Source organism: Bolinopsis microptera, chromosome 7 (genome assembly GCF_026151205.1).
Source record: "Bolinopsis microptera isolate Bmic1 chromosome 7, MBARI_Bmic_1.0, whole genome shotgun sequence".
Classification (NCBI taxonomy): domain Eukaryota; kingdom Metazoa; phylum Ctenophora; class Tentaculata; order Lobata; family Bolinopsidae; genus Bolinopsis; species Bolinopsis microptera.
In genome coordinates, this window is record NC_087078.1 from 17,162,120 (window position 1) to 17,704,047 (window position 541,928).

Genomic DNA, 541,928 nt, shown 5'->3' on the forward strand with positions numbered 1-541,928 from the left:
TTCTGGAAGGTCTGCCTAACCACGGAAGATTCTATTCTAAGTTTTCTCTTTCGAATCTCTAATTGTAAATGTAAAATAATAACACAAACATATACTTGTAGTTAGTTAACTTAAGGTAGGGTCTAAGTGATGCAGGCGTCCGTCCTTTTCGCTCTAAGAAGTGCCGGAAAAAACATGACCATTAATGTCAGTAGATGAAATTTTGACAAAACTGACATTGTCATTAATGGTCATTAATGGTCATTAATGGTCATTAATGGTCATTAATGGTCGTTGCATCCCCCCTGTCAGCAACCTACAGAGACTTCAAATTCTCAGGAAAACCTCTCTAGGACGGTAATACATTAACTTGTTTAGTTAATAAATTTAATAAGTAGATTTTGAGTGATGATTACTCAATACTGATATCGAGGTACCATAAAAAGGGTATATAAACTTATCACTTATGCTTATATGCTTATACTCAGACTCTTATACTATCAATGAATATCAAATCGCCTTCTCTAGTTATCAAACCCAACATAAATTAAATCTCTGCCTACAAGGACTATTCGATATTTACAACAGACCGAGTGAATGTCTCAATCTTTTCAGGAAGCTTTATACTCCGACATCCACAATTTACCACGCCCCTGAGATCGACAAAGGTCTTTCTGATAGATTGACTTCCAGCCAATTCGATCTATCGAAGCCGAGTGGGAAGAACAAAGAACTGAAACCCATGGTCGCAACGATGCTCCTCGCGGACAAGGGAGGGTTAGGGCCATCGGTGGTCACAAGACTGCAGAATATTTATTTTTTAAGCGTTGAGGTTGTCACGAAAGCGTACTGTAACGGGACTGTATCAGATTTGAGTGATTTGATTTTGTGATTCGCAGTTCACGTGATTTTATTGTGATCTTAGACTGTAAAAACTATAAAGGTTCAAGTTGAACTATCGTCGCCATGATTATGTATTTTGGAACTGTTCACGTTGAAATTGCTTCGTTAATCAGCAGTCTTCCTTGGTTACCTTCTACTGTGTAATGCAGCTACGATCAACGATACTTAGCTAGTACATTCATAGTAACTGCACTGAGAAGAGTAAAAAATTTGAGCTTTGACGGAATAACATCTCCTTGTTTTTAGATACGGTTACTATTCTAGTGAGGGGTTCATAGCTGACCATTAAGGTCTTACTCGCAATAATTTGTGCTCTGATATTGGCCGTACTGACTGCTGTTGAAAAAGCCACGCCATCAGATGCGCGTCGCGATAGTCCACCCCAGTAGACCCCACTACGTAAAAAATTTGAAATTTTCCCAAAAACTTCTGATTAAGCTAGTTTGTTTTCAATAACTTTTGCAATATTAACAGTAGACCCTTCAAATTTTCACCAAATGTTTCCCTAGACATTTCTGCATGGTAACTGTGTCATAGAATTTTAATTTGGGGACCTAATTTTGTGCAACACTCCGGTATCTGACGACCGGTCGCGGGCGTGGTTATTGTATTGTCAACTTCTATAATTGCACACTGAGCGAGCTATATTTTGAGTACAAAGATAAACTTTACACCAGGTGAAAGCTGAGACGTTTCTCTTTAAGATGATCACCTCTCATTCTGTGTATCTGTGACATTGAGATAGTAACGATTCAAAACGTCAAGTTGAACAGGCTACAAAATACGCGCTGAATAAAAGTCCACCCCAGAAGTCCACCCCACGCGCGTAGGGTGTTTAGTAAATGGTATTGTTCTCTATTTTTACTTTTTGGAAGAATATGAACAATAACAATAATGAATTTATAAAAATCTCGTCACAACTATTTCTCCCAAAACCCTGTGAACAGTACCGTTCACAGTACCGTTCACAGTACCGTTCACAGTACCGTTCACAGTACCGTTCACAGTACCGTTCACAGTACCGGGAACGGTACCGTTCACAGGGTTTTGGGAGAAATAGTTGTGACGAGATTTTTATAAATTCATTATTGTTATTGTATTACCTTTATAGGCCTTAATTTCAAAGGCGCACGCTATTATATGAATATATATGTGTATTGTGTAGACAAAGCTAAAGGAAGAAAAAGGATAGAAGTTCTGGATCGAAGCCGAGGCGCTGGGTATTCTGAGTCATATTTCCAATTACCTCACAACTATGAGGAGAGAATCGCAACTTGAATTCGAAGATTAAAATTATGGTAGTTATACAAGGAATTGAGGCGTTATTAATGTAAATTTTGAATTCAATAATATATCAATAATACGAAAAACTCGAGTAATTCAGTAGCAAATGTACCGTTGTATCGACGTTTCAAAAGTGGTACGCAAAACTTGTCCAACGTTTGAAATTTGAAAAACTCAACAAACTGGTATATAAATCAGAACAATACTTTATGTAAAATATGTTATATATTATGGCAAGATAAAACAATTTCCTTCGTCTTGTAAATTTGATAAAGTTAATTATATCAGATAGTCGAAAGCATTCTATATTAATCAAGATTTTGTTTTACCTTGCCCAAAATAAAATATATACAATCTACAATCTGCCAGGAACAGTTTCTAAAATTATCGCCACTGGCAAATACGGATGAGGCAGTTTAGTTAAACTCTGACCTGAAAAAACTGACGCATTACTGAAAGCCCTGACTGATTTATTATAGTCACAAGGCACAAACCACTTCTTTCTGAGTTCCAGAGCCAATTCAGCCCCCGGACACCACCGTTTAGCGGAACACGAGTTGTTGGCAAACTCGTGGATAGGCAGTATTTCCATAGTGGTAGCGGAGCCTGTGTTAACGTTCCAAGAAAGGATAAAACCGCTCGATACCAGAACCTCTTTGTGGGGCTGAGTGTCGTGATTAGCGATACAAAGGACCATTATCAGAACAAGTACTGTGCTTGATCCCTGGCAAACTTCCAATAATCTCACGTCGTAGTCGCGTAACGAGAGGTAGCGCGCCGACAGGGCTTTGTGCTCTCCTACTGCGTTATTTATGTACAGTTCCGCGTCAAATGAAGCCTGTTTCACGGTGACAAAGTCATCTTGGAGTGGAGCAGAGTGGGGAGGCGGCTGCTCGGAGACCCAAGTGTAGGTGGGACGCAGAGAACCATGGATTAGGCTGGTAGTTAGGACAGGGTATAAGGTTTGTGTAGCGTCGTATCGTGTTCTGCCAAGCACCTTTGGACTTGGAGACAAGCCAAACACTCGAGTTGAGAACGTGGTGACCGAGTCAACCTGGAAAAGGAGAGGGGTAAGAACAGGGGGGAGAAGGTTTGGGGTGAGAACACTGGGGAATGTAAGGGGAGGGGTTGTGTACAAGATGACATCTCCTGAGGGAAGGGAAAACGTGGCTTAAGTGTAGGATTTATGATTTAGTGCTGGGGAGATATGCAAAGGGCTGAATGCACGACAGACCTTAAATTGTGCTTCTAGGCAAATTTAATCTTATGATATTATAGTACACCAGCAAACTTCGATTGGATGACACCAACATTTATTTTGTTTACAGCTCTCTTTCTTTCAGACTTTTATCTTGACAATGATGATATTTAAAGTTTTGATTGTGTATCTGCCCGTTTCAGTTTTTTTTCTTATATTAAAATTTAGGAGATTCGTAATTGTTCTACTGGCTACATTTAATTTTCATGTGATTTTACAGTGAGTGGAGACTCTCATTGTGTCCCCAGTAATCTGTGACTTGTTTATTTAGAGCGACTGCACCTGCAAAACATCACTGATGACTTGTCTATTTCTTTCAATGTCAGCTAACCTTCACAACAAATGATTTCAAATTTCAATCCCATTGGGGGTCGTTCACATATTACGTAATCAGCCGAAGGGGGGTTTTCAAATGCTTACGGTTGATTACGGGGGGGGGGGGGTTTGGTCGTTGATTACGTAATCAAAATTTTAATTTTTTACCGATTTTCGAAATACCAATTGGACAATTTCCGTTAATTATGTAACCAACATTTTCGTTTTTTTAAACCAATTTTCGTTTAGTAAGTGCTTTGCGATTATTTGATATTTCATTCATTAATCTGTTGTGATAGCTGTTAATGGGGGGGTCAAACATTGATTACGTAATATAGGGGGGGGTTCGGTCTTGATTACGGTTGATTACGGAGGGGGGGGGGGGGTAAAAATTGCCAAAATATTGATTACGTAATATGTGAACGACCCCTTGTTGGAAAACACCTACTCCTTCATAAATTAAGCGCATTCTTATATTGCATGGTCCGGTACGTGCGCGCGTTGCGCGCTTTGAATTTTCGCGTTGCATGGTCAACAAAATAAGCTTTCGCGTGTGCACACAAGTATACCACTTTTGGCCAGCTTTTTGTTAAAAGTCGGCGAAAAAACCAAACTTTTGAGTTTTCTTCCGGTGATCATGTGTCACAATCACATACCGCTGCCTGCTCCTCCGACACTTTCCTACTTGTACTATGACAATACGTCTGATAATCAAATCTTACGAGGTGATCCGATGTTTGATACCGGTCACCCCATAAACAACTCCATATTAACCTCCCTTAGAAGTATCTTGCTGACACATTCCTTCCTCAAATAGAGGTAGATACATAAGTTTAGGGTATAAGTCCGTCACAAGGGCGGATTAGGGGGAATTAATCTCAGGCAAATATCACGGAATTGTTACAGATTGACGGAATACACCAACTTTCGAATACTTCCTATTTCTTTTCTATTAAAACTCTGAAGTGATCCATAAAATATTGAATAATATTCACAAGGCTCTAGATTTTGAAAATCTGTTAATCTGGTATCAGGGTTACTTTGCGTTGATGAACAATAAAGAAGATCAAACTCTCAACATTACTTTCAATTTGACAGAACAGTTACTGTCACAACTGTTATATTTGTTAAGAGCAAAGTCCTCGTGTTTAGAGCAAGTAGCACTAAGACAGCACCATTCTTAGCATATCTCACATAACTGCTAGGCTCCTGTAATACCACATACCACACTGCACTGGGACCAGTAGTTGTTACATTTATAACTGTGGTTGCAGTTCATGTCACTACAGAGGCACTCCCCACAAAGATCCGTGATTTTGAACTCTCCTTCTCTCATCATCTCCATCTGGAGTATCTTCCTCATCTTTACCCAGGAACTCGGTGATATGTTTGATCACCAAGACGACAGTTGAGAACCCTGTCCTCACATAGCCTCCCTCCCCTAGTTCCCGCCCCACTGTTCTTCACCCAACTCTTCTGAGAATAGTGTGTCCCTCACAGCCACCGTACATACAGTACATACTATACCGTACATACTGTACAAACCGTACATACTGTACATACTGTACATGTACTATACCGTACATACTGTACATACTGTACATACTGTACATACTGTACATACTGTACATACTGTACATACTGTACATACTGTACATACCGTACATACTATACCGTACATACTGTACATACTGTACATACTGTACATACCGTACATACTGTACATACCGTACATACTGTACATACTGTACATACTGTACATACTATACCGTACATACTGTACATACTGTACATACTGTATATACTGTACATACTGTACATACTGTACATACCGTACATACCGTACATAATATACCGTACATACCGTACATACCGTACATACTGTACATACTGTACATACTGTATATACCGTACATACTGTACATACTGTACATACTGTACATACTATACCGTACATACTGTACATACTGTACATACTGTATATACTGTACATACTGTACATACTGTACATACCGTACATACCGTACATAATATACCGTACATACCGTACATACCGTACATACTGTACATACTGTACATACTGTACTGTAGGTGTACAGATCAGACTTCACTGTCATTGCTGCTGAAACACTGGTTAGGTTTTAGGTAAGAGCCGGTACTTTCTCTTCGTTATATTTCACATACTTGGCATTCTTTATACCATTTGGTACCGCCAGATCTGTACTTCATGTCTTTAACTCAATAGTAGGCGCATATTTTAGTATGGGTAAGACGCTGAGATTTGCCAATATAACCCCATGCATAATGATACCAACCTCCTCGACAGCCGTCTCTTTCTCTGTATCTGTTTGTACAGTCTTCAAACACTACACTACACCAAATAAAACGACCGGGGCAGCGCATGAACCACGAGTTCTCAAAACCCAACTTTATCAACAGCAGCGGAAGGATTTCCCAACAGCTCCTCACTCTCCTCCAACATGCCCGACAAATCCCGATTATTATTATGTTGTGTAAACTTGATTCTAACTTTAATTATAATTTGTAGACACGTGTCCAATCTGACTAGATGATCGATCCATTTTTCAGTTAGCTTTAATTAACGAGATCCGGGAAGGAATTAGGCGGAGGGGTGGGGTGGGGTAGGGAGGAGTGAATAACGTATAGCATAACATCAATATACAACAGTTTCACGCGAACAAAAAATTTAAAACAACAGAAAGCATGAAGCATAACCATAGTCGCGTATACTTCGTGACCTCTTTCGCCAAACAAACACACAAAACATCATGAAACAAGTTCTTCTCACCTGATTAGATTTCTTGTCGCCCATTATTTTCGGAGACTGCGAGGCAAGTCTCCTTTTGGACCGGAAACGTTTCCTCCTCTGTTGTAAGATGGGAGAGAAGAGATCACACTCTGTGGCCACGTGGACCGTGTCCATCCTTCCTACTACACAGGTGGATAAGTGTTCAGAACTCCGCAGCGCTGGACAGCTGAAATTGAGTAACTAATTAGGCAATAGGATAATTGTTTGATTAATTAAAGAAATTCTCCCGTTTGAGCGATTCGTGGGAATTTGAGATCAATGCATTTAAAACCTCTGGGCTTAAAATTCCAAGTTTTCCCCCCTTTACAGTTCTACACACAAAACAAATATTTCTAGACTGCAGCATGAGACGTTTCGGAATATTTTTTTGTTATCAGAAGTAAAATACTTCAAATGTCACCGAACTTACGAACGTTTTCAAGATAATAATGAAAAACACTACTTTAGTTAATGTCATGATATGTAGTCGTAAAAGTTCAATGTTCACCGTGCAAATATCAATAATGCAATATAATTGGTTGCTAAAATTACAGTGGAATGATTACATATCATATATATCACACAGTACATTTCATGCAGCCTTTGCATTACACATAGCGTGTGTAATTGCGTATGTTAGCTGAACACTACTGTGCGCGTTATCAGCCACCAACCAGATAACAAATCCACAGTCACGTGATCCGATACAGCATAACCATTGGTTAATGGTTGGTTGCTAGGACACGTGCTAGGACACGTGCTAGGTCACGTGCTAGGTCACGTGATGTTCAGGAAATATTGCGTCACGTGGTATTATGTAAAGATTTAATTGGATGGTTGCCGGTTGGTTGTGGTTCTTTACGGTTGGGGAGGTTATGTAACGCTCTCTTCGTGTGTAAAGTGTAAACTTTCAATAATTATCATACCCAGATACATTATAATACATTATTATATACATAATACATGTTATAACACAGTAACACAGATATACATTATACACATAGCACATAATACATTATACACATAGTACAGAGTTATACGTATCACAATATATAATACAGTAAAATAAGGTGTTATCTCACACACACGCAGATCTAACTTAGTACAATCTTACAGTCACTAATAATACAGTGCCTGAAATACAACATCATTTGAAAAGTACACTATTACTTCACTGTATTTATTACATGTGATACATTACTAGAGACAGTGTAATTATAGCAGTTATAATGCACCGTTTCAGTCATTATATAATTACAACAATTAGTGTAATTAAGTAATTAGTGTGATCACAGCATGAGTCACACCAGCAGTGTGTAACAGACTACCAGCTAATGTACACAAGTAGACCTGTACTGGATGTATTGTATACTGTATAGTGTATACATCTAGCATCCCTGTATAGTGTATACATCTAGCAGAGCATTCAGGCCGTGGTACCGGCCGAGGTACCGGCCGTGTGGTACCGGCCGAGGTACCGGCCGTGTGGTACCGGCCGTGTGGTACCGGCCGTGTGGTACCGGCCGTGTGGTACCGGCCGTGTGGTACCGGCCGTGTTACCGGCCACGGTCGTGGTACCGGCCGTGGTACCAGCCACGGCCGTGGTACCGACCGGGGTACCGCCTGATTGGGAATGATATCTACAATAAATTAACCGGTTTGTAACCAGTGTGTTTGGAGTAGGGACGAGAATTTGGTATCGAAAAACGGGATTTTATAAACAGGATTAGTTCAGAATAACATGTAGATGTTTGGAATGATTCATACTGATCGTCAAAATGGTGGTGAATAAAATGTTTAGACTATAATGACTGACTTTATAAATTCAAGATCTACTAATTCTGAATTTAAGATGATTTTTTAACATGGAGGTGTGATAATATAACGCTGCTTATTTCTCTTAACTTTAAAGTCTCGTCATTCATCGGCTGTTGAACGAGTGGTGATATGTGTAAAATTCTTATAAAGGGATCTGTGAAAGTGCAGTGTTTGTTAATCCTAATTGTCGAATATGTTAAGACTTTGTACCTACATTTGCAATCTATTTCCAGTTATGTTGCTCAGGGAAGAATGCTATTAAACTTAAAAGCTGCGAAATACGAACTCAAACACCTAAGATTGATGGTGATCATGAAGACATAAAAACGACGTATCTCGAGGCGACCCTTTTGCGCTTGTGACTCGACTAAAAGTTTGGTTTCGGCGTTTTACGGCCATCCACAAAGAAGTAGAACTTGTCTCACACCAATAAATGTAATAGATTCATGTATTATTTTAATAAGTTTTATACTAGTCGAGTCACAAGCGGATCGCCTCGAGATACCTCGTTTTTATGTCTACATGATCACCATCAATCTTAAGATTCTACACTGGATTATCTTTGGGTGCAGGTGACTGCAGATTAATACCATTACCAACTGACTTGTCAATTTCATATTTAACATCAGCTCATCATAACTTGAATACCTAAATACCTTGTCGACAATCTTGTTAGGCACAGCATGAATATTCTAGATTTAAGTAGCTTCTTAGTCACAATTATTAAAACCTAGTCTTGGTTCTGGCCAACAAATTGTAATCTTATCATTTTATGCAACAAAGAGTAAATAATTTCAAAGAGTAAATAAATTGACTGTAATTTTGATAGTGTTTGTTATAGTACAATCTTTAGCGGGTAATCGCTGTGTTGTGTTATTTTCTACGTCCACGTTTGATAATTTCTTTGTTGATTAATCTACTTTAATACACGATAACATGGATACGATAATGCACTGCGTTTTAAGATGATGATCGAAATTTTGCCACAAAGCAATATTACCTACCAACAGTCATTTCCACATCATTTCCTCCAGCATCCATCAATTTCGTATTGATTATAATAATCAGTTAAAACTTCAACAGAATTATTACAATACCAAACCTGCAGACATATTTAGCTTTCTTGCTGTCAGGCTGCATCATATCAGAGATATCAGACTCTCCCTCACTAGAGTGACTAGCAGTACTGCTTGGTGCAGGAGAGGGGGGAACTGAAAGCGCCACGTTGCTGTCGGGGGTGCACTGCGCGCCGTGGGTTTGTACTGTCATCACTGTTATACTGTCTCCCGTGTTGCATATCACGGAGTCTTTTAGCTTCAGGCTGAGGTTTTAGTGGGTTATATGAGTTAGAGTCAAAATTTGTTAATTCAGAGGTATGTATGTGCACGATTATCGACATAACACCGTCCTAAAAACTGTACTGACGAGTCTTACCTTAACAGAGGAGAGAAGGGAGGGTAAGGGGGCTGCATGTCTTACCTCAACAGAGGAGAGAAGGGAGGGTAAGGGGGCTGCATGTCTTACCTCAACAGAGGAGAGAAGGGAGGGTAAGGGGGCTGCATGTCTTACCTTAACAGAGGAGAGAAGGGAGGGTAAGGGGGCTGCATGTCTTACCTTAACAGAGGAGAGAAGGGAGGGTAGGGGGGCTGCATGTCTTACCTTAACAGAGGAGAGAAGGGAGGGTAAGGGGGCTGCATGTCGTATTTGAAGTGAACAAAGTAGGCGTCACTCTGTAAGTCGTGCTGAGTACGCAAAATACGGTCAGGGGAAGGGAAGATAGACACATAACATTGTCGAGAACTTGAGATCTCTTCAAGTCTCACTTCAGCTCCGTGGACTACTAGTCTGTCATTCCTGAGATGCAACTTGTTCTAGAACTTTCTAAGAAAATTTTACAGTTCACTCGAAACATCTCATCTCTAATAGACATATTTCAGACGAATGATGAAAAGTAATGATATGTATTATAGCGGAAGCAGAACATGCCAATTAATTAATTAACTAATTAATTAATTAACATGCCAATTTAAAAGCAGTATAATTATAAAGTATCTTACTCAGCAGCTTCACATATGACTAATTGTAAATCAGAGGTGATAGTCTCGCCCACAAACAGGGGATACGTCCACAGCTTTTGCAATGGGCTTCCTGTAGAGATACAATATCTTTCAGAAATAACGTTGGTTTTAGAAATTTAGATACTCAAACTGATATAATCTATTGAAAGTATGGCCTTTAAAGAGGCCTGTGCTCTTTCGTTTAAATCCTATTTAAATGCACAAATGTAAACATTCCATCCCCCAGCTTTTTGTTTTTTGTTGACTGCAGCACTTAATACACTCAGTGAAATAGTACCTCCCGACCGAACCCTCTCCGTATATATTAAGACTAGGTCACTATATTACAGATATTCTTACGTTGTAAAATATAAACACACTTGAATTTGACTCATTACAACACAACAAGCATGACGTTCGAAAGTTAAATCTTACCGAGATCAAATCTCCAGATGTAGAGAGTGTAAGTGTAAAGAGAATGTAAAATATCTACTTCACTTGGTTCTACCTGAGGATGTTTGGGAACGGTTACCTTTAACTAGAACCATGGGCATCAGAACCATCATGGCCATGGAAAAGAATAAGAAATTATTTATTCTCTCATAGAGAGAAAATTCAAACCATGCTTCGAGGTGTCATAATTCCACTTACTTCTAAAAAAAACTACAAATTACATATAAAAAACCTACAAATTACGAACTCTATAAAAACATGGCAAACAATATAATTTAAAACATCAATGATTACCTGGCAGAGATACGAAATGAGATGAATACCATCCTTGAGGAACCCCAGCAGTACATGTCCCTTCAGCAGAGCCTGATGGGTGTCTATAATGCTCTTCAAGGGGAAGTAGTACCAAGGTTTCCGTGGTTCACACAACCTCACTTCTCTCTCTGGGGGACCTGATCCTCCAGTCACCTGGATTAAAGGGTTTTATAGTTATTATCAGGTGATAAATTATTCATTATCAGGTGATTAATTATTCATTATCATCTGATTATCATCTGATCATCAATATACATGATTATCTTTGAATACCTGTGATCAATTATTTCACGTACAGTCATCAGTTAGCAGGGATTCAACAAAAGAGATAAAAAAGCACAGGATATAAAAGTTATTACTGATAAAATGAAATTATGACTAACCCTTCCACCAAGCTGTCTGTTGTATAATTTGGATACAATATTGACATTCTTACTGGTCATTTGCACCTAGAGACAAATTTTAAATAACAACATTTACAGTTCTTTAAGTTGTATTTCCTAAAGTTGTATATGTTTTCAACAAAGAATACTGGGGGCCGGGGGGGGGGGGGCAAAAGTCAGTACACACGACACATTGGGTCTTATAGCATAGCCATGATTCATATTTGAGACCAATAACTTTGCAAATGGTATTTTGTTACTGCTCATTCGAGAATTCCGTCACCATTTTAAAATTCAACTCTTACTCCACACACAATTCAATCAACATTGAATTGCCTGTACTTTTGTATGCGAATATGCAAGAAATTCCATTTTAAGACATTGCAATGTCTTAAAATGGAACGCATTGCATTGCAATGTAATTTTTTATTAAATGTAGAATATGATCTTGAAAAATGACACAAAACGTATTTATAATCCGTTCCGGAGTTAGGTAATCATGTGATAGCGTGCTACAACACGGTAATCAGGCTTTCTTCACGATTCTCAAAGTGCAGGTACTGTTCAGTTCCTTGATATCTCAGTCATCTGAGTAGCTAGAGCTCCCTTTGTTATGATTTTATCTAATTTTGTATATTCCTCGAATGAGTGATAATAGGAAGTCATTTCAACAGAAAATATTATTTACTCAGTGACTGAAACAACAGAACCCTTTGAACAGAATTTTAATTGCCTGGCAATATTTAACACATTGTTCTGCAGTTCTGTTACTGAATGTAAAAATCTGCTGGGGAGCGGTATTGGAGGTATGCTGTAAAGCTGACATTATCAAGCAGCTACAAAGAATCAATGAGTTATTCACGAATTGCAAATCAAAGCTGAAATTGTATTTAACACACACATTGTGGAGAAGGTTACCTTCACCCCGGCTGTATTTCTCACAACTAGAGGCATGTCTAAAGGTTGCAAGCGGTTTGTTAACAGACTAGCGGATCTTATGGCTAGAAAGAAGAGTGAAAGATAATGTAACATGATAAGGCATGTGAGATTCGTAATGTTGAGAGGCAAGAAGATGGAAAACAAATTAGGAATACAAATTTTAAAGAATATAAATTTGAATTTTCGATATTTATTACAAATTATACACATCATAGATAACCATAAAAGCCGCGCATCGGCTGATTGCCTCAATTTGAATTAATGATAATTTCATTCGACAGAAGCTAAATGAAGGCAGCTCAAAATGCCAAGATCAACGACTCGAGTGCCATTATTACTGGGTGGCGCGCGCTCAGCCTGTCATTCCGCCGAATCTCTCTACTCTAATCTCTATGTTTATGAGACAAAGCTACTTGTCTATGTTACTGAAGGAAGTTGGGACAAACTCTAAAGATGAAATACGTACCCTAATGCAGGACAGGGATATATGGAGGGGGTTATCTGGCGTAGATCAGATTTAGTTCCGACATAGTAGTAGTAGTAGTAATAATAAATAATAATAAATTAATGTTATTTTTATACAGCACCAAAAGGTTAAATAATTTAAATTTAACCCTTATGCTCAGCTGTAAATGATACTTAAGTTAACGAGAGTGTGCATCTTTGCCTTAGGTGAAACAAGAAACTGTTCAGAAAACAGACGTTAAAAACTGTTAATAAAATCGTGACTAAATAAGGCAGATGCACCTAACAAGCAGGCTTAGCAGGTTTTCTAACAGAGGACTTGAGGAAAGGATGATGACTGCAAGAAATCACAGTATGAAACTCATCAGCCTATCAAATGTAAAAATCAGGATAATAAAAATGAAATTCCCTAAAATATTAAAAATTCTATAAAAATTCTATAGAAATTCTATAGACTCCAAATATACAAACAATCTGAATACTCCAATATACAATAAAAATTGATAGAAAGAGATTACTGCAGAACAGTAACTGACGATAAAAATTATATCTGAAGATCCAATACAGTCATACCAAACAATCTGGGCAACATAAAAGTAGAGACGGTGAAATAAAGAGAGGAAAAAAATGCTCTAGTACTTGAGACAAAATACAAAGAATAAGGTAGCTTTCTCCCGGGTGCCAACCCAAAAAATGTTGGTGTCCCAGGATAGAGCCTCCTCTTCTGACCTACAATACAATTTTGATGGCAGACACAATGAAACGCAAAAAAGATTATTATCTTAAATGTTGCCCAAAAATCCTTGAAAATTAAAAGCCTAAAATAATTTAATTTAAAGCGTAAAAATGACCTGCTATAGATGTAAATTGTTTTTTAAAACCTTCTATAATGGATAAGTTACTCAGTACAAATCAAAGGACTTTCTAAACAGGTGAGCTTTAAGTTTTCCCTTAAAGTCCTTGATGTTTACACATTTCCTGATTTCTTGAGGAAGATTGTTCCATAATCTTGGAGCAGATGAAGAGAAGGCTCTGGGTGGACTGTTTATGGGGCAATGAAGAGACACATCTCTGCCACCACTGGAATTGTACTTGACAAGGTTTGACAGGTATGAAGGTGCTAGCCCATGGAGCAGTTTGAAAGTTAGCAGGAGTATTTTAAATTCAATACGTTCTTGTACCTTGAGCCAATGAAGTTCTTTTAAGTAGGGCTCAACTTCTTCTCTCCTCTTTAGACCTTTAACTAAGCGGCATGCTCTGTTTTGCAGAGATTGTAGCTGTTTCAAAACAGAATGATTCGTTCCAAAGTAAAGTACATTGCAGTAGTCAAGGGAACTAATAACAAGAGATTGTACGATGATTTGCATTTGGGCTTCAGAGAGGAATGGTTTCATCTTTGAAATGTTTCGCATCTTGTGGCAGTTTGCAGCTTTGAGCTTCTTTATTTGAGGATTTAGAGACAGTGAGGAATCCAATGTAAAGCCAAGGTTTTTAGTAACATTAACGAGTCTTATACAGACAGAAGGTTTAAGGAAGACACCACCAATTTCTAATTCCGACAATAAACGTTTTGAACCAAAAACTATAATCTCCGTTTTTGTAGGATTCAGTAGAAGGAAGTGATCTGTCATCCAGCTCTCAATTTCTTGAAAGCAGGAAGGCAGGTCTTCGCTAAGGACCTCATATTCTGTAGCAGACGAAAATATAATAATAATAAATAAATACAACTTTTATAAACCGCCTTATAGCTAAATCATATAACTCGATATAATTTAATCCTGGAGATAAACTCCAGTGCTTTCTAAAGCGGCTCTTACATTAACTGAGCTTAGTTTAATTGAAAATTAGACATGACAAGTTCATTTTACCTATGTAAATGCAAAATCAATCAAATGCTAGAGAAAAGAAGTATGTTTTGTAAATCTGATGATCATCAGCATAGCCATGGATCAGAAATTGCTTTGATTTTACAGAAGAATAAATGGAGCGGATGTAGATATTGAACAACACAGGGCCAAGGTAATAGCCTGGGGTTCCCAGGTAAGTGCCAATATTAACTTTCTTGAACGCCTTTTCACCGATTGGCCCAGTTGTCCTAGTCAGTCGCACCCTACTACTAAACGGCACGTGATGGTTTGTGTTTTAATGCTTATTAATTTAAACGATTATTCAGTTATTTGGTTATAAATTAAAAGTCATATTTCCTTTTATTAATCACGGCTCGACCATTCAGTCATGCCAGATGTTGAGGCAACCAGCTCCCGTAGTTCAATAATTGGAGACCAAATAAATATAGAAATTCAAACAATATACACATGATATAGCAATGACCCTATATAGAAATTCTTTAAAAATTGAACACATTTTAAAAACTGAGGTAAAAAATAAAACCCTTTGTAATAATATTATATAACAAATTCACATCACAACAAAAAGCAGTTTGAGCCCCATCCAACAAGCACTCCATGACCTTTTAGGGTTTAGGAGTGTTGATCAGGTTAAGGTCCAAATCACCTGTTGCCGTGGGTGGAAGAGTTCTGGTACCTCTGTACCCCCTGATAGAGATTATACAAATAATACCAAATAAATGTAAATTAATCGAAGTTCACAATTCATCGTCATAACATATATATATTATAATAATCAATAATGTTCGATCAATAAGTTTATTCTGACGATACCGGCCCTCTATATAGAGGGGACTTCTGATAGCTATCAGAAGTCTCATAATAAAGTCTGACAATGGTGATGATGTTTATGTAATTATTCTTAATTTAGTCTAATTTAATAATTCCTTTCCACTTTCCCTGTTATTGATGATGGAGTAAATGTATATGTGAATATTACATTTTTGATATTTCAAATAATGTTGATAGAAAGGGACCATTTTCGTTATCTGTCAATTGTGTTCTGTCAATTGAAAAATTTTATTTTATTGAATAATGAATATATTATTAAATTGTTTAAATGACTTAATACAATATATATATTTGTTAATGGCAATTATTTCAAAATAAGAAAATTAATAAAATTGCAATTTTTGTTTTAAATTTTTTTGTTTCACTTAAAATAATTACAATTGCAAAATTGGTTTTTAATTTTGAGTTTAAACTCTAAAGCATGAGTAACTTTGTCATACGTTGTATGACCCGCCGCGCACGAAGTGCGCGCGGCTCCCCCTGTAGTGAAGCGACCGTGGGGGTCACCACGTGATACAATGCCATGTGTAGTCAAACGCGTCGCCAAAAGTTGCTCTCGTCCAATGAAATTGCTGCATTATGTAAGCCAAGCTCCGCATATGAATATATGTAATTCAATTATGCATACTGACTTGCAAAATGCAGCGATTTCATTGGACGAGAGCAACTGTTGGCGACGTTTGGCTACAAATGGCAGCATTTGATCGAAAACCTGGTTTCAGCCCCCCCCCCCCCCCCCCCCCCCCCCCCCCCCCCCCCTGTGTATAAACATTCAACAATCAACGAGCGTGCAAAATGATTCGAATATAAAAACTCGATCTTAGAGATTTTTCTTAAATGTAAAACAAAAAAGTTCCCAACAGTTGAAACCAATTTAAATTGATTTATTTTCGGACACTGATTCCAAATCACTCCAATGACATAAGGTTAAAATTGGTAGCGCGATGCACTACTGGGTCGCGCCGTGCATTTTCTCGTATGCAGATCGGCGAGATGCAAAGGATTGATTGTAGCGCGATGCGTTACTGTGCCGCGCCGCGCACTCAATGAGGCTTCTCACAGCCTCTAGATCGGCGAAATGCGCTACTGTGTCGCGCCGAGCTGCGATGAATTGACATCGTCAATTAAAGGATTGACATTGTGAATCAAGGTTAAAATGATATCCTAGCAAAATATTGGCAAAAACTGTTCCAATTCCAATCGTGACCCCAGTTTTAAAAAATTAGTTCCATAATTATCGCTTGACATAGTCAATTAAGGGTTAGGATTTTCAAAATATAATTGTTGACCTTAGCGTTCACATAGCCATGTGTATACGCGCTACTTGTATCACGTGGTGACCCCCACGGTCGCTTCACTATAGTGTAGCGTCTTCGACGCTACATGGGGAGCCGCGCACTTCGTGCGCGGCGGGTCATACAACGTATGACAACGCGCTACTGCAAGCGAGAGGGCTCTGGTTAGAACAAACCTTAGCGCCGTACAGTTTCTGTGGTAAAAAACGAATTGATGGTTTAACCTTATATGTATCGTAGAATGGCGTGATTTACTCACATCGCTAAGCATTTGGATGGATAATTAGCATACGCCATACAAGGATCAAGTGACCTTCAAACATGACTACCAGCTACATCATGTAACCATAGCTCTGAAATAAATAAATTCAAAATTGCTCTACATAGAAACATGTGGCCTGATCTTATCATACTGCAGTGGTCCCCAGGGGTTCGGTAAAGCCCTTACAGCAACTGGGTCTTTTTACCAGTCACAATAAAAATGTTCATGCCTGTACTGTCATAATATAAACTGTAATCAACTGTTTAAAAATTAGATAGCTTTTGCTAAAATTTTAAATTTTAAGTCATAGAGCAATCTACTCAATTTTCCAATTTTATAATTTAAGAATAATATTTTACCCTAACTATGATGTGGTGGAATTTCATACTTAACTAAAATTCAACTTTGAAATAGATTATCAGTGACAACAAAGTTATAGTTCAAGACATCCATTTTGCGCAGTGTTTCCAATATTAGAATTTATGATAAGTATTGATTGAATAATATAAGATGTTCAATGTTGTAGAGTGATTTCAAGAGTAGTGGTCCACAGGGGTCCGAAAAAGCCGTACAGGCACTTGGGTCCTTATCCTTGTCACTAGTCCCAATTGGATTCACTTTACACAAAACATGAACGTCTACAATTTAGACGTACACATTGGCACGATATTTATTAGAAAGCAAACAGTATAAAATAATACGTGCGTGCGCGGCTTGAGCCGCGCCGCATAACAATTTATGCGTTTAGGGGCTGGAGTACGCGTATTTACAGATTAATGAATTGTTGCATTGTAAATATTTAAAGTTGACGATATATTATGATTTAATAGTAAATTTTTCAAAGCTGGCTTTGGACTTAGGTAAAATTATAATTTATTTATTTAAAAGAAAAAACCACGGATAGTTTTAAATTTACATAGTCGTATAACTATAATCAAGTTAATCCTGTTTTCAAGAATGCGCGGCTTTGGCGGCCAGTTATTGACTTGTACATAAAATTGAATTTTAAACAGAAATGTGAATGTATTAAAATTTAAAACTTTCAAAACGGAGGCTTATAAATATTATTATATTATGATTGTAAAATAAAGGATAAAATTTTAAATTTGTTTCACTATAATTGGTAATAAATTTAACTTTTGTTTTATTAACTTTTGTTTTATTATATTATGTTTTTGTTAGGGATTGGGTCATATTAGGGTTTAGCCGTTTAGAGTTACTGGTTAGGATCACTGATCAGATTTGAGGGTTAGGATTTCAAATAGTGAAGTCAATCACGATCAAGATATTTAATCCCGGGATTCTAGAATCCCGACCAAAAAATCCCGCGATTTCCTGAAAATCGGGATTCCCGAAAGCAAATGGTGCTCATCTTTATATGAGGTCCCATTTTCTGTAATGAAACATCATGTTTATGATATGACCCAACTTTAAATTTCACTATAAATATTATGATTATAACTGATTGCCAATGGTTGGTAATTATAGCAAATAATTTCTCCTTTGCTATGCTCAGAGCTATTTTGTGGTAACCCATGGAGCTAAAGTTCAAAGCAAAAATGATAATTACCAAAACATTTGTACACTTTATAACACAAAACGGGACTTCAAAATGAGCTCCATTTGCTTTATGCAATCCCGATTTTTGGGGAATCCTGGGAAATTCCCGGTTTTATTTCCTGATTTTCGGGACTCCGGGATTGATTATTTTGATCAGGATTGACTTCACTAAACTGCAGTTCTGGTTTCAGGTTTGCAATACATACATTGAACTGGGTCGTCTTGATCTCCTTAAATTAGAACAGGAGATTGGTTCAATGAAATTGGTCCATAAATGACTGCATAAACAAAATTTTTAACTACTGTAAAGTGTAAAAATCCAAAACACTGTACGAAATGAATAGATAAAAACCCCGTTTCCTGTAGATATAAAACTGGTTTTGAAAAGCAAATCAAAACTAAGCCCAAAAACTTAAAAAGACTAGTATAATCATAATAATAATGAAAATGCTATTCATTAAAAAAGTTGTTGCAATTAGTACGCCTTTCATAATGCCTGGGAAGTAGCTTCTTATCTATATCAACATCATAACCAATGTATCCAAATGCTGTTGCATCATTACCCAACCACATGTAAACATACTGTTTGAGGATATACGGGAGGTTTTGCCACATGGTTTGAACTTCTCCTTTACTCATTACCCCTGAGTGTGTTATTTTGAACTTCAACTTGATAATTACCTCTTACAATGAAAATAGTCAAATGAGGAATAATAGCTGTTTGTTAACTTTTTGATTCACTTTTTCAGTTTTTCGCCCGAGTAGAAACTTTTAAAAGTACCACCAGCCAGTCAAAGCTTGTTCATATTCATCAGCTTTCATTACAGATGGTTAATGGTTATTAGCTTGCTAATTGCTATTGACCAGCTTTTAGCATGTCTGGTGCCTAGATGCCAAATTGTCCCTCTTTACATATTGAGGCTTGCCAGGAATAACAAAGGACGTGAATTACCTGTCTGTGTACTCGCTATTTGCAGTAAATCGTACTCTATCCCTAGTTTATTCTTCAGAAATTCAAAGTCGCTGTCCATTGTTTCAACAGTACCTATAAAGTCGTAACTGAAATTGTATAGTGTTTTTTTAATATTCTAACAAGCTGACATATTTCATATTCAGTCCCAATTCTACAGCCTCTGCCAGGTAAGGCAGTAAGCTAAATACAGCACTAATTATTTCACTAGAAAATCGGTAGATTATTTAAGGCTGCTCTCTGTGTTTAAATAAAATGAGCAAATTACTTTCAGTTACAGCTTTGATACATACTTTATCCTGCAATGGTCACACATACTAAGCATGTCATTGAAATGAGTATTGACTATCAGATCTTTCTGAAAAAAAGCAACAATTTTAATTTCCCGTGGAAAATTGGTGCAAATACCCGCCAAACTCGTTTAAAATTCAATACTGATAAGTGATATAGAAACTGCTGCTTCGATTCCAAAAATGTACAATCCCCAACAATATCTATTGTCTATGGATAGTATGTTAATTGAGCTACATTATTCATTACTTACCAGCACATCACCCTTGAAATCTTGAGGCATGAATATGGCGATCAAGAAAAATATACCGAGGGTGACGAATTCTTCACCTTTTTTACAATGGTGCTCCACTTCCTGCTCCATAAAGGAGTATATCTGCAATGAACATCTGTTACTGGTCAACTTACTTTACAAATTTACTTTTACTCGTATAAAATCTTCAGCACTATAGATATTATTTAAGAACTGCTTTAAGAACAAGAATTGCGCCCGTTGTTTCGTTTTGGCGGACGCTAGATTTCCATTTCACATTTACTATAAATTTAAGTATAAGCTCCAATCAGCTCACTTCAGTGCTTCATGATAATAATATTGATAAATTATGCATTAAGTACAGGAAACACTTGAAATTCAGTTCAATTGCCAAAGAACTTAACTTGTAAAGCAAAGTACTTAAATTGTAAGCAAAGGTAACTATACTGAATACTCGTGTACACATCAATACACTACGCGTGCCACGTACAAATTGGGCTTATAACCTAATATTATACATTACATCGTATACATTAAAACACAGTTGCGCCGCGCATTCATGGATCACAGGCTATCTATACATCACATCTCCGCAAGCAATCCTCGCGCGCGCAACTTTTTCGTTGCATGGTTACTAACGGAAGTAAGGAAGGACTGACGCGACGACATATTCAGACCCACCTACTGCAATCTCCAAAATCCACGTTTTTCTGCAAAAACGTCCATTCGTAACCTTTCACTATTGCCTTTTTTCAAAAGGGTGAAAAGGAAAAAATAAAACATACTTCTTTTGGCACAATGTCACCGTCAGGTCGTATCGCCATTAATTCCTCAACACACGAGCACATCTCTATTGCTCTTTTAGTTCTGTACACTTTAAACGAGTGATCTTCCGAGGTTCCTACAATATAATCCATATAATGTAAAGTTTAGTGGACCACAACTAATGCAATGTATCGTTGGTAAATAATTTGATGGATTAGTTTAAGTAATTTAATTCAGTTTGTTTAACTAATTATTCCAAATCCTCAAACATAAACTTTTCCAGAACCTGTGAATTTGTCTCTATATCCTGAGAGTAGTCGTGATAAAGGATCCCTTACAAACGTTATCTTGTAATATTCATCGTTTATCGTCCTGACCATTCTTTTACGATTCCTCTGATAAATATGAAAATGTCAAGTCTCCAGACATCTAAAATCCTGGATCATTCAAATCACTTCATGATACACAAAATAAACAGCGGCTTGTAACAACTTTCAACTTCTGAACTCTCCATTTTACACTCTCGGTAAACTTTTACCCACCTCTGGTTTTCTGTAGTAATAAACTGTGCCTCCATCGTCCCAGTACTCCTTGCTGTGAGGGTATGTCATGTTCTTTGCTTCCTCCTCTGTGATTAGTCCTCTCATTTGTAAGATAAGAGTCTTCCAGTTGGATGAACCTTATGGGAAATAAGAATAGAAAACACTGTTTTCTGAAAACAGGAATCTATTTCTATGATTTTTATTAACTATTGAAATTTCAGAGAATTATTATCCCTATGATTTTCCCGAAAGAAGAACATCACTCAAGGAAATATTGGGTTCGCATAATATGGGGCTTTTAAAAAGATAAGCCACTTGATCAACAGACAGTTCATGGAAATAAAACCTCCTTTTTTATGATTCGTTCGTAAGTGCGGCAAAATTCTTGTTGGTACTTATATAAGTTTGAACAGCCGTTAGTTTTAAGGTTGGCACCTGTCTGGATATGAGTATTTAAATAAAATTATCATTACGATGGCTTACATTCGGGTCAAAGTGCTGGAAAGTACAACTGCTGCCCCTTCTACTCCCTTTACACATTTTTATTTCTATTAAGACTCATCAGAAGTCGTTCAGCATGTTTATTTTCAGTTCAAATTATTCTAATTCAATTAGATGACAGGAACAAAAAATAGTCATGTTGGGATTTTTACAAAATTTGCACATATATATCAGCTTTAAAATAAATTGATTCGTTTTAATACTTTCAACACTACTATATAACAAATAATTTGAGGTATGACACGCGGAAAGAGTACACGATCCAGAAATGTCAAGAGAAGTCCAGAAAAGATCGGTGGGACAACAGATAATGGTGAAATTGACGACGAAGAAGATCGCAGCTGTGAATGTAGAAAATATATTGAGGAGGAGTTTTCTTTGGCATGTGCAACTTGCGAAATGTACTGGCACTACTGCTGTGTTGGGCTTACAGGATTAACGCAGGAAGAAGGTGACCGCTTGACTAACTGGCGCTGCCAAAATTGCTTTATCTCCCCCCACATCAAGGGCACGAGGAGCCAGTCCACAAATCCAGACAGTGAAGAAACCAAGACCCTGAGAAATGTTATTAGAGAAGAACTTGAGGCCCTAACTCCGTGTATCAGAGGAATTGTTGAAGATTCTGTGAGTCATACCAGTTCTTCTAATGATTCATCTGAAAAACCAAAAGAAATCACAAAAATAGTGAACCAGGCTTTCAAATCCTGGGCAGATGTGACTGCAAATAGTCAAAAGAAAGTTATTGAAGAAATGAGCATACAGCAAGCTTCACAAAGTGTTGTCAGTAAAGTTCAGACAAAGATGCACACTGATGCATATGAGCGGAATTTAAGGAAGCTCAATCTGTGTGTTTTGAATGTACCAGAGAGCAAGAAAGCTAACTCCAAGCTACGTCAGGAAGAGGACTCGAATTTCTGCAAGGAGACATTAAAGATTGAAAAAAGTGACTTTATCAGTTGCCATCGTGCAGGTAAAGTGGATTCAGACAAGCCAGACTCCTGTCGGCCATTGATCATCCAGACAGCTGACCAGGAGTCAGTTAACTATTATTCCAACCATGGCAAGGGCTGGAAAGAGTCATCATACTGGATAAATCTGGATCTCTGCAGAGCAGACCGAGAGATCCGTTTTTTAGCCAGAGAAGAGAGGAAGAAGAGGCGGGAAGAAGCAGAGAAGAAAAAGACAGAGAAGAAGGCGGAGAAGAAGTAAATAGCAGTAACAAAGAATGTAGTCAGCCCATGAATATTTTTTATACTAATGCTAATGGACTATTTAATAAAATTGATGAACTAAAATGTATTCTATCAGTTTATAAATCTATTCATGTAATCTGCATTACAGAAACTCATTTTAATAGTGATATTTTAGATGCTGAAATTTTTATTGAAGGTTTTAGTATGTTTAGAAAAGACAGAGATTTTAAAATCGATAACTCCACTAGCAACATAAGTGGAGGTGGAGGTTCTATTATTTATATTAAAAACAGTTGTAATGCGTCATTAGTGAGCTCATTTTTAAAAGCACCAGACTCTTTAGCTATTAATGTCAATACCTCTGGTGGATTGATTAGTATTTGCTGTATTTATAGGTCTACTTCTTTGAATTTAGAACAGAACAATATGTTATTATCTTGCATCAAGAACATATCTAGTGAAAAGAATGTTTTTGAAACCATTATCATAGGAGATTTTAACCTACCTAATGTATCATGGGAAACTGGTAGTGTAAATAGTGGTATTTCTAGTAAGAATCAGGTTTTAATGATTCAACAAAAGTATATTGATTTATTTAATGACAGTGGTTTGACGTGGTACTTTACTAACGAAACAACCAGAAGACGGCTTGTGAAAGATACTCTCCAGGAGAGTCTTCTTGATCAGGTTTTGTATACAAATGATGCTCTTGTCAACGGTTGTAAGATCGTTTCTCCGCTTGGCAAAAGTGATCATGTTGGGATACTTGTCGAACTGGTTGTTTCGCCCAATACTAACAAAAGTCCCAAACAAAAGATTTTAAAGCCTATTTGGGGTAAGATTTCCTCAGAAGAGTTATTTAACTTTAGTATGAATAATATTGACTGGGATTATAGTTGTAAAAATAATGTTCAAGATATGTGGGTTGAACTACATAGTAAATTGGAGTCTGTTGCTGCAGCTGTCCCAGCTGCTTCGGTTTATCTCGACAACAGACCTGTCAAGTTGCCATGGAGTACAACTGCACTTAAAAGAATGAGGAAGAACAAGGACAGAGCATGGGCTGAATTTGATATTAATCCTTCTTATATTAACTTGAGCTGTGCAAATAGCAAGCAGCATAATTTTGAGGTGGCAGAGATTAAAGCTAAAGTAAATTATGAAAAGAAGATTACATCTAATTTAAAACAGAATTGTAAATCTTTTTACTCGTATTTGCGTAATAAACGTCAAGTGAAATCAAGTGTTGTTTCTTTGGATAGAGGAGATGGTACACGCACAAATAGTTCATCTGAGTCAGCTGAGGTACTTGCTAGTGCCTTTAGTTCTGTGTTTGTGCGTGAACCACCTGGCCCTCTTCCCCAAAATGAGAGTTATAACAAAGAGGTGATTGATGATATGGAAATTAGCAGTTCTGATATCAAGAAGCAGCTTTTAAAGCTTAATGTTTTTAAGAGTTCTGGTCCGGATGGCGTTCATCCAAAGTTGTTGAAATCTTTAGCATACGATGAAATGTTTGTTGAAGCTGTTACTAAATTATTTGTTAAATGTTCAGAAACAGGAGTCCTGCCTGACATTTGGAAGACAGCATCTGTTGTAGCATTGTTCAAAAAGGGTGTTAAATCTGATCCCTTAAATTATAGACCTGTCTCATTAACTTGTATTTTGTGCAAAGTTTATGAAAAGTTGGTGAGGGCACATTTATTAACATTTTTAGATAGAAGAACGAATTTCAAAGCATCAGCATGGATTTGTGAAGGGTAAATCTTGTCTATCTAATCTCTTAGAGACATTTGATAATATTCTTGATATTTTAGACGAAGGTGCTCCTGTTGATCTTTTGTATTTTGATTTTAGTAAAGCTTTCGATACAGTCCCCCACTTTAGACTTCTATCTAAATTGGAGGGGTTTGGGGTCAAGGGAAAAGTTTTAGATGTTATAAAAGACTTTCTGACAGACAGAACCATGAGGGTTTGTGTAGAAGGACAATGGTCTGAGGTGAAACACGTATTATCTGGTGTTCCCCAGGGGTCAGTATTAGGTCCTTTGTTATTTATTCTTTATATAAACGATTTACCTGACAATGTTAAAAATAAGATTAAATTATTTGCAGATGATCTCAAGTTAGTTTGTAATGCAGCTAACCATAAAAGTGTATCAGATGATATTTTAGAACTCGAAATTTGGGAGAGTATTTGGCACTTAAACTTCAATCCTGCCAAGTGTAAAGTAGTCCATATTAATCTGAATAATAATCCTAACTCGAATTATATTGTAAATGGAGTAGAACTAGAAGTATCTGCACAGGAAAAAGATTTGGGGGTTATTACCCATAGCTCCTTGCTTTGGAATGAACAGATAAAAGCATGTATTTCTAAAGCAAATCGTATGATCTGCTGGATTGTAAGGAACTTAGTTATTAGAGAAAAGGTTGTAATGATAGCTATTTATAAAGCTTTGATAAGACCTCATCTTGAGTATTGTGTCCAATTGTGGAATCCAGTTGCGGCTCATGGAAGTTGGGGGACTGTTTTGGAGCTGGAGAGCGTCCAGAGGCGGTTTACCCGTCTTATTGATGAGGTGGGTACTCTGGATATCCTCAATTTGACAACGCTGGCAGAGCGGCGAATACGCGGGGACCTTATTGAAGCTTTTAAAGTAACTAGTGGTTTGACTGAATATGGATCGGGTTTGTTCAGAATGAGCAGATCTGGTCTTAATCTAGTTTCAACCAATAGGTGTAGTAAGAGTGTAACTAAAGTTAAGAATCTCCAGTCGTCTTTTCTTCTGGAGCGAGTCATTCCTTACTGGAACAAACTCCCTTCAGATGTCAAGAACTGCTCGACAGTTTTAAGCTTTAAAGTTAGGTTGGAAAGATTTAAGAAAGAAATGATTTCTAAAAACAGTGTAAATGATTTTTATTTTTGGAATGTTTCGAACGAAGTTTTAGGGAAAATTGAAGGACCCAGTTATTTAAGCAATAAGGAGACACATAATGAATATCTTTGGTTTCATCCTTTTGTGGCAAAGAAACGTTTTATAAATCTTTATTCCACTGGGAAGTTTTAATTAATTATTTATATATAATGCAGTAGATTTTATTAATTAATAAAATTGAATTTAATAAATTATTAATGTTGATGGAAGAATATATCTATTTGAATTATTTTTCTATTTAGTGCAATGATATTTTTTTAGACACTTGTGATGATGTAATGTCATAATCTTTACTTACTTACTTACTTACTTTACTTTCAATTATAATCATGTCTCTATCATCTCTAAAATTCATAATACTAATAGCTCCCACGTGCATGTTACGCTCCCGTGTGCATGTTTGGCGCGGGTCAGAACTTATTGTAAAACTAAAAATAATGAATAAGTGACCCCCTTTATAGCGCTAAAACTTTTTCAACTCTAGAGTTATAAATAACTCTAGTTGAATTTAAATATTAACATTCAACTTTTAAATGTACTCAAAAAATGATTTCTTCAAGGCACTAAGCTGCTAAAAGCAACTGAAAGAAGGTGCTATTCTACCATAAAATGTGATAATCTACTAAGGCGTGCAGTGTGCACCATATCTCTTCAAAAAGCAGCTCTAATTTAATACGTATAAAGTACTTTTTTTTTACTTGCTTATAAATTCTGACGTGTACAGACCAACATTGAACGGCGAATCGTTTAAGATCACTTTTAAGGCACTTAGTAAAAAAAAGCCTTATTAATTTTTGAAAAAAAGACAAGTTTTTGAGTTTGTTATTTTCCTCGAAAGGTCCTACATGAATTGGTTTGCATAATTGTATATTATGATTCAGAATAAATTCATGAAAATGTTTGATTCACGAATTTTAAAATAAGTTATTGCAATGCGCGCAATTCAGGGGAGTGTGCTTTTTTCAAAGATATGAATCACGTTTTAAAAACGTTCATAAAAACAAAATGTTCATTTCTCCTTGACGAGAACTACTGTTGCTGTGTCCGTATTACGCTTACAGATCAATTAGCTCTCCGTATCGCTGTCACATGGTGAGTCTTCACGACTCACAACGTGAGTGTCTCTGAGGTGATCCGCTATCCCCGTAGTCCATTCAACTCCTACAAACTGTCCTGAAAAAACTTATTGTCATTATTTATGAGTTTTAAGTCTCAACCTCGCACGAACAATGATATAAACTTAGATTAACATGTTGAGTTTGTCTCTGGAGGCAATTATGGAATTCTTGACAATTCACTTTCAGTATGGTGAGGATAAAAGGAAACTGTTATGTTTGATTAGCATCGTTAACTTAGTAAAACAGAATTCGTCAATAAACAAATGCCCCTCGGCCCCAATGGCCATTTCCCAGTTTCGGATTAGTATAACTTACTAAGCATCGGAATTGACATTTGTTCGAAGACGTCGCACACAGGTTCTCTGTGGTACTGGCTGAAGTGGTTGACAACACCTTCAGTTATATTCACACCGACGAACTTCCCTGAAAATTTGAAGTCTGTTTATGAAATCATCATGCCCTTAGACATAAGTGTGCGTTACCTTAGCGAACTTTATCTGAACCGGAACGGTCATACATCCGGGGCACTCTCGTGGCACTGTCTAGTCGTGTTAATGCACATTACACATGTTCAGAGATTGGCGTGAATCCTGATAAGAAGAGTCAATAATAAAAGAAGTTTACACTTACCCAACATTCCCCAACTGGAAGACAGTTGCTGGAACAGTTCCTCCGTGAGCACCTTGTTAAAGTAGGGGGTGGTGTATAGGACATCCCACCTGGTGATGTTGTGGAATGTTCTGGCGGTCTCCAGCTGGGTCAGTGTGTTTGTTAGGGAAGTTGAGCAGGTATCCAGCTGCTCCCCTGTCTTGTTGTGCTGAGCTGACTCTATCTGCAGCTCGCTCTCCGTTCTTTCGAGTTTACCTTTTACTGTCCCTAGCTCTTCATGGGTAGAATTCAGTTCTTCTTGGGTGGAATTCAGTTCTTCTTGGGTGGAATTCAGTTCACCTCTCACATCTCCTAGCTCTTTTAGGGTGGTATTCAGTTTCACCACCGTCCAACTAAGTTGACTCTCTGTTTCGTTCAGCCGTCCGGTAACATTCGTCAGCCTCTCTTGTGACCTCCTCAATAGAGTTTTTAAACACTCCATATCATTATAAATATCTATCTCTACCTCTCTCACAGAACCGCTCCTGGACTGGGACAGTATGTATTCCCATCGCAGATCACCAGTTCCAGAGAATTCTGTAAGGTCCAAACACATTCCACCATCTGCTATTTTCTTTACATCCGCCGAGCTGAGTGCTTTAGAGAAAATGTTGAACTGATAGAACTGGCCTCCGAATATAAACCCAGAAAGTGAACTGGTATGGAGTTGATTGAAGTACAGAGTTCCTCCCATTTTCAATGTTCTTCCAGAGTCGGTCGTACCTGTGCCTATCAAGTTACCATCCAGATACAGGTTGGTGCTCCTCGAGGCGAGTGACCAAGTAATACAGTAGTTAAACCAGCTCCCGACAGGTGTTGTGAACACACTCTGCTTACCGTTCAAATCTCCATCTCCTAAAAAGTGGTTGTAAACCCCGTTAGAACTTATATGGATCTCATTACCCGGTTCGTAGTCAAACACGAACGGGTAGTCGGCAGATGTGTCTACACGTTTTATCCAAGTGCAGATGGAGAAGGAGTCTTGGAACGGGGCCATATTATACTTAAATGCAATGTAGTCATTAGTGGAGGCACCAAAGTGAAGAGCAGTATACTGCCTATCATCAGAGGCAACAGCAGACAAGACGATGACGACGATCAACAAGAGGAACATAACTGCGGTTTGCGAGCGAGAATTGAAGCTTCTATTATCTAGTCAGAGTATGCGGAGGTGTCATACAAAAGTTGGAACGTTCGGGAACAGAGCTGATTGCTCTTAACATGAATTTAACCTGAACCGCTAATTTTTAACACTAGATAACACAACAAGGTGGCACAGCAAACCTCATAAAACCAACATTCTCGAACTTGATAATATATCCTGCATATTTTACGATTATGCGAGGGTTTACCCCAAGTTCGGAAACCTTATCGTGGGTAATATTATTCATTAATTACTCAAGATAATGGTAGTATGTTGGGATATGAATTAGAAAGTTGAAATCTGTTGATAATCGTAGGTATAAGGATAATTAACACTTTTAATTCACTCTTAGTCTTCCAATCTGCAACGCATCTAATAATAATTACTTATTAGCATTACTAATGGTAATAAATGAAAGTTGTTAACTAATTTCTCGACTACAAATAAATACATATGTTTAGGATGTGGTGTGACAGATTCAATATATTATGATATATTTTGATGTTGCCACGGGTACCAATTCATGCCAGCCCGTTGAGATTTTTACAAAAGTTGCACACAATTTGTGCCAGCAAAATACGTGCCACTAATACGTAATATATATCAGCTTCAAAATAATTTGATTTGTCAATAATAATCATGTCTCTATCATCTCTAAAATTCACAATACTAATAGCTCCCACGTGCATGTTTGGCTCCCGTGTGTGTGTTAAGTGTTTGGCGCAGGTCAGAACTTATTATAAAACTAAAAATAATGAATGAGTGGCCCCCTTTATAGCACTAAATCTTTTTCAACTCTAGAGTTATAAATAACTCTTGTTGAATTTAAATATAAACATTACATTTTTAAATGTAATATAAAAATGATTTCTTCAAACACTAAGCTGCTAAAAGCAACTGAAAGAAGGTGCTATTCTACCATAAAATGTGGTAATCTACTAAGGCGTGCAGTGTGCACCATATCTCTTCAAAAAGCACCTCTAATTTATTACTTATAAAATAATTTTTTACTTGCTTATAGATTCTGACGTGTAAAGACCAAAATTGAACGGCGAATCGTTTAAGATCACTTATAAATGAGCACCTTGTAAAACAATCTTTCCTCGAAAGGTCCTCCATGAATTGGTTTGCACAATTGCATATTATGATTCAAAATATATTCATGAAAATGGTTTGGTTACGAATTTTAAAATAATTTATCGCAAATTGCAATGCGTGCAATTTGGGGAGTGTGCTTTTTTCAAAGATATGAATCACGCCTTTAAAAACGTTCATAAAAACAAAATGTTTATTTCTCCTTGACGAGGACTACTGTTGCTATGTCCGTATTACGGTTACAGATCAGTTAGCTCTCTGTATCGCTGTCACATGGTGAGTCTTCACGACTCACAACGTGGCTGTCTCTGAGGTGATCCGCTATCCCCGTAGTCAATTCAACTCCTATAAACTGTCCTGAACAAATTTATTGTCATTATTTATGGGCCGTTAAAAGTTTTAAGTCACTTGAAACTCAACCTCGCACGAACAATGATATAAACTTAGATTGACATGTTGAGTTTGTCTCTGGAGGCAATTAAGGAATTCTTGAGATTTACCTTTCAATATGGTCTAAGACATCATACATGGAATTACTATAACCGAGCGAGGATAAAAGGAAACTGTTATGTTGAGCATCGTTAACTTAGTAATAAAGAATTCGTCATTAAACAAATGCCCCTCGGCCATTTCCCAGTTTCGGATTAGTATAACTTACTGAGCATTGGAATGGACATTTGTTTGAAGACGTTGCACACAGGTTCTTTGTGGAACTGGCTGAAGTGGTTGACAACACCTTCAGTTATATTCACACCGACGAACTTCCCTGAAAATTTGAAGTCTGTTTATGAAATCACCATGCCCTTAGACATAAATGTGCGTTACCTTATCGAACTTTATCTGAACCTGAACGGTCATACATCCGGATCTTGATGGTACTGTCAAGGCACTCTCTTGGCACTATGGCGACACTGTCGCGGCACAAAATAAATTTTGTTCCATCCAACTCCAAGTCAAAGTCCGTCAAAATTGTTCCCCACAATTAATATTATTCTGCTACAAACTTATTACCCAGGATATGAATTCTATTGAATTTCGGTCAATTACAATTTCTATCGTACTAATATCATTGGATCAGAAAATGAGAAAATTTCGAATTTGTATAGGTTTGAAATGCAGCTTCGAGCTTTTGTGTTAATGTCCGTTCAGGCAATTTCCGGTCAAATTACGTCCGATAAGGTAAGTTATACAGTTTACACCGATAACAAACGTTAATGTACATTACACATGTTCAGAGGTTGGCGTAAAATCGTGATAAGAAGAGTCAATAATAAAAGAATTTTACACTTACCCAACATTCCCCAACTGGAAGACAGTTGCTGGAACAGTTCCTCTGTGAGCACCTTGTTAAAGTAGGGGGTGGTGTATAGGACATCCCACCTGGTGATGTTGTGGAATGTTCTGGCGCCCTCCAGCTGGGTCAGTGTACTTGTTAGGGAAGTTGAGCAGGTATCCAGATGGGTCAGTGTGCTTGTTAGGGAAGTTGAGCAGGTACCCAGCTGCTCCCCTGTCTTGTTGTGCTGAGCTGACTCTGTCTGCAGCTCGCTCTCCGTTCTTTCGAGTTCACCTTTTAATGTACCTAGCTCTTCCTGCGTGGAATTCAGTTGTTCTTGGGTGGAATTCAGTTCACCTCTCACATATCCTAGCTCTTTTAGAGTGGTATTCAGTTTCACCTCCGTCCCACTAAGTTGACTCTCTGTTTCGTTCAGCCGGCCAGTAACATTTGTCAGCCTTTCTTGTGACCTCCTCAATAGGGTTTTTAAACACTCCACCGTATCATTATCATCAATATCAATCTCTACCTCTCTCACAGAACCGCTCCTGGACTGGGACAGTATGTATTCCCATCGCAGATCACCAGTTCCAGAGAATTCTGTAAGGTCCAAACACATTCCACCATCTGCTATTTTCTTTACATCCGCCGAGCTGAGTGCTTTAGAGAAAATGTTAAACTGATAGAGCTGGCCTCCGAATATGAAACTAGAACTTGAAGTGGTATAGAGTATATTGAAGTACAGAGTTCCTCCCATTTTCAGTGCTCTTCCAGAGTCGGTTGTACCTGTGCCTACCAGATTACCATCCAGATACAGGTTGATGCTCCTCGAGGCAAGTGACCAAGTAATACAGTAGTTAAACCAGCTCCCGACAGGTGTTGTGAACACACTCTCCTTTCTGTTCAAATCTCCATCTGCTAAAAAGTGGTTGTAGCGCCCGTTAGAACTTAACAAGATCTCATGACTCGGTTCGTAGTCAAACACTAGCGGGGAGCTGGCAGAGGTGTCTACACGTTTTATCCACGTACAGATGGAGAAAGAGTCTTGGAACGGAGCCATATTATACTTAAATGCAATGTAGTCATTAATGGAGGCACCAAAGTGAAGAGCAGTATACTGCCTATCATCAGAGGCATCAGCAGGCAAGACGATGACGACGATCAACAAGAGAAACATAACTGCGGTTTGCGAGCGAGAATTGAAGCTTCTATTATCTAGTCAGAGTATGCGGAGGTGTCATTTTCCTCTTGGTTGGTAATATACTTAATGATGGAAGTACAGTGTATTGGCTATGCCCCGCTTACTAGTTTAGCTCTATCTAGTCCCCTGCTACACGGCATGTAAACAGGGATTGGCTAGTTAGAGGCGGTCCGTGTAGGCCTTACACTGTGCTTTCAGCAATACTCATACAACAGTTGGAACGTTCGGGAACAGAGCTGATTGCTCTTAACATGAATTTAACCTGAACCGCTAAGTTTTTAACACTAGATAACACAACAAGGTGGCACAGCAAACCTCATAATGCCAACATTCTCGGACTTGATAATATATCTTGCATATTTTACGATTATGCGAGGGTTTACCCCAAGTTCGGAAACCTTATCGTGGGTAATATTATTCATTAATTACTCAAGATAATGGTAGTATGTTGGGATATGAAGGTTAAAATCTGTTGATAATCGGATAATTTTACACTTTTAATTCACTCTTATTCTTCCAATCTGCAAGTACGCATCTAATAATAATTACTTATTAGCATTACTAATGGTAATAAATGAAAGTTGTTAACTAATTTGAATTTCTCGACTGAAAACAAATACATATGTTTAGGATGTGATGTAACGGATTCAATATATTATGATATATTTTAATGTTGCCACGGGTCCCAATTCATGCCAGCCCGTTGAGATTTTTACAAAATTTGCACACAATTTGTGCCAGCAAAATACGTGCCGCTAATACGTAATATATATCACTTTATATCAGCTTCAAAATAATTTGATTCGTCAATTATAATTATGTCTCTATCATCTCTAAAATTCATAATACTAATAGCTCCCACGTGCATGTTTGGCTCCCGTGTGTGTGTTTTGGCGCAGGTAAGAGTTATAAATAACTCTTGTTGAATTTAAATATTAACATTACATTTTTAAATTTAATATACAAATGATTTCTTCAAAACACTAAGCTGCTAAAAGCAACTGAAAGAAGATGCTATTCTACCATAAAATGTGGTAATCTACTAAGGCGTGCAGTTTGCACCATATCTCTGCAAAAAGCACCTCCAATAACTAGATGTATTCCTTTGGGTCGAGCTCGTCTCAATACAACTCTACTAGAATCCCTTCAAAGTTTATACGGCTATGATTTTATAACAAATAACTTCACCGCTTTGGGTATAATTTATATGAACGATGGCTCACTGATGGATATTGTCAACAGTAATTATAATGATAAATTGATTAAGGTTCAGTCTTGGATAAGCCGATGGAGCAAGAGGGATTTGACGCTTATGGGTAAATGCACAGTCATTAAAACCCTTCTCTTTTCCCAATTAACATATCTTGTTTCTCCTCTCCCTCGACCGGATGCTTCCTTTATCAGAATCTTTGACACGACTATTTTCCATTTTCTTTGGGGTTGCAAACGCGATAAAGTAAAACGTGAGATTATTACCCGAAATAAGGAACACGGAGGCCTGGGACTTTTTTATTTATCTGATTTTATTACAGGTCTTAAAACCAGCCTCATATCCAAGCTACTAAATAATTCCTTTCACCACACTTGGAAAGATATTATGATTATGCAACTGAAATTTCCTGACCATATCACCATCTCCGTAGAAAACGGTCTCGCTAAAACCAACTGCCATTTTACTCAAGACGTCCTTAATTGTTACACTGAGTGGAAGATAAGTTCGGTAAATGCAGCCTTGGGTTCTATTGATCACTGCGTGTGGTACAACCCAGCAATAACCGACATCGGGGCCAAACTTTGGAACAATCATCTGATTGATAAGGGAATATTTTACATCTCAGATTTCCTTTCTATAGACCAAAGTACAATCCTTAACTACGATATGTTCATTAACAAGTGGGAGTTGTCTCCAAATACTATTTCCAAAACTGAGTACTGTAACATTATCATGGGGATACGGAGATATAACTGCCCCACTATTAACTCAAGGAATATTGAGTTTGTTGACTCAAATATAAAGCTTAAATTTTTACATTCTGTAACTGGACAGGTGAAGGGAAGTAAAATTCGGGATAAAATGTACGACTCTATCTGCCCAAACGAGCTGTCCCCATTACGTCAATGGGTTATTGACCTAAAAAATCAACCAATAGAATGGGTGGTCGTTCTAAGCAACCTTTTTTTCTTAGTATCTAAAAATTTTAAGTTGATTCAATTTCAGTACAAACTTTTAATGAGGATCACGACGTGTAGATACATGAGACACAAAATGAAAATTGTTACAGATACTCCCATGTGTAGCCTGTGTAACACATACTTAGAAACAATTCCTCATATCTATCTCCACTGTATCCACACAAATAGCTTCATCACAATACTTGAAGATTTTATCAAAAGGAAAATCGATAGAAATTACAAAGACCCCAATAAAATTAATTTTATAGTTTGTAATCACACTTCACAAATTATAAATTATTTTAATATTGTTCCCAAATGGTACATTAGCAAAAGATTTCAGGCAGGGGACATGCCGATCTGGCAGGGGTATATCAAACTTCTTAAACTTTCACTTACAGGAGACAAAATAGGTCACAAAAGTTCTATTGTGTCGATCTTGGCCGATTAGGGCAAATTGTCCATCCCATTTATATTGCTGTCTTTGTTATTTAATTTTCAATGGTTATTGTTACTATCTTAGAGTACTACTAGCTGTTTTTGTAGTACATGCCCTGCTTCCTTCCATTCCTAAACTACCTTACAAGCTCTTCCTCTTTTACACCCTTTTCACTCACTTCATTTCACTCATTCACTTCATATCTTATTATCAAAGTATCTGCCAAAACCAACATGGCCCATGTGGAAGGGGCCTTGACGTTGTTTACCACTTGGCCCTGCATCCCAAGCTGACGGTCGGCCTCCACTCTCTAAAAACATACCTTCAGAGAAGGCAGATGGTCAACAAATAGCGATGCTAGAGCTTGGTGTGAACAAATCTTGACCTACTTTCACACCTTTGGGACGACTCTCGCAAATGCGAGAGTAATGACCCCAGGGAGGGCCCCATTGGTTTTAGTAGGTTGCATATTTATTTTAAAAAAAAAAAAAAAAAAAAGCACATCCAATTTAATACGTATGAAATACTTTTTTACTTGCTTTGAGATTCTCTTTTAGATTCGTGTACAGACCAAAATTGAACGTCGAATCGTTTAAGATCACTTTTAAGGCACCTAGTAAAAAAGTCTTATTAATTTTTGAAACAAATACTAGTTTTTGAGTTTGTTATTTTCCTCGAAAGGTCCTTCATGAATTGGTTTGCATAATTGTATATTATGATTCAGAATAAATTCATGAAAATGGTTGATTCACGAATTTTAAAATAAGATATTGCAATGCGCACAATTCAGGGGAGTGTGCTTTTTTCAAAGATATGAATCACGCCTTTAAAAACGTTCATAAAAACAAAATGTTCATTTCTCCTTGACGAGAACTACTGTTGCTATGTCTGTATTACGGTTACAGATCAGTTAGCTCTTCGTATCGCTGTCACATGGTGAGTCTTCACGACTCACAACGTGACTGTCTCTGAGGTGATCCGCTATCCCCGTAGTCAATTCAACTCCTATAAACTGTCCTGAACAAATTTATTGTCATTATTTATGGGCCGTTAAAAGTTTTAAGTCACTTAAAACTTAACCTGGCACGTACAATGATATAAACTTAGATTGACATGTTGAGAATGAGATGGTCTCTCTGGAGGAAATTAAGGAATTCTTGAGAATTAACTTTCAGTATGGTCTAATACGTCATACATGGTATTACTTTAACCAAGTGAGGATAAAAGGAAACTGTTATGATTAGCATCGTTAACTTAGTAATAAAGAATACGTCCATAAACCAATGCCCCTCGGCCCCAATGGCCATTTCCCAGTTTTGGATTAGTATAACTTACTGAGCATTGGAATTGACATTTGTTCGAAGACGTCGCAGACAGGTTCTTTGTGGTACTTGCGAAAGTGGTTGACAACACCTTCAGTTATATTCACACCGACGAACTTCCCTGAAAATTTGAAGTCTGTTTATGAAATCACCATGCCCTTAGACATAAGTGTGCGTTACCTTATCGAACTTTATCTGAACCGGAACGGTCATACATCCGTATCCCGATGGCACTGTCGAGGCACTGTCGAGGCACTATGGCGGCACTATGGCGGCACAAAATAAATTTGGTTCCATCCAACTCCATGTCAAAGTCCGTCCAAATTTTTCCCCACAATTATTCTACTACAAACTTATTATCCAGGATATGAATTCTTTTTAATTTCTGTCAAATACAATTTCTATCCTACTAATATCATTAGATCAGAAAATGAAAAAATTTTGAATTTGTACAGGTTTAAAATGCAGCTTTGAGCTTTTGTGTTAATGTCTGTTCAGAATTATGTCCGTTCAGGCAATGTCCGGTCAAATTACGTCCGATAAGGTAAGTTATACAGTTTACACCGATATCAAAAGTTAATGCACATTACACATGTTCAGAGGTTGGCGTGAATCCTGATAAGAAGAGTCAATAATAAAATAAGTTCACACTTACCCAACATTCCCCAACTAGAAGACAGTTGCTGGAACAGTTCCTCTGTGAGCACCTTGTTAAAGTAAGGGGTGGTGTATAGGACATCCCACCTGGTGATGTTGTGGAATGCTCTGGCGCCCTCCAGCTGGGTCAGTGTGCTTGTTAGGGAAGTTGAGCAGGTATCCAACTGCTCCCCTGTCCTGTTGTGCTGCGCTGACTCTGTCTGTAGCTCGCTCTCCGTTCTTTCGAGTTTACCTTTTACTGTACCTAGTTCTTCCTGCGTGGAATTCAGTTCTTCTTGAGTGCCATTCAGTTTACCTATAACTGTCTCTAGTTCTTCCTGAGTGGAATTCAGTTCTTCCTGAGTGGTATTCAGTTCTCCTTGGGTAGAGTTCAGTTCCCTTTTTACTGATCCTAGCTCTTCCTGGGTGGAATTTAGTTCCTCTTGAGTGGAATTCAGTTTACCTTTTACTGTCCCTAGCTCTTCCTGAGTGGAATTCAGTCCGCTTTTTACTGATCCTAGCTCTTCCTGAGTGGAATTCAGTTCGCTTTTTACTGATCCTAGCTCCTTTAGGGTGGTATTCAGTTTTTCAGTTACTATCTCAAGTGTTTCCTCCGTCCCACTAAGTTGACTCTCTGTTTCGTTCAGCCTGCCAGTAACATTGGCCAGCTCTTCTTGTGACCTCCTCAATAGGGTTTTTAAACACTCCACCATATCATTACCATCAATCTCAATCTCTATCTCTCTCACAGAACCGCTCCTGGACAGGGACAGTATGTATTCCCATCGCAGATCACCAGTTCCAGAAAATTCTGTAAGGTCCAAACACATTCCACCATCTGCTATTTTCTTTACATCCGCCGAGCTGAGTGCTTTAGAGAAAATATTAAACTGATAAAACTGGCCTCCGAATATGAAATGAGAACTTGTACTGGTACCGAGTTTATTGAAGTAGAGAGTTCCTCCCATTTTCAATGTTCTTCCAGAGTCCGTCGCACCTGTGCCTATCAAGTTACCATCCAGATACAGCTTGGTGCTCCTCGAGGCGAGTGACCAAGTAATACAATAGTTAAACCAGCTCCCGACAGGTGTTGTGAACACACTCCGCTTACTGTTCAAATCTCCATCTCCTACTACTTGGTTGTAAACCCCGTTAGACCCTAACAAGATCTCATTACCCGGTTCGTAGTCAAAAACTAGCGGGTAGGCAGCAGAGGTGTCTACACGTTTTATCCAAGTGCAGATGGAGAAGGAGTCTTGGAACGGGGCCATATTAAAAGTAAATTCAATGTAGTCATTAGCGGAGGCACCAAAGTGAAGAGCAGTATACTGCCTATCATCAGAGGCATCAGCAGGCAAGACGATGACGACGATCAACAAGAACAACATAACTGCGGTTTGCGAGCGAGAATTAAAGCTTCTATTATCTAGTCAGAGTTTGCGGAGGTGTCATACAAAAGTTGGAACGTTCGGGAACAGAGCTGATTGCTCTTAACATGAATTTAACCTGAACCGCTAAGTTTTTAACACTAGATAACACAACAAGGTGGCACAGCAAACCTCATAAAACCAACATTCTCGGACTTGATAATATATCCTGCATATTTTACGATTATGCGAGGATTTACCCCAAGTTCGGAAACCTTATCGCGGGTAATATTATTCATTAATTACTCAAGATAATGGTAGTATGTTGGGATATGAAGGTTAAAATCTGTTGATAATCGTATGATAATTTTACACTTTTAATTCAGTCTTAGTCTTCCAATCTGCACTGCATCTAATAGTAATTACTTATTAGCATTACTATAATGGTAATAAATGAAAGTTGTTAACTAATTTCTCAACTACAAATAAATACATATGTTTAGGATGTGATGTGACAGATTCAATATATAATTATGATATATTTTGATGTTGCCACGGGTCCCATGCCACCCAGCTAGTTTCACTGCCCCCTAATATGTCAACAAGGCTTGACTTTAATAAAATCACAGTCCCGATCAAAATCGGCCTATTTTTGGCCGGGACCAAACAGGGATTTTTTTCTAAATTCTTTGTTAAATGGGTTGTTTGTTTTTTTGCTAAACAACTAAATTGAATAGAGTGGACCGTCATCAGTTTCTCCTTTTCCCAGACAAAAGTAAATGATATCAATTTGAATTACTATTCTCAAATGCAAAATGATACTGAAAATTAAATCGGTCACCCACTTTTCCCATTCATACATTATTGAATCACCTCAATTCACCTCAACTCACCTGTTTTGCCCATAACACAGAGAGCGAACTTCTTGTCTTCAACAGGAAGCATCCGCTTATGAACCCCTCTACTAGGATAGAGACATGTCTTTAACTCAGGGAACTCCTTACATCTCACCTTCACCAATCTAGCTCTCAACTCACCGTTCTGTGGGAGTCCTGTTGTTGGGCAGGTATTTGGGGTACGGAATGTGCATTCCTTCACTCGTTTACCTACTCTACCGTGTTTGAAAATAATTTTAAAAGTATGTATAATTCTTCTATTTGTAAGGGACATAAAGAATCAGTTTCAAGATTAGAATGAATTAAAAACAAGTTGGGTACTAACAATGAAAGAAGATTTTTTGATACTGTCACTTTGTATCTTACTGTCAATCGATATTTCCAATGCTTTATTCTGATCTGTATCCCCAATGTAAACTGAGAATAAGAGCAGGTCAGCAGGTGAGACTCTTGGATGATCAGAAACTCTAACTGCAATCAGGCAAAAAGCATTAAATTTTATCAGTAACCTTTAGATTAACTCTCATGATAACTTACAAAAGTACAAAGTAGATAGAGCAACAAGAAGTAGCACCAACTTCAAACATCGGCCCTTAGCCTTCATTAACCGACACACACTGCACATAAAATGACAATTACTACACAAGTAATGTACATGTAGGTTATAGATACAAAGAACAGAACTAGTCACGGTACAAATGCTTAGTCCAGTTTACAAGGTCGGACTAGCTGACTCAGATCTGAATTCTGAGGAGACCACATCTGAAGATGACTGGTTTAGTGAGGCGCATCATGCTCTGCACAACTTTTCGTGCGGCAAAAATATATACAGATCAAGCCCCGACACCATACACCACCGCTAAATCTGGTAACAGATATAATCACCTCTTCAAGTTCCGCTGACTGGTACCATTTAGATCAGCTCATAACTGTGCAAACCTTTCGGACTAATTTCTCTAATCTTTTCAAGTTCATTTAAAAATTGGACAAGCCAGTCTTCTATTTATTAAACGGCAGCAATTTGAAACCGTAAAACACTTACATAGCTGGCCTACCCAGCCCTTCAGGCCTTCATAGCATAAGCAAGAAAGTGTACTGGGTGCATAACTCCATTAAGCTATTTTTATACTATCCCTAGCGGGGTAAGTACTGTCCCTAGCGGGGTAAGTACTGTCCCTAGCGGGGTAAGTACTGTCCCTAGCGGGGTAAGTACTGTCCCTAGCGGGCCTAGGGGCGTGATAACCAATTATTTTTGCATTTTTATCTTACCAACTCACTGGAGATTATGGAACAGAGTCGCCAAAATTTTAGCCCTGGGTGTCCTAAATTTAATGGATCAAATATCAGTATGTTTAACAGTGTTATCTGTTGCTTAGCTCTGGAAAATTAATCCGGTTATTTTTTTATATTTTAGAAGTTTAGATTATGCACAAAAATAACTTTAAACTTTGTGATTTTCAATTAAAAACATAAGTTCTGACGCAGGAGAATGTTATGAAAAAGTATCAAATGTCGCTAATCTGTTCAACAAATTTAAATTTGACTTGTTTTCTGTGGTGAGCATTATGTAAAAGTTAGAAAGAGATTGTTAAAGACATGTAAAGCATAGGAATAAAATAAATCGAAGTGAGCTGTTGTCTATAAAGTTTGGCGTGAAATCCAAAAGAAGGTATTACACGCACAAGTATGGCCCAAAAGTTCAAAATCAAACACAAATTTTGAAACATTGAAACAATTATTACCACACAGATGACAGATGAATTATATATACTTAATGATATATGAACAATATAAATTCAATGTTTGACACGGGTGTTAAATAATGTATAACAACAAATATTCCATGAGAGCTCCTACATCTAAACAATTGTCAATCATTTTAGTACTTTGTCACTAATATAAGGACCAGAGTAAACTCCGTTCCTCTGAACAAAGAAATTTGAACTACACGAGTTGCAGTAAGTTTTATAAAAGTTTTACAGTTAACAATATAGTAGGCTGGATGGGATATGGAATAAAGAAACACTATTTGAGGTGTCCTGTAAAGTTAACTATAGGTATAATTCAAGGTACTAAAATGAGTTGATGGTAAGGATGAATTATGAATTTGAAACATGAGATTTGTGATTTAAATTTGAATAAAAGAAGCGCTTTTCTCAAAGTTTGCCACATTCACAATAATAATGGCATTTTTCCAGTTTTTTGGTAATCAAGATGATAGGATAATAAGGATTATAGGCTGTGTATGAATCTAAAATGTTTTATTTGGAGCTCTTAAAGTTATCTACGTAGGTTCTAAGTTGAATATAAAGATTAACAGATACATCTAGGTAAACTATAGGTAAATATATAATATTAATCATAAGCTAAAATGTACTAATCTTTGTATTCTAAATGGGGAAAAGAAGAAACATTGTCAGTCAGTCGAGAAAATTGTCAGTCAGGCTATATGGCAGCTTTGTAGATGTTGTGACAATGCTAGTAGTGGTTCCAGGCTTGCGACTGGAATTGCGGTGTTAAATCGATTTAACGGTATACCAACGATCCACCTCCCACTTGTTGTTTGGTACTTAGCATTAATAGTGTTAGCTGTAGCCATTTATAGCAAGAATCTTAAAACTAAAGGGGATGACAAGGAAAAGAGGAAGGAAAAAGAATAACGGAACAAACAATTAATTAAAGTATTTACAGGAGCATTAGTTATTGTAATCACAAGCTTCAATAATAAATCACTGACTAAAACATCTAATTAAAATGACACTTGGTACGCTCGCCCATTTTCACTGGTCAGTCTGAACTTCGGTTTAGCACGTTGTACACTTATTCACCTAAGTTTCAGAATTTTTTCAGTTTAGCAGAGTTAGTACCCGTGTTTCAATAAAATCAACATGTCACTTCAGGTTTAGTGATTAGTTGGTTTAAAAACTGTGTCTTATCGGTTAAGTTGATCCTTGGTACACACAGCACAGCTGTATTGTGTACAATCCGCTTGATATTCTACTGTCTCACAAAACATTTGTTTAACCGGGTTATCATTCTGGTATTTAAACAGAATATAACGTATAGGGATGTGTGACGTCTTGCAGCTCTCGATAATCATGATAAGATAGACATGTCGGCGGAGAAGAGTTCAAAAATAAAATGTGAGTAAATAGATTTTTAAATATCTTTACTTGAATCATACGATTTGAATCCTTATCAAAACTATTAAAAATATACTCCACACTTGCCCCCAGTCCGAATCCTATCCAGTTCAAATATAATAAAATATGACGTGCCCTGTACATGTGATTTGTCACGTGGCCTTTACATGACAGTCAAATATAACAGGTATTGTAAGCCAATCACCCATTTAATAACACTTCCCTTATTGTTATGTGTTCTATGTAGTGTTTCTCTTCTTGTGTTATTGTCTGTTAGAGTCATGATGAGCAAACCTTCCAGGGTCAGCAAAACTAAGTGTAAGTTACATTTTTGAGTGCATACTTTCATTATTAATAGTTAAGTTATTTTACTTTCCAAATTTTCAGGTTTTTTTGGTCCTGCAAATGGATTGCTGACATGACATTAAGTCTAAGACCATCTCAGTTTGACTATCAGCGGCCTTTGACCATTAATTTTTTGGATATTTGTTGTTGATCAGTCCCCAACATTTTATGAGACAGTCATTAACTTATTTTACTATGTTATATATTTAAAGGAATAGATCATCATAAGGATCATATTTTGATCAAGTTACAGTTGTGCTACAGATACAAAAACAAATAACTATCTCTTTATTTGCTCGTGGCCATTGAAGAAAGTTTACAACGATTTAAAGAACTGATAAATTACTAAAAGTATAACAATTCGTATTTGAAGTTGTCCAATAGTAAGAGCAACAATCTGTTGCAATCATTGTAATCATTGTAATCATTGTAATCATTGTAATCATTGTAATCATTGTAATCATTGTAATCATTGTTATCATCATAATTCTTGTAATCATTGCAATCATTTTAATCATTGTAATCATTGTAATCATTGTAATCATTGTAATCATTGTAATCATTGTAATCATTGTAATCATTGTAATCATTGTTATTGTGAGGGTATTGGCTCCTGTCTCACATCTTTCACTCTTTAGAAATTGAATCAATCAGTCCAAGATGGCATCTGGTCAATAATAAGCGAGTGATGAAAACAAATTAAAACACAAATATCACTGAACACTGATACACTGATATTTATCCAATAAGCTGTCCGCTTTCCATTACTCAAGAGCATTAACTAGCTCCTCCCACCCTCTAAGAGTTCTCTAAGAGTCCTCCTGGATGATATCCTCCATCACCATGTTAAACACATAATACATGATAGTGATGAGCGTTGTGATGAAGCACAAGATGAAAAAGATGATAGCCACCACGTATTTACAAACAGGATTGGTTGTATCATACTCTCGGAGAGCTTGTTTGGTTTGGCTGGGGTCAATGAGGAGTTGGTGTGCACTGTCTCCCATCTTGTAGTTGTGATTACTTGCAGTTTTAGAGAGCCTAGTGTTGGAATGTTTTGTAGTTTAGAGAGTAAATATATAAATCATGGAATAGGGTTCAGAGAGTAATAGTAAAGTATCAAAGCAATGTATTGACTAGTGTATATTGACTAGTGAGTATTGATGTACATTAAAGGTAACAATTTACAATTTTGCGTTTTCAAGAAATCTTATACATTATAGTCAATCTTTATCTTTCTTTTAGGTATTACATAAACTGTTTGATTCAAGTCTGTGAACCTATTGAGCATGCAGGTACCTTGAACATAGTGAAATAATAGTGAACTTTCAAACATAACTATTTGTTTGCTAAGTAGTACAAGTTTGTTTACAGGATCAGACATAAAAAAGCTGGTTTGGGTGAGTGCCAACAAAACATTACTTAATCAGTAATCAACCAGTCAAGAGCTAGATAAGATTACAGCAAAACAAAAGATATCGTCCTTAGAATTAGAGATACTCGAGAGGAACAACTAAACTCGAAGTTTTCGGAGTAAAAAATAACTTTGACTTAAGGGGAGAAAACATATCGAACTACGGTATGCCGAGGCATGGCAAAACTAGATCAGAACTGTAGGATCCAAATGAAAATACCGAAAGCTATATAACAAGTGTACAATTCCTAATATATAGAGTAAATTGAAGCTTCCCTGTTTACACTTTTATAAGAGCGCGGGGGTGGTGGATCACGTATTTGGTAAACATGTGAACATACTTAATTATATTGCACCCATTTATATTGGCAGTTTTAAGAGAATCTCAGAAAGGTCAGCAAATCAAACATCTAAGGTTGATTGTTAATATTTTGTTAATTGTTAATATTTACAGCGGTGATATGGGTGGTACTAATGGACAAGAAGAAGCAGAAGATCACAGCAGGACGGGAGTGTGATGAGGTGTCCGCTGGTGAACTCAGAGATGCTGTGTGCAGGAAACTGAGGATTACCTCTGATGGAGCTGAAGCTTTCTCTATCTGGATCTGTTCCCCTTTACTTCGTGAGTAGCCTCCCTCCTCCCTCCTCCCTCCTCCCTCCTCCCTCCTCCCTCCTCCCTCCTCCCTCCCTCCTCCCTCCTCCCTCCTCCCTCCTCCCTCCTCCCTCCTCCCTCCTCCCTCCTCCCTCCTCCCTCCTCCCTCCTCCCTCCTCCCTCCTCCCTCCTCCCTCCTCCCTCCTCCCTCCTCCCTCCTCCCTCCTCCCTCCTCCCTCCTCCCTCCTCCCTCCTCCCTCCTCCCTCCTCCCTCCTCCCTCCTCCCTCCTCCCTCCTCCCTCCTCCCTCCTCCCTCCTCCCTCCTCCCTCCTCCCTCCTCCCTCCTCCCTCCTCCCTCCTCCCTCCTCCCTCCTCCCTCCTCCCTCCTCCCTCCTCCCTCCTCCCTCCTCCCTCCTCCCTCCTCCCTCCTCCCTCCTCCCTCCTCCCTCCTCCCTCCTCCCTCCTCCCTCCTCCCTCCTCCCTCCTCCCTCCTCCCTCCTCCCTCCTCCCTCCTCCCTCCTCCCTCCTCCCTCCTCCCTCCTCCCTCCTCCCTCCTCCCTCCTCCCTCCTCCCTCCTCCCTCCTCCCTCCTCCCTCCTCCCTCCTCCCTCCTCCCTCCTCCCTCCTCCCTCCTCCCTCCTCCCTCCTCCCTCCTCCCTCCTCCCTCCTCCCTCCTCCCTCCTCCCTCCTCCCTCCTCCCTCCTCCCTCCTCCCTCCTCCCTCCTCCCTCCTCCCTCCTCCCTCCTCCCTCCTCCCTCCTCCCTCCTCCCTCCTCCCTCCTCCCTCCTCCTTCCTCCCTCCTTATGAACGCATAAACTATGTAGCTTAATTTTACTATACCACTGCTTTATAACTTATAATTTCAGAGTTACAACTAAAGCCCTCACATTACCCGACCGCTATCTGTGACTTGTGGTACGATCTGCTGGCTCAATTTGCTCCCGTCAGTGAGCGACAAGCAAATAATGGTTTGTACTGATTAATATATTATGGTCGCTGCAATCCGTGTAACCTTAATATCCGTTAGTAACTATGTTGGTTGTTCATTTTTGTACACGATGTCTTATTATAACTTTAACTTACGATTAATTGTTGTATTTACACCTCAAATTGTACAATGTTTAATAAAATAATAGTGCGTTGAAACTACAGCACAATGCTGCAAGATAGCGTGCTTTAACAACTTGTGAACAGCACAGTTTCACTCCTAAAACTAATTTCCTGATTCCTAGATTTACCGATAATAATGTTGATGAGGAATGTGTTTTACCCGCTCAGTCAAGAGAAACTGTTAGTGGAGAAAGATTCTCAAGCTAGATACTATCTTACTGCTGAGGTAAGATTTGGGAGCGTCTTTTTATAAAGCTATTGTTTAAGTCAAGGAACAATTTTTATTTTTAAAAAGGTAAGTTTACCATAAAATTTATCAATGTCTTCTGTTAATTCAGTTACTTTGGAACTCTTTACTTTGGAACTCTGTTTTTAAGAAGCCCAACTTCATAAAAACATTGTAACTGCAACTTTTTCAGGCGATGTTTAATTTCCTAACTGGGAGGTACCCAGTTGAAGACGAGTTGGCTTACAAACTAGCTGCTCTTCAACTTAAGATGGAGGGCAAGAAACTCCACAACTTTCCTCCCGGCTCGCTCCAGTATGCATTTTAATTCAGTTGAATTTTTCTTTTATAACTAAACATGTTGATTTTTGAACACACTTTGTTATTAACCATTTTGTTGTTCACATTTAAAAAAGTTTTCGCTGGGTGAAAATCAAACTAAATCTGGCCGTTAGTTTACATGTTTTGTCGATTCTAATTTACCGATACGTTCAGGAACATAGCGAACCAGATTTTACCATGGGACGTCATAAAAAGGAAGAAGAAACAACCTCTCTTCATCGACAAGAGGATCAGATCTCATCTGAACGACTTGAACACGACCACGCCCGGTACACTGGATCACATGTACATCAGCCATATCTGGACTCAGACTTGTTACAGGTATTATACATTATCTACCTACAGGTCAAAAGAGTAGGCTCTCAAAACGGCCTCTGCATACGGGTACAAAGATATCTGCCTACAAGTAGACGGGTCTTTCAAAGATATCTGCCTACAAGTAGACGGGTCTTTCAAAGATATCTGCCTACAAGTAGACAGGATATTTGAATGATATCTATACTATCCAGTATCTGCCAATTTAATTCAATAATTGGCGAGTTAGTTAATCAATAATGCAGTAATTTTAAATTTACACCAGATGCGCGTTCTTCCAAGGACAGACTGAGGTACAGAATCACAGGAGGGATGTTCCGATTAGAGTTGGTATAACCCCCCACAACGTCTTTATTTGGAATAAAGTTACCAACGTATGTATTATCCTTACTACTACATAATATACTGATTACTGATATAATACTACTACTGATCATATGTTCTTACTTATCGTTAGTCTGGGTTGCAATTAGTGTAATCTTATTTATTCCTCGATTTTAATCAGCATTTGTCCACGCTGCATTCGTCAAACTAGAGGTATCTGGTAGATGCGCTATAGTTGTGCCACTGGTGATGCTATAACTCACTTATAAGCTATTAGACCGATGGGTGGGTAGATATGGTGGCTTTGCAGTTATTTACTCAGACAAAATTCATCTAAGAACGTCAAGTTCAAACTCAGTTTCACTAAGTTTCACGCCAGATATAATGATGTAATTGTAAGAGAGTCTGTAAGCCCCGCACTATTCCCCCTCTCTCTCTCTCCCTCACTATAAATTGTGGTTACATCACCACACTTCCTACTGCGTGTAACTCGAGGAGCTTGTGTATAAGACAGTGTGTATAATACAGAGTGTATAAACGCGGAGGCAGTGCACCTCAACACTTCTATAAAACACGGTCTGCCTCTAGCTAACATTGTAGTTCTGTCTGTAGAACGTCTGATTAAGCTGCCCTGAGGGTGGTGGACGACTGAAGTTTGGTGTACAATTTATGTAAACTAATTTACTGATTTATTCAGAACCTTATTCAAATGATACCGGTGAAGGACATTTCTTCAACTAAGTTTCAGACTGTGAGTTATCAGCTGTTTAGCCATCACCAATGAAGCAATTATGATAATTAAGCACTAATATTTCTTTAAATTCTTTATCTACCAAAGCAGATTCTTGTCATATAATTTTATCTGAAACTTATCCGCTATCAAACACTATAAGCTAGTTATAAGTAAAATATCGATGGCGGATGGGGTAAAATGGAGTAAATAATTGCGGAACAGTTCGATTTTGCGGCTTCAATTCTTCATCACTTTATGAGTCACCGTACAATCTGTTAATGCATGCGGATTTATCTGCATTACATTAACGAAATAGGAATAATGTGAGGTGACACTTTCAAATTAGTGTGTGAAGTTCTGAAATAAGTGAACATTTGGTTTTAAGATCACGATTTCAAACTGCATTAACACATAACCGATTTCTTTGAACTGACACTAAAGCTTTCGACTGGATAGCAAGTGGTAATATATAATTTCAAATGATTCGATAGAAATATAACGAACGGTAAGCAGTGGCGTAACGAAGGGCCCCGCCGATCTACTGCTGTGCGGGGGGAGGGGGGCGGGGGCGCCATCTTAGGGCAACAGGCAACGTTACGCCACTGACGGTAAGCTTGAAAATCCAAAAGCAAAATAATTGTACACGCGGAAAAAATGATACAGCCAAGAATTGGTTCCTTTGTTCAGTTGTGTAGAATTGCCCCTAAGAAGAAGTTTCAAACCTGTCTTTGAGTAGTAAACTATTGTATTATCTTGTATATTGGAACACTGTACAAGATGTCCGGTAAAGACAGGCTCCCAGAAATTATGAAAACTTATTTGGGTAATTTGCCAATTTGACAATTTCCCAATGTGACTTTTAACGTGATTCCGTTATTTCCGGTGTTACAAAACATCGTATACTCCACATTAAAGAGCAGCTGCTCGAGAAACACTTTCAAGATCATCAAATCCGTCAATCAATTACTCGCAACTCACAAAGCAGATTTTAAATCTTTTCAATTTTCACCTTTAAGATATTATTCTTGGTTCTAACAAGATCGAACAAGTTTAAACTTTAAAATTTGTTCATATCCAAAATCACAATTGATTCCTCCATATTTTATTTTTAGAATATTCCTTTTTATTTTATTTCAACTTTACATCTTCAGAAAACCATCGCCGAATTCGACAACAAAGAAATTGATACGAAACTCGTCAAAAGTAAGAGTAAAATTCGATTATTTTTTTCAAAGGAAAGTTAACGAGTTAACATTTATATATATCTTAGACTGGATTTCCCTGAGTACCCTGTGGTTCCAGTCAGCTACAATAGACGTAGTGGTTATCGACTACGCAATGTATAGGATATTGAATTTATAGTTGTACTCACGACTCAAGTTACAAAGTCACCTGATTGGAATCCTCGTCATTTCCATGTGTCTATTTACCATCTGCGTATAATTGTTTTTTGCGTATAAATTGATTTTTGAAATTCCTATTAAACTGAAATCTATCTTTAAATTGAATTTGTTCAGACAATCAAGAGAAAGGAGAAAATGGCAAGAAGATCCCATTTGATGTGTGGCTGATAAACTTCACTGTTGTTGCACGTATCACTAAACGAACAAGCACCGCCGTACCCATCTTCTCCAAACAGGTAGATCAAGTGTTATTATCAGAAATACTGGCTTGTTACCCAGCTCTTGTAATAGGTGTCTAGTATGTGGCTTACTTAATCTACCGTATTATAATAATATAGCTGTTTGGTAACAGTTGATAATATCCAGGCGTGTATGATGCAGACAATGTATGAAAGGATGAATGACGAATCACATCTTCACGCTGACAAGGGATCCACTTCAGTCCGCCCAGCTCCAATAATACAGAAGGATCACATCAATGAAGTTGATGCTTTGATGAGGTAATCACAAGTGTAATCTGTGTGTGTGTCATTGGACATCTAGAACATTCTCATGGTATAACACATCAAGATTCAAGATTGATGTCAACTTTAATTTGATGATTAAATGTCTGAGTCGGGTGTTTGACTGGTCCCCTGTCGTGATGTGACATTTAATATGGTGAATGGGGACCACATGTTTTAATCTTTCATTAATCATTGATTTAAGTAAATTAACCTGAAGTTAATTCATGCAACACAGCAATAATAATGGTGTACTCATATAGCTTACATACATCATTTCAGGTCCTACGATTTCTCCAATCCAACTCTTAAGATTGGTAAGTCTGTTATAAATATTTAATGTGACAACAGTGACACTTTGAGTCTAAGACATGGAGTATATTCGTGCTTCTTTGTTAGTAAGCTTCGTAGGCTCGTATGACATGCGTCTAATATCAGCCGCGAATACCGCATGTCATAAATATATAAAAAGTCTAATTTTCTCATCTTCATTGACTGAAATATAGTGCGCGCGTAGGCGCGCAGCCATTAAATTGATATTACCAAATGACAGATAAATTTTAAAGCTTTAAACATGTTATGTTTTATTATTGCCAGGATCTAAAGAGGTGCCGGTTGGAACGCGGCACATCAGCAAGAAAGAGAATTTGAGAGGAGTGATGTTGAACAAAAAAGGGAACAAACTTAAGAAGACAGTTGTAAAACAGACAGTCGCTTCAAAATATGATGTCTGATATTTATTTAAGATTATGCTTCAATTCAGAATTATTATTACACATATTGATATCGTATAATATCAGATAAACTATTTTGTGCATTGATCTGGTTAGATTTAAGTAGGTGTGTGCAGTGTGTAGATACCTCACTAGTGTGTAATGTGTATAAACTATAGATTATAGATTCCTCATCTGACAGAAGTTAATTTTACCTTGAACCAACTTCAACTTCTTATCGATTTAACGAAAAATGTTCTTCAAGTAGCTACGACACTGCTACGTAGGTTACATTTGGTTACATTTGGTAGCTGATGAACAGATCCGAGTTTATTTCTTTAAGATGTATTCAGATTTAATTTTACCAGATAGCTTTTAAAAATTGTTTAGTTGATCAATTATTTTGACCTTCTAATTTCAATTTCAACAAATCACCATGGTATTTTCTTGTGAATATAATCTGAGATGGCTGGACTCCATCATACCGAGGCCTCACCCTTGCAGGTGAGCATTGAAATGAATCAAAACGTTTACCTGCAACCTTACTCTAGCTCGTCTACTACGGTAATTTTAGCTACGGTACAACCACTTCATCCGACTGAAAATTGCAAAACCTTAAAAACTCAATTCACATGATATATTTTTGACAAGAAAAATAATATACACCATAATATGTACTTGATTAGATGATACACAATAGGTTAATTTGGTAGGCAAAAAATAGTCTTAATCTGATCATTTCGATTAAAATTAACTTTAAGACTGAAGTGGATTTACTGGTGTTGTGGTTGGCACTTGGCAGTGGTACAGTGGCACCATGGTGATGGTACAGTGGCACCATGGTGATGGTACTATCACTACAGTGGCAGGATCACTATAGTGACATAACGTTGGTCGTCGCTCCTTCGCCCGTTTCAAGTGTGATTTTTATATAAGCATATTTTAATTTTACTCACCCGCTTCCTCCCCCTCAGTCACATTTTCCTCAGCATCTCCCGAAACACTGTCATAAGCTACGTCCTCGGCAGTCTAGGTGGCTGTGGCTTTACAATCACTTGCTTCAGCATAGCTTGGTAATAGAGTTGTAAGAGTTAGAGAATCAGTGAGAGAAGTGTACAATTTAAAGAGGACATTAAAATGGTTTTATAAGAAACGCAAAGCTAATCAATTAACAGGAAGATATTCAATATGGAATTTGCCACATTTTTGTAGTGAAAACTGTTTAGTGTCTGTAAGTGCAGTAAAACAAATAAAATTAGCAATTTTACGAAAGTTTTAAAATAATCTTATCTTTAATCATGAATATCGTGGTATATCAATCTAATCATAATTATTCTTAATTATGTCCCTTCAAAGTATGGATAATAAAAAGAATTAAGAAGAGCCAAAAAATTAGAAAAAACACAGAAAGAAGTTCAGAGTCAATGCTATGTTGAGTACCCGGTACATCGCAACTCACTTCGTTTAATTCCGAAATTTTGTTTCACTAAAGATCGAAACAAAATAGTATATTAGTACATCACGTCAACAGTCAACACGTGAGAAACTCATCATAACGAAGAGACAAGTCTTTAAGTTACCTGGTGACCTCAGGCTATCATGTTCATAAATGGAGATTCGGCGGAATTACAGGCTGAGCGCGGCCCAGTCTTCAGCATTCTACTGTCGTTGCCCTGAAACAGTCCCTCTGAGCATCATCATAACCTTCCCCCTCAACTCCTGACTTCTAGATATCATGATGAGTGGTGTCAAAAGTGCGTTCATCAGAGGTAGTGTGGTGCTGATCATCAATTTGCAAACCAGCAAGGCAAAGGGATCCTCAATGTAGTAGTCCATATAATGTTGGAAGTAGATCTGTAGGACTGCTATTCCTGAGTTACAGACCAAGAAAACAGCAGAGAGGATGAAAACTGTGGTATTCACATGTGACCAATCAGTGACCACTGGATGATCAGGGTTGCGTGCACGTGCTCTGATCCGAGTGATTGAAAATTGGACCAGGAGGCAGACCATAACCACCCCTATAGGAGCTAGGTACAGTAATCCAACTTGGCAATCTAATATCACTATCTCACTATCTACGTTCTCGTTCCATGTTATCATTCCCACCAACACAAGGAAGATACACAAATTATGACCAATGAAAGCAAGCACAACATTCTCCCACATATAATACCAGTACAAATCCAGTCCACCGTCGAGAACAATACACCAAACGTCAACAACACACAACAACACTAGGAAACCGAAGAAAAGAGCCATCGCTATCTTCAGAACTCCAAATTTTACCTGATGGAAGGGGAATGATAGCTTTACCGTTCTTAAAACAGCAAGTATCATGTTCAAGAGAACCATCGATGGTAAATACGTCAAAAAATCGCCTGTAAATACGCCGTATTCAAAAATTCTAAGAAATACGTGAAATACGGCAAAATTTGGCGCTTAAATTCTTTGATGGTAAAATTTTTCAAAATACGCGCGTATCTCTATGGAAATACGTGATTACAGATTAGTGATATTTGCGCGTGCGTCGCTGGCTCAGTGGTATATAGCAATACTGACAGTCGTTTTGGAGACTTTACGGTGCTCGAATGAAAACGCTGCAGCGACTTGCTATTCTTATGCTGAACCAACCAATCAGTCAGTCTGCTGCAAAGCAGAGCTTCTAAGGGTATAAAGCAGTTATGCCTCCCTCGAGGAATAGACTTTCAACCGAGACCCAGTTCCAGTGCATTTTTATCTATTACAATATTCGCAGACTAAGATCACAAGTCTCTCTTGCTTGAATTTTGAAACCGGTTACCGGATTAACACGGACTTCCCAGTGGCATAAATTTAAAAAGTGACTAGGAATCCAGCCTGGAAAGAAAAAACGGCTATAATAAATTTTTAAAACGGCTATAATAATTTTTTCGGCCGGAAGACGATTTCATTTCACCTTGCTAGTTATATTACAGAGGTATTTTTAGTTATTCATTAGTTATTCATAATTGCCAAAAGTATGGGAAAAAATGATCCTATCCAAGTCTCGAACTCGCTATCTGATGATATGGAGCTAGCGTATTAACCAATTAGGCCACGATTCCATATACTGTAATGTAATATTTATATATATATCTTCGCGCGTTACTGCAACTTAATTTGAAATACGTAATTTATCATCGGGAAATACGTATGCGTAGTATCTACGCGTAGTCTCCCCAAAACGCATTTACCATCCTTGAAGAGAACTGATGAGGCGTAGCCGAGAAGGGACATCACCGTGTGTATCACCATACATACCGTAGCAGAAACAGGAGGTATAGCTTCATAGTGCAACAGTACAACACATATCATCAGGATCAGGTGACCCAAACACGTGACCAAATCTGCTGTTGTTATCAAAAGAAATAGTGTGTTTGTGAGCGTTCCACGGTTCCGCCAGTAGTAGATCAAGACTGTGAAACAAACAGCTACAGTTAGGACACATAGCGGAATGTTTATCGGGGCGACGAACATAAACGCACTCTCGAATGGCTTTTCATCGAAGAGTTCGTTTATATTTTCCATTCAGACTTAAAGAATAAGATACAGATCTTAGACAAAATATCAAACTCGCAAATCTATGATGGAGAGAACATAAAATGAACTATGGAATATTATGGACTGCACATCATCGACTCAATCAAAACTTTCATCAAGGGAAGGGATAAAATTTCATCCAGGAATTTCAATTTCCTGATCCCAAATCCCTTCCTTAATTTCAACTTCCTCGCAATTCAACAGAAAGATCCAGCGAGTCAGAATATAACATTTAGTAAGTCTACCCCCCTCCTCCCTCCGTAATCAGTTTTACACATTGCAATTGTGTCAAAATTACACTAGCGTAATCATTTGGAAACCCCCCCCCCCCCCCCCCCCTCGGCTGCTGCCTGCTTACGTAATATGTGAACGATCCCTAAGTAAAGGAATTAGAAATAAGGACTGCACCGAACCATAGACTTCTGGAATCTGGAATCTGTTGCACTAACTTATCACTTTATCATCACACAACATCTATTTGGGTGAGCCAGGGCCCAGGAGAGAAAAAGGATTTCTCCTCCGTTGCGATCACTGTGTAATTGTAGCTGTGTGTAGCTAATTCCTAATGTCATGAAATCATCTATGATCTAAGATATAATGCGTTTGGACACGAAGGGAAACACACAAGGTAAGGCTTGAAATCTTCGTTAAACTACATCATTAGAGCCTGTAAAAACATTTAACTTTAAGATAAGCACTCTATCAGGTAAAATTCATATATAATCATCATAGTTTAATAACTCAAACGTAAAAATTGTAACAAAGGCAAAATTTAATCAGTCAAAATTCGTATCATGTAAGTAATTGATCTAAAATAGATACTCTTTTCATTTTGTTCGTCAAAAAATAATCAGCCACAATTTAGTTGAACTGCAATTTTTTTCGCTGTATATCGTTTGATATGTACAATTTATTAAAAGTTAAAAATACGAATCAAATGATCGAAAATCAGTAATTAAATATTAACATCACGTAAAAAATTTTCATCAAACTATTCACAACAACTGAAAGTAATATAATTGGAAATCATCATCAATGAGTATAAACATTGTCAAAAATACAAATTTGAAAATCAAATATCAAATATCTGGTACTTTTTGCTAAAACAGCAACATTTTAAGAGGTTCAGATAATTAGTCTGAATCAAAATATAAAACGTCAAATGGAAAATATATTGGAACCTTGGTCAAATTATGTACATAGGTCATAGATAAATAAAAAATGAATGAATATAAAGAATAAAAAACGCCATTGCATTAAAAAATTCTGACCTTTTCAAAAAAATATGAACTTTCCAATCCCTACATTACTTTTCAACTCATCATAACTGTAGTAGTTGTACAGCAATACTAAGGTAGTGGGACTACTGGCACTGCTATATCATAACTATTAAATATCATACAGGATCATACACTGCATCCCATCAAAGAGTAGTTTCAGTTTCACTGGAAGCACGAGCTCGAATAGCATCACTCAACAAAATAAACTCTGGTAATCTTATCCTAGCTCCCTGGACCCTTCTAACAGTCACCCTCACCCTCACCTTCAACATAGCCACACCCTTAAACACAGGCCGGAACAAGTTATCATCAACGTAGGACAAACAGAAGAAGGTGAAGTCTTTGAGCGAGTAAGAGTAGATGACAGGGGAGAGGGACCGGGAGAGAAGGGTCACAATGGAGTCCAGGGCTAAGCAGTACCGCCTGGCTTCCCCTTTGGAGGCTCCGTTTAGAAATAGTATAGTTATCTCCGAGTAGGTACTGAAAGGATTTGATAAGAGTGATTTCCTAAGATTTTCTTAAAGTATGTTTGACATCGTAAAAATTACTTAGGTGAATAATTTAACTTGAACGGAACTAAGTTCGTTCCGTTCGAGATACTAGTTGGAACCAAAAGCTTACTAGATCCGTATCGTTCTAAAAGATTCATTAAAAATGTAAACAAAAATCCGGTTTCTCGGGTGTGTTAACTTTATCATAACCAGGATAATCGCTAAAATTCAGACATCAACTATCTGAATTTGCGTATACCTTATATCCATGATAATTCACACGGCCTTAATTCGTACGAAAACGAGCGTGCATAATTTTAACTATATGGATATTTTTAACCGTGCACAGTTGGTCGCCGTTCATCCGTGGAGTGTGTGCTTAGGTCGACATGATTCATGGGGCCACTTGTGATCAACGTGCACAGTTAAATAAGGCCTGTCATGATATCATGGATCGCTTAGGTTCCACCAGGATCTGGTAGTCCTCATAATCCTGCGGCCTCTATGTATCGTAATCTCGCACAACTCCGTAAGACCCTTGTGAGTTTGGCATGTGAAAATTTGCAGCCTTCCAGACATTGATTGGGTTAACGAGGAGTCGTACGTCACCTCAAGATCGGGTGACAGGGGGCTGACCGGGCCAGAACCCAATTGATTGGGTCTGAGGTAACGTTATTAAGAGCCTGAGGTCACGTGACTGTGACGTCACCAGAGCTTGTTCTCCGTTTCCCGCTCATTGGACCTTGCATGCTTGTGAATGTGGGTGTAAGTACAGCTGTACTGTAGTTTATATCTAATTACCCCCTGCAGAAACCGTAAATTTATTTTCGGGTGGCAGACAACTGAACCCAATTGAACCTATTTCCCACGCAGTTAACAGGCACCCAATCAGCTTAATTGGGTGACCAATCAGCTTAAATCCCAAAACGACAACTGAACCCAGGTCATATCACAACTGCACCCAAATTGAAAATACGACAACTGAACCCAAGGAAATACGACAACTGAACCCAACGATCGGATTTTCAGTGATATGACTGTGGTCATTATCACTATAGGATAGATCATGACCACTGTAATTTAGAGCATTGGAGCCCTGTGCTTACCCCGGTAAAATATAAATACATACATGCTACATGAAGATTGAAGAGGTCTCCTCCTAGTCGTTGGAGTGGCCTGCATCACACACATCTCTTCTACGGTGTTCCACTAGTTTTAGAGCTAACTGTTTTACTGCGTCTCTGCTGATGTTATAGACACCTGTCAGCCGTATCCTCGAGAACACAGGCCATCCAGCCTTTACGGAGTCGTCCTCTCAGTCTCCCTTTGGTTTCTAATCCCGTAAAAAATTGGGAAACTGTGTCTCTGGCATTCTGACAACGTGCCCGTCTAGCTTGAAAGTTAGCCTTGTAAATACGGATCTTGATGGGCGTTCTTATAGTTCCGCTGTTTCATGTCTTCCAAAGCTGATGGAACGCACCATTAGCACGCTGGATACTTGGCTCAGGTTACTTGACTCAGATCTCGTGACTCCTGATGCTTTTGGAGGGCCTGCCATGGTTCAGATCTCGAGCCCTGGGTAGGATCTCGATGCTTGAGGAGCAGTGGATCGTATCCTTTTCGGCACGCTTCGTGAACACGTAAGCTTGTTAGATCAGATCTCGCGATCGAAAGGCACCTGAGACCCTGTCATCTATTAGTACGCTTGTTATACAGATCGGATCAATACATAAGGAAGAGAGATGGTGATCACAGTATCGGATCATGGTTGTCTTCAGCAAGTACATCAGCGGACAAAGAGGAGCTCAACTACTTCTGGACACAGACGGTTTCCTCTACACCCGGAGAAAGGATCGAGATACCCCTACTACCTCTACTTGGAGATGCCAGAATTACAGAATCAAGAAATGTCCTGCTCATGTATTCCTTGACCATGGAGATCAGTCCAGCGGTGCCAAACCTCATTCCCACGACCCTGACAACTTAGTAGCTGAGAAAGCAGAGTTCAGAGCAGAATTGAAGCGGAAAGCTGGCGACCAACACCTTCCAGCAACACAAAACCTCCTCACCGAAGCCTTATCTACATGCCCATCCGAAATCAACGTGGTACTACCTAAACTAGAATCCCTCGCCAGAATTGTCCAACGATCACGAGCAGATAAGTCCGGATCTGCCAACCACTCCGAAGCACCAACCTCAACAGACCGAAATTATAGCACTAGAAACCAGGCAGCAGCTAAACTAGAACGGTATTTGGAAACCTGGTAAACTGTTAGTGATTTCTAGTGACGATTGGGTTCAGTTGTCGTTTCAAAGTTAATTAGGTAGTCTGATTGGGTTTATAATTATTTTCCCAAGCTACCCTGTCTAGGAAAAGTCCAAATTGGGTTCAGTTGTCCGGTAGCCTTATTTTCTGACAGAAAGCTAGAAATTTACCAAAATATCGACATTGTTATAAACTTATTATGATGAACATTCCTGACCTAAAATTGCACGAGAAATCGATTAAACTTGGTTTCAGAGCTCAACAATACTTCCTTATGCCTTAAATTCCATGTTTTATCGATAAAATCAACATTATGATCCTGTTGATTAATTAGTAACAGGTAACAAATACGCAGAAACAACCATCACACCTACATTGCATTCTTAACAATAACGGGTCGATTTCGAGTGACCAATAATCCTCGTGATGATACGTCATGTGTTCCTGATCATCATAAGCAATCAAGAAACAGGAGCGGCAAGGTCAAAAGGAAATCGCGGCACTTGCAGAATCGCGATTTTTCCCATTCCCTGCGACAAATCGCGATTTTTGCCGTTTGTCGAGACAAACAGATCTTCGCGACAAATTGCGATTATTCTAGTTCTCTGAGGACCAAATTCGCGCATTCTCCTTTAAATCCGAGGGCCAAATATCACGTTCTTTATAATTATATGGAACTAATCACATCCACAGCCTTCCGAATGTAGGTACGGACCGAAAAAGTATTTCCGGCTCATAATGCTCAGAGAAGCATGAAACATGAACAAAATTAGTAGTTTCCAGAAAAACTTTGAAAATAATTTCGATTTAGAAAATTTTCGGTCCGAGTCATTCTCGATAGGTACAGTTAGGAAAGTGCCTCAATATGTAAGTTACTCTCCTTATTTCTATATAAGGACACGTTCATTTGAGTTTGAGGATATTGGTAAATATAAGTGACCCTATTAAAAGGCACAGTGTAGTTGACTTTGTCACACTATGAAATTACATAAACCCTTGATGGTTAGGATAATCGTCTCATCCTCTCGGCTAACTTTGTCACATAACGATATCTTAATCAGGTGATAAGATATCGCTTAAATACGGCCGGCACGGAAATGGTTACATTGTCACACTATAAACATGTGACGGAGTAAATATGGACCCCTTGCCACCGTTTATGACCAAATTTTTGGGTGTCCAGTTGATTGGATGGGTACATATGACCATTACCTACATATTTGACGACTTTTTTCGTTAGATGGTGCACTCAGGTTTACTCTGTCACACATTAAAGAAAATATGTGATGAATGTTTAGTGCACCCTGATAAGCAATGCTGAGTAGTGTAGGTTTATTTGATGGCCTGAAAGTGCTGGGAATTGTTATTATATCATATAGTAGTAAGGAATTAGAACACAGAAGGCACAACCAAGTTTACTTTGTCACATAATCTTGATGATATCTGAACATGTGTGAAATTGAACAAATAATGATATACCAGCTTAAACCCCTTATATTGCGTACTATGGATCAAACAACACTGCTAGTACCATGCACCAGTCACATAGATCATTATCAGGTGGTAATATGTTAACAGTGTCACAATTAAACTACCGCAACATGGTCAAAAATAGGGTAATTTCGTCACAACAAAATTATTATAACTCTGTTAGCTCCTTGATGGCAAAATAACTAGTTTATCGAAATTTGTTTGATGATAAAGTTACATAGTATTCTGATAGAGGTATAGATCTTCAAAATAGGGTCAAGACATGTTTACTTTGTCACATTAGTTATTATAAGAGTTAGGTAGTCGTCATCACATTAACATATATTTTTTTGTAGTTTGGATTGATCTATATAGGTAATAAAGCAGCCTATGCTAATTTTTACACTATCTTGAAATTGTTAGGGCAGGGAAAGTTAATTTTGTCACATTTTTAGTGACTTTGACGAATTTAACCTAAAATTGTCAAACTTAAGCTCTGATATTCTGGACAATATTCTACCAATTTTTTCTGAAAGAATGTTGAATTCTAATAGAGTTATAGAATATAGATCTTCAAAATAGGGGCAAGACATGTTTACTTTGTCACATCAGTTATTATAAGAATTAAGAGGTATTAAAAGAGACTGTTTCATTCTATAATCATTGTTTTTAACCTATTTACGATTTCGTATCAATTTTGTGACAATGTAAACATCAACTGATCTTAACTTGCATCAACTACATTGTCATCATATAAAGTTTTCCCGCCTTTCAAACCAAAATCAGATATAAGTAATTCGCCAAAAATTTAAAATTCCATATAATGTGACAGAATTAACCTCATTTCCCAATAACCAAGTGCCTGTATTAGCTAACTATTCAAAACAACATATTTTAGGGCTATGATTGGTAGATCAACCATCAGATAATGAGTTGAAAGGGTTTTTATGACACCTCACAGTAGAATAGAGGTATGTTATTCTGAGTGTGACAAAGTTACCCAAATATTCCCTGGTAACCGTTCGATCCGTGCCCTTTAACCAATGTTGTATCATAATTGTTAGATTGGCCTAATCTACTATATTTCAGACCAAGGAATGATAATATAATATAGACAACTGCAGTTAACTAAGTCACACAAAATGTGACATTTGAAACATTATAGTACCTAACAACAATAGATTTTCTTTCTGAGCAGTGCATATGGGAGTAAGGGTTACGTGGCTAATGTTCAGAACTTCTGAACGTGCTAGGTTAATAGATGTCAAAATTAAGCCACTATCGTCGAAAACGCTATTATTTTTGTTTACCAATATCCTCAAATTCAAATGAACGTGTCCATAAACATAACTTTTATAATAATTCTTACGTAATAATTATAATAATTTTATATTATCACTAGAAGCCGCACAGACCTACTATCTACACACAAACCAACTATTAATTTTCATTACCCTAATCCTATGATTATGAACCAGTGCATCCCTAATTCATAATTCATGTAACAACATCATGAAGAAGAGTCTGTTTAGATCTTAACACTTAATATTATTAATATAGTTCTAGATGCTATTGTTTTGCCTGAGGAGCCTGTCGCTCCCTAATCTATCTATACTAACAAGCTATTTAACGAATTTATGACATCTAACTTAGCTCTGCAAATACATTATCTTTCGCCGCAAATTCGCCGCGATTTTGCCTAGTTTGATTTGTCGCGGCGCCGCGATTTTTGGCCCAAATAATCGCGATTTTCTTTTGTCCTTGAGGAGAGGCGGTTACTTTAAATCAATGGTTTACGTTATTTTTGTGAATTCGACCCCTGTTGAAACGGTTATCACACTTTGTTACTGCATATGTATTGAGGATAGCTTTACAAATAAGAGGATCCCTCAGAGTCAGACCCAATCAATTGGGTTCTGACCTGGTCAGCCCCCTGTCACCCGATCTTGAGGTGACGTACGACACCTCGTTAACCCAATCAATGTCTGGGCTGCAAATTTTCAAATGCCAAACTCACAAGGGTCTTACGGAGTTGTGCGAGATGACGATACATAGAGGCCGCAGAATTATGAGGACTACCAGATCCTGGTGCAGGTGGAACCTAAGCAATCCATGATATCATGACAGGCACTAACAGTTAAACCTTTTAAAACAAAAAAGGCAAGGTAAAGTTAAAATATGAAAGATGAACCTGAGAAAGTAGACCAAGACCATAGATCCGAGTGTGGAGAGAGCTCGTGAGTTGGTGTGTTGGAGACACATCACACGTGCTAGGAGGAGGAGAGCGAGGAGGAGGGGCAGCAGACCTGATAGAGTCAGCAGAAGGGTAACTAGGGTATGATGTGTGGAACTCTTCTTTACCCAGCATCTTCCTAAGGGAGTGGTCATGTGGTTAGTGGGTTACAAATTTGGGATACAAGTTTGTTCGTTGGTATGGATCCAGATTGGGTTGATCAATTGGTTTAGGAATTTGCAGGCGGTAACGCCTAAAAGTGCCACTAGCTGAGTTTATCAAATTTGAGTGGGATTGCCGATAACCGCTTCATCTATCATGCCTTGTATTTACTATTTATGCGTAGTCATTGACAACAAGTTACTATATCACCAAGTTACCATAGCACCATAACACAAACACTGTAATGACGAATAAGGTCGAATTCGTTCGACCTAATCGAATTCGTTCTCCACGGCATGATCAAAATTTAATTTTCTAACTTAACTAATAACTACCCAAACGTTTCGAGGGTGGTTTATTTGATATTTCGCAAAGTGTAACTTGATTATGATAATCGATCATCCAAGACGTGTCGGCGCTCTTCAACTTAGTAAAAAGATGACGCCACCGTGCGCCCGCGATGTTATTTTTTAAAGTTTTTGGAGCAGATCTATGAGGAACTTCATAAGCATGATGAATGTACGAGGTGAGAAACAGATCTGCAGTTCTTAAGATTTTAACTATTAAAAGTCATACAAACTTTTATTAGGTACGTAATCGTATTTAGTGAGTCAAAAAGCAGCAGTTGTATCTACTTATAAAGCAATGAAAGGCATTAGTTTGGTCAAATCAAATGGAACATATGCTATCAGACTTTCAACTGACTATGGCAGGGTTAAAACAGTTTTAACGCTAGCAACGATCCCCTTTTACATAGTTCCACTAAAATGATAATTTAAGATTAAATATGTATACTGTAGTGATAGGTAGATAAAGTAAAATGTGTAATAAAACGGTAGGAATAAAGTATACTAAGTAAACGTAGTCAACACGTCATACAACGAACTGACCCAAACTACAATTACTCCCGCGTAATTTCCCGCGTAATCCTAGAACTCCGATTTGCGCCGCCGCAAAGTTATTATAAAACTAAATTCAACACGTGCGACAAATATTTCGTAACATTAGAAAAGGATGCCATAGGTCAGGCTATGGCATTAATATATTTCCACACCCAATACCAAACTTATTCTTTAGCCCATGCCTCTTTACCACTGATAAGTATATTTTACTAAGACGATCCCGTCTAAAACCCAACTCAATTAAATCATCAGTAAACTTCAAAACCCTATCAGAAAAAGCAACAACGTTATTACATATCCTAGAATATCTCACAACCTGTGAACAGTACGTGCCATATAATACACTACTAGCTTGATTACTCATCAAAGGTTGAAACTTGACCACTTTAAAACCAAACTTATCCCTTTTATCATAAACTCTACACGAAAACTTCCCCTCGCTATTTATCGAAATATCAAGATCTAATACATTGGCGGCACTATCTACTTCATTTTCCTTATTAAGAGTAAGAGAGTCTGGATATATTAACTTAAAATATTCCTCTAAGTAACCATCAGAGTTAAGGGTAGTAATATAGCTAATGAGAAAATTTGTTTTGGAAATAAAATCGTGAGCACTCAAAGCCTGGCTATAGTTAGTACAATTCACTCTTGCTTCTTATTTTTTGTGCTATTGTAATCGCTTTCTTTCTCTCGATTTATCCCACAATTGTCATAGAGACAGAGAATACGTCTGTATAGAAGGCCGAAAGTCTGCTTCCTTTACTTGCAAACAATCAAGCAGTAGCAGATAACCGCGATGCTTGTCGAAGCGTTTGCGAGAAGCAGAGGCAATGTGCAGCTTATTCAATGCTTCACAAAGTGAGATGAGCTCAACTGCTATTAAAGCTTGCGTAGTCACGATTTCGATCAGTTCGAACGTTCCAGTTTTGAGTGAGGTCAGCTCTTTCGTTTTACGGAGCTTTTTAACGCTTAAAAACAATTACGTAAAGTTTTCAACTTCTTCCTCATTACGTAACTTTTTAAACCTCTACACCATTATTGTATAAAAGAGTGGCTATCGTACGAAATGCATCGTTTGCAATGAATCGCATACTCTGTTACTCACACTTTGAATTTTATTTCTTCTGTCCAACTAAACAATAATTTAATTCGTAATTTCCCGAGATTTGAATTTAATTCCTAATTTCTGATGCTGTGAATTTACCTCTGTAAGGACAGAACTGAGTGCCAGTCAGATAAGCCACCAAGATACTGAATGTGAGACTGATTGTCGTGATACAGACTAGATCTACCCACGTTTTTCTTCCTGGACACATCAGATGATGCTCTATTGGTCTGAAATAGTGAAATATAAACCACAATTTAACAATCATTTGGCCGTTTTTCTATAATCTTTCTTATGCTGGAAATGAAGTTGTTTATCTGGAGAACTAGAAACAATTTAAGTTTCTCATCAGGCAAGGATGCAAATTGCAAGCATTTAGCATACTGCTTTTTATACTGATAGTCACTGCCACATTTTGAGAATAATAAGCCGTTATTTCCAACCGCTAATGTTAAGTTTAAAGCTTTAATTTGAAGGCTTGAAAATAGCAATCAGTGTGATAAGATTTAACGAAGTCTCCTACCTAAAAACTGAGTTGATCCGCTCCATTATGAGCCAACAGAAGATTAATTGTTCTGTCAAAACCAGAAATAGTCCGAATGTTGCCAGTATCCCACAGGATTCTGTCATTGCTTTCCCTGATTGGTGAAATTGATTATTTGATCGAATGATTTTTTTTATTTTTAATGTATCTACATTGGTAAACGATATTAGCAAAAGTATTTGTATTTTACCGTTTAAAATAATTTTCGTTGGTACAGCACCTCTTAACAAGCAACTAACTAACTAAACTACCAACATACTAAACCACACAGGAACACTACATCATAATGTCTGAGCCAATCTGGGAAGAAATTTACGAGAAGCTGCCAACTCGAGCCGATCAGCGAGATGAAAGGTTTGCTATGTTCGACACCTTCGACCCTAACGGCAACGGCATCCTGTCTCTGGCTGAGGTAGACAAGGCTATCAGGGATGTCCTCGCCATTGACGAGATCTTCGATGCCAAACCAGCCATCATGAGAGCGTTCCAAGCTGCCAAAGCATGCGGCAAAGGAAGAGCTGATATCGGCGATGACTACATCGAGAAGTTGGAGTTCAAACGGTTCCTTCTTGGACTTAGGATGTACTTTGAGTACTGGGTTGCCTTTAAGAGGATAGACGAAGATGATGACAGGAGAATCTCTTTTGAAGAGTTCAGTGAAGCCGAGGAGATCATGAAGAAGTGGATCACAAACTTTGGTGATCTCCAAGAAGAGTTCGATACTATCGATGAGAACGATGGTGGTATGATTCTCTTCATTGAGTTTTGTAAGTGGGCCATTGCTAAGAGTCTTGACTTGGAGGACGATGACGAATAGAGGTTACCATCGAATAATAGACGATAACTGACGGCATAATTACCGTTTTGGTTTAGAACCATATTTATTATTTATGGACTTGATGACAGATATATTTAACTAAGAATTCTTATCAGTAAAGTTGTTAATTAATTTGCCGCCTGTCGAAGATATTTTAGTGATTTTTGTCTTCATTCAAGTTATTTGTATTCATTTTGGAAACATATGTAAAAGATTTAAGCACATGATTTCAAATTTTTAATTTGAAACGATTGATCTGCTTGTATTTCTTTCTAAAGAATGAAAATATAATGAAATTAATCGTACGAAAACTTACCAAAACCTCTTGGACCCTAGCCTCTTCTTGGCTAAGTATAACCACTTCTAAACTTCCGGCACCAGTTTATATTTCGTAAGACTAAACTGTTAAATACTGTTAAACTGTTAAAAATACAAATTACCTGCAAGGAAATAGTAAATTATCTGAAATCCCTGAGTTGCAGTGTACAAAAAGTCAACCATTCCCAGAGTTATCAATAGATGTGAGGTGAACTTGTACATTGACTTCTTCCTGTACCTGAACAAAATTTCAATAATGAAAACTTCATACCCATATTTCATATTATATAGTACATATTGTACTACCATACATCTATTGTCTAATATCTTTTATCTGCAGTTGGTAACCGTTCGATAAATGTTCGAGGGCTGGCAGCCAGCTGCTAAGCTGTGACTCCAGCCCGAAATAAATTAACTATATAAATGAATTGTATCGAAGGATCAGATATCAAGGTCGACTAAGGAGTTAAGAACGAACTCTTCCCGCCAATATTTCCTAACGTCACTCGTACTCCTGCTCAAAGTTCAGAACTTAATACTCTAATACAGTTGAACATAGCTAAATTGAGGATATATACTTTTGAACATTGCTAAATTGAGGATATATTTCGTGTATAGTCTTCCCTGATCGCCTTGTATTTTTAATGCTTAGAATTAGATTGATATTTGATAATTTTTAAATTTCGAACAAAAGTAATCGGTGGTCCCATTTAAACTCAATAGGATAAGAGGCACTTAAATTCTATTATTGGATCTACATTAGAGTGTAGTAAACCACTCACATTGTGCTGCCCGCTGCGAATGTGATTTACGTCACGCAACTATCAGACACCCTCTGTGCTATTTCATCCATTAATGATCGGTGCTGTCTGATCCTTGCTACTTCAGTGCTAACTCCTTATACTCTTACACTCATGAGCTGTCGTGTCTACACTCTAAGAGAGCGCTTCTCTGGTTTTAACTGTTACGCTAAACTCAAAGCATCTCACTCACAAACTAAGATTAAGAACTTTGCACTCAAAATCAGATAAGATAACAGGAACTTATCTACATTATTTATCTTGCTATTTCTGATAAAATGGTGCCTGCTAGATTTTCTACGAGTAACTGAATCTCATTTATTATTTTACTGTGCGTGATCCTTTCTCGTCAGAAACTTTAAAATTTTATCGCCTGAGCGTAAATGTTAGAGACACGATTACATCATCGTACTATAATCCTTTAACATTGTTTATTTTCCTTCCTTATTTTACACTTCCTACCTCCCTTACATACTTTCTTAGCGAGTAGAGTGCGACGTGTCATTCTGAACTCTTAGCCCTCCGCGCTCGTACCACTTATACTACTACCGCTATAAGATTAACCTTCCTGCTTTTGTTGTTGTTGTTGTGTTGTTGGGTTCCATAATTACTGTAGCATATCTCTTAATCTTTAAACGTGACAGCCTGGATCTTGAGATTTGAGCCTCAGTCAAATTTTGTTTACGCTGTAAGGGCAAAGCCGTTGTAACTTGTATTGACAATTGACATTGTGTTGACCATAAAATAATGAACATTTATGTTGTTTATATGCTGTTTTTATCCAGCGCCCAGCGCGGTGGTTAACTTGGCTCTCCAGCAGTCATATTCTTCTCCGGAAATCACTAATTGCCTCGTTTAGTTAATAACTAACGACAAATTACACAATAATGAATAACGCCAACATAATATGCAATGGTCATCACGGTCCCAGGACCAATCAAATATCAAAGAAAATTAAGTCCTATTTGACGTCCGATATACTGCCTTAATGTCAGATGATAATTTTTCTATTATCTCAGCTTGTGTGTACTCTAATTACAGCCGTCCAGCTTTCTTTAGTCCCCTCCTATTGTCAATGGCTCGTTTACATCTTAAATGTTGGAATTCAACTAATTTCATGTGGAATACATTGTCTTTTCCGGCCGGTTAGTTATTTAATTGTACACAGTGCAGATTGAGATTGGAGTTATGTTAGAGCAATCGTTTAGTTTACTTTGCCATTTTACCCGTTGCTGAGTAAAAGAGGGGTGCAATTTATTGCAGTTCGTCGATCAGCATGACAAATCATTTAATAATAACGGAAAATTCATAACGGCCATTGCCCGACATTTCATGTGGATCAATTCTCGAACACTTGTATATTGCGTGTATAACATTTGAATAATCTGCAAGGTTTCTCACTCTCGCGAAATCACTTATCTCCTGAGACCGAGCCATTACACATCATTACGCTATATTACTTACTCGGTTGTGAGCCATTTTCGCCACGTCGGTGATGTTTTCTAGGCGCCTGCAAATGCTTGTAGCATATCTGTGACGCTAGCCTTCATATCTAAATACAAGTGGTCTGCGTTTACTCTCCATTCTATTTCTCGTTACCATTTTCTTTAGACTAATTGCTAAATAAGGCCCGTGACCATGACAACTCCTTAACTTCCTCCCCCAAACGACACATGCCATTGATAAACAGTCGGGGTTACCATGACTACTAATAGTTATAGTAATGATCCGTAGAGACCCATTTACTGGTAATGTCCAGTGCAGTCCTGAGCTCTCACTTGCTGCACAGCTCATTTAACTTGTATTTAACGCTTGTTGGTGTGTGTAGCTGGGAGCTGCTGCTCATTTCCTGAGCGCTATAAGCTCTCAGAACTCAACCCCCAATAGCAGCTGTTGGTGCCGTGAACAATTGCAGTGGCGACCGCGGTTATAAAGTTAACTGAGCTGGTCCTAGAACCACCGTATTATTGCTGAGTTACTGAGTAACGGTTTAACCTGCTAATTTAACCGGTCTCGACTACTACAGTACTACCCACCATGTTCCCACACACTGTTCTCAGACCAGCAGAGCTCGATACTTATTTCAGCTGAGATCTGTGGCTCGATGTCATTGTACTAATCTTATAATCAGTCTGGATTTAGTGCATTTTAAGCATGTTGACTGAAGAACAATAAATATTCAAGCAGATTGCACTATATAATTTCGTATTTCATGCTTGTTTCCTTGTTGATAGAAGCAGATTGCTGAGCACATGATTGTTGGAATTCTTTTGTGATATTACTCGATTTGTCTCTCTAATTCTCAGCTTCTAATCACTTTTATCAAGCAGGCTTTGTCGTTGCTTGGGAACTGGTGTGCAATATATAATAACCTTATTTCGTATCCATTAGATTTTAAACTTCTTTAAGTAGGTAGTTGTCGATGTTTGTACTTCAGAGCTTGCTTCATTAGTCACGTAAACTATGGATATAAGTACGGGATTGATAGGTTTCTCTAATTTCTTTTTTTCTCATTTGCATTTATGATTGGATTCAAATTTCAAATAAGTTCATGTTGAAACCATTTGGGTCGTGTGAACTTATTAGCATTTCATAATATGTTTCAATATACTTCTTATAGTTTGGTTGATCTAACAATCGATATTCAATGATAATTAACATTATCCACTTCAATCTAGGAAATACACACAATGTCTATCGACTGGACCGACCTCAACGCCAAACTGCCAACCGAGAGAACCGGAGCAGCCAAGGCTAAGAGGAAGGACCTGTTCAAGCAAATGGACGCGGGAAACGGTATCCTTTCCCTGGCCGAGGTGGACAAGGGAATCCGGGACGTCTTGAAGATCGACGAGATCTTCGATGCCAAAGCTGCTATCATGCGAGCGTTCCAGATAGCCAAGAAGCGGGGTGTTTCCAGCAGAGGAGCCATGGGTGACGACTACATAGAGTTCAAGGAGTTTAGGTTCTTCCTCCTCTCTCTGCGCCAGTACTTTGAGTACTGGGAAGCCTTCGCTCGTACTGACGCGAACGGAGACAAGAGAATTAGTTTGTTCGAGTTTCATCATGCCCAGGAGAAGATCGAGGTTTGGGTGGGGCCCATCGGAGATATGGAGGGAGAGTTTGCGAAGATCGATAAGAACGGCGGAGGACATATCTTGTTTGACGAGTTTTGTGAGTGGGCGATTGCCAAGAACCTAGATCTAGAGGATGATGACGATAATATTGTGCTAGAGTAGACGATATAACTATTACTAATCAATATACGACTAAGAGTCTTAGTTGTATATTGATTTTATCAATTGTTATACTTATAGTATCTTAAGTTTAAAGTCGAGAAGTTTTATCAATAATTTGAATTATTATTTTTGTTGGTGTCCGATTTTATTGTATGTTAACGGTGCCCAATATTTCCTAATTTTTTTCGAAACGTAACTATTTGACGAAGAGGGTGTAAGTAGGCGACTAAACTATATAAATTAGGAGAAAAGGGAAGAAATGGTCAGCAGTGATATTTTAATTTTTAACATCCCTTAGCTACTTCCAGTAGAAGATTCATTTTGTTTAGCTTTTCGGAGATCAAGATGTGGCTGTATCCAAAACTTTTTGTGTGTATGTACTATGGTCTATGTATTGATATAATCTTAGATTCAAATTCTAAGTAAAGAAGTTTTAATTGAACGAACCGAATGCAAGCATCTCGTGGGAAGTTCACATATATCTCCCTTGGTACTGACGTAGTATGTGAACGATCCCTTACAAGTACAACCTAGACCCATTCTATACCATCTGTTACAAAACTGGCAAAATACCAATCAAATAAATTAAAAACCCACTAAACTCACAAGAAAGCAGTCCTTGCCATGATGAAGTTGAATAGGGTCCCCAGACTAACAGATAACAAGAGGAAGAGGATGATGAGGATACCGGCAGGGGCCGCGGTGACGTTCTCGAGCCAGCTCCAAGAGTCTGCTAACAGTGGGGTGGTGGGGAGAGTCTGGTCTGATGTTGGGGATATGTTCGCGTCTTCCATGTTCCTGGGGTGTAGCGGTTGTATTTGGAGAAATAATATTGTTCAATTTGGTTTAAGTTGAGGTGTAGCATATTAGCTAGGTAAATTAAAGTAAATACAACAGACTGTATTTAAGCTATCGATTAAGTAAGTCAAAGTCGATTATTAAACATAAGATTGTTTATTGATATAAAAGGAAGACTAATTCTCTAGTTAATATAACAATATAATATAAGGAGAAAGCAAATTCACTGGTCAATTGAACTAATAGATGTGGATACTGGCGGGGAGGTGAAACACATTTGTTTACTTTAATAGTAAGCACATGTTCGGCGGGTTGAGGAGGTGAAACACATTTGTTTACACTTTTAGGGTAAGCACATGTTCGGCGGGTTGAAGAGGTGATACACATTTTGTATTATAGAAGGCATGTAACACTTGTAACGCTTTCTTGTTACCCCCCTTTGAAGGCCCCGAATTATTTTCTGAACGAAAGCTCAAAAATAACCGAGAAATCGACCTTCTTATTAACTCATTTTGATGACTGTTTCTGACCTAAAATTGCACGAAAAATCGATTTAGCTAGGTTTCAGAACCTTTAAACACTTCCTTATCCCTCAAAATTGATGTTTTACAGTTGATACGAGCAACAAGCAACATATGTTTTGATCCTTCGGTTCTACTCATGACCTAGGCAGTTAAGCTGAACCCGACAGATCGAGGCAATCCTCACCTTAACTGATCAAACTGGTACTAACACAATTTTCAGATATAAATGTTCTTTGCGATACGTTTATTGCAGCTTTGGAACTTGAGTGAAGACCAGAGTACGAAAACACACAGCAGGTAAGCAACTCACTTTTGGTGACTGTTCCTCACGAACATTCTGATCCTGTAACATATGAACAAGGAGATCGTCTCCTTAACAAATCAAACAGGTACTATCACAATTTCCAGAGCACAGCATGATAACAAAGTCAAAAGAAACACAATGAAGGTAGGTTACCAACACCACAATATAACAATCATACTAACAACTGAATTAAATTTATTCTGACGACGGGCAGCCCTGATGTGCTCCGTGATCCTCAACGAGCGACCACTTGTAATAGAGGTGTTATGTCATGTGACACCGATCCGTCCAATCACAAACAGGAAGAGTGACCAGATCGATATCGTGTGTTTACTTTCCTTATCTTTATTTGACCCTCTGTTCACATTGTTATCTCTACCACATATCGGCTTGGCAAGGTCCGCGTGCAATATCTGCACCGCGGTAAACACGCCATGATTACGTCATGAACTTGAAATAGTGTGATTGTTGTACTAAGTACTTATATAACCGTGCCCATTGCCCACGTACAATACAAACTGTTGGGGGGGGGGGGGGGTTTAAGATAAACAACCGATCTTGATAGTGTGTTGGTCGCTCCTCCAACTGACTGTGATGCTAACCGTTCAATCATGAACGGAACATTAACATTGTTTAGTTATAGCATGTTTCGGTTTAATTGTTTAATTGCGGAGATTAGTATTATTAAAAACATTTACTCTAATATGAGGTCTCGATTATGAACTGAGTGAGATTCCAAATGATGAACTGTGCTTTAAGTTTACACCAACTGGAAGCAAAGGAATAATGTATATATCCATGAGTGCTCCTTTTCTTAACTTAGACAGTAAGTGTTTGAAAACATAATCTAGGACACGACTTCACTGACAAGAACTGTATGTTCCAGGAGGAGGCAGTATACAGGAGGACAAGTATGGTTATACCTGACAGAGTTGAAGTACTAGTTCAACATGCCAACATGGTGCAGTTCATTTTTACCAGGTTAGACACTCAAAATTTCAATTTGTGCTGTGTAATTAGTCATTGCCGTTTTAAATATGTAAACTTGGAATCCTTCTCGCAATTGTAATATAAGAGTTTGTGTAACTTTAAATAATTAAATGCTGCACTTGCCCTCAAAGTCAATGGAATTCATTTTGTGTGCGGGGTGTTCATTTTAGATGAGATAACACGGAAGTTCAAGTATTGATAAAATCGATAACGGGTAATAGGTGCGCTGTTGAAATGGTTCAGTGGACCCCTCTTTAGTTCGTTTACGGTGCTCCTATATTCTGCACCAAGCTCTACAGGTGATAATGTTTGAAATATACAGTAACAAAGTAACTGCATGCAGGATTTTGAATAGAAATTTTAATAGCGTACAGCAAAGCTCTAACCCATGATCCGAAATAAAATGCAGCTGGTAAACAAACTAAAGAGGGGTCCACTGAACGAACCGGACGCGGATCACGCTAGTTACGTCCACAGTTAATTTTTAAGCAAGGACACAGTAATCATGTGGTAGCATGGATTCAAACAGACAAACAGTGTTATTTGCAGTAGCACCAGTTAACGATGGAGTACGTTTTCAGTTTGCGGGCCTAAATGTAAAGGACCGTCAATGTGGCCAAAAATACGATACGAATATGTACGGTACCAGCTAAAATATCTGCTAGTTACATTCAGTACAAGTATATTTCGAATAGAAATTTTAATAGCGTACAGCAAACCCATGATCCGAAATAAAATGCAGCTGGTAAACGAACTTAAGAGGGGTCCACTGAACCATTTCAACAGCGCACCTATTACCCGTGATCGATTTTATCAATACTTGAACTTCCGTGCTGCCGTTTTCTGACAAAAGTCATTTTGGAAATTTCGGGCTTTTTGGTCTAACTTTTGTTTTTGGGTCAAGAACTATCCCTGAGGACCGTTGGATACATTCGCCGACCCCCCAAAACCCCCTTTTTGGAACCCCCTAAAATGCAAAAAATGGTCATTTTTCTGAGAAAAGTGCTTAACTTAAGTAAAATTTTGGAAAACGGGTGCCGTTTATTTCAAAAATGGTGCCATTTCGGGAACTGAAAACGGTGGCATTGTTTTCTACGTCCAAAACTGGCCTAGTGACGGCAATTTGTTGATCGTGGGTCTTTTGGCCTGGGAAAAAACAATTTATGTCACTTAAGCACTTTTGTGAAAACGGGCTCGTTTTCTCACAAAAGTGCTTAAGTGCCATTATACGTTTAATTAAATGTTGATTCTGCCAACTGAAACTATATAATCGGTACTAACAGATCTAAATTTTCCCGGCGGATCGATTGGTGATGGTCATAAACTTCAGAAACGCTAGCTTCACCGTCAAAATTGCCGATTTGTCAATGCAGAACGTTTCAAAATATACGTCATAATTTGCTTTAAAATTTTTAATTCTCTTATAAGTTGAGACTGGCGGGATTATCGACAGGCAAGGGAACATTACCAAAGAGATAGAAGCGATTTGCCTCACTGCTCCTTCTCTGTTGATATGGAGAAAGTTCTTTTACTACACACATGCCGGAGTACAAGGAGGCGATTTTTACAAGACGCCTTGTCACATTTAACGAGACCTTCGCGAGGCTGGGGTCAGACGGAGCTCCTTTAGCGATTCTTTGGAATGAGTCAATCGCAGGAAGGAAAGATGAGAATGTGTCCTCGACTTGGATAAGGGCAATAAAACATTTTGCCGCAGGCAAGATTGGTGGTAGCAGGGAGATCATTTTTTGGGCAGACAATTGTTCTGCTCAAAACAAGTGTTGGACTTTATTTACTGCCCTATGTTCAATTATCAACAGCCCATATGTTGACCTAGACAAGATAACGGTCAAGTATCTAGAGCCAGGGCACACCTTTATGAGTGCAGACTCATTTCACCATAAAGTGGAGTTGTCCATTAAACAATCACGTCAACTTCATGATTATAAGGACTTTGTTCAGGCAGTTGAACAGGTGGGTACTGCGATAAGCATGAACTGCACAGACTTTGAATCGTGGCCAAGGTCCTACGGAACAAGCAACCGTTGTAAAACTGAGAGACCTCTCTTAAAAGATGTTAAAGTTGTAAGTTTCCAGCGTGGGTCTGTAGAAATGGAATGGAAAACAAATCATGACGAGGTTTCCTTTCATTTCACTCCATTTCTCAGACAAAAAGACGAAAGACTCATTTCCATAGGTTGCAAAATAGCTTTCGCCCAGGAAGAGCCCCGGGGGATAGCTACTCCCAAAAAACAAGACATTATACGTAAACTGTGCAGGCTTATGGCCCCGAGTAGTAGGGTATTCTGGATGAACTTACCTGATAGTACCTAGATATAACAGATCTTAATCAAGTGTTTGACTAAAAATCATCTATTTCTTGTATTATTTACCATTTATTTATGTACAGCATTTCTTACAATTATGTTACATTTTTATACGCTTGTTTTTCTTTGCCTCGCGTTACGATATCAATAATTCGCAAATCATTGGTCTTTATGAAGAAAGTCTCATCTGAGTTCTTAATTTAATTTCTAAAGAAAGAAACTTATTTATTATTATCCCGTACTTTCACCAATCAACTCTTCGTTGAAATGCTGGTAGAATTCCGACTATTTTTTAATCCGCTGGGGAGAAGGGAGTGTTTTCGTGTTCTTGAACGACCACCAATCAATTTTTCGTAAAATTTTAGGTCAGAATGATCGCAGATAAAGTTCCCACTAATGTGGCTGTACTTAAGCACTTTTCTCAGAAAACGAAATTTCAAATTTTCTATTTCAGCGTGTCCCCTATTTACAACCAATGTTTCATCACAACAGTTTTAGGCTAATTTTTCGTTTTACTTTCGATGACCAATGGTTTGAACGGGCTAATTTTCATCAGAACATGTAGTATTTGCCGATGTGACTGTACTTAAGCACTTTTCTAAGAAATTCAAACTATAATTTGTGATTTTGAGGCACTTTCCGAGAAGTTAGGATGATGAAACCTTGTCATAAGTCTCAAAAGTCGACAAAGTACCTTAGAAACATAGTGGGTGCAGTTTAAATTTGACAGCAGCTAGCCAAGAGCAATTACAGAATTGAAATCTTTAACCTCAATTTGCACAAAATGAACCTTGTGAAGCACTTTTGTCAGAAAACGGCAGCGTGTTATCTCATCTAAAATAAACAGCCCGCACACAAAATGAATTCCATTGACTTTGAGGGCAAGTGCAACATTTAAAGTTACACAAACTCTTATATTACAATTGTGAGAAGGATTCCAAGTTTACATATTTAAAACGGCAATGACTAATTACACAGCACAAATTGAAATTTTGAGTGTCTAACCTGGTAAAAATGAACTGCACCATGTTGGCATGTTGAACTAGTACTTCAACTCTGTCAGGTATAACCATACTTGTCCTCCTGTATACTGCCTCCTCCTGGAACATACAGTTCTTGTCAGTGAAGTCGTGTCCTAGATTCTGTTTTCAAACACTTACTGTCTAAGTTAAGAAAAGGAGCACTCATGGATATATACATTATTCCTTTGCTTCCAGTTGGTGTAAACTTAAAGCACAGTTCACCATTTGGAATCTCACTCAGTTCATAATCGCGACCTCATATTTTATCTCACACTTATTTTACTTCGGAGTATTCCAACAGCCACATTGTTACACAAGTGTAACTAGCCAATTACAGGAAGCCGAAGGATTTGATTAGGCCAGTGACGGTTAAGGTAGTGTGTACCATACTTTCTTCGCCCGAGACTTCGCTGCAATGTGCAGCTCCTCATTTAACCCTCACACACGATTTCTCGAATATTCGGCTGAGTAGACCGGGGGGCTGCATAGACCACTCAGGATCTTTAGCTGAATGTCGACGACACTCACCCCACGACTAGGCAGGCAGTGGGTTTCGAACTCGCAATCTCACGATTACAAATCCGATGATTAACCAACTACGCTACCTGGCCGTAATTAGAGTAAATGTTTTTAATAATACTAATCTCCGCAATTAAACAATTAAACCGAAACATGCTATAACTAAACAATGTTAATGTTCCGTTCATGATTGAACGGTTAGCATCACAGTCAGTTGGAGGAGCGACCAACACACTATCAAGATCGGTTGTTTATCTTAAACCCCCCCCCCCCCCCCCCCCCAACAGTTTGTATTGTACGTGGGCAATGGGCACGGTTATATAAGTCACAACAATTGCACGCGGACCTTGCCAAGCCGATATGTGGTAGAGATAACAATGTGAACAGAGGGTCAAATAAAGATAAGGAAAGTAAACACACGATATCGATCTGGTCACTCTTCCTGTTTGTGATTGGACGGATCGGTGTCACATGACATAACACCTCTATTACAAGTGGTCGCTCGTTGAGGATCACGGAGCACATCAGGGCTGCCCGTCGTCAGAATAAATTTAATTCAGTTGTTAGTATGATTGTTATATTGTGGTGTTGGTAACCTACCTTCATTGTGTTTCTTTTGACTTTGTTATCATGCTGTGCTCTGGAAATTGTAATAGTACCTGTTCGATTTGTTAAGGAGACGATCTCCTTGTTCATATGTTACAGGATCAGAATGTTCGTGAGGAACAGTCACCAAAAGTGAGTTGCTTACCTGCTGTGTGTTTTCGTACTCTGGTCTTCACTCAAGTTGCAAAGCTGCAATAAACGTATCGCAAAGAACATTTATATCTGAAAATTGTGTTAGTACCAGTTTGATCAGTTAAGGTGAGGATTGCCTCGATCTGTCGGGTTCAGCTTAACTGCCTAGGTCATGAGTAGTACCGAAGGATCAAAACATATGTTGCTTGTTGCTTGTATCAACTATAAAACATCAATTTTGAGGGATAAGGAAGTGTTTATAGGTTCTGAGACCTAGCTAAATCGATTTTTCGTGCAATTTTAGGTTAGAAACAGTCATCAAAATGAGTTAATAAGAAGGTCGATTTCTCGGTTATTTTTGAGCTTTCGTTCAGAAAATAATTCGGGGCCTTCAAAGGGGGGTAACAAGAAAGCGTTACAAGTGTTACAAGCCTTCTATAATACAAAATGTGTATCACCTCTTCAACCCGCCGAACATGTGCTTACCCTAAAAGTGTAAACAAATGTGTTTCACCTCCTCAACCCGCCGAACATGTGCTTACTATTAAAGTAAACAAATGTGTTTCACCTCCCCGCCAGTATCCACATCTATTAACTGATCAAATCTTTACACAATAAATTTCGCACGAACGACGATTCCAACGTTTAAAAAAGCTACAGTTCGTTATTTCTCATATCAAATTAATATCATTAAGCTGTAAGCAGAGCACGCAAACAAGCCGTTATTAACTTACAAAATACAACTTTTAAGTAGGAAATGGAGTTATGATTCATATACCTGTCACAATAACCATATAATCAATAATGAAAATGAGAGAGGCTCGGAAAATAACCACCTTACTCTAACAGTAACAAGCATAAACAGTTCACTGTACTTTACAAAAGTAGGGGAAAATAGTTCTGTTTTTTACGGCAATAAACAGATCTGACACTGAGCGAGGAAAGCAGACAAAGTGGGACAGATGAATGAATGAGTTCCCAAGAATGAGTACTTCCCAAGAAGACAACGCAGATTCTGGGGAAATAACAACGTAACACTGTTCTCAGTTCTGGCACAGTTCTACTGTTGCAGATTCGTCAGTAAGCGCACTACGTTATTACAAACTATTAGTTGAGTAGAAGCAGGTTTGTTATCTCTTACTTTGTAGATCTAGGTAAAAACATGTGTAACATAGTTTGTAGACGAGAAGACAAGTAAAATCTAGTACAACTTTATTAGTAAAATAGTTCCTTCTTGTCTGTGTAGCCCTATGCGCAGTAGGAATATGTCCTAATACTGCGTTGATTAATGACGTACGGTAAGTAAAATTCTTAATCTTTATTGGGCACAATGAAATGAAAACAAAAGTACATTAACTTTCTCTACCGTGATTAGTTATCGAGGGAATAACAAGTACGGTGGGCGTGTCTACAGTTGAAATGAATTCAGCAACAGCACTTAGCGGGATCACCATATCACGGCTAGAATCAAAATCTTTCTAAAACTGGCCGGTTTTGTTTCTGGACAGTACAAATGTCGAGACACTCATCTTAATATGCTAAACTAATGGTATGCCCATTGTGATGAATCATGCCCATGGACACATGATTAACTATTTATAAGTTTACGGTCTAGAACTTGAAAAGTTGGCTCAAGTTTGAGATGAAAATGGCCCCAAAGCACTGACATTTTACGGCTAAACGAAAATAGTGAAGAAGAGTGCCATTCACAAAGTGTATTAAACTCTAAACTCTGAATTTTTTGAGAAACTTTAGTAATAATTACGTAACATACCCAGTTGTGCATTTTTATAAGTGACCCGTCATCTGGATCGTATCCCTTTGGATCATAGTCTGAACCCTGCGATCAGGGACTGGAGCTAATACCGATAAATTTCATAGTTTATTGTTCTCTCAATGGTCCAGAAGGACCAATAAGAACCCATATCATATCCGACTGCCACAGAGATTAGATCACGTCACCAAATCATTGACTATTCAATAATGTGGTTCATGGATTCCAGTTGATCGATTTAGAAATTATGGAGTCCCGGCCGGTCCACTGCTCGAGTAGTTCAGCGAAGTATCGAGTATCACCCGTTAAAGCAGACCCATCAGAATAACACTTTGTGCCAAAGCTTAAAATTCAAAATTGAATAGCTTTGTTGGCCGCCCTCATTTGAGAAACTCAATAGTTGATACTCTGTGGACAATGCAGATTGCAGAGTGTAACAAACTGTACATTTACCGGCAACTGCTATCGTTTAGTATACTTAATGCCCTCGTTGAACAATTTCAGATCAGATACAGAGGAGACTTGAGGGATTTAGGGACAGCCAAGCAGTCTTACAGTTTACACAAATAATTGTGCTCAAAACGTAGTCCACTTCAACTTAAATGGACAAACAATAATCCAAAAATTCTTGAAATAGTTGTCAACTTTATTAAAACAATTAAATATACTTCCAAAGAAGTATTTTGTCACGCGTGCGATACACGCACTCAAAATGGTTTAAAATGAACGGTGCAATAGATTTGAATATATTTCTTCCAGTCCTGGTCTTCCTTTGCTAAACTAATGGTATGCCGATTATATGATGAACTACAATCTACATGTGTACTATACCCATCGACAGATTCGATACGGGAATTACCACTTTTTTTCACTCACATGCAGCACTGACACGTGACCGCATCTCGAAACATGTAGATTACGTTCTGGACAAATCAGACTCCAGAGGCACGCACCTAACCCTAGCTGCCAAAAAACTGATATATTTTTTTTTTAAATAGTCTACTCGTGCTCGCTATAGAACTGCTAGATGGCCGCCAAAGTGGCAGGTGTAGACTGTAGGGTCAGGGGATACAGCCTTAGGACCTGGCCACTGTGTCAGTGGTTGCGATCAGTCAACTCTTGCGACATTTCAGTTTTTAGTTAAGTTTTGTTTTTAAGAAATGAAATGATCTGTAGTTCAAGTGAACTGCTAATCTTATTTTGCTGTGGATTGACCGTACTATACGCCGCGCTGGAGAATTTTTAGTTTTCTGTTGGAGTTTTAGTTGGAGTTTCTGTTGGTGATATATGTGTACGGGTCAGCTCTAGGCTATGATACGGTACATGTGATCACGTGCTGTTTTGATTGTGTCACAAATTATTGTATAACCCAAACCTAATCTGTCTGCACATTACGCTATCAGTATCACATATCACGTCATAAAGAAAGCTCTCACAACTAAACAATCAGAAACAATCAGAGACATGAATGGGCCCATTTCTTATCTGCCACCCCCTATATAGTAGCATTACTACAGATAAGATTTTCATCTTACCACTATCTCCATTTACATTTTACAGCTGCGCTGCTCACACAACGATCCTCTGAAAGTCAATCAATTAGTGTAAATTAGTGTAAATTAGTGTAAATTAGTATCATTCAGGATCTGTTAGCTCACAAAAAATAGTTTTCGTGAAGCAGGTCTGACTTTTATATATTTTCTTATAGTGATACACTTTATCATGATTTCATATACATTTACTTTGACTTATCAATTCACAAACATCGACCAGTATACCAAAAACCGGTCCCCAAACAACAAACAAACTTTCAAAAAGTTGACTAATGCTTGAAATGTTGTCGCAAGTTTAAGATGACATAACCAAAGACAACCAGACAATATTGAATACCTAGACCAAAGCACTGGCATTGATTACGAAAATTGTGAAGAAGAGAGTGAAAGTAAGGGTTACCGTCTACTTTCTGCCATTTGCGATGATCATATTGGGGGGGGTCCAACCCGATCATTTCCGATCATTCCGATCCCGATTTTGGCCTCATCAACCCTCATATCGGAAAAATCGGGAAAATTTAAATCTTTCCTCTGAGGTTTCTAGGCGATATAGGTTTTCTGTACTTAAATATGACAAGAAATCGATTGGTGGTGGTCCCAGAACCCCAAAATGGTTTCTAGTTCCAAACAAGAATCGTTTCGTCCGAAAAAAAACACACTGTCGTATCAACTCTTGTTTGACAGAAACATCCACCCCGGTCCACAATTGAAAGAGGTACGGTTGGTAATAACAATCGTAACAAATAGAGAACGCTTTAGTAACTTTTGATTTAAATTGTCTCCACAATTTGTAACAGGCTATCTGCAGAAATGGGTAGCACGGTTAATGACCATTGACCGTGCTACCCATTTCAAGAGGAGGACTGAGGACGGGGAGGAGGAGGACTAAGAGAACGCGAGGGCTAAGGACGACGAGGACTGAGGACGAGTACGAGAGCGAGGACGAGGACTGAGGAGGAGGACTGATAAGAAGGAGGAGGAGGACTGAGGATGACGAGGAGGAGAAGGAGGACTGGGGGAGGACTGAGGAGGAGGAAGAGGACTGAGGAGGAGGACTGTGGACTGAGGAGAAGGAGGACTGAGGAGGACAGAGGAGGACCAAGTCGAGGACTAGGAGGATGAGGACGAGGACTAAGGACAAGGACTGGGAGGATGAGGACGAGGATTAAGGACGATGAGGATGAGGACGATGACTAAGGACGAGGAGGAGGACGACTGAGGAGGAGGACTGATTAGGAGGAGAAGGAAGAGGAGAAGGAGGAGGAGGGTGAGGAGGAGAACTGAGGAGGAGGAGGAGAAGGAGGAAGACTGAGGAGAAAGAGGAGGACTGGGGAGGACTGAGGAGGAGGAGAAGGACCGAGGAGGACTGAGGAGGAGGAGGACTGAGGAGGAGGAGGACTGAAGAGGAGAGGGAGGACTGAGGAAGAGGAGCAGCTCATTGGTGAGGAGGAGGAGGACTAAGGACGAGGAGGACTGAGGAGGAGGACGAGAGCGAGGACGAGGAGGAAGACTGAGGAGGACGACTGATAAGAAGGAGAAGGACGAGGACGAGGACTGAGGATGAGGACTGATGATGAAGAGGAGAAGGAGGACTGGGGGAGGACTGAGGAAGAGGAGGACTTAGGGAGGACTGAGGAGGAGGAGGACTGAGGGAGGACTGAGGAGGATGATAAGGAGGAGGACTGAGGATGAGAAGGAGGAGAAGGAGGAGAAGGAGGAGGAGGACTGAGGAGGAGGAGGAGGACTTAGGAGTAGGAGGAGAAGAAGGAGAAGGAGGACTGAGGAGGAGGAGGGGAGGACTGAGGAAGAGGAGGACTTGGGGAGGACTGAGGAGGAGGATGACTGGGGGAGGACTGAGTAGGACGATGAGGAGGAGGACTGAGGATGATGAGGAGAAGGAGGACCAGGGGAGGACTGATGAGGAGGAGGACTGGGGAAGGACTGAGGAGGAGGACTTAGGAGTAGGAGGAGAAGGAGGAAAAGGAGGAGAAATAGGAGGAGGAGAAGGAGGAGGAGGACTGAGGAGGAGGACTTATGAGTAGGAGGAGAATGAGGAGAAGGAGAAGGAGGACTGAAGACGAGGAGGAGGACTGACGAGGAGGAGAAGGACTGACGAGGAGGACTGAGGAGGATGAGGAGGATGAGGATGAGGAGGAGGAGGAGGAGGAGGATGAGGAGGAGGACTGAGGAGTAGGACTGAGGAGGAGGAAGAGGACTAAAGAGGAGGATCAGGAGGAGGCTGAGGAGGAAGAGGACTGAGGAGGAGGAGAAGGAGGAGCAGGACTGAGGAGGAAGACTGAGGAGGATGAGGACGAGGACTAAGGACGAGGACTAGGAGGATGATAACGAGGGCTAAAGAAGAGGACTGATTAGGAGGAGAAGGAAGAGGAAAAGGAGGAGGAGAAGGAGGAGGATAATGATGAGGAGGAGGAGGAGGATAAGGAGAAGATTGAGGAGGAGGAGGACTGAAGAGGAGAGGGAGGACTGAGGAAGAGGAGCAGCTCATTGGTGAGGAGGAGGAGGACTAAGGACGAGGAGGACTGAGGAGGAGGACGAGAGCGAGGACGAGGAGGAAGACTGAGGAGGACGACTGATAAGAAGGAGAAGGACGAGGACGAGGACTGAGGATGAGGACTGATGATGAAGAGGAGAAGGAGGACTGGGGGAGGACTGAGGAAGAGGAGGACTTAGGGAGGACTGAGGAGGAGGAGGACTGAGGGAGGACTGAGGAGGATGATGAGGAGGAGGACTGAGGATGAGAAGGAGGAGAAGGAGGAGAAGGAGGAGGAGGACTGAGGAGGAGGAGGAGGACTTAGGAGTAGGAGGAGAAGAAGGAGAAGGAGGACTGAGGAGGAGGAGGGGAGGACTGAGGAAGAGGAGGACTTGGGGAGGACTGAGGAGGAGGATGACTGGGGGAGGACTGAGTAGGACGATGAGGAGGAGGACTGAGGATGATGAGGAGAAGGAGGACCAGGGGAGGACTGATGAGGAGGAGGACTGGGGAAGGACTGAGGAGGAGGACTTAGGAGTAGGAGGAGAAGGAGGAAAAGGAGGAGAAATAGGAGGAGGAGAAGGAGGAGGAGGACTGAGGAGGAGGACTTATGAGTAGGAGGAGAATGAGGAGAAGGAGAAGGAGGACTGAAGACGAGGAGGAGGACTGACGAGGAGGAGAAGGACTGACGAGGAGGACTGAGGAGGATGAGGAGGATGAGGATGAGGAGGAGGAGGAGGAGGAGGATGAGGAGGAGGACTGAGGAGTAGGACTGAGGAGGAGGAAGAGGACTAAAGAGGAGGATCAGGAGGAGGCTGAGGAGGAAGAGGACTGAGGAGGAGGAGAAGGAGGAGCAGGACTGAGGAGGAAGACTGAGGAGGATGAGGACGAGGACTAAGGACGAGGACTAGGAGGATGATAACGAGGGCTAAAGAAGAGGACTGATTAGGAGGAGAAGGAAGAGGAAAAGGAGGAGGAGAAGGAGGAGGATAATGATGAGGAGGAGGAGGAGGATAAGGAGAAGATTGAGGAGGAGGAGGATGACTCAGGAGGAGGACTCAGAAGGTGGAGGAGGACTCAGGAGGACTCAGGAGGAGGACTGAAGAGGAGGAGGAGGACTCAGGAGGAGGAGGAGGACTCAGGAGGAGGAAGAGGACGAGGACGAGGACGAGGACGAGGACTAAGGACGAGGACTAAGGACGAGGACGACTAGTGTAGGACTGAGGATGAGGACTGATGAGGAGAAGGAGGAGGAGGACTGAGGAGGACGATGAGGAGGAGGAGACTGAGGAGGAGGAGGAGGACTGTTGAGGAGGAGGAGGAGGATGATGAGGAGGAGGACTGAGGAGGAAGACTGAGGAGGACGAGGACGAGGACTAAGGACGAGGAGGAGGAGGACTGATTAGGAGAAGAAGAAAGCGGAGAAGGAGGAGGAGGATGAGGCTAGGAGGAGAAGGAGGAGAATGAGGAGGATGACTGGGGGAGAACTGAGGAGGAGAATAAGGAGGACTAAGGATGAGGATGAGGACGAGGACGATTATGAGGAGGACAGAGGATGAGGACTGATGAGGAGGAGAAGGAGGAGGATGAGGAGGAGGAGGACTGGGGAGGACTGAGGAGGAAGAGGAGGATGACTGAGGAGGAGGATGAAGTCGAGGACTAGGAGGATGAGGACGAGGACTAAGGACAAGGACTGGGAGGATGAGGACGAGGATTAAGGACGATGAGGATGAGGACGATGACTAAGGACGAGGAGGAGGACGACTGAGGAGGAGGACTGATTAGGAGGAGAAGGAAGAGGAGAAGGAGGAGGAGGGTGAGGAGGAGAACTGAGGAGGAGGAGGAGAAGGAGGAAGACTGAGGAGAAAGAGGAGGACTGGGGAGGACTGAGGAGGAGGAGAAGGACCGAGGAGGACTGAGGAGGAGGAGGACTGAGGAGGAGGAGGACTGAAGAGGAGAGGGAGGACTGAGGAAGAGGAGCAGCTCATTGGTGAGGAGGAGGAGGACTAAGGACGAGGAGGACTGAGGAGGAGGACGAGAGCGAGGACGAGGAGGAAGACTGAGGAGGACGACTGATAAGAAGGAGAAGGACGAGGACGAGGACTGAGGATGAGGACTGATGATGAAGAGGAGAAGGAGGACTGGGGGAGGACTGAGGAAGAGGAGGACTTAGGGAGGACTGAGGAGGAGGAGGACTGAGGGAGGACTGAGGAGGATGATAAGGAGGAGGACTGAGGATGAGAAGGAGGAGAAGGAGGAGAAGGAGGAGGAGGACTGAGGAGGAGGAGGAGGACTTAGGAGTAGGAGGAGAAGAAGGAGAAGGAGGACTGAGGAGGAGGAGGGGAGGACTGAGGAAGAGGAGGACTTGGGGAGGACTGAGGAGGAGGATGACTGGGGGAGGACTGAGTAGGACGATGAGGAGGAGGACTGAGGATGATGAGGAGAAGGAGGACCAGGGGAGGACTGATGAGGAGGAGGACTGGGGAAGGACTGAGGAGGAGGACTTAGGAGTAGGAGGAGAAGGAGGAAAAGGAGGAGAAATAGGAGGAGGAGAAGGAGGAGGAGGACTGAGGAGGAGGACTTATGAGTAGGAGGAGAATGAGGAGAAGGAGAAGGAGGACTGAAGACGAGGAGGAGGACTGACGAGGAGGAGAAGGACTGACGAGGAGGACTGAGGAGGATGAGGAGGATGAGGATGAGGAGGAGGAGGAGGAGGAGGATGAGGAGGAGGACTGAGGAGTAGGACTGAGGAGGAGGAAGAGGACTAAAGAGGAGGATCAGGAGGAGGCTGAGGAGGAAGAGGACTGAGGAGGAGGAGAAGGAGGAGCAGGACTGAGGAGGAAGACTGAGGAGGATGAGGACGAGGACTAAGGACGAGGACTAGGAGGATGATAACGAGGGCTAAAGAAGAGGACTGATTAGGAGGAGAAGGAAGAGGAAAAGGAGGAGGAGAAGGAGGAGGATAATGATGAGGAGGAGGAGGAGGATAAGGAGAAGATTGAGGAGGAGGAGGATGACTCAGGAGGAGGACTCAGAAGGTGGAGGAGGACTCAGGAGGACTCAGGAGGAGGACTGAAGAGGAGGAGGAGGACTCAGGAGGAGGAGGAGGACTCAGGAGGAGGAAGAGGACGAGGACGAGGACGAGGACGAGGACTAAGGACGAGGACTAAGGACGAGGACGACTAGTGTAGGACTGAGGATGAGGACTGATGAGGAGAAGGAGGAGGAGGACTGAGGAGGACGATGAGGAGGAGGAGACTGAGGAGGAGGAGGAGGACTGTTGAGGAGGAGGAGGAGGATGATGAGGAGGAGGACTGAGGAGGAAGACTGAGGAGGACGAGGACGAGGACTAAGGACGAGGAGGAGGAGGACTGATTAGGAGAAGAAGAAAGCGGAGAAGGAGGAGGAGGATGAGGCTAGGAGGAGAAGGAGGAGAATGAGGAGGATGACTGGGGGAGAACTGAGGAGGAGAATAAGGAGGACTAAGGATGAGGATGAGGACGAGGACGATTATGAGGAGGACAGAGGATGAGGACTGATGAGGAGGAGAAGGAGGAGGATGAGGAGGAGGAGGACTGGGGAGGACTGAGGAGGAAGAGGAGGATGACTGAGGAGGAGGATGAAGTCGAGGACTAGGAGGATGAGGACGAGGACTAAGGACAAGGACTGGGAGGATGAGGACGAGGATTAAGGACGATGAGGATGAGGACGATGACTAAGGACGAGGAGGAGGACGACTGAGGAGGAGGACTGATTAGGAGGAGAAGGAAGAGGAGAAGGAGGAGGAGGGTGAGGAGGAGAACTGAGGAGGAGGAGGAGAAGGAGGAAGACTGAGGAGAAAGAGGAGGACTGGGGAGGACTGAGGAGGAGGAGAAGGACCGAGGAGGACTGAGGAGGAGGAGGACTGAGGAGGAGGAGGACTGAAGAGGAGAGGGAGGACTGAGGAAGAGGAGCAGCTCATTGGTGAGGAGGAGGAGGACTAAGGACGAGGAGGACTGAGGAGGAGGACGAGAGCGAGGACGAGGAGGAAGACTGAGGAGGACGACTGATAAGAAGGAGAAGGACGAGGACGAGGACTGAGGATGAGGACTGATGATGAAGAGGAGAAGGAGGACTGGGGGAGGACTGAGGAAGAGGAGGACTTAGGGAGGACTGAGGAGGAGGAGGACTGAGGGAGGACTGAGGAGGATGATAAGGAGGAGGACTGAGGATGAGAAGGAGGAGAAGGAGGAGAAGGAGGAGGAGGACTGAGGAGGAGGAGGAGGACTTAGGAGTAGGAGGAGAAGAAGGAGAAGGAGGACTGAGGAGGAGGAGGGGAGGACTGAGGAAGAGGAGGACTTGGGGAGGACTGAGGAGGAGGATGACTGGGGGAGGACTGAGTAGGACGATGAGGAGGAGGACTGAGGATGATGAGGAGAAGGAGGACCAGGGGAGGACTGATGAGGAGGAGGACTGGGGAAGGACTGAGGAGGAGGACTTAGGAGTAGGAGGAGAAGGAGGAAAAGGAGGAGAAATAGGAGGAGGAGAAGGAGGAGGAGGACTGAGGAGGAGGACTTATGAGTAGGAGGAGAATGAGGAGAAGGAGAAGGAGGACTGAAGACGAGGAGGAGGACTGACGAGGAGGAGAAGGACTGACGAGGAGGACTGAGGAGGATGAGGAGGATGAGGATGAGGAGGAGGAGGAGGAGGAGGATGAGGAGGAGGACTGAGGAGTAGGACTGAGGAGGAGGAAGAGGACTAAAGAGGAGGATCAGGAGGAGGCTGAGGAGGAAGAGGACTGAGGAGGAGGAGAAGGAGGAGCAGGACTGAGGAGGAAGACTGAGGAGGATGAGGACGAGGACTAAGGACGAGGACTAGGAGGATGATAACGAGGGCTAAAGAAGAGGACTGATTAGGAGGAGAAGGAAGAGGAAAAGGAGGAGGAGAAGGAGGAGGATAATGATGAGGAGGAGGAGGAGGATAAGGAGAAGATTGAGGAGGAGGAGGATGACTCAGGAGGAGGACTCAGAAGGTGGAGGAGGACTCAGGAGGACTCAGGAGGAGGACTGAAGAGGAGGAGGAGGACTCAGGAGGAGGAGGAGGAGGACTCAGGAGGAGGACGAGGACGAGGACGAGGACGAGGACTAAGGACGAGGAATAAGGACGAGGACGACTAGTGTAGGACTGAGGATGAGGACTGATGAGGAGAAGGAGGAGGAGGACTGAGGAGGACGATGAGGAGGAGGAGACTGAGGAGGAGGAGGAGGAGGAGGACTGTTGAGGAGGAGGAGGAGGATGATGAGGAGGAGGACTGAGGAGGAAGACTGAGGAGGACGAGGACGAGGACTAAGGACGAGGAGGAGGAGGACTGATTAGGAGAAGAAGAAAGCGGAGAAGGAGGAGGAGGATGAGGCTAGGAGGAGAAGGAGGAGAATGAGGAGGATGACTGGGGGAGAACTGAGGAGGAGAATAAGGAGGACTAAGGATGAGGATGAGGACGAGGACGATTATGAGGAGGACAGAGGATGAGGACTGATGAGGAGGAGAAGGAGGAGGATGAGGAGGAGGAGGACTGGGGAGGACTGAGGAGGAAGAGGAGGATGACTGAAGAGGAGGATGAGGAGGAGGACTCAGAAGGAGGACTCAGGAGGTGGAGGAGGATGAGGAGGAGGACTCAGGAGGAGGAGGACGACTATGAGGAGGACTCAGGAGGACTGATGGGGAGGAGAAGGAGGAGGATGAGTAGGAGAAATGAGGAGGAGGAGGAGGAGAAGGAGAAAGAGGAGGACTGGGAGTAGGACTGAGGAGGAGGAGGGGACTGAGGAGCAGGGTGAGGAGGACTGAGGAGAAGGACGAGGACGAGGACGAGGAGTCAGGAAGAGGACTGAAGAGAACTGAGGAGGAGAAGGACTCAGGAGGAGAAGGAAGACTTAGGAGGAGGAGGAGGACTGATGAGAAGGAGGAGGAAGACCAGGGAGGAGGAGGAGGACATGTAAATGTTTTGTCAGTTTTTGTCTGTTTTTGTCCGTTTTTGTTCGCCCTACTTTTTGTCCGTTTTGAAAATATAGGGTACCGAACGGACACAAAACATGATCCCCCAGCCAAGCATGTGTTACGATACAAATGTACTTGACTATACATTTAAGGTGCAGTGTACTAGTGATATTATGGTATGTTTAAAGACCGGACCACAAAATATAACCCGGTACCTAGTGTTGTACTAATACATAATAACAAGTAACAGGGATAAAATTAATGAGCAGAAACAATCGATCTCACGTCAAAAGGCCAAAGCACTCGGGTCTGGGAGTACATGACAACTCCAACTAGTAGTGAGTATACTAGCGCCCCTGCAGTGGAAAAACACATAAAACATACTATTGGAATGTCCAATTGGTTCGTTTTCTCATAACAATATAGCATATGGAGGGGTTCTGGTTGAATTATATCACTTCTGAGAGGTTTTAGAGATCGATTCTGTTAATTTCTCAATTTTCCGATTTTTCCGATTTTTCCGATTTTTCCGATTCCGATTTTGGCCTCATCAACCCTCATATCGGACATCGGGTTGGACCCCCCCCCCATATTGTTCTAGTATGATAAATAAAACAAAGCATGTAACCAAGTCCGTAATCACATTTCAGAAATAAAATCTCATCACAATGTTATATACAAAGTTTAATCACACAAATTAATCTACAAATAAAAGTCTCTGAACATAAATTCCAAGTTCCAGAAATGTATATCTCGCATTAAAGTCCCTTCTTCGACCGTTTATTACAGTGACATAATAAACATGCCAAACACTAAACAGCCCAAAGCACATTCGGATATGTCCAGTCATTTAGCTTTTTGACCTAAATTAAAGTAAAGCCTATCACTTTAAGAGAGAAGATTTAAGAATATTCATCAGGTCTGGTTGGTGATTGGTGATGGCTAACTTGTCCATGGCATGCCTCTTCTGTTCACTGGACGCCCTGTGAAATGAAGAGTCATTTTTTGTATTTTAAATTATATTTCGTTTAAAGATACTGTAAAATCAGCATGCGATGCAATTAATTTCCAAAAATTATAAATCTTTCGTGGATATAATTATATTAGCTAGATACCTTCAAAGATGCTTCTGGTGCTGAATTGGGCAGTCATTAACATTATTAAAAGATATAATTAATTGATGCTTCACTACTTTTAAGATGCTGCCGAGCTCTACAATTAACCCAAACCAGCGTGTTCATCAAGATAGAATACTGAACGTGGCCGGTGGCTGTATATCAGTTTAGCAGCTGTAAACTTTCTGTTGACTACATTCCTTTCATCCGTGGAGTGCGCGTGGGACCACTTGTGGTCGAGTGAAATGCGTGAGAAGCGAATACAGACTACAGAGTATACATCCCCGGTCAGAACTTGGGAATCAGGTACCATGAGGTCAAAACTTCCTGCTGCACGATGTAACATGGCTTTAGTCGACTTAGAATCCGGGGGGGGGAGGGCAACTCTTAAATCAAAAGATCACACCATTACAGATCAGCGAACCAATAGGTAGGCCGTAGGTCACTCAGCTCGGCAAACTTACTCGAACTACGAACTAGATGATTCGATTGTTAGGAAGGTCTTAGCTGTTTGGGAACTGTATTTTTGCTGAGCAGTGTTTTTTCTACCACCCGCTCCCGTAACTGCAGGTACTGGCAAGTTAGATCTGCTGCAGTAAAATTTAACTACCAAGACATAACGCACGAAGAAAACGACCATGAATGTTGAATGCATTTCCGAAGCATATCGTTAGCTCGATTGACAAACCTAACCTTTTTTACAGGACAATAGAATAAATGATATAACAATCCAACTCCAGTTAAACAATGCTTGTACTGCTGAGCATTCAAGCAATTAGCTGTCATGCAATTTCGAGCATTGTTTGATGATTACCCTCAAAATTATAATAGTCGTCTTGATTCCCCTTAAAATTGACCCACAGTCAGTGGTACTGAAACTTAGTTGTTATTTTGAAGAAAATTACGTTTTTACGAGAGACAATAATCTTTTTTATGGTCAAAAAAATTCAATGTTCAAATTCCGAACAAATGCCAATCGCCAATGTTTTAAATTCAGCTTTAATAAACTCACATGGGGGTTTTATGTCCGGCACAACGGAATAGTGTGGTAGCTGCTTTGATTGCGTGGCAGGAGGCTTCGGTGTGGGTGCCGCTGAAAAGTTGTAATGTGTAATCAACTAAGAAGATAACCAGATGAAGGCAAACACGCTGTCCTCTAAAAGTTATGAGATTATTAGACGGTCTACATAATAAATGCTAACAGTCAACTTTATATTTCTAAATCATACCATTACCATAGTGACCGCGCCGCGCACAAACAGACGCGCTTCCCGCGCGCAGGGTACTGAGTTCGCCGTGTGCAAAATTGAATTCAGTGCGAATATTCTAATTTCTACCCAATTAGCCAACTTCATATTAACCATAGTCACCAGACTGAATCAGGAAGACTGGTTCACAAATGGTCCCAGACACACCAAGGTGACACTGGGTAGCAAATATGCCACCATCATCAAAAACCTCAAAACTGCACTTAAGAACAACATGTTATAGAAATTCAGAACTGTAGTGCACAAACACTGTGGGCTGAATAGTGAACATCTCCATATTATTAGCGAATCAAGCACCAGCTAGAGCATGTCCTATGTGCGGCGATGAAAAAGAGACTGTCTCGCACTTTTTTGGACAGTGTCCAGCTATTGCACAACTGCGAGGGCAATACTTTCAGGATTATTACCTCTCTGTCAATGACGTCTTGGACAACCAATGCAATATGAACATATTACTACTAAATTGTCAAATTCGCAACTCGCACTAAGGCCTAAGCTGGACCAAACCGGATCGGCGTTACCTAATTCCTATTCTCGTGCTATTTTAGCTCATTATTTCTGGTTATAAATAATCCTCTCGACATTCGAGCATTTATTAATTCCCCCTCGGTCCTCATTCCACGTGTTACTTTACTTCCATCATTTTCTCATATATTTTCAGGCATACTCTTCCTGGAGGTTTGCCACACCCCAGAGGCAGACATCTTCATTATATCCTTTTGTGGACCACCTAGGTTCAGTGTCTTAACCAGCGGCAAGACAACAAACTTTCTAAGTAAAGAGAAACTAGGCTTTGGCTTTTTGGGGCCTAAAAGCAAAAATTTGGTAAAAATGCTCCCTAAATGTATTTCAAACCAACTCCAATCTTTATCCTTACAATGACAATTTTTGAAACTTACGGGATGCGACTCTGAAAATAAAGTTGTCCATGTTGCTTATCTGTTCTTCAAGCTGAGCTCGGATATCTGCTACTCGTTCTTGTCTCTGCTCTGTTGTTTGATGCATTTCTGTTATGTCACCAAGGATCCCCAAATCAACTCTAGCGTACATCCTGTAAACAGATCATCAGCTTTATTACAAAAAAATAGGGAACTACTCAGATCAGATATAAGGGCTTACGTTAAAGTTTGATCGTACCTTCTCTTGCTCTAGTAGTAGTTTCAATAAATAATTTTTGCCAATTCAATGTGTTATGCGATTAACCACTATTCCAAATGGTTACGTTTCATAATTTACATGTGCATGATCAAAAAACACAATTAATTTATCTTACCCGTCCATTTCGAGATCTTTTTTGTAGTTAGATATCAGTGCTGTTTTCTCTTCGACCAATTTCTTAGCCAGTTGAGTCACTTTCTTTTCCGCATTCGCTATCTTTTCTGAGGGTATAATCATTCATGTTACTAAAACTATCTACAGCTAAAAGGTTTTGCACTGGACCAATATTTCACTTGCTAAAGTTGTTAAACAATAAACAGCTTTAAAACACTATCACTCGATTGTTATGCCTTAAAAAGCGACAATTTAACAGAGTGAAGAACTAACCCTCGATGTCGACCACATCAGTTCTCAGATGATGAGCCTTCTCATTGATCTTATCGTTAGACTTTCCCATTAGTAATCTCTTCTCCTCCATCAACTTGATGTTTTGTTCTGTTTCTAGATTCTCACGTGCTTGTTCCCGTATTTGGTTGAGTGAACTGAACCTGCTGTCCCGTATCTGTGCGTTTAACTTCTCCTGCAAATTATAAAATAATTAAACGATTATAGAAATTAATTGTTAAGTTTCCAGTGCCTAATAACAGCACTTTGCTATTGAGTCAAAGACGCTATTATTGAACAACAGAATGTCTTGTAGTATCTGCAGAAAAGCTTTCTGTCGAGCACTATGTAAATCTAAGATTTTCATCATTCATTTAATGTTAAGATTATTATTTGTGGTAAAATGTAAGCGTACCCGGGGCATCTGTAGTCTTTTAATGTCCCTTTTTAATTTTGTGATTTTATCCTCCAAGGTCTGTTTGTCTCCTTTTCTGTCTGCAAAATTTGTTAAGAGGTTACAAGAATGTTTATAAGAACGTTTATACAAGAACGATTGTAAGAACGTTTATAAGAACGTTTATAAAGCGATCAAAGATAAAGGACAGTTTATGACGTTTATGAAAATAAGTCATACTTATATGTGCTCAACAACAACACAACGACTAATTCCTTTATTCTTATATTCTATAACCGAACTTGTGTTCAGATCAATTATTGTGATTAGCTTGACTGTTGGATTACTACATTATACTTTGAATAGAAAATAGGGTCCGTATTATAACGCTAGAGTGACAATATCTGATTAGATACTGTCTGTTCGTCACTCTACTGCAACTGTGACAATATTTTATTATCACGTTTTTATGGTTATTCACCCGGAAATGAGGGCCGTCAGGCTCGAATTTTCAGGTAAATAAACGTCATGTTCCCAACCAATTTGGGTAGAGTTGTACGACATCAGACTGTTCTAAAAAATAAGACAGTTCTCGAGAAAATCGCAAGTTAAGTTCCATTGGTCTTGGATAGCGTTATCACCTTGACATAGCACATGACTCGACCTCGAGTTGATATTGCCTGCACCTGGGTTAAGCAGACTAGGATAATCGAATGCTTGTTTATAGTTCCTAAATATAAGTATACGATTTCACTTTTCAGTCTGGGATTTTCAGTCTGTTCGTGGTCTTGCTATAAATATTTTGTAGTACGCAAATTCGCCTGTATTTTTATATCCTCACTGGACACGATTTATTATAGAATTGCTTTACAAAAGCAGGGCTTTCAATCCTGATATTCCTCTCCGACCTAAAAACCTACAATTTGGGCAACTGGTGTGAAACTCATTAGAGCAGGTAGTTTATGCATGTGTAGTTTATGCACGTGTAGTTTATTCACGTGTAGTTTATGCACGTGGGTACTTTTACCAGAGACCTCCTCGACATAGCACTAGACTGACACGTGAGGAAATCAGGATTGATTAAAGCGACTGTCGGCACTGTTTTAGGACTGTAATTACTGGAATTATAGTGACTGCTTCAATTTTGATTACAATCCACGTTGACACATTTGATAAAATTTAAAACGTTTATTCTGATATTAGGTTTATTTTGTGACAGAATCGGCGGCGACTTGTGTCGATCTTTGAAATTTGTTCCTAATATGTTATAATACCGGGGTAAGTTTAATAAAATGCAGTTTGCTGTAGTCATCAATACATATTTTATCCAATATTAGTACAAGTTATTGGAATATTATTGGCCGCTCCTCCAAGATAGGTGACATCACTGCAAGGATCGCTGGAATGCGTGGTCTTCATTATTGGGTCCTTCTTCACAACTATCTCTACAGCGTCGCAGGGAACAGTTTATTCAGCCTCATGTGTGGAAGATTCCCCATCACCATGTACCACACAAGTACGGTTTATCTCCAGGCTACGTTTTTGAAACCTTGCATTCATTCCATCTGCATGCAGACACAGCGCAGCTCCCGCCGTTTTCTGACAAAGTGCTTTAGGACCATTTTTGAAATTCTGAATTCTTTCACCCAAATTTCTTTTTTGGGTTAAGAACTATCCCTGAAAACCATCAGAGACTATTAGAACCAATCGCCGGCCCCCAGAAACCCCCTTTTTCGAACGGATTTTTAAGTGGTCTTTAAGCACTTTTGTCAGAAAACGGCGAGCTCAGCAGCAAACCAGTCTCTGTATGATAATTCAAACTTGCTGCTTTGCTGGAGGAATGACAGGGATATCTCCTCTCTGTCACACAATGTGATGGCCCTGACAAAGCTTAACGAATATCAACATTAGGTTAGATGATACTGATCTGTGTGTTTCTTTTTCGACAAAGTGCTTAACATATCTTAGGATCAAATACGAATAGCTGCAAAGTTATAACAGTTTAAATAAGGTTGAACGATCTGTTGTATAAATACAACGAATCTTATAACTGTAAGTTTAATGTGTAATATTGTAATCATCGTGTCCTTTGATCGTAATATCATGTATCATATTATAGTTGGATAGATTCGTTATCGCTTTGTAGATAATATCAAGTTTTTATCAAGCCCAAGTTTTATTAGTCAAGTTATTAAAGTTAAGTTATTAAAGTTAAGTTATTTAAGTTAAATTATTTAAGTTAAGTTATTAAAGTTAAATTATTTAAGTTAAGTTATTTAAGTTAAGTTATTTAAGTTAAGTTATTTAAGTTAAATTATTTATGTTAAGGTTAAATTTATAAGTTAACTTACCGACGGTTATTTTTTTCTCCTGCTCGTAAAACAGCTGTTTATCAGCGTATTCTTTCTCCAGTTCAACGAAAACAGGTTTCATCTCGTCCAAAGTGTCTTGCAGCTTCACCAGTTTTACTTGTGTATTTATTATCAAGTTCTGCGGAGTATGAAAATATTAAGTTCTGCCACTATTTACCGTGCGAATATTCACCACGCAAGAAATAAAATTGAAATCTCGATTTCCCAAGAATTTAAGTTTAACGGTAAATTTACCGACGATTTTTGCCTACTTTAACCAATTCTACACGTATCAAAGTATGTCTAGTTTTTATTAGTATTACAACATCTGCGGCCGGCCATCCGGGCACCCGGTTAACTTTCCGTTACTAAAGTCTCGCTTAAATCGAGGATTCTGCGTTCCCTCCATTTTAAACCAGATATTCAACTTTTTGTTTAACCCAGGCAAAAAATCGTAGGGAATAAGTATACCCGGGTTTGGGTATTATATGGGGTGGCCAAACGTTGTTACAATGAGGACAGAAGTCGACTCCTTCGCAATATAAACAACGACCTTTCTGTGCCCTGTGGAGGCGTATATATTTTGCTGCACGCGACACAGTTATGTAATAACTAATTGCACGCATAGCAATTCAACCTGAACCAGCATGTTTAGTGGTTGACGACTGTTACACAGGTTAAAATATATTTAAATTTAAACCCAAAATGCGGGTGTCAAATATTTGTCAGGTTCTGCACCCCTAAAATGATAAAACTACATTGAAGGATAACTGCGTGCTTGGTGATGTAATTGTAACTATGTAACCGCAGCGAAATTCTAGTTAAGGTCGGATCCCCGTCGATTTAACGGCTGGGAAATTTTATTCCGTTTGTCTCATGAATCATACCAGCCGATGACAGAACATCGGCAAAGACCAGTTACGGAACGGAGTATCAATATGATTAAGTCGTTCGAAACACTTTAAAACCACGACAAATCGACAAATTAGCTGGAGGTGAAGGTAAGGTTGATAACTATCAAACTGTTTAACTGGGATGCAGCCATTCGCTTCCAACCTCTTTGAACAATCATTATATACTAATTTATCAGACCAGAATGGATACTTTATCCAACCCATTTGTTGGAATTTAAATTTATCATATCATAGATTTCATCATTTACATCTGGGTGCTATATATCGTGCTATAAAACACTATTTTTGAATAGCAGTAAAAGAAGATTGCATGGGCTGAGGAGATTAAGTTCCACTCTAACCTGGCCACGCTTTTTCAATGAACGGCGATCAAAATCATACAAAATCATACAAAAAGAATGCCCGGGCTAATTAATGAATAAAACTTACATCTAGGTCCATGATTTCGTTGTTAAGTTCGTCACATTCGTAGAGACTTTCATCCTTGTCCAGTGACGATTGCTTGCGGAGCTCAATGACTAGTTCGTTACCCGATTCAATGTCTTTCTTTAGCGAGGTGATCTGAGAGTGTATGAAGGAGTTATGACCTAATGAATAATGGTTTCAATATTATGGCGGTATCCTCAATTTGACGGGCGTTCTTTCCCCCTTAATTAATGAATGTTGTCTGCATTGATTAAGCACAATCGTCGACTGACTTGTTGCTTAATTGAAACATTTGATTGCTATAGTATTGATTTGTAGTTTTATGCAAATTTCCAGACAAAAATCAGAATGTCAAAGGAGATTAGCAATTAGACTTAAATTGGTCGTAATTTCTTAGTTATAATTATAATTATAATCAAAATCTTAAACACTTCCACAAAAAGGTGGGACAACTGAACTCTAATTTTCCAGCTGATATGGTATGATGGGTACTTGTAATTGTGTAGGTATAAAATCGTCTACAGTAATCAGGGAGCAATAGTATGGTTAGCAGATCAACGCAGCGCTAGTTAGGAGCTCAAATGGAGCTATTTAAGATTCTCGGGAGGCTAAAACTGAACAGAATCCGTTCTGGTCCTCCTGTCGGAGTTCCTCTAGGCAACAACAGGCTGGACACTTGTAAATCTGTTTTTTTATCAAAGGATAGCTCCATTGGAGCAGCATGTTCCCGGTCGCTGGGAATCTTTTCATTCGACATACATTTTAAAAAGAAAATCTAGCGGGTATTCGAACTGCAGCCACTCTTCTACCATGTTATGTCATATAGAATATTGAAAATATATACGTGTGCTTTCATGGCTCACTTCTCGTGGCATGATCGAGCGTTAAATCGCCATAGATTCCTGGATTCCTCATTCATCGATGGCGATTTCCAGGAATTTTAGGTAGCGTGTACGGTTCTTAATAGTGATTAAATGGCTAGTCTTAATAACTACATAGTCTGCCTACTACCATCACATCAGTTGAATTCCTGCAATCTTTTAAAGCATTTCTAAAAACATTCTTATTCAAATCGTCTCAGCATGAACTTGAAAAACTTTATCAATGACTGATTTTGGCCCATATTTAGTGTTAGTTCTTTAATTTTAAGCTTCACTCTCTGATTTTAGTATGAACGATATATTTTCAAGTATTATATGATAGCAGTCCTAACTTTTATCACGATAGTTTCTGGGATGACTAGATTAAACACTGCTGAGTATAAGTTTATCTTAATAGTGTTGTTCTTAAACTTCAATTTATTATTATTAAATACCTAAAAATGCAAAATTATGACCAAGTTGCCTAGATTTTTTAAATTTATGTGGCATACGGCAAGATCCAATTTGAATTGGCTAGGAATTAACTTCCTGAATTCCTTAAATCTGTCAACAGATGATTATGCACGAACTTAAAAACAACAGATACTCCATTATTTTCTCTTAATTCATTATCCCAAACCAAGATGATGACGTTGATGAGGTTCGTAGTGGTGCTGTGCGCCCTTACTGTCCTGCTCCCTTCTTCTCTAGGTTTATCAGAAGGTATTTGAACACTTTCTTTGGTTAAATGTCAAGATACATTTACCACCTCCCTATCCTTTGTCTGGATCATGATATATTGGATCTTTGAGCAATACAAAAGAATCGTGTTTATTTTTGTAAAGTTCATTTATAATGTTTCACAAATTTAGCCTCACAAAACAAACCCATGACGTCATCACGAACCCTCTTCAGGTGACTCGGAAGACAAAATAGTAAAGCGAGGTGTGTCTAAGAGGTGTGTGGATAACGCCAGTTTCCGAACTTGTCAGAGAGCCGCTGAGAACAACCTGTGTTCTTTAAAGGGTAAACTTGGTGGATTTGGGTCCTCTATTAGGGCCAGATGTGCGGCCACCTGTAGGATGTGCTAGAAGTCCACTTGGTAACGTCATAACAAGCCGGTTCCATGAGGAAACAGATTTGATCCGGGAGATTGTATTTTTTAATTGCAGGATATATTTATCAATTGATTTTGTCGTTGGTATATTGCTTAATTGTAATGATTGATTATTCAATTTTTTTATCGCTTCAAGCATTTACTTTCCCTGTCAAAGTACTTTGCACTCATATCTACAAGGAGTTGAACTCAAGAATTTGCCGTCGCGATACTTGGAAATAAATGTAACTGTTTCATAAGTTATAGCTTTTCAACACGGAGTACATAGTCTGAGTAAAGTTTGAACCCACAACCAGATTGCCAAACTCCCTGAGGCCTGACTAACAAGCCAGCACTGAAATCACCAGTAACATGTTGTTCTCCTCAAAATAATCCTCACCTGCTGAACAAAGTTAGTGTTCTGTTCCTTAAGAGCGTGTATTCTGATGGTGAGGTTGTTCATCCCAAACTGGTACTCCTTCTTCCACGCCATCTCTTTCTTCCTTAATTTCTCCCTCTCTCTCTGACATACGTTCTTCTGGTCTACCTCATACGACAGAGATTCTCTCACCTGTACATATTAGAGTGAGAGATATTCAAGAGTTTAACTTTACCCTGTTCCTCTAATGGTCGAACTGCACTTACTGTTTCGGGGTGTAAGTAAAAATAAAGTTTTATCAGCATCCATTCAAACACAACTAATTATAACCAATATATAATGAATATTACATATATTCAAAATTTTGAAAACTCGACATTGTTCATTGAACTTGACACCTCACCTCCTCAATCTGACCAGTGAGAAGCTCCACGTTCAGTTTGTGCCCCTCGTTAGCCTGCTGTATCCTAAACTCCAGCTCAGCATTATCTCGCTTTAGTCTAGCTGCTTCCTCCGATTGGTCCAGTAATTCCTGCTTCGAGTTCTTCAACCTGTTTAGTGTTTACCGACATATTAAAAATGGCGTGCCGGAAAGTTGCGTGCGTACTCTAATTTATACTCTTGGGCGTCTATTATTACCAGCCTTTTAAAATTTGAGCAACACCATTTTCGAGAGTACCTTATAACCATGGAACATTTAACCACTTACCTTTTTTCAATCAAGCGGATTGATTTAAATCTTGGACAAATTGTTCTATACAATAAAATCATCTCACGAGATCGATATTGTACATTACTGATATAGTACATAACTCGACTGATATACATAGTACATTATTAACTGATATAGCACAAATTTGTAATCAACGACATAAATCATTAACTTAATTATTTAAACTTAATTTCTCATTTCAGCGGACGGTATAACTCACCAACATCTCAACCATCTAAGTTCTATGTTTTCGTTAGGTTTATCCCTACAAGTGCTTAATTAATGTACCCATCTTATACTTGTCGGTTGGAAACTTTCCAGCAGAAACTAAAAACAATAGATCTCCCTACCAGTATACAGATCTATTGTTTTGGTTTTATTTATATGCTGTTTAGTTAGTTAGTTGGAAGATTAGCATTCTAAGCCCATAATTCAAGTGAATTTAAATACACCCCTATAAGACCTATATCGCACTGTATACTAAATATGTGCCATCCTTTCTAAGATGAATCACGAAATTATAGAGAAAGGTAAAATGACTGAGTTTGTAAAATGTAAATCTGTAAAATTATTAAAATTAATAAAGTGATAAAATTGATAAAATTATTAAAATTAATAAAATTGACGTACGATTCGTTGAGAAGACGTAGAGATGCCGCAGATCGCCCAGCAGCGGTCTTTGCTCCTTTTAGAGCTGAGATGTTACCGTTGTTACAAACTCTCTTACAAATACTTGATGAAAAATGAAGAATGAAGGGGAAAAAGTTGTGGTAAAAACTTATGTAAGGAAATGGACAGTTAGAACTCGATCTATTATTTACTGATTGCCCTTCATTCGAAATTTCCTTTTTTTAATGTTAAGGTATTTCAATAAAGGTAAAAGTATTTCAATAAACGCACTGTTGTGCAGCTGATTTCGCTCCTTCTCCAACTTTGCAGCGTTTTGTGAAGCCTCTGCAAGCTCTTTGTGCACCTAAAATGATAAAAAGTTAAACAATGCACGCCGTCAGTTGCAAAACTGTACCAGCTATATTGTACGTTGCAATCTAAGATGATATTTCAAGATTGCACATTTGCACAAATACAAAGCGATTCTTTACTTGAAAGAGTTAAAACTTGATAAGTTGAAACTGAGGATGTTGATTTACCTTTTTAAGTTGTTTTTCTTGGTCCTCCCTCCTATCTTCATACTCTTTTACCATTATAGCAAATCCTCTACCGATCTCCTTACTGATAAGACATTATTTGTTTTTCTTTTAATGTTTCGGCTACCTTGCCAAATGTTTGGAAAATCTCAATTGCAGTATATAGTATGCATTTTATAATCTTTAATAACAGAAAATATAATTTCACATGCATGCTTTATGACTTATATAGAATAAACATTAAACATTAAGATTAAAGTTACATTAAATTTTTATTTCCGTGTATCAGCCACATTGATCATACGCTTCAGCATGCAACATAATATTGTCAGCAGATTATTAGATACATGCAAGTACATGCATGTCGCAAACATTAACATTTTGATAGTTCATGCAGACATGCTTCATTTTATTAGTTCGGAGGCAATGTCCCTATTAACCGATTAATAACCGTTTCTGTAGATAACATCTTCTTGAACGTGCAAATGGTCCTGACATTTGAATTGTTTCAAATGGCGACTAACGACTAAAGACTTTTTTGTTAAAATTTTTATCTAGAAAGTTTCAAAACATCTTCAACATGATAAAGGTGATAGCTGATTATACAAGATAAGGTTATTTATTGATGCTAGTACAATTAAGAGATATCTTATCTTTTCAATCAATAAATTTATTAGTTAAACTTACTTAGTTGTACTCGTTGGTACTTGAAATATATCAATTAGTATAAGAGCTGAACATTAAAAGGAGCGACAAGGAACTAAAAACTCAGCATAAGATAAATACAGCAGAGATATAACGAATAAAATAATCGGCTAGCGCATTTGAAATAACAAATTGAATAAGCAAAAAGGAATTAACAAGTTTGTTTTGTATTGCGGATCCTACTATGAAATGGAGCTATTTTTTCTGAAAAAAAAACAGCTGATTAGCAAGTATAGTAGTAGATGTAATTAATATTCATAATTTCGTACCCTCCATATGCGAGGTCATTAAACATGAGCTGGTTATTTTCAACCTCTTGATTTAGAGCAATGGTCAATTCGTCCAACTTTTCGGTAGAGAAATGGACTCCATTTCGGTGCTGAAATAACAGGTCAAGTAATGAGGACATTACCCAAGGTGACAGTTACCTTGCTAACAAGTTAGAGCGTGCTTTAAGCAGTGAGCTGTGGGAATTGGACAGGTGCGGTGCTGGCTAGCCCACTTATAAACTAGCTAACTTATAAACAGCACTTAGTTTACTTCACGGGTTACTTTCGTGTTTAAGTAGTCAGGTCGTCCGCTTCGATACCCTTTACTAGTTAACGTGGGGTGACTTTCCGTGCAGATAGCTAATAGTCTATTAGCCCTATCAAGGCGTTGTAGTCTGATTAAAGTGGATGACTCTAAGTAAAGTGGCTGACAAAGTCGTATTGTAAGATTGCACGAGAAAAAAAGTGGGCTAAAACTTACTTCCAATGAAGACTTCAGCGCTCACGCAAGATTTAAAAAGACTTCAGCTTCAAAATGTTTGTCTTAAATTAAACTTCAGCATTCGACAAAGGGGAAAGATAAGCGCAAAATTTCACTAATTATAGCAGAACAACAAGTGCCATTCACTTTACTCTTGGTGCTTCTTTTTTTCTGCGTCTATGAATAAAGTATAATGCCCCATTTTATCACTTCAATAGATATATGCGTGCATAAATGCTTGATCGGCTAAAATTTACCCTTTTACAACAATTTGTAGCAATTTTTCGTTATGATCAGTGTGTTGTTTTGATATGACCGTGAGTTGTCCATTCAGAGATCTGATCCGAGCGTTCACCTTGTATGCGACCTATAAATTGATTAGAATAACACATAAATCACGACATCAGGTTATATCAGGTACAACATGCCACAAGACGGTGTTAAGAACTTTCACACTTTCATCAACACAGCCATTCCTGGGGAACCGTAATGACAGTTATCATAATTCATATCAGTAATAATTCGGGAATCTATTACTGATATTGTCACCATTCCTGTAACGACCTACATGCTGACCCACGAAAAATTAGAACCTTTCGAAAATTTCTTCATTATGTGTCTTTCTACTCTCTCGTTCGTTCTTTTCCAAAACTTTATAAATACCGTCCAGCCTTTCCTTATTTTTGTAGATTCTCCGGATGGCCTAAAATTCAACAATTAACAAGTAGGTGAAATATTAATAGTCACATGGGGAACTAGAAATGAGTGGAAATAAGAAACTCAGTATAACTTCTTACCGCACGCTTGTCCTGGTTCTCAACTTTAACCTCGGCCAGAGCGAGTTTGAGTCGCTCAATTTTCCTGACAGCCACATCATTTGCACTCAACTGCTCCTCCTTTCTACGCTTTGTGTCTAGGATCTCAGCACGGAGATCTTTTCTTGTCACTTTAGCCTGGTCTCTCTCGTTGATCAGATCTTCATGAAGTTGCAGTATTCCATGTTCTGTTCTTCCAATCTGTAAATGATGATTTTACTGAAATCCCTAATTTAATCATCTCACTTTGGTATAGTTTCTGCGAGTAAGAAACTTACAATTTAAACACAATGGTATGTATTCTAAGTAGTAGACCATCTAAGATAAGACAATTTGTCAAACTTACATTCTTTTTGGTACATTTCACTTCTTCCCACGTATCATTCAACTCTATCTGGACCCTGCGATTATTCGGATATGAGGAGAGATGCAGTAACTACTAACTATAAGCACCGATTGATAGTTAAAAACACAGACACAATGTTAATTGTTTCGGAGAGAACTCAATTTTATATCGTTTTTTAACTCACTGAGCTTTATCGTTCAGAAGAAAGTTGAGATCAGAAACTATGTCTTCGTGTGTAAAACTTATGTTCTCCATCTTGGGGCTGAAAATAATGTTTATTATATTGAATTTTCATTATCATTGGGACAAACATTATTGGTAAGTCTCGACATGGTTAGATCTTTATTATGTTAATTAAATATACTTCAATTAATCAAAAAATACATAGAAATATTGAAGCATAACTCACTTTAAGACAGAATCATGATCATGAATTTCGTTCAGTTGATTTTTCAAAGCTGCAATCGTGTCCTTGGTTTCCTTTAACGACTGCTGAACTTCGTTTATTTCGTTTAGATTTGCTTGTCTGGCTTCATTTACAGCTCCTGTAAATATTAATTGTTATCAATATAATTATAATTACTTTGGTAATGAAAGACAGCACCATGATCAGAAACACATTATGAGTATTGAGTACATATATTTCAAAATATCATAGTCTAGATAGATATCTATCTAGTCCCCTGCTACACGGCATGTAAACAGGGATTGGCTAGTTAGAGGCGGTCCGTGTAGGCCTTACACTGTGCTTTTAGCAATACTCATAGATATTGTGTTGATAAGTTAATTTAGAATTCACAAATTCAAAAAGGCTATTACTTTGAATTTCTTTTTCTGTCTCTAACGGTACATTAAGTAATTTATGGCGAAGGACACTAGCTTTAATTGTCTCAGCCTCCAGGGCATCATGAAGACGTTGTCTCTCCCCATCCTGAAAAATTTGGTCACGCTAATAATGGTAAAAATCATTCTTTTTTTCAAGAAAATCTTTGAAAGTTCAAAATGAGAAACTTGAACATAATCTATCCAGCAAGAATGACACCAACTGAATGAATCAGATATTCAGTATTCACCTTTTAATTTACTTACCAAATCTAAGAGAGCCTGAACAACTACAACTACTCCTTTTGAATCCGAGGCTTGACATTCTTTTTCTTCTAATAGGAACTGAGCTGAAATAAAAATAAGTTCATGTCATCCGACTGGTGATTCAGCATTACACTACTGCATCTCAAACCTAATAACAATGTAATGTCATCCCCACTTCTATAACTTTATGTAGTACAGTGTTTTCGACATTTGCTTTAACATGTGCAAGGAAACTCTATCCTGCTAAATTAAGTATAACAAAGCAATCAGTTGTGTGCTGACAAACAATTGTGGGAATGTGTTATTCATTACATACAAAATACTTGTTAGCATTGATATTTTAAAAGTTGTGGAACTTTGAGAATAACAATTTTCAATAAAATCAGTCAACTTACAAACAGTTCGGAGATGCTGACAAGCATTTTCAACAATTCTGGAGTCAATCGGAGTGACAGCAGTCTGTATTTGACACGCCATCTACTAGCATAACTTCCTAATAGCTATTAAACCATTTCATGTCTTCCATTTGCCCTTGCTGCAACAGGTAATTGAGTCACTACTTTCTTCACTCAATTTAGTGCGCAGTGGGCCAATGAATTGAATTGAATAGTCCCTACAACCATAAATGAGTATAGAAAGATGGATGCAGACTCCAGGTGTCTCGGTCTGCCTAATGATTTACTGCAGCTATTTTCTTCCCCCGAATGTAATGTGGGCTTAACAATTCAGAATAAAACAAATATTCAGAATAAAACAAATATTATATTCAAATCTCTTTATTCAACAATATTAAATCATTATAGAACCTAATTTGTGGCTTGATCGTTATGTTAGGGCTATTCTGTTAGCTGATGCTGACAGGCACCGCATGCGGCAGAGACTTAGGACCATTAAGCTGGAGGCTTACAATGACCCTTTTTGAACCCCATGGCAGTGCTAGTTTTATTATGGTACAGATTGTAAATCGAAGTTATGAAAACGATCAATTAACATACATAATATGAACAATTGATGCCCTGATTTACAGCGTGCCCCCAATTTACTGCAAACCAAGATTCACTGCAAATGTTTCCTTTCCCCAAACTCTACTGTAAATCAGGATTATACTGTACTATGGTCTGTATGGCATAGTAAACAAGTTTTTTTTCGTTTTTTTTTTTAAAAAAAAGGGGGGACCCCCAACCCATGTAGCTGAGACACCTCACAGCAAGTAGACCAAAGTGGCTCTTGCTTGTGAAAGGTGCGTCAACTACCCGCCGAAGCGGTGGGTTGGGAGTCCCCCCTGGGATCATTTCGTCCGTAAAATTATATACAACATAAAATAGTACAGTAAAATATCAAAATTTACATAAACAAATCTAGAGACCTCAAAGCTCGTCTTCTGGGGGATGAGGTTGAAGGAGATGTCATGCAGTTCAAGATGCTGGGCCGTTGATCTTCCTCTGATTCCTCTTAGTGCAATGAGTGTACTTCTTAACAGATCAAATCTGAATCGTGTTCTGATATGATTTTTGACTTGGCTCTTGGCTTCTTTTTTTATGGTCAGCTATCATCTCAGAGACACGATCTACAGTAAACAAGTTTTGTAAATTAGCATTGACTAATCCTTGGAATTGGGAGGCAATGTTACTTTCGGCAGGCTGCTTAATGTGTCCTTAGATAGTGGTATGGCATATAAGTTTGTGATTTTTAGTGGTGGAGATAAGGTAATATGTGTCACGGCTCTCCTCTCGACATATGTCCCCCTGGGTTGACTGTCTTCAAGTCACAGACATTAGCTCTGTATGTTGAGGAACACGTAGCAGGGAATCTCACCTTTCCGTAAAATGATTGGACTGCCCTTGTTATTGCAGAGCTGCCGGACAGAAAGCCCAATTCAAGATGATACAAAATATCAATATTTGATAACTTAGTATACAATAGACTGCAACTGGAGATAAAATTATGTAATCTTGATCCTAGCGGAGGCTAACTGCTTTCATCAACGATAAACTAGTTTTATGAGCAGTGAAACCTGACTTTACCAAGATTGTAGGAAGAAGGGAAATTACTGTGGTAATTTATGATTTCATACTCATATACATCTGTTGAAAGTTTACCTGAGCGTTCTACTTGACGTGATTGACGCTTGTTTCACTGCATGGCAAGCGCGAGGGCTCTGGTTAGAGCAAATTTATAGTATAAAGGTGTACTAACAGACTCATAGTTTGGATTTAGAAAAGGCCATTCTACCACCCATGCTATACACAAATCTATAGACTCCGTTACTAAGTCTCTGGCAAGCAATAAACATGTCCTAGGGATATTCATTGACTTGAGCAAAGCCTTCAACACCCTTGATCACAATATTCTTTTATGCAAATTAAATTCCTATGGTATTAGGGGCACAGCACTTACCTTACTTAAAAGCTATTTGACTAACAGAAAGCAGTATGTTATGTATAACGATGTACCATCAGAAACAATGGACGTAAAATTTGGAGTACCACAAGGGTCAATTCTAGGACCGTTACTCTTCCTACTGTATATGAACGATATAGTAAACTGCTTTTCAGACAGTGAGGTGAGATTTGTACTTTATGCTGATGACACTAATATCTTCATATCAGGACCATCTAGAGAAGCAACATATTAAAAAGCCAACTTAGTACTTAAACATGTCTCGATTTACATGAAATGTAATCTACTTCATATCAACATGTCCAAATGCTGCTACATACATTTTAAACCTGCCTCTTAATATAATGACACCTGTGCACGGACTATACCATTTGCTATCCTGCTAGATGAATCTAGATCAATATTCATCAATGGTAAGGTTATTACTAAAGTCAAGGATACCAAATTCTTAGGTGTTGTTATAAATAGTAAGCTAAACTGGATTGCCCACATGCACTACATCCGTAAAAAACTGCGATCTATGACTGGTGCAATCTGCAGAATTCGGCACTCGATACCTTCTGAACTATATTTGAAAATATATAATGTTCTCTTTGAATCACATCTCAGTTATAGTATACCTTACTCGGAATTATTATGACCGGGATAAAGTGGCGGGTTTAGGGTAATTTCGCCATATTTTTCCAGAACCACATTTTCACCGGTTGTTAATAAACCCGCCGTCTCAGCTTTTATAGTAGAGGCTCTTACGGGCAAAAATACGTGTATTCTGCTACGAGTTTAGAGACCTAACCACTAATTAGACACAATAGTATGATGTCTAAGGATCGATAATATGTTAAGAAGTATAAATTTGGCTTTATTAGTCACGTGCTATACCAATGCGCGTTTTAAATTTTGACAGTCTATTACTGTAAGGCAAATACCCGGCTCAAGCTGTTCATAGGAATAAGATTATCGTGCGATATTTGCGCTGTGGCCAAATTATATACCATCCGATAGGAAAAACGCCAAATCGGATGTCGCAAGAAAAGCGAAACCTAGCGCAGGTTCCTATAAAAAGTTATGACTAAATAACTGGTCAAAATAAATATTTACACCGCGCAGCAAATAAAACAAACGAATATCAAAATAACATGCGCGTCGCTATTATGTATCGCTAGGCGTTACTATGGTTATGGCGTTACTATGGTTATGACGTCACAAATGACTATATTTGGAAATGAGGGGAAGGCTCCTTTCTCGCAACGGCGAGGTAGCGCAGTTGGTTAGAACACCAGCTTTGCAACCGCGAGGTTGCGAGTTCGAATCCCAGTGTCTGCCTGGTTGTGGGGTGAGCGTCGTTGACGTTCAGCTAAGGATCCTGAGTGGTCTATGCAGCCCCCCGGTATACTCAGCCGAATACTCGGGAAATCGGGTGTGAGGGTTAAATGAGGAGCTGCACATTGCAGCAGTCTCGGGCGAAGTAAGTATGGTACACAATACTTTAAGTTTAACAGTCACTGGCCAAAATAAATCCTTCGGCTTCCTGCAATTGGCTGGTTGCACGTGTGTAACAATGTAGCTGTTGGAATACTTCGAAGTAATATGTAAAGTGTCTTGATACAAAATTACTGTCATGTACTATATCATATATACTGTAGTCGATCAACTTAACCGACTATACCATATCAATTATCGTATGATTATTTGTACCATTAGTTCTGATTACCAATTCGCACTTGCAACTTGCTGGCCCAAAACTTATTCCTTGCCAAACTTTTATTTTTTCGTATTGTTTGACATACAAATGGCCATATAATAAGAATCATTTGATTCAGCCAGTGTCATTGATAATGGTATTGGTATGTTTTATCTCTCTTTTCGTGAGATTATTGTTGAACTTGATCTCGTGGTACATGTCTTCACATACAACCACTATACCTACGGGGGCGTTTGCATGGTTTCAGCAAGCTCTTGGCTATTTTACCAACCAGTACAATTCACAGACCAGCGCAATAAATTGTTTTAGACTATAATTAGAGTACTGCTCAAAGGTTACTATGAGTATGACATGCGATTATCAGTTCTACAAAATGTCTATTAATTAATAGTTAGATTGATAAAGTTCTTTAGATTTATTGAATAATCTCGGTCAAATTGAGTGGGTTCCTTGTTACAGCAAGACAAGAATTCAAACACATTTCATTCTATCAATAATTCATTTCAGTCATATTCAAGATTACAGTCGAAACATCCCATGAAATGCTTACTCTAAAATCTTTAAGTAAACGGTTGTCAACATTGCAGTTCGTCTCCTGGCCATGTTCTAGAAACCTTGCAGTCATTCGATCTGCAGACACAGCTTGGCAGCGAATCCGTCGCTGTACGAAGATTCATCTGCAAGTGCAGGCCCAAAATTGTTGAATGCAATGCCCTAGCCTATAATATCTGAATTACACCATCTTAAACCAAAACTCGTCCAGTTCATGCTCTCTCTCTCTTCCTGATAACCTGTAACCACCCATCAGGGGCTACTCTTCTCAATTTAAACTGGCTGCTTTGCTAGAGGAATGACAGAGATCTCCTCTCCGTGGTCTGGGTGGTCACACGATGCACCAATTACGAAAGCGATGTCAGCTATTTTAAATAACCTAACAGTTAAGACTCGGTTTTGATATTATAACTGTTTGCGTTACAGGGTTATGGAATATGGATATACAAATATTGTGTCAATGAAGATCACAAATAAAAGGTACAAAATACTTTCGGATGATGCAGATAAAATGGAATCATTACAGACCTGGCTGACTATCTAATTCTCTATTGTGTTCACAGTAGTTCAAGCCTAACATAATTGAAGATTCTAATAATTTAAGCATTGATCGTTGAAACACAGTTCAACAATGATCAAATAACCTAGCAGTAAGGTTGAAATATAGTACAATCGAAAGTATAACTAAATACCAATATCATAAAACCGTTAATATCAATAATCAAATGTCGAATTCATAGTGCAGCAAAAACAGCAGAGATAATCAATGACTTCGTACTCCTGGTTATTGTAGGCTTGCATGAAGGATTCCAGAAGGGAGTCGTACCTTATCCACTTGGCAGCTCTCTGGGGTGGAGGTCTTCTCATCAGCCTATCCGTGATCTTCTGGTCTGTTAGTCCTTGCTCTAGTTTGAGGGCTTCAAGGAATTTCCAGATGGTAGGATTTGAACACTGGACGAGGCTGCGGAAACCATTATGTCATCCTTCTGCAAGGTTCAAAGAGCGTGGGAGACCAGTTAGACAGCAATCGTACTGGTTCCAGGACAGGTGATCGAAGCGAGCAGGTCTGTTTGGTGTTCCCATCCACGTGGACTCAAAGTATAATGTAAAGACATCCATATCTGCGGAGAGGATAGGTCTAACTCTAAGGGTCTGCCATGCGTAGTGGACGTCACCAGGAGGGATGAAAGGTAGAGCTCCGATCCGTTGGAAGGCTTTCCGGATGTCGGATCCAACCACCTGATACTCCGGAACAAGGTCGGAGCGAGCGAAGTTCCTCCATAGAGCCTGTTTGAAGTGGAAGTAGCAGCCACGTAGAGTAGTCCCGGGCCAGACAGCAGTGACACTGTTCCGTAGCCCAGCTTCATAATCGCAAAGGGCGGTGTCTGGATGGAAAGGTCCAAAGCGATCCAGTTCTTCTAGTAGGTTTGTGTAGTGTTCTTGCCGCTTTCCAGGGAGAAGACCAAACGCCAGAGGAAGTCTGTAATTGTCTGGGGTGATTCCATGTACTGTCAGGAGTTGGGTGAATAGATTGGGTGCCACCTTTTTTTGTTTTGTGTTGCTGCGCTGAGAGGTGTTTATGTTGGTCGGCAGCTTTCTGCTTCAATTCTGCTCTGAACTCTGCTTTCTTAGCTAGAATTTCTTTAGCTAGGCAAATTTTGTCTTTCGCACGTACGTCTCCTGAGGAAAATAATTATTATTAATAGTCAAACATGAATCATAACACATAGAGGGGGGTTTGGTCGTTGATTACGTTATCAACATTTTCTTTTTTACCCTCTAGAATAATAACAATTTGACAATATTTTAATTCAAATTCCACTCAATTTCACTCTGATAGTGATAAAATTTAGAAATTGATCGAATATCCGGCTATAATACAGCAGGGTGTCATAATTATTGGCGTGTAGACAATTTTGCGTAGAATTTTAGCCCACCCAAGCTTTTAGAAACGATCATTACTTGACTTCTGAGTGTCAGTTTCCTATGGAGTCTTGATCATTCAAGAAATAATCCTTCATACTACAGTTTAGTCTAAAAATGAAGTCCGAAAGAAGTTAAATTTTGTCGATAATCACGACGAAAGAGAAAAATTTGGATTACTGGACTTAAAGCCTTCGGCTGCTTACCCTAAATTCCGGGATGAGTCCGCCTGACTATATTTTATTGCGTCAGTTAGAGGAGAAAGAGAGCTTTTATAAAATCTATAGTTTTCTATATGTTTCGCTATCGCCTGAAGAGCTGTGCACTTTAGTCTAAAGAATAATTTCAGAAAAAATTCACCGAAAAAAAATTGCACATAAAATCTCTTACTTCTTCGAAAATCTAACCAAGTATGGAATCGACCCTTTAAATAACGGCCTAAATTATGGGTTTTGAGGTACATCAACACAAAATTCTGAAATCAAGAAAAAGTTCAGACGATTATCTACAGACCAGTTTTTGAATTTTAAAATTTAGATATTCAGAAGTAAAGTTATGACCCGGCGAAAAATATTGATTTCATCATAAAATACACATAAAATTTCAAACACGCCAATAATTCTGACACCCTGCAGTAGTAAGTAGTTTAGAAGTTGCTTGGCCGGATATCATAACAATGATTTCGGCTCATAATCATAGCATGATCAGGGTAGCATGAAACGTAGAAAAAGTGTTTTCTAGGAAAATAGCCATGATTACGTACTTTTGCTGTCAGGAGGGCCGGGGGGGTTGGGTCTTGATAACGGTTGATTACGGAAGGGGGGAGGCCAGGGGGGTAAAATTTGTAAATGCGCGTATTACTGCGCGGCGCTAAAAATTATTCAAAAATGTTGACACTTAGGGGTTTTATCAGTATAAACAGATCGCGCCAGGGGCAGCCAGAAGATGAATCCGAGATTTTGGAAACATTTGAGACAACTTCTGATACATGTTTTTCGGCTGTATATGTCCGTGAACTGAGTGGGATTTGCCCTGGTATGATAGAGGGGCATGTGTACTAACATTTTCAGCCTCCTGGGAAATATTCCCTGATTCATGGAATGAATGAAATGAACATAAAATGAACATTTTCTTTTCACTCGCCTGAATTAAACTAAAACCGATTGGAATCGATCGGTATTGATACCAGGAGTGTCCCTGAGAAGTTTGGTGTGCCTAGCATGTTCAGAAAGGGCTCTGGGGCAATGTTTCCATTTTGGTTTCAGAGTAGTTGAGATAGTGGAAACATTTGAGACAAATTTGGAAACATGCTTTTACAGCCGTATTTATGCTTGTACTGACTTGGAATCTATCTGGTATGGTAGAGGGACACATGTACTAACATTTCCAGCCACTTAGAAGTGCAAAATACTCCCCTGGTTCATGGAATGAACGAAATGAACACAAAATGAACATTTTCCTAGAATTGCCTAAAATCAGCTGAAACCGATTGGTATCGGTTGGTAATGATACCACAAGTGTCCCTAAGAAGTTTGGTTAGCCTAACACGTTCTGCAATGGCTCTGGGGCAATGTTTCCATTTTGGTTTCAGAGTAGTTGAGATCGTGGAAACATTTGAGACAAATTTGGAAACATGCTTTTGCAGCCGTATTTATGCTTGAACTGACTTGAAATCTATCTGGTATGGTAGAGGGACACGTGTACTAACATTTCCAGCCACTTAGAAGTGTAAAATACTCCCCTGGTTCATGGAATGAACGAAATGAACACAAAATGAACATTTCCCTAGAATCCCCTGAATTGGGCTAAAACCGATTGGAATCGATCGGTATTGATACCAGGAGTGTCCCTGAGAAGTTTGGTGTGATAATCATGTTCAGAAAGGGCTCTGGGGCAATGTTTCCATTTTGGTTTCAGAGTAGTTGAGATCGTGGAAACATTTGAGACAAAAGTGTGACAAGGCTTTTACAGCCGTATTTATGGTTGTACTGACTTGGAATCTATCTGGTATGGTAGAGGGACACGTGTACTAACATTTCCAGCCACTTAGAAGTGCAAAATACTCCCCTGGTTTATGGAATGAACGAAATGAACACAAAATGAACATTTTCCTAGAATCCCCTGAATTGGGCTAAAACCGATTGGAATCGATCGGTATTGATACCAGGAGTGTCCCATAAGAACACGAACATCGGCTCTCATTAGTACCACATGCCATGAGAACACGAACATCGGCTCTCATTAATACCACATGCCATGAGAACACGAACATCGGCTCTCATTAATACCACATGCCATGAGAACACGAACATCGGCTCTCATTAATATCACATGCCATAAGAACACGAATAACGGCCAATCAATACCACACGATCTGTTCATGACGTGATCTGTACAATTACAAGATCCGATCAGAGAATGATAACGTACATGATGCTTACTTGAGCAGCATCAGCTTGTTATCCCTGTCACCGGACGAAGGGGTATAAAGGATATCACGACGAGGATCATTTATCTTACCCACCATCTTTACAGCTTTCACTACAACATCTCAGACAGTCACAACACGAAAGCACCTACCCCTTATTCCTTGGTCAGGAACGTACTTTACTACTACTTCTTCGACCCTCCTTCCTTGCTCGGGAACGTAGCTTTCTGCTACTTTCTGTTTGACATCACACCCTACATACCAACCTCCTTAGGTCGGTAACGTATCTCTCTGCTACCTCCTGTCCTCCATCACTTGTCGGATCGATGGATCGACAGCTCATCACATCATACATTGACCTTATTCGTGACTCACATAGCTTAGGATCTGTATTTGGCATTTATTTCCATGACATTAAGGATGAATTACCTCCTCTCGAATATGATTATTCTGATGACCTCACAGTATGTTCCTCTGTAGTTCTTAAGCTAGAATGTGGAAATTATGTTTTCATATCTGACGCTAAAGTTAGCCCTAGGGATCCCTCTGTTAGATTATTCTGTGGCTCAAATGTTCAAATGATTTATCCTCTGAAATGTTGATTTATCCTCTCAAATGTTCAAATGATTTATCCTCTGAATTCGACATTTGATTATTGAATATAAGACATTCTTTAGACATTTCTTTCCTGCGAAACATACGTTAGAAGTTTCATTTCGTTCATTCCATGAACCAGGGGAGTATTTTGCACTTCTAAGTGGCTGGAAATGTTAGTACACGTGTCCCTCTACCATACCAGATAGATTCCAAGTCAGTACAAGCATAAATACGGCTGCAAAAGCATGTTTCCAAATTTGTCTCAAATGTTTCCACGATCTCAACTACTCTGAAACCAAAATGGAAACATTGCCCCAGAGTCCTTTCTGAACATGCTAGGCACACCAAACTTCTCAGGGACACTCCTGGTATCAATACCGATCGATTCCAATCGGTTTTAGCCAATTCAGGGCATTCTAGGGAAATGTTCATTTTGTGTTCATTCCATGAACCAGGGGAGTATTTTGCACTTCTAAGTGGCTGGAAATGTTAGTACACGTGTCCCTCTACCATACCAGATAGATTTCAAGTCAGTACAACCATAAATACGGCTGTAAAAGCCTTGTCACACTTTTGTCTCAATTCTGTCTCATGTTTCCAAAATGTTTCCAAAATCTCGGATTCATGAACTCAGGGGCAGACAGAAGATGAATCCGAGATTGTGGGACCAGATGATACGGTTTTTGAGGCATTTTTATACGGTCATTTCAGTCTGTTAAAGTAGTTTCAGAGTGCTGGAAATGGTTTCACGGTGTAGGGGGATGTGTTTACTAACTATTTTGACGTCAAAATTGTCGCCAGAGGCTCCCTGAGTCATGGAATGAACAGAATGAACAAAAATGAATTTTTTTTCTAAAACTCGTCGGATTGCCCCAAAACAGGTCGGAATCGTTTGGTATTGACCCTTATAGTGTTCCTACAAAGTTTGGTGGCCCTAGCACTCCCAGAACGCCCACTAGAGACTTGATTCCATTTCCGTATCAAAAAGCTGGTTCCTGAGTATCCGATATTGATACGGTCATTTCAGTCTGTTAAAGGGGCTGCAGAGTGCTGGAGATGATTGTACGGTGTAGGGGGATGTGTTTACTAACTATTTTGACGTCAAAATAGTCGCCCAAGACTCCCTGAGTCATGGAATGAACGAAATGAACAAAAATGAACATTTTTCTAAAACTCGTCGGATGGCCCCAAAACAGGTAGGAATCGTTTGGTATTGACCCTAATAGTGTTCCTACAAAGTTTGGTGGCCCTAGCACTACCAGAACACCCATTATACCCTTGGCTGGATTCAAGAATTTAGAACCAGTTGAGCAGATAAAACAGATTTTGAGAAATTTTGTCTGCTTGTGTTGTTGCAGAGAGTTGAATTTGGTTCAACAGTATTCAAACAAGATGTGTTCCAACTTAGTTTTGTAGCCCTACCAGTTTCAGAACGTCCACTAGAATCCGGTTCCATTTCATTTTTGTTCATTCCGTTCATTCCATGACTCAGGGAGCCTCTGGCGACAATTTTGACGTCAAAATAGTTGGTAAACACATCCCCCTACACCGTACAACCATTTCCAGCACTCTGAAACTACTTTAACAGACTGAAATGACCGTATCAAAATGCCTCAAAAACCGTATCATCTGGTTCCACAATCTCGGATACTCAGGAACCAGCTTTTTGATACGGAAATGGAACCAAGTCTCTAGTGGGCGTTCTGGGAGTGCTAGGGCCACCAAACTTTGCAGGAACACTATTAGGGTCAATACCAAACGATTCCGACCTGTTTTGGGGGCAATCCGACGAGTTTTAGAAAAAATTTCATTTTTGTTCATTCCGTTCATTCCATGACTCAGGGAGCCTCTGGCGACAATTTTGACGTCAAAATAGTTAGTAAACACATCGCCCTACACCGTACAACCATAATTATCTATTTTTGATCCAAAATATAGTCAAAATAACGTTGGTTCCAAACCGTATCAAAACCGTATCATTTGTTCCAAATTGGTTCCAAAATCTCGGATTCATGAACTCGGGGCAGAAGAGTTCGTGGAAACATTTGTGTCCGATTTGGAAACATGTTTTTGGGGCCCAGATTGCCGAGTTAGGGCTAAATTTACAGGGTTCTGAAGTGTCTAGGAATAATATTTAAACCTTTTTCTAGCCTGCCAGGAAGATTTGGAAATTTAAAAATAGAATCAGGTACAATTTTTTTTGACGTTGAAATGGAGTTCGTTTTAAAACATTACCCCTAAAATGTCATTTCTATATGTGCGATAATTACAAATTGTACAGGAGGCCTGATTTATCTTTTGTCACTAGAACTATTTGTTTTGTCTTATTAAAACATTAAGCCCATTAAGCTACTTGAAAACATTCACTCACTAAAGGAAGTACCTCAAAACCATAATCACCCCCTAAAATGTCACGTGCACCACCCCTAAAACTTCAGGTAATATACAGGTTGTGTAGTACTCAGAATGTTGCTCAATTATTAATTTTTAACTACTTCTGGGACTAATATACCTATTTCTGAGAGGTGTAGACTAGAATTTCTCTCTCTGTTGAAAAGAAATGGTGGAATTTAGTCAATTTACTTTTTGTGACATTTTGGGGACTTTTTTTTGAATACCCAGAACTTACGGCAAAACAGTAACTCAGTCAACAAAATTAGCACCTGTAGATATCTAGAGTTAGATTATCTAGTTATAAACTAACAATTGTGCAAATTGCATGTTTTAATTGCATTTTTTGGGATTTTTAACATCATCCTGCATTTTAGCAATTTTAGTGACCTGTAGTTAACTAAGCCAACCCAGTAATCGATCTGACCTTCTCTATAGACTAGATTTGACTGCTTTTAGCAAAATTGGAAACATTTGTGTCCGATTTGGAAACATGCCCTTGTAGCCGCATTTATGCCTATTGCCTTGACTGACTTGAAATCGATCTGGTATGGTAGAGGGTCATTTGTACTAATGACAACATTTATATGCAATTTATAAAGCAACATAAGGTCTCCAGTGCTTCATTTTATAGACATTGGCAAAAAACTATTTTTTTGGCTCAGCGAACCAAAAATGGCACTGAATTTTGGTAACTTGAACTAGGAAGGTCGTAGAGACTTGAATTTTAGCTTAAAATGACCGCAAACATCATATTTATATACAACTTATAAAGCAATATAAGCCTTTTAATGCTTATTTGTTAAGATATTGACAAAAATCGGTTATTTTGGTTGCACGCGTGAGGAAAAATACCAAATTGGGGAACAATTGTTGGTCTTTTTTTAACAAGTTTTGTGCTCAAGTTATTAAAATGTGCTTTGCAGTTGTAGATCGGGTGTTTTCTTCCAATATGGGTTTCGGTATAAATCAGGAAGCACCCGGTTCATGGGTGATAGGGGTTAAGAACCCTAAAATGTCAGGAGATGGGCGAGACAATTGTCTGAATTTGGTTATAAAATCACTCTTTGCTAGGGTTAGCTTTTTTCCGCTACAGCGATCCGATTTCTAACTACTAATCATCCCCCTCTACATCATTCTCTTTTAGATACGTGATTTCTATAAGTTCTTCAAGGTACATACGGCATGATGTTAAGTCTGGTGGTTATAATTCGATAAAATCAGTATTTACAAGCCAAAAACTGCCCCAAATTTCTCCTCCGAATATGGTCCGCTAGTTCGAAATTATAAACGTTATTGAGACATTACATTAGGGTAATTTACCACTGAGACTAGATGTAGTGATCTAGATTCAGATAAAGCGAAGAAGGTGCATATATGAATTAAAAATCGATTTAATTGGCTATCAATTATAATAATTACCAGGCATGAGGATATTTTTCCTTCAAACGATCCAATTCCACCACACTGGATTTGTGCTTCATTTTAGCATAGTTGATCTTCGCTTTAAAGATGTCTACGTCTTGTTTCTTCTAATACCCTGCGGTTAAGATAATTTAAATTAAAGGTTTAGTTAATTGGAGAATTTAAAAGCTTACGAAATTAACTTCGGTATAACTTCTCAACTGCACAAAATATCCAAGTTAACAACCATTTAAATTTTAAGCAATTTAAATGGTTGTGAGCAATTTAAGCGTCTATTTCTTTATCCATGGGAATGTTAGCCTTAGTTTAAGCATTTATTTACGTTCATATAAGGGTCAAAACAAATAATAATATTGTAGTGCTACTAATGGAGCTGTTGTGATTGCCACACCGCACTCATCGTAAGAGCTACTAACTTTTTTATGTCAATATCAGCATTACCAATCATCTAAGATTCTAACCACCGAATTGTTTCTGTTGCAGATATAAATCTTAGTGGGCTTAGTTAATACTCGAGAATCTGGCAAAGGTCCTGCCTTCAATGGGACTTCCACGAATGTGATGATTCTGACCGTTCTGATGACAAAGATAAGCGTTTTTCCTAAGCGCAAAAGGATTTTCCTAACAAAAGCAGTTAACATTGCTGTGCAAAACTTTCTACTTACTAGTCATTTCACTTTCACTGTCAAGTGTCAGGACACGTCATTTCAGTGTCATTTAAAAAACATGTCCTTAGTAGGCTGTATCAAAAACCACAAACAATAATTTATTCACCTTCTAAATAGGTGCATTAAGTCATAGGACTCCCAATTGACATTTAAATAATTGTTAAATTGAATTTTTTGTTCAATTGAGAAATTGTCAATAAATAGTTAAAATAGCACAGTTACCTGCATAGTTGACAAGTTCATTAATGTTGTTTCGGTGAACAGGGCGTTCTTTCTCATTCATTTCGTATCAGGCTGAATTTGATTATCATTATATTTACGCTTATTTATAATTGTACCAATCAAAATCATGTGAAAAGCTTGTATATGTTATAATCCAAAATTAAGTCTCACGCTAGACAAACCATCTGCATCCTGTGAGAGCATCTTTGATTAGAAGATCTTTGGGGTGATCTTGGCAACTCTTTCTAAGCATAGTCTGGATCTATAAACATGTCAGCTTCTTGTGGTGATAGTAAAGTTATAATATTATTATTATTATCCTATCTAAAATAGCTAATAGTTTAGTTAATTATTAACAGGCCCCATAACGTGGGCAATAACATCCTCTTTACAAGCTGGAATATATAGTTCGGAATTAATAGTTCAGGAAAATAATTCAGGGTAGAGCGATAAAAAGGCATGTAGTTCTAATGTACCTTCACAATAGTGACTTTAAATATATCAAGCAAGAGATTAAACTGTATTAGAAAGGAAAACAAATTTTTTTAGCAGAGGTACTGAAATGATTGTTATCTAAAATGAACCATAAATATGTTTGAACCATAAATTAATTATCCGTAGTGGGTAAATGTGTTCACACTTCCATTGGATGATGAGTTAAGTGGTCAGTTGTACAATTGTGCAGTTCCAAATCGGCAAGCCAATACTGAAAGTAAAAAACGAGTATGAAAACAAAATAGTTAGGATAACAAGATCCTATGAAAAAACTGCTGGACATCGGAACATGGTTTCTCACATTTGTGTAATGAAATGCTATGCTAATGGTAGCGCTCGATCTGTTATGCCTTTAAGTTTAACCGCGCGCACTGCACACGCCAATTGTCAGAGTGTTTTTCACCACTAAAATGTGCTACTCCTGTTAAATTCAAAACTTTCTTCTCACTGAAAATGCTAATAAATTTTATCGAACAGTATTTTTGGGTAAAAATATTTCCAAATGCGACCATAAAATACCTTTAAATGTTTGCGCGCGAAAATCTATTGTTTGTAAATTTTTTTAAATGTATACTGAGAAAATTTTTAGAAATGGTTTGTGATTTCTTATGATATTATTATTAAAAGATTTTGATTATAAAAAGTTCTACATATTGTAATGTATTAAAATGCATTATATGTGAGGCGTTTCTTCATACTTACTTGCCGAAATTGCCTGAAACCTTGAAATGTGAAAGAATAATAAGCATTTAAAAATGAGATCCAAGAACCATTTGAATGTCAAAAAGATTTTAAACCAGGTAACTTTAATTTACAATTTAAAACACTTTAAAATGGCGATGACGCACGTTAATATATAATGGTCAAAATTCCTTATAATATATAAACAGTTTTTATTTTTTTAAACAATTATTGGCGGGTCGAAAAGTAATATAAAAAATAAACTCTTCGATATTCAGTATTTGTTAATTATTACCTAAAGACCTCGGTAGTAAGCCTTTAGTTGTCAATAATTTTAAACACATTCAACATTAAAAATAGAGGTATGGCGGAACAAAAGGCTAAACACCGCTCAGCAGTGAGAAAGTTACAATACTTTTAAATTTTAAAATAGTATTTTCAATGGGACACAAAACAATCAACATTTTACTCAAATTTTAGTATAATTTGAACCTGAAAAGTGTTTCGAATATTTTATTCATTAGCGGTTATCTTTAATTTATTAAGCGATATGAATTAATTCATAACTTGATGCGCGGTTTTGGGTAATTGGTAATGTTGTGCAGCGCGCGGCCGAAATTGTGACAAACAGAAGGAAATAACTCGTCATCAAAATGTATCGCGCGAGAATGTTTTAGTAGACGCGCATGTGACGTCACAAGTGAAGAGCTCGCAGTGGGTAGGGTAATCATATTCATATTTTGTCAGCAATAAGATCACATTATTTTCTATTTGGTGTGAAAATATGAGCTAGAACGGACATAATCTTGCTGAGTTATAGCTGTTTGAAATTTATGATGAACGCGCGGGTGCCAATTGATAACAACTAAATGCTTTTGCGTAGTGCGCGTCTAAAAGTTGGCAAAAACGCTTGCGGAGTGACAATATTCAAACTTCGATAAAGTATATGAAGTGGGTACTTCTCAGAAAGGAAAAATTTAGGCAAACACGATGTGACTATTTTTGGGTTGATTTAATACAACTGCAAAAAATTACCACTTTTTTGGATTTTTACCTGCGCTAAAATAGAGGGATTTGTTTTATTTTTATACCATCTTGTGCGGCTGTCTTTTAGCTATCTTTGTGCAAATTTTGCCGACATGCCAACAAAATTAACTTGCTCAAAATATCAAAAAACATGGTTTTTTGGCCTTTTTTTGGCCCAAAAATCGGTTTTTTGCGATTTTGACCGCGCTAACTCAGTCCAATCATCTTGAAACCACTTTTAATCGATTCTACGGTCAAAAATACGTCTAGTAAGGTGTATCTGGGGCAGTGGCGTAACGTTGCCTGTTGGCGCCCCCCTGCCGAAAGGCGCCCCCGGTTGGCGCCCCTCCCCTTTTGGTGCCCCTCCCTAAAATTGAACAAATTAGGTGATTTTAGAAGATACGCCAGTAAAAATCTCTAAAAAAGTGTGTATCTAGAGCAAAACGCGCAGTTTTGCTAGTACATTAGTTAAGTTTTCGAAATTGTCCCACATTCAAACGACGATTTGGCGCCCCCCTAAGACGGCGCCCCCCTGCACAGCGGGGTCAGTAGGTAGTGCGCCATCGACAGTGAGCCGCGCGTGCCGACTGTAGGATGGTTTTTTAGCGCTAATTTCGGCCAGCACAATTTTCTTCAAACAAATAGATATTAAGTATCTTTCCCGACCTCCGATTGCAACAAAAATTGGTAAGCTTACTCATAGACTTACAAAGAAAGTGTCCGGAAAGTTTAAAGCATATTCAACCATCAGACATTATGTTACAGCTAAAAGCAGCGTATTTTGCCCCATTTTGATCACTATATCAACTCCGATATCCACCAAATTTTTCGGACAGTTGTGAAAGCCCTATTGGAAGGTTGTCGCCAATTTTCAGAATGATATCATTCAAGGAACTGAAGATATATCCAAATAATACGACAAAAATCAACGAATTTGGTCAAATTTGGTCAAATTACGCGACTTTTACAGCTAATTTTGCTCCAAAAGCCGCGCACCATCAAATATGGCACCTAGGCGAAACTCACTGATCTTTCCAAAAAGGTATGACAAATTTGGTATTGTGAAAATTCTCACAGTCTCTAAAAAACAATGTTACAAAAATTTTTTAAATCCGAGCAAGTTTATTTTTATGGTGCACCCCCTAGGGTCAGCAGGGCCTTTCGTTACGCCACTGATCTGGGGTCCCTAGCGTATCATGCAGACAATGCCCGTAAGAGCCTCTACTATTAGTGTTCCCAAGGGGTATGGGTGCTCATATTTTAATCGTTGTCTTATATTCACTAAAGAAGACTATTGGGACACTTGTTGTAGGTTTTTCGACTTCATTTGGTTAAAATTGCAAAAAATTCACCTTTTTGCCCAATTCTTGTCATATATCCTTATTGTCAAAGTTGATTTAAATAGGCCAATTTTTAATTTCTTAGGTATTGACTATCTCTACATAATGAAATAGGACTCAAAGTAAAAGTAACAGTTAAATTAAAACTTGAATTAATTAAAACTGTCAATAACATGAATCAGTTTCATCAGTCATTTATTCATAATTCTAAACAATGTGAAAAAAAGTAAAAATTTTAGGGGGGCGCTTTTCGTCACTGAGCGGGGGGGGCGCCAACAAGCAAAGTTTCGCCACTGGAACGATGCATTCTTTCGAAGTTTGATTAACCACGAGTCATTATTTCTGTCTACTTTCAACAATTATTGATAATTCAACTTGTTTCACAAGTTTTAGCAATGCGAAAATTTCTAAACTTGCTTATCTCTTAATTGACGATGTCAATTCATGGCAGCTCGGCGCGGCACAGTAGCGCATCTCGCTACAACTTATCTCTAATAATAATAAGGAAATTTACATCTGAACAATGTGAACGATTCTAACATCTAAACAATGTGAACGATGCATTCTTTCGAAGTTTAATTAACCACAAGTCATTATTTCTGTCTACTTTCAACAATTATTGATAATTCAACTTGTTTCACAAGTTTTAGCAATGCGAAAATTTCTAAACTTGCTTATCTCTAATACATAATAAGGAAATTTACATCTGAGACAAAATTTTTGAATCTAAAATTGAAAGGTTGGACACCGGTAAAATGGCGACCGGGAAAATGTGGTGGGTTTCGAGCAATTTCGCCATATTTTTCCCGAACCATATTTTAACCGGTCGTTAATAAACCCGTCGTAATGATCCCGAGTAAGGTAGATCACAGCTTTTTAACTTTGCAAATTAATGTGGTTGCCATGACTCTATGAACTCAACATTTGCGCGGGTTTCTTAAGCGCGCACGTACGTTTATTCTTGGCCGTTAATCAGACCCATGACATAACGCTATAGGTGGCAGTGACTGTAATTTTCTTCAACAATTACTGAATTATCCATCCATAAAGTGATTTACAAAATGACACCTAAACCTCGTGTTTCGGTGTTCACTTAAACGGTACTTGGCGGCTGAACTGTGGTGTCTGACGTTTGCAGCTAGATTGTAGATCGGACTCTGCATGATATTGTATTAGCAAATTTGTATAGTGTATAATTGTTTAGTGTTTATGATACTCTGCAACCTGGTAGCACGGCTGACACAAAAACAAAATGTTGGCCTGGCTTGTGCATAACCAAGTAAATAACACGCACTCCGATAAAAGCCGTCTGGAGAAACTCCGCAAAATGTTCATTGTAGTCAACGGGCACAAAGAAGCACTACTAGCAATTGTGTCCTTTACCCTCCTACATAATTTGAACATTTTTGTGGCTAACTCATTGAACAACATTTGAATTAAAATGTGTCTAGTATTAAAAGATTCAGTAAGTAATTTTTCATGTACGCTGTACACTGTAGTTAGTAAATCAAATCAAACTTTTTCGATCAGCCGCGCGCTGAACCAGTGTTGCACTAGGTAAAAATTGTGTATATTTTGTTCATTTTTGAGTGTAAATTAATTTATTAATTTATCACAAATTATTTTATTATAATATAACCACTTATGTGAAATGGTTATTTTGACTTTAAATATTTGAACCAAATATGAATTGATTGTGGGTATAAAATAAAATTTGTTTTACTAAAAAAAATTTGTTTTACTAATTCAGATTGTATCACGCGTGCGCGCGAGTAGCGAACTTTACGTCAGGCGCGCTGACACGCTTGCTATTGAAAAATTACCACCTGTAATCTCTAGTAACACTGCCAGCCAGTAACTTTTGCTGGGAACCTACTTACCTACCAAGACGCGCGCCGAGTTGGACGCAGCTCGGCGAGGCACAGTATATAGTGCATTTCGCTGATCTGTTGTTGCGAGAAGCATAATTGAGTGCGCGGCGCGGCACAGTAACGCATCGCGCTACAAGTAGAAACACGACTTCAATCTTACAATCTTACATTATATTAATTGTATAAAAGTCAAATTTCAGGTAAACAAGCGAAATTTGTTGTTAATTGTTAGTTGACGGATATTTCTCGTTTAAATTTTTTGAAGTTGATGCGGATGCCGCTTTTTTTCAAAATATTTGTTAGTTCATAGTTGACGATATCAATCCTTCGCAGCTGATCGAAGTCCAGCGGCATGGTGCATTTTTGATTTTACCTTGACGGATGTTACTCGTCTAAATTTATTTGAAGTACAGTAGCGCGCGCCGCTTTCTTCTCGATAGCAAGAGCTACGAATGGTAAGTTGCTCTAACCAGAGCCCTCTCGCTTGCAGTAGCGCGCGACCGCAGTACGCGTCACGCAGTACGCGTAGGCACATGGCTATGTGAAAATGGTAAGTGCTACGATGGCAAGACACAAGAGCTACGAAGTAGCGCGCGCCGGGCCAACCCGTCAACAATGGTCAACATTTTGCCGATCGCGACGACAAATGAGGTGGTTGCGAGAAGCATTATTGGATTTTGGATTTGTGGCGCAGCCCAGTAGTGCATTGCGCTACAAGAAAAGCTTGCTACGAAGTATCGTGCACTGGGTTAGTCCATTAACAATGGACACATTGTTGGTAGTTGGCTTGATGCACGAATTGCATTTCATTCTTCGCAAACTTGACAGCAAACTAAACCATAAACTAAACAATATTATACTTAATATATACTTAATGATATATTTTTACTCTGTCTCGAAGTCCAAAACACCAGTCACCTTTAACTGAAGCAAAAATTGAATGGAGCTGACTCATATTGTTGTCTAGAAGAAATTCTGATTTCAACAAAAGTCAACACGCAAAAAGCATTTATAAGGAGCTAAAATAGCTAATAATTTAATTAATTATTAACAGGCCCCTTAACGTGGGCAATAACATACACTTTATAAATTATATAAACAAATTCAAATCTATTTTTCCGATTTTGCTAATTGTCTCTTTAGATCTGTTTCGGTCCTTCGTGGGAGTTCCCACACCTGTTGGTTGAGAATGCTCAACATAAGATACATGATGCTTGACTGCTTTATCGACCCGGGCAGGCACCGGGGGCAGACATCCCAACACCAGTACGTTTAGTTGGGACATAGTGTTGGTCTGCTTCAGGATGTATTAGATCTCAGAGAAGCCGCCATCCCCTCTACTGCTTTAGCTCAGCGGCAGCATGAGCCCTGGTTTCCTGCCACATTGGTACCTCTGAAAGTACAGAAAGGTGGTGGATTTCGGGGTCCAGGATCCTCCCTATTTATTCTTTAAGGTGGTATAATTTCTCTGAGATGTTTACAGAGTCTTTATTTTCTAATCCTTCTAGTTGGCTAAGTCCTGGGGAGATAAATTTAGTCCCCAAAGAAATTCGACTCCTAATGAATGCTTTTTGTGTGCTGCTTTTTGTTGATATTAGAACTTCTTTTAGATAGAAATATGAGTCAGCTCCATTCAGTGGCGTAACGTTGCCTGTTGGCGCCCCCCTGCCGAAAAGGCGCCCCCCTGTTGGCGCCCCCTCCCCTTTTGGTGCCCCTCCCTAAAATTGAACAAATTAGGTGATTTTAGAGGATACGCCGGTAAAATCTCTAAAAAAGTGTGTATCTAGATCAAAACGCGCAGTTTTGCTAGTACTTTAGTTAAGTTTTCGAAATTGTCCCACATTCAAACGACGATTTGGCGCCCCCCTAAGACGGCGCCCCCCTGCACAGCGGGGTCAGCAGGGCCCTTCGTTACGCCACTGGCTCCATTCTTGTTTAAGTTGTAGGTGACTGGTTTCTTGGAGAGTTGGAAAAAAAACCCCTTGTAGAGGTAACCCTTATAAACGGGGAGTCACCTCAGGCTACTAAGGTTTAAGGAATACAAATTTTAAGGAATACTAATTTGAATTTTGATCTTTATTACAGATTATACATACTTTCTTAGATATTTTGGACAGTTTTTAATATTGGTAATGTTAATGAATTGTAATTGATTGATGTGTAATATTTAGGCCCGTGGCCAATTTCCTTCTTTTTTTATTATACATATTATAGATCACCATAAATGCCGTGCGTCGGCTGATTGCCTCAACTTGGATTAATAGTAATTTCAGTTGACAGAAGCTGAAGGATGGCCTGAAAGAAAGGCCCAGTGCACCGTCGATCAAGGACTCAAGTGCCAATAATGGCTTCCCAAACCCATTTTCGCCATTTTGCTCAGTGGTCCTAGTACCATGCAGTGAGCCGTGTCCTACTGCTAAACGGCACATGATGGTTTTTTAAAATACTTTTTAATTTAAACGATAATTCAGTTAATTACTTTGGTTACTTTGGTGTGCTTCATAGAATCCTCTGTCGGGTCATCAGAGTTGCTGACCACCCGGACAGCGAGATCGCTGCCTTTATTCCACTCCAGTCCAGTAACGAGTTTCTATTTCGACAGCTGTATCCTGCCACTAGAGGCTCATCCGGGAATGATTTCACAAACGTTGTAAGCATTTCTTGAAAGTGCAGGGGATCTTCGATAGTATGCATGTTTGGTGAGATTAAATTCCACAATCGAGGTCCAATTACTGCAAACGAATTGTCGTAGAGCGTTTGGTTGCGCTGACTGCTAGATTTATTCAGAGTGGGAGTCAAAATAAGGTTGATTTATCATTCTTACACACCAAAGGTTGTTGTGTGTTTTTAATTAATCTATTGTTGTTAAAAAGCTTATATTGAGAATTTTTTACAGTAGTCTATAGACCAATAAAATTATTTACTGGTCACATATATGTGGTTTTAAGAATTTTATGACATTGAACAAATTTATTTATTGCAAATTTAAAGGATTGCTAGTATTTTATGTATTTGTTTTCACTTCTGCACGTTTAGGCAGTTGCTCTTGTGACCAGAGTTTTAGAGTTATATATATATATTATATATTCTTTTTCGTTTAATAATAATCACGGCTTGACAATTCAGTCATACCACAGTCAACAGTGTTGAGGCAACCAGCTTCTGCAGTTCAATAATTGGAGACCGAATAAATATAAATTGATAGAAATTTACAATTCATCGTCATAAAATATAATCAATAATATTCTTGATTCTATTAATAAGTTGGTTTTATTCTTTTCCAACACTACTGCACAACAAAAACACTGTTCATAAACGATTGAAGCTGCGGCAGAATTACAGGCTCAGGCTGGGCGCCGTCCAGTATATTTAAAATGGTGCATGCTACATCTCCACTACACAAAAAGCATATCTAATTTATTGATAAGTATAAAATAATTGTAAAACTTGCTTGGTTCTGCACTAAGTTAAAAATCTGCCGGCCTAAATTGGAGGCAGGCGAATATCACACAGGTCAAAGATATTCAGATGCTGTTGATATATAAAGGAAGCGTCTTCAATTTGAAATCCTTAGAAAAACAGTGATTTCTTTCCAGGGAGACAGAGGGGCAAGAAAGAACTTTTTGGATATAGAGAGTCTAGATTTGAACTTGGAGCCACAAGGTCAAGGGTGAATTTCAAATGTTTCTGCCAATATTTTAGTTGGGAATATTTTGAATTTTTGAAAGTTCCATTTTAATCAATGTAAATTCCCAAGTTCGGTTTGCAAAGGGGAGGCATGCTTTCCGATATTGAATCGCAAAGGGGATGCCTCAATAGGTTATGAATATAGGCTCCTTCCAATTGTCAAAATTGTGTGCAAAAAATTCTCTTACTGTTTGTCCGCTAATGTCTGCCATTGTCCGTCCGAGCCCGTCAATGTCCGCTAATGTCCCAATGTACATCCGTTTTCTCATAGAATCCAAAAAGAAAGGGACATAGGCGGACATGTCACCCCTTCTATATACCTATGATATCCATTTTGATATTTAAATTTACATGGTATGTTAGTTGACTACTGAACTTAATAACTGTAGTTTGTGTACTTTTGAAATTATTGTATAATGAATATTCAATAATTCTAAAGATATTACATTTTTAGTCATCATGGAGGACAATTACAACACAGAAGACAACTATGAAACTAGAAAGAGGGGGAGAGAAGAACACGACCTTGTTGCTTACCCTAAACGAGTCAATTTTGGTGAGGTCATCATTCTTGTTTAAATAAAAACATTCTTTTAAAATGTTGTTTTTATTCAGGATGTTATTTTTATCATCAGGTGTCTTCTTTTCATGAGTCATGGATAAAAACTTGACAAATATCATGGCATGGCAGCACTCTCTAAAATCCTCTTTTATTGTTTAAGCTACGGGTTATTTGTAAAATGTAATCACATTCTGAAAAGAATCAATCGTAGCTAGTCTTTGAAACAAGAGGAGGGGGTTGGTGAAATTTAACTTCAGCTCATACTCCATTAGCCTACTGCACTGGCTACTGTTTTGTTTACATATTTGTAACAGCATGTAATAGTGTGATGACATGTATGTGATTTTGGAAATAACGATCACTCATCTACAACAGCTTTCTTTACATCCTATCAAATTGTGGTTTTCAAGCATCTAATGTACTTAAAAACCGATATTTGATCAAATTGAAATACACACAACTGACTGAAAGTGTCAGTGACTTTAAAATTTGGTAATTACTGACTTTTATATAACTACTAAATACTAATTAATAAAACAAATATTTAATAAAACTAATATTTATTTTTACGGCAACATGCCCTGATCTCTGATCAGAACATTCACAGAAAACTGTCCGACATAATGTGAATGTTTATGCTATTTCTATCTGTCGCCCGCGCCACCATCTCGTCTGGCATCAACGCATTCTTATACACTCCAACCATTGTAGCCACTATTCCGGAATAAGGAGCTTAACCAATGTTCGAAATTTGAATGTTCATGTTAACAACTCTTTTTGAGCAGCAGATTATGTTCATTACTGAACGTTTAAAGTTTGGGACCCTATTTAGACCGTAATACTAAAAGTCACTCAACATTAATAGGTATTCTGGTATGGTAATAGTAGGTAACAGTGAGGGTAATTTAACTTCGTGCCAAATTGTCGATAATCGATGATTTTATTGAATCCATTTATTCCGTTTCCAACTGCCATGCCCAGAGGGTGAACTTAACCAAATTTCGTAAATATCTTCAATCTTCATTGATTATCTTTATTCTTCAATGATGGGAAATTTAAACGTTTGGGGATTAACGGAGATGTTTGAGGATTTTTGTGGCTAATTCGGTTGTAGATGAAAGCAGAGCCCGCCCTGATTTCCCCGCAATCCTCATTCGTCATACTTCCTTTACACTGAAGTAGCTTTCTAAAGTTCACGATACTTACGATTTGCACTATTATGCTGCGCCTTGCATCACGATTACAATATGCTACTACTTACACTATCTAGTGCTACGTCGATTCTAAGAGGTGGCAAACATCCAGTGCCGGGTTACAGGTGAATTTTAACATTTCCAGGACCACGTATCTGCTGGGGTAACCCATCAAACTTTACATGTCCACCTCACACTTACACTCACATTAAACACACACTCATACTGCACACGTGCTGGCACAAACACGTACACACGCACACGCCGGAACACTGACATACCCTCCATCCTATGATGTCAAGTTGCGGTAAGACCCCCCCCCTCTCTCCCTCTCTCTCTCTCTCTCTCTCTCTCTCTCTCTCTCTATGAGAGGTAGATTGATGTACATAGTGCACTGCTCTCTGTGAGGTGTAATGCTAGGTCCCTCCCTCTCTCTCTGCCCCGCCACTACACTGTATACCGTTTGTCACGGCCTTAAAGCTATACTTTATATCTCTGATCCAGTCTGGGCGTGGGTGTTTCACTTCCGAGTTCGATGGCACGTGCAGTATCTCTTATTTTGTTGAACACGTCATCTTCGATTTGACTTATTTTGGTGTTATGGCTATTACAGACGCTGCAAGCACATTTTATCATATTTATTGTGTTATTTCTCTGTAAATTTGAGTTCAAATCTTTGAGTTCAAATCTCTTCTACTACTGGGGGAGGGGGGCAAATTCAGTACGATATTGAATTGCTTGTAGTCGTGTTTAATCATGAGACACCGTAATTTATTGCAATTACTTAATTAGGCTTTCTGCAAGTTTGCCATGGTGCGGATCTATTGACAACCCAATCACCTGATCCCACGTAGTGAATAAACTCTTTATGTTTGATATCTCGGCCATCTGATAAGCTAGATCTCCCATTTTATTTCAGAATGGGTGTATTTTAAAAGGCCAACGCAATTCATTACAATTTGATCCAATCAGTGACTGGGAAATAAGCCCCAACGTAACATTTACATATGTTTACTGACTTAAGGTCCCCCCTCTTCCTGGATAAGTTTCTAATTTTAAGAATAAGAATTCGCTCACAGTTAAGTTTTCAATCTATTATCCTTTTAAAGTATGTTAGTCTGATATTAGATGCTTTGATCCGGGTCTTAGGTCTATCATTAGATCCAAATTACACTTAGAGTTTTTGATACATGTCCTCCTCTTCCAATCGTTAATTTAAAAACTGAACTTGACTCGGCAGATGATTTTCTTCTACGGAAATGAGAGTTAGTTATTTTCGCTTGAAGATCGTTTTTCAAATGAAGATCGTAAAGATTACAGAAACCTTGTATCTGTTCCTATTTCAAACTCAATATCTTATCATGGTCTATCTTTGATGTTGCGTAACTTTGTAGTTGCAGCTTTAACAGAAGTTTAATAATTGGCCTTTGATTAATTTCTTCACTTTCTTGTATTGCTATCAATCCTCGATTTGATTATCTTGGTACTTTCTCAGTGCTTGCTGTTTATTGTTATTTTATTGCCGCCAGTTTCTATTTTTACAGTTTTAGTTAATTCAGAGAATCTAGATTCCCATATTTGTTTCCTTTGTTATTATCGTCTTCACAACAGTATTAGTTGGTTAAAATGCCTCCCTCAATCGACAACGTGGTAGCACAGGAGCCTGTAGAGGACGAGGAAATGGCCACCGAGGAGACCCACAACGGCCAGATGAACGGAGATACACCCATGGCTGTGGACAGACCAACCAAGGACGTGAAGATGAGGGTAACACTGAACGGAGTTCCTAATGGTAGTCCTTACCTGTACAGGAACCAGGCCGCTGATCAGGGTAAATTAATGACTAATTAGCCTATTAACTACAAATTAATTATCATCTAACCAATTAACTTAGAATTAATGATTAATTAGCCAACTAACCTAAAAACTATTATGAATCAATTAACAACTGGGTGAATGGGGTAAACCTGTCAGCGATTTCATGAAATTATAACCCATAACTAGCAAAATAGCAAGATATTCCGGGACATCGGAAAACATCCTTCGTTTACTGGGTCGCTTGATTACCAATGGTTTGTACAAACCGGTAACTCGAAAATATATTCATTATGAACAAAAAAACTGTGACGCAGATAGAGACGTGACCTCAATCATATAAGTGATATATTACAGTCCAAACCAACGTTGGCTTAAATTTGTCGGTACGGTTAATAACATAAGGTGGTTTACAGGGTTTATATGGATTTAAAGAGCTTGCAAGGTGTTCAGATAATGTAGGTTGAAGGAGCTTATTGTATCAAATGATGCGATGGAGATTTTAGTTAATATTTGGAATTTGTTGTGTTGTTGCCTATCAGTAAAATAGGGGGAAATAGCTTGTATATTACATGAATCTCGGCTAATGATTGACTCAGTAAGAAGCAGAAGCACTTATATTTATATACTTCATCGTCTTGTACACATGCTTTTTGATTCATCCAAATCATCTTACCCCCTACAAATTACAATACATGAGCATATTAATAATTCATAATCATGGTACTGTAAATTTAATGCTCAGTTGGAGCTCCATAGAGATGTGCACCGTGTTAACTTTAGGCGGCGGCGGTCTGGACGCCAAAATTGGTCGGCGGCGGCGGTCTGACTGCGGTCTAACTACTAGATATCCATTATCCAATCCGCAGTATACTGTGTTCATGATGGTAATTTGGTTGTGTAACTGATTTATATGAATCGATTATGAATCGATTTCTTAATAACACTCTACATTGAAGAACCAATTCATCGTCAGCAGCTGTATTTGTTGATATAACGGCCAATACCTCAAAGACTGCGGTCTGGGTCAAAATTTCGCGGTGGTGCACGTCTCTGGAGCTCCAACTGGGTCCCACCGTACATTGCCTGATAGCCGAGTGGCCATGTCAACGCAAGCTTCTGAATTATTCAGCTATGACAATGAAGAGCAATTATGTTAATATCAATTTAATCATTGATAGGATATAGTATTTAGCAATATCCGAGAAGTAACAATTACAATAAGCAGTTATCATTAAGTCATTTAAAAATTAAACATATGTAGTTACTAGTTATCTAATATTATAACAGTTGCAGGAGACAAATTGATAATTATATTCTCATTGATTAGGTTACTATTATTAACAAGGTGATTGTTATTGATAAGGTGATAACACTGATAACTTAAAATTATTATTGACAAGGCTATTCTCAAAGCTCATTCGATTTATCCTTCCAAGTGTATAACTTCCAAGTGGTATAACTTCAAAGCCTGCCTCTTCAGTTCAGTCCACCACGCTTTTAATTTCAACTTTAGAGTCATTTCAAAGTATTCTTAAATCGTTGTTAATGATTTCCATTTTAAAATATAATATTATAGATAGGTATCCTGTTCGGCACTACGTATCGTGTTAAGTACTGTTAGAAAGTTTGTCTTGCGACGGCACGGCAGACGTAAATGACCCAATGTACAGATTCCAGATCCTATTAGCCAACAAAAGTGAGTCAGTTACCTCTACATACAACATGGGATGTCACTCAATTAAATAACCCATCAACTAACCATCTCAAGACACACAGCTGCAGTTAATTAGGTGCACTCGCTTTATTCAGTGTGGTAATGAGTAATGACCTCTATTTGGTAATCAGTTCCAACCCAATTAAGTCCTCAATTAACCTCTTGTAAGTCCTCAATTTAATGCTCCACTCTTGAGAAGTAAATGTGTCACGTCTTCTCAACATTCCCTTCTTCGACTTAAAAACTCCAGAACTTTCACTTATCAGTTATATTATCACCGCTTTTTCGGAGACTCACTGCCTCTCACTCACTCTGACCTCCTTTTTCCACTCTTGAGGGACCTACCTAACCGGAAAACTCCCAAAATCAGCGCCCCACCTCGCACCACGTGATCTACCACAGTATGTGTGTGCCTGGTCAGATGCTGTAGCTATGTTTACACGTTTTAGGATTGTAGCTGATGTCCGTGTGCAGGGGGCGGACTGTGATCACGAGTTGTTCAGTAGCAGGAAAAGTGGGAATATGTAGGCACGTTGTGTGTTTAGTGTGTGGGCCCCCTCAACTCACTCTCTTTTTATTCTTGGTGATGTTGTTGTGCGTTTACTCAACTCTTATTCTCGCTCTAGCTCTTGTTCTCGTGTTGATTGGTGCCCTCTTTCTATCTTTATCTTTGTTAGATTTTAGCAGGACTATCTCTGGAATGTTGTTACCTGGACAGGATTGGTTAAGAATGTTGTTATCTGGACAGGATTGGTTAAGAATGTTGTTACCTGGACAGGATTGGTTAAGAATGTTGTTATCTGGACAGGATTGGTCTGGAGCCTTTTCTTTACAAAGGAATGATCCCCAGAGTATTTATATTGTTCTATCTTTCTGCCCTTGTTTCTGGTACATTGTTCTGTGAGAAAACGAATGTGTGTTGTATTAATCTTCGTTAATTCTGGCTCTCTATATACACGTCCTCCGTTATATATAATTATCTGTATCTGTTACACCGATCCTTTGTAGCTACCGTGATGTCTTCGTTGGTTTTCTATGTGATTCGGACGTTCAACATTCACACACACACACAACTTGATTACACGCGGCCCTCATCAGTCTCAATTGCAGTTCTCAATTCGCTTTCATTATCTGTCGTGTTGATTTGCTCTTTTTTTCTTTCACGATCGGTGCTTTCTTATGCCTTGTATTTGTCTTTTTGTAAAGACTTTGATTGACATATTAACATTGCAACACTCGTTTTTATAATATCATTTCACTTGTCGATTTTTGTACCTTTGTTAATCAATAAAACTTGTTGTAATTTCTACAAGCTCTCTTTACAAAATCCCTCAACGCAGTCAGTAGCTGCACAGTTCACTTCATGGCATTCAGTCCCCTGAACACGCTCGGTTACTCACTCTACTCCAATCTTCCTTCTCCTCCAGCTCCCCGCTCCCCCTCCTCCTCCTCCTTCTTCAGCAACTTCTACACCGGCTCCCAAGGTAGCGCAGACCCTCCCTCCCAACCTGCCCCTCCCAAACAGGAGAAATCGTTCTGTGTGTTCACCAGCACTCCCAGTTTCTTCTCCCAGCTGTGTCCCCAGGAAAAAGGGGCCCCGTCCCACCCTGTTCAGGACCAGGCTAGCATTATGCCCTATAACAGCACATACAGCATGCCACCACCAGCACCACTCCACCCCTACACCCCGCCTAACAAGACGCAGGACGGGACTATGTTTTACGCTGCAAGATACAGTCTCTTCGCAGAGTTTCTTGCTGCTAATGCTGACTACTTTAATTCCAAGCGCTCGCTTGCAACCTACAATTCTTACCCAACCGGTATACCGTCTACTGCGGGAACCTTTACTCATGTTTCTAACCCGTACTTTGAGGCTGGAGCACCTCAACTGTTCTCCAATCAAGGTAGCTGGTTCAGAACACTAAACATTCCATTCATTCTTTACATTCCAACAATTCTTTTGTCTGAATTCTAGATACTGTGTATAGAATAGCAAAGCATTATTTAGGTCTTTGATAAATAGCTGCGGTTAAGCCGTTGTGATACCATGCCACTGTTAACTAATATATGAAATTTGGGGAATATCGCAAACCAACATATTAGTTATTACATTCTCTTTCAGCACATAATAATTTCTCTAATAAAGATGGTGTAATTAATTACGTTATTATTAACGATCATTATTTCAGGAACGAAGCCAGGTCACTACTTGCTGAAGCTGCTGGTCCCACCACCAGTTGCTGGCTCTATTATTGGACGAGGAGGTGCCCAAATCAAGGAACTCCAGCTCACATACGATGTATGTGATTTTCTATCCTTTTTTATTTTTTTTATTGAAATCTTTCAAATCAGTCAATTACATACAAGTTTACACAATGAATTAGTTAAATATAATATTGTCCTCTAAGCATGGATTGTCAAAGTTGAAATTGTCTCGGACAAAATGTATGTAACCAAAGGACCTGAGGGTCACCAAAACACAGATATTGAGTGCAAATGCAGCTCCTGCACAAGCATGGGCCCTTATAAAATTGTAATAAGTTACTTTAAACAAAATCACACACCCATTCAATCAATTCATAAAATATTGTGCTGTGAGATGAAATTGAGAAATATGTGAATGCAGACAGCAAGAATAGATAATCTTGAATAAACTATTTTACGGATTTGTTTCTATTGAATAGTCAAGTTCAGAGTCCGAATCCACCGGGATAATTTTCCCCACATGTAAGTGGAAAGTTTACTTTTAAAATCAGTGATACTCTCTATCTCACGGATATCTAGAGGAATGTGATTCCACTTAGTGTGGGTCCTATAGAAGAAATTCTTGGCAAAAGCGTTGGAGCTTGCTCGAGGTGAGATAGAGCTTACAAAACATAGAGAGTCCATGTGACTATTTCTGAGCCTTGAGTGGCCTTGAAATGGTTGCAAATATGAGGGTAAAGTGACAGGTATATGTTGCTTCACAATTTTAAAGAAGAAGATGAGATCCAAGAAGTCAAAGCGGTCTTCAATCGGCATAATCTTCAGCTGTCTGCATTTTTGAATGTATGTGGATGGTGGATAACTCATATACTCCTCGTGAAGAATCCACTTAATAGCACGCTTTTGGAGGCCCTCCAGCTTGCTTATCTGGGATTTTGTGACTGGTCTCCATATAACCGAGCAATGCTCAAATAGGCTCCTCACTAAAGTGAGATACAGTACTCTACGACGATTTACGTCTTGGACAAAATAACAATTTCTTCTCGCCATGCCTAATTTTTGGTTTGCCTTAGAAAGGACTTTGGAGCACTGATCTTTCCAATCGAGATTTGATGTCACAATTACACCCAGATCCTTTTCATGATCAACATAGTCAAGTGTGATTCTTCCCATGGAGTATACAAAGTTAAAGAGTGGTAGGACACTAAGGAGGGAAACTGTTTCGGATATCCTTCCTGCGACGGTGAGGACCTTACATTTGTCGGGATGAAATCTCATTTTATTAGAAAGTGACCAGTCATGGAGATAATCAATGTCCTTCTGCAGTCGCAGGATATCAGACTCCGAATAATATAATTTGATGGTAAACTGTACGGTTGCAGCTGAGACTGTCAGTCGGAAGTAATTTATCGTTATCTCTGAACAAAAACAGTTGACAGTTGAAAGGTTTCTAAACTTGTCCATTCATGCCCAGCTGTCCTCAACATGACACTGACAGTGAAAATTTTAACTGCCAAAATTCGGGAAATATTCTTACGTACACTTGTTGAATGTGCAAAATCTAAACTGTGTATCTGCCAGGTAGCAGTAAAGCTGTCCCAGAACAACCAGTTGTACCCAGAAAGCAACAGATCTAACTCTGGAGAACGTATCGTTCTTATCACTGGCCCTCCTGAGAACCTAGCTAAAGTCGCTGAGTTTATACACGTAAGTAAAGTATATGATATACGATATACGTAAGTCAACTTGTCCTACTTTTAATATGGCATCAGTTCTTCTCGAATCTTGATTTTCAGTAACTAAATCGCCAGTTAGATTTAGTAAACACGACACCGAACATGATACTATGGGGTTTACAGATAACTCTGACCCCTAACTTCTCACAGAGTCTAGTGAGGAACCCTCCTTCAAACCCCACCGGAGCTGACATGCTGGACAGTGGAAGGAGGATGCAGATGATGAAGATGGTGGTGACAAACTCCACTGCTGGTATGATAATCGGTAAAGGAGGAGCCACTGTTAAGTCTCTGAATGAGACCTACGATGTGAGGATACAGGCGTCTCAGAAGGATGATGTGGTGATGGGAGAGAGAGTTCTCACTATCTTGGGACCTGAAGACGGTTTGTGATATTCTATGATTACCTTCATCACTCTTAATATCGCCTGTTTTAAAACGTAAAATGTCAAACCTAACCGGAACCAAAACATTAGCGTAATTTTTACATATTTACAAAAAGTTCATGTCATTTACTCTATTTCCCAATCATAACAACCAATCCTCACTGTAGGAGTCAACAAGACCATGGAGTACATTATCAAGGAGAAATTCCGAGACGACCCAACCTCCACCTCCATCACCAACCTGGACTACTCATCCTACATGGACGCTAACGGTGGTCTGGGTATGGGTGGAATGAACAACATGGGATCCACTGCCTCCCTTAACTACGGATCTTTTGATGGTACGGCGCCCAAAGGTTGCATTCTTTTTGGTTTTTTATCATTGAAATTTTCGTTCGTTCAAATGTATTTTGCTCTTCTATTTCATTAATTATATGTGGTTTGATTGGTTCTGATTTGAGCCCTCAGCAGTAATTGATCGGTGTATTATTGTTACGTTATTAACATAATATTTCCAGGTGGACAAGATATGAGCCAGGTTAACCTTATCCAGACTCTTCTACAGAACCAAAACCAACAACAATCTTCACCGAACCAGGTTTGTCAAGCCTCAAATATTTAGAGTTGGAGGTCTGCTCAGTCAAATTATAAATTGCGAATCAAACTGCCATGTTCATAAAGCAAATGGTTTTAAAATAGTCTAAGTTAACATTATACAGCAGAGCAACCAGTACAGTGGCTATCAGAACGCAGGAGGATATGGTGGTAACAGTGGAAATGCTGTTAACAACTTCATGTCTGCCTCTCAGCAAAACCAACAGCAGAACCAACAGCAACAACAACAGCAGCAGGTACATATACATCATTGTTTTTAGCATGTTATCATTAATGGACGTCACTTCATCAACATTTTACTTGTAAGTTGTTAATCATTTGAAATCATTCATTCAGATTATGTCATATAGGAATTTTGGACATTCACATCACGTTTGATTGTTTCACTATTTATTCTTGCAGAATAACACAAATATATTTCAAGCAGATGTATAATATAGCTCACAATCTACAAACACCTCACCTCACCTACACGCACATTTACTGGATATCAACTCAACAATTACTCCTCCACCTCATTTCTCCAACATTCATTTACATCTCAACATTCATTACAATTTCATAAACATCTATTAATCACAATCATCATCATTTATCATAATCAAGTTAGCCGGCCCATCATCATAATTCACAATCACTTCACTCACTATCACTTCACTCACTATCACTTCACTCACTATCACTTCACTCACTATCACTTCACTCACTATCACTTCACTCACTATCACTTCACTCACAATCACTCATTTAGGTGGCCCCTAAAATTTAAGGCGGCCCCTAATCTTTAATCACAATCACCTCACTCACTATCACTCATTTAGGTGGCCCCTCAAAGTTAGGCGGCCCCTAATCATTAATCACAATCACCTCACTTACTATCACTTCACTCACAATCACTCATTTAGGTGGCCCCTAAAATTTAAGGCGGCCCCTAATCATTAATCACAATCACTTCACTCACAATCACTTCACTCACAATCACTTCACTCACATCACTCACAATCACTTCACTCACAATCACTTCACTCACTATCACTCATTTAGGTGGCCCCTCAAAGTTAGGCGGCCCCTAATCATTAATCACAATCACCTCACTCACTATCACTCATTTAGGTGGCCCCTCAAAGTTAGGCGGCCCCTAATCATTAATCACAATCACCTCACTTACTATCACTTCACTCACAATCACTCATTTAGGTGGCCCCTAAAATTTAAGGCGGCCCCTAATCATTAATCACAATCACTTCACTCACAATCACTTCACTCACAATCACTTCACTCACAATCACATCACTCACAATCACTTCACTCACAATCACTTCACTCACTATCACTCATTTAGGTGGCCCCTCAAAGTTAGGCGGCCCCTAATCATTAATCACAATCACCTCACTCACTATCACTCATTTAGGTGGCCCCTCAAAGTTAGGCGGCCCCTAATCATTAATCACAATCACCTCACTTACTATCACTTCACTCACAATCACTCATTTAGGTGGCCCCTCAAAGTTAGGCGGCCATTAATCACAATCACTTCACTCACTATTACTTCACTCACAATCACTCATTTAGGTGGCCCCTCAAAGTAAGGCGGCCCCTAATCATTAATCACAATCACTTCACTCACAATCACTTCACTCACCATCACTCATTTAGGTGGCCCCTAAAATTAAAGGCGGCCCCTAATCATTAAACACAATCACTTCACTCACAATCACTCATTTAGCCTTTAGGTGGCCCCTCAAAGTTAGGCGGCCCCTCATCATTAATCACAATCACTTCACTCACAATCACTTCACTCACAATCACTTCACTCACCATCGCATCACTCATTTAGGTGGCCCCTAAAATTTAAGGCGGCCCCTAATCATTAATCACAATCACTTCACTCACAATCACTTCACTCACAATCACTTCACTCACGATCCCTTCACTCACCATCACTCATTTAGGTGGCCCCTCAAAGTTAGGCGACCCCTCATCATTAATCACAATCACTTCATTTACTATTAATTCACTCACTTTCACTTCAGGAGCATGTCACCCTCAAATAATATGAATAAGTTAAAACAGGTAAGGTAGAGGGTTTGTGTGGCAGTTTACACAGCCCCCTCCCCCCTCCACACTATCACTCATCAGCATTCAGCATATTATATCATTTACATATTACCATATCATTAGCATATTAACATATCATATTACCATACCATCACTCACTATCACATCAACGCAACATCTACTAAATCTATAACCCATCCTCTGCTACCCTGGCCCTGTATCTCACTAACCTTCTTATCTCTCTCAGCAAAACAACAACAGCTCCAACCAAGCTGAAGTAATAGCTCGGGTTCTACAAGCCCTGCCTAACAATGCTCTCTCCAACACCTCTAACCTGGCTAATACCATCATGCTCATTCAGGCTTTATCTGGTGAGTTTTATATCTCCTCTGGGGTTTTAAATGGTAAACCAATGTTTGGATATACCAATGCAATGATTTGATTTCTTTACAAAATACTTTAAAGACTAAGAATAACCAATATTTCAGGTAACAACAACAACAACTCTAACAATAACATGCCCCAAATGAACCAGCAGCGAATTTCAGCACCGGTTCCTTCTAAATCATCTCTTAAACCTTTCATTCCCCGACCAGATGATGTCAAATACAAGGTTCGTAGTGATTTCTAATAATAAATCTGACTATAATTTGACTGGTTAAAAAAGTATTGAGTAAATATAACTACTAACATTAAAAAGTGGCTCACCAGTCCCACGTTTACAGGTTGAGATCCCAGACTCACTGGTAGGCCGCGTGCTCGGCAGACTTGGAGCCACCATCACTGAGATCCAGAACACGAGTGGGTGCGAGGTAAAGTTCTCACAGAGAGGAGAGTACGTGCCCGGCACTCAGAACAGACTGCTGTACGTGTGCGGTCAACAAGCAGGCTGCAAGATCGCTCAGCAACTCATCTTGAGCAAGATTGAGGGGGACGCAGGTGACGTTTCTAGTTCAGACTTCGTTTTTGAACAGATTCCCAATAACTAATGCGTGACACCCAACCTGCTCATGCGCGCGGCGTGACGTCATCTGGATGACGTCATGTCACGTGACATGGTTATCACGTGATTCACTGTCATCGTCCTCTCGTGAGCTAATCCTCATAATATTTCGGAAATTACCCTGGCCCTCCTTAAATTGTCGGCTTGGTTGTGCTGACCTTTATATGCACACGGGAACCCATTTCATCTTATAATGGTATTTTCATTTATTTAACAAATATAATAGTAATACGATTGGTAACTTATGAAATACTCACTTTAATTAAATTGGCACTTAAACGTCACTGCACCCATTTTCACCGTAAATATAAAAAATTACACTTTTGCAAAATTTGTACGATTTAATATCAGTTTGAGAGAAAGAGGATACATTATGATGTATGATTATAAAGTTAGAATAAGATTTTCACTTATAATACGTATTTATACGTATTTATGGTATGATTATGGTATTTAGAACTGGTGTGCTTTTTACGAATGTATTAATTTATTTTTGTCAAGAACACTCTCATAACGATAGAAAAAATTAAGGTATTTATTAGTATGTACTCACAATAAATTATAACGTTTCATCTTAGAGCTTCAAGGTTATTAGTACACTGTGAAGGGAATATATTTTGGGTAATTGCTTGGATTATTTTGTTTGTTTATTACCATTTAAAGATTTTGAATGTTTGTTGCTCCGCTCCGCCATGTAAAATGTTGTTATTACCTTAAATCGTTCAAAAAAACCGTTTTATCAACTCCAAATCCGGCCTCATCGGATTTTTTGTAAACTTACATACTTTATCAGTAATTTACAGTGATATTAGCAACTTAATTTATCATAATATATATCAAATATTCGACCGTCCACGCTTATTTTATCGTCGTACTGTTAGGGGCTTAGCAAGACTAATTATTGGTGTGATTATCCATGAAATTCAAGATTCACCTCCCATTGTTCACACTTCATCCCCCAGGTTTCTTCTCAAGTTCATGCGTCGTTTTTGAGATGTGTCTAAATAACGAACACAAGGCATTCGATCATGATGTGCCCATGCACGACGTTCCCATGATTGTGGGATGACGTCACATCGTTATGACGTCACGTGACATATCACGCATCATGTGACAATTCATCTCACACTTTCTACAACTCACCCCTCTTCAACGCACACTCATCATATTATATATCGGACATTTCATATAGGACACTCATACTTTACATGACACTTTTACATTATCATAACACTTATATTTATTATATTATTATATCATTACACCTTACATTATCATGACACTTATATTATTATATTATTACACTTAATATAACATTATCATTACACTTACACTACATTTTCATAACACTTATAATATCGCATTGCATTATCATAACACTTTTATTATTATTTAATATTCTTAACACTCATCTTTACATATCGTACTTTTCACCATATACTTGTTGATATACGTACAATTTATACGTGTTGATACACGTGTAACATTTTTCATTATATACTTTCACATCTCATAAGTCACATCCATAAGGGTTTTAGCTTTAAAATTTTGGGGTATTATCCCGAATGTTTTGGAAATTTGAATTATTGTCATTCTCAACCTGCCTTCTCGATATCTTTTGACATTTTATACAATGTTTAGATATCTGGAAAGTGGGAATAATTGTAATCGACTGTCTCGAGTTACATTTTGGACTTCGGTCAGATCATGAATCAAGAAAGTCGATTTTCGATAGCCTAAAGTTGCTGGTGTAAATTCATGAAATCTAAAGATTGCCAACACTCTAACATAACCCTTCATCATCATCATTCACATTTAATTACCTTCGATCAGAAATATAAAGCTCTAAAGCGAGCTAAATATTTCATGGATTTTCACTCCAAATTTTTCATTTACTTAAATGGCTGGGAAATGATTTTTGATGTTTGTAATTCCTTGAATTGCATTTACAGTTTACACTTTAGATTTTGCTTAACATGCACAAAGATTAGATGTTTGGTGTTACGCTAATGTAAGTTTTTACATTATGATTTGCCATATTATGATAACAATATTCGAGAGACATGAAATATTATTATCTTGTAGTTTTAGTGCACCGAAAAACTACCAGCTCATGTTTGGATGCGTGTTGGAATAAATGAAGAATATCATACCGAATTTTTTCATTTCTTTTTCGGTGCTCTAGAATCCCCTTATCTTTTAATTTAATTTAGAATCTCTGGATGGTCCCTTCACCACACGAAATTAAATCATCATTTAGCTATCACCCTGTATTTAATTTAAAGAACACTTTTTAAGGTGAACTTTTGAGTTCACCTTGATGATGATTATAAGCGATGAATAACTAATTTCGTGTTTTGAGGTACATACTATATTATTAGTCATACTCTCACTTATATTCACGTAGAATGATCACCTTACACGATGATAATATAAAGTAAATTATCATCATGGATATTACTGTAATATTTAAATTCTCTCACTATTATTATTTGTTGCCGCTGTGTCGGGTAGCTGCGGTACAACCTGTGTCCTGTGTGATCCGAGATACATTTAAAATTTTCAGAAAATTCTCCTATATAAGTGTACTTACTTGTCTCACTCAATCAAGATCAGTCAAACGATCAATCAAATCAAAAATCAATCAAATCAAAAATCACTCAATTCTTGAAAATATTCATGATCATCGATCTGTCAGAGCGTATGAAAAAAGATGATAGAAAACTAATTTTTGATTCTTGTCCTTATTTTGGGGTAGGGGAATATAAAGCTAGTTCTTATCTAGGAACGGTTTTAAGTTGAGAAATATGACCATTTAACTTGTTTGGAGTAGTTGGTACATGTACATGTACAGTGAAACAGTATATATTTAGTATAATAGCAGGTGGTAAAGTGGTACTGTATAGTTGGTAGTAAAGTGGGAAGTTTTGGGGGAAAAAAACATCCGCGGTAAATCGGGGTTTGCGGTAAATCGGGACACGTTGAATCAGGGTATGCCAAGTAGCAAAAAGGTACAAAATAGTTGAATGTAAAGTGGTACAGTTTAGTTTGAAGTTAAGTGGTACAATATATATTTAGTAGTATCTGGCACTCTGCGGTCTCCTAGTAGTTGTATATTTAGGTGTGTAACTGAGGTTTTGACACGTACCGTGTTACAGAGGTTGTGACACGTGCTACAGAGGTTGTGACACGTGCTAGTTGTTGTGTACGTGTTTAAGTTGTTGTATGTAGATTGTAGATGTGTTCCTGTAACCAAGGTAACCACGTATTGACACGTGTCCCCCGGTCCCTCCTCAAAGAGCAGCTCAACTCTCAGGAGAATATTAACTTGTACTCTGCACACTTTCTCATGTGTTATTTGTCGGGGTGGTGGTTTGTTACAACACTCGCTCTATACATTACCTTTAGTCCACTTTATAATGCGTTATACCGTAATTAAAACCAACTGGGCATCATCAGAACCCGCCCAGCATATAAATAATAACGTGGTTAAGTCTAGATTCATCCACTTTTTTAAATCTCGCAACTGAAATTATGATACTAATTTGTGGTTACTAAGTTGGTCCAGTGAGCCACCTATGTGAGTTGAATCTGTATCAGTGTAAACATAATAATTTAATATGCACATGATATTAATAATAAAGAAGGTAGTTGCTTGGTGCAGTTCACGTGACATTACGTCACTCTAACGCGCTGTCAGACTAGTACAAGAGCTGGGATCCAGGTTTAATTAGTTAGACCACACCTACAAACGATGTGCAATACATCCAGTTCAGGGTGGTGATTAGTTTTTAAGTGGTTTAAAGCGACCAGATTAAATGTGCGACGCTCTTAGAAAATAGAAGATGTAAAATTAAATGTGATTAGTTCTTACTTTTAAATTACTGTAAAGTAAGGGGAAAGGAAACATCCGCGGTAAATCGGGGTTTTGTTAGTTAACATTATACATGTTAAGCCCCCATGTTAATCGGGGTTTTACTGTAATATGATAACATGAAAATTTATGATATTACATTTATCTTTATATCTACTCAATGAACCTATTCATTTCATGCTGGGCCTTTTAACCGTAAACTTTCGGCTGCATTAAGACTAGAATCATATTACACGCTGCAAAATTCAGAGCAACCTTGTCGACAAATTGTACTTTAAAACTTTGTATAATAAAGTTTACGTTTGGTAACACGACATGAGGTTAATTTTTCAAAGTATGCAAACTGTCAAAAAAAATCAAGACCACTGCAATGAGAGTTCATGTTTCGTCGGATTTATCATTTGATAGTGGTATTGCTATGTAGAAAGGCGTGAGATTGGTTATGTCCCTGATAAGTGAGTCTTACACTTCTGTATGCTGAACACTGCACCAATGATTGTAATGTGTTGCCACGAACTTCTTAGCTATCGCTATCTGGTTACTGTTAGTTGGTTACTGTTAGTTGGTTACTGTTAGTTGGTTACTGTTAGTTGGTTACTGTTAGTTGGTTACTGTTAGTTGGTTACTGTTAGTTGGTTACTGTTAGATGGTTACTGTTAGTTGGTTACTGTTAGATGGTTACTGTTAGTTGGTTACTGTTAGTTGGTTACTGTTAGATGGTTACTGTTAGTTGGTTACTGTTAGTTGGTTACTGTTAGTTGGTTACTGTTAGATGGTTACTGTTAGTTGGTTACTGTTAGATGGTTACTGTTAGTTGGTTACTGTTAGTTGGTTACTGTTAGATGGTTACTGTTAGATGGTTACTGTTAGATGGTTACTGTTAGTTGGTTACTGTTAGATGGTTACTGTTCGAATGTGTAAGATGGACGTAAGGGGGTTTACCTCGGGTGAAGGTGTATGCAGGTGTTTTGCTTCATGTCATATATGTTAGGAATAGATTAAAGAACAGCAATAGTATAACAGATTATATCACCGGTATCAATACACAGAGCAATACACAGAGCAATATCTTTCTTCCAGATTTGAACATTTATTGTATGATCCATAGCAATCTGATAGTTAGATTTGATTAGCAGAATTATTTACATGCTCCTAAACTTGGCAAAATGTCATGTGATGGGATTGCTAGCTAGCGATTGGACATGACCTGTAGCATGTATGGTCAAAAATCGTTCTGTAGTTAAGCCAATAGATAATTCGTATTCGAGAATTTGGCCAAAAGCAACAAGGTAACTAACTACTAGCGGTTATAATAAACTACTTGAATTACAGTAGATTTGAATCGTGATGGGATTGGTAATGTTCAATTTTAAAGCCAGATAATATCCCTCTTGATACATTCCTCTTTAAAGATACATTTAATCGAGCAGTTTTTTAATCCTCTTCTCTTCTTAAAGACGTGATGGTTCTATTGTTACTATCTGTAACATGTTACATTTATATTTTTATGAATGGTTATTAAGAGCTATGGGAATATGAATCAGTGAGTGTAGCTCACACGGTTTAGTATCTGTCATCACTTCTGAATAATGGCTCATCTTATTTCGAGGTTCACATGCATCAGACGTTAAAAGCCAATAAAAATAAAGGACACTAGCCTATCAAACTATAGTACTGTGTGGAGACTCTTTATTTCAACGCCTACCCTGATTTTAAAGGCACCCGGAATTGTGTGATGGGAGGGTAGTATTGTCAGCACTTTTAGGAGCCTTTAAAACGGTAGCAATTTTTCAAAATTCAGTAGTTTAACTTACTTACACCATAGGAAATGTGTGTGGGTGTCACAATGGAAATTACCTAACCATGCCATTTCAGCAACTTCAATCAAGTTTCAGCAACTTCATGACTATTCAGCCCCTTAAGCTCATGCACCCGTCTTGCTCCAGAAATCATTCAACAGTCAAGTGTAACACCTAAACAGCTCATCGCTAACACTCATTGCACATTGAGTCAGGTAATCTATGTGACATATGTAAACGCTGATTGCACATTTTGTAATGATTATTCCATGAAACCACCCTTTGTCAGACAGGCGCGGCGCGCAAAAAGTATGAAATTTCAGCATTGGGAGCATCTTAACTTGCACATTTCTTCAGTAGTTCACTATCTTCATCACTGTTTGGCATTCGTTGCGCGCTTAGCGCGCGTAGACAAATTACCCACCGAAAATGATAAATATCTTCTTTCAGGTTCGATCAAATCTTGGGAACAAATGAAGTGACCCAACCTCTAAAACGATGTCTATCTGCTAGTCAGTACTCAATAGAAGAAGTTTATGAAAAAGCATGGTTTCTGGTAATCTGGTAAGTTTTACATACTGCTTCTAGAATCTTCTTTTGCAAAATTTGACTGATCTTGGTTACTGTGACCGACTTGCAGCAGACGATGGGCCAATTTTTATATTTGTCAATGGTTTGGTTTGCATGTTGGTAACAGCATGGGACCCTCAATAACAGAGGAAAGGGTATAATATGGCCCGAATTTGGCTTAGGTTATTTGTTAACGAACCCATACTGTCACCTACATTGAACACATGTTTTTAACAGTAACACTCCAGTAACGGTCATTCTTTAATTTTTGTCAAGGATTTAAAATCAAATATCATTCAATATTGAAGGTCATATTTAAAGATCATATCCAGATATTTTTCCGGACGTATTTTTGGCGCGAATTTCGCCGCGCTTTTAACAATTCGCGCGTTTTATCGTGCACTTTGCCGCGCTTTTTTACCTGTCTCGCATGATACCGTGCATCTTGATTCTTGCTGCAGGAAATGTTAACAGTAGACGTTAGACAAAGCGTGCATTCCAATTTCATTTATCATGGATCATTTCCTTTCAATAACATTTCTTTTTCAGTTTTCGGGAGCTACCAATGAATTGCTACTTGATCAACCGAATCTATGATTCAGCTTCTACCATTACAAGAACAGGGAACCGCACCAGTGACGAAATATTTAAGTACTTAAGGCGAAGAGACAGTGGAAGGCAACAACTTTTGTCAGGGACCAACAGGTCCATTTGTAAAAATAATAATGATAATTATTTGAAAACAGTAACTAATATCACCAAAACAAGGGAATATTTTAATCAGAATCTTTTCATCATTTTGGTGAGAAACATCTACTGAAAATCTTGACACAGTTTGATTCAACATATTTTTTGTGAGCTTTGCCAGTTTGTTAATATTGACGATTTGTTTTTACTGAGCGGCTCTACTGTCGACATAAAAACCAAACTGTTGTGTTAAATGTGTATAATGTAACCCTCAAAATGAGATATCGAATTCTGAAGTATAATCTAAAAAATAGTTTGATTTCTTGTTTAATGTATCTAAGAACAGCTAATTTCCATGAATGTTAAAATAGTTCTGTTGCCAACTCTGCTCTAGAACACGCACAATGCACATCACAGATGGTTAATCGAAAAATTAACTGACACTTTGTTTTGAGTATTAAAAGTTCGCCTTTAAATAACCTATTAGAATAACAAATTATATTAAAAATTATAATTAAATTGATAAAAACAACAAAGTAAGGTTCACCAAACATTTTGGTACTTTATTATCTGGCGGTACAGCAATACTGATACAATCACGAAATACGAATATAAAATTGAAGAAGCTGCCCCCGCTGTACAATTTAATTAAAATTGGTAGTTAAAAATTTAGAAATAGTATAAATGGTTTAATATTAAAGTTGCCATTAACATAATCTAGACAGTTTGTATAATTAGACACTCGAACGTCGAGAATTCGACAGTTATTTTTTGTAATGGTTTGCAGAGTATGGAGTAAAACTCCGGTCTTGATTTAGAGAGTTTATCTTTTCTACGTCGTCTGGCGAGAGGCTGAAGTCAAACACGTTCGCGTTCTCTTTGATGTGTGAGGGAGTCTTGGATTTCGGTAGAACGCCTGAAAGGTGAAATGTAATTATAATTATATGTCAATTTTCAGATAAATTTAAGATAAATTTGAGATAAATTTAAGATAAATTTAAGATAAATTTAAGATAAATTTAAGATAAATTTAAGATAAATTTAAGATAAACAAGATGTAAATAAAACTAGGGTTGGTAAGATATTGTTTACAGTATTGAGTATGAACTTGAAGTATGACTACCTTATGTGGGGAAGGGGTGTCAGGAAAGCTTTGTAATCTCTTTATGAAAGCTATTTGTATAATAAGAATCTTACTCTTAGGTCCGGAAAGGGGGTCTAGAAGTAGAAATGTCTGACTTACGAAATATTCAAACAGTCTTCTAATGGATATTCATTGAGAACAATCCATGTGTATATAAACTGTTCGCCTATTAAAGTTAAATAGGGCAGAGTAATACTAATGCTAGACAATATTTAATACAGAATATAAGCGTCCTGCCACCGTGGATCAACTATATTCGAACAATATCCTATTGGATATTCATTACGAACAATCCAAGTGTTTGAACTGCTCGCTTATCCAAGTTAAATGGGGAAGAGCGATGCTTAACAATACCAGCATCTCTCATCCTTTGGGGAGAGCGATCCTAAACTATATTTATATCAGCCTCTCTCAACCTTGGACCCATTATATCACGTGGTTAAGCAAAGAGATCAGACTGGCTGCGCCCAGGCAGCAACCAGTGCTGGTTGGTAAGATCTATCACGTGACATTTTACAGTGTACAGACTACAGAGATAAAGAAAAGCATTGATTCGCCCACCGTGTGCTGATATTCTCACTTCTTAAAGAGCATTCCTTGATTTCTTCTATGTTTAGTTGGGAGCATAGGATACAGAGATCACTTGCCTTAAAGTTAAGTAGATAAGAACAGCACACGTCCACGGGTCATATTTAATTTCGTTCGGCCAAATACTCAACAGCTTCTTCATTGGAAATGTGCACATGGACAATGGTAGAACTTCTGATAGCTACTTCCGCTGTTAGTAATAGTTATCTTGCTAAGACTCCATAGGCATAAGCGTCACAGCATTTAAAAGAGGTAAAGAGACCATCAAATATCGATGGAGAGGAGGGGTTGCTGGCTGTAAGATAGTTATCCTTTATTACTTGGTGATTTTAAGTGTCCTGTGATCCACCGTACTGTCCGGCTCTTACTAATTCGCTCGCCCAAAAATTATCACGTGACTTTGGTTTTTTATGGTTTTGCAGCCGAACAAAACGGTTTTACATGAACCCTAATCCTCTATATAACCCCGAAACTATCCATAACCCTAACAAAAACTCTAACCCTTCGTGTTTTACTAGCCTGTCACGTGACCAGTTTTTGCCAATAACTCTCCAGGCCGGAAGCATTTTTACCCTACGTCATGGGGGTTGATTCGGAATCAGCGTCCTAAAATACACCGAATCAAAGTACTTTCAGTTTCATGCCATCAGGACACAAGAATTTTCTCAAAATTTGGGCGAGCGATTTAGTGCCAGTGGGAGCGGTACTGTCCACCCTTTTATAAAGTTTCACCGTTGACCGTAGTCTCCTTCGCCGTAGTGTTCGCCACCGTACTGTCCTTTAGAAATTTTTGGAAACATCTAAATACTTTTGACTCGTGTTCTGATAATTTTATACTTAGAAGGGGTTGATCAAACCAGTCAGCGTTTACGCCAGTTTTTGGCTGTACGATAGATAATCTTTCAAAAGTTTCTTGTTTCCTGTTTTCTATTAACTAAAAAAATTTCAATTACCTTAGCTTCTGGTGAACAGATAAGAACAGAGATAAGAGATGATTCTGATCTTCATATTTGTTATCACAGTTGTCACAAATACAGTTAAAGGTATGCTATAACACAAATAATAAAATATTTTAAAATGTTTTATTTTCTGCAAACTCGAAAAACTTTGTCATGAATATTACAAACGCGTAAAACCAATATTACTGAAGCGTTGAACCTGGCGTGAGATATGCTAATCATAGATACCTGATACAAGTATAACTGTAAACTTAGCATTGTCCTCTCAGGTAAGTTCCTATTAAAACTAACAGGTGATGATGACGTCACAGCCCTGTTTATAGACGGTGTTCCACGAAATATTACCAGCACAGGTTTTACAGAAGAAGTGGTAATCTCAGAAGACTTCATGCCTCGTCTCATAGCTATAAGAGCTTCCAATGCTCCTCATCTTAATAATCAGAATGTCATCGAATACACTGCTGGGATACTAGCATCACTGACAAATGAAGATGGAGACGATATCATAGTGACAGATGGTAAATGGAGATGTTCTGCGGTGTTAGAGCCAGGCTGGGAGAGAGTGATGTTTCGAGAAAGTTCTGACAACTGGAGTGATGCTGCAACACTAGCACAACATGGACAAGGAGTATGGTCCAATATTTCAAAGTACGTTGGGAGTATCTCCCATGAAGCTATGTGGATCTGGGACAGTGAAAGTGAAAGTGAAACTGTGTACTGTAGGAGGAGAGTTACACATCTTAAATACTCAGACCAGGGTGAGTACAATTGAGGGGGGGGGATGGCGGATTGTTTCTTACACAATCTGTTATATAAAGCTATAGCAGACAGCACACTGTTCTCGTTACCCTCTCAACTCGGTTGCATTTTCACTTCCAGGTCGGCTGCATGCTCTATTGTTCTACGGTTATTAGACAATAGCAATGGATTTCCTTGTTCAACTGCATGATAACAATACGTGCACTCGATTAAAGCACTGAGCACGATGAGAGCTATTCACTGCCACAGTAGAACGGTTATATCTGGTGGTAGAGCAAATACATGTCATAGGTTGCAGGCTAGGGAACAAATAGTGCTGGCTCTACAATATTCCAACAGGCACTATTTATTATATTTATTATATATATTATACTATATATTATAGGCTTAATCTAAATTCGGGGGACGTGGCCGGATGGTCGTCAAAATGAGAGTATTAGAACTATACTAGGGAAGTTAAACGATTTGTAAAAAATCACCACTTAACTAACTTCGCAGATATAAGAGAGATGCTAGTTGGTCAGATATTGCCCGTAAATGCTGAACAATCCGGCACAAAGCAAGACGACGAGCTGATAAATGGTGCTCAAAACGCTGTAGATCTGAACACCAAGACCTCCTCGAGGGCAGTAGCTGGATCTGACGGCGTAATGTGGTTGAAGCTGACTCTTGGTCACGTGTACTGTGTAAATCAAATAGCCTGGTACATGTCTGAAAGTCAACTTCAACGCAGTTGGATTTGTACAGAGACAGAGTGTATCTGCCAGGATGACGGTTGTAAGGGATTCTCCTTGACTTTCAACATTGTGGGACAGACTCCAGACGGACTCCCCTCAAGGTCCAACTGTAAATACGGGAACACGGCGAAGATACAGAGAGTTATTGGGGATGGTGGTATTGTAGTGTTCGAGATGACCATCGAAGGTTTGAATATTTACATTCACGATGATTTTGAGAAAATAAAAATGTTGACTCATTGAAATGAGTTATATGAAATTAAAAGTCCTGTAGGAAATTCATTTTTAATTTTCGTCTCTGCTTTCAGGATTGTGTCCTTCTGGGACCTTTTTGGATAACGCAACTGACCAATGTAAAAATTGTTCATCTGGGACGTTCAAAGAAGAAGTTGGGTTACAAAATCAGTGTTCTGAATGTGAAGCAGGAAAATTCAGTGCTGCTGGATCAGCAACATGTTGTGAAGCAGGAAAATACAGTGCTGCCGGATCTGCAACATGTTTTGACTGTGAAGCAGGAACGTTCGGTGCTGCTGGATCTGCAACATGTTCTGACTGTGAAGCGGGAAAGTACAGTGCTGCTGGATCTGCAACATGTTCTAACTGTAAAGCAGGAACGTTCAGTGCTGCTGGATCTGCAACATGTTCTGAATGTGAAGCGGGAAAGTACAGTGCTGCTGGATCTGCAACATGTTCTGACTGTGAAGCAGGAACGTTCAGTGCTGCTGGATCTGCAACATGTTCTGACTGTGAAGCGGGAAAGTACAGTGCTGCTGGATCTGCAACATGTTCTGACTGTGAAGCGGGAAAGTACAGTTCTGCTGGATCTGCAACATGTTCTGACTGTGAAGCGGGAAAGTACAGTGCTGCTGGATCTGCAACATGTTCTGACTGTGAAGCGGGAAAGTTCAGTACTGCTGGATCTGCAACATGTTCTGACTGTGAAGCAGGAAAATACAGTTCTGCTGGATCTGCAATCTGTACTGATTGTGAAGCAGGAAAATTCAGTGCTGCTGGATCTGCAACATGTTCTGACTGTGAAGCAGGAAAGTTCAGTGCTGCTGGATCTGCAACATGTTCTGACTGTGAAGCAGGAACGTTCAGTACTGCTGGATCTGCAACATGTTCTGACTGTGAAGCAGGAAAGTACAGTGCTGCTGGATCTACAACATGCTCTGACTGTGAAGCAGGAAAGTACAGTTCTGCTGGATCTGCAATCTGTACTGATTGTGAAATTGGACTGAAGGCAAACGCTGAGAAAACAAGATGTGGTAAGAGAAGATATACTTCTTTGACATTTCTTTCAAAATTTTTGAAGGCGTTAATCCCATCCAGAAAACATACCAAAATTTGACAAGACAGCCAGGCTTAAAATTAACGCCAACTAACTAGGAGGAGAAGTGGGGGGAACTAAACGTCAACTAAACTAGACAATCACTTCAGATCCGTGTCCAGCGGGTACCTACAAAGACAGTTCAATGGAAAACTGCCGAAAATGTCCTGGAAACACATACAGTGTATCAAGTGCCGGTAAATGTAATGCTTGTCCTCACGGATCTCATGCGAGCGAAGACCGGACAACATGTGGTAAGTTTATTATTTTGGTCTTGAATTTATTAAAAAAAGGTTGGAATTTCCAAACAATTTTTGACGGCTGTTCACCTATAAAATAATAGACCTCCCCCCCCCCACCCCCCTTCCACATCTAAACGATCCATAACTTTTCCTTGACAACAGATATATCGCAATCCAGCAGAACGTTCATCAAACGTTTATATTCCTTACATATCTTAACATTGTGTTATAACACAATAAACAAAGGAGTTGCTTGTGCTCCATATCTAGCAAGTTCTATGTATTATCATAACTTCTAATTCTAAATATTTACAATATTTATGAATAGTAATATGAGTCTGTACAGTCTAAGGTTAAAATCAAGTTAAATCTCTATTTTACAGTTGGGGAAACAAATGTCGGTGAAAAAAAGTCACGTGACAGCAGTCAGCGTTTTATTGAGTTTCAAAAAAGTAAAGGAATAAATATGCTGCTCGAACAGTTATAATATTTGGAATCAGTTTAAATTGTTTGGCTCAACGTCAAGTCTTAGGGTATACCCTGGTATCCATTTTCTGAAAACAAAATAACGTCAAGTCTTGCGGTATAATGTAACAAAAACAATAAAATGGGACTGCTGAGCAAAGTGGTCTGGGGTACCAGCATTGGTCTCAGAAAACAAGTACTAGTGAGGTCTGCGTTAGTTAAATAATGCCTGATCAGCTATCCTTAACAAGAAGTCATCACGTTCTATGACTAACGAAATGTAATTGATTGATTTGTTTAATAGGTCTGTTACTGTTTGTATCAAGTTCCTGTCGCTGTAAGTAGCCACCCGTCTGTTAGCTAGAAAAAACAGAAGTCTGCCATGTGACGAGTCATCTGACCGGTCATGTGACCACGTAGTCTAGGGCCTGTCGTGATATCATGGATCGCTTAGGTTCCACCAGGATCTGGTAGTCCTCATAATTCTGCGGCCTCTATGTGTCGTCATCTCGCACAACTCCGAAAAACCGTTGTGAGTTTGGCATGTGAAAATTTGCAGCCCTCCAGACATCGATTGGGTTAACGAGTTGTCGTACGTCACCTCAAGATCGGGTGACAGGGGGCTGAACAGGCCAGAACCCAATTGATTGGGTCTGAGGTCACGTGATTATGAGCCTGAGGTCACGTGACTATGACGTCACCAGAGCTCGTTCTCCGTTTCCCGCTCTTTGGACCAGGTGAGCTTGCATGCTTGTGAAAGTGGGTGTAAGTACAGCTGTACTGTAGTTACATCCAATTACCCCTAATAGAACGAAGATTTATTTTCTGACAGAAAGCTAGAAATTTACCAACATATCGACTTTGTTCAAAATTTATTTTGATGACCACTCCTGACCTAAAATTGCACGAGAAATCGATTAAACTTGGTTTCGGAACTCAACAATGCTTCCTTATGCCTTAAAATCCATTTTTATCGATACAATAAACATTTTGATCCTGTGGATTAATTAGTAACAGGTAACAAATGCACAGAAAAAACCATCGCACTTACATTACATTCTTAACGGGTCGATTTCGAGTGACCAATAATCGTCGTGATGATATTTATACGTCATGCGTTCCTGATCATCATCAGCAATCAAGAGACAGGAGCGGCGATTGCTTTAAATCAACAGTTTACGTTATTTTTGTGAATTCGACCCCTGTTTTAACGGTTATCACACTTTGTAATCGAATGTATTGGGGATAGCTTTACAAATAAGAGGACCAGTAAATATTTTTTGTGACGTAAACTAGAACATACACTCAAACTAGAACATTCTAAAAGATCGATTATTACGCTAAAACCCTGCTGTAAACAGCTTACCAAATTGGCCACTGTGTATGTGCTTGTAGTCATATTATATATACTAGCAGGAACCCGTCTAACCCTAAAGTGGTGTCAAGACTCAAGAGACTAAAATAATTATTACCTATTTAAATCGCGTTTTGACACCACTTGGGGGTCCAAATTTTGGGCTGTAAAACTCCTATTTCTTGGCCAATTTTTTATTTTTTCATGCTGATTTGAAGGCCATTAAAGCATTTGACCCAGTCAAAAAAGTTTCAGTTGTATATCTTTTACGTTTTTTGCGGAAAGTCGTGTTAAAGTTGATGCCGTGGTGTCAGTAAAATGGCACGGATAAATAAATATATATATATCGTCTCGCTTTATATATAGTAAGATGTGTGAAAAGATGCCGATTATACTTCCAGATTATTTCTCGAATAAATTCATCAGTTACTTTATAAAATAAATCATTATATTATTTTTTAAAGTAGTTGTCTTTTCCATTTATATTATACCAATCGCCGACTCACTTTTTCCAATTAGCCTCACCAGCGCAACGTGAATTTTATTAGAAATCGTTGGATTTGCAAAGTGCTAGTAACAATCGGGGATCGGATGGCCACATTTTTAAATTCAAAAAATTCCTAGGTAGTAGGTTTACGAAAATTGAAAAAACAGACACTTAAAAAAGCTGCCCAACTGAAATTGCACAAATTGCATTACAATACAAAGATATCATTGGAAATAACCGTCGCGTCATTCTAACAACTCATTCCTCATTTAACTGCCACCTAACACAAGGTTTTTATGGGCCATTTGTTAGCCCCAAGCGTTTTGGTCCCTCATTCCTGCCACTCAGCATTGCCTACTGTAAAGTAGAAATTTTTCTAAGATAATAGAGAAACTGACCTTGTCTCACTAAATTCAACCACTTACCATAATTAAAATACTAACAACCAAATAAAGTTTTTTAAATAATTATATACAATCACCAAAAATATTTCCTCAAGTTTACTTCTAGCTAACTAATTCGTGGTTTAAGCTCTTATTTTATTTATGATTAAAGGAATGTAAAATAAAACTTTTCGTTTCATTGAAAACTTTTCGTTTCATTGTTTATACATATAACTGATAAGACAATTGCAGCAGTATCATTCACAATTTTTCGATTAACCGTTCAAAGGTTGATAAGTGTGATTAGATTTTATAAAATTCCGATTTTCTTTAGCGTTTAAAAAAATTCCGAATCTTATGGAAGTAAGAATTTCCATTGTGTCTTATCGAAAGTGAGTGAGAGAAACACTTGTGGCAATTTTATTTACTGGTCCTCTTATTTGTAAAGCTATCCCCAATACATTCAATTACAAAGTGTGATAACCGTTAAAACAGGGGTCGAATTCACAAAAATAACGTAAACCGTTGATTTAAAGCAATCGCTGCTCCTGTCTCTTGATTGCTGATGATGATCAGGAACGCATGACGTATAAATATCATCACGACGATTATTGGTCACTCGAAATTGACCCGTTAAGAATGTAATGTAAGTGCGATGGTTTTTTCTGTGCATTTGTTACCTGTTACTAATTAATCCACAGGATCAAAATGTTTATTGTATCGATAAAAATGGATTTTAAGGCATAAGGAAGCATTGTTGAGTTCCGAAACCAAGTTTAATCGATTTCTCGTGCAATTTTAGGTCAGGAGTGGTCATCAAAATAAATTTTGAACAAAGTCGATATTTTGGTAAATTTCTAGCTTTCTGTCAGAAAATAAATCTTCGTTCTATTAGGGGTAATTGGATGTAACTACAGTACAGCTGTACTTACACCCACTTTCACAAGCATGCAAGCTCACCTGGTCCAAAGAGCGGGAAACGGAGAACGAGCTCTGGTGACGTCATAGTCATGTGACCTCAGGCTCATAATCACGTGACCTCAGACCCAATCAATTGGGTTCTGGCCTGTTCAGCCCCCTGTCACCCGATCTTGAGGTGACGTACGACAACTCGTTAACCCAATCGATGTCTGGAGGGCTGCAAATTTTCACATGCCAAACTCACAACGGTTTTTCGGAGTTGTGCGAGATGACGACACATAGAGGCCGCAGAATTATGAGGACTACCAGATCCTGGTGGAACCTAAGCGATCCATGATATCACGACAGGCCCTACACGTAGTCGTGGTGCTATTGGCTGATACAGACGCCCGCCCGCATGCTAATTGATCAGTATACTTATCCGCTACATTATACTGTAACATCCGGCCCGGAACCAGGAAGCCTCATTAAGCTGTGAGATCTGAGCATGTTAATCACCGGAGAATTTGATCACGTGACGTAGTTGAGTAGCACTCAATTAACCGTTGGAGCCTGGGGCTACATGACTCATGTCCTGTGTTTGGGGTGTCGCCTCAATACTGGCTTGGTAGCATAAATACAGGCATTACAAGAGAACCAATCATCTAGTTCTCACTTACACTTTTTACTTTCATCGCAGTTTTAGCTAAATTTGTATTATTTGGTGCTTGGAATACTTTTTGGGATCCCAACAATATCTTGAAACTCCGACTACAACAAGTTTAGCAACATATCCAAGTTCAGCTACCACCTTCAACTCAGAAGTTAACTTCCTTGACCACCTCAACACAACAGAAGTAATGATTCTCACGGAGATGAAGCCAATTGGACTCCTCAACTCGGAGAACAAGCTCGAGCTGAGCTATCTAGAGCACAATCTTCACATCGTGGCTGAAACCTTTGTTGTACTTAAGGAGATCAGTAGGTGCCAGTTTGGTTCCGTCCACTTAGCGACCCACATCAGCAACGGAACAATGGTGGCTATAAAGTTCATCCCTACTAACGTGGTAAAGTGTTTCAACAACAAGAGTATTCTGGAGAGAACGTGTAACCTGCAGGAGATGGATGTTGTGGTGGGGAAGCTACCAGCAGAGTTCGTCTACGGAACAGTGTGCCAGTCTCCGGAGATTATACGGTACGAGGCTTGTTTTGTGGACCAGGGCTGCTGGGCTCTGGTTATGGAGTATCCTGTGGGCTTCTCTGTGCTCAGAGACCACGTGATATCACATGGTCCTCTAGACCTCGCCTCTCTCTGCAAGATCACCAGACAACTGGTTACTGCCATGAACACGTGCGTTATCAACGGAGTAGACCACAGAGACCTCTCCCAAGATAATATCCTCTACAACCCGGACACAAAGCAGATAAAAGTAATCGGTCTGGGACACGCTGCCACACTCCACAACAAGGAGCCTTACAAAACCCCCACCAACTCCAGCAACCTGCCTCCTGAAGCCAAGAAGTACGGTGTTTGTAGTCCTCTTCAAACCATGGTCTGGAAGTTTGGCTCCATCTTGAACTTCTGTATGATGGGAGCAGGTAGATTGAGCAGGATGAGTCCTCCCTCAGCAGTGAGCAGTAAGAATCCTATTGAGTTTATTGTAAGGAGGTGTTTGGACAAGGATCCAAGGAACAGGATATTGTTTAGTCATCTCAAGAAACATATCAACCAGCATCTCTGAAGTTTTACTGTGATTTTTGCGGACATTTTACTGAAGTTTTACTATTTACGAAGGTTGTGATATTAGGGATACAAAAACGAGCAGTTTTTGGACTTCTCTAAGTAGTCAAAATAGTATAAAAGCTGATGTAACAGTGATTAACATTGATTCTTTTGAATTTAAGATAAGATTGAATTTATGTTTTTGAATGTATTGATTGTATTTGTATTTATATGAAGTTTAATTAATTATTGTGATTAATTTAAAATAAAAATCCAGTTTGTTTTATTTGGTTCATGTCCTGCGAAAGTTTGTAAAGTGACACCGATATGTTACACCGACTGATAACTTGAATTGTATTGTTATGTTATAACAAATACAATAATTCAATACAAAAACAATATCAACCATAATTCAAGGTCACGAGTTCATTATAAAACAGTGTCCTGATTAAAAGTGTTCCTGAAATTTATCCCTTCAACCATACTTGTGGCAGTCGTGTCTGTGGTGAGTGCAACTGGGTGATTACCTGAGAACATCGGTCTTTGTTGATTTGGCAGAGAAAAAGGTTGGCATAGTCCGTTACCTGATAAAACTCCTCTAGAATTAAAATTGGTATTAGATCCTCTCATCTTACTGGCACTCCCATAAAATATAATCCTCTTTGCAAGATCCTGAACGTACTTTCCGAATCTTCTGTTGGATACAGTGTACAATATTGGGTTGCCGCCGACATTAAGAAATGTAAAGTGAAATGCTATGAGGCTCAGCGCAGGGGACACCTCAACTCCTTGACCATTGAGGAAGGCAAATACCAAATAAGGAGTCACACTACAGATGAAGAGACCAGATAAAAGGGAAGTAGTGAACAAACCCCTAAAGTTTACTGAACTGTTAGGATTGTGTCTTTTCTTTTGTCTATAAGCGACCAACAGTAAAATCAAGTTGAAAACTGTGATGAGGACAAGGGGGATTAAATGCTGCAGAATTATCACCGTATTAAACAGAAGGGCCGCATTTTGGTTTGTATAAATAGTAGACATGCATTTAGCGCTACTAGGTACAAACACATAATTAGACTTGTAGCCCAAAGAGATCACTGGACCAGCCATCGAGAATATCCAGATAAGTATAATAGCTAGATGAACAGACCTCCTTGAAACTACATGGAAAGGGGCAATCATTCTGAGTCTGTATGCTGTTATTGCCAGGACAATGAGGCTGTTTGCACCACCAGAGATGAACGGCAGATGAGCGCTGATGAAGCAATAGATGTCACCCATAATATACCTCCCAGCGAAGTAGGTGACAGTGATAGGTATCACCACCACCAAAGTGGAAATGATATCCGCCACTGCCAGGTTCCTTACCAGTACAATGGAGATCCGGTCTAGTTGTATCGCGTTATACCGGATAGAGGAGTAAACGACGAGGCCGTTTCCAATCACTCCCATTATTCCCATCAGTATGCAGTATGTTGCTAGTGGCACCACTTGTGCTGTGCTCAGCGTCAACTCGAGCATTGCTATTAATCTTATAAAGATTTGTTCAGATTAAAAATATAATTTTAGATAAGATTGATTGCAACGAGCGTAAGAAGTAATCTTAAAATCAAATAATAGGCATTTCGTGGTTAGGGGTCGTTCAAATATTACTTAATCACTTTTTCGGCCAATTTGTAACCTCCACTCCCCTCCGTTATCAGTTTTACACATAGCTATTGTGCTAAAATTACTCTAGAGTAATCATTTAGAAACCCCCTCCCTGGCCCTCCTCCTCAGTGATTACGTAATATGTAAACGACCCCTTATGCAAATACCACCATATTATGTCCCTCGATACGAACACACAAACTGAGTGAATGTTCTAATAGAACAATGTTCTAATAGAAGGTGCAGTAAATGTTACTGGAATTGGATCTCCCAATCTACTGGCACTCCCACAAAATGCAAGATAAGTACACCAAGATTCTGAACATACTTTCCGAGTCTTCTGTTGGTTACAGTGTACAATATTGCGTTGCCGCCGACATTAAGAAATGTAAAGCAAAATGAAGGTTTTAGTAGAAGCTGCAGTCAATGTTATTCAAATCGAAGTGCTTTAAGCAAACGAACGCCTAAAAAAACCGTATTCCTTGACGTTGGGACCATATTATGTTTCAAGGGTCTCTACATTTCGGCAAAAGTTTCTCTATAAGATTAAGTGTAAATTATACGATTTGTCGAGACAAATATGACATGATAGTTTGCACAGGTGGTCCAATTTGTCGGCCACACTATCGTACGATCTATTATCAATCAACCAGCTGTCGTTGATGTATCTTGGGATTTCTTAGCTCACTTGAGCTAAAATAACATGTTCACAATGTCTTCAGACGTGTAAGTTCATTAATATAATTACAATAACACGAACCTACGCCATGCTGGATTATCCACCGTAGTATTATCTGGCCAGGAGCCTTCCTATACTTTTTAGATAAGGATATTATGACAGGGTCTTCAACACACTGAAATAAAATGTTGATTTATTATTGAAAATATCAGTACATGCTGTACCTTACAAGACATATTTATGGCTGCCTAATTAACCCAAGTAAGTAAGACTTTCATGTTAGAACATACATGTATTTTAATGCAAATTTAAGCTGTATTGCTTGACATTCAATTCGTCATTGGTGTGATGATAATTTGTCCCAAGATGCCAGAATTTATTTAATTATTTTACTTGATATTACTTTTTAGAAACAAAATAAAGCAGTGAAGGCACAGTCATTGAAATAAGCTAAAAGATAATGCGACAGATTCTATTACGACGACCGAAATTTTGGCGGTCCGAAAATATGGCGAAATTTTCGGAAAACCGCCACATTTCGTACGTTATAAATATGTCTTGTAAGGTATATTATATGAGTAATATAAGGAATGCATGGTTTTTGTATGTCGCGCGTTTAAATATAATACTATCCGCCGCGCGCCGCGCCGTGAAAAAACAATGAAGTTGCAAATACTGTATGGTATTCAAAGCTGCTGATTGCCGTTCGGCGTAACGCGTTACATATAGTATTCCTTATCGCTAACTACGGCCGATCAAGGTTAAAACTATTGGCGATAGTCTTGTGATAGACCATCGCACGATCACAAAACTCATCGGCCAATAATACAAGTATAACAAGTAAGATTATTTGGGAAGGATTGTAACAAACCTTGATAAAGCAAAATCCTTGCATTCTGATAGAGTTATATCTGCAGATATCGACTAAGCTTTTCCTATACAGATAAGGATGGAATTCAGCTTGCAACATAGCTGGAATTACAGCACATCGTCGGAGCAAATATTCAAGTTGTTCCGTACTAAATTTGTACGCCCCGATATCTCTTATCTTGCCTAGAGTAACGTTTAGAGTAAAGGTAAAAATAGCCCCCGGCGAGAATTGAACTCGCGACCCCTGGTTTACAAGACCAGTGCTCTAGCCACTGAGCTACGGAGGCTTCGGGTTCTCACAAAACATAATATTTATAATCGTGCTAGAATATTCTGTAATAAAATTAAGTTGAGTACAACTGACTCCGACTTCTGAAGAATCGTACCTGCGTTATATAGGTCTTCTAGGGCTCTGTAACAGTCCAACATGGCATCGCCCGGGTCGATATTCATTGAATCTGAAATTAACATCATTTCAATAAAACTGATTGTGAGGCGCTAATCAATGGTCCATTCGATTTTGACTAGAGTTCCCCCAAAAGCCCACCTTCTATTTTAGTTTGACTAGCTGAAGCACGGCTACTATATTAAAAAGCGTTTCCAACAACCGTGATGATATTCAAAAGTGACTGGCTTCGTTGGCTAGCTGCAGTTGTCCTGAGCACGCCCTGCCAAACTCACCAAAACGTAACGTACGTGGTCTCTGCGCAGAAATGTGTCGTACAGAAAAGTCTCTGCGCAGAAAAGTGCCAGATGTTTTAAGTGCGAACACTTGTTTTAAGAAGTTTACTTGATTTTACTTTTGGTTTGTACAAGTAAGACAGCTATATAAAATGTGGTGATAAGAATAGCGTCTCACAATAAAAGTGGTTCAAACATCCTCGATCATCTTCTTATAAAGTTTGTCATATTTTCTGTTAGTTATTCCCATCCATTCTTGATCGTCAAAACATACGTCCTCGTCAAAACATCCATCTTTAACTTTCCGCAGTCACTCCTATCCACAGGTTGAACTGTAGACTTTTGTTACATGTATGAGACTTTAATGTGAAAGTGGTATCATATGACACAACAAGCCTTGCAGCTGTATCTAGCCCATTTCTAGGTCAGTTAAATTCAACTGATGGATCACATCACTAATTATACGTCTCCCTGGGGTCCGGGACTCTAGGGCGTAAGACTCTAGGGCGTGAGACTTTAGGGCGGCGCCCTAACCCTAACCATCACCCTAACCCTAACCCTTATCCTAACCCTAACCCTAACCCTAACCCTAACCCTAACCCAAACCCTAACCCTAACCCTAACCCTAACCCTAACCCTAACCCTAAGACCCTAGAGTCTTACGCCCTAGAGTCTTACGCCCTAGAGTCCGGACCCCCTCTAGTCATATATTCCTGTAACTTAAAATTCGGATTGAATCCTAGACTACTGGATGGAACCTTGATATAACGACAAGTAACGAGTAATGAGTAAGATTAGATATTGCTCTCTGGTCACGAAATCCTATGGATTCGTGGTTACAACATGGAATGAAATTTTTGAAAATGTTGGTACAAGACATTATTTAGGTACTGAAGGCAAATACTATGTCACCAATTATAGTAAACAGTAACACTTTACGTGTAGATCTTGACCTCCCTTACACTTTTGAGAAAAAAGAAATACAGATTTTAATTTTAGAAAAACCGAAATATTGCAAAACAATTCAAAAAGCCATCATAGCATCAAATACGATCATAACATTAATAAATGACGGTGACCAATTGGGTAAAATTGTACTAGAAATAAAACTTTGGAAAGTTAGGGCGGTATAAAACCTTAAAATGAAAAATCACAGAAACTTAAGATACGTCAGCGGCCATAATTCATTATGAAGTTAAGCTTTTTAATCAGCAAGACAGCAGATATGGAATATTTATCAAATTATTATTATACCCTTACAATTTTTCAAGATACAAGCGATAAAGGTTCAAATACAACTCAAATGCGATAAAGATTCTGCAAATACAACTCAAATGCGATAAAGATTCTGCAAATACAACTCAAATGCGATAAAAGTACTGCAAATACAACTCAAATGCGATAAAAGTACTGCAAATACAACTCAAATGCATGATTATCTACAGTTTACAGGACTGAATGATTTGTGGAAGCTTTCTTTACAATCTTACAACTGCTCGTCGTTGTAGAGCCCTCTTTTCCATCTCCTCCTTTACCTCCCTCACTATTCCTGCTTCCTCCACATCCCAGTAACCCGTTCAAGTACTCTCTGAACTTCACGTTAGAAATGTAGAGGACAAAGGGGTTGGTGACCGAGGCAATGGACAGGAAGAATGTGGGAATGAGGCACCAGAGCGGTTCGACCTCACCATTCCTACCTTTATAATACCCAGATAACTTTCCGATGTGAACTAAAATCATGGGGATATAGGATAGGAGGAAGCTCCAGCAAATTGTGGAGATCATCAGGCTGACACGACACTTCTGCTCCTTGGTTGCAGTTCTACTGTTCTCTAGCACTTTGGAGATAACTCGTCCTGTGTAGATATTAGCAGACATCAGGATAGCTAGTGGAAGAGCGACAAGGAACACTGTGTAGATCCACCAGATAGCCTTTAGGCCTTTTTCATTATGCTTTGGTTTCACCGCGCAAGATAACTTTGCGGTTATGAAGCACTCTTCTTTGTGTCCTAAAGCAGGAAAGATTATGCAAGGAGCAATAGCGACCACCACGCAAGCAGCAATAACCCAGTAGACCCTGGAGATTGGGTAAGTGCTGCGGACTTTAGGAGGCTTTTTGAGGAGCCATACCCTGAAAACCGTCCCGATTGCGTTAGTCAGGATGTTGTACACCATGATGGAGGTGGGCATGAAGTAGGCAGTGAAGGTACACCAGGCGTCTCCCAGCGTGTATTCATTACAGATGAGGGTGATGAGGATGGGGATGTAGAAGAATACCATGAGAAGGATATCACACACTGCGTTACTGTAGATCTGTGTCAGGTCTATTGCCTCCATCTTTACTGCTTTTCGAAATATGCTTCCATACAGAATCAGCACATTTCCTGAGGGCAGAGGAGATGATGCGAACAACGCTAAGTACATATTATTTTTAGTTTTTGAGATCATCTTTGGTCTATTTGAAAATACAAAATTATTATTGAATAATTAGGAGATGCCGATTTCGAAATGCAAAAGTTATTTATACAATTATAAAGCCTCAAGAAGTACCTGTTAAAGTAACAATTAAAATAAGTGAAGTCAGCACAATCAGGAAAATCCGGAGTCCTTCATCGATCCCGAGTTCCTTTTCCAGCGATACAACGTTTGAAGCTTGACAATGATCTTGATCTCCTCTCATGGCTGAATTTTTGTGTCTACAAAGTAAAGAGATTTAGTTTTAAATCTAATAAGCTTGGAGGTATAAAGCATTGTGACAACCAACATGAGTTTTGGAATAAAAAGATTAAGTAGATTACTGGGGACGAAATATCATGTATTGTCGACGTTTTGGCTTCATGCCTTTGTCATAGAAAGAAGGTTCAAAGGTTGAGATTGCTTTTTACAGTACACAATTATTCGTCCCTAGTAATCCATCATGATCGACCCACTCAAGAGAGCGAAAAAACAAAACTTTAAAAAAATCTAGTATCGAGGCAAACTAAATCCTTTGTCATTTTGATGACCTAAAACCAGGATCTTGCAAGCGTAGCAGATACCAACGGAATATGTCAGGAATGTGTTGGAAGCTTTTGATAGAATAAGTAATATGATCAGTTTTAGTTGACAAAATCTGTGCGTGGTTTGGATCAAACGAGGTATCATCTTTCACTGACGGCATAATGGCATTTATAAGGGACAATTCACTATAAAGTTGAGTAAAAAATAGCACGAGTCCAATGTTAACAAACGAAAACAAATGGAGAACATAGGACACAGATATTAACAAAAGAAACAAAGAATAAGATCTAAGAGTTGAGTCGTAATAACAAAAATGTTGTGTTCAACCTCACGGAATAGGACATATTTCAAACTTTAATTCTAATTAGTATCCATTTCTGTGATGTCACCTCAGTAGTACACATACTAAACTTCGAAAAGAGAACTTCGATTGTCGAACTAGAGTGCATTACCTTGACTCTAGTTCGACTGACGTACTGAAGTTCGAGAACTGCGACTTGAGAATACTACTCTTCAGAGTATGTGACTCGAGTGACACGAGTCACATACTCTGTGTGACTCACATATGTGACTCGAGTCACATACTCTGTAGGACTCACATATGTGACTCGAGTTTCACTGTCTTAATGATACATTTTAATGATGAAATATGAATGAGCTGTTAATGATAAACGAATAGAGGCCGTTGTTTTGAAATAACCGAAATTCCAACGCAAGCTCACATCAGAGATAAAATTAAACCAGCCAAAAGATTTCACAGCACATGCTGCGTGAACAGAACAATCTGCCTTATTTCACAACATATGCTGCGTGAACAGAACAATCTTCCTTTGTACCATAGTCTGGCTAAGGATGAACATAACAAAAGACAACTTGAACTATCATGCAAATCGTGTACTCCTGTGATCCACTACTTGCGGGGCCGTAGAGTAGAGGAACAATGCACTATTTCGCCAAACATCAGATCTACTACTACATATTAAAGAGGAGAGCAGTAGAGGGGGCAGCTGGCTCAACTGTATAATCTAGTAGTATAAAACTAATTAGAGCCATTACCATTGAGCTACATCAAGAAGCTACATCATTAACCTCAAGTGTAATGGAGTAATGGATCGTTAATAAAACTTTAAGACTTTCAGATAACTTTTTCTGCTGTATGTAGGAGAATGGAAACTCTGCAAAGCAGGTCACTCAATTCACCTATTTGGGTGCCAAAATTACATCAGATGGCAAGATTGATAAAGAAATAAGTGTCAGGATTGGAAAAGCAACTGGAGCTTTTAACCAACTCAACAACATTTGGAAGAATAAGAACATAAGCATTAACAACAAAGTGCGAATCTACATCGCAGCTGTTCTTACCATTCTGACCTATGGATGTGAGATATGGAACACGACTCAAGTGCAGACAAGAAGATTGGAGTCTTTCCATCAGTACTGCTTAAGAAGAATCCTGAGAGTGAGGTGGTTCCATCGAGTAAGTAATGAAGATGTTTTAAGAAGGGCATCAATAACTGCTCTTGCTGACATAATAACAACAAAACGGCTGCGTTGGTTTGGACATGTCAGTAGAATGCCTGAAGATCGGTTACCCAACTATTTACTTGAATGGAAACCCAAGCATGGGAAGAGATCAAGAGGCAGGCCTAGGAAGAGCTTAAATGATGTATTTATTGAGGATGCTGAGCAGAGATTGGATCGGAATGGACTCACGATTGATTGTATGAGAAGATTAGCTGCAGACCGAAAGGGATGGAGAAATGTTACCCGCCGAAGTTGTATAATACAAAGTAATGACGCAGTCGACGCAGACTAATCCTTTTGGATGGAGATCTCGCCATGTAACATGTATGTATGTAGGAGAATGTCATAAAGGGTTATGAAACATTGGTATTATTGCAACAAACCATGCTAGGTTATTTCAACATCAAGAAACTAAAGATAGTACAATAAAACATAGTAAAACACAACCCTGCGGACTAACCCCTACATTTCATAAGATAGCCAGTGTAACTGTACACAATAACCCGTTAACATTGGAGGTTAAAACATCATTATAGCAGGAAACATCAGTTAATCTATTAAAGCTTTTAAGATCTATCTGTGCTACTTTAAGATGTACCTGTAGTGATTAACCCCTGCAAGGCCCAATTACACTTAAAGAAAGATTTAAGATTGTTAAATTGTTGCTAATGAAAGCACGTTTGAAATAGATAGAATATATTTAACGGAAGGCTATGAGGAACACAAGAAATATAAGAAGACAACAAATTCGAGGTGGTAAAGCTACAATAAAACATAAGCTCAGCGAGATGATATTGTACAAGCAGCTGTACTATGAGTATGTTTGATAATGAAAACTTGATGCTAGAATTACCGGACTTGCCAGGCTTCTAAATAGCCCTTATAGTCTAGAATACCTCGTTAATTACCCCTTTAATAACATAATTACATTTCCTCACCAAGAATTGTCCCTACTAAAAGTATAGAGCTTGTAAGTACTTGTAATGCAAAGAGAGTACAGTAAGAGCAACAGTCCAGGGAGAGTTTATTGTGTGAGAGAGAGAGAGAGAGAGAGAGAGAGAGAGAGAGAGAGAGAGAGAGAGAGAGAGAGAGAGAGAGAGAGAGAGAGAGAGAGAGAGAGAGAGAGAGAGAGAGAGAGAGAGAGAGAGAGAGAGAGAGAGAGAGAGAGAGAGAGAGAGAGAGAGAGAGAGAGAGAGAGAGAGAGAGAGAGAGAGAGAGAGGGGCGACTAGACTAAGGTACCAACTTTTCAAAGTGACAATAGAAAAATGTAAATGTTGGATAATTACACGGGAACAATAAGTTAAGTGGAAGATAGCAGCAGAGAGGGAGGGGGGGGGGGGGGCAGAATCTACTGCTCAAATGAATCCTTCAAATAACTGCTGCAACTCTTGGGTGATAATAGCGAATAAGAAAAGTAGAAAAATTAGATATATAATATAATGTTTAAAATAATACGAATCATTCGTATCATTTTAAACATTATATTATATTATATTATATGTCTCAAATATAATTTTATTATATTTCTAGTCAGACTCTTTGACTCAAGACCGCGAACAGATGGACCGGTTCTGAAATCTTGTACTTATATTTAGGAACTATAAACAAACATTCGATTATCCTAGTCTGCTTAACCCACGTGTAGTTAATGTCAACACGAGATCGAGTCATGACGTCATATCAGCCGTTAGGGTGATAACGCTATCCAATAAGAGAATGCCAGATGTCATACAGCTATGCCCAAATTGATGGCTCTGATAACTCAGCTGATAAAAAGACGGAGAGATGAAAATTAAACAAGTGGTGAGATGTTATACCATTATGCATGGGCTAAAAAAGCGCGCAGAAACCAAACCACTTCTCGAGAGAGAGAGACTGTCAAACCAGAAAGTGGAGATCAGTTCCACGAGTAAATACTGAGGTCATTGGTACGCCGTACGAGGTAATACTGACGCCAAATGTGAGAAAATCTCATATTATATAATAGTGACCCTTTTTTCAGCTGACTCTGGTAACATCTGTGGTTGGAGTAGCAGTTGGAAACCCCTCCCGCCCGGTAATTTACGGTGCTAGGGTAATGATCACAACCAAGGCCGACAGAGAATACAAATCATGAATTTACTTACTTTCGGAGGTATATTTGACTATAAATATGTTGTTTGAGTACATTACAGAGACCGATTATTTCAAAACAGGTGTTGCTTCTTTCCTGTATTTATCGAACTGAGAATCTTAATTTATTCTGATTCCACAATGACGCTGGCTCTTACCTTCAGATCATTTCCATCACACATTAGATGGACACCACGCACGATCAATTTGATCGTGCGTGGTCTGCAAAAAGACTAGAAATTAGATTCTCGGAAGAAACAATATTCGATATGATCTGGTAATCACGTTTCTCATTTGTCGCAAAAACGCCATTACCGTTAATCAAGTTCCGTCGATCAGGTTAGTCTTCTCAAAACGAGATCAAACGTTATCGCGACATTTTTAAAACAAAAGTTGTGAAAAAATTAAATTTTCAAAACAGAAGTTAAAGAGGAGGACAGAAGTGAGGACCTGGTGCGTACACGTAGGCAATTGTAGCAGACTTACTGGAAATTACTGGCGAAAAACCGCGGGTGAACGAATTCAGAAGAGTGTGGAGTACTGCTCACAGGACAGTGACTCGGCCATGCAAATGAAATTTAAAATTTCTGATGCAGTCTAATGAAGTGTTTAGAAACTCCGGCAATTTGAAGAAACATTATTGTTTTACAGCTATCTATATATTAGTCCGTATCGTTCCAAAAGGGAGAAAGCCAGCCACAAGAAGTTAGTAGGGGAGATTAAGGAAAACATAAAAACGGGCCTACTAAATTCTCTACATTCGGAACAATACGATAGTAGCTCGATATAGAGGCTCAGAGGAAAGATAGTTGAAACTTATTGTGTTTGACTCGGATTTGTGTTACCATATCAGTATGGAAAATATGAAATGGAATTGGGACGTATATTATACTACTAGATAAATAAAACTAAGGTACTATGACATTTGAAATTGGCGTTCTGTTTGAACATTATTCCTCAGTCAGAACGTTGAATGAATATCGATAAGGGGCGTCGAGTTAAGCCTGGCAAGCGATAATGGTGGAGCTGATAATGATATCGTGTCATGAAGTTCATCAAAGTAGACGACTATAATACATGGCTCATATCAAACAGTACAATTGCTACGACAAAATTTACCGGACAAATGTAACCGTCGAGAAAGGTTCTGGAACTGGTCCAAGTAATGTAAGAGTCCAAGTAATGTAAGCAGTGTACTGGAGTTTTGCCAGCGCCTGAAATTAAACCGATCCGTAGATCAATGCGCGTTGTAGTAGTTAGTCACGTGATACACGTCATCAAAACACGTGACAGTGCGCGGATGAAATTCTCATGGAATAGGTATCGAAACAAAACAAATCTTGTTCAGCCAAATTAGCGGGGCAGGATTATAGAAGCTGTGCCGGTTTATTTATTAAGCGGGTAAAAACTGACAGCGGGAGCCGGGATTATCAGAATATATCCCGCCCGCCCGGCTGATTATTCTAACCCGGAGGTGTTTATAATTTTATCTGAACGGGTTTTGAAAGCTGTTCATTTCAATCAATGATAAGAAAAAACCTGTAATAAAACTCGATGTTTCATCTTTTAGAAAAACAAAAATGATTTAGTGCAGATAAAACTCAAAAAATATCAACGTTGGACGTTGTGGTAAAGATATAAGTAAAACATCGTGGGGGTAAATTGTTACCCAAGGTCGAACCTAGGAAATACTTGAGTGCTAAAAGCGTAATATTAGCAAATTGAGACATGACTATGCTACTGAAAATGGGTTTTAAGTCAGAAGGATCTCAATCACTCTGTTGCAGGTATACATCTAGAAGGATTATTCTCCCTCCCCCCCAATCACTCTGTTGCAGGTATACATCTAGAAGGATTATTCTCCCTCCCCCCCAATCACTCTGTTGCAGGTATACATCTAGAAGGATTATTCTCTCTCCCCCCCAATCACTCTGTTGCAGGTATACATCTAGAAGGATTATTCTCTCTCCCCTCACATCTCACCAACCCACTCACATACTCTCTGAACTTCACATTAGAAATGTACAGAATAGAGGGGGTAGTCACGGACGTAATGCAGAGGAAGTATACTGGGATGATGGACCAGGTCGGTTCCATCCAATCGTCTCTCTCTCCCCACCCTGATAACATCATTATGTTGAAAACAATGATAGGGAGATAGGATAGGAGGAAACTCCAGCAAATTGTGGAAATCACCAGGCTGACACGACACTTCTGCTCATTAGTGGCAGTTCTACTGTTCTCTAGCACTTTGGAGATAACGCGTCCCGCGTAGATATTAACAGACACCAGGATAGAAAGTGGAAGAGCGACAAGGAACACTGTGTAGATCCACCAGATAGCCCTGAGAACGTTGTCGTTTTGTTTCGGTCTGAACGAACATGACACTTTACCCAACATGAAGTATTCTTCTTTTCTTTCCAAAGCAGAGAAGACTATGGAAGGTGCAGTAGCCACCACAGCGCAAGCTAGATAGACCCAGTACACCCTTGAGATGGGAACAGTACTTCTTACTTTGGCAGGCTTCTTCAGCTGACTCACTCTGAACACAACTCCAATAGCGTTAGTCAGGATCATATATATCATAATAGACATGGGCATAAAGTAGGCAGTGAAGGTACACCAGGCGTCTCCCAGCGTGTATTCATTACTGATGAGGGTGATGAGGATGGGGATGTAGAAGAGTACCATGAGGAGGATATCACACACTGCGTTACTGTAGATCTGTGTCAGGTCTATTGCCTCCATCTTTACTGCTCCTCGAAATATGCTTCCATACAGAATCAGCACATTTCCTGGGAGCGGAAGGGAATATTATTCGATAATACCTAAAACCTTTCTCATTTGAAAAAAATTCGTAATTTTGAACATATATCGAAATATTTCGATATTTTAGAAGGTTTATCGTTTTATTATCTACGGTAAAAATACCTGTCAAAGCAACGATGATAATCAGTGAAGTCAGCACAATCAGAAATATCCGTAGGTTCTCGTCGAGCCCCAGATTCAGGGTAGATCCTTCTCCAAAATCGAGAACATTATCTTTTCCCATGGCTTGAATAATGTAAATAATAAGACTTAAGAGTAATACTGTTATTAACAAGGTACTACTCTTCATTTTGATTGCAATTTAGAGTTTTATTTTAGATCAACTGTTACAGGAAAAAGTATGTTTACAACACACAGTAGTGCAATATGAGCAAACTAAACACATAATACAACACACAGTGGTGCAATATGAGCAAACTAAACACATAATACAGAAATACCAGGCTAAGAGTGTTACAGGGCACGTCAAGTCTGGGCACAACGATTACAGCTCTACTACGAAACAATGTACTCTATAGCAAAACAGTGCAGCTGGCGGCACGGTGTACACTCTACAATTGGGCGAGTCTAGACTCTAGGATATCTGGAACAATAGTGTTCTGGCTGGAGAGCGATTAGTTCACTAAAACAGATATAGGAGAGCTTGCTGTTCCACTTGTTGCAGTATTCAACAGGAAGTGCTCTGTATCGTTCACTTCAGTCGACCATGAAGATTGAAGCAGTAATGTAACAGGCTACATTTGATGATAACTCAGTAAAGATATAGAATGAAAACTGATTGCAACTCAATAATACACTACCGAATATAGAAAATTATACATTCAATTGAATCGTGTGGTGAAATTAGCAGAGCACAGCACAGGCAACAGAAATGGTCTACTGTTAACAACACTAATTAAATTCTAAATATTTGAAATTTTTATATCCAAGTAGTTATGTAGGTGTGGTACCAGTGCTGGCCAGTAACTGTGCCAGTAATTACTGGTACCACTACCAGGGCCAGTAACTGTGCCAGAAACTGGTACCACTACCAGGGCCAGTAACTGTGCCAGAAACTGGTACCACTACCAGGGCCAGTAACTGGTACCACTACCAGTGCTGGCCAGTAACTGGTACCACTACCAGGGCCAGTAACTGGTACCACTACCAGTGCTGGCCAGTAACTGGTACCACTACCAGTGCTGGCCAGTAACTGGTACCACTACCAGTGCTGGCCAGTAACTGGTACCACTACCAGGGCCAGTAACTGGTACCACTACCAGTGCTGGCCAGTAACTGGTACCACTACCAGTGCTGGCCAGTAACTGGTACCACTACCAGTGCTGGCCAGTAACTGGTACCACTACCAGTGCTGGCCAGTAACTGGTACCACTACCTGTGCTGGCCAGTAACTGGTACCACTACCAGTGCTGGCCAGTAACTGGTACCACTACCAGTGCTGGCCAGTAACTGGTACCACTACCAGTGCTGGCCAGTAACTGGTACCACTACCAGTGCTGGCCAGTAACTGGTACCACTACCAGTGCTGGCCAGTAACTGGTACCACTACCAGTGCTGGCCAGTAACTGGTACCACTACCAGTGCTGGCCAGTAACTGGTACCACTACCAGTGCTGGCCAGTAACTGGTACCACTACCAGTGCTGGCCAGTAACTGGTACCACTACCAGTGCTGGCCAGTAACTGGTACCAGTTAGTCCGTTACTGACCTCAGTATGGTGTTGAAGACGTTAACACCGTTGTAATCTTGATTACTAAAATATAATGTCACATGCTTGTTTATACTATACTGAATTGGCACGGTAAACATTAGAACTCAAAATAACGCCCTGATCCAATACTCTAGATCCAATAACAGAATGCTATAACTAACTCGCTGATGATTTCTCGAGTAAATTTCTATTGATCCCGTTTGATGCGACCAGGAAAAGGCTCTTATCAGGAAAGGAATTATTCAACGTTTCAATGTGACAACATCGTATTCATGATCTCAAATTATTTGTTATATATAGTAGTGTTGAAAGTATTAAAACTCGCTGATGCGATAAATAATTACAACAATCGTATTCCGTCATCAATCTCCCAAGTCAGAAGCTACAACAAGATCATACAACCAGCTCGAACTGTACCGTTATTATTAGCACCTGGAGCTTACATCCCCACTTTGATATATATATAATATATCAATATATATATATCAAAGTTACTATTTACGTCATATATATATGACGTAAATAGTAACGCGTGATACCATTAGCACTATAATACTGATCAGTCGCCAAAGCTGAGTTGAGGTATCACTGAATTCAGAGTCACGTTTTACTACCTCTCAGATCACGTGTCAACATTTGTTTTAGTCTTATCTTGACTTCCTAACTTCTGCATTAATTTCAGATCATTTGTTTTGTTGAAAAAAGGGGTAAACTGACAAAAAACAGTCGACTCTTCTCAATTTTGCGTTTATCCAATACAAGTATCTACCTAACTTAGCTGCAGAAATGTGACTACGAATTTAATCAATAATCACGTGATGAAACGAACTGAAGCTGCAAACGATCAAAGAGCGATCGATGAATTGCCACAGAATGTGACCTATGTTGAGAATTATCAGGTAATAACAATAAGTTCAAATGTTTCTGTCGTACAATGGTTATAGATGAGTCCAATATGAAGTGTCACCTGGACGTCGCTGACCTGACTCACCAACAACTAAGACAGAGATCTTACATCTGCTGCCAGTACATCACTGTTTATCATAATAACAATTAATAACAAGTCCTATTGTCTACTATGATAGTGACTAGCCGCTATACTTACCTTTAGTAAAGAGGACTGTATAATGGATTAATCGGTTAACTCCAACACAATTGACATTACGTTAAATTGGTAACGTCACATCTCGACGTAATAACTTACTTGGTAAGGTTTATCCTCGTAGCAGGAAGGGTCATCAGATGTCTGACCACCGTGATGGCGTGTAGTCTACCAAGGAATTCGACCAGCTGCACGTATAACCGGAAACCGGAGGGTTATCCGGTATCAAAGCAAGAAACTTCGACAAACTGACTTTGAAGCTGGCAAACGTTTTATCGGCTTTCACTTCACTCGGCACCTTATTCCACAGTTTGGATCCTTTTACTGCGAACGAGCTATCGTACAGTGTCTGGTTTCTCATCGAACTCGACTTTGATAGAGAAGGAACAACTGCTTTAGTGCCATATCTGGATGTTTCCACAAACTCGATGCTACAGCTATTTGGAACAACGTTATGGTACGTTTTCCACATCATCAAGATGATGTATCTCTCCCTTCTCCGTTGCAGGGACATTAACTTCAAATGAGCTAGCCTCTCCCAGTAGTTTAAGCTGTATAGACCACCAATGCGGCTTGTAAAGGTACGCTGGACCCCCTCCAAAAGCTGAATCTCTGTCGTCTTGACTGGGTCCCACAGCGGACAACAGTACTCCAATAAGCTTCTGACTAGAGACTTGTAGAGGGTCATCATAACCACTTTATCCCGTGTCTTAAACACACTGAACACCCAAGACAGTTTACTTCTAGCTTTGGTGACCATATAAAGAACTTATCAAAATGTTCGGACACATCACAAGGTAGGGGGGGGGGGGGGGCAAGGTACTACGTTTAAAATTCTCAATTAAAAAAACTCTACTCACGATGAGGCTCAGGCCAGTACAGTAAGATAATATCCAAATAGTCAGTCTGGAGGTGGTTCAGGGAGCGTTCTACTGACTCCATAGCATCCTCGTAGGACATGCAGCCTGGATCTGGGGAGAAAAGAAGATGACTGCTGTTTGTTTGGGGACCGGTTTTTGGTACACCGGCCAATTTTTACAAAATTATATGATACATAACAATATAATTTTATTTAATATACGTGAATATGAGAATTGAAAACTATGATGTAACCTTTATCGTTTATTCTTTTAAAAAACCAAAACTTTACAAATTGATAACTTGGTTATCATGATTTATTAGTTCATAGTGACGAATAATTTGATTTGATACACACGCACTGTTTTATAAGCTATTGTGTTGGATTAACGATCAGTGGGCAGTGCAGAGTCGATAGTATAGTGCTCTGTATCAGTATAGTGCTCTGTTTGAAGTTAAAACAAATAAAAATAACTGAGCCCATGTCTTATCAGCACCTGCTAGCGCTATCAATATGACAGTGAATGGGCAGTGAAAAATGTGGCATATTTTTGATAGTGACTAGTGTGCTAATCGTCTAGTTTTACTTGTTCCTTAGGTAATTCTCGGTAGTTGATTTGTTGAGTGCCTGATTTACGTAGCTAGTTTTACACGTAATTATTTTACAAGTGTGAACTTACACTCAATCTCATTGTAACTTAACAATATGACATATTATATATACATTATAAACAGGATTATGTTACTAAATGCGGTTAACATTGTTACCACCGACTACCTATAGTTATTCACTGCCATTCGTTTCAGTTGCTAATAAACGCATTTACTGAGCAGAAATTCGAGAGGCTCCTAAAACTTTACACAGCAAATAATTTAAATATTTCTGTGATGAACTTTCCACTGTAAAATGTATCACAAGGCTTAAGAGAAACAAACCAATGAGACTGACCAAGTTTACTGATTATGTAGATATCCTCTCTGTTTAGACCGTGTTGGGGCAAGTACTCTCGGAATGCGTGCCCCAAGTCACGCTGATTGTTGTAGTGCGCACCTGTGTCGAACAGACGATATCCAAACTCTAAAGAAGCGTTAATGGCCTGGTTCACCAACCTTCTTCCATTGATTCGATATGTACTCACTGTGGAAAACATATATTATATAGTTCTGAAATTTGAAAGAACATCAATGATTTATCTGGCAATCTGCAATAAAACTAAAAATATTCCACTAGATTAAAAGATAGGTAGATGCATTTCGTACAGCAATATAATCAATTGACAAGGTGTCAGGTCCGAACTTACAGCCTAGAACAGGTATATCTAGAGCAGCTCTTTTGGTTGTTTGTACGAGTGGAGGAAGAGTGGGAGGAGATGGGGCTCGAATGGGAGAGGAGGGGTCCGGTGCCTTTATTGGCGAGAACATCACTGAGCGAGGCTTTTCAACTACCTTTTCCTGGGTAAATTAAAATGTATCTTCAGTTTCAAATAATCATTTTTATTCTTGAATGGTAATGTCACTGCATCGATACATCTAACAACAAAATATCGATCAAACGGTAAATTGATTATTTATCAAAGAGATCATACTTACAGGTTTTTTGTCACCCTTTCTCTTCTTGGTCTTTATAGGAAGGTCTGCCATAGGTTGAATCATGTAAGGAACAATATTGCCTTCTTGTGAGGGCTCTGCTTTAATGTTCACCATTCTTATTCCAATTCTAATGATGCACAATTTACGGATTATCCTTATTGCTAAGGGATATTAAAACTAAAAACATGGTCATGATGAGTCTATAAAAAAAAATTGCTGTTTAAAATTGAAGCAGTTTGTTAACTCACATCTCATCATCGGCAGATTCACTGTGTTCTTCGTTATCGTAATGTGTTGAAGTGGCCCATACTGGCTTTATGCACCTCTTTTTCTCTGAGATTAAGCCCAAATTGAAGTATTAATTGATTACAGATTTAAATACACCGTCATATTAAAGAACTAATAATATAATGTTTCAATTACTGTGTAAGAAAAAACTTACTTTTTATCGGTGAGTTGTTGTGTTCAGGTCTAACACGTTCTGGGCTGCAGAAATTGTTTGACGTCAACGTATTATATAATATTATATTAATCTACAAAAAGTTACAAGATGTTCTGTTGCAGTGATTTGAGAGCTATCATTCTTAATCTTGTCCTAATCTCAGAAAAATCATTATATTAAGTTGTGTTATCATAGAGCACGTATGTTATGGTTATAATAGGTATCAATCAATCAATCCAATCAATTAAGATAATAAAAGTACCTAGAAGCATGTCTCTTTCGAATCTTTTTACGGGGAGATGAGGATCTTAGCCTGGTCAATGCCTTAGCACCAGTCATATGCCTGATTCTAAAATAGATATATATTTTAATATTACATCACAAATTATTGATGGTTTCTGTCTTCTTTCAAAACAAAGATTAAAGATTAGTACTGGTTGTAAAATAAGAAATTTGCAAATAGGAATTTGCTTGAAAAAAAAATGATCCAATTCTTTGGGTGTGTGCACAATAGTTCTTTAGCATAGCTTCAATCTAAAGTCAATAAATATAATATAAATATCATCTATCCATGGCAACTATACACTGCTACCATGGCTGCTACACACTGTCACCATAGCAACTACACACTGATACCATAGCAACTACATACTGATACCATAGCAACTACACACTGTTACCACGGCTACTACACACTGTTACCATAGCAACTACACACTGTTACCATAGCAACTACATACTGATACCATAGCAACTACACACTGTTACCACTGCTACTACACACTGTTACCATAGCAACTACACACTGTTATTATAGCAACTACATACTGATACCATAGCAACTATACACTGCTACCATGGCTACTACACACTGTTACCATAGCAACTACACACTGATACCATAGCAACTACATACTGATACCATAGCAACTACACACTGTTACCACAGCTACTACACACCGTTACCATAGCAACTACACACTGTTACCATAGCAACCACACACCGTTACCAGGAACGAAAGCGAGGGACGACAAGGGGCTATTGCGATGCAATCTGGACTAGAGTCCGGGCTGGCACCTTTAGTTCCAACCCTCCAGTACTGGAAACGAGGAACCTGATCACCCATCTCCTTTACATTAATCTCTTCATACCAGCTACCGCTCTCAGGATTGGGAACGAGGAGCGAATGGGAGCTATTGCGATGCAATCCGGACAAGAGTCTAGGGTGGCTCCTTTAGTTCCAACTTCTCAGTACTGAGAGCGATTCTCTTTTCCATTATTTGCCATAGCGTGTGCGACGCGTGCATCCTCGGTGAGCGCGCGTGTGCTCCGTCAGCACCGCTACATGGCGGTCTGCGAGCGTGCGCGGGCAGCTGTGGTGCGCGCGGTGCCGCGCAACGGCGTTGTGGGGTCGGCCACTCACGCTGAATAACAGAGTAGCCAAACCGGGGTCTATTACCCGTATGGCATATTATTACGCGCAGGTGCCACTGGTGGCTCGCCGACCAGAGACGCCCGGTGGCAAGCTGATTGCATATATGACCTCTATATCTGAAAGCAGGTTGGGGGCACTACGGAAAGCTTAGAAGCTTCTGTCACCTACTACTACTACTACTACTATCATCTATCCCTCGTAGCTCTTCTCCTCAGGTATCAGGTTGAAGGAGACATTCGATATAGGGGTGGTTCATGCCTATTTTGCCTTCTTACGTACACCTCTAACTGCTACTTGCACACTCCTCATTATATCCATGCTCAGGCAGTGGGGTAACGTTGCCTGTTGGCGCCCCCGCCGAAAAAGCACCACCCTGTTGGTGCCCCCTCCCTAAAATTGAACAAATTAGGTGATTTTAGAGGATACGCCGGTAAAATCTCTAAAAAAGTGTGTATCAAGAGCAAAACGCACAGTTTTGCTAGTACTTTAGTTAAGTTTTCGAAATTGTCCCACATTCAAACGACGATTTGGCGCCCCCCTAAGATTGCCCCCCCCCCCCCCCCCCCCCCGCACAGCGGGGTCCTTCGTTACGCCACTCAGGCGTGTTTTGATGTTACATATCACATGGCTGCAGTGTCTACAGTTTATCAAATTCAATTTTATGAATTAATAAAATCTAATACATTATCTATAAATAATTCATTAATACTTCCCAGTGGAATAAAGATTTATAAAACGCTTCTTTGCGACAAAGGGATGAAACCAAAGATATTCATTATGTCTCTCCTTATTGCTTAAATAACTGGGTCCTTCAATTTTCCCTAAAACTTCATTCAAAACATTCCAAAAATAAAAATCATTTACACTGTTTTTAGAAATCATTTCTTTCTTAAATCCTTCCAATCTAACTTTAAAGCTTAAAACTGTAGAGCAGTTCTTGACATCTGAAGGGAGTTTGTTTCAATAAGGAATGACTCGCTCCAGAAGAAAAGAAAACTGGAGATTCTTGACTTTAGTTACACCGTTACTACATCTATTAGTTGAAACAAGATTAAGACCAGATCTGCTCATTCTGAAAAAAGCCGATCTATATTCAGTCAAACCACTAGTTACTTTAAAAGCTTCAATAAGGTCCCCACGTATTCGCCGCTCTGCCAGCGTTGTCAAATTGAGGATATCCAGTCTACGGCTGTCAACACAGCAAGTCTCCTTATGAAACGCTTGGCCTCAGGTGCCATTCCTCCTGTAGTGGTAAATACAAGGGGGACGAATGACCCTTTCTCCAATTGTAGCACTCAGTTCATGAACTAGTTCTTTTTCTCATTCTCGTGCAGCGTGTAGGGCTGTGGCATGGTCTTTCCTTGATATGTAGGAAGAAAGTCCTCTCAAATAAAATGTGCTCCACACTCCTCTTGCTGATATATCGAGCCTAGCCTTATCACCATTGTTGCCCTTTTATTGGAAGGTGGCTTGATTCTATAGGTGTTTACAGGGGCTCAATCCTCACATCCTTGGTCACCAGCCTAAGGTAATTCTGCAACTAAGTCTCACGTTGTTATGATGGTCACATACCTCCCTCTCTTACAGTTGAGGATATGATTGTGGTCATTATTAGCTCCACAATCACAGAATATTGGGGTGTTAGGGAAATCCCAACCATACCGGAGATGAATGGCGCACGTTATATCTCTGTCAAAAGCACATCTAATTTGATACGTATGAAATATGTCTATTTATGCTTTTCATGCAAACAAGTGAAAACGAATCTTTTATGTCATGTATCCTGGGTTTGGACAGGATATGCCCGCTTAAAATACTTCCATCGCGTTACATTACATAATTTTCTCAATAAATGTAATAGATTTGTAGTGTTGTAATTAGTTTAAAACTATAACTTCCTTGATTATGCACTAAGTAGGCGTTTCTCGACCAAAATTGAACGGGGAATCGTTTAAAATCACTTTAGAGGCACCTCGACAAAAGCTTCTCACGCTATTGTGCTTGTTATGGAGAAATACGTCAGTAGCGTTTTCGAGCTTGTTATTCTTTTTCAAAAGTATTCCAAGTGATTTGTATAAGTGCACATATTAACTCTGAATACATTGCAAAAATAAATTATCTCGATTCATGAAGTTTGAAAGAAGTTGCAGCAATGTGCGCAATTTGGGGAGTGTGCTTTCGGCGGGGATATAAACTGCGCCGAGATCGATGAATAGCATCTCGGAAGTCTTGCCTTACTTCGGTAAGCATACCCTAGTTGTTGAATGGGGAGACATGTTAGCCAAGCTCCTGACCCATACTCTTGTGCCAGCTGCAGTGACTCCCTGGTAGTCTTATCCACTTCACTCATTATCTCAGTGAGCTCCTTCCTCAAGCGTAATTCTTTAACTAACTTGAGGCTGTCTACTCTGCCCTTATCTTAATTTAATCCAACTTTATCAGGGATGTCTCCTTGTCCTGGCAAATATAAATGAGGTCAATCAGCCATCATGGCGACGGCCATGGCCGAGGAGACTCATTTTTGGAATATTGTTTGGTACTGCTCGGCCATGGCTGAGGAGGTTAATTTTCTCGGAATATTGTTTGGTACTGCTCGGCCATGGCCGAGGAGACTCATTTTCGGAATTGCTGTTTAAATAAAAATTGAAAATGACACTCCTCGGCCACCATACCTATGTTATTTTGAGTGACGTCTGGTATTCCTTCTCCGCGATCTCTACTGGATCAACAATAATATCAAGCCGGGTAAGCCCCCCAAATCTTACTAGTTACATGACAGTCTTATACAATCCTATACAGGTGGCGCATTCTCCTGTGTAAGTGATCGGACACGTTCCTACCAATAATTGCCGGAATGAACTTTTCTCTTATAGTTATTGTTGTCATACGTTGTATGACCCGCCGCGCACGAAGTGCGCGGCTCCCCCTGTATCGTTGCAGGACGATAGTGAAACGACCGTGGGGGTCGCAACTTAATTGACGATGTCAATTCATGGCAGCTCGGCGCGGCACAGTAGCGCATCTCGCTACAAGGTCGCAACGTGATACAAAGTTATTGGTTATACACTTCTCTAATGGGATGAAAAGGTTTTTAGTGTATTGGATGGTACACATCACAAAGGTCCACCGATGACAGAGGGCAGAGGGCTTTGGCATAACTTGATAGGGCTGCCTGAGGCTCTTCCAAGGCAAGTTCTCACTTACTGGGTTGACAGGTGATAACTGCGAACTGATACTCGTAAAATATTTGTTTCAAATATTACCGTCGACGAGTCCAAATCGGCGCGCGTCCTGGTAGGTTATAATAAACCTACAAAAGGTCCCCAGGTAATATATGAGGCGAGCCGAAAATGAAGGGTTGTGCAACGTGCGTGTATGATTTTGATTCACTATGTCAATCCTTCGCAGCTCGGTGAAGCCCAGTGGTGCATCTCGCCGATCTCAGATCTGCTGTGGTTGCGAGAAGAATTATTTGATGCGCGGCGCGGCCCAGTAGTGCATTGCGCTACAAGTATGATCTTACCTGTACTGCAGACCCCAGGCTATTATGTTCATAAATTGACGGATGTTACTCGTCTAAATTTCTTTGAAGTAGCGCGCGCCGCTTTCTTCTCGAATGGCACGAGCTACAAAGTAGCGCGCGCCGGGCCAGATCATTAACAATGGTCAAGTTCATAAATTACAGGCTGAGCGCCGCCCATGCAGTATGCAGTAAGTATGATAGAATTAATACAACGCGACGGCCGCGCGAGCGTATATATAGTAACTCGTCGACGATTTGAAACAAATATTGTAATTGCATCGCGCTGAAAACCTCTGTTCAATACAACAGTCTGATTATTTTCAAATTATCTTTGTCCATTTTAATCTTTCGAAAATGAAAACTCATGTTCTTGTTTTAAAAATAAACAAATACAACGAATCACGTATACAACATTTCATGAATCACAATAAAATCCAACACCGATGATATTCTGAATCCAAGATAAAAATTTAGAAAATAAAGTACTTTCATCGAATTTGAAACTGATCCTCTAGAATGTAGAAACTGTGCAAATAAAACGTACAATTAGCTGCTGTTAGTCAATCATTGTTTCTCTACTGTTATCACGACTAATTTACGATTTATATGCATTCACTTTTCACAATATACAGTGAAACTTGTAAGTTCATTAGTTTACGAATCCCATCTTTGGACTGAACTTCAGCAATTGCCTCACTCATCTTCAAGATCATCAGCGGCTGAAAGATTTGCAAATTAAAGGATCATTAAGACTAAGAGGTATAAAGAGCAAAAATTAAAATTAAAATGGAACTCAAAACGATAAGAGATCGTTGAGATATAGATCTGGAATCTGGACCAGTAAAAATACACAACAGATACAGGTGTAGTACTACAGGTGTATTAAGGGGACATACACCAAAGGCTTTTATGCCGTGGCCCTGTTGTTAACTTCATATTAAGAAAGTATACATAAAAACAATAAGATTTGATACATTACAAATTATTTTTGAGTATACGCACATTCGAAAACAAAATTATTTTCTTATTTTCCAAAGGGCAAAACATGGCAGATTTAAGGCTTAAAATGCCTATAACTCAAAAAGTATCAGCTTTTTTGGAATAATTTTTACAGAATCGTAATCAGCTTGATAAGACGAATCTTTTAGTACCTTTTTCACGATGAATTTTACTAAGTCGTTTGAGGCCACATTTCATACCTTAAAACTCAAATCTGAGAGAAATCCTACTCCAAAAACTTTGATATGATCATCAGCTACACTCACAAGAATTTTTGAAGCAATATCTGCTGACCCGGGTGATTGGTGAAATGTACAACTTTAGAAGTAGGCAAAAATTTCAATTTTTCTTTTTTCGACCTTGTTTGTCCTGTAACTTTGTCATTTATTGTTCAATTATATAATCCTTTCAATGGCTTCTTGCACGGATTGTAAGTAATGTTCAGTAAATAAATCAGTCAAAAAACGTTTAAAATGACTGAAATATCGGTATTACAGTGACAGACTTCTCAAAATTTCCAAAACTTTGGAAAAATAAAATAATTTTGTTTTCGAATGTGCGTATACTCAAAAATAATTTGTAATGTATCAAATCTTATTGTTTTTATGCATACTTTCTTAATATGAAGTTAACAACAGGGCCACGGCATAAAAGCTTTTGGTGTATGTCCCCTTAACTACTGGTTCACCTACCGACCAGTATCCAGATCTATTATCGGTCAAGACAGGACGGGGTTTAGAAATACTTACCTTATTGTAGTTCTAGATACAAAATATGTGTAAAGTGGCTTTTGTAGGACAGGAGGAGAATGGGGTCTAAAATGTCTAATATCCAGTTTACGTAATATATCAATATGAATATTCCCTGCAACTAACAATAATCGTGGAGAGCATCATTCAGGGCTAAGTTTTCAGAGTAGTTGAAGTAATCATCCTCTTCGTGATCTGCAGCGTAGTCCTCTTCAACCAGCATCCTGTCATCTACCTGAGACTCTGCTGTGTCGTGTCGTGTTCTATCTGATACTACACTATCTAACCTGAGAATCGTGTATACAGTGGGTGTGGGTATTGAGGTTAGAGAGATGCTGCGAGTATTGAGCTAGTATTATATTAGTTATAATACATTCAGTAGCGGAGGTATTATAGTATTATAGTGAGGGGCGAAATTGCTGATCCACAATGTGAACTCATGATTATTGATTTTCTACTGAAATTATGATTTTTGCCACAAGTGACGATGCTTCTCGGATATGAAGGTTTTTCAAAACATTGTAGTTACCTTTCTTTTTTGGTATCGGTGGTATCTGTTTCCGTATCCCTCCTTATTCGATCTATCGTAGCGTCACATTCACTACCTAGCTTCTTCAGCACGTCATAATTTATCTGAAATAGTTAGATTGTAAAGTATATCTTGTTTCGCGACAACTTTTATGTTTGAAAACAGTACAATTTACAGTCAGATTACACGCTGTGAAAACATTTTTGCTTTCATCACTGATTTATGCGTGTATACATTCCCACAATTATGTTATCATTCTTACCTTAGTAGAGAGCTTTTTCTCCTTGATCATTCTCTCCATCGCTTCTGCAGGAGTTTTAGCAGTTCCCTTGTTCGCATTTAGAGCTCGCTGTACTCGTCGGTATTTCCGTTTAGGCCTTCTCTTCTCTTCTTCCTCCTTCTCCCTTTTCTTCCGTTCTTTCTCTTCTAAAAACTCATCCAGATCCGACTCAGCCCAACTGAAATAAAGGGATGTCTTTGGAGAGAGAAACAAAACGTTTCAAATTTCAAACCAATGACGCAACATCGTTTCTCTTGATTTAAAGACTATAAAATATTTTAAATCATCATCAACATACCGTCTCTTCTTTATTTCGATTTCCTTTGGAGTTAATATTAGATATTCAATCTCAGCGTCATCCACATCGGAAAATCCCTGAGTTTAAAAAATAGTTACTTCTTAATAGCAAGTGAAGTTTCAAAATAAACAAATTTACGCTATTCGATTTATAAAGCCAAATCTAGTTTAAAACCGTGTTTAAAGACGAACTTACGGTTTCCTCCATTTCTAGTTTAATTTTAGCCTCCTTCTTCACTTCATCCTGTGCTGCAGACACAGTTTCCTTCTCGCTAGGAGGATTAGCATCTCTTTTCTCAGCTCCCTCTCCGTCCAGGTAGTTAGGAATCACACCGTAGGCTGTTCTGATACCTTGACCTTGTGCTCCTGATTCCGGACCTGAGGAGTTAGGTCTCTCACATTCTCATATTCTCACATTTCAACAGAGATTGTCAGCTTTTAATGGATTATCTGGCCCGGAGTTCAGTGTGTCAACAAATCAAATGTTCAAGTATGCACCCAGAACGAGGTATGAATAATCATCACCACAAAGTGTAAACAGTTCCACTCCAACTAACCAGAAGTGCTACAGCTAGGAGTCTTCTCCATAAAAGGAGGGGGTTTGTAAAGAGAAGAGGAGTCTACTTCAGCTCCCTCGTCACCTTTAACCGTACCCTGGACTTTAATCTCCTGTTCCAACTCTTTCTGGTATTGACAAACTTCTCGTTCCACCAGAGATAGATCAGACTGGTAGAAGGTTAATTTGATTATAAAGGGGATAGAATGGTATAATATGGGTAAACATTTTGTTTTCAATTTAACATCAATACCAGGAGTTTTTAGTTGCTAAATTGTAAAAAGACGTGATAAGAATCTAAATTAAAAGCACACCAATTATATTTATCAGACTGTCTGCACTCTTGACATTCATCATCACATCGGGTTTCTATTCACTACATACCTCTCTGGATTTGTTTTTGATTTTGAGAGCTTTAAAAGCGGGAGGATCTTCCTCTTCTCCCAGGTCAACATTCTCAAATTCCTCAATACTCAGTTTACTACTGGGAGTCTCCGAAAACTCCTTCAATCTGAGAATATTGAACTTACAAAATACTGTTGGAAGTGAAAATATTACGGCCGTACTAACACAGTGATTGGAGGTGTATTTATTCATAATCAGTAATCACGTGTAAGTAGAGGTATCTGAAGTTTAGTGAGAATTATATGTTTTCCTTAACCATTTTGGTGACATTTAGCACAATTTTAATATATACTGCAGTAGGTATACAATAAAGCAAAGAAGCTCAATTCTTATTGAAATCAAGATATATACATTATAATTTATATACATATATCTGTGAGTTAGGGGTCGTTCACATATTACGTAATCAGCCAAGGGGGAGGGGGGTTTCCAAATGATTACAAGTTAGTGTAATTTTGACACAATACTAATAGCTATGTGTAAAACTGATTACGGAAGGGGAGGGGGTTAAAAATTGTTTAAAAAGTGATAACGTAATTTATGTGAACGACCAATTAAATGTGCACCTGAAATTAACAATCGAATACATTTGATTTGTACAAAGTCATTGTTAATATCGTATGATATTAGCATAGCGTTTGAAATCATCTGATAAGAAATGTTCGATATCTTCTAGCGTTGAAGTAAAGCCTGGAAATAGCAAAACTGAACAGTACACTCTAGCTCGAGACAAAGTTAAGTATAGGGAGGGGAGGGTAAATTCCGCGAATTCATGTATTGCTATAACAGCTGGCCATTCGCATGAAGAAGTGAGTGAGCTACCACGCAAGGATAAAGTATCAGCAGTTCCTTCACACCTATATTTTGCTATTTGTTTTTCTGCCAATCTATCTAGCGTATCGTTTCTGGCTGGCGAAATCACATGGAAAAGTACAGCTGTATCGCACTGTCCCAAAACATTTTCCCGATACAGCTTGCCTAATGCTTTCTCTAGGTAATTAGATATCGTATCTGAATGATCGTTCTTAAAAACATGAATGTCGATTTTCGGTCCTCGGATGAAATGACCTGGTGTTTGTTGAACCATGCTGCCATAGGTGCCTCTTCCTGATCTCACTGTGTATTCTTTTATGCGGTCCCTTATCACTGATAAACTTTTCGATATTTCGTAGGTGTTTCTCAAATTCTTTGATAGAGTAATTATATGAAAGGAGGAATATAATGGTAGTATAAAGTCACGTACGTGCAGAAATACACTCTGTGCAATGTCACAACTTATCCAGATATGACGATTGTTCTGATCCTTTAACAACAAAGAACCAAACACCTTTATGGTTTTATCATCATCGTTCTCATCGATCTGTAACACAACTTGTAGATCGTCAACAAACAAATCACAATCATGATGTGAAGTTAGTATTTCTGAAAATAGTTGGTCAACATCTAGATTCGCTTCTGCTTCAAACATCATAGAAGCCAGATAGGTGATTATAATTGCTTGATTGTTAATCAATTTGTGAGATATCATCTCACAAATTTGCAACTCAGTCCAAAGGGCAGTGTCCGGAAGGGAAAGTGTATAATTGCTTATGCTTGCTCTTTCAAAAGCAGTTTTAACCCACTTAGCAGGGGTGTCTGAACGGAAAAAAATTATTTTTCTTTTTTCATCCGACTTTGCAAGTTGTATTGCTTTAGCAATGAGTATGATACTTTTACCCGTTCCTGCAGGCCCTTTAATGAGAACTAACTGTTCCTTCGAATTGTACGCATCAAACTGTTCTTTAGTGAGGTTGTTCACTTTTAGGTAGTCCCTTATGACATCTGGGGCTGGAACTACGTTTGGATTTTTCTTCCTTTTCAAACTTTCAAAAGTAAACTTTCCACTGCGCAGTTTATCATCAATATCCTTGATACACCATCCTAAACTGCATCTGGATTTATCACAATGGCCCTTATTGTCTGTACACCAAATAGCAAGCAGCATGTTCCTGACTTTCTCATGTTTTGCACGAAAATCACAGTTTCGTGCAACAGACTGATCCGATGGATCTATGTAAAACCCTGAAACATTGTTGTTCCACCATGATACGAAATCTTCTGTATCTTCTTTGAATATAATCGATGATAGCTGACCAGGTTTCAAATCGAATTCAGCGCATGATTTCTTCGAGAAGTTAGGATAAGCAGTAAAGGAAAAGATATTTGCGTGCCTCTCTATACTTCTGATCAAATCTACCATTCTTTTCCTCTGTGTCATCGATTCCTTGTGGGATTTCTGCAATCCTGCCTTATGTTGTTGTTTAGTTAATGCTGGATTTTGCTGTGATTCTTCACTGAAACACGACTTACTCTTAACTTCAATGATGACAAAATAGTTTTTTCCAATGATCAAAAAATCGCATTCTCCCTCGCGATTGTTGGGAGTTTTTCGGCAAGCCACACACCCTTTCATAACATGACTTTTATCGCACAAGCGATATTGATGATGAGTATGTTCGAAATTGTGTAGAACGATAATGTCTTCCTTTGACCCCTCCAATGTTCTAAAAATTAAAACTTCAGTCTCATAGTCTGATTGACGTTTTTTATCATCTCTAAAACTCGGTCCAGGCTCATCTTCGTCTGGGTAGATGTCAATATACGTGTGTTGTGGAGCTTTAGGTAGCATGATTGGGCGTGTTTCTGTTGACGAACAATACGTTTTGTAAATATCTTGTCCTTTTTTAAGATATTCTTCCATCTTCCGGTATCTAATCCCCTAAGAATTACGTTTAATCGAATATTTAATTGATTGAATATTTAATTGAATACTTTTTTAATCGAACGAGTTGGATACAAGTTTAGTAAATTCGACTATATGATACCAAAATGTGATAATGATATTTTTAAAAGGTAGGTTTGAAACGAAATAGAAGAAGATACGTGTGAGACTAAAGACATACACTCAGTTTGTTTTATAAAGACGCACTTCATAAAGACAAAGCCTTCAAATAAAAATAATTAAAGACGGCAACGCTTCAAAATTGGGCTCAAAATAGATCGGATGTAATAAAGCACATTTCACACACTGACCTCACTTCTACCAGCAAATCTAAAGACGGGTTGCGATGAGTTAAAGACGGTGAAGCCTTTAAAATGGTCAAAATTAAAGATTCTGAAGCCTTCGCCAAAGTGAACCGTCTTTATATAGGTCCTATATATAACGAACTGAGAAGATAAGAAAGAGAAAATAAGTGGGAAAAAATAAGAGAAAAAAATAAGAGAAAAAAATAAGAAAGAGAAAATACATTTTCCTCAGCATTTTATATATAATAATGTTTGTCTCATGAGGTAATAAAATCGGGTAACATGACATCTGTCCGACAGCGACATCTGTCCGACAGCACTATGTTCTTGTGTTTGAAGTGATATCTCAAATTTGGCACCTAGAAATTTACCCAAACTTGCACAAATTATTTGTCTTAATGCTATCTTACTATCTAGAAAGTTTCAAGAAAATCGTATCGTTGGATCTCCAGATATATTTTTTGGAACCGCTGCAAACCACCCAATTGGAGATATTTTTTGTGTTTAATAATTTTAATTATTATAATATCAATATCATATCTTAGATTTGGCAAATAGAAGCTCGCTCAAACTTACACAGATTATTCGTCCTATAACCACCATTGACCATACCTTATGGAAAGTTTCAAGGATAGGATCCGACATAAACTATTGTCCGAATAACCTCTCTGAATCGGAGAGATGTCGCCCAATCATAAAATCGCGAAGGAACGAGTAGTAAATCTTTTCACCGTTATTGAAATATTCTTTCATTGTGCAGCAATCTAATCTGGAAGTGGAACGAATTACATTCAGGTGATTTATTTACCCAACGAATTGGGTAAACGTTTAGGGGCCTTGACAATGTGATAGCATGATACAGTGATATTTTCGCTGTTCAAAATACGACCAGAGTACGAATATTATACATTTATCACATGCCTTCTCATGCGATATCAAAACTTTCGCCCACGAGGCTTGCCGAGTTAGTGAAAGTTTCGATATTTCCCGAGGCTTGCCGAGGGTTATATCGACATTTTCAATCACGAGGCTTGCCGAGTTTTGAAAATGTTGATATCGCATGAGAAGGCATGTGATTAATGTTTTATCACACTTTCTTTGGAGCCAAATTTGGCCGGGAAAGCAGAATTTGATCAAACGTTAGTTATAAATCTCACCAAAGCAAAACTAGACATGTCGAACTTATTTATGTTTATAATGTCCAAGCTATATATAGCTCTCGATAAGTTAGTATTTCAGATATTAAAGTTACAATACGTGAAATTAGAATCTCGCGTTTCACATTTATGACACAGTGAATGCTGTGTGCCGCGCTGAATTTGCTTTGTACTGCTACCTAGTGCATGCAATATTAATGTGTTTTCCGCCTATGGGTCTTGTACTTATGAGTCTAGAATATTCCGCCGCGAGCGCGTTTGATACGTAATTACATCCTGCAAATCAATTGATGTGAGGTGATTCTAATACTTTATTTCTATTAGATATTTTTAGAGTCATTAAAACTGTAGATGCAGTATAATGTATAGAACATCCGTTTAAGTGTTGATTATACATCACAGTCCTTATCGTATAATCTGTATCTACGATGAGGTGAAAGAATTTCCTAGTTCTTGTATTTGAATAGAGCTGTGGGGTCATAATAAGTGTCTATTTATCAGTCCACATTATACACTACACTCCCTAATTTACATCAACAATATTAACGTCCGTCTTGATTCTCGATTGTCTGTTATTTCAGAATGATTTAATCAATGCAACTTGTAATCGTTGACTTAGAATTTTATCAAGTATTCTGCTTAGTTCTTAGTCAGTATTCATCTTTACTTGCCATTATTTGCCATTATCTGCTTCGAGCTAGAAATTATCTGAACTGGAAATTATCAGAACATTTGTAATATTCAAATGTATCTCTTCAACATTTTAGAACGCAGTACTCCACCAGCCTATAACCACCCTGGTCATGGCCAGGTAGTTCACCCGTACTGTTACCAATATTGAATTGGTCTAATGAATGGCAGCACATTAATCATCGGACCTGTTTGCCCCAGTGCCCAGACTAATTTATAACCAGATTAGCTGATTAAGTTACGTCATTCGTCCCTTGATATATTTATATAAATAATATATTTTATAGGATGTTTTTATTGCACTTATTTGCACTAACTAAAATTCAGTTAAAACTAGTCCTGGGATAGAATTTCCGCTCTTTATTGTACAGAATCTACATATAAGTCTCTTTATCAGTCTGTTTATAGATCAGCCACGAATTTCGCAAGCTAATCTAGGCGAAACCGGTTTGGAAAAGCCAAGTATAATTTCTGCACAATTTCTATATGGAATATGGCTCAAAGAAGGGATCAGAGGGGGTTAAAATTGAGGTCTGAAATGGCTGAAATCTGGCTTTGTTTTGTGTGTTTTCTTCGTTCGAATTAATCAAACATCGTCTAGTGTTTACTATTTTTTGTGAGGGTGACTGTAGTTTGTTCTGACACTTCCTTTTTAATTTCAAGTAAGCGATTAAGGAAATTAATTATCCTGATTGATTGTATCGCTGACAAGTACCAAAACTTTGTGAAACTTTCAAGTCTGCTTGTAAACTTTGATCTCGTTTTCAATAACCTTAAGTCACTTAAAGCTCGTACAAGCCAGGGAGTTTTTACTTTGTTTCATCATCCGAAGCTTAATTAAGCTTTGAACTATAAAGTGCAATAAAAAGGGAACAGCTTGAAAAAGTTTTACAACAAAAAATTTTATTTTGCTTGACGCATCTCAAACACAAGGAAATATTTTCAAAACCAGGTATAAATATAAATTTTTCCTTATCTTGGAAAGTTTTTCTGATCATTGCATTTACGGTCATAGACTACTTAAGGTTGTTGATTTAAATCTTTATTTAAATCAGTACCTCACAGTAGTAGAACAGTTGTTGAGAGTGGGCTCCTTGTTCCTATTATATGGGAATATCGGGCTCTCTCTGAGCAACTGATTGATATTTCATGCCCCCGGGTGAGAGCCAGTGCTCCCCATCGGGGCATGCAATATCAATTCTGCTTTCCTGCCAAATTTGGCTCGAAAGTGTGATAAAACAAAATATTGTAAGATTGAAGGATATGATTTCTTCGTCCCTAGTTTAAACAACTGCTGCACAACGAAACCAAGTGTTACATAAACCAGAGTGTAGATCACAAATGAGTGTAGTAGGCTAGTAAGCAGTAGATAGAGAGGCCCTGTATAGTGTATACGGCACTGTATAGACTAAAGACATAAAGAGTAATTATGCCAAGTCTTCGATACACAATGTATGTTTCGTGAGCAACTGGTACTGAGTTAACAACCAGAGTAGTGTAATTCTAATGGACAATTAATCGGAACTGTAGACTAATAATCGAAACAAAGGAACTTACCGTTTCGTTATAGTAGCAGTGGCATTCCTCACTATTTTAGCGATGTCGCTGATCTGACGTGAACAGTTGTGAAGTCTACAGGAAACTACAAGAGCCGCTCCACACAGAGAACTTGGCCGTCTGCCTGAACAAGAGATAATTCAGCACTCAGTGGTGGTCACTTAAATAACAAGATACAGCTTGTACCAGCGATGATTTACTTAGAGAAAACCTGCGTTCTGATAGGTACCCAGACCAACTGGTTAAACATTTCCAGGCCCATTTTAGTTGACATACCAGTAGCCATCCAGTCCCTCTTCATCCTAGAGACCAGTCTCATAGCAGTGACACAGATAACGTCACTCTTATCTCCGAGCTGGAGACGCTGAGCGTACCGGCTGATGAAGAGACAGGGGTCAGCTGCAGGGAGCTTGATACACAGTGCGTTACAGAGACGAGTGTAGACTCGGAGCAGCTGGAACATGTTCTCCTGGAGAGGTAGAGAGAGGGGGTTTAGGGGGGGGGGGGGGGGGGGGGGGGGGGGGGGGGGTGGGGGGTTATGAGGTAGAGAGAGGGGATTTAGGGGGGTTTAGGGGGGGGGGGTTATGATCTTACAGTGTGTATAGGTGCCACGTTATGGAGACTAATGTTTAGTTCAGTCTAATACAGTCCTGGTCCATTCTAAAACTTGTCAGTAATGAAACTCATGCACAAACTTAAGTTAAAAGCAACTTACCCTGATTATTTCACTGAAATCCAGTAGAATATGTGGAGTATGTTCCGTCCGACACACAATGTATAAACACGCCGCGCACACGTGCGACTTCCTCTTTCCTTGTAATATTCGCTTACTGAAAAATATTACAAAATTGTTATCTATGTACATTGTACATAAGTTCAAGAGTGACACCAATTTTAAGAGACTCTTCTTCCCAGAGAAAAGTACGAGAATTTTAAAATGTTCGGTATATATGATGAATCTCTTCCGTTTCGGTATCGATTATTTTAAAACAACCCACCTTAAAGCCATCTTGTAGAACATAACAGCACTGTCGATGTGTTGCTGAGCTAACTTCAGTCTGTTTGCTATACAGTGCATAACACGTGTTGCCTCTTCCACAATACGCCTCTGGTAGTTCTTGTGGCATCCTGAGGAAAAGAGATGAAACAGGTGTATTTCACATTCCACAAATTGTAGTGACTACGGCGCTCATTGAGCCTAATGATGACGAATGAGTAACATCATGTTGGAATTTTTGGTTAAAAGCTGCGAACAATTACCAAATTTGTTAGGCAAGCTCCAATAATACTAACCGAATTTGTTAGGCAAGGCGCTGCCTCCAATAATACTGCCATCGTCCGTTACCAAGGCTCCCATCATGTGTTTCCTGCCGGATCCTCCCTCAGCAAACTGGGTCTCTGACACTATAATCTGGTGGGTAATCACGTGATGAGGTGTGGGATTTCTGACATTCCAATAAAATATTAAATATTATTATATAAGACATAAGTTATATAACATTAAATCATGTTAAAATACGTTCACAGACCAGACAATCCAGCCCCGAGGCCTGTCTCTAGAAGAGATTACAATTTCTTCAATAAGAGTTACCTGGTCCTCGAGAACATTTCCACATCCCATACATATCGTGTAACCGTGAGCTCCATCCTCATCCACCTGTGTGCTGCCACAGTTCTTACAGGCCGGCATGGTACTTTACCACTTGTTACTTGCTTTACCACTATTTGATCAATATTTCACCACTTGCTTTACCACTATTTCACTATTTCACTATTTCACTATTTGCTTTATCAACTGTTAGTATAGATAACTAGAGTTGCGATGTTTCTGATTGTAGGGATGAGGAATGAGCTGGAACAAGCAATGAAGAAGGGGTCAGGTATTATAGCTACAATTAACTGAGGAGTGAGGGATCAGGTGTTACAGATACTAAGCGTTGAGGAGGATGAGTTGTTGAGGATGGTGTAGAAGATTTGCGAGTTTTGTGGTTAGGGTTTAGGTATTTATCCTGGTTTGGATAGTTGCGGAGCTTACAGTGCGGACGTCTTTAAGGGTTTACCTCATCCTATAATTATTAAATTATAAAATATAAATAGTAAAATAAAGGTAATTAAAAATATTTCATTCTGAAAATTGCTGTCGTCCCTAATTAATTTTATTTATTCTATGCAGTTCAAACAGTCCAGGCAACCTTCTTAAAATTAGATAGAATAAAATTACATCAATAATGTCATTAAAGATATACATTCTTAAATTAAAGATCAAACAGAACGAAAACACCGAAAAAATTGTTGCAAATTTTGTAATTTCGTCATCTTAAGATCAAAACACAGTAGTAGCTTCAAATAAGAATACACATTTATGAACATAAGAATGTTTACTGTTATAATCAGCAACCCGAATTATCTCATCTAATAGTGCAAAAGTAACAACCCCGAATAGTAGTATACTTAAACCAAATCTGAAACCATCGTTACAATTTAAACATCGACTAATAATGTAGCCTAAATAAACTTTATTTTATTTAATAAATAAATAAAGTTATCGGTAACTTGAAAACATGCCATGATTTGAGTTAGAGTTGTAGTTGGACTGTTTCTTTTGTTTTGTTTGTCTCTGTCCCTTCTTGAAACCATCTTGCTGCATATCACCCTGTAAATAACGAGTCAGAATGGGGTGAAAGAAGAGGTTTTGATAAATTATCATAAGGAGCAAAGATGAGTTCAATAGATGATTCGGGTTATATTTGAGCACGAAGATAACATTCAGACTGCTGAGGGGAGATTTCCAATTGATACGAAAACAGAAATTATAACAGAGAAGCATAGCTTTAAAGAGATCTAGCTTTATCCCCCTCCAATAACAAACCTCGGGTGCTTCAGGGGCAGGTGCGAATATCCAGGGTGATATAACAGAAGTCCAGAGTTTAACAAGAGCAAATCCTGGGATTATTAGCCAACCATACCTGCGAGTTACGTTGTGACAGATTATGTTAGTCAATTTAAAATAGTTATCGTATGATAGTCTGACGATCAAATGAGTTGGATTGTAAAGTAGTCTTTATACTGTAAATATCAAAACGGCAGACATTGAGTCACTAACCAGAAGTAGTCAGATATGAGTGATAAAATCATGACAACACAGGTCACAATGATTATATCTTTAAAGTAGTCGGTGACACCACCGTCCATATTCAGATCTGTGCCCCCTTTCGCTGCACTGTTCATAGACCTGGGGATATTGGACGAAATTAGTTCATAAAACAAGAATTTTATACCTCTTTGGAAAACTAACTATAGATGGACGATATATTTACTAAATGTACCGTGAAATAGTGGCACTGCTCAAATAATGTGCCCATTTTCCTTCCAGAATGATTTACACATTTTTGTTATTTTCCAGGAGAACGTACCCGTATAACATAGACAAGCTAACTCCGGAGATTAAGGAAAGGATGATTTGTGTCCAGGTGAAACCAAAACTCCATCTCACCACTGCGTACAGGATCACTGTCACTGAAATAATTACTAATTAATAATTAATGATGACTAATTAATAATTACTCTTGGTTTGGTTCTTGCAGGACAAAGTAGCATTTTATTGAAGAATTGCTGAAAATAACGCTGAATTATCATGATCATAGATTCTCAAACTTACATACCTGTTATCATTTTACGGTAAAAGTTGAGGGTAGCCGCGTTACCAATCACGATATCCTTCGCTCCTTTCGCATTCTCTTTCACCATTTTACTAAAAGTATTGTCATATTGTTACTTTTAGTTTCTCTTTCACTATTCTCTGATCATCAGCTATTGTTTAAATCATCATTGAAATAACTAAAAGTCCGCATAATTACATTTGCAATAAAACTTAGAAACCTTGTGAATTCTTAACATACAAAAGTTTAATAAGCATAACAGTTGATTCTAAATAATTCCAAAAGCAGTGAAATTTAAAAATATGTCATGCTGAAAGCTAAAATAGAATAACTTCATTACAAGTTGTATGACGAATGAGCCAATATTATATCATTACGCTTAAAAGGGAAAATGTAAAATTATTATCAACGACCATAGAGGGCCAGGACGCATTAGAGGGCCAGGACGCAGCAATTCTTTGCTTTTTATCTGGTTCTCCATTTCTTGGAGCTGGGTTCCGCCCCAGAATCGGAATGTCTGCCATTAAGAGGAATAAAAGTTTCATCCTCGTCTGATAAAAGTATCGTTTTTGAATCAACTACCTTATCAGTTCTCTCCAGTTATTACTTTCACTTTCTTTATTGAAATGAGTTCGTTCATCACTTTCACTTTCAGTGACAGTATTATTTTGACTATTTGTTGAATACAGTATGTGATTATTCTCCCCGCTGTTGTTCTGATAGTCATTACTACAAGTAGTCTGATTCAAGGAGTCGTTGTGAATATTCGTCGCGTTTTCACTCTCTACTGAACATTTTAAGTATTAACTTTAAACTTGAATTTAGTTACTTTTTTAGACTTTTTAATCTGGGGCTAGTCGTAATAACTCGTATTAATTCGAGAGTTATTGGAAAATAAAATGACATCTATAAAAACAGAAGATTCAAACCTTTAGAAGCGCATTCTGAGTCGTCGCCATTCCTTTTCATGTCTGAAGAATCCCGTTTCTTTTGCTTCTTCTCCTTCTCCTGGATGTCCTTAGCGGTGGGTATCTTGGGAAACAGGTAACTAGGCTGGTGAAGGTTATTGAGATGTGCAATGTAGTTATCACGCTCTATGGGGTGTCCCCGGGCATCTCCAACTGTGGTGATAGCCTCTTCCACATCCCACCCTTCACACTGGATCAGAAACCTGAAGAAGTGTTAGAGTTTAGAGAGCCAGTTAGAGTGTAGATTAGTTATAGTTTAGAATACGGAGTTAGATTTTAAAGTACTGAGTTCAATATAAAATAATATTTACTACCTAGCGATCATGTAGCCGGTCCTGTTGATGCCATGAGTACAATGAACACCAACCACCATATTCCTGTCAGGGTAATCGTAGAAGAAACTGTACAAACTCCTCTGGAACTGATGGAACAGCTCCTCATTCGGAATCTCGTGACCCGGACACATGATGGCTCCGTAGTGGACTCCGTACCGCTCGAAATCGCCGGGATTGTAGTATTTGGTTGTGAATGTTAGGTTGAGGACCAGACCGAGTCTCTTGCGGCCGTTAGAACATCTTTTCACTGCCTGCATGCAGTCTTGTGGTGTGAATCTGATAGTGATTTGTATTTGAAGGGAGGTAAAACATGACAACTCTGGGTTGACTGTAGACTTAAGAATTTTCAGAAGTTAAGAATGCAGATAAGGTTATGTAATGCTCATACGAGGTAAGTATGTACAATACCCACCAGCTGTTAGAGTGCTAATAGCCCTCTAATAGCCCTCTAACATTGTACCTACTTGCCTTCATAAAATGGTAAATGAAGAAAACAATAATAACCTGTCTTTAGTGGAGTCTCTGCTCGTCTCACTGTGCAGTTCCCGTTTGAGGGGAGTCTTGAAGGCCACTATCCTAGTACTGGGGATAACCTTCCCGATTGGCTCGTAGTCCACCCAACCTTTCGGACAGCCCATACTTTTTACAGAGATTGTCACGGGAAACGGGTTACATAACTAGAGATTGCTGAATGTAATTGGTGGTGGTTATAAAGTAATACTTGTTAATTTAAGAATCTAATGTTGGGCTTAATTTGAAAAATTTATAGAGAGCTTGAACAGAAATTTAGGTTTACAAGCAGCAAAAGCTGAGAAACTAGTGAAACAGGTCAATCGCAATGCGAACTATTGGAAAATCTTGAGTTTTGATATTCGAAATAGTATGATTAGCACCATAAATCGTCGTTATAGTGTTTTGGTAATAACAGAAGTCGCAGGTTAAAATGTGTACTTTTTTTCAAGAGTAACAGAGTAAATATCATTGAAATTTAATGTAAATAACACGATAACCTCGTTTATAGTCCTTTTTGTACGTTTAATCACATGCAAATTACAGTGTCCTAGGTAAAATTTTAATTCGCCCACGCGGTGAAAAAATCCCTACTATTTAAAACATGATAGCGTAAACGAAACCAGTTTTGGTGTTGTGCTGTCAGCACTTTCGGTGGAAGATATTTTACATGAGAAGTGTAAAATGCCTCACATTCCGTCTGGTTCTAATGGTCAAGACCAACTATGGCTAGTCATGTGTAGTGAATGATCGATCTATGTGTTTAGTTGATAAGTTAGAACTCTAAAACAAGCAATAATGATTATATAACCCAAAATTAATCATCGTTCAGATACTTTCATTTTCAAAGTATGCGTGATTATTTTCAATATGGTGTTTAAAAAATGAACAGTATTTATGAGCAATTACAGTTATAATTTTTCTTTTCCTTGATATTAGACTCCCTAATCAGTAATTATTGCGGTAATTTAAGTGCAACATCATGGGAACAGGACGTTATTTCAGCTACAGTTTATATTCAATAGTAAAAACGATTAATAGAAATAACTTAAATTTTCATCATTTGTCTTCAATTCTCGAATTAAACGACGTACAATATCGATAAAAATATATGTTTATGGTAAATTCTAACCCAAATGTTACATCGTTATAACATCAGTCAGAAAAGTAAACCCTGTCACATCATATAGTTTAAACTAAGTATACAACTAAAGAACTACACAGGGCCGAATGTTGTCGACACAGTCAGTAACACACGTGTCATCTCCACACGTGTCATCTCCTCTCACATGTCTATGTATCAGATGATTGAAAGCCGGTTGGATTGTCCAGCAGAGCCCGCCACTAGTTGAACATTATTTCCTCCAGGTGGGACTGCTGAGGTCCCATGCAATTGCAAACCTTATTCCGAACATTGGTAAGAGGCAGCGTGCTGCGGTACAACTTCTTCCGCTTGCGCGACAAGTTCTTAGTTCTGTTCAGTAAGTCCTCTATGAGGGTGATACGCTCCATTGTGTGTCCGCGCGCGAGGTCCACCTCGTTAATAGCATCTTCTGCACTCCACCCTAGAGTTTCTATGAGGTAGCGCGCGATCATGTAACCCGTGCAGTTGACGCCGTAGGAGCAGTGCACTCCGATGACGGTGGATCCGCGCTGCTGAAAAGACGAGACCAGCTCCTTAAATCGGTCTACTTGGTCTTGTGAAGGGATCTTGTCATGGGTGCATGGTACCTTGATGTGGGCAACTCCTAGGTGTACAAATTCCTGCAAATAATATCATTGGTTAGTAATGGTGGGGCTGAAAACCAGAATTGTGATGAATGTTCAGAAATACATAATTTGAGAAGAATCAACTGGTATCTACTATCTATCACAATATCAAAATATCTCAGTTTAATGAAGGCTAATTTATACTTAGAGTGAAGTTCTACTGATTATAGAAGCTGCAAATCCTGATAGATTCAGACAAAAAAACCGGCCACATCAACCGTTTTGGTCTACCTGTTTTACAAAATTACCCTGTCCTACAGTAATTGGAACCAAGGACTTTCCATTGATATGGATTATTCACTTGATTATTTCACAATGTGAATTAAATTCTTTAAGTAAATTCAAGAAACTTGAGCGAATCATCCTCCACCCCCTCCACAAAATACAGAGTATTTGAAATAACTCACGTTTGGGGCGTAATATCTGTCTGTGTTTGAGAGATCAATGACGAGTTTAAGGTTCATCCCTCTATCCTAAAACAGGGTGTATTAGATTAATATATTTTCAGAAACTGTTGTCTAAACCATCAAAGCAACATCGTAGAAGTGAAAAGTAAATCCCCTACGATGTATAAACTAATAATTTAAGGAATGATGATAAGCAAAATGCTGTTACGAACCTTGAGTGATTGAACAAGATCGGTGGGTGTAAGATTGCGGTTGAAAGATGTCTGAAGCGGCGTCTTGTGGGCCAGAAGACATGTACCACGGACAGTTTTGTTGAAAGGACTAAACTTGTCCCATCTATCAGGTATCTCACTTTTTCCCATGCTACAATAATAAAGTGGTAAGTGACATGATCGTTCCTGATGTTATGTTGTCAAAATATCCAACGCGCGGCAAATTAATAGAGCCGCGCCAAATATTTGCTGACTGGTATTAACGTCTTGGTATAATGTCTGACGCCGCGCGTTACAAACATGATAATTTTGGGTGCGTTATATTCGTAAGAATTACAAAAAAATATACCCTCAAAATGCATTATTCGCATTCTTACAAATATTTCCGTAGAACAATGGACGATCAATTGTAAAAACACAAACGACTTTTGAACAATGAACAAGCATATTGAACAGTGACACGGTAAAACTTACCAAAACTGAAGTGTAACCAGTATGACGTGATAGCCAAAGAAAACGTCAGGCACAAATTTATGCCGCTCAATATTTATTGGAGGGAAGATAAAAATTTACGGATAATACAAAATCATAAATAATAATGTAAACAACTGATCAAACATAATAGAATATTATTTAATTACTGGCTTATTGTTAAAAGTTAAAAATTGAATGATACAACAAATCTACATCGTACATTTAAACATTACAAATACCATGTGCTAAAGTAATAAGGTGGAAAATAGACTTTAAAATTAAGTGAAAATAATTGAACGCTATGAATTTGACTCAACTTCTTCTTAACAAAACAAATACACGTTTCACATGTCAACACGACTCATTACAAATCAACAGATGACAGTGTTCTTACAAACTGATACGGATTGATAATGACAGCCTTGCAGTCATCATCAGTCTTGAGCTCTTTGTCATATGATAGGATATGTGTAACGTTATCACCGAGAAAAGTCTGTATATCTCCATTTGCTGCTACAATATGTCTTTTAAGGACTTCCTGCTCACTCGGACTAAGTTCAGGATCCAAATAGACGATTTTGTTAGTGTAAGAATTTGACAGAGATTTCTTTTGTTTCTTAGCAGGTTTATGTAACGGGCTGGATGACGAACGAGATGCCCCAGCTTTTGAAGATGTTACATTCTGACGGGATGATGTTTGATTGGAGGATCGTTTTGAGAAATAATAAACAAAAGTAGGTATGTTTTGAGAGAGAAGACATTTCCTGAGCAGACGTTCTGCCCCATACCAATCTTCAACTGAGAAACCAACCCTCGGCATATGAACAGTTATATTCTTCTGTTCAGAGTAACTACCGAGTGATGTTAGCGCCTCTCCCAAGCACTTCAAATCGAGCTTCATCGAAGAGGAACCTCTCCTGATACAAACGAGAAGAGCGACAGCTAAATCAGGAAAATAATCCACGACATGGCACTGACCTAAACGTAAATCATCCATATCCTTAGCAAGCTCATAGCACTTTTGTGGATTTTGAGATTTCCGAGTTAGTGCTGTAAAAAGCCCACCAGTGCCCCAATCACCACTACTGTCCGTGCAGTGTATAACAATGCCTGTTTTATTAGATGAAGTAACGTCTCCTACCACGTACTCCACATCCAGAGAACTAAACAGATTACTGGGTAAAGTACTGGTGGGTAACGCTGTGGAAATGTAACCGACTTCATCCCATGTTTCTTTCTTTTTCGCATCTCTCTTAGCTTTTCTCTGCTCTTGGGCTGCTTTGTGCTGCTTCTCAAGAAGTTTTTCATTCTCTTTCAGATCTGCTTCACTCATGTTGACCGTTTTCCTGGACCTTACAGATGTCAAATTGTTACTTACAGCAGGAACAGAAGAAACATTCTCTTTTATAATTTCATCAAACGTTTGTCGATCTTTTACTTTCTTCTCTCGGTAATTAGTGCCTTCAAAATCATAGTAGTCATCAACGTCTCCACCAATTTGACCATTTGTATTTGCGTTATCCTCATTTTTATCGAAGTCCCAGTTACCATTGGAGTCTGTCCCACCTAAAACAACCTCAATATCATCAGTAGTATCTTCTTTGTCTTCAAGAAGACTGCTTAACCCGAACAGAAGCATGTCAGAAAGAGTTTTGGAATCTTCTGGAGCAATATCAAACGAAGAAAATCCTCCTTCAGTGATGACACGTGTAGTCAGTTTTAGCTTTGACTCCATCTTTTTCAGCATATACTCATCAACAGTATTCCTGGAGACAAGTCTAATAATTTTGACTGGTTTGGTCTGGCCCATTCTATGAGCACGAGCAGCTGCCTGCAAATCATTTTGGGGATTCCAATCAGTATCAAAGAATATTACAGTATCAGCAGCAGTTAGATTGAGTCCAACACCACCTGCCTTCGTAGACAGCAGAAACAAAACACATCATTCTGACTAAAGTTGTTAATTGAATTGTACCGCTCCTGATCTCTCACTGAACCATCAAGTCGCTCGTAACTGAAACTACGGTAATGGCAATAGTCTTGGAGGATGTCCAATAACAAAGTAAACTGAGAAAATATCAAAACCCTGTGATGGTTGGACTGACAGTACTTGAGAATCTTGTCCAAAGTGTTCAACTTGCCACTTGCTTCAACAAGATGTTCTCCCATACAAAATGGCTCAGGTTCAACTCCATTGAACATGTATGGATGATTGGAACATTTCCTCAATTGCATGATGGTATTTTGTAGTATTGACTTGTTCCTATTAATATCAATGACAGACTCATCTTTTGCCAGGACACCTTTATAAACGTTCTTCTGAAGGTCAGAAAGTTCACAATAAATTATACTTTCTTGAGATGGTGGAAGCTTATCAAGTACCTGATTTTTTGTTCTACGCAGTAGATAGGGTCGCAGCAGCTCATGTAGTTCACTGTGAAACTTTTCTTGTTCATATCTACTGCAAAAATCGGATAAATCCTTCAGGGGAAAAGCTTCATCGTCAACGAAACTTAGAAGTGTGTAAAGCTCCTTAATATTATTCTGCACTGGGGTCCCTGACAGAATCAACCTAAATGAGCACCTCAACTCTCTCAGTTTTATATTCGTTTGACCCTCTGAGTTTTTTAACCTATGACCCTCATCAACAATCACTATATTCCATACTTTCCTGCCAAAGAAATCACTGTCTTTCAGAAGCATCTCATATGTAGTTATCATGATATCACAAGTGTCTTTCTGCAACGTGGTCCTCGTCTCTGCATCTCCATAATACTTGAGAACTGTATATTTAGGTAAAAAACTGCTGAGCTCAGTCGACCAATTATTTAAAACAGAAAGAGGAGCAACAACTAGTGAAGGAACTCCTGAATTAGCTTTGATACAGAGAAATGCCAGTGACTGTGTTGTCTTACCCAAACCCATTTCATCAGCCAAAACACATCCATTTTGATTTTTAAAGCAGTTACAAAGCCAGATCAGTCCCTCTTCTTGGTGTTCACGTAGGGTGCGATTGATAAATCCTGCATTCTTCAATTTATCGTTCAAGTCTGCCATACTATCATTTAAAATAAGGGGTAAATAGGTTAATAATATGTAGAGTACATGATTTGCAATAGAAGAAAAGATGCTATTGGTTAATAAAATGTACGAATCATTAAGAATGATTATAGCAAAAGAGATTATATAAAATTGTAAAATCATATCGAAAAACAGTTTTAATCCAGTGAATAATAATAAATAATAATAAAATTTGGTAGCTTAAACACAAACTCTAAGCCCAGTGGATAAACCACAAAACTTATGCTCTATTGTGTGAAACAAAGATACTATCAAGGAGTGTATGCATAGGACTTACAAAGTTTTGGAACGAAGATGACATGCTTATGAAACGAGCTATCAGTCTGATTGCTAATAAGTTCAAAAAGATCATGACATAAGGTTGCATCCTAAACAGTTTAAGCAAATAACATAAAGTTATACTGTCAATTAATCGCTCATGCCATAACTTTTCTTAAACAGGTGAGTTTTTAATAATGTTTTGAACAGATCAACATCAGAACAAGTCTTAATTATATAGCAAAGAAATTAAATTTTCTATCAAAATACATACTACATAGATCTAAGCACTAGTGCCCTTTAAAAGGAGGAGAGGGTAGATTCCTAAATAAGGAAAAAATTGCCCTTAAAGATATTCTTATTCGACTTATTCAGTACCATTTTTTCGATGAGTATATATTAAAGTCACTATTGTGACTTTAATACCTTTATACCTTCTAGTTTTAGTTTTGACCTGGTGTTATCACTCTAATTAGGAGGATTTAAAGAAACAATTGAACACTCATTATTAGCCGAAAACATTTTTTCGGTTTTCCAAGTCTGCACCCACCCCTCGATACATAATTTTGAACTCGAGGCTTCCCCCTGGTAATGCGATATCGGAAGGCAGGCCTCTCCTTTGCAACACTAGCTCGGAAGCGGGAGCTCTCGACACGGGAGGTACATATCGAGAACGACTCGGACCGGAAATTTGTAAGTCAAAATTCTTTCAAATTTTTTCTAAAAACTACTTTTCTCCACGTTTCATGCTACCCTGTTCATAACTAGCCGAAAATATTTGTTCGAAGTCCGCACCCACCCCTCGATACACAATTTTGAAGTCGAGGATTTCCCCTGGTAATGCGATCTCGGAAGGCAGGCCTCCCCATTGCAACACTAGCTCGGAAGTGGGAGCTCTCGATACGACAAGTACACATCGGACCGAAAATTTTTTAGTCAAAATTCATTCAAATTTTTTCTAAAATTACTTTTCTCCACGTTTCATGCTACCCTGTTCATTACTAGCCGAAAATATTTTTTCGAAGTCCGCACCCACCCCTCGATACACAATTTTGAACTCGAGGCTTCCCCCTGGTAATACGATCTCGGAAGGCAGGCCTCCCCTTTGCAACACCAGCTCGGAAGCGGGAGCTCTAGACACGGGAGGAACATATCGAGAATGACTCGGACCGAAAATTTTTTGAGTCAAAATGCTTTCAAAGTTTTTCTAAAAACTACTTTTCTCCACGTTTCATATTTACCACGTTTCATGCTACCCTGTTCATTAATAGCCGAAAATATTTTGTTCGTTTTTTCGAAGTCCGCACCCACCCCTCGATACACAATTTTGAACTCGAGGCTTCCCCCTGGTAATACGATCTCGGAAGGCAGGCCTCCCCTTTGCAACACTAGCTCGGAAGCGGGAGCTCTAGACACGGGAGGAACATATCGAGAATGACTCGGACCGAAAATTTTTTGAGTCAAAATGCTTTCAAAGTTTTTCTAAAAACTACTTTTCTCCACGTTTCATATTTACCACGTTTCATGCTACCCTGTTCATTAATAGCCGAAAATATTTTGTTCTGTTTTTCGAAGTCCGCACCCAGCCCTCGATACACAATTTTGGACTCGAGACTTCCCCCTGGTAATGCGATCCCGGAAGGCGGGCCTCCCCTTTGCATAGGGGAGCCGGAACCGGATAATATCCGGCCGGATCCGGATTCCGCCGAATATCCGGCCGGTTCCTATTCCAGATCCTAGACTTCTATTATTAACACTATCATTTTGAAATTCAACACATTTTGGTCTTTTTCGTTTGCCAGAGTTTTCTACATGATCTCTGATATGTTTAATGAAAATATCATCCCCACAAACTGAGCAGAAAAAGCCTCCAGGCATGCCATTAATATCATTCTGCTCCGTTTTTACTTCTGATTTAAGAACATCGTATTTATTTTCGACACAACAACCATCTTGTTCTGTAACATAACCATTTTCATGAACAGTAAATTCACTGAACAGTAAATTCACTGAACAGGAAATTCACTGAACAGTAAATTCACTGAACAGTAAATTCACTGAACAGGAAATTCACTGAACAGTAAATTCACTGAACAGTAAATTCACTGAACAGTAAATTCACTGAACAGTAAATTCACTGAACAGTAAATTCACTGAACAGTAAATTCACTGAACAGTAAATTCACTGAACTGTAAATTCACTGAACAGTAAATTCACTGGACAGTAAATTCACTGAACAGTAAATTCACTGAACAGTAAATTCACTGAACAGTAAATTCACTGAACAGTAAATTCACTGAACAGTAAATTCACTGAACAGTAAATTCACTGAACAGTAAATTCACTGAACAGTAAATTCACTGAACAGTAAATTCACTGAACAGTAAATTCACTGAACAGTAAATTCACTGAACAGTAAATTCACTGGACAGTAAATTCACTGAACAGGAAATTCACTGAACAGGAAATTCACTGAACAGTAAATTCACTGAACAGTAAATTCACTGAACAGTAAATTCACTGAACAGTAAATTCACTGAACAGTAAATTCACTGAACAGTAAATTCACTGAACAGTAAATTCACTGAACAAACTTTCTTCCTCATCCTTTTCTAGTACTTGTAGGTCAGGATGATAATGACGTGACAGTGACATGTTCAATAAAATACTTCTCATAGAAAAGTTGTTCACCACATGCTGGACATAGAAAACCTCCAGTTTTGCTTCTTAAATCCTCTTCTTCGGTCTTTACTCAGTTTACTGCGCTTAAATTGAACAGTAAATTCACTGAACAATAAATTCACTGAACAGTAAATTCACTGAACAGTAAATTCACTGAACAGTAAATTCACTGAACTGTAAATTCACTGAACAGTAAATTCACTGAACAGTAAATTCACTGAACTGTAAATTCACTGAACAGTAAATTCACTGAACAGTAAATTCACTGAACAGTAAATTCACTGAACAGGAAATTCACTGAACAGTAAATTCACTGAACAGTAAATTCACTGAACAGGAAATTCACTGAACAGTAAATTCACTGAACAGTAAATTCACTGAACAGTAAATTCACTGAACAGTAAATGTTTAATGAAAATATCATCCCCACAAACTGAGCAGAAAAAGCCTCCAGGCATGCCATTAATATCATTCTGCTCCGTTTTTACTTCTGATTTAAGAACATCGTATTTATTTTCGACACAACAACCATCTTGTTCTGTAACATAACCATTTTCATGAACAGTAAATTCACTGAACAGTAAATTGACACAATTTTAAAATTATTATTTAATTATTTTATATATATGTATTGTCCATAACTAGGGTGGCCTGCTAACAGAACCATGATCTGCCTTGATTCATCCTTCAGCACAGAGAAAAGCTCCTTTTTTTATACATTATGATTACAGAGGATCTGATATTTAGATATATATTGCTGTGCTGTAAAAATTGACTTTATTTATTTATTATTTATTATTCACTGAACAGGAAATTCACTGAACAGTAAATTCACTGAACAGTAAATTCACTGAACAGTAAATTCACTGAACAGTAAATTCACTGAACTGTAAATTCACTGAACAGTAAATTCACTGAACAGTAAATTCACTGAACAGTAAATTCACTGAACAGTAAATTCACTGAACAGTAAATTCACTGAACTGTAAATTCACTGAACAGTAAATTCACTGAACAGTAAATTCACTGAACAGTAAATTCACTGAACAGTAAATTCACTGAACAGTAAATTCACTGAACAGTAAATTCACTGAACAGTAAATTCACTGAACAGTAAATTCACTGAACAGTAAATTCACTGAACAGTAAATTCACTGAACAGTAAATTCACTGAACAGTAAATTCACTGAACAGTAAATTCACTGAACAGGAAATTCACTGAACAGGAAATTCACTGAACAGTAAATTCACTGAACAGTAAATTCACTGAACTGTAAATTCACTGAACAGTAAATTCACTGAACAGTTAATTCACTGAACAGTAAATTCACTGAACAGTAAATTCACTGAACAGTAAATTCACTGTACAGTAAATTCACTGAACAGTAAATTCACTGAACAGTAAATTCACTGAACAGTAAATTCACTGAACAGTAAATTCACTGAACAGTAAATTCACAGAACAGTAAATTCACTGAACAGTAAATTCACTGAACAGTAAATTCACTGAACAGTAAATTCACTGAACAGTAAATTCACTGAACAGTAAATTCACTGAACAGTAAATTCACTGAACAGTAAATTCACTGAACAGTAAATTCACTGAACAGTAAATTCACTGAACTGTAAATTCACTGAACAGTAAATTCACTGAACAGTAAATTCACTGAACAGTAAATTCACTGAACAGTAAATTCACTGAACAGTAAATTCACTGAACAGTAAATTCACTGAACAGTAAATTCACTGAACAGTAAATTCACTGAACAGTAAATTCACTGAACAGTAAATTCACTGAACAGTAAATTCACTGAACAGTAAATTCACAGAACAGTAAATTCACTGAACAGTAAATTCACTGAACAGTAAATTCACTGAACAGTAAATTCACTGAACAGTAAATTCACTGAACAGTAAATTCACTGAACAGTAAATTCACTGAACAGTAAATTCACTGAACAGTAAATTCACTGAACAGTAAATTCACTGAACAGTAAATTCACTGAACAGTAAATTCACTGAACTGTAAATTCACTGAACAGTAAATTCACTGAACAGTAAATTCACTGAACAGTAAATTCACTGAACAGTAAATTCACTGAACAGTAAATTCACTGAACAGTAAATTCACTGAACAGTAAATTCACTGAACAGTAAATTCACTGAACAGTAAATTCACTGAACAGTAAATTCACTGAACAGGAAATTCACTGAACAGGAAATTCACTGAACAGGAAATTCACTGAACAGTAAATTCACTGAACAGGAAATTCACTGAACAGTAAATTCACTGAACAGTAAATTCACTGAACAGACTTTGTTCCTCATTCTTTTCTAGTACTTGTAGGTCAGGATGATAATGACGTGACAGTGACATGTTCAATAAAATACTTCTCATAGAAAAGTTGTTCACCACATGCTGGACATAGAAAACCTCCAGTTTTGCTTCTTAAATCCTCTTCTTCGGTCTTTACTCAGTTTACTGCGCTTTTAATGTGAGGACATGACATCTGAAGAGTATTCTGGTTAAATTAATAAAATAATTCAGGAGGGAGTTAAAATCAGCAGTAATGTTATCATGAATCAGGAGTGCCATGCATCTATTATAAATTTGGCACTATGCAATGTTTTACAGGATAAGTTTTTGATGGATGCATTTAGTCAGAAATGGGAGATTTTAAGTCAACATTATAAATAAGCAAAGAAGACAATTGCATTCCAGAAACTATATTTATTAACATGGGCATGAGAAATAATGTATAATCAAGGTCATATAATTAATGTTTCTGTAAACTATTTCGTGTATTAATTATCGTCAATTATAGATATTGTTACATATCTATTATCTATATATCCTATTAGGCTACAAAATTGTGTCTAAGATGATATGAAAGTTTTTGACTTTATTTTATTCGGCAAGTTATTCCCAAATTCAAATATCTAAATACGGAAAAGGATAGATTTAAATTGTAGAATCTAGATACTCATCGTTTTTTAAAACAACATTTCAGATGATCAGATAAAATAAGTAATTTTAACACTTGACACAAAATTGCATCATACAAGTTATACTATTTAGTGCACATAATGAAAAAAATAGAATAACTCAAAATAAAGATTTTAGAATGATTTTAACTACCTAGCATGCATTTTCTGGTGGCGCAGTAAATTCGACTTTTGAGCTGCTGCGTACGAACAATCTGGACATTTATATGGTTTCTCTCCTGAGTGAGTCTTCATAATATGTACTTTGAGGTTTGATTTTTGAACTGCTGCATAGGAACAATCTGGACATTTATATGGTTTCTCTCCTGAGTGAGTCTTCATATGTACTTTGAGGTAGGATTTATTAGCTGTTGCAAACAAACAATCTGGACATCTGAAATAGTTTCTCTCCCGAGTGAGTAATCATATGTGCTTTGAGGTGTGATTTCCGAGCAGTTGCATACGAACAATCTGGACATTTAAATGGTTTCTCTCCCGAGTGAGTACTCAGGCTATGTTCTTTGAGGTTTGATTTCCGAGCGGTTGCATACGAACAATCTGGACATTGAAATAGTTTCTCTCCCGAGTGAGTAATCATATGTGCTTTGAGGTGTGATTTCCGAGCAGTTGCATACGAACAATCTGGACATTTAAATGGTTTCTCTCCCGAGTGAGTACTTAGGCTATGTTCTTTGAGGTTTGATTTCCGAGCGGTTGCATACGAACAATCTGGACATTTAAATGGTTTCTCTCCGGAGTGAATTGTTACGTTATATTGAAGAGTAGCACGGATCTTTTCTTGAGGATCACAATTTTCCAGACGAATGCAAGGACTGTCCGATCTATTCCTGATTCCAGATCCTAGACTACTTAATATTATCACTATCATTTTGAAATTTATCACATTTTGGTATTTTTCGATTGCCAGAGTTTTCTACGTGATCTTTTATATGTTTAATGAAACTATCCTCCTCTAGAATATTTTCCCCACAAACTGAGCAGAAAAAGCTTCCAGACACTCCATTAATTTCACTCTGCTCCGTTTTTACTTCTGATTTAAGAACATCGTATTTATTTCGAACGGAACAACCATCTTGTTCTGTAATATGCAGGTTAGATTTATAATGACGTTCCCTGATATGTTCAAGGAAATACTTCTCATAGAAAAGTTGGTCGCCACATGCTGGACAGAGAAAACCTCCAGTTTTGCTTATCAAATCCTCTTCTTCAGTCTTTACTTCGCTTTTTAAGTGAGAACATGAGTATGACATCTGGAGAGAATTCTGGATAAATTAATAAAATCATTCAAGGTGAAGCTAAAATCATTGGTAATTATCATGAATTTTATACTATACAATCTGGGGTTCACTAAACTTTTTTACACTTTTTTACACTACACTTTTGCCTCTTTTTGCCTCTTTTGGTGTATGGACTATGGTGTAGTAAAAAAAGGTACACTAAGTTACACTTTTTTACACCTTAAATTACACTTAACCAAATTATCTTCTAAAAATTTCCTATTATTTTCCCATTAGTCTTCACATAGTACATTTCCAAAGGCAAAACAGGGGTTAAACATACCTTGTGACACTTTTTGAGGCTATTTTACACTGTATGGTGTAAAAAAGTTTAGAGAACCCCCTACAATATTTTACATGATACATTTTCAATGGCAGATGGATGCATATACGTACATAGTAGCAATTAAAGACATTGGAGATTTAAGTAAAAATACATTATAAATATAATCAACTTGACAATTTAATTCCAGCAATTGTATCTATTAACATAGGCATATTAGAATTAATTTGTGATCAGGGTAGTATGTCAGTATGATAAATGTTTCTGCAAACTATTTCGTATAATATAAATGATTATCAATCATAAATATCTTTATATATCCTATGGGGCTATGAAATCAATGCTGTTAAATATAGTGTTTTGATTCAGTGTTTTGACTGAGTGTTTCTTCAATGACCATCTAGCAAGGTCACCGAGGATGGCTCAAGACACGATTGAGGTTCTGAAAGTTGTATTCCTAAAGAAAGCTTTGATAAACGGAAAATTATCAGAATAGAAGAAGGGATTTTGGAAGATTTTTGAAGAGAAGCTTTTCTGCCATCTATATCTCCTTGCCCGAAATTTCACGGTTTCGAATGAATTTTTGACCAGTGACCAATCAGTGAGGCTGGTGAGAGTGACATAAGTCGCCATCAAGGTACTGAAAGCTGTATATCCAAAGAAAACTTTGATAGAAGGCAAATTTTGAAAATGCCCTACCAGTAGGACATTTTCAGATTTCAAAGCCGTATAATTTGAATTATGACATGTAAGCAGAAACAAAACCTACAATGAAAATTATGATTAACATGAGCTAGCTTCAATGTGCCCTTGCCTAAACAATGTCACGTTTTCATACATTAATGTGCAGGTTTGATGAGACTCACATAGTACATAACACTAAAAAGAGTATTATGTAATGGGTATTGAGTACTATGTAATGGGATGGAGACGTTTCTACCATTGTAGACATTGTCCACACCCTAGCTCCATAACTATAACACAAAGAATTTGTTTCACTTCTAGATGAAATGCTCTCATACTAAGTTACTGCCTTACCTGATAATTTCTGAGCTATCCCCAATCCCCATACTTTCAACCATGCTGATAGCTATAAGCAAGCTTACTTGTTAGCCTTATTTTGCTTCCAATATGAATAGTAGCCTCAATTCATATAAAACTCAGTACTCACCTAAGTTAAGATCAAACCTCAAGATATATCCTTCTTGTAACAGTTGCACATTAATGATGAAATGTTGAAATTGAGGACAGTGAATAAAGTTATTCTCCTGATGCATAATCGTGCCATATTGCCAAAACTATTTAACTGTAATTTCTTAACAAAAGCTGAATGATATGTCAATATTTATAATAATAAATCAAAGTCTCAATGAGTGGGATTTACAGAGTGCTGTTAAAAATACATAAATTGTTTACATAATATATATATGGTGGGGAGGTGAACCATGTTTGTTTTGGCAGGTGATATAGATTCTGGTGTTTGATTGGACAACAACTATCACGGTACGTGATAGAATAAGCACATCTATTAGAGAGGGGGTGACATGTTTGCTAACGTCCTTTTCATTTTTGGACATTAGCAGAGGGGCAATAGCAGACAAACATTTTGGGACACATTTCAGCCATTATCAGTTAAATTGAGAAGAAATTTTAAATGACTGGGAAACAGTGGCGTAACGTTGCCTGTTGGCGCCCCCCTGCCGAAAAAAGCGCCCCCCTGTTGATGCCCCTCCCTAAAATTGAACAAATTAGGTGATTTTAAAGAATACGCCCGTAAAATCTCTAAAAAAGTGTGTATCTAGAGCAAAACGCGCAGTTTTACTAGTACTTTAGTTAAGTTTTCGAAATTGTCCCACATTCAAACGACGATTTGGCGTCCCCCTAAGACGGCGCCCCCCTGCACAGCGGGGTCAGCAGGGCCTTTAGTTACGCCACTGCTGGGAAAGTACATTCTCTGGTATACAATTATCGGGAAACAATGTTGTACAAATTTACGAATCAGCAGGATATTGTTACTAACCTTGAACGTAAGAGAGATATGTATTATGTAGTGATCCGTGAAATCACTACATAATACATACAGCAAATTCGATTTAATATAGGCAAGGGAAAGTATTAGCCTTGAATGTTTCTAGCAGTTCAAGTACTCCTACAGAAGAATGAGATAAGAATATGTCAACGATTTCAGAACAAATCTTTTTAAAATAGACTCAGAAGTCCATTCGATTTTAGCATATGATTTTGTGAAACGATTCAAAAGTAGTCACAAGTAGTTATTTAGATGGTTGGTAAGTTAAACAAATGGTAAGTAAATGGTTTATTAAAGCTAGAAACAAAGTTGTCGAACCTCTGTCTGAATTACCATCAGTCTAAACTGGAGTATGGAGCTGACATGAGGCCAGCTTAAATATATTGAATTATGAAGTATGAATTATAAAGATTCTGTTCATGAATTCTGGTATGTAAATTCATAAATAAACACATGAAATAACAAATCATCAAATAATGATCGAAGGTGGAGGACCTGCAGACAAAAATTTTAGATCTTTATGGAGAAACACAAGTATCCAACATTAAAGAAATGCAGTGACAAAAAACCTCCCCGTGAATTTCAGATTCCCTTTCTATGAGTAATCTGAAAATAGGGATAGGTCTAAAATAGCCGAAATTAGGCTCGCTAAATATATGTTTTGCGTGCATGTGAATAACCTGAAATTTGTAATATAAACATTACATTGAGGAGTAAGTATACAATGTACCAATAAATATATTTTCGTGATTCTTTGTTTCTCTTTATTGTTTATTGAATCTTTTTATGTACTATGCTAGCTGCATTGAAAGACAGTGTTGATAGTAGAAACTACTCTAACTACTATCTCGATACTGAAAGATCTTGGTACAGATTGAATACATCGATATTGGATCTGAATTGGAGGACTTCGCCGCTTCGACGCGCCGCGCAAACTAGCATTCTTGCTTGGCATCGATCGTTCGCATCGATCGTTGCTTTACAGAGCAACGATCTGGAAGGGTTGACATTGTCAATCAAGTGGTCATGTTATTCCAATTATAAAACACTACTCTTCAAAATAACAATTTGTTGACGCGCCCGCAATTACCTAATTTGCTAGTCTATTGCATGCTCGAAGTGAAAAAATTGCCGCGCAGAAGAATGATGCATTCAGTAATAATATAACAAATGGTTCAGTTGTAGCGCGATGCACTACTGGGCCGCGCGCACATCCAATAATGCTTTTTGCAACCACATGCTTATGCAGGGCGGCGAAATGCAAAGGATTGACATCGAGAATCAATGGTTCAGGGCAGGTGGAACAATTTTAATTTTTTTAAAAACAATATCAGGTAGCGCAGTTGGTTAATAAAGTACCAGCTTTGCAATCGTGAGGTTGCGTGTTCGAAACCCGCTGTCTACCTAGTCGTGAGGTGAGCGTCGTCGACATTCTGCTAAGGATCCTTTAGGATCTATGCAGCCCCCCGGTTCACCCAGCCGAATGCAGGCTCAATATTCAAGAAATCGTGTTTGAGGGTTAAATTTGTATCACGTTGCGACCCCAACGGTCGTTTCACTATGACGATACAGGGGGAGCCGCGCACTTCGTGCGCGGCGGGTCATACAACGTATGACAAGGTTAAATGGGGAGCTGTGCAATAGTACAGCGAAAAAGCGAAAACTCGATGGTTGGTTACCGTAATGGGTGCCACATGCCTAGCAAGAAATATTTACCTACTTACTTGCACTTTTGTTTAGGTCTGTAGAAGCATTAGAATCGGGCGTTGCCTGCCACAGGCTATCCCTTGTAGCGCGATGCACTTGTCATACGTTGTATGACCCGCCGCGCACGAGTGCGCGGCTCCCCCTGTATCGTCGAAACTCTACAGTCAACAGTGTGAAGCGACAGTGGGGGTCACCACGTAATACAACGATGCACTACTGGGTCGCGCGCGCGCATCCAATAATGCTTCTCGCAACCACAGATGCAGATCGGCGAGATGCGAAGGATTGACATCGTGAATCAAGCTATCCCGAATTTAGAAGCTTGCTTTAATAAACATTATCAAATATGCTTATTATAACGAAAAAAAACAAAGCACATTTGATTATAAATTTGAAAAGTTTAGGTTGTTTATCTATAATTCCTATTATATTAAAAACAAGTCGAATTTCTTTGCAACCTATCCACCATGTTAGTATCGTTACAAATTTGTAAGCTTTACTGGGTAGTGGGTCGTTAGATCGGCAGCAATGTACCATTGGGCCGGCCACGCCGAGCTGTGAAGTGTGATTGATTTTACCTGAGGACCCCAGGCTTTAATGTTGTTAAATTAGGCGGAATGAAAGGCTGAGCGCGGCCCAGTAAGAAGGATTGAAATCATTAATTAACCCTTGCAGCTTTGGCGGCTTTGCGCTTTGCAGCAGGAGTGAAACAAGCGCAACAGTCAACACCAAACACGTAGTACTTGACCATTGTTAACGGTCTGGCCCGGCGCGCGTTATTTCGTAGCACTTGCCATCGAGCCAGTGAAATAATATTTCGAAAAGAAAGCGGCGCGCGCTACTTCGAAGAAATTTAGACGAGTACAGAGTAACAGCCGTCAAACGTAGTACTTGATTCACGATGTCAATCCTTCCTAGCTAGCTCGGAGAGGCCCAGTGGTGCATCTCGCCGATCTACGGAAGTGGTTGCGAGAATATGCGCGGCGCGGCCCAGGAGTGCATCGCGCTACAAACGTAGTACTAGGCAGTGCGCCATCGACCGTAAGACGCGTGCGCTGACCATTGAATGGTTTTTTAGCTCTTATTTCGGCCAGCACATTATTTCGGAAACAATCAAATAGTTATAATACTTCCCATATAATAATTTTGTTGAAATTTGGTCAGCGTACGTAACCACTTATGTTCTACTGAACCTAAATTAGTTTGAGCAATTTCGATGGTCAGAATTTGAGTTATCAACGGATTTATACCTAATTTGTCATTTTTAGACCTCTTTATCTAGGCCAATCCCTCCCAACTAAATTAGGTTCGGTAGTTAAGTATGATTGGAAGGTTCTGACAAATTTTCAGCGACTTTTACACCCAATTTTGCTCCAAAAGCCGCGCACCATCAAATATGGCACCTAGGCGAAATTCACTGATCATTCCAAAAAGGTATGACAAATTTGTTACTGTGAAAATTCTCACAGTCTCTAGAAAACATTGTCATACGTTGTATGACCCGCCGCGCACGAAGTGCGCGGCTCCCCCTGTATCGTCGAAGACTGAGGGCAAATTAATTTGCCCTCAGTAGGTTAAAAACCTACAATGAAAATGGGACAAAAGACGCTGCTTTTACTTTTAGCTGTAACATAATGCAATGTCTTATCTGATGATTGGATATATGCCCAAACTTTTTCGGAAGGTTCCCTTGTAAGTTTATCAGTAAGCTAACCAATTTTTGTTAAAATCGGATTGATGGAAGGTTACCCAGTCTGCAAGAATACTGTGCTGGCTTAAATTAACGTTAAAAAACATCCTAGTCGGTACGTTCAAAATTAAGCTTTACTACTGATTATAGTGATGGTGATACTGATAACCGGAGCTGTATCCTCCTTACTGACCTGCTAAATTAGAGGTCCTCACTAACCTTTCCACTCAAACTTAACATTACCTCGTCCTCCGCGGGAAACTGAAATCCCGCTTTGTCTTTTAGATATAATAGCCTCAGCTTCACTCCACCTCAACGAATCGCTCGATACGGCCACGGAGATTTTTTAAACGCTCTATAGCCCTCGAGCAGATCCCTCCTCTTCATAAAGCTAACTCGCTCATCAGTTACACAGACGGCTCGGTCAAAACAATATTGCAGGAACGGGGTTCGTCCTCTTCCTTAACTCCACAACCATCCATAATTACCTCCAACAACTAGGCCAGGAGATGCCACCTCTATCTCCCGAGCAGAACTATTGGTTATTCTCTACCTTTCAATCACCTTGAATTTGCAAAGATCAACGAGTACTCAGCCACAGGGCACAGAGCTCCGCATTTGTGATTTGCATCGATAGCAAGGCTGCCCTTTTAGCCTTATCGGGAACAATCACACGCTCTCATAATCATATCATCCTTGACCATTTAGCCGCCCTCAACATTCTCAGGAGCTCTCTCTCCACTACCCTCTCTCTCCACTACCCTCCCTCTCCACTACCCTCTCTCTCTCCACTACCCTCTCTCCACTACCTCTCTCTCCACTACCCCCTCACTCTCCTCTACCCTCTCTCTCCACTATCCTCTCTCTCCACTACCCTCTCTCCACACTACCCTCTCTCTCTCTCTCTCTCTCTCTCTCTCTCTCTCTCTCTCTCTCTACTACCCTTTCTCTCTCCACTACCCTCTCTCCACTACCCTCTCTCCACTACCCTCTCTCCACTACCCTCTCTCTCCACTACCCTCTCTCTCTCCACTACCCTCTCTCTCTCTCTCTCTCTCTCTCTCTCTCTCTCTCTCTCTCTCTCTACTACCCTTTCTCTCTCCACTACCCTCTCTCCACTACCCTCTCTCCACTACCCTCTCTCCTCTACCCTCTCTCTCCACTATCCTCTCTCTCCACTACCCTCTCTCCACACTACCCTCTCTCTCTCTCTCTCTCTCTCTCTCTCTCTCTCTCTCTCTCTCTACTACCCTTTCTCTCTCCACTACCCTCTCTCCACTACCCTCTCTCCACTACCCTCTCTCCACTACCCTCTCTCTCTCCACTACCCTTTGTCTCCACTACCCTCTCTCTCCACTACCCTCTCTCTCCACTACCCTCTCTCCACTATACCATCCATAGGGTTCCACTATCAACACAGCGATATCCAGGGTAACGAACTCACAATCATCCTGGAAAAAACATCCCTCGCTTCGTCACCCATCAAGATTGGTAACGAACCCAACAAAAAAAAGGACAACAGCAAACAAGACGCCCAGCTCACACCTTACACAGAAACATTGTGAGGTTCGCTAGAGCCACTATGCACTAAGTATCTTGGCTTTTTTGAACCCCCACCCCAAACTTATCTAACTCAGCCCTCTTAGTCAACGAAGTCATCCCCTTATCACGATCCCCCATACCATTAGCCCTTGTTTTCTTCTCGTCAGGGAACACCATGTCTGTTACATATTTCATACGTATCAAATTGGATGTGGTTTCTGTACAGATATAGCGTACGCCTAACTTTTAAGCATTAAGATCCACTTTAAAATACATGGTTTGACACAGTCGGATAATTGCACTTTTGTGATTACGAAGCTATGAGAAATATAAATCCCCAATATTTTAAAGGAAACTAGGGAAACGATTCCCGTTGAACAATCGAATAACTTCCCAACTGTAAGTGTATATATACAGCCAAGAAGTTATAGGTATATAACTTCTTGGCATATCCATTAAAGTTGTATTAAATTTGCCTTCGATAAACAGGGACCTGGGACACGTAACTCGTGGCAACTCCTACAACACTCTATCCCAGAGCAATGTGTCCCAGAGGCTTTTACTCCATTACGGTTGAGCCTGAGGCAAGGGTTAGGGTTGAGACAAGGGTCCTGGAGCATGAAGCTCTGGGGCAAAACGACGTGAACCCTTCACTTTGTCCTACTACTTACAACCCAAGTTGATTCCCATACTGTGTAACGTGATACCCTCTACTATAACTATCAGTGATCTCAACCGACAATTATAAATCGGTGCACTATAAAAGGTCAAGTTTACCACTGCCACTGGGACTGTGCCAGGATTTCGGTTTATCTTTTCCTGGGTAGAATTCGTTAATTAGTCAACTGCTGACAGTGGCTTCACTTTGTCAGCTTGAAGCTTGAAATTTTACTGAATTGAAGTCATCTTCGTCACTAGTCTCCTTAATCTGCACTGTTTCAAACAAATAAAACAATCATTTAGTCAGTTATAGATCAATTGAGTTCTTATAATAGCATATTTACACACACACACAGGCGGACAAGTAGCGTGGGAAGGACAGTGTTTTTAAGAAACACTGACTATACTTATTATAGGCAGTAGTCACTGCGTTATAATGTAAACTATTGTTATAGGTACCATATACCACCAAGGCTATTTTGTACGGTAAATCTAAAATAATTTGCCATCCATTCTTTGGATAAAATGATAAAACAGAATATTCAGCAAGTCAACACCAAATTTTCATCAGCTAAAAATGTACTTTCTACCGTCTACTAGTCTGGAATATTTTAAAATTAGTTAAAAAAGTCTGTTGATGTTTGTCAATGATAAAATGATTGCTTAATACTGAGTTAAGAATATAGGGTCCACATTGTTAATGAATCATACGGCAAATGTGGACGCCAAAATCAAATAAACCCTTAGCCTTCGAAGAAACATCGATATTATGCCCACAAAATTGAAAATGATTCCACATAGATTCATTAATGTACGGGGGCTCCTTTATAATATTCATTATGTCGAACTCAATCATTCTAAAATCATAATATATTACTCGTTACTTAGTTGTTAAATATTCAAAATTATCATTCAATAAATCTCAGGCAATAAAAATCTAAAACCTATCATGATAATATAATCATTCGTTACTTTCATCAAATAAATTAGTGCTAGTCCCACAAAAGAAATCAGCTTCTCCTGCATCATCACGTGATATATAACATCGTCATGGTAACCACGAGAGATAATGTCGAGATAAGGTCGTTATGGTGACGGTTCAAGTCACGTGGTAGAGAAACTATCTGACGGTTGTATCCACTGCTGGAAGGCCTGAAAGAGATCCCGGGGTTACGATTGGCTATTTGGTGTCACGTGAACAAAACACCTCAGTGTGATTGGTAGCTGGAATATGACGCGATTGTGGTGGTTAGTGAGCTGATGACAAATGAACAGGGTGTCCGCGTCTACCAGGAAGTGTGTCCAACTCTCCCCCAACTGAGAGAGAGAGGGAGACGGACAATTTCAAGGAACTATGGAGTGTAGAGGAACTAGAGCACAGTCCTGCCGGTGTCTGGGCAAAGAACAACTAATCCGGACAAAAGGTGACAGATTGGATCTGTTACCGACTAGGTAGAAGAGACTTCAACAATAGTCAGTGTAATGTATCCTTAAATACAGCGCCATTTCAACAACAATTCTCAATTCATCACAATGTTTTAAGGGTTGTGCCAGGATCCAGTAAGAATTGTGATTCAGGAGTCTGGGATTGTGTGTATTGTGTACAATGGAGAGGCCTGGAGAGACGTTAAACTGGTCATATTATCTGAGGATGTGAATGAAACTTGTTTTGATTTGAATAGTTCGGACAGTCCATCAATGTCGATAGTAAAAACAAGACTTAAAAGCAGTAGGAACGAGACAATTAAACATGTCAAAGATTTGTTAATTTGTAACTAAATTTACCTGACGGACCTGAAGTGAGACCGAGGCTAACGGGAGTAAAGTCTGGAATGTAGCTCTGACTAGTCGCCATCATGGATCCAGGACTGGTGGAGTTGTACATGGAAGAGGGGTGGGAGAGTCCTGCACTTGGGGGTAGGTGGGGCGGAGAGAGGTGGGTCAAGTTGGAGGGGCTCGAACTTGTCGGGAACATCATCGGACTCTGTGGTAAAAAAGGGTTCGTTAGTGATCCGTTGTATAAGAGAGATAGTAAGTAACTCTGTTAGAGAGTTGAACAGTCAGGTGACAGGGTTTAACCAATCAGCTTCCACTATTAACCAATCAAATCCCAGAAGCATAGTCACGTGTCAAATCAAGTATGGTTCTCTTCCCCATCTCCATATTTATTCGTATGCATTATTTCCGCCCTTGTTATCACTACTGTCTGGACAGACCCAATTAACAGGCCTAGATAAAGCAGCAAAACAGGGCTCGGTTTCCCAAATTAGAGTGTCAGCTATTATCATCCCTCCGAGGTGACGGACTGCTCAAGGAGCCATGATCCACGTGCACAGAGGACGATCTGTCCAACTCTCCCACGCCTTACAGATAAGGCTCACGTGACTGCTACTTCACGCTCACTTCACACTTTAGGTGACGGACAGATAATATAGACAGCTATAATGTTATCACTGTGATCAATCTCTAATCAGTTGGGGTAGACTCAGCGTCTGGACTTACAAAACAGCATCACTACAGCTAACAGCACCATTTGCAAGATACGAGGGCCCCAAGACACAAGTACGGTATCAACTACCCTATGACATGTCCATATAAGGTATCCTAACGCAGTGGGAGCAGTTTATACTCTATAAAATTCTAGGTGCTTTATAGAGACTTACTACCCTCATAAGAAAACAGCAGCGAAAAATTCAAATTATATCAGCCGAATTCAAAATATACCAGCTGCTAACTGAAGATTTCTGTTAAAAAACAACATAGATGCTAACCTGTCCGAAGTAGGGAGATGTCCTCATGTTCCATTGTAGCACTGGTTGGAGTAGGGGGAGTGAGGACCAGTAGTGGTACAGGGAGGAGCTACGTACGGTCCTGATCCCGTCATACAGTGTGGGTCCTGTGGAGAGAGGGTTGGTTAGAATATCTATACAATTAAATTCTGAATTTTCAACTTTACTTGAGGCCCTAATTTGGGTCCTAGTTATGGTTGTAAATGGTTTCTATGTTACTGTGATGTCTGCTAAGATTCGTGGGGAAGGAATTTTTTTTCTTTAGCGGTGGGGTCTGTCACCAGATAAAGCTTGCTCAATTTAAAACTGTGATCTAGAGATTTATTTCAAAGCTTTTGCCCCGCTCAAAACCCTCCTGATTCGTAGATGAAGTCATTAATATCCCTTTGATAATTCATACAGATATTTTGGGGCACATACAATGATTTAAGTTTAGTAGGAGAATTTCAACTGTAAAGACAATACAGTTTTGCCGATTTAACTATTAACATACATTTATTGATGATTTAACAAACTGGCCGGCCTATTAAAAGACATATTCTTACTTCTCTCTCATTCGATGTATCGCTACAAGTGCATCCACAATAATTCTTATATGGTAGAGAATCCTCACATTAAAGCCAGCTCTGTGAGGAGAATTCAGGGGAAAGCTGTGAGTTAAAACTCGGCTATAACAAAAGGTGCAGTGCGCCTCGAGGGCATCCGCTTCTTGCATTATTATTTGGCAAAAAAGTGCCGCTATAAGTGAATACATGCCTGCCAACAGTGACCGGCACAGTACAAATCCTGTCAGCACCTTGTTTGTGGAGTTACAAAAATCAGGGTACAGTAATTTTAAGAGAAACACACGTCACACGTAGTGTCACGTGATCCGCTCGAAGGGATCACGTGATCTGCCTCAGCCATTGACCCTCGGTCTGTGTCGCATAGCTCTCGCAAAGTTACAACTGGCAAGCCCCACCCAGCTTTGGGCTAAGATCATCGACTATTTGTTGAGAATATATTCCCATACAGAACGCGGGGAGATTTATAGAGAGAAATATGATCATTCTTTACTTCAGGAAAACGACAGAGGAGATTGATCAGATAGATCAACAAAAATTGGGCGTGATACTGGTATCAGAGCCTTTTTTTCTAACGACTTCCTAGCCAACAAATGACCTAGTGTCTTCAAGCTCCGCCAACAGGTCCTGCACCAGACGATACACACACACGTACACTACACCTTATAGTGAGCTCAACAACTTGGCACCCAGACTCCTAGACTAGTAGACTATTCCACATCCTACAGATCGGCTGGAGCCCCCGCCAGAGCCGGCTGACCTAGACATTTCCGGGTATTATTGTACCTATTGGCCACGTGATGTCATCTCTTTTTAGACGTGACGTTATGTGCTTCAAGTTGTGACGTCATATACCATAAGACATGACGTTATAGCTTAGTACCCAAACATTTGTGTGCCAAAACTTTGTGCTCAATAAATTTGGGTAACACAAATGTAGGGCGGCAGAATTAGACTTATTTGCTTGCCATTTATTTAATTTGCTATTAATTTAATTTATTTGCCATTGATTTGAATGCGAAAAATTTGGGTGAGAGGGGCACCCAAGCTTTCATCGCTTCAAATGTTTAGGATAACTCTACCTTAAATTACCTCCCAATCACTTGTTCATTAACCAAAGTTGATGAATTACTGGCGATGCCAATATCTTAATGTTAATAAATTCGGTGGAACCATTACCATTATATATTACCATTTAACGGCTGTGTCCTCAAAGCATCATTATTATTTAAGTATTAAACGCTTTTTCACGCCAAGCTCTCTATTGGTTAATCTTGAAGCAGGCAATTGCGTTCGAGCGTTTTTATTGGTTCTTTATTTCGGGGGAGCAATAATCAATTATCGTTGAAAACAAAAAGGTGTATGATCGAGAGGTGTGCGATTTAAAATTCGAAGCAAAGAAGCAAGTTTAATTTTATGGGTTGCACTGTAAAATATATATAAAATTTGGGCGGTTCACTGGTATTGATTGTCACCTTGTTATTAATACTGCCGAGTGACTGGTATTGAGTGCTATTGCATTTGCGTCACACTTTAAAAGCTAGCAGATATATGTTCTTGAAGCTTTTTAGACGATCACAGTGTTTTAATTTTAAAAACTTTGATTTTCTATCACATCTTTAGATAACATAGTTGGCAGAAGCTTGTTTATAGAATATAATAAGGACTGTAAGTGTAGTAATCAATATTTTATAGATTTTTGGTAATCTTAGTTAAATGGGAAATATGATTTCATTGTCGCAGTCGTTTAAAAAATATGCCCACGTTATTTATGCTAAACGATTGGCGATTGCTCAACCCTTTATTCCCAGAATTACGGACAAAAATTGTCAGGATTGGGGACAGACAATTCCATGCTATATAGTATATATTACTATTAGATATACATATATTATATCATGATATTATATTATATATATATAATATTATCACAGTTATCAGACCAATCAAATCACGCAGAATTTGAATTGCGCAACAATGATAAGTACGGTGCAGCGATAAGGTATTAAAATTGGAGGAAGCAGGCAATGGAAGTTAAAGGATTAATCATGATATGAATGCCTGCGTAGTGTAATATATTAAATAGTCTGTAGATTGACGAACTCTCAGAGTTTATCGAAAGGCCGACCTTCAATTAGATAATCAGAGGACATCAAAAGTGTTCATAGCATTTAAGAGTGACACAATTTAAATGGCAGGTTTTAGCTATATTACTTGATATAAAACTATCAAAATACTTAAAGTTAAAAGATGTATTTAAAATTTAAATATCACACACGTACCGAGATTAGAGCGAAGTCTCCGTAGTAGTTGTTGTTGATGGTTGGGTTAATAGCAATAGTCTGCGGCATGTTAGGACTCATGTTGAGTGGGGGTGGAGCTCTGATGCCCGGGCCCACTGGAGAATGGATCATTCCACCACTTGGTTTCCTCCGACGGGATTTGAAGACTGTGACGACAGGAGCTTTTCCTGTTCGGTTGGAAGCGTCGATCATTGGCTGGACTATTCTCCTTCGAGCATTGATGAACCTGGAAGATACGGGAGATTAGAATGTTTGAGCTAGGTAGGCAACACACAGTTAGCGATGGTATAATTAGAATAATGTGAGCCTTAACTTAAAGTTAAAAACTAGGTATGAGAGTTTTAATACACTGCACCAGTGATGTAATCGTCACCCCAACGTACCAGTTGTTAACTTGAAGAATAGTGAGACCGGTGTCCTGTGCTAAGGCCCTTTTCTGGTCTTCTGACGGATACGGGTGCTGGGGAGGAACGGGAGTTAAGAATGTATTTTTAGGGTGTTAACACGACAAATGACCATTTATTTTATCACGCTAAAATCAGTCCAGTAGAAAAACATTAAAAGCGAACTACAATTGTATTTTCCTTTAGTTCTACAACTGGAGTCATCTTAAAGTTTTAAAAGTATAAATCTGTCAACATAGCTTTTCTCAACTCATCAATCAAGCCTGTGTTAAGTTAAGCTGGATATAAATTACAGAAACTCTAGTATACTGTGATATAACACAACAGAAGCCATGTAGCCCAGTGGCGAAAGGTAAATTAATGTGAAAGTGATTAGAAAAACTTCACCAACCGTGAGATGTTGGAACAGCCATGCCTTCATTATGTTGGTTGCTGACTTAGGGAATATTCCTCGCTTCTTCTGAGTTACTTTTGTGTCCTTTGTTTCCTGGTCGCAGTGCGAAATATTCTCTGATCCGGGTGACACTTTACCTGCAGATGATTAATTTGATCAATCAATATCCGGCAAACGCATTTGGTAATTGTCGCGGGAAAGTCCGCTTCCGAAAGTTGTAAATGTGCTACGCGATTACGAAATATGAGAAGTCGTAACTCGTTTCCTTCTCAGAGTTGAAATTACTGACAGCAGCTAGATTTGAGACAGTAACCAAACAGACAAACAGACAAACATTAAAACAGACAAACATACAAACAGACAAACAAATAAACGTACCTATCATGTGGTGGAGCTTGGTGTCCTGCTCGATACATCTCCTCTTGCTCGGGTTCTCCTCTACATGGGCCCACATGTTCTGCGAGTACTGGAGAGAAGATACAGGGTTAGTTTTACAATTTACATATCCTTCTTTGTTAGCTTTAAGTTTAGTTAGAGAATGTCATTCGTCTTTTGTCGGTTCATTTGGTTACATGGTCGTGTATTCTGTGAACATGTCAAAGTTCAAACCAATTTTTTCATCCTCCCTTATTCCTTAACCATAAAGAATTACCGCGGGAGTGTCTGTCTAAGTAACGGTTAAAATTATGTGCGATTAATACGAGATTAAGTATGAATTGTGTGATCAATTGAAGTTACAACGATATTATACTGCATGGCATGTGTCAGACATATTGCTCGGAGACACATAACCTACAACCCCTCAGACACATGACAAACAAACTCTTGAGCGAGCAAGCACCGAGAAAGAACCCATGGTGCGTTGTCAAGAACAATGGAAGAAAAAGTAGAGTTCGGGTCACCTAAATAGGAGCACATCAATTAGAAACCTGCCATAACCGCTGTCCAAATCAAATTAGGAACGTCCAGATAGATCGGATAGTTCAAGTTGGTCTATCTGGTTCTCTATCTGCTGACAGGACCCGTGCGTCCAGGCTTGTAAATTGATTTCAAACCAACCAATCAGGGCGCTTCCTACGGTGTGTTCAAGCAAGAACCGATAAATGGTTGCCCCATGAAAGTTTAAATTTAGTATGCTTCTAATGATTTGGTAACTTTATACCATCAGCAAGGACAGGGTTGTCAAGTCTAGCCCAGCTAACCTTCAGCAGTAATATACGCTAACCTTGAAACTAGGTAGACCTATATAAATATAATCAGGTCTAATGCCCCGTATATGCAGCGCTGGTTTATTCCTTTCAAGGTAGAACCGGAAAGCTTCAAGTTTAACCAAGTCGTCGCGGACTTAATCCAATCAAATCAAAGATCGCTGTATTGGAGCTGTCTACGAATATTCAACGTTTTAACCAGATAACACTACGCAACGTTACTCTTGAATTTATTTACATGATTTTTGTGTTGACCGATAAACCTGATGCCTTATGATATACTTAGCGATATTCTATTAATTATGTCGGGCTAGTGAAGACTAATTCAAGTAAGCGCATAAAAGGAAGCATAACTTCGTTTCTCTCGAATATGAAAGATAGCAAAAATTAATTTCTCAAAATAAAAGCTCTTCGACGCGGTATTGACGTCAAAAATGGAAACAATCACGACAAAGTAACCAATCAGTCGCAATATCACAGTGGAGCTGATTGGAGCGAAGGGATGGTGTCAAGAAAGGTACACTAATAATAACTTGCTAATTTAAGAAACATAATGAGTTATCGGCCTAGCTGAGCTTCAATATTGAGACATTGGGAACTATGATTATGATTCCTCAAGGAGAAATCAAGGATTGCTTGACATATAGTCGAGTCCCATCAACAAAAATCCGCGGAAGAATTAAACAGAAGTAACGATACTGACCGAGAGATTTGTCTGTTTATAAACTATTAGAGGATACCCAGGGTCCTGGTTTTAAATCGTCTAGATTATTTCAACCTCAATTCCAGTAATTGACCTAAAACTAGGGCTCGGTCAATTTTAATTTCAATAGGCATTTAGGAGCACTTCACGCAGTCCGAGTCAGTGTTAAGCTGGCACCCAATCAAAAGGGCGGGGGTCAAGGAGGTGGCCCAATGGGTAGATGGTATTTCAACACTGTTTTGACACTTGTAAACTGGGATCCAACAAGGGTGAAAACTTGACACTTGGTCAAGTTGTTTATAAGTCACACTTACCATGTCTAGCACTGGATAATACCCAATTACGGCCAATCAATCAGCGCTACACGATTTGGTTGTGGACAACCTATGTTGGGTGAAGACAAATGGTGTTACGTTTCGTGCCCAAAACTAAGTCGAAACAGTGGTCAGTATGGGGAGGAAAATGGGAGTGGGGCAAAAGGTTGGACAGAACTATCTGTCAGAATTGACAAAGAATGTAAATTACTGACAAAACTTGCTGACAATAAAATGGGGTTGTAGGGAAAATCTGAGAATTATTTCTCGGACTTTGTGGATGGCCGCGGTCATAATTTGGTCGAATTAGGTGCCAAAATAGCTGCTATTCAACATACGTCATTCTGCAAAATACCTATTCGACTCATGATCGGATCCGAAATTAATAGAATACTTGCTCGACCTCTACAAATTCAATCCGGTCACTATTCCTCCCATATAAGGCAAGATTTCTATCGTACATGGATATAGCATCAAATAATACCATGAATCGCCGAACTCATATGGGAAGCCACATAGCTACTTAGTTTAGCAAAATTACGGCAGGGAATCGTGATATTTTGCTGGTGTTAAAAATATCAATTCTACGGACAGATGTCACACAGGCCTATCCCAATAATCCCCGGACGGTATTGCAACCGCCCACATTTGGCCGTGAATTCGGCCAATCCGACAGACGCATTAATAATTAGTATGTCAGTGTAAACGCATGAGATGTGTGTTTTAACAAAATAAGCTTACTTCGGTAGCTGGCTAATAGTAGTAAAAGCAATAATAACCTCGAGCTCTTTTAGCGATATAAACTTAAAGTATTTATTGGAGATTGTAAAATTAAGTACAGCTACAACGATTAAAACGAAGGTCTCATTAAAGTAGTATCAAACCGAGAGTTATTAAGTTGGCGATATTCTCATCAGTTTATCAAAGATCAAGTTGAACTTACAGTCGGAGACACGAGTAGTGGCGGTGTGAGGTGTCGTTCTCTCTTCATGGGGAAGGAGGGCGGGAGGTCACCAGAGAGTGGTTGGGTCTGATCGTGGAAAGTGGAGGACAGGTTGTAGACATCAGAACAAAAGGACGGAATACTGCACCCGCTCAGCTCGATAAAACTGGATTGCGATTCACACTTGATCATTTTGACAACTATTTTTGGAGATGGTTAGAAGTTCGATGATTTTCATAACAATGAAAGTAAAAAAGAAGACCAGCGGTTGGTAAAGGTGGATTAAACTAAACAAATCCCGTTTAACGTATTTACAGTCGACAGAAACCCTTAAAAATCAAACGAAGCAAAGCAACAAGTTGAACAAAACGGCAGTGATAGGATGGCAGTAAGGTACACTGCTCATATCAGGATCTCAGCAGCTAAAGGTGTAGTGGAAATACTACGGAAGTAAACAAAGCCCCAGTCTGGTGGTGGTAAGCTGCTGGCCCGATAAAGTGTAGGGTAATGACTCCAGACAGACTATATACCCGCCACGGTCCATTGAGGTGAAATAATTCCCACGTGACCGCGCGTAGCGTGGTGACGTAATCAAACCTCATGTCACGTGACCGCTGAATCCGTGTACTCGAATCACGTGAGGGGGTGCGTTTCTCACAGGTATCACACGCAGTGTGGGGGCTTCTCTCAATGCCTGATTACTTGATCAGGTCCTTAACGAGGATCTGATCAGGACCGGAGACGAGACCGGCGACCAATCAGCATACATACTGGCCTGTCATGTGACCAATTCGCCACCTTGCTAAACGCTTACCAACTCTATAATGGCGTCAACAATCATCACATCGACTAGCGGCAAAAACCAGACTAAATACGATTTTAAGGGATCATGGCGAGGGACTCTGTTTAATCGTAATTCTTTATTCCCATGAGTATTTAAGGTAGAAATTCGATCAATTTAAAAGGCGGTAAACCATGATATGATTTTAGCAGAACCGCGGGATTTTTACACGGCAAGATAGAGGGAGAGCTTAACCAACTTTGCCGTTTTCCTGTGGGAGAGTTTTCCGGAGATCTTTAACACCTTTAAGATAAGTCAACTTATCGGAATAGGGAGAATAAATAAGGATGATAAATAAAAGTGTCGAACGCAAGTTTCGGACAACTTGAAAACTGAATGAGCATGCAGGTCACATTAATCACAGTTTCAAGGTAAATTTGCCCTAGGATCCGCCTTACTATCCAACCTTATAGCCAATCACGATCGAGCTTCAGTTCTGGGTTTACCAATCAAATAAGTGATAGTTATCACAAGACCAATAGACCGCAATAGAGGTAGGCGAGGCAGTATCATTCATTAGATGCCAGGGGAATTGGTACGATTTACATGAAAAGGTCAATTAAGGCAAACAATTAAATACGATCTGCATGTTTGCTCTTTCTATATGTCCAAAGTCTTGTACTAAGAGACGTCATGCAACTTTGTGTTTATTTCTACGGAAAAGGTTACCAAGAACTCGAAGACATATCTACCTAAAAATCAAGACGGTTGTGACAGGGCTTTTAAGTATACAGATATTACTGTCTGATTAGCTTTAAAGATTTGCTCAACTCAAAAACCAAGTCTAACGAGAATCCAATCAGAAATTTCAAAAATCTCTACTACAAAATCCGACTAATCAGACCCAATCAAGGAAGCATTGTTGGGCTCCGCGACCACTAGGATAACTAGATGGAACCCGAAATATTAATGGTCCGTAACATAATATTCCAGATGAAATCTTTGTTAGATATTGAGGGATAGTCTGGTCGATCACTTCCTCGCACCTCCGAACTCCAGTTTAGCGGGGTAAGCCACTAAATGGCAGATCGGCCGTCATCTACCTACCATTTAACCCGTTTAATGTCAGATACGGATCTAGCTGGATATATATCAGGCTGCCGATGTCTAGATGTAAGATCTAACAGTTTGACAATACCCTGATAACTTATAGTTATACAACTGCTTCCTCTCACGTCATCTTGACGACTTGTTCTAATTTTAAGTTGAGCTATCTTCACCTTCATCAGACAGAAACGGCCCGCATTTATTTAAACGACAATAAATTGTTGGACACGCTCGGTCATCGGGTTATTCAACGTTGAAAGAAAGCGTCAGATTATCGATTACAGCTGCTAACCATTCGTGGGAAAGTATAATAAGTTACTTCAACTTCAATAACTGTTGACATGGTGTGTTTTAACAGTTTTCATGATGGTTGTCATCAAATGAAATGGGAGTGATGTGAAAATGTTGGTACTAAAAATGCGATTCACGATGACAGGGACTCATCTCGTATGGTAGCTCGCTAAATTGGTGAAAAGTACACTTATCCGTTTACCACGTACTCCGATTTACCGTGAATTGTTGAGAAGTTATACACAAAACATTAAAAGTGTCCCACGGTATACCGGGATTCAGTGAACTGACATGGCCAAGGTGGGTGGAAACCATACCACCAACAAGATTTATCCAATCAACTATCTACATTATTGTTACCACGATAAAGTTTAATTATGACTAATTAGGTATGGTAAACAGGTTAAACAATACTAAAGTAGTTGTTATATAACACCAAAGTAGTTATGTATAAAAACACGAATTTTAGTTACAACTTATACTCCAACGATTTAACAGTACCTAATTCTGAGAACTGAGAATTGAGAAAGAATGAGGTAATAATGTCAGATGTATGTCGTCTTTAGCTAAAGGTTGTCTGTCAGTTTAACGGTTAGCGTCACTGTAGTCAAGTCAGTGGTTATTCGAGCATTTCAAGGCCAAGGGAATCTAGCTCCGGGACCAAGTTAACCAAAGGCTGGTCCGGAGCGGAAAGTTTTTAAAGAATAAACACCACAATTGTACTCACCATATCCATAGCTTCGAGTTTAGGCATCCTCAACAAATCTAGTTTACTCTGCTGCACAGATATGTCTACTGGCATCAAACTGCCGCGCTGGTCTTCCTATTACAATTATATAACATTAATATAACATAATATAACATTATTATAACATAATATAACATTAATACATAAATATAACACTAAATATAACATTAGATGCATATTCTTTAAAAACAAATATTATTAATTTAGAGGTATATTCTTTAGATATCATAAAATAAGATTATTATAAATTTAGATATATCTTTGTAACATTTGAATCATCAATTTTATTACATTAGAATGTGTCCTAATATAAGCAGGAGAGGGGATGATATTTTATGGATGTTATTATATCACGTATTTTTACCCAATCACAAAGAGTTTTTAATTTGAGGTGCCTTTCAACTATTTCTGACTCACACTACAGCAATTACATAATTAAAAGTGTCATTCTGCTTTATTGATTATCTAATAACACTACTATGTTATTAGACAGATAAAATAATATTATAGCTCCAAGTTCTCAGACAAATTGAAACATGAACAGTCTACACGTGTCACGTGACCCGTTACCCTGGATATTCAAAACGACACATCATTTGCCACAAATCTGATGAGAATCGGATTTCAATTACCGAAAATCAGGCTGATTTGTTAACAGAAATCATATTGATTGGGACTTTAGCTGTTGGCACTCTGATACATTTAATTGATGCCAATAATTGACAAGGTGGAATCAGATAGGGGATTTAAAAGATGAAAGAATCGCCTACTCACGAGATAGATAATGTAACGAATCTGATTTCTTAAATTGTCTGATCTAATTTTGGTTAACTTCAAAATATCTGACACCCGGTGAGATTATCTCTGATTCGAAGTCATAACTTCCAATTTAAACTTCCGCATTGGCAGATCTTATCAAGTCGAGAACTGTGAAAATTTTGCAACTCTTTCTTGACTCTTTCCCAAGATTATAATCACACCTCAGGCGCTCAAAAAGGGAGATCTTGCCATTTCCCAAGGATTAAAAGACAAAAATTAAATGATTACAAGGATTCAATTAGAGAACCAGGTATAGGGAGGTATAGATAAAAGGACCCCTAATAACGGTGTGAAAGGGGACGTATTTTCACACTTTATCAAGTGATCAGATACAATGCTGGGTAGGGGGCCAACTTTGCAGGTGAAACAAAGTACTTGTTTGGGAAATGTTAAAAGGGTGAAAACGATTAATTAGCGCTGAGGTGGATTAGTTAATTATGAGAATATGTAGTGTTGTGAGAATAGATCGGGTGGATTTAGTGGTACTGATAAAATTTAATTAAATAAAGGTATAAGGGTATTTTATTATTTTCGCCGCATTATATTAACGGTTAAATACAGCAGGTAAAGAGATAGCTCCACTTTGGAACTTTGAAAAACCGGTTAACGCTAATCTTGCGCATGGTTGTGTCCCCATTCCACTGGCCAATGAAAAACCACTTTAAAATTGGATATAGATTGGTTTCTTTATGAATTCTTTGTGCATGTAAAATCGCACGTGCGACATGAGATTTGGAACATGAAATTTTGAGATACTTCAACGACCTAAGGTTAAACTTGCAACGATATAAATTGAAATAAAATAGTCCTCACTTAAGGTTTTTCTTCTAGTGACACACGGGAAACGCTTCCAACTAGTATTTTAATGCCTTTGATGTTTATTGGCTCCGTGGAAATAGCTAATGGTTACCGGTATCCAAGGACACGGATTAAGCCTCAAAAGGTTGCCCCAAAACAAAATATAAAGCCTGAGAAACCCCCCTCAGAATACAAAGAGAAAACCGAGGTACCCATAGAAAAAAATACAAGATAAGCGGGGGTGAAGCAGCTAGAGTTTTGTTATGACACAAGATTTTCAACACTTAACGGGGCGTCCCGAGACGAAGTCGAACACATCGCACACTCACACCCACACTCCGAACACTATCTCAGCATTTGTCAGCAAGTTGTCAAAATGAACTAGATTTCAAACACACTATCCAAGTCGCGAAGTAGCATTATAAATACCGCTCCTACCTCGCGTACCGAGCAAGAGCTCGCGGACCACGTGATTTGTGCACGTGTGTTGCGATGGTAACCGGGAGGGTCACGTGATGTAGTGCGCGAACCAATGGTAGGAACGTGTAAAAAGTACCAAAGACAGTAAGTCTGAAAGGGTCCGGGTAGGGGTAATGTTTAGCAGGATATAATATGTGTTCTCTGTAATGGGCCTCTTAAAAAATTGAGCACCCAACCACCAGTAGGGGGTCAGTTTGCACGACACTAACCAATCAGAGGCCGCCAACTCCACCACGTGACACCTAATGACCTGTCAAAAATTCAGTTGGTAGAAGAGGTAGGTGCCTTATTAGTGTCAGCCCGAAAACCCTGGTGCCAGTGCTTTAAGTCCTGCTTTGTTCACCAGACTTTACAAGCGTGACACAATCTCACTTTTAGGTCCGATGGACTCCGATTACTGTCCTGGTTTCTGCCGGGCATATTCCGGGATTGCAGTAAATACAGGCATTACAGTGACTAGATCTCTGAGATACGTGTGACGTGACAAAAAGCTGATTCCAGGCGTCTAAAACTTAATTTGTAGAAGCCTCTGGAAGGACACGCCGAAAAGTGTACGGCTACAAAGACTGTAGGAGGAGGTATTGGATAAACATTTCACTGAAAACAATATAGACTGACGAGTGAGGAGGGTTGACTGGTGGAATGGTGGTGACTCTCTGTACAACTGCTCTACTGAGCTGAATCTACTAACAAGGTCATGATCAACGTCTCTCGGCATAATTAACCCGTAAAGCGCTACAGTTGACCTTATATGATTCTTCGAATCAAATTCTTCTAGAAAATATAATTCTTAATATTAATAGGGTTACATAATAAACGCGTAGACCAATAAAGAACGAATTCTTGATTTACTCAATAAAGAACGTTCTCGGTTCAGTTAGCTTGATCTGCAAGCTAAACTAGTGTCTAAACAGCAAAATGGTAAAGCAGAGGTCTGCAGAATTCAGACCAGCTCAACGACTTCCGGCGTAAGTATTATGTGATCCATGAAACTAAAATGACTGACCAAATACTCACTCAACTGACGATTCAACTGAAAAGCTGATCAAATCTGCCAGGAAATACAATAAAGTTCGCCTACTTAAGTACTGAGTACACCCTTAGCTGGAGCTAGTTTAGGGATGGTTGCCAACTGTTCGCTTCCCACAACACCAGTAACACATCGTCGCCTTACCAGCTAGAAAGCATACATTTTAAACAAACTTTATGTAACAACCACAATCTCCAAACATAAAGGGGATGCCACCGCCCTCCAATCAGATGCTAGCACCAAGGTCACGTGGGGGACGTTATTCATATTGCGGGGTTAACCCAGTGACCAGTTAAACGAATTCTGATCGAAAGGGAGAAATTGTAACTATAAGGTGGAGCTATACCGTTCACAATTCACATAGCTCATCGCACGTCTCAGCTACTAGAGAAAACGTTTTAACAACTTTTTGGAATAGTTGATCATGATTTGTCCTATTACAAGGAGCGGGCGGAGGGAGTGAGCTAGTATATATATATGCTCATACGGTACAGTATAATAGTTATATGGTGCTGACTTTAAAATACTTAATCGGTAGGGGTTAACAGTACAAACAGTTAAGCTTAGCTCCCTCCGACAAGTTAAAGCAGGGTTAATTTGAATTACGGCTTTAATCGATCGTCTTATACGGTCGATTTGTGATCCAATTGATTGGTCGGTTCTAGGATTCAAGCCACAATTAACCTTTGAATTTGTTCTACTTTTTAGGAAATTTCCAACCTTTCCCTGAAAATATCTAATCCTAAATTTAGCAGAATGATCTGAGACAATCGAACTGTTAATCCTTGTCTGCCTCCTAAAGCATTATTAAATCTCTCTCCCTAAAACTAAAAGTTGAAAGACGATGGGAAATATGAACCATGTCCGACAAAACAGCCCACGTGATTACCCAGTCTGCATCACACTCACATAAGGGGTCGAGTCTGAGTGCGAAACTCTGAAATTAAAAGACTGACACAAGATCGTACTGAGAATAAGGTTTGCGTGCCACCTGAAAATTTGGCATTCAGTTAACCTGATGCGAGGTAGAACGGCACCGGTTTGGCGTCCTCCCGGGTCGCTGATCTAGATACTGAAAACTTCCTCCCGGCATGGACCAATCAGAGCACGCTCTGACAGTCGCCGACCAATCAGATGACGCGCTTGGATCACGTGACCAGGTTCCACAGCTAAACACTGTTCGGGGGAGATAAAGGGCCGACAAGCAGCGAGGGAAGCTCCGAACTTCAGCTCGTATTTAATTATGTGCTGCATGAGCAGGCTGGGCGATATCTCCCTTCTTATTGGACACTGCTTGACAGTAACCTTCCGGATTGGTCGAGAGGGAATGCTTAGCGTGGTATTCAATTAGGAATCAAGGACTTTTTGACTAGGGCTTAAGTACGGTTAAGTGGCGATGTTTATGCTACTTGGCAGATTTAAGCTCAGTATAGACTCAATCAGTGTACCAAAGTTTAATGGACGGCTGTCTGTCTCCCCTGATTGAAAAGGAATTAATGGCTGAGAAAATCTCAATATCAATCAGTTACGGAAAGTCTTTCAAAGTTAATTCTTGTAGCAAGTAAAAAGTTATAAAACAATCGGCCAGCGATCCCATAAGGGCTCAGGAGATAGACAAAGCTTGCAGATGGTCAATGTCTCAGTTGATCCTTGGTACCTAATATCGTGTAAATGTGGGCCGGGCCACAGTGTGATGGTTGTCTAGTTTACCAAGGGTGGAGATTCTGGAGATGTCACATAGTTGAATATCCTTTACCCTATGATTGTTATTTTGAAATATTAAGAACGCTACAGTCTCTGCTTTTTGCAAGTCTAAATGGAAATATCTGGAGAAGAATAATTGACCGGTAAGTATTAGAGAAGAGTGTAGAGGAGACGAAATCAAGCAGCTGGTATTACCAGCCGGACGGATATGAAGGAGCCCCCGGGTCGTACAACTTCCCACTCTAGGAACTCATTTGTCAGCTTACTCTCGCACTACACCCTCTCCACGAGCCTTTACTGGCGGGACATCCTAGCCAATCATAGGACAGAACCTAGATGTATCGACCAATAGGAAACAGTATAGAGGAGCTGTCCATTGTGTATTGGAAAAGTTAGGAGAAGGCGACTTGTGAGCAGCACGCTTCAAATCTAATCCGTGGGTTAACACCCCCAAAATCAGACAAAGGGGGAAATACTCTCCCGTATTAAACGCCAGTGGTTTTACTCTCGGACGAGATTCTATAATATTATGTTTTCCGTACCAAATCTTTAAGATATATTTCCAAGAATCATTTAGGTCAATCTGGATTTTTTACCGTGGGTAACGCTCTGCAGAACTATAATGTCCCTGAATCTCCACTAATCGACAGGATGGCTGTGCTTGGTTCAAGGTGGTTGTGTCAGATCCTCTATCCTCCACCCTCAAACCACGTCAAATGCCGGAAATACCAGACATTCCAGCGAAGGAGAATAACAGGGTTTTGTTGCAGACAGCAGGAAGAGTTTTTGAGAGTGGCTTTCAGTCTGCTCTTTGTTTCCTGTAGATACCTCAAGGTGCAAAAAAGACAGCTTGGTTAAAAAGGTTAGATCATGGAGGGCACCTAGTTAACGATGAAGTTAAGATTTCCCGGGTCGCAGGGCAAGCTTGATGTTTTCTTGGAGGATTAATTGTCTTACTGTCGGGAATTGAAGGGTGTCGAATGGGGAATAGAACCTTTTCCGTGAAATCGATTACAACTTGTTCAATATTTAAATGCTATTTAAATCTACGTTTAGCGTAGCTTGGGGAGTGGGGGCCCTAAATATTAAAATATTGAACCGCATACAAGAATAAAAGGAACAAATGAACCTACAACTTTGTTTGACGCATATCGAGAGGAAAGTGCTCAAAGGGCAAATTGAACAATCAAAAATGAACAAAATTTTAATATTAATATTTAATGAGATGTCGTTGGTTGCAAAATGGTTTCACAGCTTCTCCATCAAAATAGCTAATGAATAGTTGGTTTTACAATCGAAATCTCGAAATTTCAATTAAGTTGGCTTAGGAATCTCATCTTATAGTTGAACGTTCTCATATTGACCTTCAGGTTCAAATGGTGAAATGACTCTTAGAAGTTAATGAACAGTCGTGTTCGTTCCCTAAGTTATTATTTCAAGAAGTGACTCCCATATAACTGAAGTAACATAGTTACAATATTGTGCATTGGAATCACCGAAAGACTTAGCTGTCCCGCATTCCGAACTATGCATATTCGTGCACCTCTCGGCTATCAGCATGCTCGACTTCCTTTTATATTCTTAAAGCATGACAGAAACCGACAGGAGTGAGCCGAAAGCCCGCTGGGGGGAGAAATCCTAGTAGTATCTCTCCTAGTAGTATAACTATACGGATACCCAAACCTAAAATTGTTGACAACAAGCAATTACTGGCAGCATCCGAAATGGCAGTTAAACATGGCTCGTGCAGGCTGCAGACAGCCACTCACGTAATCTAGCTACATACTAACATTTCATTCATCAGCTTCTCCCTCTTTCATCAATTCCAGGCAGGTCTCTCTCCCGCTGATGTGTTTGAAAAGTATGCAATACTGACAAGTGCTTTCACTAACTGCCCAAGTCGGAAGTGACATGTGCGGAGAGTAGCAGGTATCGTTTCCAGGGCTTGTAAGCGTGTCCGAGTTCCGTAGACATACGATGAAAGGTAGGCTTGGGAGGGGGGAGAAACGTTTGTTTGAACAACAGCTCTCAGTAGCCTGACAACAACAACAACAAACACAAGAGGCTGCAGTGTATCCCTGGTGACAGAATGCTGACAGACGGTCACAACATACCAGTATACCGAGCTGGCTTGTAGCAGCTCCTTCAGTCAACAGCTCACCCACTGGCGATGAAGGTTTTCTATTTTACGTATAGAATATGTTGAATTGAGGGTTGATTCATTCTTGTTTTGTTTGACAGCAGTTTGTCGTGATAGTCTATCTTGGTTAGGAGTAAGACTCTGTGTTGTGTACGGGTAGCTTGCTCTGAGAGTTCGACTTAAGACTGGTCACATTGTGGACACAAAGCGAATCATGAAGGTCTCCCTCATCATCAGTATTTACAGAGTATTGAACGATAAACTATACGACCTGGCTTCTCTTTCATAGCAACGGATTGTCCTGTTACCATAGAAACCTATCTTCCTCTTCACTACCTGCTTTCCTCTTCCCCCACCCCTTTATTCCGTCGCTAATCATCCTTTATTTACTGTCGCTGTCATCATTACATCTGTCACCATCCTTCACGTCAACTTTACCCAATCTAGAACCTTCCTACAACCTGCCAGAATCAACCTTATTCCTGAACTGTCATCTATATCTCTCATCTTCCTCCTAACCTGACATGAACAACCCATCAGCCATCTTCCCCCTGACAGCAGCCCTCTGCCGACCTCATATTCCATCTCTCAGAAGTGTCACGTCCGAACATGACAAATCGTCGTCGTTATACCCCCTCCTCTTGTCACGAAACCAACGGGTCCTGACAAAGTACATCCGTAAATATGACAGAGAGATTGAGGAGGTCACTTCTTGCTTTGCTCCCTGGCTTGTTGTTTCATGTCTCTGTGTAGGTTGTCGAGAGCCTTGGTTTTTGGGATGTTTTATAGATTTTTGGAGGACTGTGTATCGGAGTTGGGGACTTTCGTTGACGTTAAAATTGGGTAGAATATTGGTGTTCAACTTTCAGAAAGTATAGGAAACGTTAACAGAACGGTATCAGAACGTTAACAGAACGGTATCATAACGTTAACTATGTAATATATAGTAACAGCACGAGTCAGTGAAGCTGGATACTGTAACTATTTGTGAAGCTGACTATAACTAAGTGAAGTTGCACAGTGACCTTCACGCGTTGTAAGGATTCTAGCTTTTATGTAACGGTACCAGATCAGTGATGCTTCAGATGTTTAATATACCAGAACTAGGGTGGATGTTTTACGGGAAATCTTTTGTGACTTCAACATATGTACTCGTTAACTTCAGGACCATTATTCAGCTCTTCCAGATGGAATATCAGACTATTTGTACTTTAAACAGGGAAATTTCATTGTAACCCATCTGCGTTTGCAACGGATCAACGAACAAACACAGACTCCATCAAACAATCTTCGATGTTATCAACAAAACCTCTGAAAAATCGACAATACAAAAATTTGCAGACTTTTCACCATCCTGATGGGCACGTGATCAGGTATTACAGGCTCGAGCTCAGGTCAGTTAAAACTAGGATAAAGTTTAACCAGGATCTCTTATATTTGTTGCTGAATAAACTCCTAGTTCCACAAAATCTCCAACTGAGTGCCAAGTAATGGAAACGTCTTTAAAATGCGGTAAATATAATAAAGTTCTTCCATTACGATAAGCCCTATCTTATCGCCTGTAAATCTACAAGTGGTAATTATGGGCGCAAGTTGACCCTTGGGTTCTGTTGAATTTTCCTCAACTTTCCTCACATCTTCATCATTTGTGTCATAAAGTTCAGGTCTAACCACGAACTGATAACATTTGAGGTTATTAATTTTATCTCGATAGCTGTTCTCATTCATTAGATTCACATGAATAACCCCAAGAAAAGCATTACACTGGTTCACCCAAGAATCTAGACATACCGTTTCTCCCCATTTTCGAGGCGATGATTTTGGAAACTGAGGCCGTATTCTTCTGGCAACAGTTGTTCAAAAAGAGATCACCTCACAGTTCTACCAAATTCAATGAAAATGGAGAAACAACGAAGTTCAGTTCCAGAGTCATTTATTTTGAGAGATAAGGCTCTTACATCCTAAGCATCTATTTTTCTAATAGCCATCTCTTGAGTCCAAACGGAGAGCTCATCGAACTGAACGAAATATAAAACTGCTGAAAATGTTAGATTTTCTAATCGAAATTTATTACTGTGATAGAAATCCCATTTTCAAAGCACGTTGTAATTCACGTTTATGGCTTTCAGGCTTTATAAGGAAACTTGAAAAGGTTCACGTAATTGGCGAGTTACTTGAAGTTGATTATAGCGGTTATAATATAACAACTTATAGCATTTTACTTTATAACCTTTTAGCAACTCTAAATAACTTGCCTTAACTTTTTAATGGGTCGCCCTCTGCTACATAAGTAAATGTTCGAATTAATTTGTCTATTCGATTTGATAACTGTCTCAATATTTTATCAAGAAGATACTTACCAAATAACTCACCCAATAACTTACCAACATTTCCACAGAAAATAACTGACAGAAAGCACAGTTGTCACCCTATTTCGTGGCCATAATTGCAATATTTAGTAATAAAGCGTTAGAATTAGTAGCAATTCTTAAGGAGTCATGTTTAATAACTATAAGCATTGAACATTTATAAGGTACCATAAAACAAGTTGCTCTAAAGGTCAGGTGACACAAAACGTTTAGCAATTCCTCGTCTTTAACAAATAGTTACACACGAAATGGCCCGGCAAAAAGCTGCCTAAATCTAGTGAGCTGATGGTGATCAAACCTGACATATTTCAACCGTGCGAAAGTTGTAGTCTTGAACTCGTTGGCCATTCCAAGAACCCCAAATAAAATGTGTACATTATTGGTGTTAAAGCTGATGCGCTTATTCGTCCAGGTGCGGTGTGTGCTGGCTTATACAGCCCAGCTCTAGCTACCCAAAATTTCTCGAACAATTTTCTAGGCTACACACAGCGGCGAACGGAATCTCTGTACGGCTTCCTCCATCCCTCCCTCCGAGTTTGTTTTAAAATATAACGGAGGGCCGGGAATCCACACAGTCGCCCGGCCGGAGGGAAGGAGAACGATTGGAGAGTGTGGGGTCACGTGGTGTGAAAACTGGAGCGTGATTGGCAGAGCAGGAGCTGTCATCGTGCTGACAGAACAAGAAAAGGTAACTGACACAAGTAGAACTCGGTGATGATAAGAATGCCGTTGGTTCCGTGGAAGAGGCGCAGTGGGTATAGCAAGCCCGGTGGAGGAGGTCGCCCTGACAACGCACGCGCAGTGCGAGCCTGACCAATCACGAGCGTGGGCACTCCAAAGTGCCCAACCAGAAAAATGCTCGCTTTCACGTGGTCTCCTTTTGTCACGTGACATTACCACGTGCCAGAGCTGGTCATGTGACGGTCCGCTAGCGTCTGGTAGCGAGATAGTGAGTAACCGGGCTGATAGGTCTTGCTATTGGGTGAGATGTTAACGTTGCCGTGTAAATTATTATAGCGAGCTCCAACCTTGGCTGTCACGTGATTCATTGGAGTAGCCAGCAACCAACTTTATGTTGCGCTCATGGACTGACAAATTGAGGACCGAGAAAATCTGATGATTTATATGTACTTGCAGCGATTATAATATGAGGTATACGGCAGCGTGTGGGTTAGCTAGTCGGGCAGTCCTACGAATATAATTCCTCGAAATTTGAAATCTTTGTAATATTATATCATCCAGTCTTACTTGGCAGTGATAGGACCAATGTTTCACACTCTATTAATGATAAGTTAAAGGACAATATGTAAAGACAAAAACAATTTAGATTTAAACTATTCTGTAAACGCACTGACGTAGAGATATATGAAACTTGTTGAAACATATGAAAGTTTTAATTGGAAAATCATCTGATGGAAAGCTCTCGTGATCTGCTGATTCAGCACGATATTGACTGTGTTATTGTGTTCCCTATTTGCTCGACAACACTTTATAAAGCTTAATGATCAGGGAGTCGCATAAGAAATAATATGTGCATAAGAAATAATATGTTTATCAGAAATCTTGGATGTTGTAATCCCGGTTTCGAATTCTAGAGACAAAGATACTGTGTTAAATGTTCTCAGCGCTGGGGAGATTATGAGAATTAACTGCAGAAAAATATACTATTACCAAACAACTCAACAAAATAGTTATTATGGTTCTTGTCCAGTCATATCTGTGTGTCAGTGAAGAAGGGAATAAAGAATACTTACTTTCTTTTCACTACCCAGTTAGTAAAGAAGGGAATAAAGAATACTCACTTTTTTTTTACTATCCAGTTAGTAAAGAAGGAAATAAAGAATACTTACCTTCTTTTCACTACCCGGTCAGTGAAGAAGGAGATAAAGAATACTTACTTTCTTTTCACTACCCAGTTAGTAAAGAAGGGAATAAAGAATACTTACTCCAGTTAGTAAAGAAGGAAATAAAGAACACTTACCTTCTTTTCACTACCCGGTCAGTGAAGAAGGAAATAAAGAATACTTACCTTCTTTTCACTACCCAGTCAGTGAAGAAGGAGATAAAGAATACTCACTTTCTTTCAGCATAACCGAAACGGTGATGTTATAAGGTTTGCGTTGAGTCATGAGTGTAAGTTCACTGAAGGTGGCCATATCCGAGATATACCACCCGTTATCCCTTATCTCCTAAATATCTCCCACGTTACTGCCGCTATAATGTTTCACAAGAAGCTCCAGGAGTGAAGCAACCCTAACTGTAACTCTCCGAAAAGTTTCAGCTCTCAGATAATGGGTACCATCTCGCGCGATGTAGCCCGAGCGTGATATACCTACAAGCAGAATCTGTCAGCAGGTACTTCCGAGGTTCATCACAACAGTTGTCATGGTAACCCGTTGGAACCTTTCAAAGCTTGCCACGTGACAATATCTCCTAAATATGCGCGGAATGTGTGACATGTTACTATGGCAACGTGTCATCAGTTGGACACACTTGTGACAAGGGGTTGACATGGCACACTGTCATGTGTCACCATAGTAACGACTATTTACTCCCTTCCCTGACCGAGGAAGTGCCATTACTTCGTTCTTATAACTAGCTGCTGCTCTGTTCATCTTGTTCTCTCATTCCGCGACACTTCTCCCCCTTTTCAGCGACAGTTCCGCTCCTTTTCCGCCACTCTTCTGTCATGGTGACGCTGATGATCCGCTACATTTCTCCCATGCTGTGGATCCTGTAACCCTAGTCCCTGGTACGACCAATCAGAGAACCATTCTCCTCCTCCTCCTCCTCTAATCGTCGTGTTAACTGGTTAAAGTCACTGGAGTGGGTCCGTAACTTTGCTGTTCCCACAATCCCTCAGAAACACTCAGGACTTAGATTCCAAATACTTGGGTCATCTTCGTTATCATGCGAAAAATCTAGGAGTTCAAGATCCTTTTGGCCTCGCTAATTTTCCTATGAAGAAACCGCATGCCGAAAAAAAAGTGTTTCAAGAAAAATAAAAATGACAGTCATTGCTTAGTATTTTTATGCGAAATGCATGGTATCTCCTTTCACCTTACAATGCTTTTTACCGCACTAATAATTAACATATACTAATAAACATCTTAAGCATTTGGCTGATCAACAATCCACATGAGTAAGGTAAAACGGCCAATTTTGCCTCAACAGAAAACTCCGTTATTATTATGTCCTTATCAAGACATGTCCGCAAGACATTCAGGCTATTCGAAATATCTGTCTCTACAGTGAAGTACACCAGATACAGAAATCAGTCTCAATAAATCGTTTCTTAATATGTATTGGGATGTAAACCAAGGCAGTTATTGAAGGGGAACAGTTTTTGGATAGTTTCAATGTTTGAATATTCCTCCGGTTATATCGTAAACTTTGGACATGGTTGACTTTGGGACTTTACATTTAAAACAACCAATAGCTGAACCATTTTAGTAGGAATTCCGTTTTGTATCCATATTTCAACAGTATTTCCTAATAACACAAGGGAGCCTATTCCCATTCTCACTTCAGTACGTGTAGCATCTCATTCTCAGCCAGAAAGAGGACCAAATAAGACATAACCACCTCTGACTCAAAGACAGACTTACTAAATCCCATAAATAATAAACTTTGTATCGCATTATAACAGGAGAGATCATGAAATGGTCGTGGTCACGTGCTGCAATATACGAAGTTAATGGTGACCTGAGTAGACAACTCGCGCCTATATTGTAACCATAGCAACGGTGCTGTCAGTACCCAGGTCCCATCTTCTCCATTAGTCAAATAAATTGCAGGATATTAAAGATTAGTGCACCACGTGGTACCGGCTACGGTAAAAGTTTTTCTCACAAAGTTATGTTTTAATAACCATGGTGGCACGTGTGGGACTAGGGGATTCTTCAAGAATCCCGCCACAGTAACAAGTAAAACCATTGTAGGAGCAGGTTAAGTGGAACACATGTACGTGTGCTACCTTAACTACTTTCACTGGGGAAACGGAAAGTGCATAGAAATTTGGTATAGAAATTTTTTTGTATATATAGTGGTTCCTGCATGATTCGGTTTATCGAGGTACATGGTATAGAGAGGCACGGTATAGAGAGGTTTTGCTGCATCATGAACGCCTTATTAATTACTCTAAATTTTTACAAATTTTCAATAAATATTTAATATTTGGATGACGAACAAATTTGGCTCACAATGTTCTATCAATTGATAGTGGACAGGTTCCGTGACGGATCACTGACGCACACTGCAATATTGCCATAACAGCACAAATACATAACAACATAGATACATAACTGATTTAACTTTAAATCAAACAAAAATTACCGCAACAACGGAATTTTATAGCTTTATGATGAACTAAAACGTAATTGGCCCGCACTAGAGTCACTTAACTGAAGGTTGACTTATAATAGCTGTGACCAGTAGCCAAGTCGTCCAAGAAAGAACTAACCACCAGTTTATACAGAGACGGTTCTGGAACCACAATATTTTGGCCAAATGAGAAGTTACCAGCTTGAGAATTAAAGGCATTTGAAAACAGGTAACCCTTTATAGGGCGGTTTAGTATACAGGAGCAGACAATTCAAAGGGATTCAATCAATTTACCTATTTAATGTCAAATTCGTCGTTATTAGAGACAGTTTTGCCGGGAGGAAAAATGCAGGGCTGCATTTCAAATCGGTTGGAGATCAAGTTATTGGGAGCAGCGCCGGTAAATTGCCCGCCGGTGACAACTGTGAGCAACACTATTTCAGTTTCAAAACATGACGATCATTTGGAATCGTTTAACTGTTGAGGTAACGGGGGAGCTGTTCAGTAGAACTAGACACCATCTCCAGTGGGGCAAGGTAGAGGTGTTAAAGATCCCTCGCTCTCACCCTCTCACCCTCTCACCCTCTCACCCTCTCACCCTCTCACCCTCTCACCCTCTCACCCTCTCACCCTCTCACCCTCTCACCCTCTCACCCTCTCACCCTCTCACCCTCTCACCCTCTCACCCTCTCACCCTCTCACCCTCTCACCCTCTCACCCTCTCACCCTCTCACCCTCTCACCCTCTCACCCTCTCACCCTCTCACCCTCTCACCTTAGCCCTCTCTCCCTCTCACCTTAGCCCTCTCTCCCTCTCTCCCTCTCTCCCTCTCTCCCTCTCTCCCTCTCTCCCTCTCTCCCTCTCTCCCTCTCTCCCTCTCTCCCTCTCTCCCTCTCTCCCTCTCTCCCTCTCTCCCTCTCTCCCTCTCTCCCTCTCTCCCTCTCTCCCTCTCTCCCTCTCTCCCTCTCTCCCTCTCTCCCTCTCTCCCTCTCTCCCTCTCTCCCTCTCTCCCTCTCTCCCTCTCTCCCTCTCTCCCTCTCTCCCTCTCTCCCTCTCTCCCTCTCTCCCTCTCTCCCTCTCTCCCTCTCTCCCTCTCTCCCTCTCTCCCTCTCTCCCTCTCTCCCTCTCTCCCTCTCTCCCTCTCTCCCTCTCTCCCTCTCTCCCTCTCTCCCTCTCTCCCCCTCTCCCTCTCTCCCTCTCTCCCTCTCTCCCTCTCTCCCTCTCTCCCTCTCTCCCTCTCTCCTTCTCTCCCTCTCTCCCTCTCTCTCAGACAGAATAATTGTTTGACAGAATTAATTCAACACCGCTCCAAACACAAATATTGTGCGATTCCGCTTACCCGAGTGCTGGAATATAATTTGTCTTGATCCGGGGCATTATTTAACCGATTGTTTTGAAGAAGTTTCCAGGGTCATTATATACTGGATAGAGGTCAGGGTTGGCATTATTTAAATTAAACAATCACCAAGTCACTTATATTCATCGGATCTGATGAACCTCGTGGGATAAACATCTAATAATCTAAGTCTAACAGTTTGCAGATATTTTTGTACCTGATTTCGGTTAGGGGAAAGAACTTTTACAGTGACAGATTGTTAAATGATTCAGTTTAGTGGAATTGAAATTTGACATGTAGTTTCAGAAAACTTCCCGACACCCACCTTCTGTTTAAACTTACCCATAATAGCTGTCGCAACTTTATGTCTCGCAAAGTGAATGCCATTAAACTGGCTGGAATCAACAGTTTGATGCGCTCAACTGAAATTTCTGATTCAGTCAACCAGCATTGCTAGTAGCAGCACTGGTGTAAAACTGGTGCAGCACTGGTGTAGCACTGGTGTAGCACTGGTGTAGCACTGGTGTAGCACTGGTGTAGCACTGGTGCAGTACTGGTGTAGCACTGGTGTAGCACTGGTGTAACACTGGTGTAGCACTGGTGTAGCACTGAGTGCCTCATTTCATCCACCTTGTTTGAGGCAATAAAGGGTAACGAGCATATCTTATTAGGGGATATAAAGGCTGGGATGGGCTCATACTGTTGGACAAATTACCGTACCTAATCTCATGATTGTAAGTAATAGCATATCAGTAATCTGTCAAAACACCAAGTATACAAACTAATATTAGATTGTCTAGCGTTCACTGGCCCATACTATAGTTCAACACTGAAAGGGATACATTTGGCCTTCAAAATGAAAGTTTTTAAATTCTAAGGCCTAGAAGAAATGATGATTTGTATTAATGAACCTTTAACTGTACGGCTTGTGGGCGAACTCTTCATAAACAAAAATCACAAGAACATTCAATTAACCTGAACATATGTCAAGAAGCAACATTTTCCCGAAGGTTCGACCCTGAAGCAGCCCACGTGACACTAGAACCCGAAAAGTTCGTTGTACCATTTGTCAAACCCCTGACACTTCGTAAACGTACGGTAATTTGACCGTCAACCGATTAGCCGTGCCTCGACCAATCAGATCGCGTCACTCAAGTAACGACAACCTATCAGTGAGGAGGAAAGCTAGGCAACAGCCAATCAGGAAAGAGGACGGTTAGGTCGCGTGCCGGTTCTGACAGGTTACAAGCAGCCGAGGGTTGCCCCCTCAGTACTCAAACCACGGTTCCTAAATTTGTCACCAAACCTTTAGCCACTAGCCGTTAAAGGGTCATATGTGAGAGTCAGGCACTTAGGTAAGGGTAATGTATGGGTCACATACAGAGAAACATCACATTAAATTATATTAACCTTAACAGCTTTAACAGTTCTAAATTAATGAGTTAAAAGCTGTGATAATGGCGCAGGGAGTTGTATTGCCTGTAGAATTCTGAAGAGTTCTATCTCCAGCTCATTCTTGATATCCTCCGCAAGCAACTCCAATCAAGCACCTGTCATGATGTGACAAATCAAGGAGATTGATTTTCATTTCAATAAAATAACAATTTCGATTGAGTGGGAGATTGGTAACGAAGAGATATTGTTGCTTTTACAATTTTATAATTTATTAGAGTAACTCCCGAGTCTTGAAATAGATTATAACGACACAGTATATTTCATGGTTTAATCTCCAATCAGTGAGCTAGGGGTTGCAAAATTGCAAGTTATGGGGGGTTAACCGCACTTCCACCAGAGCTCACAACTCATGATAACAAATAACAATTACGGGATTCCTTATAATTACACTAATTAGGAGTAATTACCGCAGGACACTGACCATCTGTCAGGCCGGACATCGGACCGCTTCCGGTAGAACGTATTAGTACTTGTCAGGGGCTCATCAATTTGATTGGTTGCCAGGGGATATAGTGACCGCTGATTGGACATTTGCTCATCACATGGGTGCAAGTGTGCGTTGCTAGAGGTTACGGGGCGGTCACGTGAGGGACTCATTACGAGAGATAGAGGCTATATTTGGAGAGGGGTGTTGACAGATGTGATGTGGGGAAAGTACCGCACATTTTCTAATGCCCGAACAAGGCAACCCGGAATATTTTATCCTAAACCTGGTAAATTTCAAACTATTTCACTGAGTCTGACCTAGTTGGGTCTTGTTGAAAGGTGGAAACTGGGAACGGTGGATTAACGGAGTATTGCATTAAATCGCGCATCATCATAAAATGTTCCAATTGTTGATCAAAATTTACAGCAGAACGTTCGAGATAAACTGGGGATATTATTCGATCACATATTCTTGAACATCTAAACGGGAAGTTTAAAAACGAGGCGTGTACTTAAATAGTGAATTAATCAGTACAACTCTAACAAATCAAACTAAACCGGTCAAATTAGAGGTTTACGCTTTGCAAAGGAAGGGACGGACATCTTACCAAATATGTAGTAACGACACCCACTATTGATTCATAGCAATTTAAACTGTAGTCTAAGCGAAGTTTTAACTATTAAATGACTTAAAATTGGAATTTAAACGTTTAAACTTAAAGTTTAAGTTTAACGAATTCTCCGTTAGATAGTATTAAAGCGACTACTAAAGTTGTCTACTATAAAAATAGAATGACGTCAAATAAATGGCGCGGGGTGAGCTATGAAGCTGAGTTATTGAGAGGCATGAGCAAGTTGATACAATTTGATACAGTGGTCTGGACAAAATCGAATTACGATTAACGAAGGATGTCGAAATAATTACAATCGATTGAGTCTCAAACTTATAGAAGCTTTGTAACTTAGTGAAGCTTTTTAACTTAGTGAAATTATAATAAAATCATCTCAGTACGAAAATTTAATACAAAGTTTTCAAGATTTGACTAAAAATAACTGTAATAGTCATGCAAAACAATGCACAAATCTAGCGATAAAGGACACGCAGTTACGATATCAGCAAAAAAGGTGTCCATCATGCCACTTCTATTTTATCGTGGAAACCTTAAAAACATTCCCTGAGAATTCGAGCTAATGTGAGGTAGCAATTGACTACTTAATTAATCATAATCACCTCCCAAGATGACAAGTTAATGTCATTCATTAATTTCTAGCGCCCTACTACACACTGATCTCATTACCCATCACCACAATTCAAATAGTCCGACCAACGCAGAATACCTTCTTTTTTAAACAAACGGACCAAAACGTCATTAGTTACCGAGAAGGAGCGGTAAAACTAAAAAACTTGATTCTCAACACGTAATCTAGGACGGGAGGGTGAGAAAGGACTTCCTCATGTCCTTCCCCTGGGTGTAGGAGGGTCTAGACCTACTAGTCACAGATCACAGAGCAAACCCCAAGTACTTGACCTGTGTGAGACCCCCGCTCCAGACCTCGCTCCCCTTTGTAACCGATACCTACTCCATCCTCCCCTGCTTGACACGTGACAGGGATACGGAGCTCTGATTGGCGGAGAGGAGAAATCCAGCCTTGTGATTGGTGGACATGTCAGGGGTAACCGAGAGGGAAGCCTAAAGCTGAAGTAGACTCACAAGTATGGTTGATTGAATGGAATTGAATATATCGATTTCACTTAGGAAAATCGGGCAATGATATTGCTACATGTGTCTCGTTTCGTTACAATGTATCGAGTCTGGAGGACTGAGCCGACCATATTCACCCTGAAAAATGGTCAGAAGTTTGACGTAAACTTAAAAACTAGAATCGGACACAATAGACACTTCTTGGGATCAAATACTTGACACTTGGTAGGAAGGTTTAATGGCACTATAATATTAACCGGGCAGCGCAGCACGGTCATTCTGTTTTTACCAAACTTAGTGTTATACTAACTCTGCAAATTGTGTTATACTAACTTTGCAAATTGGGCTAGATGAGGGAAAGAAAAAAATCATTATGATATAATATGTAGTTTTATAGCCGCCAGCAGCAGCAGGAGGACTTTGGTTTGAGAGACCTTCCTGTAGTTTAATCACCGCTAATAGTAGCAGAGATGGTCGCTGGTGATTTGACCAATTAGTCGAAACTGTTATCAGTGTTAGATCAACCACCAAATAAGGGTACAGCCTTAAATCGTAGTCAGCGTATTTGAAGTTTTGCTACTACATCCTACATATTAACGAACGACGATACGATCTGTCAAACCATTTAATCGGAGCATCTTGGGCGATTATTGGTTCGGTTTAGACAGGATCAATATCAATTAGTTTCTATTAATATAGTGTATCTCCAGTCTCCACAGACCGCCTTCACGCAACTAAGCCTGGTTAAGGAAGAATCGTATTAAATGATGCAAGATCAGAAAACAAGAATATCTGTTGTGAAAGGATTGCGGTTCAACTTCGTATAACCTAGATCAATGGTAGTTCACTCTCTACGATTGTTGAAGGATTAGTTAAAGTGACACTACCGTCTACCATCAGCAGTTTTGAATTTGCAAACATTTTGACATTCTGAGAAAACTGCCAGGCCCACCGATATCAGTCTCAGAGGATTTCAACACTAAAAGATCGCGACCCTGGAGACGTAATAAGATCAGTACGACGGGCAACATGAGCTCATGACCCATAAGTATTCCTGACTTCTAGTTCTGCCTTGAGATAGTTAACCTAATATACAATGTGTCTGATCGTCTGGCCGAGTGATCGCGCTACATCAGGTTAACTTTTACTGACGTAATTACTAATTACAACTTCAAGTATAAGCACCTATTGACGAAGCTATCTTTAAACATTAAGTAGTCAGCTTCCAAACTACCAGTTCTATTTTTGCCTTTCAATGTACTCAGCACTTTTCATATAAAGCTGCTAGTTGCTGGTTATAAATCTAACTTTACAACTTTAAAATTATCGTGGGAATGTTAAAAAGTACAAGAGTCAAGACGTGTCGAGTTAAAGCTTAAGAACGCAATAAATAATTTTATATCTAAACCAGAAAACTGCTACTCGTAGCATATCTTAATGAATCTTAATCATATCATGGTTTTAAAATTTCTCATGGTTATCTAGCACGGTCAGACTTCCAGTTTCAGCAAATACGAAACGAAACGAAATGTTTTTAGACTACACAACCAAGAAAGGCAGTTATTAAGAAACTATTTAAATATTTGGATCATATTTTAATTGTCATGAGAAGCAGAAACCTCGAAGAATTATAATTCAACGGAGCATAATTGGCGAGATTCCCATTTTTGTGTGTTCTAGATTAATTTTGTGTGTTTAGATGGAGGTGGTGTTAGTGAGTCTGGGGGTAGAAATATTACCTGTAATACGTATATCCCCAGAACTTGTACCACTTACCCATGCTTTTAGTTTTTCTACAATATGGTCTACGACTTTTACACAGCATAATACCCCATGATGTCGTTTATTTTAAATTCTCTTTGCTGTATTGTATATGTACTATTTGTAAAAGTTTCAAATCAAATCATAAGACAAATACCCAGTTGTTGGTGTTCTACGAAGTTTTGCAAAACCAAAGTTTCCAAAACTGTTAACGTTCAATAAATATTGTCTCTTTGAAGCAGCAAGTGTGATTAGCTACCAAAGTTGCTGTCCCAGTCATTGCAGTGACAGGCTATTGTCTGGGAGCAGCTGACATCGGGATTGACATTGTGACTGGAGTTTCAACGAAGACTTAACCAAGATTTGGGGATAATTCTGGAGAAATTTGCATCTTTAATGGTTTAGAAAACAGACAAAGAAACAACCTATTTAACTATGTCTGGTGTTTGGAGAGCAAAGCAGCATACAAACTGTTTTGTCGTTAACTGTAATTTAATCATGTCTTATCCGTTCATTTAATATGTCTTTACCGTTCCATCACAGTGCTGGCAAGTGGTAAGCACGACCGTCAGCCTTTATAGTTATACCCCATACAATAATTTTTCATTTAGAGTTAGACTCACCAAAAGTTTGAGCTAAACACAGCACTGTTATACGAAATTCTGTAAAAAGGCCGTGTTAATATCGAATTAGAGATTTGATTTTACACCATTAAGGAGTTATTTTATATAAAATTTGAGGTCACATTGTGGTTAGATAATTGTTTAAGAAGAAGAAAATCTACCGTAAATTATTCTTAGCTATTAGGATAATCGTTATTAAGGGGGGGGGGGGGTCAATGGGTATTTTTTTGTGAAACTTGATTTCGAGATAGTAGTTGACCAACAAACTAGGACCAGTGACCGAACTTTTGAGGGGGTCCCGGACCCCAACCGCCAAACGGTGCGCGCAGGGCAGCCACGCCCATATTTGGTCCAAATTAGGCCCAATTTAGCCAAATACCCTGAACATGCCCAAAACCCAGGTTTATGGTGCTCTACTTGTAGCTAGTGGTCTCCTGAACTCGTATATGAAATTTCATCAAGATTGGACAAAAAATGACTGAGTTATGAGCCAAAAACCATATGCCCATATTTGGGCATACGCACCAAATTTGGTAGATTTCGTCCCATAAATTGGTCAAATATCAATATTTTTGGATGAGACTTACTTTATATGAAAGGTAAGCCTAAACTACATATTCTCTGTAAGTTATAGCTTTATATCTGTTTAAATGTGGATACTAAGGCGAAAAAACCACAAAAAATGAACTAAATTGCCCATGTCTCGGTTCGCAATATTCGCGGAATTGATCTCACCAAAATTGTAACAACTCAATCAGTTTTCAAAATTTTTGCATGAAATTTTTGAAATCGACTCGAAATCGCATTTCGACCTTATTTTAAGAACGGATTTTTGATTTAGGCCTCAAAAAAAATTTGGCGGCCAAATTCTGAATTTCTGTAATATAATTTTGGAATTTGGCCGCCAAATTTTTTTTGAGGCCTAAATCAAAAATCCGTTCTTAAAATAAGGTCGAAATGCGATTTCGAGTCGATTCCAAAAATTTCATGCAAAAATTTTGAAAACTGATTGAGTTGTTACAATTTTGGTGAGATCAATTCCGCGAATATCGCGAACCGAGATATGGGCAATTTAGTTCATTTTTTGCGGTTTTTTCGCCTTAGTATCCACATTTAAACAGATATAAAGCTATAAATTACAGAGAATATGTAGTTTAGGCTTACCTTTCATATAAAGTAAGTTTCATTCAAAAATATTGATATTTGACCAATTTATGGGACGAAATCTACCAAATTTGGTGCGTATGCCCAAATATGGGCATATGGTTTTTGGCTCATAACTCAGTCATTTTTTGTCCAATCTTGATGAAATTTCATATACGAGTTCAGGAGACCACTAGCTACAAGTAGAGCACCATAAACCTGGGTTTGGGGCATGTACAGGGTATTTGGCTAAATTGGGCCTAATTTGGACCAAATATGGGCGTGGCTGCCCTGCGCGCACCGTTTGGCGGTTGGGGTCCGGGACCCCCTCAAAAGTTCGGTCACTGGTCCTAGTTTGTTGGTCAACTGCTATCTCGAAATCAAGTTTCACAAAAAAATACCCATTGGCCCCCCCCCCCTTAAAGTTAGTGCTTTCTTGAAGAATAGTATTAAAAAAAATAAATTTGCGAATTAGATTTTGTCAAACCATTCACAATTGATGAAAGAGTGAGGAGCACAGGCAGTATTCGACAATCGTTACAATTTGCAGGCAGTAGACATCCGTACTGAATCGCAGAAACAAGCTTCGTGAATATTGAATCATCATATCTGTTCCAATTAGTTGTACTTTAATGATAATTTATAGCTTTTAATGAGCACTTATCATAGCTTCATAGGAGTTCACCTTTTGCTTACTATTAGATAAACCAATTTAAAAGAGTGGTGCATTAGTCTGCAGTCAGATGTCTGATGATTGGGCTCATATCAGCCAATTTATAGATTACCATTATTTCTTAAGATGGATAAGCTATGGCAACTCATTTATGCTCAATTTATAACAATTACGACCAAAATAGCAAGATTTCTGACTGCTTCTTGTGTAAGATACAACGCAAGTCGAAAAGTCCCCTAAAAAGATTTTCAATAGGTTACACAAGTCCTGGACCCTGGTTTCAACTTACTTTTTTGGAATTGGACTGAAAATCGTTTACTCTGTGGGGCGTTCTTCGCGAGGCTATACAATAAATTAATAACATGACGTCATATGACGTTAGACAGTGATGAAACGTGTTTTGAGGTGTACGTGATTGAAATTTCAGCTCTAAGGTCCAGATAAAGTTGAGGATCATGGCGACTCTTGTTGTCAGACTCAACCAATAAAGCAAATAACCAATAATCAGTTGTTAACAAACAGGTAAGTGATATAGTCTGTAAAGAAGTCTCAAACTATTAGGGGTGAATGTTTGGTATCCAATACTGCGAGAAGCTAATTGACGGCCTACCCCAAATACTTCGTGCTTTTTGGATAGAACGTCAACAAAGTAATATGAAATCATAAGATCGAAATAATGAAGGCACAAACTGGCGAAACAGTAGCCAACGCCCAACGATCACATTTCATCAAGGAGAAATCTTCGAGGTTGGAATCTGTAAATGAGTAGTATTGATCAAGAATAGAACGGGATGAGGTATAAAATACACAGCTGAAATTTCAGCTAGCTTCCTCTTAAAACAGTATGACTTGCAGAATCGTCATGTTACTTATTATTATACAGGACCCGTGCGCACAGTGTTGCATTACAGATCTAACTGGCCGCGTGCGCGGGCAATGCGCGGCAATATTTAAAGGCGATACCACACTTGTGACTAAATTATTTTATTGCGCCTTCCATTTATGCGACTGTAAAAGAACGCGAGCTACTTGCTTCAACTCCTTGTCATGGACTGTCGACTTAGACGTCAAAGTTTACCTGAGTTAATAAAATCAAAAGCTCCTCCTTTGATCTCACTTTCTCATCCAGTATTTTGCGTTGATTCTAGCATAGCTGGTTTAGCAAGTTCAACTATTCTCAGTATTCTGATTCATCTGAATCAAGGCTCGCACAGTTAACCTAAAACATACTACAGGTTCGATGGCATCCGGGATTCTAGATTGTAATATGACTATAAACAGTGTGTGAGGACGTACTTTTGAAATAGCAATGTTATTGATGGTAAGCGACCCTAGAGTCGCTCTAGATAATTAGATTCATAGGATTAAAAAGACAGTCAAATACTAACGAAAACTCCAAATCTTTGCCAGCCGACCAAAAAATAACACTTCTTAGTTATATCATGGCGATGAGATATCTAAGGAACGAGTTACGATAAATATGGAGACTGGAGAGAGAGTGGGAGAGAGAGAGAATGTTGAACATTCATAAACTGCCGACAAACTAAAATAGTCTTATCCTAGGATTAAAATATCTTGAATTGATAGGGTGTATCTGCTTGTGCAGTTGGAACACAAAGTGGGCGTAGACGATTACTTTTAAATTAGTTTTGATATATTATGACACATCACACAGTCTCAAGGACAAAAGCTGTTTTCTAAAATATACCACTTTTAAAAGACAGCGTCAAAGGCAAAGCTGCTTTTGATCTTGATATATCAAAAGCATCTTTTGCCTTTGATGATAAACACCTATTTGAAATATGACCAATACCTCTGCAGTACCTCTGCAGTACCTCTGCAGTACCTCTGCAGTACCTCTCAAGTCTCAGTACCTCTGCAGTACCTCTGCAGTACCTCTCAGTACCTCTCAGTACCTCTCAGTACCTCTGCAGTACCTCTCAGTACCTCTCAGTACCTCTCAGTACCTCTCAGTACCTCTACAGTACCTCTCAAAACCTCTCAGTACCTCTCAGTACCTCTCAGTACCTCTCAGTACCTCTCAGTACCTCTCAGTACCTCTCAGTACCTCTCAGTACCTCTCAATACCTCTCAGTACCTCTCAGTACCTCTCAGTACCTCTCAGTACCTCTCAGTACCTCTACAGTACCTCTGCAGTACCTCTCAGTACCTCTCAGTACCTCTCAGTACCTCTCAGTACCTCTCAGTACCTCTCAGTACCTCTGCAGTACCTCTCAGTACCTCTCAGTACCTCTCAGTACCTCTGCAGTACCTCTCAGTACCTCTCAGTACCTCTCAGTACCTCTACAGTACCTCTCAGTACCTCTCAGTACCTCTCAGTACCTCTCAGTACCTCTAGAGTACCTCTCAGTACCTCTCAGTACCTCTGCAGTACCTCTACAGTACCTCTACAGTACCCTTACAGTACCTCCCAGTACCTCTCAGTAGTAGTACCTCTCAGGACGAATTTGGCAAAAATGAAAAAACCAAAACATGTATAATCTGAATATTTGAAGGGGCTTACGCAAACATCACATGACCTGTCAGTATTTGAGGAAACTGTTCCTTATAAGGACACATTCCTGAAACTAAATCAAATCATCTTATATTAAGATGCGACAACTTTCGCAACGTCTGATTCCTGTTCCCGTTAACAGGTAGTACGGCAATAAGCCGATGGATTGTCAAACTAATAAACAAATGTATTTAAACGGAAGTGCCGAGTATAGTTTTCTGAAGATGCGTCAAAAGTAAAAGTAAAATTGGTACAGATAAATAGATATTGTTAAAACTTAACAGTAAGTTTCAATGCGACATAATGGAGACTAACAAAACACAAGAAACACAAACCATTATCAGCCTAGACCGCAGGAAAGTACTGCAACTAATTATTTATCATCATCGTATTTAAATAATATTGTTTGTGAGGCTGTTGTAAAAAGAGTTCAGCCAGTAATTCATTGATCAAAAATTGGAGTGCAATTCTCATGCCTGTAACAAATAAAGAGTAAACTCACGTGGAAGACACATAAACTGTCAAATCTTTCCATTTAACCTAGGGGTAAGTTTGGGATTAGTTTTACTTTTATTATAATGTTATTTTCATGGTAAAATAGTGTGCACGTATAATCGGGTCGCTCTAAAACAAACATGGTTAGCATGGCATCTTCACCATACTATGTATTGGATGCTCCAATAATTAGATTAAATCTTGCACTTTTAAAACTTTCGGGATTAGAAAAGATTTTAAAATTAGAGAATTAGAAAAACAACAATATTCAGTCGGCAATGTAATCTCATACACCCACACGTGATGACTGTAACGACAATAAATTCAGCGAATCGGGGAAATCTCTGAATAAAGCCGGTTCTCAATGTCTATAATAAGGGTCCATATTACATGATGTCTTAGTGATACGGTGCTTATATAACCCTGGTAATACCACACGACAATACGGCCACTGCACTATCTAATGTGATATTAATTATTATAGATCGCTCCAGGGTAATTCCGTTTGTATTCAGGTTTATTGGCAAATATTATCGCTACCGGATGATTCAGGGATTAATTTGTTATATGATTGAAGTTATGAGATGCAGTATTTTTCAGGTCTATAGCGTTTGTAAAACAGTATCTGTCGAATTGGCGACAATCAAAAACCGGAATAAATAACAAATTAGCAGATTAAATCAGGAAACGCTAAACAAAAATAAAAATGATCACAGCGCGATTACACAAAATACTCAGTCACAGACAGGAAAGGTAATGTCCGCAGCAAAAGGGGAAATTCTATCACGACAGAAGTTATAACAGCAAAACAACGATACGTCCTGTTGGAAATATCACGACAAGGTACACTTTAAACTTTAAAATGTGACAGCTCGATCAGGCGCTATAATTCACCTTTATTTTACATCAGGGCACACAACACACTCACCCGCAGCACACAAAACCCTGGGCTGGGTTTTGTCTACGACTGATGGAGAAGGAGCTGCCTACAGACTCACGTGAGGGTTAATATGAGGAATAATAGATCCGATATTTCAATGTTCCTGAATTATAATAACGGGGGATTGTTAGGGGGAATAGACTCAAATTTGTCCTCACCACGCCTTATCTGATTAGAAAGGGAAACAATGGATTAGCTAAAGGATCGCCATTAGAGTTATCCACAACAAACAGACACACGTTTTTAGATATGCTTCGTGGACACGTGCATGAGATGGCGTGTTCTGATTGGTTCCCTTGACGATCACATGGCTGATAGTACCACGCGAATTGTGTCACGTGACCACGATTTTCACGTGGAATAACAGGGCCAAAAAACCGTGCCAATTAGGGAGGAGTCTGGACTTGGTCCCGTCTACTATTACCCTGTGTCTATAGTGGATGGCCGAACTAACCAGCCACGATTATATTAGTTAGACGACCAGACCGCCGTTTAATAGAATTGATCCTTTTGAAAAGGTGGTAGTGCAACTGTGATCTAATATCATTATGTTTACATATTTGTAGATGAATAGAATGAGATAACGGAAGGTTTGGGATAAATGAAAACACTGAAAATAAATGAATATTATTGGACAGGAATGCAGATCAATCCTGGTTCTTGGCAGGATGCCACGGTCAGTGCTTAAAAATACAAAATATGTACTTGTAATTAAAATAATTAGCATATTCAGAACGGTCTGATTAACCGTCAGCTCTAAAACCCTCAACGACTGACTCAGACTAGTACTACAAACAACAGTTTGTTTAAAATAATATTACAAACACTGTTTATCAAAAAGTTAACTTTAATAATTATTATTTATCTTATTTCCCTCATGGCGATTGTTTTCAGCGAATCTTCCACCTTGCGGTGTATCAGTCTTTGAGCTAACATCAATTATGTGTTAATATGTAAATGATAATAATAATAATATCAGTGCCAACAAATAGAATAAATGACAAATTTTTCCATGACAAAAAAGAGGAAGTTCTGTGCTTTATAATAAAATATGTTCACTTGCGATAACATAGAACCAATTTTGTCTACCGTTAATGAAGTGATAAAAGAGTTCCTACTGTCAAGCTGATAAATGTAAATATTAAAATTTCGTTCATTATTATTTCATTATTATTTCATTATTAGTTAAATAACTAAAATGTATGTTGTTTTAAGGTTTTAAGAATTGTGTCTAGTAACAAATTATTGGTACTACTTTAATTTAGCAGTCGGATTTAGTTCTTAGCTCAAGTAACTCAGTAAAAGTTTTGGTTAGATTCGTGTAAAGTTCATAAAGTGACTGGAAATGAAACAGTTTGACAATTGTGAAAGAATGTTTATATCGAGTATTGCACAATCAGTATGTCTCAATAGCCCTTTACAACGACAGTTGTCAAGCGTGATTGAAGGATCAAGATGGTATCTGGTGCCCCTGGAATTGGAGGACATATGAGCATATAAACGTCAAACATGAACTTATATATTTAATACTTTTAACCATATCTCTGTTCCAATAGCTGACTATTATCTTGATGAATAACGACTTTCTTAAACGGTGTTTAATGCAACTGATGGATCTGTATCAGATCAAGTTTAGTTGCAACTATTATTGGGGGACTCTGACGATGTGCTCAACACGTGACATACCATTATCTGATAGTACTAAACTGACAGAAACTTGCAGTCTAGACACAAATATCATAGCTCGTAAACAGTTACATTTTTGAGTTGAGTTATTTATCAGCACTCCCTTAAACCAGCCTAGATCAGTAAGGATAGGATATGGATAAGTATGACAAGTTGGATTTTGTAGTGGAATTTGTTCAGAAATTCAGACTTTACAAGCGTCAATGGTTCCTTATTTAAAGTTAAAAGATGGAACATTGATTTCAAAAACCTTAAAATCATAGTATCAATAACTCCTCAACCTGTTAAAGTTAAAGTCACGATTTGGCACGCAGTTATGTCCTGCCACCCACAGCGTCAATAAGTATGTTATCGCATCAAAAATAATATTCTAGATAAACTAAGGGTACGTGTGTACTGGTAATGAAAGTAAATAATATTTACTCCAAACAGTTCAACAGCCGACCTACAGACTTAAAAAAGGTTCAACATATTATACCCATTATACGTTATATGCGATTGACATTAAACTGGTATTAATGATGCTTGATCACTCCCACATGCTCAACTGACGTCAGTAACTAGAAGCATCGCATTTTAAATGTGTGCCAGAATTCAGAAACCTGGTCACTCTTTACCATTCAACTGGAAATAGGTATTATTTTATTTTAAGTACATTATAATATTCATTATTATTACATTTAACTGGTTCAAAGCCCTTATGTGTACCTTTACAAATAGAAGAAACCGTTCTAGTTTCTACACAGGTATTTACGAGGATGAAATTAAGATGAAATCAAGGGCCTTCATATTTAGGATCGTTATTATCAAAAGGGAACCTTGTTTAACGAACCTGCTCAATATAATTTTCTCAATAAAGTTTAGAATTATTGTGATTAAATACGGCTTTCTCTTAAACTCTCTTTATTTTAATATTTCAATATTTTTGTTATTTTAATATTCCGTACAGATAACACAGGTTTATTTAACTAATTGAAAAAAGAGACGAATCACCCAGCTTTATCAAGAGACGTCTAATACATACAGATCACTCGTTGAGCAAAAAATCATTATTCAACGAGGCACTTTCATCCTGTCACCAAAGAAGCAAAAATCGGCTGGGACGACAAAAACAATGCTAAGGACAACAGGATTCTTAAATTATGTACAGCCTAATCTAATCGCATTTCATTCAAAACAAAGTATCTACGCCCTACGGTATTAAAGTTCGTTACGATATGCACTGCGTAGGAGGAACTTGACCGTAAAAACGAAACAAAAACCTAGCAACTAATCTTCACTATCTTCACAATTCCAACTAAGATAAAGATAATAGGCCCCTGTATACGATCATTAGTTTAAACGGTTCAGCGTAAAACGAACTTTTAGACAACGGTCTGAATTAAGTGTGGCCATTTGTCGAGTCTTATTGAGGGATAATAGATTATTATCTATATACTGAGTAAACTCTCAGAATATTGAATTTAAGGGGGAGAGGAGGGGGGGGACAAGTGAAGTACAAAATATACTGGTGAATAGTACTGAGATTAAACGGATCAAACAAAACAGTAAACGAAGATGCAGCGTGGCGGGTCGAGGTGAAGTAACAAAACACTAACCAGAGATGCAGCGTGAAGTAGATCGCCGGACAAGTGCAGGCAAGTATGACTAATACGTGGTCTGCCCATTACAATAGACAGCTACCGCCCTTCTTCTGCCCTGAACACCCCGGACAAAAATGCGCCGTGAGACGCCACGAAATACCACTGATTGCTCTCCCCCAGTGAGGTTTAGTGGACAGGTAGTTTCAGCGGTCCTTGTTTACAAACTCGATTTGTCTGGAATATAAGTGACTTCTGATTTTGTCTCGAGAGGACCTAGAAGGCAGGGTAGCTTGCTTGAGTTTTAAAGTTTGGGGCGAGTCGCGACGGTTTAACCAGTACACGTGTAAAAAATAAGAAGCTGGCACACTTTACCCTGAGCCCACGATACGACCCAGTATCTACCTCCCCACTGTACCGGGTATCTCCAGGCTTGTGGTTCAAGATTGGACTCAAGACAGAGCGTGCGTTCAGCTGACTCACTACACCGACCTGATGCCTCCCAAGCAGTAGCCACCTTATGGCTGGACATCGATTCGAAGTGCGCACGATTCTAGACCCAGTCAACCGTTAACGAGGACGAAAATACCCGCATTTACCAGAAAATCCCTGAATTTACCGCTAGTGAAATACTATGTGGGGGGAACTAAGGAACTGAGAGACCTCGTAAATTGACAACACCTCACAACATCCCGATATAGAACTCTTAAAAAAGTAACTTGAAGTTTTCTTGTCCAAGCTGGTTGCCTCTCGAGAATACGTGAAGCTAGACTAACAAACAGGGCGGCATTAAAGTGTAGGCTCGGCTATTTGGAAACAAGTCTCTTACAAACGTCAAACACTTATCAGCCAATCAGAGACGAGTATTAGGTCGCTCATCCAATGAGACCGCCATGTGGGGCTCACAGTAGACATCCAGGTGTCAGCAAGGAGTAGCATAGTTTAGGAAGAAAACAGTAAACAAAGGGCGTACTCTAAAAGAAATCAAATTTGCAGATTCGATAAGTGCGGCTAATACTAGAGCATAGCACCGTGAAAAGGCATTATAAAATTCAACTATACATCAGAATCACATGAAAATAACATGATGTCCTCAGCTGTCTGCCTGACTAAACTCACGCTGGAATCCTAACTCAGAAAGCTGTAAGTATCTACAATGTAGTGAGGAGGATGGGTGAGGAACACGAATGACTAGTTTAAGTTCTCGTCCACTGAAGGAGCAGCACACTTGATATGGGCCCGGGACTCCATGAGGAAAACTCGGGGCACACCTGGGTCTCGGGGGGAGGAGAACGAGGAGTGAGTGATAAAACAAATATATTAGTGCCTCATCGTACTAAACAAGCGTCATCATGGAATCTTACTAAAGTTTCATCTGGTCGAGGACGCGTGGACACACGACGTGCGGAAAGCAGGGGATGGATTCAGCTGAAGTATGAGAAGGTCTGATCAGCAGACTTAAGTTAGTAGACGAGGGATCCTTAGTCCTATATCTCGAATTTTTAAAAGTTAAAACCGCGCATCGGGCTGTTAAGAGGTCGGAAAGCAGTTTTGTCGTGAGGTGGGCTGGACGAAATGCCGGATTCCGGCGTTAACCGAGGCTGAGGTACCCACAATCGCACGTCGAATTTTGCGGTCGTATTCTGCGAATTGCAGGTAACCAATGAAAGCAGATAACAATGATAAGTTGTAACACTGTAACATGTTACATAATATCAGTTACCAGTTTACTAGGTTACCAGGTTACCAGGTTACCAGGTTACCAGGTTACTAGGTTACCAGGTTACTAGGTTACCAGATCAGGTTACTATGTCAACAAGCTTTTAGTTTACGCCGGTTTACATGACGCTACAATATGACACTACCCTTCATTTGGAGTAAGTAAAGGAAATTGTGTTTAATTCACCTGATTCCCAAGGGATCCAACCTGACAACCTGCTAATTGGAAAAGGCACTCAAATCAATACAATGGTAATTCCGTTACGTAACCTGTTGAAGAGAACCAGTTGAACTGGTAATATTTGATCGATCTACTTTACAGTTTATGTATGATCACGTGATGGTAGAATGACACCCGTTAATTGTGACTTGACAGTAATGAGAACAATTCACTGACACTTCTAAAGAATTGACAGAACTAACCAGTACCCATAACGTGTCACACTAGACGGCATTCACACTGACACTGACACTCCACGCTTAAGGTGGACATGACCATATTTTTAAAACGCCGCTCGAAATCAACAACAATAATCATTAAAACGACATCTGGCGTAACGATCAAGAGCTTGGGACCTCACTCTTTCTCTCTCCTCGCTCGACAAATGATGTTGTAAGATGGCTGTAGTGCCCCCGGTAATGTCTTAATGTTAAAGGTTAGAAGGGTGTTTACCGTTTAAATCTCCCACAGTAGTTCGCTGGTAACGGAGCTAATAGATAATTGCCGCGGAGGAGAGGGGGTTAGGGGTGCATGTCTTCAGGTGCCCAGTCCGCTTTTTAGACGAAATTACACTGTTCAAGTGGGTCGGGATATGAGAATTTCATTATATCGGTAGACGGTAGATGCTATTTAGGACGCAGCCAACTTGTTAGCTGAGATACGATAAAAATAAAGTCTGGTCAGGTGCAGGGTGATTTGCGGCCGGACCGAAGTAAAGAGAACCAAGACTTCTTTACTCTCTCTCCCTCTCTGGTCCTCCCTGCCTCTCGTCCCACCTGGCGTTGTAAAACCCTGAATTTCAAATATAATAGCCTGTTCTATCCCTATGTAATGCTCAACTGTATGCTCTTTAATGATCATTTAGCCTTATTAAATAAATTAAAAATGAGCAATTAAAATGGAAAACAGTCGCAGCCGGTCGAAGGGCCGGGGCAATTAAGCCGCACTTCTTGCCAGCATCTCTAAGATGATTGGCCGAAGGTAGAATCCATCATTAGTGGTTCCCCACGTCAGCTCTGACCTGTATTTTTTATAATTTTCATCTCCTCCTCAGCAGATCGGCCAGGTTATTCTTGTTCTCGTGCATCATCTGATTCTAATGCTCATTAGTAGGGCTGCTCTAAAGGTGCTATCAGAATATACCGGATTGTAAGAACACCTGACTCAGGGGTCACGGCAGGTCACGTGTGGGTCACGTGCGGGTCACGTGATTAGAGGAACCAGGGCTTCTTCCTGGCCAGACCTTGCAATTATTATGGCACCTGAAGTACCATTATATAGGCCCGGAGATGTTCTGATTTGGTTTTTGAGGTTAGCTACGATATGGATCAGTTGGTGTGATAAAGTGTGATAAAGTGTGATAAAGTGTGATAAAGTGTGATAAAGTGTGATAAAGTGATACGGATTTGGTTCAGTAACCAACAATTCAGTAAAAATTCAGTAACCAACAATTGTTTCATAGCTGATAAGAAACGTAATGGTAGTATAACGACAAAAGAAGAAGGACACATTCAAATACTGGCTGATAGAAATACTCATCTAAATAACCAAGTACTAAGTAGGCGGTTCTACTGACAGTGACCTTAATTCTAAATTTTGTAATAAATCCTCACTGATAAGCTAAATATAAAGGTTTGCTTAGGATCATGCTAATACCAGATCTGTAATGAATTTGAATTCGTTGAATTAACATGTAATATAAAATCAATAATAAAATTCCATTTAATATTCAAAAGCGAAGTACACCAGAGCAGTCAGGTGCATTCCACGCATGATTCGCTGTCATTGGACACACATTTTTGTCACAATTTGTCAGTTTTTGTCAGGTATCACACAGTAGCAGTACAGTGACACAGGCTGTTCAGTGTGACGAAGCAGCCTCGACAGCCTGACAGATCGTATAATGTTGTTTGAAGTGAGCCGTGAAGTGGGGGCAGCGATAATAGGACGAATGCTGTACAGTGACACAATATATCAAGATAGTGACAAGTGTTTCAAGCGAGGCAGAAATGAAAATTGGACGCAATGGCTGTAGGAGGAGGGGTTTTATTAAACTCGCTTGGGTGCCTCCGTGATCCGCTGAGAGCATCGTAAAGTCTCCATCATGCGCTCCGTTTTAACGGTTTTCACATGATCCGACCCTGACTTCTCATTGGCTCAGTCTAGAAAAGCCACGCATCTTATTGGGTGATTTCCAAGAAGTGCACTGCGATTCTCGGATCGATATCTGGTTCCCGAGGGTAAATTGTAAATGGGAAGGATAGTCATGCACAGTGCTCAAATTGTCACGTTGCTGGGTGACAAGATGACACATTAAAAACGCTTGCTCAAATTTGATTGGTTAAACAGTATCCTTTCTTAAATTCTATTGGTTAAACTTCATTCTATGTGCTTTGATCTTTGACCGAACTGCCCTTCTTATTACGGCAGTACGTTAGTTTAAGTAACAAATAGGTGGATGGTAACGATATGAATATTAAAATTCCGAAAATCCCTCTAAGATAAGTTAAGGAGTCGTTCACATATTACGTAATATGTGAACGACCCCTTACGTTATCTTTGTTAATGAAGGGATATTATCATAGCAGGTATCTTAGGAATGAGGGATAATATTAATCTTAGGAATTAATAACTTAAAAGGAATCTGAGGAATATTCCGTTCTATTCCATTGACGAATTCATAAAATTCCATTGACAAATTATTAGTATTATCATTAGAAGTGTTTTGAAGCGAATAAAAATTAATTAACCTTAGGCTGGGTGATTATAAACTTACAAACCTTAGATTTTAAGAGTTTAAACTTATAAACCTAAACCAAGAGGACTATAACAATTAGTATGAAAATAGCAGCAGAAGATAATAAACTTATTAACAGTGAATTATGAACCTATAAACGCAATAAAACAGCACCAAGGCGCCATGTGCGTGAGTAAAATAAATACAGAAAAACCTGACCTAATCCATAAAGCAACAAATTGTAAGGAGGTCCAACAATTGGCCTAATAAAAAGTATCACAATTAATGGAACATTCACAATTACAGGATCGAGCCCTTTTACTGGAATTACGACCTTAACCATCTGCTACCTGGTAAATCATCCTTTTGTTTATATCCCTTATATCATGATTGTGTGAAATTAACGGTTTATTGTACCAATTCAACCTACTTGGACTGCAAAGCTTTGAGAAGGTTTTTGTTTGTTTGAAGGTGGAAAAAGTGTGAGTTGAAACAAAAAGTGTGAAATTGTAGCTGAGAAGGGGGGTTATTTCAGTACAAGCGATGGTCTTCACAGGTTGTATTGTAAGTTAGTACAATTTACTGTACTGGCTAATAATAATAGGGGCGACATTAAACATGTTGGTGTCGGTACTCTGGTCATAACAACGTTACGTTTTAACAACCCACGTTGCCATTGTGTCGTCACTGTGAAGCCAATACTATGTATTTTCTAGAAATTCAGTTAATGTTTGAAAATTTCCAAAATGGTTTCAGTTTTGAGTCAAGTCAGAAGTAGTACTTCGATAGAACAATCAGGAATGGTCTCGTTTAGCATTTAACGTGAATATTTCCCAAAGTTTGGGTCAACAATTTTATGGTTTGACGCTAATTAGCTCGAGACTGTATCTTTTAATTAGTTAAAGTGGTCACCGTCAATATTATTACTTATTCATTAGCGACTTACAATTTAATTAAATCCTATTTTTAAAGTACTGTCGCAAAACTAAACGTATAGTGTTTAAAGAAAAAGAAAATTCGCTCGAAATCAGATTTGAAAAGAAACGCACAAAGTTAAACCAAACTGAAATGTGATAAGCAAAATTGGATAATTGTTAGCATCAAAGCGCCTGATTTTCAATAACTGAATGAATCGAAAATATATGTAACATATGCCTAACAGTGCTGGCTCTGGAGGTCAGTATAAACAATTACGTAGACAGACTTGAAACTTACACCCTCAAAAAGGAACCATAATCTCAGTTGTCAGGGCCGGTTGTCAGGGCCAGTTGTCAGGGCCAGTTAGCAGGGCCAGTTGTCAGGGCTGGTTGTCAGGGCCAGTTGTCAGGGCCGGTTGTCAGGGCCGGTTGTCAGGGCCAGTTGTCAGGGCCGGTTGTCAGGGCCAGTTGTCAGGGCCAGTTGTTTAGTGACCGGTTGTTTAGTGACCAGTTGTTTAGTGACCAGTTGTTTAGTGACCAGTTCTTGTGCAGGCCGCAGGGGTCTGTTAAATTGTTCACAGAACTAATCAAGTTGAGTTTACTGAAATGATCCAAATATAATGGGTTGATGTTAAGTCATGTGACACAAGTCATGTGACACAAGTCATGTGACACAAGTCATGTGAAACAAGTCATGTGACACAAGTCATGTGACACAAGTCATGTGACACAAGTCATGTGACACAAGTCATGTGACACAAGTCATGTGACACAAGTCATGTGACACAAGTCATGTGACACAAGTCATGTGACACAAGTCATGTGACACAATAGTAGGACGGTGGAAACCTGAAATACAGCACCTTACAAAACTAGGTCCACCGCAATCTCCATTTATTTTAAGTTAAACTCCATCTCCATCCATGAACTGTGTATTTCTGAAAACCGTGCCAATTTGAATTACTCTCGTCCTCTATCCAGCAAGGCAACCCGGGGCTTTCAGTCATGTGGACTATGTATTGAAAAGGAACGCGAAACCAATAATTTTAATATACACCAATATCAGATATTATTAAATGAACGAATGTGAGACAGTACCTTAAACTCGGAAGTCTCAGGTAATATCTGCCGTAAATAACATAATTTGTATCTTTTCCTCTATCAAAAAACCTATCTGTAACATTCCACCGACAAAACTAACATCGGGCACCACAACTCAGCTTACAACACTAAACAGTGTCTCAGTATCCGACTCAGTCCAATCCTTGCTCTGTCATAGTCTAGACATGGTCATTTAACTGTGACCAGTGATACTGATAATCATCATCCTGATTATTATATTGATAATTCAGCTATTAAACTTACAACAATGAAACGGTCCACTTCCTGATTCCCATGGTAGAAATACAGCCCTTTGATCTTATGGGCTGTCGAGACGGGAACCATGGCTTGAAGACAATCGTATTGAAATCTAAACAGTGGGAATTGTCTAAAGTTAACTCATCTTGCTCGTTTCCCTGCTTATTGAAGAAACTTATATAATATAATATGCAATCTTTATTGCCTGCCCAATAAACAACTCAAAAAGTACGCATATCTTTTGAATGGAGCTGTCAAAGTTTCAACGCGAGGTATTTATTATTGCCAAATATAAATCTTAAAACGATACTAATCGCAACGATACGAATATTAAAATTCTGAGAATCCCTCTGAGATAACGTTATCTTTGTTAATGAAGGGATATTATCATAGCAGGTATCTTAGGAATGAGGGATAATAGGAATCTTAGGAATTAATAACTTAAAAGGAATATGGGGAATATTCCGTTCTATTCTATTGACAACCTATTAGTATTATTACAGAACCGAATAAAATTAATTAACCTTAGCCTGGGTGATGATAAACTTACAAACCTTAGCTCTTGCGATCATTTTACGCATATATTTTGACTGGAGCTGTCAAAGTTTCAACTCAGGGTATTTATTGTTGCATCAGTTCAATCATCAAGTAAAGATATTGCATTTTATACTGTTGTTCGTCAATATAAACCTTAAAACGATACTAATCGCAATTTGACTGTCGTGGTTTCCAATTATCAAGCATTTATTGAGATAACAGTTTGAAGTTAATCATTATAATACTGGTAGCAACAACTATTGTAACCCTACTTATCGGCCCATCATGTTCTGAGCAATTATATTCAGTAAAATGCACATTTTATTTACAGTCTTACTCTTTTTTGATGTATTCCTCTTCCACATATTTCTTTCCAAATTAAGGACCAAGTGAAAAAACGTAGAAACAAATTAACTGAGAAACTAACACACTGACAAGACATTGTTTTTATTGAATGGTAGTCTATGTCTTGTCAGTGTATCTGAACAGGTTAGTGTGACAAAGCAAGTTAGTTCGGTAGATGCACAGTCAGGGCACGAAACAAGCACCAACCCAGGTAGAGTTGGTTTACAATTCTGGAGAAGCCCCCTCCATCTTCCCAAAGGAGAAATACTTATTTGTTTATTTAATTTTCACTAGATAACTAATTAAATTATAGTATGAAATGTGATTGTGAGTGAGAGAGAGAGAGAGAGAGAGAGAGAGAGAGAGAGAGAGAGAGAGAGAGAGAGAGAGAGAGAGAGAGAGAGAGAGAGAGAGAGAGAGAGAGATTCTGCCTTTTTATCCTTTTCGTTAACATGAACCAGTTGAAGCTATGTGTGATTGTGTGATTACAAGATTTGTATATCACCCAGTTGAACGACGAATGAGTTGATGAAAATCTTGATTACCTTAGTTCGTTTATTTATGGCGGGTAATATTGTGGCAGGTAAAAATAATGGCGGGTAAAAACATGGCGGAGTTTTGGAAAATCCGCCAAATTTAACCCGCCACATATTTACCTGCAATATTATTTCAGAAAAAAATTGAAAATCCACCAAATTTACCTGCCATATTGCAAAATATAATATCTCTGTTTATCTGAATAGGAAGTAAGTTTGAATAGGTAATAAGTGTCATAGCACGGTAACAATCATTTAACAGTATTGTTCGTCCATTACAACCAACTTATTTGAGTTTTTAGCATAAAACCACGTTATGGTCACAATTCCAATGTAATAAAGGAACGATAAAATTATTATGTCATATACCCTGTCCGAACTCCAAAAGTTGACTCCGCGGGTTTTATTAGTTAAAATAATGGCTGGTTAAAATAAAAACCGACAAATTTAACTGCCATAATTAAAAGAACCAAGGTAAATCTTTATTTAAGTATAATATTTTCGAATCCATCCAACTAAATAGAGATAAATTTAAAGAACAAATTAACTCCAGAAAACAGTTTACTGTACTCCTGATATATAATGCATTTAATCAATAAAGACGGTTAGTGAGATTTCAAGTTCTCTAGCTAATTCCTAGTAGCGTGCATAAATTTGATTTTTCTCGCGGATAAATAGTACTAGAACGGATAAATAGTACTAGAACGTCATGACATAATACCTATCAAAACAATTGGCTCTGAGCGTTGTTTGTATGTAAACACCATTATTGAGTAGCACTTTTTAACTTTATCCTTAGCAATTTATGCTAGAATAGGACTCATTAAAATGTTAGCATGGCTAATTGAAAAGAATGATTAGGCATTTTAAAGTGATGAGATATATAAATTGATGCAGGTTTCCCTGATCATAGTGTGGGGTGAGCTATGTGCCAATCCTTGGAGAACCCGGTGGATGTCCTTGCTGTACGGCAGTGTTAAACAAGGAACTGAAACCGAGAGGTTCCGTTCAGGCCCTTCACACTTTGCTTCTGTCTATTTCTAATATACCGTCACAAAATGACTTTAATATAATCATGATAATTAGATATAATGTTACATGCATAATACATTTAAAGAAAAGGAGACAAAAACAATACGATATTAAAATCTTTCTGATAGCAACTAATCAAACCTCATATTTGAACAGTTCAAGGTCAATTAAAATTGACACTGGTTAAGATCACGCAGTCTTAATCCTGGTTAATCAATGAAACAAGAAATTTTTCAATGAAACAAGAAATTTAATTTTTAGCACATTTTACAGAGTAAAGAGATGTAAAACAATTTATAAAAATATAATGCTCATTTGGTGTATGACTTTTTGTCCTTGACTGTTAGTTTGATTTTGAAGGGACAGGCAACTAACGGGGCAGGGAATGTGCGTGCCTGAAAGCTTTTGCACACACCAAAACGCTAGTTCAGTTGAGTTTTTAGAGACAGGGCTCATATGAGGATCAGAAGAAAATTGTTAGCAGACGTTAGGGGTTCTGTTTGTGTTTGTTACTATGGGTTACAGTATTTTTTTTTATTTTTTTTAATTATTTTTTTTTTTAATTTTTAAATATGCAACCTACTAAAACCAATGGAGCCCTCCTCGGGTCATTCCTCTCGCATTTGCGAAAGTCGTCCCGAAGGTGTAAAAGGAGGACAGGATTTGTTCCCGCCAAGCTCTTACATCGCTAATTGTCGACCATCGGCCTTCACTGAAGGTGAGTTTTTTAGAGTGGAGGCCGACAGTCAGCATGGGATGCAGGGCCAAGCGGGAAACAACGTCAAGGCCCCCTTCCACTTGGGCCATGTTGGTTTTGGCAGATACTGTGGTAATAAAATATGAAGTGAATGAGTGAAATGAAGTGAGTGAAAAGGGTTTAAGAGAGGAGGCTGGAGGAGCCTGTAAGGAATTTAGGAAAGGAAGGAAGCAGGGCATGTACTACAAAAAAAAACAGCTACTACTAGTAGTACTGCAAGATTGTAACAATAACCGATAAAAATTAAATAACATAGACAGCAATAAAGATGGAGTGGACATATTGCCCTAATCGGCCAAGATCGACACAATAGAACTTTTGTGACCTATTTTATCTCCTGTAAGTGATAGCTTAAGAAGTTTGATATACCCCTGCCAGATCGGCAAGTCTCCTGCCTGAAATTTTTTGCTAATGTACCATTTGGCAACGATATTAAAATAATTTATAATTTGTGAAGTGTGATTTCAGACTATAAAATTAATTTTAGTGGGATCTTCGTAATTACTATCGATTTTCCTTTTAATAAAGTCTTCAAGTATTGTGATGAATCTATTTGTGTGAATACAATGGAGGTAAATGTGAGGAATTGTTTCTAAGTATGTGTTACACAGGCTACACATGGGAGTATCTGTAACAATTTTCATCTTATGTCTCATGTATCTACACGTTGTGATCCTCATTAAGAGTTTGTATTGAAATTGAATCAACTTAAAGTTTTTAGATACTAAGAAAAACAGGTTGCTTAGAACGACTGCCCAATCGATGGAATGGCTGTTCAAGTCAACAACCCATTGACGTAAAGGAGACAGCTCGTTTGGACAAATAGAATCGTACATTTTATCCCGAATTTTGCTTCCCTTCACCTGCCCAGTTGCAGAATGTAAAAATCGAAGTTTTATATTCGGGTCAACAAATTCGATATTCCTTGAGTTAATCGTGGGACAGTTATATCTCCGTATCCCCATGATAATGGTACAGTAATCAATTTTGGAAATCGTATTCGGAGACAGCTCCCACTTGTTCATGAACATATCGTAGTTAAGGACTGTACTTTGATCTATAGAAAGGAAATCTGAGATGTAAAATATTCCCTTATCAATAAGATGATTGTTCCAAAGTTTGGACCCGATGTCAGTTATTGCTGGGTTGGACCACACACAGTGATCAATAGAACCCAAGGCTGCATTAGCCGAACTAATCTTCCACTCAGTGTAGCAATCAAGTACGTCCTGTGTAAAATTACAGTTGATATTTGCGAGACCGTTTTCTACAGAGATGGTGATATGCTCGGGAAATTTCAGTTGCATTATCATAATATCTTTCCAAGTGTGGTGAAAGGAATCATTTAGTAGCTTTGAAATAAGACTAGTTTTAAGACCTATAATAAAATCGGATAAATAAAATAGTCCCAGGCCTCCATGTTCCTTGTTTCGGGTTATGATTTCACGTTTTATTTTATCCCGTTTGCAACCCCAAAGAAAATGGAATATAATCGTGTCAAAAGTTCTGATAAAGGAAGCATCTGGTCTGGGGAGAGGAGGAACCAGGTATGTTAATTGGGAAAAGAGGAGAGTTTTGATAACTGTACATTTACCCATTACCGTCAGATCCCTCGACTTGTTCCACCTGTTAATCCAAGACCGAACCTTAATCAATTTATCATTATAATTACTGTTGACTATATCCATAAGTGAGCCATCATTCCTATAAACTATACCCAAAGCCGGGTTACAGTCTTGTTGTGACAGAAAGTCTACACTATATATAGTGCCTAAGTTTAAATTGTGTAGTTTGAGGATATAAGATGCAACTTTAAGATGGATATTGGAGAGCTGTTGAAAAATTATGGTCGTTGTATCAATGGTTATAATAAGCTAATATAAATATCTTAAACTATACAGTGCTAATTAAAAATTTCTTTATACTGCATTATCAAATTAAATGTTAAAAATTCAAAAATATACATTCATTTTATTTTATTAAAGACTTTCTCACACATACTTTACTCACAGAACAAGTCTTGGAAAACACTAGACTAGGGGAATTTCGCTGACATGTGTGATACCAGCAAGTAGTGATCTTTCGAAGACAATATTGTTGCAGTCAAAATCTTTGATTGTCCAATCAAGCGGGGCGTGGCTGTGTTGATTATTTAATAGTGCACGTTTAAGCTTTCCCCGCAAACACATCACACTCATGGTAAAGTCATCCATTCTAATTTTTGGAGTAATCATGTTAAAAATTTTGGTTGATCTTGTATTATGGTTCATTACTCCTCTCAAGTTTCCCGGCTCTGTTTTGCAGTCAGGTCAGTGGCGTAACGAAGGGCCCTGCTGACCCCGCTGTGCAGGGGGGCGCCGTCTTAGGGGGGCGCCAAATTGTCGTTTGAATGTGGGACAATTTCGAAAACTTAACTAAAGTACTAGCAAAACTGCGAGTTTTGCTCTAGATACACACTTTTTTTAGAGATTTTACCGGCGTATCCTCTAAAATTACCTAATTTGTTCAATTTTAGGGAGGGGCACCGAAAGGGGAGGGGGCGCCAACAGGGGGGCGCCTTTTCGGCAGGGGGGCGCCAACAGGCAACGTTACGCCACTGAGTCAGGTAAAATGTTTTAGGGACTCCATGAGACAGATTCATGCTTAAAATCTTGTGTTTTTTGATATTGTCTCTTACTGTGCTCCCAATAGCTTTTTCGAACGATATGTTATCTCTTATTATCTCTTATATATTATTGTTCTTCAGCACATACTGCTTTTGAGCACAGAGTAAGTGACCCTAGCTTTTGTTCTTGTGGTAGTAATCAGCCAAGTGTTGTGCTCCAAACACACCAACATCATCATGACTATTGTCTTGTCCAGTTTATTCTGAATAAAAATCTAACTTATATAAGTAAAGTTAATAAGTTTTGCTCCTAAGCTAATAAACATCATTCTTATGACTTATCATTAAGAAAATCTTCACTTAGTCTTATGGACGAATCACTTACAAAGCCGATGTTGATGTTGATGTTGATGTTGATGTTGATGTTGATGTTGATGTTGATGTTGATGTTGATGTTGATGTTGATGTTGATGTTGATGTTGATGTTGATCATGATGTTGATGATGGTGTTGATGTTGTTATTATTAAATGAAGTTAACTCCAGAGAAAGATTACACTACTTTTTTAACAAAGGGACTTGGAGTATTAACGACCAAGTTTGTATAAATGTCTAACCAAGAACTCAGGAGGCAAGAGTGGGTGCGTTAACTTCACGGTCTGCACTCTCCGATCCTGTATTTTTATTTGAAAATTCAATTAATCATTATATATATAAATCAAGCGTTACATTTCAGCCATGCAAAATTACAATGACATATTTTGATGTACTAAATGATAAATGGTACTGCAATATAAGTTGCTTAATGTTTGGCCGGATGACAACTAACGAGAAAAATAAACTTGATTATATAATAATTAATTCGGCTGAACCAACACATAGCAAGAGCCACATTAACGTTGGGGCCGTCTACCAAATTTGAATGACAAACATTAACAAGAAATCAAACATATCATAAATAATTATAAGGATTTTGTTCATTACAATTCCGTCACAACTGATAAAGAAAAAAGAAAAGGACAAGCAGATAGGAAATTGGACGGACAGAATTGTAACCAACAAAAACAAATTTCTGAGACTCATAAGACTGATGAGCTAATCTGGCCAGACTGTATCGGCAGCCCAGAGGTACTTGATCAGTTTGGCCTTAAAAGTAGAAATCCGCTCTGACTGCCGGATACATACTGGTAGACTATTCCATTTCAGCATAGATCTATGAAAAAAGCTATTTCGGAAGGCATCCGAGCAGGGCACAGTGGTACTCATGTATGTTGAAGTATCCAACATATCAATTATTTGAGCATTGTGCCTAGTGTATCGGGTGCCCTCTGGACGGCATAGGACTATATATGTAGGGAGCGAAACTGGAATTATGCTATTCACTATTTTATAGAAGGTCATAAGATCGTTATAAATAAACTTCTGTTTAACAGGGAGAATATTTAGTTTCTTTTGCTCTGTAGCAAGTTTATCGTCATTATAACTGGAGTAAGGTTCACCATTGATCCATTTAATAGCCCTCTTTTGGATAGCAACAAACTGTTGAAGATGAGTTGCAGATTGAGGGGACCATATGACAGAACAATGTTCAAATATAGACCTAATTAACGCTAAATAGAACGATCTTTTCTGCCTTTTATCAGTAGTGAAATGACATGTTCTCTTAAGTAGTCCAAGTCTAGAGGTAGCTTTGGAAACAAGCGCTTTACATTGTGCACCCCAATTAAACCTGGAGTTTATTGCGACTCCTAAATCTGACTGAGAGGGCACAAAGTCAATATCACTTCCAGAAAGTTTATAAAAGAAGGTATTGAATGGCAAGTTATCCAGTACGTTTCTTTGCAGGGACACAGAGAGGGCTTTGCACTTTTGTGGGTGGAACTTCATTCGATTTCTCACTGACCAATCATATAATCTGTTGATGTCATTTTGGATTATGTGATGGTCAGGGTAACCAAGGATCTCCCTCCAAATTTTAGTGTCATCTGCATAAAGGGCGATATTGGTGCCTTCAGAGACACAGGAGAACATGTCATTTATAAATATTACAAACAATAAAGGGCCAAGTATAGAACCTTGAGGGACACCAGACCGAACTGGTAGAGAAGAAGACGTTTGGCCTCCTATCACTACTTGTTGTTGTCGCCCCTCAAGATAGGACTTTATAAATTTAAGCATTAGTCCATCGACATTAAAAATATTCTTTAATTTACTTAAAATGAGGTCATGCGAAACGCTATCAAAGGCTTTCGCAAAATCAAAATATATTATATCAGTCCTGGACCTGTTATTCAATGCAAGTGCAAGATTGTCCGTGAAAGGTATCATTTGGGTTGTGCATGAACGTTCATTAACAAAACCGTGTTGTCGGTCATCCAACAGATCAGAACATGCAGCGTATAATGCAGTCTTTATGCACCTTTCAAAGACTTTCATTACAAGAGATGTTAACGAGATAGGCCTGTAGTTCTCAACCGAAGACTTATCGCCCTTTTTGTGCACTGGTACTACAAGTGCCAGCTTCCAATCAGGGGGTATGCATCCGCTCGAGAAAGACAGGTTAAATAAAACACTAAGTGGGTATGCAAGGCTTTGGGCACAGTTTTTGAGGACTCTCCCATGAATCCCATCAGGGCCAGGGGCCTTGTTAGGATTTAACTTTTTAAGAATCAACAGAACATCTTCTCTACTAAACACAAGACTTGAAAAACAATCATCACGAAAATCTATGTCAATGCCATAATCGCTCTCTTGAGAAAACTGCTCATAAAAATATTCGTTAAAAAGGGCAGCTTGATCAGATGGATTGTTTCGAAAGCGATTATGATATTTGACAGTTTCAGGGATCCTGGTTGACTTTGATTTAGATTTAACGTAGGTCCAGAATTTCTTGGAGATAAGAGCATCATCGGAGTCATCCTCAACACTGAGTCTCATTCTTTCGTCCATCAAATTTTTAAATTTTGTGCGAAATGCACGAAACTTTTGTTTATGAGACTCAGAGTTGCTCCCCTTATGCCTTATTCTCCATTTCTCCTTATTTCGTAGGAGACGATCACATTCGGAGTCGTACCATGGGGGCTGGAACTGAGACTTAATGGTCTTTTTAGGGATCCAACGGTCACAGGCTGCACCGAGAACTCCTCTGAATCGACTCCAGGCAAGATAAGGATCATTACACTCAAATATACTATCCCAATCGATGCTAAATAACTCAGAATTCAGGCCCCTAAAATTACCTTTACTATAATTAAAGATCTTTCTTTTAGGCTGCTTAATATACTTGGTCTTAATATCAATGTCAAATGTGATACAAAAGTGGTCGGACATACACATTTCGTTTTGATCTAAAACTTTAACATTCTTAATAAGGTTTTGAATGTTAGTGAACACAAGATCTAAGGTGTTGCCTGACTTGTGAGTAGGGGAGCTAATAAGTTGTGTATGTCCGAGGTCATCAGTGAGAAAATTTACAAAGCTAGAATGTAGCTGGCAAGATGACTGACCATCTGGCCAGGAAATCGAAGCCAAATTAAAGTCACCTACCAGAATGTGCCTTTGCAATTTTCTGGCAGATGCTAAAGTAACAAAATGTTTCTTGAAAGATTCAAAATTATCTAAGCCAAGCGTTCCTACTCTATAAAATGTTGATATACAAAAGTTTCTTCCACACTGAGTCTTAATTATGATGGATAATAATTCAGCTTGAACACTAACTTTAGAGAACTTTAGACTCGAGATATCAATGTCTGTTCTATGGGCAATCAGAACACCACCACCGTTTTTTCTGAATTTCTTGGGCTGGGTTGCATCCACTGGATGCGATCTTAAGGATCGGTCAAGCCTAAATACTTTGTATTTGTCAGGGAGCACCTCATTACTGAGAATGGAATTTTTCAGCCATGTCTCGTTTAGAATAATGATGTGAGGCTTATGTTTGTAGATATAACCATGGAATTCATGTATCTTGGTCATATTTAGTGGTGGTGTTCCTGATGCTAAATCGCGTGTATTTAGGAAGCCATGGACATTATTGTAAACAACGGATAAATTTGGTCCAGGGTTCAGTAAGGAACAATTACAAATTACTATCAGGGAAATATTAAGGAGAGATAGAAAAACCAGACCACACCTAGACATGACCCCAAGCCAGCTGCTGGTTATACTGAAAAGTATCTTAACAGTCTGTTTCGGTGACATGGTAGGTGACAGTTCGGTTTTTGTGGTAGATAGCAATTTTACAGAAATTGCAGCTAAGGCTGTCCCAATGCCCCCCTCCCCCCTATACACAAGTTTAAAGTGTCTGAGAAAAATGGTACAAAATATTACCATAAAGTAAAGATTTATGGATGACCTCAAACATGGTACAGAGTGTATTTTAGGTTGTAGGGGAGCACCAGGGAGTATATTAGCATCGATAGTCAAAGAAAATATATACAAAATAACATAAAAATAAAATATACCCAATAGAGCACATAACATATGACGAGACAGAAGACAGGACAACAAATTTTCCCCGTTACCTCTATTACTTTTACTGATGATAACATACCTAGAAAACATACCAGTTGCAACACGGTGTTGTTGAGCCGATATTCCCATGGAACTTTAAAGTATATTATTAACAGAATTGTGTCTCGCCGTTGTGTTTTGTTAGGTATTGTGCTATAATATGAAGTAACATATAATACATTATGCTATCACTTCGTTTGAATACATATAAATAACATCCAAATGATCAGATCTAATAGGATACTGATGCAGACAATGAAAAATTTATTTAAATATTGAATTGAATTACCACATCAGTATCCCAATGGATTAAACCACTTTGAGTGTATAATTCTGAGATAGAACTTTGCCAACACTGGCATCCCAGCCTTGGGGCTGGGATGAATATCATAAAAGCCCCTATTGTCACATTTAGGAAATAATCTCTCGTTTCTGTTTCCATAGCGGTCTAAGAAAGCCCAAAAAACATCAAGGTAAAACAGTTTATGCCTAGAGCAGCGATCAAAGATCAAATTATTCATAGCACAAACATTACCAGGGATTTTATCTTGTCCGTTGGGGTGGACTGGTGGAATAGCTTGTACAAAAACACGTGCATTTGGATAAAGTTTTTTTGCTGTCTTCATAAGGTCACTCACAGGGGTCTTGAGATGATTGACACCCTGGGTACAGTACCGGATGTCGTTGGCACCGAAGCTTAAGAACAGTTTCTTTACCTGCACAAGAGGGTTCTTTGTATGAAAGGCCTCAATAGATTTCTGTATAGCTGAGATCTTAAGCCCACCCTTAGCTATGTTGGTGACAGTTTCTTTACCTCTACTGAGGCGATCAGCGTCCAATCGAGCAGCAAAGGAGTCACCAGCAATGAGAATGATAGACTTCTGGTGTTTTTGAGAGTCTGTGATGGGAGCTTTTGGGGATACCTTATTAGGACTGTCGGATGTAGGAGAGGGAAAAATAGGAGATGAAGGGGAAGAGGAAGGTGTGGTTAACTTTCTGAAGGAGAGACTATACCTCCAACAAATTTCATTGTCAGAAGGTGCAACTCCTGGGGCAATCCTGTGCCTCATGACTTGCTGTGCACCAGGCTTCATGATGTTCAGTGTGCCATTGGTGGCAGGAAGGGTGAAGTCTGCGTTAATCAACTCTTGGGCTGGCCTTGACCTAGAGGCCCTAGTTGTGCGTTGTTCTACTTGGGTTGTATCGAGCACAAACTCAAGTGACCGCGGAGCCCCTATTGAGTAAGTGCAAATGGAGCTGGACTGTGATATTATTAGGTCTTCATCGTCTTTATGGAGGCTTAACTTAGCTTGCTGAGTGTCGTACCTAGTAACAAGGCAAGCATCCATGTTGTTGGTGGTGGAGGGGAGGTCATTAATAAGTCCCATCAACTTAAAGATGCTAGGGAAGTTGTTGATGGGATGTGGCTTGTTAACTATGTTACCAAAGCAGTAGTCTTCTGATGAAGGGCTTAGCCATAGGGTGTGGACTTTATTAGATTTGCCTTCAAGATTCATTGAATCTAATTCTTCTGTGATTTTCTGGAATAGATTTTCATCCATTCCAGGGAGAACTGGAACGTGCTCTACGAGCGTATGTGGGCTATACGAGACATTTTGAACAGTAGTTGCCTTCTTCGTTTTCTTTTCCTTCTTCTTTTCATCTATACGTTCTATTTTAGAAGCAAGCTTTTTCTCTTTCAGACTGTCCAGGATACTCTGAGTAAGGAGGGTATGCATGTGTTGCTTTACTTCAAGAGATAAGTTTTGCAGTAAGGCGAGGAAGTTGGCGGGCAGTGTTGGCATCTTGTTGTGAAGTGAGGGAGGATCGGGAGGAGACTGGGTGATCCGGATAAGAGATCAACAGCAGGATGTTTCAGTGGCACCGTTGTAAACCCTAGCAATCTGGATCTGAAACAGTTAATAGGCCAGAGATTTATAGTTCAGAGTGAAAAAAATTTGAATTATAATGAACAGAGGTGTTGTAAAGAACTGTATAGCAGAAAAAAGAATGCAATACTTATCTAAAGGAGAAGTAGCTAAAAGGAGTTAATAAATTTCAAACATCACTAGATCTCTAACAATAAAACTAACCTTGTACCAGACCGCAGGAGCCCTGGTAGTACAAGACTACCAGGGCAATAGGAGGAAACGATTACCACCTCCACAACCTGCCATCTAACTCAGATCCATCACACCCAGGACACCGGCAGACTTTACTCCAACGGATTACTCATCGGTAGCCATGCCTAAATAAATGTATTTAATTGTAGTTGTGAAAATAGTTTAAAACTGGATTCTTTTCGAAGTATTTTTGTAAAAGGTGTATATAGTATATACCTTCTAACCACTCTCTTGATACTCCAAGTCCCCTAAAATATTCGGTATCAAGGTCCTGCTAGCTATATATAAAAAATATATTTTTGTTTGCTTTGATTGATACTAAATACAATTTTTCTTGAAATTGTTGTTTTCTTGTATTCAGAATCAATAAATGCATTTTATACAAATCACTTGGAATACTTTTGAAAGATAATAACAAAATCAAAAACGCTACTGACGTATTTCTTTACGATCAAAGCACAATATTGACCATTGTTAATGATCTGGCCCGGCGCGCGCTACTTCGTAGCTCGTGCAATCGAGAAGAAAGCGGTGCGCGCTTCTTCGAAGAAATTTAGACGAGTAACATCCGTCAAAGCACAATAGCGTGAATAGCTTTTGTCGAGGTGCCTCAAAAGTGATCTTAAAGGATTCCTCGTTCAATTTTGGTAGCAGTACCAAGTACGCCAACTTAGCCATTAGCGCATAATCAAGCTTGATTCACGATGTCAATCCTTCGCAGCTCGGCGAGGCCTTGATTCACGATGTCAATCCTTCCTAGCTCGGCGAGGCCTAGTGGTGCATTTCGCCGTTGCGAGAACGAGAAGAATTATTTAATACGCGGCGGGGGCCAGTTAAGTAGTGCATCGTGCTACAACATCTTACTGGGCCGCGCTCAGCCTGTCATTATGCCTAATCTCTATTCGTTTACCAACATTAAAGCCTGGGGTCCTCAGGTAAACAAAATCAAGCAAGTTATAAACATATTTCATACGTATCAAATTGGATGTGCTTTTGGCCGGCGGAAATATATAACCTGCGCCTTTATTTAGAACTTAACCGCGAAATTTTTTTAGATAATAGTGTGGATCAGTTTCATCTATTGCTCGTAATTTTATTTTGACATTTGAGGTGCAGATTTGTAATTGACCATTGTTAATGGTCTGGCCCGGCGAGCGCTACTTCGTAGCACTTGCTTGACGGATGTTACTCGTCTAAATTTCTTCGAAGTAGCGCGCGCCGCTTTCTTCTCGAAATGCCCGACGGCAAGTGCTACGAAGTAGCGCGCGCCGGGCCAGATCATTAACAATGGTCAAAGCACTTGCCATCGGGCCATATTTCGAGAAGAAAGCGGCGCGCGCTACTTCGAAGAAATTTAGACGAGTAACATCCGTCAAATTTGTAAACAATTGATAACTAACAACTAACGTAACTAAGCTTTGTCATACGTTGTATGACCCGCCGCGCACGAGTGCGCGGCTCCCCTGTTGCCTGTATCGTAGAAACACTACAGGGGTATAGTGAAACGACCGTGGGGTCACGACGTGATACAATCTAAGCTTTGTCATACGTTGTCATGTATCAAATAACGGAGTAGTTCGCTGTTTATTAGTCTCATGATTGAAATACTGATATTCGTCAATTAACCTATATATAGCTCTTGACATAATTTACACGTAACTTTGTATATGACACATTTTGGTTTGCAGTCGTGATTTGTTGTGATGAGTGGACATATGATACAGTTTGGTATGGTGCAGTGTGGTTTGTCGTGTGGTCGTGATGAACATAAGATCTCTTGTCTCTTCCAACCGGATAATATCCAGATATCAGTCGTCATGTATGACCCGCCGCGCACGAAGTGCGCGGCTCCCCCTGTATCGTCACCACAGTGAAACGACCGTGGGGTTGCTCTAACCAGAGCCCTTTCGCTTGCAGTAGCGCGCGACCGCCGGAGAAACAAGCGCGTCACGCAGTACGCGTAGACACATGGCTATGTGAAACCGTGGGGGTCACAACGTGATACAAACTAAGCTAAGACATAAGCAAGAAACACGCTGAATTGAAGTTGTACTAGGTTTAAAACTTATCGACTTGTCAATAATCAATATAGTAGTTGGAACAAATATTTTACGAATATCATCAATCATGTCACCCGTTGAATTTTGTTGACGGACGTTACTCGTTTAAATTTTTTCGAAGTAGCGCGCACCATAATTCATAATTTTCTTTTCGAAATATTAGCCCGCGAGGCAAGTGCTACGAAGTAATTCGCGCCGGGTCAGTCCATTAACAATGAACAACACTTGTCACACAGTAACTCTTATTCGCTAATTCATAATTTTATTCAGGTCACTGAGCTTATTTATTATTGTCTATTTTAATATATTATAAAACCTTGTCCATTGTTAATGGACTAATCCAGCGCGCACTATTTCAATTCGTAGTATAGCACTTGCCTCGAGAAGAAATCGGCGCGCGCTTATACATCCGTTCAATAAAGCCCTTGCTCTATCCAAAGCCCTTGCGCGTGCAGTGGTGCACTTTGCACTTGCTTGCGAAACACACTCACTTGTGGAACAAGCAGTGTGCAGTGGCGCAATCAGGGTGAAATAAAACCCTGATCTTTTTTCAATTCAGTTTTACACGCGTAGGAACCTTTTAGTAGAGGCTCTTACGGGCAAAAAGACGTGTTTTCGGCTACGAGTTTAGAGACCTAACCGCTAATTGGACACAATAGTATGATGTTTAAGGATCGATAATATGTTAAGAAGTATAAATTTGGCCTTATTAGTCACGTGCTATACCAATGCGCGTTTTAAACTTTGACAGTCTATTACTCTAAGGCAAATAAAGTGATTATATTCATATTTTGTCAGCAATAAGATCACATTATTTTCTATTTGGTGTGAAAATATGAGCTAGAACGGTCATAATCTCGCTGAGTTATAGCTGTTTGAAATTTATGATGAACGCGCGGGTGCCAATTGATAACAACTAAATGCTTTTGCGCGTAGTGCGCGTCGAAAATTTTGCAAAAACGCTTGCGGAGTGACAATATTCAAACTTCGATAAAGTATATGAAGTGGGTACTTCTTGGAAAGGAAAAATTTAGGCAAACACGATGTGACTATTTTTGGGTTGATTTAATACAACTGCAAAAAATTATTCAAACTTCAAGCAAAAAAGTCAACATTTTTACCACTTTTTTGGATTTTTACCCCAAAAAAAATAGAGGGATTTGTTTTATTTTTATACCATCTTGTGCGGCTGTCTTTTAACTATCTCCATGCAAGTTTTGCTGACATGCCAACAAAATTAACTTGCTCAAAATATCAAAAAACATGGTTTTTTGGCCTATTTTTGGCCCAAAAATCGGTTTTTTGCAATTTTAACCGAGAAAAATCAGTCCAATCATCTTGAAACCACTTTTAATCGATTCTACGGTCAAAAATACGTCTAGTAAGGTGTATCTGGGGTCCCTAGCGTATCGAGCAGACAATGCCCGTAAGAGCTTCTACTATTTTTGCTGTTTCTTTTTAGATCAGTTTTGAATTTAACTTTAGCATTTAGTAAGTTCTTCATTCCACATTCAGTTTTGTTGCATTTAACAATTATTCGCATCCACGTTTTTGATCTCAAGAACAAAGAACTGTCGGTCATGCGTTATTGTTAGCGCAGTTGCCAGTCCCGTATTTTTGTTTTAGAAGGATACTTAGTTGCTTGTTTGCCCATTTAATTTTGCTCGTTGCCAGTTGCATCGCACATCGAGATTTACCTACAACCTAGGGACCTCAGGCTATCATGTTCATAAACATAAAGATTAGGCGGAATGACCTAGGCTGAGCGCGGCCCAGTAAATCTTAACGGGTGATACTCGTAAAATATTTGTGCCATGTCGACGAGTCCAACTCGGCGCGCGTCCTGGTAGGTTGTAAACCTACAAAGTAAATCGAGATTTGGTATTTATGCTATCGAGATTTACTGAGCTGGGCGGTGCTCATAGCTCAGCCTTTCATTCTGCCAAATTTCTATTGTGTATTTATGAACATTATAGCTAGGGGTCTCCAGTATTAGTAATAATAGGAGGTGCACCATAAAAATAAACTTGCTAGGCTCGGATTTTAAAAATTTTTGTACCATTGTTTTCTAGAGACTGTGAGAATTTTCACAATACCAAATTTGTCATACCTTTTTGGAAAGATCAGTGAGTTTTGCCTAGGTGCCATATTTGATGGTGCGCGGCTTTTGGAGCAAAATTAGCTGTAAAAGTCGCGTAATTTGACCAAATTTGACCAAATTCGTTGATTTTTGTCGTATTATTTGGATATATCTTCAGTTCCTTGAATGAAATCATTCTGAAAATTGGTGACGATCTTCCAATAGGGCTTTTACAACTGTCCGAAAAATTTGGTGGATATCGGAGTTGATATAGTGATCAAAATGGGCAAAATACGCTGCTTTTAGCTGTAACATAATGTTTGATGGTTGGATATGCTTTAAACTTTTCGGACACATTTCTTGTAAGTCTATGAGTAAGCTTACCAATTTTTGTTGCAATCGGAGGTCGGGAAGAATACTTAATATCTATTTGTTTGAAGAAAATTGTGCTGGCCGAAATTAGCGCTAAAAAACCATCCCACAGTCGGCACGCGCGGCTCACTGTCGATGGCGCACTACCTAGTAATAATAAGTAATATCGAAATAACATATCGACGTATATAATTTCGGGTAATATCGAAAGGTAATATCGACAATCGAGATGAATTGCATTCAGCATTGATAAAATTAAAAACAAAAAAGGATGAAACTTGACAAATAAATAACTTATCATGGCCATATGTTACCTGCGCTGGGGACCCCAGGCTATTATGTTCAATAAAGATTCGGCGGAATGACAGGCTGAGTGCCGCCCAGTAAGGCCATATGCTGGATATGATCACAATTCATTCCTCAACAAATTGAAATTTAGTCACTTAAGTGATAAGTCACGTTATATATGATATTAGTATTAGCCGCTTGTAGTTATACTTATACTTATAGTTATACACACAATGTGTTGGGATCCTATTTTCAATGTTGTTAAGTTACAGAATTACAATATTGAATACTTTACTGCAATTGTCAATTGTGCTAGCCCCAGTACAGCCACCCTAGCTGCCAATCTAGGTTAAACCTTTTATGAGGATGATTCTAGGTTTATACACCTTTATTATACATTTTAAGAATTAACGCTGCCTGCCAATCGGGTTGCTCTAAGTCTAACCAAAGCCCTCGCAGTAGCTCGCGCCCGCCGAACGGTGGCATTATTTTACTAATGAAACCAGCGCGTCACGCAGTATATTATATACCTTAATTCCCAAAAATTTGGGCGACCAAAAATTTGAGCGGGCCTCTCGCCCAAATTTTTTGCAGACCAAATTAATTGCATAAATCTTTTCCGCCTGCTAAATTTTTTGCTAACCAAACTTTTGGCATTTGGCCTGTGGCCCTGAAATCTATAGAAAGATGGCTTTTTCTTCATATCCAAGTGAAAAAATATTTGAAATTTTAGTTTTCTAATCTATCATTCATGGCTTGACCAAGTAGCAGGGGTCTGGGGGCGCAGCCCCCAGTGTGGTCAAGGGGCGGAGCCCACCGGAAAATTTTTAAGGAAATTAGACAATTTTGACGCATTTTCCAGTACTTGAGGGAAACGAATTTACGTTAGCAGCAACTAAAAGAAAAAGCAAATTAATGTAAGTAGTCCGAATTTAAGCTTGACAGTACATACACGGAATTCATCCATTGTTCGTGGTAACTGGCATGGTATTTAAAGATAACACAATGTAGGGGGGGGGGGGGGGGGGGGGGCTACAGTGCAACAAAACTGTAAACCATAGCCGTCTGGTTTAATGCTTTGTTGAAGAATACATAATTTTCATGTTTTTGTAAACTTGTCCCCCAAATCCCAGGGGGGGGGGGGGGCAGCTGCCCCCTGCCCCCCCCCCCCAGTGATGTAGCCCATGCGCAACACACAATTATGTACACCTTTGTTTCCCCAAAGCTAAGCGTATGTGCCGCTTAGTTTGATAGATCATGATGTAAACCTTCTGATTTTCTTCCAAACCTTTCGACCATCTGGTGAGGCGTCATAATGATAATTGTATGTGAAAGGGGTATGATAAGATATGCTGAGTGTAAGTAGACTAAACTATCTGATTGAGAGACTAAATATCACTATTGTATATCTATCATTTTGTACTGTGCCATCGTCACTGTATTTTTTAGTAGTTACTGGGCAGATCGTAAATTTCATAATGTGAAACAACTCAGACTACCACCTACATGCTTAAAATTGGCAAATATCTAACTGAAATTTTAGTGGAAAATTGTTCATTTTTCGAAGAATTTGTGCCCAAATTTTTGGTCGCCCAAATGAGTTCAAATTTTCTGCCCAAATTTTTCGGGCTCAAATAAATTGTGCTCAATATAATGGCACACAAATTTTTGGGAACTAAGGTACTCGTAGACTGATGGCTATGAGATCAACCAAACGGGCAAGGCAGCAGCGTTATATTAATATACTACGCTGTTGACTTTGAGTAATCCAACCCGAGAGGCTACTTAAAGGCTAGTGCAGATTTAGCGAATTGTTTAGCTTAATTGCGGTGCATTTTTTGTTTCAAAATTTGCAGCACATTTTTATTTGAACCTTGCAGAAAAGGACAAGAAACAAAAAGTTCCCTGTGGAATTTTAATTTCAAATCTGTTGTTATTTCAAGATATTGTTGATCGTATTCCCAAAAACTACATTGAAGTTAAACCAAAGAAAGATGCAGATTTTAGAATTAGAAAAATGTTACCATATGAACTGGTACATTTATCAAAGCTGAATCCTAAACCATTATAGCACTAATAAAGTAAGAAACATCCATAAAACTCTTTAATTGCGAATTGTATTTCACATTTAACGACTTAAAGTAATTTACAAAACACATAACCACACCGCAATGTAAAAATATAAAGAATACTGTCTACAGTTAAATTCACAATTGATGAAAAATATTTCCCGGTACAATATATCATATTTATAAAGAAAGCTAGAACTTTTTCAGCTGAGGTTATAGGGCTATCACTTTTCTTCATTAGAAAAACACCGTTTTTGGGGCAATATTTTTATTGACGTTACAATGAGAAAGATGTCAATGATATGTAAAAGTAAAGGGAAATTATGTACCGCTGGTCGGGAGGATGTAAGTATACCAATATATTTTGTCCCGTCTTCAATTAAAAACTGGTAAAAATCTTTAACAAATGCAATGATGTCACTGAATGCACTAGGAGTTCATCGAATGATGCTGTTTTGCAGTACCGCTTCTTAGGTAAGATCGAAAGAACGGTGTATTTCAAAGATTTAATCATAACTTCATTTAAAGTTATACGGCTTACAAAAATTGAATCAATATTTAATTCTATTTGATTTGCTATTAGCATTATCTCATGCACAGTTACTCAATCTATATTTGACCTCTGTGAATGATGAAGAATATGTTTTAGGAGCAAATGAATGAATGAAACATAATATTAATAATCAAGCGTCCAAGGACTCTGGTTTTGCGGCGTTTAAAAGACGGCTGTAGACCTGCTTCAAAAGGGCAGGATTTCTTTTATGACAGCTCATGTCTCATCTTGAATCTCCGTTCGAAGATCTTAGGAGCCAAGCCAGAGGATCATACGAAATATCCATTGAAGTTCAACATAATATTATGATAATGTCAATCACAAAAGTTTCATGCGTCATGTATTATCTAACCGATTAATTTTATATGTCATTTCCAATGCTCGCGGCATTTGATACAGACTCAAACCCTAGTCATCACCTAAAACTTGAGGAAAGTTCTGAACCATATCGTCAAACAAAGCCGAAATTGAACAGTCGTTTCAACAGCACATCTTTTGAAGAAACAGCATCTATGTGAAGAGGGATTCATTCCGTAAGAGATAGAATAAACTGGCTGGATATTCGTGTAAACAATGCTATAGAAGCTCTGCTGATCTGCTTTAGACACGTTAGATCCCTCTGAGTCGGTCCAAGGGCGTTCAGGCTGTTTAAATAATCTACAGTAATCAACTAATTTATAGTATCGTGCACGACTTTGCTTTTTTGTTCTTCTTTTTCTGAAATGGAAACGATTAGGTAATGAAGAACGATATTGCATGTTGACATTTCTATGAAACTGAGCCTGTTCCAAAAATTTTTTGATGTTGTGATATTATAATAATATAATCAATAAAATCAGAAATAGCAATTTTAAGATTAGAGTTCTCAAAAGGATGTACAATCTGTTGAATCATACTCCAACTCACCCCTGAACTAGGTTTTTCGTCTGATGGGCCAGCTTCAGCTGGTGGTGCAGCTTCTTCAGCAGGTGCAACTTCTGCTGGTGCAGGTTCGGCTGGAGCGGCTTCAGCAGGGGCGGGTTCAGCTGGGGCAGCTTCTTCGGCTGGAGCTGCTTCTTCGGCAGGAGCAGCCTCTGCTGGGGCAGCCTCTTCGACTGGAGCGGCTTCCACTGGGGCAGCTTCTGCTGGAGCGGCTTCCACTGGGGCAGCTTCTGCTGGAGCTGCTTCTTCAACTGGGGCAGCTTCTGCTGGAGCTGCTTCTTCAACTGGGGCAGCTTCTGCTGGAGCTGCTTCTTCGACAGGGGCGGCTTCAGCTGGGGCAGCTTCTACTGGGGCAGCTTCTTCGGCAGGAGCGGCTTCTACTGGGGCGGCCTCTTCAGCGGGTGCAGCTTCTGCTGGGGCAGCTTCTTCAGCGGGAGCAGCTTCTGCTGGAGCGGCCTCTTTAGGGGCGGCCTCTGCTGGAGCGGCTTCTACTGGGGCAGCTTCTTCAGCAGGAGCGGCTTCTACTGGGGCAGCTTCTTCAGCAGGAGCGGCTTCTACTGGGGCGGCCTCTTCAGCGGGAGCAGCTTCTGCTGGGGCTGCTTCTTCGACAGGAGCAGCTTCTAATGGAGCAGCTTCTTCGACAGGAGCGGCTTCTACTGGGGCGGCTTCTTCTACTGGGGCGGCTTCTTCTGCAGGAGCGGCTTCTTCAACTGGAGCAGCTTCTTCGACAGGAGCGGCTTCAACTGGGGCGGCCTCTACTGGAGCAGCTTCTTCGGCAGGAGCAGCTTCAGCAGGAGCGGCTTCTTCGACTGGGGCGGCAGCCTCTTCGACAGGGGCAGCTTCTGCAGGTGCTGCTTCCTCTACAGGGGCAGCTTCTTCGACTGGGGCGGCAGCCTCTTCAACAGGAGCAGCTTCCACTGGTGCTGCTTCTTCGGCAGGAGCGGCTTCAGCAGGTGCTGCCTCTTCTACAGGAGCAGCTTCTTCGACAGGAGCAGCAGCCTCTTCAACAGGAGCAGCTTCCGCTGGTGCTGCTTCTTCGGCAGGAGCGGCTTCAACAGGTGCTGCTTCTTCTATAGGGGCAGCTTCTTCGACTGGGGCGGTAGCCTCTTCAACAGGAGCAGCTTCTGCTGGTGCTGCTTCTTCTACAGGAGCGGCTTCAGCAGGTGCTGCTTCTTCGGCTGGAGCAGCTTCTTCGGCTGGAGCAGCTTCAGCAGGGGCACCTTCTTCCGCTGGTGCTGCTTCCTCGACAGGAGCGGCTTCTGCTGGGGCTGCTTCAGCAGGAGCAGCTTCTTCAACTGGAGCAGCTTCAGCAGGGGCAGCTTCTTCAACTGGAGCAGCTTCAGCAGGGGCAGCTTCTTCAACTGGAGCAGCTTCAGCAGGGGCAGCTTCTTCAACTGGAGCAGCTTCAGCAGGGGCAGCTTCTTCAACTGGAGCAGCTTCAGCAGGGGCAGCTTCTTCAACTGGAGCAGCTTCAGCAGGGGCAGCTTCTTCAACTGGAGCAGCTTCAGCAGGGGCAGCTTCAGCTGGTGCTGCTTCCTCGGCAGGAGCGGCTTCTGCTGGGGCGGCTGCTTCCGGGGCGGCTTCTGCGGGTGCTGCTTCTACTACTGGGGCGGCCTCTTCTACTGCAGCGGGTGCTTCTTCTACCGGAGCTGCTTCGGCGGGAGCTTCTGCAGGTGCGGCTTCAGCAGGCGCAGCTTCGGCTGGGGCGGCTTCTGCCGGTGCGGCTTCTGCCGGTGCGGCTTCTGCCGGTGCGGCTTCTGCCGGTGCAGCTTCTGCCGGTGCAGCTTCTGCCGGTGCAGCTTCTGCCGGTGCGGCTTCTGCCGGTGCAGCTTCTTCTACTGGAGCAGCTTCAACGGGAGCAGCTTCAACAGGAGCTGCTTCGGCAGGTGCGGCGGGGGCTGGAGTATCATCAATTTTAGCTTCTACGGCCGGTGCGGCGTCAGGGGCAGCAACTTCGTCTACCATTATTTCTTCAGAGCTAAAACAGTTTTTTGTTAAAGTAAGATTTATAATCAAATGACGAAATAGTTAAATTTATTATGGTTTTTTTTTCCGTTTCAAAGTATGGTCAGTTGAATTTCAGCTTGTTACAGTCAGAGTCAGTAGAGTCCGTTTGTTATAGCAAAAAAGCTCATCATAAGCCAGTCGTCGGGTGTTAGTAGAACCATATTCACGCTAAGTACATTAAAACACCCCAACGATTGACTAGCATAAAATTATCTTATTGACAGCAACAATCAAAAATCAAAAATCCAAAAGCTTCCACTAATCAAACAAAATTGTGACCGATTTGGTTAAATGCTAAAAGCTGATTCTATAAATATTTCAACCAATCGTAATTTTGTTATTAGCACGGAAATACACCTTTAATCAAACAATCTCATTTGAACAATCATCAATTTGCAAATTAGAAGCAAATATAAGGAAGCACTGAGGCTAAACATGTATTCACATATTTGTAATATAATAAGCTGTTTTGCAAAACTGATAGTCTGTGTAACACGCTCGATTCCAGAATTCACACTTTTGATATGACCTCACAGACGCATTTCTTTCCTCATAACAAGTAACAATCACGATACATTCGCACTCTTCACCGTATGGTGATAGTAATTAAAATCGCATGTGGTGTAATGCCGAGGAAATGAAACCAGGGTTACAATATGATACATCGTTTGAGGGAGGAACAGGGGCAAAGGGTCAAATCAACATCTACCCTAAATGTTTCGATCATCTCGTCGATCTTACTTATTAAAGGACTTTGAGGTTCCTCAATGTCGAAAGATTCCTCATATGTACCGGGTTCGACAGTTATTTTTTCGTGAGATGGTTTGGATGCAACAACAAAGCTGGATCGAGATTCTCCACATTCCGAATTCAAAAGACTGGAAGTATCCAAAATTCCTGGCTCGTCCATAACTTTTAAAATTTCATCCACTTTGAAAGATTCTACCATCTCTTTCAGAAGAGGATCATCCTCTGGAGGGAGAGGGGAGGCAGGTTTCAGTAGTTCAACGCGTTTTCTCTTGTTATTCTTCCTAGCGGTAGCTTCAGCAGCATGATCATAAGGCAACACTCGTTCATATTCACTTTTACCGTTGACTAACTTTATTACTATGAGGGTGCTCTTCGACATCTCATCCTCCGAGCTGACTGGAGATGGCGTGGAAACAGACGCAACTTCCAGATCTTCTTTTGAAACGAACTCAAATCCTTCAATGGTACCAGTATCTGAGGATTCCGACCCAGTTGGAGAGGTAGCGGAAACTTTTACTAGTTGGGAGTCATCGTCTTCGATAGCCAGATTTATCAAGGTATCGGTATCTGTATCATCCTCTGTGTTTTTTAAAGGATCGGTTTCTGCAGCGTCTTCAATGGGCGCTTCTTTTAAAATGTCCTCATCCATATCAATCATGACGATATCTTCGTCAACAGACGCTTCTTTTAGGGTATCAGAATTAGTGCCGGTTTCAGACTGTACGTCTTCTGAATCATCATCAACTTCCAGGTCATCCATAGTTATAACATCGACATCATCCCCAACGGTATCATTCTTTATAATTTCTACATCTGCGCCATCCTCAGCCGATATAGCCTTCTTCTCTTTATCATCGACCATCGCCACATCCTTGGCGTCTTCAGCAAGATACCGAAGATACCTTTCCCTAACGGACTCATTCTTTGTAGAATTACCTTCAGCAGGCAATTGACTAGAAGAATCTGCATCAGCTTCATCAATGACGACGGTATCTTCCTCTAATGATTGACTCTCAGCAGGCAATTGATTGGAAGAATCTGCATCATCATCATCAATGACGATTATATCTTTCACTGCAGAATGACCTTCTGCAGGCAATTTGCTTGAAGAATCTGCATCAGCGACGATGGCGTCTTCAGCAAGATATCGAAGATATCTTCCTCTAACGGACCCATTCTCTGCAGAATGACCTTCAGCAGGCAATTGACTAGAAGAATCTGCATCAGCTTCATCAATGACGACGGTATCTTCCTCTAATGATTGACTCTCAGCAGGCAATTGATTGGAAGAATCTGCATCATCATCATCAATGACGATTATATCTTTCACTGCAGAATGACCTTCTGCAGGCAATTTGCTTGAAGAATCTGCATCAGCGACGATGGCGTCTTCAGCAAGATATCGAAGATATCTTCCTCTAACGGACCCATTCTCTGCAGAATGACCTTCAGCAGGCAATTGACTAGAAGAATCTTCATCAGGGACGATGGCTTCCTCCAAGCTTTTGTTTTCTTCAACAGGCTCTTCCTTTGGAACATCCCCATTAAAGATGACAGCATTATCAACAATTTCTCCCTCAGAAGAATCTGCATCTGCATGATCAATGATGATGGTTACTTCCTGCATTGACGTAGTTTTAGAAGCGTCAGTATCGGCATCATCGCCAACCTTTACGCTAACCACAGAATCTGTATCTGCATCCTCTTCACTTGAACTTGAATAATCACTATGAGAGGAAGAGATGGCGTCCACTGAGGCCATTTCGAGGTCACTCTCAATACCCTCCGATGTAGAGGACCTTGGGAATACCTCATCGTTATTGGATGCACGAGCTGCGGCATCTTTTAATGGTTCTTCTAGTTCCAAGACAGGAGAAAGTGGCTGATCTAGATAGAAACTTCCAGAAAGAGTCTCATCGGATCCAACACTAGATCCGATACTTTCGAATTGTGCTAGAGCGTTAAGCACCTCGATCGCTTCGAGGTCTTCTTGGTGCTCTTTTGAGGAAACACTCGAGGAGGAGCTCGTTGGAGACGGGGACCTGGTATATGACGAGGAGTTAGAGGTACGGGAATCGGAAGAGGAAGATTCATCGTCAGGAGTTAGAGAGTTTACTTGGGACTTGACAAAGAAGTGGAGGTTTGACAATACTGACGGTGAGGAGGGGAGAGCAGCTGAAGGGGCATCTCCGTCTGACTGTCCCGTGTCTATATGCTCTCTGCAATGTCTTGGGTTATTTTAGTCTGCTTTGAAGAAGGAAACACAATAGAACCACACTCCCTTTCAATGACGCCGAAATATCTGACACAAGAAGATGAAAATATTGAAGAAGAAAGAACACTCTTGCTGCGATACCTGTTAAGAAGTGGACTTCCTATCGATGCTAGGTCGGCCTCTAAGCGCTCCAAGATGTCTAGTCTCGGTGGTCTGAAACATCATTGTACTTGTAGAAGTTTCCACATAATCTTGGTAAGAGAACTCCAGAAGGCTTCAAGACAGGAAGAGGAAACAAATAATAGCAGGGTATTTTGAGGGCATAGGCATGGTATCAAGATTTAAAACAAACTCTCAAAGGTACAGAGAAAATAATTGCAGCATTTAAGGTAAGAGTGTGCAAAAAAAAACAGCGTTTAGTAAAATAGCCGAAAGAGCTAAGCTACTACAAAACTACTGCCGAGAGACTGTAGACTAATAGAGTAAAACAGGAGTGGTAAACTAAACCGACAGTGATAATTCGTGTATAATTCGTAAATATCATAGAATATTTATATAGTGTTTCGTTGACGTTTTCTACACAGAATATGCAGCTTGGAAATACGTCAGTTTATCTTCGAGCTTATGTTTCGCCCGCCGTAGCTACATCACAAAACAACACTATGCATACAGCTACTCAGATTGAGAAACAGTGCACACCTGCAATTATCAACACACAAAGCGCAATTACATAATTGGGATAATTGCGACCTTTTAACGTACAGAATTATTCACTGTTACTGTATACAACGGACTGCAGTACTACACGCTACATTATACCGTTTGAACTGTGGAGTCGGAGAACCTAAAGAATAAGGTAGCAGTAAATAAGGACTAATGCACCATCTTCAACAAACTTCAAGCTTGTTTCAGGCAATTAATGGTCGGGTACAGCCAAGTTAGACCGGCAATACATCTACACAGCGAATTTAAACCGATTCACTTGCAAGATAGCATTTACAAAACAAAATTACCATGAGACAGCGATATTTTAAGCATCAAATTGCTCGGTCATTATTAAAGGACACATCGCAAATTAGCTTGGAAGTGCAGTAGCAAAATTGATTGTGAAGTTTAGACTTGGTAAGCGGTGTAACTTTAACATGCTGAGCTAAAAGAATTGTCAGCCAGGGTTAAAACCGAGGTCACATTTATGGTCCCTGTTACGACTTAGATTTCCATTATCCTCCCTAAATCACTTATCTTGGTCCCTACTAGAATATATCCATGGTTACTCCAATGGTAATTGAACCTTCAATGGCAACCCCATGGAAACATAATCAAAACACAAAAAGCACGTAAATGAATGATCCACGGATTCTAGGAATCACGAACGTTGTCTCTAGAATGATAAATATATACGCGCTAATTTATGAGATGCTCTAGGGGGGCCCTTTGTGAAGCGCACGAAATTAAAAGGCTTGGAACGGACCCAAATTCCATTCCGCTACCTACCCCAGTAATGTCTATTCGCATTAGATAATTGTGTAGAAAAGGGTAAATAACATAGATTGTTTCCTGTGCCTACAGATGCAGATTTTTGGAATTTCAGTCGGTTAGCAGACAGCAGTGCCAGGATTTGCTATTTAAACTTTTTCGATAGAATTCTAGGTCAAACAATCAATAGGCAAACTATGCATATGGGGCTGGATTTTTGTGTTATGTCCCGTCCCACGAGCAGTAATAAGATTAGGCTGAAATAAAATATGGAAGATCTCGTTGTGGAGCACCGTTCAGGGAAATTTTCCTAACATCGTTACATAGAACGTCGGTAAATTTGTCACTTATATCAAATTCCTAAATTCCTTCTGTATCTGTGGGCAGCGGGCAGGTAATTCTTGTGACCGATGGTTACAAATGTTTAAAAAACCGCTATATGAGTGGAATCCTGTCCAAGGGCCTGACAAAGTGTGGTCAGAACGAAAAGCAGTCAAGTTTAAGTCGCGATCGTTGAATTTAAATTCAAAAACTGAAACAACAACGAAATTTTAATTTTGCTAAATCAAGTTTTAGAAAAGCAAAATTAAAATGAAAATGATAACTCGTCATTTGTCAAAGCAAATACTCTAGTAGCTTATACCCGAGGTGTGAAAATGGAGAAGTACTTCTAATGACTTATTGGCCCTTCTCGAATTAGACATGGCAAAAAATGCTGTATCACATTTCTAACAAAGTGGAAAGATATCAAGCAGCCGAAAGGATAAATAAAGCATGATTATGGAATATTGACGTGTCAGTAAGAAAATTGCTTCATTTAAGTTTGACCTAACACGATTCATTACTTAGTCGAAAGGAAAAATAATTTGTCAACAGTTTAAATAAAACAGAATGAAGAAATACCAGTTGAATGGAGCATACAAGTACGTGGTTTTAACATCTGTCAATATACATTATACAATAGTTGAATTCAAAGCATGACAGCTCCTTCATAAATAAAAGCGCTAGTTTTCAATCTGCGAAATATTAAAATCTTCATATTCTTTATGATTCGCTATCAATAGCTGCTAGATGACTTTAAATTTTAACATAAAAAGAAAGGATAAATGGACCTTAATAAAACCAGTTGCAATTTGCATAATCTAACCTCAGTAATATAAGGACCATTGACTGCGAGGCGAAACTAAAAGTAATAAAATCATGGTCTCTGCACTAGCTTCGTCCCTCACAAAAACCAGTAACCACTACTCCGAGTCGATGAAACAACAGGCGGCTCCATTTAGGAGCTGCAGTTAAACGCGGGCTCAAATAACGCACATAATGTTACAAAGGAAGGGATCGTGGGAGCTGCATCAACTCAATGTGATTGTCCGCACACATTCCAGCTCCTTAGTGTTTCTATATTTGTTTCTCAGGTCTCCTATTTTTTACGAGCCCAACCCAGTACATTAAATTACTCTGAAAACAGTTTCAAAACCCACGCTAAGACAATCATCAACTAAAGAAACATGCGGCAGTGAAAAATGAATCTGATTTATTGAATCTGATCACGGTCCACACCACACGAAACATAGAGCGGTAACTGGGTTTAAAGTATAACCATTACACACGACCTCCGCTCTCACACAAAGCTGCAGAGAAAAAGTGAAGAAATCTCAGTGAAAGTATACCGCTGCCTGAAGAGAGAGTACAGCACAATAAAAAGAGGGGGAGACTAACAGCTTGGAGCTGCAATATGTGAGGTGCAACGGTAGGTACACACCAAGAGATCATGGGAGGGAACTAAGGAGTTAACAAGGGGGGCAGAGCGGGATTGTACACTATTACTGTACACTATTACTATTAACTATCACTATTAACACGTCGGTGCGTATGCTAGTAACTTAAACTGGTGCACACTGCACATTGACATATTATTAGTATTAACTCTCCGGTAAACGTACTAGTAACTTACTGGTGCACGTACTAGTAACTTACTGGTTAAGGCTCTTCTTGTAGATTACACTGCCTTATAATTTATATACAATGACTAATAGGTCGTTGGCTAATTGTCAGATACACAGCCATGTGCTGTTGATTAATCAGCCACTGACTGGTTTTTGGTAAAAATACTGGCACGGCACCAACTGACTGCTGACCGGTCATCTGCCTAGAACTGAATCGTAAGCTTGCCGTAGAATCAGTAGCATAGTAGAACGTCTGCAGTATAATGCGGGACGAACCATACAGAAATGTACAATGTAGAGGGGAGACGAATAATGTGTCCAGCACACTAGGTACGTGCTAATAAGACTGTCAGGCTTGTACAATGTACATACAAGGGGGCAAATCTTAATCTGACACCATGGCGGTATAGGTAGATACCTATTGAAAAGACAGGAAAAATTAGACAGCAAGCTTGAAAATCTAATATGAGAATTAGATATCTGCAGTAAATGAAAGATAAAAACTGATAATAAATTTGCACATTCAAGATTAAAATATAAGTTAGATGCTGGTTTTCTTATAATAACTTAATTGTGATGTATTCACCGCAAAATTAACTACGGTTACAGGTAAGAGGGTGGGGAAATGAAATCGCTGCTGTCGTTGTTGCTAATTCTATTCTCTGATCCTTCAACAAAACCTCATTTGGTAAGCAATTCACTGGTAATCTTGCAATAAAACTGGTAAATCGTTTACTCATTTGAAGATTAGCAACAAACGTTACTGTCTCAAAGATCTGTAGACGGCAATCAGGTTTTATCGGCAACCAGTCATAACAGTTTTCACTGAGTCTACCAAATTTACTCAAGTCTGCAGTGAAAGTTAATATCACCATTCACCAGACAGAGCAAACAGAGCTCCTCCTAATTCTACTAATTAAACTTAGAATATGTTTGAAAACGGCAAAATGGCATAAACGTATATAATTATAAATTGGCGTTGATCGAGTAAAGGGGTGTGGTACTGGTATGGAAGTTATGATACAATTAAATTACAAATATTAAAATTTGTTTAATGATCAGAAACAGAAATATTAAATAAACCCTAAAAACAAAAAAACGTAAGTTTTCTGGTCAGAAAGTGCACTCCCACCAAAGGTCGTGATGTCAGAACATTACTCATTAGTACACGTGTCCACCACCGTACAAAAAATTTCATATCTGCGGCATGTTGGGAGGAAAAAATGCTAGTTTCAAATTACCAGCGTGCAAGGTCACGTGGGGTATTTCAGAGGACAGTAGCCCGGGAAAGGAGACCGAATTATTAACACCTCCCAGCCGTATTGAAAATTCGGGGGAGTAACTCGTAAACTGGTATTAGATTATCAAATATCCCCCTTCATTCAAATAATCTGGAAGGGACATTTCGGGATGCTGTGGTGGGTTCGGGACAGTCTGTGAATTAGTGTCCCGAATGATCATGGAATGACAACTTTGTGACAAATCAAAATCAAAACGCAAAGCTTGATGATAATGATATTCTGAACTTTGAGTATACGTATTATATAAACGCGGGAGGGAGATAAGGTAACTCTACACGCGTTCTCTCTCAGGTCGAAGTGATAAAGCAGCACGGACACAGTACAGGACATTTGATCCATGCAAAGTCATGAAATCACAAATTGACTGCCACAAGGCTGATATATAATACATATTATTTGAGCTCTACCCCTGCTGACAAAGTCGCGTACGTGCTGCACAGAATAATGTGGTATTTTCGGTGGCATGTCGACAGAAATTCTATTATGTCCTGGTGTCCAGCCCATAGATTTAGTACAACGACCAAGTTACGTGGACGTATTGTGTTGTGAACTGTAGTCATGGGCACTAATTGAAAATCTTAACAGGAATCACCCACGTGGTTTGCCCATTAGTCCAACCAAATCAGGGACAAAAATATTGAATTGCAGAGGGGCCCTGACAGAATTAGGAATTCCAGGAGATAGGGAGAATTGAAAGTAAAAGGGCCCGTACGTGTGAAGTTAGAGGAGGACCGGCCAAATGATTTTAAAAATAGAAACGTACTTTAAGAGGGCGCGGTCGCAGTAAGGGTATAAACTATAAAACCTTGCAAAATGCACTCTCTCCTGGGAAAACCCGGATCGATAATTGGGGAAAAATGCAGGATAATACAAATAATTTAAATGAAAAGAATGTGAGAGTCGTGAGACAAAGCACGAAAGGTCGCAACACCTACTATAGTCGAGCTCATTCCGCGTTACCGAGCCGAGTTGCGGAGAACAAAAAAGGAAATCTGATAATGAGAGTGGGAAGGGTGATGGAAATCCGGTGTGATGGACAGCCTTTGTGAGGCGTGGAGGGACAAAAATAAGCTATGAAATACCTGATGTATATTTATCCTGTGGGCATGATAAGGGTATTGATTCCTCGAAAAAAGGAAATAGATAAGATTATGTTAAAATTAAAATAACTCCCGGATGCTTCATTCTTATCGACGGAATTTGAACTTCTTATCCTGTTTCTAAAATTAGACAAGTTTTTAGAAGATAAAATCATGGGAAAAGTGTACATGATTTCTAGAAGCTTTAAGAAAAAAGCTGTAATGACATCACGTACAAATTTATCACCATAAATTTGTATTTAATGAGAAGGCATGGGCGAAGCACTGGTTTAGGGTTTCAAATGACATGCGGTAATGATAATCTAATTTCCGCTTTTCAACAAGCATTTTTTCAAAGTAGCTGGTTACAATTAGACAGGTCCAAATATAAGGGACTTATCTCGATAGTGACGTGGATAAAAAGGCATACAATTTAAGTGGACGTTAATATTCAACACAATATTTTGGGATTAGGTCTGAGCCCTGAGGTTAATAATTTTGAGGTAGAGATAGAAACATATCTTGCTTTGCTCGTGACAACAATACAATAATTAATTCTATAGACAGAAGTAAACCATTGCTAATGTAACCCCATAAAGCAAGCTGACAAAGCGAGGACTGACCACAACCACAATGCCTGATTGCTAGTAAACACATGTGGTCTCCCTTCACACTACAAACTTCTTCTTATGCACTTGAGGAAGGGGATATTGACCACCCAGGGGAGCAATATACATTGCTGGGGGAATGTGACCTAGCTAGATCACCAGGGCTGCTAGATCACCAGGGCTGCTGTACAAAGCTGTGAACATAATTCTACTCAAATTACAGATCAAAAGTCGCGTCTAACTATTGGTAACAACGCGACAATTATTATACCTTATACATGAGCCGTTTATCTTGAAGCTATTCTATAAAGAGTCTCTTAGTCTTACTGCTCGTGCTATAGTCTATATACTATACTATACTAATCACTATCTGTGATATCCTTACAATTGGTTATCAGAACTAGTCAGACTTTCAAATATTAAAAAACTGTCGTTAATAAAACCGGACAGTAACAGACTGCAGGCCTAACGTACGTGCTATAAAAGTCCATGCGGATAGACTTCATTTTACGATGCCGCATTCGAATGCGGGATTTGTACACAAGGGTAATGATTTACAGTGATTACACTGAGCTAGACGAATAAAATTAACTGTCATACTCATAGGCAGTGATCTGCGGCTGTAAGCGGGAGTGTTTCCAGTCTAATACTTCTACTTTGAAGCGGGTGGAGAAATGGAAAGGAGTACATGGTATGTACTCAGAGTTGGAAATGTCAAGTCAGCGGTAGTCAGCAGTCAGAGTTTTCTGTCTTAATGAAGTGTGAAAAGTGTGTGTCTAATTGTATACTGAGAATTCAATATTCAGGCTGTGAAGATTTATATCACAAAGAGTAAAGGACAGAAGAACAAATAAAAATCTTACCTGGATTCGACAACTGGCGCAACAGACGCAGCCACAATTGGAGCAGATTCCTCTCTGCTTCTTCAACGGGAGCCGACTCTGCAACTGGCGTGTCCTCCACGGGGGCTGCTTCTTCAACAGGAGCGGCTTCTACTGGAGCTGCTTCTTCGACAGGAGCAACTTCTACAGGGGCTGCTTCTACTGGAGCTGCTTCTTCAACAGGAGCAGCTTCAGCAGGGGCAGCTTCTACTGGAGCTGCTTCTTCAACAGGAGCAGCTTCAACAGGGGCAGCTTCTACTGGAGCTGCTTCTTCGACAGGAGCAGCTTCTACAGGGGCTGCTTCTACTGGAGCTGCTTCTTCAACAGGAGCGGCTTCTACAGGGACTGCTTCTTCGGCAGGGGCGGCTTCTACTGGAGCTGCTTCTTCTACAGGGGCTGCTTCTTCGGCAGGGGCGGCTTCTACTGGAGCTGCTTCTTCGACCGGAGCGGCATCTTCAACAGGAGCAGCTTCTACAGGGGCTGCTTCTACTGGAGCTGCTTCTTCAACAGGAGCGGCTTCTACTGGAGCTGCTTCTTCAACAGGAGCGGCTTCTACTGGAGCGGCTTCTTCAACAGGAGCAGCTTCTACTGGAGCTGCTTCTTCGGCAGGGGCGGCTTCTACTGGAGCTGCTTCTTCAACAGGAGCAGCTTCTACTGGAGCTGCTTCTTCAACAGGAGCGGCTTCTACTGGAGCTGCTTCTTCAACAGGAACGGCTTCTACTGGAGCGGCTTCTACTGGGACTGCTTCTTCGACAGGAGCGGCTTCAACAGGGGCGGCTTCTACAGGTGCTGCTTCTTCGACAGGAGCGGCTTCTACTGGGGCTTCTTCTTCGACAGGAGCGGCTTCAACAGGGGCGGCTTCTACAAGGGCTGCTTCTTCGACAGGAGCGGCTTCTACTGGAGCTGCTTCTTCGACAGGAGCGGCTTCTACTGGAGCTGCTTCTTCGACAGGAGCGGCTTCAATAGGGGCTGCTTCTTCAACAGGGGCAGCTTCTACAGGGGCTGCTTCTTCAACAGGAGCGGCTTCTACAGGGGCTGCTTCTTCGACAGGAGCGGCTTCAGCAGGGGCAGCTTCTACAGGGGCTGCTTCTTCGACGGGAGCGGCTTCTACTGGAGCTGCTTCTTCGGCAGGAGCGACTATTACTGGGGCTGCTTCTTCGACAGGAGCTGCTTCTGCAGCAGGAGCTGCTTCTGCAGCAGGAGCTGCTTCGGCTGGGGCAGCTTCTTCAACAGAGGAGGCTTCGACTGGCGCAAGTTCGGCTGGCGCAGGTTCTGCGGCCGGTGCTTCTTCTACAGGAGCAACTGGAGCTTCATTGACATGATTTACTTCAGGGACTTCATCAGCTTGTGGGGTGGAGGGCAATCTGCTGAGAGCAGCGGTTATTGCATCCTTTGATGGCTTTGGAGAAATTGGTGGTGGACCAACAGGCGACGGTTCTGTTAAACAATCTGCATTTTCCGAAGCCATCTCACATGGACCCTGAAAGAATGAAAGTTCGTTACGATTATGAAAATATTTAAATCAAACTAACAAAATAACTGGATTTTAGAGCAGAGATGATCGTCAACTGTTATACAATATGAATAAAATTGTTATACAGATTCTGGACCAGAATTAAAATTACAATTTTACTAATTCAGTATTAGATGAAGAACAGATTCTAGCGTCATATTTGATTAAGTAAAAAATAGCACCTAAAGAATGACAACCCTGTATACGTAATTCCAAAAATGGTCCGGGCTCAGCGCACCCGGAATCAACTTCATACTTTGAAACAAGGCTATATTTGGTTACCAACAGACTGCAGTAACAGAGCGACGGGTACTAATTATTACACCAATTACTGGCTGATCTTACTTTACGTTAAAAAACACGGTGAAATACAATAGCGGTTCAAATTTACAAATTGAAATCCTAGATAAGGGATGTCTAATAATCTGATAAAAGCTGATTGAATCAAGATGATTTCAAATAGAGCGGTCGTGGAACCCTTAACCCAAGAACCTTATCAGTACATACCACCACATACCTACGTTCTGGAATTTGTCGTCTAAAGAGTAAACAATTTACAATACAGATGAGTAACCTTATCCCAGGATTACATATTGGATTTACTAAAAGTTCCTCAACCTAAAAGATTAGCCTAAGCTTCCTCACCCCAGGTGGAAACACTAAGTTTAGTGTTTCACCCCAGGCAGACGGGCGTAAAATTTCCAACTTATCACTGTTATATCTTTTTACACACAAAATCATCGGCTTAGAGATTTGGATCTCTATGGAGCAGTGCGCGCTTTCTCACATACTTCATGTGGAAACACTAAGTTTAGTACATTATTTCAGACTCCAAACATCAGTACACTTCATGTGGAAACACTAAGTTTAGTACATTATTTCAGACTCCAAACATCAGTACACTTCATGTGGAAACACTAAGTTTAGTACATTATTTCAGACTCCAAACATCAGTACACTTCAGGTGGAAACACTAAGTTTAGTACATCATTTCAGACTCCAAACATCAGTACACTTCATGTGGAAACACTAAGTTTAGTACATTATTTCAGACTCCAAACATCAGTACACTTCAGGTGGAAACACTAAGTTTAGTACATTATTTCAGACTCCAAACATCAGTACACTTCAGGTGGAAACACTAAGTTTAGTACATTATTTCAGACTCCAAACATCAGTACACTTCAGGTGGAAACACTAAGTTTAGTGCATCATTTCAGACTCCAAACATCAGTACACTTCAGGGGGAAACACTAAGTTTAGTACATTATTTCAGACTCCAAACATCAGTACACTTCAGGTGGAAACACTAAGTTTAGTGCATCATTTCAGACTCCAAACATCAGTACACTTCAGGTGGAAACACTAAGTTTAGTACATTATTTCAGACTCCAAACATCAGTACACTTCAGGTGGAAACACTAAGTTTAGTACATTATTTCAGACTCCAAGCATCAGTACACTTCAGGTGGAAACACTAAGTTTAGTACATTATTTCAGACTCCAAGCATCAGTACACTTCAGGTGGAAACACTAAGTTTAGTACATTATTTCAGACTCCAAACATCAGTACACTTCAGGTGGAAACACTAAGTTTAGTACATTATTTCAGACTCCAAACGTCAGTTATACATCTGATTTGTATAACCCAGATTTAACTCTCAACCTTCAAGTGCATTTGGTAAGCCAATGAGTTAACATGAATCAGATCTGAAGGTTAGTACAGTGTTACCGGGTGAAGCCTTTGACCCCATTAAAGAAGCCATCCTGGGTTAGAGCTCTCAAAATATTGGCATTGCCTGCGGAGTATAATATTCTGTATTCGTGTTATATCTCTCAACAGGTCGAGTGTTCATGAATAGAAGCAGGTACCCGACCCGTACAGTAATTGTAAAGTTGATTAGTGATGAATCCTGATTGCTGTTGCATTATTCTAATTGATCATTGTTCAATCATCAAATTCTAATTTACTTGTAGCATATTTCTTGTGGAACTATTATACTGCTATTTTTAACTGTCTCGGTAAGTGGTGAATGACAGCCTGTGGTGGTGAAAATGACACAGTGACATGAATTTAAAAAATAATGCGAAGCTTTATATTAAGAGTAGATTTTTCAGGTAAAATTCAACTGTTTCGGTGGCTATAAAGGCCTACGACTACGAATAACATAGTTCAAAATTTTAAGCCGTTCCGTAATTTAATTGCGGTTTAATTTTTTCGTTGAATTTAATTACCAGTAACAATGGAGCTATAAATAGAACTTACCACAAATTTCCCTTCCTTCAAGAGTATAACATACCTATACCATCTAGACAACTTTCATCCATGATATTTCGATGTTTCACATTTTTGTGGGAAAATTATGATGATGTAACACTAACGATAATTCTGTGCCAAAATACCAGAATTATAGTTTGGAATCCACGAAATGTAACCTTTATTTGCAAGGAAGCCTAAATATAGTCCCAGCATTCCAAGCTGTTAGTTTTACAGTGTTAGATATAAAAGCTCTTCGGAATTTGTGGTATTTTGTGCAATTTGTGAATTAAAGATGCACAATCAACACCATGCTATCCAGCTATTAAGCAGTTAGAAATTTAGTAAGTATCACCATATTTGAAAGTGCGCTCGACCGAACGTCGAATTATCGAGTACACCACCTCAAATGTGCATCTAATTAGTGCCAACTCTTTTAGGCTTACAAGAAAGCCAGTACAACAGACAGACTAAACCGTAACAATTAAATTAGGTATTTCTGCAGCACTGCTAAATGAACTTATGAAGAAGTTGTCGACACGATGACAAACACGACCTACACAAATCTACCCTTAAGTAAAACACACTGGCTGATATTTGATCAGTGTTGCTGACACGCACACTGGTTGTAATACTATTGTCGATGGTCCGCAGGAGAGTGGAGCCGTTGATCTAGAGATGGTTATTAAGAGTGGTGATATAAAGATTCTAGTCAGTCTTAGATAACAACTTTAAAAAAAGATTGAGCAGTTTCAGTTAGAATTCGATCAATTTATTTCAAGCTCAGACCTTCTACTTCTAATTACACAGGACTTTTAAAAACACCAGGTTTAAAACTTAAAATCCTCCTCAGTTAACAAATTCTACAGATTACTGATGTGGGTATCGAGTTTCAACATTCAACATCATGATTAATGACAAGAATACCACACATTTGATTATGTTAAAACTTAAAACAGGAGCTGGTATAATATGACACTGAGAGAGAGAGAAGAAGGACCTCCTTGTACATGATAAGTTAGGACCACGAAGATAAACGAACGATTCTGTCAAAGATATAGTAGTGATATGTAGCACAGGGGGTGTTTGCACCGTGTAGTTGACATTTTAACTGTCAAATAGTGACGACCTGGAGCAATGCATGTATGTTGTGGGCGAAGCAGTATAATTGAAAACAGGTAAATTTTAACATCACTCACTGTTGACAGACCAACGAAGAAACTAACGTGATTGGTTCCCGCTCCAGGACAAACCCCTCCCATTGGTCGAGCTGGATCCTGCTCTCTTTGCTCATTGGTGGAAAATGTGCACGTGTCAGGAGGCTGAAGAGCGAGTGGATGCGGGATTATCCTAAACCGGGGACTTGGAAATCTGCTGCAGTGCATTTGGGATCTATTGTACGCCCTGTATAGCCCGTATAACACGTGACTCGATCCATACCTACTGCCGTTACCGTTTAATAATAGCCCAATCAATGTCACACAATGAATCTCTTTGTTCGCAACTTAATATCTTCTCGGATCGATATTAGTCTCATAGACTTGTGGGCAGACGGGCGTAAAATTCCCAACTTATCACTGATATATCTTTTTACACACAAAATCATCGGCTTGAGACTTGAATCTTTATTGAGCAGTGCGCGCTTTCTCACAAACGATCACATACAACCCGGAATTTTTGCCAAACTCAAATTTATAACTTTGCTTCGCTGATGATGATTAAAGATAAATCAACGACGCTCCAAGCACAGCATTCTTCAAAAGCTCAGATATTTAATACGTTAACAAAAGAATCCAATTCGAGAACGTAATTCCTGAGATTGGAAAGAATGCGCTGATGATCCCCTTCTGAGTCGTCATGTTTCCCTTTTAAAATAGCAATGTCAGGAATGCAGTTTGGCTGACGCGTATCTGGATTAGTTGCTCAAACCGTTAATCTGGCGGAAATTAGATACAAACATTAATTATCGTTAATCCTTGTAATCGAGTTTAATGACCGGGGATGCAGATGTCACGAACCCGATACGTGAGTCCGGACTGCACCAAGTAGTCATGAAGTCACGAACCCGATACGTGAGTCCGGACTGCACAAAGTAGTCAGACATTCACGAAACCGATACGTGAGTTCGCACTGCACCAAGTAGTCATGATGTCACGAACTTGCAACGTGAGTCCGGACTGCACCAAGTATTCATCAAGTCACGAACCTGATACGTGAGTCCGGACTGCACCAAGTATTCATCAAGTCACGAACCCGATACGTTAGTCCGGACTGCACCAAGTAGTCAAAAAGTCACGAACCCGATACATGAGTCCGGACTGCACCAAGTAGTCATGAAGTCACGAACCTGGTACGTGAGTCCGGACTGCACCAAGTAGTCATGAAGTCACGAACCCGATACGTGAGTCCGGACTGCACCAAGTAGTCATGAAGTCACGAACTTGATACGCGAGTCCGGACTGCACCAAGTAGTCATGAAGTCACGAACCCGATACGCGAGTCCGGACTGCACCAAGTAGTCATGAAGTCACGAACCCGATACGTGAGTCCAGACTGCACCAAGTAGTCAAAAAAGTCACGAACCCGATACATGAGTCCGGACTGCACCAAGTAGTCATGAAGTCACGAACCTGGTACGTGAGTCCGGACTGCACCAAGTAGTCAAAAAGTCACGAACCCGATACGTGAGTCCGGACTGCACCAAGTAGTCATGAAGTCACGAACTTGATACGCGAGTCCGGACTGCACCAAGTAGTCATGATGTCACGAACTTGATACGTGAGTCCGGACTGCACCAAGTAGTCATGAAGTCACGAAACCGATACGTGAGTCCGGACTGCACCAAGTAGTCAAAAAGTCACGAACATGATTTTGACAAATTGTAATATTGCCAAAGATAAAAAGACTGCCTTATAAGCGAACAAATACAATTCCCTCAATTCGATATGAAACAAATTCTTATTAAAAATTGTAAGATTAGGTTTGGCCACGATAACCTTCAAATTTCCCAAAAAATAAATTCAAAGTTTCAAAATTCGAAGTTTTAAAAATGTGAATCCTAGCCGCCATCTCAACGTTATAACTTTGCTAATACTAATGGATTTCTGGGATTTCGATTAGATCACCACAAAGCTGGCATGCACAACCATGGTATTTATTATTGCAAAACTGACTTATCATTACGTGGTAATATAATCATAAATGTATCTAGACTAATCAATAGTCGTTCAAATGGTTCATTTAACATCCTGGAAATATGGGAAAGGAGAACACCTGTTTTAAGTTTCAATGAGTTTTGCGTTAAAATCGCGACAGCACTGACATTTATATGAAATTCAGTAAAAACTGGATAATCACAATATTCATTATTCAGGTGCCATGTCAAATTCTGGGCGTGAATGTGAACTAATGATGAAGTGGTATCTAATATCTAATAGACGACGACGCAGTAAAACTTAGAAAAAAAAGTAAAATCGCGCTTCATTTAACTTCAATCTTCCTTCCAACATAAATTACAAAAAACCTAATCCTTTTTTACAACAGTCAACCCTGCTATTTGCTTAAGAGTAAAATCGCGTGTTGGAATTGTGACAAAATCTTAACTGACAAAATGTAACAAAATGTTAAATTTTCAACTCAATTTTACGCTGTCAAAAAGTAATTAAAGCCGCAAACCGATTTATTAAATTAGAAAAAAGAATTTTTGGTCTTGAGCCACCAAAACTAGGGACACTGAGACAAGTTTAGAAGCTAAGAAGTTGAACTTGACTGAAACCTGAACTCCTCTGTCTGGGAAGGGCTCTTAAACTGTTACTCAAACTCCAGTTTTGCCAAAACGCCAATAACGTTACTAACCAGTAAACTTGACTTGCACAATATCTGCTTAATGAGATACCGCGCAATGTACAATGTACAATGTACAATGTACAATGTACAATGTACAATGTACAATGTACAATGTACAATGTACAATGTACAATGTACAATGGACAATGTACAATGTACAATGTACAATGTACAATGTACAATGTACATTGTACAATATACAATGTACAATGTACAATATACAATGTACAATGTACAATGTACATGGACTACAGATTATGGATCAAGAGAAAGTGAGCCGGTGCACTGCGATCAGATTAATGTTCCCAACAAATTTTGAAAAAAAAGTCAACCAAAAATAAGGGTGTGGTGAGAAAGGATATTGTTGATATTCTAAGCTGGGAGACACATCCATGAATTTTGTTGTCTGTATCTGATTAAGAAAGGTTCTCATATAGGTCCCCTTTAATTCGAAGATCATTCTCTTCTGAAAACAGCCATGACGTGGTGAACATAAATATTACCACATAAAGAAACATATCTCTTCCCAAGGGAGATCACGTCATGACAGGAGTCAGGACCATTAGTATTACGAGCTCTGAGCTATGAAGAAATCACCGAACCCTTTGTGACCGTCTTAGCTATCCTTCAACATCTGATCAGATCTGATGTTTCTCTCTGTAAACCGCTCTATCATATTTAATGGCGATGGCCGAGAGAAATCTATAAATTTGAGTTTTCGTTACGATCCTAAGCAATATGTCATAACATAACTGTCTGTATCTCACTATCATGATATAAGCGTGTCTGCCACATTCCTACAACCTAAAAGTGAATGATTTAATTAAGTCTGGCTATGCGGTGAAAATATTGGATTCATCTTATTTACTGATCGAGGGATGAAGCTACATTTTGATTTAAATAAAACATTCGATTTGATCGGGAAACGTTGAAACCAATCAGTCACAATCTGCCCACATATCTTGAATCTTCCCCTGGTCATAACCGAGTGAACCAGTAGGTGATGCTGTACTTGAAACCTTCTCAAGACTCCACTGATCTATTTACCATCGATATTGTTAAATTGTGCCGTAAAAATAAATAATTGTTTTATCAAATAATTGTAATTTCATCAGTACATCTAGTTGGGAATTAGGATCAAACAACACATCACGTGACCTTATGTTATCTCACATTCTCTTTCACCCTCACTCACTAACTTACTGGACAGAGGACGTGGTATACGTGCTGTTGTACGTGGTCTGATCGCGCCTCAAGCCCTTGATATGGACGTTTATATGTGACCGAGTGTTCCTTATCGGGCTTTACACTTTGGCTTTATTTTCGGCTACCATGTACGTTACGATAAATTCTCAATTATATCGAATTTATCGAGGAGCGTGTGCCACTGTGCCAATTATTATGTCCTCCCAGAAATGTTACCATTCATGTTATGTCCGTCCAAATAAGGTTTTATAATGTATAAGTATCGCTTAGTTAGGGGCTGACTCTTGAAGCTGCGCTGCAAATTTTATGCAAATTTTATGGATTCATTCTCCTTTCGCAATGGATCTGCATCTAATTCTAACTGTCTAATGAAGCTGCACAAGACGCCCGACTCTAGACTACGCCCTCAATTGTGCAAAACAATTGAGCTAACACAGCCCATAACACTCTCTTGACTTCCAGAACTGTACCTAGGCAAGTGTTCAATGGCTTTACTGGTACGGTCGTACAATCTGTCATAATATACCCATTCAAACAACCTCTTCTCCGTAACTATAGTGGACATCCTCGAGGGGGGAATGTGAAACATTGAAGATATATCCATTTAGCCATTTGGCGATCTGCCAAAGATTACAGCGGTTATGAAGGTCTTGTTCAGGAATTAAGTAATCATGGTTGCTGAAGCAACAAAACAACAAGTACTTAGTGGATATGTGATCAAATAATGTTATGTATTAGTTTGTACGATATAACAGCAATTAAAGCGTCGAAACCACTTCTTCCGCAGACTATATCCTTAAAAACTTGTAATCGTAAGGTTTAGTTTTATAACCTGTAAAGTGTAATCCTAACTTTTCTAAGGGTTGACAATCTGTTCTCGTACTTGAAAATCTGGTCGGTCTGGTATTGGAAGATGAGACACTATATCCAATACGATGACTATCCATAAACACGTACACGGGTCATTGGATCAATGCAAATAGACATGATCAATGCAAATAGACACGTACATTGAACAATTACAGTACCCAGAAGCGCGCTCGCTAATTGCGGTCAAATCCTATTAAATCTTACAACAAAACTGTCAATCAGAGCAAATGACTACGAATAACAAATAGCCGCCTTTTGATATGCCGGCGTCAGAACAATCTGATAGTATAAGTGTGTTTGATAGGATATGGTAATGAAAAGTTACTGAAAACCATTACAGTCATAATGTGCTCACTGTAGGATTGAGAGCATAATGACAGGGTTTTGTACATAATATTGACATCTTCATTAGTGCATTGAAGTTCATTTAATCTATCAATTAAATTAGAGGATTTGGCTCTAATGAAACCATATGGAAGTCTTTGACAAATTCCATTATTCAAAATAACAGGGAGCTGCAAAACATCGAACAATACCCATTTCGAGTTTAAGAAGCGTAAAAGCTTGCTTCGAAATCGCCAGGATTTCCGAACAACCACACCCTACGGATAACTTGTCATAAGTCATTTATTCCCCAACAAAGGTTAAAATCTTGCATTATAATTCTCAAACAATTCACTGGACCACTTGAAATTAGACACAGTAATCTTCTAGGCGGGAAAATAAAATGCCAAATATTTAGATATATGTATATAGCGACTTAAATGCGAAATGGCAGGCCTGACTTTTCGTTTAGATTTTTGAACATGGCAATTATACCCACATCCTGCCGTCCGTCCAGCACATATCATTTGATTATTGTCACAATACTCAGCATACTCAGAATATGTTTATAGAATAATCCGATTATTCCAATTGGACGATTACAACCAACAAGTCAGATGAAGGGAGCCGGTCGTTAACTGCCGGTATCTATACTTCTATATCACTGAAAATTCCAAAAAGTATCGATTACTGCCACTATACTTAAAAGCCTAAAGTTAACATTCACTGCCGCTACCAAAAGGTACTGTTTACTGTTACTAGTATTACTAATGTCAAAAGTTACAGTTTATTACCAGAGCCAAATACCAAATGTTAAATCAAACGGTACAACCGCTCAATTTGGTCAAGCCATATTGAAACTGTTGCCGACGAGCTACATAACATAAATCTAGCACGGTGAAATCATAAATATACTTTCGTATAATACCCCAAGACAGCCGTGCAAATAAAGTTAAAACTCGGAAACTTAAACCAACATAAACACACAATACTACAACACATGGGTTTTTAAAACCAGATATGGTCTGGCACCAAAAGGGTGAGGGTAGCGAGAGAGAGAGAGAGAGAGAGAGAAAGGGAGAGTGTATCAATATATATCACTGTATCACGATGCTGCTAAAACTTAATATAGATGGTGAGTTAGAAAGCACTAAAAGTATTTTCTGTCAGTGCAGCTAACTGGAGCTCCTCCAGGATTGAAGCTGCAAGCGACGTAATAATAATAGTAATACGTCTCCCCTGTTCCTAACTCTCAGTTCAGTTAGTTCAGTACGTGAGTTCGGTACATGTAAAATGCATGTGTATATTCTCCTGTAACTGTCGTGGTTACAGGAGAGAAACTGTGGGTGGTACTACGCGAGATATCACGTGGGGTTAAAGTTTCCGATATTTTACTACTTTAACTAACTTGCTACTGGAGCTGATGGTAATTTAAATGAATGAGAAACGGCGTGATCTGGTAAGTGCTGTAGTAGCTGTCAGGAACTTGGTCGGCATGGTGGGAGTTGCAGGAGTGCAGGTTGCTGAAATTTGTCGACGTTTAAACTTCCGTGTAAGTTTAGTCACGTGCCAGCAGGAAATTATGGAAGCCAACTTAAAGCACACTAAAAAAGTGGCTTCTTGTCTTGACTTCTTGACCGGTAAGATTTCTACGAAAAAATCTGCTTTTTTCAGGTGCGAGTATAGCAAGAGCGAGTTGGTCAAATCATTTTAGGCTTCATGCTGGGATCAGTTTACTAACATGATCCAGCACGAAGCCTGACTAGCTCTAAAATCTGACAGCTGTAAGGTAGGACCGACTGCGTCACACCAAATGTACTGTAAGTTTAACATCAGCAAGTTCTTAGTGTATATGGGTCACTTTTAAGTTATATCTTATTAAATTATTAACATCTGCATTCTGCACGTACAAATGTTTTTTCCTTACAGATTGGTGTACTACGACTTTTAAGGTGGACCTATTTCTCGTGAACTTGAACATGACGTTAGTCATGGTCTTGTTGTTGAAGATAAAAGTTTATCCACCAAATAAGTAAGGTAAGAAAAGGAAGTGAAACGAAACTCAATACAGTTTCAATTATTGGTTGAGCGACACTATTAAAGCAAACACTCTCACAGTTATTTTGAAGATCTTGCGTTAGAAGAAATCTCAAATCAAAGACTATGACATGAAACGTTTTTGAAAAGAACAAAAAAAACTAAGTAGAATTGTGGAATTCAAGATTTGTTAAATCTGGCTTCTTTATCGTAATAGCCATTATCAGATTATACTTTGTAGAATTAGCGGTTATTTCAGGTGCTCCAGTTTACTTTCTACATTATTTCTGTCTCATGTTATCAGTGACCATGACAAGGTTGATTTCTGGCACTAGTACTAGTAGCGACTTCTTGGTCGAATGTTAGACATTTTCCCATTAATATTTCCTACATAGTGTTGCATTACGAAGTCTTAGTAAAACTTATCGATTCCTACTGACCTAAGTGCTCAATGGTATTTTAAAATGTTTTTCTATTGCAGGATTCTACTAATATAGGTATTTCACTTAGCAAATAGGTATTTGAAGTTAGTAAGTTTTGACTGGATTTCAACAGTCAACAATATTCGTTATTTGAAGAATCTGGAAGGATTCATTCTAAATAGATTTCCAGCCTATACGTGTGAACACTTTACATTGGTAGATTTAAAGAGCTTTAAAGAAAGGTTAACTAGCAAAACGTCCATGACAGAAAGGTGGTGGAACTAATTGTTGATACTACAGAATCATTAAAAGCTCGCCGTAATTAGTTATTTCGAGTATGGTTTTGTTAAACGTTCAGCGGGGGCCGGAATTTACGTTAGAACTTTAGAGAATTTCATAAATAAATATGGTTAAAACGTAGAAAACAATTTGGCCACCTGACCACTATGACATTTTATATCACTCACTATCGGTTAAAGATAAACGAATTGAACAAGCTCTAACTGTACCTTGTTACTTGTGACATTAACTAATATATTAGTCAAAGTTTAATCAAACTGCCAAGAATTTCACAAATTGGTGGTTATATCGATACAGAGCGTTTAGGTTGTCAACAGTAGACATATAATAATACACTAAATAGTAACTAATCGACTAGACTGTCATCAATTCACATTCATAACTAAGATATGTCCAAGATAGAGAGGCCAAATTAAGTGAAGTCACTGAAGCTACTACATGTGATAGTAAAGGGGTTTGGCAAGGTCTATGAGAAGATCACTTTGCCTGCCCCTTTGTAAGGCACATGGAAATGTTGACCTAGTATTGATTAAAAGCCGAATCACCAGAGTTCCCAACTTGGCTAGTTCATCTGCTTTTTCATTGCCCCACAACCCTGCTGCTATCCATCGGATCTCCAGAGTGTTTGTGGATCCAAGAGCATTGTGATTGAGGGAGTCATAAAAGTCTCTAGTGGTTCTGCTCCTCGTGATATGTGAGGATAAAGCCTGTATAGATGAGAGGCTGTCGGTCCATATGATGATGTGCGTGTTGATCTGAGTTGAAAGGAATTTACAAGCTTCTCTGATAGCTGTGAGTTCTGTCTGGTAGAGAGTGCTATAATCAGGAAGTTTGAGTGGTTGATCCTCAAAAGTAGAATTATTATTTTCAGTGGTATGATATAGCCAGCGCCGCATCCTGAGTCTGTGCGTGACTGGCCATTGGTGTGCATCATCCATTTGCGGTGGTGTTTTGCAATGAGTCTCGGTGTTGTTTACCGGGAGTTGCAATGGTGAAGTAACGATCTAGCATCATGGTGAGTGAAGACAGATCTCTTTTTACTCGAGCGGGTATGTCAAAATCTGCCATGAATTGATTGTTGATGATCCTCTTTTTACCAGAGTTTCGTTTATAGGTTCGATAGAACAGCTGCCATGAGCGTGTACCCTGGTTGCTCACTCGTCGAGGCTGCTTGCAAGCAGGCTGCTTTTAAGCATGTCAATGTTTTATTATTATAATTTTTATCATTCACTTTATAATACCTATGGAACATGCTACAGAATTTAATGAGTGTTTAGTGTTTACTGTATACTTATAGTGAATGAGATCACACATACCCGAGCCTCTGGCCAACGAGCCACCACTCACCAGTTACATGTTTAATTCCGTTTAATTTCATGGTTCCACTGTTGTTACTCGTTCACTAGAGGGGCCGGGGGGGGGGGGGGGGGGGGGCTCATTATATTTAGTAATATATTTAAAAGTGCTTACTGGCTCCTCTGTCTCAGGATTTACGTGTCCCCAACGAACAAGCGGTGAAAGGGAAGAAAATCAGATTAAGCACCCTAGCAAGCAGACCTTCATCCTTAATTATTCATTATTGGGGTAACCGTTGTACTGGCTCAGGACGTCCTCGCCCTAGAACATTGTGCCCCAGAGCCTGGTGCGCTATCAAAGTTAAAATCAAATTGTGTGACTGTAATGAATAGTTCTGGAGTCGCATCTGATAATAACGGACTCAATGAGAAGCAACCGTTGCTTCTCATTGAGGCGACACCAAAAAATTAGTGCTGGCTTATCATCATTTTTCACAAGCCGATTAAATTACTCGGAAGTTGAGTAAGGAATTAACTATGAAGGAACTCAACAGAGTTTCAAGGCCTTGAGTGTTTTGTAATCACTACCTATCCCAACTTGGGTTGGACAGGAATTTAGTTCCTACCAGTTTACTTCCACTCAACTGGCTGATACTCAAGTTTTAGAAAAATGTTTTCACCGTCACGTCTGCTCTGCTTTTGTGTTTGTTTATTGTGGCACGTACAAGGAACCGACCGGGCTGAAGTTTTTTCAATGGTTATACAAATTTTCTGAAAGATTTTGAAATTTCCGGTTGAAATCCGGCTAAGCCGCTTTGACACCGGACCGGAACCAGAACCGGTTATTGAAACCGGATATCCAGTTGGTATGTACTTTGTACCACCTAGGTTGTATTTTCACCTACCTTATCGGACCTTATTTGGACGGACATTACATGAACGGACATAATTATGAACGGACATTAATATGAACGCTCGAAGGCATTCAAAACCATAAAAAATCCGAATTTTTTTCAATTTTTTGACGTTTTTTTAATTTCAGCAAATGATTTTTAAATCCATTTTTTATACAGTAGTAAGTAAGAAAAGCAGTCATTAAGCAGTAAAAATGTTAAAATATGTGTACATGATCAGTGTCTAATATCACATATCATCTTCAATCTTCATCAAATGGGTTTTCGTGCATGAAATAGTCCATGCTTAAACAAGCATCAGTGATTTCTAGCTTTATGGAAACCTTTTTTTATCAAACTACCCCGGTCCTGCATTTCAGTGTTAACTTTTACAAGCCATTCGGCGTGAAGTGGTTTTATCTTAGACAACTTTAGGTTAACCTTAACATCACGTGGAGCTTTCCTAGCACTGTTTTGACATACGTTGCATGCCACTTTTCGCGTGCGAAGCGCGCGCCGCCGAAGACACTGTTTCATTAGTCATTACCTCCCCTCAGTAATATGAACTATAACAACGTCGGACAATGTCCTTGGCAACACGATTTACCGTAATATCTAGAGGCTGGAACAAGTTTGTCATGTTGGCGGGGACTAGCTCATGAACTATGTTGTTGAGTGCAACATAATTTTGTTGACTTTTTCCACCAAGTGACCCTTGAAAACATCATATACTAGTAGAGTTTTCTGTGCCTCCGGCAGACCAAGGAGAACCTTTCCGTCGTTAACTTACGGTACAATAAAGTTCTCATAGTTGTCATATTCTGGACAAAAAGTTCGAAATGGAAAAATTTTTGAAAAAATTTGAACGGACTTTAACTTGGACGGACATTAATTGAACGGACTTTATTTGAACGGACATTAAGATGAACGCTAGGGCCTCCAGCGTTCAAGTAATGTCCGTCCAAATAAGGTCCGATAAGGTAATTTAGGACTTGCTAATAATATCATTCTTGAAGAATAACAAATAATTATGACGGGGTCAACTTTTAGTAGTATTTATTCTGTTTCATGTGGCCCCTGTATATAATAACTTCCCTGGAGCTGAAAACATGACCAGTCAGAAATTACCGATAATACGTGTTGCTTTGTTGATTAAGTGATAAGAAAATCATAATTCAATTTTAATTTTACTTGTAGATATGCTATGACATGAACGAGTATCAACTTTGAGCTGATACCAATGAAATATATAGAATATATTTAAATTTCAAGACAGTGTCTGAATCATAATCCATAGCTAATAACCTGTAATTAAATTGGCGTAATTTGAAACATTTATTCTACAGTTATTTTGAATCAAGACTGGTCCCTGATAAGGCCTTTGACCTCAATTTCCTTATCAATTTGAACGGAGTCCTAGCTCCCACTTGAACCATACACCATACAGCTCTTGTCATCACTAGTTTGAGTTTATTACATAATGGAAAGAGGACAGATCCAATTTCAATCTTGACTTAAAATAAAAAACCTTGCAGTTGCACCCACTGAGGCTACCAAATTAGGATGACCGAGATAATAAACGCAGAATTTCTTCATTTCTCCGTTATCAGTTTTTAGAAACAGCTGATTGAGCTAGCTCACTGTGTATAACATTTTAATGAAATCGGTCCTTGTTATTATATTAAAGTATTAAGTTAAATATTGTAAGGTTGTGACGATCTCGCAGCCTATGTCAAATGGTTTTCAAGGCTTTGTTGTTCGACCAGCTGTAATCGCCAATTGGCATGATAAGTTGGTTAGTGTTGTTATCAGAACTTATTTCATTGGGGCGGCAACTGTGATAAGATTATTTTTCTTTACACCCGTGATTGTCGTTCTTTCATAATTGTAGTCGACTGGTTTCGCAATCTATTCACTATAATATAACTATATGTTAGAGTCAAAGTCGTGGTTCAGCCTTATCCTAGTCGAATATAATATTGTAGCCGTGAAATTTTAAAACCGTTTCCAAAGCGATACTTCTAGTTCTATTAGCACAGAACCTTAATTCCTTAATTTCTCCTATCAGTCGTACCCTTCCAACGAATACTCCCCATTTCATATCTGTTTTGTGCCACGTACAATGGAAGTGGCTGGGCCAGTACCTTCACTCGAGAGAAATTTCAGTGTAACTTCATGGCAAGACCCCTTATGACCATGTGCAAATTTTAACTAATCATAATGATTGCGGCGGCGCAAATGTACCACAATACCACATTTTAACTATACATAGCATCAGATTTCACTATCATATCCCAAATACGGCCACTAGCCAGCATTGAGCATTCATGGAAGTCAAGCTTCGTATGTTTGCTAGCGATTATTTGACGTTTAACTGTTGTTTCTGAACATCCTTTTCGAAAATAATAAGTATTTGATGACACTCGATTGTTGCGATTTCAAAAACCGTACTTTAGGCTACATGTTAATGCTATTTAACCGAATTTGGTGGTTCTTTAAAACTGAAAAACATCAACAGTAAATTGTAAATTTGGTCAGTCATAAAAATGTAACCTAAGGTAGTTCTTTTTGTAGAAACTTCTAGTGCCGTGAGGCATTTCTTACACAGTTTCGATAAAATTGTGTTACCGATGCCACTTGTCAGTTGAATTAATGATCTTTTCGTCATCGTAATAGAGTAATAGCTTAATGGCCAGTGTTTTTATTATAATTCCGTTGATTCGCTCCAATAAGTTAGCAGCGGTAGTTCGATTTCTTTCTTTCTAAGGTTTAGGTTGCAGGCGGTAAATTACATCAGACTCTGAAATCGTTACATCTTCATGGGTTCTTCATGGTTTCTTCATATAGCAAGTGTTCGGTTTGTTTACAAACGTGACGAACACACAGGTATGAAGCAATCACTCTAGTTCTCCTTGAGGAGGCTATTAACTCACACTAGATACCGTCACCATATTTTATGCAATATGCCTTCAGTAATAACTTGGGAGCGGACATTTTGATTTGTAGATTATCCTTTTTTCTAACAATTTGTCCCCATTTTTAATTTGATCACTTACCTGTATCTGATTTAGTTTTTGGCCGCATCTACCAGGCCTTTTCGATCGCATGTAACGCCCTAATCTTTCCCGACTAGAGGCCGGATACAGTAGATAAGAAACATGTTGCCCCATTTTAATTACCAACCAGTTGACGATTGTTGATTCACATGTACCCGACAAATTATTGTAGATCCAGGAAACTAGCCCACTAGGCCCGACCTTTGTAACGCTTAATTTTAGTCCCCAAGTTACTGTCTGTAAAACCTTAGAGTGAACGAACTTGTAAAATCGTTGAAGAAAGCTTAAGTTGTTGGGCACGAGGCCACATTTGATGGTTTATCTCCATAGCAATTAGCATATTACCGCGTAATGCTACAATCCGCAGTCCCGTGATGAGACATGATTGAAGATTTTATAATTTCAGTACTTTCGTTTTTGGAGCTAGTTTTATTGGCCTACTTTGGATAATGAACTATCGCAGTGCTGGAGAAACAAAAACGTTATTGGTACTGTCTGTCGGTCTAAGTAAAATTAAATCTGCCACCAATCACTAACATGGTTATTATTGTAAGTGGTAATACCACTCTGAAACTGATAAGAATATCACGTTAAACAGTATGTAAGAAACAATGCATATTATTGAGTCTAGTGTTTACATTTTGCACGTGCAGTTTTGTGTCATAAAACAACATTACGATGATTGGATACCATCAAGCTGCCAATTTGGCTTGTTAAGTTTGCCTGTCAAACAACTCATACGTTAAGCTGTCAAGTTTTGTTGTTGATATTGACTTCGTAAATTTTTATCCTAGTTTGATCTTCCATGACTTTTAATAAAAATTAGCATCATTAATCACTACTTACAAGAATTGCTGAAAATATTAAAGCTTACCACTGGCCTCTCCCCAGGTGGATGGTTTTCAGCGGAAGAATAGTGATATTATGTTGTGCTTTGGGCGGTCACGCCGTCAATATGATCCCTTTCTCTTACGGCATGTTCTTGGTAAGATATTTCGTTTACCTTTAAGTGAATTTTAATTTCAAAGATAAATCTTTGGAGTTAGCCTGCATTACTTAACTGCATTTTTATGAGTTTTAGATAAAAGTAGAGATGTACTATTATATGATTATATACCACTGACAGTGCATCTCTTGTGCATCATAATTGACCCGATATTGGTTAGATGTTTGCAGCAGTAATAAGGGGATAATTTTTGACGTTTTTGACGTTTTTGACGTTTTTCCTTTCAACAAAAATTCAACAAATTTCAATCATTCCTTACCTTAATTATAATGACCCATTTATCTGCAGCCCTACGTGTATTCCTATATCTACGAGTTTGACTCCTCTATAAAGATGTCTATGATGCATGTCCACGCCCCTCTTTGTTTAACAGTTGCTACCGGCACAGCTTGGACTTTCGGAGTTTTTCAGGTATGTTCCCAGAATTCATTCAATTGTGCTGTCACGTTTAATTTTATCATTCACTTTAACATTAATTGACCTTGCAGTAACTACAAAAGCCGCTGCAAATAACAATGGCTAGAAAACTGTAAAATTTTGTTTGGCGCCTTAGTCCTTACCAGTGTTTCATATTTTAATTGAATTGGATTGCTACTAAATTACTCAAAACTAAAATATTGTTGAATTGTTCAAAACTAATTGACAATGAGATTTTCTCAATACTTCAGAAATGGATACACCAGCGAGTGTTACACGTGATAAACGGACTGGGCCTGTGTCTGTGGATGGTGGTTATGTATCTGTTCGGAGACAATTACCTCGTTATCACTCTCGCTATAGGTTTGTGCTTAATCTAAACTTCTCGCCCCTAAAGTGACCGAATTGAGCCCGTATTTACCTTATATTTTACCGCTATCCCTTAAAAAACGAAATTGCCAGCTGACGGGATAACTTGACTATTACACCGATTAATTAATTAAATAATCCTTTAGCTCTGACGGGGTTCCATGCGGGTCAGCTTCACGTGTTTTTCTCACAGAGGGTAACAGAGGAGGGAAAGAGGTACCCCTCAACTGCTAACGGTTTCTATGGTTTCCTGTTCGGACTCGCAGGTAAATCATCCCTTTTCTCTCTTCAATCATATCATGGATGTGTTTAGCAAATGCTTTGTTTCTTATTTAGCATAAAAACTCCTAAATCTAAATATTAAAATATGATCTCTCGTTTCACAACTTTTACTCAAAATTAAAATGGAGGTAAACAGAATAAAAACAAACAAATGCAAATGGCTTGATTCAAATTGTATTCATTGTGATCCATAATCCATATCCATATTGAACGTGTGCAGGAGTTTGGGGAAATATTATGAGCAGTCTGTATATCAACCCTTGGAGTGTTGCCCCGGTTGAAATAGCGTCAAATCTCTCAACGGCCGGAAGCTCGTAAGTGAAAATAGCATTGATGTATCCGTTCAGCGAATTTAATAGTAAAACGGTCTTACATAACCAGTTGATAACCGTTGCTGATTATTTCGTTATTTCGTTTATTGACCGTGAGAAAATGAGTCTTTTTGGCCGACTCATTTCAGTTTCAGCACACTTCCTCGCCAAATGATATTAGAAAACCACCTTGGGGCTATCCCAAGTTTGATTTTAAACAGTATCCTGAGATAAGCGTTTAAAGTAGAATCAATCCCTTTGGGTTCATCTTGAATTTCATCTTTCCGAACAGTCTTCATTGGCCAACATGCGGATGGTAACCTGAATACGTACTGTCTCACATAATTCCTTGATTACGTGCCTATTTTTAATTTTTGGACCTCTTATCATGATTAGATAAAATTTGTAAGAATGACGCATTATTTCAGGTACATATTTGTAGATGAGCGGGTATTGGAGAGAGTACCTCACAATTGGCTGCTGTTGGCTATAGTCATGATAGTCCTTCTTTTTCCAGGATTCTTTATCATAGGTACATTTTATGTTTCCGTAGTTGGAGTCGATCATTTACAGTTTCATCAGCTAAATTAAGTCCGTAGAATTTGAGCGCTCCAGCCTCCACTGCTTTCAAGAAGTTAAGGATTTCATAATTTCGACTGGCAATAATATTAGCGTAAACCACAGCAAAAACAGCCAAAGATCACGAAGAAGAGTTAGAGGGGCTTCTAGAAAAGAGCGGAGATCATCACTCAATGAGTAAAGTCAAAGAGATCGAAGAAAACGAACAAAGCATTTTCTCAATGACCGGATTTACTTTATTCTTTACAACGGTAATAATTAATATATTAGATCGTGGGTTCAAACTATTCCTAAAAAGCTACGGTGTAACATATCTAGTTACTTAAAATGTCATTCCTAATAAAACTTATAAGGTTTTTTGAAACACAAATTCCAGATAGGGATAGGGACGAGTAGTATGTGTGCATTTGACTTGTTTAAAGATTATGGTCTTAAGAAGATTGACGATGATGGTTTCCTTAATTTAGCAGGTTTGGATTTGTTAATATACAAATTAATAAACTTTTGAAAGCATGAACTAATCATAATTGATTATATTTCTGTTCCTGTCTATACATTTGTCATTTTAAATGAATTCTTTACTGGTGCACATTCAGGAATGCTAATACCAATAGTGGGAGCTGTTGGAAGAATAGTTTGGGGAACACTGGGGGACAAAGTGAGCCTGAGAACTCTGTTCGTAACAGGAAATGCACTTTCGTCCTTACTGCAGGTAAAATGTTGATAGTGATCCTAATATTATCAAATTCCTAAGACCCAGTTAGCAAACATCCGCCAGTCATGTATAACATCAACATTCTTTAGTACGAACTAACTAAACTATACTTGTATGTACATTCCAGACAACCAACCATAGCTGGCGTGATCAATTTGTCTGATAAAAAGATCACAAAAGCCGCGCACAACAAACTTTAACAATGATGCACTACCATATAAAGTGTATTTTCGCGCGTTCCATAAAAATCTTGAAAAGACCTTACATCTGTGGCAAGAGTTTTGTAGGCAGGCTAGTTGGCAAATGGCGGAGTTTTACAATACTTAAAAATGTAACACTTCCGCGTCCATTAAATTGTGTGATTTAAGGAAAGAATCTAACATTTCCGACGCTCTTTTAAAATTAAAATTGAACTGAATGAGAACTCTAGCCCCTATACAATTTGTTTATAAAATTAAAATTTTGCACTAACAACTCACCGACTCATGGTGCAACTTCAGGCGTTGATGTACCCGTGCAGAAAGAACAAGTACAGCTACGTCATCGTAACAGCCATGTTATCCATTATGCCTGGAATGATGACACTGCTACCACCCTCAGTAAAGAAGTTTATGGGAACTAGCAACATTGCCTTCAAATACGGCATTATTCTTACAGGGGAAGTAAGTAACGTTGCAATTAATTTGAAACTGATGAGTAGGGAAGTGATAAATTAACGATTAAAACTGTAAGGTAATACACGTTTTCCGTGAAATGTGTTCGACATTCTTTCATTTTGATAATATTTCAGGTTGTAGGGTGTATGTTCTATTTGATTCTCACCTCTGTGCTCTGGAAATACCTCAGCGATTTGACACTAGTTCTCATTCTCGGAATCCCTGCTGCTTTAGCCATTATACCTACACTCATCTTCATTAAAGACGATCAAACTAGTCAAGTAGGAAATATAAACTTCGACTAAAATTAAGATCTAATATCATTTCAAGGAGTATAGTAGATATTCGGATATGATCTGAGAAATACTAAAGGCCAGAGATTAGAATGTGAAGAAAAAGACGGTATATAGGGCCGAAATCAGATAATATGTGAAGATAAGAAAAGTAAGAGTTGTGGTCACAGGGCCCTCATTTCCGATAAACAAACTGTATTTATGATTGCAGACCCGACCCCAAAGATCGATCCGTGGCCGTAGTCAGTAGTGTAATGAAAGCGCCCTAAAAGAACTATGAGGTGATTCTACTCGTTAGCAAGTTATGATTAATGTTATGCTAAAGATACCATTTTTAGTTTCTTTAGGTATTTTAAATCATATTGAATCTGATCAGTAATAGTTTGTTAGGTATTTATTTTAATTTGTGTAAATGGGTTCGATTATCATTTAAAGTTTATGTAACAAGCGAAATTAGACAATTTTATTTAACTAAGGTAAATCTTAAAAGATTGATGCATGAATTTAGCAATGTTGTATTATTCAAATAAATACACCTGAATCAATCGGATCAAGTTGGCAATAATATCTAAGAGATTAGCTTGGTGTATAGTAGTACTTTTATCATAAAGCTATGTAAAGACCTGTAGAGTCTGAAGAAGTGAAGTAAATAACAGAATCTAAAGAGACAAACAAATAACGAAGGAATTTCGAGATGGGAACTATTTTGATTTATAGTTTTTTAAATTTGAATTTTATAGTTTACTCAAAATGAAATCCGTGTTTCGTTCAATAAAATAAGAATTAATATAACCATAAATATTATCCCACGGTAGAAATATTGTTAAATCAAATACGATCAACGTATAAACTTTAATCAAGGTTACCCAATGTTCAAATGAACAAACAAAATACCCAAAATAAAAATATAGTGCAAAATATAAAGATATAACTCTTTTTGAAGCGAAAAGTAATTCATGGTCTTCAATTTTCTTGAGCCATTAAATTGCTTGTCCGTTTACAGAGGAGTCTAAAGTTCTCTCTTCGCATTCTTTATCTCGAGAAGTTCCACATCAAACACAAGCCAAGCACCGCCTGAAAATGTAAATTTAGAAACAGGCTTTAAGGACCCCATATAAATTTCAAAACATCGAGTGCTCACCGATTTCTCAACAGATTATCGAAGTTACATATAAGGGCTACTTCAAAAACAATTTCCGTGCAAATCGAACAAGCAAAACTCCTTTTTTGGTGGTTGTGAGTGATTTGGACGAAAATTAATTTGGGAGTAGCACTTATATATACCCTCGATAATCTGTTGAGAACTCGATCGGCACTCGATGCAGATGTTTCACCATTTGCATTCAATATCGCGATAAGTTCAACATCAAACACAAGCCAAGCGCCCCCTGATAATGTAAATTAGAAAAAGCTTATAGCATTAAACGAGGTCATAATGAGCTATTAATCAAGTGGCCAGATTAACGTCAGGCTCGCTTCTGATAAAGACTTCTAATGCCAATCATTGCTACTTTATACATGCACCTCTCAGTTTTCAATTGAACAATCAAAACAAACTTATAATACTTTTAAGGAATGTATAATGTACAATGTATAATACTTTTAAGGAATATATAATGTACAACGTATAATACTTTTAAGGAATGTATAATGTAAAATGTATAATACTTTTTAGGAATGTATAATGTATAATACTTTAAGGAATGTACCTGGAATTTTGCCGCCGGCTCCACGGTCTCCATAGCCAAGATGGGGAGGGATTGTTAGCTTACGTTCATCTCCAGGACACATACTGAAACGTTCAGGTTACCAACTATAAATACGAACTAACAATAATCCTAGTACTAGAATACCAAGCTTAGGCGGAAAAGAAATCATTTCATTTCAGTGATACTTAGTAGTCAGTGATATTTCAGTGTATTGAGAATACTCACTTCAATAGTCCCTGGTCCCACCCCTTGATAACTTGTCCCACCCCAATAGTAAACTAGAATACTCACTTCAATAGTCCCTGGTCCCACCCCTTGATAACTTGTCCCACCCCAATAGTAAACTAGAATACTCACTTCAATAGTCCCTGGTCCCACCCCTTGATAACTTGTCCCACTCCAATAGTAAACTAGAATACTCACTTCAATAGTCCCTGGTCCCACCCCTTGATAACTTGTCCCACCCCAATAGTAAACTCGAACGGTGTTCCTCTGTCTCGAGAACTGTCGAATTTACTTCCATCCAACTTCAGTGTTCCCTGTAATAAAGGTGTATAAAGGTGTGTATAAAGGTGTATAAAGGTGTATAAAGGTGTATAAAGGTGTATAAAGGTGTATAAAGGTGACACATGAATTGTCTAGAAAATAAGAGCGGTTATGGGCACTTCCAATTCCCGTTAGTTGTGAAGTATAACGGACTAGTTAAATACGAGAAGATTGTTCGCACCCATATTTTAAGGTTTTGCAGATATGATTAATAGATATGTTTACAACTTTATACATTCACAATTGTACAGGAGATCTTTCTGGCGAAGCGTTAGTCTTGATGTTTTAATCTACACACTAATTCCAAAAAATATAATAATTATCTAAATTAAAACGCCTAAAACCATGGTTTAATCCAGTCGTGAGATGGGAGTGACAATTAGATGAAACCAAACACTGGGACCGCTGCACCTAGCGTCATGTTACACACACAGCACAAGTTACAAACTTGCAACACCACACACCACACACCACACACCACACACAACATACACCACACACCACACACCACACACCACACACCACACACCACACACCACACACCACACACCACACTTCATACAGCTCTTAGTGGTTAGACCACCACCTGCAAACTTGCTAAACTACTTTACCAGTTACCACACATATTATACAGGGCCGTGTGGCAAAACATCCTTCTACCTTAACTTTCATGATACACGTACTAAACATGTGGCAGTTGACGAGCTAAATCTCTAATTACTGATGTGAATTCTGGCCTGTATACACTATACATTAACTCCCCACCTCTCTACACACATCACGGCATATGAACTAGAAACTTCTCCTAACATCTCGTTAACAAACAATTAGTCTGATCATAACGGAGTACGGACACGTTAAAGATAGCAGTTTCAAGAGTATGGAAGGTAATAGGTATTATATAAACAGTATTTAACTGTAAAGTTAGAGTTGGTGAAGTGACTGACAAGTCACTGTGTGGTACCTGGCGGGGTGAAGTGACTGACTATATCTCTAGGCCCTAGGGACTACGATACATCATATGACTAAATACATTATATTGACCGTGTTTATTTAACATGAACAGTGAATCACTCTTACGAAACATTAACTTGGCAACTAACTACATACAAATTGTTATTAAACTTTTAACTGCCAAATTTCAAATATCATGTTCTCGAAATGAGATCCAAAATAATGAGTGGTGTGTGCTATCCACTAGCTGTGTGGTGTGTGCTATCCCCCCCCCCCCCCCCCCCCCAGCTGTTCACTGTATACTTACTGTGTAATGCATAGCTAACTGATCTCCTTTTTTAGTTTTCCTTTCACATTGATTTCTTTTCTTTACTCCTGAAAATAGTTTATAAGTTTAAACAAATTAGTTAGAAATATACTTAGAAGCGAAAGATTTATAAAAATTGTCAGATAAACCCAACTTTAAAGAACAACTTAAAAGAGCGAAATTGGATCACTATAAAAATATTCATTCCAAATAAATTCACCTATTGACATTGTAATCTCTGAAGCAATTAACTGAAACTCACCAATTTGCAGCTGGTCTACAGATGTTACCACCACAAGTAGTGACAGTAGAACTAGAGTACACAGTATTACCTTCATACTTCTATCCTATTGTTATAATTAGTTAGTGTTCTTTATAATACAACTAGAAAGCCCGTGGTAACAGGGACGAAGCTAGTAGTCTTCTTTCTTTCTTTGAAAGAAAGTTTTAATCGCATCAAAAAATATCCATCCCAACCGAAGATACAGCCGATTTAAATATAAAACACTATAAACACAACGTAATTTAATTACCACAAAACCGATCAAAATGACGTTAAAACAATCTTTGCACGTGCATGTGTGCATTAAAACACCGTTGCTATGGAACCTTTTGGTTGTTACCTAAATTCCTATTTCTCGTCTAATTTGCACGTGGGCGGTCGTACAGAAATAATTCTTTGAATTATAGTAGAGACTAGAAAACCCGTGGTCACAGGGAGGAAGCTAATAGTATTTTTTGTTAGTAAGTTTAAATCGCGTCAAAAAATATCCTACACAACCGAAGATACAGCCAATTAAAATGTTGTTCGTACTAAACACAGCGTAATATCAACAAAACCGATCAAAATGACGTTTGAACAATCATTGCACGTGCACGTGCGTGCAACTGTGTAATAACTCTCGTTACCATGCAGTTACTACGCAAGTTCATATTTTTCGTTTGATTTGCACGTGGGCGGTCGTACATACATTCTACATTCTACATCAGAAATAATTCTTTGAATTATAGTAGAGATATGTAAGATGTTACATATACAGTTCTCACCATACTGTTCGCCAATTATTGCCAATTAATGTCACTTCGTATCACCTTTCAACAACTTGATAATTCAATGAGACAACAATTTTAGATGTGAACGTTGTCTATAAATTATTAGTACACACCAACATGTATAAAAGTACAAAAGATACCAATCTCAATTAATCAAGTATTAAAGATCTAGTATTAAAGATGATAATATTATTCAAAATAGTTTTAATTCTCAACATAAATAAATTTAGAATCAAAATCTAAAATGTTAAGTAAATTTAAAATGAGGTTATTGTGGCTGTAGATTATAGATCCACTATTCTATGTAAATTTGAATAATATATCAATTTAATGACATGCAAAATTTAAATACATGCTTCAACATTTGCAAAATTACAAGAAAAATGAAAATATTCGAGTATTACCTGAGGTAAACCACCTGAACTACGAGCAATTAAAATTCGAATGCTTTTATTTATCATGCAGGAGGTTAAACTGGTGAAGTCAAATATTTTTTGATAAATAATTAATATTAAATATTTTCATTTGAATAACTGCAATGTAATTAATTTGATACAGTATCATCCGATAAAATAAAAGAAAACAAATAGATATATCTAGAATCTAATCTGATATAACAATTAACAGTTTTCTGAACAATTTAAATGAGAGTTTTTTATAAATTTGAGTAAAAACCTCAGTAAATTAAGCTCTTACTCGGAACTTCCATGGATCACCCTCTTGTGATAAATCATCCCAGTAGTATTTAACGCAGCAAAATCACAAATATCACACCTAACACTGTTCTTAGCCACAGTGTGATTCGGTGCACTCCTAGTGTGATATATCAGTTTCCCTTTATTGGAGGTCTGAAAGTTACATTCACCACATTTGTAGAGGCCGTTTTCATCTTTTTCGATTCCGTGAACCTTTTTTTTGTGGGCATTAACGGTCCCTTTAAACTTTGATACAAATTTGCACTTATCACAAGCAAATTTATCACCCTTTCCTCTCGGGCCTCTCGGCTTGGTTATGCTGTGAGTCACAGATTGATGTTTCTGCAAAGCTTTTTTGGACAGAGTCGCAAATTGACAATTAGGACACCTCAGAGACCGTCTATAGAACTCCCTGTGCTTCTCTCCCCTGAGATGAGAGGAGAAATAAGTCTTATCTTTAAGATCAACTTCACAAAGATCACATCTCATGGTCGGAAACCTCACGTGATCAGACACATAATGGTGGGCTGCAGCCAGCTTGGACTCAGTATTAGTACTACAAGTAATACACTGGTAAGTGCGAGTATCATCTCCAACATTCACCAGAGTTTCACTGATGGAAGTGTAGTGTGAAGAGGAGGTGTGCACTACCAGCTGCTTCCTGTAGCTTGTTTTATATGAGCAGAACTTACATTTGACTATTTGTTGGGTTTTAGCCATAACGTAACTATTGTAGTTTGTCTCGTTGTGCACGACTAACTCTTCCCCGTCAGATACACATTCCTCTTCTAGACAATCCAACTGAACAGCTTCAACCAGCTGCTCTGGGTCACTAGTATGTCCAATTCTCCAGTGTTTCAGGTATGTATACTTGTAATGAGAGACGAAGAAACAAGGCTCACAGAGATACAATAGTTTCGTTCCGTGATTTTGTTTGTAATGCCTCTTTATAACGTTAGTTTTAGAGGTTAGGAATTTGCAATACCCACATGTGTATTGAGAATGTTTGTTAGGTCTGCCTTTTGAAGATGAAGAGGTTGAAGCACCATGGGAGTCGGTCACAAAACAGTCTTTAAACTCCATCGGTTCTGTTTTGAGAACCTCTTCTGAATCAATGGACTGTGTTGAGACCAAGGGGTGCCCGCAAGGGTTCTTGCAGTCTATTGAGTCGTATTCCTCATTTAGATCATTCAGAACCAATTCCATCTGGTTATCCTCTTCTTTGATCGCAAAACTGACTGCCTCATCCTCCTCAGCTTCCTCTACTTCAGCTTCAGCTTCAACTTCCTCTACTTTAGCTTCAACTTCCTCTACTTCAAATTCAACTTCCTCTACTTCAGTGCTCATTAAGTCATCAATAACTAAGAGAGGTTGAATTTCTGTAACCTCATCAGACTGAGTATGGTTGGAGCCCTCATCCACAATCTCGCTTTCCTCCTTATCTACACGTAAACATTCAGCAAGTTCACGTCTACTATTCAGATGTGAAAATAAGTCTATACGCTTTGAAGAGCTAAATTGTTTCTTACACCCAGGCAAATAGCAGGAGAAAGATTTGAAATTCACACATTTTACATTATTCCAATTTGGTGGCCAGTAGGACGGGATAGGTTGAGTTATCTGTCCAATAGAACAGCTGTCATGGTGAACTTGTTTGGAGTCAGTGGCCTTGAAACAGAAGGTGCAGAAACGAATTGTGGATATGTCCAGTAGTGATACAGGTTCGAAATCAGCCATGGCTCCCTGAACAAAATAATTGGTTAAATCTAACGCATAGTGTCTTTACTATGAGAGAAACATTATAATTAAATCGTCTGATTATTGCTGAAAGAAAATTATAATTTTCTTTTGATCACGTGGAAATCAATCCTACATGAATCATAAAATGAGGATTTAAACATCGCATAAAATTAGAAAAGTAGTCTGTGTATGATTAAACACACCAAATTAAACATAAAATAAGCATAAACAACAGTATACAAACAACTAACAACTAAATTATAATAATATTCCACATTTTACAATACTATATCAATCCCCGTAAATCAAAAAATGTCATCCGAATATTTACAAAAACATTAACAAAGGAAAGTTCTACATTATAACTCGACTGACTTGTGGATAGAGAACTGATTACACTTAACGAAATTGTTCTTAAATATTATTACAAATTCAGGGGATGCTAAGCAAACTCCTATAACGCATTAATGTTAACTCTAAAATTAAAGGCTGCATAGTCTTAAACTGTTTGTTGCGATGTTTACTTTAAACGTTTATAACTACAAATGATTTTAAATGACGATTCTTCCTGTAACGGTAGGATGAAAGCCGCAACTCTTACGCAAAACAGTGTACAATGAAGAGTACTGTTACATTTCGTGCATTTTAGTAAACATAAAACTTGCTAATTGTAAATTGTGCCATGTGAAATTATAAGCCAGACTTTCGTGGGTCCGTGATGAAAAGTAGAATGTACAAACTTACAACTATATGTTACCGAATACAATAAACAAGTCTGAAAAGGTTAGGCACAGCACTGTGTGAGAACATTATTCGTAGTGTTTGAACCAGGTCACGTGACATAATTGCTGGTTTGTTATTGGACAATACCACCAGTTCGGGTTCCATTAGTCACCTATTGTTTCCTCTAAGTCTGCACATATTATGCTCAAATTACACATGAAAATATTTGCCAGTGGCTCGGATCCATATGTTTTGAATGGCTGTATAAACTATAAAGAACTCTAAGTTTAGAACAGACAAAGCGGATCAAGATGTTACAAAGTATTCCCCACAAGTTTTCAAAACCTCAAATCTACCGTTTCCCCTGCACAGCAGGGTCGTGTTTATCAAAAAGGTCGGAGTAAGAAGGAGGAGTGTTAGTGTTGTTAGGACCAGGTTCTTGCCACTTACCCCCACTACTTCCAGCTCCACTGTTGTCTGGCACTGCGTTAGGGTTCTTCACTGGAGGTTCACTGGTGTACACCCCAAAGTCTTGATTCTGCTGAGGTATCATGGTCAAATGGTTCAGTTTACAATTTAAATCGTTTCAGTGTAACTTAAATTGTTAATTTTCTCTTCATTCATGTTATTGAATTCCACAAAGATCTGCTGATTCCCAAGTTACCTGTTGCACATTCTGAGGAGCCATGGGTGGGGGGAGAAGCGGAGGAGGGTTGAGAAGAGCTGAGGAGGTCCCTCCTCTCACTCTGTCTAGTTCCTGCCTACTGTTGGGAAATATCGCCAACATCCACTCAGCCATATCCTCCTGAAGAACACACAACTTATTACATGTGTATCTTCATCTGCTTACTTAACAACATTAAACAGTGAAGTAATTTTATAAACCTTATATTATTAATTATATTACCCAAGATTTAGCCCTGAGGTACCAGGTCGCTCCGTTTCTACACACCACATCAAACACATAAGGTCCTGCTGCTCCCTTAAATGAATGGTTAATACAGCACCTCGTTATCTCTCCTCGTACTAGAGATCCACCCGGGTTTGGGGCCTGAAATGGGAATGTGTCAGCATCTTCCAGACTCAAAGCAACTTATTAAGTCATCATTTCAAATGCTCCTATTTTTAAGTTAAAAACATCTTAAATTTACACGACTTGCATAATTTGTAGGGCACTTTCAGGGGAGATTTATTATATTCATGTGAGGTATGACACTCGCGCACTACAACCATTTCACACTAGATCTACACACTTACGTCTTTAGCATCAAAGTGGTGTAAGTAACTCCTATCCATCTTGACAAAGCGTGTACCCCACCCCATTAAAAAGTTCTTGTATCTATCAAGGTATCCCTCCTTCTGTAAAATTAGGTGGATAATAAGGAGGGAAACTTCAGAGGAGAATTAGGAGGGAAACTTCAGAGGAAAATTAGGAGGGAAACTTCAGAGGAAAATTAGGAGGGAAACTTCAGAGGAAAATTAGGAGGGAAACTTCAGAGGAAAATTAGGAGGGAAACTTCAGAGGAAAATTAGGAGGGAAACTTCAGAGGAAAATTAGGAGGGAAACTTCAGAGGAAAATTAGGAGGGAAACTTCAGAGGAAAATTAGGGTGTTATAAATCCCAATCGGGGTATACCATTGGCTTTGAAAAGCAAGGTTTGAAGCAAGGAGGTAGCCAAACATTTGTATTGATATTTATTCAAAGACGAATCGTATTGAAGAGTTAGCTTACAGAGGTGACAGCGTAGCCAGCATTGTCCCCAAGATGACGGCTCATCTTAACATCCTTATAATATCATCCCCTCATTTTAACATTATATCTAGTGGTTGAAAAGTGGGTGTAAGAGTTGAATTATGTTGAAAATTATTGCAATTGATGATAATTTTGGAACCCTGGAAAATCACGATTCCTAGAAGAATAATTATGTAAGAAATTACAAGGTGTTCCTGAAGTCAACATAATGTATAAATAAGCTCAAGCCAATAACTAGATTCGGGCAAATTTCCGTGGGTATATTATCGTGAGGGGTCGGGTTACATTCAATATTCAAGTTTAGCCAGCTACTTAGCTAATTATTTGTACAAGTGAACTCAACTTTTAAGTAATGACAAATTCGAATGCTTGTATAAAGAATATTTAATATTAATCTTTGAAACTCCATATAAAATACATCAATCAATACACTGTTCAGGATACATGGAACGTATTAACAATGAAAATAACGTTCTAGTTTTGTGAGCTTGTGTGTTTATATAAAACCCAATACAGATCCTACTAAAAGTGATCATCTATTAAAAATACATTAATTTGATACATTAAATCAAAGACAAATTGAAAGATACATTTAACTACAATAATACTGTAATAACAGACCATTACTTTATCATTTCAGACAGTGAAAATGGTGTTAATTAAATTGTTTGAACATTAATTAGCTGTAAGAGCTTATCCTAAAAAGTTTCAATCTTCTTTCGAAACCGCACGATAAAATCATAAAAACAGCAAAACATTTTCTAATTTAATTTCCAAATCTTCAATCTTCTGATAGATTTCTAAGATTTCGACATCGGACTATCTAAAAAATGACATTTTCTGTTTAAAAATACTTGTACTCAAAATCATAACATTTAATCAAATACAACAGAAATAAACGTTCATTAGGATTTAAGTTACATATACATGACTGTCTCTTGTGCATCAACAAACAATTTACCCTACGATAAAGACTAAGTTCTTGCTTAAATCAATATAAAACGACGCTGAATAATTCGCTTTCCAAAAGATACGCCTAAATAATAAACAAAAGAGCTGAAATCAAATGTGCTAAGACAATTGTCAGTCTCGATACAATTTCATAGTATCCTACACTATTTCACCATATTAATATTAAATAATATCATCTGTTTTTGGCCCTAGAAAACAAGCTCCCAAGAATACCACTTCTACCAGAAGAGGAGTTGTTGGGAACAACAGGGTTCTCTTTAGTAGGCACAGTGTGTAAGATCAGTTTTCCGTCCTTTATCTGGCATGCTAGTTGCAGGAGCTGGTAAATGTCTGTTTCTATTGGGTATCTCTGCAGCACCTGTCAGCAACACATTTAAGGTTACATTTAAAAATATTCACTACATTTCATAAATTTAGGATCAACATTTAACTAAAATACTATAGCTAGGTGTTGTATATTTAGGAAAATTCCATCTTGTAATATTTGACATGCACAATTTACATAGTATAATGATGATGAATGTTCAAACCTTCATATTATCAATGAAATCTCCGTTTATAAGGCGAGTTCTTTGTGCCACCAACATAGCACAACAGAAGTAAAGGAGAAACTTAAACCTGAAGAACACAGTGTTCGTTTCTGACTACGATAAACTCCTCAGCAGGTATATAATAACATATCAATTAATGCTTTTTCGTAAATATGCTTCATACTTCATCAACAAAATAAAACGTGAAATAACCTATCTGAGTCAGCAAAGAAGGAGTCCCACAATCTTTGTATTTCAGGATAAAGGAATTCTTGGGACAATAGCAGAGTCAACCAACGAAATGAAAAGAACTGAAAAGTTGGTATGGATTACAACTATAACTATACAGTATACATTCTAGTACAGAAAGTCAATCAGCAAGATATCATTAAATCAGATCATTATTAACAAATCAATGATATAAAAAAGAATGCTCATAATTCACACCTGTGGCTTGATACCTCTTTCTGTAATTGCATCGTGCAGTTGAGGGTCGTTTTGATAGAGCATTGTCATTAAACTATCCATATTGTGGGTTATACCACACTGACTGTTATCCAGGATCTTTATAAAGTTATCTTTGATCTCTGACATGAGTCCTGTGAGAGATGCCACTTACTATACACTATACAGTAATGTTATCATATATCTCTGCTTGAAATTTACATCATAGTTGTGCTCTACGTTAACAGCACATTTTGAGTGTTTTGTGATAGAATTTGAACAGTCTAGAAATCAGATTAAAATTGTTTCATCTCAATAATATAACACTTCAACTCAAACATTCTATCAATATACATTTTAAAAGACTTATCCTTTATAGCATCTAAATATTGGCAGTTTAACTGACCAGTGAAACAGAAGAACGCATCAGCCTCAGCATGTTGAACTTCCGACTCCTTGCTATCAGTTACAAAGGTATAGTAGATTGGACCCAATATTTCGTTCATACCTTGCACATATGCTATGCCTGACGGAAATACCTATATGATGAGTATGATCACGTCCCTCATGTCCCAAATTGGTGGTCTCCTGTACTTTTTAATAAGTAATTTAAGATATTTTTGTCGATGGCAATACAAATAGTGTTCTTAAAATCTGAACGTACCTGGATTAAGGAGAGCAAAGATATGGAGTATCCGCTCACAAACCTCCCAATGAGCTTCCTGAAAAAAATTAGAGGTGTGATGACAAAATACAGACAATATATCAAGATGCATCTATAGGAAATAGAGCTAGCCATGACATATTGTTCATGTCATTCATGGGAAAAATAATGTCAGGCCATAGCCCCCTTTTTAATCTTAAACATTTTAATAGGTTACTCAAATCAAGATCCCATGTGTCCATCCCATGTCCCTTTCAGTGTAATCCAGGTGTGCACTGTGCATTGCAAATGACAGTACAAGTTGCTCAGTGTGCAAGTTGTACTGTGATTTACCTGACTGCCATAGTTTCTTTTTTCCTTCCAACAAAGTTTTCTTTCCTTACCTGGCCTTGAGGAAGTATTTGGTAGCAATCATCGTCACTGTACTTCTTTTTCGGTTTTATCAACTGAGATCCTCCAGCTTTAGATTGAGTTACTTGCATAGCTTGCAAATTGGCCTGGTAAAAATATAAAAATTACAGATTACAATCATTTCACATCCAATCAATATCCCAGGATGTAAAACAAACACATGTTATGCTGTTTTTTAAGGTACAGTAAAACTCTTCTTATCCCGCAAATTTACAGACTAAGAAAAAGGGCTCTATATTACTATTCATTATTCACCTGCTCTACTCTAGTCCTAAGGCTTTGGCTGCAAAAGGATGCAGGAAACTTGGTAGGCTGTTGAAAGAAGCTAAGGTCTGGGCAAAGTCTGCGAACATCTTTGTCAATCTGAGAGAGCACCTCATTTTCCTTGAAATACTCCGACCAGGTAGAGTTGGTAGAAGTTGACAATGGGTGGTCAGATATGTCCTGGCTTTGATTTGGGTCCACAATCATAGTTCGGATGAACTGATTGTATGCATTTCTTTGCTTTGTCAGCACATCATCCCAATCTGACGTGCAGAATGGAAGGTAATTTAACAGGATTTTCCAGCAGGTACTTCTCAGTCCACTTCCATCAGGAACTCCTGGAGATAAAGTGAGTATATATATATGATGTTACACTTACCCTATCTATAAACATTGGATAAATCTTAGCCATTAAAAGATTAAATTTTTAGTTTTCAATGCATTGAATTATAGATTTTTTGCACACCTTACTGAACTTTTACAATCATAAAAACCGTCGAAACACTTACCTTGGAAACAAGCTTTTTCGAATTCAGCTTGGTTGATTTTGTCTTGTGATAGGATTTGCAGAAACAATTCTTTCTTGTTTGACATTGAATCATGGCATGTTTACCAACTCACGATAAGCATTCCTAAGTAAGAAACATCTTAGTAATAACATATATTTACTCCAGGGGGTTCAATATGATAGACAAAATCCCCTGCGTGAGGTATGTCATGATGTGAAAGTTGAGCCCCAGCTACAGAAGGTAAACAAGGGTGACTGTCTCAACCCCAAGACTAAAACAGGTGATCAAGCTCGGCTTGACGTATCTGCTAGAGGAGTTTGGAGTCCATTTGGTAAGACCTTTCAGCTTTCTTGACATTAGGATTTCACACCCCAATTGCTTATCAGACAGGACAAAGACTCTTCAAGAAGTGTACGAAATGAACAAGAACGAGAAGAGGGATAATAATAATAATAATAAATTAATGTAATTTTTATACAGCACCAAAAGGTTAAATAATTTAAATTTATCCCTTATGCTCAGCTGATGATACTTAAATGTGCATCTTGCCTTGGACGGGGGTGAAGCTATCAAGAAACTATGAGTAATTAGAGAGTGTTGAATGTGGAGAAGGCAACCTTCACCCCAGCTGTATTTCTCACATCTGGAGGTATATAGTATGTCGACAGAGTGTTTGTCAACAGACTGGCAGATCTCATAGCCAGAAAGAGGAAAGAGAGGTATTGTGATGTGGTTAAACATGTGAGAGCAAGGATAAGATTTGCGAAGCTAAGAACAACACTCATTGCTATATGAGGTTATAGAGGAAAGAAGATGGAAAACAAACATAAGGCCCCTCTATCGGAAGTCTCCAACAACCTCATCCCTGCCCCGATGATGGAGTAGAAAATATGTTTTGAAAATTATGTGTATATATTTTTTATAAAATTATTCAAACAATATACACATAATATAGCAATGACCCTATATAAAATCAACCCTTTAAGAATTCAAAAAATTCCCTTAACAATCAAAAATTACCCTTGGCCTTGTGGCTCCAAGTTAAGATCTAGACTGTGTATATATTTGATTGTTTAAAGTTCAGAAATATAGGTAGCAATGGACCATTTCCGTTACCTATGTATTGTGCTCTGCTAATTGCACCACTTGATTTAATTGAATGTGTTCACTTACTTTTTAAAATTTGTTAGTGATCATAAATACCTAAAAGGGTTCCATACCCTAATTCTCTATTCCGATCATAAATAGCTAACAAGAATTTCGCCGCGGTAACACCACGCACGATCAAATTTCCCTACTGCCTACAATGTAATTGTTGTACTTTATTGTTATCCCAGAGTGGTGTTTTGCGCACGTGATAATCGTTTATATTAGGCGTGCAGAACTTGAAAAATTCTGCGCGCATCTGAGGTGTCGCCGTCGATCTGTATGTGGTTTGGTTGTAGATCATTTCATATTTTGCGCAATTTTGTTACGTGTTAACGATGCGTATCATCAATCATGTCACGTCATATTATTGCATCGTATGCCAACTTTAATGACTGTTATAAAATAGTCTGTATCATCTTAGTTATTATCTAACATAAACTAATACATTTTGATGCTTACTCGAATACTCGACACATCTACAGCACCATCGATTATCGAGCATTTGATTTGATATAGGATTCTTTAAAAGCATACCACAATCTTGATCTTAGTTGCTTCTTGAATGTAAAAGTAAAGTAACATCTTTTCTCAACTATATGTTTTCGCTTTTTACCATTAAGTGTCAATCAACTGTTAAATAATCAGCCACGAGTTTATCAGCTGATATCATAATTTAATTTGTTTTGACTTGCTGAATATTATCACTCGGTAATATATTAAGCTTGTTTCACCAAAATAACACTTATGTTGATGATTGATCCGCTCAGATGACTAATATGCTATATTAATGAATTAGAGTGAATTGTAACCCGATGGAAACCTGTGTAACAGTCGTCAAGCAACAAAATTTTGTTAGGAAAGAAAAAATTTAGGAAAGAAAAATTTTTATTTACCACAAATAATCAATACATAATGTTATATTCATAAATAAATTCAAATTTCAATTTCAAACACATATACAGTACGCCGCGCACACAGCCACAATTTAAAATTGTTCAGAAATTCGTAGGTCAGCTGTAGGCGCCGCGCACAGGATCTATTTAATTGTTATCTTACAATTACATGTCACATTTCTTAATTACTAGAGCCAAAATTTCAGAAGCAAAATAATTTAAAAGATATTTCTGTCGTTTACTCAGTACAGGCCGTGAGCACTGCGATCTAATTAATATAATAATGGAGAGATTCCAAAAAACCGCGCGCTCGTTATTTATTGTGATTAAATTGAGTGCGCGCCACTGTGAACAGCAGTACCGCTCAAGCATGAATTAGTACTGAGCGGTACGCAGTTCTGCGTGAGGCGTAGACATTTGTAGCACACGTTTCATTCAACTAATCCATTAATCCATGTGACATGTACAATGTAATTATATTAAAGCAAAAAGAATATTAATTTTAGTAATAATTGACGTAGACATATGTGTTTAAATAACATCTATAATCTAGCGAGTTACTAATACCGTTCGCGTTTGTTTGTATTCTTGATTATATATCTTTACACTAGCCTATATTATGATGGAGATATACATTATATAATTGCTCCAATATTCAACACTGCTAAACAACAAATACCTACTCGCCCATCGATGAAGCAGTCGCCAAAACAAAGCTCAAAGTTAATATATCTTCGTACTTCGTTTTGGAAACTGTAGAATTCCAATAAATAATTAGTGTTTCAATCGTGTATTCGATGGGCAAGCACTCGCCACTTGAGGCCGAGACAAACGGCACCAGCTCCGCCCCGCAACCGTGAAGTAAGGCGGGGCGGTGGTGTGCGCCGTTTATACGGCCCACAGCACGAGACATTTTGAGCTCCAAGACTTAAGACTATAAAAGTCCCGAATTAAACGTAGTGACTTACCATCGTCAGCCGTCAAAAATTTAGAATTTGTATGTTATAAACTCTACACCTGCTATCAGTCTAACATGTAATTTACTTTGTTATTGGCTAAATTTTCAACTCGATTAAGCGATGCAGACGGATGAACTAGGCTTCTCCTCCGTCAAAAACACAATGAGAGGGGATTGTGGAAGGACACGAACACTATTCGTTAACTCGTACCCCGGGTACCCCCTAGAACTGTGTCCCATCAGAGAGAGCCCATCACCCGTCAGATCGAAAACAGTGTTTTAGTTTTGATATATGCTGTACCAATTACAATAAATGGTAAGTCAAGGCTGACGTTGGTAGCAAAGTATAAAGTGACACGTCACAACAAAATAACCACTACACACTACACACACTATACGCTATAACTATTGTACACAGTACACAGTATAACTAAAATATGAAATATAAACAAGTTACAAGAGACAAAAGAGTTTACAGAAGAGTTTTACATCGGCTCAGCACCGCCAGGACATTGGCTATACACGTGGGTCAATTAGTTTGATTTGGTATGGTTCGACCGGGAAAGTGGTCGAAATTAGTGCTCTTAATGAGTCATCACTGTCGTCTGAATATTAGAGCGGGAACTTCCCAAGTTTCGGCCGACAACGCGCGCGCATAGCATCGGCGCGCAATGCTATGCGCGCGCGTTTCAATATTGCTGAGTCATTCGGCGGTTGCGCTCAGCGTAACTTGGAAATGAGTTGTATGTTGTTTACCTAAATTCAAGCATGGTATTCATAGATAAGCTTGTCAGTCAGTAAGTGCTTAAGTGGGAATAACAGGCAAATGAATATCACTTCATAATCAGAATTCAGTGAAATTTCTGTCACACCACTCAGTTCCATACCGGTTTTGAGCTCTTAGAAGTGACTGTTTAAGTAAATTCTTGACAGATCCGCATGTGGAGGTGAAATTTAACGGGCCAACTTTACGGAATTCGTTCCACAGCCATGCAGATTTATAAATAAATTGATTAGTTGGAGAGGGTGTAATGAACAGATTATCTTTCCTATTTGATATGTTGAATAAGTAGTATAACGAAATTGGTACTTGTGACTTAATGATCTTAAAAAGTTCCATTAAACAACGGTATCGGTACAGGTTCTCTGTAACAAGTAATTCATGTTTTGTGAATAGAGGCTTAGTGGACTCTTTAACATAGAATTCAGATCCTAGACGTTGAGAATTAATTGGTCTTGCTCTAGCACATGTCTTGAATTTGTCTACATACGCTTCATAGTCTCCAAATAGAATCCTGATACACTTCTTTTGAGTAATAAATAGTGGTTTTAACTGATTATTGGGAATACCTCCCCAGACAGAAATAGCATAACCTAGGTGTGATTCAAAGAGAGAATGATATATTTGTTTATATAGTGATTCTGGTAAGCATTTCTTAATACGGTAGATACGTCCACAAGCACTTCTTAGTTTCTTGTTGAGGGATGATATATGTGGTTTCCAGCTCAATTTATCATCCATGATTACTCCGAGAAACTTTGTCTGACTTACACGTTTAATTATTTTGTTATTAATGGACAAGTTTTGGCTATCTATATCGGCATCTAATTCGTTAATATTACGTTTAGAGGGAGAAAAATACATGTAACAACACTTCTTTACATTAATGTGCAGTAGGTTAACTCCCATATACTTGTTTACGGCCTGTAGTACTTCATTAGCCAATTCATATGCTTTATTTCTCGAATCGGCAGCGACAAATATATTAGTATCGTCTGCAAATAAGACAAATTTACCCTTTTTAGTTATATTGCATATGTCATTGATGTACAGTAGGAAAAGTAGAGGTCCTAATACACTACCCTGAGGGACCCCGAATTCAACCGGTAATTCATCAGATTTGGTATCCAAAACGTTTACAAATTGTTTCCTATTAGACAAATAATTAGAGATAAGATTCAGAGCATTTCCTCTTATGCCATAGTTGTTTAATTTTGTAGTTAGTTTACAGTGGTCTAGAGTGTCAAAGGCTTTTGAGAGATCGATAAAGACCCCTAGGACATGTTGCTTTTTACTAATTAACGATTCTATATGTTCTACAGAGTAGTTCAGTGCATGGCTGGTGGAGTGTCCTTTTCTAAAGCCGAACTGGTTTTCATGTATTATACCCTTGGAAGTAAGGAAACTATAGAGCCGCTTATATATTAACTTTTCTAGAATTTTCCCGAATACAGGTAGAGTTGATACTGCTCTATAGTTTTCTAAAAGCTGTTCATCTTCTTTTTTGTAAATGGGGCTGATTCTCCCAGTTTTTAATTCATCGGGAAAGTGGCCTTCTTGCATGCATTTATTAAAGTATCTAGCTAAGTACGGTGCAGTAATTTGACACGACTTCTTGATCACATGAATAGGTATGTCACTAGATTTCCCGTTTTTTAGTTCGTTTATGATCTCTTTAATCTCAATACAGTCACAATCACAAAGAAAAATACTGGACGTAACTGATGTGGGCAGGTAATCAGTAAATGACGGCAGGGAATTTATTCTTAAGAAGTCACCAGAGTATGCTTCGTTCAAGTTAGCTGCAATAGAGGCAAAGTATTTATTGAACTCATTTGCAATTACACGCCGATTAATCACACGCTCGTTATTTATCACAAAGTTAGGTTTAATCTCACGTCTCTTCTTACCACGCAGTTCATTAATTATCTGCCAAGTTTTCTTACTATCTCCAGCGCATTCTGTAATCTTAACACCATGATACTTACGTTTTGCAGAATTAATAAGGTGGTTTAATAACTTCCGGTGTGCCTTAAATTCTTCATGACGTGTTACTTTATTTGTACAATTAAAACAAAGGGTAAGACAGTCTGCATGGTTGGTTGAAGAGGCGTTGAGGCATTTCTTCTTAACTGCCTTTTTCCACAGGTCATAAAGCTCATGTTTTCTATTTATAGAGGCAATCAGGCCAGATGTAATCCATGGATTATTCTTAGCAGTACGTTTAGAACACTTAGGCTGGCTTAGTTTACATGCACTGTCTAGTTGATGATTAAATACAGTGAAAAAATTACTGAAGTCTTCTGGTGGATCACTAGTTAATTCATTGTCTAGTACTTCCACAAATTTGTCCACATTTTTTGCACAGTAGTCATAGTACTGGAAATAGTTTTGTTCATGAACCTCAGTACTGACTAGGGGTGAGTTGAATATATGGAATACAGCATGATGGTGACTGATGCAGGTACTAATTGTTCCAGAGCAGATAGAGTTTTCTATGTTGTTGGTGAGTATGTTGTCAATACACGATTCGTTACATCCTGGTTTATGATGCGTGGAAGTAGAAATAAGTGGTGATAAACCTAGACCTAGAATAAGGTTTTCAAAGTCTTGAACAAGTTTACTGTTTTCATCATGGAGATTAATGTTAAAGTCACCTAGTATGTAAGCGTTCTTTTTTGGGCATGATTCAATAATTTTTCTAAGTTCATTTAATGCCTCTGAGGAGTCCCCACTAGGAGGACGGTACAGTACTCCTACATGTACAGGTTCATCATGTTGAATAGTAATAAATAGGGTTTCAAGATTTTTGGTTACCCATGATAATTCTTCGTTTACAACTCCATTAAGTTCGTCCTTTAAGTACAATGCTACTCCACTTCCCTTCGCTTTATTAATATGTTTATCCTGATAGAAACAATTGTACCCCTCAAGATGGTAAACAGTGCTTTCCTCTATTCCAATATTGGTTTCAGCAAGTCCAATAATTTTAAATTTTTCGGCTAATCGGTTTAGTTCCATGCTAAAGGCATCAAAATTTGTTTTATTGCCATCTATGTTCTGGAAAATCATGGAGCAGTTGCTTGCAAAACAAGGTTTGATATGTGTGTTAAAGTCCTTAATTGTGTAGGATCTACAGTTTTCCAAAGCATCGGACATCTTTTGGATACATGGGTCACAGTCATTAACTTCAGGATCGGTCATTACTTTAAAAGGATTGTATTTTTTAGATATGGAATGTTTACACTCGTTGCAGTAAAAGTTTTCATTGATAACTTGCGCTTTGGAGGGATTAAAACATTTGGCATGGAAAATACTGTTGCAGTTAAAGCATTCAAAGTGGGGAAGCCCTAGACCAATATTCTTCAGACAGTGACTACAAATTTCCTTTTGAACACGATTAACCATACCTGTTAACCGTTCCGTCCCCTCCGCTGCGGTGCAGGCGGGTCACTAGCCACGTTGCTGTATAGCCGTCCATTGACTTTGCCGATGTGTTTTCTTCTGTCTTCTCCGCCATTTAACCTAATAAATACAGATTGTTTAATGAGTCCAGCAAGGACTCTTGCCCCTAACTTGTTGAGATGAAGTGTATCAAGTCGACCATGTCTGTCGAATTGTTTCGACAGTTCGTCCGCAAGACCATAGTTGCAGGCAAACTTTTCGAAACCCTTAACACATACGACATCCTTACATGTAGGGAGCAGGTCGAAATGAATCAGTCTATTAAATGCATTAACTTTTACATTCAGCTCTAAGTCCTTAGTAGGCAGCAGTTTACAAACAAAAACAGCTCTAGTGCTGGGGCTAAGATTCTTAATTTGTTTAATTTTCAGCTTGAGTTTATTATAACAATCAGCAACATCATTCTCACAACTAATATCAGGCTGTCTCACGTCATTGATCCCACAGTGGAGCACCACATTGGCGTAACCCATGCAGGACACAGGGTTGATATCTTCAATTCTGGGAGCCCAGAACTTTTGACCTGGCATGAGTTCGCCAAAGGTACCCCTCTTGTCAGACCCAAAACGCAAGAAGCCTGTGTTTGAATCACCATGTAAACTTGTGCAATTTTTATTTGTCCAGCTAACAGCACGAAAGGTCAGCGAATACCTAATACCATCTGATATTGAGCCACGCTCAATCATATGGCTGTAAACTTCTTGTGATCTACGGCTCATTATGTACAGGGAGCGATCATGACATTCAAGAGAGGATTCAGTTCTAGAGTCACATTCAGTGAACTTGATGTTGCAGATCTGGCCGAGAGACAAGGTAAGTATTGATGATTCTGGATGGATGGTCACTTCACGGTCTGAATGGTTAGGCAGGTGACTATCAGAGCCATCATATCTGTTGATGAGACATGAATTGATAACCGGGGCCGTCAGGTGGGGCTGATCCGGGTAGCTCTTGTTAAAAAGTTCAGTTTGTACTTTATTCATTTCATCAAATAATGGTTTGAGTTCCTCAGGAATTGGTGGCACATTTTCTGAAGATTTAGATCCCATGTAGTGGTAGGGGGTGCCAAATGAAGTGACGGAGTGACCGTTCTCTTGTTTGAAAGAACATGACTGAAGAAAGGCAATAATTTTCTCAGATTCAGTAGCCAGAATAAAATCTGGCCTGGTTTCAGTTACTGGCACCTGATCATGTGGTAAGTGAGGGGTAGGTTGTTCAGGTTGTAGGGGAGCCTGCACTGGAGGAGAGGGGTACTGGGCTACAGGTGGTGCTTTAGATTGAGGAGATGCTTTAGAATCCTGTATTTGACTGCTTAAGTTGTTAAGTTGGGTGGAATGCTCATTCAGTTCTAGTGAGACTCTCTCAAGTAGCTCATGAGTGGCAGTGCAAGCAGGTGTTTCAGATGCTGCAGTTTGATGTGATTGAAGCTGTGCAAGTTGCTGGTTCAGCTGCTCGATGCTGTTGGCTAGAGGGTCTGTGGCAGAGCTGGATGATGAGGACAGTGCTGCTTCTAACTTTTTCATTTGAGCCTGATGGGACTTCAACCCGTCTTCTTTAATCAGGAGATGTTGTAGATGGAGATCAAAAGTCTGAAGACGTTCCATGTTGCTGTTGAGACTGGCTATTTGCTCGCAGAGTTTCTCACTGTCTACCGAGGCAAGCGATGCTGAGATTAGGCCTATGTTATTAAGATTATCTGCAGCAGCTGAGGCTTCAAATTCACTGTTAGCCTGTCGTAAGACTGTTGTGTTTCTGCAGGAGAAGCATGTGTCTGATCTCTTATTCCTGGCAGTGCTTACTGGGGCAACATAGCAAAAGGGACATAGGTAGTCAACCATGGCGTTGATGGCCTGCCTTGAGATCCCCCGCATACTAAGACAATCAACATGCCACTGCTGTTTACAACGCGAACAGTCGATCAAATAGACTTTGCCGCCAGACGAGCCGTTACACGGGCACTTATCAAGGTCCCAGTGTTTCGTCTTGGCAGCACTTTCAGCTGCTATGGCTGTAATTAATTAACACATAACTGGCGTCGCGCGCGCAAAATAGACTCCTTTTATACACATAATTATAGGGGAGTGGTCTATATTGCGAAGGAGCAGACTTTTGTCATCACCGTAGGACCGTCGGGCCACCTCATATATCCAAACCCGATTACTTATTCCCTACGATCTTTTTGCCTTCGGCAAGAGCAGGGAAAAAAATCTGGCCTTAAATGAGGGCCGTGGGCAAAATTATTGAATGTTGTACAGTCCCCTTTAGTATACATATGAAAGGAGCATTATTCAAACGTTAATATCTTCAAGTGAGATTGCATTCATTTATTTTTAGCCATGCTTACAGGTTAGCATTCAGATATTCAAAATATTCATATATGTAATGGGGGAAATATATTTTTAATCACAAAAGTATTGAGTATGGTGATAAGTTATCACCATACTAAGTAAAGTAAACATATGGTTTATAAAAGCGTCACTGATAATGAAATGACCCAAAAAAGAAATAGCGTTTCTTTAAAATAAAATACGAGTGACAACAGTTTCAACAGATGACATAAATAAATTTTAATGCCTTACATTTTACAAGACAAAATTTTTATTGGGACGATTTTACGTCTTCCGTCCGTCAAATGTCAATTTTTTCAACTTTCAGCTTTGCTACGATTTTCAAAAAAACTTTAGCATGAGAATAGAAGAAAATTGTTTGCTGCGCGACGCGGCCAAAATAGACATTGTTATGCATTTATGTCATAAATTAATAAGTGATTTATACTAGGTGATGTACTGAAATTATAAATATTTTGACAATTATAATTATTTTGACAATTATAATTATTTTGACAACTTGACGATAAATTGTTTTGAAAACACGGCGCACATTCGATAAATTAAAAATAATTTCTTGATTGACGATGTCAACCCATCAAGATCGTTGCTTTGCGAACGCAAAGCAGAGCACAAAGCAACAATCGTTGATGTGCGAAGCAAGAATAACAGTTCGCGCGGCGCGTCGAAGCGGCGAAGTCCTCCAAATAAAAATTGGGCGGGAAAATTCAAGCTTATTTAAAAAGTAATGCTTATTATTGACTAAGCAGAGCTAAAGGAAAGATTAAGAATTAAAATTCAAAATTTTATATATAAAAAAATATTTTGAAATCATGTGCGGCTCAATTTTGTTGTTCATTATTTTAAATGTAAACATTGAGCAGCGCAAGCAAAGAGAACCAACAAGCAAACTGCAGAATCTGTGCAAAATTTAAAAAAAGTTAAATCATGTAGCATATCCAAATAAAAGCTTACTTTCAATTATGCAGCTCATAAATAATATTACAATCCGGATTTTACACTAAAAAGTATAATTGATAATATAGTAAATGGTAAAATATTTGGTAATACAATTTAGTTGTATTGAAGAGTGTCCTAAGAAGGTGTTTAAAATATTTGGCATAGCACGACTCCTCACATCAATTAACATTGACGAAAAATGTATTTTTTCTCATCTTTACTAATTATTATTATTATTACTATACCTGCCCTCTACTACTGTCGTTATGTTGGCTGTTTTTCTTGCTTGGTCATCTATTTACAATGGTTTACAATGGTTTTACAATGTTTCCCTTTTCTTTTTTCAAATGGATATTTTTAAAACAATATATATACAATAAATTAAATCAAGTCATGAAATTAATTGGCAGAGCACAATCATAAATCATGAGCAATGTTTCCCAGCTTTCCATTCCCGTTCAACATCCTTCAGCTTCTAAATTTGCTCAGTCTTCATTAGCTCCAGATTGTTCTCAACAATGTCCACTAATTCTAAGTTGTGGGAATTATGATGTAGATTTTAAAGCTTCCGTTTTTTACTTTTTTATTATACTGTTCTATTCAGATAATAACTGAATAAATTTATTCGAATTTAATTATGAATGGATTAGTTGAAACTAATCGAAATTAGTTGTTGATTGAGGGGCGCTAAAAGGGGAGGGGTGCCAACAGGGGGGCGCTTTTTCAGCGGGGTAGGGGGGGGGGGGGGGGGGGGGGAGGGGGGTGGGGGCGCCAACAGGCAACATTACGCCACTGCCTTAAAGACCTCCCAAATCGCAACAAGCAGTAAAAGATTGAAAATCAATAGTGCCCTCTTTTTACTGCATTTCGACAGGATATCTATTTAGACTTATTTCACTGTAAAATGTAACTTATTAATCCAAGTTGAGGCAACCAGCCGACGCACGGCTTTTGTTATCTATGATATGTATAATCTCTACTATAATTCAAAGAATTATGTACACTGTACGTACGACCGCCCACGTGCAAATCAGACGAGAAATAGGAATTTAGGTAACAACCAAAAGGTTCCATAGCAACGGTGTTTTAATGCACACATGCACGTGCAAAGATTGTTTTAATGTCATTTCGATCGGTTTTGTGGTAATTACGTTGTGTTTAAAGTGTTTTATATTTAAATCGGCTGTATCTTCGGTTGAGATGGATATTTTTTGATGCGATCAAAACTTTATTTCAAAGAATACTACTAGCTTCGTCCCTGTTACCACGGGCTTTCTAGTCTTTAATAAAGATCAAAATTTAAATTTGTATTCCTTAAAATTTATATTCCTTACCAGGGATGAAAGGATGCAGTAGCATCTATTTAATTGCCTTTCTGTTAATTCCTCAAATCTACGCTGCTGCCGACAAGACTCTCTTTGATGACAAGGATGATGTGATTATTTACAAGGAAAATGACTATCAGCACGAGCTGTACGGTGGAATCAGAGCTCACACATTCCTTCTTTACTCTAGTTGGTGTGGACATTGTCAGAGATTTGCTCCTGCCTACAAGTAAGTCATGTGTTAAATAAATTGAAATATGTGTACTTTTTACTTAGTACATACCTTATAAATTATCTTCAAATTTCAATGCAATTGCATTAGCCACCAATATCGTATTTTTACCTCAATTTAATTTCATTAAGTCTCAATTTAATTTCGTTTAGTCACCTTTCCTAACTGTATTTCACCTTGGTTCTGTTTAGGAGACTTGCTGAAGCTATAAAAACATGGTCAGACGTTGTTCCTGTTGCTGGAGTTGACTGTGTGTTTGATGTTACAGTTTGTAGATTGTTTGATGTCAAAGGTTATCCGACTCTCAAATTCATAGGTGACTATAAATTTATTCTTAACATTATAAACTGGTTTATATCCATTCATAACATAACCAGCCTGGCCATTGACAATTCTATTTGCTCGAATTTGTGACTTGTGGATACACTTTTGACTAAACTAAAATTCCTTTAGGGCCAACAACAAACCAATCAGATGTTGGAGTAACTTATGATGGCGATCGCTCTCAAGAATCCATGATCGAATTTATCATCAAGAACGTTAGTACCCTTTTCACTTTCAGTTTAATAACTACAACAAGGTGTACATGGTTTACAAGGTGCCCTCCCAAAAAAAGACCACCAAGTAACTAGTGTTAATAACTCAAGAACAGTTTAAGAACGTCATTTATAGTTTACCACAAGGTGACTAAATCCTACAGCTGTTGACAGAGTGGATTACATGATCGTCTCGCAGCTCCTGAATGAGTTAGAGTCTTGACATTTTGAGAGTAAATTCAGTTTTAGATTGTGAACACAATGCACTTTAAATTTTAAACGGCAAAATGTACTCAGCAGCAGCTCTGTAAGCTCTTTATGAAGTACAATCTGTGCCTATCTGGCTAAAATGAATGAGAGGCAAAATAAATAGGTTCCTGGTGAAGTTTTGCCAGAACGTTTTTACACAGATTCTGAAGCATCTTGAGAAGTTTCAAGTCGTTAGGTTAAATCTAGGTTATGAACAAAAGTAACTTGGTAACCTTTTTTAGGAAACCTAGCAATTTATATAATATGAACTAAACATTGATTCTAATTTTGTGTCATCACTTTAACCTTGAATCGTGTCATAACTTATATGTTAATCAGTTAGTCTATTAAAGTATTAAGATTAATAAAGTCATGTATTTTAGTTGGCAGCAGTTAAGGATCCTCCCCGGAGGTGGCCGAATCTTCACCCGGTAACAGTAGAAGAAGCAAAGAACTACACATCAAGTGCTGAAGTGAAAAAACCTAAAATAGTTCTCTTTGTCGACGAAGAAGTAAGAAAATGTCGCAACTTGTTTTTGTAATTCTGATTTGATTGTTCCGAACTAACGATTCTAGGGTTAACAAATTATGGCAGCTCTGTATAAACTTTTGTTGCTTTTATTAGCTTAATTAGAGTATACATATTTCATCAGTATAACACCGTATAATTAACTCAGTAAAACCCTCAGAGAGTTGGTCAGCGAGTAATGCTTGATCTACAGAAGTCTGATTTGAGGTTTGCTATGGTCAACTCTGCAGCTAGTGAGGAACTCGGGGCTAAAGCTGCTGGAATCGGCGTTCTTTCTGAAAACGGTTTAAATTTAAATTCATGCAACATTGATATTGTTTCACTGCATCTGTAAAGATATTGATAATTTGTATTAACATTTTCATTCATGTTGCAGCTCTTTAATAAGTCGTATTTCAGGGCAAGTGTCTCACATTGCTCACGTTGATACTGATCCCACAAAACTTGAAGAAGCAATAAACCGTATCCTCGGTGATAGCTCCTCAGCTGAAGTAGATTCTGACGGCGGCAAGGAGGGTGAAAATGAAAAGGTGAAGACATATATTAGACTCAATATTTAAACGACCATTTCATTTTTTTAAATCTGAATAAACTTAGCGGACAACAAGTCGAGATTTCCCTCAGGAATGGCTTCCTTTGTCTATCTGCACCCAGGTGTCGCACCTAACAGGTGCGCCCTTGCTCTGAAACAAGTCCCATGTCGCACATGTGATTATACTCGGAATTCGGCGGTATATTTTCTAAAATTGTGGAAAAAAAGCCCAAAAACGTTAAACGTTGGTATTGAACTTGTCTGACTTCGTTTAAGTTTACATTAGCTCAACTTCTAATGGACTGGTGTCCAACATAAGAGCACGAGAAGTATTGCATTTATAAGTATTGATACGTGGCAGTAATATTGTAAGGGCTTATAATTGATAATGCGAACGTTATCACGACAACATATTATTTACTGCACACAGTTATTACAGTTGCATACAAGAACAAAGGTTAAACAGTTTCAAATTACAAAAGGACAAAATAATTATTCCTTTATGGTTATAACTTGAATAATGGGGCTTATTCTTATGTATTATCATATATCTTTCCATTCTCAGTCTAGCACTACAGTACATGTAGCTATGATTACCGATTTACCAAAAATTAACTAGTCCGCTCAGTCTACTGATGTACAAATTCGACAGAAATAGTTGTTCACAAACACTAATATTAGTCAGTTCCTCTATCATATTAAAAATCTAACTATTTAAAGTCAGGGTTTCATAAATTTGAGGTTAAAGAGTTATTTAAAAGGAGTTCCTGGAGTGTTGCCAGATTTAGTCTTCTTACTTCTCCATATTTAACAAAAACACTCTCCACGTGCAGTATAGTTCAGTAAGCAGCAGTAATCTCACTTAATCTATCTTCTCAGGGTATTATAGAGTTTATAGACACCTCACTGCAGTACAATAACTACGAACTGGACATGCAAAGCTCTATAAACACCGCACTCTACATGGAGGTATGTACATTGTAGATTGTACAATTCTATATCACGTGACTCCTTTTTAAATATCATTTAATTGTTTATGGTGGGAATCAAGGTAATAGCTAATAGCGAGATGAATTAAATTTGTCATATTATGCAATAATGAGCAATGTATATATAGTTATACACTGTATATAATATGTATCATTTGTTATTAGTGTGGCTACCTACTGTTATCCGATCTGCAGATCTGAAAAAGGAGCAATTTTTTGTTGTTGTTGACTGTGTAGTGTCTACTGTTTAATATAACTGTTTAGACTTGGGTGTCGTTGACATATTACGTAATCACTTTTTGAACAATTTTTACCACCCCCCCCCCGCCCCTCCGTAATCAGCTTTACACATAGGTATTGTGTCAAAATTACACTAGCGTAATCATTTGGAAACCCCCCTCCCCCTCGGCTGATTATGTAATATCTGAACGACCCCTTACTGTTACTGTGTAATGTGTAGTGCGTTCTGTTTAATGTGCACTGCCGTTTATTATATAACAACAGTTCAAAACAAAAACTGAGGTGTAATGTGTAGTAAACTGTGCAGTACAGTGTGTAGTACAGTGTGTAGTACAGTGTGTAGTGTGTAATAACAGGAAGTTTTCTGTTTTCTAACGGTACAATGCTGTCTGCATGACTGTAACAACAATGTTATTGTTTAATAGTAAATAGTGCAGGCTAATGTTTGTAATATAATCACACATTTTTGAGCAGGCATATACCACAAATATTTATTAGATTTTATCGTGCAATATAAAATAGTTTACATTCTGCGGATAACTTCATTAACAAATTCCTCTAAGCTTATTAAATTGTTGCACCAACCTATATATGCTATAGAAAGTGAGCTGTCTTTACGAATAAACATTTCTTTTAAACCAACACTTTTCTTTAAACAGGCAATATTGTTATAAATTAAGAAATGGGGTATTTGTTGTCACTTTATTTACTTTATAAAAACATAACATTCCCCTGGGTCCTCTCTGTCCTGTGTAGATTCTGTAGAAACTGTAAAGCTCAATACAAATCCACCCTTCTTCTTTGTCCAATTCGTTGGAATACAAAGATGTATACCTGTAGACTGTTATTATATTTCTTAATAACCGCATTGCGAGAAGTAAACAAAAAGTGAAATGTTTGAACTACAAATTAGTGTGTTCTTGGTTCTTTGTTAGAACTAGAACTGCTCGATATTTCACTTATACCAAATAAGGTGCAAAAAATGCGAAATGAAATATTAAATACTTTAGCTATTATATATTCCGCTAGCTATTAAATCTGTCCACCACTACGATAAACCAACACCTAGTCTAACTAAACCTGACTCAGGTTGGTCTAAAGACAGACTTCACTGAAAAGGAGCTGCAGGATCTGAAGAACTTCATCTCAGTAGTTAGGAGATGTGGTAGCTGGACCCTCGACTACAAGAAGCAACTTGCTAGGGTTTATAATCCCTTATCTTCAGTTTGTTTTGACATTTAATCTGGATCACCTTATTTATAAGAAGATGACTAGAAATTTATTTCAATTCTTGATTCTTAACTAAGCGCAGTCATAATATAATGAATTATTGTTTTTGTCCAGGTAAAGAATGGTTTAGAAGATAAAGAAAGTCTGACCAACAAGGAATGGGCAACTATTCTAGAAGGTGCAACAGAAGCAGGCTTCCCCAGGAACAGCACATTTCTGGGCTGCAAGGGCAGTACTCCCAACACTAGAGGTTACACTTGTGGACTCTGGATCTTATTTCACACAATGTTAACCAGGTAACTTATTGTACTAGCTACTCCGATCCTAATTGTTTGTTTTTTTGAACTCTTTCTTTCTTGATCTTTTATAAACTCCAGGCCCCTTTTCTTGACCAGCTGCTGTCATCCTCTCTTTTCACTATTCAGATCACGTTTTATAATAGCTGTTGTTTTGACCCCTATTATAACTATAAGGCAAATGACCTGTAATGAGAAGAGTTCACTATTATCAATAATATAGCTTTGTTTATGGTAACTGCTTTGTTATCGCTTTGCGTACCTTAAGTGACACTTATTATTAACCACTGTGCTTACACTTTAGCCTAAGTGAGAATAGTCTACTTTCACAAATGATCTGCCAATAATATGGTGCTTACACTTAATCGTTATGCTAGCATTACTAGTTAATTAAATTAGTTAATATGTTAGTATTACTAGTTAATTAATTTAATTCGATAAGAACTGATGGAAACTGTGAAATCATTTGCAAGATATCTACTTTAAATTCTCGCGCGATTGCAATTTAACTGACACGTGTATTTCAGTTGTTACAATGCAGCACCCGGGTCAGTGTCAGTGTTACACGCTATACACGGCTTTGTGGACTCATTCTTTACCTGTTCATACTGTAGGGACCACTTCTTATCCATGGCAGAGCAGATGAAGCTCCTCAGTATTGAGGAGGACCAAACTGCTGTTCTAGCGCTTTGGGAGGCTCACAACCAAGTAAACCACCGCCTCAGCACTGAGATACACGATCCTTACTTCCCTAAGATCCAGTATCCGCCCCGCTCACTTTGCGCCAAATGTTCTGACGATGATGGACAGTTTGACTCGGATCAAGTGTTTGGTTTTCTGATGAGACACTTCCGGAGAGTTCAGACACCGTTCGGGAGGATGAGGTTAGTCGAGGGGAACCAGACTGTTGTTGATAATGTTGCTGTTAATCCTGTAAAGTATAGAACTCGACATTCTAGCATTGTTAACAAGGCAGAAACAAGCGAAGCACGGGGTTTTTCTACTTTTGGTATGTTTGTTTTTGCTATTGTTGGGTTGTTTTTTCTCTTTGTCCTTTTGAAAAGGAAATTGAGGATTTTTAATTGTAGGAGATTGCCGTATATCGAAGTTTAGAATATTCTCGTAAAGTTCATTAAAAGTACACTTGAAGACCACTTAAAGTACACCCAGTCCTTCTATCAGTTGAATTTGATTTAATTTATTATATTATATCTTTATTTTTAACCATAAATATTCGCTGATTTAACCTATGATGGTAACATCTGAGCTATTTAAGCTATTTAATAAATTGAACTGCATACGAGATAATTTTTAAACATAATTTGTTGTTATTTGCTGTCAGAGCTCTTTTCTACCCTTTTATCTGTGACCACATGGCCTGGGTAGATAAAGTAAGTGTTGGGGTTTGTGATTTCATACTGTATGCTAACTAGTCAATAATACTAAAGGCGTGGGGTCAGGCCCACAGTCAGGCCCACAGGCGACTTGAGCAGAGCGCGCGCCGTGAGGCCAGTCAGGCTCATGGGCGACTTCAGACGACTAATATCGACCGGTCGATATTAGTCGATATTTGGGCTGACCCCACGCCTTACTAACTAGCTGTGTCCCTTAACTTGTACAGTGATTGAGTGTTTATTAACGTACAACCAACGTTTTAAACTTGTAATCTAAAAGTCGACAGTTTTGCTGCATTCTTGTAAACTATTTAATGTGGTAAAGTGTTAATAAACCGTACGTTGTTCTGTTTTGTTGAGTGAACTTAATATTTGTTTTTGATTTTGATTTTCAAATATATGAAGGGGTTTTATTTGTTCTCCACATTACTCAAAAAATTCATTTCCACATTATCTTCTTTTCAGGGTTACTGCAAAGAGAAAAAATAAAAAACCAAAGAAGGGGAAAAAAGGAAAAAAGAAGGGCTAATAAATTAGCTAAGATGTAGTGTATATTAGTTTTTGTACGGGCATATTTTTTTTATACTGGCATATTGGGCATTTGACTTGTGAATGTCCTTTAACAAATGTATTGTTTATTTAGCTCAATTGACGAGTCCTGAGTAGCAGAAATTTATTTCTTTTTCTTTTTAGTCTTCGAATTATATGATTTTTGTAACTTTTTTAAACTTGTATTAAACGTTGGGGTGTAATATAAATTAGGTTTTTGTTATTAAATTGAATGTTATTTGCAACATATTTCGGTTATTCATCTATACTATATTTTTAATGTCACCAAGCTAAACCCGAACTGAGTGTTGTCCAGAGTCCCAAGAATCACCCTAAAGAGTGGACAAGGTAGATCTGATGGACACAGCCTAGCTAGCTAGATCGTCCAGAATATCGAGTCACTGAGTCAAGTCCTTTCTCAGGAAACAATAAGGAGCATAATGCAATTACACACTCAAAATGAATGTAATATACTCTATGTAACTAATAGTAATATCATGGGATGACAATACAGAGTGTAATATTTCTCCAACTGAACAAAAGTAACCCCGCAGAATAAGGAGATCAATTTAACACAATCGGCAAAGCTAAGCCTCAGCCAGACAAGACCAATGTAGGTTTCTTCGCATATTATATAATATATATATATTTCATGGCTGGACTTCTACACAATAAAAGAAAGCGGTTGTGATTAGATCGTCGAAAGTCTTTGCATCATTTATTTACATCAATTCTGAGAAATTATATCATTAAAGTAACTACAAAAAATACGAATCATATACAATTGAGAATAAATACAAACTAAAAGCAGTGGGAAAATCTGATGAACTGAAATTTAAAAAAGAAACTGAAAGCCGTTAAAAATGTACTCTTATCTTATCTCTTATCTAAATACTGATAACTGATTCTCGGAAAATCACTTAAAATCACAACAAAAAACCTGTAAAAATTATACTAAAGTAAAAGATGTAATATGCACGTCTCTGGAATAATGGTATAACTAAATAAAATCTACAAAATATACTAAAACTAAAACTAAGCTCCGGCAGATTTAAAAAGTATATGGTTACTATCAAGGGTGTTCATACCCCCAAACCGTTCAAGGGTTTTCAATTGGGTCTGGTAGAACCCCTCTCTAGCTTCCATAGCCTTTTCTTTGTCTGCTTTACTAATATTAGGCTCAAATACTAAAGCGTCTACTATAATGACAGAAAGGTGCTTACTAAGTGAGGAATTATAGGAGGCTATGGTACTAAAATCTAAATCATGATCAATATCTAAAAAATGGTTAACTAATTTACAACTTCTTATACCTTTCTTTATGTGACTCTTATGGTTAGAGAATCTCTTAAGGAGATTTGAGGTAGTATAACCGACATACGACTGTTTACAAGTCTTACACTCCATTAAATAAATGAGGTTATAACTCTGACAAGATATATACTTAGTTATAGGGAAAACTTGTTTAGAATGGTGACTACTAAAGTTGGAACAGGGGGACAGGAAATTTTGCTTACAAACATAGCATTTACCACAAGCATGGCACCCTGGGTCGACAGCCCCGGGAACCGCCCTTAGACTTTCGGAGTCTGGTTCCTGGATCTGACTTGCAGTTGTTTCTCTCTCATTATCACAGTTTAAAGTTCCACTGGCACGGTACTTATTGTGTACAAGCATGCCACCGATAGTTTGATTCTTTCGATGACTCACGAATACACTGTCCGCACGTACCAGCTTCTTCAGGGCCGGATCAAGGTTGAGAAGGTGCTTATACTTATGGATAATGCCCCCCATGTTGGGAAGTGCTGGATTTTGATCCATCACCATGGGTATTAAACAGGCAGTCGACTCATCCTTGTCTTTAAGGGTATACAAGTTTTTCCTATTAGCTATATCACTAAATTTGTTAAAGGCATCTTCTATAATACTGGAATGATAACCTCGGGCTAGAAGGTAACGTGTATAGACCTCTCTCTGCTCCAAGAAGTTAGTGTCTTCACTGTTGTTCTGTCTCACCCGCCTCGCCACTCCAAAAGGTATGTTTTTTACAACATGGTTCCTATGGCATGACGTGGGGATAAGGTAGCAGTGGGTGTCACTAGGTTTAGAGTAGAGTTTGGTGTGGACAACATCACCAACAGCATAGACATAGGTGTCTAGAAACTCAACGCCGTCCCTAGAGTAGTCGTAAGTAAACAAAAGGTTTGGGTGGATACTATTGAGCCATTCCATGAATTGTAATAGTTCCTCAACAGTACCGGGCCAAGCCATATAAATGTCATCACGTAATCTACCCCAGAATGCTGGTCTATGAGGCGGGCCATATTCTAGATCTCCTTCGTTAACTAAGATATCAATCTTATCCATAGCACAATCAGCATACTCACATGAGTTCTTAGGACCCATCGCTGCTCCACGCTCCTGGCGGTATGTTATACCGTTAAATGAAGCAATGTTGTAATCAAGAGTAATTTCTAGTGCACTAATAATGCATTCTGTACTAAACAATTGATAACCACTACTCCTTTTATTCAGGTGCTTAGTGCATTGTCGGATCCCCATATCCCTAGGAATGATGGTAAACATGTTAGATAGATATATATATATATTGTTCGCAATGAAATAGCTGTAGTGTTTCAATAAGCTGCTTGGTACAATATCTTACGTCTGCTAAATCGGGACATCATGAACTTGGCATATTATATTAGAGAAAGAAAGTAAGACCACTTTAACAGAATAAGGGGGTCTTAAATAACGAAAATTTGGCCTTCGTAAATTGTGTCGCTCATTGTCACCAACACGTAAACCAACTTTGGCCAAAGTTAACATTGGCCGAAGTAAGAAAATAAGTAATCTTTTACGTATTACATAGACCAGCCAAGAGGGGAGGGGTTTGAACAAGCTAAAGTGAGTGTTATTTATACACATGAGCTATGTTGGCACACGGAGGGGGAAGAGCCAAGAGGGGTCGAAAATCTGGCTTAGGGGTCAAAATCTGGCATACATAATATGTGAACGGTCCCTAATTGTATGTCGCCTATTTATAAATCCCTCTGATTACGAATAAAAAGTACCTCTACGTGTCATGATATAACGTGTCATGATTTGATCGTATTTTCATCAAGAATTAGGAATAAAATGGAAGTCGCGATGCAAGCCTAAATATGCGTTAGCATAGAGTATGAGCGCGCGGCTTTACTTGCGCGCACGCACATTCTTTAAAATATGTTTGCCTAGGGGGTCGTTCACATATTACGTAATCAATATTTTGACAATTTCCACCCCCCCCCCCCCTCCGTAATCAAAACCGAACCCCCCTTTATTACGTAAATAAATCAAGGTTGGACCCCTCATTAAAGCTATCACAACGAATTAATGAATGAAATAATCGCAAAGCACTTACTAAACGTTGATTGACGGTGTCAACCCATCGAGATCGTTGCCAGTTGCTCTTATCTCTTATCGCGAAGCAAAAATGCGAAGCAAGAATGCTAGTTTGCGCTGTGAAGTCCTCCAAACTAAACGAAAATTGGTTTAAAAACGAAAATTTTGATTACAGAATTATTATTAACGTAAATTGTCCAATTGGTATTTCGAAAATCGGGAAAAATTAAAATTTTGATTACGTAATCAACGACCAAACCCCACGTAATCATCTTAACCCGTAAGCTTTTGAAAACCTTGTCATACGTTGTATGACCCGCCGCGCACGAGTGCGCGGCTCACCTGTATCGTCACCTAGTGAAACGACCGTGAGTGTCGCGCTCGGCGCTACGTGAAACAAGCGCGTCACGCAGTACGCGTATACACATGACTATAGGGATCGACCCTATTCATTTCATAATACTTGCCTAGTCCGGTCGTATATTATATAGTTTAGCTCTTTCTAGTCCCCTGCTACACGGCATGTAAACAGGGATTGGCTAGTTAGAGGCGGTCCGTGTAGGCCTTACACTGTGCTTTCAGCAATACTCATAAGTATTTCCGTGGCTGTGGTTGCAATGCGCCTAGTCTACTGGAATGATTTTTCGGAATTTCGCTGGATTGCACAACTTTCGTCTTGGTAGATTCCAAACACAAGGAAATTTTCCTTTTGGTTGGTAATATACTCAATGATGGGAGTACAGTGTATTGGCTATGCCCTGCTTACTAGTTTAGCTCTTTCTAGTCCCCTGCTACACGGCATGTAAACAGGGATTGGCTAGTTAGAGGCGGTCCGTGTAGGCCTTACACTGTGCTTTCAGCAATACTCATAATACAATAAATAATATTTCGAGAAGGAAACGTGCAAAAAAAAATGGACAAGAGTATCATCTGTCAAAATTTTGGAAAGGGCGGCAAAAATAATAAAACAAAAAAGTCTGCAACCTTTTTAATTATAATACATCTCCAAAAGATTGATTGGAACATGAGCACAAAACAGTGTAGTAAAAATGGCATGGCACATGCAGAATTTGACCATTGTTAATGATCTGGCCCGGCGCGCGCTACTTCGTAGCTCGTGCCGTCGGGCATTTCGAGAAGAAAGCGGCGCGAGCTACTTCGAAGAAATTTAGACGAGTAACATCCGTCAAATGCAGAATACGTTATGCCACTGAGGTGACATGATGTCTCGGTGTCCCGCATGTCATTTTTTGTAAATATTTTTATTCTTTAAAATGTAACAACGAAAAATCTTTTTCCTTGACGTGACGGACATCTCATGAACTGTAAATTTGTCTTCTTCGCATTTTTAACATTGAAGATGATATGTTGGGTGTTATAATATTTCAATTTTAATGGACATGAAAGTATTTATTGCAAACGAATTGTACAAATAAAAGTACAATTGAGATTGGCTTTTATCTCCTTTGAGTAACACAAGTTACTGCTGAAGTTTCCGCGCCCACATGGCTTCTCCAAAGGCGGAAACATATACTTCCGTCATACATGTCCTCAAATTAGTTGTTATTATATAGTAGTGTTCAAAGTGCTAGGGCTAATAAGGCATAAGGGCAAAGCGACCAATATTCTCTACTAATTCAATCTTTCGTAATGTATAAAATGTTCAAATTGGAGGCAAAGAGAGTCAAAATGCAACAGTTACGCTGGTTGGTTAGTGGAAGCTACTGGTTGTGGAAGCTGCTAGTCACATGGAAGCAGCTAGTCTTGAAACTATAGAAATGGTTTAGACACTATCCTTTTGATATTGAGATATTGGTATCTCAGATCACGTGTACATCGTTCCTTTTTTATGACACAGTAATTTATTGACACTCACAGCTATAATTTTAATCATTGAATCAGTATTTTTATCTGTGCTCTGCGTAATGCATCACATGAATCAGTTTTTTAATCTATTAACTTATTACACATTTGTGCTCTGCGTTAGCATCACTTGACTATTTAATAAAATTGTTTGTTCAGGCCATGACCTTATAGTCAGCCAATTGGCCATTACTATATTAAGAAAGAATATTCAAACAATATACACATAATATAGCAATGGCCAATTGGCTGACTATAAGGTCATGGCATGAACAAACAATTTTTTTTAAATAGTCAAGTGATGCTAAAGCAGAGCACAAATATGTAATAAGTTAATAGATAAAAATACTGATTCAATGATTAAAATTATAGCTGTGAGTGTCAATAAATTACTGTGTCATAAAAAAAGGAACGATGTACACGTGATCTGAGATACCAATATCTCAATATCAAAAGGATAGTGTCTAGAAACATTCATAGTCCATGGTGGCAGGTATCAAGTTAAACGAAGTTACACTGACTGGCAATGTATACGATTGCCGTCTCCCTCTCTCACCCCTGACCGCTATCAGGGTGCTCCTGAGGATTGAGAATCTAATCCTGGTGTATATTGTTTGAATATTCTTTTCACTAGAAATGGTTTAAAGCAAGATTCTAAACAGTGAAACTAACCAGTCAGTCGAGTGGTATGGTGTGCTTTGTATTTGTATCTGTACGAGTAATCTGTAAGACTATCCTTGTTGTGGTACAAGGATGGTTTCAAATGATCTCCAATTACTGTCAAATCTTTTTTAGGGACTTTTTAGGGACTTTTTGAGGGACAACATCTAATACACTTAGCTTCACTAACTGCATCTAAAGACCTACCCAATTACATATCACTATTATTTTATTTATTGAATTGTTTCTTATTTTTGGGGGTGTCCACTGTCTAACCTTAAAGCTGGACAATTACCATTGCTAAAAATGTGTAATAAACTGCATCACACTATCATCATCACACCTCATCACCCTTGTCTTATATACTGTGTACTGATTTGATCAAGTTTACTGATTTGATCAAGTTAAGGGGCCATTACTAAGGATGTGCAACAAAATTTCGGTTTTTCAAACCACCCTGCAGCTGCCCCCGGCCCTTCCCCTTGTCCGAGATCCAAAAACCACCCCCTCCTTATATGCTGCACGTCTTAAGTAGATGGCCTTTAAACCTCTCCTTTTATATTGCAATGATTATGTTCTTTTTTTAATATATTCTAATTTCTGATTTTTAATTGAAGTAGTAAAAACTTTAAATTTGCAAACACTGATACTCTACAGAGACTACCTGGTTACGAATTGAAGCTATCTAGGATTTAACGTGAACCTCAAACCCTTGTGTTCAAATCATGGTCAATTGGAAAGCTCAGACTCTACACTGATCGGCAGAATTGATTTTTTTAACACAACATGTAACATTTTGATATTCATCTACATTCTACAATCATACAAAGTTCTAATTACAAGGATAATTCATTTGTTATAAAAAAGGCCTAGAAACAATTCAGATCTTTGAAACAGTTTCGAAACTTCTTTCCTATCTTGATCAATGTCTCTTTTGTCTTTTTGCTAAACCAAAGGTGTACAAATGGTGAGAGGGCAATGGAAAGCAACATGATTCCGTACATTATGTCCAAAAGTATTTTGTTCTTGGAGTAAAACCAGCTTGGATTTACCAAAGCTGGTATAAAGGGTAGACAAGCTGCCATTGTTATGGCCATAGTAACTATTATGATAGCTGGAAATTGAGGGGTCTTTACTATAGCTCCGTCATCGCTGAAACCACCTTGCATGATTGCTTTATTTCTTGTACTTCTTAACAGATTCGCATCATCATTATCTTGCTCTGTATTAACTGTAGAAAACGTAGAGACTTGAGTCAAAGGCAAGAATCGACTTTTCCTTGCTTCTTGTTTCTTTTTATGTTCCACAACTTTCAGCCCTATGAGAAAGAACATAGAAAGGTTTAGCAGTAAAGGCAGTACTAGGACAACTGAAATCCATGCAACAATGAAGTAGGTGTATTCGCCTCCATTAAAGTTACAGAAGTTCCGTGTTGTTACTAGATGTTCAAGCATTTCCTTAAACCATAATATTGGGGAAGACACTACCACCACGAAAGCAAACGATGCCAGACACCACATCAATTGCTTTTTCACTGTTGTCATTTCCAGTTTTCCCACTGGGAATCGTATCAGAATGAACTTGTAGAGAGTCATCAAGAAGTTGGCAAAAGACAAACATCCGATTGCAACCAAAGACAAGAACCAAGAAAGCTTACATGTTGACTCTGTCACATTGCTAACAATTGCAAATATGGCTGCCCCAATAATCATTAGATTTGCTGTTGAGTACCATAGTTGTGTGACATACGCAAACAGTAGTTCTCTGTTTAGATATGCTATGATAACCTGGCAGAGAACTCCAATCAGAAGAATTCCTGGAGTAGAATAGTACATTATCAGTGTTACCTCCAATTTCACTGTCTTTGGTTTCTTTTCACCACCTACTGCAGCTGCTTCTGTCACTTCTTTTTGGGGAGTTTCTGTTACAACATTTGTTCTGTTATATTCCATTTTATCGTTATCAGTCTCCTTATTATGAATATCCTCAGCTTCTGTTGGATCAATCTGGGATGTTTCTGCTGGTCCAGTCTTTTGATCACTGTCCTTGGTTTCCTTATGGGGCTCGGTTACAATTGGTGGTTTCGTTTTCACCTTTGGAGGGTCGGTCGGGTCTTTTTGAACAGGAGTTCTTGACAAAACTTCAGGTTTGAGAAAGATTGCTGCTGTGATCACTTCGAAATCACCCTTTTCAAACTTCCCGTTTCTTTCTAGCACACTTTTCCCATGGACTGAACCCTGCAATAAGAATGGTGCTTTGTTCATATTAAGTGAAACAAATTTGATAGTGAAACAAATGTTGAATTCTATCCTAGTAACATTCATAGGTGTTGATAGTTTTAAGAATTAATCACTTTCCTGCTTAACCAAAAGCACGACCTAAGCTTTGCTGAACATATTATTGATAGAGGTTACCTACAACTTACATTAATACTCATTTAAAACAGTAAATGTTGATATTACTTACATGAATGAAGGCTAGCCAGAGGGCTATGTGGAGTATTCCACATCGCAATTTCATTGAAATAACATTATTTGGAAAACATATTGTACTTACTGCTGTAGTAAGGATTTTATGGCAAAACAAACTGAAAATCACAAAGAAATGACTATGTTGCTGCAATATTGTAGTATATTTTTCAAGGAAGTGGTTACCAACAAATAACAACAAACAAAGGTTTTTGCTCATTGCCTATGCCTAGATGCAATTGAATCAACAGCAGTTAAATGGAATTACATATGCATTATTTTATCGTGTACATATGGTTTTAAAGAAAACTGATTCCGCAGGTTTGAAGTACTGATTATTAAGTAACAATACTATAGCTAGGGGTGCATACTGCAATGGGAAACTATTGTTAAAACTAACAATTTGTTATTTTAGCTATGGACCATATTAGATAGCATGTCTGAGAATGGATAGGAGTGATCATGGATTGTGATGATTGGTGCATATGGAAAATCCTCACCGTCACATTTGGTTTGTAATATGTATAATGTATATTTACTATTATATTCAATTCAACTAATATGATACTATAATATTAAAAAGCAAAATTTAAATTGTGTCATCAATGTACTCACTTTATTAAATGTTGCTTTAAAGTTAACCTAGTCGAGATTTGTAAGTTTGTCTACTGTCTAGCTAACTATATTTTTTTCAGCTGCTATAATTATATTCCTCACTGTTTTACTCTCCTACTCTCTCTACACCATTTTCAAGTTGAGGCTCTACCAGATCGCCATTAAGAACATACCTAACAACAACTTCAGCAATGTTGTCGTCAACCACAGCAACGTTGAAAAGATAGAAGAAAACGGTATCATTTACAAGGATTACTCATGTTAATTGTTAAACTCACCGATATAATGAAGCTCCTGCTGAAGATTGTAGATATTACAGTTATGCTTAAGTTTTGAAGATAGTTTGAAAAAAAGTTTATAAGTTTCCACAATTAAGTTATTTTCTTTTCTTTTAATACATTTTATAATCAATTGTTACTTTCAGACTAGGCCGGAAAATATTTAAAGTTAGATTTAAAGTTAGACATTTTTTAGTTTGTATTTTATAGTGTTAAAGTTAATCTAATCCATACATACATTTACCATGGGTTGTAGAATGTAGATAATGTTTTGTATATGTTTTTGTCAGAGCTTCGACTCTGAGATCCCTTCTGGTAAGGTAGAGTCTAAGATATAACTATATAGTATAACTCTCTCGAGTTAAATTTGAAAGTGATCAAAGTAATATAAAGTTATGTATGCAGTGCATGTAGCATGATTTTATAGGCATATGCATGTTTTATCACAATATAATACTCCAATTATTGCATGAGATATTATTCTCTACTCTGTAAGAACAGCTGGGGCAAGAGCCAAGAATTGATCACGCTTTTTTATGAAGCACTATGACAAGCTTATGTTCAAGCTAGAATTGCCGAATTGGCGATACCTAACATTTTTTGAAAATGGTTTCCATGGTGCTACACACATACCGCACCAAATTCTTGTGTCAGATCTTGCCTCAGTTCGATAAAGATGCTGGACAGCATCTTGAGCCATTAAAATATCAAACTATAATCGTCTATTATCGCATCCCTTTTTTATCGATATATATACTATTATAGCATCATTATATCGGGTTATATCATATTATCATCATTTCCATCGGTATATGGAAGCCAAAGATTTTTCGTTTCATATTTGGGGTTTTTGAAAACGTTTGACAATTTTGACAAGTATTCGGTAATTTTTGTAAGCCGAAGATAAAAAGATTTTTTAGATTTTATAAGTACCGTGTACACCAAGTAAAATGTAATATAAATGTTCTTTATATTATTGTATGATAATATTATATTCATGTATTGAAAAGAACGTTCGATTATTGCTTTGTCTTTACTGCTATGCACTTGATCAAACTGAATTTAAGTTCATTGCATGTTCTGGTTACTGGTTAGCTATATTTAAATTAACATGGTGATCCTGAAAAGATTCGGGCTGGATTCGTTACGACCGTTTGCCCATCATACTCATTGAACTTTCCAAGAAATGAGACAGCTAGGAAAGTTTTAATTTATCAGCTGAAAAAAACTGAAAAAAATCGCGATTTGTCACGAGGTCAGGATCGGATCTGAAAAAATCGCGACTTGTTGCTAGGTCAGGATCTGAAAAAAATCGTGATTTATCGCGGCAAACGTGAAAAATCGCGATTCTGCACATGCCGCAATTTCCTTTTTGTCCTTACCCCGAAAATGTTTCGAAATTCAGGCTTTGGCCTGAATTTCAATTATGTGTATTTTTGCCCTTCTTCATCGAGAGTGCAAAGTATTCGCACCAAACGAATAAGAGTATCATAAATTTGTGACTACTCAGTGTTGAATCCACCACTTTGACCTTTACTACCTTTTTCAGGTTCAGAAATGGATAAATTTCCCAATCCGGACATGATGTTGGTAGGATTTCTCGCACAAGCTGCTCTGTCAAGTCTTCTGATATCTTCCATAGCTAGCAATCATCGTGGTTGCTCATGGAATGCGGGAATGTTTTGGTTGCTGCTTATCGGGCTGTCTGCAATAGTGGCTTTCTTAACGTACATTAAAAGCAAAGACAAAAAGTTGGTTCAAGGACTAGTTTCTTTTGCAGGATCTTTCATTCTCAACCTAAGTGGCGATTTTCTTGGAATGTCAGCATTTACATGTTTCACAGATACAGATACAGCGAAGATACAGCGAAGCCGCACCATCTACATGTATTGCACGATCCCGATAATGGCACTAGCTTCGCTACTAATTGCCATGCACTTCCTCAAAGAAACAAATCCACAAGCATCTGCAGAAAATACCAAACTGCCGAACCCAGAAGTGATTCTTCTTGGGGTTTGTGTTCAGTGTTTTATTGGAAAGTGTGTGAACGCTATTGAATTTGACAGCCTTTGGGTTTGCATAGGAAACGGATTCGGATTATGGCTGGAGCTTACGATTGTGTCAGTCATCCTCGCCGTTTTAACTTATAAAAAAACTGACAACCAATTTATGTTACATCGATCATTGCTATTGCTAACATTTGCCTGCTCATTTATCATTAGCTTGAGTTCATCAAATGTAGGTTTCTGGTCACTTGCCTGTTCATTTTTATTATGTTTATGATTGTGTTTTCGAATATTATTATTTGTTCACGTCCATCATTAATGGGGTAGCTGCTCTGGTTATCGTAGTCATATTCCTGAGGAAGAATGTCTCTGCTCCTCAAAATCTAGCAGCTCAAAGTCTTCAAGCTGGTGATGCTCCTAAAGCTCCCTCTTACCCGCCACAAGCATCCTACCCAGCTCCAGGGCCCCACCCGCCACAAGCATCCTACCCTCCACAAGCATCCTACCCAGCTCCAGGATCCCACCCGCCACAAGCATCCTTCCCAGCTCCAGGGTCCTACCCGCCACAAGCATCCTTCCCAGCTCCAGGGTTCTACCCGCCACAAGCATCCTACCCAGCTCCAGGATCCCACCCGCCACAAGCATCCTTCCCAGCTCCAGGGTCCTACCCGCCACAAGCATCCTACCCAGCTCCAGGGTCCCACCCGCCACAAGCATCCTACCCAGCTCCAGGGTCCTATCCGCCACAAGCATCCTACCCAGCTCCACCATCTTACCCAGGTCCTAACTATCCTTTAGTCAAAGATTCTCTTCCTGTCGTGAGCAATTGAATGAACAGTGTAGTCTGAAGAGAGAGGCTACTCTCTGCAGCAATAAAATTGACTTATCAATGTTGGTTTATATTAGAGAATTAAGACTGATGAAATGAGATGCCAAAATAGGGCAGTGACAAAAACGATAGTTAGGATTTAATTTTGAAATTTATTCCCTGGATATGTTTCAAAGTGTGCCTTATCTGTTTCAAGGTGACTCATGGATTGGCGCAGATGTACCTCCAGGAGTTGGTTCAATTGAATTGAAATGACAATGACATGGGTGTCAAAGAAACAAGAACAAAAACAGCATGCGATATATACTTATGAAGATACCCAAGTGCTCTAAACTGAAGGCGACTAACAGGCGGTTCAGCAACTATGCACCTGAATCATGGAATTCTCTTCCTCTTGATGTCTGTAACATCGATAATATTGTGTCTTTTAAGAGGAAGTTGAAGAACTATTTGTATGATCAGTTATAGCCTGGTTAGGCTATTGCTAGTAGTTAGGTCTTTTTTGTGTAATTTTTTCGGGAATCCATTTCTTGTTTTTTGGTTTTAATATATAACCGGTTGTTTTTTGTTCGGTGTGTCAATAAAATCAATTATATTGTACTAGAAACCTGCTAGTCGAAAGCTTTGTTCGAGGAAATTTTAAAAATCAGTTATGTTTTAATTTCTCTTCACAAATTATAAACTATTTTAGTATTGTTGCCAAATGGTACATTAGCAAAAGATTTCAGGCAGGGGTCATGCCGATCTGGCAGGGGTATATCAAACTACTTAAGCTTTCACTTACAGGAGACAAAATAGGTCACAAAAGTTCTAGTGTGTCGATCTTGGCCGATTAGGGCAAAAAGGTCCACTCCATTTATATTGCCGTAGCTGTCTATGTTATTTAATTATTAATGGTTATTGTTACTATCTTACAGTACTACTAGCTGTTTTTGTAGTACATGCCCTGCTTCCTTCCTTCCCTAAATTACCTTACAAGCTCCTCCTCTCTTACACCCTTTTCACTCGCTTCATTTCACTCATTCACTTCATATCTTATTACCACAGTAGTCAGTATCTGCCAAAACCAACATGACCCATGTGGAAAGGGGCCTTGACGTTGTTTCCCACTTGGCTCTGCATCCCAAGCTGACAGTCGGCCTCCACTCTCGAAAAACTTAATACCTTCAGTGAAGGCCGACGAGCGTGCTAAATCACTCTACATTCGATCTTCGAGATTGTTCTAAAAGGGTCCCCGATAGTTGAAACCAACTTGAATCGATGTATTTTCGGCCGCTGATTCCGAATCACCCCTCATGACATAGGGTTAAATGCTCCCCTGGCGAGATATTGGTATTAAACTGTCTCGATCACGTGATATGACCGTAAAAGGAAGTTAGTTCAATTTCTCGTTAGGGTTAGGGTTTCAGCATATGCTTTTGTTAAGGATTGGGTTAGGGTTAGGATCAGATTAAAGGGTAAGGGTTTTGAATAGTCGTTCAGGGCCAGCTAGATAACGGGTTAAAAAAGTCTAGTCACGTGACAGTCGAGTGTAGAGTGATTAATAAATTAATCATCATCCGACCATAACCGGTAGATGTATTCTGTATAAAATTATCTTTATCCCGGTTACTGCGACAAGTAAAAATGCTCTTATTAGGGAAAGGAGTTTACTCGACGTTTCAATGTAACTACATCGTATTCATGATCTCAAATTATTTGTTATATAGTAGTGTTGAAAGTATTAAAACCGGGATAAAGATAATTTTACACAGAATACATTACAACAATGCGACTCATAAACAATACTCCAAACCGAGAGAGATAGAAAGAAATTTGAATTAAAATATTGTCAAATTGTTAATATTATTCTAGAGGGTAAGAAATAAAATTTTGATTACACAGTCAACAACCTTTTACAGGCATGGTTGACACTGAACGTTTTGCTGTTTTTGAAATTCAGGCTGTGGCCAAACCCAGAGCGTTTGCTAAATTTGAACTTTTGAAAAACTCAAAGATTTTTGCCCCCTCATGAAGAAAATCATTCTTACACCCCTGTCAACATGTTATTATAAAGGGGGGGGGGGGGGGGGGGGTGACATGTCTCCAATGTCTCCCGCACCTTATCTTTTCGAAAAAGACAAAGACATTGGAGACATTGGAGACATTGGAGACATTGGAGACACAGCTTTTGGAGACATTGGAGACATTTGGGACATTTGGGACATTGGGGACATTAGAGACACAGCTTTTGGAGACATTGGAGACACGGCTTTTGGAGACATTGGAGACATTGGGGACATTTGGGACATTGGGGACATTAGAGACACAACTTTTGGAGACATTGGAGACACAGCCTCCTCCTCCTCCTCCTCCTCCTCCTCCTCCTCCTCTTCCTCCTCAGTCCTCCTCAGTCGTTCTCCTCCTCCTCCTGAGTCCTCCTCCTCCTGAGTCCTCCTACTCCTCTTCATCCTCCTCCTCTTCCTCCTCAATCATCAGTCCTCCTCCTCAGTCCTCCTCCTCATCTTTCTCGTCAGTCTTCCTCCTCCTCCTCAGTCCTCCCCAAGTCCCCCTCCTCCTCAGTCCTCCCCTAGTCCCCCCTCCTATTCAGTCCTCATCCTCCTCCTCCTCAGTTCTCCTCAGTCCTCCTCCTTCTCAGTCCTCCTCCTGAGTCCTCTTCCTGAGTCCTCCTCCTGAGTCCTCCTCTTCCTGAGTCCTCCTCCTCCTAGGTCCTCCTCCTTCTCCTCCTCCTCCTCCTCCTCAGTCCTTCTCCTCCTCCTCCTCCTCCCTCTCAGTCATCCTCCTCAGTCATCCTCCTCAGCCATCCTCCTCAGCCGTCCTCCTCAGCCATCCTCATCAGTACTCCTCAGTCCTCCTCCTCAGTCCTCATCCTCCTCCTCAGTCCTCCTCCTCATCCTTCTCCTTAGTCCTCCTCTTCCTCAGTCCTCCCCAGTCCCCCTCCTCCTCCCATTCACTCCTCCTCCTCCTCCTCAGTTTTCCTGAGTCTTCCTCCTGAGTCCTCCTCCTCCTCCTGAGTCCTCCTCCTGAGTCCTCCTCCTGGGTCCTCCTCAGCCATCCTCCTCAGTCCTCCTCAGTCCTTCTCCTCCTCCTCAGTCCTCATCCTCATCCTCCTCTTCAATCCTTCTCCTCCTGGGTCCTCCTCCTCCTCCTCCTCCTCCTCCTCTTCCTCCTCAGTCCTCCTCAGTCGTTCTCCTCCTCCTCCTGAGTCCTCCTCCTCCTGAGTCCTCCTACTCCTCTTCATCCTCCTCCTCTTCCTCCTCAATCATCAGTCCTCCTCCTCAGTCCTCCTCCTCATCTTTCTCGTCAGTCTTCCTCCTCCTCCTCAGTCCTCCCCAAGTCCCCCTCCTCCTCAGTCCTCCCCTAGTCCCCCCTCCTATTCAGTCCTCATCCTCCTCCTCCTCAGTTCTCCTCAGTCCTCCTCCTTCTCAGTCCTCCTCCTGAGTCCTCTTCCTGAGTCCTCCTCCTGAGTCCTCCTCTTCCTGAGTCCTCCTCCTCCTAGGTCCTCCTCCTTCTCCTCCTCCTCCTCCTCCTCAGTCCTTCTCCTCCTCCTCCTCCTCCCTCTCAGTCATCCTCCTCAGTCATCCTCCTCAGCCATCCTCCTCAGCCGTCCTCCTCAGCCATCCTCATCAGTACTCCTCAGTCCTCCTCCTCAGTCCTCATCCTCCTCCTCAGTCCTCCTCCTCATCCTTCTCCTTAGTCCTCCTCTTCCTCAGTCCTCCCCAGTCCCCCTCCTCCTCCCATTCACTCCTCCTCCTCCTCCTCAGTTTTCCTGAGTCTTCCTCCTGAGTCCTCCTCCTCCTCCTGAGTCCTCCTCCTGAGTCCTCCTCCTGGGTCCTCCTCAGCCATCCTCCTCAGTCCTCCTCAGTCCTTCTCCTCCTCCTCAGTCCTCATCCTCATCCTCCTCTTCAATCCTTCTCCTCCTGGGTCCTCTTCCTCCTCTTCATTCTCCTCCTCTTCCTCCTCAGTCCTCAGTCCTCCTCCTCATCCTTCTCGTCAGTCCTCCTCCTCCTATTCAGTCCTCCTCCTCCTCCTCCTCAGTTCTCCTCAGTCCTCCTCCTGCTCATTCCTCCTAAGTCCTCCTCCTGAGTCCTCCCCCTCTTCCTCCTGAGTCCTCCTCCTGGTTCATCCTCCTCCTAGTTCCTCCACCTTCTCCTTCTCCTCCTCAGTCATTCTCCTCCTCCTCCTCCTCAGTCATCCTCTTCAGTACTCCTCAGTCCTCCTCCTTCTCAGTCCTCCTCAGTCCTCTTCCTGAGTTCTCCTCCTCCTCAGTCCTCCTTCTGGGTCCTCCTCCTCCTAGGTCCTCCCCCTCCTCCTCCTATTCACTCCTCAGTTTTCCTGAGTCCTTCTCCTGAGTCCTCCTCCTGAGTCCTCCTCCTGGGTCCTCCTCCTCCTAGGTCCTCCTCCTTCTCCTCCTCAGTCCTTCTCCTCCTCCTCCTCAGTCCTCCTCCTCCTCCCTCTCAGTCATCCTCCTCAGCCATCCTCCTCAGTCCTCCTCCTCCTCAGTCCTCATCCTCATCGTCCTCTTCAGTCCTCCTCCTCCTGGGTCCTCTTCCTCCTCTTCATCCTCCTCTTCCTCCTCAGTCCTCCTCCTCATCCTTCTCGTCAGTCCTCCTCCTCCTCAGTCCTCCCCAGTCCCCCTCCTCCTCCTATTCAGTCCTCCTCCTCCTCCTCAGTTCTCCTCAGTCCTCCTCCTTCTCATTCCTCCTAAGTCCTCCTCCTGAGTCCTCCCCTCTTCCTCCTGAGTCCTCCTCCTGGTTCATCCTCCTCCTAGTTCCTCCACCTTCTCCTTCTCCTCCTCAGTCCTTCTCCTCCTCTCCTCCTCAATCATCCTCTTCAGTACTCCTCAGTCCTCCTCCTTCTCAGTCCTCCTCCTTCTCAGTCCTCCTCAGTCCTCTTCCTGAGTTCTCCTCCTCCTCCTCCTCCTCAGTCCTCCTTCTCGGTCCTCCTCCTCCTAGGTCCTCCCCCTCCTCCTCCTATTCACTCTTCAGTTTTCCTGAGTCCTTCTCCTGAGTCCTCCTCCTGAGTCCTCCTCCTGGGTCCTTCTCCTCCTAGGTCCTCCTCCTTCTCCTCCTCAGTCCTTCTCCTCCTCCTCCTCAGTCCTCCTCCTCCTCCCTCTCAGTCATCCTCCTCAGCCATCCTCCTCAGTCCTCCTCCTCCTCCTCAGTCCTCATCCTCATCGTCCTCTTCAGTCCTCCTCTTCCTGGGTCCTCTTCCTCCTCTTCATCCTCCTCCTCTTCCTCCTCAGTCCTCAGTCCTCAGTCCTCAGTCCTCCTCCTCATCCTTCTCGTCAGTCCTCCTCCTCCTCAGTCCTCCCCAGTCCCCCTCCTCCTATTCAGTCCTCCTCCTCCTCCTCAGTTCTCCTCAGTCCTCCTCCTTCTCATTCCTCCTAAGTCCTCCTCCTGAGTCTTCCTCCTCTTTTCCTCCTGAGTCCTCCTCCTGGTTCATCCTCCTCCTAGTTCCTCCACCTTCTCCTTCTCCTCCTCAGTCCTTCTCCTCCTCCTCCTCCTCCTCAGTCATCCTCTTCAGTACTCCTGAGTCCTCCTCCTTCTCAGTCCTTTTCCTGAGTTCTCCTCCTCCTCCTCGTGAGTCCTCCTTCTGGGTCCTCCTCCTAGGTCCTCCACCTTCTCCTCCTCAGTCCTACTCCTCCTCCTCAGTCCTTTTCCTCTTCCTCCTCCTCCTCCTCCCTCTCAGTCATCCTCCTCAGCCATCCTCCTCAGCCATCCTCCTCAGTAGTCCTCAGTCCTCCTCCTTCTCAGTCCTCCTCAGTCCTCTTCCTGAGTCCTCATCCTCCTCCTTCTCCTCCTGAGTCCTCCTCCTGGGTCATCCTCCTCCTAGATCCTCCTCCTTCTCCAATCATACATCTACGTCTCCAGTGTCTCCAATGTCTCCAATGTCTCCAAAAGCTTTGTCTCCAATGTCTCCAATGTCCCCAATGTCTCCAATGTCTCCAAAAGCTGTGTCTCCAATGTCTCCAATGTCTCCAGGACATGTCTCTGCACCCTATCTTTTCAAAAAAGACAAAAGACATTGGAGACATTGGAGACATGTCACCCCCCCTATAAATAACTGCTACGTCAAAGTAACTAACTCCCTTCAGTACTAGCTAGATGTTAGGAAGTGATAATAACTAACTCCCCCCAGTACTAGCTTGATGTTAGGAAGTGATACACTTCTCGACCATCTGGTCGTAGACACTGGGCCTCTTATTCGCAACATAAAGTTTGATAAATTAGCTCAGAGATTAGTTACGACTCGGGGAGTGCTGCAGGAAGTCAAAGATGCTTTCACCAGACAGAAGTTAGTTGTTACTACACACTGCTAGAAATATCTGGTGTTAAATTTTAATGTTTATCAGCAATTTATCTGACTGCTCACTGCTCAAACTTTTCACACTGACTGCTCACACTTTTCACTTTTCACACTGCTCACACCACTCTTTCAGTAGAATGATTTTCCAAAAATATATCTTGATCTTATACATTCCACTCTCTCTCGCAGACTAGAATTGCTTCCAATGGAGATAGAAGAACAACGACCTTCTGATAAAAGTCTGAAATTTGTGTTGGATTTTGCTAAACAAACAGGGGACGTACGGAGTTTATCTAACACTGATTTAGCTGGTAATTATTGTGTATATACGCTCATTAAGACAAGCCTTTAATGAAATGAAGCGCATTCTGCATTTTTTAATACTTTAACTGCCAACATAAAATCAACCAATCTGTTTGATTAACAAATTAACAAATTTTAGTTAAATTGTTTAATCAAAACAAAGTAACTATTTTCAGTGGTCGCTCTTACGTATGATTTGGAGAGTAGTTTAAACGGAACAGAGCATCTGAGGAAAAGTCCTGTTACTACCATCAAGGTTAACGAAGGGTTTGGAGATGATAAAATAACCAACTTAGCTGGTAAGAGCCAATATTTTCTATTTCTCCGTAAAAATATCGTTTCAATTTTTGTTATCTAAAATATTATATAATACGTACCAGCTATATACTCTATTTACAGATCATATTAAGTACACAATTTCTCAATTATTCCCGGTAATTATGCCCTGAAACAAACTCAATTTGTTCAGGTTTCTACGTCCCAAAATCCATGGCCAGTTCAACCTCCTCCCGCACTACTTCCATCAGCACAACAGCTAAACCGGACACAATTGAACCTATAATCGAGGACGATTCTGTCGAGGGTGATTCTGTCGAGGGTGATCTTACTGATTGTCTGAACCAGTGCGAGCTGGATGAGGGCTGGACGACTGTCCCTAAAAAGAAGAATGAGGCTGATGATGGGGAGATGGAAGAGTTTATTTTACCTGACGATATACTGGTATCTGCAGGTATTGATTATTCAACTTTTCAAAGATAAAAGATCCATTTTATGTTTCATTATTAGGTTTCTTAGTTCTTGGTACGAATTAATTTGTTCAAACTCTCTGTACGTAGTGTACCTGTAGCCAGAAAATAACTTTGTCTTTAATTCAGATGATGACATAGAATTAGAAGATGAAGAATACGAATTTGACGATAACGATGACGACTGGATAACACCCTCCAACATATCAGAGAAGAAAACAGAATCTCTCCTCTCCATAAAAGTGGGATGTGCCACCACTGACTTTGCAATGCAGAACTTGCTCCTTCAGATCGGATTACATGTAGTCAGTGTGGATGGCATGCTTATTAAATACGCTAAAATATACGTCCTCAAATGTACAGCTTGCTTCACAGTCGTTCAAGACTGCAGCAATGTGTTCTGTACTAAGTGCGGTAACAAAACTCTAGAGAAAGTAGCAGTAACAGTAGACGAGGATGGTATCACGTGGTATCAGAGATTGAGCAGGAAACCCAGGACAGGGCGAGGTGTGAGGTTCTCTCTTCCTAAACCTCAGGGGGGAAGACAGGCGGCTAACAGTCCGTGGATAACACCAGATCAACCTGATAAAGTTCACAAAATGGCGAGTAATTTTAAGAGCTCTGTTGATGTGATGAGCGGGGATTTTGTTAAGTCGGGCAGTCCGTTCGGGACGACAAATGTTGATTCTAAAGCCTTCCAATTCAAACAAAGTGCGGGGAGACGCTCAAATCCTAACGAGAGGACGAAACGAACGGGAAATAGGAAAAAGAAGAAGAGATCATGAAATATTTGAGCGAGTTTTTAAGTTTTATCTTTTTCTGACCTTGTGACCGACAATTTCTGACTAAATTATTACTGTGGGTATTATTATTTGAGCCGTTACCTCTTTTATTTTAGACCACAGCGTTTTCATCGGCCTCTTTTTGCTATTATTTAATTAAAGGCTGTACAGTGTACCCTTCCTGATTCCTCACAAAACCTTCTTGATCCCATGAGACTTGAGACTGTTTATATTTAACCAAAGATCATTATAGGAAGAACATGGCATCCTTATCCATCGACGCTGCTAATGTAAGTTGACTCCACTTAGTTTTATTGATTTATACTGTATCATTGTTAACTTGTATTGATGTTCATCCAGCACGTACCTGCATGACGGTGAACGTTACTAAGGTGATACTTTATGTAACGCGCAGCGCCGAACTATTTTAGTGTGTTGAGAAGAACTATTTTGTCATTTCGCTTGCGCGTCGCGGTAAAACTTCCAATCTCGTGGTAACAAAACAAAAAACTATCCAGATAGGTCTCACGCCCTAAAATGAGCAACAAACAACCCTTAGGGCCATATCACAGCAACCCCGCCCACCATGCGATGCTATATCTCAAAATGCAGAAGCTGAACTTAAATTACCATCTGCGAGTTGCGTCTTGAATGAGAATTCCTTTCCAGTGGAGTAAAGATGTCACCCTTTCAATACTAAATAGCCATGCCTATTAAATGCCACTTCCTCATCTCGATAATTTCATAATGTTATCACTAACATTATACTCTTTCTACAGAAGCTAGCTGCTGGGGAAGCAGAGGCAGCCAAACGCTCCAAAGATAAAGCCGAACTCCAGGCTATGCCAACCAGAACTTACCTCGATCAAACTGTCGTCCCTATCCTTCTGCAGGGACTTGGTGTTCTTGCCAAAGAAAGGTTGGATATATTCTTTTTAAATATTCGTTTATCGTCTTAAAACTGTCATTATGCTACCGGATACAATTACTTAATATCTAACTTTTTCGATCGGCGAACCTGTCTTATTTCCAATAGGCACAAAATGATTGTGAATTCTAATAAACGATTTTTCAGGCCACCAAACCCTATCGAGTATCTCGCAGCATTCCTCCTCAAAAACAAACATCTTTACGAAGACTAGAGTTCCATCTTATTGCAATTAGCTTTTCTTAATCATACTATTTAAAGGAGAATCAGACGATTTTTTAACGAAACATCTGAATTAAAATCACAGCCAATTAGTTAATGGCCGCAATTAGTATTTTAAATTGTGTTATCAGTCAATAACCTTACAAGATAATTGGACACTACTGGACGATTTATTTATGAAGCTGCTGCGATATTTATTTGCGTTAGTATTTTTGTACAGACTAAAATCGTGTCCGAAACAATAGTTTTCCTTTGAAAAATATTTAAGTAATATACTTAAACCGACGTTCACGAAATTGAATATTTGAATATGCGGTTTTTCTTCAATTGTATGAAAACTCGAACGACAATTTAAATTTTATGCATTTTGTATCCTATCTCTAGCAAATCTATCTCCATTTTAAAGACTTATGGCCACTACTTATTTTAGAAGATGGTGACAGCGCCTAAAAAGGTCGTTCCAGGAGATCAGATATGTAAATACGATGAGAACTGTGTCTTAGGAGGAGGACTGCACGTTCACCAGGGCATCGTGTACTCAACTCTACTCGGTACGAATTTTAATTAAAAACAAAATCCTTTCAGAAATTCGTCACAGAATTGTCGCATTGACTTCAGAATATTATTTAAACTCCGTTTTTCTTTAAATTACACCAAATAAAAACAATAATAAGATCAATCATGAGTCATGACATGCATCAAAAATTAATATCCTAGAGAAATAAAATAATAATATCCTAGAGAAAATAAATATCCTAGAGAAATAAAATAGGCAATAGAATTCCAAAATAAACCCCGACCGCTTCAATTAGTAACAGGGTTTCTCCCGCTCATTATGCTAAAATCTAAGCAGCAACACTTGATTCAGGTTTTCTGAAAACAGAACAGAAAGGTGAATTGAAGGAGATCAGCGTAGAACGAGTAAACTCTGACATCACCTTGACGGCTCTACCCAAATCTAACGATATTATCACATGCAAGGTTGTATCCGTCAACCCGCGCCAAGTTAAAGTTCTCATCCTCTCAGTGCAAGGGAAAAGACTTCCACAACATTTCAGAGGTTAGCTGCTAATGCAAAATGTTTAATTTTTTAAACAGACTGATGTCCAAGTGTGATAGCTCTAAAGTCGGTAAAACTGATCTTGCCTCCGCCGGTTAAGTCCTCGCTGTGTAACAGACTAACAATGTCAGTAGAGGGTATCCCCACATCAGCTTGCTGTAACGCCTCCGCCATCTCTTCGTAGCTCACCTGATCGGATAGACTCAGTGGTGAATGTGTTTTAATAATAGCGTAGTAGAATTAAAATGTTACCGTACGTAATTTTCATCACTGAGTATCTTTAGTAACAATCATGAATTTCAACGACAATTCTCGCAAATTTAAATGGTGGATATAATCTCGTTATTTTCGCAACAAGTTAAACAATTGTGAGAGTTAGTGAGATTACTGAAGATTATTAAAAAAACGTATTCTATTATGCAAGATCACTAAAACTTCGGCTTACAGTTCGCTATTGTCGCAAATTATAAGAGGAAATACGATTGTCTCCAAATTAGCTTTTAAGAAGCCACGAAAATAAGTCCTGCTGATTTATATAAGTTGGTTACCTCGCCATTATCATCAGCGTCGATCATATTAAAGGCATCCAAGATATCATCCCCCGTGAACAAATGCGCCAATATCTCCTCTAAATACGTCAACAACTCGTCGAAATCCACCGTCCCTTTACAGATATTGTATATTAAACGTCTGTAGAATTCGGGGTTTAAAATATATTTAAATTTCCGAGGTGGACAAGTAACAAGTTTGGGCAGCTAAAAGGTGAAAAATGACAAACCACTCAATCATGATCACCACTAAATGAAAATACATGTTTAAACTGAGGGGATAATCCTAAATAATGTAAAACTTCTACAAAACTCACCGTCTTGATCAGTATCAACCTTCTCAAAAAACACTTGCAGATCATCCTTATTGGTGTTCACATTAAAATTAGCAAACATCCTCTCCAACTCATCCGGACCCAACATTCCGTTGTTGTTCTGATCAAACTGCATGAAGAACCCCTCCATCTGCTCCATCTCCTCTGGGGTCAGTTTCAGATCAGACATTGACACAAAGTACTCCGCAAACAATTCACAACAAGCTACTCAGCACACAAATCAGTACCAGGGCAGTACCGGGTTGGAATATTTCCACAATATGATGAAATATAAGGTATTTAGCTATTTTCCACCTACCAAAGCACTATGAGCGGAAACAGTAAAGAAACGATTATGATTGACAGTTAGATACTGTTGGGATATATTTAGACAACTCCCAAAGAAGCGTTTTGTGAGGCCTAAACGCCGAGGTAGACTCATAGCTTTGTGATTTGTTTCGTATGAAACATGGTTCACGCGCGTAGATCATATTTCGCTTGAGTTCAGTACTCGGTAGGATAGAAGTAGACTGTATATTAGTATAATTGCTTGCTTAGTGGTTATAAAATCATCATGTTGTGCGGAAATCTGAATTGTTAGCCCTCTTTATAAAGCAGGATATTATGGTGACCTCGTAGAATTACCTGCACTTAAAATGTCTCCATGTCCTTGTTGGATGTGATCCCCCATCTTGGCACTGGAAAAGACTGGCACTTGGCCGGCAAGACTAATTTCAACTTATCGAGTCAGTAAACTGCAAGGAAGTGCAAGTGATCATAACGATGAGTATTTAAAAATGTGCCTTTACAAGCATATACCTTTGACGTTGAGGACCAATCAATGAGCTCGTTTACAAATAAGTGGCCAATGTATTCAACCTCTAAATTTCTTTATTATATCTCCTTTGTTTCTCACGGTCTTAAAGGAAACCTAATGTACATAATTGAATAATAATCTACATAATCGCCCAAAAATCTTTCTTTAATCCGCCATTATCCTCTTACCTGGATCTAACTTCAGGTATTATTAAAAAGGAGGATATACGAGCAAAAGAAAAGGACTCAGTAATAGTCTACAAGTGCTACAGACCCGGCGATCTGGTGCTAGCTCGGGTTATCTCTATCGGAGACGCTGCTTCCTACTTCCTCTCCACGGCGGAGAATGAGTTAGGGGTGGTGTTCTCTCAGAGCAGCGAGGGGGTGAGCATGGTGCCGGTCAGTTGGTGTGAGATGAAGTGTCCACAGACTAACACCATGGAGTACAGGAAGGTCGCTAAAGTTATCGCCCGGTGATAGTTATCCCGAGATGGAATTTTGATTAAGATGTTTTTAAATATTATGGTTTATGAGTTTAACCGCTGTTTTTTGGGTAGGATGCCTTTAATTAAGTTTCTTTCTTTTCGCTTTAAATTATAAATTCTGTGACTGACGGAGAGAAACTAACTAAGAGGCACAATTTTATTTATGACTAATTTATTATATATGATTAGTATACACCAAACTATGGACCATTAAATATCTGACGAAATTAATACCGGTCCAGCTGTTGTTCAGGAAATCGGATCAAGTGCCGGAATTTTGCTTTAAAGTTTTTGTGGGTGCCGGAATAAGCTGCATTTTTTAATGGCGCCGGATGTTTATTGTTAAGTTCTCAATTCTCATTTCCAATTATTTTATCGAATTTAAACGGAGGTTTCACTGTACCAAGTTAAATTATTCGCACAATTAGATCAACATTCAATAAAGCCAAAAAATGTGCCAAAACTTGAATAGTCATGGAAAAAATAATTATAGTTCAAGTGAAGTACCGTATACAAGAATTTGTAAATACCCACAACATTTATCTTGATAATGGAAAATAACATACTTTTGCAATACTTAATCAACAGAATTTCTTATTTTGAAATCAGCGTTGTACTGAGTTAATAAACCCAAAGACCATATATCGCCTCTTAGTCTCCTGTAACATTAAAAACCTGTCCCAACAAGAGTTCGACATTCCCTCTGATTTAGTAAGTGTATCGATAAGGGCACGATCTATAAGTTGGGTAGTTGTAGCGGTAGGGACAGTAGCTGTATCCGTAGGTGCTGGCTCTTCCAAGAGTGCTGCCTGCTCCTGATCCTGCTGAATAGCAAGGGCGATAGTAGTAGCAGGTGCACCCTCCTGTTCCTCCGCCTCCACCTCCGCCTCCTCCACCTCCGTTTCCTCCTGGTCCTCCTCCTCCACCTCCGTTTCCTCCTGGTCCGCCATTACCTCCCGGGCCTCCGCTACCACCGTCACCTCCGTTCCCGCTTGGTCCTCCATTGCCTCCTGGTCCGCCGGAACCATTCGGGCCTCCTGGGCCGCCAGATCCTTTATGGACAGGACAGTTGTTAGGAGTTTGTGCTCCACATGGGAATCCTCCGGGGCCGTCTCCACCTGGACCTCCTGGTCCTCCATCACCTCCTGGGCCTCCAGGTCCACCTGGACCGCCCGGCCCACTTGGGCCTCCAGGTCCACCCGGACCGCCCGGCCCACTTGGGCCTCCAGGTCCACCTGGACCGCCCGGCCCACTTGGGCCTCCGGGACCTCCATGAAGTGGACAACCTCCTGGTCCACCATCACCTCCAGGGCCACCATCTCCTCCAGGACCACTTGGGCCTCCGGGACCTCTCTGAAGGGGATAGAATCCTGGACCTCCTGGACCACCTGGTCCACCATCGCCTCCGTCTCCCCCAGGTCCACTTGGGCCTCCGGGACCTCCATGAAGGGGACAGAATCCAGGGCCTCCTGGACCACCAGGCCCTCCTGGGCCACCTGGTCCACCTGGTCCTCCGGGATAGAAAGGACTGCTTCCCGGTCCATAAGGACTGTAAGGCCCGAATGGATCATCTTCAGGTCGGATTGGCTTTTTGCACGTTCTACACTTGCCATTTGGTGACTTTTTGCCACGTTTACCTGGTTTTTTAGAAGGCCCACAGCAGCCTCCATCATTGGAACCATTTGAAGAAGGTTCACTACTCTGTCCGCTTGGTCTTCTTCCACCTGGTCCTTTTGGACCACCATCTGATGGGTTACCTGGATTTGAGTCACTGTTTTTGGGTTTCTTAGGCTTTATACAACAGCAACATGTACCATCACTATCTGGGTCAGAGTCAGTTGGATTGGAACCATTCGAATTATCTCCGGAGTTTGGACTCCTTTTCTTGGGTTTCTTGCCATTCGGGTCAGAATCCTTAGGGTCATCTCCTGACTTTGGTCCTCCGTTTTTAGGTTTTTTATCATTTGGACCTTTTTTAGGTTTCTTTTTTCCACAGCACCCGACCGGCGCCGTTGCATCGGAGGGATCACTGGAAACACTCGTACCTGATGTAGTGCTTGGTCCTGATGTTGTGCTTGGTCCTGATGATCCACTGGATCCACTTGTTTTTGAAATCGGTTCACCATCATCGGGTGATCCACATCGTGGGCAAGCACCTCCGTCTTTTGGTCCATTAGGATCAAGAGGTCCTCCCGGACGGAACGGATTTCTTGCATCGTTTGGATTGTTAGGGTCGTACGGTCGATTTGGGCTATTTGGATCAAGTGGACCTCCTGGTCGGAAAGGATTTCTGGGGTCATTGGGATCTTTTGGATCATAAGGTATGTTGGGATTGTTTGGATCCAACGGTCCGCCTGGTCTGAATGGGTTGTTTTGGTCGTGTGGATTGAAGGGATCATAAGGTCGGTTAGGGTTGTTTGGGTCAAGTGGACCACCAGGTCTGTAAGGATTCCTGCAGTCGTCTGGGTTGTGAGGGTCGTATGGTACATTAGGGTTGTTCGGATCCAAAGGACCCCCAGGTCTGAATGGATTGTTCGGATCATTAGGATTGGCCGGGTCGTACGGACGATCAGGATTATTTGGGTCCAACGGACCACCTGGTCGGAAGGGATTGTTTGGGTCATCCACATCATAAGGGTTATAAGGCTTGTTGGGATTATTTGGATCCAATGGTCCCCCTGGTCTAAATGGATTGTTTGGATTAGTTGGATCGTACGGGTTATATGGTTTCTTCGGATCATTAGGGTCATAAAGTCCCCCAGGACCGAATGGATCACCACCTGGACCTACTGGACCATGCCGACGACCACAAATGGGGCATTTTGGTCTTTTGCCTCCTGGACCTCCTGGACCGCCAGGCCCACCTGGACCTCCTGGACCTCCTGGACCGCCAGGTCCTCCGGGTCCACTGCCATCTGGGCAACGTCTGGGCTTTCTATTATTTGGTCCGTTTGGATCATTTGGTCCGCTTGGACCACCAGGACCTTTTGGTCCGCCTGAGTTTGGATCGTCTCCGTCTGATGGCGTCTTAGGCTTTCCTTTCTTCGGTTTTTTCTTTCCGCAGCATCCAACATCAGAATCGTCAGAACTTGAAGGAGATGATTCATTGTCGCCATCTTTTGGATTTCTCCCTGAATCTGTTGTACTAGTTAGCCCAGTTCCTGATGTTTTTGAAGTTGCAGAAGAGTTTGTAGAGCCAAGTATGCTGGATAGTCCGGAGGAAGTGTCGTCATCGCTTGTATCAGGGTCTCCTTTCTTTCCCTTCTTTGGTTTCTTTCCTTTCTTTGGTTTCTTCTTACCGTTCTTCGGCTTTTTCGGTCCAAAGCATCCAAAACACCCGTCTGGTCCGCAACAATCTCCACAACACCCATCTGGTCCACAAAGTTTAGGGCAGCACTTTCCACAGCAACCATCAGGCCCACAGCATTTTCCACAGCATGCATCAGGACCGCAAAGTCCGCAACATCCACCTGGGCAACAACCATTAGGTCCACAACATGGACCACAGCACCCATTGGGACCACAGCATCCTCCATTGTCATCATCATCACCATCATCTTCTGGAGAGCCAGGTAAGCCTAGACCACAGTGAGGGCACTCTTCAATTGGATTATCCTTTCCTTCTGATCCATTTGAACTTGCAGGTCCTTTGGGATCCTTTGGCTTTTTGGGACCACCGGGTCCTTTTGGATCCCTTGGGTCTTTGGGACCCCCAGGTCCTTTCTCATCCTTTGGTTTTTTGGGACCCCCGGATCTTTTCGGATTCCTTGGGTCTTTGGGCCCGCCAGATCCTCCGTGGAGAGGACAGTTATCAGGATTCTTTGCTCCGCACGGATTTCTTCCGGGACCTGATGGCCTTTCAGGACTACTGTTGCCACTGGAACCCCCGGGCCCAACAGGACCTTCAGGACAGTGTAATGGGCAGTGCAATGAACACCCTGGTCGTTTTGGATTACCAGATCCGTCTGGTCCTCCTGGTCCGTTTGGGCCGCCAGGCCCACCTGGACCTCCGGGCCCACCTGGACCTCCGGGCCCACCTGGACCGCCAGGTCCTCTGGGTCCACTGGGTCCACTCCCATCTGGGCAACGTCTGGGCTTTTTATTGTTTGGATCATTTGGTCCGTTTGGACCACCTGGACCGCCAGGCCCACCTGGACCACCAGGCCCACCTGGACCTCCTGGCCCACCTGGTCCTCCAGGTCCACTGCCATCTGGGCAACGTCTGGGCTTTTTATTATTTGGTCTTGGACCTCCACATCCACAACGAGGACAATAACCGTGAGGATGATTAATTGGAACTTTTGGTCGACTCGGTCTTTTACTACCAGGTGCATTTGGATTACCATTCGGGTCATTGAGTGGATCAAGCGGCCCTCCTGGTCGGAACGGATTTCTGGGGTCATTGGGATCTTTTGGATCATAAGGTATGTTGGGATTGTTTGGATCCAACGGTCCTCCTGGTCTGAATGGGTTGTTTTTGTCGTGTGGATTGAAGGGATCATAAGGTCGGTTAGGATCGTTTGGATCAAGTGGACCACCAGGTCTGTAAGGATTCCTGCAGTCGTCGAGGTTATGAGGGTCGTACGGACGATTAGGATTATTTGGGTCCAATGGAGCACCAGGTCGGAATGGATTGAGTGGGTCATCCATATCATAAGGGTCATAAGGTTTGTTGGGATCATTTGGATCCAATGGTCCCCCTGGTCTGAATGGATTATTTAAATCGTTTGGATCGTATGGGTTATATGGTTTCTTTGGATCATTAGGATCATAAAGTCCCCCAGGACCGTATGGATCTCCTCCTGGACCCCCAGGTCCTCCTCGACCACCTGGTCCTCCTCGACCGCCAGGTCCACCACGACCACCTGGTTTGCCACAATGATTGCAAGGGACTTTAACAATGGAATATCCTGGACATGGCCTCCCGCTAGTTCCTGTTGGACCTCCGACTCCGCCGGGACCACCGGGTCCTCTTGGACCTCCCGGACCACCTGGTTGTCCTGGTGCCCCTGGTTGTCCCGGTGCACCTGGTTGCCCTGCTCCACCGGGAGCACCCGGACCTACTGGGTAACAGCCTGATGGTGCACCTGGTTGTCCTGGTTGTCCTGGTGCACCCGGTTGCCCTGGTGCACCTGGTTGTCCTGGTGCACCTGGTTTTCCTGCTCCACCGGGAGCACCCGGACCTACTGGGTAACAGCCTGATGGTGCACCTGATTGTCCTGGTGCACCTGGTTTCCCTGGTGCGCCTGGTTGTCCCGGTGCACCTGGTTGTCCTGGTGCACCGGTAGCACCCGGACCTACTGGGTAACAGCCTGATGGTGCACCTGGTTGTCCTGGTGCACCTGGTTGCCCTGGTGCACCTGGTTGTCCCGGTGCACCTGGTTGCCCTGCTCCACCGGGAGCACCCGGACCTACTGGGTAACAGCCCGATGGTGCGCCTGGTTGTCTTGGTGCGCCTGGTTGTCCTGCTGAACCTGGTTGTCCTGCTGAACCTGGTTGTCCTGGTGCGCCTGGTTGTCCTGCTCCACCGGGAGCACCCGGACCTACTGGGTAACAGCCTGATGGTGCGCCCGGTTGTCCTGGTGCACCTGGTTGTCCTGGTGCACCTGGTTGTCCTGGTGCACCTGGTTGTCCTGGTGCACCTGGTTGTCCGGCTGCCCCATGACAGCCTGATGGTGCGCCTGGTTGTCCGGCTGAACCTGGTTGTCCTGCTGAACCTGGTTGTCCTGGTGCACCTGGTTGTCCAGCTGCCCCATGACAGCCTGATGGTGCGCCTGGTTGTCCTGGTACGCCTGGTTGTCCTGGTGCGCCTGGTTGTCCGGCTGAACCTGGTTGTCCTGCTGAACCTGGTTGTCCAGCTGCTCCATGACAGCCTGATGGTGCGGCTGGTTGTCCTGGTACGCCTGGTTGTCCTGGTGCGCCTGGTTGTCCGGCTGAACCTGGTTGTCCTGGTGCACCTGGTTGTCCAGTTGCTCCATGACACCCTGATGGTGCGCCAGGTTGTCCTGGTACGCCAGGTTGTCCTGGTGCCTGATGGTGCACCTGGTTGTCCTGCTGAACCTGGTTGTCCTGGTGCCCCATGATGATTATGATGTGTGTGATGGTGACGATAATTCACAGCACCTGGCACTTGGATCACTTGAACACTGGGAGAAGTGGCTGAACCTGCTGGAGAAGGGACAGTAGCCGATCCTAAGCTAGTTACCGACACTCTTCCCGCTGGTGCTTGACTTATACTGTAGGAAACTGCGGATTGCTGGACTCCGTAAGAAACTGCACCTGCAGGCTGAACGCCGTACGAAACAGCAGCCGGTTGCTGAACGCCGTACGAAACAGCAGCTGGTTGCTGAATACTGTAGGCCACATTGGCTGCAGGCTGTTGACCATTGTAAGACACACTCACTGCAGGCTGCTGAGCAGTGAGGCCTACATTAGAGAGATTATAGCCCCCTGCTACTGCTCCAGGAACACTGATCACATTAGCGCCTCTTGCTGCTAACCCAGGAACACTCATCACATTAGCGCCCCCTGCGGCTAAACCAATCACATTAGCGCCTCCAGCGGCTGCTGCTCCGGTGGTGTAAGATCCTCCAACTCCGCTAATACTCGAAAAGTTGCTGAGAGATGAGGCACCTGATATCGCTCTGTTTCTGGCTCCGTTCACATCTATACTCACATTACTGGCCCCATACATAGTGGGGGCTGGGAGTAGAGCGTTATATTGGTGACATTTAGTGCAAATTACAATAACAACATCAAGGGGTCGTTCACATATTACGTAATCACTTTTTGGCAAATTTTTAACAACCCCCCTCCAATCTCCGTAATTAGTTTTACACATAGCTATTCTGTAATGTGTTCATATTACACTTGCGACTTGCGTAATGATTTAGAAACCCTCTCCCCCGAACCTTTCAGTGATTACGTATTATGTGAATATTTCGAGATCGAAATATTCGATAATTCTTAAAAATAAAGACTCAAGTGCGATTTGTGACATCACATAATTTCTGCCTGTAGCCATTAATCGAAAAGGCAGAGAGAAGTTTAGCTTAAATGCGATAAACATTCGGACAAGATTGAAACCAATTAAATGATTGGTAGTGAAATTGCTAACCAGGTTGAAAGGATAGTTAAATATTTCATTACAACTTTAAAGTCGATCGAACTCGAGCCTCATTTATTAAACTCAGTAATATCGGATGAGAAATTCATGCTAGTTAAACACAAAACTAAAACATCAACAAAGCAATAAAAATCTAATATTAACTGTCGTAATGTGCACGCATATATTAACCACTGAATTCAAAGAAGGTTTAACGGGTTACTTCATGCATATGATCCTTAATTCTAAATTTGGATTCATCATGTGGAATTAAAATGGTTCTTTAACTGGTAGACCATAAGTAAGACCATCACGGTCAACAGGATGTGATGTCAATGTTATAATCAATAATGGATTGAATCCATACGAATATATTCTGCCACATGTAAACCTTGACAACTGTACCCCAAGTATTGATGCCTGTAAATGTAACTCTGCATGAGTCTCGAGGATTGAGGACAGTCCTTGATCATGGTTTTCATCTGTAATTCAAGTTCAACCAGTATTAATACGATAGCTGGCTCTATCGTTAATACTCCAACGTCCATGGGTAATGATTCAGTCTGATCATTTAAAAACTCTTGTAACTTTTAATTTTATAACATTTAATCTATTGCATTGGTTTATTCATTTTTCGAGGGTGTCTATCCTTATAGCTAGACAATTACCATTGCTGAAATTATCTGTATACTGTTAAAAACATTTTATTTTTGAAAACTTTTGTGATAAACATCGGATATGGGGTACGTACATTTTAGGTCGTACAACCTCCAAATGACATACAACCTCCAAATGACGTAATAATGCCTACATTAAATGTGAACGATCATTATACATAAGAATAAGGATGTTAAAGCATTTAAAGTTTAATATAGCATAGAATTGAAACTCAAAATCCCGAATAAAAATGAAAAAATCATACTGTCCCAAATTCTGTCCCATTTTCAGTTTTTGAAGATGAAATTTCCAGGACCCAAATTTTACAGTTTTGACTGATTTATTCACCCGCAACCAATTAGTAAGTCAACTATGGATGGCATATGACACGATTGAGGTGCTGGAAGTTTGATTTCGGTCGGAGGAAGCCCACAGCAGAAAGCTTAACAAACCAAAAAGCTCTCTTTTCAAAATTCTGTCCCATTTTCAAATATGAAATTTCCTGAACACAAATTTGATAGATTGGATGAACTTTTAGCCCAGAAACCAATTAGTCAGTTAATTGATGATGGTATGAAACCAAATTAAGGTACTGGAAGTCAAAATCCCGAAGAAAATTGAAAAATCATACTGTCCCAAATTCTGTCCCATTTTCAGTTTTTGAAGATGAAATTTCCAGGACCCAAATTTTACAGTTTTGACTGATTTATTCACCTGCAACCAATTAGTAAGTCAACTATGGATGGCATATGACACGATTGAGGTGCTGGAAGTTTGATTTCGGTCGGAGGAAGTCCACAGCAGAAAGCTTAACAAACCAAAAAGCTCTCTTTTCAAAATTCTGTCCCATTTTCAAATATGAAATTTCCTGAACACAAATTTGATATATTTGATGAACTTTTAGCCCAGAAACCAATAAGTCAGTTAATTGATGATGGTATGAAACCAAATTAAGGTACTGGAAGTCAAAATCCCGAAGAAAATAGAAAAATCATACTGTCCCAAATTCTGTCCCATTTTCAGTTTTTGAAGATGAAATTTCCAGGACCCAAACTTTACAGTTTTGACTGATTTATTCACCCGCAACCAATTAGTAAGTCAACTATGGATGGCATATGACACGATTGAGGTGCTGGAAGTTTGATTTCGGTCGGAGGAAGCCCACAGCAGAAAGCTTAACAAACCAAAAAGCTCTCTTTTCAAAATTCTGTCCCATTATTTATAAGTATAACTATAATAAGTTAAAGTTGTCTGTAACTACAAACTAAGCTTCTGAATTCAGCAATTGTTCATTTTTGTCCTTTCTTCAACAACGGTCTTCATGCCTCCTTTTTGTAGTGATCTACGACCTCGGATATCAGAAAGAATAACTCTTGGATAGTTGGTTGCAAAATGAGCATAGCTATGCCACATTTAGAGAGCCCAACATCAAGTGCTATAAACCTAATCAAAAGGTCACATTTAGTGGTAATGTGGATTTGCTCGATTCCATATATCTCAAAATCAAATGAGAAGCAATCGATTGGTGCTGCTACATAAATGATCAGCACAATCAAATCAAAAATGATTTCTATCGAGCAAGATATCATGGTTTTCTTGATGTTCGTAGTATCAGACTTTCCCACGTCTTTGTTGTTGTTCTTGCAATAGCCAATCAGGAAAAACATACTCAGGAAAAGTGAGCCGACGTAGCCGACTGTAGTGAGTGATGTCAGGGCCAACTGCCAGCTGGCAGCCCGAGCCTCTATTCCATTACAGGACTCCTGGAATTCAAACAGCAGAATCATGGACCAACCTATGAAAGTTGCAAACATAACTACTGTTTGGCCCAGAGATATTCGTAGTAACCACCTACTGAAGCCTTTCCTATGCTCTCGAAAGTAGAACGGTCGGTAGATCATAATGTTTTGAAAGGAATAGATGATAACAGTGAAGACCTTCAAACTCATCACAAAAACCTTCAAAATCACGGTGACAAGGCACCTTATCACGACAAAAATCAGTTTGGCCGGGAATGTAGGTTGAATAGAAACGTCACGGGAATACTCAGGTACTATGGTCAATATGCCAACGATGATGCACCAGATGGAGTAAGATACCCTTGTCACTTTAACGACCCCTTTCTGAGAAGAAGCCCTCAGTTTGACTACGATTCCTACCAGTCCGATCAGTAGAGTTAGAGCTCCCTGTATGTAGTACACATAAGGAGCAGAATAATGTCCTCCATCCATGATAGTGTATCCAGAAGTGGTCCCGTTGAAGTTAACTGTTTTGGAGTCATTAGCTGCTTTTTCCCAAAGAATCTTAAATGCCTCATCGTTTTTTAACTGTTCCCTAAGATCTTTATGCATAAAGAACAACTCGATATCAACATTAAGATCTTCATCAGAGAAGTGTTTGCGACTTATCCCGTTTTCAAGGAGCTCTTTAGTAATGTCCCATTCTGCGAAAACTTTATCTCCCTCGTGCACTATAACTTCAAATGTGTCAGGTGTCTTTTTGTGGTCAAAGTCTGCGCCTTTTGTTTTGGAGAGTAACTCCTCGAACCACTTCAACGTATCCATACTCATAGATTGTGGAGCTGTCGACTTCAGGCTCAGCCCAACAACGCTCAAAGATATCGATTTAGAAATATTAAAGCGTAATAAATTAAGAGGTTGTAAAACTCGAGATAACGCTTTATCTAAGTATCTACAATTGCAAGCTTGCCGAATGACGGGTAGAATCAAAAAGAATCAAAATAATAAAGGCAATAAATCAAATAAGGTCTGATAAGTCTGTTTATTGTTACAGCAAAATCTTTTTGCTCTACGGAGCGTCTCGTGGTGCGAGACAGCCAATATTAGTACATTTAATATTTCTAAATAAAATTATAAAGTGGAAAGGTCAAATGAGAACCAACCAGGTCACTCGATCGTATTGAAAATGAGCTACAAGAATATTTTATAAAATATTATTTATGCCACTCGTACAGAAAATTAGCTGCAAAACCAAAAAAATGCTGCAAGAATACGCTCCCGCTAAATTGCTCGCCCAAATTTTAAGAAAATTCTTGTGAAAAGGCCCTGAGGGTATGAAAATTAAAAGTAATCTAACTCGGTGATTCCGAATCACCCCCATGACGTAGGGTAAAAATTCTTCCCTGACAGGCTGAGCGCCGCCCAGTAAATTTCGTCATGTTTAAAATATAATATAGTCATAGATATTTGGCACGGAGTATTAGTATTGTTTTGTACATATCATGATACGGATCGTTTGCCCGCCATTTTGATTGTTTCAATTTGTTCGAATAATAAAAAGATTGATGTATGTACTGAGCCATTCCTATAATCAAGAAAATAAGATGAATCTTAAATGCCTCATCGTTTTTTAATTGATCCCTAAGATCTTTATGCATATAGAACAACTCGATATCAACATTGTCCTTAAGATCTTCATCAGAGAAGTGTTTGACTGTTCCGACTTATCCCGTTTTCGAGGAGCTCTTTAGTAATGTCTCATTCTGCGAAAACTTCAACGCTCAAAGATATAGATCTAGAAATTTTATTATTAAAGCGTAATAAATTAAAAGATTGTAGAACTCGAGATCATGCTTTATCTACAATTGAGATAAGCACATGTTAGGTGAAAGCCCCGCCAAGCTGACAATGATTGATATCGTCAATCAAGAGTGTGCGGTGATAATGATATAGTTAAAATCATTTTGAATTTGAAAAAGAAAAACACAATTGTATTCAGTTTAATAAAATTCATGTACAACGTCAAACTGCCACCATTAATTTCGATATTTGCATACTAGCCCTGCAAACTTGAATTTGCGACACTAATGCCAAAGTGTTCTTTGCTTCAAGTTCACGCTGTGGCCCCAGCCATGCCGAGTACAAAGCGTGGGGCAGTCTCGCAGCGAATAGCCTCGAAATGGTTTAACAGAAATAAGTATCGCGACGTGAAACAAATTAGTGTTTTCATGTACTTCATGCTCAACAATTGTACTTTAATATATTTTCCCTGTCCTTTGAACATAGGAAGATGTCCGGTTAAAAAACGATCCTCTTAACTTCGCCGTGCAAAAACTAAGCTGGTACATATTGTTTGTTTTATCCTCGGCACTCGCAGTCAAATATTAATAACAAATAAAGGATTTTGCGCACAACAGGCTGAACGTTTCGTGTAGGTTGCCGTAAAAAGTTGACAGCCAAAGTTGATGCACATGTAGTGTAGCCGTTTGAATTTCCGTTGATTCAGTTCCAACTATAACTTTGAGTTATTTACTGCCACCTGTCCTGCAAAACATACAATCAGCTGTTAGGCAATCGAACAATCAGTTGTTACAGTTTGACCAATTCATTGATTACCCTATCGTATCTCGAATCAATTACTAAGATCCAGAAACTTTTAATTCTACAATTTTAGATAAAAAGAGGGTGCGGCATGTATGTTGAAAATTGACTTATGAAACCAAATTACTGCAACTCCCTTAATCTTCAATCAATAAACTTACTCGTTCATTGCCATGATGTCAACTGATTATATCACACATAACCTCTTGGACTCGTCACCCCCAACGAACATTACAATGCAGAGATTAATACTCAGGGCAATAATCATCCAACTCAGTAAGAACCAGTTGCCGTGGTCTAGGGTAAGATAGGTTGAAGTTAAGACTGCCACTGTGGACCCCGCGTACATGGCTGTAGCTACTCCAGTGTACCAAACTGTTGTGATCCTTGACCTGGGAGTTGGGATAACAGACCACCGATCATTTGCAGAGATCTCAGAGCACTGGGACTTGATATAGATAAAAAGTAAAAGTTTTTAAGAGAACATTTTAGAATAGCAGAGTTTATAATGATCAAAACCAAACCTGACGTTCACAGTTAGGGCCCGTCGCGTTACTTTAGCTTGAATAGTCTCCATAGTTTTATAGGAAGAAACAGATCCAAGCATGCTTGCGAATCCAACGAAGCAGACGGCCAGATATCCTACATTCGGGACCTGCTCAAACAAGCCGGGTATCCTTATTGGTGGGAATAAAAACCAGACTCCAATGAAGCCAATCATTGCTGCTAGAGCTGCTATCTTGGGGGAACTAATTAGTTTAGCTTGGAGCAAGGCACCAGCTGCGGAGGAACCTGCCATCATGGACAGGTTCAGGAGGACCAGGAAGAAACTAGCCTGGGAGATGGGCATTTGGAACATCCCGTTAAGGTAGGGAACTACCAGGGCAGCAGCGTATCCGTACATCATGTCAAAACAAATGTCGCCAATCATCGGAATGATTATCGCTGGAGTTAGACTATTTTCGGCAATTTCCATCTCTCTTTTGCTCTTTTCACTGTTGTTCAGGCCTTACGTTCGTCTTGAGTTGAAAGTTGAGTTATTGAAACATCACTGTCCAGCTCCTCCCCAACATCAACTTGAATTGAATCGCAGCTAAGTTGATCATACTGGTAATCAGGGTCGCCTTTTTCTTTATCCGTTTCCTCGAGAAGGGTCATATCAGAGTTGCTGGTGTTCGGCAGGACCAACGCGTTGAAGATCAGACAGAAGCACACGATGATTGCAAAACCCATGTACGGGGAGGTGAAGTTTTCCCAGAAGTCGTACATAACCCCGCTAAGTTGATTAAACAAGGCAGCCCCAAGGTAATACCCGCCATTTGTAATCCCCTGGACCACCCTGAAATGGTGTGGAAACCAAAACTTACAGCATTCCACCGCTATCTCACAAAGTCTTAGTTCCAGGAACCCGAAGAGGACACGAAGTATAATCATGATAATCATGGCGGGGAGGTTTGAGGGAATGAGAGCAGCTAGACCAGTCCCAGCACAGATAATAATTGTGGAGATAAGAGCCCCGCAGACCACGAGGAAGACGCTCACGTTGTGCCGGTGGATAAAATAGTGGGTCGTGTCGAAGAAGAATCCTATCAGTACACCCACACCTGGTCCAAAGCTGAACAGACCTACTAAGTAACCCTCCACTCCTGAAACAGGTCGTTAGAACTTTCGACCATTTTTTCAATCTACTTCTAGATGAATATTGAATATCAATATTTTTGACCACCCATACTTATTTAAGGAAATTGGCTGATTACCAAGTCACTTCACCCTATGATGATGATTTACGAATATTACAAAATCACAAAATCCAGTTCTCGCTTCTTAGACTTAATTAATACACGTTGCATTTCCCTTTTTGCGCCGGCCGGCGTGAACGAAAGGAATACCAATATGCAACGTGTAGCAACTTCTCAAACATAATTGCTATCAGTACTAAATTTTGGGGCCCATGATTTTAATAACAAAACCACGTGTTTCTTACCGCGTCGTTGAAAAGCGATGACATAGTACGAGGAAGAACCATACGCTACACTCATTGTGGAGATGGTTTGCAGGAATATGGCCACCAGCACCCCATACGCCCGCCATCGGGAGTTGTTCATTTCAAACTTAGTCATTGTTAACGTGGTCTCAACTAGCGGAGTTTGTCAAACTGTTTCCAGCTGTTTTAAGTATCTTCAGACAGGTTTAGAGAAGGTTGCTTAAAACTGACTCCGATTCCGCCGCACTCAGGGTCCACACCCGTTCAGTCCTTTGACTCTTATATTATGAATATTAGATTTAGAATCAATTTTTATAAATTGTTTTTGAATTATTCATTATACGAGTCAAAAATGAAAAGGAAGAAACGGATACCAAGCACCTTGAATTGAATGACTAAATTATATTGGAACTCCAATATCATTATCGGAAATAGAGGTAAATGATAATAACCCAAAAGTCTACGAACGAAACAGCGAAGATATGAAAGAAGGAGAGATGATAGGGAGAGGAAAATGGATAAAATAAAATGGAGAAGGAGATGGAGAGGAGGAAGGAGAGGGAGAGGAGGAAGGAGAGGAAGAGGAGGAAGGAGAGGGAGAGGAAGAAGGAGAGGGAGAGGGTCTTGTGTTGGACAAAAATTAACACTTCATGATAAAATTAAATGATCAGCGTTAATTATGAATATCGTTCACTTCTTCGATGCGATAATATTATTACTACTACTTTTTTGCAAGATGGATCATTAGGTGGATTAATGGCTTACATTATTTCGTACGCCCAAAACACAAAAATTATCACGTGACTTAAGCTTTTACAGTTAAACAAAACAGTTGTACACACTAACCCAAACTGTTTTGAGGGTTTCGGCCGGACCCTAATCATATCCTTTTAACCACAGCCATAACCCTAAACAATCGAAATTTCGTTTTACTAGCCTGTTCGGAATCAGCGTCCAAAATACATCACACTTTCATTATATTCATACCCTCGGAATTCAGATCAGGGCCTTTATTTCACAATAATTTAAAAAAGATTTGGGTGAGCAAAACTAAAAACAAAACTAAAAATTCAGCTGAATTAATGACAATCATTTCAACTGTCATTAATGCCGATAAACATAATAATACGTGTCAACATTACACTATTAATATTATACGTGTCAATTTGAATTAGGTCTAATTAAAGCAACATCACGACTACTTCTCACCTCTAATGAATTGTTCACAATGTTTTTAACATGTCACATGTTGTCATGGTCACCATTAATTTTAAGATTTTACTCTGCACTGGTTTATTTTGGGCCCTGATCCAACAAAAACCATCACTATCAACAAAAATTATATTCATCATACCATGGTGATTATAAATATATGCATATTGTTCAACCGCAAAACTCACGTTTTAATAAAATGCATTCTATCGTAACTATGTAATTGTTGAATGCGGTTAAGATCACGTGTAATTGAGAGTAATACCTTATTGGACCTTATTTGAACGGACATTATGTGAACGGACATAATGTTGAACTTGAACGGACATTAAAATGAACGCTCGAAGGAGTTCAAAACCATTATGCATTAAAAATACGAATTTATTCATTTTTTTCCAAATTTTAACAGGGGGGTCCAACTACATTTTTGTACACTAATTTAGCGTACATTTGGCAAAAATCTGATGGCCATGTACATTAATGGTCATAAAAAAATGTACAAAAAATCGGAAATCCCTGGAAACCAGGGACAAAAGGATTTCGCGATTATTTTGGCCAAAAATCGCGATACCGCGATTTTTAACAGACTATACATTAAACTATACATAAAACTTGTCGCAAATAATGGGAAAATCGCGATTCCGGTACATGCCGCGATTTCCTTTTGTCCCTGCTGGAAACGGAACAGGAAAAACAGGAAAAAACATATTTTGTACATTTTTGTACATTTTTGTACATGTACATTTGGCAAAAATCTGGTGGCCAAACAGGAAAAAACATATTTTGTACATTTTTGTACATATTTGTACATGTATATTTGGCAAAAATCTGGTGGCCATGTACAAAAATTTGGCCCCCCCCCCCCCCCCCCCCCCCCCCCTTAACAAATAATTTTTATTTATCAATTTTTCATACACTTACAGCATGAGCGAGTAAGAAAAGCAGTCGTTAGGCATTAAAAAATGTCAAATGCTGTACAGATAAGGTATGAACTATGAAGGTACGTCGGCCATATCCCTCGGAAGGTATATCCCGGTTTTCGAATTCTATATCATCGAGATGGTTGGCATATGGTATTGGTATGGTACTGGTAGAACTAGAAGGTATCGTCGTTGACATGAACCATGTAGGGCTAGGTAGCCTAGCCCTGTGCCAAGTGGGGGGCTAGAGATAAAGCTCAAGTTGTACCTCAGGCATTCTAGTAGTAGTATCTCCGGTAGAGCAGTTGATGTCGTTTATCTTTCATTACCCGGTACAACTACGAGTTGGATAAACAACTGTAAGAGATCTAGAAGATGTGGAGGTAGATTGATAGTAACTCCGAAGAAATGAACGAGGAACCGTAGATCAAGAAAGTGCAAAAGTGCCATAATATGATATTTAGAATATTTAAATTTGAAATAACTTGTTTTTATAGATCCAATGATATTGATATAGTTTAGTCCGATGATAGAAATTTAAATTAACTGAAATTATAAAGTTGTCATATCCTGGACAAAAAGTTCGCAGTGGAATAATTTTTGATAAAATTCAACGGACTTTAAACGGACGGACATTATTTGAACGGACATCAAAATGAACGTTAGGGTCTCCAGCGTTCAATTAATGTCCGTTCAAATAATTAGGTCCGATAAGGCAGTCTGTCCAGTGCCTTTCCTCGGCCAACATACCCTCATACCCTGCCAATTCAAATGTTCTCGAGAGGAGCTGCGGTATTTTGGTACACCGAAACGTTCAGTCATAGCACGAGGAGTGCGAAAAGCTTCAACAATGTAGTAGAGTAGTTAGCGCACCCAGACAAATACCGATTGTATTAGTTACAAAAACCAGTCCTGATCCAAATATATAGTATAAACCAGTTTATTTCGCTACATTAAAAACTGTTATACCGTCTTAAGACAACGTACAATTGTATTATACCGTCTTATGATTTCACAAGAACAGTACACTCTCCCGGTCGTTTAGTTTTACCAGTTAGGGCACTAACTGAGTTAGTGCCCTAACTGGTAAAACTAAACTAGCCTAACACACTATAGTAGCTAATGTTAACCCTTGAAGTTGAAGCAAAGGAAGAAGTTCGCGTTTGATCATGTGACCACTGCCAGACAGCATTATATCCCATAACTCCATAAGATAATGGGAGGGAGGGATGGAGGGAGGGAGGGAGGGAGGGAGGGAGGGAGGGAGGGAAGGAGGGAGGGAAGGAAGGAAAGAAGGAGAGAAGGAGGGAAGGAGGGAAGGAGGGAAGGAGGGAAGGAGGGAAGGAGGGAAGGAGGGAACGAGGGAACGAGGGAAGGAGGGAAGGAGGGAAGGAGGGAAGGAGGGAAGGAGGGAAGGAGGGAAGGAGGGAAGGAGGGAAGGAGGGGATGAGGGAAGGAGGGAAGGAGGGAAGGAGGGGAGGAGGGAAGGAGGGAAGGAGGGAAGGAGGGAAGGAGGAAGGAGGGAAGGAGGGAAGGAGGGAAGGAGGGAAGGAGGGAAGAAGGGAAGGAGGGACGGAGGGACGGAGGGAAGGAGGAAAGGAGCGAAGGAGGGAAGTTCAAATTAATAAAATTTTGATAAATTTACAAGATTTACAAGTTATTCTGGATTGAAATACGAGTTTCAGAAGTATAAATTACAAATATAATAATATCAAACCCTCATCATCCAAACTGAATCCATATAAATTTAAATTAAATCAATTACCTTATCTATAACGCAACCTTGGGTGGAGTTGTGAATCATACGGGCATGATCGAATTCATTCAAATTTAATCTTCGACATACTTATTAGCCTCACGTTACTCACGTTGCTAAATTTAAAAACAGTTTAATTAATGAACCAGCGAATTCTAATTACTATAAATCTTCAATCAAAAAATGAACAAAATTATGAATATAAAATGTTATTTTTATTTCAGCAACCATTTCGACCTTTTTCTTGAATGCTCGGTGTGAAAGTTGCGAAATCTGATTATGTAAAAATTCTGCACAAAAAGGGCTCATGTGTCGTTAGCCGGGCTAGTTTTAATTATCAAAATTATCTTATCACATAAAAATTCCAAGATTTGCAGTTAATTACCAGTGTCTGTTCACATAACTGACTTTACCGGTGAGCCTTGTTTTGGTCTTCATGTCCACATACAGGTTAAAAGATGCTGCTTTGGATACAAGGAAGTGAAGTGGACAGTTCCCCTTGCTGTCTTGACTGCAAAGGTCTGCTCCAAACTTTATCAAAACCCTCATACACTTCTCCTGGAAAAGATTGGTCTTATTTTTTACTTATCATTTTAACAATAAAATTACCAAGTTAACAGTAATTATAACTGATGAAAATTAGTATATTGAGGGTCTCAATGATATTCAATAAAGCCTGGATCTAAAAAGGTGCTATATTCGTCCATTCTAAGGAAAGGAGGGAGTAGCCTTTGTCTGATAAGAAATGTTGGGAAAGTCTCACGTGACTCATCTAACCTATCATTTTGATAGGTTAGATGGGTAGCCATATTTTATAAAAAGGAGTTATGGGTGACTTGATTCTAGAGAAAAATTTAAAAGAATTGACCGTTTAAAATATTTCATTGAGTGAGATGATGTGATATTTGTACGAATGATAATCATGCGACGTGGGAACATGCTATTTTTAATTTGTTGCCATTTATATTGATTGCTGCAGTTAAGCGACACTAAGGGAGCTGTAATGCTGTAATGGTGGTTTGATGATTGAATCAGACGGGCGACACTCTAACTTAAAATGAACGACGATATTATACGATATATCACATCATTTTGATTTTTATTTATAACTTTAAAATATTCAGAAAGTGGATATTAAAGAATTGATATATTTCTCAAGAATTGACAGATTAAACTGATTAACTAAGTAAGAACTAACGTGTAATCGTGAGACTGCTATGTGAAGAGGTGTTTGCCCCTCACCGTTGGTCAGACTGGGCTTCATTCTGTTGTGAAGTAACAATTCTAACATCTCTTCATCTCCTGAAGAGGACAGACTGTTCTACACTTCTATAATAACAATAATGATAATGTTTGGAGAAACAAATTGTTTGGAGAAACAAATTTTAACTCTAGCTGTCTTGATCTGTACTGATCACCATTTTAGGATGACTTGATTTCTTTTAGGGGTTTTGAATATTTTAATGGTGTAAACAGTTTCTTAATTAATAATGTTTTTTTTAAAAACATCAACAATCTATACTATGAAACTCTTAAGAAGGTGTAAAATAAAAAGTCGCACCATTAAAAGCGGCGATGTGAAGTAAGGAGACATCTCTAGAATTATCATCCTCTAACCGTGGACCAAACCCAAGGATAAGTTCTGTCAGGTCGAGGTTTGAGTTTCTGACTGCAGTGTAGAGCAAACTTTCCCCTGAAGTAACTGATTCAACTATCAGGAAATTTTAAACAGGACATTTTGAAATTAAATTTACCAAAATGCATAATTTGCATATTAAACTAGGAATTTCAACATCGACTATTATTCCAATTTCTACTTCAAATTGATCAATCAATTTCTTGAAGTTGATCTATTACAGGGACACTCAAAATATGTCAATTTTACCAAAGTGCTGCTATGATAATACTCCACCTGGTTCAAAGTTAACATCACAATCAAAACAGTTTAGGGAAGTAAAAAAGATAAGAATAAAAGAGTTGTTTTATCTTACCACTCTGGTTAGTCTGATTCACATCAGCCCCGTTTAGAAGCAGAAGATGTGACATGTCAAGTACTCCATTACTCACAAACAGCTGAACTGGAGTAACTCCTTTCACGTTAGGACAATCTAGATCTGCTGCGTGCTCCATCAGCTTCAAGATCATGTCTTTCTGGCGGAGAAGGAATTGTCACATTAACAGAGGTTTATAAAATGTACTATAATTGATTGCCATTAATTAACAGGTCAGTAAAAATCGAGAAAAGCTTACCAGAATGCTGCTCTTATCGGTGTTATCTTTGTGGTAGATATAGAGATTAGAAGCTGTGAAGAGTGAAGTTTCTCTGAAGTAGTTTCTGACAGAAAGGTCTACACCAAGCTCACAGAGGAAATCCAGCATGGCCAGGTTACTGTTGTTAATAGTCCACAACAGTGCTGTTCTACCTACAGGGGTGTATCACGTGTAAGTCACGTGTAAGTCATTCTTAAATCACGTGTTGCCACATTAATTCTTGCCCAGAATAATCTTCAAATTGTAATTATATATCAAGAGGTAATAATTGGAGGTTTGAACACCTGCTCCATATTAGCTAGGTCCTCGTGTTTTCCCTATTTTTATACTGAAATCAGGCCACTTAGATCCGATTAGTTAAAGGACCAGTTAACTGAAAAATTTGTAGTCTCCAATTTGGCTAAGATTTAAATCAGTTGTGTCAAACCGGTAAAGAATCGTATCGCCGAAAGAACCAACTCTCTAGCGTACGTGTAACGCGTGTTATTGCAATAATAAGCTGTGGCCTCGTGACGTCATAAAGTCCCTCAGTGCGCGCTGGCATAGCGTAATAAGTTGCAAATGTTTATCGTTGTCAATAAAACACCTGTAACTCACTCAAATTTTAGAATTATGACTATTTCCCTAGTTCTCCAAAATCCTTATAGTTTTGGCTATCATCCTAACTAAAGGAACAGCTGATTGGATGTACAGTGCTCACGTCATGATTTTAAACAGTGATATAGGTTCTTGAACAGTGGCGGGTGAATGTACGGTTAGAAAGTTTCTGCTATTACAACTTATATGTCATATGTGATAATTTTGGATTGTTTTCATTGCTAGTTACACAAGCAGGGAGACTGTACCGATTATTTTTCCCCAGTCCATGAAACTCTAACGAATTTAGAAAGGATCTAGATAAGTAGGAGTTTGTTCCATTCCGAGAGCAATTATATATTTATAGCATAGCGAAATTTCTAACTTTAGTCCGCATGGCATGTGTCAGCCAGTATAGGAGACAAGAGGTCTGGCTACTTTACGGCCGTTCCTCTGGGACCATTAGTAGAAGTAGCTTCTATCAGAACAGTGCCATGGGAACAGAATTCCCGCCATAATACCCGGTCTACCAAATAGTAATACTGATTGGAGTGTACGCGTGTGCGGTGTGTTTTGAATTAGACTTACGGCTTACCTAGTTGTTATCCTAATTGCATTATCATCGGTACATAACATAAATAAACTACTGGTAAGTTTAAATACCAAGTGCAAACGTGTTCAGTCAATCGACCCACTGAACAACTATACAATTTCCAAGACCCTATTATTCTTTGGCCATATATTACGGCACGATCGATTGTTAGATGGCTAAACGACCAACTTTAATCTATACAATTCTAAAACTATGAGCTAGCACTTTAATCTGAAAATACACTTTTTATATTACTCCTGATTTTTACATTTCACGTAAAACATTGTCGCCATAGGTTGATCATGGACACTAACAGCTTAATTTGAGATAAATGACTTATGAGTTTCTCTAAAGTTAACTCTAAAGTTGTGTAGTCCAGTCATTTATGGACATTTATGGAAATGAACCCGCTAATGTTCAGATACTCACGAAACTTTGCACAGACCTTCCCGAAGGTATGAATAAACTATTTTCGTTTGGAGATATTTTTTGACCGTGGAGAAAACCCAGGAGGGCCACGCCCATATTGACCCAATAACTTAACCGACCCCTTGCTTCTGAAGGTCGTAGAGACTTCAAAATAGGCTTAAACGAAGCCGCATATGCATGTTTATATAGGAGTTATTGAGCAACACATGGCCTAAAATCCTTACTTTTCGAGAAATTCGCCAAAAACCATTTTGGGCGTGGTGCTGAGCCCATTTTCGATAGGATCGTGATAGAGTCTTTAGACAGGGTGCAAAAGAACCGCAATTAGCATATTAATATATGACTTACGAACAAACATATGCCTTAAAGTGCTTACTTTTTCAGTTATTGGCCAAAAACTGATTTTCGGTTCCAGAAATCATGCAAAACTATGGGTATCTGGTAAATTGGGCTATGAAGGCCCTAAAGGTTTTTGGATGTATGCAAATTGTGCAGAATGGCCATGTTTATATACAACTTATGAAGCAACATGTACCCTAAATTACTTACTTTTCGAGTTATTCGGGGAAAAACATTGTATTATGTCCATTTTCTACCTGTAAAATACAGTGTCACGAGCTCCTCTGCGCGCGCAAGGGACTTTATGACGTCATCGCCAAAATAATACAAACGCTATTTACACGCGTTAGAGAGCAGTTAGAGATTTAGGAATTTCGACTCGTTGCTTAGTTTGCTATTTGTCACAATCTGTCAAAATATGAGGATAACTTTTTTTTCAGTTAACTGAAAAAAAACTGCGTTTGAGAAGTAAATTATTAATCTTACCTACCGAGCTTATCTTTGCGATCGAAATCTGTCTCCAATTTAGTCGAGAGTTCCTTGAAAACCTGAAACAAAACAGCTTTATCTAAATTCCCCAGCCAAAAATCACTAGTCACACAATTTGAAAATATATATGATCACACAAAGCATTATTCTAGTGGGAGTTTCAGAAAAATGTGGAATTAACCTCAAAATTGTTGGCCTTAGCAGCAATGTGAGCAGCAGTTTGACCGTTGTTATCAGGAATAGAGGCCAGGGCACCGTGTGACATGAACAAGTCTATAAGTGCAGCGTTCCCCAACTTTATCGCCAGGTGGAGACACGTTTTGCCGTACATATTCTGGATGTTAACATCGCTGAAATTTCGGATATCTGATGTTATGAGCTTTACTCATCGCTGAAATGTCAGATATCTGATTTTATGGAGGCGGTCCTGCCGTTTTAATCGCCATACTAAATATGGAGATTAAAGGGTATAAGCATAATGCACAGTCTGACGAGTAACTATTAGTTACTAGGCTTAAAAGAGTCATTGTCCGGCGACTAGACCACACAAGAAGAATTGAGATCATGAGCTGCCACGCTACAGGGAGAGGCGGCAAGAAAGGGAGGAGGGGGGAGGAGACATCTGAAGAAGAAGGCGCGAGATCTAGACAAATGACCACGAGAAAGGCAAAGTCAGTCAGGCTAGCCGGACAAGTTCAGACGAGCAAGTGCCGGATTGAATGGGATTATTAGTGAGAGTCATACTCGAGAAAGATATATCAGAGAGAAGTTAACATTAAAGTTTACACAGTGCCTTGTAACTTCAGACCACTCCGGACTAATTTGACTCAATTTATATTGAAAAGTTTCAGTTATTTATACTTTTATATCATTTCAGGTTAAACCGGAATTCATTTTATCGGAGCCAAAGATTGGACATGATAAATTGAGCGCTCGGCACAACTCCAAAACACTTCTCCGACTCAAAGTCACCTGATACCTTGATTATGGTCTACAATTAATCCTAATTCTTTTGATAAGGAGATTTGCGATTTGATTCACCGGATAATTCGATCATTTGGGCTGTGATCACTGATTCATCGGATAATTCATAGAATTTAGCAACATCGTGTCCTATTTTAGAGTACTGTGGGAACTGATGAGTACCGTACGAGGGGGCAAGGGAAATGTAATTTCTCACTAATTATGTAATTATGTAATTATGTAATTTATCACTAAAAGAAGATTTTGAGGGAATCATATTCGATACTTTCAGTCCCTAAGTCAGACTCGAATGTGGGTCGAATGAAAAATCAAGTGAAGTCACGTGATAGTTAAAATGTATAATTGATATCTTCGTTAGAAAGTTTACTTTTTGGTTATTGTCCTCAATGATCGTTTTTCGCGCTATTCCGGCCAAATTTGATATGTTTTCAACCTTCGCTCTAATACCTTCTCAGTTCTCACCAATATAGACACCACGCACTGTGGCTCACCTGTATGCAACACAATTCTCGTCGAAGTTACCTCCTAATGTGAATGTCTTCTAAAATTCCTTATTAATGGTAACTAACCTGGTAGTATAACTGTTTTGTTGGAGTATGTTGTGTCTTTGAGTAGAACCCTGAATTGGTCAGATGCCGTGTCTGAAGATAAAAACCGCACCTCCTTATCAGTCCTGCTCCAAGTTCCAACACAGCCTTCATTTCCTTTTCAAACCAAAAGTTGATGATCTCTTTATCGTTACAGCTGATGATGATGCGCTGTTGGTTTCGCTGAATGTACCAAGTCTTATTCTTTTGGCTCGGAATATCTGCCTGGATGACCTGTGTTGTATCCTGTACACGCGTTGATTGTGTACTGCATGGCTGATTTAGCGAAATTCAAGTACAACTGGCGATTACTTTCACCCGCTTTAGTCGGTTCGTATCTGATCGCTACTTTTTCCTCGCTCTCGTGGGCTGAGTCCGTCTTTATAACGAGAATGTCATCTGCATTGTAGTCATTTCGTGATTGAGAGTCGACACTCTGCCACTCCGGAAAAGGAATAGTATTTGCTTTAACTGTTGCTAAATTTAGTAGAACCGCAAGGAATCTGGCAATTCTGGTCATTGCACGGTGCTCATGAAATGAAGATTTGGAGGAGTTGAAACAGGTGCTGGCAGAACCACTACATCAGTCCTTAAAGCCTTATCAACTTGTCGAGAAACTTAACAAAATCTTTCAAAAATGTGTCGTGGGCCGAAGAAGTGAGCTTTTTTAGGGACGGTATGCCTTTTATTACACGTCATGCGCCTTCTGTAATCTGTATTTCCTATACATAAATACCGTCTCGGTTCTCAACGAGGTTTTCATGACTTGCTAATGATATGGCTTGCTAATGATATATCATATTTACCAGCTATTTATGGGCTATTTTACATAGGATTTCACGTGCTACCCTTGCCGCCCTCTATTTTTCGTCGGAACCCATGATCTCGCTCCTTCTCACAAAGGCGGCTGCACTAATTAGTCTCCGCTAATTGGTCTGTAAACGTTATTCTGCTTTAAGTCATTAAGTTATCCTCTAAGAAGAGGCCCTAAAAGAGTCCCTAAAAGGGCCGTCCAGAGGCCCTAAACCTTCACCAGGCTACCAACAGATATTGGAAAAAAGTAACCTATAATCAGAACTCACGAGTGGAAGTCGAGCAGAAGCTGAGAAGCCTCCATATCCTCGTTATCTACTGCTATATGTACTGGATGTTGGCCGAAGTTGTCGAGCAGATCAACTCGACATCCAGCTAGCAGCAGTTTTATTGATAGATCAATTAGGTGATTACTGAAATAAAACACCTGTTTGTTAAACATTCTAACATTAAAACATATAATATAGAAGAAGTAATGTGATTAAACTGAAAAGTAGCAATCAGTAGAATGGTAAAAGGGTGCCAGTCACGATCTATAAGTGAAGTGTACTTGAAGTGGATGTAGTCTTCCTTACATCCAATTCTAGCTCACATTAATGATGTCACTGACCTGTGACCCTGACTTGTACCCAATCCTAACAAACCTGAGACAGAATTTAAACTAGTGAATAACGAACAAGCAGATCTGTACCAGTGTCAGGGTATAATAACTAGTAGGACTCCTACAGTCCTACTAGTTATTGCTACTAAGTGCTAACCTGATAGCAATGTGAAGACCAGTTCTCCCATCCCCGTCAGCCTGGTTAATGTCAGCACCACCTGTTAGGAGCAACTCTAAAACTTCACCCTAAATAGGAGGATTTAGTTGGAAATAAGTGGAAATTTTGAAAAAGTACATCATCAGACTTCAGAGTATTAGAGTAGCTACAGAATTAAATCTTTATCCTCTTTTCATGAAACTGTCAGGTTTTATAGACATTTCATTTTTAAGAGTTCACCAAGTCACGACCCTAAAGTCACAAGATTCAAATATCACTAGTTTGTTCTAGAAGGTGCCTGAGAACATTAAGAACTAACCTGCCTCTCTCGAACAGTGAAATGTAGAGCTGGAGTGTTGTCAATAACCGGGGAGGACAAATCTACATTTGGCAGCAGCTCTTTTAACTCTTCTACATTCCTGCAATAAGGGACGTAGGGTACAAAAGGGATCAGTTAAATATAACGTAACTCAATAGTCAATATACTGTTTATATCCATATAGTATCAGCTCAATTCACTGCTGTTTCTGTATGACGCTATTAATAATGGTAGCTATATTATATGCACATAATCCAAGCATATTTTGTCTCACTTACCTGCTTTAATTAGCTGGCATATAGTTTTGGGGGAGATGTAATTGTCAGCAGTTGCCTGACAATTAGCAAACAACTCCTTGGTTGAGCTTATCTCATCAAATTCAGATTGGGTGTGGTCTAACATTGGTGGTTATCTTCAAGTTATCATATGGAGTGGCTATAACGGATAGTTTTTATACTTCTCCTTGAAAAAAGTGTCAGGATCATTATTATTGGGGATCCGAACAGGAGTCAAGTTTATAAAATATGGTACATGATAATTACGTTAACTCAGTGGGAGGAATTTCTTCGGCACAGGATCAAATGCTATAGTGTAAATACTTTGAATAAAATTTAGTTTCAATTTTGGTGCAAACGAAGTTAAGGAGTTCTATTCAATGATTCAACCATGAGGAAATAAAATGCGGCTTTTTTTAAATCGACAATCTCATTAATAACGACTAATCTCATTGATAAATTTATCATGTATCTTACGAGATAAACAATTTTAGTCAAAATATAGTCACCTATATTTGTATTTTTTGAAGAATGCACTGATCTATACTCTTTCTATATTCTAAAGGGGTGATTTCAAAAATAAATACTCAATTTCTAATCTGAAAAAATTTCTTATCTAAAAAACTGTAAACGGTAAACTGTATTTCTGATTTTACTGTACTTGTAAACTTTTAAAAAGTTACGATTATATCTTTGATACCAAAAAGCCAACATCGTTTGTAATTTATAAAGAAATGACTACGTTTTATATAATATCTACCTGCTATTTACATACTGTAAAAAGATAACACGAAAACTTAAACGAAAACACATAAGATGGTAAACAGTCTAATGTATCTAATTAGAACTAAATGGTGCAAAAACTTGAGCAAATTGCACAGCAAGATAAACAACGCTTCGTGGAAAAGATGATACCGATGTCGTTAATTATAAAATACTGCGGGCTGCCATGCTCAAAATAAAAATCAGATTTATCAATGACAGCTCATTTGGGCCTAGCCACACGGGCCTTAAAACTGACAAGCTATCGCATAAACTCAAAACAAAACGAAATCTTTTAGTTAATAAATAATTCCTCGACTTACTGACACGGAAGTCCTGATAACCCTTTCAGCCCCAATTCTAGTTATTTTGGCAGTCGAGATTTTAAACCTGATCAACAAATACACAAAATATGATCACATGTCAAGACCAGTGTGCTTATTTCAGCAAAATTTTACAGTGGCATACTAGAATAAGTGGACGACGAAGAAGAACGAATCAGAGCTGACAGGGGTATCTACTTTCAGGAAATCAAACTCAGTGGAGGGAAGCAGCGTGCATCTTTTTAGCCACCTCGTGAACATACTGAATATCTGGTCGTTTTTCCGGGTCAGGGTTTATGCAAATGTCCACCAAGTCACGAAGCTGAAATGTCGTATATTTTATAAACAGCCAACAGGATATTGTAGCTTTTCATCTAGAATGAAAACAAATTCTTTTCATTATGGAGCCGGGGACTGGCTACACCTGGTTACAACGCTTCCATTCCATCTTCTCGTAGTTCTAGAATGTTGTAGAAATTAAAACGATATTGTCATTCAGGCGAGATGTGTGACCCGTGCCTACGGCCGGGACTTCAGTATCTCAGTTGAAACCCACCTATTATATTCGAAAACACGCATTACATTTTCGTAGGTAAAACGGGGTGAAAGTACGAAGTCGCTCAGTCCAAACGGACCGTAATTTAATTCTGAGTGCCCATCATGTATCTAATAGTAATACTTGAGAGGAAATCTTGAGTATAATTACCTAATTATATAGTAATTCTGTTATGGGGGAGAGAGAGCGAGAGTGAGAGAGAGGGAGAGTACATGAGACACTTTAGTATCACATTTGGGTCAAGACCATCAATTTAAACCGTTATCACCGGCCGAATTAAAAAACCTTAATTATTTAGCTTCTTCCGAGTTTTATCGAAATTATACCGAAAAAACTAGTCCCATAACTCTTACCGTTTTCTTGATTTAGAAATTCGGAAATTTCCCATACACAAACGAACGCACTTTTTGGGATTATTGATATAGATAAGTGATTTACTTAATTAAATAAGTAACAACCTCTTTGGAGTAGTGTTCGGAGGGCAGGGGAGGGTAGTCACACTTTTCAATCTTTTGGCACAAGGAGTAAAGGTTCATCTTGTCACCGTAAAAAGGTGATTGCAGGGCAGCCATTTCGTAGAGCAGGCACCCAAGGGACCAGGTGTCAGATTTGAAGTTGTACCCGTTTTCGTGGATTCTTTCTGGTGACATGTAGTACGGTGTTCCGACTGAAAAGTATTCATCAGGGTTTCAATGCTTTTAGGAACTCTCACGATGAACTTGAAATGGTGTGAATGTCCGTAAGAACTTAAGTTTGTATTAATACTAATAGTATTCATTTTATTTTATTTATTTATTTTTCATAAGGATGTTGCCATCCTCTGCCTGAAATGACTTCAGAATTCTGTATGTCTCGGATGTAACTTCTCATCGCCTTAAAGTGACGGTGATTTTATCTAAAACTGATGATCGAACTAAGTAATAAGTAATAACCCCTAATTACGGCATGTTTACTGTTTAGAAACATTTCGAGAATATAAGTTATAAATTAATCTAGCTAGCTAGCGCGCAGCTCGATTCTTGTTGCACTAACTGCGAACAACTTTATATTGCAAAATAAATATTACATCGCGCGCTACGTAAAGTTACATTTTTTTGCCACTGTGACAGAGTCAGAAATATGCTTGCGAACTGCTATACAGAGAAACGATCTTCCGACTTCCTTAGAAAAGAAAAACTTTATTAATTGTCACGTACCAAGGGAGTGGGCAGCTTGAGTTTTTGAACTGAAATATCGGCCCAATCCCAAATCTCCGAGCTTAACCACGCCCGCAGCTGTTATGAACACATTGGATGGTTTTATATCTGAAATAATGAGATTGGATGACCATTAACCTTGATAACCTGCTATAGAGAATTAGTCTGGCTCAGTGCCTAAAAATAACATTTCAAGAACACTTTATTGTTATATTAAAAGCTACGATCGTCACACGATTGATCCCTATTTAAAATCAACTATTATTACCTCTGTGCATGATACGTCTTGAATGCATGTGCTCCACAGCACTGGTCAACTGTACAAAATATTTCCAGATTGTTCGTTCAGGAATCAACTTTCCCCCTTTCTTAAAGTGCTGGAAATTGAAATGTCTAGAATAACATTTTGAAATTCTTTTATTACAACAAAGAAAAACAAATAACTGAAAGAAAAACTTTTATTATAACAAGTTTTGACGTTCATAATTCATGTGTTGGGCTATGTCATACTGGAACGCAAACTTGAGAGGTTAAGGGTCGTGTTGTCATACAATTTGTATTTTGTTTGGTTGGGCAAAACTTTACAACACGAAAAAAAACTGGCTATTCTAATTATTCAAATTCTACACAAGGTTTTCAGTTTTCTACGAAAAAGACACCGCACAACAGAATTTAAAATGTAGATACTTACACGAATCATTCGAGATAGATCACCAGCATCTGCTAACTCCAACACTATGTTTAGCTGAAAGAGAGCAAAATATTATGATAAATACATTGTTATCATTATTAGGTAGGTTTCAAAATGTTATTGAAACAACTGAGTGGAGTTCTTATTTGTTGCTCCTTAGGTTCAATAACCACCAAAAAAATTCAATTTCCAACTCGACCATCTTACCCTGCTCCGACCACACACAAATGCGTATGTGCATATATAGGTAGTTATAAATGACCGAGATCCATCTATGCCTTCAGCATATCGTCATGACGTGTGCAGTGCCTCTAAATATGCATTTATGCTCGAATGGCTCAGACCATAATACATTTTATAGCCTTCAAAAAAACTGTACAAACGTGCAGTATAAAAACTAGCATGATGATGAAATGCCCTGTAATGTCACACACTTATGCCCTTGTAAAAAATGTATGCATATTCATATTGCATATTATTAAAAAGTTAAGAATTTAATGACGTCACATGACGTGGTAATGACGTAGTAACTAGTAATGACGTCACGTGACGTCATACGACAAAAACTCACCTCGTTATCCTCAATGAAGGAAGCCAGGTACTTGATAACGTTAGGATGATTCAATTGCTGAAAATTGCAAACTTTTTAATTCGTTTGTTTTGTCCTGTTATAACCACCCTATTATATAACCAACTATAGAACGTACGTATTGGGAGCTTATAATTTCATTATGAAACCGATTAATTGACATGCCATATCGAATGGCTGAAACATTCTTAGTACACTATTGATATGCAATTATGATTTTATGATGTTCAAATGGCAACCTTTAGAAGATCGATCTCTTTGATACAATCGTTCCTAGCTTTAGCATCCATCATTTCGTATATCTGAAATTGGGGAGTGGTATAGTATATAGTAGTGGTATAAACAATACACATAATGAGCTGTCACGTGTCAAGACAAGTGTGTTTAGACAGCTTCCAAATTGGCAAATTGAATACCCGGTTGTTTAATATATTGTTATATATTACAAGCACTAATATATAACAATGAACATACTATTATGTTATATTTTCTCATTAAAAACGTTATAATAGTACCCAGCTTATAAGCTTAACGGATGCTTATAGCATTATAGACTGGTAATTTGACTACTAAACTACAAACAAGCGTATAAGACACATAAACGTTCTTTAACATATAAAACGATTCTATTGTAATATGTTAACTGTAGAATATATACGTCTTATATATATATTGGTCACGTGACTAAGTTTGAAGAGTGTACTTTAATATGCATTCTCTATGCGGCAAGGTGTTCGATATATTCAGTAACTGTATATATTTACACACACATCACACATGTACACACATCGTCTAAAATATTGCTTACAAAACGATTCATAGAGCGGGTATTTGAGCACTACAGCAATACTCTCAGTTTCCTAATCTTAGAAGACTCTACATCAGCTGCCTCAGCACTAAGCATTATATTATGACCATAGCTTAGAGCAATACATAAGGTTATTTTAAGAGGCAGTTTATTACTGAATTGAATAGAATAAACTTATTTACATGAGATTTTTACTTCACCTGGTCAAAATTGGTTCAGTTAACGATTTATTCCAGGCTAAAATTCTTCTAAGAATCATTAACATTGATTAAAACCTGTTTGATACCGGGAAATTTTATTCCTCTTCATTTTAAAATGAGTCCTTAGTGTTTTGGTTGTGTTGAGTGGTAAGATTGAGCCAATAGTAAAGATTGGCATTTAAATATAGAGTTTGGGATAGATTAAAATTTAATTCTAGGCTCGAAATGGAGATCAAAATTCGCAACTTTTATATAGAACTTTTAAAATAACGTAACAAGCTGATTTGCTCATAGTTTGTAAACATTTTACTGAGTGATTACAATAAGCATTATATTGAAGTTTATATTAGGAATTATTTTTATTTCATATTCCCTAATTGTGCTCAAAACATTTAAGAAATTCGATAAAAATGCGAACCCAAATGAAAACTACTTACCTGCACTTTCTTGAGAGCAACGATGGACATATCAATGTGAAGTCTGGCTTTATAGACCTCACTAAACTGCCCTTTACCAACCTGTAATTTTATGATTATACTGTCGTAGAGTGTAGAGTGTAGATCTTACCAAGGTTGATAAGCCAATGGAATTTAGGTATAGCTCACATCTCCCAACATCAACATTAGCGTAGTAACCGTCATTGTAATAAGAATATTGAATAATCGATGATAGAAAAGAATTCTCAAAAGTGGCCTTAATTCTTTATACTTGGATGATCATCTTCTGTGGATAATGGAAATGATGGACATGGTAATGCAATTATAACAAACCTTTTTGTCTACAATGAAGTTGGAGAGTTTCCCATACAAAATTTGTGGGGGCTCTTTCTTTAGAGAAGCTGCTGGGGGAGGCATTGCACGCTGCTGTTGAACTCTTGTGTCCATGCTCTTAAAAAAGTTTGATTTTATTCAAAATTAGTTATACTCAATTCAACATGATGCAACTAACAGGGCCATAATTCCCGGGGGAATTGGGGGAAGATCCCCCCAAGATTTTTGGCCAAAAATTTGAATTTTCTCTGTAGTTTACTACAAATAATAACTTATATCTATAATTAAGATCATTGCATTGAGAAAAACTGCTTACTGCACAGATCTCTGATCTGGAAGGTGCTGCCAAGACTGATCATGGGGCCTAACTGATCTACCAAATTGCACGGCTGTAGCATCTAGCGGCCCGTGTAGTATTATAACAGTTTACACTCATTGTATAAATTCTCGTTTTTAGGTTGCTACAGCCTGGATACAAGGATACAAGGATACAAGGATACAAGGATACAAAAGTGATAATTATTTTATTGAATTCACAATAGTTATAATTCTGAAATAATTTAAGGTTACACAATTCTAGTTATTTACAAATGTGTAGGGATAAAATAGAAATGTTTTATAATACTATTTTTGAGGTCCTATAGCATTATGCATTGGCCAGTATTTGAGTGGAAATCTGGGCTCTTATAGTAGGCTGTAAAATGTTCGTTCACAGAGAGAATTGAATGGATTGCTCTTGCTGTGGCAGTAAATTTTGTAGGGTCTAGTGTTTTATCGGATAGCAAACCGGCTAGGTCAGTAATATTTTTGGGATGGAAGTTAAATTTTTCTCTAACTGAGGAGTAGAGTAAACAGTCAGTTAGAACATGAATTTCGTCCTCAATAGGCTTAAGCCCCTTGCTGAGAAAGCAAAAAGTGCACCATCGATGTTCTCTTGGTACTAGGGGGGTTTCGTAACGGCCCCTCTCAATGTAAAGATTGTGGCAGCTAATACGAAACCTTGTTAAGCTTTTCCGAGCATCGGGGATCTTAACCACTCCTAAGTATGTTTCTGGTTCAAAATCATGTTTAATTTGATTGTAGAATTCTAATTTAGGTGAGGATGCCTTGGCAGATTTCCAGGTATCCACAAATTCTTCCCTCATGTTGTGACTGATTTGGGTAGAGAGCTTGGATTTTGAAGAGGATGAGTGGGGGAAGTTATATTTGGTGAGAAGATTAGAGATGTTGGTGTACCAAGGAAGGCCCAGCATAATCTGCTCGTGAAATGCAGCGGAGAGAAGTTCATTTTCAGTGCTTTCAAGACGACTATAGAAATCTATTGCAAGTTTGCAGGCTTCAAAGAAGAGGGGGTGGCGCCCACTTTCGCCCCAGCAGCCTATATTTGATGCTTTTGAATGGACAGACAAGGACCACTTGATAAACTTAAGGTGGAATCTTTCATAGTGGTCTTGTGAGATGTACCTGAGAGTATGCTGGGGGTTGGCTTTGCTATCTGTTTTGGAGAGCTGCTTTCTAGGGGATCTCATACCAAAGGCACGGTATAGGCCAAGTTTAATATTCAAACAAAGTTTTTTCAAACCATACTCTGAGACATGGAGTTGGTCCTCCTTCAACGGGTTAGGAGAGTCTTGGGATGACTCAGCAGCAGAGATGGCACGGGAAAAGTTTCCAGTATTGTTTACAGTATATAGGCGGCGGTAAAAGTCACTTAACCCTCTTTTAGCTGAGACAAATTGTGTTATTTCTGAGACAAATTGGTTGGTAAGTTCACTGATTAATCCAGGGGTTGGGGTGGGTAGGGAGATGACAACCTTTGCGCTGGAGCTCGAGAGGAGTTTATCGATGACTGATTTTGCATCCTCAATCGCTTTATTAACAGAGCAGGTTCTGTATCTGTAGTCGTTGACTCCAAGCTGGAGAATGTAACAGTCGACCTCTGGCTGTTTAATGACATCTCTCATACAGTGGTCTTTTATCATGTCAGTATAAGAGCCTACTTTCATTTTTTCCACCTTGAACCCAGAGGAAAATGACTCAGGTAGAAAGTTGTTCATCTGGGAGTCATGTAGGAGTAGAACCTTTTTCGGTTTTCGCGTTTGTCTACTAGGCCTGTGTGTAAAGTGTAAGGTGTAGAAAATGTGGGTGTGTGCGTGTGCTACTTGCTAGTTGCTAGTAAGTAAGTTTGAACTTCAAAGCTTCGGCAGTACCCAGATAGCCCGACCCCTGTACGCAAACAACTTTTTTGTGAACAGTTGTACACTATATGCAATATGACCACTTCAATCTATTGATTGGTTACCAGATCATATATGACCGCATATAATCAATCATGAAATGTTATGAAATTGAATGGTATGTATGGTATCTTGGATGCAATTAGTTACAACTAGCATAATTTGCCATTAATTGTAGTAAATTGCTGGATCAAACTATTGATTACAATTCAAATTTGGTCTCTCAGATATAATTAGTTATGAATAGCATTGATTGTAGCGTAGTACAGGGTGGCCCAAAAGTAACTACCCACACGCAACTCTTTAATGACATACGTTATTCGTGTCAGAATTTCACACAAATTTTAGATAATATAGATATGGGTCAAACTTAGAATTTGTGAAAGTTTTGCAAAATTTCGTTGATTACAGAGGGTGTGGCAAGACACTCCCTATTTTCACTATTGTCACCATGAAGTAAGAACACTTTGAGCTAGTAAAGGAGCTCCAAAGTTTCTAAACACATTTGGTTACATAATTCAAGTGATGTCCCAAAATTTCAAGTTGATTGAACACGATTTAGCCGAGTTATGACCCATGCTACAATCAATGAGAATACATGAAAACATAGTTAGTAATGTCGAATCAAATTATACATCGAAAAGATAATCAAATAGAGTGAAAAGGAGTTTTGAAATGCACAATAACACTAAAAAACTGCTAAAGTATTTTTGTGATAATATGACAGTAATTGCTTTAGCGCTCGATTTTCATACTATACAGTGTACATTTAAAAAAATATGCGCGGCGCACCTAAGATTTGGTCTGGTTCCATTGAAAATTAATTTTTGGCAAAAATTATATTTAAGACATTTAAATTAATCGTTATTGTAAAACATATGGGGAAATTTCCAAAATATAGCGGTAACAATAATAAAGTGCGCGCAAAAAGCTTAAATGTTGACCGCTTTTTTGGCGCTCCTACTAAATCGCTCGCCCAAATTTTAAGAAAATTCTTGTGAAAAGGCCCTTTGGGTATGAAAGTGATCTGAATCGGTGTATTTTTGGACGCTGATTCCGAATCACCCCCCATGACATAGGGTTAAAATGCTTCCCTGGAGAGTTATTGGCAAAAAACTGTTTTGGTCACGTGACAGGCTAGTAAAATACGAATTCGATTGTTTAGGGCTCGGGTTAGGGTTAGGGTTGTGGTAAGGGTTATGGTTAGCTTCGGGGTTATGGTTAGGGTTACGGTTGGGATAAGGGTTTATGTAAAACCGTTTTGTACGGCTGCAAAACCATAAAAACCAAAGTCACGTGAAATTTTTGGGCGAGCGAATTAGTAAGAGCCCTTTTTTGGACTTTTATCCGGGAAAATCATAGTTTTATTTTAATGCTATTATGTGCCGCTGTTATGTGTATAATGCAAATTTTGCTGATATGCCAAAAGATTTTTGCAATGTATTTTTTCAAAAAATTATTCCAAAAAGTTATTCCAAAAAGTTATTTCAAAAAGTTTAGTTCCATTTTGGAAGTTTCATTAAAATAAATATAAAGTGTGTAATGTTAACAGATTTTGCAAATTTCTGTACTGATCTCAGATCTGATTGGTTGAATTGAGTCATGTAGAAATTGGAATGAGCCAGGCTGCATGTGTGTAATCAGTTAATTTGAGCGCGCGTACGTACTATGATACGAGCATAAACTCACTGTGAAGACGTGATCACCTTTATTTAGTCACATGCTTAGCCAGTAAGGTTTGCTGGGCGTAATGCACGTTTGTCCCTTAGCGTGCACGATAGAGATGTACAATAATAATAATAATAATAATAACGCTTTATTTGTATACCGCTTAGGCCGTATAAGCGACCAAAGTCCAAAAAATGGAGTTGATACTGGCCAACAAAGCGGTGCAACGTGTAGCAATGAGCCGCGCAAACGAAACAAAAAGTTAAGCAGCGTTAATTCATAATTTAGTTTGTTATTTTAGTTGTTACTGTTTGATTGAACCAGCCAAAATGACAAATCCGAAATACTTGTTGGAAGATTGAATAGAACGAAACGGTCCCTAGTGAAAAGGACCTCGGATATTCTCAATGCATATTACATATTGCAATACAGACACTGGAGGACATTATCAACTATAGCGACGTTACGTCTAGTTCCTAGTAATTGCACTTAATAAGGACCTTATAACTATAAGGGCCCTGCACCTTATAAGCACCTTGGCCCTTACAACAAATTCCGATTTGACCGGTATGATTTCTTACACTTGTGATGCTGAGTTAAGCTTTTTCTTTTAAGTCCCTCTAAAAAGTTATTAAACGGACCTCTAGGTCATCGACGGAACGTGGTATATCTGTTTTATTTTTACCGCCCTCCATTTGGTGTCATCGGTTATTGTATTACTTATGTCATTGTGGTACCTTTGATTTTTACTCACGATTTCCGCTATCACTGAGATCAATATGATTTATAATAATATAATAATAAACAACAGTTCTCAGATGCAATAGCTCTCAGATACAACCTGAACTTAGTATTGATAATACTGAAAATGACTTGAATCTAGAAATTGATGGGATCCCGATCAAACAGGTTACTGAAACGAAATTTCTAGGTGTAATTATTGATGACAAACTGAGTTGGACACCTCATATCGAGAAACTAACTAAGAAATTAAACAGCATATGTGGCCGTATTTATCGAATAAAAAACTCCCTCCCCAGCCAGCTGTACAAACAGATATACCACACTCTTTTTGAATCTCATCTAGGATACGGTATAACTGTATGGGGTGGTGTATCAATTAATAAGCTTTCACCACTATTCCTTGCACAGAAGAAATGTGTCCGAATCTTATTTGGGGACTCGGAAGCATTTAGCGACAAGTTTAAAACTTGTTCTCGTAGCAGGCCAATCCAGTGCAGTATAAACAAGAAAGGTCAAATATCCAATGAATCAACTATACCTCACATTAAACCGTGTTCTATATGTATCAGCTTGAGGAAGACTGGTGATAAACAAGCAAGGCCACATCGCTGCCAAATACTTGGGGCAGAATTCCACTCTAGAGAATCAACAAAACCTATTTTCCAATCTAAGGAACTAATGACAGTACATAACATATATAGATACAGATGCATTACTGAAACAATGAAGATAGTGAAGAGTCATCAGCCCATATCCATGTATTCTCTCTTTAAGAAGTCTGAGCTCAGAGATGACAGATTTGTGACACCACACTCATCTCACAATTTCGCATATAAAGGGGCAAATTTATGGAATAGGTTTCTTGAGCAGTCAAATGCAGGTGGTAAAATAGGTTCACTAGGTTCAATTAAATCCCGATTGAAGCTTTCTATCATGAAGGCTCAACACCAACCTGACAATATTAACTGGCAGGACTTAAACTTCAACACTTTCCTATGAAAAGACCCCCATTTATATTTATATATTTTAGATTTTACACCTGTCACTCACATCATATATGCACCACAAAAGAAAAAAGATTCATTCAATCATTACATTATACACTCACTCCACCACACATGCACACAAAACATTAAAGCAGGTTACACGCGGGTGTAACGTTCACTTTATCCGAAGGGAAAAATAATACTTTACGTAACGCGCGATTTACGTCCTGGTAGCTAAATTACTCAAGTGCTATTTGTCAGAGCGACACAAATGCGCGAGCGCTTGCGCGGCTCACCTATCCAACACTCTTGTTTACATCGTATCAGGCAATGGTTCAGTTTAATTATGGTAAGGGCACAGCCTGTCAAAAACCCTTTTCGCATGATCCGTCGACACCGCCTGAAGGTGAATGCATAATAACGGATCATGAACGTACGGAATCAAACATTAATAAGCTTGCAGCTTTCGATGAAAATGTATTCAACTTTGTGTCATGCTTGAATTGGTTTTGGACCTCTTCAATGCTTTTAATTTATTTATTTTTGTTATTTGGTATTATGAGCTGATATGTATATATACATACGGTATCTAAAATTAAGCGTATAGCGAGCATATTTAACAATTTTTAAGCAATAATGTATTGCGAGCAGCTGTAACTTAAATATCGCATAAAAATCATATAATTATAACACAAAACTAAAATTTTATTGGAATCTAGGTTAAACTAAGATAAAATTAATATCAGCCCCTTCGCCACTCTCAGCAGTCAACCAGGGCTCATAAAAGCTTAACAGCGCCTGGGTCCGTTCACCAACTGTGCTAATGTGAGTGGCGGTGTGGTAAAACCCATTTTAACAGCGTGAATATTTATCAAATATAAGCGCGCTAGCTGCTAGCATACTTGTATCATTTAATTTTTAATCAAATTTATTCGGATATATATTTATTGATTATGTATTGAATTGGTGATAAATAATAAAATTGTCTTTTCTCAAAAAATTGTCTTTTCTCAAAACATGTAGGTGTGGCCAGAAATACTCAGCAAACCATGCGCTCATCTGCAAACTTGGTGGATATGTGTCACTGCGGCACAACTCGCTGAGAGACACCTTTGCAGAACTAATGAGAACTGTGAAATGCAAGGATGTGCAGACTGAGCCAGTTCTTCTTCCAGTTGATGGTCTAGAGTTACCAAAGGGAACAGTCCTAGGAGACCAAGCCAGGCTGGACATTTCTGCAAGATCGATTTGGAATGCTTCAGAGAGGGCATTTTTTGATGTAAGGGTATTTCATGCCCCAGCCCCCTCCAATGCAAGCAAACCGATCCCAGCAATGTACCTGTCCCATGAAAATGAGAAAAAGCGATGTTACAATGCAAGGGTTCTTGAAGTGGAGAAAGGAAGCTTCACACCTTTAGTGTTCTCCACTTCTGGTGGAATGGGTGGTGAAGCTGAGAGACTGGTCAAGAAGCTGGCCAGTAAGATGGAGTACCACACTGGCCAGAGGTACTCAGACGCTGTAGGATACATAAGAAAGCGCCTTCGCTTTGAAATCCTCAGAACAACAGTGATTTCTCTCCGTGGAGACAGAGGTGCGAGAAAAAACATTGTTGATATAAACAGTCTAGATCTTAACTTGGAGCCACAAGGCCAAGGGTAAAAAATTTGTTTGATAGTTAAGGGAATTTTTTGAATTCTTAAAGGGTTGATTTTATATAGGGTCATTGCTATATTATGTGTATATTGTTTGAATAATTTATACTTTTTTTATTTATAATAATAGAAGTTGTAATTTTTTTCTTTGCCTTTTGAGTTAAACTTTTGTTCGCCTTTGCTCACATCAACTTAATACAATAACTTGATCTTGGGTTGTTATAAAACTCTAAATGTATAACTGAACATTTAGTAGTAGGATTGAACCTCAAAAGCTACCTTAGTGTCGCCATAAGCTACCTTACTGTCGCCACATTTCTAGTTCCTTCATAAGAATTCTCTCGAAATTGACTTTACAGTTGTTTCTGATAGAGGGAAGTTATATCTATCTGCTGCTTTTGGTCCCATGGAAAAATATTATTCCCAGTCGAAGTTATTTTCCGGTGAAATTGTAACGTGCAAGCGATTTTCAATCACGTGCCATGAAAATCGAGTCTAAAAATCTATCTTCTCCTTAAATGTTTCTGAGCAATCAACCTGAACTTTTCAGGATAATAATAATAATAATAAGTAGGAATTTATACATCGCTTTATAGCCATAAAGAACTCAAAACCCAAAGATTCAGTTCAAACCATCTAAAGCGACTCATGAGTAACATGTACACAAGAACTTATTTTTATGAAGTATGGATTTTATGAGAGAGGTAATACATGATACTTATACAAATACGTTTTCAAAGAGATGAGTTTTTAGTTTCTTTTTAAATAAGACGATATCAGTTAGTGTTCTCAATTGATAAGGAAGCTGATTCCAAACAGAGGGTCCGCAGTAGCTGAAACTTCTCTCGGTTTTACTATAGTTTGAAATAGGAGAAACATTTAGGAGGAAATAGTCTTCTTCAGTTCTTAGTACACGTACAGGTTGACTCTTGATGTCAATACATTTGGTGATATACTCCGGCGCTATGTTGTTGACGCATTTGAACACGGTTAGAGCAATCTTATACTCTATTCGTTGTCGTATTGGAAGAAAATGGGCTTTTTTCAGGAATGGAGTGACACTGTCCCATTTTTTGATAGCTTTCCAACCAAACAAGAATCGAACACAGGAATTTTGTACCTTCTGGAGTTTCTTTATGAGAAGATCGGGTAAACCGTATAAGAGTCCATTGCAGTAGTCTAGTTTTGAAAAGATCAAGCAGTGAATGAGCTGTCTTTTTAGATCATAGTTAAGCTTTGAGCCTATAACTCGAAGGTTCCTCAGATGGATGTTGCAGCAACTGATAATTGAATTTATTTGATCTTCAAATGTTAGGAATTGATCAAATAGGACACCTAAACTTTTCACTGTGCGGGATGCCTCCACAGGGTCAGCTGCATTGTCAAGTTGTATTGAATCGACTGGACATGAAGAGTAACTGTTCTTGGTCTGTACTACAAGAGCTTCTGTTTTGTTTTGGTTCAGTTTGAGTTTATTTTGGGTCATCCAGGTTTTAATATCTTCAAAACAATTTGTTATTCTCTCTTCGATTGTTGACAGATCTCGAAATAGTGGGTTAAACTCAATGTACAGTTGAGTGTCATCTGCGTACATATGGATGTTAAATCCATGTCTCTTTGCGATCTGATTGAGCTCCTTTGTGTAAAGTATAAACAGAATTGGACCTAGAATTGAACCTTGCGGGACTCCAATTCTAAGGAAGCATCTCTTTGATCTTGATTTATCAATAGTTACTGCGAAGGATCTGTTATTAAGGTATGATGTAAACCATTCGAGAACAGTACCTTCAAAACCAAAGTCCTTTTTTAGTTTTTTTAGGAGCAAGTGATGATTTACAGTATCAAAAGCAGCACTGAGGTCCAAAAGGAGGAGGATAACCTTGCTTTTCATGTCACTGATACAAAGAAGATCATTGTGTTCTAGGGATCATTTAGAAGATATTGCTGGGCCAGAATGTTGGGAAGCGTTTATAAAAGTTTTTTAAATGTAAAACCATTGTTAATCATAAAGTATTTTTCCTCTTTGGATCTCCGTTGCATTTTAGTTTAAATTTATGTTTTATCTACAATCATGGAAGGACTCCGTTTTGAAAGGGATTATCAAACATTACGCGTTCCTGAACTTTGGCAAATATAAATCTCCTTAAGTCCTCCCTTAAGTTCTGGTGTAGGCACCAGAAGTACACTCCCATTCTCATACTGGCATGTTGCATCACAGGTTGATTGTCTTGATGAAATTTTTAGTCGAGATCCTTTAGCAGAAAAGCAGGGTCAGTCTCGTTGTTTAATTAATTTAACATTACAATCTTATTCAAGAAAAAACAAAGAAAGAAAGAAATGTACGAGATGAGGGTCAGTATCATTATTTAATTTAGCATAACAATCTTACTCAAGAAACAACAAAGAAAGAAAGAAATGCATGAATTGAATAACAAGGTGACATCACATGATGCTAAACAAATTTCGATCCTTAACATGAACACTAACAGTTTGTACCATTTTGCAGAAGGCTGTAAAAATTATGATAAGACTTATTCGGATCTAGGTTCTAAATTGTAAGTCACAGTTGTTTCATTTTCCAAGTTGTTTTTTTTGTTTTTTACTCCTGTCCATGTGTTTTGAATTTGTCAGTGCACTGACATTGCCACCCTATTAAAGGATATTAGATAGTAATCACTTCTTGCCATTTCTGTTGCCAAATTTTCACAAATAATCACCTTACTGCACCTTTCAGTTTTCACTCTATGATTTATGATACCGATTTATACCATTAAATAGCATGAAATTAGAAATAAACTTTTCTGAACCTGATTCTTACACTTGTTGATGTATATTTTGTATCTTGTACCAATTTAGTTTCGTACAACTTTATACCCAGTCTTAAACTTGGTTCTTCAAAGATTTATCATTGCTTATCAGATTTGTCAGTGCTCATATCATTTAATATATTATCCATCTTAGTATTCAACTGAAGCTTTATTTGATGACCATTAAATTTGGTACGTTACCAATACCATGGTGGTCAATCACTTTCCTAGCGAGTTAAATCTTAGTAATCCTGTCTCTCATTAACAGAATAAAATATCCAATTGCAAAGGTGAATTGCAATGGATTGATTAAGTCAATGCAATTTGTGGAACAATTCAAAATAGTGACACCTATCAACTCAACTTACCTGATTAACTGTTCAGTTGAGACAATTTTGATAACTTCTGTCCTTTTGGTTTTTCTGTTGAAAAAGCAGAACAGCTGCCACTAATCATTTGTCCTTTTACTATCCTTGAGGAAAAATCCAAACAGGACAAGCACAAATATAACCAATTACCCTTTCTTTAGAATTAGATATAATGTTGAATCATAGTAATAATCCTCTGCAATAAATGTGGGTAATGGTGAGTAAGTTTCTTTCAGAAGAAGAGATTCTTTACCCTAAATTTAGGAAAGTTCCTGTTACCCCAGGCCCATTGCTGATACCCATATCTTAAAAACTTTTAAAATAAATACTAATCATACACCTTAAAGTAGCTCTACAAGCTCGCCTTTTATAACGTTTTGCGGAACAGAGAAACTCATCCAATTAGTAAAACACACGAAATGTCGTAAGTTACATCACAGAGAATGTATTTCTTAACTTTTCTTACTTTCTCCTTTACACTACTCACTGTGCAGTTTTCCTTTGCTTTACTTTCTTTTAAATTATTCCCTACTTAAAAATCATTTAAAATTAGAAAATGAAGACAGTAAATTGTTTCAGCGAGGTGAGCATAGTAAATGCTCGCGCGAACGTGATGGTGTATGACGAACAGCAGAAAAAGTGGCTTCCGAGCGGAAACAGTCCTGGAATGGCAAAGGTTCAAGTCTATCATCATACTGTCAACAATACTTACAGAGTCGTCGGTCGGAAGATAAATGACCATGCAGTGAGTACATTTAATGTATAAAGTTATTATCATGTGGTGTGAGAAAAGTGAATTAAACCTTTAGCTGTAGGGCATAATTCTTTAATTCTCTCTGCTGAATTTTTGTGTGTAAGGTAGAACAGGCTAGAATTTGTTAATCAATTTGTTGAATTAATGATGTGTTTGTGCCTTGTCCCCACTCTCGTTACAAGTTTAAAAAATGATCCTACTAGTTTTTAGTGTTAAGTGTTTATATATATATTATATAATCATCCATCAATTTATTACAGTAATGCAGTGATTTGCCTGCCATCCAGAAACAGAAAATGTGTGATAATACTGTGTGTAGACATAATAGCAAACTAGCACAATGAGATTCTCAGCCCGTGTCACATTTTTCTAAAACATTTTTCTTTAGTTTTAAACATTATAGTAGTATCGCATATTAAGTTGTCATATTATTCATAATTACTAATAAAGTCATGCAATATTATAAAAGCTGCCTTGAAAACTCGGTTTTGTAAGATTGGAGTAGGGCCTTCCAAAAATGTTTAGAACATTTAATTGCTCATAAAATTGATAGTTGTAGCACGAAAGATAGCCTAAAGTCTTAAGAATCTGAGAATCACTACGCATCATCATTAATTAATATTAGATCACTATGGACGAATTAATTTCTCAACTGTGTGTTCAAACTCTGGAATGTGGTTTATCTCCCTGAGCTAACTCAAGTAACATCTAAGAACTCAGCTTAACCACGCTGCCTCGTACGTAACCAAAGTAACCTCTCCAAGAGTTTCCATGGCAACGACCTGTGTATTAACAAACTACGGCTAACTTCCGTGTACACTACACCATGTTAAATAACTACCTCTCTGTACCGTCCCTTACTCCGTACCACTATCTAGTATATTATAATCTTATAATGGAGCCTTTTAATCTCTAATTTAAGTATAAATATCTCCGGGATTTCGACGCGGGATCATATTATCACTCAGCCCGGCCCGCTGTTAGATAAACATCTCAAGGTGATATCATCCCGCCCCGGAAATTTGTATAAACCCGGCCCGCTTTTTAGTCATAACTGATGTTTATCATTCAATTCTCCGACTTACAATAATCAATGATACTGCTGATTAGAACTCGATAATAGTAGAACAGTTAGACGCGCGATCACGTGGGCGCGTCACGTGCGTACCACGTGCCACCAATAGCATACGCCGAGTCTATACCACGTGACACGAAAGCGCACCACGTGATATGAAACATCGTAACCGTCCACTTCTTTTACACGCAAATTCCTGGGAACGTTGCCAAAGCAGCTAATTCTTGGAATTTCTCCAACGCGTGGCGTGAGAAGTTGGCGACTAGCCAGCTACCCTTGTCCGTGCCCTAAAAATAGTATTGTTTTGCTTGCTCTCCTTCCAGCTCTTGTTCCTGCTAACGTTCAAGCTATTGCTCCACTATGACAGATCGGTTTGACATTCAGATTGATGAACTGCTTTCCAATCGTGTTCCTGGGAACGTTGCCAAAGTATAAATCCCTTGTCGAAATCGCCGGAGATAATTATAATCCATAAACACTTCACGCTCAGGGCTAAATAAATGTAATCCCTCAGCTGGCGCTTCGGGATTACATATTAACACAAAACTCGTGCGCTGCGCGCACTCGTATGTGTTTATCAGATCATCCCGCTAGCGCGGGATGATCTGTTATATAATCCCTTTGCGTGGCGGGTTTATGTTATTGTAACCCTGACTCTGTGGCGGAGTGTACTGTGTACAGGGAGGGTGTAGAGAGTATTTAAGAGTGGCGTTGAGAGTTATTAAGTGTTATTTGGATTGATAATCAACTCTTGTAATCAATACTAGCTTTTAGCATTTGTTAAATATCTGATTACTCAAAATTACAGTTCTATGGAATTTGCAGGGTTTCTTTGGAAATCAATAATGTTTTGATCCTAATGTGTCTAACGAAACCTCACATAATATGATCTTCATTGACATTTCAATTGTTCCGTCCTTAATTTGTAATAACCAAACATTACTCAACTTGAGTTGAGTAGCGAGTTCACAGTGTACCTCAGACCTCAGTGTATCTGTATGTATATTCTATAATGAATTGTCTAGTTTATAATTGACACAGGCCCGTGGTTCGTGCAATCCAGGGCCCACTTTACACTAACAGTGCACGTACAGTGCACGTGTTAGCGCACGTGACACGTAAACACAATATATAATCCAATTTACGGTGAATTATATTAAATCTATGAGTTCGCGAGAAGTAGGGAGATCAGTTCATCATTTAATGTTTACCTGGGATCTGCTTTGTTGATAAAATCGATTATAAAATTCATGGTACCATACGTAAATGAATTTAAAATAGATAAAATCCAATATTTGTATATTTAAACACGTTTTGACAATGAATACCCTAAAAGGATATAATATTCAAGTCATTCGAACGTGACCGAGTAGGGGAAAAAAACTACTTAAGCCTTATAAATCCATTTTTAAATACTCAGCTCGGGCCAAAATTAGTTAAGAGACACATTTGACGTTGAATAATTAGTTATATCTTGTTTGAAAATGGGGTATTTAGTTTGGAGAGATGCTCTGACGTCAGCATTTTATATTGTCAATGACAATATCTATTATTGATATGAGTGTCCTATGAATATTAAATACCCTATACTTTCCTTTTAAATTATGACATTTAAGTGACATATGCTGTCGTATCTTGAGAGATTTTGTCAAAAACTTTCCAAATTTCAAGAATAGATTTACACAGTGTCATCCTCAATTAATCTTTGTTAACTGTTTAAGGTTCGAAAATGTTGGGAATTCCCTAAAATCCTCTAATTTGGAATGGCATCAAACCAAACTGTGAACTCTAAGCACTAAGGTTGTACTATGATCACGTGGGTCCCCAGGCAGCAGATTTGTACACAGTGTGTACTACACACACGGTGCGGGGTACTGGGGACCAGGGGACTGTTTCCCAAGACTAATCCCACATTCTGTCATCTGAATATAAATATTTATAAGATAGCGCGCCTATTGTGTTAAAACTCGACAGCTAATTGGTTCTGCCCCATTACCAGGACAATAAACCAGACCCTTCTTCTCAGTGAACTATTTATAGTGATTCCTCACTATAACCAGTTCGCGGTGCTCCTCATTACCCTCCTCCTTCAATCTCACACCATTGTACTAATATAATGTATACGTCTTAGTCATGGTCATATTATATCGGTATATAGCTAAACGTAAAGGGTACTCAAACGTATAACCGTATTATACTAAAACGTGTAAAAAGGCTCTCAAATAGGGCAGATATGTATCTACTATCTTCAGACGCTAATTTAACTTAATCGGACTATAACCAGAACAGTACACGCCCGATTAGGCTGAGTAACCTGTGTATTATAGTACTGTGTGAGTATAATTGTGCTGGAATGTGGGCCCTGTATTATCCTACTTCTACACGCTCTATGTATATAATAAGGTGTGTATAGTAGCCATTAGTCACTGTGCTCCTTGTGCAGCTCACCTTGTATTATAATGATGATGTAATGTGTAGCTTAGTGAGAGTCGAGAGAGAGAGATAGGGCGAGAGAAGGAGGGAGAGGAGGAAGTTGATATCCTACCGTTTATTATATTTATCCTGTTATTGTGTAGGTGAGTTTGCATATTTTCAGAGTGTGGGTTACATGCAGCACTTAATTGGATGTTCCTCTTAGAATACCTGTCGCTTAGGAAAATATGTGAGATTTTAAAGCCCGTTCAATACGGCTGGATAATGACAGCCAGAGAGACATGTTTGTTACTAGACTTTATTATTATTAGTGAGTCAGAGTGGTGTCACACGCGTACTAATTATCTGGTTTTATTATTTACATCTCCCACCACAGCTACAGTCTATAAGTATCTTATTGTTAAGGGTGTAAAGTTAGGAGTAAACAAAAGGAAACAGTTTAAATGTGGAAATTTATAATATCTAGAATCTAGAATCTAGAATCTAGAGGGGTGGTTTAAATCACCAATCTACTTCATTACCAACTACACTAGCTCAATTTCTATCCAGACAGTGTCTACTCTCTAGCAGACACGTTAGTCAGCTTGTACAGAAATCCACTGAACTCGGTTTTGTAATGAGAATCTGCTGTACTGGTGTAACTGTGGCGTGGTGTAACAGTGGCGTGGTGTAACAGTGGCGTGGTGTAACAGTGGCGTGGTGTAACTGTGGCGTGGTGTAACAGTGGCGTGGTGTAACAGTGGCTTGGTGTAACAGTGGCGTGGTGTAACTGTGGCTTGGTGTAACAGTGGCGTGGTGTAACAGTGGCGTGGTGTAACAGTGGCGTGGTGTAACAGTGGCGTGGTGTAACAGTGGCGTGGTGTAACAGTGGCGTGGTGTAACAGTGGCGTGGTGTAACAGTGGCGTGGTGTAACAGTGGCGTGGTGTAACAGTGGCGTGGTGTAACTGTGGCGTGGTGTAACAGTGGCGTGGTGTAACAGTGGCGTGGTGTAACAGTGGCGTGGTGTAACAGTGGTGTGGTGTAACTGTGGCTTGGTGTAACAGTGGCGTGGTGTAACAGTGGCGTGGTGTAACAGTGGCGTGGTGTAACAGTGGCGTGGTGTAACTGTGGCTTGGTGTAACAGTGGCGTGGTGTAACAGTGGCGTGGTGTAACTGTGGCTTGGTGTAACAGTGGCGTGGTGTAACTGTGGCGTGGTGTAACTGTGGCTTGGTTACGTTACAGTCACGTTTTTGTTAATGTCCACACCTTCTCTATCTCACTATCACACCTACCTTGCAGTATATTACGGATATTGTATCATAAGGATGTGTCACCTACACCAAGATAGTATCTCACTTCATACGTAATAATTATCCAGTTCACTTACAATTTACATATTTATTATTGAAATGAGGTAATCATTAAATCATGTTGTACGCATACCTTTGCACATTCTTTTACATACCGAGTAAATTGAAACCCCAAGAGTAAAGCAGGTCATAGATAGTTAAATACCCAGAAAACATGAAAAAACAGTCGGATTATAGGTTTGGTATGAATTGCGATCGAACTTGTTCCCCGTAGGAATCCAATTGTGACTCATGACTATTTTGTTATAAAGAAAAACTGATATCCGTTTATTTTACCGCCAAAATATAAATGCAATATTGATCGAATTACTGGAGTGCTGAGAGTTTTAGTCCATAATAAGATCTACAATGTCAGTCCTATCTGTGTGTAATAATGCAGTACACACACAGCATTCTGTGTTATGATCAAGTGCGTTAAGGCTGTTGATAATAATGCCACAAAACCCGGATCGTCCGATCGTTCACATATAACGGGGGGGGGTGTCACGTCCGTCTATGTCCGCTTGTCTCATAGAATCCAAAAAGGACAGGACATAGGCGGACATAGGCGGACATAGACGGACATAGGCGGACATAGGCGGACATAGACGGACATAGGCGGACATAGGCGGACATAGGCGGACATTAATGGACACCTAAATTGCTAAATAAAATGTTCAATTTCTGCTGTTATAGGGGGATCATGTTTTTTGTCCGTTCGGTACCCTATATTTTCAAAACGGACAAAAAATAGAGCGGACAAAAACGGACAAAAATGGACAAAAACGGACAAAAATTGAAATAACATTTAGATGCTTCCTCCTCCTACTCTTCCTCCTCCTCCCCCTGGGTCTTCCTGATCTTCCTCAGTCCTCTTCCTCCTCCCCTCCTCAGTCCTCCTCCTACTCCTCCTCCTCGTCCTCAGTCCTCCTCATCAGTCCTCAACAGTCCTCCTCCTCCCCAGTCCTCCTCCTCCTCCTGAGTCCTCCTCCTGGGTCCTCCTCCTCCTCTTCATCCTCCTCCTCTTCCTCCTCAGTCCTCAGTCCTCCTCAGTCCTCCTCCTCATCCTTCTCCTCAGTCCTCCATCCTCCTCCTCAGTCCTCCCTCAGTCCCCCTCCTCCTCCTCCTATTCAGTCCTCCTCCTCCTCCTCCTCCTTCTCAGTCCTCCTCAGTCCTCCTCCTCCTCCTCCTCCTCTTCCCTCTCAGTCATCCTCCTCAGCCATCCTCCTCAGTCCTCCTCAGTCCTCCTCCTCCTCTTCATCCTCCTCCTCTTCCTTCTGAGTCCTCCTCCTGAGTCCTCCTCCTCCTCCCTCTCAGCCATCCTCCTCAGTCATCCTCCTCAGCCATCCTCCCCAGCCATCCTCCTCAGCCATCCTCCTCAGTACTCCTCAGTCCTCCTCCTCCTCTTCATCCTCCTCCTGGGTCCTCCTCCTCATCCTTATCATCAGTCCTCCTCCTCCCCAGTCCTCTCCCAGTCCCCCTCCTTCTCCTCCTCCTATTCAGTCCTCCTCCTCCTCCTCCTCAGTTCTCCTCAGTCCTCCTTCTCATTTCTCCTAAGTCCTCCTCCTGAGTCCTCCTCCTGAGTCCTCCTCCTCTTCCTTCTGAGTCCTCCTCCTCCTCCCTCTCAGTCATCCTCCTCAGTCATCCTCCTCAGCCATCCTCCCCAGCCATCCTCCTCAGCCATCCTCCTCAGTACTCCTCAGTCCTCCTCCTTCTCAGTCATCGTCAGTCCTCCTCCTCGGTCCTCCTCAGTCCTCCTCCTCCTCCTGGGTCCTCCTCCTCCTCCTCCTCCTCCTCTTCCTCCTCCCCTCCTCAGTCCTCCTCGTACTCTTCCTCCTCGTCCTCAGTCCTCCTCATCAGTCCTCAACAGTTCTCCTCCTCCCCAGTCCTCCTCCTCCTCCTGGGGCCTTTTCCTGGGTCCTCCTCCTGGGTCCTCCTCCTCCTGGGTCCTCCTTCTCCTCCTCAGTCCTTCTCCTCCTCCTCAGTCCTCTTCCTCCTCTTCCTCCTCCTCCTCCCTCTCAGTCATCCTCCTCAGCCATCCTCCTCAGCCATCCTCTTCAGTCCTCCTCCTTCTCAGTCCTCCTCAGCCATCCTCTTCAGTCCTCCTCCTTCTCAGTCCTCCTCAGTCCTCCTCCTGAGTCATCCTCCTCAGTTCTTCTTCTCCTCCTTCTGGGTCCTCCTCCTCCTCCTCCTCCTGGGTCTTCCTGATCCTTCTCCTCCCTCTCAGTCATCCTCCTCAGTCATCCTCCTCAGCCATCCTCCTCAGCCATCCTCTTCAGTCCTCCTCCTTCTCAGTCCTCCTCAGCCATCCTCTTCAGTCCTCCTCCTTCTCAGTCCTCCTCCTGAGTCATCCTCCTCCTCAGTCATCCTCCTCAGTTCTTCTTCTCCTCCTCCTAGGTCCTCCTTCTGGGTCCTCCTCCTCCTCCTCCTCCTGGGTCTTCCTGATCCTTCTCCTCCCTCTCAGTCATCCTCCTCAGTCATCCTCCTCAGCCATCCTCCTCAGCCATCCTCTTCAGTCCTCCTCCTTCTCAGTCCTCCTCAGCCATCCTCTTCAGTCCTCCTCCTTCTCAGTCCTCCTCCTCAGTCATCCTCCTCCTCAGTCATCCTCCTCAGTTCTTCTTCTCCTCCTCCTAGGTCCTCCTTCTGGGTCCTCCTCCTCCTCCTCCTCCTGGGTCTTCCTGATCCTTCTCCTCCCTCTCAGTCATCCTCCTCAGTCATCCTCCTCAGCCATCCTCCTCAGCCATCCTCCTCAGTACTCTTCAGTACTCTTCAGTACTCTTCAGTACTCTTCAGTCCTCAAAATGTTTGTCCGCTAATGTCCACCAATGTCCGCTAATGTCCACCAATGTCCATCCAAGTCCGCCAATGTCCGTCTGGGTCCGCCAATGTCCGTCCGAGTCCGCCAATGTCCGTCCGAGTCCGCCAATGTCCGTCCGAGTCCGCCAATGTCCGTCCGTGTCCGCCAATGTCCCAAAAAACACGTCCGTTGTCTCATAGAATCCAAAAAGGACAGGACATAGGCGGACATAGACGGACATGACACCCCCCCCTATAACGTAAGCCAGACTTTTGACAGATCCCAGACTCCCCTTCCCCTTCCCTTTATCCCTCCGTGAGTAGCTTTACGAATAGCCATTCAGTAGAAGTAGCACTAGTGTAACCTGAATTCCATACCCCTCTCCCTGGCTCATGTAATTATATGTGAATGATCCCTGAGGAACTTAATTCCTTTCTCTGGAATCAGTTCATTTTTAAAAAGATTAAATTGTGAGCATGCTACAAATGTTGACAATACTCATACTTTATTTAGAATTTTGAATCCCACACAGGATTAACATATAATATGTTTGGGACAGTGATTCAGTGAACATATTATTATTACATTATTGCATATTATTAGAACACTCCTCATTAAAATTAACGTCATAATCGCAAAAATCTCCGCTAAATTCCGGAGGTCAAATTAGCGGCTAAACTGAACATTTCCAGCGAACTTTCGTCTTTTTAATTGCAGCGAAATGTGCGTAACTGAGCTAAAATGACGCAAATCGTGTTAGACCCAAAAATACCCATCTCAATAAGACCAAATCGGTATATTAATACATACACCAACTGCTGGTGATAAATGTACCAGATCGAAAGATTATTATTGATCTAATAATAGCTTGCTTACAGCTTGTATTGTCTAGCAATATACTGCAACAAAGCTCTGAGCTACTTGGCCAGGCACGCCCGTTATTGAGCATGTAGTGATGTCACCAGGGTGTTACACAGGGTTAAATAGAAGCAGTCACCTGGGATCACCTTGACAATCACCTGGGATCACCTTGACAATCACCTGGGATCACCTTGACAATCACCTGGCATCACCTTGACAATCACCTGGGATCACCTTAACAATCACCTGGGATCACCTTGACAATCACCTGGGATCATCTTGACAATCACCTGGGATCACCTTGACAATCACCTGGGATCACCTTGACAATCACCTGGGATCACCTTGACAATCACCTGGGATCACCTTGACAATCACCTGGTATCACCTTGACAATCACCTGGGATCACCTTGACAATCACCTGGGATCACTGACCTGGTATCACCTTGACAATCACCTGGGATCACCTTGACAATCACCTGGGATCACCTTGACAATCACCTGGGATCACCTTGACAATCACCTGGGATCACCTTGACAATCACCTGGCATCACCTTGACAATCACCTGGGATCACCTTGACAATCACCTGGGATCACCTTGACAATGCGTAGTTGTGATAATTGAATCGTATAAGTATTAAGTAACTTATTATAATACCATAGTGTAATCGTAATAACACGCATACTATGATGATAGATGATAATATATATTATATATATTATGTATAATTGTAGTAATTGCTGAGTGATTCCCATCTACAATACTTGGTGGCGTAAAATTTGTTTATTCTGGCATAATTATTTTACTTTGTCTATTTTAATCCAGGTGCGAATATAATTAGATACAATGAATAATAGACCTGAACACAGCACACGCGTGCCAAATAGCATTGAAATCAATGTAACCGTAAGTGTAAACAAATGGCTGAGAAATCTCAATGGTTAATGTTAATAATATGATTATATAATTGCGTCTGCAACCCTTAGACTATACTAGTTGAAATGTGGATCTCTCTAGACCGCAAGATGATATGAATTATTCATTCTTTTAATACTTCTTTACGACTTGGCTAGTTTGGACAATATGATATCCATCCCTGAAAACTGTTTTGGAGTCGCAGCCGTTTAAGAGCCGTTTAGTGACCACTTAAAGGATGTGGGTTGATTGTAGGTTAAGCCCAGCTAGTGACGGTTACAGACGACTAATTATGGGTGTGAAATATACTCCCTCAAATATACTAACTGGACATGCGCGAGTTCGCTAGATGTATCAGATGAGATACACGTGTTTTTAATCAACCGTTTATAATAAATAAAATATGTGAATGTTCCTGTTTCCGGTTACTAATCATTTCGATGCTTACTGTGACAATACAATACATCAGCCTTCTTTGTTTAAAATTAAAAATCTCAAATATGCACATAACATTGCAAATATTTAAATTAACAACAGCATTTTCCTAATTCCTCCCCTTTGAACACATTCCATATTCCAGTTAAAATGTCTAACATCGCCTCTTCCCCAGGTAGTTATAAACTGCGCACTGTTAAAAGGGTTAAGATACCACGTCGCAACAGAGCGCTTTCACCAGTGGCGGGACCAAAGACAAGTGTACGGGCTAAACTTTGCGTCAAGCGCCGAGGCGGAGGAGTTCGGAAATATTGTACGGGACTGTCTGGCAAAACTTTCTGGAACTGTTTGTAAGTTTTTGTTTTCTATTAATGTTAACAAATAATTACAAAATTGAACTGTAATTATGCATAATTTTGTTGTGCGTACGAGAATTATTTAACGTAATTATGCTCTGAGTAGTCTTTTCTATCGTAGCATGACATGAAATATGTCATGGAACTTCATATGATTTACAGTCTAAAGAGAAGCAAACTTGAATGAGGAAAACAGTGTGTGTGATTTTGCGTGTATGTGTGATTGTGTGTGTGGAATATAGTGTGTGATTGTAATCATGCTTGTCCACGTTTATCGAGCTATATATTAACTTGATCACACCATATTGTGAACTCTTTGTACTCTCACGAGTAACCATTCTTCTTCATGTTCTCACCTCTCCAAACAATCCAGCAGAATATAAAACATTCTCAAATTCTCGTGTGATTTCGTCCTGACAGTTTTTAAAATATCTCGAATTATTAAATACATCTTAAAAGAAGCTCGTGAATAATAATTGTACACGTGTTACACAGTTGTGCAGGCAGCAGCAGTAGTAGTAGTATAGTTAGCAGTAGTAGTCAGTTGACACAATTCACAGTCAATAAGTCAACCTCAACTTTTGAGAAAGATCATCCTGTGCTGTTGCAATTACAAAATTCCGTCATTTGACAAGTATGCTTAAGGAATGCGAGCGGGAACTTGAACACAAGTTTTGTGTAGTATTTTGTATGGAATAAAGCCACGCCATGCACGAATGATTTTATTATGGTATGACGTCACATAATCTCAGTATTCCTCAGAGAATTTCTGTTCTTGATCATGGAAATTATTTAATCCGTGCGTATCATATACGTGTGTGGCAGTATCTATACAGTCAACAGATCTTCTCTGTCGGTTATGGTTATTTGATATGAACTTTACATACGCACTAGATTTATTGTGTTGAAACGTTTGAAAGAAGACAAAAAAGGGCCAATTTAATTCCTTTGGGGCTGTGTAACGTTGTACACGCCAAAGTAATCCATACACTATATATAATTAAGTAGTGTGTAGGGTGTGTAGTGTGTAATGTATAAAGACTTAGTCCAAGAATGTTGATCATTTGTTTCCTATAACATGTATAAAATGTATATTGTCAGGATTATGACTCTTACACGGCTTAACAGGGTATTTTTAGCATTTTATACTCGTCCAAACAAAATTCTGATAAAAAACCGGCATATATAAAAGAGATGGTATCTCTATTTATATTCATATATAATATATAGATATATATCTATAAAACCTTGGTGTGTACCCAGCAAATCGAGGTATGAAATTTTGAGTGTATAATATCAGTTCGTCTACATATTTTAACAGAGAGTGTATTGGCAGCCCACCCGTTAGTCCATTATCCCACTCTAGATCGATTACACGGATCCAGCATTTGCTTTATAATACAATATATACTTTATAATATTCTAATAATACAATTATCGCACGTTCTATTCTCAACTGCCATAAAGCGAGGCAGGGCTGGGCAGGTACAGAAAAGTCAAAAGCAAGACCTGGTTCCCTGAAAAGTGAACAATGAACCTAACTCAAAATCCTATGATCTGATCTGAAATTATGTGTTATTATGTTATGCACACGTTTTTGACTATCACTTTATGGGCAGGCCTGATAGCGCCAAATAAAGTTTAGGTCCGTTTATTGATTTATATTTTTTTGTTGGCCTCCACATCTTGTAAACATGGATTGATGGATCGGTCAAATGGATCCACGTGGAGGCGGTGTGTGGTAAACTGCTATTTAGTGCTACAGCAATACTATTACCCGTTCCACTCTCATTTTAAAATATTCCTTTAAAGTAAATTTTACCTTACATTCATGAATCATGATTTCAAGGTCGTGACCATCAAACATCAGTTCTACCTTTTTTTCCTCTTCCTTATTTTACTACTTCTCAAATAGAGATTTGGTTCTTTCATATCCGTTCACGGAAATGAAAAGCGAAAATGCCTTGACAACAATTTAGTGTGCAGACAACATAAAATTTTGTGCAGATAGGGTTCATATCAATTTACGTTTGTTTACAAAAATTTGGATTTGCAGTAAGAATTGCTCTTGTGCAGGCCTCACGGTTACCAGGTTAATTTTTCTTGTCTACCTACGAAAGCGAATCTCTGTTGATTGTTGTTAGGATTTGTGACTGTAAGATGTTATTATGGAGTAAGCTGCAAAGATAGAAACATAGCAAATGTTACCGTATCAGGTTACCGTTGCCTCATGAGATATTGTTTATATTCGCGGAAATGTAGGAAATGTAGGAAGTAGATGGGTATTGCTATTATTCATGTCTTTAACGTCACTAAACCGTCAATACAACTGTCCAATAAGTGTAAAGAAGAATCGTCGGAGGCGGTGCACGCAATGCTCCTCAAAATGCAAGTCACCTTAACAGTATCCCAGTCCTAGTCGGACAGTTTGTAAATTGTTACAGTTTATATTCCATTTACACTATAATTTTTCAACAATACTCATATTATTTGACATAATCATCATTTCTTATGCCTGACATTTCCTAGAACACGGAATGCATTAATACTAGAGATAGGGTTTTGGAATTTGTGGTATGTGTCGACAAATGGTACCAATAGTTTATCTAACATATTATATCAATTGCTGTCTACGTTCATCCCCAAAGGTTTCGAGTGACAATTGATGATAGAATGCAGACAGCTGCTGGTATGCTCTGTTGCAAATTGGGTTACATAATCAGTGGAATTTTTTAGGCTTCACGCTTCCTTATCTGTTATCATCAAGTAACAATTATAGAAATATCATTATACCCTAAGGGATAACATGGTCTTGGATTACAAATTCCAATCATTTTCCTTGGAAATGCCAGTCATACTAATAAAATAAATCTGCAGCGCCTGCTATGGATACGACGGCACAACAGAGGGCACAGGAAGAAGAGCAAAGGCTGGAGGACGAGCGGTTAAGGATAGAGGATGAAAGAAGAAGGGCCGAAGAGGTGCGAGTCAACCTTTTTTGCTTGTTTTATCATAAAACTTGTTTGGAGAGTTTAAACGTTATGTCCGCGTCATCGGGGAAATTTTACACTTGAACCCCCTTTCATTTAAGTTATATACTGTAAGGTGTTGTCAGATAAAAAATGGCGCTGAGATCACCGGAAGTTACGCCCTTTTCCTGTTTTAATGTGTATTTAGGCAAGTCTTAGTGATCTGATCTCACACTCTAGTTCCATCTGGTAGCAGTGCTATTATAAGTGTTATTGTCGATAAGATTACTTGATACAGTAAGCAAACAAATGGTTCAAACATTATCGAATAGAAGAATAATTATATAGAATCTTAAAATCTTGATGAGTTTTATCACGGATTGTTAATCAATAGTTTCATGCTTTGATAAATTGCTGGAATATTAAGTAAAACGATCACTCAGGAAATTGCAAGACGAAATGAAGAAGAAAGATTAGCTATGGAAAAGATTCAAGAAGAAGAAAGACAGGTAATTTGTCCTTTCAATTGCAAGTTTCGAGGACCTTAGGTCAGATGATCTTTCTGACATAAGGTCATTCCTTTCCCCTGAATATTTCTCCAACATTTTTTTTCGAAAAATTTGACTTTATTTCCGACAATTTAAGATTTTAAAAAGACAAAATTTTAAAAGTTACCATTATCTTGAAATACGAAATATGAAATACGAAATTTGATACAAGTTGGGTAAGTGAAGATGTTAAGTTTGGTTACCGAACAGTTGTTTCTCCGATCGTTTGACAACATCATCTTGACCACCACTCCTCACTTCTGTACGACAATTAGTTAGACGTTTTCGCTTAGAGGAAGATATTCCTCTAAGCGATATACATCATCCAGTATATTTAGTGAAATCCTAATTTTTCACGACATATAGATCGAAATCATGACATGTGGTCAAAAGTAATCAACTTTTGCACTACGGTAAATCATATTTCGCTGCGATTCGTGGTTTGATTTTGGGAAATAGTTGTACTTTATTGAATAAAAGAAACATAGACGAGCCTATTACTAACTTTCTTAGTCACCTGACACTCGTTTATAATATGATATACTGCAGTAATACGTAAGAGATTGTACTTTGACATTATATACAATATGGTTATTCATATCACTCAGGATAACCAAAATATTTCCCATTTTCGATCAGAATTTGGGGAAAAGAAAACAGCCGCGGTAAATTGGGTCTTGGTACATCAGATTATCACTGCATTTTGTAAATTATATTCTGTGTGTCATACTTCTCATTTTCCGTAAACTTTTTCCTTACTGATGGAGGAACCGAATTGTTACTTGCAGGAAGCCGCGACGACTCTTTCGTTACAAAAGGTTCTTTGGGAATGCGCGCGCATCCGCGCGGTCTAAATTATAAATCAAACTTGCTGATGCATGAGAAAATTCGATTTTCGACTTTTTTTTTATACTTCTGAATTGTTTGAAGTTGCTTAAAACAAACAAATGCGCTAATTGAACATAATTATGACTACAAATAAATGCACTGTAGATTAAGTCACACCATTCTATACACAGAAATGTCGATAAGTGATTCGAACCTCTGTGGTCTGTAACGGCCAGAGTTTTGGGACCGCAAATGTAATTAGGACTCGTAACACGATATGACAGTAATCCGTGACAATCATGCGCCATGAGGTAATCAGTAACTGTCATTTTTATTCTCGTATTCTACGAGGTGTTAGTCTCGGTAAATCAGCATAGGAAGGAAGTAGGAACCATTACACAAACTTACTGTTCCGCTGAGAGTTGAGACGAAGATTTTGACAAGCTTCTAAACATCTCAATGTTGACAATATTTCACATTCACACCACTGAGTTGGAAGGATACTACCCAGACGGACTGCCTCAGCTCTTCACTTGACATAATTCACAGTTGAAGTCAATTCAGAATAAATATCCATTCTGAAGGCTCCATAGCTCTCGTATCACCTTGTATCGTATTTTGACAGATCAGGTAGACTTTTCGCAGCATGATGATGTAGCAGTATAGCTGTGCCGTGGCAATACGAAATCTTGATTGGTCGACAGAGAACTAGATGTCATGTCGGTCGAGCTTTATTTATCATATGCATTTCTAGTTTGAAGCTAGACAAGTTGAGGCGTTGAATCGGTTCTTTGTAGTTAGTGCAGGTTCTCCGTTTAACCGCCTATATCTGCAACTTATAAATTTTGGTAAGCCACATTTCTGTAAAATACCTTAAATTTACACATGTGTAACCTCAATCAACCGACATTACACTATATCATATATAATAATAGTACATACTTAGTTGGAAATATTTTATATTTATGATGCGATCTTAGCATGGTAAATCTAATTTAAATTCGTTTCAGAGACAAATGGCACCTGCATTACCGTCATCAGCACCACCAGCTCCCAGAGCACCTGCAGCTCCTCCTGCAGCACCTGCAGCCCCCGCTGCACCCGCCGCACCCGCTGCACCTGCTGCACCTCCAGCTCCTGCTGCACCAGCGGCACCTGCTGCACCTCCAGCTCCACGAGCCCCTCCAGCACCTAAAGCGCCACCTGCACCTGCAGCACCTCCTGCTCCGAAAGCACCTCCTGCTCCACGAGCTCCTCCGGCACCTGGAGCTCCACCCGCGCCTCCAGCACCAGGGGCTCCAGCACCGAGAGCGGCACCGAGTGAGTCATTTATCATCGACAATAACTTTGATACTATCCCAAAATCTGAACTAATTTCTGGATCATTTCTATGCTGCTATTAAATCTCACCCAGGATTTCACTTTACAGCAATTGCCCAATTTAATCTATCTCTGCTTCAGGTGGTGGAGGTCTTGGTATGGGTGATCTTGCTGCGCAACTTGCTGGCGCAACTTTGAAGGTGATAAAGACTAGTGTTAATTACTTCAGTTTTTGTCTTTACCTTTTGAATAGCTTATTTGATTCTTTGGTTAGTCCAATTGATGTTATTTATTTGATACTTTAGTTAGTTCGTCATATATCATCGACTAATTGTAATCGTTTTCAGTCCGCAAAGAGCGCCAACAGACCCGCTCCAAAACCAGCCCTGAGTCTACAGGATGAGATGCGGCTGAAGCTTGAGAGGAGGAAAGCCAAATTGTAAGTTCAGCCTCTTATCTTGACACTTTTTGAAATATCTTTAAAAAACTTGTCTTAAGTCTCGCTTAATTTCAAGACCATTAAAACCTCGATTTACTGCAATCATAAACTATGCCATTATAATTAATACAGTTTCAAAATAAGTTGACTCCTTTATAAGCTCGTATGATCTGACTCGCTAGTACGATTTACAAATATAATCGTCATGTACCCCAGGGCTGACGATTCAGGGTCCACAGGAGGAGGTTCGGGGACTGTCACACCCACACCATCGGTAATTAATTAATTAATTAATAGGCAATTTACTAATTAACTATATTTAATTTTTGTATGGCTGATCTTTTTTGTATTGTTAGATTCATTTGTCTGCGATGGCTGTGACACACTTAAGAAAATGTTTTTAAAAAGCAGTGGATCAGCTATTGTGTTGGAGTCGTTTTGAATTGTTGTGACACTCGTCATGTCGTTGTTTACAATAAGTGTCGTTGTTCACCGCTCGAAAATGGCATTTGATGTCTTGTTTGCACTTTTGTATAATGTATTTAGTTAACACTCACTCAAGTTTAAGGTCCTTGTTAAGATTTCTTTGTTAAACTTATTTTACAGCTACAGCATCTTTCACACCTCTTCATACATCAACTCCAGACCTATCATCTTTACACAGGAGAACACGGACACGCTTGTTATTGATTTCAAAAAAGGACTCAAACCCAGTAATTCACAAAAACTAAAAGCACTAGACGATCACAATCAAGTAAGTATTGATCATTACATCCTATTAATCATGTTCATATCACGCATCCATTGAATATATCACCTTGAAATTCACATTTGTCTATCATCATTGCCCAATCACCAACCTTTAATAGTTTAATCTTCACAAGCAACTCACTCACACAGGGTGACACTGACGGTACAGACAATAAATTATTTGACTTCAAAAAGACATTGAAACCCAGCAAATCATCGCAATCACATAAAATACCCCAAGAAGTGAGTAGGACTCTCAGAATGCGGTTAGCAGTAGCAATTAACTAACTAACTAATCATGGTGGTTCGACTAGACTATAACTAGAAGCTCACTATATAATGTTTCATTGGTTTAATCATCGGAGGAGATATTGAAATAATAGAAAATGGTCGATAAGCTCATCCATACCAGTGATATTATTCGTATCACCTTGATTCAGGAGAAAACAGAGAACAGAGTCTTCGGTTTCATGAGGTCTTTAAAACCGAGCAAATCATCCACCAAAACACATTCACCACAAGACTCAACCCCGCGCATGGAGGTAAAAGTAAAACTTACTGCCCTATTTAGTATGTAGCTAACATCGTAAAAATATGGTAAAAGAGCAAAGTTTTAACAAAGCGTTGAAAATAGAAGTTGGCATACCGGAATGTATTATCTAAGGACACTAATAAGTAGAAAATCGAAATGTTTGACTCTAACTAATTTTGACGTCATTTCACCATCTTGACTGAATTGTTTCCTTGCTGTTCTGTAGGAAGCCGACTCTCCAAAACATAAAAGCAAATACTGTGTAAAAGAAACTTTCAACACGGTTTCAACTCTCAAACAAACTACGCGTATGTTCGAAAAGAATAAATCACCAGTGAGTCAATCATTCATTTTCATTTCCATACTTATGTTCATATTCACATTCATATTCACATCTGTCAATTGATGTTCATGACGTAAGCTCTGCTAATCGCATCTGCATGTGTTATTTAACCTGTCGTCCTTTGTAGTCCTCCCTGTAGTTCACTTTCCCCTGTTCCGCATACTGTCCTACTGTCCTACTATCTGTTGTTCTGTATAGTATAGTTATATATCTGCCGAAATGCACCGGTCCAATGATCGGTATAACAGTACGATTAGTTGATCGGTGTATTTCGAACGATGAGGTTTAATTGTGAACATAAAAACCATTAATTACTAATTTTTGGGAGTTTTGCTCGGTATTTCGAGGCAAATGGTAAACAAACGATCTTCTAACGATCTAGTGTTGTCATACAATTCAACGTATATTTACACAATAATCTTATTTTATAGGTGGCACCACCAGACCCTCTTACTAAGGTAAAATGTCGCTAGAAAATCAATTTTTTCCAAAAAAATCAAATGATTTATACGTTTAAATGTTCAATCAGTGTTAATTAATTAGTGAAACTAATTTTACGAGAATATGATGTATAAGACACGGATTCTCTCAGAATAATCTTATAAATTATGTTATTTGACTTGTCAATAGTATTGGATGACGGTCCGTAATGATAATCTTATATATATATATAAAAGTTATATTTGTCCTAGAGTTTTCAGTTTTTGCATATCTTCCAATGAGATGGAAGATTTTTTATCATTAATGATGAATCTTTAAAAATTGTTATAATATAATTATATATTAAAACATAAAATCTAAGGGAATGTTGATTCAAATCAAGTTTGATTAACTTGATTATTAACTTGATTCCAAATGTTTCAAATTTTGTGACCCCAGGCTCTTGTATCTTATCTTCTGATGGGTTGCCTTGATCCTCTTATCTTAAAATTAATTCAAAGCCGTTAAAACTCCTGCATGTCTTGATTTCCAATTCCTGCATTCTGAATGTTTTAAATGTAAAAAAGTTCCCAAATTTTTACTTATCAGCTACGAACTAATCGGAATTAATTAATCTCACTGGTGATAAGATACGCATTCGTTGTGTTCTTTGTAGCAACGATTGAGTGTCGTAACAACCACAGCTGATTATACTACGACGGTTAAAATATCAATGTTTGCCACTCACTGTCTAAACTCTAAACTCTAAACTGATTACACTTAAATAACTACGTTCGTTGACAGCCTAACGGAACCTGGAAAGGACCCAAGAAGGTACAGTTTTTGCAGTGCGCCCAGTGTATCATGCTTACCCTTACCAATCTACCCTTACAATCTACATTCCGATCCCACATATTTGTCTGATAACTGATTGTGTGGTGTAGTTGTCGTCCTCAGATGATTACATCTTATCTTGTACAGTATGGGTCAGAATAGAGACCTTTATATAGACCTCTATTTTGGCCCTAACTGTATTGCTAGATTGCACTTTATCTGTGTGTTGTTAAACTGCAGCTATAGTAATGTAGCTACAACATGCTACAGGGCTCATTACAACAAGGACTGATTTTACCGACTCTTTTCTTGCTGCTAGTTTCTTCTAATGGGGGGGGGGGGGTGCCACCCCCTCTTCTAATCACTTCTTTTAATCACTTCTCCGACCTCTTCTCAATTGTTTTTTCTGGAACGATCAATGATATTGATTGCTTAAAACCGTTTTATGATTTTAATTTTCAAACGGTTAACTTCTGTGATCATATCAGTATGATCAAATACCGATTTTGTGTGACTCTGAGGGGAAAGCTAATTAGCCCCATCTTTCCAAGTTCAATTTAAACTAAGGACTTGTTAAATAGTTCGATGCAAATTTAGGCAACCCCAGTAAATTGGTGCACGATAAATTGGAATTTGGCTTGTTCAGCCTCGGAAAAGTCTCCGGAATAAATTTATGTGTTACAAGTTGCATATTTAGTCAAAGATCAACGGGAATCCTTCACTTAGTCCTGGTTCGGGTCAAACATGGCTTATTTAGGGAATTCCGGTCCCGGACAAAATTTGTGTTAAACTTAAATGTTTTATTTCATGTATTTGATATCGCAGGTAGCGGACAGTAGTGCACCATCCTCGCCCTCGCCTAAACCTAAATGGAAACAGGACCTCGAGAGTAAGTATTCTCTTTCTGTAAATCATATTATCCTGAATGATGTTTATACGCCTATTCCAAGTTTCAATCCAACATTGACAAAATAACTGAGTTGAATTCAATAGCATTTATTTTCTCCTCATTTCAGAGAAAAATAACAACGGATCTAATACCCTAACGTGGTCACAGAAACAAAAGCAGAAAGAATCTTTACAAAATGGAACTCCAGGTAAATATCGGGTATTGTTTGCTGAAGGTGGGGAGGGGAGAGGAGGTGTCATCACCATCGCTATTTCCCAGAAATTTAAAAAGTCGATGGTGAACGAGAAGACACGTAAACTGTCAAAATGTAGTTTTTGATATATCTTATCACCTTTTCTATATTTAAATTTTAGTTATGTCGCCTGTTGGTTGATGTTTATAAATTTCCCGATTTCCAGATAGTCAAACAAGTAGTGGTGAAGTGCTAGATGCCATAGAAAGAATGAAGGAGGAGCTAATCAACGCCTTTAGAGAGGAGATCAGTGGCTTGAGAGACGAAGTTAAAGGTTTGTTACTTTTATTTAGAGGGATCAAAAACTTTGAATAAAATTTTAAATTATATACCAAGTGTTTAAAACATGTCAGGAATTAGTATTAATGATAAATAATACTAGAGGGAGGGAGCAACAACCCAAAAAGTGCCTCATCTATGCTCATCTTGTTATTTAATCTGTTTATGTTGATAACAGACGTGTGTTTTCAGAACTAAAGGAGCAACTAGCGAACAGATAATTTGACGTGATCTCCAGACGACTCAATCTACTCTTATATCAGAGCTCCTCAAAATTCTGGGGCACACATAACCACGAACTAGTCTGTCACGTGTGACACGTTTCCATGGTCACGTGACACGTTTCCATGATAACACTAGTGACCTCACGTGATCGTTGAGGTGGGACAATTGTTTCAGAAATATCACAGGAAAACAGTCAGATGATTAAATATTCGATGTATGAGATCTAGGAACATATTTAGTTTTTTGATTATTGGATTCATAAGATTCATGACATAATCGGCGTTCACTCAATTCAACTGATGAAAAAGACACCGAAAAAAAATTGAAAAACGTTTTTAACGACGCACAGATTTATTTCCGTCGACTGTGTTAATACGAATTTGTAATGATGAAGGTTTCCCGTGTGTATGTTCACTGTTCAGGTAACAAATGCTCACAAATTTTTGATTTCTTGCGCAGTTTTTATGTAAAACAATGGGTTTCACAAGTTCTGATGAAATTTGCCCTAAAATCTAAGTTTGATACCCCCGTTATCAAGCACCGTTTTTAATGATGATTTTGACTTTTAAAATGTGATATAATAATTATGATATTGTGTATTTTGTCTAGATGGGCAAGTGGACTGGAATTTAAGAAGATTTTCAGTATAGCCTAGTATGATTGCGATGTTTAATTCACCAACATTGTAAGGAGATGACATTAGATTACCGTGACGATAGATTTCTAATTTTTATGATCGTTGCACTGCTATAAATACATTTAAATGTTTAGGTGATCGGCATTGTGTTTCATATTCTTAGTTCAAAATGTATTTATAACTATTTGGGATGAAAATGTAGGGATTTTTGTGAAAAAATCGACCAAATTTACCATATTTTGGCTGTCAGAGCTAGACTTAATGATAAATTTTCCCGGTACCGCGGTACTAGAAAGCTCCTTTTCCGGTTCTTTTGTAAGACTCATTTTGTTGTTTCACGGTTTTTTTCGTACTAATGGTATTTTTGTCCGCGTCTAGTGTTTCTACTACTTGATCCATTATTCAATACTTAAAGGTTGGAGCTCCAGATCGGAAACGCTTATCTTGCAATGGAACTTATGGTCAAGGGGGTCTAACCTTAATTTTGTCAGTGCCCATCTTAAAAAAGGCAAAACTGAATCCCCAAAGTTTGGGTTATGACCCACCCTGGCCCCAGTTACAACATACAAGTGATGGTGATACCGATTTAGGGGATGCGAAGCACGGTTTTCAAGATTGATATGTGCTGCGCAGTGTGCAATAGAATGTGTGTGTTGATCTACTAATGTTGTTATATTACTGTACATTTTGTATAGAAATTATTACTCTGTTACAATTGTTGAGTCTTCTTTAGCATTGAGGGCTTTCCCTTCAAAAGTAAAATATCATCGGTACCATAAATCCACAATGTTAAACATTAAAATTGAAAATATCTCCACTTTCACCAAAGGAAGTTCAACCTCTTTCCGAGGTAGGAAAAATTAAGGTCGATCCCCTAGAATTTTGCTAATTCAGACACGAGAACATACAAACCTTTAAAACAGTACACAAGTCCCCTTGTTATGAATAAATTAGACTTTGATATTATACGTTAAGGGTTCTATAGTTCCAGAACTTTAATTTGGTTTCATACCATCATCAATTAACTGCAACTGACTAATTGGTTTCTGGGCGAAAAGTTAATCCCATCAAATCTATCAAATTTGTGTTCAGGAAATTTCATATTTGAAAATGGGACAGAATTTTGAAAAGAGAGCTTTTTGGTTTGTTAAGCTTTCTGCTGTGGGCTTCCTCCGACCGAAATCAAACTTCCAGCACCTCAATCGTGTCATATGCCATCCATAGTTGACTTACTAATTGGTTGCGGGTGAATAAATCAGTCAAAACTGTAAAATTTGGGTCCTGGAAATTTCATCTTCAAAAACTGAAAATGGGACAGAATTTGGGACAGTATGATTTTTCAATTTTCTTCGGGATTTTGACTTCCAGTACCTTAATTTGGTTTCATACCATCATCAATTAACTGACTAATTGGTTTCTGGGCTAAAAGTTCATCCAATCTATCAAATTTGTGTTCAGGAAATTTCATATTTGAAAATGGGACAGAATTTTGAAAAGAGAGCTTTTTGGTTTGTTAAGCTTTCTGCTGTGGGCTTCCTCCGACCGAAATCAAACTTCCAGCACCTCAATCGTGTCATATGCCATCCATAGTTGACTTACTAATTGGTTGCGGGTGAATAAATCAGTCAAAACTGTAAAATTTGGGTCCTGGAAATTTCATCTTCAAAAACTGAAAATGGGACAGAATTTGGGACAGTATGATTTTTCAATTTTCTTCGGGATTTTGACTTCCAGTACCTTAATTTGGTTTCATACCATCATCAATTAACTGACTAATTGGTTTCTGGGCTAAAAGTTCATCAAATCTATCAAATTTGTGTTCAGGAAATTTCATATTTGAAAATGGGACAGAATTTTGAAAAGAGAGCTTTTTGGTTTGTTAAGCTTTCTGCTGTGGGCTTCTCCGACCGAAATCAAACTTCCAGCACCTCAATCGTGTCATATGCCATCCATAGTTGACTTACTAATTGGTTGCGGGTGAATAAATCAGTCAAAACTGTAAAATTTGGGTCCTGGAAATTTCATCTTCAAAAACTGAAAATGGGACAGAATTTGGGACAGTATGATTTTTCAATTTTCTTCGGGATTTTGACTTCCAGTACCTTAATTTGGTTTCATACCATCATCAATTAACTGACTAATTGGTTTCTGGGCTAAAAGTTCATCAAATATATCAAATTTGTGTTCAGGAAATTTCATATTTGAAAATGGGACAGAATTTTGAAAAGAGAGCTTTTTGGTTTGTTAAGCTTTCTGCTGTGGACTTCCTCCGACCGAAATCAAACTTCCAGCACCTCAATCGTGTCATATGCCATCCATAGTTGACTTACTAATTGGTTGCGGGTGAATAAATCAGTCAAAACTGTAAAATTTGGGTCCTGGAAATTTCATCTTCAAAAACTGAAAATGGGACAGAATTTGGGACAGTATGATTTTTCAATTTTCTTCGGGATTTTGACTTCCAGTACCTTAATTTGGTTTCATACCATCATCAATTAACTGACTAATTGGTTTCTGGGCTAAAAGTTCATCAAATCTATCAAATTTGTGTTCAGGAAATTTCATATTTTAAAATGGGACAGAATTTTGAAAAGAGAGCTTTTTGGTTTGTTAAGCTTTCTGCTGAATTAACCCATCGCAAAATTGTACTATTTACTCATGAGCTGGCTTGTGGCTGGGGTCAATCTCCGAAATTAAAAGAAATAAATCTAGATCTAGCTAGACTCCCGGTTTTTTTGTTAACCATTGTTATAACAATTGATGGACTTGCCCGCCCCGTCGCTTTCTACGAGAAGAAAGCAGCGCGCGCGCTACTTCGAAGAAATTTAGACGAGTAACATCAAATATCCGTCAAGTTTTTTGCAAAATATTCGCCCTGTAAAAATTTGCTTCATGTTGTAGTAAGCCCGCTACGCACGATTGCGCGGCTGTATCTTGGCTGTTGCTTCGATAATCGATATTCTCACTAAGTGAAATGACAATTGGTGTCACGACGTGATACAATACAAATAGGTAGTGCGCCATCGTGCATCGACAGTGAGCCGCGCGTGCCAACTGTAGGATGGTTTTTTAGCGCTAAAATTGGTAAGCTTACTCGTAAACTTACAAGGAAAGTGTCCGAAAAGTTTAAAGCATATCCAACCATCAAACATTATGTTACAGTTTTGATTCACGATGTCAATCCTTCGCATCTCGCCGATCTGCATAAGTGTGGTTGCGAGAAGCATTATTGGATGCGCGCGCGCGACCCAGTAGTGCATCGCGCTACAAGTTACAGTTATGGGGGCAGGGGGGTCTTTATGAAATTTCTCTCGAAATTGATTTTATAGTTGTTTCTGATAGAGGGGAGTGATATCTACCAGATATTTTTGGTCCCATGGTAAAATTTGTATCACGTTGCGACCCCCACGGTCGTTTCATTCACATAGCCATGTGCCTACGCGTACTGCGTGACGCGCTTGTTTACGGCGGTCGCGCGCTACTGTGTACTGCAAGTGAGAGGGCTCTGGTTAGAGCAAGTCGTTTCACTATCGTCCTGACGATACAGGGGGAGCCGCGCACTTCGTGCGCGGCGGGTCATACAACGTATGACAAGGTAAAATTTTGTTCCTAGCCGAAATTATTGCCGGTCAAAGGTCAGCGCTCATGTGTAATTGTATTGCGCGAGCGATTTTCAATCGCGCGCCCTGAAAATCGAGTCTAAAAATCTATCTTCTCCTACATTTTTTAAAGGCCTATCTCGAAATTCTAAAACGAGCAAAAGTTTCTAAATGGTCCTTAGAACATATCCTAAAAGTTTCAAGGTGATTGTATTTATATTTGTGTCCGAGGAACATCTCAAGTGGAATGTTCCTTTGTCACTGAGTGTGGCCTATTCGGAAGGAAGGGTTCTGGTCCTATGGGGATACTGTTGGATTGATCGTCCCTTGCGAATTCGTCCGCTAGTTCTTTACCGTATACTCCTTCATGTCTTGGAACAAAGTTCTACTCGATGAGAAAACCTAGCAAGTTGAGTTGGTCTGAGATGTTCAGAACGAACCTGGAGTTAAAATTGGTGCTGTTAAGGGCTTTAAATGCAGCCTGGGAATCTGAGAGGAATTTATGATTGATCGAGATCCTTATTTATCATTAGTCCAGATACTTGCCATGTATAACGCAAATAGCGGGTACGATTTCCTCAATGAACCTGAAGAAAGAATATCTGTCCTGAATTGATACCATGTAACTTCAAGCTTAAAAATGAATCAAAAGTTCGAGTAAATCGTTAAACGTTGTATGTCCTATTTGCATCCCCTAAGCATTGCATTGATGTTTATTCCTGGTCCGGTTAGCTTTGCGTCTCAGAACTAAAGAGGTCCACTATGCTTTAGTGAGCTATGCTGTCCACCAGGGTACTGTAGATCTATGGGTTCCCCGTGTAATGGGGCAGGCTGTGATAAAGCATCTCTGCAGGATGTCCGAGATGAACTGTTTCGAGTGTTGAGAACTTCCGCTGTAGAAACTGAATAGAACCAGTAAGGGTGTTAGTCAAACTCTGCTGCTACTAGATGATTGTAGAGCGTCCAGTCACACTTAAATAAAGAGTGTGGCAAAGCTAACCCGGTCCCCTGAAAAGTGGTTACTGGAGGAAGAAGTGCCAGGAATTCTCGTTATCAGTGTGTCCTCGTAGTCAGAGTTGAAATCCCTAATTCTGTCTTATCACGTTCCTGTGTCTAGCGTGTGTCAGCCCTTACGCATTAGCTGTCTTAACTGAAAAGACCTGAAAAGTGGTTACTGGAGGGAGAAGTGCCAAGACTACTCATTATCAGTGTGTCCTTGTAGTCAGGATGAGCGAATTGGAATCCCTAGCTCTGTGGTGGGTGACTTCGATGGGACCTGAAAGCTGAAAGAGAATTTCCTGGTGATTTAATAGCTCTTAGAGCTAGGTATCTGTGTCTAACGTATCGTCATTTGTGTGTGTACTATCTTGTAACCTGATATCTGAAAGAGAAATTTCCTGGTGCTTGGTAGCTGTTAGTGTTGACTTCCTGGTTCCTATGGGAACTTTGAGTTGGCAAGTCCCAACCTTAGTACTCAACAAGAGAGCACACCACCCGTTAGTGCCAACCAGGCCACACCACGTGGAGGTTCGGAGAGGATTTCGTGACCCTAGAACCAGTACACAGTATAGCCCAAAATGTTCTACTAACAAATAAAAAGAACTTGCAGGTTCATGGTCCTTTGAACGCGCATACACATCTGATCGGAAATATGTAAAGGGAATTTATTTTCAATTCTTTTACTGCTGGCTGCAACTTAAACCAGCCGAACACAAAAATATATTATCATCACTAGTGGGTGGATTGATTCCCATAACAGGACATTTATCAGCACGCAGCACTAATATGAAGTTTATTATCGAATTTAGATTTGGCATATGGAACGTTGTATATACAGGGTGACCCACACGCAACCCTTTAATAACTCACGTAATTCTTCTTAGAATTGCACAGAAATTTCAGAGAATATAGATTATAGATATGGGTCAAACTTAGATTTCCCGAAAGTTTCGTCAAATTAAGTGAGAACGCTTTCAGTTAGGAACTTCAAAGTTTCTAGACACATATGGTTTGATAATTAAAGTGCTTTCCCAAAATTTCAAGTCGGTTGTTCACAATTTAACCGAGTTATGACCCTTAAATGCCCTGATTGGTTGGAAACTGCTTATAGGATGTTATTGGAATAAAACAAAAATATATCAAACATATAAATCAAATAAATCATATAAATGAATCCATAACAATTAGCAGGATGAAATCAACGAACGAAAAGGTGTGAGTGTATAATCACCCAGTCAATTTTATTAACGAGATACATAAAATGCTTGATAACTTCGTCATTTCTAATCCGTTTTGCCTCATGTTTTCAGATCATATGCAACATTCAATAATCTACCAGCTCTCAAATATAAAACGCGGCGGAGCTATTAAGGCCAACGTAATACGTATGTACACTGACTTTTGGCCCACCCTGTATATTGTTTAATAAGTGCTCATACCTGCTCTGAAAAAAGAGGTTGTGGGAAGATTATCATATTTTTTTGTGTCAGCCTGCTCGGTTACGTCTGATGCATGAACAGTAGGAAGTTCATCTGTCATTTCCTGAGAGGATGGTTTGTCCAAATTCATCCGGCATCGCTTCTTCTTTTGCATTATAGACACTATGGAGTTATAACAATTGTAATTTAGTTTTCATCGCTTTAATTGCAGTAAACAGTATACAAAATCGGTTCCCAATCAATAATCAATCTTTCCTATTTTGTTGTCTTTTGTCATATTATAATAATCATCAAAATGATAGCAAATTGAGCAAAAAATGATACTCAAAAATGTTTTTTACGATATTGTTCCATATTGCCCTATTGAAGAAAACTGATAAACACGGCTACAAAACGCTATTTTTACTGTGAAAGTTACTACTGATAGTATAGTAACTATTAGATAGATAAGATAACTTCACAAAAACGAGTGGTATGCCTGTCCTACGGACTATTAAGGTTCAGGGTCAGGAATTGAGCTGGAAAGGTGGAGAACCAAACATGGAGGATCAAATCAGAGGGTCAGAGGCCCTGCAACTAATTGCAGGGCTAATTAAAACTAACTGCTCACAGTAGTGAGCAGCTATGTTGCCTTAAATTTGATTTCATATTGTTATTGGTGAACAAAGCTTTGCTTAATTTTTATTAACTTTTTGTAATTTGCTTTTCCATTAAATTAAAGATTAAAAATTAATATGCCATTAGTTGAAGTTTGTTACGATATATAACATTTGACATCACTTTTCTATTTGATTTTAATATATTTTCTAGAAGTTATGACTTATGTTTTCAGAAGTGCCCATTGGGGTTTTTATTTTTAACTGATTATTATGTAAACAATAAATTAGTCCATAAAGACGATCCCCTTACTCCCTTACGAGGGGCTTTCAATTTCAGCTTTACGGGTTTCAGCTGAGAAAATTCCTGAGAAAATTCCTGTAGACACATCCTCGGCCCGGGGTTTGAGACCCGAGACAGTTCAAGGAACCCCTCAGAAGCAAATTAAGCTAGGATAGATTTTATGAATATGGGGCAGGTTTGAACTGTGAACCCTGGGTCAGAAGATCTGTCTACGGGAATATTCTCAGATCCATGAGAGGAGTGATGTCTATCAGCTGCTTTTAGTCCCATGGAAAAATATTGTTTCTAGCCGAAATAATTGCCGGTCAATGGTCAGCCCTTATGTGTATTGTGCGGGCGATTTTCAATCGTGCGTCCTGAAAATCGAGTCTAAAAATCTATATACTCCTACAGATTTGATTCGAGCCGAATTTTGAGATAGGCCTTTAAACATTTTTTATTCGACTTTGAAAATCTTGGACCTCAAAAAATTGTTAAAATCGATCTGAGTGTAAATATTGTATTGTTTCGATATACAATATATGTTTAGATATATAATACCTATTTTGTAACAAACTGATGCCATTGACAGTAAGTATGACAGAGCATTGCAAGACAATTTCTCACCCTTGGGTCAGGACACCCCCCTATTATCCTGTAGAAGGAGCCGAAAAGATTGGACCAAGTGGTCACTACCCGTTCAAGCGACCTGTCAATTTGAAGGTGAGCCAGAAATTAAGAATTTGAGTTGTTTGTTATTTAATTTGTTTATTGGGACAATTATTTGGGTTACACCACAATATACATTTATTTTACAATCTAACTTGTGTATTTGATTTCTATCTATTACTTGGATGTGTGTTCATCAGTTGGGAAATAACTGAAAGCTCCTGTACATTGTACAGAGGTAATTCCTCATGAGAATTTAAGAAATTTAAAGACCAAGTCAGTATTAATGTTTCTACAAAACTTTCGGCCAGTCAATTTTCTACCAATGAGGTCTAATAAGAGTAAGTAACTCCGTCACTCAGGAAAATCCCACTCATTGGACTTTGAAGAGGTACACTGGATTGCCAGTGGACTGTAGATTGAGCGCCCCTGTGCCTAGTCGCAAGATTAACAGCGACCAGGGCGTACACCTCAAAGGTTAATTTTAGATATGATATTATATAAATGATAAAATGTCATGAACAGCAGTTGTGCTAGTTCAATCTTTAGACCAACTGACATGGATTTAGGAATCTTACATATATAGTTATAACTTATGGTGGTGCAGTTTAATTAATAATTAGTAGCTAAACACTAAACACTAGCACTAACATTACCAATTTTTTGATCATAATCTTTTCTAATAATGATCTTATCAATGTTTTAAATACTACGATTTCTGATTTTCAAAATGTTGCAGTTGAAAATTACTGGCTGGCCCCATCGCCGGACCATCCCCGCAACTTTTGTAGGACTGTCGAGGAGCCGGTTATGTATTCTAGCAAGCCAGCAACTCGATGTGAGGTATGCTCTACTTTTGACATTCTGATTACTGTGTTGTATTCAATAAAACTATAGTATTTCAACTGAATTTAAACAGAGCAGAAATTCAGTTTAGCACAGTGCAGTTCTGTCACACAGTAGTAGATTGTTAAGTTGTTGTCAAATAATATATAACAAGCGAATAATATTAGTCACTTGTTAGTTACACCTTTTCTGAGGTGTAGCGAACGCCGAGTTTAAAAATTATGAAGTTTATAATCAAGTCATAATGAGGAATAAATCCTAATTGCCGATCAAATTGAAAATTTTAGAAGAGTTATAGGATGGCCTCGAATAAGGTAAAATTCAAAATCGAAGGCCAAGGTTCGACCTTGGACTGTGGCAACGTACTAACGTGGCACAACTAATTTTCCATTCTGTGAAGCTAAGTGAAGAGACTCACTGTACATGTAATAACATTCTTTCGTTAACATTACCACCGGCATCAACTAAATAATATACCAGATATCTATCTATGTTATATTATAAACTTGGCGAAATCTCCCAAGCAACGGCATAAAAACACTGAAAATTGGTCAAAAACCGACCCTAATTCGATCTGACCAATGTCAGCTCGCAAATTGAGTTGAAAACTAGCAATTTTTAGCAATACTAAGGCAATGGGACTACTGCGGACCCTCCACCGGCCAAACCTTGTTAACAAAGCCGTAGTCAAGGTTTGGTGAACGGTACTAGTTAAAAGCGTTTAAGGGACATAAGTCAAAGTGGTAGAGCAACATCATGTAGTGGACATCTTGAGAAATGAGTAATAGGTAGAATGCAAATGTAAGGTTGCTCCTTCAAAAATCGTCTTCCTACTCCGATAATAAATTACATCAAGTCTTGAAAATTATTCGAGAAGAATCTCGAATAATTGATGAATGATGTTGCTCTACGAAAGTCGAAACCTTGTTCAGCTTTTTTCTATAATCCCGATTTAAAGATCCTGATATTAAATCTACCTTTATCAGGAGTGGTCGACGTTGAGATGCATGTTACCCTCACAAGGGGTCCTCAACCACCAGAAACCACCCAAGTGGGGGACGGGACACGCGCTACCACCAATCCGTGGGGACGATAAAACCACTTACACCTTCTACAACAGCCCAATGACAGAGTAAGTTGTCCGCCCGTCGGTCCGTCCGTCGGTCCGTCCGTCCGTCCGCCCGCCCGCCCACCCGCCCGCCTGCCTGCCTGCCTGCCTGCCAACCTGCCTGCCTGCCTGACTGCCTGCCTGCCTGCCTGCCTGCCTGCCTGCCTGCCTGCCTGCCTGCCTGCCTGCCTGCCTGCCTGCCTGCCTGCCTGCCTGCCTGCCTGCCTGCCTGCCTGCCTGCCTGCCTGCCTGCCTGCCTGCCTGCCTGCCTGCCTGCCTGCCTGCCTGCCTGCCTTCCTGCCTGCCTGCCTGTATGTTTGCCTGTATGTTTGCCTGCATGTCTGTCTGAAGCCAGTCTTTCATCTACCGCACCAGCCAATCCTTGTTAATTAAGAGGAGAGTAGATCGGTTCATTGAGTGAACGTTCATTTCTGAAAAATTTGGTACCTTTTTTATTTTACACAATACTTACCTCGGTCGTGTGGCAGGTTAGTAGGTACATACCTACTTCGCAATTTGATACTTACAATTATTGGGGTTTATAACATCGTTTTGAATGTTTTAGGCTTTAATTTCTACGATCACAAAGGCCTCATTAGTTTGGCTTATCGTCCTCCGTAAGAGGTTCTATTGGCTTCACTTTGGATGACTAAATTTCGCTACTAACTACTAATACGTTGAAATAGATGAGATATAGTTCACTAACTCCACTTTGGCATCTTTACAGTACAACATGCAACAATAATCATCGTACACTGTACACTGTACAGTGTCTATGACTATATTATATAATAAGAAATGTACAAATTTTCTCCGTTGAGCGGATAATGTAGCGGAGAAAGAAATCATCGTATTTTTAAAATGACAAATATTTCCCTCTCCGTCTTGCGTAATGAGTACTCTCTAATTCTCTGGAACATGGTCACAGGCCAAACGAGAATATGATCGATCGTCTATTGGTTGCCAGGGAAACAGCATCAATATATTTGTTTTATACAGCAGTTTAATAACGTGATTGCATATAGATGTGGATACTGGCGGGGAGGTGATCATTGTTTGTTTACATTAATAGGGAACACATGTTCAGGAGGCTGAGGAGGTGATCATTGTTTGTTTACATTTTAGGTGGAACACATGTTCAGGAGGCTGAGGAGGTGTTACATATTTTGTATTATAGAAGGCTTGTAACACATGTAACGCCTTCTTGTTACCCCCCTTTGAGGACCCCGAATTATTTTCTGAACGAAAGCTCAAAAATAACCGAGAAATCGACCTTCTTATTAACTCATTTTGATGACCGTTTCTAACCTAAAATTGCACGAAAAATCGATTTAGCTAGGTTTCAGAACCTATAAACACTTCCTTATCCCTCAAAATCGATGTTTTATAGGTTAGAATGCAAGCAACAAGCAACATATATTTTGATCCTTCGGTTCTACAGCTCTTGACCTAGGGCTGAAACCGAAAGATCGAGGCAATCCTAACCTTAACTGATCGAACTTGAGCGAAGAGCAGAGTACGACAAAACACAGCAGGTAAGCATCTCATTTTTGTGACTGTTCCTCACCTGTACAACGTTGCACGAGAAATCGATTAAAGTTGGTTTTACAGCCCAATAACGCTTCCTTTTTCCTCAAAATTGTTGTGTTACTCAAACAAAGAACATGTTGATTCTGCAACGAAAGAACAAGGAGATCGTCTCATTAACAACTCAAACAGGTTCAACAGGAAGAGTGAGCACTGAGCAGAGGGACATTATATCGTATGTTTACATTTCTTATCTGTATTTGACCCTTTGTTCACATTGTTATCTCTGCCACAGGTTGGCAATTTCAAGGTGCTCTTATCTGCAGACTGCACCTCGGTACACACGCCATGATTACGTCATACAGAACTAGAAATTGTGTGAACCGTGACCATTACAACCGTGCCCAGTGCCCATGTACAATGCTAACTGTTGGGGGGGGGGGGGGGGGGGTGGGTTGGGGGTTGTTTACGATAGTCAAACAATCTTGATAGTGTATCAAGGTCTCTCCTCCAACTGACTGCTGTGCTTATCGTCCAGTCAGGAACAGAATAATAACATGATTTTTTAGTTATAGTATGTCTCGGCTGAACTGCGGAGATAAGTACAGTTTGCTGTAATATGTACAGTTTGCTGTAATATGTGGTCGCGATTATCAACTCAGTGGAATTTCAAATGATGAACTGTGCTTTAAGTTTACACCAACTGGAACCAAAGGAATATACCCATGAGTGCTCCCTAACTTAACTTGGACGGTAAGTGTTTGACAATAAAAACTAGGACACGAATTCTCTGACAAGAAATGTTAGCAGGTTTAAATAAAATATACCTGCAGTTAGCAGGTTTAAATAAATATACCTGCAGTTAGTTTAAATAAATATACCTCCAACTGACTGTGGTGCTTATCGTCCAGTCAGGAACAGAATAATAACATAATTTTTTATTTATTCAAGTAGCCCTGGTCATTTTAAAAAAATCGTTGTCCACCTCCCTTAAAAAAACAGGGTTCAAATTGACCAGTTGGGCACACACGAATGCGATGTCGCTCAGATAAGGCAACATCTTCGCCACAACTTTGTTTCCCAAAATCTTGTACCGCTTCAGATAGCCAATAGAGCGTTCCACGTGGATGCGGGCGATGCTGACTTTCCTGCTGGCTGCTACTTCTTCCGGCGTGAACTGAGTCTTGCCCCACATCCCCGCTGGGATGTTTAGTGTAACTCCTGAAATTTAATTCGCTTTTTATTCCGCTTATTCTTAACTAACCGGACGATGATTAATCACTCTACACTCAACTACTCAACTAGACTGTTACGTGACGTTTCAACACGTTTTCTAGCTGGCTCTGAAACCTTAACCACCCAGAATGACCCTAACCCTAACACAAACCCGATTTCTAACTTAAGCGTATGCTGAAACCTTAACGAGAAATTAGAAACCATAAGTCATAGCACGTTATCTCGCGAGAGGAGCATCATTTGGGTGATTCGCAATCAGCATACAAAATATAAATACTACGATTTAAGTTGGTTTTAACTGTTAGTGTTATAGGGGCCCGTTCAGAAAAATCTCATATTTCGAGTGTAGCACGGTTGGAACTAACCTTCGGGCAAAATGTCGTGAATGAGGAACCCCTTGTCAGCCATCACGTTGTCACCAACAGTCACCTTCTGCAGTATGGCACTATCCACTACAATTTCCTTATCGGTTGTGCCACCAGGGTAACAGCGGCTGACATACGTGATTACCCCACTGGGCGCAATTCCGATTAGTAACTTGGCTGTGTGCGTAGCTGGAGATGGAACAGAATGATTATGCAGGGGAAATTGTATGAGGTACGAAAGCAGAAGATCTGTAATTTACGTTGCAAGTTCAGCATTACTGAAAGGTATGATCTTCTGAACTTACACTTATAATGGCTGTAACATTTGGCGCTCGACTCAATGTTGGACGGAGCTTCAATTGGGACCTGTGGATTGTAGGAACTTTCAATTGCTACAACTGCAATAACAAAATGAAATTTTGAACATCACAATTCGCACCCCGCCGTAATTGTACTGCTGTAGAGAACACCAATTCACTGGTCACGTTTAAAGTGAAATGTTGTGTCAATTTATCTATTGTGACTGTTATAATTCTGTCTGAGCTCTAAAGTTATAGCCGCTCATTCGATTCTGGTAATGGACTCAAATCATACCTCGGTACAGTCAATCACGATCCTAGTGTTGGGATGGGAAGCGAAGCATGCAGGCATGGCTTTCTGGCACTTCGCTAGTGACGGTAGTTCGTCGCCAACCAGGGTCTTGAATTTGTTGACCATGATATCCAGCCAGGACCTCCATATCGATGTTATCTGTGATCTCGATACCTGAATTTACCTGAACTTAGTTCCGTTGCAATATAATAGGAAAAAAGTTTTGAAGCAGTCCCTAGAACAGCTGCATCTATTTTTAAATCTCTTTTGAAATGTAAGAAGTCGAAAATCAACATTTGAAAGGTCAACTGCTGTTACCCAAACTACCGCTGTTGCTACTAAAAAGCTTACCTGAAAATCGACAGCTAAAATATCATCAGGAAGATTAACTCGCAGTTTCTTCAACGTGATGAGCAGTTGGTCCTCGTACAGGAGGGTCGAATGATGGTTGCCAGTAACAGCGTAGGTGAGGGAGGTTTGGGTGCGATAAGACCGGAGGAACTTCAGCAAGGCAAGAAATACCTCTCCATTAGGTAATCCAGTGTATTGGTGAACCTGTGTAAATATTTCATATGCGGTTACGGTTGGGGCAACGTTACCTAAGATGGCGTGACGTGAGAAGTAATAATTATGGACCGGTTAAGTTGAAAACTTAGTGATTTGTTTAAGTAATGACATTGATTATAGAATAATAATGAAATGTAGGAGTCTGGGATAGTTCTAAAATTGGATACAACAGTTTGACACAATTACGATGACAAAGAGCACAAACCATTCGCGCAGAATTCTTTATGGTGGCGAATCTGATTCCCTCCAAAAGAGAGTTCTTGTACCGCTGTTGGTGGGTGTCGCATACTCTCGAGTCATTGGTAATCCAAGCCCTGAAAGAGGTTACAGTTTGAGTGGTGTTCTATATAATGGTATTTATGATGATTGCAGGTGTCCAAGGATGTACGAATATGAAAGCTGTTAGGATCAATCAACTAACGTGGGGTACGTGAGCTTCACTGATTCAAGGGCTCTTTTTGGTATACGCCGTCTTCCAAACGTACCACATCCAGGAATTGAACATTTCATGTTAATCTTGTTAATGTAAAAGTTAGTATATAAAACTTGTAACAAGTTGACATAGAAGTGCTGCACGTGCATACAATTAGATTGAGGAGCAGCGGTTCTGTATCAAAGCTGTTACAATTGATAAAACTGGGCAGTTCGGAAAATTTAAAAATGAGTCGGCAATCGGCATCTACACTTTCTTTATTCAGCAAATGTTATTTTCAAACAAATAAAGTTTGAGACAAACAATATTATATTATAATGTTATTTATATTTACAGCTACTTTCATGTCTGTTTTTTGCACTACTTACATTAAATTCCATACCACAGTAAGTGCAGGAGTAGGGTTTTGCTCCTGTGTGAACTCTTATATGCACTGTGAGATTACTGTTTCTAGTAAACCGCTTACCACACACATCACACTCGTGTGATCTCTTACCGGTGTGTATCACAGTATGTCTTTTTAGGTTGTCTGCTCGCAGAAACCGTCTCCCACAATACCTACACTTGAACTCATCATCGTCGTGTGTCAGCTTGTGTTTCTTAAGGCCATCAAGTTTTTTGAAAGACATAGGACACACATCACATCTGTATTGTTGTAGTGCATGCTCTGAACTGATATGATCATACAGTTCCTGTTCAGAGGATTTCTTAACACCACACTCATGATACTGACAATTGTGTGTCTTGTTTGTGTGGTTACGGTAGATGTGAGTAGTGAGGGTATTTTTCTGAACAGTGGTATAGTCACAATGTGTACACCTGTACTGCTTATCCCCCGTGTGTGTTAAAATATGCTGGGTGAGGTGGTGCTGATGATCAGTCCTATATTGACAGTAAGGACAGGTAAGTCTCGCTACTTCATCGTGTACTGTTCTAATGTGTCTTGTTAGACTCTTTCTCCAACCAAACATGTTCCCGCACGTCTCACACTTGTGTAGTTTCTCTTTCCCCTTCCTTGATACTTCTCGAGTCGTCCCACATTTGTGTGTCTCCAGCTCTAGCTGCGTCTTGAACAGCTTCAGACAACCGGTTGCAGTATGACGTAATCATGGCGTGTGTACCGAGGTGCAGTCTGCAGATAAGAGCACCTTGAAATTGCCAACCTGTGGCAGAGATAACAATGTGAACAAAGGGTCAAATACAGATAAGAAATGTAAACATACGATATAATGTCCCTCTGCTCAGTGCTCACTCTTCCTGTTGAACCTGTTTGAGTTGTTAATGAGACGATCTCCTTGTTCTTTCGTTGCAGAATCAACATGTTCTTTGTTTGAGTAACACAACAATTTTGAGGAAAAAGGAAGCGTTATTGGGCTGTAAAACCAACTTTAATCGATTTCTCGTGCAACGTTGTACAGGTGAGGAACAGTCACAAAAATGAGATGCTTACCTGCTGTGTTTTGTCGTACTCTGCTCTTCGCTCAAGTTCGATCAGTTAAGGTTAGGATTGCCTCGATCTTTCGGTTTCAGCCCTAGGTCAAGAGCTGTAGAACCGAAGGATCAAAATATATGTTGCTTGTTGCTTGCATTCTAACCTATAAAACATCGATTTTGAGGGATAAGGAAGTGTTTATAGGTTCTGAAACCTAGCTAAATCGATTTTTCGTGCAATTTTAGGTTAGAAACGGTCATCAAAATGAGTTAATAAGAAGGTCGATTTCTCGGTTATTTTTGAGCTTTCGTTCAGAAAATAATTCGGGGTCCTCAAAGGGGGGTAACAAGAAGGCGTTACATGTGTTACAAGCCTTCTATAATACAAAATATGTAACACCTCCTCAGCCTCCTGAACATGTGTTCCACCTAAAATGTAAACAAACAATGATCACCTCCTCAGCCTCCTGAACATGTGTTCCCTATTAATGTAAACAAACAATGATCACCTCCCCGCCAGTATCCACATCTAATAGATGTGGATCTTTATATCATTGACGGTAGGAGTTGAGTTTTGTTGGACTGATCAGCTCATGGACTGAAATAAAGTCAGAAATGTTGCGATAAATTCAATCTGTCTGAAATATTATTTGCTAAATTCTTTTAAAAAAAATATTTTGTTCGAGTGTTATTGGAATGAGGTTGTGATATGTGGTAAGTCCTGTTCAACACACCAATTTTGTTTTCAGTTATGTGGATGATATGCACGCAAGCAACAAGCTATTTAAACTCTTCTAGAATTGCAATGATACTTGGATCTCCTCGGCTGCTATTCAGTGATGTGCTGCAAAACTTTAAAAATCTCCTGAGACGATTTTAATAGTTCTTTAAGCAAAAAAGGCGGCTACAAAATCAGGACTGACAAATATTTTTCGTGATGAAAGCGATTACTGATGTTTTTCAACAATAATCAGTCGAGAGACTATATTCAAGGAATATAAGAATGAATGAAATTTTTGTCACTCAACGTCAATGTAATTAATATGGCATTGTGCCAAGGATTTTAGATTTTAGATACAGATTTATTTGCTAAGAAAAGATTTAATTTACACATCATTATGATTGTCGAAAGATTTACATTTTATTTTTAAATCGAATTGATGAGATATGTAAATTTACTTTGTTCTAAGTAAGGAAAAACTTGGACTAATGCTGGACGTGATACATTGTCATAAATCATAATAATGATTTCATGTGCTATAAAATGCGACAAATTTCTGGACCAGGGGTATACTTTAATTGTTATCAACGTACTACATTTGTCATTTGTTGACTCGACAACAAGCCTATTCGAAATATAATTTGTCATAACCTTCAAATGACATGGCTGCAGCCTAAATAAAAGTGTAGAGCGGCAATCCTCCTTATTTATCATAACAAGCTTGAAATATTACAATTTAATAATTTGATCATGCATTGCATGATATGAATAATTTTTATTAAAATCAAAAATATCCTGAATAATAAATGTTAAATAAATATTCCTTTTAAAATGTTCCTATAACTATTCCCAGAATAAGGGTAGTTACAAGTGAAACATATTCGACAGTACAAATTATATCCTGACGATTTTTCTTCTCGAGAAAACGTTTCCATGGAGTCTTATGATGAAATTTTATGTGATGTGTGAAATTAAACGAATGATGATTTTATGCATACTTATCTTCATAGAAGCTAGAATACAAACTCAACAGTGAGTACTTATTATTATTATTTTGATTATTTGAGCTGTTGCATAAGTGCACGGAATTTTCTGCTCGAATTACCAATCTTGATCTGAATCACTTCAGTACTCTCTCCAAACTTGCTGTTGTGTGACGCGCGTGTGTCCCGACCAATTTTCATTTTAAATACTGAAACTTAGCGCAGCGCGCGAAATTAGATTTAAATGGTAGTAAACAAAAAAGATCATCGACTGTGACAGAAATTCGGTAATTTAACACCATATTCATAACGCGCACCAATTCAACCTTACAGGCTTACCGGTATAATCTGCACAAACCGATGGTTAATTCCCAGCAACCGTTCTACAGGTTGGCCGATGTGGCTTGGGTCGAGGTTTATTTAGTCGATCGGGAATCCAAAATCCCGGGTTTCCTGAATATCAGTAATCAACCACCAATTCAGAAATTTTAGATTCCAATATTTTGTCCCGATTTTCAATTAAATTTCATAGAAGCAAAAATTTGATTGACTTGTCTGGATTAAAGACGATGCATTTGGCGATCAAATTTAAAGTTAAAGTTAGACTCTTGAACATTATACAAATGAAAAATGTTCACGAAACTATTGTATCGCACGAAATGGAACTTTAATAATATATGACTCATATTACGAGAACTTTTGCTTTCGGGATTCCCGGGAATAACTTGATATTCGGGAATCCCGAAATTTTCCCGGATTTGTGGGAATCCAGGAATTTCTTATGATTGGGATTGCCGAATCGGGATCGAATATTTTGATCGGTCGATTGACTACTAGTTTGTAGTTGAGATTAGCAGTTAGCACGTTCGCATAACGCAACCTGACTTTACAGTTTACATCCCACTGTTTAGCATTTGCATAAATAGCGGTGACCGACAACTAGGAACCTCTCATTCCGGCCTCCCACAGGTATCACATCACATGGCCCAATCAGTGACGTATCATTTGTGATGTGATCCATATTATAACCATCCTAACAGCCGGACAACCAAGAACCTGGGTAGGGTTCACATGACAGTTTAGTAAGTAGTTGTGTATTATAAAGGATTTTAAGAAGTGTTTGAGCTCTCGGCATGTGTTCACATAACGGACGTGAGCCAGGTCCAAAAGGGGCTGGTTCTCGTATCCAAGGATGTGAGCCGAGCATGCAATGGGAGTGATACGAGACATAAAATCACAAGTACGAGAGTTGATCAGCTGTTAATATACAACCGCACTTTTGGTATATATACTGAAACGTGAACATGAAGAGTATCGGTTTCAATCCAACAAGCCTGCTTTCTCCAAATTCATAGAAGGACAGAGAGGATCTCAACAGCTGGTGGACACGGACAGGTACATAAAGAAGGCTAAAGATACAGCCATCTACTCTGCTTGGCGATGCCGGAAGCACTCCAAACTCCACAACCACCCTGCTGACAACGCTGCTCCACAGAAGCGTGAAGTCCTCTCCTCACTGAAGCGGAAAGCTGCTGAACAGCCCAAGGCAGTAGAGCCAAGGCGTCCGGATCTGCACAGCACTCTGAAGCGAAGACCTCAGAAGAATTCCTCCTTCCTTCTACCTGCACCTCCACGAGACGGGACGAGCCCTTTGTTCTCTTCGACGGGAAGACAGATCGGAATGTACGAGTCGTTGCCTTCTCTACAGCCCGGAACCTTGCTACGCTGGCATGGTAACAACTGGACTGCAGACGGCACGTTTTACGTCGGTCGATATTATTAAAGTTCCAGAAGAAAGTAAAACTGGAAGATGGGCAACTTGCTGACTGCGACTGATTGAAATTTCCTATCGATAATATCCGGCCAAGTATCTTTGTAACCAGATTTTGAAGCCGGCCATACCTGATCATCAACGGTCCACCCGAACATATAATACTCAGAATTTTAGAAGTCAATGTAAGGATATCTGAGTTTAAGGAAGAAACTGTGAAATTATAATCTATACTGGCATCATTAATTGAGCGTACGAATCTTCATTTAAACCTTCACGCACACTTTATCGACCTTTAAATTCTTTTCATGAAGTAAAGTTCCTTGCTACAGCTATTAACCTCTGCATACATGATTTCCGTTTGATATTCCATCAAATTAGCTTCAAAATTTAAAATCTCTATTTCTCACCTAACATAAGGAAGGCTTGATCCTGCTCCTCAATTACTCTAGAGTCTCGCTCAACAGAAACAACAATTGTTGTGACAGTTTCCCATCCCCACCCGATTTCATCAGAACAAGTCAGCGTGACCTGGGCACATTTCAGGGTCAGAGCTGTCGGGCGCTTGCCAGTGGTACCGATATGGGATTGGGAGTAAATTGTAATTTGAATTAGCTGTGGTGTAAAGAAGAACAAGAAGAAGGTCTGTACATACATGATAAATTGCCATAATCACACAGAGTTTATCCCTATTTGCCAGATTTTCAGGTGACTGATCATTTCTCAGTTATATCTGAAATAATTAACAAACCTGTTCCTTTCTGATAGAAATAAGTACGCTCTCCTCCTGAAAAGTCAGAGACAATTCGTCAGATTCTGCTCCAGAGTTAACCTCAACATCCAGTCGTTCCTCGAGGCAGTGTATTCCTGCTGCTATCCTACCTGAAATGTTGTCAATTATAATAGCCTATCATGGTCTGGATAAAGAATAATGTTAGCTATGTGTATTTTCAACTGGTTATTTTCCAGGCACTTATCATATGAAAAATGGATTGGCCGTAAGTTAGAAATAATCAAGTCACCTGGCTATATAATATTGAATACCTGTTATTTTGTAAGAAGATGATCTATCGAGCACCAGTGCCAGGATACCGTCTCGATTGAATTTTATACTGTAGTTGTTACTGTTCTTCATATAAACTCTCAGTTTCTGAAATGTGTGGCAACTTTAATCTTCGGATTTAAGGTATTTCCAACACGAGAGCCCAGTTTCCATTGTCTCATCATGCCTGGTAGCAAAATCAAAAATTGCAGTGCGCAAATTTTATTACTGCACGCGAAGTTCGGTCATTCAAAACATCCAAGAAAATAATTCTAAAAATAATATTTGTTACCACGGTGGATGATATCATAACGTCGTTGATTTCCTTACTACAACCATTTTTATTAGTCTTCTTGCAGGACATGTAGGATCCCCCTATGAATTAAAAATTTTTAAAAAACTCAACTCTTTTCTGAATTCACGATCCCAACTCTCATCCAAAGCCTTAGTAAGTAAAATTTTCAGTTCAGAGTTGGTAGAATCAGTGGATGAACCGTAAAATTTTGTGAGAGAAATGTCTTAATAGTCTGCTTCTTTTTATTTTTGGCTTTCTACCAGTGTCTATACTGACTTCACCTTGTCCGTGATTGGTCCGTGAATTCATCAGTGATCAGCATAGATTTTAGAAATTGATGAACAAATTATTCCACAAAAAACTCTGAAGAAAACAATTCAAAAATTCCTCACCTGCATTCCAAGCCAGTATGTTTGGTTGAGGAGTACTGTAAATAGGATCGTTTTTATCCCTCTCAAATCCCACTGATCCTCTCAAGACAAATAACAACCAGAAGTAAAGATTTACCATTGTGCTAATAATATTAAATTGTATTATCATCACGGTCTAATAAGTCTGTTACAATGACAGAAGAAAATCTACTTAAACTTTTGAAAACTAAAAACAGAAGAATTTGCCGAAACCATCTTGAAGAATATAAATACGACAGTATGTCACAATCAATAAGGTGAGGATGAGACGACAGCTGGTGGTCATGTTTTATAATTGGAGCTTGTAACTGAAAGCTGGTTTCACTTAAAGATCCTGCCTTCCAGGCTGTGACAATTAAACGCTCCTTACTTCGCCAGATGGTGGGAGATTCGTGTCGGTTAACCATTTGAAATGTCCTCTACCATCTCTCGAGATATCATCTCCATGTGTTACTACAACCAGCCAACCTGATGCTTTAAAATGTGTTATTTAATGCTCACGTGACGTCTACCAGACCACGTGACTAATCAATGACAACTGTAACCATGGTAACTGCTCCACAGCACTACTACTGGGGGTTTGGTGTATACTAAATTATTATGAGTATAACAGATGTGCGGCAGACTTGCCTCAGGATTTCTTTCTCTTGGGGTTACCATGTCAACTTATTTTGATTGAATGGCCTGTTCATTCAGGAACAATGTTTCAAAAAACAGTTTATGTCACCAATCTGTGCCTCAGCAAGGTTGAAACAGTACCCTATAGCATCATTATCTTTTTAAATTGAGGCAATCTCAATTTGGCTAAATTGGGCCCGGATTTGGCAAAATTGGGCCTGGGCCCTGGAGTCTGGGCCGTGAAACCCTCGAAAGTCCGTTCACAAGACCTTTTTTATAATAGATTCTTGGACATTTCAATTTTGAATATTGATCCCTCCCTTGGTATTATGCCAAGAATCTTAGACAAATATGACGACGTTGACCATTGTAACTGTAGACATTTAACCGAGAATCCACCCGACCCAGTAATATATATTTACGTATAGCTTCATAACTTCCTATTTTACTAAGAGGTTTACATCAGCAATCTCCAAGGAAAGGTCACGTGAAACAACACGTGATAGACCACGTGGCCAACAGAGCTCCCCAAGAGACTGCTTTAATATCGTGATTGCTTCCAGATTGTGCAATCAGAGATTAAACTCTCTCCTAGCATAGTGAAAGTGAAAGTGAATGTTACTCTATGGCTTATGAGGGAGTCAGTATATAATCGTCCCTTAGTTGCAGCGCAACTTGAAGTAATATAGCTACAAGCTAAGCATAATCATTAATCAATATTCCTATCATGATCAAAGAATTTAAGATCAAAGAAGATGTGCCTAGCTGATAGATTGGTGTTCAGCTTCTCTTCACTCTTACTATTTTATAAAGCGAATATGACATTTAGGACAGCCCTCTCGCGCAATATGATCTCAACTAATTCTCGAGAAACTGCTCTAGAGAAATAAGTAGTGGTTTAATTCGTGATAACGAGAATATAGTGCTATATATAGCACTAGATTTTCTCGTTATCAACTATACCTTATCTGTCATGATTATCACGGACATTACTTGCACGCGAAAGACCAATTAGCGTGAATAATTATGTCCGTGTGTATCCCTACATATGCGTAGATATGTGTGTAGCCGATAACTATATTAGCTTATTAGTATACTAGGACAAATATAATCACTCCTCAGTCACATTCAAGAGTTCAGAAAAAGAGTAAAACACTTATTAAAAAATCACCAAAAATGTTCACAATTGTTTGGATATTTTTGGGCGATCATGAGCGTGAATGATTATGTCCGTGAAAAATTTGGTCTGTGAAAAAGTTGTCCGCGATAATTATGACCGATAAGGTAGTTGATGTGGTGATATTGAATCTCACTTACCATTTAATTGTGTGCTGTGGCTACGAGCTATGTGCTCTTTTGGAGGGCTTCGACGCGCCGCGCGAACTAGCATTCTTGCTTTCTTGCTTCGCATCGTCGATCGTTGCTCTGCTTCGCAAAGCAACGATCTCGATGGGTTGACATCGTCAATAAATGTGCTCTAAAGTACCGGTGGGGATCAGGCGACACATAACAGACACTAACTATCTTCTACCATCAATCACGTCCCATAAGCAATAAGCACAACTGTCACGTGTCAAAACATATAATATGCTTCACCTCCGGTCCCCACCAATATTTAGATCCGTTTCAAAAGTATTTCACAAGTCACAATTATCAATTACGGATTACCCTATATTTATTTCACTTGAACTAAGGGATTTTTCGAGGTTTTTTTTGCCACAATCCCCAAACTTTTGAGGCACGAAGTATTGATAGTGTTCATTACAGGTATTAGGATTCAATAATGGTTCACATTATACATACTACATAGCTTTTACAATTTCTCTAAAAGAAGCCTTCCGACGGCCGCACCTTAAGTTCGGGATCCGGGATATGGTTTGCTGTTTCTAGTCAAAATACAATCAAGCATGTATAATGCTCCTCCAAGTCTAAGTCTAAATTAGCTACTCGCGAAGGTGAAAGCGATCATAGCCGGCCGCTAAACACTGTAAATGCAATCCTTTCTCCTTGCAGCTGACATCACCACACCAACCATCACCATACCAACCATATACTCATATAATTATCCTGGCGAGCCTGCAGAGTCACGTGATGTGGATTGCTTGAGGTCACGTGATCCCAACTCTTACTGTCACGTGATCCCAACTCTTACTGTCACGACGTCTCAGCTGCCACCTGCTGTGATCAAAGTGAAAGTGGGTTATTTGTCACGTGTGCCCCCGTCAAAGTGAAACCAATTCTGTTGCCTTGCTCTCCCTTTCTCTCTCACTCTCCCTCTCTCGCTCGATGGTTTAGCGATACCATTAAATTTGATGGTTATATTGCTTCGCTTGCGTCGAAATTATTAGAAGTTACTTCGAGTAGCTGGAGTAAGTTTGGTGATTTCTGGGGCCTACACCGATGATTATTAAATCTTTATAGTTCGTAATTTACAAGTCCGCAATAGATTTTCTGTTACGCATAGGTTAGCCCAGTTTTATACTTGTGTGAGTGTGAACGACTAACTAATTAGTGTTTAATCTAAAATTCTTCAATATTGTTAAGAAAATGCCTGGCTGCTATGTTGACAGGATTCATTCTACAGAAATATAGTGCAGTGCCCCCCCCCCCCCCCCCCCCCCCCCCCCCCATGATCTAGAAACACACGTTTTTAGAGATTTTACCGGCATATCCTCTAAAATCATCTAATTTGTTCAATTTTAGGGAGGGGCGCCAAAAGGGGAGGGGTTGCACCAACAGCTTCAACAGGCAACGTTAAGCCACTGATATAGTGTATTATAGTATGAGATAATCGATCAATAAGTCAAAAATAGATTTGTAATACTGCATTGTCAAAAAAAGTAATGATAAACTATATATATTTATCATTATTTTTGAAGCAGCAATAAGCTATTTTTAGATTATGTGCTATATATATATAGCACATAATCTAAAAATAACTTATTGCTGCGTCAAAAAATAACACAGAAAGTAATGTATAACAAAAAGTATAATTTTGTTTAACTTACCGCTCTTTGACTTTGCGCCATTATCGCATATAAAGGAAACGTATATATGGCACAGTTGATTGTCATTGTGGTGGTGCAGTTTTTTCGATGATCAGATGAATATTGAATATTTGCCATCGCCATCCCATTCGATTTCATTCATACTCGCGGCTCGTTCAATTTGTCCAGAAGAACAGATGTCGATTTCAAATAACTTTTTTATTACTCCATACTCAAGTTATACTAATAATTACAATTCAAATTATGCTAATCCACTGTCCATTGATTTAAGGTCAAGTCATCAAGTCCCGAAATGAAGCTGATACTCTGCCTTGGAACTTTACTGCTATGTTTGAGTGTTGTGTTCTCGGATGGCGATGAAACAGGTGCCTCCGGTAAGACAATGATTTTTATATCTTTTATCGATATTGTTTGCTGGGTGGTATTGGGATAAATCAAATCATATTTCTTCCAAGCCCATTCAGGCCCTGTGATATACGCATATACAATATAATCCCCAAATCGTCGCGCTATTGCACCGACGAACTTTAACAATCTCTATCAGTTATTATATCCTCAGAAATTAAAATTATCTGTCAATAGTATTAGTGGAAGCTGATTGGTTTATTGCTGCCACGTGTCAAAACATATGCCTCCCCCCCCCCACCAGAATCCACATATATCAAAAAATTTGTGACGATTAACCATCGCAGATCGAATTAAATTTTCAGATGACGAACAAAATTCGAACTTAATCTTCGCCAACGTCTAGTTCACGAGTATTATTTTCGATGTCAAGTCAGCAAAATAAAATCCATCCGATATATAGAATCAACTTCCTGGACACTAACATATTTTAGTTTTCACTTAAATTATAACATATTCATATAGCTTTTATAAAAGTTTATGATAGCACCTTCTAACAGGAGGAGCGGGAGATGATGCTAGCAGCGGGGATGCCGATGGTTCTGATGCAAGTGGAGCTGCGGATACTGAGGCAGATGGAGCTGAGGACCCGGCTGGGGAAGGTGAGGGAGATGCTGGAGCTGCTGAGGGTGGAGCTGACAACGAGACAGATACTGGAGCTGGCGGTGATGAAGCCGGTGGATCAGGTTATTGTTACTTTTAATTCAGTTACTTCAAATGTTCAAGCATGATTGCAATTTGCACATTGAAATTGGAAAGTTTTACTTGATTAAACAAATTATTCTGTTAGTTTAGAGTGTTCGTTTGTATTGTTGTAAGAAAACCTCCCAACAATACTTACAACCTGGCTGGATGAGAGCCAGATATTCGGTATTCCTTACTTTTTCCTAAGCAGCATGAGCCGGGGAAGGGGGTACAATTTCTGACCCAAACTTGTTTTGTTTTGAAACCCCACGGTGGAGGTTGGCGTGTGCCGCAATTTATTGATCAATGGTTATTACATAAATGAAATTATAGAAGTCACACTAAAATATAATAATGTAAAATAAATATATTAAAATAAATGCCCTACTAAAAGTACTATATAACTAACGGTCTGCAAAACTGGTTGAAGTCGCAATTTGTAAACATGCTAATTACTATTTAATAATAATAGATAAAAAGTTTTGCGCGGCAGATGTAAATTCGGCATTGCATAATGGCAGTGAAATTAAAATGATATGTTGTTGATAAAAGATCATAGTCATTTGTCGCGAGTGATCTTTCTTTACGCGGTGTCGCTTACTAACTCGGTGCTGTAGTCTATTTGCGAGCGCCCTTCTCTTTGAGACTTTCTTAGCCCAGGTATACTATAAAGTAAGAAATTTGGCCAATTTTCATCGTCTCCTGAGCTTTGCAGCTTGAGGAGTTCGCGCTTAGCTGAATTTTTAAAGATTTCAATTGAAAAGGTAGAACTTGGAATAGTTATATCCTTACTTTGCTTTGTAATAGAGAGCATGGGTCCTTTGAAGAAAAGAGTATTTCTAAATGTTGGGCCGTTGTAAGTTGTGAACCAAGAAAGGTTATGTTCGTATGTGGAATTATAGGTGGGAATATCGTGAGGGAAAAGTTCTTTGATGGATTTAGGGAGAAGGCTTGGCATGTTCCTTACTTTGTGTAGTAGAATAAGAGCGTTTTTTACAATGACGCTATGGACTGTTAGGATATTATGCAATCTAAACGCACTTTTTGTGTGCTCCGGGGGATTGCCGTCTTTATATCTATAATTTACATATCCTGACATAACAGCTCTAATTCCCTGCTTTTGCTTGGTGAACAGAGATTCAATGTGACATTTTGAGGCAAATCCCCACACTAAAGAACAGAAATTTAGATGGGATTGGATAAGGCTTTGGAAAATGTTTAGGCGGGCTTTGATAGGTAGAAGGTGCTTTAGCTTATACATAACTCCGAGGTAGCGACCCATCTTTATTCTAACGGCCGTAATGTGTTTTTGCCAAGTGAGCTTTTCGTCTAGGATCACTCCTAAAAATCTTGCTTCAGTCTTACGTTCGATTACAGTGTTGTCAATGGACAAATTAAAGCCGCTGAAGTCGATTCTTTTTCTAGTGAAAATCATGTAACACGTCTTTTTTACATTTAAAGATAGCCCATTAACACCTACCCAATCTACAAGACGTGAAATTAGCTGATTAGCTTTTAATTGTATTTCTTCTAGGGTGGTTCCACTAATTAATATGTTTGCGTCGTCGGCATAAAGGATGAACTTTGCAAAATCACTAATTCCAGGTAGGTCGTTTATATAAATTACAAATAAGAGAGGTCCTAAAATGCTACCCTGAGGTACGCCGTAAACTATGGGCATGCTAGAAGAGCAAGTTCCGTTTAAAGTTACGTATTGAGATCGATTACAAAGGTAAGATCTAAACCATTCGTGCGCGACTCCCCTGATCCCATAATGGTCAAGCTTCTTAAGCAAGGTCTCATGATCAAGCACGTCAAAGGCTTTACTGTAATCGAGCAGGAGCAGTAGGGAAATTTGTTTTTTATTCAGAGAGTGTAGTATAGAATTTTGGGCATTGAGCAGTGCATGTTCGCACGATCTTCCTGGCCGAAATCCGTATTGATTTTCGAAAAGAGAATCGTTCTTATCTAAAAATTCTAAAACACGAGCATGCATAAGTTTCTCATAAATTTTCGAGAATGATCCCAAAAGAGAGATCGGCCTATAATTAGCTACTTCCAATTTTGAACCACCTTTGTGGATAGGAACGACTTTCGCAGTTTTTAGAGCATTTGGGAAGGTACCACTGGAGAACGAACAGTTAATGACATTAGCTAGTGCCCTGGTAAAGTTTTCGCAGCTGTTTGCAATTTTCAATGGCTCAATTTTACAATCGAGTGTGGACTTGTTCTTAAGCCCTGATATTATCTTTTGGACTTCACCGTGTGATGTAGGCTTAAGAAACATCGAGTTACTACACGAAGCCTTAAGAAAATGCTTGAAACCACCTGGGTCAAAGGTTCGACGGGCAGCGATTTGCCTCTTGATACTGGCTGCAATACCGGAGAAGTAGCCGTTAAATTTCTCAGCGACTGCCAGATCGGAGCTTATAATCGTGCCATCGTCGTCCTTCAGACGGGTGTGTCCGAACTTTTTTCTGTTACGGTTCAGGAGGCCATTGATAATTTTCCATTGACTTTTAGAGCAGTTTTGGTATTTGTCAAACATTTTTTTATAGTACTTTTCTTTGGCTAGATTCACATGTTTGTGACAAAACTTTTTCATTTTATCATACGCGTCGCAGTTTTTTTGTGATGGATTTATAGTTTTTTCAAAAAAAAGTAACTTCTTGCGGTTGCATGCCGCCTCAAGCCAGGGTAAGATCCAAGGCTTTGGGTCAGCTCTTTCGAATTTTCTTCTCGTACTGTTGCGCTTCAAACTAACAATTTAGCAATTTCAGATGCGATGAAGGTCATCACGAGTGGATACTTGCTTCTTATCCCTCTAGCTGGACGATACTTCGTATAGAAACACGGACTATACGGACAGCTGATCATGCTTTTTTAGACTCTCTCTCTCTCTCTCTCAAACTACAGAAAATATATATTTGTTTGTAATCGTTTTGATAAGAAAAAATTAGTTGAATCTAAGCTACAAGTGCCAAGCAGTCATAATTTTTGCTGCCGAAGGGCTGGAATGTGCACATATTCTAACATTTCGTAAGCAATGCTATGTTGTCGACACAGTCTTTCAAAATTAGGGCTGGCTATTGTGTGTGTGTGTGTCTTAATGGGTATTCCTTGAAAACTTTTTTTTTTTATTAATTCAATTTTGGCCTACTTGGGGTTATTTTCTAATGAGGCACTCTATGCTCGTTTGTTATTCCACTCCCTTGTCTGAGAATCCTCTAAGTTTCGATGGAGAATGGTTAGGACAGATCTTACGAGGACAGGAAGCTCACCAGCTACACCCTAAGTTATTTGCTAGAAATTACGATATTTTTATGGAAGGGAGACGGGGTAGACCATGTTAAACTTATTAGATGTTATTAAAAATAGACTTGACTATAAAATTCTTGATATTAGACTTAAGAATTTGACTGATTTCGAAGACCTTAGATTTTTGCTTTAGATAGGGAGGATGGAAGAAGTTAGAAGATGGTATGATGTTTTTTGGTTTTCTTTTTATGCGTTTTGGATATCTATAGGTGCCTAGTGCTCTTTTAAAGAGATATTTCCGACTTTGAAAAGATTTACTACTACTTACTATAGTTATAAGGCTTAACTGGTCACATGTGATATACTCACTCTACCACTTAAATCAAATTAAACACAGTGTCCTGCGGAAATATTATATAATGAATAATGAACTAGAACGAAATCCAACTATGAAACACAGCATACACGTGCAAAGTTTTTGTAAAGATTAAACCGGTTTTAGCTAAAATAAAATCATACTGCTAATAAACTGGCCGAAAATTAATTTGAAAATTATCCTTTGAACTAGTAACGAAACTTTACACATACTGTATTAGAACCTTATTTTATGAGTTGTAAATAAACCAATCATGATCCTATTTTAGGATTTCATTATTGCAGCCATTATAAATTAGATTTTTTGCATCAATTATCAATCAAATTGGTAACGGATGACTCGCTGTAACTTAATATAACGATTTTTTTCATATTCTCAATTGCAATAGCAAAGGTTACTTGTTTGATTAAATTAACATCGAATTGAATGCAGCTTTAATATTTATTGGTGACCATGTCTTAAATTCTCCAGATGAAAATTATATATTTTGAAAATCAATTATTTCTTCTTGAATATTACTTAAACAATGGCAAAAAATCAACAAACGATCATATTTTAATATGCCCATAAAAGAAACCATTTTCTGAGTAATCATGCACAGTTCATCTGAAAATTTCCGAGCACGAAGAGAGAAAAAAGTGTGGCCAAACTTTCACGACAGTATTGAACAAATATAGTTTCACGCAATATTGTTTTCTCATTTTTAGAATATAAATAATCCTTGGGAGGGTATAATACCGGCCAATCTAAATCAATCCCAGTAGATAAACCATGCTTGACAAATGATATATGTTAAGTGCAAGTGGTAAGGGTGTGCAGACTGGTTGGGAAGTTTATCATTAACTAAATGAACTTTGTTTTCAAATTTAATCAATGACATACATACTATTACAACAGGTTCTAAGAATCTGATATTTATTCAATCGGAGATTTAAACATTAATTACAAAGATTATTTGATTAAAGGTCGTCAGCTCCTTTAGTGGAACATGTAACATAACACTAAGCATATTGTGAGATTCCAGCTATAAATCCCTAGCTTAACTTGATTTATTCTACTCGAAATTACGCATTCTCAACTAGTTTGCAACATACTATCTGGAAACTAGTGATCGTTTAAGTAAAATGTTCCAATGCATTTTCATCGCTGCCACACAAAAGCCTTGGGCAAAGACTTATGATTAACCCTAAGGGCTTGTGTCGCGGTAAGGAACGGGAAGGGGGTCAATCATCGGTAAAAACGACGTATTATATAACTCTACATTCAAGTGAGCTTCCCTTCTCCAAAAGCTTGCGGTAACCATGTGCAGTACCGGGTGTCCGTTGTGGTAACCATTGTTGTGTGTCACTTCAAGATTAAAGCAAACTGATAAAATTTGTCCTGACTAAATCTTCAAGGTTTCACCATACAGCGAAACCAAGGGGTGAGATCTCACATATCCTTCATTTTTGAAAGTTCCCCCAGCTCTGAGGATCCATCTCTTTGTGTTGATTGGAAAGGTCCTCCAAGCATGTCTGAGGGTGAGCAATTTTGGGCTCCAAGGAGGATTCTTGTGAGGAGAAAATTCTTCGTTTTCCTGCTACCTCGAGAACGGTAACTTCTCTGAGAACTGAAATACATCAAAACACAAACTTCTCCACATCTTGGATACCATTGATCTCGGTTGGCAGAACTCTTCTCTCTGAACGGTTGATAGTGGATTTTTCTTTTCTAGCAACATGATGAATGTGTTGGGATTCTTTTTCCCTCAATCACTTTTGTTAGAAAACTATTGGGGGAAATAATGATTGCATTGTTCCTTGAGAGAATAAAATTTTCCTTCACTGTCAACCATATTTGCGGTCTCCTTTGAAATTTCGGTATATTCGACTACTGTCCCAGGTCCCATTACATTCACAAAATTTCACCAAACAGCGTCAGGGGGATGCTTTGCTCACTACTTTTGCTCCACAGTCCGATTGTCGATCAAGGCAGCATCAATGAAAAGTGGATCAGGGACTTTGTTTAAAATGGTTATCAATACACACTAACATGTTCCTCCTGACACCCTTTTTGGAGCAGTCCTGCTGCACCCCAGTCATTTCCCATGGACCAATACAGATCACCAGTACCACCTGGTGCTCGAGCGATCGAAAACTTGCTGTCCATTATCACTTTTCCATCAAGAATAAAAACAAGGATCATTTCTTTTTCAAGAAGAGATATGTTCTTCAGACAAACCAAACCAATCCATTAGTTTGAAGTAGTCAAACATGGCTTTCTTGTATGTTTCACTGGCATTATGTACCATCTAATATCTTTTGGGAGATCCCGTTACATTTCACTGCCAATTGGTCTTGCTTACGTACTCGCTCAGCCTGTAATTGATAAACCACTTGCCACTTTTGCAATCCAACATTGTACATTCCCTTTGAGGATTAAGGGACACCAGACGTGTACCCGGACCACCAGCCATTAGAAGCATAGCAAACTTTCCCTGCACTTATCGCTTTCAGCCCGCGTTAGTCCACTTTCATTGATCTTATTTAATGAATCACTTTCACATGCCTCAGGGGGTAGTGCGTGAGATAATCCTCTTTTCCAGTGCAGAGAGTTCATTTGCATACATCTTTTAAAAGATCTTCAGTTGTTGGTAATATCAATCGACCTGTATATCCGAATAAAGATCATCTTTTGAGCTGATGATAGGTCCTTCCCAGTGAGCTAAAAGATGTTCCTGGCCAATGGTGCAGCCAAGGAGACTTCAAGATTGCTATGTCTTCTCAGATAAGTCATCCTTGGAAGGAAATCTGAAAATGATAATTTAAGAATATAGATTTTACTTGGTCTTGCTACCAACAATGAAAAGCTGGCATATGGAAATAAGCTAATCAAATATCCATTTTCATTTCAACTTGTATTTAATAGTATCGTGCATATCTATGACTAGCAATTCCCTGCGCAGACTGCAATTCTTATTTACTGATACTGGTGTACTGCCAGAATATAGAATAAATCAAATCATATATTTAACCCGTGACAAAAGACTAATCAGTAAGAGAGGGAACTTCATGGATAGTTTCCTTAAAGTACTTAGAGGGCATTTTTTAGAGGGCAGTGGGCGTAACGTACCTGTTGGCGCCCCTGCCAAAATGCGCCCTCCCCCCCCCCCCCCCTGTGGCGGCCCCCTCCCCCTTTTGGCGCCCCTCCCTAACATAAAGAACAAATGTAGGTCAGTTTAGAGGATAAGGCTGGTAAAATCTCTAAAATGTGTTGTGTCCCAGAGCAAAACAACACAGTTTTGCTAGACCTCAGTTAAGTTTTTTTCAAATTGTCCCACATCAAACGAACGATGTTGCCCCTTAGGATGGCGCCCCCCCCCCCCCCCCCCCTCCCCACACAAGCGGGTCACCATCGGGGCCCTTCTTACGCCACTGGGCGGAGGCTTAGCAACCTAAAACGAATATTTTTTTCTAAAGCAGAATTTTTAAAATACGTTTGCAACTTTCAGAAGGAGAAACTTGGACCTCTGTCTAGATATTAATAAATCATCTTGATCTTTAGAGTATACTTAAACAGGCTACCTGCAGCATGAACTGCACAACGATAGGCAGGCTGTCAACTTGCAGCTAAATGAATATATTACAGTATTGATGGAGCACCCATGCCCTATGTCTAAATGAACAGGAATTAATTGTCCATTGAAAGGAATAAGGATTCCATATCAAGAGCTACTTGAACACTATGTTTTAATCATGATTGATTTTTATTGCTAACTTTGCACTTATGGCTAAACTAAATTGGTAGTGGCCCAAGATCCTCCGGAGCCTGGTACCGTGGGCCCTGCCGTAGCCAGGAGTGGACTTTGTTACAGCGCGACGGGAAAAAATTCTGATCTTCTCTTCTCAAGTATTTATAGCACATTTTTTATCTTAAACATATTGCCATCTTAAATCATGGATCACTTCACTTTCGCACTATTAGGTGATTCCGCTAAATTTTGTAACCAAAAGAGCTAAAAATCCCGGTCCCATCAAATTTGACTGATCCCGGCCAGTTCAATTGACAAAAAATCCTGTCCCGGTCATCCTGGTCAAAATTTATTATCCCGGTCTTGTTGCCATATGGAACTGCAGCCGATTAAAACTGGAACCAGCTGAGGAGGCGGCTATTGAGGGCGTCCAGGCGTCGTGGAACGCCTTAAAAGTATATCTGGTGCTGGTGGCTTAAAATAGAAATAGTAATTAGTAATAGTTTTTGGAAATAACAATCGCAATATAAAGGTCTTCATTCACTATACATGACGTTTTTATGTAAGCGCACGCATGATCTTGCGTGGAAATGTTGTGTTTTGTAGGGAGTCCAATCTACCTCTGGACTACTCCTAGGCCGCTCAGTTTTTAACACATAGTTATTGTAAACTTACAAAGCACATCGTGCGCATCCCACTACAGGTACTCAATTATGTTTTGCCTCGATTTGGGGGTCCAGGACCCTTTGCAATTGACTGCTATATGATACTACCGGCTGAGATCGTACGACTGGTGGTGTCCCGGTTTCACCCATGTTATAAGTTTTTGTTTTTTGTTTGCTGACGCCTGTAGATGGTTACACATTACTTTTACAAGGCCCTGTGTGTAATGTAATCGGTAGTTTGGAGGTATCGCTTTGTAGCGCGATTGCTTACGTGCGCGCCGCGCTACTTAAATATGGCATCTCACAGCGACGACAGAGGATGCGAGATGCGCTCTGTGCCGCGCCGAGCTGCCATGAATTGACATCGTCAATTAAGGATCAGCTTGACCGCTCCAAGCCCCCCTCCCCCCAGTCCAGCGATTGGACCCCCAACTAAACTGCCAGCCCCAGCGCCCACAGCCGCCTTCTGGAACCAGACAATCAAGGTTGGCTAGTACGGAATACAAAGAGTATTTGTTTAATTGCATCCTTTACTTTTAATCACCCTTTAAAGCCTTTTAAATGACAAACAGTATTTTAAAAACTCAGCAAATATTTGTTTGCACTTTGTGAATTTAAAGTAGGGACTGTGTACAATAAATAGATATTTCAAAACAAATATACACCCATTAAAGTGGAATTTAAGAAACATAAATTTAAAAATGCTATAACAATTAAGGTGGGGGGGGGGGGGTGGGGGGGGTGGGGGTGGAGGAAACAAACTAAATACTAGAAGACATTGATCCTTTAATAATTAAACCCACATTTTTACATACACGGAAAAGAAATTTTCAACTTGATCTGGCAGTTATTTTTATTTCATGAAATGGTGAATTGTCTCACTGCTATTTTTAATGGTTTAGTTAATTATACTTGTATAATTGACTTGAGCTTGATTACTGTTTAAGTTCGAGTTGTTTTTTATAAATTATATCAAAGAGTTAAATAAAGTTATTGTCCATTGTTAATAACTAGCCTATCGCGCACTATCTTCGTAGCACTCGAAAAGAAAAGCTGAGCGCGCTACTTCGAAAAAATTTAAACAGTAACTGACAGGTCCGTCATATCACAAATAAAGCAATTTTTATATAAGGGGTTTCGTAAAGCATCGGCGGTTGCGATTTGGCTATTCATTTCGCCGCAGCGGCAAATGTGTTTGTATGCATGAAGATGAGCAATGTAGAGCCTGGGCACTGGGAAATTGTAGCGGCGTTGCGTTTCTGGTGCCGCGCCGCGCACTTTAATAAAAGGCATCTCACGAGCGACACTGGCTTGATCGGCGAGATACGCTACTGTGCCCGCGCCGAGCTGCCATGAATTGACATCGTCACTTAAGGTACGAAAGTGTATAATTGATCTATATAGTTAGAGACGTTACCTGGGGACCCCAGGCTATTATTCATAAACAGTTTAAAGGATTTGGCGAATGAACAGGCCTACCGCGCGGCCCATAATGAGGAAGTCGTCACTTCGCGCGCCGCGCGTAATTGTCTGCTTGCCGTAGCTGACAAGATTGTTGCTATGCACATTTGTTCTTTGGATGGGTGGTATTGGGTAATTAATTATTTTACTCACAGCGAATCGCGGGGACACCGAATTGCTGAAAAATTAAAAACTTTAGATGAACTCACTGACTACCGACGTATTAATATTAAAATAACAATTGCATAATATTATTCGTGGAAAGCTGAGTGTGCGAGGTTTGAATTGGATCACGTCCGGACCCCCACGTTCGTGTTCACTTATATACGAATACAAGGACAAAGTTTAGTAGGAGGCTACATTGTTAGAATTAATTATTTAGGGACTCCAGGCAGAGTATGTTCATAATCATTTCCTGGGGACTCCAGTCTATTAGGTGCATAAACATTTCCTGGACCACCAGTCATTATGTTCATAATACATCCTGGGGACTCCAGCTTAATATGTTCACATACATTACCTGGGGACTCCAGGCTATGTTAAGTAATAAGTAAGTAAGTATGTAAGTAAGTAAAGTAAAGTATTATGAACATAACATCATCACAAGTGTCTACAAAATATCATTGCACTAACTAGAAAAATAATTAAATAATATATTTTTTCCTTCAACATTAATAATTTATCATGTTCAATTTTGTTTTTTTAATTTATTTTAAAAATCTAATACTTGATATATAAATATTTCATTTCATTAATACTGGAATAAAGATTTATAAAACGCTTCTTTGCCACAAAAGGATGAAACCAAAGATATTCATTATGTCTCTCCTTATTGCTTAAATAACTGGGTCCTTCAATTTTCCCTAAAACTTCATTCGAAACATTCCAAAAATAAAAATCATTTACACTGTTTTTAGAAATCATTTCTTTCTTAAATCCTTCCAATCTAACTTTAAAGCTTAAAACTGTCGAGCAGTTCTTGACATTTGAAGGGAGTTTGTTCCAATAAGGAATGACTCGCTCCAGAAGAAAAGAGAGATTGACTTTAGTTACACTCTTACTACATCTATTGGTTGAAACAAGATTAAGACCAGATCTGCTCATTCTGAACAAAGCCGATCTATATTTAGTCAAACCACTAGTTACTTTAAAAGCTTCAATAAGGTCCCCACGTATTCCCCGCTCTGCCAGCGTTGTCAAATTGAGGATATCCAGTCTACGGCTGTCAACACAGCAAGTCTCCTTATGAAACGCTTGGCCTCAGGTGCCATTCCTCCTGTAGTGGTAAATAAAAGGGGGACGAATGACCCTTTCTCCAATTGTAGCACTCAGTTCATGAACTAGTTCTTTTTCTCATTCTCGTGCAGCGTGTATAGCTGTGGCATGGTCTTTCCTTGATATGTAGGAAGAAAGTCCTCTCAAATGTGCTCCACACTCCTCTTGCTGATATATCGAGCCTAGCCTTATCACCATTGTTGCCCTTTTGTTGGAAGTTGGCTGATTCTATAGGTGTTTACATGGGCTCATTCCTCATATCCTTGGTCACCAGCCTAAGGGTATTCTGCAACTGAGTCTCACGTTGTTATGATGGTACTTCACATACCCCCCTCTCTTACAGTTGAGGATATGATTGTGATCATTCTTGGCTCCACAATCACAGAATATTGGGGTGTTAGGGATATCCAAACCATACCGGAGATGAATAGCATCTCGGAAGTCTTGCTTGCGGTAAGCATACCCTAGCTGTTGAATGGGGAGACATGTTGGCCAAGCTCCTGACCCATACTCTTGTACCAGCTGCAGTGACTCCCTGGTAGTCTCATCCACTTCACTAATTATCTCAGCGAGCTCCTTCCTCAAGCGTAATTCTTTAACTAACTTGAGGCTATCTACTCTGCCCTTGATCTTAATTTAATCCAACTTTATCAGGGATGTCTCCTGGCAATTATAGATGAGGTCAATCAGACATGGCCGAGGAGACTCATTTTTGGAATAACTTGATACCTGCCACCATGGACTATGAATGTTTCTAGACACTATCCTTTTGATATTGAGATATTGGTATCTCAGATCACGTGTACATCGTTCCTTTTCTATGACACAGTAATTTATTGACACTCACAGCTATAATTTTAATCATTGAATCAGTATTTTTATCTGTGCTCTGCGTAATGCATCACATGAATCAGTTTTTAATCTATTAACTTATTACACATTTGTGCTCGGCTTAAGCATCACTTGACTATTTAAAAAAATTGTTTGTTCAGGCCATGACCTTATAGTCAGCCAATTGGCCATTGCTAAAATTGAATGTATTTTATTCAATATTTTATCTTTTTGGAATACTGTTTGGTACTGCTCGGCCATGGCCGAGGAGGTTTATTTTCTCGTAATATTGTTTGGTACTGCTCGGCCATTGCCGAGGAGACTCATTTTCGGAATTGCTGTTAAAAAAAAATTAAAAATGACACTCCTCGGCCACCATACCTATGTTATTTTGAGTGACGTCTGGTATTCCTTCTCCACGATCTCTACTGGATTAACAATAATACCAAGCCCCCTAAATCTAATACAGGTAGCGCATTCTCCTGTGCAGGTCGGACACGTTCCTACCAATAATTGCCGGAATGAACTTTAACTTTTCTCTTATTACACTTCTTTAATGGGACGAAGAGGTCTTTAGTATCTTGGATGGTACACATCACAAAGGTCCACCTATGACAGAGGGCTTTGACATAACTTGATAGGGCTAGCTGAGGCTCATCAAGGGTAAGTTCTGACTTACTGGGTTAACGGGTGATACTCGTAAAATATTTGTTTCAAATATTACTGTCGACGAGTCCAAATCGGCGCACGTCTTGGTAGGTTACAAACTTACAATTACTGGGCGGCGCTCAGCCTGTCATTACGTTACTGGGCCGCGCTCAGCCTGTCATTCCGCCAAATCTTTTATGTTTATGAACATAATAGCCTGGGTCCCCAGGTAAGTCATTACGCCAAATCTCTATTAACATAAATCTCTATTAACATAAATATAATATTCGATCCTGGGGTCCCCAGGTAATTTGTAACAACTCTTTTACATTTTTCACCCATTTCTCTACTTTTATTTATTTTTTACTTTTATTTCTTTTTTACATTTGTCCATTGTCAATAATAATACAATATTGAATATACACTTAGTGAAATTACAACAATGGGGGTCACGACGTGATACAATAACATGCTTATACGTTTTTGTTTTATGAGTAAGCTGTGGGATTATTAAATAAGCTATACTAATGATAGGTGGTATGACACGGTGACGCGTGACACAAGCATCAGCGAAAACTGGTGTGACGAAGCAGATGTTAAAGCAGAAAGAGACAGTTATGAGTTCAAAGTTTTCTTCTACTTCCTTACTGAGCCTAGCATCACTGAATGCAAAAGGGCTCTCTAAGACGGAGAAACAGGAAGAACTCGGAACGGATTGTTTTGAATATAGTGTTGATATCTTGTGCGTTCAAGAGACAAAAGTCAAAAATCATTCCACTAGATATCTCAGAAACAATTACAAATTGATCATGATGGAGCAAAATCAAGGACGACATGGTGGACTAGGTTTCATCATAAGTCCTAGATTACTACCTTATGTCACAGACTATCAGTATACCTCAGACCGGGTTTCCTATCTTAATGTCGTCATTCCTTCTAATCTCTCATCCCATCCTAAAAATATCAGAATTGTTAACGGTTATGGCCTGACTAATCCTAAAGCAGAAGGAAACCCTGCCCTTCTTAGAAAGTTCTACAGAGAACTCACCCATGCTATTTCAGTTCCTGCATCTCATGAATTGTTTGTTTGTGGTGATCTCAACAGTAAGTTGGGAACCTTATCTCCTTTGGACTATCAGTATGGTGTAACAGAGTATATGGGCAAGTTTGGAATGGGTACAAGGAATTTCAACGGTGAACATTTATTAAACTTCATGTGCTTAAACAAACTGTTTGCTACCAATACCTATTTTGATCATCCTTGTAGACATCGAACTACTTTCTCTATGTGTATTTCTGCCAAAGGTCGCCCTAAAGGTAGCAAACTTACTCGTCCAGTCTTTGCCCAATTAGATTATATTCTGTGCAGAACACGCAGCAGATTCATGTTCCAAGATTGTAGAGCATATGGCGGTCTTGCTACTAACTCAGACCACAGACTCGTTGCTTGTAAGATCAAACTAGCCCCCTACTACAAAATCTTTCCTACAAAAAAGATAAGTTCAGTAGTTAAGAGATATAACAACTCCCTGCTCACCACTGACCTTCCCACCAAAGTCAAATACCAACTTTCAGTCGAACAGAAAGTCAACAACTCTCAGGTAACATCAAACCCTAATGATGATCTCACTAACCTGATGGATGTCCTTAAGACAACTGCTGATGAAGTAATCGGGACACTACCACGCTCCAGAAACCGTAACTTCAGTAGTGACTCAACTGTTGAAGCCCTTGTAAAAGAGAGACAAACCCTGCAAGCTGCACTTAACTGTAACAACCAAGTTGCTGACAGAACTCAAGTCCGTACAAGGATCAACAGGTTACAGAAAGACATCCGTAAGCATCTCAAGAACCTTGCTGACACACGTGCCGATGACATCGCTCGAACCATCATGTCAACAGATGACACAAGGCAGATGTTTGAAGCTGTGCGTACTCTAGCTGACACTAAGCCCAAATCTACTATCAGTGTCCACAATGAAGAAGGTAACTTTGTTGCCACAGATGCTGGTAAAGCTCAAGTGATCAGAGACTACTAAGAAAAGCAGTTCACGTGTGAGGATGAACCACTTCAAGCATTTATAGGGGATGGACATACCCATCACATGTGATGAAGTAAAGAAAGCCGCCCAATCTCTCAAGAACAACAAAGCCACTGGTCCAGATAAAGTCTACAACGAGTGGTTGAAAAATGCTGGTACAAAATTCTGGTCAAAATATGCCGAGATCATCAATAGCGCATTGGAGACCAATTCATTTCCTGATGTTATAGGTGAAGCCATCATCACCCCCTTACCGAAACCTCGCAAACCAGCTGGTCCTGTCACTAGTCTACGACCTCTATGTCTATCAAATGGTGCTCGTAAGATATTATCCATGATTGTACTGAAGAGAATTGAAGACAAAGTTGATGCTTTCACTGGTAGCACGCAGGCGGGGTACAAACATGGTAGAAGTTGTGGTGATCTAGTGTGGGCTGAGCGGATGTTGATATCGGTTGTCACGCGTAAACACTTCCAGTATCACAAGATGGGCATAGATATGTCTCGAGCATTTGACACAATCAAACGCCAGACTATACTTGACCTCCTTGTCAAAGCTGGATGCACAGACGACGACCTCAGGCTAGTAAGACTCCTCTTAACCAACACCATGCTCAAGGTCAGAGTGGAAGGAGAACTATCTGCTGTATTCGAGAGTCTTCTTGGGTCCTTTCAAGGTGACAGTCTCTCCGGCAAGCTTTTCACTCTTGTCCTAGCAGGAGCTCTTATAGAACTACGCCATCGACTAGCAGAGTCTCCCCCACACATACCCAATCCCCCTATTTCAAAAGAAGGTATGCCACTGGAGTCAGCGTATTCAGATGATTGTAACTTCATGAACGTGGAAAAAGAATCCTTAGAAGCTATCCTACCAATAGCTAAGGAAGTCTTCAAGGAGTTTAACCTGTTCATTAACACAGAGAAAACAGAATTTACCCATGTTTTCCTCGCTCCTGTTGGAGAAACAATCCCTGGTCGTGATGATACCATGTTACGTGGAAATGAAGATTGGCGGAAGAGTAAGATTCTTGGGTCATTGTTGTGTAGTGAAAGTGATATAGCTGCTCGATGCATTGCTGGTTACAATGCCTTCTATAAGTTCACCAAGATCTGGTCTCAGCAGAATATCTCCGTTACCAGAAAGATAGCAGTATACGAAGCCCAAATTGTATCAATCATCATGTACAATTGCAGTAGTTGGTGTCCTACTGCAAAGTCACTAGAAAAACTAGACATTTGCCATAGAAAACACCTTAGATCATTACTGAACATTTATTGGCCTCATGGAACAATATCCAATGCAAACTTATACATAAGATGTAACTCAGTTAAGCTATCAGATCGTGTCCCTAAAGCAAGGTGGAAGCTCCTAGGTTATATCTTGCGTAGTGCTGATGACTCCCCCGCTGCATTAGCGTTAAAGTTTGCTGTCAAACTGTACAACAAACTGTAAAGGGCGCGTCGGAGCGCATCGTAAGAATTTGTTCAAGATTATTGTGAATGATTTGACCCGTAGAGGTTTAAAACTTAACTCTTTGAATGATCTTAATAAGCTTAAGATATTAGCCGATGATAGAGTTGCTTGGAGAAACAAATTTTAACTCTAGCTGTCTTGATCTGTACTGATCACCATTTTAGGATGACTTGATTTTTTTTAGGGGTTTTGAGTATTTTAATGGTGTAAACAGTTTCTTAATAATATACTAATGATAGCTGTATGTATTTTACGCTAATGTAAATGTGTTTTATGCTAATTTTAAATAAAACTTATAATAATTAAACATAGCATAAAAATAATTTTTTGACGAGTTATATATAAGCTTGATTGACGATGTCAATCCGTCGAGATCGTTGCTCTGCGAAGCAGACTTCGATGCGACTTCGATGCGAAGCAAGAATGCTAGTTTGCGCGGCGCGTCGAAGCGGCGAAGTCCTCCAATATATAAGCAAATAACTATTTTGTCACCAGACACGCGCACTTGACAGGCATGTTAAAAGATATTTGAGCTGTTTATGCTTTAGCATTTAGGATTCGAGATAGTTTTGCTTTAAAGTAGTTGTGAAGATATTAATATACAAATTTGAAGTACAAATTTATTGTCGTACGTTGTATGACCCACCGCAAACAAGTGCGCGCGTTACTTGGCGGCATGACTCAGCCTGCCATTCCGTCTAATTTGTCTTTTTATGAACATGATAGCCTGAGGTCCCCAGGTAATACTAATATATGAGTTGGAGGACTTCGCCGCTTCGACGCGCCGCGCAAACTAGCATTCTTGCTTCGCATCGTCGTCGATCGTTGCTCTGCGAAGCAGAGCAACGATCTCGACGGATTGACATCGTCAATCAATATATGAGGCGAGCCGAAAAAGAAGAGTTGTGCAACGTGCGTATATGGTTTTGATTCACTATGTCAATCCTTCCCAGCTCGGTGAGGCCCAGTGGTGCATTTCGCCGATCTGCTGTGCATGCAGCATGGTTGCGAGAAGAACTATTTGAAGCGCGGCCCAGTAGTGCATCGCGCTACAAGTATGATCTTACCTGTACTGGGGACCCCAGGCTATTATGTTCATAAACAGGCTGAGCGCCGCCCAGTATGCAGTAAATATGATCGAATTAATACAACGGCCACGCGTAACTCTTCGAAGATTTCAAACAAATATTGTAATCGCATCGCACTACAAACCTCTGTTCAACAGTCTGAATCTGATTATTTTCAAATTATCTTTGTCCATTTTAATCTTTCGAAAATGAAAACTCATGTTCTTGTTTTAAAAATAAACAAATACAACGAATCACGTATACAACATTTCATGAATCACAATAAAATCCAACACCGATGATATTCTGAATCCAAGATAAAAATTTAGAAAATAAAGTACTTTCATCGAATTTGAAACTGATCCTCTAGAATGTAGAAACTGTGCAAATAAAACGTACGATTAGCTGCTGTTAGTCAATCATTGTTTCTCTACTGTTATCACGACTGATTATGAAAAACTAATTTACGATTTATATGCATTCACTTTTCACAATATACAGGGTGTCCCAATATAGAGATTTTTACTAACCAAATGAATACAAAATTTAGAATTACAATTTTGTTTTTCTTAAATATAAAACATGAGAAACGGTCTTGAACAATCTTGAATTTTCCATGCTAAAATAATGAAAGTTTCCTATAACAACAAATGGCGGTGAAACTTGTAAGTTCATTAGTTTACGAATCCCATCTTTGGACTGAACTTCAGCAATTATCTCACTCATCTTCAAGATCATCAGCGGCTGAAAGATGTTGCAAATTAAAGGATCATTAATACTAAGAGGTATAAAGAGCAAAAATTAAAATTAAAATGGAACTCAAAACGATAAGAGATCGTTGAGATATAGATCTGGAATCTGGACCAGTAAAAATACACAACACATACAGGTGTAGTAATACAGGTGTATTAACTACTGGTTCACCTACCGACCAGTATCCAGATCTATTATCGGTCAAGACGGGACGGGGTTTAGAAATACTTACCTTATTGTAGTTCTAGATACAAAATATGTGTAAGTGGCTTTTGTAGGACAGGGAGGAGAATGGGGTCTAAAATGTCTAAAATCCAGTTTACGTAATATATCAATATGAATATTCCCTGCAACTAACAATAATCGTGGAGGCATCATTCAGGGCTAAGTTTTCAGAGTAGTTGAAGTAATCATCCTCTTCGTGATCTGCAGCGTAGTCCTCTTCAACCAGCATCCTGTCATCTACTTGAGACTCTGTTGTGTCGTGTCGTGTTCTATCTGATACTACACTATCTAACCTGGGAATCGTGTATACAGTGAGTGTGGGTATTGAGGTTAGAGAGATTCTGCGAGTATTGTGCTTGTTATAGTGAAATTGCTGATCCACAATGTGAACTCATGATTATTGATTTTCTACTGAAATGATTTTTGCCAAAAGTGACGATACTTCTCGGATATGAAGGTGTTTTCAGAGCATTGTAGTTACCTTTCTTTTTTGGTATCGGTGGTATCTGTTTCCGTATCCCTCCTTATTCGATCTATCGTAGCGTCACATTCACTACCTAGCTTCTTCAGCACGTCATAATTTATCTGAAATAGTTAGATTGTAAAGTATATCTTGTTTCGCGACATTTTTTATGTTTGAAAACAGTACCAATTTTACAGTCAGATTACACGCTGTGAAAACATTTTTGCTTTCATCACTGATTTATGCGTGTATACATTCCCATAATTATGTTATCATTCTTACCTTAGTAGAGAGCTTTTTCTCCTTGATCATTCTCTCCATCGCTTCTGCAGGAGTTTTAGCAGTTCCCTTGTTCGCATTTAGAGCTCGCTGTACTCGTCGGTATTTCCGTTTAGGCCTTCTCTTCTCTTCTTCCTCCTTCTCCCTTTTCTTCCGTTCTTTCTCTTCTAAAAACTCATCCAGATCCGACTCAGCCCAATGAAAGAAAGGATGTCTTTGGAGGGAGAAAACAAAACGTTTCAAATTTCAAACCAATGACGCAAAATCGTTTCTCTTAATTTAAAGACTATAAAATATTTAAATCATCATCAACATACCGTCTCTTCTTTATTTCGATTTCCTTTGGAGTTAATATTAGATATTCAATCTCAGCGTCATCCACATCGGAAAATCCCCTGAGTTTATAAAAATAGTTACTTCTTAATAGCAAGTGAAGTTTCAAAATAAACAAATTTACGCTATTCGATTTATAAAGCCAATCTAGTTTAAAACCGTGTTTAAAGACGAACTTACGGTTTCCCTCCATTTCTAGTTTAATTTTAGCCTCCCTTCTTCACTTCATCCTGTGCTGCAGATACAGTTTCCTTCTCGTTAGGAGGATTAGCATCTCTTTTCTCAGCTCCCTCTCCGTCCAGGTAGTTAGGAATCAGACCGTAGGCTGTTCTGATACCTTGACCTTGTGCTCCTGATTCCGGACCGGAGGAGTTAGGTCTCTCACATTCTCATATTCTCACATTTCAACAGAGATTGCCAGCTTTTAATGGATTAGCTGGCCCGGAGTTCAATGTGTCAACAAATTAAAAGTCCAAGTATGCACCCAAAAAGAGGTACGAATAATCATCACCACAAAGTGAAAACAGTTCCACTCCAACTAACCAGAAGTGCTACAGCTAGGAGTCTTCTCCATAAAAGGAGGGGGTTTGTAAAGAGAAGAGGAGTCTACTTCAGCCCCCTCGTCACCTTTAACCGTCCCCTGGACTTTAATCTCCTGTTCCAACTCTTTCTGGTATTGACACACTTCTCGTTCCACCAGAGAAAGATCAGACTGGTAGAAGGTTAATTGGGTTATAAAGGGGATAGAATGGTATAATATGGGTATACATTTTGTTTTCAAATTAACATCAATACCAGGAATGTTTAGTTACTAAATTGAAATAGACGTGATAAGAATCTAAATTAAAAGCACACCAATTATATTTATCGAACTGTCTCCACTCTTGACATTCATCATCACATCGGGTTTCTATTCACTACATACCTCTCGGGATTTGTTCTTTATTTTAAGAGCTTTAAAAGCGGGAGGATCTTCCTCTTCTCCCAGATCAACATTCTCAAATTCCTCAATACTCAGTTTACTACTGGGAGTCTCTGAAAACTCCTTCAATCTGAGAATATCGAACTTACAAAATACTGTTGAAGTGAAAATATTACGGCCCTACTAACACAGTTATTAAGGTGTATTTATTCATATTATCAGTAATCACGTGTAAGTAGAGGTATCTGAAGTTTAGTGAGAATTATAGTTTTCCTTAACCCATTTTGGTGACATTTTAGCACAATTAAATATATACTGTAGTAGGTATACAATAAAGCAAAGAAGCTCAATTCTTATTGAAATCAAGATATATACATCATATGACATATCTGTGAGGTAGAGGTCGTTCACATATTACGTAATCAGCCGAGGGGGAGGGGGCTTTCCAAATGATTACACTAGTGTAATTTCGACACAATACTAATAGCTATGTGTTAAACTGATTACGGAGGGGGGAGGGGGTTAAAAATTCTCCAAAAAGTGATTACGTAATATGTGAACGACCCCTTAAATGTGCACCTGAAATTAACAATCAAATACATCTGATTTACATACAAAGTCATTGTTAATATCGTATGATATTAGCATAGTGTTTGAAATCATCGGATAAGAATTGTTCGATATCTTCTAGCGTTGAATTAAAGCCTGGATATAGCAAAACTGAACAGTAAACTCTAGCTCGAGATAAAGTTAAGTATAGGGAAGGGAGGGAAAATTCCGCGAATTCATGTACTGCTATAACTGCTGGCCATTCGCATGAAGAAGTGAGTGAGCTACCACGCAAGGATAAAGTATCAGCAGTTCCTTCACACCTATATTTTGCTACTTGTATTTTTGCTAATCTATCTAGTGTATCGATTGAGGCATCCCCAATCACGTGGAAAAGTAGAGCTGTATCATACTGTCCCAAAACATTTCCCCGGTCCAGCTTGCCGAGCTCTTTCTCTATGAAATTAGATATCATGTCTGAATCGTCGTTCTTAAAAACATGAATGTTGATTTTTGGTCCTCGGATGAGATGACCTGGTGTTTGTTGAACGATGGTGCTATAGGAATCAAATCTTCCTGATCTCATGTGGTCCCTCATCACTGACAAACATTTCGATATTTCGTAGGTATTTCTCAAATTCTTTGATAGAGTAATTGTATGAAAGGGGGAATATAATGGTAGTATAGAGCCAGGTACGCTCAGACAAAGGCCCTGTGCAATGTCAAAACTTATCCAGATATGACGATTGTCCTGATCCTTTGACAGCGAAGAAACAAACATATCGATGGTTTGGTTCGTTTTCTCACTGTCCTCAAACTGTAACACACATTGTAGATCGTCTATAAACAAATCACAACCATGATGTGAATTTAGTTTTTCTGAAAACTGTTGGTCAATTTCTTGATTAGGAACCGCGTCAACACCCATAATCGGAAATGTAATAATTATTGCTTGCTTGTTAATTAATTTGTCAGACAATGTCTCCAACATTAACTCACCCATCTGCAACATGGTCCGAAGGGCAGTGTCCTCAATGGAAACTGTTAAATTGCTAACGCTTGCTCTTTCAAAAGCAGTTTTAACCAACTTAGCAGCGGTGTCTGAACTGAAAAAAATTATTTTTCTATTTTCATTCGACTTTGCAAGTTGTATTGCTTTAGCAATGAGTATAACACTTTTACCCGTTCCTGCGGGCCCTCTGATGAGAAGTAGCTGTTCCTTTGAATTGTAAGCATCAAACTGTTCTTTAGTGAGGTTGTTCACTCCTAGGTAGTCCCTAATGACATTTGGGGCTGGGATGACGTTTGGATTGTTTTTCCTGAACGTAAAACTTCCACTGCGCAGTTTATCATCAATATTCTTGATACACCATCCTAAGCTGCACTTGGATTTATCACAGCGGCCCTTATTATCTGTACACCAAATTGCAAGCAGCATGTTCCTGACTTTCTCATGTTTTGCACGAAAATCACGGTTTCGTGCAACAGACTGATTCGATGGATCTATGTCAAAACCCTGAAACGTTGTTGCTCCACCATGATGCGAAATCTTCTGTATCTTCTTTGAATATAATCGATGATAGCTGACCAGGCTTCAAATCTAATTCTGCGCATGACTTTTTCAAGAAGTTAGGAAAAGCAGTAAAGGGAAAGATATTTGTGTGCCTCTCTATACTTCTGATTAAGTCTACCATTCTTTTTCTCTGTGTCATCGATTCCTTGTGGGATTTCTGCAATCCTGCCTTATGTTGTTGTTTAGTTAATGCTGGATTTTGCTGTGATTCTTCACTAAAACATGACTTACTCTTAACTTCAATGATGACAAAATGGTTTTTTCCTATGATCAAAAAATCGCATTCTCCCTCGCGATTGTTGAGATTTTTTCGGCAAGCCACACACCTTTTTCTAACATGACTTTTATCGCACAAGCGATATTGACGGTGAGTATGTTCGAAATTGTGTAGAACGATAATGTCTTCCTCTGACCCCTCCAACGCTCTATAAATTATAACTTCAGTCTCATAGTCTGATTGACGTTTTTTATCATCTCTAAAACTCGGTCCAGGTCATCTTCGTCTGGGTAGATGTCAATATACGTGTGTCGTGGAGCTTTAGGTAGCATGATTGGGCGTGTTTCTGTTGACGAACAATACGTTTCGTAAATATCTTGTCCTTTTTCAAGATATTTTTCCATCTTCAGGTATCTAATCCTCTAAGAATTACGTTTAATCGAATTGATTGAATATTTAATTGAATAATCGAACGAGTTGGGTACAACTTTGACTATATTAATGCTTTTCATGCAAACAAGTGAAAACGAACCTTTTGTGTCATGTATCCTGGGTTTGGATACCAACATGAGATAATGATATGCGATAAAAATCGCAAAGGTACGAACAATAAATCTGTTCTTATTAAAATATTCTTTCATTGTGCAATGTGCAGTAATCTAATCTGGAAGTGGAACGAATTACAGTGTGATAGCATGATACAGTGATATTTTCGCTGTTCATTATGGAGCAAAATACGACCAGGGTACGAATATAACAAAATATTGTAAGATTGAAGGATATGATTTCTTCGTCCCTAGTTTAAGCAGCTGCTGCACAACGAAGTCAAGTCTTACATAAACCAGAGTGTAGATCATAAATGAGTGTAGTAGACTAGTAAGTAGTAGATATAGAGGCCCCGTATACTGCACTGTATAGACTTAAGACATAAGGAGTAATTATGCCAAGTCTTCGATATATAAAGTATGTATAATATAAAGAGTAATGAATCATGAGCAACTGTTACTGAGTAACAAATAAAACAGAGTATTGTAATTCTAATGGATAATTAATCGGAATTGTAAACAAAGGAACTTACCGTTTCGTTATAGTAGCAGTGGCATTCCTCACTATTTTAGCGATGTCGCTAATCTGACGAGAACAGTTGTGAGTCTACAGGAAACTACAAGGCCGCTCCCAACAGAGAACTTGGCCGTCTGCCTGAACAAGAGATAATTCAGGACTCAGTGGTGGTCACTTAAATAACAAATATACAGCTTGTACCAGCGATGATTTACTTAGAGAACACCTGCGTTCTGATAGGTACCCAGACAACTGGTTAACATTTCCAGGCCCATTTTAGTTGACATACCAGTAAGCCATCCAGTCCCTCTTCATCCTAGAGACCAGTCTCATGGCAGTGACACAGATAACGTCGCTCTTATCTCCGAGCTGGAGACGCTGAGCGTACCGGCTGATGAAGAGACAGGGGTCGGCAGCAGGGAGCTTGATACACAGTGCGTTACAGAGACAGTGTAGACTCGGAGCAGCTGGAACATGTTATCCTGGAGAGGTAGAGAGAGGGGGTTTAGGGGGGGGGGGGGTTCGGGTTATGATCTTACAGTGTGTATAGGTGCCACGTTATGGAGACTAATGTTTACTTCAGTCTAATACTTCCTGGTCCATTCTAAAACTTGTCAGTTTGGAAACTCATGCAGAAACTTAAGTTAAAAGCAACTAACCCTGATTATTTCACTGAAATCCAGTAGAATATGTGGAGTATGTTCAGTCCGACACACAATGTATAGACACGCCGCGCACACGTGCGACTTTCTCTTTCCTTGTAATATTCGCTTACTGAAAAATATTACAAAATTGTTATCTATGTACATTGTACATAAGTTTCAAGAGTGACACCAATTTTAAGAGACTCTTCTTCCCAGAGAAAAGTACGGGAATTTTGAAATTTTCGGTATAAATGGTGAATCTCTTCCGTTTCGGTATCGAGTATTACTATTAACGACCCACCTTAAAGCCATCTTATAGAACATTACAGCACTGTCGATGTGTTGCTGAGCTAACTTCAGTCTGTTTGCTATACAGTGCATAACACGTGTTGCCTCTTCCACGATACGCCTCTGGTAGTTCTTGTGGCATCCTGAGGAGTAAAGAGATGAAACAAGTGATGAAACAAGTGTATTTCACATTCCACAGATTGTAGTGACTACGGCGCTCATTGAACCTAATGATGACGAATGAGTAACATCATGTTGGAATTTTTGGTCAAAAGCTGCGAACAATTACAATTTGCTAGGCAAGCTCCAATAATACTAACCGAATTTGTTAGGCAAGGCGCAGCCTCCAATAAATACTGCCATCGTCCGTTACCAAGGCTCCCCTCATGTGTTTCCTGCCGGATCCTCCCTCAGCAAACTGAGTCTCTGACACTATGATCTGGTGGGTTATCACGTGATGAGGTGTGGGACATCGGACATTCCAATAAAATATTAAATATTATTATATAAGTTATATAAACGTGGCCTGACACATTCATCAGAAATCATGTTAAAATACAATCCAGGCCTGCCTCTAGAAGAGATTACAATTTCTTCAGTAAAAGTTACCTGGTCCCCGAGAACATTTCCCCTCCCTACATATCGTGTAAACGTGAGCTCCCTTTCCCCATCCCCCTGTGTGCGCCACCTTTTTTACAGGCCCGGCCTGGGGACTTTACCACTTGTTAATTGGGTTTGCCCTATTTGATCGATTTTTTTCACCCCTTGCTTTACCACTTTTCACTATTTTTTACTATTTGCTTTCCAAAGTTGTATAGATAAAAAAGGTTGCGAGGGTTTTGATTGTAGGGATGAGGGAAAGAGCTGGAACACGCAATGAAGAAAAGGGGGCAGGGATTATTTAGCTACAATTAACGGGGGGAAAGAGGGAAACAGGGTTTAGATACTTGACGTTGAGGAGGATGAGTTCTTGAGGATGGTGTAGAAGATTTTCAGTTTTAAAGGTAAGGTTTGATATTCTTTGGTTTGGATAATTTTTGGGTTACAGTGCGGACGTCTTTTTTTGGGTTTTCCCCATCCTATAATTTTTAAAAATTTTAAAAATAAATAGTTAAAAAAAGGGAATTACAAATATTTTTTCTGGAAAATTTTCCTTTGTCCCAAATTTAAATTTAAATTTATTTTAATGCCGTTCAAACAGTCCCGGGCAACCCTTTTTTAAAATTAGATAGAATAAAATTTTCTTCCCAAAAATGTCATTAAGATATAAATTTTAAATTTTTGGTTCCCAAACCCGAAAGAAAAACCCCCCCGATAAAAAATTTTCAAAATTTTTCCAATTTCCCCCCATCTTAAGATCCAAAAAAAACAGTTGCCCCTCAAATAAGAATAAATTTTATGAACAAAAAAGAATCTTGACTTTTATTTTAAACCGCCCCCCAAACCCCAATTTTTTATTTTTACTAATTACCTTATCCCGATTGTGCAAAAGTAACCCCCCAAACCCCCAATAGTAGATCTTAAAACCCAAAACTGAAAAACCCCCGTTTTCAATTTTTAAAAATCGACTTAAAAATTTTAGCCTAAAAAAAATTTATTTTATTTTTTAAATAAATTTTAAAATTATCGGTAACTTGAAAACATGCCTGATTTGGGTTAGAGTTTTTAGTTGGGGCTGTTTCTTTTGTTTTGTTTGTCTCTGTCCCTTCTTGAAACCATCTTGCTGTTTTTACCCCTTAAAAAAAACGAGTCAGAAAGGGATAAAAGAAAGGTTTTGATAAATTTTCATAAAGGGAAAAAGGAAAATTCAATAGATGATTCGGGTTTTAATTTTAGCACGAAAATAAACCCTTCGACTGGGTGAGGGGAGATTTTCCCCAAATTTTACGAAAAACAGAAAAATTTTAAAGAGAAGCATAGCTTTAAAAAGATCTTTTGGGTTTATCCCCCTCCAAAACAAAACCTTTGGGGGGAAAATTCAGGGGCAGGGGGGCGAAAATTTTCCCGGGTGATAAAAACAGAAAATCCAGAGTTTACCCGAGCAAAATTTTGGGATTTAAATTTGCCAAACCCTACCCGCGAGTTTAAAATTTGGGAAAAATTATGTTTGTCAAAATTTTAAAAAAAACTATCGTATGATAGTCGACGATCAAATGTTGGATTGTAAAGGGAGTCTTTAGACTGTAAATATCAAAAAGGCCGACAAATTTAGTCACTAACCCAAAAAGTAGTCGATATAAATGATAAAAAAAATTTTTTTTGGGGCAACACAGGTCACAAAGATTAATTCTTTAAAAAAGTCGGGGAAAAACCCCACCCGACATATTCGATCCCGGGCCCCCTTTCCCCCCTGCATGTTTAAAGACCCGGGGGGGATTGAACGAAATTTGTTCATTTAAAAAAAAGAATTTTAAAACCTTTAGAAAAAATAAAATATTGAATATTAAGGGACGATTATTTTTCTAAATGTACCGGGGAATTTGTGGCACTGCTCAAAAAAATGTGCCCATTTTCCCTTTCCGAATGATTTACACTTTTTGTTTTTTTCAGGAGAAAGTCCCCGTTAAAAAATAGACAAAACAAAAATCCGGGGGAAATTTAAAGGGAAAAGGGTGATTTGTTTTCCAGGTGAAACCAAAAAAATCCATTTTAACCCCTGCGACAGGTTTACTGTCACTGAAATAAATTTCTAATTAATTTAATTTAATTTATGGGTAATTAAAAAATTACCTTTGGGTTTTGGGTTTTTGCAGGGCAAGGTAGCATTTTATTTAAGAATTGCTGAAAAAAACGCTGAATTTTTCACGATCATAGTTCTCAAAATTTTCATAACCCGGGTTTTTTTTCGGTTTTAAAAAATTTAGGGTAGGGCCCCGGTTTCCAATCACGAAAATCCTTGCTCCTTCGCATTCTCTTTCCCATTTTACTAAAAGTATTGTTATATTGTTTTTTATTTTCTTTCACCATTTTTGATCATCATTAAAAGGGGTTTTTTATCATTGAAATAAAATTTAAAATCCCCCATTTAAATTTCATCTGCCAAAAAAACTGGGGGGGCCTTGTGAAATTTTTTAAAAAAAAAAAGTTTAATAAACCAAAACAGTTGTTTTTAAAAAAAATTCCAAAAGCAGAAAATTTTAAAAAATTCAAGCTGAAAACTAAAAAAGAATTTAATTCATTTTCAAGTTGTTAAACCCAAAAGAGCCAAAATTTATCATTTTCGCTTTAAAAGGAAAAAAAAAGTAAATTATTATTTAACGACCCTAGAGGGCCAGGAGCTTTTGAGGGCCAGGGCGCAGCAATCTTTGCTTTTTATCTGGTTTTCCATTTTTTGGGGGTGGGGTTCCCCCCCCAGGAAACGGAATTTTCTGCCATTAAGGGGGAAAAAAAAGTTTATTTTTTTGTTGTAAAAGTTTCGTTTTGGAAACAAACTTTCCTTTTAGTTTCTTCCCGTTATTAAAATTCCTTTCTTTTTGGGGGGAATGGGGTTTCGTTTATCACTTTCATTTCAGGGACAGTATTTTTTTTGACTATTTGGGTTTAATACAGTATGTGTTTAAAAAAACCCCCCTGTTTGTTCTTTATAGTATTTCTACAAATTTTGTTGATTCAAAGGGGTCGTTGTGTATATTCGTCGGTTTCACTCTCTATGAAAAATTTAAGTATTAACCCTTTAACATTTAATTAAGTTACTTTTTTGACTTTTTAAACTGGAAAATTAAATCGTAATAATCCCTATCAATTCGGGGAGTTATTGGAAAAAAAATGGGCTCCCCTTTAAAAAAAGAAAAATTTTAAACCTTTTTGAAGCGCATTTTGAGTCGTTTGCCCCCCCTTTTCATGGTTTCCGGGAAGGGGAAACCGTTTCTTTTGTTCTTTCCTTTCCTGGGATGGCCTTAGCGGTGGGGTTTTTGGGGAAAAAGGTTAAAGGTGGTGAAGGTTTTTGGTTGGCAAGGGAGTTATCACGCTCTATGGGGGGGGCCCCGGGGGTCTCCCCTGTGGTGATAGCCTTCTTCAATCCCCCCCTTCACACTGGATCAGAAACCTGAAGAAGTGTTAGAGTTAAAAGAGCCCGGTTGGGGTGTTTGAATTTGTTATAGTTTGGGAAAACGGAGTTAGATTTTAAAAAATACCGAGTTAAAAATAAAATAATTTTTATACCTAGCGATCATGTAGCCGGTCCTGTTGATGCCCTGGGGTAAAAAGAACACCAACCCCCATATTCCTGTTTAGGGAAAACGTAAAAAAAACGTACAAAAATCCTTTGGAAAAAGATGGAACAGTTCCCATTCGGAAACTCGTGACCCCGGGCCCCATGATTTGGGTCCGTTTGGGTCCCCTACCGCTCGAAATCGGGGTTTTTAGTATTTTGGGTTTTGAAAGTTAGGTTGGGACCAGACCGGGGGTTTTTTGCGGCCGTTTTGGAAAAATCTTTTTTACTGCCTGCCCGCAGTCTTGTGGTGTGAATCGGATGTTTATTTTTTATTTGAAGGGAGGTAAAAAAATGAAAAATTGGGGTTGGGGTGAGACTTAAGAATTTTCAGAATTTAAAAAATGCAGATAAGGGGTTAAATTTAAAGTTTATACGAGGGGAAGTATGTAAAAATACCCCCAGGTGTTAGAGTGCTAATAGCCCCCTATAGCCCCCTAAAAAATTGTACCCCTTTCCTTTAAAAATGGTAAATGAAAAAAAACCCAAAAATAACCTTTTTTTAGGGGAGTCTTGTTTTCTCACTGTGCAGTTTCCCCTTTGGGGGGGAGTCTTGAAGGCCTTTTTTAGTATGGGGTAAACCCTTTCCCCATTGGTTCGTGTCCACCCCCAACCCCTTTTGGACAGCCCCTACTTTTTACAGGAAATTGGGCACCGGGGGAAAAGGGTTTCATAAATAGAGATTGCTGAATGAAAAAGGTGGGGGTTTTAAAGTAATATTGTTTAAAATTTAAAAATCTAAGGGTTTGGGGTTAATTTTTAAAAAATTTTTTAGAGAGCTTTTAAAGAAATTTGGTTTAAAAAGCAGGGAAAAGCTGAGAAACTTGGGAAAAAAGGTCAAACGCAATGCGAACTATTGGAAAATCTTGAGTTTTGAAATTCGAAAAAAAGTTGATTTGGGACCCTAAAAACGTCGTTATAGGGTTTTGGTAATTAAAAGAAGTTTGGGGGTTAAAATGGTAATTTTTTCAAGATTAAAAGAGTAAATATTTATGAAAAAATTTTAAAAAAAAAACACGATAACCCCGTTTTTTTAGTCCTTTTTGTTTCGTTTTTTTCCCTGCAAATTACGGGTCCAGGTTAAAAAAATTTTTAAATTCCCCCCACGCGGTGAAAAAATCCCATTTTTTTAAAATGGGTAGCGTATACGAAAAACCCGTTTTTGGGTTGTTTCTGGGCAAACAGTTTGGTGGGGAAAATATTTTACATGAAAAGTGTTTAAAAAACCTCAATTCGTCGGGGTTTTAATGGTCAAGACAAAATATAGCAGTCATTTTGGGAGTGAAAGGGTTTGTCTATGTGTTTAGTTGTAAGTTAAAAAAACTCTAAAAAAGCAATAATGTTTTTAACCCAAAATTAAACATCGTTCAGATACTTTTTAAATTTTTAAAAATTTTGCGGGGAATTTTTTTCAATACCCGGGGTTTAAAAAAAATGAACGTTTTATGGCGGGTACATTCTACATTATAGAGTAGATTATTATATATTTTCAACTCTATTATAATATACATACATTTCTTACTTGTAGTTAATTTATCATGATCTTAATGTTGTCTTAAAATTAGTTAATGCGTACGCGTTGTGAACTCTACATGGGGGTGGAGTGTAAGATATTAATATTATTTGCTGACATTATTAAATGACAGTAAATTAAATTAAATTTATTAATCACAGTTTGCAGGTCAGTGCCGTATAGTGAACACTATAGATCTGCTGAACGTTCTTGTGTACTGTGTTAAGGACTCTGATAGGGATATCAGCCTATTGCTTCCCTCCAAGATTTACAAACAATTGCTCCCTGATAGGACCGAATTCTATCACAGGTGTAAACAAAAAAGTTAGATTTTTAATAAACATGTAGGCTAGATGTTTTTCATCTTTTCTGGTAAATCCTTCTTCCTTTCAAATTAAAAAATTACACTTTTTGTTGCTTTACCCATTATCCAACTTAAATTATAACAATCCTGAAAGCTGTCATTTATACTAACTTACTAAATTTGAAAAAATAAAAAACCCTAAGTAATTTATATTTTTGAATTGGTCCCAGGGTGGACGTGTCTGTCGAAGAGCCTCCAGCGAGCTCGGGGAACACCCCATCCGCGATCTTTTTATCCTCACAAACAATGTTATAGACGACAGTATAGGGTCGTGCTCTATGGTTTGCTGCATGAGGTGCAGGTCTTTGTCAGGTATTACTCGTACTGGTTATTAAATTCACCTCACATTAAAAATTGCCACATGCTATAACCTGTTCAGTTAACCTCAACTTCAGCTCTGACTTGTGGTTGTTTTGAGCAAGTTTCAATTTAAGATCAAGTTTATTTTGCCACTTTTCAGGATGATCACATGTTCAAGTCAGATCGTCTTCTCTTTTCCGAGTACTTGGTGCAGATGAATGATGGGAGGTTACTCCCGTCACAGAGGTGCGTGGCAGAACGGGGTGGGTTTTTTAGAGGGTGTTCTCAGGAGAGATACAATTTTGGACTATTGGCAGGTAACCATGTTCTCAAATCCTTTAATTCATTCATTTAATTATTTTTTGTGCCTTATCATTTTTGATGATTGTTTTTACCAACCGTTTAGATAGCAGGTCTTGATTAATAGCTAATCTTTATCATAGGATCTCAGAACAGGAACTGGGTCGAGATAACAGAGTGATAGGTGAATCACATGAGAGATTGTGTCTGGCCCCATTTTTAGATGAGAGTTTTGAGTCTTACCTCGAACCCTCCTTCCATTCAATACAAGGTACCGGAGGGTTTTCTCCTGAGTTTATTTCCTGAGTTATGGTTCTCAATTAAATTGTTTTTCATATATGTGTTTTAATGGTTTATGATCGACGTTAATAGCAAACCTATATCTTAACATGATGGCTTTTATTTGAGAATGATGACTGAATGATGCAAATAAATTTTTAAGTTCAGCATTATCAAATTCAAACCATCAGGTTGATTATCACCCACCCCCGAGGACAAGGAGAAAAGATAATTCTGAGGAAAGTAGCACAGACCTAGGTCTGGCTAACAGTAGTGTACTACCCAAAAAAGCAATACCAGTTCGGCAGTAGATAGCCAAGTTAGAGGGAAAGAGGAGGAAGGGGGGTGATGTTATGCAGAAGACTCACGAAAAAGGGCATAAAACTTAGTCCACAATTCACGAGAGATTTCTCAATTTGATTATATCAGTACAGAGGGGTTGTCATAACAACAAATTGGGCTCCCCGTGGGCTAGAGATTGTTTCAGGTTCTGAATCGAAATGATATGCGGGATTCGTTACATGCGTGCGAACTGCGAAGGGCGTTAGGATCTTATCATGGCCGTGTTCCCAAAACGTATTACAATATTTATATCATATTACTTCCCGACATCACCAAAAGGGTGTCGAAACTGGATAATTCTTATCAATATTAGAGTTCCACTCCCAAAATCACACTGAATGATGTACATTGTTAGATCTGGTCGAGTGCCCGGGTGTTTCAGCGATACGTAGGGCGCGCTCTCTTATTTCATTAGCTAACTCAACACTAGCTTTTATTCTTGATGTGTCTCTGAGAAGTTTTCAGTCCTCACTCCTGCCCTGCAATTAGGAGCTCGCCCCGACCCAGGGCTTCGTGGAACCGGATGTAAAAGATTCAATTTGTGGGATTCTGCCGGTATCTTCTATTTTTTTTACTCGATGTTATTTATCTTTGCGGGTTTGCAAATTGGGTCTTATTCCTTCGTTAGTGTATGTTGTGGCAGTATTGATTACTACTGACCGGTGTTATGTTTTCAAACTAAACAGTAGCTGCTAACTGTTTAGTTTGAAAAACATAACCCTGGTCGTAGTAAACAATAACTGAGTTAGCAGGTAGCTTCATCTTGTCTTTTTAAGACGGGGTTGTTTTTGTTAAGTTCTTGGGTCTTGATGGTATGCTTTGTTGATTTTTTGAAATTTATATTTTACCAACTGAAACCAAGATGGCACCAAAAGCAAAGGAAGATTGCTCTGAGATAGAAAGACGACAATTAACCGAACTGAAGTCTTTTGCAGCTCCGCCTCAGTCAGTTATAGATGTTCTGCGCTGCGCTCAGAGTCCTCTGTACAGATAACCATGGGTACAAAGCTGGGGTGCGCCTGCTAAGAGGCTTCTCGGTTCATTTCACCGCATCGGTTTCAGCATTCGTGTAGATAAGAGGATCCTGAGCGAAAAACGTATAGATGGAGAACTAATTAAGGGTTTGAGTGCAGATGAAATGGCAAAGCGGAGTCTTGCCGCTGTTGCTATATTCAAATTCTGTTAACGCTGTGGGCAGTGATGTGTGTCATATAAGCTGAGGCATTTAACGGAATTATTATGAATATAAAGGATATATTTCCAGTCACCAGTCACCAGTCACCAGTCACCAGTCACCAGTCACCAGTCACCAGTCACCAGTCACCAGTCACCAGTCACCAGTCACCAGTCACCAGTCACCAGTCACCAGTCACCAGTCACCAGTCACCAGTCACCAGTCACCAGTCACCAGTCACCAGTCACCAGTCACCAGTCACCAGTCACCAGTCACCAGTCACCAGTCACCAGTCACCAGTCACCAGTCACCAGTCACCAGTCACCAGTCACCAGTCACCAGTCACCAGTCACCAGTCACCAGTCACCAGTCACCAGATCAAGAAACTAACTTACCGAGGTTTTGCTTTCTAGCAGATAACAGTTCCGCGTCAGATATGCCCGGATAAATGTCTTCAAGGTTACCAGCTGTGGGTTTAACGTCACACCCACTGTCTGTCTCACACTGTAAGGTTAGGGTAACTGTGGTTACTAAGGTATTCGTTACTAGGTTACTAGCTTACTTGGTTAATGGGGGGGGGTGTCATGTCCGTCTATGTCCGCCTATGTCCTGTCCTTTTTGGATTCTATGAGACAACGGACGTGTTTTTTGGGACATTGGCGGACACGGACGGACATTGGCGGACTCGGACGGACATTGGCGGACCCGGACGGACATTGGCGGACTTGGATGGAAATTGGTGGACATTAACGGACATTGGTGGACATTAGCGGACAAACATTTTGAGGACTGAAGAGTACTGAAGAGTATTGAAGAGTACTGAGGAGGATGGCTGAGAAGGATGGCTGAGGAGGATGGCTGAGGAGGATGACTGAGGAGGATGACTGAGGAGGATGACTGAGAGGGAGGAGAAGGATCAGGAAGACCCAGGAGGAGGAGGAGGAGGACCCAGAAGGAGGACCTAGGAGGAGGAGGAGGAGGAGAACTGAGGAGGATGACTGAGGAGGAGGAGGACTCAGGAGGAGGACTGAGGAGGACTGAGAAGGAGGAGGACTGAGGAGGATGGCTGAGGAGGATGGCTGAGGAGGATGACTGAGAGGGAGGAGGAGGAGGAAGAGGAGGAAGAGGACTGAAGAGGAGGAGGAGAAGGACTGAGGAGGAGAAGGAGGACCCAGGAGGAGGAGGACCCAGGAGGAGGAGGACCCAGGAGGAGGACCCAGGAAAAGGCCCCAGGAGGAGGAGGAGGACTGGGGAGGAGGAGAACTGTTGAGGACTGATAAGGAGGACTGAGGACGAGGAGGAAGAGTAGAAGCATGACTGAGGAGGTGAGGAGGAAGAGGACTGGGGAGGATCAGAAAGACCCAGGAGGACCCAGGAGGAGGAGGAGGAGGAGGACCCAGGAGGAGGAGGAGGACTGAGGAGGACTGAGGAGGAGGACTGACGATGACTGAGAAGGAGGAGGACTGAGGAGTACTGAGGAGGATGGCTGAGGAGGATGGCTGGGGAGGATGGCTGAGGAGGATGACTGAGGAGGATGACTGAGAGGGAGGAGGAGGAGGACTCAGGAGGAAGACTTAGGAGAAATGAGAAGGAGGACTGAGGAGAATTGAGGAGGAGGAGGAGGAGGACTGAATAGGAGGAGGAGAAGGAGGGGGACTGGGAGAGGACTGGGGAGGAGGAGGACTGATGAGAAGGATGAGGAGGAGGACCCAGGAGGAGGAGGACTGAGGACCGAGGAGGAAGAGGAGGAGGATGAAGAGGAGGAGGACCCAGGAGGAGGAGGACTGAGGAGGAGGACTGAGGAGGACTGAGGAGGACTGAGGAGGATGGCTGAGGAGGATGGCTGAGAGGGAAGAGGAGGAGGAGGAGGAGGACTGAGGAGGACTGAGAAGGAGGAGGAGGAGGAGGAGGACTGAATAGGAGGAGGAGGAGGGGGACTGGGGGAGGACTGAGGAGGAGGATGGAGGACTGAGGAGAAGGATGAGGAGGAGGACTGAGGACTGAGGAGGAAGAGGAGGAGGATGAAGAGGAGGAGGAGGACCCAGGAGGAGGACCCATGAGGAGGACTCAGGAGGAGGAGGAGGACTGGGGAGGAGGAGGACTGTTGAGGACTGATGAGGAGGACTGAGGACGAGGAGGAGGAGTAGGAGGACTGAGGAGGGGAGGAGGAAGAGGACTGAGGAAGATCAGGAAGACCCAGGGGGAGGAGGAGGAAGAGTAGGAGGAGGAAGCATCTAAATGTTATTTCCATTTTTGTCCGTTTTTGTCCATTTTTGTCCGTTTTTGTCCGCTCTATTTTTTGTCCGTTTTGAAAATATAGGGTACCGAACGGACAAAAAACATGATCCCCTATAACAGCTAAAATTGAACATTTTATTTAGCAATTTAGGTGTCCATTAATGTCCGCCTATGTCCGCCTATGTCCGTCTATGTCCGCCTATGTCCGCCTATGTCCGTCTATGTCCGCCTATGTCCGCCTATGTCCGCCTATGTCCTGTCCTTTTTGGATTCTATGAGACAAGCGGACATAGACGGACGTGACACCCCCCCCCCCGTTAATAGACAACTTAACTAGATGTAATAGGTTTAACATGGAAATGAGCAGATAGGAAGGACGAAGGTGGTTCATTGTTGGGTTAATGATAAATCAAACTGATACCACAACAATACAAAAATGTCAAGCTCAAACAAAATGTAGAACCTCCAGGCACAACAAGCGTGTAACACTTAACAACTAGGTGATTACTGTAACATACCTTAGTGTTTATGTCACTGTCACAAGTATTAGACAATAACTCTAAAACTGTAATCTGGTGAGGATCCTGGATAGAGCCCCCATTGTTCTGCTGGCTGTTCTTCTCAAGTGCAGTACAATCGAGTGCTGATCCAGTGCTGCACTCGAGTGCTAAACGTTGGTCCGTGCACTCGACACCGCTGTCCGTGCTGTTCGTACTGCTTTGTGCCACTAGAGGGAAAAGAAGGGTACTCAAATGTTATAGAAATTATATACTACATTTTGGAATCAAAAAGTTGTTCGGAAAAGAGGGTGGAACGTCAAAATGAGATCAGACAGATGTATGAAGTTGATTGGAAGTTGTATTCTTACGTTTATTAGCAACTGCTGGAGTAAAAGTTAGTCCCACACAAACACTCTCATCATCATCAGAATAATAGGACATCTCATCCATCTGCTAGAAGTAATCGGGGAGTTAGAGTTATCAAGATCTGGACAAAAGAAATAATCAAACTGGGTATTTCAATTATTTTCTGAGAAGAGCTGTCATAAATGTCTTCGGCTCGAGCCTTAAATACAAATCATTACTTATAGAGCATGTGAGAGGCTAGGCACATATCATTTCCTCTACCCAAATATAACGTAAAATTCATCATCAAAGTCACAAACCGACAAAACAATATTACAATCATAGCTACAATAAAGTTTGAAAGTCCTGGAGATGTCCTGGAGATGACCTGGAGATGTCACCCGGGTCCATCTTAAATTCATCTCAAATGATCCAACGTATTAAGCTGGTGCCCTGGTGGCACTCAGTAGTCACTATAAATTGTCGCATATCTCTTTGAAAAAAGCTCCCCCTGACCAAGCTCTGTGATTGGCCGGCGGGATGTCACGTGATGATGAGGTTTTACGTGAAGTTATTATTCGTTCGTGCGAGCGGATCGAGATTATGAAGTACTCGTAAAGAAATGTGGATCATTCATTTGTGACAACACAAGAGTTCTGATTTCGAAATTTCAATTATCACCTTACTTTCCTTTCGTTTAAAGCGTCCTCTTTCTGTTCTAAGTCTCAAAACGGTTCAAAATTCTAAATTTGCGATATGATTCGTATTTTTTGGCATTGTGTTGGAACCATAAGCTGGACCCATGAAGCTTTTAAGAAATAAGATATTCGATTTAGGTCACTAAGTGGTACTTAACAGAGATCGGTGGCCGTATCTTGGTAACGGATCAACAAACAAAAATAGAAAACTTGTGAACTTTCAAGCCAGCTACGTCATAGATCGAAAACAACTTTGCTTTCCCACTTAATAAGCACTTAATACGACCCCACAAGTTAGCAACTGTAAGGTTTTAGGTCCAACGTCGATTGGCGGGAACCCAGGGAATATCCTGGCATAACTAAGTAAATCCGAGGTTCTGAGGTTTAAAATAACTATGTACCCTGTGTAAATATCTCCTAATTTAAGGTCCAAGGTAAGGATGACAGAAGTACGGAAACGATGTTAAACGATATAGCAGATTTCAGATGATCACTTTAGTGGTAAACTCCCACATACCTCTTAAATTTCCGGAATTTGAAACGAAGAATACGGCGGAACTGATGGCATATTAGTAAGGGGAAAAGTGGCATTCCGTTGGATTCGAATGTTCACAAGGATTTCTCAACGGAATATGGTGGTTAGGACCCCTACGAACATAATTAGACTTGTTGCCAATTTTGTATCTCAACGGAAACACCACTTTTACCACTTTTTACCACCTTTGTACCACCTTTCTGGTTTGCCAAATATCTTTAGTTGTGAACATCATAGAAGGCTGAAAATTAACCTAGAATGTTTATCTTATCAAGGAGTAAAACTTTTGTATCAAAAATTTTTACATTGGACAATCAGTTAATTGGATAATTACCAATTAGTTAATCACCAAAAAAAGTGAAAATTTTTTATTGGCTCAAAATGATTAAAATCGTTTGAAACACGGAGAAATGTAGTTTTTAGAAAAACTTCAAAAATTTTTCACTTAAAATTTTTTTTCGAGACTTCAAAAAAAAAGTTTGAAAATTTGAAAATATTTTTTTCCGCCAAAAGTGATCGAATTGCATGAAACGTGGATAAAAATGCTTTGCAGAAAAAATTCGAAGATTTTTAGATTGGGGAATACTAAAATCATCAATATTTGAAGTTGGAGTTCAGTAAATCTCGACATATTTTAGTAATTAGGAATAGCTTAGCGGAAAGGGCTGGACCTGAAAAAGGTTAACCACACAATATTAGAGTTTTATAACTAATTACAATACAGCTTTATCAAATTCCACATAAAGAAACATCACAAAAGGACCATTTAAGATCGAACCGATTTTACCTGCTGTACTATCATTTTATTGATTTCAATGATCAAAACCTCTGTCAATCTTGCCAATCTATACCGGGTATCTGAATGTACCGGACCAGTGGCGTAACGTTGCCTGTTGGCGCCCCCTGCCGAAAAAAGCGCCTCCCTGTTGGCGCCCCCTCCCCTTTTGGTGCCCCTCCCTAAAATTGAACAAATTAGGTGATTTTAGAGAATACGCCGGTAAAATCTCTATAAAAGTGTGTATCTAGAGCAAAACGCGCAGTTTTGCTATTACTTTAGTTAAGTTTTCGAAATTGTCCCACATTCAAACGACGATTTGGCGCCCCCCTAAGACGGCGCCCCCCTGCACAGCGGGGTCAGCAGGGCCTTTCGTTACGCCACTGTACCGGACCTCTTATTTACCTCTATAATTAGACCCAGTTGTGCAAGAAATGCGATTTCTCACAGGGGTTTCTTTAAACTGTGCACTTTTTGTCACTCTCGCAACTCGCAAGAGGCCTGGTATTATAAGGGGGGGGGGGGGGGGGAATAACCCCATATGTCATTGCCAGGGTCGGGATAGAGCTGGAGATTTAGCTAGATTTAGAGTAAACTGGTGGTAGCTGGGTGGTGCTAGCATGGATGTAGCAGAACGTAGCTACACGGGGTTTCATTGGAGTTGGTTATTTTAATGGCCAAAGAGTGCCGGAACTAAAGTTACTTAAGATTGCAGTTTAGGGGCAGTGTAAACCACGGTGTAGTCAGGGACACAGAGCTACAGTGCAGGAGTACTGTAAAATAACAGTGCAAGTGATACAGTCTGCAACAGTAAAACTCCGAAGAAGGAGATAAGATTGTGGCTGCAGAGGAGGAGAGTAGCTGGAACCTGATTGTGTTTGTGTTGAAAGAAGAGGAGGAAGAAGAGTTTCCTGCTCTGGTAACTGTATTTTTGGAAGAGGTGGGGTGAGAACTTATTTTCAAGCGACAAGGGTGGGCTGGAAGCAACCAGATACAGCTATCCGACCTATTAAGATCACCGTCCTGAGCTTAACAGCATTTCATCAGAATCTTATGAAAACAAAGAGACTGACCCACCCTTTTTAGATCCAACGAAACCCTTTATATAAATCGACTTTTCTGCATGAATTACTTCATGGTATCTTCTTATCAAGGCTATAGACCTTGCCGTACCGGATTTATTGATCAAAGTGAGTCTCTTTAGCCCTCTTCTTGTTTAGAGCTTTAGGTAAGTGATCAAACTCTTCGCTACTCGCTCTTCACTGGATCTATCAGGACAGATTCACATCTTTTTAGGTCTCAACCAGCCTTAGTTTTCCTGTTTTCATTATGTAGTACGTTCTGTTACCTCCATTTTAGCACCACCCAGCTTCCATCAGTTCACTCTAAGTCTAGCTTCGTCGGCGTTTTACTGTTGCAGACTGTATCACTTGCACTGTTCTATTGCAGTACTCCTGCACTGTAGCTCTGTGTCCCTGACTACACCGTGGTTTACACTGCCCCTAAACTGCAATCTTAAGTAACTTTAGTTCCGGCACTCTTTGGCCATTAAAATAACCAACTCCAATGAAACCCCGTGTAGCTACGTTCTGCTACATCCATGCTAGCACCACCCAGCTACCACCAGTTTACTCTAAATCTAGCTATTTCTAGCAACTTTTCAATGCTATCTCCAGCTCTATCCCGACCCTGGCAATGACATATGGGGGTTATTCGAGGTATATGGCATAGCAAACGAAGCGGCATGCGCATTCACAATACAAAAAAGCCACAATGGATGATGGAAGGTATATTTACACTCGCTTCCTATACCCCCCCCCCCCCCCCCCTATAATACCAGGCCTCTTGCGAGTTGCGAGAGTGACAAAAAGTGCACAGTTTAAAGAAACCCCTGTGAGAAATCGCATTTCTTGCACAACTGGGTCTAATTATAGAGGTAAATAAGAGGTCCGGTACATTCAGATACCCGGTATAGATTGGCAAGATTGACAGAGGTTTTGATCATTGAAATCAATAAAATGATAGTACAGCAGGTAAAATCGGTTCGATCTTAAATGGTCCTTTTGTGCTGTTTCTTTATGTGGAATTTGATAAAGCTGTATTGTAATTAGTTACGAAACTCTAATATTGTGTGGTTAACCTTTTTCAGGTCCAGCCCTTTCCGCTAAGCTATTCCTAATTACTAAAATATGTCGAGATTTACTGAACTCCAACTTCAAATATTGATGATTTTAGTATTCCTCAATCTAAAAATCTTCGAAATTTTTCTGCAAGGCATTTTTATCCACGTTTCATGCAATTCGATCACTTTTGGCGGAAAAAAATATTTTCAAATTTTCAAACTTTTTTTTTGAAGTCTCGAAAAAAAATTTTAAGTGAAAAATTTTTGAAGTTTTTCTAAAAACTACATTTCTCCGTGTTTCAAACGATTTCAATCATTTTGAGCCAATAAAAAATTTTCACTTTTTTTGGTGATTAACTAATTGGTAATTATCCAATTAACTGATTGTCCAATGTAAAAATTTTTGATACAAAAGTTTTACTCCTTGATAAGATAAACATTCTAGGTTAATTTTCAGCCTTCTACGACGTTCACAACTAAAGATATTTGGCAAACCAGAAAAGTGGTACAAAGGTGGTAAAAAGTGGTAAAAGTGGTGTTTCTGTTGAGATACAAAATTGGCAACAAGTCTAATTATGTTCGTAGGGGTCCTAACTACCATATTCCGTTGAGAAATCCTTGTGAACATTCAAATCCAACGGAACCCTTAAATCGACCACTTTTCCCCTTACTATATGCCATGGCTTCCTTTTAATTTCGTCATCCTCTTTTCAGGGACGAATGACAGTATACAGCCACTAAAGATTAACATCGAGCCATTGTCTGAATGATTTTGGAAAATTGCAGGGTGTACTCTCGTATCTCATTTATTGGGGCAAATAAGCTTATGAGCCAGAAATGCTATATTATTTTAGACCATTCTTCACACAGAACACTTTAAATTACAAGTTGTATTTGTACTCGGGAAAAGGAACCAGTAAAATCGTCAAGAACAAGGACTAATGAAATAAGCTAAATTGATATGTAGCTCCACTATAACAGTACACGGATGATCACTCGATCTGAACTTAGTAAATTAAGAAGCAGCTAATGTTTTCAATAACAATCTAGCTATATCTTGCGGTTGACGAGGTCCGCACTAAACAGACGATACGAAGGAGTTCTATAACTAGTCAGGATATGAGAACGAAAGCTAATTTAATTAGAGATTCAGGGAGAGTACTTTATACCAGGTTCTGATGGACACGTGACAAAACTGGATCACGTGATGTCACCAGCTTGTTTCATTGGTTGACATGGGAACTGAAGAGGCGAACACGTGGTGAACTGGAATTAATTACAGGATAGTTATTCGGTAAACGTGATGTACAAATAACACTTCACAAGTTAACTGTTAGACTTTCCGCTAACAAGCAAAGTGGCCAACACTGCCATTCAAACACAAGCAGTTCACCTACTCGAACAAACCGACCAACCAGACAACCGTATTTAAATCACGTGACTCAATTCTCCCAATCAGACCACAGTATTTAAACCACGTGACTCAATCCTACCAATCAGACCACAGTTACCACCACAGGTCACACCTAGTATTGTGCAGTCCCTCTCAGAGCTGTACCCGGAAGTGGTCCAGATCCCAGATTACAGTGTATGCTGACAGAATGCGAGACAGGAGAGGCAGAGCTGGTGTGTCTATAACAGTGTATAACTAAAGCTGATATCTGAGGGAGAGGAGGTGTGAAGTTTTAATCCGGATATGGACTGACTGACTGGGACCCTGGAATTGGGTTTCTGGTGGAAAACTAGGGACAGAGGGATAGGGTTGATGATTAGGCTGCGGTTGTATTGAGTTGAATATCAGTATATCAACCCTTCACATAGCAACCATATCAACCATTACATAGCAATTAAAAAGGGAGAGATTACAGATTTACTGTTTAGTTAGGACAACAAATTCCATCAAACTTTAATATTACATTTTGCCGTTAGGAGTCCAAAGAAGCAAGGAGATAAATCCTGAAAATGGTGCTCCATCTGAGTAGGGGGGGGGGGGGGGGGGGGTAACCAGCGTAGAATGACAAAATATACCGACAAATTGAAGTTTCCATAACACGCTAATGGTCGTGAATTAGATGTAATGCATTGTCACCAGACAAATACAACGATAACAAGAACAGCACAAACAACACCAATGAAACGGCAATACACCAGGAGCTCTGGAGAAATTGTGACTAATTTTAGGATGAATCAAACGTAAAGTAAACAAATCAGTGCACCCAAACAATACCCTCCAACTTCAACAGATCAGATGGATGAGAAGTCATGCACTTGCATTGGAACTGTGTACAATATTACGTTAATTAGGGAGGTGCCTGAAACCTGCCGGAAGGTACGTTTCCAGCTGTTTATATGGAGCAATTAATGTAGAGACTGCACCCAGTGCAACACCAGGTTGTGGACATCTGTTTTAATTAAATTATCGCCTGTGACAACTTTGCTTTCTCTATATTTTCCCCGATCATCCTTGTTAAAAAAGTAACTCACACATTTATCAGCTAATCACAATATTCGTAGCAGGTAAAAATAACTAAAAAAGTTTAAAACTAACATTTAAACACCGAGATGTTGTCAAGAAAAGGAATGTGTTTTTGAGCTTATAAGTCTAAAAACCAACGAGAATTGCCGAAAAATTTTAAACTAGGGAATTGTTAAATAAGCATTAGAAAAAACCCAAAATATGAGTCGCAGAAAAGACAGATCGCCATAAATAAGAAAATATATCATAATACTATAATGGTGACATATTGGACGTACTTGATGCTTTCCAATACAGAACCAACTTGAAAATATTTAACATCCTGAAAGATGCAGAATTAGGGGGCCAGGGGCATTACAAAATAATTACCAGAACTATAAAACAGTAAAAATGCAATTCCCGAACGCTAAATGATACTTGACGCAGGGGGGTTGAAACGATTAGCGCTGTGAGTGCAAAATGCCATTATTAGTCACTACAGACACTGTTGAGACAGTGTGAGGGGTGAATACTTGGTGAAGTTCGGTACATTGAGCCATTCTCTGCTTTATCCTGTAGGAAGATAGAGTCTAGAAAGTTGAATGATAAAATGCTGTCCCAGCCTCATTCATTATTAGTCAAGCTTTGAAATGATAATCGTTATAAAAGTCAGGGCCACAATCAGTGATTTAAACACGAAGATTTTGAACAGCAAAAGGGCAAAAATTGGAATTAAACAAAGGAACAGCCGTCAGGCACACGGTATAAACTGTAAAGGTACACGGTGAATGTCAAAGGGTCGAATAAAAGGTCGAATTGGGGCCTATTAGTGTCAACGACAAAGACTAACTTTATTACTTTATTAGTTCCGGAAATCATTTTGTAAAGAACACAGACTTGTAGTGCTAAACAGGATAAATAATAGCCACCCTTCTAAACAGGATAAATATTAAATACTAGCCACCCTTCTAAAAAGCAAATAAAACGTGTTTGATTTGTCACGCTTTGTCTTGGGTAAGTTATGAAAGTAACTGTACATGAGCTCGCAAGTCGCAATAACAATAGAAAGTTTCAATAATATTTCAAGCTTTAAGAAAAACGAATAAATAACTTAGGGCGGTCTGTGGTAAACAGCTATCTAGTGCTTTAGGAGTAGTAAGTAACAGATTGGATAAGAAAATGTAACAAATATTAAAAGTTTAAGAAACAACACAGTGAATAACCGCTGGTTCGAAGTGCGTGTTTAATATCAAAGTTTTATTAAACACAATTGTAAACTTTAGTTTAAACTTCTGTGTGAGAAATTCAAAGAAGGCTCGAAAACAATTCTGCGGATCATACTGAAATAACTCTAACAATATGACTTGTACATGTGATACGAAATAACATAGCAGCTCCCGGCTCCGTTACTCTTGTTTTTTCCTTCAGGGCAAGCAAAGTTGGCAGCAGCGTAACGAGACAGTACGTCTGGCAAAATGTCACTTTATCAACCAATCAGGGACCAGTATAGAAACCACGTGACACCTTGGGAACCATTCGGTTGCTACCAAGAATACCACATGACAACTCACATCCGATCTTTGCGGGCTTCTAACCAGCACAGTCGGAACTTACTTCATCAGTCCAACTGACCAATAACAGCTCAAGCTGGACGGTGAGAACCAATGAGCGTTGGAGTAGGCGTCACGTGGGGGTATATCCGCCAATCATAGAGTTGATTACGAAGTAGGAACTGTTGAATTACGTTAAAATTGTATCTGCATGCTGGTTGAAACCTCCCAAATCCTTATTATAATTTATTAAAGTAAGTTTGCTACTCCAGTATGAGCCAAGTACCATCCGACTAATACATTTTCTTTAGATTTAATCAAAGAGTACACAGTAGAATTAAAAGGGGACTGTCTCTCAACTCCAGGACATTTTGCCCCGAATCTCGTGCTCCAGTTAGTTTTAGGGTCAAGATAAGGGTCCTGTGGCACGAGGTTCTGGGGTTAGAGAAGGTAAGCCAAAATAAAACTTTGACCGATAAATATGAAGGTCTAAAAATATACACTGAAGAGAACCCTGAATATTTGGGTGTACTAGAGGTATAGTTCCAGAAGTAATGGTAATGAGATAAGAATATGTAATGTCAACTGTCAAAATACGGTCAAAATTGTATTATTGTATTACGCGTTATCGGGGCATGTGAGTAACATTATTAGTCTACGGAAATAAAGAGAAATAAAATGGGATGATAATATTCATAGCAGAGGTTGAGTACTAATACTATACAAGAGAGAGATTAGAGATAGTCGAGATTATCAAATAATTGACAACAGCTGTGTCAATTATAGAACGAGTGTATTATCTTTAGAATGATAAGATGTCAGCGTAGATTTCCTACAAGTTGCAGTGGCGCCTTCATACTTCCCGCTTTTCAGATATTTTATCATCCACTAGTGCACTAGTGGTTGATAAGGTTGAAAATAGTATTGACGAAAGGGAAACCATAGCTTGACAAACGTAAATATCTAAGTTCAAGACAGATATTCCAGAAGCTCAAATCAACAATGTATTTGATACAAACTTTAGACTGCGTTAAAAGCCATAGTCGGTATAATATTTGGATACTGTCTCATGTCTGTGTGTGTGGGTGAGATTTAACAGTCTACTAAATCCAACCATCAACACCAGAATAATGTACCTGATGTGTCGGCAACTCTAAAATAGAGATAAAACATTAAACACAGCACACATAATATGGAAGTACCACCGCTTCTCAGCCGCATTCTCAGCACACGACCCCGGTTCCTGGCTATACTTGACGCAGAGGCAGCCGGTTAGGGTTTTAGGCTTTCTCTAGGCAGCCTCATATCTTCAATGTCGATTTGTTGAGGCTAAATATCAAGCAATATTCACAAAAACTATCCTAGGCTTCAATATAAATATTGGCAGTTGGTGTTCGACAAAAGTATAAATAAACAAAAACTAATAACACAAATTTGTTTGAGAATGTCGCGACTGATAGCACATTTCGACCACGCCCCTACTCCTCCAGCCAGCTCCACAGTCTACACTACCATTAATTGTAACAGATAGTCTCGTGCCAGATTCCCCCTCTCACCTTCCCATCCTGGTAGCATATCACGTGACATACCACGTGGTTGGTATACCTAATACCCTATACTCAATTTCAACAGCTGTTCTTAAGAGAACCTCAGACAGGGAGCAGGGCGTGAAGTTACTGTCAATTTGAGGTTCCAGCTCGTGGCTTGGAACGACAAATTGTAGTTGGTAATTACAATTAATCTTGGTCGAAATGGTTTGGAAGGAACAAAATTGTTGGGAAATAGGTAATTCAAAACTGATAGATATAACGAAGATTAAAAAATACTGAGATGAGAATTGCAAAACTAACTAAACGTATAATACCTAGAATTTAAGCTGGCTTTTTAGAGTGTGTAGGTCTAACATGCAAACTGCAAAGCGAACAGACGCGTATGATATCAGTCCTTAAAACAAAGCCTACGTCTCGTCTAAACCAAATTGGGTGGACAATTACAAAACTTAAAACTTTGGTATGCTGCTGTTTTACAGTACTTTCGGGACACATAGTATGTTTCAGTGAGTCAACCAATTAGGAGGCTAGGTTTTAGTCACATGATCCCAGTTGTCCAATCACAGGGTAGAGCCTCTAAAATGGTGTTTAGCACAGGGCTGAATCGGCAAGCAGCTAAACGTTCGGTGAGTAGGAAAATGAGTTAAGAATCGGAACAATATCTCGGTTAAGAGTGGATATTGTTGGCAGCCTCAACTTACACCGGGAAGTGGTTGAGTAGGACTTTTTATGTGAGACTTCCGTCTGAACTATAAAATAACCTGACTACATCGCGGACGGGATAACCCTCAACTCGAGCAGCTGCTAGCACTACTAGCTGCAGAGCATATAAATAGTGCCATTACAACGAACCTGTTCTTAGATCAAATCGCAAATCATAAAATTTAATTTGACTCAGTTTCAAAACCTCTGTCACGAGTGGCCAAGTAAACACGCCACCCCGATCAGTAGAGCACACGTAACACTTATAAATACAACAAATCACGTGACAACCACATGCCAACCACATGACAACCACGTAGCAACCACGTGGCAACCACGTGACTGCCACGTGGCGAGCTAAACCATCTTACGACGGAGTTTTAGAACTCGTAAAATTGTAGCCTAATCATTACAGGGATCTGCCTCTAAGTGTGCTACTGTGCGGTTGTTGGTACGACTATATTTACAGAACCGTTCATTTTAGTATAGCATCGAAGTCGTGCGCCAGAACGAAAGTTGAACGTCAAAAGTTAAATAAAATAAATTGGTTGCCCTTTCAAAAGCTCAGCTAAGCTCATACCATTCAAGTTGTTGCTTCTGTGGAACGGGCAGATAGCTAAATAGTGTGACTTAGTCGATTTAGATTATTCTAAGAGATCCAATATTCCGGCTTCATCCATTGAGCGGGCTGAGATAGTCCATGTGTTGCTTTTCTGGAGAAAGCAATTATTCCACAGAACACCACTCTAAGTTGAGAGTTGAGACCCTTTGAACGAAACCGATCTCATCAACGAATTAAGAAAAGCGCCAAGCATTCTCTAAAATGATATGAGAAACATACCGGATCACAGACGCATGATTTCTGGTCTAAACCGTCATAAAGAACCAAACATCTGACTATTAAATTGGTGGTTTATACCCGTCACTCTATCTAATTGATGTCGTTACATCAGCTTCTGATTGAGATTAATGCCCTTAGCAGACTATTAATCTTGGTATTAGTAATGATCATATTAGTTGGGTATTGATTGGATATATAGCCTTGGTTAACTGGGTGTGTCAAGTTACAGAGTGACCAGTAAAACCTGAAACATGAGCGTTTTGATCAATCACGAATCACAGATACGAAAAGTTCGTTCTAATGGAGCGATGGCAGTTAATTCCAAACACAGACTAAACGAATTTTACATCCGGGAACGAAGAAGATGCCCTACATGAAGGATAGAACCTGTACCTGTCTGTACTCTGTAGATCACGGCACTTGTACTATGACTCACATTTTAAATTATTCCATCCCATTGGAAACCTAAAATCTGGGGCCAATATCCAAGGTCTGATTGGTTAGTTTTACAGCCGATCTGTGTCCTGATTGGTTGGTGTGGTGTTATTGAAATATGAACATGTGATTGGTCGTTGCTCACTGCCATCCAGATTCGATCACTGTTTACGAAAGCTACCTGGCGAGGCACTCCAATGCTATTTGGTGTGGTATTTGGTGTGGTATTTGGTGTGGTGTGGTGTGGTGTGGTATTGGTGTGGTATTTGGTGTGGTATTTGGTGTGGTATTTGGTGTGGTATTTGGTGTGCTATTTGGTGTGCTATTTGGTGTGGTGTGGTGTGGTATTTGGTGTGGTATTTGGTGTGGTATTTGGTGTGGTATTTGGTGTGCTATTTGGTGTGGTATTTGGTGTGGTGTGGTGTGGTGTGGTGTGGTATTTGGTGTGGTATTTGGTGTGGTATTTGGTGTGGTGCGAGGGAAATTATTGCTTTATTGTAACCCTGGAGCAAACCAGGATAGGGATAATTATCCGGTTTTGAAAACTGAACAAATTGAACAAATGACAACAATCCGTATCAAATAATAATACATGTATGTTTTTATGGAGTTTTAACTGAACGGAGTCACTATAAATTGTAGTATTCACTATTAAAGTACGACAAACTACGAACAAAATGTAATCAGCCTATTGAAGGAGAGTCGTGAGGAGTAACTGAGAGTCAACACAAAAGAAAGGATATTTCAAACTCGGCACACGCCGGCAGAACCGAACAAACAAAGAAAACCACCACAAAAATAGAGCTTCCAAACAATAACAACAAATACATCACGATATCCACATCCTTGCATCATACATGAAACTCTCTTAGGTCACTAAGACATCAATGATCAAACAAACAAAATCACACAGACAGCCAGCCATGAGCCAATCAAATCCCATTGTTTCACCCACGTGATAATCCCCGCCAATCAGCAGCATGCATTGCAAAGATCACAAAATCAATCGCCTCAATTAAAGAAGTATAGAGGACAGTGTGGTGGCATGCAGCGGACTGCAGCGTCAACAGTGAACACCTTGTACAGTGCACGTGTCACTTTAGCTATAACACTTGGTTCTGACTTCTGATGTGAACTCCTAATTGTTAGCATCACGTGATCAATTGTTTAGTGTCACGTGATCAAATGTTTACTGTCGTGTCAGCGTGTTAAAGGGTAATTGGTGAGGAAACTGATTACTATTCTTCTCATGAAAGGTGCTCTTGTATGGTATGTAGTAATTACTTGCAGTTATTAGACATTGGTTTCATAAATTCTATCGACTTCAGATTCAAGTGCAATGTATATCAGTGGAAGCCCCTCAACAATACAGAGACAATTACGAAAGCACAAGACTCATTGCACATGAGTGATTCAAAACTGCAGGGCCTTCAGCCACCTGAACTAAAGCCACTCAATTGAAATGGAGAAAATAAGTGAAAATGGTTCACAGATATATACGTGCAGGACACAGAAATTGATAAAGTATCTTCGCTAAAGTTTCAAACAACGAGCTAGACGAAAAGGGAAACCGACAATTAAATCGACAAATTTAACTTTAAAATCATGAAGCGTATTCAGAACAAATACATGTGACAAAGTTCAGTGACACAGTGGAGCGAATTTCATGGTCAATGATGCAGATAATATGATTCGCTGTTTGATACCGAGGATATACATCATAATCAGTCGGCATTGAGTAGACACGCCTAACTAAAATTACCTCTAGGAGATAGAGAGGATTTAAAATAATGTAACTATAATTGTAAACTGTCATAAATAAATGGATACGATTTGTGGTTGGATGGGTGTAAACCCGACATTTTCATTTGTTAATCAAATCAAAACAATGAATATTACTATATTGCAGTTTTCTTTTGTGAAAAGCTTTAGTTGGTAGTTATTTATCAAGGATTGCTGGTTAATACTGAGTAATCATCGATCAGTTCACGAAAGACGAAAGTTTATCAAATCGAGCTGATAAATCTACACCAATGACAAAAATCCAATCTTTAACAATGGTACAGTCAAATCCGTCTTTTTGTCGGACAAAATTCGCAACAAAGCGATTTTAACGGGATATGGTCGGGACAGGTCCCAGGAATTATTCCAGAAAATTCCCAAAAAATCTGACTTGAGCAAAATCCACAATTACCACTTTTTTACCACCTTTTTACCACTTTGGTTTTCCGCAAATAAGTCACGTTCTGAATATCCTAGAAGATTCTAGTTTAAAGCAGTGTGTTTAGAAAACAAAGGAGAACAACTTTTTCTCTGACAACTTTTTCAAAAATAAATTATTTAATTAATTAATTAAATAATTAGTAAATTTTCAAATATTTCAAAAAATATATTTTGATACAAAATGTTCACAATTGCATTACACGTACAATGAACTAATTTTTATAAAACTTTTGAAAATTTTCACTTTCAATATTTTGGACTTGTAAAATTTTCGAAATTTGTAAAGAATAACCACTATTTACCACTTTTTACCACATTGGATCTCCGCTAATAAAACGACTTCTGAATTTCGTAGAAGGTTCTAGATTGAACCGATGTGTTTATAACATAAGAGAGAACAACTTTTATTCGCCAACCTTTGGATTAGATAATTAATTTATCAGTTAATCAATTATTTAACAAATATTCAAAAATTATAAAAATTATTTTCGATCACAATATTTTAAAATTGCATAACACGAATAATTAACAATTTTTCATTAAATTGATTGGGAAATCGAAGCAGCACTTTATATTACCATATATTTTATATACTAGATACTTATGAGTCCTCAGCTGGCACATTGGTGCAATTGTCCTGACATTTGAGGCAGGTTGATCCACAATTTATTCCTGCTTTTCTGCATGAACAAGCATTGCCACAACCTGACTTTAAACAGTTGCAACTGATGTTTTGAATGAGCTTTTTCGGAGCTGTACTCATAAGAGTGGTCACTGGTACATGTGCTCCATTGTTCATCTTCCATCCCCAGCTTATCGGATCTAGGTCATTCTCATCCCACGCCTGCAGCTGATGGTAAACACGATAAGAATGTTGTTCAACTGCCCCAGATGTTGGCGGGAGCTGTTTGCACTTGATGTCTGCTGTTGAAGATTGCGACTTCTGTTCAAGAACTGAAAGTCTGGCTTCATCTAGTGATCTCGATTTTGATGAAATCAGCTGCAGCATCAAAAGTTCTCCGACATGCTTTATGGTAGCTGGTGTAGAATTTGCCGAATAAAAAGCATCTATCACACTTTCATCGATAGATGCGATCGTTCTGAATAGCCGATCCTTACCAACTTCAGCTCATGAAGTATTTCCTGAAACTAAGTTTCAATCCATCGCGATATTTTGTACTATTATAATATAGAAGTATGTATCTTATGAAGCCATTTAAAATCGGTCTATACCTCTCTCGTTACTACAGCACGCTCCAATGCAGGTTTAGTTGGGGGTCGACGTGTCATATTTTTTCTGCACTTCGCGTGTAGACTGTAGATAGTCACCAACTTTGAAATCTGTGTCACTTGATAAGTGCAACAATACTGCTGCAATCCCCTGGATAAGTAATGTTTCAAATCGGTATTATAGCAGCAACGTGGTCGTTAAATAACATTTAAAAATCAAAATATCCTCCAAGTTTAGGGGGAGTGGTGGTGCCGTGAGTAAATACACATACGTTGAGTCTTGTAATCAACATAATCGTGTTTGCGAACATGCTGTAAACTGCACATTGCAATAGGCCATTACATTCGGAATATGATCTGAATTCTGAAAAGATGGCGCGAAACAGACTGAAAATGACGAAGTCATCAAGCAATTTGTTTATCTCGTTTGCGAAATTGATTGGGTAGGTAATCAATGATTACCTAATCGTTAATCATGCGACAGGGTGCTACGATACCGTAATTGGGCTGTCTGCACGATCCCTATAGTGGGAATCTAGTGCACTAAGCTACGGAGAAACAATACCCTAACGTATGCACTCCTACTAAAGGCCCTTTGGGTATGAAATTAATCTAAATCAGTGTATTTTTGGACATTCCGAATCGCCCCAAGACGTAGGGTAAAAATGCCTAACGTATGTGTACTATACCACCTCCCCCCACACAATAACTTACCCTGCCTGTAACCCGACTTGAGGATTTATCATTTGGTGCGATCTCTAGGTTACAGGATAATGAATAGGACTGTAACCATCCGTTTCAAACTTGCTGGGCATAGTTTAAAAGTTAGTGCACTTACTAAAAGATAATTAGTTAAAATAGTACCTGGGGACAGCAACCCTTTCCATATTTCATTCCATACAAATGTACTTTGTCGATCATTCGCCTCCTTAAAGCTATTCATCGGAATTAACTCCTCATTTGCCTGGTAAATTAAAACATTGTATTGGTTAAGAATGCCTCTAGTCGCGCTCTCCGCTGACATCAAACTTAAAAGTAAAACGGTAAAAACATATTACTATTATTGTATATTAGTTGACAGTTACTTACAAAGAATCTGCACGCGTATAGTATCAGGCACACGATGTGTTCTTCTGTTTTCAAAATGTCAACTATTTCGAGTGATGTCAGTCCTCGATTCTTGGCAGATTCAACTTTTTTACGAAGAGAAGTCAACATAAAGCAAAAGCTGAAGCTTACACTTCCAAACGATAAACTGACAATCAGAGATAAGATCGCAGGATTCAGTTCTCTTGTTTAAACAAACCAGTTCAACAATCTAGTAAAAGAAAAGAAAAGAAGAAGAACAATCTAGTTAAGCACAATACTAAGTCGATAGATATATTGTGTAAATAGTTATTAGCTATAGCATCGTACAAATTTGGATATTCGACCGTTTATTCAATTTATCTGGATCTCTTTTTATCTGTTATCTAATTTATGTGACGGTGTTTGTTCTATCATTCCAGTAACTGTAAATTCATTTTACGTCACGGCAAAGATTTTTGGTAAAAATTATATTTTTGAAATTTTAAAAAATTTACTTATTATCTAATTAATTAATTAAATAATTATCTAATCCAAAGGTTGGCGGATAAAAGTTGTTCTCTCTTATGTTTTGAACACATCGGTTCAATCTAGAACCTTCTACGACATTCAGAAGTCGTTTTATTAGCGGAGATCCAATGTGGTAAAAAGTGGTAAATAGTGGTTATTCTTTACAAATTTCGAAAATTTTCGAAAGTCCAAAATATTGAAAGTGAAAATTTTCAAAAGTTTTATAAAAATTAGTTCATTGTACGTGTAATGTAATTGTGAACATTTTGTATCAAAATATATTTTTGAAATATTTGAAAATTTACTAATTATTTAATTAATTAATTAAATAATTTATTTTTGAAAAAGTTGTTAGAGAAAAAGTTGTTCTCCTTTGTTTTCTAAACAGACTGCTTTAAACTAGAATCTTCTAGGATATTCAGAACGTGACTTATTCGCGGAAAACCAAAGTGGTAAAAAGGTGGGAAAAAAGTGGTAATTGTGGATTTTGCTCAAGTCAGATTTTTTGGGAATTTTCTGGAATGATTCCTGGGACCTGTCCCGACCATATCCCGTTAAAATCGCTTTGTTGCGAATTTTGTCCGACAAAGGCTTAAATAAGGACGGATTTGACTGTATAACAAGTTCGGGCTGCAATTTAGAGAACAATTAGTCCACGGGTCAGGCTTCTCAGCATGAATTATTAGCAGCAATTTTAAAATCACGCCAAGTACAATGCCGGGTCATTACCTGAGCATTCCGTAGCTTGACGTACCAAAAACCATTGAAGAGTAGGTAATGAGTTTGTCACCTTGCAAACTTAACAGCGTGAGAGCAACCACCGCAAATGCTCTTTGATGCTTTATCATTAAACACCCCGAGTCAGTCGTTGCCCTGACACTGCCATAAACAGACCCTTGTTCAATTAATCAGTACTCTGAATTACTTTGATTAATTTTATTCATTTATTACTTTGATTTCACAACGCGATTTTCGGCAGCGCTTTAAGTTTGCAAAAATTGCTGCTGTATGCCCTCTTCAAGCTGCTGTAACCATATGGAACCCTATATACCGTAAGTGACTGACCATTTGAATGTTCTTGGCGGCATGCGATGTGGTGTACGTTAGTATATAATCAGTAAATAAATATAATAAAATCAACATACGTGAGACTGCTCAGGAGACTAATAGCTCTATAAGTAGAGCTTTATTTTTGGCATGATTGGTTGTCTTGCATTTAGTAACTTCTTTCAAACTTCATGAATCGAGATAAAATCTTTTGCAATGTTTTTATAATCAATATTATGCACTTATGTTAATCACTTGGAATACTTTTGAAAGAGAATAACAAGCTCAAAAACGCTATTGTCTTATTTCTTTGTAAAAAGCACAACAGCGTGAGTAGCTTTTGTCGAGGAGCCTCGAAAGTGATCTTAAAGGATTCCCCGTTCAATTTTGGTCGATCCACGTTATCTTAGTGCAAAATAAAGAAAGTTATAGGACTATTTCATACGTATCAAATTGGATGTGCTTTTGCGGGAGATATAGCACTCGCCTTTTATTAATTGCTTGAGGGGGGTTCACAATTCACATATATATATATATATTTTCATTTCAGTTTCTTTTTTAAATTTCAGTTCATCAGATTTTCCCACTGCTTTTAGTTTGTATTTATTCTCAATTGTATATGATTCGTATTTGTTGTAGTTACTTTAATGATATAATTTCTCAGAATTGATGTAAATAAACGATGCAAAGACTTTCGAAGATCTAATCACAACCGCTTTCTTTTATTGTGTAGAAGTCCAGCCATGAAATATATATATATAGCAAGCATATTTAACAATTTTTAAGCAATAATGTATTGCGAGCAGCTGTAACTTAAATATTGCATAAAAATCATATAACTCAAAACTAAAATTCTACTAGAATATAGGGAAAACTAAGATAAAATTAATGTCTTTTTTAACTCCTTTGAGTTTCTCAGAATATCTGCTATAGCGATTCATGCCCCTCCATTTCCCCAAAAGAAAATCCTGAAAATTGAACTGCTCATTTCTTCCTTTCGGATTGTCTGTTATGCTCTGTTAAATCAAATTTTGTTTTTCCGGAAAATTTCCCTGCCCAAGACACACCAAGTATTGAATACTTTTTAAGAGAGTACAATGCTTAAGCATCCAACAACAGGATACCAAGTTGGTGAATTGAAACAATGTACAATGTACATTCACAACTTTAACTGTACTGGCACGTGTGCATGTATTCAAATTGATCACGTGACAACGAAAACATAATCACGTACTTGTGAGAAATTCAGAAGTAAGGCTGCAGATAAGCTTATGCTTACCATATTCAATTACATTTATTCAATTACATTCATTCAATCTTATTGAGGCACAGTTTATATCTCCCGCGAAAGCACACTCCCCAAATTGTGTGCTTGTAGTAACTTCTTTCAAACTTCATGAATCGAGATAAAATCTTTTTTTAATCTTTTTTTGAGGTCCTCGAAAATGACTTAACGGATTCCCCGTTCAATTTTGGTCGATCCACGTTATCTTAGTCCCAAAATAAAGAAAGTTATAAGACTATTTCATACGTATCAAATTGGATGTGCTTTTGCGTGAGATATAGCACACGCCTTTTATTTAGTTGCTTGAGGAGGGTTTACCCTGATTTTTTGTGAAACTTGATTTCGAGATAGCAGTTTTTTTTGCCAAATCACCTCAATATGCTCAAAGCCATGCTTTGGGATGCTCGCTCCTCCAGGTTCAATCAGGTTTTCAGATAAAATGTTTTTGAAAACATTATTTTTTATAACTCCTTGAGTTTCTCAGAATATTGCTATAAGCGGTTGAACTGTCCAAAATGACCTTGACAGGCCTGACAAGGTCACAAACCATGATGTTTCCATTTCTTTCTGCCTTGACTTGAAGAAGGGTTTCTCTTCAATCGATATGAGCACTCTTCTTCATCGTGAATTGAAGATCTTTACCAGCTGCTGCCCTCACAGGCATCAAAAAAGCACTATTAGCAATTGTGTCCTTTACCCTCCTACACAATTTGAACATTTTTCGTGGCTAAACCAGTGTTGCAAAGAAAAATTGTGTCTTCATTTGTAATTTTTTTTGTGTAAATTAATTTAATCACTTGTACACCTTATTACAAAGTGTTTTATTATAATAAAAACCACTTCTGTGAAATGGTTATTTTGACTATAAATATTTGAACTAAATATGAATTGATTGTGGGTACAAAATAAAATGTTGTCTTTTAAATTTTTGTTATACTGCTTCTTCCAATCCAAATATCAATTATCATAAGGGTTTTTGACTTAGTTAATTTTTCTGTCTGAGTCATCCTTGATAACGTACCTCTGAAGGCAGAGCTCCCGTTTCCGAGCTCGTATTGCAAAGGGAGGCCTGCCTTTTGAGATCGCATTACAAGGGGAACCCTCGAGTCCCAAAAACGTATATCGAAGGGTAGGTGCGGACTTCGAAAACCGAAAAAATATTTGACAATTTTTCCCCCAAATTGTTAGATACCTAAATAAAAAAGTTGGCCCTTTTTGGCCCCTTGCCCGCTCCCTCTTTTTCACTATTGTCACCATAAAGTGAGAATGCTTTCAGCTAGGAACTTCAAATTTTCTAGACACATTTGGTTTGAAATTGAAGTGCCTTCCCAAAATCCCGATGATCTCGGCACTTAATCAGTGATTTCGTCACCCAATCAGTGATCTCATAGGAGCTATTCAGTAGCGGGCAATAATGAGCCCCATTAGGCGGTACCGAGCATGTTGGGGGATGACGATCTGGTCACTTTGAGTGAATACTGATAGCGACGTTCCTTAAAACCGAAGAAATTCGCTTTATAAGCGCTTCGGTTGCTGTCCTATGTTATATTGAAATAGTTCTTATTATTTCAATTATCTAATCTGTTTATAATTTTAGCAATGTATATGAGATCTACCCAGTGGTAAGTATTTCAGTTTAAGTATGTATTTGTTGACTCACACCTTTTCGTTCGTTGATTTCACCCTGCTAATTGTTATGGATTCATTTATATAGATTTATATGATTGTATGTTTTGATATATTTTCCTTTCAGATATGTTTATCATCATCAAGTCGTTTTTAATTCCAATAACATCCTATAAAGCAGTTTCCAACCAATCAGGGCATTGATTGAGTGAAGATATCGCTGATTAAGTGCTGGATCACGTATCTGCAAGATCTCAAAAGGGTCATAACTCGGTTAAAATTGTGAACAACCAACTTGAAATTTGGGAAAGCACTTTAATTATCAAACCAGATGTGTCTAGAAACTTTGAAGTTCCTAACTGAAAGCGTTCTCACCTTATGGTGACAACAGTGAAAAAAAAGGGAGTGGCGTACCAAACCCACTTTTTAAAAATTTTTTTAAGAGAGGCTGGACCAAGATGGCCCATGAAAGGATAGCATTGAGATGCTCTGCCTACCTCTGGGGTGTGGCAATCCTGTGAAAGGTTGCTGGTGAAATCAGAGTGAATGGTGGAGGTTGACTAAAGAGTGACATGGTTCAAAGATAATACGTTTAAATGCCAGCTAAGTTTGGAAGTGTAAACAGAGACGAGACAGCAGATGAGTTAGTACTCTAAGTCACCCCAGTCTGATCCAGCTCTTCCGGCATGTTTAAGCGTTTGGGCAGTTTGCGAAATTGACAATTGTGGTGATGTGTCGGTTGTCGAATATGTCATTGACAGAGAGTAGTAGTCCTGGAAATATTGACCTCTAATTTGGGCAATAGCCGAAACCCACTGTAAATAATTAAATTTGACGAAACTTTCGGGAAATCTAAGTTTGACCCATAATCTATAATCTCTGAAATTTCTGTGCAATTCTAAGAAGAATTACGTGAGTTATTATATTATTAAAGGGTTGCGTGTTGGCCACCCTGTATATACACCGTTCCAATGCCAAATCTAAATTCGATAATAAACTTCATATTAGTGCTGCGTGCTGATTAATGTCCTGGTATGGGAATCAATCCACCCCTAGTGATGATAATATATTTTTGTGTTCGGCTGATATAAGTTGCAGCCAGCAGTAAAAGAATTGAAAATAAATTCCCTTTACATATTTCCGATCAGAACATTTTCGGTGATATTGACTGTCATGTTGATATTATTTAATTGCAAATTGATAAAATTTGTTATTGTATATTAAAGATGATGTAGAGTTTTTAATCATTAATATGACGTACTAGAATTATAGCTACATCGGTAATATGGCCCATTAAATGTTGTAATGTATGCGCGTTTCAAAGGACCATGAACCTGCAAGTTCTTTTTATTTGTTAGTAGAGCATTTTGGGCTATACTGTGTACTGGTTCTAACAAGTTTATTATCGGATGTTTATTTATATTTATTATGATATATTATTCATTTCACATAGCCATGTGTATACGCGTACTGCGTGATGCGCTTGTTTCACAAGTAGACTTCGGCGGTCGCACGCTACTGCAAGCGAAAGGGCTTTGGCGTTAGAGCAAATTATTCATTGTAACGGCAATAAAATTTAAATTTTGTTTTCCTGAAAAATGTTGTCTTCCTTAGTTTATGATAGCAAGCACAGGAGGGCCAAAGTGCAAAGAAACTGCTGCTAACTGCTGCTCATTGCGTTAACGGGCAACTGCTGCTCCTGCTGCAAAGGCGCGCGACAGCAGCAGTCTATTAGCAGCAGTTTTTTTTGCACTTGGGCCCCTCCGTGAGTCGAGCTTCGGATTAGATTTGGTTTTGGGGGAATTTAAAGTTTATGTAAAACCTTTTTTTAATTACCTAAAAAACCCAAAAAATTAAAACCAAAAAAACCATGAAGCACGTAATAATTTTTGGGCAAGCAAATTAGTAAAAGCCCTAAAAATACGCGTTACGAACATTTAAAAAAAAATTAAAACTAATTGAATTTAAACCCAAAATTTTACCTTTATTGGTTTTTGGGGGCTGCGCTGGGTCGATCCCAAAATTAAAAAGAAATGATCAGGGGGTGGATTTTTTTTTTAATCGTATTTATGAATTGGACCTTTTGTAAAGCTCCCTTAAACAGTTCAGATGGCAAAGTTTTTTTTCAAAAATGACCAGTCATTGTTCTGGAAATAACAAAAATATCAATTGAGTAAACAAAATATCTTTGCCCAAATTTTTAACCATATTAAGAAATGTGGTCGACGATCCAGTTTTGAGCATATGGCAATTGTGCGATACAGTATTCAAAATTCCCCCTTCAGCGCAAGGGCTCTTACAGCATCATGTACCGAGACACGTGATAACACCTTTAACTAACTTATAGCCCTGGGGAAACAATTGGTCAATGGTTTGAGGAAAATTGGTGGGGTATGTTTTATTATAAATATCAGTTTTTTCCCCCGAAACATTCAATAGCTTCTTAGTTTGGAACATGAAAAAAACCAAAATTTTAGATTTAAACCCCCTGACAAATTGTAGCTTGTAGTTGTACAATTAATAAATCAAAATACACATACTACCTTGTCGGACTTTTTTTTAAAGGGACTTTAGTTCATATTTGGGATGCTGAACCCAAGTTTACAATTTACCTGGGGAAATTTATCTCGTACCTTTTAAAAAAAAAAAAAAAAAAAAAAACAGATCTCGGAGAAAGCTTCACCTAGAGTTTTTTTAAACCTAATTCCTCGGTCAGACTTTTAAAAACAATCCCGAACAGGGGTGACAAAAAATTTTTTGGGCCATTTTGTAGACACCGCCCGGCTATAAGCCGGGCTACTAACCGGCTATAACCGGCTTATAGCCGGGCCACAATTTTTATAGCGGCATAACCCGGCTTATACCCGGGTTATACCGCTTCCCCTTTGATTTTTGACGAGGTTTTTTTCCTTTTTATAAGCCTGCTTTACCGTTTTGGTTTTTAAAAGTGGTTATAAGCCGGCTATAAGCCGCTTATACCGGTTAGAAAAAGCCGTTTTTCCCATTTTGTTTTTGAGCGACGGCTATAGCCGGTTATAAGCCTGCTTTTTAGCCTTTTTTGGTTTTAAAAGGGTTTGTTAAACCGGGCTAAACCGGCTAAAAAGCCTTTTTAAAGAATTAACTAAACATGCATCGTACTGAACGATAGTCAGAGCCGGCATAAGAAATTCAGTGAAAACGGCTATTACCGGTTATAACCGGGCATTAGCCTTTTTGGAAAAGAAAATGGTTATAAGCCGCTATAACCCGGTTTAAAGATTTTAAAACTCATTCAGTACGATGAAGTTAAGTTAATTTTATAGCCGGGCTTTATAGCCGGCTTAAACCACTTTCGATCCCAAACGCTAATACCGCTTAAAAAACCGGGCTAATCCGTTTTGCGAATTTCTTATAGCCGGCTCCTGATACTTTTCAGTACGATAAAAGTTGAGTAATATCTATAACCGGTTTATAGCGGGCTTATACCCGGCTTATAAACCATTTTTTGTACCAAACGGCTAATAGCCGGCTTTTAAACCCGGGCAATACCGTTTTCCACTAATTTCTTTAGCGATACCTAAACGGCTAATGGGCCGGCTTATAACCGGGCTTATACCCGTCCCCAAAACAACAAATTAAGCGGCTACAAACCGGCTATAACCCGGGCTTAACCGGGCATAAAAATTGTAGCCGGCAAAAAAAAAGCGGTTTATACCCGGGCTTTAACCGCAAATAGCCGTCGGTGCCCTCCCAAATTTCCCCTTCAATTGGATGCAAAAACCCCAAGTGTTCTTTTTTAATGCCGTTTCATTTCATATCCTTCAAATTTTGGGCACCTAAGTAGAGGGACCCTTCCCGGGGTATACAACCATTTTTTTTTGGGCAGCAGTTTGAGTTAGCTCGTACCTTTTTTAAAACCCAGATTTTGGAGCAGAGTTCACCTTAAGTATTTGAAACCTAGTTCCCGGGCAGCAGTTCAGCACTTTTAATCAAACCCACAAATTTATTTTCCCCTTTTGGTATTACCATCCCAATTAGTGTTTAAATTTCCCCATATTAAAACCAACGGGGTTTATGTTTATAAAACTGCTTTTTTCATTAAAGAATGGTTTTGAAACAATTTGCACGAAATACCCCCAAGCTTTTTTTAACAATATTCCTCAAAAGGCCAAGGTTAGCTTGCCAGGGACACTTTTAAAAAAAAAACAAATTTTTTCGGCCTCAGGGAAACTTCATGTTCTGAACTAAATTCCATGTTCTGCAAAATATTGATTGATGTGCCTAAAAATCCAGCCCCAAAATTTACCATCACATATTAGCCCAAATATTCGATAATCGTATAGCTATAAGTACAGCAGCGCCATCAAATAACACCAATTTTTATAATTTTTAGCACCACCATGAAACCGAAGATTTTGTTAAACCAGATCGTTTAAATTCATTTTGTCGTAAAAACTTGCTACGTTGTTTTGTCACTTTTACTTTTTCCCCGTCAAAGAAGCCAAAAAGGGTAGAAAAAAAACTTTCGATTTTGATTTCTACCGTCCGTTGCTATTACCTGCTGCTTTGTACGATGCCACAGAAAATCCAAAATTCGAAATTGGGCACCTGGTATTGAAAAGAAGTACCTTTTTTTTGTTCTCATATTTGGCTAATATACTACGTTGATATTTAAGTGCTTTTCCCCGATCTGTTTTTTTTATTCCTTTTTTTTTTATTTATCAGTTTGTATTTAGCGTTCATACCCGGTGTGGATAATTGCCAATCGGTTTTCGTGTGACTGTTTTTCATAGCCCTTTCTATTTAATATAATGCATTTTTTTTTAATTTCTTATAAAATTGGTTACGCTATTTGTAATTAAAAACTATTGCAGGAAAATAAGAACCTTTGATACAAAACTCCGAGATCTCCCCACCCAAGGGGCACAGTCCGGGAGGGACAAGTTCACAAAACGCTAAAGAATTTTTTTGATGTCCTACCCAAAAAAGAAACTTGAATTGAACCCCTGTGCAAGTTAATCCACACCCTCTCCCCCAAGCGATGTTACACTCGTTTTTATTGCCCGTAGCATTTTTTCAAAAAACGAATACAAATTGTTTTTTAAAATAGCCAAAACTGAGATAATATTGATATTATCATTGACCGCAAATGATAAATTTAATCCGCCCCCGACATTGTATAATTGATAAAGGGAGCTGTTGTAATGAAAAATTTTTTAAAGAACAAAACCTAATTTTTATTTTCACATAAAAGTATATTTAAATGCCCGGGCCGCTTTAATAAAATCACGGACAACCAAAACATTATTTTTTAACACGGTTTGTTTTATTAAGCGATGACCAGCAAGTCAATAGCTACATTGCCCCAAAGATAAAAGAGTGATTTTCATCCAGCCTCGCGATTCCCTACTTGCTTGGGAAAACACCGAAAATCACGGTTTCCACTTACCTGAACTGCAGTCTGGATGGTAGGCAGCTGAGTTAGAAAGAAATTCTGCCGGTTTGGGAGCGACGGCACGCACGTTAACACATTTTGCAGGAACTATACAAAGGGGGGTCATTTTCAGCAGCCATTTGTTTTTCCCCCCCGGTAAAAACTTCAAAGCACAGTAAAAGAGATGGAAAAAGAGGTTTGAAGCACGCCCAAACTTTTCTCCGTTAGGTTTGACATAAAGTCTTAACGTTAATCAGCTTAGTTTTGTCTTTAAATTTGGACATATTTATTACAAAAAAAACTTTTAAATTTACTATTAGAATAAGAAAAAAATTTAAAACTTGTTATTTTTGCAGCAATATTCTTTGAGGGAAAAGGGAGGATAAGAATAAAGGATGACCAAAAAAAGATAAAAAAAGGTCACAACGACATAGTGGGGGAAACGGAGCCACTACCTGGGGTAACACCTGGTGCGATCCCTCTTGGGAGTTTTTTTTTCCAGAACAATCGACGGGTAAGCTTTACTAATTTTAGATAAACTTCGATTGAAAGTACTTTTAAAAAAAATTTGTTCTTCTCCAATTATGGTATAATGAACATTTAATTTTACAATTATATGTCCGTTCCTGCATAGATTTTCCGGAAAGGCCTGCATTTACACTGAACTTTATGGGGATTCTTTGTTGATTATTTTAATGTTTATATAGGTGGGGGGGCATTGCTGTTGGATTGATGACTACTTCCTAAGTCGGGGCAAAAACCACGGAAAATACATTGCTATAGGGGAGACAACACTAGTTTTAAAATTCGGCTACGGGTAAGCAAAAACTCTTTTTTCATTCCCGTTTAAAAAAATTTTTTTATTTTAAGCAAACTTTACCTATCAAACACACACAACCTTTTCGTTCTCATAAAAATTTTAAATAAATCTTTTTCAGGGAGGGTTTTCGGAGTTTTGATTCTGCTACATCGAGCACCCCAAAAGAGCCCGGCCCTTTAAAAACACCAATGGAACTCCCCCAAAGGAAATTGTACTTTCACTATGGGGATCGACCAAGGGTGGGGTTTATTACTTAAAAATTGAAGCCGTATCTTTTAGAATAACAGTTTCAAATTTCCACAAATATTAAACATTCCTTACTGTAACTTGCAAGGATTTCCTTGAAAACTAAACGAAAAATTAAAATTTGTTTAATAACATCATCGTAATTCTTTACTTTCAAATTCTTAACTTAAAGTAAAGTATCTATATTATGTACATTACAGAAACCGGGTGACTTTGACGGACCTAGGGGGCCTTTCATTATGCCCAAAACGAACTTTGGCTGAAACCAGTTAGAGTTTTCAAAACGATCTTTTAAGTTTTTTCCTCGACTGCCCCAAGAGGTAAATTATAATTTAAAATTGTTAAACTAAGAATAATCTTATTTTTTGGATATTAGTACGTTTCTAATTTGCTGTAAGAAGTGCTGAACCGTTTCCAGTTCCATTTTTGTAAAACCATTGCGAAAATTCTCACGAAATCATAGACCTTCCCAAGCAATTTAAAAAAATTGCCATCTTTTTTCAAGACATTGAGTAAGATGTCGAATGAGGAAAGTTGTGTATAATTTTTTGCACACTGCGAAAAAATTTTTTACACGACGACTTCGGTACAATACAACGGAAACTGCTCAAACTGCTGGGTGATTACGTTTGGACCCAGAATCCCCCCCAAATTTTACATATGGGGGGATCTTTCCACAACCCCCATATTTCGAGTTTTTAGAGAGGAGGGTGAACTTTATTAAAAATGATATTAAAAAGGTTTACAAATCAGAATTATCTGGCACTTTTGGGAAATTTCTTGCTAATTTTATTTAAATAAAGATTTTAGAATATTGATTGAAAGTACAGCAATATTTTTTTTTTTGTCCAAAAAACGCCAAGTTTTTCCTATTAAACGACTTAAAAAATTTCTACAGCATTTTATGGTTCAATTTTAAAAAGGGTTTTGCCAACATTAAGATGAGGGGCGCTTAACAACGCCCCAGCCCATCTTTTTTTATCAGATACACCACATGGAAACACGCAACCACAAGCGAAGGGCGTTTTTTGAGTCGATACAACAGAACGGCTATAGGCTCAAACCCGAAGCGTGATACTTGCCATGCTAGGGGATGAATTACACGAATAGTGAATTTATTTAAAAACATAATCATGAAGTTAAGCCGCTCGTTTTTCCCTTTCCGTGTGATCATCGCATTTATGTCTTTATTTGTTATACCCAAAAAACATCATAGAAAAAAAAGTATAATACATCATAGCAGTAAATATTCAACTTATAAATTTTGACTTTTCGTCCAAATTCTTGCAGTTATAAATAAAATTAAAAAAATGCAAAAATTGCTCCTAGAAACGCTTGAATTAACACAAAATTCAAAACCCCCAAGATTTTACATCATAATAGATAATATTACATACCTATAGCATATTTTTAACCCCGGGCGATCACAACAAAGACCACGAGAGAAAGGAATAGGGATTTTTAAAGAAAAATTTTTTCAAACAGAGGAGTGGGGCAAGCACGTCGAAAAGGGGTTGGTTTCACGACCCCAACGAATCCGACATTTCAAGCCCCCAAAGATTCTTCGATGTAAAACATAAAGGAGATTCAACTGAAGGGGTGGTGATTTAAAAATTAGTATAATGATGCAAAGTCTGGGGAAACTAAAAGTGAAACCCGTGGTCATTCACTGAACTGTAGAATGCAGAATTTTAAAAAATTTTCTTTACCACTCTGTCAAAAATTCCCACGGGACCGGGCCCTGTTTAGTGTTTACTTATGTTTAAATTTTCAGTATTCCATTTACCGGGCAAATAAAAAATTTCCCTTCAAACAGAAAAAAGAACGGGCCGGTTTTAAAAAAAAATCTTTGAAAGTCACAATGAGTGGGAGCCATAACTTTCCCCCCCTCATTTCCAAAAAGTCAACGCTGACCTGGAAAAGATAAGGGGAAACCCCCCTGGTTTGTAAATTCCTTGCCAAGCAATCTGTGGAACACACTGTTCACTTTTGTCCCACGCTCTCAACGCGTCGGACTGAAGACACCACGATGATTCCCCCTTTAGATAGGGGCTGCAGGAAAGAGTTTTTGGGTAAGTAACGCACAAGCGGACGAACTGAAACAGACTCGACTCCAAAGTCGAAAAAATTAAAGATACGCCCCCTTTTAAAAGGAAAATTTTAAGGATTTTGATTTAAAACTTCAAATTAGTAAATCTAAAACTGAAAGTGGATGGGAAAGAAAAGTTGATAAATAACATAAGTACTTTTTGGAAAAAATATTTTTTTATTTAAAAACTGTAATGAAAAATCGAAGTTTTACAATAATGAATTTTGAAAAAAAAATTCTGTTTTTTTAATTTTGGCATATAAGTATTAAGTGTTTTTGGGGAAAAAAATCTGGGAATTTTGTTGTAAAAAAAATTTGGGAACTTTGTAACGCTAACGTAAAATTTTGAAATTTCCCGAAAAATGTGTTAAAAAATGTCCATTGAGCAACTCACCCCATGAGAATATTTTTAAATAACTTAGGGGCATTGCAGTGCAAAATTTTTTCAAAACCACTTTTTCATTTCCCGGGGAAGTTTTCATAAAACAAACACCCCCTTGGGTCTAATATGGATGAATTTTAAAACAATTGGTAAATGGTAATACCAGGGAAAAAAAATTTGTGGGTTCTGATTAATAGTATCTCATAACATAGTCATAGTTAATTTAGTATTAACTAGTGCAGTGTTCAATCAACGAAAAATTAAATTCAAAACCAATAGTAGAATATGTCATGGTTATTCAAAATAACAGTATGTACAAAGAATAATAATTTTTAATTTTAAACGATACACTAAACTGCGCCCGTAAATTTCTTCAAAAACTCAAGGTGAACTCTCTCCAAGATCTGGGGTTTTAAAAAAGGGAGACTATACTGCGCCCAAAATTAGGTCCAAATACTCTAAGGTGAACTATGCTCAAAGATTTGGTTTTAAAACGGACAACCGAACAGTGTGACATAAATTTTACAATACAGAAAATTATAGTCGCACTGTTTTAGAGATTGACCGGTTTTAACCACTTTTGATACCCAAACGGCTAAAGCCGGTTTAAGCCGGGATTACCGTTTAGGGGACAAAGTTGGTTATAACCGGGTATAAGCCGGGTATAGCCGCAGAGCACATATTAGGTGCGGTAAAAAAAAATTTAAATTATGCATCCTCACCCCTATAAAAGGTTTAAATTGCGGTAAGGTGCGGTAAAATTTTTACCCAAATTTTGGGGCAAATTGCGGCGTTTTTTCGAAATTTGTGCGGAATTGTGCGGTTTTTCTTTTGGGATTTTTTCCCAAAGGCTTGGAAATTCTAAACGTATAACCGCCGCCTTTCAAAAATAGGGCGTTTGTGTTACTGGGTGTATTCTTTACAAAGACCAGTTTAACTAAAATTTTGGATTTGTTACTGAGAACATGGGGTTGTTGGGAGATCGGAGACAGTTTTTTGAAGACGCCTCTTATAGAGTCGATCAAATCCCATGCAGGGACTTCTGTTTCTTGTGTGTGAGCTTGATGATGGGTCCCTTCGAGCTGTTTTGTTTCTTTAGGAAACGGTCCATGACTTTGTGTGGGTATAGATAAACATATGAGTGGTGAAAATTACGAATGATAACTGAAACTATAATCGAAGTACGGGAACGACAGGGTTCCAAAAGGGCCGGGGCACGGTCCCCCAAAGGGCCTGGGCACGGGCCCGAAAAAGGCCTGGGAAACGGTCCCCCAAAGGGCCTGGGGCACGGTCCCCCAAAAGGCCGGGGCACGTGTAACCGGGGCAGTGGCCTAGGCATGAGTTCCAAAAAGGGCCCGACACGGGGCCCGAAAGGGCCTGGGTCAGTCCCAAAGGGCCTGGGTCACGTGGGAACTGGGTCAATGGCCTAGGGAGATTTTCCCAAAAGGGGGCCGGGGGCACGGTCCCCAAAGGGCCGGGTCAGGGGGCCCGAAAGGCCTGGGGCAGGGTCCCGAAAAGGGCCTGGGGCACGGTCCCGAAAGGGCCCGGTCAGGGCCCGAAAGGGCCTGATCCGGTCCTAAAAGAGCCCGACTTTTTAAAAATTTGGTTTTTTTCACTCGAAAATCTTAAAAGCAAAATTTTAAAATTATCAAATTACGCGAAAATTCTAGATTATGCGGGAAATAGCAGAAAAATACAAAATGTCGGAAAACAATAAATTAGCGGAATGTCGGAAAACGGTAAAAATTTTGCGATCCCGCCCCACGCACCTAAAAAATATGTGCCTCTGAATTTTAACCGGTTAAAGATATTAACTAACTCATCGTACTGAACGATAGGCAGGACCGGGTATAAGAAATTCACGAAAAAGGCTATTAGCCGGTTTTTAAGCCGCATTTGCCGTTTAGGTTCGAAAGTGTTTTTAACCGGGTTAAAATATTAACTTTCTTCATCGTACTGAACGAGTTTAAAATCTTTTAACCGGGTTATAGCCGGGTTATAACCATTCCCATACCTAAAAGGCTAATAGCCGGGTTAAACCGGGTAATACCGTTTTCACTGAATTTTTTATAGCCGGGTCCTGACTATCGTTCGTACATCATGTTGAGTTAATATCTTTTAACCGGGTTATAACTCCAAATTTTTTAAAACCCAAAAGGCTAATAGCAGGCTTATAACCGGGTAATAGCCGTCGCTAAAAACAAATTAAACGGGTACTAACCGGGTAAAGCCGCTTATAACCGGTTAAACCCCTTTTAATACCAAAACGGCTAAAGCAGGCTTTTTAACCGGCTAATAGCCTCGCCAAATCAAAAAGTAAACGGCTACAACCGGGGTAAAGCCGGCTTATAGCCGGGAAAAAAATTGTACCGGGAAACCGGCTTTACCGGGTTTGTACCGGTTATAGCCGTCGGTGATTACCAACTGGCCAAAAATTTTAGTCCCCCCGTTCGGGGGATTGTAAAACCTGACCGAGAAATTTGGTTTAAAAAAACCTAAGGGGAAGCTTTTTCCGAGACTGTTTAAAACGGACAAAAATTTCCGAGGGAAATTTAAACTTGGGCTTCAGCATCCCAACTAAACTAAAGTCCGTTTAAATAAAGTCCCGCAAGGTAGTATGAGTAATTTTTTATTTAAAATGTACAACTACAAGCTCAATTTGCTCAGGGGTTTAAAATCAATATTTTGGTCTTTTTACGTTCCAAAAGCAAGAAACATTGAATGTTTCAGGTAAAAACGATATTTTTTTTAAAAAAAACCCCGACCAATTTATCTCAAAACACTTTTACCATTTTATCCCAGGCTATAATTAGTTAAAGGGGTTTTCATGACTCGTCACATGACTGCTAGTAAAACGCACCCTTTGCTGCTCGAAGGGGGCAATTTTGAATACTGTACTCGCACAATTGCACAAGCCAATACTGGATCGTCGACCACATTTTTAATAGGGTTAAATTGGTCATAGATATTATTGTTTACCCAATTGATATTATTGTTATTTCCAAACAATACTGGTCCATTTTCGAAAAACTTCGCCACTGAACTGTCATAATGTAAGCTTTTCAACTACCAATTTCCCTAAATACGATTAAAAAACCTCCACCCAAACAGATCTAGCTAACTTCCGTTTTTGTTACCAATTTTTTAATAAAATTTTAAAAAGCTTCCCACCCCTCCCCTTTCCTTTGAAAGAACGGGTGATACCGTAAAATATTTTTTCCAAAATTATACGGGCGAAATAGTTGGTCCGCGCCAGTTGCCGCGCTTTTGGTGTTACCATTGGTGGCAGGGACTTTTTTGTCCTATTACGTCACGGCCCCAGTACTGCAAATACACTACACACGAAAGGCTTCTCCAGATCACAGTTTTTTGTTAAAATCAAACCTAATTAGATCATATTATTATTAAACTCAAACTTTAAGTTCAAAGCTTCGGCATCATTGTAAGGAGAGAAGAACATTTTGGGAGCAAATGAAAGTAATTTTTTTTTAATTGTCAAAGAGGTTTTAAACTCGTTTTCAATATCGGGGTGGGTTTGAGACTACTGTCTGATGCATATTATATGCATACTGATTTTTCACCAAAACTTTACCCACAATTTTCGACGTTTCAATATTGAAATTTTAATATTAAGCCACTGCATGTACTGAATTGATTGTAAGCCCTATATTCCAAAAATTCTAATATTTCCCACCTATTTTATATGTATTTTTTAACATTTAAGGGGAAGGAACCATTAAAATAGAGTATAAATTTTCCCAGCAGTACATTTTCTTCCAGAAATAACAAGGGCACGACATTCTGGCAAAGAAAATGAGACTGAAGTCGGAAGAAAAAACATTCGAGTAACTTTGTCAGACGCTAGCCGTTTTCATTCAAAAGATCCTTTGGGGCA

At 39.0% G+C, this 541,928-nt stretch overlaps 39 protein-coding genes, 3 long non-coding RNA genes and 1 other non-coding gene across 67 annotated transcripts; 17 read left to right on the plus strand and 26 right to left on the minus strand.

The window, feature by feature from the left end:
* Positions 1-2,198: 2,198 nt before the first annotated feature.
* LOC134818445 (DDB1- and CUL4-associated factor 15-like) lies at positions 2,199-11,653 on the minus strand. Its single transcript, XM_063828008.1, has 8 exons — positions 11,575-11,653; positions 11,171-11,344; positions 10,859-10,931; positions 10,424-10,514; positions 10,026-10,220; positions 9,469-9,687; positions 6,549-6,735; positions 2,199-3,220 (listed from the first exon to the last, which is right to left on the minus strand). Exons 1-8 carry the CDS (start codon positions 11,632-11,634, stop codon positions 2,522-2,524), a joined length of 1,698 nt encoding a protein of 565 aa, XP_063684078.1. The 5' UTR covers positions 11,635-11,653; the 3' UTR covers positions 2,199-2,521.
* A 7,507-nt stretch (positions 11,654-19,160) lies between these two features.
* On the minus strand, positions 19,161-40,178 carry LOC134818448 (carbohydrate sulfotransferase 11-like). Of its 2 annotated transcripts, XM_063828013.1 has the most exons (10): positions 40,096-40,178; positions 39,884-39,975; positions 39,556-39,703; positions 21,616-21,752; positions 21,360-21,468; positions 21,094-21,209; positions 20,309-20,431; positions 20,058-20,122; positions 19,747-19,853; positions 19,161-19,438 (listed from the first exon to the last, which is right to left on the minus strand). In XM_063828013.1, the coding sequence occupies exons 1-10, from the start codon at positions 40,160-40,162 to the stop codon at positions 19,245-19,247; spliced, it is 1,158 nt and encodes a 385-aa protein (XP_063684083.1). In that variant the 5' UTR covers positions 40,163-40,178; the 3' UTR covers positions 19,161-19,244. The 2 variants fall into 2 exon arrangements, with proteins under 2 accessions (XP_063684083.1, XP_063684084.1); XM_063828014.1 differs by lacking the exons at positions 19,161-19,438; positions 20,058-20,122 and having other exon boundaries at positions 19,757-19,853.
* Positions 22,319-70,344, plus strand: LOC134818455 (flagellar calcium-binding protein-like). The gene is made up of 2 exons (XM_063828023.1): positions 22,319-22,351; positions 69,354-70,344. The coding sequence occupies exon 2, from the start codon at positions 69,366-69,368 to the stop codon at positions 69,912-69,914; it is 549 nt and encodes a 182-aa protein (XP_063684093.1). The 5' UTR covers positions 22,319-22,351; positions 69,354-69,365; the 3' UTR covers positions 69,915-70,344.
* Positions 27,160-29,187, minus strand: LOC134818606 (uncharacterized). Of its 2 annotated transcripts, XM_063828251.1 has the most exons (4): positions 28,314-29,187; positions 27,996-28,229; positions 27,681-27,788; positions 27,160-27,420 (listed from the first exon to the last, which is right to left on the minus strand). In XM_063828251.1, exons 1-4 carry the CDS (start codon positions 29,125-29,127, stop codon positions 27,314-27,316), a joined length of 1,263 nt encoding a protein of 420 aa, XP_063684321.1. In that variant the 5' UTR covers positions 29,128-29,187; the 3' UTR covers positions 27,160-27,313. The 2 variants fall into 2 exon arrangements, with proteins under 2 accessions (XP_063684321.1, XP_063684320.1); XM_063828250.1 differs by having other exon boundaries at positions 27,996-29,187.
* On the minus strand, positions 30,897-32,713 carry LOC134818035 (uncharacterized). The gene is made up of 3 exons (XM_063827445.1): positions 31,883-32,713; positions 31,544-31,819; positions 30,897-31,018 (listed from the first exon to the last, which is right to left on the minus strand). The coding sequence occupies exons 1-3, from the start codon at positions 32,700-32,702 to the stop codon at positions 30,897-30,899; spliced, it is 1,218 nt and encodes a 405-aa protein (XP_063683515.1). The 5' UTR covers positions 32,703-32,713.
* On the plus strand, positions 33,524-65,758 carry LOC134818457 (flagellar calcium-binding protein TB-44A-like). The gene is made up of 2 exons (XM_063828025.1): positions 33,524-33,527; positions 65,010-65,758. Exon 2 carries the CDS (start codon positions 65,027-65,029, stop codon positions 65,555-65,557), a length of 531 nt encoding a protein of 176 aa, XP_063684095.1. The 5' UTR covers positions 33,524-33,527; positions 65,010-65,026; the 3' UTR covers positions 65,558-65,758.
* Positions 42,623-51,157, plus strand: LOC134818447 (FERM domain-containing protein 8-like). Of its 2 annotated transcripts, XM_063828011.1 has the most exons (13): positions 42,623-42,701; positions 44,918-45,085; positions 45,921-46,022; positions 46,287-46,390; positions 46,584-46,705; positions 46,886-47,053; positions 47,313-47,421; positions 48,069-48,122; positions 49,256-49,307; positions 49,622-49,743; positions 49,874-50,007; positions 50,293-50,327; positions 50,608-51,156. In XM_063828011.1, exons 1-13 carry the CDS (start codon positions 42,671-42,673, stop codon positions 50,742-50,744), a joined length of 1,338 nt encoding a protein of 445 aa, XP_063684081.1. In that variant the 5' UTR covers positions 42,623-42,670; the 3' UTR covers positions 50,745-51,156. The 2 variants fall into 2 exon arrangements, with proteins under 2 accessions (XP_063684081.1, XP_063684082.1); XM_063828012.1 differs by lacking the exon at positions 48,069-48,122 and having other exon boundaries at positions 50,608-51,157.
* A 19,207-nt stretch (positions 70,345-89,551) lies between the features above and the next one.
* LOC134818438 (myosin heavy chain, clone 203-like) lies at positions 89,552-282,490 on the minus strand. Of its 7 annotated transcripts, none has more exons than XM_063827999.1 (23): positions 282,446-282,490; positions 105,230-105,369; positions 104,835-104,917; positions 104,565-104,676; positions 104,155-104,290; positions 103,930-104,007; positions 103,746-103,800; positions 103,382-103,600; positions 102,104-102,213; positions 101,133-101,214; positions 100,885-100,957; positions 100,615-100,678; positions 99,676-99,823; positions 99,294-99,464; positions 96,941-97,072; positions 95,598-95,736; positions 93,268-93,347; positions 92,856-93,048; positions 92,584-92,689; positions 92,210-92,361; positions 91,055-91,135; positions 90,857-90,914; positions 89,552-89,910 (listed from the first exon to the last, which is right to left on the minus strand). In XM_063827999.1, the coding sequence occupies exons 2-22, from the start codon at positions 105,309-105,311 to the stop codon at positions 90,889-90,891; spliced, it is 2,322 nt and encodes a 773-aa protein (XP_063684069.1). In that variant the 5' UTR covers positions 105,312-105,369; positions 282,446-282,490; the 3' UTR covers positions 89,552-89,910; positions 90,857-90,888. The 7 variants fall into 7 exon arrangements, with proteins under 7 accessions (XP_063684069.1, XP_063684065.1, XP_063684068.1 ...); XM_063827995.1 differs by lacking the exons at positions 90,857-90,914; positions 282,446-282,490 and adding exons at positions 90,507-90,606; positions 181,862-181,891; XM_063827998.1 differs by lacking the exons at positions 102,104-102,213; positions 282,446-282,490 and adding exons at positions 102,842-102,951; positions 181,862-181,891 and having other exon boundaries at positions 99,294-99,459; positions 99,671-99,823.
* LOC134817777 (uncharacterized) lies at positions 98,440-99,049 on the plus strand. The gene is made up of 2 exons (XR_010160567.1): positions 98,440-98,520; positions 98,713-99,049. It is a non-coding gene; the product is annotated as an uncharacterized LOC134817777 (long non-coding RNA).
* LOC134817794 (RNA-binding protein Nova-2-like) lies at positions 128,689-148,767 on the plus strand. 9 transcript variants are annotated; one of them, XR_010160571.1, is made up of 12 exons: positions 128,689-128,798; positions 135,719-135,828; positions 137,316-137,441; positions 137,621-137,855; positions 138,024-138,212; positions 138,375-138,454; positions 138,576-138,707; positions 140,777-140,900; positions 141,018-141,142; positions 141,255-141,468; positions 147,656-147,769; positions 148,325-148,766. XR_010160571.1 is itself a non-coding variant. In XM_063827122.1 (11 exons), exons 1-11 carry the CDS (start codon positions 128,702-128,704, stop codon positions 142,599-142,601), a joined length of 1,539 nt encoding a protein of 512 aa, XP_063683192.1. In that variant the 5' UTR covers positions 128,697-128,701; the 3' UTR covers positions 142,602-142,693. The 9 variants fall into 9 exon arrangements, 5 of the variants coding, with proteins under 5 accessions (XP_063683195.1, XP_063683192.1, XP_063683190.1 ...); XR_010160572.1 differs by having other exon boundaries at positions 128,697-128,798; positions 138,024-138,197; positions 148,325-148,767; XR_010160569.1 differs by lacking the exon at positions 128,689-128,798 and adding an exon at positions 131,613-131,828 and having other exon boundaries at positions 148,325-148,626.
* On the minus strand, positions 148,466-178,931 carry LOC134817795 (glyoxal reductase-like). Its single transcript, XM_063827126.1, has 11 exons — positions 178,844-178,931; positions 178,582-178,625; positions 178,388-178,472; positions 178,140-178,266; positions 177,851-178,001; positions 177,499-177,687; positions 176,552-176,662; positions 163,119-163,190; positions 162,734-162,915; positions 161,944-162,037; positions 148,466-149,378 (listed from the first exon to the last, which is right to left on the minus strand). Exons 1-11 carry the CDS (start codon positions 178,918-178,920, stop codon positions 149,227-149,229), a joined length of 1,284 nt encoding a protein of 427 aa, XP_063683196.1. The 5' UTR covers positions 178,921-178,931; the 3' UTR covers positions 148,466-149,226.
* LOC134818036 (uncharacterized) lies at positions 151,186-159,552 on the plus strand. Its single transcript, XM_063827446.1, has 6 exons — positions 151,186-151,237; positions 151,423-151,911; positions 152,411-152,836; positions 152,958-153,917; positions 154,090-154,233; positions 158,633-159,552. The coding sequence occupies exons 1-6, from the start codon at positions 151,186-151,188 to the stop codon at positions 159,550-159,552; spliced, it is 2,991 nt and encodes a 996-aa protein (XP_063683516.1).
* Positions 162,947-163,019, minus strand: Trnat-ugu (transfer RNA threonine (anticodon UGU)). The gene has a single exon. It is a non-coding gene; the product is annotated as a tRNA-Thr (tRNA).
* Positions 164,771-166,105, minus strand: LOC134817796 (rhodopsin-like). Its single transcript, XM_063827127.1, has 2 exons — positions 165,964-166,105; positions 164,771-165,797 (listed from the first exon to the last, which is right to left on the minus strand). Exons 1-2 carry the CDS (start codon positions 166,091-166,093, stop codon positions 164,860-164,862), a joined length of 1,068 nt encoding a protein of 355 aa, XP_063683197.1. The 5' UTR covers positions 166,094-166,105; the 3' UTR covers positions 164,771-164,859.
* LOC134818443 (transcription factor IIIB 90 kDa subunit-like) lies at positions 183,908-195,902 on the minus strand. Its single transcript, XM_063828006.1, has 14 exons — positions 195,417-195,902; positions 195,119-195,236; positions 194,824-194,953; positions 194,541-194,655; positions 194,102-194,294; positions 193,826-193,949; positions 187,335-187,461; positions 186,952-187,120; positions 186,591-186,760; positions 186,396-186,472; positions 186,080-186,275; positions 185,818-185,921; positions 185,415-185,575; positions 183,908-184,259 (listed from the first exon to the last, which is right to left on the minus strand). Exons 1-14 carry the CDS (start codon positions 195,513-195,515, stop codon positions 184,234-184,236), a joined length of 1,809 nt encoding a protein of 602 aa, XP_063684076.1. The 5' UTR covers positions 195,516-195,902; the 3' UTR covers positions 183,908-184,233.
* LOC134818345 (transmembrane protein 208-like) lies at positions 196,185-197,588 on the minus strand. Its single transcript, XM_063827858.1, has 5 exons — positions 197,488-197,588; positions 197,239-197,341; positions 196,929-197,057; positions 196,695-196,791; positions 196,185-196,478 (listed from the first exon to the last, which is right to left on the minus strand). Exons 1-5 carry the CDS (start codon positions 197,570-197,572, stop codon positions 196,368-196,370), a joined length of 525 nt encoding a protein of 174 aa, XP_063683928.1. The 5' UTR covers positions 197,573-197,588; the 3' UTR covers positions 196,185-196,367.
* On the minus strand, positions 197,788-199,481 carry LOC134817957 (RNA/RNP complex-1-interacting phosphatase homolog). Of its 2 annotated transcripts, none has more exons than XM_063827346.1 (4): positions 199,292-199,481; positions 198,767-199,063; positions 198,414-198,655; positions 197,788-198,268 (listed from the first exon to the last, which is right to left on the minus strand). In XM_063827346.1, the coding sequence occupies exons 1-4, from the start codon at positions 199,423-199,425 to the stop codon at positions 198,063-198,065; spliced, it is 879 nt and encodes a 292-aa protein (XP_063683416.1). In that variant the 5' UTR covers positions 199,426-199,481; the 3' UTR covers positions 197,788-198,062. The 2 variants fall into 2 exon arrangements, with proteins under 2 accessions (XP_063683416.1, XP_063683415.1); XM_063827345.1 differs by having other exon boundaries at positions 197,788-198,271.
* Positions 199,622-201,841, minus strand: LOC134818454 (RNA/RNP complex-1-interacting phosphatase-like). Its single transcript, XM_063828022.1, has 3 exons — positions 201,687-201,841; positions 201,475-201,540; positions 199,622-201,061 (listed from the first exon to the last, which is right to left on the minus strand). Exons 1-3 carry the CDS (start codon positions 201,834-201,836, stop codon positions 200,642-200,644), a joined length of 636 nt encoding a protein of 211 aa, XP_063684092.1. The 5' UTR covers positions 201,837-201,841; the 3' UTR covers positions 199,622-200,641.
* Positions 202,041-205,214, minus strand: LOC134818446 (chromodomain-helicase-DNA-binding protein 1-like). Its single transcript, XM_063828009.1, has one exon. It carries the CDS (start codon positions 203,968-203,970, stop codon positions 202,525-202,527), a length of 1,446 nt encoding a protein of 481 aa, XP_063684079.1. The 5' UTR covers positions 203,971-205,214; the 3' UTR covers positions 202,041-202,524.
* LOC134818449 (homeobox protein Meis2-like) lies at positions 221,400-232,995 on the minus strand. The gene is given in 9 exon segments (XM_063828015.1): positions 221,400-221,528; positions 222,162-222,360; positions 223,148-223,179; positions 223,182-223,272; positions 226,011-226,257; positions 226,415-226,491; positions 226,827-226,966; positions 227,208-227,295; positions 232,904-232,995. Coding segments are annotated over 9 exon segments (981 nt in total). The 5' UTR covers positions 232,979-232,995; the 3' UTR covers positions 221,400-221,496.
* A 6,536-nt stretch (positions 282,491-289,026) lies between the features above and the next one.
* Positions 289,027-304,412, minus strand: LOC134818440 (fibrous sheath CABYR-binding protein-like). Of its 2 annotated transcripts, XM_063828003.1 has the most exons (3): positions 302,909-304,412; positions 290,649-292,641; positions 289,027-290,459 (listed from the first exon to the last, which is right to left on the minus strand). In XM_063828003.1, the coding sequence occupies exons 2-3, from the start codon at positions 292,626-292,628 to the stop codon at positions 290,418-290,420; spliced, it is 2,022 nt and encodes a 673-aa protein (XP_063684073.1). In that variant the 5' UTR covers positions 292,629-292,641; positions 302,909-304,412; the 3' UTR covers positions 289,027-290,417. The 2 variants fall into 2 exon arrangements, with proteins under 2 accessions (XP_063684073.1, XP_063684071.1); XM_063828001.1 differs by lacking the exon at positions 302,909-304,412 and having other exon boundaries at positions 290,649-292,654.
* LOC134818755 (serine-aspartate repeat-containing protein F-like) lies at positions 292,865-302,174 on the minus strand. The gene is made up of 3 exons (XM_063828401.1): positions 302,119-302,174; positions 295,777-295,848; positions 292,865-295,639 (listed from the first exon to the last, which is right to left on the minus strand). The coding sequence occupies exons 1-3, from the start codon at positions 302,172-302,174 to the stop codon at positions 293,320-293,322; spliced, it is 2,448 nt and encodes an 815-aa protein (XP_063684471.1). The 3' UTR covers positions 292,865-293,319.
* Positions 302,757-304,402, plus strand: LOC134818756 (uncharacterized). Its single transcript, XM_063828402.1, has 2 exons — positions 302,757-302,763; positions 302,888-304,402. Exons 1-2 carry the CDS (start codon positions 302,757-302,759, stop codon positions 304,246-304,248), a joined length of 1,368 nt encoding a protein of 455 aa, XP_063684472.1. The 3' UTR covers positions 304,249-304,402.
* Positions 304,413-321,737: 17,325 nt separating the features above from the next.
* On the plus strand, positions 321,738-326,345 carry LOC134818272 (uncharacterized). The gene is made up of 11 exons (XM_063827763.1): positions 321,738-321,930; positions 322,240-322,362; positions 322,620-322,731; positions 322,884-323,003; positions 323,240-323,333; positions 323,759-323,862; positions 324,015-324,160; positions 324,286-324,379; positions 324,506-324,621; positions 325,125-325,286; positions 325,415-326,345. Exons 1-11 carry the CDS (start codon positions 321,841-321,843, stop codon positions 325,583-325,585), a joined length of 1,332 nt encoding a protein of 443 aa, XP_063683833.1. The 5' UTR covers positions 321,738-321,840; the 3' UTR covers positions 325,586-326,345.
* On the minus strand, positions 326,336-371,305 carry LOC134818273 (FK506-binding protein 2-like). Its single transcript, XM_063827764.1, has 6 exons — positions 371,273-371,305; positions 329,352-329,436; positions 329,090-329,157; positions 327,706-327,821; positions 327,283-327,365; positions 326,336-326,647 (listed from the first exon to the last, which is right to left on the minus strand). Exons 2-6 carry the CDS (start codon positions 329,425-329,427, stop codon positions 326,583-326,585), a joined length of 408 nt encoding a protein of 135 aa, XP_063683834.1. The 5' UTR covers positions 329,428-329,436; positions 371,273-371,305; the 3' UTR covers positions 326,336-326,582.
* Positions 333,329-335,122, minus strand: LOC134817798 (uncharacterized). 2 transcript variants are annotated; one of them, XM_063827130.1, is made up of 5 exons: positions 335,033-335,122; positions 334,558-334,659; positions 334,208-334,351; positions 333,965-334,105; positions 333,329-333,838 (listed from the first exon to the last, which is right to left on the minus strand). In XM_063827130.1, the coding sequence occupies exons 1-5, from the start codon at positions 335,075-335,077 to the stop codon at positions 333,653-333,655; spliced, it is 618 nt and encodes a 205-aa protein (XP_063683200.1). In that variant the 5' UTR covers positions 335,078-335,122; the 3' UTR covers positions 333,329-333,652. The 2 variants fall into 2 exon arrangements, with proteins under 2 accessions (XP_063683200.1, XP_063683199.1); XM_063827129.1 differs by having other exon boundaries at positions 333,329-333,841.
* LOC134817799 (TBC1 domain family member 13-like) lies at positions 335,401-339,014 on the minus strand. Its single transcript, XM_063827131.1, has 9 exons — positions 338,848-339,014; positions 338,330-338,676; positions 338,047-338,160; positions 337,664-337,721; positions 337,406-337,525; positions 337,003-337,154; positions 336,769-336,866; positions 336,556-336,643; positions 335,401-336,383 (listed from the first exon to the last, which is right to left on the minus strand). The coding sequence occupies exons 1-9, from the start codon at positions 338,930-338,932 to the stop codon at positions 336,198-336,200; spliced, it is 1,248 nt and encodes a 415-aa protein (XP_063683201.1). The 5' UTR covers positions 338,933-339,014; the 3' UTR covers positions 335,401-336,197.
* LOC134818757 (sulfhydryl oxidase 1-like) lies at positions 348,430-357,747 on the plus strand. The gene is made up of 12 exons (XM_063828403.1): positions 348,430-348,439; positions 350,718-350,934; positions 351,129-351,253; positions 351,391-351,476; positions 352,106-352,234; positions 352,412-352,535; positions 352,651-352,781; positions 353,663-353,752; positions 355,102-355,215; positions 355,357-355,538; positions 356,066-356,422; positions 357,398-357,747. Exons 1-12 carry the CDS (start codon positions 348,430-348,432, stop codon positions 357,459-357,461), a joined length of 1,629 nt encoding a protein of 542 aa, XP_063684473.1. The 3' UTR covers positions 357,462-357,747.
* A 4,358-nt stretch (positions 371,306-375,663) lies between the features above and the next one.
* LOC134817778 (RNA-binding protein NOB1-like) lies at positions 375,664-377,839 on the plus strand. The gene is made up of 5 exons (XM_063827103.1): positions 375,664-375,881; positions 376,083-376,204; positions 376,373-376,495; positions 376,666-376,926; positions 377,072-377,839. Exons 1-5 carry the CDS (start codon positions 375,736-375,738, stop codon positions 377,725-377,727), a joined length of 1,308 nt encoding a protein of 435 aa, XP_063683173.1. The 5' UTR covers positions 375,664-375,735; the 3' UTR covers positions 377,728-377,839.
* A 123-nt stretch (positions 377,840-377,962) lies between these two features.
* LOC134817821 (protein dpy-30 homolog) lies at positions 377,963-379,075 on the plus strand. Its single transcript, XM_063827157.1, has 3 exons — positions 377,963-378,014; positions 378,504-378,643; positions 378,800-379,075. The coding sequence occupies exons 1-3, from the start codon at positions 377,985-377,987 to the stop codon at positions 378,864-378,866; spliced, it is 237 nt and encodes a 78-aa protein (XP_063683227.1). The 5' UTR covers positions 377,963-377,984; the 3' UTR covers positions 378,867-379,075.
* A 221-nt stretch (positions 379,076-379,296) lies between these two features.
* LOC134817820 (exosome complex component CSL4-like) lies at positions 379,297-382,483 on the plus strand. The gene is made up of 3 exons (XM_063827156.1): positions 379,297-379,425; positions 379,743-379,934; positions 381,818-382,483. The coding sequence occupies exons 1-3, from the start codon at positions 379,308-379,310 to the stop codon at positions 382,087-382,089; spliced, it is 582 nt and encodes a 193-aa protein (XP_063683226.1). The 5' UTR covers positions 379,297-379,307; the 3' UTR covers positions 382,090-382,483.
* A 728-nt stretch (positions 382,484-383,211) lies between these two features.
* On the plus strand, positions 383,212-387,291 carry LOC134818758 (collagen alpha-1(I) chain-like; the record flags this gene model as incomplete). The annotated part of the gene is made up of 4 exons (XM_063828404.1): positions 383,212-383,344; positions 385,742-386,296; positions 387,029-387,135; positions 387,172-387,291. Coding segments are annotated over 4 exons (915 nt in total), but the record flags the coding sequence as incomplete, so codon positions are not given.
* Positions 387,292-387,394: 103 nt separating this feature from the next.
* LOC134818760 (collagen alpha-1(III) chain-like) lies at positions 387,395-392,423 on the minus strand. The gene is made up of 5 exons (XM_063828405.1): positions 392,019-392,423; positions 391,529-391,622; positions 388,303-388,799; positions 387,513-388,127; positions 387,395-387,409 (listed from the first exon to the last, which is right to left on the minus strand). Exons 1-5 carry the CDS (start codon positions 392,421-392,423, stop codon positions 387,395-387,397), a joined length of 1,626 nt encoding a protein of 541 aa, XP_063684475.1.
* A 1,168-nt stretch (positions 392,424-393,591) lies between these two features.
* Positions 393,592-396,718, minus strand: LOC134818261 (uncharacterized). Its single transcript, XM_063827750.1, has 4 exons — positions 396,184-396,718; positions 394,724-395,845; positions 394,361-394,591; positions 393,592-394,142 (listed from the first exon to the last, which is right to left on the minus strand). Exons 1-2 carry the CDS (start codon positions 396,317-396,319, stop codon positions 395,202-395,204), a joined length of 780 nt encoding a protein of 259 aa, XP_063683820.1. The 5' UTR covers positions 396,320-396,718; the 3' UTR covers positions 393,592-394,142; positions 394,361-394,591; positions 394,724-395,201.
* Positions 396,719-399,977: 3,259 nt separating this feature from the next.
* LOC134818102 (putative ankyrin repeat protein RF_0381) lies at positions 399,978-408,361 on the minus strand. The gene is made up of 10 exons (XM_063827518.1): positions 408,229-408,361; positions 407,910-407,998; positions 407,421-407,564; positions 404,949-405,117; positions 404,765-404,826; positions 402,322-402,490; positions 402,063-402,222; positions 401,633-401,764; positions 401,270-401,373; positions 399,978-400,629 (listed from the first exon to the last, which is right to left on the minus strand). Exons 3-10 carry the CDS (start codon positions 407,453-407,455, stop codon positions 400,453-400,455), a joined length of 1,008 nt encoding a protein of 335 aa, XP_063683588.1. The 5' UTR covers positions 407,456-407,564; positions 407,910-407,998; positions 408,229-408,361; the 3' UTR covers positions 399,978-400,452.
* LOC134818761 (uncharacterized) lies at positions 407,735-408,630 on the minus strand. The gene is made up of 4 exons (XM_063828406.1): positions 408,503-408,630; positions 408,229-408,328; positions 407,910-407,998; positions 407,735-407,795 (listed from the first exon to the last, which is right to left on the minus strand). Exons 1-4 carry the CDS (start codon positions 408,628-408,630, stop codon positions 407,735-407,737), a joined length of 378 nt encoding a protein of 125 aa, XP_063684476.1.
* A 267-nt stretch (positions 408,631-408,897) lies between these two features.
* LOC134818100 (serine/threonine-protein kinase Nek7-like) lies at positions 408,898-414,518 on the minus strand. Its single transcript, XM_063827517.1, has 9 exons — positions 414,399-414,518; positions 414,066-414,146; positions 412,860-412,922; positions 412,603-412,659; positions 412,032-412,085; positions 411,609-411,717; positions 411,341-411,448; positions 410,603-410,811; positions 408,898-409,910 (listed from the first exon to the last, which is right to left on the minus strand). The coding sequence occupies exons 1-9, from the start codon at positions 414,510-414,512 to the stop codon at positions 409,803-409,805; spliced, it is 903 nt and encodes a 300-aa protein (XP_063683587.1). The 5' UTR covers positions 414,513-414,518; the 3' UTR covers positions 408,898-409,802.
* A 10,686-nt stretch (positions 414,519-425,204) lies between these two features.
* Positions 425,205-447,802, plus strand: LOC134817849 (protein enabled homolog). Of its 5 annotated transcripts, XM_063827188.1 has the most exons (17): positions 425,205-425,285; positions 425,441-425,606; positions 435,641-435,815; positions 438,699-438,802; positions 439,234-439,299; positions 441,177-441,486; positions 441,628-441,686; positions 441,834-441,925; positions 442,142-442,199; positions 442,590-442,679; positions 442,826-442,918; positions 443,116-443,217; positions 443,434-443,541; positions 445,630-445,693; positions 445,821-445,901; positions 446,113-446,220; positions 446,418-447,802. In XM_063827188.1, exons 1-17 carry the CDS (start codon positions 425,281-425,283, stop codon positions 446,444-446,446), a joined length of 1,710 nt encoding a protein of 569 aa, XP_063683258.1. In that variant the 5' UTR covers positions 425,205-425,280; the 3' UTR covers positions 446,447-447,802. The 5 variants fall into 5 exon arrangements, with proteins under 5 accessions (XP_063683258.1, XP_063683259.1, XP_063683260.1 ...); XM_063827189.1 differs by lacking the exon at positions 443,434-443,541; XM_063827190.1 differs by lacking the exons at positions 442,590-442,679; positions 442,826-442,918; positions 443,116-443,217; positions 443,434-443,541 and adding exons at positions 443,982-444,008; positions 444,775-444,804.
* A 6,797-nt stretch (positions 447,803-454,599) lies between these two features.
* Positions 454,600-463,940, plus strand: LOC134818163 (uncharacterized). Its single transcript, XM_063827598.1, has 5 exons — positions 454,600-454,726; positions 455,035-455,149; positions 455,412-455,515; positions 456,505-456,650; positions 463,526-463,940. Exons 1-5 carry the CDS (start codon positions 454,601-454,603, stop codon positions 463,572-463,574), a joined length of 540 nt encoding a protein of 179 aa, XP_063683668.1. The 5' UTR covers position 454,600; the 3' UTR covers positions 463,575-463,940.
* Positions 463,941-471,894: 7,954 nt separating this feature from the next.
* LOC134818164 (uncharacterized) lies at positions 471,895-475,838 on the plus strand. The gene is made up of 3 exons (XM_063827599.1): positions 471,895-471,998; positions 472,530-472,715; positions 475,494-475,838. The coding sequence occupies exons 1-3, from the start codon at positions 471,917-471,919 to the stop codon at positions 475,559-475,561; spliced, it is 336 nt and encodes a 111-aa protein (XP_063683669.1). The 5' UTR covers positions 471,895-471,916; the 3' UTR covers positions 475,562-475,838.
* A 9,928-nt stretch (positions 475,839-485,766) lies between these two features.
* LOC134818762 (uncharacterized) lies at positions 485,767-486,996 on the plus strand. Its single transcript, XM_063828407.1, has one exon. It carries the CDS (start codon positions 485,767-485,769, stop codon positions 486,994-486,996), a length of 1,230 nt encoding a protein of 409 aa, XP_063684477.1.
* A 4,816-nt stretch (positions 486,997-491,812) lies between these two features.
* LOC134818165 (uncharacterized) lies at positions 491,813-496,023 on the minus strand. Its single transcript, XR_010160609.1, has 4 exons — positions 495,933-496,023; positions 492,519-492,645; positions 492,137-492,305; positions 491,813-491,945 (listed from the first exon to the last, which is right to left on the minus strand). It is a non-coding gene; the product is annotated as an uncharacterized LOC134818165 (long non-coding RNA).
* A 560-nt stretch (positions 496,024-496,583) lies between these two features.
* Positions 496,584-497,200, minus strand: LOC134818166 (uncharacterized). Its single transcript, XR_010160610.1, has 3 exons — positions 497,169-497,200; positions 496,862-496,991; positions 496,584-496,690 (listed from the first exon to the last, which is right to left on the minus strand). It is a non-coding gene; the product is annotated as an uncharacterized LOC134818166 (long non-coding RNA).
* Between the last annotated feature and the right edge of the window lie 44,728 nt (positions 497,201-541,928).

Excerpts from the sequence above, each read along its gene's own strand:
- LOC134818036 (XM_063827446.1), top strand. The coding sequence starts at position 151,186 with ATGATTCTGATCTTCATATTTGTTATCACAGTTGTCACAAATACAGTT. Across the intron at positions 152,837-152,957 it reads GTTCGAGATGACCATCGAAG|GATTGTGTCCTTCTGGGACC; the intron begins GTTTGAATATTT and ends CTCTGCTTTCAG. Across the intron at positions 153,918-154,089 it reads CGCTGAGAAAACAAGATGTG|ATCCGTGTCCAGCGGGTACC; the intron begins GTAAGAGAAGAT and ends CAATCACTTCAG.
- LOC134818761 (XM_063828406.1), bottom strand. The coding sequence starts at position 408,630 with ATGTTAGACCACACCCAATCTGAATTTGATGAGATAAGCTCAACCAAG. Across the intron at positions 407,999-408,228 it reads TCACTGTTCGAGAGAGGCAG|GGTGAAGTTTTAGAGTTGCT; the intron begins GTTAGTTCTTAA and ends CCTCCTATTTAG. Across the intron at positions 407,796-407,909 it reads GGTCTTCACATTGCTATCAG|GTTTGTTAGGATTGGGTACA; the intron begins GTTAGCACTTAG and ends ATTCTGTCTCAG.
- LOC134818762 (XM_063828407.1), top strand. The coding sequence starts at position 485,767 with ATGATGGAGCAAAATCAAGGACGACATGGTGGACTAGGTTTCATCATA.
- LOC134818760 (XM_063828405.1), bottom strand. The coding sequence starts at position 392,423 with ATGGATACGTTGAAGTGGTTCGAGGAGTTACTCTCCAAAACAAAAGGC. Across the intron at positions 391,623-392,018 it reads TAACTCTACTGATCGGACTG|GAGTCCTGTAATGGAATAGA; the intron begins GTAGGAATCGTA and ends TTTGAATTCCAG. Across the intron at positions 388,800-391,528 it reads CGTCGGCTCACTTTTCCTGA|CCCCCACTATGTATGGGGCC; the intron begins GTATGTTTTTCC and ends CTCTACTCCCAG.
- LOC134818445 (XM_063828008.1), bottom strand. The coding sequence starts at position 11,634 with ATGACCAGTAAGAATGTCAATATTGTATCCAAATTATACAACAGACAG. Across the intron at positions 10,515-10,858 it reads CATCTGGAGATTTGATCTCG|GAAGCCCATTGCAAAAGCTG; the intron begins GTAAGATTTAAC and ends GTATCTCTACAG. Across the intron at positions 6,736-9,468 it reads AAAGCTAAATATGTCTGCAG|CTGTCCAGCGCTGCGGAGTT; the intron begins GTTTGGTATTGT and ends ACTCAATTTCAG.
- LOC134818448 (XM_063828013.1), bottom strand. The coding sequence starts at position 40,162 with ATGAAGGCTAAGGGCCGATGTTTGAAGTTGGTGCTACTTCTTGTTGCT. Across the intron at positions 20,123-20,308 it reads ATTTCAAGGGTGATGTGCTG|AAAGATCTGATAGTCAATAC; the intron begins GTAAGTAATGAA and ends GCTTTTTTTCAG. Across the intron at positions 19,439-19,746 it reads AATAGCGAGTACACAGACAG|GGGTAATGAGTAAAGGAGAA; the intron begins GTAATTCACGTC and ends TAACACACTCAG.
- LOC134817821 (XM_063827157.1), top strand. The coding sequence starts at position 377,985 with ATGGCATCCTTATCCATCGACGCTGCTAAT. Across the intron at positions 378,015-378,503 it reads TATCCATCGACGCTGCTAAT|AAGCTAGCTGCTGGGGAAGC; the intron begins GTAAGTTGACTC and ends CTCTTTCTACAG. Across the intron at positions 378,644-378,799 it reads GGTGTTCTTGCCAAAGAAAG|GCCACCAAACCCTATCGAGT; the intron begins GTTGGATATATT and ends ACGATTTTTCAG.
- LOC134818440 (XM_063828003.1), bottom strand. The coding sequence starts at position 292,628 with ATGGTAGACGAAGTTGCTGCCCCTGACGCCGCACCGGCCGTAGAAGCT. Across the intron at positions 290,460-290,648 it reads ACGAAAAACCTAGTTCAGGG|AAAAAGAAGAACAAAAAAGC; the intron begins GTGAGTTGGAGT and ends TTTCCATTTCAG.
- LOC134818606 (XM_063828250.1), bottom strand. The coding sequence starts at position 29,127 with ATGTTCCTCTTGTTGATCGTCGTCATCGTCTTGTCTGCTGTTGCCTCT. Across the intron at positions 27,789-27,995 it reads TTCCAGTTGGGGAATGTTGG|GGAAGTTCGTCGGTGTGAAT; the intron begins GTAAGTGTAAAC and ends TCAAATTTTCAG. Across the intron at positions 27,421-27,680 it reads AATGTCAATTCCGATGCTTA|GACAGTTTGTAGGAGTTGAA; the intron begins GTAAGTTATACT and ends AAGTTTTTTCAG.
- LOC134818455 (XM_063828023.1), top strand. The coding sequence starts at position 69,366 with ATGTCTATCGACTGGACCGACCTCAACGCCAAACTGCCAACCGAGAGA.
- LOC134817796 (XM_063827127.1), bottom strand. The coding sequence starts at position 166,093 with ATGAGAGGAGATCAAGATCATTGTCAAGCTTCAAACGTTGTATCGCTG. Across the intron at positions 165,798-165,963 it reads TTTAATTGTTACTTTAACAG|GAAATGTGCTGATTCTGTAT; the intron begins GTACTTCTTGAG and ends CTCTGCCCTCAG.
- LOC134818446 (XM_063828009.1), bottom strand. The coding sequence starts at position 203,970 with ATGGGCCAGACCAAACCAGTCAAAATTATTAGACTTGTCTCCAGGAAT.
- LOC134818454 (XM_063828022.1), bottom strand. The coding sequence starts at position 201,836 with ATGGGAAAAAGTGAGATACCTGATAGATGGGACAAGTTTAGTCCTTTC. Across the intron at positions 201,541-201,686 it reads ATCTTGTTCAATCACTCAAG|GATAGAGGGATGAACCTTAA; the intron begins GTTCGTAACAGC and ends ACCCTGTTTTAG. Across the intron at positions 201,062-201,474 it reads ACAGATATTACGCCCCAAAC|GAATTTGTACACCTAGGAGT; the intron begins GTGAGTTATTTC and ends TATTATTTGCAG.
- LOC134818272 (XM_063827763.1), top strand. The coding sequence starts at position 321,841 with ATGGTTTTCAGCGGAAGAATAGTGATATTATGTTGTGCTTTGGGCGGT. Across the intron at positions 323,334-323,758 it reads CTCTCAACGGCCGGAAGCTC|GTACATATTTGTAGATGAGC; the intron begins GTAAGTGAAAAT and ends GCATTATTTCAG. Across the intron at positions 324,622-325,124 it reads CACTTTCGTCCTTACTGCAG|GCGTTGATGTACCCGTGCAG; the intron begins GTAAAATGTTGA and ends GTGCAACTTCAG.
- LOC134818261 (XM_063827750.1), bottom strand. The coding sequence starts at position 396,319 with ATGACTAAGTTTGAAATGAACAACTCCCGATGGCGGGCGTATGGGGTG. Across the intron at positions 395,846-396,183 it reads CATCGCTTTTCAACGACGCG|GAGTGGAGGGTTACTTAGTA; the intron begins GTAAGAAACACG and ends GACCTGTTTCAG.
- LOC134818755 (XM_063828401.1), bottom strand. The coding sequence starts at position 302,174 with ATGTATATTGCTCCCCTGGGTGGTCAATATCCCCTTCCTCAAGTGCAT. Across the intron at positions 295,849-302,118 it reads CCTCAAGTGCATAAGAAGAA|ACCACCGAGACTAGACATCT; the intron begins GTTTGTAGTGTG and ends ATGATGTTTCAG. Across the intron at positions 295,640-295,776 it reads GGAAGTCCACTTCTTAACAG|AGAGCATATAGACACGGGAC; the intron begins GTATCGCAGCAA and ends AAGACATTGCAG.
- LOC134817957 (XM_063827345.1), bottom strand. The coding sequence starts at position 199,425 with ATGGGCTGTCCGAAAGGTTGGGTGGACTACGAGCCAATCGGGAAGGTT. Across the intron at positions 198,656-198,766 it reads ACCGGCTACATGATCGCTAG|GTTTCTGATCCAGTGTGAAG; the intron begins GTAGTAAATATT and ends ACACTTCTTCAG. Across the intron at positions 198,272-198,413 it reads CTCAGAATGCGCTTCTAAAG|TAGAGAGTGAAAACGCGACG; the intron begins GTTTGAATCTTC and ends TAAAATGTTCAG.
- LOC134818163 (XM_063827598.1), top strand. The coding sequence starts at position 454,601 with ATGACAGAGCATTGCAAGACAATTTCTCACCCTTGGGTCAGGACACCC. Across the intron at positions 454,727-455,034 it reads AGCGACCTGTCAATTTGAAG|GAAAATCCCACTCATTGGAC; the intron begins GTGAGCCAGAAA and ends TCCGTCACTCAG. Across the intron at positions 456,651-463,525 it reads TACAACAGCCCAATGACAGA|TTATGTGGATGATATGCACG; the intron begins GTAAGTTGTCCG and ends TTTTGTTTTCAG.
- LOC134818100 (XM_063827517.1), bottom strand. The coding sequence starts at position 414,512 with ATGGACACAAGAGTTCAACAGCAGCGTGCAATGCCTCCCCCAGCAGCT. Across the intron at positions 410,812-411,340 it reads TCAAGCTGCCCACTCCCTTG|TCGGAACACCGTACTACATG; the intron begins GTACGTGACAAT and ends AATACTTTTCAG. Across the intron at positions 409,911-410,602 it reads CCGAACACTACTCCAAAGAG|CTTCGTGACTTGGTGGACAT; the intron begins GTTGTTACTTAT and ends ACGACATTTCAG.
- LOC134817798 (XM_063827129.1), bottom strand. The coding sequence starts at position 335,077 with ATGAGCCGTCATCTTGGGGACAATGCTGGCTACGCTGTCACCTCT. Across the intron at positions 334,660-335,032 it reads CTGGCTACGCTGTCACCTCT|AAGGAGGGATACCTTGATAG; the intron begins GTAAGCTAACTC and ends CTAATTTTACAG. Across the intron at positions 334,352-334,557 it reads ACCACTTTGATGCTAAAGAC|GCCCCAAACCCGGGTGGATC; the intron begins GTAAGTGTGTAG and ends TTCCCATTTCAG.
- LOC134818447 (XM_063828011.1), top strand. The coding sequence starts at position 42,671 with ATGTCGGCGGAGAAGAGTTCAAAAATAAAAT. Across the intron at positions 46,023-46,286 it reads TGAGCGACAAGCAAATAATG|ATTTACCGATAATAATGTTG; the intron begins GTTTGTACTGAT and ends CCTGATTCCTAG. Across the intron at positions 49,308-49,621 it reads TGATACGAAACTCGTCAAAA|ACAATCAAGAGAAAGGAGAA; the intron begins GTAAGAGTAAAA and ends GAATTTGTTCAG.
- LOC134818035 (XM_063827445.1), bottom strand. The coding sequence starts at position 32,702 with ATGTTTCTCTTGTTGATCGTCGTCATCGTCTTGCCTGCTGATGCCTCT. Across the intron at positions 31,820-31,882 it reads AGAGCTAGGATATGTGAGAG|GTGAACTCGAAAGAACGGAG; the intron begins GTGAACTGAATT and ends GTACATTAAAAG. Across the intron at positions 31,019-31,543 it reads TTCCAGTTGGGGAATGTTGG|GGAAGTTCGTCGGTGTGAAT; the intron begins GTAAGTGTAAAA and ends TCAAATTTTCAG.
- LOC134817849 (XM_063827188.1), top strand. Across the intron at positions 441,487-441,627 it reads AGCACCGAGAGCGGCACCGA|GTGGTGGAGGTCTTGGTATG; the intron begins GTGAGTCATTTA and ends TCTCTGCTTCAG. Across the intron at positions 441,687-441,833 it reads TTGCTGGCGCAACTTTGAAG|TCCGCAAAGAGCGCCAACAG; the intron begins GTGATAAAGACT and ends AATCGTTTTCAG.
- LOC134817795 (XM_063827126.1), bottom strand. The coding sequence starts at position 178,920 with ATGACTGGTGCTAAGGCATTGACCAGGCTAAGATCCTCATCTCCCCGT. Across the intron at positions 178,626-178,843 it reads CGAAAGAGACATGCTTCTAG|CCCAGAACGTGTTAGACCTG; the intron begins GTACTTTTATTA and ends CAATTTCTGCAG. Across the intron at positions 178,267-178,387 it reads GAATCTGCCGATGATGAGAT|AATTGGAATAAGAATGGTGA; the intron begins GTGAGTTAACAA and ends GTGCATCATTAG.
- LOC134817799 (XM_063827131.1), bottom strand. The coding sequence starts at position 338,932 with ATGTCAAACAAGAAAGAATTGTTTCTGCAAATCCTATCACAAGACAAA. Across the intron at positions 338,677-338,847 it reads CGAAAAAGCTTGTTTCCAAG|GAGTTCCTGATGGAAGTGGA; the intron begins GTAAGTGTTTCG and ends CTTTATCTCCAG. Across the intron at positions 336,867-337,002 it reads AAAGAGGTATCAAGCCACAG|TTCTTTTCATTTCGTTGGTT; the intron begins GTGTGAATTATG and ends CCAACTTTTCAG.
- LOC134818443 (XM_063828006.1), bottom strand. The coding sequence starts at position 195,515 with ATGCCGGCCTGTAAGAACTGTGGCAGCACACAGGTGGATGAGGATGGA. Across the intron at positions 193,950-194,101 it reads GAGGGACTGGATGGCTACTG|GCAGACGGCCAAGTTCTCTG; the intron begins GTATGTCAACTA and ends TCTCTTGTTCAG. Across the intron at positions 186,473-186,590 it reads AACTAGAAATGGAGGAAACC|GGATTTTCCGATGTGGATGA; the intron begins GTAAGTTCGTCT and ends TTTTAAACTCAG.
- LOC134818102 (XM_063827518.1), bottom strand. The coding sequence starts at position 407,455 with ATGGAGGCTTCTCAGCTTCTGCTCGACTTCCACTC. Across the intron at positions 404,827-404,948 it reads CTAAGGCCAACAATTTTGAG|GTTTTCAAGGAACTCTCGAC; the intron begins GTTAATTCCACA and ends GTTTTGTTTCAG. Across the intron at positions 400,630-401,269 it reads TAGCAGTCTCACGATTACAC|GAGAAGTGTATGAGGGTTTT; the intron begins GTTAGTTCTTAC and ends AATCTTTTCCAG.
- LOC134818757 (XM_063828403.1), top strand. Across the intron at positions 351,254-351,390 it reads TCCGACTCTCAAATTCATAG|GGCCAACAACAAACCAATCA; the intron begins GTGACTATAAAT and ends AAATTCCTTTAG. Across the intron at positions 351,477-352,105 it reads TCGAATTTATCATCAAGAAC|TTGGCAGCAGTTAAGGATCC; the intron begins GTTAGTACCCTT and ends CATGTATTTTAG.
- LOC134817794 (XM_063827120.1), top strand. The coding sequence starts at position 131,624 with ATGCCTCCCTCAATCGACAACGTGGTAGCACAGGAGCCTGTAGAGGAC. Across the intron at positions 131,829-135,718 it reads GAACCAGGCCGCTGATCAGG|GAACGAAGCCAGGTCACTAC; the intron begins GTAAATTAATGA and ends TCATTATTTCAG. Across the intron at positions 137,442-137,620 it reads AAGTCGCTGAGTTTATACAC|AGTCTAGTGAGGAACCCTCC; the intron begins GTAAGTAAAGTA and ends AACTTCTCACAG.
- LOC134817820 (XM_063827156.1), top strand. The coding sequence starts at position 379,308 with ATGGTGACAGCGCCTAAAAAGGTCGTTCCAGGAGATCAGATATGTAAA. Across the intron at positions 379,426-379,742 it reads CGTGTACTCAACTCTACTCG|GTTTTCTGAAAACAGAACAG; the intron begins GTACGAATTTTA and ends CACTTGATTCAG. Across the intron at positions 379,935-381,817 it reads ACTTCCACAACATTTCAGAG|GTATTATTAAAAAGGAGGAT; the intron begins GTTAGCTGCTAA and ends ATCTAACTTCAG.
- LOC134818273 (XM_063827764.1), bottom strand. The coding sequence starts at position 329,427 with ATGAAGGTAATACTGTGTACTCTAGTTCTACTGTCACTACTTGTGGTG. Across the intron at positions 327,822-329,089 it reads AGTTAGCTATGCATTACACA|GGAACACTGAAGTTGGATGG; the intron begins GTAAGTATACAG and ends CCTTTATTACAG. Across the intron at positions 327,366-327,705 it reads TGGGACCAGGGACTATTGAA|TATGTGTCCTGGAGATGAAC; the intron begins GTGAGTATTCTA and ends TGAACGTTTCAG.
- LOC134818457 (XM_063828025.1), top strand. The coding sequence starts at position 65,027 with ATGTCTGAGCCAATCTGGGAAGAAATTTACGAGAAGCTGCCAACTCGA.
- LOC134818438 (XM_063827995.1), bottom strand. The coding sequence starts at position 105,311 with ATGGCGTGTCAAATACAGACTGCTGTCACTCCGATTGACTCCAGAATT. Across the intron at positions 104,918-105,229 it reads TCAGCATCTCCGAACTGTTT|CTCAGTTCCTATTAGAAGAA; the intron begins GTAAGTTGACTG and ends TTTTTATTTCAG. Across the intron at positions 95,737-96,940 it reads ACGAAATCATGGACCTAGAT|AACTTGATAATAAATACACA; the intron begins GTAAGTTTTATT and ends CATACTCCGCAG.
- LOC134818164 (XM_063827599.1), top strand. The coding sequence starts at position 471,917 with ATGAAGCTGATACTCTGCCTTGGAACTTTACTGCTATGTTTGAGTGTT. Across the intron at positions 471,999-472,529 it reads CGATGAAACAGGTGCCTCCG|GAGGAGCGGGAGATGATGCT; the intron begins GTAAGACAATGA and ends ACCTTCTAACAG. Across the intron at positions 472,716-475,493 it reads TGATGAAGCCGGTGGATCAG|ATGCGATGAAGGTCATCACG; the intron begins GTTATTGTTACT and ends TAGCAATTTCAG.
- LOC134817778 (XM_063827103.1), top strand. The coding sequence starts at position 375,736 with ATGTTAGGAAGTGATACACTTCTCGACCATCTGGTCGTAGACACTGGG. Across the intron at positions 376,496-376,665 it reads TAAAATAACCAACTTAGCTG|GTTTCTACGTCCCAAAATCC; the intron begins GTAAGAGCCAAT and ends CAATTTGTTCAG. Across the intron at positions 376,927-377,071 it reads CGATATACTGGTATCTGCAG|ATGATGACATAGAATTAGAA; the intron begins GTATTGATTATT and ends TCTTTAATTCAG.
- LOC134818345 (XM_063827858.1), bottom strand. The coding sequence starts at position 197,572 with ATGGTGAAAGAGAATGCGAAAGGAGCGAAGGATATCGTGATTGGTAAC. Across the intron at positions 197,058-197,238 it reads AGCTTGTCTATGTTATACGG|GTCTATGAACAGTGCAGCGA; the intron begins GTACGTTCTCCT and ends CAATATCCCCAG. Across the intron at positions 196,792-196,928 it reads CTCATATCTGACTACTTCTG|GTATGGTTGGCTAATAATCC; the intron begins GTTAGTGACTCA and ends CGTAACTCGCAG.